The sequence below is a fragment of the Balaenoptera physalus genome (genome assembly GCF_965194825.1).
Source record: "Balaenoptera physalus genome assembly, chromosome: 16".
Lineage (NCBI taxonomy): Eukaryota > Metazoa > Chordata > Mammalia > Artiodactyla > Balaenopteridae > Balaenoptera > Balaenoptera physalus.
In genome coordinates, this window is record NC_138898.1 from 83,457,165 (window position 1) to 84,031,409 (window position 574,245).

The 574,245-nt window shown below is 45.9% G+C and overlaps 13 protein-coding genes, 5 long non-coding RNA genes and 1 pseudogene across 25 annotated transcripts; 10 read left to right on the forward strand and 9 right to left on the reverse strand.

Annotated features, from left to right (window-relative positions):
• Window positions 1-2,545: 2,545 nt before the first annotated feature.
• On the forward strand, window positions 2,546-10,273 carry TBL2 (transducin beta like 2). The gene is made up of 7 exons (XM_082432380.1): window positions 2,546-2,738; window positions 4,210-4,340; window positions 4,601-4,785; window positions 5,273-5,424; window positions 5,754-5,880; window positions 6,236-6,388; window positions 6,617-10,273. The coding sequence occupies exons 1-7, from the start codon at window positions 2,609-2,611 to the stop codon at window positions 7,077-7,079; spliced, it is 1,341 nt and encodes a 446-aa protein (XP_082288506.1). The 5' UTR covers window positions 2,546-2,608; the 3' UTR covers window positions 7,080-10,273.
• A 10,593-nt stretch (window positions 10,274-20,866) lies between these two features.
• Window positions 20,867-39,631, forward strand: BCL7B (BAF chromatin remodeling complex subunit BCL7B). Its single transcript, XM_082432397.1, has 6 exons — window positions 20,867-21,105; window positions 24,170-24,245; window positions 35,154-35,250; window positions 37,444-37,614; window positions 38,208-38,287; window positions 38,543-39,631. Exons 1-6 carry the CDS (start codon window positions 21,014-21,016, stop codon window positions 38,633-38,635), a joined length of 609 nt encoding a protein of 202 aa, XP_082288523.1. The 5' UTR covers window positions 20,867-21,013; the 3' UTR covers window positions 38,636-39,631.
• LOC309646266 (glycine cleavage system H protein, mitochondrial pseudogene) lies at window positions 29,045-35,145 on the reverse strand (annotated as a pseudogene). The gene has a single exon. The product of its transcript is annotated as a glycine cleavage system H protein, mitochondrial pseudogene (transcript).
• Window positions 39,632-42,127: 2,496 nt separating the features above from the next.
• LOC309646277 lies at window positions 42,128-45,125 on the reverse strand. The gene is made up of 2 exons (XR_014255238.1): window positions 44,945-45,125; window positions 42,128-44,204 (listed from the first exon to the last, which is right to left on the reverse strand). It is a non-coding gene; the product is annotated as an uncharacterized lncRNA (long non-coding RNA).
• Window positions 45,126-45,217: 92 nt separating this feature from the next.
• On the forward strand, window positions 45,218-114,627 carry BAZ1B (bromodomain adjacent to zinc finger domain 1B). Of its 3 annotated transcripts, none has more exons than XM_082432279.1 (20): window positions 45,252-45,681; window positions 54,640-54,756; window positions 58,089-58,233; window positions 65,054-65,252; window positions 68,024-68,145; window positions 70,300-70,497; window positions 81,039-82,740; window positions 86,546-86,684; window positions 87,186-87,319; window positions 89,429-89,534; window positions 90,474-90,572; window positions 92,750-92,927; window positions 94,964-95,146; window positions 103,044-103,191; window positions 104,269-104,416; window positions 106,248-106,360; window positions 108,666-108,811; window positions 109,973-110,076; window positions 110,332-110,705; window positions 114,606-114,627. In XM_082432279.1, exons 1-19 carry the CDS (start codon window positions 45,575-45,577, stop codon window positions 110,687-110,689), a joined length of 4,446 nt encoding a protein of 1,481 aa, XP_082288405.1. In that variant the 5' UTR covers window positions 45,252-45,574; the 3' UTR covers window positions 110,690-110,705; window positions 114,606-114,627. The 3 variants fall into 3 exon arrangements, with proteins under 3 accessions (XP_082288406.1, XP_082288405.1, XP_082288404.1); XM_082432278.1 differs by lacking the exon at window positions 114,606-114,627 and adding an exon at window positions 111,213-112,505; XM_082432280.1 differs by lacking the exons at window positions 54,640-54,756; window positions 114,606-114,627 and adding an exon at window positions 111,213-112,505 and having other exon boundaries at window positions 45,218-45,330.
• A 138-nt stretch (window positions 114,628-114,765) lies between these two features.
• On the reverse strand, window positions 114,766-118,656 carry FZD9 (frizzled class receptor 9; the record flags this gene model as incomplete). Its single annotated transcript, XM_082432355.1, has 1 exon — window positions 114,766-118,656. One exon carries the CDS (start codon window positions 118,654-118,656, stop codon window positions 116,884-116,886), a length of 1,773 nt encoding a protein of 590 aa, XP_082288481.1. The 3' UTR covers window positions 114,766-116,883.
• Window positions 118,657-132,066: 13,410 nt separating this feature from the next.
• Window positions 132,067-143,039, forward strand: LOC309646296. Its single transcript, XR_014255261.1, has 2 exons — window positions 132,067-134,101; window positions 137,313-143,039. It is a non-coding gene; the product is annotated as an uncharacterized lncRNA (long non-coding RNA).
• Window positions 143,040-156,368: 13,329 nt separating this feature from the next.
• Window positions 156,369-179,232, reverse strand: FKBP6 (FKBP prolyl isomerase family member 6 (inactive)). Of its 2 annotated transcripts, XM_082432407.1 has the most exons (8): window positions 179,077-179,232; window positions 178,643-178,732; window positions 177,643-177,845; window positions 176,269-176,388; window positions 172,954-173,148; window positions 172,719-172,828; window positions 171,442-171,534; window positions 156,369-157,429 (listed from the first exon to the last, which is right to left on the reverse strand). In XM_082432407.1, the coding sequence occupies exons 1-7, from the start codon at window positions 179,165-179,167 to the stop codon at window positions 171,444-171,446; spliced, it is 900 nt and encodes a 299-aa protein (XP_082288533.1). In that variant the 5' UTR covers window positions 179,168-179,232; the 3' UTR covers window positions 156,369-157,429; window positions 171,442-171,443. The 2 variants fall into 2 exon arrangements, with proteins under 2 accessions (XP_082288533.1, XP_082288532.1); XM_082432406.1 differs by lacking the exon at window positions 156,369-157,429 and having other exon boundaries at window positions 167,927-171,534.
• A 323-nt stretch (window positions 179,233-179,555) lies between these two features.
• LOC309646233 (E3 ubiquitin-protein ligase TRIM50) lies at window positions 179,556-192,644 on the forward strand. 2 transcript variants are annotated; one of them, XM_082432375.1, is made up of 6 exons: window positions 179,556-185,164; window positions 188,149-188,244; window positions 189,183-189,413; window positions 189,535-189,557; window positions 190,640-190,764; window positions 192,039-192,644. In XM_082432375.1, the coding sequence occupies exons 1-6, from the start codon at window positions 184,766-184,768 to the stop codon at window positions 192,626-192,628; spliced, it is 1,464 nt and encodes a 487-aa protein (XP_082288501.1). In that variant the 5' UTR covers window positions 179,556-184,765; the 3' UTR covers window positions 192,629-192,644. The 2 variants fall into 2 exon arrangements, with proteins under 2 accessions (XP_082288501.1, XP_082288502.1); XM_082432376.1 differs by lacking the exon at window positions 189,535-189,557 and having other exon boundaries at window positions 189,183-189,417; window positions 190,609-190,764.
• A 5,773-nt stretch (window positions 192,645-198,417) lies between these two features.
• Window positions 198,418-230,862, forward strand: NSUN5 (NOP2/Sun RNA methyltransferase 5). The gene is made up of 10 exons (XM_082432374.1): window positions 198,418-198,767; window positions 198,879-199,001; window positions 199,517-199,691; window positions 199,788-199,896; window positions 228,599-228,737; window positions 228,828-228,943; window positions 229,628-229,806; window positions 230,012-230,222; window positions 230,296-230,436; window positions 230,512-230,862. Exons 1-10 carry the CDS (start codon window positions 198,546-198,548, stop codon window positions 230,624-230,626), a joined length of 1,530 nt encoding a protein of 509 aa, XP_082288500.1. The 5' UTR covers window positions 198,418-198,545; the 3' UTR covers window positions 230,627-230,862.
• Window positions 230,863-230,864: 2 nt separating this feature from the next.
• On the reverse strand, window positions 230,865-259,470 carry LOC309646213 (nuclear envelope pore membrane protein POM 121C-like). Its single transcript, XM_082432298.1, has 13 exons — window positions 252,264-259,470; window positions 251,098-251,313; window positions 250,635-250,793; window positions 248,943-249,023; window positions 247,332-247,503; window positions 239,302-239,393; window positions 238,578-238,651; window positions 238,019-238,143; window positions 237,802-237,904; window positions 237,377-237,553; window positions 234,815-236,470; window positions 233,472-233,594; window positions 230,865-233,117 (listed from the first exon to the last, which is right to left on the reverse strand). The coding sequence occupies exons 1-13, from the start codon at window positions 252,830-252,832 to the stop codon at window positions 233,020-233,022; spliced, it is 3,645 nt and encodes a 1,214-aa protein (XP_082288424.1). The 5' UTR covers window positions 252,833-259,470; the 3' UTR covers window positions 230,865-233,019.
• LOC309646291 lies at window positions 233,601-237,823 on the forward strand. Its single transcript, XR_014255256.1, has 3 exons — window positions 233,601-234,365; window positions 236,896-237,063; window positions 237,699-237,823. It is a non-coding gene; the product is annotated as an uncharacterized lncRNA (long non-coding RNA).
• Window positions 259,471-259,562: 92 nt separating the features above from the next.
• HIP1 (huntingtin interacting protein 1) lies at window positions 259,563-429,475 on the reverse strand. The gene is made up of 33 exons (XM_082432304.1): window positions 429,279-429,475; window positions 327,993-328,056; window positions 323,857-323,999; window positions 323,562-323,618; window positions 315,777-315,857; window positions 313,295-313,371; window positions 312,774-312,835; window positions 309,444-309,584; window positions 307,675-307,732; window positions 304,145-304,220; window positions 303,904-304,044; window positions 303,551-303,648; window positions 303,115-303,187; window positions 302,356-302,539; window positions 301,745-301,833; window positions 301,255-301,371; window positions 300,171-300,272; window positions 299,796-299,939; window positions 299,227-299,362; window positions 297,446-297,532; window positions 297,125-297,232; window positions 296,907-297,043; window positions 295,083-295,193; window positions 294,250-294,308; window positions 293,753-293,846; window positions 286,834-286,934; window positions 286,044-286,149; window positions 284,468-284,591; window positions 283,958-284,019; window positions 281,090-281,198; window positions 280,252-280,325; window positions 268,105-279,898; window positions 259,563-267,306 (listed from the first exon to the last, which is right to left on the reverse strand). The coding sequence occupies exons 1-31, from the start codon at window positions 429,396-429,398 to the stop codon at window positions 280,273-280,275; spliced, it is 3,114 nt and encodes a 1,037-aa protein (XP_082288430.1). The 5' UTR covers window positions 429,399-429,475; the 3' UTR covers window positions 259,563-267,306; window positions 268,105-279,898; window positions 280,252-280,272.
• LOC309646294 lies at window positions 409,346-412,015 on the forward strand. The gene is made up of 2 exons (XR_014255259.1): window positions 409,346-411,118; window positions 411,501-412,015. It is a non-coding gene; the product is annotated as an uncharacterized lncRNA (long non-coding RNA).
• Window positions 429,476-458,372: 28,897 nt separating the features above from the next.
• Window positions 458,373-462,651, reverse strand: CCL26 (C-C motif chemokine ligand 26). The gene is made up of 3 exons (XM_082429229.1): window positions 461,797-462,651; window positions 461,593-461,707; window positions 458,373-458,505 (listed from the first exon to the last, which is right to left on the reverse strand). The coding sequence occupies exons 1-3, from the start codon at window positions 461,867-461,869 to the stop codon at window positions 458,418-458,420; spliced, it is 276 nt and encodes a 91-aa protein (XP_082285355.1). The 5' UTR covers window positions 461,870-462,651; the 3' UTR covers window positions 458,373-458,417.
• A 26,091-nt stretch (window positions 462,652-488,742) lies between these two features.
• CCL24 (C-C motif chemokine ligand 24) lies at window positions 488,743-491,693 on the reverse strand. The gene is made up of 3 exons (XM_082428444.1): window positions 491,289-491,693; window positions 490,931-491,048; window positions 488,743-489,853 (listed from the first exon to the last, which is right to left on the reverse strand). The coding sequence occupies exons 1-3, from the start codon at window positions 491,359-491,361 to the stop codon at window positions 489,685-489,687; spliced, it is 360 nt and encodes a 119-aa protein (XP_082284570.1). The 5' UTR covers window positions 491,362-491,693; the 3' UTR covers window positions 488,743-489,684.
• A 56,700-nt stretch (window positions 491,694-548,393) lies between these two features.
• RHBDD2 (rhomboid domain containing 2) lies at window positions 548,394-560,388 on the forward strand. Of its 3 annotated transcripts, none has more exons than XM_082429591.1 (4): window positions 548,394-549,506; window positions 551,593-552,000; window positions 556,774-556,924; window positions 557,845-559,392. In XM_082429591.1, the coding sequence occupies exons 1-4, from the start codon at window positions 549,251-549,253 to the stop codon at window positions 557,966-557,968; spliced, it is 939 nt and encodes a 312-aa protein (XP_082285717.1). In that variant the 5' UTR covers window positions 548,394-549,250; the 3' UTR covers window positions 557,969-559,392. The 3 variants fall into 3 exon arrangements, with proteins under 3 accessions (XP_082285717.1, XP_082285716.1, XP_082285718.1); XM_082429590.1 differs by lacking the exon at window positions 557,845-559,392 and adding an exon at window positions 559,399-560,388 and having other exon boundaries at window positions 548,609-549,506; XM_082429592.1 differs by lacking the exons at window positions 548,394-549,506; window positions 557,845-559,392 and adding exons at window positions 551,360-551,521; window positions 559,399-560,388.
• Window positions 560,389-562,600: 2,212 nt separating this feature from the next.
• Window positions 562,601-568,123, forward strand: LOC309644902 (uncharacterized protein; the record flags this gene model as incomplete). Its single annotated transcript, XM_082429165.1, has 5 exons — window positions 562,601-562,687; window positions 564,026-564,160; window positions 564,455-564,581; window positions 565,796-565,990; window positions 567,366-568,123. 5 exons carry the CDS (start codon window positions 562,601-562,603, stop codon window positions 567,857-567,859), a joined length of 1,038 nt encoding a protein of 345 aa, XP_082285291.1. The 3' UTR covers window positions 567,860-568,123.
• A 2,062-nt stretch (window positions 568,124-570,185) lies between these two features.
• Window positions 570,186-572,324, reverse strand: LOC309645066. The gene is made up of 2 exons (XR_014254718.1): window positions 571,854-572,324; window positions 570,186-570,632 (listed from the first exon to the last, which is right to left on the reverse strand). It is a non-coding gene; the product is annotated as an uncharacterized lncRNA (long non-coding RNA).
• Window positions 572,325-574,245: the final 1,921 nt, after the last annotated feature.

Here is a 574,245-nt window from a genome sequence, read left to right on the forward strand (position 1 = left end):
GATGAAGTCTAAGAATTTGCATTTCTAATGATGCTGGTCCAGGGCCCACACTTTGAGAACCACTGCTTAAACAATGAGGAAATGTATCGTTTTACCTAACACAGAGGCCAGAGGTAGAGAGGCTCCAATCAATGCAAGGTGAATCTTCAATTGCAAATTGAAGTTGTGCTTCCATTGCTTCTCTGGCTCTTGCTTGCCTCTGATGAGGCCAGGTTTCTAGCAGATGGTCAAGGTGCTTTGCGACTGAGCCCTGCTATCCCTCCAGCCACACCTTTGCTCATGCTTTCCTTTCCCTCCTAGAATTCCCTTTTACCCTCTGTCTCCCCTGTCTAAATGCCCACCCCTGAAGGTACAGCTGAATCTCACTGCCCCTCAAAATCCATCGGCAGATCTCCCTCCCTGACCTGCCCAGTTTTCCCCTCTTCTGTCATTACTAACGTCCTTCTGAGTGTTAGCCTTGGATTCCAGCTGGGCTGTAGGAACTTGAGGGTAAGAGCAAGGCCCTTACCACAGCCCAGTGGCAAGGTGGGAAGGATAAGGATCTTGGAGTGTAGCAGACCCCAGTTTGACTCTGGGTTCTATCCCTGGCTTCCTTGTTGACCTTGGGTAAGTTACTTGACCTGAGCCTAGTTGTGTGTTTTGTTTTTTGGTTTGGTTAAAGTTATTTCATGGCCTCACTTGTCTTAAAGACCACTATAAAGATCAACTGAACTTACAATGTAAAAGAATCTGGTAGTCTCAACTGAGCCGTAGCCCTACTCTTGTTTGTCCCCCACATCGATAGACTGGAGTCACAGACCTGCATGTGTTCCCAGGTTCACTCTTTATCTGTGTCACCTCTGGAAAATCACTTAATGAGCATCTCCTAGAGCATCAGTCCCCTAATCTGTGGGGTGGGAATGTGAGAAGATTAAATGAAATGCAAAGCTCCTGGATCAATAAATGTCACCTGCAAAATGCTTGGTGAATGAAATTCTGAAACGTACCGCTTTGTCTCTAGGAGAAAGTGGTTCATGGCTGGGCCTTCGGTTCTAAATAGCAAATTAAGGAGGAAAAGCCCCGGAATGCTCTGGACACCCCCTCCTAGCCCTCTCCACTCCACTGCCCACAGCTGAGTCAATGCCAGTCTCCCCTTCTCCCCTCACCAAGGACAAAAGGGAAGGAAATGAGGCCACTTCACTTGCTCTCTGACTGGATCTGTTTCCTCACCCGAGGTTGTGGGTGAGTCTGTCTGTCATCTAGTCTCTGCAGCAGCCTCTGTCCTCATAGGATCCTTCCAGAGGCCAGAGGACCTGCACCGCCAGGAAGGGCTCCCGGGTGGCCATGGAAACGTTTGAATCTGGCATCCCTGACCCTGGCATTTCGACTCGCTCTGGGTTGTGGGCCTGGGAGGCCCATGGAGCATGCTTGTTCTGGGAATATTCCCTCTCCAGCTAGTCTGCTCCAAATTCTATCACTAGTCTTTCAGAATATCTCTTTTTTTGGTGAATAAACTCTGTAGATTGTATTAATGCCAATTTCCTGGTTTTGATATTGCACTATAGTTATGCAAGATGTTACCATTGGGGGAACCTGCGTAAAGGATACATGGAACCTTCCTCTTCATTTTTTTTTCCAACTACCTGTGAATCTATAATTATTTCAAAATTAAAAGTGTCTTGTTTAAAATCACCTTTTCAACTTCCTTTCTATCCCCAGGCCACCCCGAGTCCAGGCTCTTATCACCTCCCTCTTGAACTCTTGCAACCCCCTCTTGGTTTTCCTTCTGTCTTTGGTCTTGGCACACACTAGTCCATCCGAAGAATCTCCAAGACTCCGATTTTGAGCTATCTCATCCTGAAATAACCACCAGAACCTACTCTCTGTTTGCTGGATTGAGCTGGCACTGAAGGCCCTCCAGACCTTTCCAATCTTGCCTGCTACTTTTTTTTTTTTTTGGCCCATGCCGCGAGGCTTGTGGACTCTTAGTTCTCCGACCAGGGATCGAACCTGTGCCCCCTGCAATGGAAGCGTGGAGTCCTAACCACTGGACCGCCAGGGAATTCCCTTACCTGCTACTTTTTATTTTGCTCGTGCCCTGCCTCCACACAGCATCCTCCTGCTCAGGAGGACGAGGCTGTCCCACCCCCTAATTCCAGAAATACCCTTTCCCTTCTCCATTAACAGTAAAAGCCCATCTGAATTTCCCCTGATACTAAGACTTGCCCACCAGTTGAATGGGAGTAATAATTGGTCCCATGGCTCCTTGAAAGGATCCAATGTGATGACGACTGGAATAACGCCTTTAATAACGATTATCAGTAAATTCTTCAAGGGGAGGCTTGAGCAGAGACTGCATTACCTGCCCCCTACCCTCTGCGGCCACACAGCCTCAATGGCCAGACCCCCTTAAATAGCCAGGCCGCGTCCTTCCGGTTGCCCGACGGTCAGGCCCCGCCCCTCGGGACGCGCCAACAACAGGCCCCGCCCTCGGAGGCGGGCCAACAACCAGGCCGCGCCCCTCGGGACGCACTAACGGCCAGGCCCCGCCCCGCGTGCGTGCACCGCCCCGCGGAGACGTGCAGGCCCTCGCGAGGCCAGAGGCTGAGGTGGCAGTGACTCTGGCGACATGGAGCTGCTGCAGATGCCGGAGCTGATGGGGCTGTCGCTGTTGCTCGGGCTGCTGGCCCTGATGGCGACGGCGGCGGTAGCGCGGGGGTGGCTGCGCGCGGAGCAGGAGACGTGCGGCCGGTCCGCAGGTTAGTGGGGCGGGGGCGCGTGGGGGCGACCCGCCGGACCTGTCGCTCCCGGCCTCCCCGGGGCCCGACCGGCCGTTAGGGCCTGCGGGGGTGCCAGAGATCCCCCACCTCCCTCCGGCCTCAGTTTCTCCTCTTGGGACAGCAGTTTCACTTCGGGACGACCTGTTAGAACCTAGGCCCCGCGCTGCCCAGCTCTCCGTGGCCGAGGCTAAGCCGCCTTCCCTCGGAGCGTGAGCTTCTCCCCGGGGCTGCTGCGGGGGCGCCAGGAAACTCTCCAGCGCGCTCCTTGTTCGTTATTTTCTGAAAACGGGGAGGAGGGGACGGACATTCATTTGTGAACGCTCTGGTTCCCCGACGTGCAGCATTTATTGAGTACCTGCTACCTCCTGTAGGCTTTGGGGTCTTTTCCTTTAGGGAGTCCAATGTCGGGTAGAAAAGAACAGGTGAAAATGTAAGTGAAAAATATAGTGTAGTACGTTTCATAGGAAGGTCAGTACTAGACACAGGAAACCCAAGGGTGGGAGTGGTCAGCCCTGCTTTTGTCGGTGGGCCGGGGGGGTGTCAAGTAGGGAACACTTGACACGGGGTCTTGAAGGATAGACGTGTAAGAGTTTGCCAGGAGGCCAAGAGAGGGCGAATATTCCTGGCAATGGCAACATGCGTGAAGCCAAGGAGTCCTGGAACAGCATTTGGTTTGACTGTAGTGTGAGGGGACAGGGAGGGCTTGTTAGACAAGGCTGGAGAGGCAAGCAGAGGGCAGGCAGATTTGTCTTTGTATGTGGCCTCAGGAGTTTTCTTCCTGTAGGAATTGAGGAGCATCTGTAGCGATCTAACACATGCCAACTTTGCTCCTGGCCTGATTTTCAATTAAATTAGCTATTTGATACAAAAATGACTGGCACCATTTCCAGCACACGGGGTGTACTCAACTCACGTCAACTACCTCTCACCTCTGGGTTCTCTCTGGGATTCCTTTGAGCCTTTTAATGCTTGTGTTGGGTACTGTGCTTGTCATTTTGTATATATTATCTCACCCAATTCTCAACTTCTCTTTTAGAAAACCAAGGCCCAGGGCAGTTACCTGAGATCAGGGTCACTAGATTCCAGTGTGCACATTATCCCCCACTTAGAGATGTCTGGCCAAGAATCTGCATTCCACTGGCCATTCTGTGTACCCGCTGAGCTGTTCCTGCCCAGAGAGGGCACCTTTTCTGATGTGCAACGAGGTGCTATATGGTTATGTTATATACACTAACAGCAAGCAGCCTTCTCAGGATCACTCAGTGGTAGAGATGCAATCCAAACCCAGGTCTGATTCCAAAGCCTCTGTTTTTTTCCCATATCCCTCTCTTCTTGAGGACAAGGGCCATATCTGGTCATCTCTTGTGCTTCCATTCAGTGCCAATCGTAGGTGGTCAGTAAGTGCTTATTGAGTGAGTGAATGGACGAATGACATGGGCCTTCCTTATAGGCCAAAGAGCAAATGGATTTCCACCTGACAAGTCCTTGAGGTCCAAGAAGCAGAAACAACATCAGCGGATTCACAAGGAAAAGCCTCAGCAACACAACTTCACCCACCGCCTCCTGGCTGCAACACTGAAGGTACATGGTGCCCACGCACAGGACATGTATACAAAGACTCACACCCCCGTAGACTTTTCCTCTGTAGTATTCTGTGCATGTTACAGACCCCTCTGCCTCTGACCAAAATCAGTGGGGATGCCCCATCCTATCCCTTCTCATCACATCCCATCAGCAGCTTGCTGTTAATCTAAGCAACAGGGCCCCAGAATCGTGGCTGCATGGGTTTTCCCATTTGCCCAAGGGGTTCCTGTTCATACTTGCTGCAACTCTTCCCCTAGAGCCACAGTGGGAACATATCTTGCATGGACTTCAGCAGCAATGGCAAGTACCTGGCCACCTGTGCAGATGACCGTACCGTCCGCATCTGGAGCACCAAGGACTTCCTGCAGCGGGAGCACCGCAGCATGAGAGCAAATGTGGAGCTGGACCATGCCATCCTGGTGCGCTTCAGCCCTGACTGCAGGTGGGACAGGATGGAGCCCCAGGTTTGCCTGCAGAAGCCCTGACCCAGGCTTATGTTCTTCCCATACCTTGTTTGGGGTAGTGAGGGGGGACCCAGGGTCTCCCTTGAGGTGGCAGAAAGGGAACATCCAGACAGCTTGAACACTGCCTGGGGCTCCTTGGAGGGCTATGGAGCTACATAGCAAGGAAGCAGAGAGAGGAAGATCTGTTCCTCCTTGGGAAGTACCAAAGCCTGACTTCCAGAGTAGTCTTGGAAGCTCTAATGGTTTTCTAAACCCTAGAGAGAAGCTAAAGGAGCCAGAGCTATGAGAGGCTTACCTTGTAAGGAGTTTTAAGAGATTTTGAATGAAGGGTTTAAGTTGTGAGGCTGGACTATAAGTCCTGAAGGGAGATCTTGATTTTCCTCAGAGCCTGCCTAGCATAGGACCTGGCACACACAGGTCTCCATGCCCAAAGGAGTGAGAGACTTGTCTGCTCCCTGTCTCTAGAGCATTCATCGTCTGGCTGGCTAACGGAGATACCCTTCGTGTCTTCAAGATGACCAAGCGAGAGGATGGGGGCTATACTTTCACGGCCACCCCAGAGGACTTTCCTAAAAAGCACAAGGCAGCCATCGTCAATATTGGCATTGCTGACACAGGTGAGGCATTCAGAGGATGGAGCTTGCCCAAGGCAAGAGGGAATGGACCCAGTTTTACTTACTGAGTGAGCGAATGCAGCCCGAGAGTTATGCTTAGCCCCGGTGTGACAAAAAGGGCCCTGGCTCTGGGCTCCCCTGGAGTCCTGGGAGCCACAGCAAGTCCCCTGGGGTAGGCAGGTAGTAGCCACAGTCTTCAGCCAAATCCTTATCTGTGGTGACCCTTGGCTTGGGAGGGAAGCGCAGATACATTACACTGGGCAGCGGACGTCTTCATAAGTCAGTCGATCAGGTCATGGACCTCAGCTCATGGCACTCCTCTCGCCCTTCAGGGAAGTTCATCATGACTGCTTCCAGTGACACAACTATCCTCATCTGGAATCTGAAAGGTCAGGTGCTGTCTACCATCAACACCAACCAGATGCACAATACATCTGCTGCTATATCCCCTTGTAGCAGGTGAGGACGGAGGGACTTTGGCCTCGGGCATGGGCAGAGGTTGGGGCTGGGGGGCCGGGGACAGAGCAGAGAGCCAGCTTCAGAGAGCAGAAGGGGAAGGCAGTGTGGAATCAGGACACCTGGATTCAAGTCCTTAGTCTCTATTTCTTCATCTATAGTTTTTAAGAGGTTGGGGTCGGGGTACTATGTATCTTACAGCCTGGCTGTGAGGATGGACTGAGGTCATGTATAAAAGCAGTTTTCAAAGGTAGTGTTTTAGGTACAAGATTAACTTTCTCAGGAAAAAGTTTTGGCGGATTTGCAGAAAAAGATGCCCTTAAAATTAAGTTTTAATGCAACCTGGCTTGTGTGGCAGGTTTGTGGCCTCATGTGGCTTCACCCCAGATGTAAAAGTTTGGGAAGTCTGCTTTGGGAAAAAAGGGGACTTCCAGGAGGTTGTGCGAGCCTTTGAACTGAAGGGCCACTCTGCAGCCATCCACTGCTTCGCTTTCTCCAATGACTCCCGGAGGTGAGTGACTCCTCTCTGATTTCTTACCCATGACTTGCAGCCCCTCTTGGTGCCCAGAATCCTTCTGCCGTTCTCTGCAGCGGCTCTGAAGTGGGGCGGGTGCCTGGCCCGCAGCAGGAAGTAGACGTAGCAGTGGAATTGGCTTCCTAGCTGGCGTCCCTAGCGCTGTCCCAGTGCCCTCCCCTCCAGGGTGTGTTGGGGCTAGAGCCGTGACTTTCCCTGCTGCAGGATGGCCTCTGTCTCCAAGGATGGTACGTGGAAACTGTGGGACACAGATGTGGAATACAAGAAGCAGCAGGACCCCTACTTGCTGAGGACGGGCCGTTTTGAAGAAGCGAGCACCGTGCCGTGCCGCCTGGCACTCTCCCCGGACGCCCAGGTTTTGGCTTTGGCCAGTGGCAGCAGTATTCATCTCTATAATACCCGGCGGGGTGAGAAGGAGGAGTGCTTCGAGCAGGTCCATGGGGAGTGTATCAGTGACTTGTCCTTTGACGTCACTGGCCGGCTTCTGGCCTCCTGTGGGGACCGGGCAGTGCGGCTCTTCCACAACACCCCTGGCTACCGGGCAGTGGTGGAAGAAATGCAGGGCCTCCTGAAGCGGGCCTCCAATGAGAGCACCCGCCAGAGGCTACAGCAGCAGCTGACGCAGGCCCAGGAGGCCCTGAAGAGCCTGGGTGCCTTGAGGAGATGACTCTGGGAGGGCACAGCAGGAAGGATCTGGCCTTCTGCCTTCGCTGCCGCGGCTTTTCCCAGGTACTCCCCAGCTGGAAGCCTTTTGAAAGGGGTGTGCTGATTTTCTTAATAGTGACTCTTCTCTCCTCTTTCCCACTGAAACTATTCTTGCCTACTTAGATCTCTCTCTCTTCTTGCTGGTGTGACTCCGGCCTTACTTGACCTCCCAGGCCAACGACCAAGGTGCTTTTCTTTTTCCTGGGCCCAAGGGGTGGAATCTGTCTTCACCGGGCATGAGGAGAGTGGTAATTAGAAGAGAAAGAGAGAACATGGTCTTTGACCTTGTGGCAACACACCCTGCTATCCAAAGAAGCGTGTAATTGTGGGACTTCCCTGACGGTCCAGTGGTTAAGACTCTGCGCTCCCAATGCAGGGGGCCTGGGTTTGATCCCTGGTCGGGGAACTAAGAAAAAAAAAAAAAAAAAGACAAAGAAGCTTGTAATTGTGGAGGCAAAACCTAGGGAACACCTGAGTACTAACCAGCAGTCTTGAAGGGATAGGAGATTGGGATATCTTCCAATTCCATAACTGTGGTATGGCTCAGGGAAAGGCTGATCTTAACCCAGCAAAGCGCCTAACTTCATCAAAAAGTGATTAAGGGATTTCATTCTGTGCCTCAGTTTTCTTATTTGTGAAATGGAGAATAATTATCTCTTGACCTCGTTACAAAGATGTTGTGAGAGTATGAGGGTATGAAGTCCCTAGATTTGGAAGAAAAGTAGAAAAGAGTCATAACATATGTTACCTGTTGTCCCATATCAGTTATTAACTACTGGGTTAAAACAGGGCAGTTTGAAACTCAATTAGAAAGAAACATATCCCTTGGGAAGGCCAAGTTTCTGGGACTTGATCGTACATTTCATATCTGGTTCTGCTTTAAGTTGTTTGGGAGAATCACAGAATCCCGAGATAGGGCTCTTCTCTTCCAGGAGGTTATATCCTGTTTGAGGAGAACTTCTTTTCAGTTCACCAAACATTTGAGTGCCTCCTCTGCCTAGCGCGCAGTACTGGACCCTGGAGATAAGTATGAATAAGACATCATTTCTGCCATCAAGGATGGCTGGTGGGAGAGAGGTTCACATGTCTATGAAGTGCTTTTGTTAGTTTATTCATAGCTGGAGAAGGCTGTTGTAAAAGTTAAAGCGAGAGAGAGGATTGAATCAGGACAGAGGCAATGAATATGGAGTTGAAGGGTAGATTTGATAGATTAGGTATTTAGAAGTTCAAATTTTGGGACTTTGAGGACTGCTTGGATGTGAGATGGAAATGAGGAATCTTAGGAAGACTTGAGCCTAGGGAAAATTTACTCAATTCTTCCTCCCTCTCCCTAAAACTGGGACCTCCGCTAGTCACCCCCAACTCAGAGAGATATTTGAACAAGTCACAACCTTGGAGTTATCCTCAGTTACTCCCTTTTCATACTCTCTCCGCCCTACTGCACTATTGCCGTCCACTCCACCAGAAAATTCTTTTGGTTACATTCCAGTTTATATCCTGAATCTGCTACCTCTCTCCATCTTTTCTGTTACCATCCTGGTCCTAGCCACTGTCACCTACTGGACTGCTATAACATAGCTTCCTCATTGGCCTCCGTACTTCTTCTCTTGCCTCGTTAAGTCACTTTTCTACGTAGCAGGGTGATCTTTTAAACATGTAAACCAAATCACATTGTTCCCAAGTTAAAACCCTGAAAAGACTCTCCATCACAGTTGGAATAAAATCCAAAATTCTCACCATGGCCTACAAGGTCCTGTGTAATCTGGCTTCTTCTTTCCTCCGTGACCTTGTTTCCACTTTCCCAGCCAGCCCAGCCTTGCTGTTCCTCCACCAAGCCAAGTTATTTCCAGCCTCAAGGGCGACTTGTGCCTGTGCTTTTCCCTCTGCTTAGAAGCATTTTTTTTTCTTCTGTTGGCAGTCTTGTCATGCTTGTCATAATTCAGTTCTCAGTTTCGATTATACTTCAGAGAAACCCTCCCTGACCACCCAATCTGAAGTAGCCCTTTCTACCAATCATATCACATCCATCACATTAGCTTATTTTATTTTATTGTGCATTACTTAATGCTATCTGAAATTACCTTGTTTGGATATTTGTTGGCTTCAGGGGTTTTCAGTTTAAATGCTTATGGATGTCAAATGGGTAATATAAGTGGGTGATTTGGGCCACAGTCTTCTGGGTGTAAGACAGTAAGAAATGGTGGGAACTGAAGTGATCTCTAGGGGGCATGTGTCCTGGGTAAGGGGCAGGCGTGGCTGCGACTTAATAGTCAGGATTCCAGCAGAAGTTGCCTGTTTCAGAGAAGCTAGAAGTTGGCAATTTCTTATAAACAGAAAAACTCAGGCACTGTAGGGACCAAACAGAATGCTCCTGTGGGCAGGATGCGGCCCAGCAGTCTCACTGGCAGCTTCTGGATTGTTCAGTAACCCACTGGAATGTGACAAGAATCCTTGTCTGTCCGATTTGCTCTGTATCCCACACACAGTACCTGGGATAGAGTAAGCACTCAATAAATGTTGAACTCAAACCAGGGCAGTTGACAGAAATTTCAGTACCCTCTGTGTATTGTGGTTTTATGTTCCTAAGAATAGACTTCTGACTGATAATACTATGCACCTGGGTCCTGGTGAATACTTGCTTTCTGATTGTCTGAAGAATGAGACTAAAACACTTTGCACATCTGCTTGGCTCTGGCTTTACTCTCGTATATCCAGGAGAGGAAGTGACCACAGAATGTTGAGTTACGGAAGTCAGAAGTCTTCAGTTCCAGTTTCAGCTGGGGCACTTACTAACTTGAGACCTTGAACAGACAGATCACTTGACCTCTCTGAGTTTGTTTCCTCATCTGTAAAATGGGAATAAATCCTGTCCTTCGTGCTTTGCAGGGCTATGAATTTCTAATAAGATGAATGAAAGCACTACAAAAAAGTCATTACAGAGACTTCCTGAGGACAGAAAGCTCCTCTCACTAAAGATGAGGCTGCTTGTCTTGTAAGCGTGGAGAAGCTACCTGGATATTCATGTAGCCTAGAGGCCACCGTGGTTTTTTGGTAAAAAATCCTTGTGTGTGAAGGCAGTGTTAATACTTTAATATTACTATTTCAATGTCTGTGGGTTTGAAATTTTTCAAAATAAAAATTTGGGGAAATATTTTTTTTTTTTAATTAATTTATTTATTTATTTATGGCTGTGTTAGGTCTTCATTTCTGCGCGAGGGCTTTCTCTAGTTGTGGCAAGCGGGGGCCACTCTTCATCGCGGTGCGCGGGCCTCTCACTATCGCGGCCTCTCTTGTTGCGGAGCACAGGCTCCAGACGCGCAGGCTCAGTAATTGCGGCTCACGGGCCCGGCTGCTCCGTGGCATGTGGGATCTTCCCAGACCAGGGCTCGAACCCATGTCCCCTGCATTGGCAGGCAGACTCTCAACCACTGCGCCACCAGGGAAGCCCTGGGGAAATATTTTTAAATGGTGGTATATAGATTACTTTTATCAGTCATCAAAAATAGAAAAAAATATTTAAACCACAAAAGTGCACATCTAAAGGCCTGTTGATAGTCTTCATCAATTTCAATTAAGGTAATGAGAATACTCTTATTTAAAAGATGTTCTGGGGGATTCTCTGGCTGTTCAGTGGTTAGGACTCCGTGCTTCCACTGCAAGGGGCACGGGTTCGATCCCTGGTCAGGGAGCTAGATCCCGCATGCATGCTGCAACTAAGAGTTTGTATGCCACAGCTAAGGAGCCTGCCTGCCGCAACTAAGACCTGGTACAACCAAATAAATATTAAAAAAAAAATGATTATAGGTTATATCAGAGACCCAACATTGCCCCAAATTGGCCACATATCTGGAAACAATCATTTGGGATTCATGTTCTCCTCTACAAAATTCCAGAAATATGAGTCTTCCAGGTGATCCTGGCTTGTTTTGAGCACACAGCTCTTGAGGCTGAGGCCCACTGATAGAACACGTTGGCGCTGCAGAATCAGCCTCAGCAACCGAAAGCATGATTCATATACACAAACCTGGGAATGTCTTCTTGAGATTGTGACTGTGTGTCCAAGTCTTCATTTCTTCAAGCTTCCAACTCTGATCCCAGAGTTCAGGGCAACTGGAAAATGAGTGTGGTTTCCACTTGCTTTCTATTCAGTATACATACCCAGCTTGAGTCCATTTGCATTTTCTTGGTCACATTAATAGTGGCTAACATTGAGTGCGAAGCCTTCAGTCCCTACCAACTCACTATTGTTTTTGCCTCAGCAAAACCCAGTAACCAACCACATCTTAGTTTTTATTTGGTGAAGTCCCACTTCCCCAAATCTTAATCTGTACAATTTATAGGGGATAGACCCAGACCCTCCATGGTGGGCATATAACCAATCAGCATATTCCTGGACTTTGCCAGAACTTTAGAAAAGTGAAAATATGTTTAATTTTCTGCTGGATTGCTTAGTAAGTTGAAAGTAAAGAAACTATGTGTAGTCCTGTCCAGGAATGAAGCCAACACAGGAAAGCAGCCAAAGATGTAGAGAGATGCTGTGCTGAGGATGCTGCTTGTTTAGACAGCTGGATCCAGACACACCTGAGGTTGCCACCGCTGGACTGTCAGTTATAAGAGCCAATAAATTCCTGTTTATGATTGTCCGTTCGAGTTGGGGTACTCCTACTTGCAACTGAGAGAGCCTTGACATCAGTATTATTAGAGAGTCCAAGTAAATTGCCCAAGGCACATAACCAATAAATGGCTTGCCCAGATCTTTAAGTTTAGGCCTATCTAGTACTAAAATACATTCCTTTAGGGAATTCCTTGGCGGTCCAGTGGTTACGACTCTGCACTTTCACCACCGAGGGCTTGGGTTCAATCCCTGGTCTGGGAACTAAGATCCCACAAGCTGTGCGGCCTGGCCAAAAAAAGAAAATTAAAAAAATAAATTCCTTTCATTTGTAAAGCTAGAGGCAAGAATACAAATGAAGGCCCACATGCCATGCCATGTCTTAATATTTCTTATAAATTAAGCTGAGCTCAAATATGTTCTATCCTCCTACCTTCATATAAAGTCCTGGAAGGCCAAGTTCAAATTTAGAATTCTCAGACTCAGGACTGTGCCACAAAGTGTTGTCAAAGCCAACCATCCCATGATCAAGGCCGTCCCCCTTTTCCCACCTGATTCTTTCCCACATTGCAAGAGATACCCCAACCCACACCTCACATGCCATCACATCCCTGCAAGACACCACCTGCCCCTTGGCCACCAACCGCTTGGGCCTTAGGGTGTGCACCATGGCAGCCCCACCTTTGTGAGAATGGACCTGGCAAGAGGCTGGTACAAGCCCTTGAAGCAGGGTTGTGTCTGTTTGGACAGGGAGTCCAGGGTCTAGTGGATGAGATGGGGACAAAAGCTCTGGGTGGTCACATTTCCCTGGTCCTGCAACTGTGCCTCGTGGGGAGGGGCATGGCAAGAAGAGGGCCAGGCCAGGACTCCTCCCTCCGGAGGAGTCCTCTTTGCCCACATCTAACACTATTAACACTGTGTTGACCACACTCCATCTTCTCCCTGCAATTTCAAGTTCACTATGCTAAGCTCTCCTCAACACGTCAGAAATGTAATACAGTATTTTATTGTGAGTTCCTGGGGGTTTGACAGGTATGTATCAGAGTTTTTCTAAAAGTTCTGGATACCTGAAAGCAGTCTTGTGTGTTTTCTTTACCGGTATCTGTGGTCTGATTACTGACTCTCCATTCTCACCTTCAAATTCTTCCAAGCATCCCAGAGACCAGCTGCACCCAGGGTACCAACATGGAAACCATGTACACCTTGATCCTTCGTCACAGTCCTAACCACTGGACCGCCAGGGAATTCCTATACCCTTTGATTCAAAAGCCCTCTTTTGCATAGTTTCTGCACCCAATACTCAGTGCTTGCCACTGGGAAGCAAAGATGGATAGATGGCATTCCTTCCATCCAGAAGGCACTTGATCTGGTATCAGGAAATACAACAATAATAGTAACAACAGCAAATACTGATTATGTGGTAGGCAAGGTTCTAAGTGCTTTGTACACATTAGGCTATTTAAACTTCACCCCATCCTATTGGGTAGATATTGCTATTCCCATCTTAGAGATGGTGAAACTGAGAAACAAAGAGGTTAAGGGACTTCCCTAAGTGACAGAGTTAGGATATGAACTTGGCTCCGGCCCTTGTGTTCTCAACCCACTCTTACGCAGCCTCCCAGCCATGCCTGTACCCAGAACATAGGCCAGAATGTGGTTACCTGCCATCAGCGAGGCACAGCCCTGTGCCCAGTACAGTGCCTGGTACTCAGAAATGACAAAATGAAGACAGCCAGGGTATTACTGAATATCACAGAACCCGTGTGTAGAAGGGTCTGGAAGTAGCAAGAGAGGTTGGAGAGGAAGAAAAAACAGGCTTACTCAGAGAGGCAGATGGGAAACCAGACCCAGTGTCAGGAGGATGGATAAGGAGAGCTCCCTCCCTTCTCCTTTTTTCCTCCCTCCCTCCCTTCTTTCCTTCCTTCCTTCCTTCCTTCCTTCCTTCCTTCCTTCCTTCCTTCCTTCCTTCCTTCCTTCCTTCCAGGGGTAGTTGCTAAACATCTTCCATGGGCTATATTTGGAGTATACAAGTTGTTTCCTCCCTGTGGCTGTGGGGAGAAGGAAGGCCTGGATGTACATGACTAGGTTACAGATCTCAAATAAATAATATTTTTGTTTGCTTGTTTTTTATTTAAGGAGAATATTTAAATAATAAAACCGCGTCAGAGCTCCTTAGTCTGCCTTGCAGATTCTTTCTCATCAGGGCCTCAGCACTGGCTCCCAAACTGGGCTACACATAAGATCATCTTTTAAAAAATACACTAAATGTACCTTCCTCTTGTTTGGACAAATTTCTGTGATGTGGCAGCAGAACAATGACCGCCCCCCCCCACCACCGCCACAAAAATGTCCACATCCCAATACCTGGGACCTGTGAATTCGTTAGGATACATGCTGTCTTAGTTTGGGCTGCTATAACAAAGTACCATAAACTTGATGGCTTAAACAACAGAAATTTATTTCTCACAGTTCTGGAGGATGGGAAGTCCAAGATCAAGTTACTGGCAGATTTGGTGTCTGGTGAGAGCCTGCTTGCTGGTTCATAAATGACCACCTTTTCGTTGTGTCCTCACACGGCAGTAAAAGGGCAAGAGAGCTCTCTGGGGTCCCGGTTATAAGGGCATGAATACCATTCATTCATGAGGGCTCTACCCTCATGACTGAATTTCCTCCCAAAGGCCCCTCTTAATTAAAAAAAATTTTTTTTGGCCATGCCGCGCAACATGCGGGATCTTGGTTCGCTGACCAGGGATGGAACCCGCACCCCCTGGAGTGGAAGTGTGGAGTCTTAACCACTGGACTGCCAGGGAAGTCCCAAAGGCCCCTCTTAATACCATCACACTGGGGGTTAAGATTTCAAAATATGAATTTTGTGGTGTCACATTCAGTCCACTGCACATGCCAAAGGGGAATTAAGGTAGCAGATGGAATTAAGGTCACTAATCAGCTGGCTTTAAAATAGAGAGATTATGCTGTATTATCTGAGTGGGCCCAATGTAATCACAAGGACACAATCTCCTTAAAGGTAGAAGAGGCTGGCAGAAGAGAAAATCAGAGAGATGGCAGCAGGAGGAGGACTCAGCCTGATGTTGTTGACCTTGAAGATGGAGGAAGGAGCCATGAACCAAGGAAAGTGGGCAGCTCCTAGAAGCTGGAAAAGGAAAGGAAACAGATTTTCCTCTAGAGCCTCTAGGAAGGAATGAACCTTGAACTTAGCCCAGTGAGATCCCTATCAGACTTCTAATCTACAAAATAACATACTTGTGCTGTTTAAGCCACTAAGTTTGTTGTGATTTGTCACAGCAGCAGCAGAGAACAAATACAACGATGTGTTACATAAAGTATCAAAGTGCAGAATAATGCACAGAGTGTGCTGCAACCGGTTGTGTGAATATGTACTTTTGCACATATGTTTGTAAACGTGGGGACGAGAGGTTCTCGACATTGGCTGTACATAGAGTGATCTGGAAAGCTTAAGAACAAATCCCAATGGCCAGGCTGCAGTCCTGTAACTCAGAACCTCTAGGAGCTGGGGGGATGGGGAAGAAGAACCCAAGCATTAGTATCTTTTGAAGCTTCCCACGTGCAGCCAGGTTGAGGCCATTGGTATAGACTGTCTCATCTCTGGAAGGTTAAGCATTGGGGAAAAGGGTGACTGTGGGACCAGGGAGGGAAAGAGAGACAGACTTGCTTTATTTTTTTAATTTTGAACTTCACTGTATCCCTTTTTTTTTTTTTTAATATTTATTTATTTGGTTGCACTGGGTCTTAGTTGCGGCGGGCAGGCTCCTTAGTTGTGGTATTTGAACTTTTAGTTGCGGCATGCATATGGGATCTAGTTCCCTGACCAGGGATCGAACCCAGGCCCCCGCAATTAGGAGCACGGCGTCTTAACCACCGTACCACCAGGGAAGTCCCTTCACTGTACCCCTTAAAAAAAACTTTTTATCATGGAAAATTTCAGAGTATACAAAAATAGAATAGTATAACAAACCCCTATGTTTCCATTACCCAGCTTCAACAATTACTAACATTTTGTATCCTTTTAATTTTCTAGCATGTGCATGTTATATATCAAGATAAATAAATAAAATGAAAATAAAATACATGTGCCAAAGCTGTACCACAGAGAAAACCTTGGGGACAGGGCCCTGGAACCTGCATTTTTGTTTTTGTTTTTGTTTTGGCATGCGGGATCTTAGTTCCTGGACGAGGGAACGAACCCACGCCCCCTGCAGTGGAAGCACAGAGTCTTAACCACTGGACTGCAAGGGAAGTCCCCGGAACCTGCATTTTAACAAGCTTCTTGGGGGTCCTCATGGCTGCGGCAGCACTGGGCTCTCTCTGCCTCTGACTAGCCCTCATTGGCTGTTTTCTTGTTTCTTTCTGGCACTTCTCATTAGCAAGGCATCAAGGACCCATGCCTGTGAATGTTTTGAAGGGCTTTTTGAACCATTTCCATTTTTAGCCCCTGTAACCTCTCTTTTAATTAATTCCAGTAGGTTCAATGTTGCTGCCTAAGGACACACAGGGAGTGCCCACAACCTCCTACAGGTTTCCTTGACTCCTCAGGACTGTTGCGTGGGCCTTGGTGGCCTTACAAAGGAGCACAGCCTACAAAGTGGCTTTCAGAGGAAGAAGACCTGACCCAGGTCCTCTGTCTTCTCTCTCAGCCGGGCTCTAACACAACCCAAGAAGGAGAAAAGAGAGAACGTCAGCGTAGTTCAGTCTCTTAGTCTTCAAGGCTTTTCCTCAAACAGATTTTCGTAGATACCAGCGTGGGAGATGAATACACAGGTTCTGGGCTAGAACCGCGAGACTCAGCAGGTTCCTCAGACCCTGTCATCCACTGCAGCAGCCTGGGTGAGGATCTCAGCTTTTTGGGAGGTAAAATAAAAGGAAAGGGCCGAGAGAGGTGAACGCAATGCTCTAGGGGGACCTAAGCAAGGGTGGGATTACATGCTTTTGGAATAATTGTGGAGGAGGTTGAGTCTTAAAAGATGGGTATTTCAGAAGGCGGATGGCAAGTGGGGAAGGAGAGGGGGTGGCATTCCTCAGGGGAGAAGCAGTGTAAGAGCACAGAGGTGATGTGCAGAATCTGTTCAGGGAACAGGGAACAGGTTTGTTCAGCTGGAGCTAAGAGTATGGCAGGAGCAATGGCACAGGAAGCCAAAAAGAGAATTTCTGCCTGCAAGGCACTTCGTGGTTTACAAAGCTTGTCCGGTCCCTACCTCACCAGGTCCTCGGTACAAGCCTATGAAGTACAGAGCCATTGTTATTGAAGTCATTTCACAGAAAACAAAACACAACACAAAACTAGGATTCAGAGTGGTTAAGTGACCTACGCAAAGCCACGAGACAAGTTCACGGCTGAGCTGGGATTCCGACCCAGGGTTTCTGCCTCCTAGCATTCTTTTCCCTGTGACTGAGATCATATTTGGGACCCTGATTAATACTATGGTATGAGGTTTGAACTTGGGCAATGGGGAGGCATGGAAAGGATTTTGAAAGAGGCCTGGTCATCAAAGGCGCACTGGCCCTGGGCACACGTCCTGGTTGGGGGAGGATTGAGTGCTGCCTAGGAGCTAAATCGCTCTGACAAAGAAAGTGGGATGATTTCCAGGTAACGTGGATGGGGCAGAAAGGGAGAAAACAGCTGATGGCAGGCCCTAGAGAGAGCCTGTGGGGAGGTGTGGTGGTCATTCTCTCATTCATTCATTTGATAACACTCTTATTAAGCACCTCATCTGTGCCAAGTGCTGTGCTAGGCATCGGGGATGTGCTGGTAAACTTGACGATGGGGTCCCTGCCATCACATGGCTGCCATTACAGGGCATAGCCAGATAATACAGAGCAAATGAAAAGTCAAAGAACTTCTAATTGTGATTAAGCTTATGATCTTCAGGAACATCTGAGGACGTCCACCCAGGTCATGTGGTCTTCAGGCTGGCTTCTCCTATCTGCCTGTGGTGGTTCAGGGGAGCAAGGCTTCCTTCCTCCTGCTTGAAGTGATCTGGCGAAGGCTTCATGGAAGAGGAAGCATCAAGGCTTGGAATTCATTCACTCAACAGATACTTAATGATCACCCACTGAGTGCCAGGCTCTGTTCTAGGTGCTAGGGATAATCAGTGAACAAAACAAAAGGGACCATGTTGCTACCTTCATGGAGCTACTGAAAGTAGACAGACAATAAACAAGACAGAGGGTAAAACAGTATTTCAGATGGTGATGAATGCTCTGGAGAAAAATATATTGGGGGAGGGGGATACAGAGTATGTGTGTGGGATTGCATACTGCAGTCTTAGCGTGGCCAAGAAAGGCTGAATTGAGAAGATAACATTTGGGTAAAGACCTGAAGGAGGTGAGGGAGTGAGCCATGTAAATACGTGTATGCAGAATGGATGATCCAGGTAGAGGGGCCTACAGTGCAAAGAGTTTTACTGGGTGTTTTCGGATGAGCAAGGAGGCCAGCGTAGTTGGAGTAGAGACAGCAAAGGGTAGATTGCCAGTGGTGAGGTCAGAGAATTAATGGGAGGAGGTAGACAGTTGGGGCATTGCAGGTCTCTGTAGCTTTTACTTTGAATGCACTGCTTTGAATGCAAGTTGCCCAAGGCAGAGGTCCGGGCTGCTCATCTCAGCACCCAGCTCTGCATCTAGCACAGGGCTTTCACCTAGAAAATGTCAAGGTGAGATCTCTTTAAAGAGAAGTATGTCAACAGAGGGCATTTATGCAGGCTTCGGGGAATAGTTGGCAGGTGCCCATTTTGACCAGTCTCTTACACAGAGAGAACTTCAGTGGGAGATAGGTGGGGAATGTAGGGCCAGGTGGACAAATGTGAGCGGGAAACAGGAGGATCACTGGGTCTTCAGGGGATGGCCTGAGGAAGGTGGTGACTGGCAGCATGGGCTGGAGGAGAGATGGGTGCAGGAGGCTAAAGCAGCTGGGAGGAGCAGTGGGCTGTGGAGTAGAGAAACTATAGGCAAGAAACCTTGGGGTGGGAGTGGGGTGCTGGCCAGGACTTGGACAAGGGTGAGAGAGAAGTGAGACATAAGTGTCTGGTGCTGTGTGCCTAGACCAGGGGGCCCTATGAACAGAACTCGAGAATTCTAGAGAGCTGGCCTCTCTCACAACAGTTAGCATGCTCTGCCCCGAGTTTTATTTTCCTATTGCTTTCCTTATCCTCGCCCAAAGGGCGGGGAGTGTGTCTTACTCATCTTTGCGTCACCCAGTGTCCACTGCTGCAGGGCATATAGCAGGTGCTCAGATAGTTCTTTGGTTCAGTTATTTTGGATCAGTGGCTTTGAGAAACAGGCATGCCACCTTTGATCCCGTTATTTCTAGAATCATCCTTCCCTCCACATGCTAGTTCAGCTCTTCCACTCCTAAAATGCTTATTGAGCCATGATGTTGTTGGATTATGAAAGGGTGAACAGTCATAGAGGCTATGTCAAGTTCAGGGTTAGCTAGACATTTCTCTGGGCACACAGAAGGAAGTTTCTCTAGAGGTGAAAGAAGTAGCTGCTACCAAGCAATGCAAACTGTCACCTACTTCCTTTATGTTTCCTGAAGCGGTTGCTCCAGGACCCTCTCTGCATACTGCAAGCATCAGTAAATGCCTGGGGTGCTGGGGGAAGACTAGGGAGCTGCACTGAAGATTGAACATTCACCCAAACATCTACTGAGCATCTACAGTGTCTGTGGACACAGGACTTAGAGCAATTGCACCTACTGTATTCTCAAAGTTCAACTTCAAGGTCATTTTTCCCCAGATGCCTCTAGACACCCCTCATCTAGATTAGGGTTGTCATAGCACCTTGTACAATACTTCTCTTAGCCTAGCGTTTATAAAATGGCATTTTATTTTTTATTTTTATTATTTAAAAAATTTATTTTTATTTATTTTTGGCTGCGTTGGGTCTTCGTTGCTGAGCGTGGGCTTTCTCTAGTTGCGGCGAGCAGGGGCTACTCTTCGTTGGGATGCATGGGCTTCTCATTGCAGTAGCTTCTCTTGTTGCAGAGCACGGGCTCTAGGCGCACGGGCTTCAGGAGTTGTGGCACGTGGGCTCAGTAGTTGTGGCGCACGGGCTTAGTTGCTCCAGGGCATGTGGGATCTTCCCGGATCAGGGCTGGAACCCGTGTCCTCTCCATTGGCAGGCGGATTCTTAACCACTGCGCCACCAGGGAAGTCCCCTAAAATGACATTTTAAATGCCTGTTTTCTGGTCTGCATGTTCTACTAAACTGGAAGCTCTTTGAAAGCAAAACCCTAGATTTTGTCCTTAGCACTGAGCATGGAGTCTTGCACAACGCAGGCATCATTTAATCAACAACTGCTGAATTAAATGAGACAGTGGTGTAGAGCAAGGGTCCCCCACCACCGGGCCGTGGACCAGTACCGGCTCTCTGCCTGTTAGGAACTGTGCTGCACAGCAGGAGGTGAGCAGAGCGGGCGAGCGGGTGAAGCTTCATCTGCTGCTCCCCATCGCTCGCATTACCGCCTGAACCATCAACCCCCACCCCCGCCCCCGCCCCGGAAATACTGTCTTCTATGAAACCAGTCCCTGGTGCCAAAAAGGTTGGGGACTGCTGATGTAGAGTGTCAAGGATGCACTAAGTGGCACCCCAGGATATCAGGGGAAGACTTGTCGTAGTTCGAACTGGATGTTGGAAGAGTAAGTGGTCATCAGGTGAAGAGACAGAATTCCAGGCGGGGAACAGATGTGTGCAAACGTTGGAAGGCATACTAAAGGTGTGAAATTCTCTGTAGTTGGAGCACAATGGTGTTATCTGGGGAGCTAGGGCCCCACACAGGAGCGGCAGCAGGACAGGATGGTGCAGACCCTCAGTAACGTTAGGGTCAAGCCCATAAAATATAGGTTATGGTGGCAGCCCTGTCCAGAGGATTAAGATGCTCCCCTGGGAAACAGCCTCCCACCACACCCTACACACAGCACGTGCCACCAGCTCGCCCGCTTACCCAGGCCTGCTTGGGAGCTCACTGTACTCAGGGACACCCAGGCCGGGACGCCCAGGGTGGGACGACCAGGGCGGGGCGCGCTGGGTGGGACGCCCGGGGTGGGGCACCTGAGACTGGGCGCGCAGGCGCGCTGATGCCTCGAGCCCCAAGGGGAGGGCGGGTGCGCGCGCTTCCTCACGCACGCGCGCACGGAGGGGGCGACGGCCGCGGTGACGCTGTTTGCGCCGGGCGGGCGGCGGCGCGTGAGGCGCGCGATTCCCGGTGCCTTGGGAGCAGTGCCCCGGCCCCCGCCGCTCCCGCCGCCGCCATGTCGGGCAGGTCTGTGCGGGCCGAGACCCGCAGCCGGGCCAAGGATGACATCAAGAAGGTGATGGCGGCCATCGAGAAAGTGCGGAAATGGTGAGGGGCCAGGGCCGAGGGTGCTGGAGGGGGACGCCGGCCCAGGCCCAGAGCGGCGGTGAACTGGCGGGTGGGGTGGGAGCTGACCGGCGGGCTCTTGGGGGGAGGGGGGGCGGGGAAGGCGGGAGGAGGGTGCCGCTCGCGTCGGCGTGAGGTCAGAGGGCGCGCCAGCCGCAACCAATCAGCGGGTCGCCCGGCCCGCGGGTCCGCCCACCTGCCCTAGGGCAGCGCGGCGCCCGGAGGAGCTGCCGGCTTTTCGCGGCGCTCGGTCCATGGGGTCTGTTTCGCGCGCCGGTCCTCGCGCGGGCCTCGTCCCCGCGCCCGCCTGCCTCGGGAGGCTTTTGCGTTCTGAACTGTCCCACGTAAGAGCTAACAATCTCTGAGAGTTTCCCGTTGGCCAGACTGAACGCTCTACGTATTAAGTCGTCTAAGTTAGGTGAGAGCTTCTCGGCAAACCTGCATGCCACGGGACCAAGTGGTTATTGGAATTAAAAGCCCTGTGTTTCGCCTAATACGGACCCACACGAGCGAGCTGGGTAGGCATTTTCTCTTGGTGGCCTGGGAGCTGTTAGTAGAGGAGTCAGGATCTGCCCTTCGTTTGAAAACGGCTCCTATAGCGTTCGCTGCAGGCGCCGGTGGACCGCCTATTTTGTACCAGAAACAGTGATGCGTTATCACCTTCAGTTTTCACAGCCAACGGTTTGCGCCAACTTCTTGAGTACTTTTCTCTAGCTGATTACTAGTAATAATTTTAAAGTCCGGGTAGGTGTTAGCTCCCTCCAGGAAGCCTTCTCCAAGTTATCCTGTCCTTCACCCTCCACTCCCTTTATTATTATTTTTTAATTAATTAATTTTGTTTATTTATTTTTGGCTGTGTTGGGTCTTCGTTGCTACGCGGCGGCTTTTCTCTAGTTGCAGCGAGCGGGGGCTACTCTTCCTTGCGGTGCGTGGGCTTCTCATTGCGGTGGCTTCTCTTGTTGCGGAGCAGGGGCTTTAGGCGCACCGGCTTTAGTAGTTGTGGCCCACGGGCTTAGTTGCTCGTGGCATGTGGGATCTTCCCCCACCAGGGCTTGAACCCACGTCCCCTGCATTGGCAGGCTGATTCTTAACCTCTGCGCCACCAGGGAAGTCCCTCCACTCCCTTTAGGGTCATTACCTTGGACTTTATTTCGTGTTTATTTGTCCATTTCTCTACAAGATCAAGTTCCTTAATTCTTTATCAATAAGGGCTTCATATATAGTTGTACTCATAAATACTAGTTAAATAATTAATGATTTTTCCCCTCCAAATCCCTTCCTTCTAGGTTTTTTTGTGAAACCTAAAAATGGGCATACCTTTCTCTTCTGGCCATCTCCGTCCTCACCTGCAGCCTAGGGCAGATGAGCATATTCTCTCACCCAGAACTCTTGTACCAACTTCCCTATGATCTGCCTGCTTCAGGACTGGCTCATTCCCTAGTCCATTCATCACATTGTATTTTTCTCAAGTGTGAATCTTCTAGCACTCCTCTGCTTAGGAAATAATGCTTCATTGATCTCTTCTTGCTCTTAGGATAAAGACCAAAGATGATCCTTCTTGCCCCACCAGACTGGTTCAAACTGCCCTCTTTCCCAAGATGCTGGCCATCTTTCAGTTGGGGCCACACTTCTGTTTCTAATAGCTGGTGTCCTTCCTCTACCCTCTCCTCCCCCTTGCCTAGTTAACTCATAGTTCTGCTCTCCAGTTGCTTCCTCAAGGACACCTTTCAAGATCCCCAGTCTAAATCAGGTCCCCTACCAGAACTTTCCACAATTGTATTAGGTCGAACGATAAGATATCGCCTGTATTTGCCTTTTTAACCAGCAGAAGCGGCAGTTTGATACGGTTAAACCTAGTGATTAGGTTTCTAACTGTGAGATGAGTTGTGTGATGTCTGTTTCCAGTTGGAATTTCGGGTCTGTGAGGGTCAGGACTGTGTATCTTGTTCCCTGTGTGCCCAAGACTTAGCATAGGGTCTTGAATATTAAATATTTGTTGAGTAAATGAGGAATAAATGAGTGGCTTGTCCAGGAATTAATTCCAGTTTCCTAAGTCTTTAGTTCATTCTTCTTTCTGTTACATCATAGTCTCTACATTTCTGTGATGTCACCATTTGCTGAATAGCATCATCAATAGCAGCAGTAACAGCAGTTACTTTTTTTGCTTCTTTGTCCTTAAATTGGGATGTGAAACTTGCAGAAGTCATACTCCAGACTCCCCAGCTCTGGCCGTTCATAATCTACACTCTTATTCAACAATGTCACTTGCCTTTCCCTCCCCAGGTATGTGCGGGGTGGGGAGAACAGCGACTCATTTTTTAAGGCTCATCTCAAAAGTAACCTCTTCTGTAAAATGAAACCTTAAAGCAGTCTTTCCATGGCGGCTTGGCCTTCACCTCTTCCAGAAGCCAGTGTGAGGCTCAGGTCTGTTAGTTGGAAGCATCCTGTCCTGCTCCTGTGATTATTTTTAAATAGCATCGTGTTTCAATCCACAGTTCCACAGGAGTCATAGGAGTTCTGCCTTCCATGGGATATCCTGGTCTTACTCTTTCAGCCTTCTTCCTTGCCACCTTCACGTGTTACCGTGATTTCTTTACTTATCTTTTCATTGCCATGAGTTCCCAAGAGAGGGACCCTATCTTATATATCCTTTATCTCCTATAGGGCCTTGTATATTAGGGCTTTATAAATATCAGTGGAATTGAATTAATTTTGGGGAAATAAAGAAGTTTATGCCAGATAGATACCTGAGTTTGAAAATGTGCTGATACTCTATACTGCTGTAGGCTGTGAGGAACAAAAGGTTTTGGTACACTGTACATGAGCAAAGGTGGCAAGTAGAGGGTTCAGAGCCAAAGGCATTTGATAGCAAGGTGTTTCTGGAAGGGATGATTTTGTCCTGAAAGGTAAGGTATGATTTGACGGAGAGGAAGTTTAGAAAGCACTTAAGATTGAAGGAATGATCTGCTGAGAAGTGGGAAAGCACAGTTATGATCAGAAAATCTATTTTACTGTTTATCAGTTCTAAGAAGTGTCTTTGTTTTAGGGAGAAAAAGTGGGTGACTGTGGGTGACACGTCCCTTAGGATATTTAAGTGGGTTCCCGTGACAGACAGCAAGGAGGTAAGTGTGGAAGAAAATCGAAACACCAAAAGGTAACGTCTTCTTTCTTTCTTTGATTGCCTCTTAATTATAATGGAATGTATTTTCCCAGAATTGAGTTGAAAATACTTCAAGGCATCCTCTGTCATTGGTCCACGCAAAGCCTCTTATTTTATTATTTACCCCCCTTGATTCCCTTTCCTTAACTCATTCCTCTTTTCCAGGGCTTGGCAAACTACAGCCCAGGCCTGCTCCCTGTGATTCAATATAGTTTTATTTGAACACACCTATCCCTGTTTGTTTCCTTATTTGTGGCTGCTTTTGAGTTGTAATGGCAGGGTTGAGTAATTGCCATAACACCTAATGGCCTGCAAAGCCCAAGATATTTATTATCTGGCCCTGTAAGAAAAAGTTTGTGGACTCCTGCTGCCCACTGTAGTTTATTACATCATGTGTTTAATATGTATATATGCCTTTCTAATTCCTCTTCCATGGGTTTATTTGGACACCTGAATATTATTATTTTTTTTATTTTTGCCTGCGTTGGGTCTTCATTGCTGCACACGGGCTTTCTCTAGTTGTGGCGAGCGGGGGCTACTCTTTGTTGCGGTGCGCGGGCTTCTCACTGCGGTGGCTTCTCCTGTTGCAGAGCATGGGCTCTAGGTGCGCGGGCTTCAGTAGTTGCCGCGTGCGGGCTCTAGGGTGAGCGGGCTTCAGTAGCTTTGGTGCACGGGTTCAGCAGCCGTGGCTTGCGGGCTCCAGAGCGCAGGCCCAGTAGCACACGGGCCCAGTTGCTCTGCGGCATGTGGGATCTTCCCACACCAGGGATGGAACCCGTGTCCCCTGCATTGGCAGGTGTATTCTTAACCACTGCACCACCAGGGAAGTTCTGGACACCTGTATATTCTTGAAAAATACATAGCGTTGTTTAATATTTGTATTTCTAAAAATTTTGCATCTATATATAGCATTGTGCTATAAACCTCTATTCTCTTTTTGTTTTTGAGAACTCTGCATGTTTCTGTAATTGTAAATAAAATTATTATCATTACTCTTGCATTGTATTCTCTTATGTGCAGTGACCACATTTATCTATACATTCTCTGAGTGATAAACAGCCAGATTTCTCCAGCTCTTTTTTTCCTGATTGTTTTGAAAAGATCTGAAATATAAAACACGTACAGAAAAGTATCTAGAACATAATGTAGTATATAGTGAAAAAATATAAAGCTAATACCCTTGTAAAAACCACCTAGGTCAAAAAATAGACATTGCCAGCTCCCCCAGAAGGCTCTGTAACTCTTCCCAGCGTCCCCCTCCCTCCCCTCTAGAGGAGATCACTCTCCTACTTTTGCTTTTACGACCACTTCTTTAGTCATTTGTAAACATTTTTTACTTTATATAAACAGCATCATGAAGTATCTGTTTTTGTATGTCTTGCTTTTTTTGCCTAGTGTTTGTAAAATCATCCATGTTGTATTTGGAGCTGTTTGTTCCTTTTCATTGCTGTATGGAGGTTTTTTTGTTTTTGTTTTTTAATTTAATTTAATTTTTATTTTTGGCTGCATCGGGTCTTAGTTGCGGCATGCGGGATGTTCGTTGAGGCATGCAGGACCTTTCGTTGCAGCGTGTGGGCTTCTCTCTAGTTGTGGCCCATGGGTTTTCTCTTCTCTTGTTGTGGTGCATGTGCTCTAGTTGAGGCGCGTGAGCTCAGTAGTTGTGGCATGCAGGCTTAGTTGCCCCGTGGTATGTGGGATCTTAGTTCCCTGACTAGGGATCGAACCCAGGTCCCCTGCATTGTAAGGCGGATTCTTTTTTTTTTTTTATAGATTTATTTATTTTATTTATTTATTTTTGGCTGCGTTGGGTCTTTGTTGCTGTGTGGACTCTCTCTAGTTGCGGAGAGTGGGGGCTACTCTTCGTTGTGGTGTGCGGGCTTCCCATTGTGGTGGCTTCTCTTGTTGCGGAGCACGGGCTCTAGGCGTGCGGGCTTCAGTAGTTGTGGCTTGCGAGCTCTAGAGCGCAGGCTCAGTAGTTGTGGTGCACGGGCTTAGTTGCTCCACGGCATGTGGGATCTTCCCAGACCAGGACTCGAACCCTTGTCCCCTGCATTGGCAGGTGGATTCTTAACCACTGTGCCACCAGGGAAGCCCTATGTAAGGCGGATTCTTTACCACTGGACCACGAGGGAAGTCCCTGTATGGAGTTTTATTGTAGGACTGCACCATAATTTATCTTTCTGATTCTCCTGTAGATGAATATTTGGGTTGTTCCCCGTTTGGGATAATAGGAACAATGTTCCTGTGACATTCTTATTCAGTATATGGGTCAACACGTGCATGGGTTTTCCTAGGATATATTCCTACGAGTAGAATAGCTAAGTCTTAGGATATGTGTATTTTGACCTACACTAGCGAATACCAAACTAGTTTCCAAAGTGATTGTAGCAGTATATATTCTTTTTTTTTTTTAAAGTAAGCAGTACCTTATTTTTATTTTATTTATTTATTTATTTATTTTTGGCTATGTTGGGTCTTCGTTTCTGTGCGAGGGCTTTCTCTAGTTGTGGCAAGCGGGGGCCACTGTTCATCGCGGTGCGCGGGCCTCTCTGGTTGCGGAGCACAGGCTCCAGACGCGCAGGCTCAGTAGTTGTGGCTCACGGGCCTAGTTGCTCTGCAGCATGTGGGATCCTCCCAGACCAGGGCTCGAACCCGTGTCCCCTGCATTGGTAGGCAGATTCTCAACCACTGTGCCACCAGGGAAGCCCTATACCAGTATATATTCTTAACAGCAATATGAGTTCTCACTGCTCCAAATCCTCATCAACAGTTGGTATAGTTAGACTTAATGTATTAAGATAACTCATTGTTGGGCTTCCCTGGTGGCGCAGTGGTTGAGAATCTGCCTGCCAATGCAGGGGACACGGGCTCGAGCCCTGGTCCGGGAAGATCCCACATGCCACGGAGCAGCTAGGCCCGTGAGCCACAACTACTGAGCCTGCGTGTCTGGAGCTTGTGCTCCGCAACAAGAGAGACCGCGACAGTGAGAAGCCTGCGCATCGTGATGAAGAGTGGCCCCCGCGCGCCACAACTAGAGAAAACCCTCGCACAGAAACGAAGACCCAACACAGCCAAAAAATAAATTAATTAATTAATAATAAAAAAAAAATATCTCATTGTGGTTTTAATTCGGTGATTAATGATGTAATTACTAATGAGATGGAGAACATTTTCAGCATCCTTTTGGATTTCTTCTTTTAAGAAGTTCCTATTTAAGTCTGTTTGGCTGTGGTCTCTTTCTTAGGACTTGTAGGGATTCTCTGTGTTGTAGACACATACTCTTTATTGATTAAATACTATCTGTACCTTTTTCCATTCCATGGCTTGTCTTTACACTCTGTTTATGCAGGCTTGAGTAACAGAAGTATTTTGTTTTTGTTTTTTTAATTTTATTTTTGGCTGCATTGGGCCTTCATTGCTGTGAGCAGGAGCTACTCTTTGCTGTGGTGCGCGGGCTTCTCCTTGTTGTGGCTTCCCTTGTTGCAGAGCGTGGGCTCTAGGGCACACGGGCTTAAGTAGTTTTGGCGCGTGCGGGCTCAGTATTTGTGGCTCGCGGGCTCTAGAGTGCAGGCCCAGTAGTTGTGGTGCATGGGCTTAGTTGCTCCGCCGCATGTGGGATCTGCCTGGACCAGGGATCGAACCTGTGCTCCCTGCATTGGCAGGCGGATTCTTAACCACTGTGCCACCAGGGAAGTCCAGAGTAACAGAAATTTTTAATTTTAATGTAGACAAAATAATCTTTTACTTTATAATTAATGCTTTTAAATGCCTTAAATCTGTTCCTTCTTTGAGGTCACAAAGATATTTTTCCATATAATCTTCTACAAGCTTGTTATTCTGTTCCCATTTATAACACACCTGGAGTTGATTTTCGTGTATTTTGAAGTAGGGGCCCAATTTCATTTTTTTTCCATGTGGGTATGCATTTGTCCCACCAATTGAAAAGACTCTTTTCCTTCTGCTCTGTAGAACCAACTTTGTCATATTCCAAGTGTCCGAATATGGGTCTGTTTGTGTGTGTTGCCTCCGGTTTTTTTTGGTAGCACAGATGACTCCGGTGGACATCCCTTAAACCATTGTCCTTGAGGACTTGTGGGAGGTTTTCTCTGGATTAGATGCCCAGGAGTGAGATTGCTCTGTTACTGGCTGTACGTACGTGATTGTTTTTACTACATGCTGGCTGTCAGGTCTCTCCTGAATAGCTGCACCTGGATAGTTAGTACACTTCCCCAGTTGTGCCGCAGGGCTCCTGTTTCCCACATCTTCAGCAACATCTGATATTATCTAACTCCTAATTCCTAAATCCTGCCAGTCTGATAGACGTAAAGTGGTATCTCTTTGTTTATTTTGCATTTCTCTGAACACTAGGGAGGTTGACAATTTTATCTTTTCAGATATCCTTTTTATTCATTTAGATTTCCTCTTTTCTGATTTCTTTTTTTTTGCCCTGAGGCTTGCGGGATCTTAGTTCCCCAACCAGGGATTTAACCCAGACCCTCGGCAGTGAAAGCACAGAGTCCTAACCACTGGACTGCCAGGAAATTCCCCTCTGATTTCTTGTATTGGGTTTCCTCTTTACTTTTCTGATTTGCATGGCTTCTTTGATTGATATTCTAGATATTCTAGAAGATACCGTGTCTTCTTTTGATTTGTATTTCCCTGGTATGTCTTGTAATTCTGTTTTTCCCCGTTTTACATTTTTCTGCTTATTGGGCATATTGGGAATAGGTTTAGCTGTGGGTGACAGAAAACTCAAAGTAGTAATGGTTTAAAAAAGTTTTATTTTATTCTTAGAGAAACAGAAATATGCAGTCTAGGACTGGTGTGGCACTTCTGCTCTAAGAGTCCCCAGGGACCCAGGTTTCTTGCAACCTTTCTGTTCCTTTTTTTTAAAATAAATTTATTTATTTATTTTTGGCTGCGTTGGGTCTTCATTGCTGTGCGTGGGCTTTCTCTAGTTGTGGCGAGCGGGGGGCTACTCTTCGTTGCAGTGCGCGGGCTTCTCATTGCGGTGGCTTCTCTTGTTGCAGAGCATGGGCTCTAGGCCCACGGGCTTCAGTAGTTGCGGCGTGTGGGCTTAGTTGCTTCGCAGCGTGTCGGATCTCCTGGACCAGGGCTCTAACCTGTGTCTCCTGCATTGGCAGGTAGATTCTTAACCACTGTGTCACCAGGGAAGTCCCACCTTTTTTTTTTTTTTTTTTTTTTTAATAATTTATTTTTAAGAGAGTAATGGTTCTATTCATTTTACTTTATTGTGGTAAAATACACATATCATAAAATTTAGCATCTTAACCATTTTTTAAGTGTACAGTTCAGTAGTGTTGAAGACATTCACTTTGTTGTGTAATCCATCTCCAGAACTCTTCATCTTGCAGAGGTAAACTCTATACACATTAAACAATTGCCCATTTTCCTCTGCTTCATGTTTGACCTCGTATCCAAGTTTGAGCTCCAGCCATCATTCAACACATTCAAGTTCAAGGCAGCAAGAGAGTGGAAGGATGGGCAAATGGTATTTTCATGAATTTAAGGAGTTTCCTAGAAGTCTCCTCTGGACATGTATACTAACTATGTGTGTTCATAATAGCTGTGGCACATTTAGGGGCCGGAAGGGCCGTGAAAATGTCACCATCTAAACGTTCTACTTATATGGACAAGGATTTCTGCCGTGATACACTTTCTTTTTTCTCTTCACCTCATGATGACTAGACAAATTTTCTTCTGATTTGAAAGTTCCACATTTTATTTTTAATTTTTTTATTGGCTGTCTCTAACCTAATAAGACTTATACTTACTGTTTTTCTGTATCAGCGTATAAAGCTTATCAAAATCTGTGTTTCCCCTCTGAGCCTGAACACATTTTTAACCACCCCTGGTCTCTACCTCTGCCCCCCACTTTCATTCCTGCCCTCTCCTTAGTTTTGAATGGAATTTCAGGTCAGATATTCTGTTCAGATATTTTTGTTTTTACAGACATTTCTTGCTTTAGTCATTGCTTAATTAGACAAAGTAAACATTACTAGTTATTTACTAACCCTTTGTACCTATTTATTATTGCTTTCTCTTAGATTCATTTCTTTTCTTGCTGGAATACACCCTTCAAGAGTTTTGCCAAAGAGGGCTTGTGTGGAGAAAACTTTATGAAAATATCTTTGTTTTACTTTCATGTTTAATTGATAATTTTACCTGTATATGAAATTCTAGGTTAAAAATTATTTTCTTTCAACATTTTGAAACTATTACTCAGTTGCTGTGCTTCTAGTTTTCTGTTGAAAAATCTGATGTCAGTCTAATTCTTGATTTCTTTGTAGGTGATTCTTTTATATTCCTGGAAGCTTTTAGAATTTCTTCTGTTTGACCTGGAACTTCTGTAAGAATATCCTGTAATGTGGACATCTAGCTTCATTTCTTAACTTTTAGTTTGTTTCATCTCTTTATTTTGTCCTCATATATTCTGACTTCTCAACCCAGTTTTTGCTCATTAATCTTTTCTTCAGCTCTATTTCTGCTAATAAACTCGTTCACTTAATTGTTTTTTCTTTTTTTCCACGCTGCGCAGCTGGCTTGTGGGATCTTAATTCCCTTCACAGGGAGCAAACCTGGGCCCCAGGCAGTGGAAGCGTTTAGTCCTAACCACTGGATTGCCAGGGAATTCCCTCATTCACTTAATTTTTATTTTGAACGAGTTTATTATTCATACCAAATTTCCTTTGTTGTTGGTTGTTCAAAACAACTTTCCAGTGTCATCCTTATCTTTCTGAGGAGACTTGCTATGTTTTATTTCAATTCTTCTGTCCCACTAGTCTGCTTCTTCTGGTATAGCTTGTTCTGTTTATTGTCTTTCATGGTGCTTGTTTTCCTCCAGTGTCTGGTTAGTTTTTTCTGTGCACTCATCTTTTATTCCTTTTGACTCTGAGCTGCATTGGTTAGAAATGTGTAACCGAGGCTTTGTGTTCCCTCCTCTAAATGGATTTAGGGGATGGGATTAGCCTCAGGGTTCAGCCTTTCCCTTTTCCCCTCTCTCATCTTCCCCTGCCTCCCAGGGAACTCCCTAGTACCAGTCTTCCACGTGCTGCCTTTATCTGGGAGCAGCCATCCTTGTCCAGCCAAAGGAGCTGGTGGGTGAAAGTTACGGGGGGGCTCTGGAGTCACCCTTTGTTTTTCATCTAACCCTGGCTCTGGTGATGCCAATACCCATAAGGGCCAAAGGTCAGGCCGCTAGATCTCTTGGGTAGTGTGTACATGTGGGGGAAGGACACTGCCAGCGACCCCCTCCCCATTTCTCACATATAAGACCCTGGCCCTTTCCTATTTCAAGTTCTCCTGCCCAGGACTCAGCTCCTTTTGTCTCTCCGAAGGGCTTCTCACAGTGTTTGTGTTGGTTTCTGAGCTGGGCCCTGAGGTCCATCGGTTTATCTACCTTCCAGTGGTCCATGATAGTGTGCCATCTTCTAAGGTACTAGCATAGACCAGTTAGGTTAGGAAAAGTAGAAAATGACCAAATTGGTAAAGAAAAAAATGTGAAGGACATAAGGGAGTGGGGCACTGCTGATGGGAGAGTAAATTGGGAGAAACTTTCTACAGGTGAAGTTGATCATATATGTATACTTAAAAGCTTAATTAACCAGATGGTGGGAATCCTTTCACAGTGTGTACGTATATCAAATTAACCCAGGGTACGCTTTAAATATCTTACAATTTTATTTGTCAATTACACCTCAGTAAAGCTGAGGGGGAAAAAGCTTTCAGAATATTTATGCCTTTGATCTAGAAGTTTTATCTCTAGAAATTTATCCTCAGGACATAATCATGATGTGTACAAGGTACATCTATAGTGTTGAGCATCACAATATTATTGTTTGTGGTATTTAAAAATTGCAAGCAAAATGAAGATCTTATTGTAGAGAATTCATAGTTATTGTGCACCTGTATATTATAAAGCTTTGTAACCATTATAAAAGATGGTATAGAAGATTATTCAATGGCATAGAAAATTTTTTTTTTTTTTAGGAAGTTACATATTTTATTATTAAACTGTTTCTTATTTTCCTGCAAGGCTGTTGCTTCACTGTATAAAAATAGCACAAGCAAACACAGTATATTGCAAAATTAAGATAGTAATGTTCTTAATTGGACACTATGCAACTAACAAACTTTTCTCCACTGCCATTTATTTCCAGTGGCAAGTTCATTGAGTCTTTTTTTTTTTAAACGGCAACATTGCCTTTTATTTATTTATTTATTTTTTAATACATTTATTTATTTTTGGCTGCGTTGGGTCTTCGTTGCTGCACGTGGGCTTTTTCTAGTTGTGGCGAGCGGGGGCTACTCTTAGTTGCGGTGTGCAGGCTTTTCATTGCAGTGGCTTCTCTTGTTGCAGAGCACGAGCTCTAGAGCGCAGGCTCAATAGTTGCAGCACAAGGGCTTTGTTGCTCTGCGGCATGTGGGATCTTCCTGGACCAGGGCTTGAACCCGTATCCCGTGCATTGGCAGGCGGATTTTTAACCACTGTGCCACAGGGGGAGCCCCACTGAGTCTTTTGACCTAAATCCGGGGATGGCTGTAAGCAAGTTACAGTATTATATAAGGTTAAGATAACAATGTTATTCTTGAATTACATAATTTTTATAACTAGTTTTACCACAGATAATTTCAGGAATTCTGAATATTATAACTGGAGACTAGCCTACAAATCATAGGGTGTTGTGAAAAAGATGCAGAGTGTTTATCTGAAATCATGAGGAAGTTAAGGGGTATTTTCTTCAGGCAACATTGTTGAAAGTCGTTTCTTTTGCTAAAAGTTGCTTTTTAAAAATCTGTCCACCACTAATTTAAGACAACTATGCTAGATTAAGTTGTTTCAAACTAGTTTATTTAGGGGTTCCATTTTCACTCAATAGATTTTATGTATTTCTCATACGCTTCTTCACTCATTAGTTCATCTAGTTCTGAAGGGTTACTGAGTGTCATCTTGATCAGCTAACCATCTTCATAACAAGATTTGTTGACAAGTCCTGGATTTTCTGCTAGAGCTTCATTCATTTGTTACATCTCCTGATAGAGAAGAATGGAGTTCACTCGCAGCTTTCACACTTTGCAAAGCACCAGATTCCTCTTGTTTGTTCAGTTTTGTCCCAACTTCAGGCAGACTACAGTAAACAACATCTCCCAAAGCTTCCTGTGCAAAATTGCTGATTCCCACTGTTCCAACACCGTTTTCTGTTGTTACCCATTCATGTTTGTCTGAATTTACGACCTGACAGCAGAGCGGGTCTGGTGCTCAGCGCCCGGACGGCGCCCACCCGCAGTCCCCAGGGCCGCAGCGGGCAGGGCATGTGGGGCGCAGAGGTGGCGCGCAGGCTGCAGACCGCAGCCCGCACGCTCCGCGCCACTCGCAGCACCATGTTTGCAGAGAAAAATGTTTTTAATATGGTGAATGGGGGAGGGGGAGCAAGTTATAATGCTGACTCATGAGCCATTTTCATACAGATACATGTATAGGTTGTCTCTGGTTGTACAGGTGATTTTCATTTCTTTTTCTGTATTTTCAGAATTTCTTATAGTGAATGCATACTTTATGTGAGCACAGAATCATTAAAATAAAGATAAATGAGAGATCAGAAAAAAATAATGATAAAGCCAAATGTTGGCATGGGTGCCATGATGCTCGTACTCCAAACATATTGCCAACCTCCTTGTAGAGAGTGGTGAGTGAGCCACAGTGTATTTTAAGAAAAATATGTTTAGTTTATACTTTTTGATCTAGAAGGAATTTTTTTTGTGAATTTAGTCACATAATCCAGGAAAAAGTGAAAGTTGAGCATTGTGGGTTTATTCCTACTAGCAATAAACAAAAACAATCCTAAATAAGGTAAAGCTAAATGTCCACTAGTTGAGTAGTGATTAAGTGATTATGATATCTGGAATATTGTGCAGCTAGTAAAAATCATGTTTATGTAGCCTCTGCAGTAACATGGTAAAGTGTAATTACATTAAAATTATGTCTGTATATGAAAAAATGAAGGGAAGGACTGCATATATGTGTACAGTTGATTTATTGCCGAGCTAGTACTGAGAGTATTAAGAAACACTAAGTTGTATTACTAGTACAATGCACGTACAATAAATAGGCAAGTATAAAACGTATGAATTGGTAAATTCGAGATTATTCAGATTTGAACTTTTGGCCGTTGGGATGCTCTCATTTGCAAATGCTTGGATTGATGATTTCCTGTCCTGTGGATTATTTCCTTGTTTGTTGCAAGCTAGTGCTTACCTTCCCACTGTGGTTCCCCCACATGTGTAACCTGCATCCTGCTTGAAGGCAAAGGTGGACACGGGAGATCATTTTGAGTGGATGGGGTGGATTGGTGAGGAACAGAGCTAGCAGGGGCCCCTTGTCCTGTCACTGCTTGCATTACATATAAAGTGACTCCTTCCTTTGTCCAGTCAGAGGTTCTTTCTTCTTTCACTTTTTTTTTTTCTTCCCTGCTGCGCTACTAAAACAGGGATCTTTCTCAAATGAGTATTTTGTGTTTCTCACCCATGCATGTAGGGAAGGACTGGATAGAGCATTCTTATCCGGGCAGAAAGCAGAAGAGTCCTACAGGGGGCTCTGGTGGAAGATATGTATCTGCCTCTCACTTGCGATTCATGATATTAGCACTGGAAGGGTCCATTTTTACTGACAGAGACACTGAGGCCTGGGGACACCTTGTCCAGGATCCTGTTATTCCTCGGGTCCTGGATTCTGAAACCGCTGTTGTTCCTCCTGTTCCTAATCCAGACCTCTCTGGTGTCTCAGCACCTTCTCTCTCTCTGTGAGTCTTCTGCTTGGCTCTGTCATATTCCTCTTTTTTTCCTTTTCTAGAAAGAAAAGTCAAAATCGAACAGTTCAGCAGCCCGGGAACCTAATGGCTTTCCCTCTGATGCCTCAGCCAATTCCTCTCTCCTTCTTGAATTCCAGGGTGAGTTGCATCCATATGTCTTCCTTGCAGGAAAATGAAAATTTAGATGACCCGTTAATAATCAGAAGAATAGTCTGTGTGTCATTTCAGTGCCTACTGTTTTGCTGGTATCTTCCTGGGCACTTTATGGAAGGCTTTTCATTTAAACCTCACAATAACCCTGCAAGAGAGACCACAGTCTCCTCACTTACCAGTTACGGAAACTGAGGCTCAGAGAGGTGAGGTTACACATCTAAAGTCACATCACTTGTAGGTGGCAGACCCCATGGTGGGTCCCGGTTTTCTGGATCAGAAGTTCTTTTCTTTAGACTGTGTATTTGATGAGAGTGCCTCAGAGGAGACCCCCCATGCCGGGGCATCTGCCCATCCACCCTTAGCCCAAGCTCTGCCTCCTAAACCAGTCTTCGGTAGACGTCCGGCCTGAGTCAGCACTACACTCCTAACATTACCTTTTATACCTGTGTGGCAGCTACTGTTTATGAAGCACTTTCACTTCAGTTTCTTATTTGTATCTTTACATTAGCCTGTGATATAAACCGGGCAGTTATCGTCATCCCTATTTCAGAAAACTGATGCTTGGAGAAGAAAAGTATTTGCCTAAGCAGAAGAGCGACAGAGCTTTATTCTTTTTTGTGATAAAATGCTACTTCCATCTTAGTATAGAAGGTGGTGGTCATTGTAGGATAAAGACTAGAAAGGGCTCACAGTTTTCTCTTCGGAACTAGACTGGGAGCGCCCAGGTATCCCCTCCTCACTTCTTCCCCAACCCCTGCAAGGTCAGTGTGGTACAGGAAGAGAATACAAGGGAAATGTTCTCTAGCTGTGTGAGATGTTCCATCATAAAGCTCTGGGAGACATGGGAGGCTCCATTTCCTCAGTCTGGGCACTATCTCATCCTTTTCGTTCATTGAACATTTAATGAACTCCGACTATGTGCCAGGTACTATGTGCTGCACTGGAGATTCAAGGACCAGTAAGCCACAGAGCCTGCCTGCGCAGAGTGTAATGGAGGGAGACTGGTGTGTAATATAGTAAGTGCGGGTGTGCACGGGAAACAGCAGGAGCATAAAAGAGAGGGTGGTCATTTCCACCCAAGGGAGCCTGGGGCACGAGGCTCTGTGGAGGAGGTGATGCCTGAGCTGAACGTGGGCACGTGCAGGGGCTTTGCAGGAAGACCGGAAGGAGCGTGTCGTAGCAGACGCTGGTACTTGAAGCTGCTCTTAGGCTCGAGTCCAGTTAGGCAGGAGCCGGGCTGCGTGGGGAAGAGCAGCAGGCGGTGAGCCTGGAGCTCAGAAGGGAGTTTGTAGGTTGCGATAGGGCCCTCTCGTGGGCAGTGGGGAACCCACAGGGGTTTAGCAAGATCACTCTGGCAGTGGTATGAGGTCCAGTGGGGGTGCCTGAGACTGCGGGAAGGGCAGTTAGGTAGTTGTGGCTGGAGGCCAGGCGAGAGATCATGAGGGCTGAGCTGAGGCCACGGGAGAGGAAGGAATGGGCACGGGCCGAGTCAGAGCAGTGGGTGGGGCAGATTTGGTGACTGGCTGCTGGAGGTCAGGGAGAGGAAGGCCTTGCAGACTCTGTGTTTTTAACTTAGGTGGTGACTTTAAGCCTTCAGACAGCGCTTCCCAGGTGGGATCCCACGGTCCTTGAGGCGAGGCGGTGAGATGGAGCCTAGGCAGGTGCAAGGGCCTGAGCTGACCACCTCCAGACACTATCACCCTCCTTCAGACAGCCGAGAATGGCAGACAGACTGTCATTTTCTACACCTCTTGTATCGTGAGAAAGGTTGAGAGGCACAGCTGTGTTCCTCCCTTCACTGGACAGTGGGAAAATACCAGGTCCCAGCTATATACCTGGTGGATAATAAAGAAGGGGTTAATAAGCATATCTTGACCTTCCTGAAATATAAATGTTGCATAAACTTAAAGATTCTGGCTGTATCTTGTGGTGCTTAGAACATGTGTCATAAAATAGAACATGCTTAAATTAATCAATTTAGACTCTTGTTGGTAATTTGCAGTGCACAGAAGCCCCCAGAGTGTCTGCCTTTGGTTCAGGGGCTGTTTACAGCCGTGATCATTGTGTGCCCGGCTGTGTCCACGCTGTCTGCAGAGACACCAGGCCCTTGGCTCTGTACTGAGTTACTCTCAAAAGTGACCAGCCTCAGCTGTTGCCTTTGTCATGTTTGGTTTTCAGATGAAAACAGCAACCAGAGTTCCGTGTCTGATGTCTATCAGCTCAAGGTGGACAGCAGCACCAACTCGAGCCCCAGCCCCCAGCAGAGCGAGTCCCTGAGCCCAGCGCACACGTCCGACTTCCGCACAGATGACTCCCAGCCCCCCACCCTGGGCCAGGAGATCCTGGAGGGTGAGTCTCTGCTGGCCCACGATGCGCGTCTTGGAGGGCCTTGCTCTTGCTCTCGATGTTTCTCTTCTTCAGAGTCACAGGTTAGAGAAGCTGCCCCAGAGCTGGCAGCTTCAGGCCGTTTGTCAACTGTTGGAGGCTATTTTGGGGAATGGTTGTATTTTCCCCTTTCACAGAATGAAGAAAGAAAACAGCAACACAACTGAGCGCCAGGCTCTCTGTAAGGAAGGCACTTTTCATATTTGATGCCTGGTATGATTCTCTCAAAAACCCCATGAAATGGCAGCTGTTATCTCCATTTTACAGATGAGGAAGTAGTCTTAGAAAAGTTCAATTGCTTGGCCATGATCACACAGCTCGTAACTTGTGGAACTGTGTGTCTCATTTCATTCCTTCTAAGCTCAGAGCTCGTGCTCTTTGCACTAGATCCTGCGAATTTCTTCCTATAATGTATATTGATTCTGCGGCCTGTGTTGCCTCTTCACCAAGGCGTCTCCACATAGCTCCCAGGAACACTCCCCCAGCTTGGGGCAGAGATTCCACAGGAGTCTCCCGCCTCAGGAGGCCCTGCAGTTACGCTGACCTTGCTTTTTCAGAGCCCTCCCTGCCTGCCTCAGAAGTTGCTGATGAACCTCCCACCCTCACGAAGGAAGAACCGGTTCCATTAGAGACACAGGTAAGGAGGTGCTTTGGGTTTCCCAGTTTCTAAGAAAAAAGTAAGGGCTCTGTTAATGTGCACTGGCTCTATAGCATGGGACGTGCTGTAGTTGGGAAGGCAGCACGGACGCTGGGCTCCAGGTTATAAGGTAGGGGAAGAGGTTTGGTCATCTGTGAGACAGTGGGGGGTGGACTTCTGGGTTGTAATTAGGGCGGAAGGGGAGGTCTGGTTCAGAGGGATGGCCCTATGATTCCATGCTCTGGCTGCTTCTAGATTGCTGAGGAAGAGGAAGACTCAGGTGCGCCTCCCCTGAAACGCTTCTGTGTGGACCAACCCGCAGTGCCGCAGACAGCGTCGGAAAGCTAGCACCACCCTGGCACCCTTCGCCTCCTGGCCCCAGGCCTCTCTTGCATTCTGGTTCTGGCTGTGCTGTGCTGCTGGGCTAAGGGCAAGCACTGGGCTCCAGAGCCTGCACATAGGAGCCTTCTGGGCTGGAAGGCTGACATAGGACTGGGGGTTGTAACGTCATCTTCCGTCCCTGGCACCTGTGTCTGCTTGATCCTGAGAAGAGGAGCACTCCTGTCCTTTTTGCACCCCAAGTAGGCTGGAGCATCGGCCACTCCAGGGTTCATCTGTCACCTCCAGGCAGCAGTCTCTGCTCCGGAACCTCTGGACTGAGCCGCTGGTGCTTCGACAAGAGGAAAGAGATGTGGAAGGCATCCTCTAGAGAAGAGAGTGCCTAGGGCTTACTTGAATTGAATGGAGACTGTAGATTCGTGGACTTTCCCATAGGGCTAGGGGCCCTGCAGGCTGCTGTTGGAGAATGCCTGAGTAGACTCCGGAGGCAAGGGAAGGGCTTCGCTCCATGAGAGGGCGGAGAAGTCCATATAGATTTCTTGCTGTCCTGGCACTTCTGCCCATTCCTGAGGTTATCCTGCCTCTCATGGGCTCTCTGGCTGCTGACAGTCCTTTGTCCCCCACTGTAACCATCCCCTTCCCCCAACACACGCGCGCGCGTGCACACATGCACATACACACACGCACGTGCAGCTTTTGCTGTTTCCACCTGGACATTTCATTCCAGCATCCCCTGCCTCCCGCCACGGTCCCCAGCACTCCTGCCGCAAACTCTGCCCCAGCGAGAATTTGAGGTTCTGACAACAGCACCCATTCCCACAGTACTCCTTCAGCTCAGACTGTCTAGAAAGTTCCCTTTTCTTTGAAATCTGCATGTTTAATTGAACCTCGTGATTTTATTTTTTGTTTCAAAAAAGTTTAAGAAAATGGAAATGGGCAACAGTGAGTGAAGACATATTTTAGCACCGAATAGAATATTTTTAAAATTAAACTATTTGAAATATGTCTTGTTGGTAGCTGAGTGCTTCATTCTTGCAGGTTGTGGAGGGCAGGGGCTGGGGGGCGTGGTGGCTGAGTGCTACTGTGGGCTGGGCCCTGCCAGTTGTCTTCACTCCCACAGAGTGACTTTCCGATGAAGATGATTTGGAGACTCCATTTGAAGTTGTCACGTACTTGGAATTCTACTTCTGTCCCTGCCTACACCAAATGAAAACCTGTGTACACAGTACAGCTCCAGGTCCTTAGGAGGCTGACTTTTGTTCTTTAACTTTTTTTTTATTATGGTAAAATACACAACCATAAAACGTACCATTTTAACCATTTTAAAGTGCACAGTTCAGTGGCACTAAGTACATTCACAGCATTGTGCAGTCATCACCTCTGTCTAGCTCCAAACATTTTCATCACCTCAAACAGAAACCCATACCCTTTAAGCCCTCACTCCCCATTTGCCCCTCCCCCAAAGGCCCTGGCTATCATAAATCTGCTTTTTGTCCATGGGTTCCTTTTTGCTCCCGATTCCAAAGGAAAACAGTAGAGTCATGGTGGAAAAGAATTCTACATTCTATATCTCCAAGAATTTCATATTCTGGACTTCCCTGGTGACACAGTGGTTAGGACGCCACGCTCCCAATGCAGGGGGCCCGGGTTCGGTCCCTGGTCAGGGAACTAGATCCCACATACCGCAGCTAAGAGTTCACATGCCACAACTAAAGAGCCCACATGCCGCAACTTAGGGAGCTGGCGCAACCAAATAAATATTAAAAAAAAAATTTCATTTCCATATTCCCTAAAGCGATTCCTCTCATTTCTCTTAGGGGCTCCAGGTGTCATGGATGAAACTAGAATCCTAGTTAATTCTGTTGCCTTTTTTTTGTCATCTCTAGTTGGTTTTTTCATCATCTTTAGTTGGTTTTTTCTTAAAAATTTAACAGGTACTAAAAAACTGTTTAATGTCACAGATACTAGAATCATATGTGGTACATGAAGTATGTCTTAATTTGTTTAAACAAAGGAAGCTATTGAAAGTATAATGACCAAGAGACCAAAAAAAATGACCAGGCAGATTTTGGAAAAGAATCAAATAGAGGATCCTTTTAGTGGGGAATAGTATTTAGAAACCTAGATAAACCTAGTTTTGCTAAAGAGGAAGGAGTCTGAGGGAAGAAATAGAAACACAGGACAGATTGTGGAGGGCCTTGAAGGTCACGTCAGAGTTTGGTTTTACTCTGTTGGCTTTAGGGAGCCAACCATTAGAAGCCAAGAACAGGGGAGTGACATAGCAAGATGCCATGGAGAGGAAAGAGAGGGAGGCAGGGGGACAAGTTGGAAGGACCCTGCCAACCTTATCCAGATATATTTGCACTTATCAAGAGGAGACTTAGAGTTCTGTGAGTTTGAGGATAGAACAGTGATAGGTACATGGAAAACAGTAAAATTACACGAGGCAAACCAGGGGAAACAAAAGAAGAAAGGAAATGCAATCAGTTCACCATGTGGCTCATTTGTGAATAATTCATAATCATAAGTTATACACTGACTATTGATTTGAACTATTGCAACATAATTATATATGCTTGTATACGTGTATGGTGTTTCTGGGGGATATAAGAGGGCTAAGTTCTCATCTTCCACTGACGAAAGTCAACAGCTAATATTAAAACTGGAAAACTAAAAACAACAGCAATATATATGTTATTTAGAAATAGGGAGGTAAATACCAGAGGAAACAGCTTAACGTATTGAAAATGGATGCCTGGGGGAAGGGAAGCAGGAAGTGGATGGGGGAGAGCACTGCAGGGCTGCTTTTTGTAGAACTATTTGTTCTCTTAACTCCGTTTACGTGTTTCCTTTTTGGAACCATGTCCATTTTACCATGAAAAAATACATAATTTTAATGTAGTTTAAAACGTTTTTAAAGAAGAAAGTCATTACAGTAGCAGTTTTGGCCAGAAATAATTGAAGTAGGATGCAGTGGGGATGGCAGGAAGGGGATGGTTCACGGTTTTAGGCAGGCAGAATTGCTGTCATCTGATTGACCCTATGGCTGTGGAGCTCAAGAGAGGTCAAGGCTGAGCCTGTGAGGTCGTGAGGAAGGTGGGGCCATTAATAGAAATAAAAAACACCCACACAGAGCAGGTGATGGAGGGAACAGAGATCATAGACTGCAGATTTGGGATGTTTTGAGGTTTAGGAACCAACAGGACAGGCCGAAAAATACCAGCCAGAAACAAACTGTAGGGAATTCCCTGGCTGTCCAGCGGTTAGAACTCCATGCTTCCACTGCAGGGGGCAAGGGTTAGATCCCTGGTCAGGGAACTAAGATTCCCGCTAGCCACATGGTGTAGTCAAAAAAAAAAAAAAAAAAAAAAAATGACAAGCTGAAACTGTCTAATCAAGGGTTTCAGTCTGCATCAGTGAAAGAGGGGTGTTAAAAAATCTTGTGTTAATTAGCTCCATTGTTTGTAAATTGGAGCCATAGAAAGAAATGGAGGACAACCATCAAGCAATAGTCACATTAAAGTTTATTACTTTTTTCTATTTTAAAATGAAAATATCATCACTATAGAAAAACAAATGGAAAAATATACAAAAAGATAACGAAGAAAATAAAACCAACCATAACTCCATCTCTCCAAGGTAAACACTATTCTTCGTTTGGAGAGACACTTCTCAGCTCCTTTTCTTGGGACTCCAGCTAATAGGCTGTATTCACAAAGCCCCACCTCTAGCTTCCACTTCGGTCTGCAGGATTTCCAACTGTGTTCTGGATGGCTCTCCAGGGTACCTCCGGTTCTTATGGCTGAAACTGAGCCCATCGATGAGTCTCCCATGCTTTACCACCACCAGGGCTGGATTCCAGTCCACAGCAGCCCCAAGCACTGAAATGACTACGGTGACCATTCTCATGTGCAATTAGATGCATTTTTTGAAATATCAAAAGTTTCCAAAATTTGTTTTTTGTATGTTTTTGGAGTTCTTATTCTGTGTGTAGTCTGTCGTTAGTTATCTAGTTCTGCAAGTGTCCATCCCATTAGCCACTTAGTCTGTGCCTCAAATCTGGCCACCTGTCTCCACTGATCTTTTTTTTTTTTTAACTACCCTTTACTGCTTCTGCCTCCATTAGACTTCCTAAGCACTAGTGTGTTTTTTTTAATTTTTAAAAATTTATTTATTTATTTATTTTTGGCTGCATTGGGTCTTCGCTGCTGTGCACGGCCTTTCCCTAGTTGCAGTGAGCAGGGGCCACCCCTCGCTGCGGTGCGCGGGCCTCTCATTGCGCTGGCCTCTCCTGTTGCGGAGCACCGGCTCTAGGCGTGCAGGCTTCAGTAGTTGTGGCACGCAGGCTCAGCAGTTGTGGCCCACGGGCTCTAGAGCACAGGCTCAGCAGTTGTGGTGCACAGGCTCAGTTGCTCTGCAGCATGTGGGATCCTCCTGGGCCAGGGCTCAAACCCGTGTCCCCTGCATTGGCAGGCGGACTCCCAACCACTGCGCCACCGGGGAAGCCCCTCCACTGATCTTGCTACAAATTTGAGGCCCTTGCCACCAGTGCCACAAACTACTGCAGTTCCCTTCTATAGGGTCGCTCCAATTCAACCCTCACACGCTTTGGCCAGGATGATGACTTCCTCTGCCATTCTCATCTCTTGACATTTACTGCCTGAAAAATCCCTATGTTTTAGGCACATTGTCCTGAATTTACCAAGTCTGCTCTGCTGCTCCCTCTGCCTAGAAAGTTCGTCCCTCATTTCCTCTGCTTAGTGGAGTGTGCTACTTACCTCTTCACAATCAACTCAGATGCCACATCCTCTGAGGTTTCTCCTAATCCTCTTAGAAGAAATGGCTACTGAAGGAAGATGAGCTCCCTTCTCTGCTAGGTGATCAGAAGGAGCTTCATAGAGATGGCGTCTGACCTACATCAATGGAAAAAAAAAATGTTGCCTGCCATATCAGTAAACAAAGGATGTTGCAGGCAACAAGCCATCACCTTACAGCTGAGCCATGAGGGAACTCAGGATAGAAACAGAATGCCCGCCATCTAGCAGTGCCCCCCTCCCCAACCCCCAAACTCAGGAAGAGAAAGCACAGGATACTGGCCCCAGATAGCTGAGGTGTATATCAAAGGAATGATTTCGGTGAGCCCTGACTTTTGCATCTTCCCATACATAGAAAAGCACTAAATTTCTTAACTTGAGATATCCTGTTTTCTTTAACAGTAATCTTTCGATGTTCTGACTACTACCTGGTCTTTGTTGCAAAAACTCCTATGTATCCTGGCTCCTCCCCTACCTCTTGCAAGCAGTCTCTCAGAGCTATCTGAGATGTTGGGTCCTGGACTTAAATCCTCGGTTTTGTCTGCCAAATAAAACATAATTCTCAACTTTTAAGTTGTGCTTTTTTTTTTTTTTCCAGTTGACACCTAGAACTTACCTTTTACCGGGGGGTATCCTTCTCACTTCAAGGTGAGAAGAAAAGGAGAAAAAGGTCTGGCATTGGCATGCTGCCATTCAGGGACATCTAGCAGTCTAGCCCTGTCAAAGACCAGGCTGGGAAGGTATGTTCTGGGCACTGAAGATTTCTGAACCAAGGGAGACAATTTAACCAGGGATGAATGATTAATAAGTGTGTTTCTGACTGTACTGGATAGCCAAGCAGATTTTGGACTATGTGGGTGTAGTGTGCTTGGAAAAGTAGCTCAAATGTTCTCACTCTCCAGGCACAATTATTGCTGTTTTCTTACTGCGCACTTTGTACGGCATTCATCACACAGAACTGTGATTATTTGTCTCTCATTTTTTCAAGTCTCATTTTTTCCCCTGTAGCACCCAACGCAGGGCCCTGAACATTGTAGGTGCTAGTAAAGACTATTTGAATGAAGGTATGTATTTTTAATAGACATGTTTAATATATTTTTCCAAAGAAGCTTCTGTATTATCCTTTCCAGCAAGCCCCTAGAAGCAAGCATTATACTAAATATCCAGATCTCAACCACACTCTAGTCTAGAAGCAGGTAACTTTGGGGGGACCAAGGCTGGGGCTCAAGTTATCCCTCGTAGAACCTTTGCTGAGGTAAGGTCGGGAGGTTACTTCCCGCCAAGCCCTCCTCCCATCCGCCCCACCCGCGCATCTCCGGGCGTGGCCGAGAGCGGCGCCTTTAAGAAGGGGGCGGAGCCCAAGTGAAAAGACAAAGCCCCTGGCCGCGCGCTCCCCCTCCCCCCTCCGGCGCACCACACGGACAGTGGTGCCCGGATGTCGGTGTCGCCTTCGGTGACAGATGGCGCAGTGTCTGTATATGTTAGAGGGCTTCTCTGGCCTGACCTCTTTGAATTCCCGGCCTTTCGGTCCCCCGCTGTCCCCCACTTTCAACTCCGCCGCTGGAGGCCCGCTCCTGTCACTGGCGCTTACATAACGTGACCTTTCACCTCTTCATACTGCCCTCTAGTGCGCTGCAACCCAACTAGGCGGCCCGGGAAGGGGGAGGGACCTAATCACAGAGCGGCAGCTCCTCTGAGCCAATAAACTCTGGGTGCTGACCAGCTCTCCGCCTATTGGAGCATTCGCCACCGGCGCCACAGGGGAGCATGTTAGTGTGTGCGCTGGCCGGACCGGGGGGAGGAGGGGAATCTCCCGCCATTTTTCAATAATTTCCTCCGGTGCAGCTGAGGACGAGTCGTGACTGCCGAACGCGGGGACCCGTAGCAAAGGTTGGCCGGAGGCTTCGGGGCGGCGCGGCAGTGTGCGTGGGAGTTCTGTGCCCTTGCGTCCCTTTCCATGGCCTTAGCGCGGCGGCGCCAGCAGTGAAGGAGCTGAGTTCGCGCCGCCCTCTCACCCCTCCCCTCCCCCACCCCACCCCCGGGAGCCAGGCGCTCGCTCCGGGCCGCGGGGCCTAGTGTTGCGCCGCGGGCTCGCCGAGGAGCAGCCGCCTTCCCCGCCGCTGCCGCCGCCGCGATGGCGCCGCTCCTGGGCCGCAAGCCCTTCCCGCTGGTGAAGCCGCTTCCCGGCGAGGAGCCGCTCTTCACCATCGCGCACACTCAGGAGGCCTTCCGCACCCGGGAGTATCCTTTTCCAGTCGCGCCGGCCAGGCCGCCCGCGGGGTGGGGTAGGGCGGGGTGGGCCGCGCAGCCCCGCGCCGGTGGCAGCTGTCAGCGCGCCCGGCGCTGGCGGGCCAGCACCCCGAGGCCGAGCCCCAGGCCCGCCGTTCCGGGGGGGGTGGGCGGGCGGGCCGGCCCGGCTCAGGCCGCCCCGGAGCCCTGCGCCCTCCATCCTTTCCTCGGCCCCGCACTTTGTCACCGGGCCTCGCTGTCGATGAACGACCCTCTATCCCGCCCCCCCCCCCAGGGGGTTGGCTTTAGGCCCTAAGTACCGAGGGGTGAGCGGGGTTTCCTTTGCTGCTGCTTTTTCCTTTTTAAATTAAGCCTTCCACTTAAGTTTTGGAAATTGTACTTGAGCGGCCTCGTGATCTGGGTTGTACAAGTCGCGACTGCGTCTTTCCGGATCTCTGCGGGGACATTTGTGTTTTTCTCCTCCCGAGTGGACTTTAGGCTGGTGATGAACTGACAGGATTGTGAGGCACAAAACCAAGAATAAATGTCCAGACTTAGGGAAGAGGCAGTAAAAAAGTTACCTTGGAGGAGCGGATCCCTTCCTTCCCTGGGCATGCATAGATTTGGAATTTTGACGATGTACAGGAGATCGCTATTTGTCTTTTAACAATGTTTCAAAAAGACACGCTTAAAGTTTTTATGTTGTATTTTAGAAACACGAGGCTGATGTTTTAAATAAGAAGCATCCTTCTAATCATTGCTTAAGGTTTCTTGCACAAGCTTATTAGTCTTTTAGTTGAAAGTTGTACCACTCTTATTTACTTTTTTTATGGATGCCAGATGCGTCCTTTTTGAAGCTTAAGTGTAAAAAAGTTTTCTGAATCAAGCTTTCTTTAGTGTACAGAAAGCTTCAAGAGTGAAGGGTAATGTATTCTTTAGTTTTATCACCCCTTTCCCTTTGGAAGGACTTGATTTCTTAGTAGTTTCAGTTTGCTTGCTTCAGTATGGAAGGAAGTGCCCGTGTGAGCTATATCATTTGATTTCATTTCTCTTTGATCCTCCCTTTAATGTAATGCTTTATGGGATAACCTCATTCTTGTTTGAGTGCAGTTTGTGGATGTTAGGTGTTTACATACAAAGGGATTTGGCAAGTGAGTCCATGCTGTAGGAGGGCTCTTGAAGAAGTGCAGCTAGAGCATCAGAGCTGAAATGGATCTTGGAGATGGTGGGGTTCTCCTGCCTGGGTATGCCAAGTGGGCCCACACAGTTGAGGTTGGCTTGCTAAAGGTCACACACTCTGTAAATGATGAGAATCAGGAGTAGAATTAAGTGCTCTTCATACCTCATCCCTGAAAGAAAATCAAGAGAGGAACATGGAATGCTATTCCTTCACTTTTAATAATGTTAGTCCACTGTTTGTGTCAGTTTGTGGTATGATAAGGTGCATTTAAGGGAGGGGTCGGAGTGGTAATCTGGTTCTTTTTCTTGTCCTGTTAGGACTTTTGGATTGTTTTGGAGAAGTGCTCTAGCTCTACCAAATACTTTATTCTAAAAGTGCCCAATTTTTTTTTTTTTTTTATAACATTCCAAAACATCAGTGAAGTAAAAAATTACTTTTGGGAATCTGCCATATCCTTTTCAGATGTCATCTTTTGAGCAGTTGATGGTTATTCACACTAATATTACTGGATGTTGATTTTTCAGGTCTGGTTCTAGTGGAGTATCAGAAACTGCGATAGGGAGGAGACAAATTCTAAGTCTGTACTAGGTACTGAGCTCTGTAAAAAATGGCTGTAGATAGCTAATTTAGAACTGGCAGCCTCGGCTTTTTCATATCATTTACTGAAATCACTGAAATACAGTGATACGTATGAGGAGTTTCTTTTAATGATGACAGTTGAAAACTGATACGTGGAACTTTTTAACTGTTATGTATTTAATAAAAATTCATCTTTAAAATTTCCCATACCAGTATTTAGAACCCTTTTAACAAAGGAGTTCTTAAATTGTGTTGCAATTGGGGGGAAATTGCTCCCTTGGTAATTTCTACAAGTGGAAGCACTTTGAGGATGGTTTTTAAACAATTGTACTGTGTGGTTGGCAGGTTGGCATATCTCTTTATTAGGCTATTAGTGATTTCATAGAGGAGAACAAGTATGTGGTTGGGTAACTGCTGCATTTGAAGTATTGTTATTTCCAGTTCTTAATTTTTAGTTATAATTATGTTTTAATAGGACTTCATACTTTAATTTTCTCCGAATACCTACCTTTTGGTTGCATGTATATTCTGTGGCAAATTTGTATGGTGTTTTATTGACTTAAAGCTGTGAGCATTGTGTCCTTGAAGGTATTATTGTACATCTTCATTAAACTTACAGTGGTTGTGGATGATGCACACATTTAATGATTGGGTTATATATTGATGTTTATTGTACTGTAGCTTTAAATCTATGGTACATTGCTTCCTAGGATAGTACTACTGCAGGCAAGACAGTAGATCTTGGTTGGAAAAATTAACTTTATCGGAATCACTTCTTGATGTGATTGATTATTTGACAATAGAATTCTACACTGACTGTGTTTATAAGTCAAGATAGATTTTAAGGAGGAACTGAACCTACAAGTAGCCTGCTGTAGATTAATATTTTTTTTGTATTGCTTTATCCTAGTTTCTAAAGCCTGGAAACTAGTTCATAACCTTAGCATCAATATGAGAACTTTTAGATGGTGTAGTAAGGAGGGGGTATTAGAATATACAGTTATTCTGGCTCTAGGCAAGAATAACTTGATTTGCCTAGAGTGTTTTAAGAGCTGGGGTTAAATTGTAGTTGCAAGACTGGATTTTATTGGGCAGTTGGAATACTGAGCTCTTATGTCGATTTTTATAATTTAATTTCTTTAAAGTAACAAGTTATTATCAGATTAGAGTTATTTTTAACTTAATGACAGACTGGTCCAAAGAGAGAAAATAGGATAAAAAGCAGACCTTGAGTTGGTGCTTTGTCTTCTCACTTAGAACTCTTAGCATTATAGTTATGCTTATTTAACCTCCATACTTTTATGGGCCACTTCCTTTCAGGCTATCAGGTACTTATTGAAAGAAACAATACTTACAAGGCTAAAGAGAACAAAGAAGTGCAGCATATGGTGGTAAGGAAGTAGCTCTTGAACTCTTGAAAAAGTAGATGCATAATGAGATAGTCCAGGATTTGAACTTATCATTTATAGCTTACACAACCTTTGGAGAATTGCTTTGACATTTTGTCTGCAATTATAAGTGCAGCAGTCGCTGGAACATAAAAACCACAATTGGCATTTGCTTTGAGCGGTTATTTGAGAGTGAGTGACTTATTTTGGTAACCTAAAATCTGAAATAGGATTTAGAGGCAGCTGACTCAACATCCTTCTTTTTGTAAAAAAATTAATTAATTATTATTATTTTGGGGGGGCTGCGTTGGGTCTTAGTTGTGGTGTGTGGGCTTCTCATTGCAGTGGCTTCTGTTGTTGTGGAGCACGGGCTCTAGGTGTGCGTGCTTCAGTAGTTGCAGCCAGCAGGCTCAGGAGTTGTGGCGCATGGGCTTAGTTGCTCCGTGGCCTGTGGGATCTTTCCAGCCCAGGGCTCGAACCCGTGTCCCCTGCGTTGGCAGGCGGATTCTTAACCACTGCGCCACCAGGGAAGTCCCTGAATATCCTTCTCATGGGCTTTTTTTTTCCCTCCTTTTATTTTCATTTTTTTCTTTAACTTTTCTCTTAGCATAAGTCAAAGTAATAACCAGAACAGAGTTACATAAACTTAAAACTACCTAATGTTAGGGGTGGTTGTAGAAATTTCAGTTTTAGACTTTTGAAATTAATCTAATTTGAATGACTAGTCAATTAAAAATTGTGTTGTCAGAGGACATTCATTCCTAGACGTAATCGTTAGGTTTATAGTGCTCTCCAACAGAAATGTGATGTGAGCCACATGTAATTAAAATTTTTCTAGGTCCACATTTGAAAAAAAGGAAACGGGTGAAAAAAAAGGAAAGGCACATTTTTCTTATTCCAAGTTTCAGGCTGAAGGAGCAGTCCCTGTCTGCAGCGTCCTTTTCTAGTGGCAGAAAGATCAGGAGGAAACCATGACAGCTTTTTAAGCTTCTTCCTGGAAGTGGCGTCTATCACATCTATTGGTCAAAGCAAGTTATGTGGCAGGGCCCAACATCTTTGGGGAGGGGATGTGCTTTCCTCTTCCCAGGAGGCATTGCAAGCCACATGGCAGTGGGTGGAGGTGTAGAATCCTCTTAGGGAAGAGAGGTGGATGTTTGGAAAGAATAGTACAGTCTGCCACATTTTAGGGTTAAGGGAATGTTTTCTGGGGAAGGTTGCTTTTAAGTTGAGATCCAAAGGATGGTTAGAATTTAGTTTATTTTGCCAGTTATATCTCAGTGAGCTGTTTTTGTTTGCTTTTTTGCTTGTTTTGGCTGCCCTCGGCAGCTTGTGGGATCTTAGTTCCCTGACCAGGGATCTAACCCGGGCCCCTGGCACCCTGGCAGTGAGAGTCCTAATCACTGGACCACCAGGGAATTCCCAATTTTGAAAACCTGAAAGAAGTTTCATATGGCTGGAGTGAAGAAGTGGGAATGGAGATGCAGTGATGAGAGATACAGAAAAGGGCTGCATCACAGGTCCTTGTGAGATAGGCTGAGGAGTTTGGACTTTGCCTTAAATTTAGTGGAGGCTGTTGAAAAATTTGAACAGGAGAGAAGCAGGCTTTTAGGTTAGGAAGATCACTGTGACTGCAGCGTTGAGAATGGATCTGCAGCCTTGAGACTAGTGGCAACTAGATGGTGATTAAATAATTAAATAATCTAGGCAATAGATAATGGTGGTCTGAATAAATTTACTAGCCTTTGAGGTGGAGAGAAGTACAGTTGATGGATTTCTGAAATTAAGTAGATTTGACAGGGTTTGGTGATTGATTGGGGAGGAATCAAGAGTTATGTTTTGGTTATCTCTTGGTTAGTGGTGTTCTCTGATATAGAGGACCCTATGAGACAGGAGGGAAGGGGGCAGGGCACAACCTTAAAAGAATGACATAGCCCCTGAGGACATAAAGTGGTTACAACCGATTAGGCCCAAGTTGGCGGAAGAATCTACTTCCAGTAGACCTTGAGCCTCATTATACGCTCTTTGCGATACATTAGAATATGCTAAATGACACCCGCAGGCGCCCTGACTGTTCGAGGCCAACCATAAAAGGGCAGAAAGTGGGCAGTGGCCCAATTCCTGGAAATCCCTGCCCCTTCCCCCAAAAAGTTGGAGTAATCTTCCTATTACTTAGCCTATGAAATTACCCAGCCCATAAAACTAACCATCCCATATTCCAGGGCCTATCACCTTCTGAGAGGGCCCACACTCTGTCTGTGGAGTGTGTGTCTCCCTAAATAAACCTGCTTTCCCACTTGGGTCTTGGGGAAAACTCCCTTGCCTGACTGCTTGCATCCTTCACAAGCATCCTATATTAATAAATCTATTTCTTGCCTATGGCTTTGCCTCTCGCTGCATTCCTTCTGCACTGAGGCATAAAGAACCTGAGCTTCATTAAGTTCTGAGACCAGGTGTGTGGTTTCAGCAGGGAGATTGTGGGTTCAAGTCCCATCTGAGATGTGATTGGGTTTGAGTCCCAATCTGAGGTGTGGGGTTTCACCTGGAAGAGGATCAAGTGTTTCTTTTGTTTTGACTGTCAAGGGTGGTGGGGGACGGATAGGAAGTGAAGTGTTTAGTTATGGAGGTTCTTATATTGAATTGCTGAGTATATCCAAATGGAGATGTATATGTTGCTAGTATATATATGGGCCTGGAGTTCAGAGAGAGGAGACTGAGCTGGTGATAGAAGTTATTAGCATATATAGATAGTAGTTGAAGTTATGGGCATGGATGAGGTCACCCAGAATGAGAATGCTATACTGATAATGATTTTCAGAGGGTACGAAAGATCTGTATTAGGGTAGAAGAGACTGTCATTATTTGAAAAATCACACTCAATCAATCAGTATTAGGTATTTAAATACATATTGTTTGAAAAAAGTAGGAAAAAAAGGTTCCTCCTTTTTTTTCCTTAAAATAATAAAAATCATAGAAAATAAAACAATAAAATCTTGATGGGTGGAGTGATTTTCAGTACTGTGGGGGCCAGAGGATTTTTCCCTTTGCAACAACATATTTGTATTTTAGGAGGCCTGAGGCCAAGTGAAATTTTTAAACCAGAAGAAATGGGTTTAAAAACAAGACTGAGAAAAAAGGTTGTGAGTGTGTGAAGCACAAAGGACCAGAGAAGAAGAGGATTACCACCAGTAAGGCCAATTAACATGTTTTAAAATGTTATGACTGGATGAGAAATGAGGATCAAAAGCTGGATTTGGATAATGGTTCTTTTATTGGAGAGAAAGGACTTAATTGAGAAACACATAAGTGGTTACAGTTAGGGACTGCAGAGGTTAGGATGATTCCCTGATTTCTGACTTGGACACTAGGGCCATTCGGTGAGATTGGGAGTATCTGTTAAAGAGCAAGTTTGGGAGGGAGTGGAGGAGTAGTGAGAGTTTAGTTTTAGAGGAAGTTGGATTTGAGGGATTACTGAGGCATCCAGGTGACAGCAGTCTTGTGTGTTATTGGCCATATGGGTCTTGATCTAAGGAGAATGGACTGGGCACATTATTCCTACTTTTTTTTTTTTTTTTTCCCAGGCAGAGCCTCGTGACTCGCAGGATTTTAGTTCCCCGACCAGGGATTGAACCCGCGCTCTCGGCCACTGGACCACCAGGAAATTCCCACATTATTCCTACTTTTTTTTTTTTTTTAATGGGATTTATTTATTTATTTATTTATGGCTGTGTTGGGTTTTCGTTTCTGTGCGAGGGCTTTCTCTAGTTGCGGCAAGTGGGGGCCCCTCTTCATCGCGCTGCGCGGGCCTCTCACTATCGCGGCCTCTCTTGCTGCAGAGCACAGGCTCCAGACGCGCAGGCTCAGCAATTGTGGCTCACGGGCCTAGTTGCTCTGTGGCATGTGGGATCTTCCCAGACCAGGGCTCGAACCTGTGTCCCCTGCGTTGGCAGGCAGACTCCCAACCACTGCGCCACCAGGGAAGCCCCCTACTTTTTAAAATAACAACTAATAATAAAAACTTAATGTTTTCTCTTTAGGACATATTTGTTAGTCTTACATTCTCTCTGATTACACAGTGAATTTCTTCAGTGTAGCTGAATGATATATTAGAAGGTTACTAAGCTTTTTTTTTTTAAAGATTCTATACTTTATATTTTATTTATTTATTTTTGGCTTTGTTGGGTCTTCATTGCTGCACGCGAGCTTTCTCTAGTTGTGGCGAGCGGGGGCTACTCTTTGTTGTGGTGCGTGGGCTTCTCATTGCGGTGGCTTCTCTTATTGCGGAGCACGGACTCTAGGCATGCAGGGTTCAGTAGTTGTGGCTCGCAGGCTCCAGAGCACAGGCTCAGTAGTTGTGGCACACGGGCTTTGTTGCTCCGCGGCATGTGGGATCTTCCCCCACGAGGGCTCGAACCCGTGTCCCCTGCATTAGCAGGTGGATTCTTAACCACTGCGCCATCAGGGAAGCCCTTACTAAGCTTTTTGAATGTTTAAATAAATCCACGTACTGATTCTTTATTTTACCTCCCCTCCCCAGGTGCAAACAGGCAAACAGAAAACAAATCCATTTTGTTGATAAGTTAGTTATGATAATGTCCCTGTGGAAACCATGCTATTTCCTTTTTTCTATGGGATTTTATAAGTTTTTAGTGATTGGATTTGCATAGCTTTCTATGGAAGTCTGACTCCTGATTTTTACTGGTGCTCTATTTTGTTTAATCATTTAAATATTAACAACAGCCCAGTGAGGAAAAGAGACATATTGCTTTGTTTTTGGCAGATCCAGAGAATGATATGGTGAGAGAAGGTGCTTATACTACTGATTAAACTACAGTTTTGGATTATTTATGGATTTATCCCTGTCATTTGTCTTTTAACTGATCTAACCCTAGAAAGCCAAGAACCTCTTTTATATTAAAAATGAATTATTTAGTTGTGAGGTAATATTACAAGGGGAGCTGTTTAAATACTTTTTATTTCAACCGTTATATATAAAAACTGTCACTTGCAAAGTACAGAGATCGGCAGCTAATTCTCTAGTTGTGGTGTAAGTTTATTTTCCTGCATAGCATCTTTTGCTGTGCGTAAAAGTAAATTAGTTACTTGTCATTTGAATTTGAATATGGCTGGGTGATAATGAATTACAATTAGGATGGTATGGAAAGTTACCATATACATGGCACTAGTTATAGGATCTCTTCCTCCACCTCCCTCACAAAGACGGAATAATGACTGGTGAACAACTTGTGGACGTGGTATTATTGGAGATAACATAAACTCTGGATAAATATTACTATATCAGAATTATTTTTAGTACTTTTTGGAATTTATTTTTTAAACCTTAGAGAATCAACAAGTGTTTCCAAGGTAGACTGGAAGGCTGTTAGTAAATGGATCATTAGCATATGCACGGGGTTATTCCAAACTGCCTGTGAGACTGCTGGAGCCATCTCATCTTACTGTGCAACTGATTCTTAAACTTGCTGACCATCTGAATTGTGTAACAGTTTCACATACCTTAAATTCTTATTCCTTATGTCTTGTATTTTATTTTGCCTTTATTTTTTCTTACTAATTTTTAGTACTGTGTGAGTCTTGTGAAATGAAACGGGTGAATTGAAGAAAGCACAGTTGTAGATGGTCCTAACCATACTTTAGTGTTAATCATCTTGTTTGGATTTGCCAATTGAAAACTCTGATTTCAATTTTATCTTACGCTGTACATTATAGAAAGGATACTATAGTTTTTTCCCATATATGATAAGTATTTTGTGGATTAGTTGTCTCTGTTGCTTGAATATTGTGTTCCTGAGCCAGTGCTAACAGAGAGTATGAAGCCCGCTTGGAAAGATACAGTGAGCGCATTTGGACGTGTAAGAGTACCGGAAGCAGTCAGCTAACACACAAAGAGGCCTGGGAGGAGGAACAGGAAGTTGCTGAACTGTAAGTAGTAGAAGCACTGCCCTTCTAGCGCTATCTTCACATTATTAGGAAAGAGGGAATATTAACCATAAAACAATATTTATATTTAAATTTATGGGGCATAAATTGGAATACATTACGTTAGTATAATGTACTGGTGTCTTGCCTATTGTCGTTTTGCAAGTAACAAAGTATGTGGAATATATAGTTGTGTGTATACTTATTTAGGTATTTACTAGGCTTTTGAGTGTTCTTGCTGTATACTTTTACCTTGTAAATACTCTGGAAATGTGGTTCTAAGCAAAGGAAGCTGATAAAATCTAGAAGTAATATGGAGGCAGCAAATTAGCAGAAAGTTTTCTTTATTTTGTGGTCATTTGAAATTTAAGACAGTATTTAAAGCAGCTATCAAAAGTAAGTACACAGTTTGAAGACAGTTTATCTGAGTGGGGTGGTTGAATGAGGTGTCTTAAAAATCCTGTCTGTTTTCAAAGGGCCTATTTGTCTGGGTAGTCTCTCAAAGAAAACACTCAGAATTTAGGCAGTAGAAGCATGCAGAAGATAAGTAGAAACTAGGGATGATAAAACAGTACTCTTTTTTTTTTTCTTTTTTAGTGGTTTTTTTTTTTAATTGAAGTATATTTGATATACAGTATTATATGTTACAGGAGTACAATATAGTGATTCACAAATTTTAAAGGTTATACTCCATTTCTAGTTACTATTAAAAAACAGTACTCTTTTAGAAATTTGGAGTAGAAACTTTTTCTGTGGACTTCTCATTGATTTCTCTTGATAGTATATAAGCAGAGAGCGTACAGTTTAGTAATTAATACCATTCTGCTCTTTTGCCTGTGTAACAGAGCACAACCTTCAGTTGAGACCTGGGGTCTAGTAATGGCTCCATCACTGATTAATAATTAGTGAAGTCTGTTAACCTGGTGCCTGTTTCTTCTTTGCTTGGGTCACTGACATAGTTCTGTTTTGGATTATTGTTATTTATGTATATGCCCCATTTAGTATACTAGACTCGGGGTTGGCCTACCTTTTCTGTAAAGTGCCAGTTAGTAAATATTTTAGGGTTTGTGGGCCATGTGGTCTCTGTCTCAGCTATTCAACTTTAAGGTTGTACAGTGAAAACAGCCAGTGATAATACGTAAATGAATGGGAGTGACTAGGTTCCAGTAAAATTTTATTTACAAAAACTGGGAGCAGGGTGGATTTGGCTCATGGGCTGTTGCTGACCCCCTGCAGTAGCCTGTAAACTTGAGGGCAGGTCTCATGTTTGACTTACTCTTGAATTGGTCACAGTGCCTAGGCACAATCCTCTGTACTGTATAAGCACTTACTGTTTGCTCTTTGCAAAACAAATGAAAATAAATTGCTTCCCTGTACACGAAGAGAAGAGAAGTACAGTGGGAATTTAGAGGTTAGAGAGACTAACCTAGAGTTGCTAGGGAAAACTCCATGAGACTTAATGAAGACAGTAACAGTTGAAGGATAGTTTGTGCCCAGTTGCAGAGGACAAGATGAGACGTTTGTATTTACTTCAGTGAACAATGTGAGGACAGCAATGCTTTTTGAACAGCAGAGGCACATATGATGGTTTTGATGATTGGGGTTGTGCTTTGAGAAGATTAATCTGGAAGCGGTGTGCAAGATGAGTTAGAGAGGGAAGAGGCAGGTGGGAAGTCTGTGTAGGCTAGCTAAGAGTATTTGGGTCGGGAATCATGGCATTATTGGGAATAGAAAGAATGAGATGGATTTACATTCTGAAAAAGGGGGTTTGGTCATAATTTTGGAAAACCACTACAAACTTTGTTCTTGAAAAGTCATAATACACATTAAAGATATTCAGAAGACTGTAGTAAAGAAACTCTAGCTTGGTTTAATCTTATGGGTTTTAAACTTATTCGACCTTAGAACCCATTACAACAGAGGGAAGTTCTGAAGAACACACTTGGGGAATGTTTTATGTGATTTGATAGCTAATAGAATATAAGGGGTGATGGGAGAAATTGTTGAAAAAGACGGTGAGGTTTTATAATTTTTATTCAAAGTAGAAATACTTTTTTCTGATTATAAAAGAAATGCATACTTGTTATAAGAATGTGAACAATACAGAGTTAGTAAAGAATCTGAACATCATTGTCCAACTTCACTCCCCAGAAATAACCACAGACAATGAAGCTTTAAGCCTGAGTGACTGGGAGGCTTAATGGAAAGAGACAGTGAATTTATAGGGGCCAGGAAAGGCCTCATGGAATTAAGGAAGTCTGAGGACATCTTGGAAGGATGATTAAGCTGGGAGGGAGGACAGTGGGGAGAGGACAAAGGTAACAGTCTTAACAAAGGCAGGGAGACTTGAAGGTTATTGATCATGAGGGGAATAGCAGATAACTTGGTAGGTTAATTAATTGTGAACGGAGTATGATAAGAGCTTTTAAGTCTAGCAGTTGGAGGAACATTTGTTATGAACAGCACAGAGAGTGATTGAGAATATTGTAGTATGATAATAAACCTACTACTTGGATCTGTATGAATGTTCTCATGCCTGATCCTCCCTTTTGCCCTGTAACACATATGTTAAACTATCTGGTCAGAATTGGATATCTTAACAACTCTCCATTTAGGTTGCTTCCCATTTTCTGCTGTCATCAAGAATCCAGCAGTGAATATCTTTGTGTACCTATGACAGTTCTCCTAACTGTTGTCAAACTGCTTTCCAAAAGAGTTGAAACATGGGCTTTTGGCAGAGTGTGTGTGCTATTTTGCCCCATTCACTTGCTCCTATAAGGGTGTGATAATTAAAGTTCTTTTTTGCTAGTTTAATAAATGAAAAGTGGTACATCATTGTTTCACTTTGCAAGGAGTTCAAATCATGGTTCCAACATATTAACCATTCATGATTTATTTTTCTTATCTGTAAAATGAAAATTCTAGACCCCTCACAAGGTATTGTGAGAACTAAATGAAGGAATGCATTTTTATTGATTGAGACATAATAATTAAGTTATGGTCTCCCAACCAAAAATTGGGCAAAGGATATGTATAAAGAATTCATACCTGAAAAGGGAAGTCAACTGCAAAAACAAACGAATGGGAAAATGTTCAACCTTACTAATGATGTGCTTATTATTTTCATTTTATAGATGAGAAAATTAACATGGCTAGGTCAGTCAGACAAAGCTATTTAAAAGTTCTTTCTTTTTCCTGTATACCACATAGGTTTTAATCTTTGCATTCTCCAGTGCCTTGTATGTATTTGCTAAAGAGCTTTTTGAATTGATCTGAATAACTCTCTGGATAGGCTCTCCTGCATTTTCTTGGTAACTGATGACATGTTTGTTTAGTTTGAAGGAGGAGTTCCCTGCCTGGTATGAGAAACTTGTTCTGGAAATGGTTCACCATAACACAGCCTCCTTAGAGAAGTTAGTAGATACTGCTTGGTTGGAGATCATGACCAAATATGCTGTGGGAGAAGAGTGTGATTTTGAGGTGAGTGCCTATTTTTATTTATTTTTTTAATGTGATTTGACACACCAAATGTCAGGATTGGAGCTTCCAACATAGATTATATATTTCTATGTGAGTAAAATTGTTTTACATTTGAAGTCCACTTTACTTAATATCAAATATTTTAATCACCAATTTTTTTTTTTTTTTTTTTTAATGTGTTGGGTTTTTGTTGCTGCGGGCGGGGGCTACTCTTCATTGCGGTGCGAGGGCTTCTCATTGCGGTGGCTTCTCTTGCTGTGGAGCATGGGCTCTAGGTGCACGGGCTTCAGTAGTTGTGGCTCGTGGGCTCTAGAGCACAGGCTCAGTAGTTGTGGCGCACGGGCTCAGCTGCTCCATGGTGTGTGGGATCCTCCCAGACTAGGGCTCGAACCCATGTCCTCTGTGTTGACAGGTGGATTCCCAACCACTGCGCCACCAAGGAAGTCCCTAATCACCAAATTTTAGAACCACGTTTGTTATTGGGAATGTTGACTATTACAATAATTGTTAGACTGTGTATCATTGCAACCTTGTTTTCCCTGTTTTGTCCCTTTTTGATAACTCGATGCTGTATTGGCTTTTTTTGTTTTGTCATTTTTTTTCATACTTTGTTTAAAAGACCTTTAGATATTTTTAGTCCAAATCTATGGAATCTATAGGCAAAAGATTTCATTTCCCTACAACAGTGATTGAGTTGACTGTTTTCTTTTTCTATTTAAATTTTTAAATTTTCCAGCCCATTACTAAAGGATAACTATTACTGAAGTAAATAGGTAGGATAGCTATTACTATTACTAAAGGATTTACTAAAGTAGATAGGTAAACTGTTTACATAACACTAAAGCAATCCCTGTATAATCCTTTGAAAACTTAAAGTAAGATTCAGGCGGAAGTGAACTAACATTTGTTGAATTTCTGTATGTACTGGATACTGGGCTAGTTGCTTTACATAATGTCTTACAGAACCTGCACAGAAAGGTGAGGTGGTAAACAGGCACAGATGTTTAAGTAGCCTGTTCAGGTTGATATAATGTACTAGTTAGTACTAGTGATTTCATCTGTATGTAATGAAATAGCTGACTGATAGTGGCCTGGACTTCTCAAACTTTAGCTTAAATAAAATCACTTAGAGGATTACTGAATGTACATTCCTGGACCACATCCCCTGAGAGCTTGATTCAAAAGGTCTAGGATAGGGCCTGAAAGTTTGCAGTTCTAACAAGCTCCAGGATGTGATGATACGAACACTCTGGGGACAACATTTTGAGTAGCATCAGCTTAACCAATGAAGACATTTGATTATCTCACATGAGTCTTCGAGGCAGGCAATTCCACGTTTGGTATAGAGGCTGAATAATATTGTCAAGGACTTAAACTCTGTCTCTCTGCCTTTCTGCTCTGCTTTACTTGGTGTGTTTGGTTTTGTCCTTAGCTTTGTTGCCTTTTGGTTGTGAAATTGTGACTGTGAGCACAATTGTTTGCTCACTCGCAATTCAGAGTGAGCAAATATCTAAGCACAGTAAGAAAATCTTTACCAGAAGCATATTCCTCCTGTCCCCTTTTATCTTTACATGTTATTGCCTAGACCATGGCTTACATAACCATCCTTAGCTGCAGTGGGGCTGAGAAAGTGAATACTCCCTTTTTTTTAAAGCCTCAAAAGAGACAGGCTGGCAAGAGAAGAGGAGGAGGGGAATGGCTTAGGTAACCCAACAATAGCCAGTAAGTCTGTGTCTATCTGGTTCCAAAGTCCTTGTTCTTTCCTTAATTTACTTTGACTCCTTGTATCTCCTAGCTACTTTTTAAAATTTTGTAATTGTCTGTGGAATCATCATTGGGTTTTAATCACACACACTGTATCATTCAGTGTCCTGGCAGGAAACAGATGGCATATTCATATTGTGTAATCGAATTGAGTTTAATAAAGGAACTACAGACAGCAGACAACAGTCTGATCTAGGTCAAGGAAAACTAACAAGGTTAAAGTACCTCATGGCTGTCAATAGTGGAGAGGCTTTACTACTTCTAAACCCCAAGTAAATGAGGGGAGGGAGTGGATACAGGAACTAGGAGAGAGTAATGTAATTGTAGAAAAGTACTTTGGTAGTGAGAAGTAACCAACCTGCTAGGGAGACAGGGGAATGAATATACCATATGATTTTCTGCTTATGCTTCCCATGGGCAGAACTCACCAAAATCTAGAGGGCAAGGGAGCCCTTTGATGTAGTTCATAAAGGTCAGCCTGTTTAAGCACAGAGCAAGGCAGAGAAGACTGGAGACAGATATGGAGTGGCAAAAGGAAGATACTCTGCACACATCTGCAAGGTGGAAGAGGAGGAGTTCCAGGAAGAGGGAGAGAGAGATTAGGGAGATAGGCCTGTCCATAAACATATGAAAAGATGTTTAAATTCATTAGTAATCTAGGAAATCAAATTGAAACCATAGTGAGATCATTTTATACTCATCAGATTAGTAAATAAGAAAAAGTCAGAATAATGCCAAGTTTTGACAAGAATCTGGAGCTGCTCATTCACTGCTAACTATTTTGGTAAATGCTTTGGCATTATTGAATACAGCGGACCATGCCCTTTGACTAGGGTTTTTATTCTTGAGTATTTACTCTTTTTAAAAAAAATTTATTTGTTTGTTTGTTTATTTATGGCTGTGTTGGGTCTTCGTTTCTGTGCGAGGGCTTTCTCTAGTTGTGGCAAGCGGGGGCCACTCTTCATCGTGGTGCGCGGGCCTCTCATTATTGCGGCCTCTCTTGTTGCGGAGCACAGGCTCCAGACGCGCAGGCTCAGTAGTTGTGGCACACGGGCTTAGTTGCTCCGCGGCATGTGGGATCTTCCCGGACCAGGGCTCGCACCCGTGTCCCCTGCATTGGCAGGCAGATTCTCAACCACTGCGCCACCAGGGAAGCCCTGAGTATTCTCTTTTGGTAACTAATAATGTTGGGCACCTTATGTGCTTGTTGCTATCCTTTTATTTGTATTTTCTTTGGTGAAGTGTCTGTTCAGATCTTTGTCCATTTTAAAATTTAGTTTAAATTTAAATTGTTTATTTTCTTGTTTTTAAGTTGTGAGACTTATTATATATTCTGCATACAAATCCTTTATTAGATATGTGCTTTTGCTTTTTCTCCCAATCTAGTGCTTGTGTTTTTATTCTCTTAACAGTGTTTTTGAAGAGCACAAGTTTTTAGTTTTGATAAGCCAAATAGAAAGTACCTAACCATATCTGTAATTATGTGTAATATAAATGTTCTAAAAACTTCACTTAAAAGGTAGAGATTGTCAGATTGGATAAGAAAGCAACATGCGACTATCTGCTGCCTATAAGAAAGATACAAATAGAATAATATTAAAAGGGTGGAAAAAAGATACCATCCTAACATTAGTCAAAAGAAATCTGGTGTGGCTATATAAGTATCAGACAAAGTAGGTTTCAGGACAAAGAATCTTACCATGAATAAAGAAGCATTTCGTAATGACAGAGGGATCAGTTTATTAAGAGGGCATAGCAGTCCTTAATGTTTATGTATTTACTAATGAGAGCTTCAGAGTACATGAAGCAAAAATAGAACTACCAAAAGAAATAGACAAGTCAAAATTATAGATGGAGATTTCAGGCCCCTCCCCCTTTCTCAATAACTGGTAAAAAGAGTAGACAAAAAATCAGCCAGAATATAGAAAACCTGAATAATATTATCAACCAACTTGACCTAATTGTCATTTATAAAACATTCCACCTAATAACTGCAGAATACACATTCCTTGCAAGTGCATAGTTTATGATGGTAGACCATAGTCTGGGCCATAAAAAAAAGTCAGTAAACTTACAAGGGTTCAAATCATACAAAGTATATACTCTGTCCAGAATGGAATTAAATTAGAAATCAATAACAGATATCTGGAAACTCTGCAAATGATTGGAAACTAAAGAACACACCTTTAACTTACTCAGAGATTAAAGAAGAAATCAAAAGGGAAATTAGATAATATTTTAAACTGAATGAAAATGAAAATACAGTATATTAGAATTTGTGCAATACTGCTTACAGTAGTGTTGAGGAGAAATGTATAGCACTAAATATCTGTTAGAAAAAAAAGAAAGGTCTCAAATCATTGACCTTGGCTTTTACCTTGAGAAATAAGAAAAAGAACCCAAAGGAAACAGAAGAAGAAAGGAATTAGTAAAAATCAGAGCAAAATCAATAAAATAGAAAACAGGAAAACCACAGAGGAAATCAGTGAAACCAAAAGTTGGTAATTTGAGAAGATCAATAAAGTTAATAAACCTGTAGGCAAACTCAGGTAAAAAAGAGAGACGACACGAATTAACCAATATGAAGAATTAGGTAATATCCCAACAGAGCCTACAGATATTGACAGAATAATAAGGGAAATTATTAACACCTTTATGCCAATAAATCTTACAACTTAAATGAAAACATTCCTTGAAAGACACAAACTACCAAAACCGACTGAAGAAGAAATAGAAGCCTTTAATGGCCCTGTATCTATTAAATAAATTGAATTTATCATTAAAATCATCCCACAAAGAAAACTTCAGGCCCAGATGTTAGTCACTGGTGAATTCTACCAAACATTTAAGGAAGAAATAATACCAATTCTATATGTTATTTCAGAAAATAGAAGAGGAGGGAATTCTTCACAAATCATTTTATGAGGTCAGCATTACCCTGATACGAAAACCCTATAAGCACAAGAAAAAGCCACAGACTAAGAAAAAAAGTATGTTCACAAAGCTGTCTTGTGAACCTAGATGTAAAAGTGCTAATAAAAATTTTAGCAAGTGAAATCCAGCATTATGTTAAAAGGATAATACATCATGACTAAGTGGGGTTTATCCTAAGAATGCAAGGTTTTAAATTTCTAGTTCTCCTTACTGATAAACCATATGATCATCTCCATTTACACACAAAATGCATTGGACAAAATCCAAATTCCTAATAAAAACTCCCAGAAAACTGCAAATAGAAAGAAACTTCTTCAACCTGATAATATTTACAGAATAACAACCTACAGCTAACATCATACCTAATGATAAAAGACTGAATGTCTGCTTTCCTACTCTATTTAATATTGTACTGGGGGTTCTAGTCAGAAAAAGAAGTAAAAGGCATCCAAATTGGAAAGGAAGAAGTAAAATTGCAGACAACACGATTGTCTATGTAGAAAATCTCATGGAATCTACCATATAAGGTACTAGAACTAATAAGTGAGTTTAGCAAGGTAGCAGGATACAAGATAAATACAGTCATCCCTTGGTATCTATGGAGGATTGGTTCCAGGACCCTATGGATACCAAAATCTGCAGATGCTCAAGGCCCTTATATAAAGTGGTGTAGTGTTTGCATTTAACCTATGCACATCCTGCAGTATACTTTAAATCACCTGTAGATTACTTATAATACCTAATATACATGTAAATGCTGTGTAAATAGTTGCCAGTGTGCAGCAAATTCATATTTCGCTTTTTGGAATTTCTTTTTCTTTTCTTTCTTTCTTTTTTCTTTTTTTTTTTGTTTTTAATGTTTTCGATACATGGTTGGTTAAATCCACAGATGTGGAACCCGTGGAAATGAAGGGCCCACTATACAAAAAACCAATTTGTATTTCTATGTGTTAGCAGCAAACAGTTGGAAATCGAAATTTAAAAATTCAATACCATTTATAGTAACATCAAGAAATATGGAATACTCTGGGAGTAAATCTGACAAAAGATGTGTAAGACCTATACACAAAACTATAAAACATTGCTTAGGGAAGTTAAAGAAGGCCTTAAATGATGGAGAGGTAGACTTTGTTCATTGGTCAGAAAACTAAATATTGTTAAGATGTCAGTTCTTCCCAAATTGACGTATAGATTCAACACAATAGTAAAATCCCAGCAGCTTGTTTGTAGGGATTGCCAAGCTGATTGTAATGCAAAAAACCTAGCCAGAACAATTTTGAAAAAGAACAGCAAAGTTAGAGTCCTAATGCTATCTGATTTTGAGCCTTATTGTAAAGTATTAAGACGGTGTGAAATTGGTATAAAGATAGACCAGTAGATCGGTGGAACAGAATAGCATCCGGAAATAGATGTGAGCGCGCGCGCACCACACACACACACACACACACACACACACACACACACACACACACACACACACTCTCTCTCTCTCTCTCTCTCTCTCTCTCTCTCTCTCTCTCTCTCTCTGCTGATTTTTGATAGAGGTGGAAAGGTAATTAAGTGAAGAAAAGATAGTCTTTTCAACAGATGGTTCTGGAGAATTGGATATCCATATATATAATTTATTTTTTTAGAAAACGGAAATTCTTGAACTTTATTTACACATTTCTCGGGTTTGTGCAGTAGTTGCCCTTTGGCATTAGTACATTGGTACGTGAATTATGAACTAGATTGTGATCATTTTATTTTTTAAGATGTCATATTTCAACCTGGAGATCTGAGAAATAAAGTTGGAAAAAATCACTGTGCTTGACTACTTTAGAGTTTCAGTGACTTTTGTCAGGTGAGGTGGAATGTGTATTGGATAATATATTCTAAATGTTACCTTTAGGTTTCTAGTTCTTAATATCTTTTTTTTTCTTAATATTTATTTATTTATTTGGCTGCGCTGGGTCTTAGTTGTGGCGTGCAGGATCTTTAGTTGCGGCGTGTGGGATCTAGTTCCCTGACCAGGGGTTGAACCTAGGCCCCCTGCATTGGGAGCGTGGAGTCATAGCCACTGGATCACTGGGGAAGTCCCCTTAATTATTATCTTTGATTCTTTCTCCTATCTCCCTTATAGGTTGGGAAGGAAAAAATGCTAAAGGTGAGAATTGTGAAGATTCATCCTTTGGAGAAAGTGGATGAAGAGGCCACTGAGAAGAAATCTGATGGTGCCTGTGATTCTCCCTCAAGTGACAAAGAGAATTCTAGCCAAATTGCTCAGGACCATCAGAAGGAGGCAATTGTGAAAGAGGATGAAGGAAGGAGAGAGAGTATTAGTATGTATGATAGTAGCTTTCCTTAATGAGTTATGCAACTCATATTATGTGCAAATCTTTTTGAGTTCTCTAGCAATTAAATTTGTAATTGGGTTTTGTTGATATATAGACATGATTTTGTCTATTTATGATTCAGAAAACAACTAAAATACCTACAAAGTGAATCAAGATTTAAATCTCCCTACACAATTAAGACAATTGGGAAGTCATTTTCTCTAGTTGCTTGGAAATCTATGTGCACATACCTAGCTACTCAAGATGGGAAAGAAAGTTTGCCTTCCTTTTCTCTTTAAGTTGGAATTATGTATATGTGTGGAAGGGGGGTGATCAGAGTAGGAGGGATAAATTCTAATCCCTGTTTCTCTTCACTTTGCAAGCCAGTGTGACGGTTTTGAGATACTTCCTTTTATCTATATTCCGTAACTCAAATTCCTCTCAGATGGGAGCTGCCAGAATTCTGAAACACTGTGATATCTGAAAGTAATTTTTAGGGACCTGGAGACCTAACGTAATGTTTTGAAAGTTGAAGAACTGAGACATTGCCCATTGGAAAAATAAATTGTCCTCTGAGGTCGTCTTTTTTTTTTTTTAAATCTGTGTCAATAAGGAATTTGACTGGGATAGATATCTTCTGTCTCCAAAAATATGAGTACTCAAAGGGTTCATGTATATTGATCCCCCTCCCCAAGATGGTTAGAGGATCAAATTTTACCTCATTATTTAACTATTACAAAGTTTGAATTAGAACATTTCATTAGAATGTTATGCTGTATGTCTTCCATTCTATTCTTTGTCTCTCCAGATGTTTTGGATATGTGCAGATGGTTTTAAAGGAATGTTCTTATCTAGTCCCGAGGAAACTTCTGAGACTCGTCTGCCCCAGTTGTTGATGCTTCAGTTTTGTTTTCCACTCTGCATTTTGAATGCTAATGTCTATGTTTTTCAGTTTCTCTTTTCCTTCTTTTTGATACTGAAGTTTTCTAACATGTATATTACTTATAATTCCCAAGACTTGAGGTTGATAAGTGTTTTGGTTAGGTGTTGACTGATGATATGTCTTCTAACACTTCTTCTAGAATCAGATCATTGGAATACCAATGATGTGTTACAGTTGTTAGTTTTATGCCTTAAACATTGTGTACTAGGAACCCCTAGTTTTAGGCTTTGGCTTCTTTTTTAGGGTGTTATATGCCTTAGTTTAGGTTTTAATTTTGGGATATAATGTTATTGCTAGTATGTGGAAAGAATGGTAGGCAGGCTAAAGAATGTTATGATGTACTCTGAATGTTTTCAGGGGGAAAACTGATTAGAATTTCCATAGAAATATGAGAGACAAATTCCAGCATACAAAATGTTTTCTCACAAGGTAACCTTCCTTCTGCTTTATGGGGGGAAAAATGTATTAGGCAGGAACTTTTCAGTTTTGTGTTTTTAACCTCACTGTTACGAATGTCTGTGTTCTTCCTTCATCTCAGAAGAGAGCTGTCTGTCCTTCCTCTTGGTCAAGATACTTGTGCTTTGAATTCCATTCCTTCCTGCTTTCTCAAGGATTGGGTTAACTGTTATTATTCTACTCTACAGTGTTTTTAACCTTCTCTCTAATGGTTCTTCTCAACTTATAAACAAAGTCCCATTTTCTAAAAACAAAAACATACCCTCCCTTGATCCTGTTGTTCTATTTCTGTCTTACTCATTCAAGCCAAAGTTCTTGAGAATGTTGTCTCCACTTTCTGACCATCAGTTTATTCCTTATGCTATTATAGTCTAACTTCTGCCTCTTTACTCCTAAAACTGTTCCTAATAAGGTTATGGGTGACCCCTAATTGCCAAATCCACTGATTTCTTCTTAGTCCATTTTACTTTTCATTTACATTTAACACTGTTGGTCACTCTCAGATCTTTTAGTTTATTTGATAACCACAGTCTCCTATTTCTCTAACTACTTTTCTTTTTTTATTTCCTTTTTCCCCACTGCCATTCCTTAGATTTTTTTCATATGGTTTTGTTCTGCTTTTTTATTTTTCAATACATCATCATCTACTTGATTTCTAAGGCAGAAAACTTGGAAACCTTTAACATTCCCACATCTAGTTGGTTACCAAGTCTGTCTTCTTGACTGTTTCCTTCACCATTCTGATACATTAATCCAGATGTTTAAGATTATATCTTCTGATTCCCTTTCTTCAGTCTCACCTTCCCATTTTATTCGTTTTCTAACTGCTGAAAGTGCTTTTTCTTTTTCTTCATTTTTTCACACTAGTGCTCTTTCCAAAATGTACATCTAGTTAGATCAAAAATCCTTTGTTTCCCTAGTGTCCATAAGACAAATTCCAGCCTATATGAATGGTATACAAGGTTCGTTATAATTTATAAGCCCCTACTTACCTCTGTAGTCTGATTTTTTTAATTGTACTGTAGATCATATTCACCTGTATCTCATTATTTGCAGTCTCTGAATAAGTCATATTCTTTCTTGGTCTTCCCTGCCTATCTTCCAGACTAAATTAGACATTGCTTCTCTCTTTTTGAGTATTTTTCTCTCTAATCTAGTATTTTTCTATACCAACCTCTATTATAGTATTTACCACATTGTATTGTGATTATTGTTGACTCCTCCCATAGACTTTAGCGACTTGAGGCAAGGACTTTATGATTTACCTTTGGGCCCCATCACTCAGTGCTTGGTTGCAGAGTAGGTGTTCAGTAAGATTACTGAGTGGATAAAATTAAAAGAATTATTTTTTTCACTAATTTTCTATTGATTTGACTAGATGACAGAGCACGTAGATCTCCACGAAAACTTCCTACTTCATTAAAGAAAGGAGAGAGGAAATGGGCACCTCCAAAATTTCTGCCTCACAAATATGATGTGAAACTACAAAATGAAGATAAGGTTAGTTGGCAGTTTATATTAAACCTCTTACATGTAGTAGATGTTGTTTAAGAAAATATCAAAGGTCTAGTTTTCTCGTAGAAAATGTGCTAAAGAAAAATGTAAATAAATATGTTTCTACAACAAACTCTGAGTGGTTTTCTGGTCTTTGTAATTATGACTTTAAACTAAATTGTATTGTCTTTCCTAGGAGATAGCATGCTTTTTCCTTTTTAATAGGAATTACTAGGGTGTAAGAATAGTTTACATTTGAGCTTCAAACTTAGTTATTTGAAAAAATAAGACTCTGTTTCCAGTGGTTATGGACTTCCTGAGGAAATAGCTCTTCCCAGTTAAAAGCAGAGCAATTTGTAATATAATTAAACTCAGAAAGTGAGTTAACTCTAACCAGTGCTTTTTCAAGGAATCTGAAGCTAATAATCTAAAATGGTAAATACCCTTTAAATAACTTAGTACTATGTTTTATTGATTCTAAGATGTTCAACTTTCATATTTTTACCTTTCCAGAATCAGGATATGTATCTTTTTTTTAAAAATTGAAGTATAGTTGATTTACAATGTTGTGTTAGTTTCTGGTGTACAGCAGAGTGATTCAGTTATACATATATATATGTATATTCTTTTTCATATTCATTTCCATTATAGTTTATTACAAGATATTGAATATAATTCCCTTTTTTATACAGTAGGATCTTGTTGTTTATCTATTTTATATATAGTAGTTTGTATCTACTGGAATCAGGATATATCTCAATATCAATTGGCAAGAATTCTTTTCTTTGTGGTACATAATGTGTCTTTCATTAATACCATCTTAGATTTCATGAAATATGCCATGTTGCTTTTGGGTACTCTTATTCCTGTATGTGTAAAACCTCATCATTAGAAAGAAGCGGGAGGGCGGCTAGGTGTGGAAGGCAGCTGCACATTTGTCTTCATGTCTAACTGTTTTATAGAAGAAACAGCTATGGCCTGAGAAATTAAATAATTCTATCAAAGTTCCTAATTTAGTAAATGAGATTAAGAAGGATTATAACCTGGATCTCTTGCCTCTTTAGAGTGTTGTTTCTTTCCCACGTCAGAATGCTGACAAGTTTTATTTCATTTTGTCTCATTTGTTTTATAGTTAGTGACCTGAAGACATTACTGGATTGTTAGGATTTCTTTATATTTGAAAATTGGGTGTTAAATACAGTTTTTCACTAAGTTTCTTAGCTCCCGTTCAGCAAGGTGGCTAGTTAAAACATTATTGCTGAGACCTCCTTGGTGGCTCAGTGGTTAAGAATCCACCTGCCAATGGCAGGGGACACAGGTTTGAGCCCTGGTACGGGAAGATCCCACATGCCGCAGAGCAACTAAGCCCGTGCGTCACAACTGCTGAGCCTGCACTCTAGAGCCTGCAAGCCACAACTACTGAAGCCTCCGCGCCTAGAGCCTGTACTCCGCAAGAGAAGCCACCGCAATGAGAAGCCCGCGCACTGCAATGAAGAGTAGACCCCGCTCGCCGCAACTAGAGAAAGCCCGCGCGCAGCAAAGAAGACCCAGTGCAGCCAAAAATAAACAACAAATAAATAAATAAAAGAAAAATGAATCTCTTATTGATGTACCTTTATGTAGTATTCCCTTCCTTTCCCCGCCTCCTTTTATAAACAATTGATGATGACTTTCCATTTACTTCTTTTTTTAAAAAAAAATATTTATTTATTTACTTATTTAGCTGCACCGGGTCTTAGTTGCAGCATGCAGGATCTTCGTTGCCTCGTGTGGGATCTTTAGCTGCGGCATGCAGGCTCTTAGTTACAGCAGGCGGGATTTAGTTCCCTGACCAGGGATCAAACCTGAGCCCCCTGCATTGTCAGCATGGAGTCTTAACTGCTAGACCACCAGGAAAGTCCCTCCATTTACTTCTAAATTCTTAACAAGAGGAACTGTTGGTTCAACAGATATACCCATTTTTAGGACTTTGATACATATTGACACATTGCCTACAGATATCTTTAACATTCTGTCTCTGAAAATTATTCTCCTTCTATCTAGTATATAAGCTATTTTATAGGTGTAATGTTGAGTTTTCTGGAGAGAATATAAATCTTTGTTCTCATTGGTTAATTGCTTTTTACCCCAGTAGTGAGTTATTTTTATTTGTTAACCTAGATCATCAGTAATGTGCCAGCAGACAGCTTGATTCGTACAGAACGCCCACCAAATAAGGAGATACTTCGATACTTTATACGGCATAACGCATTACGGGCTGGTACTGGTGAAAATGCACCTTGGGTGGTAGAAGATGAATTAGTGAAGAAGTATTCCCTGCCTAGCAAGTTCAGTGACTTTCTACTTGATCCATACAAGGTAAGGTCACTTAATTTTTGGACAGCAGGATGGAACACTATTAAATGAATTTATTTTCTCTGATGGTTACAGTAGATTTTGAACTGTAACTTCAGATAATGAATTCAAATTTTTCACGTATATCTATTTCATATAGGTTGTGATTATGGGGTTGGTAGGGAAGAGGCCACACTGAATATCTCCTCTTCTAATTTGACTTATATTACTATGGTTGCATAATTAAAACAAATTACATGCATGTGCTTTTTTGTCTCAGATCTTTCTTGGAATGAGGTATGGTATTAAAAAAAATTATTTTTGCAAATTGATTCCTAAAAATGAAAACTGATTTTGTATGTCAGATAAGAAGATTAAATATACTGCCAGCCTTGAAAAGGACTAGGTATTGCTTTGTATGACAGATTAGTAGAAAATCTAGCACTTCTCTCTATTATTTTTCCTTTAGTTATCTCATTTGATTTTCAGAATATTCTTATAAAGTTGTATGGTATATATACATTAATTTTCATCTCTTTCTTGTAATTATGAAAAACTAAGGCTATCTTACAACTGAGTCATACAACTAAATTACTTCAATTATCTTACGTTGGTATTGTTAACAAAAGTATATTGAGAAATAATTTTATTTCTTCAAACATTGGTAAAGACCTCCAATCGTAGTTTAGCATTAGCATGTTTTCTTATTCTAGACCAGCACGATCAAGCATTATCTTCCATTATGCTCTTTAAATTTTTAACATTTGTGTAAAAAGAAAAATTTAGGGATTAGTTGACTTTTTCTAGATCAGGACTAAAATTTCCATGGAACACTATTTAGTAAACCTAAACTTTTTCTTTTTATTATTATTTTTTTCATTGGCGTATAATTGCTTTACAGTGTTTTGTTAGTTTCTGCTGTACAATGAAGTGAATCAGCTATATGTATACCTATATCCCTTTCCTCTTGGACCTTCCTGCCACCCGCCATCCCACCCATCTAGGTTGTCACAGAGTACCAGGCTGAGCTCCCTGTGTTATACCGCAGGTTCCCACTAGCTATTTTACACATGGTAGAGTATTTATGTCAAACCTAATCTCCCAGTTCATCCCACCCTCCTCTTCCCCCCGTGTCCACATATCCATTCTCTACGTCTACATCTCTATTCCTGCCCTGCAAATAGGTTCATCTGTAGATGAACCTAGAATTTTTCTAGATTCCACATATATACGTTAGTATACAATATTTGTTTTTCTCTTTCTGGCTTACTTCACTCTGTATGACAGACTCTAGGTCCATCCACATCTCTACAAATGACCCAATTTCGTTCCTTTTTATGGCTGAGTAATATTCCATTGTATATATGTACCCATGTCTTCTGTATCCATTCATCTGTTGTTGGACATTTAGGTTGTTCCCATGTCCTGGCTATTGTAAATAGTGCTGTAATGAACATTGGGGTACATGTGTCCTTTTGAATTATGGTTTTCTCAGGGTATATGCCCAGTAGTGGGATTGCTGGGTCATATGGTAGTTCTGTTTTTAGTTTTTTTAAGGAACCTCCATACTGTTTTCCACAGTGGCTGTATCAATTTACATTTCCACCAACAGTGCAAAAGTGTTCCATTTTCTCCACACCCTCTCCAACGTTTATTGTGCGTAGATTTTTTGGTGATGGCCATTGTGACTAGTGTGAAGTGATACCTCATTGTAGTTTTGTTTTTTTTTTTTTTTAACTTTTTTGGTTTTTATTTTATTTTATTTATTTATTTATGGTTGTGTTGGGTCTTCGTTTCTGTGCGAGAGCTTTCTCTAGTAGCGGCAAGTGGGGGCCACTCTTCATCGCGGTGCGCGGGCCTCTCACTATCGTGGCCTCTCTTGTTGCGGAGCACAGGCTCCAGACGCGCAGGCTCAGTAGTTGTGGCTCATGGGCCTAGTTGCTCCGCGGCATGTGGGATCTTCCCAGACCAGGGCTCGCACCCGTGTCCCCTGCATTGGCAGGCAGATTCTCAACCACTGTGCCACCAGGGAAGCCCCGCATTGTAGTTTTGATTCGCATTTCTCTAATAGTCAGTGATGTTGAGCATCTTTTCATGTGCCTCTTTGCCATCTGTATGTCTTCTTTGGTGAAATGTCTATTTAGGTCTTCCACCCATTTTTTAATTGGGTTGTTTGTTTTTTGGATATTGAGCTCCATGAGCTGTTTATATATTTTGGAGATTAATCCTTTGTCCGTTGCTTCGTTTGCAAATATTTTCTCCCATTCTGAGGGTTGTCTTTTCGTCTTGTTTATGGTTTCCTTTGCTGTGCAAAAGCTTTTAAGTTTAATTAGGTCCCATTTGTTTATTTTTGGTTTTGTTTTTATTTTCATTACTCTAGGAGGTGGGTCAAAAAAGATCTTGCTGTGATTTATGTTACAGCGTTATCTTCCATTAGGCTCTTTAAATTTTTATCATTTGTGTAAAAAGAAAAATTTAGGGATTAGTTGACTTTTTCTAGATCAGGACTAAAATTTCCATAGAACACTATTTAGTAAACCTAAACTTTTTCTTAAATATTTTTATATACTGAGCGGAAATTTTAATTTATTTTCATTTCATTGCTGTAGAGTTTTGGAACTGTGATACAGCTTTCGGTGGTTATAACAGGAACTTACTATCTTTACTGTATGAAAATTGTATATAAAATCATCTCTAAATGGGTTTTAGACTCTTGGATCATTTGAGTCCTAAATATTTTCTTCTTTTTAAATTTTACAGTTGTCTTTTATGTATTTTAGTTCAGTGATTCAAATAATGTGAATAACATGAAAGAAAGACTGAGTATAATTTATGGGTAAAAGGTCTTTGGGTTTTATTAGAACAAAAAAGCTGATCCACACTTTTTGTAGGAGCCAGAGACTTAGAATTCCAGGAATTTATATCTTTTTTGTTTGTTTGTTTTGTTTTAGGAATTTATTATATCTTGAAAAGCAATTTCTGAAGAAATTGGCTACTCTGAAATTTTCTAATGAGGGCTTAAAATATTAACTTAATGAATTTTGGCTGTAATTCTGATTGAGACTAGAAGTGCAAGCTTGTTTACACTAAACTGCTGTAAGAAGGCAGCAGTGAGAGAAATTCTGCTTAGTGAGAGAAATTGAGTCATGTAAGATACCAGTCTATAAATTCAGAGCATATACTTATCTTTTAATGTATTTTGCATACCTTAAACAATAATTTCTTATTGCCCAATACTATTTGACATTTCACTGATTTTATCTTTTGAGTTTATGTATGTTTATTTTTCCTTTTTATAAAATTGGTTTTCTCAAAGAACTTTTGGCATCTCAGCCAGGACAGAATATAGTAAAGGTACGGATAAGTAGGCCATAAAAGAGTGCTTTGGATTCTTTCCTGATCTAAAGGAAATTTAAAATAATGCAGTGGGGACTTCCTGGCGGTCCACTGGGTTAAGACTTCGCCTTCCAGTGCAGGGGGTGCAGGTTCAATCCCTAGTCAGGGGGCTAAGATCCCACATGCCTCAGAGCCAAAAAACCGAAACATATAGCAGAAGCAATATTGTAACAAATTCAATAAAGACTTTAAAAATGGTCCGCATCAAAAAAAAAAAATCTTAAAAAAGATAAATAAATAAAATAAAATAATGCATTGAACATCAAAGTTGATCACATGTGATCTGCCTGTCCCAGAGGCAGTGGTTTTGAGCTTACTTTGGCAGCAGGTACATTGAAATGGGAACCAAAAGCAATAGGTTAAAATTTTTTTCTTTGGTTTTTGTAGAATTTAACGTTCTGCTAGGCTGCTGAATACAACTACTATAGAGAGAGAGATGAGGTCTGGAGAGAGGAAGCAAGTTGTGAGCAATAGTTTTAGGAAAGGACCAACTGGGAGAGCTTAGGTGGGAAAGAGGAAAATTATCTAGAAATGTAGAATTTTGGAGTGTTATCTGAGTAGGGCCTAGTGTGATGCTGGGGGTGTGCTTGTGGTCTTGTAAAGCCTTAGAATATAAATGACTTGAGATTAAAAGCTATCTTACTCATTTTATATCCTGTGATGTTTAGCATAGGTATAATATGTACATGGCTAGTGAATTCATTTCTTTAAGAAGTTCCATTCTGTTCATTGAGGAGAAAAATGCAACTGACAGTTGAGTTTAGGGGTAAATATTTTATAGGCCTAATGACTTGGAGGAATGATTTACAAGGCACTTGGATGATAAAATAACTGTCATCTAAGATGAAATCAGCCATCTTAGCTCGTTTCCGTATTCTAATACATTGCAGCTCTAGTGTTTTGTTAGTCTGTCCATAATGTTTTTCCTTTTTTTTTTTTTGTAGCTGTGCTGCGTGGCATGCAGGATCTTAGTTCCCCAGTCAGGGATCGAACCCATGCCCCCAGCACTGGAAGCTCAGAGTCCTAACCACTGGACTGCTAGGGAATTCCCTGTCCATGTTTTGAACTCTTATTTTGGAGTGGTATATCCTAGTAAGGAAGCATTTGGTTAGAGACATAACAAGAAAAATAACACTTTTTAAGACATTTGGATTGATTTAATATGATTATGAATACATTTTAAAAACGTTTTATTTTGAAATAATTTCATATAGAAAAGGTGACAAATACTATAAAGAATTTCTCTGTACTCTTTAAGTAGATTCCTCAAATTTTAACATTTACCACATATGTTTTATTTTTTCTGTTTTTTTTTTTTTTTTTTTAACTTGTTTTGATTTGACTCTTTGGTCATTTCAGTTTATTATTTACTGCCCTCCAAGTTCTGGATTAGGAGCTATTGAGCAGATGATTTTTTTAAAAATTAATTAATTAATTAATTTGGCTGCATTGGGTCTTAGTTGGGGGATCTTTGTTGCGGTATGCGGGATCTTTTGTTGAGGCGTGTGGGCTCTTTGTTGTGGTGTGCGGGCTTCTCTCTAGTTGTGGTGTGTGAGCTCCAGAGCGCAGGCCCAGTAGTTACAGTGCACAGGGTTCTCTAGTTGCGGTGTGTGAGCTCAGTAGTTGTGGCATGCAAGCTCTCTAATTGTGGCGCAGGCTTAGTTGCCCTACGGCATGTGGGATCTTAGTTCCCCGACCAGAGATCAATCCCACGTCCCCTGAATTGGAAGGCAGATTCTTAACCACTGGACCACCAGGGGAGTCCCTATTATTTTTTTCTCTTTATACACATTATTTTTTTCTGAGCTGATGGTAGTAGGTTATAAGACAGGATGCCCTTTTACAAAATACTTGAATATGTGTTTCCTAAAAGACAAGGATATTTTCTATAATAACTATAGTACAGTGACCAAAATCAAGAAATTAACATGAAAATGATATTGTTACCTGATCTATAGTTTTTTTTTAAAGTAAACATAATCTCAAGATTTTATTATCTTCATAATAAAACAAAATGTGCAGCTTAGAACTGGATCACTCGGCTCGTTCTCTTCTTACATCCTCTCAGCTCAAAATGCTTGCTTCTCTTAACAGCCAGCATTCTCTTAGATCTGCAGTTGGCTCAATGCATTCAAGCCTCAGCAAAATCTTCTTTGTGGTTTTATTTAGCCTTTTTCTGGAAAACCAGCTTAGTCTGTCCACCATAGCCACTCTCCTTCCTGTCATAATGTTCCTTTCCTTGGAGAATACAGAGAATCCTTGCGCTTCTTGTACTGGATCACTTTGTGGGCAGGTTTGCGACACTAATTACAGAAAGTCCAGCAGGTTTTAGAAATGGTTACCATGTATGCGAGAGCACTGTCGGTGTGGAAAGAAGTGATTTACAGTTTTTACTCAAATTTTGCCAGTTGTCCCATTAACATCCTTTTAGCCAAACATATTTTGTTTTGGCCCTAATAGGATCCAGGGTAGTATCATGTATTGCATTTACTTGTTATGTCTCTGTAGTCTTCTCTAATCTGGATTAGTCCCTCAGTTTTCCTTTGTCTTTTAAAAACCTTGGTAATTTTAAGAATACAAACCAATTATTTAGTATAATGCTCCTCAATTTAAGTTTATTTCCTCATGCTTAGTAATACCACAGAACTGATGTTGTATTCTTCTCAGTGAATCATATCAGAAGGCACATGGTTTAATTTTGTCTCATTACTAGTGATACTAATTATTATACATTTTAAAAGATGTTTCTTATCTCTCCTAATAACTGATATTTCAAGTAAGTGTTTATAGTCTTAAGACTTTTCTTTGAATAAATTTTGGTGCTTCAAGTTTGTTTATGAATTAGACACTAGAGCAACAGTACTTTTTCCAAAAAAATTATTTATTTATTTTATTATTAATTTTTTTTTGCTTGTGTCGGGTCTTAGTTGCAGCACGCAGCATCTTCGTTGAGGCATACGGGATCTTTTGTTGCGGCGCGGGTTCTTCATTGTGGTGTGTGGGCTTCTCTGTAGTTGTGGCGTGCAGGTTTTTTCTCTTCTCTAGTTGTGGTGCATGGGTTCCAGAGTGCGTGGGCTCTAGTTGAGGCACGCAAGCTCAGTAGTTGAGGCACACGAGCTTAGTTGCCCCATGACATGTGGGATCTTAGTTCCCTGATCAGGGATCGAACTCGCATTCCCTGCACTGTAAGGTGGATTCTTTACCACTGGACCACCAGGGAAGTCCCGTAGAGTAGTAGTACTTTTAAAAATAAATTACATTAATTTCAAAGCACTTAAAAATATTCTATAGTAATACATTTCACAGATTTGCTGATAAAGGCGTCTAGAGATTGAGACAAGCGCACTATTTGAATGTTGCCTTGAAACTCCTAACATCGTTTCTGGGGTGAATGAGAAGAGTGAAATAAGAATCAGAATATAGATCGCCAAAGTTTTCTAATTTAGGGTTCTGACTGCTTACTATTAAGTTAAATTTAGCATCTGAATGAGCTGCTGTAAATATTAAGTTTCTTCATTTTTATCTTATTTATTAGATTTCCTTATTTGTGGTGGTGGTTCGTTCCAGGTGACAGGGAACAAGTATGGAATTGTATACACTATTTTTCTTATAGCCTCTCATGTTGCTGATACATACGTAAATATTTTTCCCTGTTTAGCAGTTAAGAAGGGCCTTTTCCAAAAAACTATAATACTGCTAATCCAGATGCCCATTCTTTTCTCCTTCTCTATGCACTACTCTGGTAGATTACTTATGTTGAATGGGGGACAGGGGAGACCCTTAGCACATAAGTGGTTTTATACTTTTTCAGATTCCCCCTGAGTCCAGCCATGCCGGCTCCCATTGGCTGAGACTGCCCAGCATGCCCTATGCTGAGATGATCCAGTTACTGAAGGACTGCTCACGCGGGGAGCCGGCCTTTTGGGAGGGGGTTGGGTGAGTTAATTTCTTTCATTTTTAAGAAAAAAAAATTATGTGGTGTGGCTTGGCAAAAAAACACACCTTATAGATAAAAATGGGCTGCTGGACCATCTCATGGCTAAGCCATCCCAGCTCTTTCTTGCATTATTTCTGCATAATAGAGTGCTTCTAAGTAGAAGAAATTTATGCTAAATTTGAGTGACTTTTTAAATAGAAAGAAATATAATCAGTAAATTAAGAAGTGGCCCAATTATAATAGACCCTATAATAGACCCTATTAGATATTTATTTAAAATGGTAAAAATGAAACATAGTCTCACACTAAGCTCCTTTTTAGTGATAAATTTTATTTTAGAATGACTTTAGAGAGATAATCTCTTATCCTGCTCACTAGAAAGAGTATCAATCTATTATGTCTGTACTCTGAAGATTTTCCAAGGGTAGCTGAAGTGGATGATTAACTTTTGGAAGGCACATGTTTGTCTTTAATTCCTGCCAGGGTAGTTTTGGGTCTTATTCGTGATTTGTAGGGTGGTCTCTGAAATATTGTTCTCTCTGGAGTTTTGGTAATATTACTGCCAACAAGAAGAATGGAATCATACATAAGTTATCTTTGCTTATCTTTTTAACATTTTAAAATACAGTTCTGGGCAACTAGAACTGAGAAATTCTTGCCTCTGGGGAAAGTGTCCCCTGAGTCACAGATAATGTTTATGTTCCATAAACTATGAAACCTCTTTGTCAGCCCATACTGAGGATGATAATTGGGGAACAAAACATCCAGTTTTGGTCAGGGAACAAAAACAGCCAGCTGGAGGAACAGTAACCTGCAATTGCCTATAGTTCTTAAAAGGCAGATTGGCCTTTAAAGTTAGAGAACTTAGCCAGAAGAAGGATTTGTTAAGTATAGCCACTCATTCATTGCAGACCATATTTCTACCTCTTGTGCTGCTTAGGTTCTATGAGTTTGTTTATCTGATGATTATATCCTTAATGTTTAAATCTTATTTGGCATTGTAGTACAACTTATTAAATTTTACTGTACCTGTTTTGTTTACTTCAACAGGAGCATAGGTGTTCTTCTGCAGCATCTCTGAGATTTATTTCACCATAACCGTTTCTCTGTTGCCTTTTTAAAGGGGTCCTAATTTCATATTCGATAGTCTTCAGCTGTTTCCTGGCCTGTAGTCTCATCTCACACTAGCCTGTCTTATCCACTGCCTCCAGACTGCTTCTTTACAAGTTAGTCCTTTCCACTCAGAAACTTAAACTCAGTAGTCTCTGAGTGCCTTTTATGTGCTTAGCTGCTTTTGGTAATAGAAGTCAAGTATTCTAGGGGTTATCTAGTCTTTCTCCTAATCACTTGAAACAAAATTTTTTTTTTTGAATTGGCTATACTTTTTCATTGCTTGGCTATTATTTCATGTAGTATGTTTTTTAACTGCCAGGCTTTTTTTCTTTGTAATTATATTTTAAAGCATCAAAATCAGCAGTGTTTTTGGTTTTGTTTTAATGCACATTTAAACAGAAACAATGGCAGGCTGATGGGTTCTAACCTATTAACTAATTCTGTATAATGGGGATAAGGTGGAGATTTTAGGAGATAGGAAAAGATGTATATCCAGGAGAGTGAGAAGGTAAATGGACTAAGGGAATGTATTGTGATTACTGAGTGGCATTCAGGATCCATTTGAGGTACCTGATTATGAATTTAAAATAAGTCCACACACTGTCATTTATTCTAGTCATGTTTAAGCTGAACAAGTGCAGGCTAGGAGTAACTTGATATAATAGAGCAAGAGAGACAAGGGAACCGTAGGTTTATGCAAGATTGATTGGAATGACTGACTGTGGAACTTAACCTGAGTTAAGAAGGACAAAGAAGTGAGATTGGTGAAAATGTGATAGAATTAACTGATTTAAGGGTCCTGCTGGGATTGAAGGATTGCAGAGTTGGGGTACTAAAGGGAGTGGATTTGAAAGATGTGAGGGGATGATCAAGAGAGAATTGTGTGAGTTTGAGAACTTACAGGGCTTGTAGTTTTTTTTTTTTTTTTTTAAATAAATAAATTTATTTATTTATTTATTTATTTATGGCTGCGTTGGGTCTTCATTGCTGCGCGCGGGCTTTCTCTAGTTGCACCGAACGGGGGCTACTCTTCATTGCAGTGTACGGGCTTCTCATTGCAGTGGCTTCTCTTGGTGTGGAACGCAGGCTCTAGGCGCGCGGGTTTTAGTAGTTGTGGCGCGTGGGCTCAGTAGTTGTGGCTCGTGGGCTCTAGAGCCCAGGCTCAGTAGTTGTGGCGCACGGGCTTAGTTGCTTTGCGGCATGTGGGATCTTCCTGGATCAGGGCTCGCACCCATGTTCCCTGCATTGGCAGGCGGATTCTTAACCACTGCGCCACCAGGGAAGTCCCATGGGGCTTGTAGTTAGTAATGTATTCGTGGGAAAGAGTTCTTGAGGTGTGGGGCGAGGACAGAGAGGAGGTTAAGGAGCCAGGATCAGGAGGGCTCCTTATTTGTGAGCAGAGTTTTGTTGTCGTTAGTATACTTACTGATACTCTTAATAAGAAAATATGCTTCTGAATTTAAACAAAAATACTTAAGTGGTATGCTTTCTACCATTCTAAACATAGAATACCCCTAGTTGTACCAAAGGTTTAAAGGATAAAAATACAATCCTGTCTCAAAAGCAATAATTTTAAAATTCCTCAGATGTTGATATTATCTAGATCAAGTATCCTTAGTCTGGGACCCATGGACTCTGAAATTGTATGCATGATTTTTGTATGTTTCTGGGGAAAGAGTTTATAGATTTCATTAAGGTATTTAAGAACTGCTAATCTATATATAAGCAGAAAACTAGTTATATAGCAAAAAATGCCTAATATCAGAGTATAGATGTTTTTTTTCGCCACATCGCACGACATGCGGGATCTTAGTTCCCTGACCAGGGATTGAACCCATGCCCCCTGCAGTGGAAGCATGGAGTCATAACCACTGGACCGCCAGGGAAGTCCCGGAGTATAGATTTTTAAGTCTGAGTACCAAGAGAATTTTGTGTTGATATGGCTAAAACATTAGCTAACATTCATGGCTTTGTTTTTTTCAGGGACAGAGTGTCTATGAAGAGAAATGAATATGTAGCTTTACCTGAATAGATGGGGAAGAGGGCCTTTAGGATGCTTAAATATTGCTTCTTTAAATTAGTTTTTAAAATTATTTTTGCTCCTGTTCTTAAATTCTAGTACATGACTCTCAACCCCTCTACTAAGAGGAAGAATACTGGATCTCCAGACAGGAAGCCCTCAAAGAAATCCAAGACAGACAACTCTTCTCTCAGTTCACCACTAAATCCTAAGTTATGGTGTCATGTACACTTGAAGAAATCCTTGAATGGCTCACCACTCAAAGTGAAGAACTCAAAGAATTCCAAATCTCCAGAAGAGCATCTGGAAGAAGTGATGAAGATGATGTCGCCCAACAAGCTACATGCTAACTTTCACATTCCTAAGAAAGGCCCACCTGGCAAGAAATCAGGGAAGCATAGTGACAAACCTTTGAAAGCGAAGGGCAGAAGCAAAGGCATCCTGAATGGACAGAAATCCACAGGGAATTCCAAATCTCCCAAAAAGGGCTTGAAGACTCCTAAAACCAAAATGAAGCAGATGACTTTGTTGGACATGGCCAAAGGCACTCAGAAGGTGACACGAGCCCCGAGGAATTCTGGGGGCACACCTAGGTCCTCTAGTAAACCTCATAAACATCTGCCTCCTGCTGCCCTCCACCTTATCGCCTACTACAAAGAAAACAAAGACAGGGAGGACAAGAAGAGCGCCCTGTCCTGTGTTATCTCCAAAACAGCTCGTCTCCTCTCTAGTGAGGATAGAGCTCGTCTCCCAGAAGAATTGCGAAGTATTGTTCAAAAACGCTTTGAGCTTCTAGAGCACAAAAAGAGATGGGCTTCTATGTCTGAAGAGCAGCGCAAAGAATATTTGAAAAAGAAACGAGAGGAACTGAAAGAAAAGTTGAAGGAGAAAGCCAAGGAACGGAGAGAGAAAGAAATGCTCGAGAAACTAGAGAAACAGAAGCGGTACGAGGACCAAGAGTTAACTGGCAAAAACCTTCCAACATTTAAATTGGTGGATACCCCTGAAGGGCTGCCCAATACACTCTTTGGGGATGTGGCCATGGTGGTGGAGTTCTTGAGCTGTTATTCTGGGTTACTCTTACCAGATGCTCAGTATCCTATTACTGCTGTGTCCCTTATGGAAGCCTTGAGTGCAGAAAAGGGTGGCTTTTTATACCTGAATAGAGTGTTGGTCATCCTCTTACAGACCTTGTTACAAGATGAAATAGCAGAAGACTATGGTGAATTGGGAATGAAGCTGTCAGAAATCCCTCTGACTCTGCATTCTGTTTCAGAGCTGGTTCGGCTCTGCTTGCGCAAATCTGACATTCAGGAAGAAAGTGAGGGCTCAGACACGGATGACAACAAAGATTCAGCACCATTTGAGGACAATGAGGTACAAGATGAGTTCCTAGAAAAGCTGGAGACCTCTGAATTTTTTGAGCTAACATCGGAAGAGAAACTGCAGATCTTGACAGCACTCTGCCACCGGATTCTCATGACATACTCAGTGCAGGACCACATGGAAACCAGGCAGCAGATGTCTGCAGAGTTATGGAAGGAACGGCTTGCTGTATTGAAGGAAGAAAATGATAAGAAGAGAGCAGAGAAACAGAAACGGAAAGAAATGGAAGCCAGAAATAAAGAAAATGGAAAAGAAGAGAATGGGTTAGGCAAAGCTGATAGGAAAAAAGAAGTCGTGAAGTTTGAGCCCCAGGTAGATATGGAAGCTGAAGACATGATCAGTGCCGTGAAGAGCAGACGGCTGCTTGCCATTCAGGCTAAGAAGGAGCGGGAAATTCAGGAGAGAGAAATGAAAGGTAAAATCTTGTGTTGAGAGAAAAGAGGAAGCCCTTTAGAAGATAGTAGAAGGAAGGAAATTACTGAGGTAATGGTAGCATCTTCGTTTGTCACAACTATTTAGTTATTTCTGTGTGTAATAACCTGACCCTTCTAGGTATGTAAGATTCTAGCAGGAGTGTTCAGCCTGGCATTCTGCAGTTAATGATAGTTTGACTTGGATTAGTGTGATGTTGGCATCTTTTCTGGCTTAGTAAAGGACCAAATCCACAAACAGACATAGTGGAGATAACATATGACCTGGGAATGGGCTGACCTGGGTACCTGCGACTTAGCTATAGTTCTTTGAGCAAGTTGCTTATCCATGCCTCAGTTTCCTCATATGCTTAAGATTGTCGTAACAAATGAATGACAAGGTATTTGAAGCCCTCAGCACAGTTGCCAACTCAGATATTAATCTTTTCCTTATTAAGATGTAAGGAAATAAAAATTTGGGGCTTTCATAGCACCATTAAGTCTGAACTTTTTAAAAAACAGCTTTATTAAGAAATAATTCACATACTATACTATTCATCCACGTTTATTGTACAGTTCATTGTTTTTTAATATATTCACAGATATGTGCAGCCTTTATCATAGTCAATTTTAGAACATTTTCATCACCTCAAAAAGAAACCCCATGCCCTTTAGCTATACCCATCCTCCCCAGACCTAAGCAATCACCGTCCACTGCTGTATCTCTATATTTGCCTATTCTGATACATCATATCAGTGGAGCTGTATAATAAGTATGTAGTCTTTTGTGACTGGCTTCTTTCACTTACCATGTTTTCAAGGTTCAGGCTGTAGCATGTCTCAGTACTTAATTCCTTTTTATGGCTGAATATTATTCCATTGTTTGGATATGTCACATTTTGTTTATCCATTTATCAGTTGATGAACGTTTGATTTGTTTTAATCATTTTTGGCTATTACGAATAATGCTGCTACAAGCACTGGTGTACAAGTTTTTGTGTGGACATAAGGTTTCATTTCTCATGGGTGTATATACCTAAGGATGGATCTGCTGGATCATATGGTAACTCTGTTTAACTGAGGAAGTCCTAGACTGTTTATCAAAGTGGCTGCACAATTTTACATTCCTACCAGTAGTAAATGAGGGTTGTAATTTCTCCACTTGTCTGCATCTTTGCCAAAGCTTGTTATTCTATGATTCTGATTATAGCTATTCTAGTGATTGTGAATTGGTATCTCATTGTGGGTTTTTTTTTTTTAATTAATTATTTATTTATTTTTGGCTGCATTGGGTCTTCATCGCTGCGCGCGGGTTTTCTCTAGTTGGGGCGAGCGGGGGCCAGTCTTTGCTGTGGTGCGCAGGCTTCTCATTGCGGTGGCTTCTCTTGTTGTGGAGCACGGGCTCTAGGCGCGTGGGCTTCAGTAGTTGTGGCTCATGGGCCCTAGAGCGCGGGCTCAGTAGTTGTGGCGCACAGGCCTAGTTGCTCCGTGGCATGTGGGATCTTCCCGGACCAGGGCTCGAACCCGTGTCCCCTGCATTGGCAGGCGGACTTCCAACCACTGAGCCACCAGGGAAGCCCTCATTGTGGTTTTGATATGCATTTCCTTGATGACTAATGATGTCATCTTCTCTTGTGCCTATTTGTCTTTTGTATATCTTCTTTGGACAATATTAATTCAGATCTTTTGCCCATTTTCAAATTGGGTTATTTGTCTTTTTATTATTGAATTACAAGGGGTCTTTATATAGTCTAGATACAAATCCCTTAAGATACATGATCCACAAACATTTTCGCCCATTTTGTGTGTTTGTTCTCTTTTTACTTTCTTGATAGTGTCCATTGAAGCACAAATTTTTAAAATTTTGATGACATCCAATTTATTTATTTTTTTCTTTGGTTGTTTGTGGTTTTGGTGTCAAATCCAAGAATCTGCTGCCAAATCCAAGGTCATGAAGATTTACTCCTATGTATTCTTCTAAAAGTCTTAAGAGTTTTAGCTCTTACATTTAGGTCTTTGATTCATTTTGAGTTAATTTGACTATAGACACATCAACTTATTTCTGGCTATGTGTGTCTTTATACCAATACCACAGTGTCTTGAGTAGAATTGAGAAGCCAGAAATAAGTTGTTTATTGATACAGAGAAACAAACAGAACATTATAAATATATAATATAATTATATATATATATTTAAATTTTATTTATTTATTTGCCTGCGTCGGGTCTTAGTTGTGGTACGTGGGATCTTCGTTGTGTCACGCTGGCTTCTCTAGTCGTGGCGCTTGGGCTTTTCTCTAATTGTGGTGCATGGGCTCAGTAGTTGTGGCGTGTGGGCTTAGTTGCCCTGTGGCATGTGGGATCTTAGTTCCCCAACCAGCGATTGAACCTGCGTCCCCTGCATTGGAAGGTGGATTCTTAACCACTGGACCACCAGGGAGTCCCTGTAATGTAATTATAAAATATGTAATAAATGTCAGTACTTTGCCAAGGACAGTATTTGAATTAGAGTTCAGGTCTTTTGATGTCTAGCTCAGTGCTGTAACCTCTGGAACTAAATTTGGTCTTTTTTTTTGACGACTTTCCCTAGATTGTTTTTTGTTTGTTTGTACCTGCAAGAGAAGGAGCTTTTCCTTTATTGTGATTTGGCCATTACTCTTTTTGTCATTTACCTTTGTACTGATTTCTACTGTAATCATTGTTGCAAATGTACAGCTCTATTCAGGCTAGAAAAGCATTTATTAAAAGTAACAAATACCATACCGTTCTGTTTTGGTTTTTGTCCGCACTGTGCAGCTTGCGGGATCATAGTTCCCTGACCAGGGATTGAACCTGGGCCCACGGCAGTGAAAGCACTGAGTCCTAACCACTGAACTGTCAGGGAATTCCCCCATATTGGTTTTAAATAGATGAAATTTGTCTTAAAATTTTAAGTAACATCTTTAGACTGATGCGTTTTCCAGATTCTCGCTACATTGTGGATGTTGTCATCAGTAGAGTACCAGCAGTAAAATTGCTGGCATTGTGAATAGCAGTGCCCTTTACTTACAGTATCAAAATTTGTGACAGTTGTGGAAAAACTTGAAAGATTCCTGGGTGTCTTTCGTTATTGAGGGAAATTTCTATCTGGATAGAATAAACTTATAAAATGAATGATCAGAAATAAATTGATTAAAACTTTTTTTTCATCATTAACAGAAGCAACTTGCTGAATAACTCAAAAAATAGTATTAAAGAGGCAATAATTACTATTATCTGCTGATGCTTCCGTGCCCTTGCTTTCGCAATTCTTTTTCTGAATTCCTCAGGACTGAAATATGTTTTATTTTGAAATAGCTATTTTGGTTTTATTCATCCTGATCATTTTGAGGATCCTGTGGCTGGTCCTGTCAGAAAATGTTTCAGTTAATTCTGTTTAAGGACTATTTTAACTTTACATTTAAAATTAATTATCAATAAAATAAAATTAATTTATTATAAAACTAATAAGAAGTTATTATTAATAGTTAAACTAATAATAATAATAATATAATAATAATTATTATTATTAGTTAAACTAATAATAAATTTTGGAGAGAAAAGATTTTGCACTGAGTTGATGGCTGAGACATCACCAAAATTCAAAGAACATAGAAGGAACAGATAGAAATTGCTGCCTTACACATTATTTCTTATAACAGATTAGAATTAGGAGAAGGAAACTAAGATTTCTACTTAATACCAGGCACGTCTCACTCCATATCTTATTTAAATTTGTAAGAGTAGAATTTACTAGGAAAAAACTTAATCGATTCATTTTATCTTTAACAGTGAAACTAGAACGTGAAGCTGAAGAAGAACGAATACGAAAGCACAAAGCAGCTGCTGAGAAGGCTTTCCAGGAGGGAATTGCCAAGGCAAAACTAGTCATGCGTAGGACTCCAATTGGTACAGATCGAAACCATAATAGGTGAGTTGTTAAACTTAATTTTTATCATCTTTTAGGGCTGCTATATTGTTGCTAGTTAGTACTAAGACTAGACAGGCTTCCCTGTTCGTGGATATTGGAAACAGAGTTGCTCATCACACATTTATTTGAATATTTACTGAGCCAAATGCTAGGGTTATGAAGTTAGATAAGACATGACCCTGTCCTCAAAGATACCACAGATATGAAGCTTAAATTATGGTGATAGGAGAAATGTAATCCTAATAGAAGTCTTTAAAAATGGTAAGATATTTTAAATGCATACATTGTGTGGAACCTAAAGTAGTGAAATATTAGAAGTTATAAAAATTACAGATATTAAGTGAACCTCAAATTCCCAAAATTTTAGTATTCTGTGCTTTACTTTAGGATTTGTATCTGCTGAATGTTCAGTGATATTCTGTAATCATCTTCCTCAACAATGAAGTCATCCTGTGCTCATGATCTTTCACTAACACATTAATATGTGGTTGTGATTTGTAGATACTGGCTCTTCTCAGATGAAGTTCCAGGTTTGTTCATTGAGAAAGGCTGGGTACATGACAGCATTGACTACCGATTCATCCATCACCGAAGAGACCGTGCAGACTCTGCTGATGAGGATTACTGTCCCCGTAGTATGTATATCTATTAGTTAGTTTACCCTGCTCAAGTAGGGTCAGTATTAAGACTGTCTTTCCTCTGTCACTTTTTTTCACTTGCTAAATTTCTTTATTGCCTTCTTAGGTAGATTTATTTGAGTGAGGTGGGAAGATGTGAAATGCATAGCAGAAGGAAGGAAACTTAACATTTGATTATCGACTTTGTTCCAGGCATAGCGTGAAAAGATAAAGAACTTGAATATTAGGATATTTGGGTATTAGATTTATACAAGTAGTTTTCAAACTTTGTTCCTTGGAAGTCTCTTTGTAGGTACTTCAAGGGCTGGAATTGAGGTAAGGGGCCAAGAAGGCAGTTATGTGTCTTTTTCCTCCACTTTAAAAATTCATTTATTTAATATTTATGGAGCATCTCTTTATTTGCCAACCAATTTTTCATGTGCTGTGATACAAGATAGCAAACAAGACATAAAAGGTCCTGAATGTCAATTAACTAAAATTCTAGTGAGGAGAAACACAGCAAATATGTAACTAGAAATAAGTGACTGAGAAGGGTCATAAGGGGCACTGATAATGTTTTTTTTCTTGACTTGGGTTCTGGTTACATGAGTATGTTCAGTTTGTGAAATAGAAAAGTGTACTTTTCTAAATATATATATATATGTGTGTATATATATTCTTTCTTGACCTATACATAGATATGTGTGTGTGTGTATGTGTATGTGTGTGTGTGTATGTGTGTGTATATATATATATATATATATATATATATTTCTCTTTTTTTCCCCCAAGAAAGAAATTAAAAGAAAAATTTTAAATTTAAAAATACCAGATGGTTAGGTTAGATCAAGTGTTCTCAGCCTCACTGTTGTTGACATTTTGGGCCAGATAATTCTTTGTACTGGGGGGTTGTCCTATGTGTTGTAAGTTATTTAGCAGCATCCCTGACCTCTGCCCACTGGATGCCATTAGTGACAACCAAATGTCACCAGATATTGCCAAATGTTCCCTAGGAGGCAGCATGGCTTTCTGTTGAGAACCATTGCGTTAGATGGTACATAAGCTTCCTTCCAGCTGTACTTTATATAACCTAATGAATATTGCTTCTCAGAAAGTAGTTTTCTTTCATTTTAGAGAAACTCATAACCCAAACTTTTAAACTCACAAAATCATTAAATAAGGAAATTAGTATATAGCCCAAAACTTCAAATTTAAGGCATTTTCTTGTTGAATTACATTATTTATTAGATTGTAGTACTTAGTAGAAAAGTCTAGTTTTGGTAGACTTTGTAAATACCCAGGTGAGGGCAGTAAGTACGAAGTTAGGATCTTCAGACTTGAGAGAGATTCCAGTGGGATGAAGGACTGTGATTTTATAATGTGTCTCAAAAGCTTAATGGCTGTTTTCAGAAATCAGGTCCACACAGTTACAGCTCCCGGGAGAAGACTGGCATCTACATCCCTTCACTTCTAGAGCATCCTGGTGGATGTTGTTCCTTCATGTTTTCTAGTTCCAGCATGGCAGAGTTTCTTCAGAATTACCTGACTGAAAAGACTAAACAAGGTTATGTGTTAGTATTGTAGGGAAGATGCTGCAGGTTAAAGGGGAGAGAAGGGGAGCAGGGGAGAGAACCAATTGTAGAATTAGGTAAGGCCTCAAATACTGGCTTAAGATCTATCTATAGTAATGTCATATATTAGTATACAGGAGCTGGTTTACAAAAAAGTTAATCATATTTGACATTTGAAGCCTCCAGGGGTAAGTTTGTAGTAGTTTATATATTTCAGTTGTGTCTACTTCACTACAGATGCCTTTATGCTAAACATCACATACAAGGAGCAGATTATTTATTTGCTCTGAGACATTTAGTCATCTCTCTGCATTCTATTGCAATAACTTGTGATACTCTTAAACTTTGCCTGTTCAGCTGTATAGAGAGCAACTGTCTCAGATAATGTGCTGTATGTAAGATGTTTAAGAGAAATTAGCATCTGTTGTACATGTGGATATATTTAATAGGCAGCATCTGTGTTATTGGTTGTTGAATTTGCACTGTGTACTGCTTAGGTTTGAAACTAGGAATTGAGTATGTATTATATTCAGCCTAATGTATAAATTTTTCTTAGGTAAGAAAGCAAACCTAGGCAAAAATGTAAGCACGAACACACAACATGGACCAGCTACAGAAATTGCTGTAGAGACCACTATACCCAAACAGGGGCAGAATCTATGGTAATGTGAGCATTCATCTGGCTGCTCTTTCTTTTTCTTTTTCAATGTTAAGAAAATAATTTATATAGTGAAACCAGTGAGTTAGTGATTATCTATTAAGAGCATTTTGTGGGATTTTGATTTCTTGGATATGTAAACTCATTGCTTTAAAAGCAGACTTGATTTTTTGATAAGAATATATCTGTTTGCTTTAAGGTTTAGAATTTTATTTTTTCCTTGTAATGTAACTTTGTGTATTATATGATAGATCTTACATAGCATTGGAAATGCCTTTCAGTCTGCTTGGGAATAGAAGTATTTAGGATTTTCATCTTTATTAAAGAATAAGGAATTGTAAATATAGCCATTAATCTTCCTTTGTGTCTATCCTGCTTTTAGGCAGGGAGCTAGGTTTTGAGAGGGTCCCTTCTACTTTTGTGATCGCATTAACTGCTTTAGCTGTGATCACCTTTAGTTTAATGACCTTTTGTCTTTTATTTTTTGATATAACTTCACTCTGTGAAAGGGATATGGACAAGTGTGCCTATTTACTTTATAAAATTTGTCTCATATTACATTTTATTTTTATTTATTTGTTTGTTTGCTTATTTATTTATTTGGGCCTGCTCTGAGCGGTATGTGGGATCTTATCTTAGTTCCCCGACCAGGGATCGAACCCATGCCCCCTGAAGTGGAAGCCTGGAGCCTTAACCATTGGACCGCCAGGGAAGTCCCCTCATATTACATTTTAGTAGGAAACATCGGCTCCAGTGTCATAAGATAAAGTTAACATTAGGTCTCATGGAAACAGTAAATTGTTCTACTTCTGAGCAAGGTTGGAATTCTGCTTTCCCAACTCCCACCACCAACCCTAGATCCCTTTCTTAATGTTTGATTCTTCTCTTTTTTTTCAGAGTTAACAGGGGTTTTTTTTTGGTTTTTTGTTTTTTGCCCCTACAGGTTTTTATGTGATAGTCAAAAGGAACTGGATGAGTTGCTAAACTGCCTTCACCCTCAGGGAATAAGAGAAAGTCAGCTTAAAGAGAGACTAGAGAAGAGGTAAGGGTTTTCATCTCGCTCCTCATATCTCCTCTTCAGCATTAGATATTATACATATCTTAGGGTTTTTTGTTGTTGTTGTTTATCCATAAAAGCTTAAGTAAACATTTTAAAAGTCTATAACTCTTTTATGTTCTTGTTGTTTGGTATTTTCTTTTAAAATATTTATTTATTTTGGCTGCACGGGGTCTTAGTTGCAGCACGTGGGATCTTTGCTGTGGCTTGTTTAGTTGTGGTATGCAGGATCTTTAGTTGTGGCATGCAGGCTTCTTAGAACTAAGTGGCATGCATGTGGGATCTAGTTCCCCGACCAGGGATCGAACCCGGACCCCCTGCATTGGGAGCATGGAGTCTTACCCACTGGATCACCAGGGAAGTCCTGTTGTTTGGTATTTTCTTTTTTTTAAATTTTTAAATTTTTTGGGTTTTTTTTTTTTTTTTTTTTTTGGTATTTTCTTGACACCTCATGCTTGTTTGGAAAAGTATGCTTTTAAACCATGTATATACAGGGTAGCAGGATTATTCATTGACTAACACGCCATACACCAGACTGAGAGCCTGATTGTAGTTAGGCAGCCTTGTAAATGCAGTTCCACATTGGTTGGTATTCAGAAGTATTCTGTTGGTATCCAGAGTACCCCCAAAAATGAAAACAACCTAAATATTCATCAGCTGATGAATGGATAAACAAAATGTGGTATATCCGTAAATTCAGCCATAAAAAGGAACAAAGTGATGAAATATCCTAGAATGTGGGCAAACATTTTGCTGAGTCAAAGAAGCCAGACATAGAAAGGCCACATATTGTGTGATTTCATTTATATGAGACATCCACAATAGGCAAATTTATAGTCAGAAAATAGATTAGTGGTTGCCAGGGGATGAGGGATGGGGAGAACTGAGAGTGACTGCTAACCTGTATGGGATTTCTTTATGGAGTGATGAACATGTTTTGGAATTAGGTAGTTTTGATGCTTCTAAAATGTGAAAACCACTGAAAGTATAGGCTTTAAAATGGTGAGTTTAATGTTATGTGAATTATGTCTCCAAGAGAAACCACGCAAACCTGCCTACAAAATTAGCATCAATATCAGTGCCATCTAGATTTGCTAGTGTCCCTTCTGTTCTAGCAGTTGTTTCTATCAAAGCTGGGATAGGTTTTGCCTTAAGGCCACCTTTAATATCTGCATGCTTTCATGCTGGAATTTAGGTTTAATTGAAGAGAGAAGGAAAATACTGTTCAGTACATACTCTGCAATTTTGAGACACTTTTGAGAGTGATAATGGGTACATCATTGGTTTCGGTCCACTGCTTAATGTATAAATGAATTAAAATTGTATTCAGAATCGTCCTGTCTTGATAACACTTAGATCAAAGAAGAAAATAAAGGGGAAATTATGTGGTAGAAGGCAATGAAAGCAGAATCCTTTATAAGAACACCAGTGAGACACAGTGAAGTTATAGTCAGAGGAAAATAATATTAAAATTCCTTATTATTAAGAATGAAAAGGGAACTTAGTACTTAACTTCAATGACCTTGAACATTAGTTTTTGGTGTAAGAAGCTAACAGTGAAGCTTATGGCCAATCCAGGGTAGAGAGTCTTATTAGAGTCTTTATTACTGTGACCTCAAAAGGTTAATCTTTAGTGTGAAAGTGAACTCTGAAGGTCCTTGTGTAGGTTTTCAGCTCAAATTCATGTTTCTTCTGTGAAGAATTCCAGGCAAACGATTTAAAGTTTGTCTCCAGTTGGTAGCAGTTTCTGGCAACTAACATAAGCAAATGCACACTCATCCTGGAGGAGCATAACTTCAAACCAGGCCTCAAAGAATTTCTACAAATAAAATATCAAGAAACTCATGGTAAAAAAACAAAAACAAAAACAATAAAACCCCAAAAAACCACACAAACCAGTTACCATGAATGAGAGCTAGGTAAAGAAACACACTTCAGATACTGGAATTACCATATACAGAACAAAATGTGTGTTTTTTAAATGAATCAAGAATAAGAGAAATTTGAAATTTTGTGCGAGAAACATGAGACTATTAAACGAGAGATGAAAAGGATCTAAGTAAGTCTTCTAGAAATAAAACATGTCATTCAAGTAATTGAAATTAATAGACTGTTTTTTAAATGGTCTTTATTCCTCCTCCCCTTTGCCTCAACTTTTCTAGGTACCAGGACATTATTCATTCTATTCATCTGGCCCGGAAGCCAAATTTGGGTCTAAAATCCTGTGATGGCAACCAGGAGCTTTTAAACTTCCTTCGTAGTGATCTCATTGAAGTTGCAACAAGGTTACAAAAGGGAGGACTTGGTTATGTGGAAGAAACCTCAGAATTTGAAGCTCGGGTAAGAATATAAGGAAAACACCCTTTGAAATGTTACTCATGGAAACTCAATTTGGAATTGTTCCCTGATATTGTTCTTGACTTCCCTAGATGACCCTGGGAATCATATTTGCATTTGTCTTGAAAGACACATGTGGAACCCTAAATTCTCTATGTACATTATGATACTTTTCCTTTGTTATATTCTGCTGGTATCCAGGAAAATCTAATAGTTGGCTCAGAACCTTTGTTCAAAAAGAGCTTTACTATTAAGTTGAATGAAAACTAGTCCTGGAGTCTTAGTCATTATAACATTATTTAACCTATCCATTCCCATGTGATGCCTGTGCTATAAGGTATGAAACATTTGTGTATCCTGCTTTCGTTCATTCTCTATACTTGATCAGCTCAGTAGAGTTGTACTTGTGTTGGGCAGCACTCGTGCTGTTAAACAGGTACATTTCAGTGAAGGCACTTTTGTAGTCTTATCACTTACTGTTCAGAAGGACCCTTAAGTGTTATAGATGAAACAGTTCAAGAGACCCCGTGTCCCACATTAGATTTTAGGTATCAAAGCTGGAGAAAAGATTGGAGAACACTGTCCATGAGTTATCACTGTAAAAATTTTTTTGTTAATTTTAAATAATAAAGTCCACATAACTCCACACATTAATATTTGTGAGTCTTTTCAAATTGATCATTTGCATTATAACAGTGTGTTAATAGTTGTGTGATTTTTATGAGCAGTTGAACCTCCCACCGCCCTCCAATTTTCCCTCATTTATAAATACTTTCCATTTCTTTTAGTCTTTTTTTTTTTTTTTTCAGAATCTAAATTTGGGCCTCGGGTCACCTACATGATCTTTTTTTTTTTTAATTTTTTTATTTATTTATTTTTGGCTGCGTTGGGTCTTTGTTTCTGTGCGAGGGCTTTCTCTAGTTGTGGCAAGTGGGGGCCACTCTTCATCGCGGTACGCGGGCCTCTCACTATCACGGCCTCCCTTGGGAGCACAGGCTCCAGACGCGTACGCTCAGTAGTTGTGGCTCATGGGCCTAGTTGCTCCACGGCATGTGGGATCTTCCCAGACCAGGGCTCGAACCCGTGTCCCCTGCATTAGCAGGCAGATTCTCAACCACTGCGCCACCAGGGAAGCCCTCTTTTAGTCTTTAATGTCACTTTGGGGTACATAATAACGCATGGAGTTGATATGGTAAATCTTTTACTGCCAGACTTTTGTATTTCTATTTCTTTGCTATTAGAATTAACAAATTATATATGCATCTTATATATGTAACTTTTTTTCATTTGTCTGGTTATGAATTCTTGGTACATTCCCTGGGAAAAAGGTTTAAACATCTTTATTGTTCTTAAAGATTTTTTTTAGGAATTACTCAACTGAAAGAATTTTGCCTGTTTGAAATATTACGGTTACTTTTTTGTTTATTTAGCAGATATCTATCAATTGCCTACTTTGTGCCAAACCCAGGCCCACACCTTGCTAACATTGGATTATCATCATTCTCTGTTTCTCTTTGTAGTTATAAAATGGTATTTTTTTAATTGGCATGTGTTGTGTGACTGAGAAGGTAGTTTCAGTCCTTAAGAGTATGATTTGGATCAAAGTGATTTAGCTTATGCTTCCTCATCCGTAAAATAAATGTGAGGCTTAGATGAGATCAAGTATGTAAAATGTATTATCTGGCTTATAGGTTGTAAGCTGTTAGGTTGGTAAATTTTTACTTTCCTTCTCAGTTTTTCTTTGCCTTGAGACCGTCATTTGCACGTAGTAGGCACTCAGTCACTGAGTGTATGAATGAGTTCAGTAACTTCCTTTAAGTAGAGCAAGTTTCAGCCTCCCATGGATCCCTTCATCAGGGAAATCCAAGTAGTCGGCTACTTTCAAATGCATAAGCCATCCATTGAACTGAGGAACCCAGTTAAATTAATGTTATGTGACCAGTTTGGGTCTAGGTTGATTTGAATTTAATCGAGGATTGTCTGCTTTCTCTTTCTCTTGGCCTTTTTACTCAGTCTGGTTTTTAAATCATTTTCTGTAGGTGATCTCACTAGAGAAACTGAAGGATTTTGGCGAGTGTGTGATTGCCCTTCAAGCCAGTGTCATAAAGAAATTTCTCCAAGGCTTCATGGCTCCCAAGCAAAAGAGAAGAAAACTCCAAAGCGAAGATTCAGCAAAGACTGAAGAGGTGGATGAAGAGAAAAAAATGGCAGAGGAAGCAAAGGTATTTAGCTAATGAAGATGTAGTTTTATGACTGCGTAGAAGTATGTGATCTGGTTTTGAAATTATCTAACCCTATGCTTTTTAGTTACATAAGCACTGTTCCCTAGCCAGTGTTTGATCTTTATCACTTTCTCCAAATATTGTAGTTTTCAGACTGGTCTGTGGAGCACAGCCCTGCCTGTCGAGCTGGATAGTGTGTCAGAGTCCCCCCTCCCCCTTTACCAGAGCTAATTCCTCTTTTTAAAAGGTGGTGGTTTTTAAATTTTTAAGAATTGTAAAATATACATAATGAACAACTTAGCCACTTTTACATGTATGTTTCTATGTCATTAAGTACATTCACGTTGTTCTGCAACTATTACTACCATCCGTCTCCAGAATTTTTTTATCTTCCCAAAGCAAAACTATGCCCTTTAAACACTAAACTACCCATTTCACCCTCCTGCCCAATCCCTGGCAACCATCATTTTCTTTCTGTGTCTATGAATTTGACTACTCTAGGTACCTCATATAAAGTGGACTCATACTGTATTTGTCCTTTTGTGACTGGTTTATTTAACTTCTTCAAAGTTATCTACATTGTAGCATATGCCAGAATTTCCTTCCTTTTTAAGACTGAGTAATATTCCATTGTGTGTATAGGCCACATTTTGTTTATTGGTCCATCAGTGGACACTTGGGTCACTTCCACCTTTTTTTTTTTTTTTTAATAAATTAATTTATTTTTGGCTGCGTTGGGTCTTCGTTGCTGCGCGTGGGCTTTCTCTAGTTGCGGCGAGCAGGGGCTACTCTTCGTTGCAGTGCTCTGGCTTTTCATTGTGGTGGCTTCTCTTGTTGCAGAGCACGGGCTCTAGGCACGCAGGCTTCAGTAGTTGTGGTGCGCAGGCTCGGTAGTTGTGGCTCTCGGGCTCTAGAGCGCAGGCTCAGTAGTTGTGGCGCACAGGCTTAGTTGCTCCACGGCACATGGGATCTTCCTGGACCAGGGATTGAACCCATGTCCCCTGCATTGGCAGGCGGATTCTTAACCACTGCACCACCAGGGAAGTCCCGAAGGTTGTCCTTTTTGACCAAGCTTGAAGGTTCGGGAGGGATGGGGTGCACATGGAATAGTGAGGGAGGACGGGCACATCCACTTAGCCAGCCATGTCAGCTGAATCAACTCTGGTGATCAGTAGGATGACAGACATCACAGTCAGATTACCCTCACATCCAGCCAGTAATGCTGCTGTGAACATGGGTGTACAAATATCTGTTCTAGTTCCTACTTTAAATTCTTTTTGGTATATACCCAGGAGTAGAATTGCTGCATCACATAGTAATTCTATTTAATTTTTTTGTGGAACTGCCATAATGTTTTCCATAGCAGCTGCACCATTTTACATTCCCACCAGCAATGTACAGGGGTCTTAATTTCTCCACATCCTTGCCAATACTTGTAATTATCTGTCTCTTTTATAGTAGCTGTTCTAATGAGTGTGAAGTGATACCTTGTGGTTTTGATTTACATTTCCCTAATAATTGGTGATGTTGAGCGTCTTTTCATGTGCTTATTGGCTACTTATCTTTTGGGGGAAATGTCTTTCTGAGTCATTTGGCTATTTTTAAATTTTTTTGTGGGGGTGGGGTGGGGAGATGTGTGGATTCCTTATATGTTCTGAATATTAATCCTTTATCAGATACACGATTTGCAAATCTATTCTCCTATTTCGTGAGCTGCTTTTTCAGGTTTTTTTTTTTTTTAGCCGTGCCGAGCAGCACGTGGGATTTTAGTTCCCTGACCAGGGATTGAACCCGTGCCCACTGCAGTGGAAACGCGGAGTCCTAACCACTGGACCACCGGGGAATTCCATGCTTTTTCATTCTGTTGATGGTGTCTTTTGATGCAAAAAGTTTTAAACTTCGATGAAGTTCAGCTTACCTATTTTTTCTTTTGTTGCTTCTGCTGTTGGTGTCAAATCCAATGTCATGAAGCTTTCCCCCTGTATTTTCTTCTACAAGTTTTATAGTCTGAGCTTTTACATTTAGATCTTTGATCCATTTTGAGTTAATTTTTGTATATAGTATAAGGTAAGAGTCCAACTTCATTTTTTTGTATGTGTAAAATCCAGTTTTCTGGTTTTTTTAATTTTAGAAGTAGCTCATTGTAAGTAAATCAAATGTGAGAGGTAGACATAATATGAGACAATTCCCATTTTAGTTTCACCACCCCCCCCCCCCCAAGGATATCACTCTTTAATAGTTTGACGTGTTTCTGTGTATATACAAAGATAGTTTTGTTGGATTTTTACAGAATGGAACCCTCTGCATAACATTCTGCAGTTTTTCACTCATCAACATATCCTAGGCATCTGTCCTCTCTCTCTGTCGGTCCGTATAGATCATCCTGGTATTATTTGGGTTTTTTTGGTTGTTGTTGTTTTGTTTTTTTAACATCCTAATTCCTTATTATTATTTTTTTTAAATGTATTTATTTATTTATTTTTGGCTGTGTTGGGTCTTCGTTTCTGCGCGAGGGCTTTCTCTAGTTGCGGTGAGTGGGGGCCACTCTTCATCGCGGTGCACGGGCCTCTCACTATCGCGGCCTCCCTTGTTGCGGAGCACAGGCTCCAGACGCGCAGGCTCAGTAGTTGTGGCTCACAGGCCCAGTTGCTCCGCGGCATGTGGGATCTTCCCGGACCAGGGCTCGAACCCGTGTCCCCTGCATTGGCAGGCAGATTCTCGACCACTGCGCCACCAGGGAAGCCCCTAATTCCTTATTGATGAACATTATGCTGTCTCTGGTTTTTCTTTTCTAGGATAATTAGCAGCTCCATTTTTTTTCTGTTTTGTGTATTCGATTTCTGCTTAAGATTACTTGTGAAGAAAAGAATTTGAAAACACTACATTAAGGGAGCTGTCTCAGCCATTTTCCAGTGGAATACTTTCCCTTGTTTTTGACTTCCCTCCCTCCCTCCCTCCTTTCCTTTCTTTCACAAACATCTGGTAAAGGCTTGCCTGTGCCAGTCATTGTGCAAAAGTCTGGGGGTTTTGGTCATAAGTAGAAGCCAGAAGTTCTTGCTCTCAAGGAACTCTGAGTGTGAGAGATGGTTGGAGTAGAGTGACAAGTATGGTGAGAAAGAGCAGTGCTTGGCTCTCCTGTGAGGGATACCAGGGCAACTTAGAACTTCCCAGAGAGGAGAATCTATCAGCTGGATTTTTGAAGAACAGGTAGAAATTAATTAGGTTGTGGAAGGGGGGGTGGGCATAATGTTTGTTAGATTGAGCTGAAATTGCCTTCTCATCATTGACAGCTGGTACTTGTTTTGCCCTCTGAGTTTGCACAGAATGCGTTTACTCTCTAAAGCTCCTTCGGTAGTTGTACACAGTTGTCATGTTCCCCCTGGGTTTCTTCCTGAGGCCAAGAGTGATACGTGATACAAGAAAGAACATTTTGGGTGAGAGGTGAGTAGAGAACTAAGATTCAGTTAGATAAACGTTTAACTATTTATTCATGGCATAGACTGAGATTTCACACACGTAAAGTCTTTATTGAATTTGTTACAATATTGCGACTGTTTTATGTTTTGGGCTTTTGGCCAGGGAGATATGTGGGATCTTAGCTTCCCAACCAGGGATGGAACCCAGGCCCCCTGCATTGGAAGGCTAACTCTTAACCACTGAATCGCCAGGGAAGTCCTAGTATTCTTCTTGATGTGATCTTTCCTTGCCATTTCTTGACTCATAACATTTTTCTTCTCATTGGGAACTAGTAGCTGTAGAGTTCTCATTTAAGTTCTTTTTTAGTATTCAACCCAATAGCGAAGTAACCTCTTTTTAGCTTGTCATATGAGATGATTCTTAGATTGATTGGGGAGGAAAATATGAGCACTTTGCAGATTTAACCTTGAGGCCCAGACACATAGTACACAAATGGAAAACATGGAAGAGTTTCTTGGAAAATCAATTAGGCTGCCTACTAAGTAGTTCAACAATGTTCTCCATTAAAATGGCATTATGCCCTGCAGTTCCCCACCGAAGGTCAGCCTTGCCACAGCTCTGAAATTTTCCACTGTCCTTTGCTTTGAAGGTTTCCACTTAGCATGGGCCAGGGTTTTTTCAACTGGCACTAGGTTGTTGCATGAGCTAATATCAGTCCCTAATCTGTGCTTCAGTTTCCTTATTTGTAAAAGTAGATTATCTCTCAAATCCCTTTTTGTAATAGTCAATTATTTCAAATATTTAATGTTTATTTCATTTTCTTGCATTAAATGGGAAAGACGTTGTATAATTTGGCCAAATCCTGGGTTCTGTTAGGCTCTCTGTTTACTTTGGATGCATTTGTCCCTGATTATCTGTTTTTCCATTTTAAACGTTCTTTTATGGAAGAATATGGTCTGAAGCCTCATTATATTCTTGCCAAGATATATTGTCTTTTTACTGTTAGGTAAAGGGATTAATGGTGACTTGCACATAAGGTGGCTTCCCCTTGATTTTGTTATACGCACTTCTACCACTTCTAACTAGGTCCCAACTTTATTTAAATATGCTAAAGAATTTGACTTTTTTTTTTTTTTAATTTATTTATTTTATTTTTATTTATTTTTGGCTGCGTTGGGTCTTTATTGCTGCAGGCGGGCTTTCTCTAGTTGCAGAGAGCGGAGGCTACTCTTCATTGCCGTGGCTTCTCTTGTTGCAGAGCACGGGCTCTGGAGCGCAGGCTCAGTAGTTGTGGCGCACGGGCTTAGTTGCTCCGCGGCATGTGGGACCTTCCCGGACCAGGGCTCGAACCTGTGTCCCCTGCACTGGCAGGCAGATTCTTAACCGCTGCGCCACCAGGGAAGCCCAAGAATTTGACTTTTTCATCAGAGTAGTGTGTCCAGCTTCCCAGCAGTACTGCAAAACAGAGTATTTACTTGATGCTACCGTGTTGTATGTCAAAACTTTATCTTGCTGCTGTTCCTGTGTTTTTAAAAAGTCTTTGATATGGTGGGTTTTTTTTTTTTTTTTTTAATGTTCTGGACTGGAATTTTGTGCAGTGGGAGGAGACTTAAGATGTTCTTTAAAATCTGAGTGCCTGTTGTTTTCACCCTCGAAATTAGAGGCTAGCTGGAGACGAGGCTGGTCTAGATGGATAACTCAGTGGATAAAACAGGATCTAATGTATAATGCCAGGAGCGTTGGATTGGGGATCGGGAGACCTGGCCCTAAATTGCTGTGAGACCTTGGGCAAACTTTCTTTTCATGAAAAATAATAAATGAACATTACACACATGTGCACAGACATTCATAGCAGTGTTTGTTATTCAGCATAGTCAAAAAGCAGAAACAATCCAAATGTCTGCCAGCTGATGAATGGATAAACAAAATGGATGTATTACTCAGCAGTTAAATGGAGTGAAGTGCTGTTATGTGCTGGGATGTGGATGAAGCTAGAGAGCATTATGCTCAGTAAAAGAAGCCAGTCACAAAAGGCCACATGTTACAGGAAATGTCAGAATCGGTAAATCTATAAAGCAAAAGAAGATTGTGGTTGCCTAGGGCTGGGGAAGTGGTGGGTTAGGGGAGGGAATGGGGAATGACAAGGTTTCTTTTTTGGGTGATGAAAATGTTCTAAAATTAAGATTATGTTGATAGTTGTACAACTCTGCAAATATATGAAAAGGCATTGACTGTACACTTTACAGGGGGAACTTGTTATCGATAGTATATAAATCATATCTCAGTAAATCTGTTTTTAAAATGAGGCTAAATAAGCTTATTCTCAAGATCTTTTCCAGTTTTTTTTTAATATATATAAATTTATTTTATTTATTTATTTTTGGCTGTGTTGGGTCTTCGTTGCTGCGTGCGGGCTTTCTCTAGTTGCAGCGAGTGGGGGCTACTCTTCATTGTGGTGCGCGAGCTTCTCACTGCGGTGGCTTCTCTTGCTGCGGAGCACGGGCTCTAGGCGCGCAGGCTCAGTAGTTGTGGCTCACGGGCTTAGTTGCTCTGAGGCATGTGGGATCTTCCCGGGCCAGGGCTCGAACCCGTGTCCCCTGCATTGGCAGGCGGGTTCTTAACCACTGCGTCACCAGGGAAGCCCCTCTTTCAGATTTTTGTTTGTTTCTTTTAATGCGGCCACATGTGCTGGGTGCTCAGATTTTATAATTTATAGGAAATAAGTAAAAAGCAGTACTGTATACTGATGATTTTTTTAATGCTTTTGTGCATCTGACTGTCCACTAGAGGACAGCAAAGCCCATTTTAACCATTCCCTGGCTAATTGAGTGTTCTTAATAACACTCTTTTAGGAACCGAACCTAAAATTCTTTAACTATATATTCCACTGAATGAAGAGATTTGCGTTATTACAGTAAGAGAATCTGTGGTACTGTGTGTCAGCTCTCCATTACATTAGGGGAGAAGACCCGCAAGGCACCTGTGATTGTAGATCTTACATCCTACTGAGGAGCTCTGAAAAGGGAAGGAAGGAAATTGTATTTCAAAGGCAGATGTTGAAATATCTGCACTGCAGGTTGGAGTAAGGAATGAGTCAGTTTCCATTAGAACTTTAGCAGCCTCTTAAATAGATTTTTTCGATGTGTTTGTTACTTATCCTTGTTATTCATAAATTTATACACACAAGGCTCTCAGTGGTTCTCTGTTTCTGTAGGAAAGAGAAAGGACAGCCTTTGGTCCCCTCCCTGAACTCTCACACCACAGCTTCAGAAGTAGCTCAACTGTCTTTGTCCCTTGGCAGCTCTATTTCAAAGCCTGTGGCCTTCCAGGGATAACGGGCCTTTCTTATAGAAGGAAGACTGTTACTTAAAATAGGCTTTTTGCCTAGTACAGGGCAGTGAAACCCAGCAGTGCTGTTGTCAGTTAGCTAGAGCTAGCCAGGTTGTATAATAAAAGTAGCCAGCATGGCTAACTTTAGTTCAGTCATGACTGAGTTAAGCAGTATGACCTCCACAAGGTAGATGAGCGTGAGATAACCTAGTCTCTCAGCTTCTGGTGTACTGCTGAAGCTTTACCTTGTCCAGCTCTGTTGTACTTTCTGACTGTCTGAGAATGATGGTCCCCTATAATGGCATTTGTTTACGTGGATGCTCACCTCATTGTTCAGGCTTTTTTAGTGCTTTGAAAACATCCCCAAAAATCACCTCTTAATTAATAAAACAGCAATACAAATAAATGAATTATCCTAAAATGGCATTTTTGTTCCTCCTCAGAATGTATATTTTATAGAGGGAGGGTTGAAAATTCCTAATTACATTTTTCTCCATCCTCTTTTACTTTGCTAATTCTAAATTAATTTGCATTTTCTGATGATGAGCGGAGGCAGTGTGGATTATGCTGAGAGTAACTGCCCTGAATGAAATCAGGCCAACCCCTGGGACTTTACAAATGTCACTTAAGTTAGAAGTTGGTGATAAAGTCAAGAGAATATTTCATATCAGTACTTAATACTTTTAAGGATTGTAGAATGCTTTATAGATACTATTTACTATTTCTAGGCCCTGTAATCTGGGATTATGGTACATATTAGTGCAGAAACTGATAATCTTACTGACCAAGCTACATGACATTGTTGCATACTAGCATTATTTACACAGTACAAGTGTTCCTGCTTTTAAATGACACTGAATCTTTAAGTGGATTTCACTAGAAGAGACCTGTTTCTAGTCATTTCCCCCTCCTTGAATTCTTTGTGTGACCTCTGGCAACTTTTTTCCACCCTTCCAAGCCTTGGTTTCTTCTGTAAGATAAGTGGGTTAGACTGGAGGAGCTCTAGGAGGTGAACGTATCGGGATGCTCTCGTATCTTTACCTAGTTGCAGTCCTCTGTCAGTGTATACTGTCAGTATTACGTGAAGAATCCACATTTCATGTCTTTGAAGTCATTGTAGTAATGCTGGCCTGGTTTGGTCTCTGTTTAGGTCGCATCTGCTCTGGAAAAATGGAAGACAGCAATTCGTGAAGCTCAGACTTTTTCCAGAATGCATGTTCTACTTGGGATGCTTGATGCCTGTATCAAATGGGATATGTCAGCAGAAAATGCTAGATGCAAAGTTTGTCGAAAGAAAGGTATATTTAAATCAGAGTTGCTTATCTGAGTGTATTAGGCACTAGGACTTCCATTTCCAAGATCTTTTATCCCTCAAGAATTCTGTGTACACAACTTTTAAATGTGGTGGTGGTGGTCCAGATTTTACCTTCTCCTGAAAGTCCGTAAAATTATAGTCTTTAAAGTCACACTCTCGCAAATCACAGCAGGCCCTTTGTGCCTCAGTTTTGAGTATAAAATAAGAGCAGTTGATATCGCCAATCCTTAGATTCTCTATAGGGAACAAATTAGTTTTAACTAAAATTTTAAATCTCTCTTATTATCTCTGAATTTTAGTCATCCATGAAGTAAGGTGGGTGCTACCAGTAGAGGGCAGTATTTGAACATCGTGAAGAATAGTCGGATTTGGACCTTCTGGCATGGAATCCTACAGAGCGAAGCATTTGGACTGTTTAATGCTGAGAACTTTTAGAGCCCCATTATGTGTAAAAGGAACTAGATGGCTAAAAGCCCCCCCAGTGGTTGACTTCTCAGTGGCTAAAGCTGTTTTGTGATTTACTTTACAGGGATGAAAAGACCTATGTAAAATCATTCAGTTGCTCTAAAAACTGATGTAGAATGAAGGTTGGAGAGGGGAAATGATCATTTAAATTGGTTTGGTGTATTTTCAAATGTAGGGAAACCGAATGGTTTAGGGGAACCATATGAGTTGGGAAGCATTTGTGTGGTCGGGGAGGAGGAGGAAGGGCAGAAAATGTAATACTTCATGGGAGATTCGTCTCTTAGGGGGACAGGGGCAGCAAAAATCTCCTGCTACTGCTTGATTTTTTGCTATCTCCTAGTAAATGTTAACTGTCGTCTTCCAGCCCGGAGTAGATGTTGGGATATAAGTTAGAAGACCTGAACCCTAGGTTACCTATAGTCTAGTTAATGCTACATTTCTTTTCAGAAGATGACTGCGTTTTTTAAAATGGGGTAGCAGTGTACTAGAATGTTTGCTCTTCCATCGGGTTAATCGAGGCTGAGCAGCTCTTCCTTGCAGCTCACTGACCACTGCCACACTCCCTGCAGTGCTGTACAAGTTCATCTCCTTGCAGGTGAGGATGACAAGCTGATCTTGTGTGACGAGTGTAATAAAGCCTTCCACCTGTTTTGTCTGAGGCCGGCCCTCTATGAAGTACCAGATGGTGAATGGCAGTGCCCAGCCTGCCAGCCTGCCACTGCCAGGCGCAACTCCCGTGGCAGGTGAGAATTTCTTCTTTTAAAAACAAATAAATTAGTAAATAGCTGTTATACTTGAGCTTCAGTTATTCAAACTGAATGATGCTGAGGAGCTTTAAGTTCGTCTTTTGTATGCAGAGCCCCATCATTTAAGGTATTACAGTGGGGGCTCAAAGGGCTCTGATTTAATTTTAGCTTAATTGTCGACATTTCTAGTTTTCATTACCAGCCGTGTTTTATGTCTTCTTGGTCATACGTTCTTCTCAAATAACATATCCTTTGTCTTTTGCTTCCACTTTGCCCACTTCTTAATTTGTGATGACTTCTGCAGCCAGTCACTGCTAAAAATCCTGAAACGCATTGCCTTCCTTACCTGTACCTACTCTTTTCCTTCCTTAGCATGATTAGAATTTTGATGTCAACTTGGTGTCTTCCTCTCCCCCGTCTCCCTATTCATTCACTTGCCAGATGTTATCAATTCAGTGTCTAGATGTCTTAATGAGTCAGTGTCCTGCTGTCCATTCCCCATGGTCCCTGCTGTCATTTGGCCCTCTTCCATCTCTCATCTGGGCTCCTTCAGTGGCTTCTCAACTCTGCCTCATATCTTCCTCCCTCTTATCCATCCAGCTTTTGTGGTGATACCAGAATGGTTTACATAAGACAAAGATTTGCTTATGTCACTGTCCTGTTCAAAAACTTCGATCTTCCCCTTGTCTCTAGAATCAAGTCCAAACTCCCTAGCCTAACTTTTGAGACTCTTATTATATAATACTAGCTGATGTTTTTATGAGCCCTTGTTCCCATATTTGTGTGCTTGTTACAGGCTGTTCATTGTGCATCCTTGCCTCTTGTGCTTTCCTCCCAACTGGGAATATTCCCTGTCCCCAGAACTCCCACCTGGCTAAACTGACCACGGCCTACCTAAAATTTCACTGCTTTTTGGAAACATCCTTAGGATTAATTGTTCCTCCTCTGTGTTCCAATTCAGCTTTCCATGTCCAAAGTTGTTTTTTGATGCATCTTGCCTTTTTGGTCAGTTTTATCCACGGCTGTCTTCCTATGAGATTGTTTCTGCCCTGAGAGTAGAGGTGGTGCTTTGTTCTTCATCCTCATCCCAGTAAGGCCAAACATAGGGCCTTGTAAAGAGGAGACGCCTAATGTTTGCCAAAGTTAATAACGTTTTCCACGTTGAAATTTGAGGTTGTAGAAGAGCAGCTTGTAAGCAGTCTGGCTTGGTGTCTCTTTGAAAGGTCAGAGCTGTTTGATCCTGACCCTGCCTAACAGCATTACTCGGTTATTTCTCACTCCATTCCAGCTACACTTAGAGAGATGAGGCTGCTGCTCTGAAATGGTGAGGCTTTGGACCAGCTGTTCTGAGCTGGGATTACCAGTGCTTTGATGTTATGGTCATCTGCAAGCTGTTTCAGCTCCTGGAAGGGGGCCATCAAGGTGGGGTAACACCTGTCTGGGCTGTTTATCCTTTCAGTCCACCCCAGCACTGGGGACAACTTTTAATACCTGAAATGTTACTTTATCTGGCTGTTTTTGTGAGACAGAAGGAACAGAGTTTTGTTTTGTGTGTTGAGGGGTGGGGTTGCATTTTGGTCTTGGTTTTTGCTGCCATTAGTATCGTAGCCAGAGGGTTTGGGGCCTGATAGAGGAGACACTCTGTTAAAGCTTAGGTTTTCATTCTGCTTCCTGTGTCCTGGCCTAGATTCAGGTTCCCTCCCCTTAGCATGAAATCTGTCTAGTCTGTGAAGAGGGAAAAGTTGCCGCAATTTATGTGGGACTTTACCTTTCTTAGGACCCCTTTGGCCTAGATCCGTGTTCTCTACAAGTGTCTTTCCCCCCACAGGAATTACACGGAGGAGTCTGCCTCTGAGGACAGCGAAGACGATGAGAGCAATGAAGAGGAAGAAGAGGAGGAGGAGGAGGGGGAGGAAGATTATGAGGTGGCTGGTTTGCGACGTAAGTATTCAGTTTGCTTTCATAGTTAACCTCACAGTCTTCTAAGCTGACTTGGAAAGACTGGGTTGGCGGTAGATAACCCAACAAGGCCATCGTGCCATCTTTTTTTCACAAGTTATGGTGGAGGGGCGACTGCTGCCATGTTTTAAATGGGTTTTCAAGATGCCAGTTAACTACCTTCCTAGTAGGAGGTTGGGTGGCTTGGTCTCAGAACATCAAACTATGGCAGATCCACTTGGTCCAAGATTTCATGGAATTCAAGGCCCCAGGTCTGTTTATGACGGGTCTGCTGGTTCTGAGCCCCTCAGTGTGAGGATGGGGTAACGAGGGTCTAGGCCCATGCTGTCTCTTGCAGTTCTTTTGGCCTCTGGTGCAGTGTTGCTTTTAAAGAAGTTGTTTTTTTCTGTGGTTACAGTGGTTCTTCTCTTCCCTGTGGTGTGCAGGGCTGTATATTTGCTAGTTGAAAAGAGAAGACTTTTTTCCATGGTTTAGGCGTAGTTGTTAGGAAGGTTCAGATCTGTTTCTCTCTAGATGTCAGTAGGGGGAAAAGGCCTCATCACTTAAGCTCACCTTGTTGACTCAGTCTCTCATGTTCGTTTTTCATGAGGCTTTGAGAGTCGTGTCATTTTTGTTAAACCTTAAGTCCTGCAGTCGAGCCTTTTAACAGGCTCCCTTTTTGCAAAATATACCCTTCTTTGTAGGTTAATACAAATATAAGATTTTGATGAGCTTTTCAAGAGAGGTACGGTTCCCAAGATCATAACTCCCTGGACAATCGTACTTGGTGGAAGGAGAGAGAGGATGTTTGGCACACCTGGTCCTTACTGTACTGGCGCTGTCAAAACCTGAGGGCTTTGGGCTTGCACCCCTGCTACTGTCTTCTCCGATCCTGCAGGGTTTTAATTTGGGACACCTACACTTCTCTCATTCCTCTAGGGCTCCTTTTGTTTTTCCCAAGGCATGATTTTTCAAGTCTCTGGGTAAGGAGACAAGTAGTCCATTAACCCTGCATTACAGAGAGACCACGGAGTACTGCCAGAGTCGTGATTTGGATGCATGGTTGTCTGGGAACAGATTCTAAATATAGCAATGGACTGATTTTGTTTATTTTCCAAGTAATGGTTGCTTTCCACTTTCAAGTTATTCCTCTCTTTCCAGGGAATTGTTCCCTCTCCAGGTTTCTAGGGCCTTGTCTACCAAAAGGATCCAGGAAGTGTTTGGTACTTCAGAGCCTCTTGTCAACTCTGCCTTGTAGGCCACCAACCATGTGGTTCCCTAGTGCAACTCGAGGCCCTGGGCCGATGGCTGTTCCCTGCATCCAGCATTTCACCCTTGGCATCAGCTCCTTACCCTCTCTTCCTCGCCTAGTCTTTCAACTTAGAGAACCTAAAATAGTCAGTGAGGGGTCATCATGGTCTGGAAGTAGAATATAAAACATTGTTTACTGATTCTCTGTATCATTGCCTCCGTATACCCCTATCTGTGTCCAAATTGCCCCTCCCCATTTTCCAGGGGAAAATTTGCTTAGTGGAGCAGCCTTGAGCTAATCCTGATGGAGCACTGTTTCCTGAAGATTATTGAGAAATGTTGGTTTGTCTGACATTGAGCGCCTGTTGTAAACCTGAGAAACAGGCAGCCTCGGGTGCCTTTGTAGTTTTTATTCTCTCTTGGGGGATCCCAGGCAGGGCTCTTGTGGAAGTGGCCGGGCCTACTGTCTATGGTTTTTAGAAATTGCAGAAAGCAGGACTGGGCTAGCCTTAAACTGGATTCAATGAGGCAGACTTCACATAAGTACTTTACATAAGTATCAGCTTTTCTCTGAAAAGATTGTGGTGGTGAGTATAGGATAACTCTGGGAATTATGAAACAGGATCCGTTCCACACTCAGATTCCATCTTACATGTAAATACATGCATTCTCAGGCTGAGCTTGGGCTGAAGGAATTCCCAGGCAGACCCATCAGCAAGTGGCTTTTTCTCCTAAGTGAGTCAGTTTACAATTGATTCCTTCCAGGCCCTCATTCCTGAGAGTAACTGAACAGGGTGGGGACAGAGAGTGGACGTACTAAAGGAACTGGCCTTCTGAAGAGACTCTTAAAAGGTCTTTGGCAGTTGATGAAAAGTATCCATTCTTCCATCTGCTACTGCTGCCCTTAAAGTGTCCTGTGAGGTCGGCAGGAGACGGATAGCAAGAGCACCTCCTAACCAAAGGAAGCCATTGCTTTGCTTGTCCAGAGTATCACCCCTTCCATGGGCATGCTCCCTTCATCCTCAGGTCTGCTGTGAATGCATATTTTTTATTTCAGTGAGACCTCGAAAGACTGTCCGGGGCAAGCAGGGTGTCATCCCCCCTGCAGCAAGGCCAGGCCGACGACCAGGTAAGAAGCCGCATCCTACCAGGAGGTCTCGGCCGAAGGCACCACCTGTAGACGAGGCTGAGGTCGATGAGCTGGTAAGAATTATTTATCATCTGCTCTCTAGCGTTTCTGGTTCGTATCCCCCACTCCAGCATTAGGAATTCAGCAGGCAACAGGTGGGAGCCTCCCCTCCGCTCCCTCCTCCCTAACTTTGGAGACTGATGAGGCAGATGGATGGGCCTGTAGGCAAACGAGGCAGCAGGCCCTCCGGGAACAGCTATGTCCGGCATTCCCCTGCTGCAGCCTGCAAACATCTCCTCTAGTTAACAGGCAGCCTGTGACTTGTTAAGGATTTTAAAATAGTATCCATGTGTCTCCCATGGCTCAGAGGGGCTGGGTCTCCGTTGTGGGAATGTCAGCAATGTTGGAGCCTCACTTACTCTTGGGTCTTCTGCCGACAATTGTCATGGGAGGGACATTACCCTCCCCTCTGCTCCTCAACCAATGTAACTTTAGTGGTTTTACTTTAGGTTTCAGTTGAAGTTGAAAGAACAGAAAGAGGCTCTTGAAAACTTGCTTCTTTTGACAGATTAAATTGGAGTTGGAGGTGGGCTGGAGGCATAAAGCAAGCCGTTAGGGTGCTCAGAGGGCATTGCAGGCACCTCCTGTGTGCCTGGCCCTAACCCCTTCAACTCTGTGCCCCTACTGCTGTGAGTCACGGCCTGTTCCTGCCACCTGGAAGGGAGGCGCGCCCCTTTCTCTTTCGCCACTTAGCTGCTGCAGGCCTGCAGGGGAGAGCCCAGGAAAGGAATTGTACCTCTTGCTTTTCTTCCCTCTGACACCCCACCCCCACAAAATTGGCTGTGGGTGGTCCCCATAACCCACCTGGCTTTCTGCAGTTGCTTGTTTAAACTCATCCACAGTGTGACCGTAATCCCAGGTCCATCTGCTCTCAGAGGGCTAGCGTCCTGGCGACAGTGGCCCTCTAGCTGGCCCCTGGCAGGACTGCTGTAATACAGCAACTGCTGCGTGTCCTCCACGGCTTCGCTCACCGTCTGCCGGGGCGGAGGCAGGTGGGCTCGTGCCCCCTGCTGAGAGCGCTGCCCGCCTGCAAGTCAGATGATTTTGACCGTCTCTGCTCCGAGAAGATGATTGACCTTTTTCTTTTCTGTGTTAAGCAGATATATGCGTTTCCTGCCCTGTCCACTCTTCTTTTCTCAGACCTGTAATAACATGTCGTCTTTCTTTGGCGCCAGGTACTTCAGACCAAGCGGAGCTCCCGGAGGCAAAGCCTGGAATTGCAGAAGTGTGAAGAGATCCTCCACAAGATCGTGAAGTACCGCTTCAGTTGGCCCTTCAGGTGAGCTCCGTGGCCTCAGGCGCAGGGGAGTAGGGCCAACCTTGCAGCTGAACCCCGAGGACACATCTCAGTGGCAGGGAAATGAGCTTCCAGACTAGCAGAGCCCGCTCTGAGTGCCAGCGAACACACTTGCTCTGCCTGCCAGTGGGCTGGTCTCAGCAGGGGGGGCGTTCTGGGGCTGGTGGTTTGATAACAAGGTTTCTGTCCATTGGATTCAGTGCTGCGCTGATCTCCCCATTCGGTTCTTCTCCACAGGGAGCCCGTGACCAGAGACGAGGCTGAGGACTACTATGACGTGATCACCCACCCTATGGACTTCCAGACAATGCAGAACAAATGTTCCTGTGGGAGCTACCGCTCTGTGCAGGAGTTTCTTACTGACATGAAGCAAGTGTTTACCAACGCTGAGCTTTACAACTGCCGAGGCAGCCATGTTCTAAACTGCATGGTGAAGACAGAACAGTGTCTGATGGCTCTGTTGCATAAACATCTTCCTGGCCACCCATATGTCCGTAGGAAACGTAAGAAGTTTCCCGACCGGCTTGCTGAAGATGAAGGGGACAGTGAGCCAGAGCCCGTTGGACAGTCCAGGGGACGAAGACAGAAGAAGTAGAGAGGCAGGGGCCCTGGTAAGGGAGCTGAGGTTGGGGGAATCGAGGGAGAGAGCGAGGGAGGGGGGAGGGAGGCGAGAGAGGAAGCTGGAGAAGAACGTGGAAGGGAGGAGGTCACGGGGAGCCCAGGAATGCCTGTCATCCGAGCTTGTGCCGTGTCTCCAAAACTCTCCATGGGCCTTAATCAAGCAGAGCACTTTGGAGAGCCTAATACTGGGTTGGTGGTCTTTGCCCAGAAATACTGTGGGGGATAGATGGCCTTAACCCCCCTTTCCGAGAGTTTCCAGGACGAGTCCCAGGGTATGGCTTTTCTTGTGAACCCAATTCCTTTTCTTTCTTCTTTCCTAAGGTCCCTCCCACTTTGGCCACCACAACAGTGCCAAGCCCTCTGGTCTCCAGGGGAGGGATTACTGTATTACGTAGAAGGATGAAGGGTAATCAGGCCAACTGGGTTTTTTAATCTATATTTATACACAGTCTTGTTTCTTTAAGCCTGTGCTCTGTCTCTCCCTCCCTCCCTCTCAGGTGACGGTATCAGTGAGTGCCATACAGAATTCTGTGTTCACCAGCATCATGAAACAGTTGTGGTCTGTTGAGTTGATCTTGGCAGAGTAAAGGGATGTGTCCTGTAGCCATTCCTGAGTACCCCTCCCCTTCCTTGTGACAGCTCTCTCCCCGCTCCCGCCCCACCTCGCCCCTGAAAAAAACCCTAAGGCACTTCGCTCAGAGACTGGAGCCCTGCTTGTAACCAGGCATATAACCTTCACTTTGATGGGTCTGGCCAGAGGGGTGTTGGAGCCCAGCCCACCCACATGCCAGACAGGCTCTTAGGGGAGCAGAAGAAAAGCAGGAAGAATTTAAATGTTTAATTTTTTTTAAATTGACTTTTCTAGTTATTAAAAGTTGCTTGTTTCAGCAGTGATATTGTATAAAGAACATCTTGTAAAAATATTTCTGTCATCTTGCTTTAGCACATGTACAGTACAGTTTATATGATAACGTGTTTGCTTTACTTTGCCCAGTCTCCTCCCTTGGCCCATCGTCTCTCCTTTAGAGAAGTTGGGTTGGGGCTTATCAGGGCCAGCAGTGGGGACCGACCTGATCATGGACGCGGTCCCTCTGCCTGCCCTGGTGGCTGCTTCCACCGCCTCTGTGTGCAGTGCCCCTGCTGTGCTGTTCTGGCCTCAGACTCAGGCTCCCCAAGAACCTGAATCTCTCAGTGCTCAGTGCCGGGGTGGGGGGCGGAGGGCAGGAGGAGGGGCTCAGCGGCCCCTTCCTACAGTGAGTCTAGCACTAGTAGTTATGTTTAGGCAGAACTTTGTAGTCTTCTTTCCCTTTTATGGCAGATTTTGATAAAAACGCAAAACAGGGTTTAATTTTCTTTTCTGTCTGCTTTGAATTTGGAAAAATGGGAGCACCTAAGCTCTTCTGTACCTATTTAAAGTAAGGGAAAAGAAGTCCACCAAGGGGATTGCAGCTCACAGAACCTGAGAATAAAGCCTCTTAAAGTGAAACTTCAAGGTGTGGTCCTATCCCCTGGCCTCCTTGCCTCCTTGGGGTTTGCTCCAGGGGCTGCTGGATAGGTTTACCATCTTGGCTCCCCCAGGCTTGGAGTTAGCACTGAAGTTACAATTTCACAATCCCAGCTGCCGACACCTGCCCTGCCTCTTACCCTAGAGCCAGTCTGTTCTTGTTAACAGTGAGAATTCCGTGTTCCCACTTCAGTGACCCCTGAGTTTTGTTGTTTTTTAAGTTGTCTTTAAGGAGGAAGGGCCCCATTAAAGGGTAAACTTGTAATAAATTGGAATTTCAAATAAACATTATGTACTTGTGTTTATAAAGAAGAAACAATTCTGGTGAAGTTTTCTTTGTGCTCTTGGAGGGTGGTGCAGTCCCGAGCGAGCGCTGGTTTCTCATGGACTCTTGGAGCCTGTTCTTCTGCAGAGGACCTCCTCTGACTTAGTCTTTTTAACCACAGGTCAGATCCATCTACTGCATTTCTTAGCTTCCAGGAGACAGTTCTGGTGCCCTGGGTAATCGAAGCCGTGACCTTCAAGCCTCTCCTGGCCTTGTCTTTGTCTAAACACCCACCCCCCTCCCCCCCATTCCATTTGAAACTTCTAAGAACTAGGAGAAAGTATTTTTTAAGGCTTCGTTATGGGAACTTGTGTAGTCCTTCACGACTTAATCTTGGGGGAAACTCTTGACATTTTAAAACACTTTTCAAGGAAAATATAAAAAATACACAAAAAGAGTGGAAATAGAACAAATTCCCACCTACTCAGCTTCAACAGTTCTACTACATAGCCAATCTTGTTTTATTCATGCCTTCATTTATATTTTATGCTGGGAGTTTTTATAAAGTCAGAGTGGCTAATTTGAGTAGATCACTGCTGGCTGGCAACCTGCCTGTGGAGTTCCAGGATTTTGTAGGGCCACTGCACGATCCCATTCACTGAGAAGCGAAACTGCCAGTTCCTGACCAGCTGCACCAGGGATGGCATAAGGTAAAATAGGAAGAAATCTGAGGAGAAACCTAAGTCCTGGGTGCGGGTTCTGCCACCAACTCCCTTCGTGGCCTTGGTGAGCGTGGGCTTTGAGCCAGGCCTGCGCCAAGCACTCAGGGATTTTCAGTCCCGCAGGGGAGGAAGTGGTTTGCCCCAAGGTCGAACTGAATTTGAGCAGCCCTCAAGCTCTGGAGGAGGGAGCTGTGTAACCTCCAGGCATTTTCCACACAGGCACGGTTGGACTTGGGGCTCCCAGCCCACTCACACCTGTGAAGTCCTATTCCTGGGGTGGGTTTCTTAGGCTACACCAGGCCAGCGCCTGTGGGGCCTTGTCACCTCATCTAGGCTCTGTATCCTGGTCCTATTCAGCCATCCCAGCCCATTCCTCCTTATCAGGAGAAACCTAACTTGGGTTGACTACTGCAAATGGAGACAAGAAAAATTTTTCCTGAGGACGGGGCTGGATTACGCTGGCAATCAACAGAGACCAACCCCTCTTCCTGCCTACTCTTCTTTCTCCTCACACCCTGTCCCTGGGGAGGGGGCACAATCAAGGGTGGCAGTGAGCTGGTGACTGGATTCCACAGCGGCTACTTGGGCGGTGCTGCTTCCACTAGGGAACCAGGTCTCCCGCTTGCCTGAGAGCCAGGGTCCCCTCCGCAGGGTACCGAGCGAGACACTTAGACCAGGTAAGGGGAGAAGGCTGCTCCTCTGTTACCCCCGCCCAGGACCCCCAGGCCTTTCCACACGGGGACTGTCCTGGAGCTTCCTCCTTCAGGGTGGGACTGAGCAGAGAGTGAGGGCAGCTACTGACCCCCACCCCGGGGGCGCGGCCTCTCCTCACTCTGACCTCAGTCAAGATCACCCCTGCTGACTCCAGTGAACTTTGAATTGTTTCCCTGGAACTGATACTGACTGAGGTCAGGGCTCAGAAGTTCCTTTAAGAACAAGCACAGGCTCGGCCCCCAGACAGGCTCAGCTGGTGTGGACACATGCACAGACGTGCTGCTCTAAGGGGCCCTGTTCTGGGCTACTAGGCCCCTGAGGGAAGGGGCGGGGGCCGGGGGCACACAGCGCACAGGCCGGCAGGTGTTGGCTTCTGAGGTGTTTCCATTGGGTTCTGGAATCTCCTTTCTGGGGGTGGGGGGAAGTCCCACTGTGGGACCGGTTTCTCTGGACAAAACCGCCCTAGGTTTTGTAACGCCCACCCTGTTCCTCTCACCCCATGCCCCGATGGACTCCATGGTGTGAAGTCACAGGCTCTGGAGGCCACAGTCTCCCTGGCTGTGTGAACTTGAGCCAACCGAGCCCTTCAAACACTTCCCTTGTCTGCAAAACGGGGAGAGGAGGATCAGATGGAGGACTTCTGTAAAAGGTCTTTAATAATGTTTCCTTCTTCCTTTTCCTCTAGGGTCTGGGACTTTTCCATAATGTCGTCCAGCGCTGAGAAGCCTTAGCTGGCAAGGCCCACCCGCCCGCCCTCCCTCCCAGGTCCTGGCCTATGTGAACCATCTCAGCCTCAAAGCAGAGCCCCCTTGGGGCCTGTCCTGATTGCACGCCCCCCACCCCCCGCCATCCTAGTTGTCCTGGAAGCCAGTCTTGTTTCCGCTGAGTGGGACACAGCCAAGTGCCCACTGACTGGCAAGGACTTGGGTGAATTGGTGCCACTCCTGATGCTCGCCCTCCCCTCCACCCTTGGCCCATACACATCACTTGCCTTTCTCCTCCCGTTTCCAGAATCCTCTCCTTTGCCTCCGGCTGCCCCTGCCCTAGTGCAGGCCCTCAGCAGTTCCAGGTCGGCTCCCCGCGAACCTGGCCTGTTAAGCCCGGTTCGGTGCAACCACTCCCCCTCCCACTCCCACCTTGGGCCCCTGTCACCTTCATTAAGCTCATTCTGTTTCTCAGTCAGGGACCCTCCCCCGGCGAGTTGCCACATGTTAGGGTCACTTGGTTTCACTGGTCAGAGAAGGCACGAGGACTTAGCCTGTGTCTATGAGAAGGGAAGGATTTAGATTGGGGGGGGGGCGGGGGCGCATTCCACCTGCCAGCAGCAAAGGTGTGAGGGCTGCGAAATTCCCTTAGGGGTCAGTACTGTTCCTTGTGAGGGACAGCCCTCTCCCCCCTCACCTCCTGAGGGAGCTGATGCCACCTGTTTGATCTCCATTTGGTTTCTTTCTTGTTGCTGTGAGATTGGTGGTTGGTGCAGGGTAAAGGGCTCTGGCTGGAGAGGTGCTGGGTTTGGGGGCTCAGCCCTACTGTGATATGAAGCAGTTGACCTTGGGCCTCCCCTTGGCTGGCAGTGGGGCTGGACCCTGGGGCCTCCTGACAGTGACACTGAACGTGTCATGCACCCAGGGACAGGAACCAAGACCCTCACCTGGCTGGAGTCACAGTGGCCAAAGCAGAGGCTAAGATAGGACGCTGAGGTCTGACTCCACGCTGACAGGGTCTCCGGGACGGCCACACACGGAGGTGGCGCAGGTCCTGGCAGCCCCAGGGCCTCCCCGGCACACAGATAGGCGCAGTACCTTTTCCTATCCCGGCACACGAATGTGGGAGCTGCCTCAGGGGAGCCATGTGCACGCCCCAGCACCTGCCCCGTTTCTCACTGCTGTGCTCACACCTCAAACCTTTCTGCAGCCCTTTAGGAGCTAGGGACCCAATCTCCACTATCTTCAAGGGCTGTCTCTATGCCTGTGTCTGCTACCAAGATGCCCATATAACAGTCCAGCCCCATCTCCACCCAGAGGGACGAGAGGGTGGTGTTCCCTGACTAGGGCCCCAAGGAGTGAAGTGGCCACATCACATCAGCAATCTTCAGAGGCAATGAGGACAGTCAGCTGGGCCTTGGCCCTCAGGCCCCAGAGAGGGGACAGCAGGATGGGCCAGAAAGACAGTGGGAACAGATCCTGAGCCTCCAAGGAAAACTTTGAGATAGGCTGATGCCCTCATTTTTTATACAAAACGAGGAAAGCAGAGTCTTACCCACAGCCCCCAAACAGGCTAGACTCCCCCCGGCCAGAGGGCGGGGACAGTGTCATCCCAGGGGATTCCCTGAGTATCCCAGCAGGCATCCCAGTCTCACTTTGGGAAGCAGGAACCCAGGGCTCAGAGAGGCAAGCAGATTGCCAAAAGGAGCAAAGAGGAGAAGAATCTGGGACTCCTGCAAAACACAGCTGTTTCACAGCAGGATGTCCTCCCCATTGATGGAGAGCCAGAAAACGGGGTCAGGGGATGACCCCAGAACTCACCACCAGCTCTGCTCACAAGGGAGACTCCTGCAGGGCCCTCACCCTCCTACCTTCCCCCTTCCCAGTCCAGAGAAGACTCAGCGGTGCCACACGGGGGTTTATTCTAGTCACAGCTTCCAGAGAAACTCAACAATAAATTACATCATTAAATAAACTCTGCTGGACCACACCCCCTTCTACCCCTCCCCCTCTCCACATGCCCCCACCCCCAGGGCCCTGCGGGGGACTCAGCCAGGCCCACCCCCTTGCACTAGGTGACAGGGGAGTGAGCCTCACTGGGTCCTGACACGTGAGGGTTGAAGGAGAGTCTCCCCGCCCTGGTCCTCGGCCCCTCGCACTCACTTGCCTGACCTTGACAGCTGGGCAGCTGCTAGTCAGCTGTCTCCTCCGGAGGGGGGCTAGGAGGGGGCAACAGCCGCCCCACGCAGGCCTGTGTCCCTAGAGGTGTGTGGGGTTCTCCAGAGAAGGATCCGTCTTAGTCATGTGCAAGACCACGGTAGGGGCCTTATAGTGGCAGTGGGTGCCACGGCCATAGCCCCCGGGGGCCCGGCAGGTCTTTGCCCGCGCCCGGCCAGCTGCCATCTTGCGGTGGCACAGGCTCTGCCAGGTCTGGAAAGTCTTGGAGCTCCATACCCAGACGCCGCTGGTGATGCCCACCACCAGCGACATGAAGATTTTGAGCATAAAGACAGCCACGGTGGGCACTGAGCCCCCTTGCAGCGAGCAGTCCCTCCAGCCGCCGGGCGTGGTGGCTGCCGAGCAGGGCTGCTCTGTGGCCCGCAAGCGCCAGAAGTCCATGTTGAGGCGTTCATAGACGTAGCACACAATGACGCAGGTGGCGGGCACAGTGTAGAGGATGGAGAAGACTCCAATCTTGACCATGAGCTTCTCCAGCTTCTCTGTGTTGGTGCCCCCTGTCTTCATGATCTTGCGGATGTGGAAGAGGGCCACAAAGCCGGTCAGGAGGAAGCTCGTGCCCAGCACCAGGTAGCAGGAGAGGGGTACCAGCACGAAGCCCGTGAGCGCCCCGGCATCCATGCTGGCCACGTAACAGAGCCCAGTCAGCTCATCCCCTGCCACCTTGCGCAGAGTCAGGATAACGATGGTCTTGAGAGCCGGCAGCCCCCAGGCCGCCATGTGGAAGTAGCTGCCGTGGGCCTCGATGGCCTCGTGGCCCCACTTCTTGCCAGCCGCCAGGAACCAGGTGAGGGTCAGCACCACCCACCACAGCGAGCTGGCCATGCCGAAGTAGTAGAGCAGCAGGAAGACGAGGGTGCAGCCCGTGTTCTCCAGGCCCTCCTGGATCACGTAGAGCGCACCCGCCTCCTGGTCGCAAGCCACGCTCTGGGCCCCAGCCACGGCCCGGATGAGGAAGGCTAGCGAGTAGACGTTGTAGCACATGGAAAGGAAGATGATGGGGCGCTCCGGGTACTGGAAGCGGTGAGGTTCCAGCAAGAAGGTGAGCACGGTGAAGGCGGTGGAGAAGAAGCACAGCGCCGACCACACGGCCATCCAGACGAGCGCGAAGTCCTTGTCGCGACGCGACCAGAACACCTCGACGCCTGGCCCGCAGCGCGGCGCGCACGAGCGGCTCTTCTCCACGTACTGGAACTTCTCGGGGTTCTCGCAGGTGCCGCCGGCGGCGCCTAGGGCGGCGTCGCCGGGGGGCCGCGCGGGCCGCGGCGCCACGGGCAGCATGCCCAGCCCCTTGTGGGGCTCGGCGGGGCCGGCCGTGGCGTTCTCGGGCGCCTCCATGCAGAGCGCGTGCGGGTCGTTGCGCGTGGGCAGCCGCGCGCAGTCCAGCGAGTCCGGCCAGCCGAAGTTGAACTGCTCCATGATGGGCGCGCAGCGCAGGCGCGCCTGCTCGCACATGGGCCGGCAGGCGGGGATGGGCGTCGAGACCTGGTCGGTGCACATGGGCGCGTAGAGCGAGCACAGGAAGAAGCGCAGGTGGCTGTGGCAGCCGTACTGCACGAGAGGCGCGAACTCGGCCAGCTCGGCGGCCGCCTCGCCCTGCGACGTGTGGCCCAGCAGGTTGGGCATGCGGGTCAGGTTGTAGCCGATGCCGCGGCACATGGGGATCTCCACCGCCTGGCACGGCGCCGGCCCGCGCCCGCGCTCCGGGTCGAAGCGGCCGATCTCCAGAGCCGCGCCGCCCGCCGCCAGCAGCTGCCACAGCAGCAGCGCCCGGCGGAGCGGCGGCACGGCCATCCCGGGCGGCCCCGGCCGAGGGCGGGAGGCCGGCCTCGCCTCACTCTGGCCGCGCCGTCCGGCGCCCCCGTGCCCGCCCGCCACGTCGCGGGGCACGGGCCATAGCCGAGCTGGCCGCGTGTGTCAGGGCGCGGCCGGGCGCCCTGGGCAGCGAGCGGGGAAGCCGCCGGAGGGAAAGGAGGCGCCGAGCTGCCGAACCGCCGCCACTCGAACGGCCGCCGAGCCAGAGCGTGCCCCGCCTCCCGGGGCCGCGGCTACAAGCCTCGGGGCGGGGCGCCGGGAGGACACGCCCAGGGGCGTGCCATCAGCGCGCAGGGCACGCCCCCAGCCGGGCTTTAAAGGCGCCGCGTCTCGCAGCTGCGCGGGGAGGCACCAACCCGGGCGCGGTCTGGCGGGGCGGGGTGTACAAGCGACCTCGTCTGCCTGCTCACACTCGGTTCTTCCCCTTCTGAGTGGGTTGCTGCCCAACCTCTCCCCGCGACAAGACAGTCAGCCGGAGGATTTCCCTGCCACCGTACCGCATCACCTCTTTTTACCCCAGGCGGGACGATTTCTAAGGCTTTTACGCGTGGGACGCCTCGACCGTGTACTCTGGGACAGTTCAAGTGCAGCCTCTGCTTCTTCTCTAGTTGTATGTGGCTTTGGGCTCTTCGCTCTGTTTCCTTTTCTGTAAAACCGGCAGATAATCCTGTAGAAATGAACAATTCATTTGTTGCTCACGTGCTACTTACCCGTCACACTGCGCACTTGACCTCATTGTCTCTCTCCGCAGTCCAGGAATGGTACCTTCTCCCCTTCCCAGGTGGGCCTCGGGGGAGGTGTCACCCTATCCGCGGGAGGTTCTGCTGTCTAGGGTGCCCCTTGACGCCTCGGGACCGCTTGAAAACTGCTTCGCACAGAGCTGGAGGACCCCGTCTCCCTCTGCCCCCTCCCCTCCTGTCCTCTGCGCTCCCTCGGTACAGGTTTTCCCCTGTGAATTCCTCTCGGCCCAGAGAGCCTGCCGCACTCTGCCTGAACCACGTTCACCACCCCCTTCCCGCCCCCGCCAGGCCCCCCAGACAGCAGAGCAGGGTACCGCGTACAGTGACACCTGTGGAATATTTTAATTCACTTCATACCCTCCTCACCTAAGCCAGATAGCTGTCAGGAAGATAACCAGCTTACTCACTCTGCTTCCACGGGCAGCACCGAAACCGCGGGGAGCAGGGAGGACTGCCTTTCCCTTTGTACAGATGGAACGAATCAAGGCAGTCCTAGGAATATGACTCGGCCTCGTGGTGACCGGTGACAATAAGTGAGTGAGGTCTGAGACTGCGACCCCTGAGCTGCCGACACCACCCCACTCGTCCACCCTCAGGTTGGGAAGGTGTTTCTGAGAGGCTGAGGTTGCCCGGGGCCGCCTGGAGTCCCAAAGCCCCTCCGCCCTCCCGCCTCTGCCCTGCCAGGTTCCCACCATGGTTCCCGGGTAGCTTTGTGGGTGAAACCCGAGTGCCATCCAGCACGCCACCCAAAGGGCCTTGCTCTGGTCTGAAGCTCCCTGAGATACTGCCTCCCTCCTCCATGGCCCACTCCCGTCTGCCCTCACCCCCTTGGCCTAGAGGTACCTGGAAGACTCAGACTCAGCTTCCGCGTGAGCGCTTGGCATAGGTCCAGCCCTAGCAGCTGCTCAGGGGTGCCAAGCAGATGAAGGACTGAGGGAGTGACCTGCACTGCAGGGGGCCTTGGAAACTGGTCAAGGACCCATGGTGAGCCAAGTGGGCCCTGGGCCAGGCATTTTACACAGTGACTTTTTATTTTTTTTATTTTTTTAAATTTTTGGCTGAGTTGGGTCTTTGTTGCTGCACGCGGGCTTTCTCTAGCTGCGGTGAGCGGGGGCTACTCTTCGTTGCGGTGCACAGGCTTCTCATTGCAGTGGCTTCTCTTGTTGCAGAGCACGGGCTCTAGGCGCGCGGGCTTCAGGAGTTGTGGCTCGTGGGCTCTGGAGCGCAGGCTCAGTAGTTGTGGCGCATGGGCTTAGTTGCTCCGCGGCATGTGGGATCTTCCCATACCAGGGCTCGAACCCTTGTCCCCTGCACTGGCAGGCAGATTCTTAACCACGGCGCCACCAGAGAAGCCCTACACAGTGACTTTTTAAACTCTCATAACAGCCCTGCAAGGAATTCTGTGCCCATTTTACAGATGAGAAATTGAGGCTCAGAAAACTCAAGAGGGGCTTCCTTGGTGGCACAGTGGTTAAGAATCCACCTGCCAATGCAGGGGACACGGGTTCGAGCCCTGGTCCGGGAAGATCCCACATGCTGCAGAGCAACTAAGCCCGTGCGCCACAACTACTGAGCCCACGTGCCATAACTACTGAAGCCCGCATGCCTAGAGCCCGTGCTCTGCAACAAGAGAAGCCACCGCAATGAGAAGCCCACACACCACAACGAAGAGTAGCCCCCGCTCGCCACAACTAGAGAAAGCCTGTGCGCAGCAACAAAGACCCAGTGAAGCCAAAAATAAATAAATAAAATAAATAAAATTAAAAAAAAAAAAAAAGAAAACTCAAGATACTTGCCTGGGATTACACACCTCACGAGGGTCACGGATGGCATTCAGGCTCTTCTACTGCATGAGGCTGCCTGTCACCACCAGAGCAAGGGCACCTGCCCAGCTGGCCCTGCTCGGCCAACACTGCTCTGCTGTAGAGCCTGGCATGTGGTGGAGGCACAGCAAGGAGTCGGGGCAGCAGCTGTAATTAGTGCTCACCTCCTCTTAGAGCTGTGCTGGAGCAGGGAAGGGAGAGGACCCAGCCTCTCGCTCTCCAAGACGACCCTAGAGATTGGGACTCCATGGAGATGGAGCCAGCCCTGTGCCCTGCAAGAAATACAAACTCGGCCCACCTGAGCCGGGAGAGGCGCTGCGGCAAGCTCCTGAACTTCCCAAGGAGGTAGCACAGAAATAGGGTAACTTTGAAAAAAGGACCTGGCTTCGACCACCTGGTCAAGGAGGTTCCCGAAATGCCAGTGGCAGCTTCCCATTGCCCAGGGTGAAGGTCATGCTCCTGGGGACGGCAGCAGAAGCCCTTCCAGGCATAGCCCCCATCCGCCTCTTCCTTTCCTGCCACGACCAACTCCTTGGAAACCCATGCCATGCCATGCCTCCAATCTCCCCAGCCCAGAAGGCCCTTCTCTTCTGCTCTGTTGGGCACACCAGCCTCCTAGGGGTAGCCCCCCGGCTCTCCTGGACGGGGCTGGAGGCTCTGCTCTGTGGGCCCAGAGTCCTTGCCCACCCGCTGTCCCCCGCTTGTACACTCATGCACTGTTAGCCTTCCATCCCTCTCCTCCCTCTGCCCCGATGCCAGCAGCTGCTCAAGGACCCAGGGGACATTTTATTTCTCTCTGTATCTTGCCCCAAGGAGGCAGAGACGCATGGATGACAGAGGTGCATGGCCTGAGCCCACCACATCACAGTGTCTGTAGGAGGCGGGGGCTCTGGAGCTGCCCCTGTGCAGGCAGCCGGATTGGGAGGCACAGAAGGCTGGAGGCTTCCCCCTGCTAGGACCATCCAGGGAGCCAGGTTTTTTTGTGCCCCCGCCCCCAACCAGGGTGGAGAGGAGTCCGGGGGCCCTTCCTCCGGCAGCCACAGTGGGGAGGATGCCCCAGGAGCCATGGGATGCCAGGCTTGTCACCATGACAACAGCTGCTCCTGGAAGCCAGAGGTGGGGGGTGTAGAACAGCCCCTCCCCCATGCAGATGCTGCCTGGGAGAGAAGAGGCCTCTTGGGCTGCCTGCCCACCCACCCTGCTTTGTCACTCGATCTGCCTCTTTACAAAGGCGGAACAATACACCAGGCACTCACTGAAAAGGAGACTAGGAGGAGGACCGGAGGGGACCGGGAGGAGGGAGATTACCATCAATGCCCACCCCCACTCCTGCTCACTGGGCAGAAGGGCCAGAGTTGGGCGAGGTGGGAATGGAACCCCTCCCAACTCCTCCTCCTGGGGCGGGGGGTGGGAGAAGACTCCCTTCCTGGGGGCCCTTGGCTGTGGGCCAATGAGCTGCCCTACACAAGTGGGAAGGAACACCCTCCTGACCCGTGTCCCCCAACCCCAGCGCGCCGGTCTTCCCTTCTTACCACATCCTCCCTGACCGCAGCCACCACTCACCCCACAGGACACATGCTGACCTTTCTGCAGCTTGACCCTGGTATTGCCTCCTCCAGGATGACCCCCTGCCCGATGGCCCTGGTGCCTGCCTCTGTGCCCTGCAGCCACCACGACTGCGCCTGTCTCCCCATAAGCCTGGGAGTTTCTGGAGGTCAGGGGCCGGGCCGTGCTCCTGGGTGTCTTGGTGCCTAGCCTGGAGTAGACTCCCATAAATGTTTGTTGAATGAAAGAACGTCATAATGAGGAGGTGGCCGTAGATCCTTCTGGAAGAGGCTGCATGCAAGTGGGGCCTGAGGTTGGGGGAGGGGTACTGATTAGACCCTGGGGGACAGAGGTGTCCGCGTGAGTAAGCAGGAACCAGGAGGAGGGTCGTGCTGCACCTCCTCCAGGTGCCTGGGACAACCCTCAGAAGGGGCTGCCGGGGGTGATGAAGGACTCAAGGGGTATCACACTGACACGCCTGCTCCTGGGCGGGGTCGGCTGTGCAGTGACACAGCAGCCTGGGCAGACAGCAGTGGGCGCCAGCACATATGCATGCTGTGTATGTGGGTCTGGGGGCGCGTTAAGTGTGTATACACACACAAGGACACGCAGGGGCCTGGTTATTCCCGAGTGTGCACACACTTGCCCACGCACTGGGCAGGCTCAGGGAATGGGCCCACCTCCCCGCAGCTCGAGCCCTGGTTCTGACTCAGGGTCTCTTTTTTTTTTTTTTATTCATTTATTTTTGGCTGCGCTGGGTCTTCGTTGCTGCGCGCGGGCTTTCTCTGGTTGCGGCGAGCGGGGGCTACTCTTCGTTGCAGTGCATGGGCTTCTCATTGCAGTGGCTTCTCTTGTTGCAGAGCACGAGCTCTAGGAGCACGGACCTTGGTAGTTGTGGCACGCGGTGGCTCACGGGCTCAGTAGTTGTGGCTCATGGGTTCTAGAGCGCAGGCTCAGTAGTTGTGGCGCACGGGCTTAGGTGCTCCGCAGCTTGTGGGATCTTCCCAGCCCAGGGGTCCAACCCGTGTCCCCTGCATTGGCAGGCAGATTCTTACCACCTGGCGCCCCCGGGGAAGCCCTCAGGGTCTCTTTATTGGGATGTCAAGGGCTGGACTAGACTGTTCATTCTTACTAAAGAAGCATTTTTAAAATTTCTTATTAGGGCTTTCAAATTTTCAAAACTAATTCCCTTGCAACCCTTGCCCTCAGGTAATCAGCATCAGGAGTTCAGGCATCTCCTGCAACCAACAGGGCTTAATTTCCAAAATAAACAAACAGCTCATACAGTTCAATATCAAAAAAAAAAAACCAAAGGACCCAACCAAAAAATGGGTGGAGGACCTAAATAGACATTTCTCCAAAGAAGACATACAGATGGCCAACAGGCACGTGAAAAGACGCTCAACATCCTGAATTATTAGAGAAACGCAAATCAAAACTACAATGAGGTATTGCCTCACACTGGTCAGAATGGCCATCATCAAAAAGTCTACAAATAGTAAATGCTGGAGAGGGTGTGGAGAAAAGAAAACCCTACTACTCTGTTGGTGGGAATGTAAACTGGTGCAGCCACTATGGGAAACAGTATGGAGGTTCCTTAAAAAAGTAAAAAATAGAATTACCATATGATCCAGCAATCCCACTTCTGGGCATATATCTGGAAAAGATGAAAACTCTGAGTTGAAAAGACACATGCACCCCAGTTGTTCACAGTGGCACTATTTACAACAGCCAAGACATGGAGGCAACCTAAGCGTCCACCCACAGAGAAATGGATAAAAAAGATGTATACACAATGGAATACTACTTAGCCATTAAAAAGAATGAAATAATGCCATTTGCAGCAACATGGATGGACCTAGAGATTATCATACTAAGTGAAGTAAGTCAGAGAGAGACAAATATATGATATCACTTACATGTGGAATCTAAAAAAAATGATACAAATAAACTTATTTACAAAGTAGAAACAGACTCACAGACAGAGAAAACAAATTTATGGTTACCCAAGGGGAAAGGGTGGCGGGGGTGGGGGTGGGGACGGTGGGATAAATTAGGAGTTTGGAATTAACATATACATACTACTATGTATGAAACAGATAAACAATAAAGACCTACTGTATAGCACAGGGAACTATATTCAATATCTTGTAAAAACCTATGATATTTTAGAAAAAAATCTGAAAAAGAATATCTATATCTATATAACTAAATCACTATGTTGTACACTCGAAACTAACACTATGTTGTAAATCAACTATACTTCAATTAAAAAAAAAAAGAGTTCAGGCATCTCTTCTGATACTTTTTTCTAGACTTTACAAACACAAATACACATAGTGCAATCTTTTCTGATCTTTTCTTTCTTTTACTAAAATGGAAGTCATATTGTACATTTTACACCTCATTTTCTCACCTAAGAATCTATCATGGACAGATGGATGGACATATGATAAAAAATAAGTGTAGTAAAATATTAATGGTAGAACCTCATGGTAGGCATTCAGGTGTTCGCTATAAACTGTAAATAGTCTGTGTATTTTTACATTTTGCAATAAAATATTTGAAAAATAATCTACCATGAATGGTCTTTACAGGTCAACACACAGGATCCAACCCATCCTTTTTAATAGTCATTCTAATTTCCACAGTGTGGGTTTAGTATAAACGATTCAACCAGTCCCCTATGGATAGACATTTAGGTTGTTTCTGTTATGATCCTGACATAGGTAGATGTACCTAGATTCAGGATCTGCAAACTGTGGCCCGTAGTCCAAGTCTGGCCCTCTGCCTGTTCTTATAAATAAAGTTTTACTGGAACACAGCTATGCTCATTGGTTTATGTAGAATCTATGGTTGCTTTCCAGCTATAACACATTGGCAGAATTGAGTAGTTATGATAGAGACCAAATGGCCCGCAAAGCCGAAAACATTTACTATCCGGCCCTTTGCAGGAAACGTTTGCTGACCCCTGAGTGTACTTGTGCTTTTATTTCCACAGCACAGAATCTGAGAACTTGCTGGGTCAATTGGCCTTTGAATTTTTTTACAGCATTACTGAGGTACACTATTGATGTGCAATTAGCTTGCACATATTTAAAGTGTACAATTCGATGCATTTTGACATAAGGATATACTTGGGAAATCATCACCACAATTGATCCAGATAATGAATATCCTCTATTTAAAATGCAACTCTCTTACTGAAAAGTAGTACATTAAAATGTTAATAAATGGTATATGTATTAATATATGGTCAATACACTGTGAAATGAGCTTAATAAAACTACCATTTATTAAGTATTAATTCACATCTCATTTAATCCTCATAACACCCTCATGAGGTGGTTATTACCCTAAATGCTAGATGAGGAAACAGGCTTAGAAAGAATGGAAGAAACTCGCTTCAGGCAAGTGATAGCATCGAGATTTAAAAAACCCATCATATTCTTTATCACTTGTATGTGGAATCTAAAATATGGCACAAATGAACCTATCTACGAAACAGAAACAGACTCACAGACACAGAGAACAGACTTGTGGTTGCCAAGGCGGAGGGGAGTGCGGGCGGGGCGGAGGGGGGATTAGCAGATCTAAAGTATTATACGTAAGATGGATAAACAACAAGGCCCCATTCTATAGCACAGGGAACTGTATTCAGTATCCTGTGATAAACCATAATGGAAAAGAATATTATAAACAAGAATGTCTTTATGTGTATAACTGAGTCACTTTGCTCAGCTTTGCTTTGTACAGCAGAGATTGGCAAAACGCTGTATAAATCAACTCTACTTCAGTAAAAAAATTAAATTAAAATATAATTTAAAACATCATATTCTTCACCACCCGAAGCTTTTTTGTTCCCTCCGTCCCTTCCCCAGGCCGCCCCTGAACTGCTGTCACTACAGGTTAGTGTGCATCTAGTTCAGGTGCGTGCAAGGTGAGTGTGGCGTTACGGGGATGTGGAGCTGCAAACGCTAACCGGGCGCCTCCTCTGTGTCCCCAGAGCACACAGCACGGGCGCCTCCTCTGTGCCCCCAGAGCACACAGCGCGGCTGGGCAGGCGCTGTGCACACGAGATGAACCTGCCCTCTGTTTGCTCATGGTCAGGTGATGAATCGGGACCACTCTGGGGGCAGCTGATGTCTGTGACGAGAGAGAAGCTGGGGCGGGCATCAGAGGGAGTGATACTTGAACAGGGTTGCTTAGCCCAGTGGGAGCCAGGCAGGAGACAGGGGATGTTCTAGACAGAGGGAACAGCCTTCGCAGAAGCTTTGGAGAGAAAACAGAAGCAGCCTCCTGGAGCCCACAGCAGCGGATGCTGGAAAGCCGGGCTGGACCCTCCGGCCATAGGGAGCCGTGCGTCGGAAGGTTTTAAGGGAGGGAGGGTTTTACACGGTCTGTGCGGAGTGCTGTCAGGGTCGAAGGACAAGCGTGGGCTCTGCTGGGGGTGGGCGGGGACCGGAAGAGGTGACAAGCGTGTGAGTCCTGGAGAGGGAGGGAGGGCATTTGAGGCGGAGGCTGCGGGGTTGGGGGGGGAGCTGCTGGGAAGGGGTGTGGCGTCTGCGTGCCCCCCCACAGCCCTGCCGGGGCGCTGTGGCCACCCTGCGGCCAGGATGGGCCAGAGGTGCCTGACGCTGCTGAAAGCTGCTTTTGTGCGGCCGCTTGGGCTCCTGTTCCGTTGACGTTGGAACCTGCTGCTTATTTATCCAACTCGAAGGGAAATTCAGCAGCAAACGAGGGGAAAAAAATAACCTCAGCGGCCGAGCTAGGAGGAAAGAGGCCCTAGCCTGGCCCTCACCACCCTGCCCGGCCCAGCCAGGGGCCTCGGATGGAGCCCAGGCTCTCCCAGCAGCTGTGGGCCTCATTCTGCCCCTGGAGAGGGGGGCCTGGTAGGTCTGGGACCCCCACCCTGTCTGAGGCTGCTGGCTGGCTGGGGGTCCCCCTGTGGCTCCAAGGAAAGTCACCTGCCTCCAGGACAAGCGGGCCTCAGTTCATCACTGTGCCCCGCCTCTGCAGGGGGAGGCTCCGGGATGGCTGTCCCTAGCGTGTTCTGGAACGCTTCTTCTGCCCCCACAAACCCTCTCTGCAGCCAGCGCAGGCCCTGGCTTCAGGCCACATTGCCTTTCAAGGTGCGAGGGCGGAGCCCAGCGAGGCCAGTGACCTTTAACCACTCCAGACCCCGTGGTCCCTCAGGCAGGGGTGGAGGTGTGGAGGAAAAGGTGTGGACATTGCCCCCAGCCCAGGGAGGGCCTTCCAGCTCTCCACCACACAGCCTGCCTCCCCTTCCTTTCGTCCAACAGTCCCTGTGCCTGGCGAGGCCCTTTCACATCCATGACCTTGCTTGCCCCCATTTTACAGATGAAGAAACTGAACCTTGGGAGGCTGCAAGGTAGAGCTGGACCCCAGGCCTCCGGACACTAGGCCTGCGGCCTGCCTCCTCACTTCCCTCTGAGGTCATCCCACCGGATGGGTCCACTTGCTCCCCTGGCCTGGCCAGCGGGTCTGAGAGACCCGCTGGTCTCTCTGCAGGGGGCTGCTCCAGAAACTCCCATGGGCAGGGAGCGTGTCCCTATCCATCTTGGCTTCTCCTGGTCCTCGCCCCGGTCCTGGCTTTTCCTAGGTGTGAGGTGGGGAGAGGCCAGAGGGAGTTATTTCACGTGAAGGACAGAAGCGCCCCCCCTTCCCCAGCCCCCTGCCCGCAGGTCTTTTTCTGTTGCTTGTGTTAACATTTCCACAGGCGCCCACACAGGGACTACCTCAAGTATATTTTTGAGGTATTCAGGCCGTGGGAGGCCATGACGTGGTTTCCGGATCCAGCGGCCTGGATTCAAATCACACCCCGTAGCTGTCATCTTAGCTAATCTGCCCAACCTCTCTGGGCTGCGCTTTTCCCAGCAGTTCAGGGAACACTCCAGCGGTGCCCGCGTCCCAGGGCTGCTGGGAGGGTTGGGTGATCTGCACAGCGTGGGCTGGGGCTCTGCACTCAAACGGGTGTCACAGTCACTGCCGGTCCCCACCCCGGCCTGCTCTCACTCCCTCCCTCAGACACACATCCTCCACTCAATTCTCGGGGACTCTGGGCTGAACTGTTGTCTCAAGCTGTCGCTTGAAGCCTGGGGCCACATTTTGATTTTCTTGGTCTTTAGGCACTTTTGTTTTCCTGGGTCCCTTCCACCATTAAAATAAAATTTTAAAAACTGTATTTTATGGCTACACTAGTATAAAGATGAATATATTATCTATGAAAACACTTTTTGAGCTAAAATTGATTTATTTTTTCCTGCTTTTAGGAGAAAGCCTTTCGGTGGGCCCCTAGAAGTGCTGTGGGCCTGGCGTGGTGCCCTCTGAGCCTGATGCAGAAGGCCTATTAGGTGGATGTTGGATCTCCTGGATTGATCTCTGATACTCTTTGCTGTCTATCTACTGTGTTATCTTTTCAGTGGCTTCCTGGGAAATTTCCTCATTTTTATCTTCCAACCTTGTATTATTATTTCTCCTTTTCCTGCTCCTTTTTACTTTTAACCGTCATGTTTTTAATTTGCAAGAGCCCTTTCTTGTTCTCTATTTTCTCCTTTTTTACATCATCCTGTTCTTGTTTTATTATAAAAATTTTTTTTAATTAACTTTTGGCTGCATTGGGTCTTTGTTGCTGCGCGCGGGCTTTCTCCAGTTGCGGCGAGCGGGGGCTACTCTTTGCTGCGGTGCGCGGGTTTCTCGTTGCAGTGGCTTCTCTTTGCTGTGGAGCACGGGCTCTAGGTGCGCGGGCTTCAGTAGTTGTGGCTCGCGGGCTCTAGAGCGCAGGCTCAGCAGTTGTGGCGCATGGGCCTAGTTGCTCCGCGGCATGTGGGATCTTCCCAAACCAGGGCTCGAACCTGTGTCCCCTGCATTGGCAGGCAGACTCTCAACCACTGTGCCACCAGGGAAGCCCTGTATTTTACTATTTAGGAAGGAAAAGGCCCATGAAATACATGAGGCAAAGAGGGAATGTCCCCACCCTTCTCCCCTCTGCAGAGGTAATGACGTGTGTTTCATTTCATTTCCTTCCAGACACTTTTCTATGCACTTACATCCCTATACACAAGTGTATACAGGTTAGGAGTTTTCTTGTGTTTCCCTTAAATGATACATGTGTCATTCTGTAACTTTTTTTCACCTGATGGGTCTTGGGCCCATCTGAAGCTCAATGGGCCATCTTCTCTATAGCATTAATATATCATAGCTGGAGGTATGATACCTACCTCAGGGGGTGCTGTGAGAATTGAATGACATCCTGGATGCAAAGTGCTTAGAACAGGGCCTGGGGCAGAGCAGGCTGGCCTAGAGCTACTTTCCTTAGCTGCACCACGGGATGAATGCGAGGATCACAGGGGTCAATACAGGGAAAGCTGTTGCTGACAGTGCCTGACACAGGTAAGAAGAGCACGACAGCGTTGGCTGTAACAGCAGTAAATGTGCAGGAAACACTCTTTCTCATTATTGTAAACGTGCAGTTTACTTTTCTATGGGGAAGGGCAGGCTCCCTGCCTTTGTTCTTTATTTTGATGATTGTCTTGGCTCTTTCTCCTCATTTTCTCTTCTAGATGAACTCTGTCATCTAGTCCCAGAAATAATCTTCCTAGATTTAGAGATTGATTTATGGAAGTTTATAGATTACTTTGGGGGGAACTGGCATCTTTACAACATCGAGCCTGCCCATCTGGAGGTGAACACATACATGGAGTGATGTCGGCTGCGAGGACAGCAGGGCTGGGGGCAGAGAGCGATGCCTTGAGTGGGGGTGGGAGGTGGCAATTCAGCTGGGAGGGGCTGTCCTAGAAGGACGCGGAGGCATTGGCCTGGTGACAGCCGTGCACATTTCTTGTCCCAGGTCTTCATCCCCATTCTGAGGTCCCTCGGACTCCCTTCCAACTGGAAGGACATGCCCACCCAGAGCCCCTCCCCGCACGCCCAATGCTGGGTGGGAGAAATCCATCTCACCTCTGACACCCTCAAGTCCTGTCCCGTCCGTCCCCCCCCCGCCCCCCCCTGGGCCTGAGGGGCAGGTGGGGCTGAGCTCAAAGGGCCTATGTGAACCTCTTTGCCCAGAAACAAGTAGGAAGTCCTGAAGACCTTGAGAGACAGGAGTGACGTAATCAGATCTACATTTCTCAAACAGCACGCTGGGAACCAGGGAAGGGGGCTTGGAGGACGCTGTCACTGCAAGTTAGGGCGATAGGAAGAGAGAGGAAGGGAGCCCCGTGTTGAATGAATGAACGGATGGATGGATGGATGGAAGATCACCCCGTACGGACACCAGCCGGTCAGTGAGGAAGAGTGCAGGGTTGGGGAGGGGTCAGCCCTCCCAAGTGCCCCCATGACGACATCAAGCTGCACGCCAGCCTGGGCCTCGTCAGCCAGGGCCAGGCTCTGACTGCAGGACTCTCCCGCCTCCAGCTTCTGCCGGGCAGGGAGGCCTGAGGTCGGACCAGCTGCCTGGCAGGAGTTGGGACAGGGGAGGGGAGGCTGAGGGCAGGACGTCCCTCCACTGAGGGGTGGCGTCTGCCCAAGAGAAGCCAGGGGCACCAGGGCCAGCCGGCTCCGGGTCTCTTCCTTCTGCCCTGGGCTGGCAGGTCGGTGGCCAGCAGGTCGGTGCCGGGTGGGCCCTAGGCCGTGACGAGGGGCCGCCGCCCAGCATCCCTGCCTCATCCGCTCACTGGCGGGGTGGGGACTCGGCAGCCCCCCGTCCCACCCCTGCACAGAAGCCCTTTCACGGGCGGGCGGGCTTGGCGCGCTGGCAGCCCTCAGCCCCCACGCCTCCTTCCTGCCAGGCCCCCAGCTGGTCCCCCTCTCCGGGCTCTTCGCAGGCGCAGGGTGGGGAGTGGCCAGGCACGGAGCACAATGTGGCTCCTTGTTCCCCAGCGCGGCCGAGCCTCCTGGAATTGGCCCGTTTCCTGCCTGGGCCACAGGGCCTTTTCCAAGGTAAATAAACAGATACGGAGAAGCTGGGGCCGGGGGCAGAAAGCAGGGTACTGGGGTACTGCTCCCCGCACCCCAGCCCCATGGCCACAGGTGGCGTGGAGCCGCGAGTGTGGGACGGGGAGGCCGAGGCCTCACCCGCTGAGCTTTGCTGACCCCCGGGGGCGCAGGACCCCGGAGGGTTTGGGCTGCTCCGTGCCTCCAGTGCCCGCCCTCAGCCAGGGGCTGCCCCCAGAGAGGAAGCCCAGGAGCCAGGGACCCCCGGTAGGGATTCCTGGGCAGGGGAGACAGCAGCTGACGGCGGAAAGGGCTCTGGGGTGGACGGCACTTCCCTGGGCTCCCGTCCCAGCTGTGCCACCTCGAAGGGCTGACCTGGGGAAAGAAGTACGCCACCAGCTGCAGCAAGGGCTCAGGAGGGGCTGCCAGCCTGGAGGGCTGCCCGGAGTGGGTCTCAGCCCTGTGGGCAAGGGGATGGGCACACGTGTTAAGCAAGAGAGTGAAGGCTGCTCAGACTCATGTCGGGGGAGGCTGATGCCAGCAGGATTACTCTGTGGGGCTGCATTACGGTGATGGGCAGGGGGCTGGAGGCTGGGCAGGAATCCTGTACGTCTGCTCTGTGAAGCCCATTTAAGTGGCTCTTAGTCTCTCATAGATTAGAACAAACCCTGTCTCTCCGAGAGCTACACTTTCCACACGCCTCTTCTCTGTAACAAAGAGGGTAACAAAGAGGGTGGCCTGGATACGGGGAAAGGGCGAAGGGTCCAGCTTCCTGCTTGCCCACGACCTGGGCTGGCGCCTGCTGGTGCCTGTGAGCTGCCCCTGCGGCTGACCCGCTGGCTTTTAACCCAGGGGCTTCTCCTGTAGGACCCACGTGAAGGCCTTGGAGAGCTCTGCATCCCGGGCTTCCCCGGCCCGACCACGCTGGCCACCGTGTCTGCTTTGACGTGGCTGAGTCCCCACGGGTGGCAGCGCAAGACAGCCCTGCCCGTGGCGCCCCTCTCCGTTTATCCCTCGCAACTGCCCCTCCAGGCAGAAGCCCAGGTGGGGACCCCCAAACCGGGACGCCTAATCCCGTCACTTCCTCTCCCATGACTCCCAGGGTCCAGGAAGTGGAAGACCCCTCCCCTTCTTCTCGATGGGACCATTTTCCTCATGATAATCTCCACAGAAAACGAATGGTTCACCAAGCCTGGACCTTGGTAAGTTACAGCGGGAGACACTGGCGTTAAGTTCACTCATTTTCAAGACGGCAAGATTGTATGTTTGAACGTCAGAGGGGCCCCTGTGTTCCCTCTTTCTCTTTGTCTCCATAACAAATCCTGGCCTCCCCAAGGCTGACCAAAGGACGTGACTCAGAAATGCACAAGAGTGAATGAAGGACATGAGTAACTAAGCGTCTCCCCCAACTCCCCACCTGCAAGGCTCTTCACGGCTCTGGATGGAGCCGGGTGGGAGATGTTGCACCCAAGCTGCTCCTTCTCCCTCTCCCTGCCCCAAAGTACGTCCAGAAACCCCTGATCGTCATGCAGTGCAGAGCTGGAAAGTCAGCTCATTAGAGTATCAGTCAGCAGTAGGCACTCCCTCCCCTCTGACACCCCTCCAGGGGAGCAGTGTGTCCCCACCCCATTTAGGTTGGGCTTGGCCACGTGACTTGATTTGGCCAATGCGAGGTAGGCAGACACGAGGTGAACAGGAGGTTTGAGAAGTGCTTGCCCCCCTGGGCTTCCTGTCTTAGCCCTAGGAAGCACATGCCCTGGGCAGCCCACCGGTCCTAGGAGGTTGAGAGATCCATGGAGAATGCAGGACCCAACCGGGCTTACAGCCAAGCCCAGCTGCCCGGCAGAAGCATAAGCAAGTAAACACTTGAGTGGTTTGTTCCGCAGCACTATTGGGGCAATATCTGACATCTGACTGGTACTGTTAGATGAACTCTGAGGCCCCTTATAGCTCTTAGCCTCTACAAGAGGGCCAACCCTGGCCAGGTTTGAACATCCACTTGTCTGCACTGGATGTTGCACTGAATGATCCCTGCCTCCCAAGAGTGAAGGAACTGAGCCCCAGGGGCTCAGGGAGAAGCAGCCCTACCTCTTCCCCCTCCTCCAGGCAGGACAGAGGAGGGGGGTTCTCTGATCAGTGTTGCCCTTGTGCTCCTGCAGATGAGGGACCAGGGTTCCTCAGAGGAAGGGGATGATGTTGGACACGGGCTGGGCTGCCTGCCTGAATATCTCCCTTGTCAGCCCAGCCTGGCCTGCATTTCACACACATCAATCCAGTAAGGCAGGCATCTTTGCGTCCATTTCCAGAAGAAAAACTTGAGGGTCAGAGGAGTTAAAGGACTTGCGGAAGACCACACAGCTGGTAAGTAGACCAGCCCAGCCCCCGTTTCCCACGCCAGGGCTGTCTGCCCTTCTGCAGCTGAAGGAAGGGGGTGGGCAGGGACCAGTCCTGGGCCCAGAGGGGCCCCTCCCCAGCTGGCCTGCCACCTTCCAGGAGGGGACTCTGGGCAGATGGGTACATCTTGGGAGAGAGGCAGAGTTTTTCTTAAGCCTCCTACCTGTGCCCCTTTCCCCTTCCTATTACCTATATCCGGCCCTTGAAGGAAGTGTGAACCCCAGATTTGAAGCCTCTCTCCTCTTCCCTTCATCAAAGGCAGTTCGCAGATAACCATCACTCCTAAAAGCATCTGAAAAACTCACTCACGCTGAGGCCCTGGTGACTGAGGAGAGCTGGGCCACCACAGGGGGACAGCTGCGTAGGGGAAGGACGCCCCCAAGAAGGCCACGTATGGACACGGCCCAGTGAGGCAGGGAGGGAGGCAGGAGGGAGGACGGGGCCTGAGTTTCCCCTCCAAGTGAAGGAGAGCATGGGGCCAGGTGTATTTATAACACAGCCCTGAAGGGGGCCAGGCTTCCCATAAATCACACCGGCTCCTTGACAGGAGTAAAAATAGCCCCACGGCATCCTGCACATGCTTGTGCATGGGACGGAGCTGGCCCGGCCAAGCCCTCCGCCCTCTGGTCACTGGGACAAAGTTTCCACCTCCTCCTCCCCACCGGGCACCAGGCTTGCCGCTGGCCCCTCATCTCCACAGAGGGGATGCCCCAGATGGAGGGTCTGCTCGGTAGGCCCCCCGAAGCTCTGTCCACCAGGCCAAGACTGCTGACTCAGGCCAGCCACAGAGGGGACAGCACATGTCCTCAGCCAGGTCAAGGTGGGGAAAGGGTCACAGCCCAGCAGTGGGTGAGGAATAAGGCTCGGGGCCAGGGGGCGGGGGACTTAGGCTGAAGACCCCAAATAAGCATCCGAGATCACCATGAGGCCTTCCACTACCTGACACCAGATGAAACAGGCAGAAGGGGAAGGAGGGACTCAGGGCAACCCTGATGCAGGGCTGGACGTCGGAGGAGACCCTCCAGCCAGTGCACTGCAAAGGGCAGTCTGAGGTCTGCATCAGAGCAATTGGTGGAGCTCCTTACGGCGGAGACTCCTGGGCATGGACTCTGTGTGTGTGTGGGGGGGGGGCGGGGACACTGCATTTTTAAACAAGACCCCGCAGTTCTGAGGCCCACTGCCCCTGCCTTAAGCCCAGGCCACCCCGCTCTGATGCGCCCCCCACCACTAGACTGGAGCCCTGGGGGTTGGGAGGCACGACACGGGGTGGGGCCCTCTCCCCGCTGCCCCCCACCACCGCTCCTGCATCGTCAGCAAGCCAGTTTTCCCGCAAAAGTGACCTATCTGAGGCATGATCACACCCTCCCAGCCTCCCAGCCTCTCTCTGGGAAATCCACTCCCGCTGGGCTGGGGGTCGGGAGAGGCTGCCTTCTCAGGGCTGAGGCCTGGGCCCAGGTCTGGGAGGAGCCAGATGGGGGAAGGACCTGCCGAGTGCTGTTTGTGATCATGTCCATCAATTTGCACAAAGAACCTTCCCCGCAGGTTATTACCACTGTTTTCACACAGGAGGAAGCAGAAGCTGAGATTTGAACTGGGGTCTCTCTCACCACAGCCCATGGTCTAGGTCACAGGGGAAAACCCCAAATTCTTTCCTGTGTCCAAGCTGAGTATTGCCACAGAGCTACCTTCAGCGTCTCTCTTCTGTGATGTCCAAGATGTGGGCGACTGGCCTTGACCAGACCAGGGTGGTGGCCGGGTACCCTCCCCCCACCCTCACTGGGCCCTGCCTCCCTGGAGCCCCGCCCTTCTTCCTGGGCAGCAGCCTCTGCCCAGCAGGACCTGGCCATGCCCTGGGGGCTGAGGGGAAAGGCTCTCACTCTGGCAGAGACTGCAGGCACTTAATTCGTCTAATTAGACCAGGGCAGTGGTTCCGGCCACACGGCGCCCCAGGAGACCTCGGAGGAGTTCCTCTTCTCTGAGCCTCGCCGTGCAACAAATGCTTGATGAGCGCATATCCATCAGACAGTCTCCACTGACCAGCTCCAAATCGGGAATTCTCTCATTCACTCTACCAGTGTTGATGGAGTACCTCTTACGGGGAAGGCACACTTCCAGGGCTGGGGTACAGCAGGAGGCACGACAGGCCAAGATCCTGTCCACATGGCACTTACATCCCAGGGAATATCACAGTGCCACAGCAACAGGGTTAAGAGCGGAAACTCTAGAAGCACCCGGGTTCAAATTCTGGCTCTGACTCTCAACTAGCTGTATGACCCTGGACAAAATACTTAGCCGCTTTGTGCTGTAGCTTCCCCATCTGTAAAGTGAGGGTAATAATGATACCTGCTTTGCTCTTGGGAGGATTAAATGAGCTAATGGCACATGGCACAGGCTGTTGGCTGCTGTCACTGTCAGTGCCTGGCCCGAGGTCCTCACAGGGAACATTGGGAGGATTATGACAAGACATTATGCGTCAAAGTATGAAGTATCATAATTTGTCCTATGGCAGCCCCAGCATTCTTTCCCTCTTATGAGTTCAAAGGTACCTGCCCTTGCCTTTTCCTCTTGGGCCACAGCCTCCTAGACAACAGATAACCTCCTGATTCCTTATGCAACTGGAAAAGGGCGTGCAAGAAGCAGCAGAAACACTGACCTCCCCTCCTTCCTGACTTGGTTTAGTTTGGGGTCTTGTAGTGGGTGCTACTGGCCCACCCCTAGTCTAGCCCTGATGGGAACAGAGGGTAACTGCAGCCACAAAGCCCAGCACCTTTGTGCCGGGAGAGGAACAGAGCTGCCTTCAGATCTGCAGGGGCCGGCACACCAATTTAGAAAAGCAGGCAAGATTATGGGGCCTAGTTAACAATCCTGCCTGGATGACTATCTTTCCTCAGCAATTGGTCTGAGCTATAAGTGGATCAAGAAGTAATAAAAGGAGACAGCTGAAAATGCTGGAAAGTCTAGTCATCTGGGTTATTCCAGTAAAAGGCCAAATAGTATTAAAATTTTTAACACCTGAGAATATCCTTATATCAAAAAAAAAACCTTGGGACATATTAATAATAATGCCAAGGCTGTTTGGATGCCAGACACTATTCTAAATGCTTTACGGATGTTAATGCAATGATCCTTACCAACTCTGTAGCGAGGTAAACACTGCTGTACTATTATTTATCCCCAGAGATCAGAAAGGATGGCTGGAGCAGTAGTTCTCAAAGTATGGTCCCCGTATCAGCAGCTTCACCTTTACCTGGGAACTTATTAGACGTGTGAATTCTCTGGCACCAACCCAGATTTGCTGAATCAGAAACTCAGGGCGTGAGGCCCAGCACTCGGTATTTTAACAAGCCCTCTGGGGGATTCTAGCGCATGCCCAAACTTGAGAACCACTAAGCTAGATCTGCTGTGGTAACAAAAACTCCCTGCGCTCAGTGGCTTAAAACAGTAAAGGAATACGTCTCCCTCGTGCTACCGGACCACTGTGGGTGGGAGGAGGCCTTTGCTCGTCACAGCACTCAGGCACCCTTTGGAAATGGTCCTGAAGGCTTAGAAAAAAGGAAGAAACATACAAGAAACTCTACTAAAACTTGCTAAGAACAGAGTCCGTGGTATTTGAACAAGATCCTGCCCCATCCCCACCCCCAGCTCAGCAGGATGGAAATTCCCCTCTAGGCTGCTGCAGCCCAGCACACAGAGGTCCCTTCCCTTCAGCTCCAAGGCAGGGGTCATCTTCCCAGAACAGGCAGGAAATCAGCATTTGTCAGCCTGCCCCGAGCTGCTTGCTGCTGAGGCATTGTTCTGGGCAAGTGTTGCCGAGAAATGAGGGCTCCCTCTTCTGCCCAGCACCCACTCTACCAGGGGCGTGGCACCACTCAGAACATTGGGCTCCAATCCCTTTGCCCTGGCTTTCTAGGAAGAGGTTCCATCCTGTGAGAGGCAAGCCAAGAAGGCCTGAGGCTATAGCCTTTCTCCTCCACTGAGCACTCAGCTCCTAAAGCAGGGGTGCCATTCAGAGAGAAGCACACCCTTGTCCCTAGTCCCAGCTCCAGAGTCATGGCACAGGGATTCTGCCCAGAGGGAGAGGCAGGTTGTAGAACAGAGAGCTCCCAATCTCTTCTCAAAGGAATCCACTTCATTTGCAACAAAGTGTGGAGAAGTTCAAGCCCAGAGGTGCCCTCAGAAACACTGGAGGCTGTGGTGGAAGGCAGTTGGGAGGAGATTGCTAGATTCATTGGAGATGTAGGCTAGTTAGTCAGAGAGAACCAGGGAAAGAGACAACTGTAATGAGCCCTTCTGGGGTCAAAACAAATCTCAAACACTGACCTCAGGAACTACCCCTTCAAAGGAGTACAGATTTGATTGGATTAGTCTGGGAACAATATATGCCACAGGGCGGTGATGAAAACAGTGGTGCAACTAACTAGCAATTAGTGGCGCTTAACAGATGTGTTTGGTCAGGGAAAGAGAGAGTCAAAGACAGCCCTGCCAAAACCACTGTCATTCCAGGGTGACTGTGGCCACAACCACCAAGCCTGCGCTCTCCGAGAGGCGATGTCAAGAGGCTACACATTAAGGGGAGAGGGTAGAATAGACTTTACTCAATAATCCACCAAGTCACTAAACCAATAAATAAGCAGATAACAACAATGCCCCAGGGGAGGGGCACCATACTGAGTTGCTACAATATATTATCTAAAATGTCCAGTTTCCAACAAAAAATATGAGACATCCAAGAAATGGGAAAGTATGACTCACACACAGGAAAAAGGCAAGTAATGGAAACTGCCTATGAGAATGACCAGATGTTGGATTTAAGAGACAAAACTTCAAAGTAGCCATTATAAATATGTTCAGAGAACTAAAGGAAACCATGATAAAATAAGTAAAGGAAGCTATGATGGGAAAGCTGCATCAAACAGAGAATATCAATAAAGAGACAGAAATTATAAAAAGAACTAAATGGAAATTCCGAAGTTGAAAAGTACCGTACCTAAAACGAAAAATTCAGTAGAGAAGCACAACAGTAGATTTGCTCTGTAAGGAGAATTAGTGAACTTGAAGATAGATTAGAGATTATGCAGTCTGAAGAACGGAGATAAAAAAAGAATGAAGAAAAATGAACAGAGAAAGGCTTTCACTTGAGTTCAATAATGTAACAGCCTTATAAAAAGAGTCAGTAAGCATCCCATCTTTTTCTCTTCTCCAGAATATTTTGTTCATGATTTGTATTTTATGTTCCTTGAATATCTGTAAGAACTCACCTAAAGAGTCACCTAAACCTAGTGTTCTATTTTTGAAGCTGCGAAACTACCAGTTCAATTTATTTCATTATTATAGGTCTATTGAGCCTTTTTATTTCTTCAGGAATCAGTTTGCCTCTAATTTTTGGCTATTATGAATAATGTTGCTATAAATATTTCTGTACACATTTTTGTGTGAACATGTTTTCAATTCTCTTGGTAATACACCTAAGAGTGGAATTTCCAGATCACAGGGTAACTCTGTGTTTAACTGTTACCACAGAAGCTGCCCCATTTTACATCCCCATACAGCCATGTATGAGGGTCCAATTTCTCCACAGCCTTTTATTATTATTTTCTTTCTTTCTTTAAAAAAAAAAATCATAGCCATCCTAACTGGTATGAAGCGGTTTTGTGGTTTTAGTTTGCATTTCCCTCGTGACTAATGATGTTGAGCATATTGTCACGTGATTATTGGCCATTTGTATGTCTTCTTTGGAGAAATATCCATTTAGATCCTTTGCCTATTTTTTTTTGAATTTTTAAAAAATATTTATTTATTTATTTATGTAATTATTTTGGCTGTGCCGGGTCTTAGTTGCAGCACGTGGGATCTTTGTTGCGGCATGCGGGATCTTTACTTGCGGGATCAAGGCATGAGGGATCTTTTTAGTTGCAGCATGCGGGCTTCTTAGTTGCAGCATGTGGGCTTGTTGCAGCATGCGAACTCTTAGTTGCGTCATGTGGGATCTAGCTCCCCGACCAGGGATCAAACCTGGTACCCCTGCATTGGGAGCATGGAGTCTTACCTACTGGACCACCAGGGAAGTTCCCATCCTTTGCCTATTTTTAATTGGGTTGTTGGTTTAGTTATTGCTGAGTTTTTAGAGTTCTTTTTTTTTTTTTTTGGCCGTGCTGTGTGGCTTGCGGGATGTTAGTTCCCTGACCAGGGACTGAACCCGGGCCACGGCCGTGAAAGTGCCGAGTCCTAACCACTGGACGCCAGAGAATTCCCTAGAGTTCTTTATATATTCCTGATACTAGTCCTTTATCAGAGATATGACTTGTAAATATTTTCTCCCATTCTATTGGTTACCTTTTCACTTTCTTGATGGTACCCTTTGAAGCACAAAAGTCTTTTATTTTGATAAAGTCCAATTTATCTATTTTTTTTTCTTTTGTTGCTCATGCTTTTGGTGTCATTCTTAGAAACCATTGCCAAATCCAAGGTCGTGAAGATTTATCCATTTTTAAAAAATATATATATTTATTTATTTGGCTGCGTCAGGTCTTAGTTGTGGCACACGGGATCTTCAATGCAGCACACGGGCTTCTCTCTAGTTGTGGCGCGCAGGCTCCACGGTGCGCGAGCTCAGTAGTTGTGGTGCGCAGGCTTAGTTGCTCCGCAGCATGTGGGATCTTAGTTCCCCAATCAGGGATCGAACCTGCGTCCCCAGCATTGGAAGGTGGATTCTTAACCACTGGACCACCAGGGACGTCTTATCCCTGTTTTCTTATCATTTTAGTTCTTACATTTTTATACATTTTGAGTTATTTTGACTGATTTTTGTTTGCTGAACCCCTCTTGCATGTCTAGGATAAACCCCACTTGGTCATGGTGTATAATCTTTTTCATATGCTGCTAGATTCAGTTTGCTTGTATTTTATTGAGAATTTTTTCATTTATATTCATAAAAGATATTAGTTTGCAGTTTTCTTCTCTTGTATGACGTTGTTTGACTTTGATATCAGAGTAATAGAACAAATTGGGGATTTCAAACCCATGGATTATTCAGAAGTATGCTGTTTTATTTCCAAGTGTTTGAATAATTTCCTGTTATCGTTTTGTAATTGACATCTAGTTTAAGTCCACTATGATCATATTTTGTATGGTTTCATTTCTTTTACATTTGTAAAGGTTAGTTTTACCACCCTGGGTATAGTCTATCCTGGTGAATGCTCCATAGGCACCTGAAAAGCATGTGTATTCTGCCATTGTTGGGTAGAGTGTTTTATAAATGTCAGTTAGATCCAGTTGGTTGATGGTATTGTTCACTTCTTCAATAGCCTTTCTGATTTTCTGTCTACCAGTACTATTACTTTCTGAGAGAAAAGTGCTATAGTCTCTAACGATAATTGTGAATTTGTTTATTTCTCCTTTCATTTCTGACAGCCTTTGCTCCATGTATTTTGAAGCTCTATTTTTGGGTACATACACTTTTTGGATTGCTATGTCTTCTTGGTAAATTGACCCTTGTAATCCTTTGCTCTGAATACTTTGTCTGGCTATATAATAATAATTAATATAGCCACTCCAGCTTTCTTTTGAATGTTTTCTTCATGGTAAATCTTTTTCCATTCTTCTACTTTTCGTCTACTTATATCATTTTATTTGAAGTAAGTTTCTTGTAGACGGCATATAGTTAGGTCTTTTTTTTTAACTTATAAACTATTTCTTTTATATTTTTATTATTATTTTAAAAAATATTTACTTACTTATTTGGCTGCGCTGGGTCTTAGTTGCAGCACGCGGGGTCTTCGTTGCCACGTGCGGGATCTTTCAGTTGCGGCATGCGGGGTCTTTAGTTGCGGTATGAGGGATCCTTAGCTGTGGCATGCAAACTCTTAGTTGCGGCACATGGGGTCTAGTTCCCTGACCAGGGATCAAACCCGGGTCCCCTGCATTGGGAGCATGGAGTCTTAGCCACTGGACCGCCAGGGAAGTCCCAGTCTTGTTTTGTTTTTAATGTTATTACTGATCTGTTTGGATTTAGATCTACTATTTTATTAATTTTGTTTTTTTCTTGTTTCTCTATTTCCCCTTTCCTGTCTTCTTTTAGGTTATTTTAATGTTTTTTAGTATTTCATTTTAATTTATCTATTGTGTTTTTTTTTTTTAATTAATTAATTAATTTATTTATTTATTTTTGGCTGTGTTGGGTCTTCATTTCTGTGTGAGGGCTTTCTCCAGTTGCGGCGAGCGGGGGCCACTCTTCATCGCTGTGCACGGGCCTCTCACTATCGCGGCCTCTCTTGTTGCGGAGCAAGGGCTCCAGATGCGCAGGCTCAGTAATTGTGGCTCACGGGCCCAGTTGCTCCGTGGCATGTGGGATCTTCCCAGACCAGGGCTCGAACCCGCGTCCCCTGCATTGGCAGGCAGACTCTCAACCACTGCGCCACCAGGGAAGCCCCTATTGTGTTTTTGACTATATCTTTTTGTATCGTTTTCAAGTGTGCTCTAGGGAGCACAATATACATACTTAACTTTTCAAGTCTACTTAGCATCAATATTTTACCACTTCAAGTGGAATGCAGAAAACTTTCCACAATGTATGTCCTTTTAACCTCCCCATTTATGTAATGGTTGTCATATATCACATTGACATACATTGAAAATCCCACCAAATAATGTCATAATTTTTGCTTTCAACCATCATAGTTTTAAAAACTTAAGAATAGTTTATTGCATTTGCCCGGATATTTACCATTTCTGTTGCTTTTCCCAATCTTGATATACCAGATTGTCTTCTGGCACTATTTCCCTTCTGTCTGAAAAACTTCCTTCAGTATTTCTTTTTGAGTAGGTATGCTGGGAATGAATTCTTTTAGTTTTCCTTCATCTGAAAATGTCTTCATTTCACCCTAATTCCTGAAGGATATTCTCACTGGATACAGAATATGGGTTGACAGTTCTTTTCTTTCCACACTTTAAAAATGTTGTTCTACATCCTTCTGGCCCCCATGGTTTCTAATGAGAAATCCACAGTCATTTGAATTGTTATTCTTTAAAAATGAATGTTTTTTTCTGGCTTCTTTCATAATTCCTTCCCTGTCTTTTGTTTTCAGCAGTTTAATCAGAATGTGTCTGGTTGTGAATTTCTTTGGGTTTATCCTATTTGTGGTTCACTGAGCTTATTGAATTTGTAGGCTTATATCTTTTGCCAAATTTGGAAAGTGTCCAGCCGTTATTTCTTCAAATACGATCTGTTCATATTTTACTGCTTTATTTTATGGGAGAGGTGGGGTGGAGTATGCTACTCCATATTATAGGCCATCGTATCTGGAAACAGAAATTTTTAAATTAATATTAATATGGATATACCACTTTTTGGATTAAAATTTGCCTAATAAATATTTCCCATTCCATTACTTCCAGTATTCCTGTATTCTAATATTTATGTTTTTTGCTTTTGTTTAATTATTTAATTTGACACTCTCCTTTAATCTATAAATTTTGTCCATTTACATTTATTATTTATTATTTATTGTGATCAATTATATATTTTGGACTGTGCTATTTATCTTCCTTTTCCTTTATTTCCTTTTCTCCTTTATTGTTTTCCATTAGCTTGGTTACATTTTCTATATTCTTTTCTTCCCAGTCCCTGCTCCACATATTACTTTGGAAGTTATACATCCTATTTCATTCCCTTTGTAGGTTACTCTTAAATTTTTAACTTGTATACTTGAACTAACAATGTCTGCAGCATATGTCTACCCTTTTAACTAATACAAGGAACTTAGTCACCATTGGTGCCCAATACTTTAATTACATCTTTTTATACCCCCAAATTGGTTACTGTTGTTATCATTAGATTTACTCACATTCGCTCACTTTTATTTGTATTTTTGTTTATCATTGCTGCTTTCTTAACACCACTTCTTCCTGGGTTATAATATATACCATATATAGGAGATATGTGTACAATACAAAGGATATATAGGACACATACTTTTATATAGATATATAGTCAGTCCATAAAAAGTCTGTTAGTAGTAAAATCTCTCAATCTTTATAAAAAAATGACCTTATTTTTATCCTTGCTCTTCAATAATAATTTAGCCAAAGAATCTCTAGATACACTCTTATTTTCTCTTAGCAACTTGAAGATACTCTTTTTTCAAATTAATTAATTATTCATTTTTGGCTGCAATGGGTGTTTGTTGCTGCGTGCGGGCTTTCTCTAGTTGCAGTGAGCGGGGGCTACTCCTCGTTGCAGTGTGCAGGCTTCTCATTGTGGTGGCTTCTCTTGTTGCAGAGCACGGGCTCTAGGAGTGCGGGCTTCAGTAGTTGTGGCACGCAGGCTCTATAGCACAGGCTCAGTAGTTGTGGCACACGGCTTAGTTGCTCCGTGGCATGTGGGATCTTCCCCGACCAGGGCTCAAACCTGTCTCCCCTTTGTCAGCAGGCGGATTCTTAACCACTGCACCACCAGGGAAGTCTCTGAAGATGAGCTTTAACACAGTCTTCAGGCTTCTAATGTTGCCATTAGCAAATCTCCTGGCAGTGTCATTGTCATTCCTTTGAAGGTAATCTGTCTTTTCTCTCTGGTTGCCTTTAAGATCTCCTTTATGGTGTTTGGCAGTTTCACAGTGATGTATATGGTTCTGAATTTATTCGTCTTACTGGAACCAGTGCTTTCTGAAACTGAGGATTTATATTTTTCACAAAAACTGGAATTTTGTAGACACTATCTCTTTGAATATGTCGTCTCCACCATCTGCCTATTCTCTTCCCCATGGAACTCCTGTTAGATGTGTGTCAGACCTTCTCATTCTATTCATGTCTCTTATGCTCTCTGGATCAGTAAGCTTTTGTTGTATAACAAATCATCCCCAAATGCGCCAGCTTAAAATAAAAACCATTTATTCAGCTCGTGATTCTGTGCGTCACCAATTTACGCTAGGCTCAGTTGGGTCGTTCTTATGGTCTTGGCTGAGCTCACTCATGCATATGTGGTCAGTTAAGGACTGGCTGGTCTGGGATGGCACTTCTTTGCTCCACATTGTCCCTCATCTTCCAGCAGACTACTCTGGGTTTATTCCTTAAGGGTTTTAAGAGAATGAACGGAAGTGCCCAAGGCCTCTTGAGGCCAAAGCTCAGAACCATCACTTCCACCACATGTTATTGGTCAAATGAAGTTGCAAACGCAGCCTAGATTAACAGGGTGGAGGAAAAGACTCCGATTCTTGATGATAGGAACTGCAGCTGCAAAATCACATGGAGGAAAATGGAATTTTATAAAATTAAGAAGGTGATACTATACCTCTCTCTGTATTTGTGTCATTTTTCTCTCATGTTTTTTTACTCCTTTCTTTATCATTTTAAACATACTTATTTTGGACTTCCCTGGCAGTCCAGTGGTTAAGACTCTGTGCTTCCACTGCAGGGGGCACGGGTTCGATCCTTGGTGGGGGAACTAAGATCCCACATGCTCTGTGGCAACATACTTATAGTCTATCAGATTGGTTTTGGGTGTTTAATCTTGCTGATTTTGTACCTCCAGACTTTTGAGTGGGGTTGAGTTTTCTTCTGCACACTATCAACTCATCTTCATCAGGGCTTTATCTGTGGGAGTCCTGTGTGACCTCAGTTGAGGACCTGTTCTTTTAGAGCAAGTTTTGTATTTGTTTCTGTTAAGTAACCCACAGATATTACTAAGCCTGGGACCAATATTTATGTTAATCTCTCAGTTATAGGTTAACAGGTGGAGTCTCGTTGAATCTAAAACCTGTGTGAGCACTGGCTCATGGTTCACAAACTCTCAGGAGGCATTTAAAAAATTCTACCAGCCACGCTGAGACAGACAAATTTCCTTCTTGTCCTTTTGTGCCTAAAGGTCTTGTTTCTTTTTTCCTTTCATTTTCGCACATTATTTCACTGAAGGTATAGCCCCAGACAGTCCCAGCTTTAGTTGGGGTCTCTGTTTCAAACCCCACTTTGGGTAGATCCAAGGCGTCACCTTCTCTGGATGACAACCTGCCCCCATTTTCTGCCTGTGCCCTCAAGGCTCCCTCATCCCCCTAGTAGGGCAGCTGTGGTCAATTTACCTTTGTTACCCTCTTCATTTCTAGCTCTTGGAGATTTCCTTTTGGTTCTTAATTTCTTGGATTTAAAAGGAAACTGTTGGTGGTTGTTTTTTGTTTTAGTTTTAGCTGAGCTTTCCTAGGTGTTTACAGCAGGATAGTTTTCAGGTTATATAATCTACTCTATTGCTCAAAACACAAGTCCAAATACAAACACAAATTAATTTTTTTTTAAGAACTGGAATCAAAATTTCCTGGCTGTCAAAGCAGGTAGAAGATCTGCAGAACACAGTTTGAAAACCACTGAAACAGAAGGGCGAACCCAGGCTTCTTGCCACCTACTTCCACAATTCTGGCCCTCACACCCTTCATGTTCTGGGACTTGGGGTAAGTTACTTAGCTTCTCTGAGCCTTTTGTTTCTCTTCTGTATGGATGACCATACCTAACTCCCAGAACCTGGGAACATGCATGGAAAGCCCTGGCCCTGCGATGCTTGAGGTGGGAGTCTCTCCAAATGGCAGTCTTTGGTATAATCTAGAACGTTGCCTCAGGCGTTAACACCCCTCTGCCCAGCCAGGTGAATGGAGGGCTGGCTGGAGGCAGGTTTCCAGGCATTGTTGCAGGCTGTTCTGAGCTTCCTCACAGACAGGAGTACAGAGTAAATTCTCCCCAGGCAGAACCCCGGACCCAGCGGTCCTGTCTCTCCTTTGCATCCACTTCTGGGAGGACAGCCCGTGCTGGCCACACCGGACCACAGTGCTTTCCAACCAGCCCTGGGCAGGGACCCCTTGAGAAGGCACCCCACCCCCTCCCCACTGACCTCGGCTTCCAAACAGCCCATTCATCCTAGGGGTCGGGGGTGGGCTGTGGGCGGTGGTGGAGAAGAATCCCCGTCCTCCTGCCCCAGACCCCGGGGCCGGGATGGGGGACACCCCAGCGGAAGCGGCGACCCCCAGGGAGGCCCCTGCACAGGAAGAAAGGCATTTCTGTCTCGCTCTGAATCCGCCTCGGGTTTCGCACTTCCCTTCCCCGGGACAATCCCGACCTTCACCGTGAAGGAACTTTTGCAAACACACACACGCACATGTATTTTTGGAAGAAGGGGAAGAATTCCAAGAGAACCTCTGCTCGGTTAAAAATGAAGTGAAGATTATATTAAGAATGAAAGGCGAGCGGGGCCGCTCAGGCGCAGACAGAGGGCCCTTTCATCGGCCGGGCCGCGCGCCGCGGGCAGCTGCCAACACAAACGCGGGCGGAACAGAACCTGCGGAGCCGCCGGCCGCTGCCAGGCCGCGTCCCCGCCGCTCGCGGGCTGGCGCCGCTCCCCGTTTCCGCTCTGCTGACGCACCGAAATCGCCGGGCGGCGGGGACCCCGGGGCCGCGGGGGGAGCGCCGGAGGCTGGGCCGGGCCGGGCCGGGCTGGGGGGCGCGGTTCCTGGCCAAGCTTCACCTGAGCGCCCGGAGCGCCCAGGTGGGGCCCGGAGTTTCCCATCCGCGCGCTTCGGTCCACACCACTGCCTGCCTCCCCTCGCTGGGGCCGCCCCTCTGCCCCGGGCTGCTGCGCGTCCTCAGCCCAGCCCCCAGCGCATCGTGAGTGCTCACTGGGCTCCAGGCAGCCTCCTCCGTGAAGCCCGCCTGGATCATCCCTGCGCTGGACTCCGACGGGCCGGACCTGGTCCTTCCTCGAGACCCCTGTTAGGCCCAAGCAGAGTCTGCAAGCCTCCTGCAGCCCCTCACCCGGTGCGAACCTCTCCCATCCCCAAACGTGTCCGTGGGGCGAAGAGAGGGTCCATGCCTGACGCCGGCCCCAGACGTGGCTGCTGAGGGTTCCCCATGCAAATCTCTCCCTGGAGGATGGGCAGCCTAGTGGTTTGCTAACCCAGGACCATTACTCCCATTAATGGTTATTAATTAATGGTTGTGAAAGCCATTCAACCTGACCTGTTAAATGGGCACAGCCAAGTCATCCTTCCCTACTTCTCAGGACTCGTGTGAGGCTGAGGAAAAAGTCTGAGGAGAGGTAAGGACAGCTTGGGAACTGCAGGGTGCCCGGGCCTTTCTCTATGAGACAGGCACTCCTGGCCACTGCCCAGATCTGCCCTACTCATCCCTCCCCCAAGGCACTGCTTCCCACCCCCTCACAAGAGGATTAATCACTCTATTCAGAAGCTCCAGGACTCCCCGTAGTGGGAGAGGTTATGTCAGCCCACAGCCTGGCCCCTGGGAATCTTCCTTCCCAATCCCACCTCATCACTTGGCTCCCACCCCAATGCCAGAGGAGGGCACTGGTCCTGTTGGCCAATCAAAGAACACCACCCACCTGCCTGATTGGTTCTGGGATGGGCAGTGACCCACCCTACGGAAATCAAAGCTTCGCTGTGAAAGCGGGCAGTGAGGCTCTGGGTCTTGGTGCCTGAAAGGAGTGAGGTTGAGGCTGCCAGGGGTTCCCCAATGCCTAGAGGAAAGCAGAGGTGAGAGATGCCGTGGGTGAGGGGGCGAGAAAGACGAAAACCCAGAGAGACACAGACGGAGACACAGACGTCATCCTGGGTCGGCAGGACCCAGCTGTGCTGCAGACAGAGCCACCCCGGATCATCCATGACAATGACCAATCCATTCTCTTTTGGTTTGGGCCCGAGTAAGTTGGGTTTCTGTCAGCTGGAGTTGAGAGTCCCACCTAATACCCTCACCACACCTGAACAGTAAAACCTGAGCCCTTGCACTTGGTACTTGTGACCTTCACAATGTGCAACCTGCTTCCCTTTCTGGCCTTGGGCTGCCTTTGCCCGTCCAGCACCTTACCATTTACGAAGGATTTTCACAAGCGTGATCGGAGGCGATCCTGACCGCAACCCAGGTGTTGGATAAGGAAGCTGAAGCTTCAGGGTTAAGTGCTGTATCCAGAGTCACAGAGGCATAATGTGGACGAATTCCAGCCTAGTTGTCTCTGACCACAGCCAGTCTCCCAGCCACAGCAGCCAGCCTCCCTCTCCCCTCCTAAGCCCTCCCTCCCACCTCATCTAGGACAGACCGCTCCTAAACCCCACACTCGGGTGTCTCCACAGTGCAGTGGCTGTGGTCCCCCCGCCTCCTCTGCTGACCTCTGTCCTTCACAGCTCAGTGTGTGTCCGCCTCCCCTCCCCCTCCTCTGAGCCTGCAGTCTGCACCAGTCATTTGGCGTTTGTGCTTCCGATGCTGTGGGCGGGGTTGCTGTATCCCCACCTTGGTCCCCAACGCACAGAGTCAGGGCTAAAGGCAGGAGCCTGTCCCATGCGGCTCTAGGTGTGCCTTTTGAATACTGAGGGGGCAGAAACCACAGGATGTGACAATGGATGAGATTTCGGAAGTGAGGACGGGAGAGGAGAGTCAAATACGGCGACCCCCTTGGTTTGTTTCTGGCTTGGGTGTATCATTAACTAAACTCAGAAACGTGAGAGGACGCCCGGGTTACCCAGAAGAGACCAGGGAGGGGAGGTCTCAAGGCCCCTGGGGATACAGCACCGAAGGTCCAGAGAGGACGGGGCTGGAGGAAGAGGTTCAGGAGGCTCTGAGGTAAAGGTGGAGGCTGAGCCCCTTGGGAGTCGATGCGTTCACCCGAGAGGAACTCATTCATGTGGGAGAGATGATGATCAAGGACAGAACCCCAACATTTGCGGGACTGGCAGAGGAGGGGGGCTAGGTGGCGGGAGCGCAGTGGGGAGAGAAGAGGAGGAGGGTCAGTGAAGAAGACAGAACAAGGAGAGTGCTTTGTGAAAGCTACATGAGAAGGTGCTTTAATAAAGGACTGCTCCAAAGTGGCAAGTGATTTCAGAGGTCCATGGGAAGAAGACTTCTTTCCAGAAGGAAGGTGCCCCCCTGGACAGTCAGCTCAGGGGTCACTGAGTAGTGTCCACGGATTGGTGGTGCTGACGTGTGACAGCAGTGGGCCAAGGGGCAAGCGATGGCGGGGATGCTGAGAAAGCAAGTGCAGACAGCTCAGCCAAAAGCCCAGCAAGTGTGGGCTTAACAGAGAGGAGGAAGATACGCTGAAAACCACGTGACATCACTGAAAGACATTAAAGACCTAAATAAACGGAACGACGTTCATGTTCGTGGATTAGAAGACTTCGTGTTGTGAAAATAGCAATACTCCTCAAATTCCTCAATGCAGGCCCTACTGAAATCCCACCCAAAAGCTGCCTTTTTTGCAGAAATTGACAAGCGGGTCCAAAAACTCACATGGAAAAATGCAAGGAATCCAAGTAGCTAAAACAAAATTGAAAAAGAACAAGGTTGGAGGATTCACAATTCCTAATTGCAAAACTTACTACAAGGCTACAGTCATCAAGACTGTTTGGTAGTAGCATAAGGATAGACATATAGATCACTGAAATAGATTTGACAGTCTAGAAATAAACCCATAGATTTATGATCAGTCGCTTTTTGACAAAGGTACCAAGACCATTCAGTGGGTTTGGTCTTGAATATTCTCTTCTACAAATGGTGCTAGGAAACTGGATACCCACATGCAAAAGAATGAAGTTGGTCCCTTACTACATACCATAGACAAATATTAACTCAAATGGATCAACGACCTAAATATAAGAGCTAAAGCTATGAAACTCTTAAAAGAAAACATAGGGGTAAATCTTCACAACCTTGGATTTGGCCATGGTTTCTTTGATATGACACCAGTAGCATAAGCAACAAAAGAAAAGATAGGCAAATATGGACTTCATCAAAAATTTTGTGCTTCAAATGACACCATCAAGAAAGTGAAAAACCAATCTACAGAAGGGGAGAAAATTTTTGTAAACCATAAATCTGATATGGGACTAGTTCCAGAATATATAAAGAACACTTTCAATTCAACAATGAAAGGACGAATGATCTAATTAAAAAATGGTCAAAGGATCTAAATAGACATTTCTCCAAAGAAGATATACAAGTGGCTAGTAAGCACATGAAAAGATGCTTGACTTCAGCTGTCCTCAGGGAAAGACAAATCAAAACCACAATGAGATACCAGTTCACACCCACTAGAATAGCTATAAAACCACTACTAGTATGACTACTACTACTACTACTACTACTACTACTGCTACAACCTCAAAATAACAAGTGTTGGCGAAGACGTGGAGAAATCAGAACCCTCATGCATGGCTGGTGGCATGTAAAATGGTGCAGTTGCTGTGGAAAACAGTATGACTGTTACTCAAGAAATGACATGTGGAATTACCACATGACCCAGCAATTCCATTCCTAGGTATATACCCAAAAGAACTGAAAACAGGTGTTCAAACAAAAATATACACAAATGTTCACAGTAGCATTATCCATAATAACCAAGAAGTGGAAACAAAGCAAATGTCTACCACCTAATGAATGGATAAACAAAAGGTGGTGTATACATACAATTGTATATTATTCAGCCATAAAAAGGAATAAAGGATTGATACACGGTACAACATGGATGAACCTTGAAAACATTATGCTAAAGTGAAAAAAGCCAGAGACAAAAGGCCACATATTGTATGATTCCATTTATGTGAAACGTCCAGCACAGATAAATCCATAGAGGTGGAAAGGAGATGGGCGGCTGTCAGGGCCTGAGAGAAGAGAGTGGAGTGTGATTGCTGATGCGTATGGCCTTTCTTTCTGGGGTAATCAAAATATTCTTGAGTTAGATACGGTGATGGTTGTACGACCTGCAAACATGCTTTTTTAAAAAAAAAAACCATTTAATTATGTAACTTAAAAGAGTGATATTCACAGTATGTGAATTATGTCTCGTTTTTTTAAAGGAGGAGGAATATATGAAGACATCCTCTTGTACAAGTTGTTAACTCTCCTGGAAGGATAACAAGGAAATTGACAACAGTGAAGGGACCAGGAATGGGGCAGAGGGCGAGGATGGGAGGGAGGGCACTTGTACATCAATTCTGAGTCATGGGAATGGATTACATTTTTCAAGAAGTAAATAAATAGAACAAAATAAATGGCTGTGGGTGAAACGAGGAGGCAGGATCGAAGGAGTCTTTTTTAGGAGGGAGAGACTGGGCCATGTTTGGAGGCAGAAGGGGAGAAGAAGCCTGTGTGTCACAAACAGAGGATGCTGATGAACCACTGAGGCCCGGATCGACAGCACAGAAAGGGGCAAGGGGTGGGCATTTCCCCCACCCCTAACTCCTGCCCCGAGGACCCTGGGGAGGAGGTGAGGGGGGCAAAGATACAGAAGTAGGGGTGAGGGGAAAGGGGGGTCTTATTTCATGCCCAGTGACGTTTCTTGGCTCTGTGGAGGAAGAGGCCAGGTCACTGGGCCTGGAGATGGGAGAAGGGGGTGCTTGGAGGGGAAGAAGAGGCATAAGCATCAAGGGCAAGGTTAGGAAGGGCTCCCTCATGGAATCCAAAAAGGAACCAGTGACGCAGGAAAGGGCTGCTGAGTAATTCTGAGGTTGGAAATCCACCTCGGTGATTTTCACATCCATTCCATGGAGCCTGAGTAAGGCTCTTTGTGTGCCGGGGACACTGTGCTATTGATGGCGGGCAGCTATCGGCTGTGGCCAAGCAGGGGTCAGCCCACCTAGGTGTCTGCTTTAGACTCCAAACGCCACCGCACGGGGTGGGGCAAGTGGGCCTTGCAGGGGTTTAGGAGAAGCGGGGGTGGAGGCGCCAGCCCTAGCAGAGGGGCACAGCATGGGTGGTGCCCGGGGAGTGACCCTTGGGCTGGGGAGCCACGCCATCTCCGGGGTGGGGACTGAACTGGGTAGTTCAGAGGGGCTGACATCGTCGTGACCTTCAGTCCTCCTAGTCAACTGCACATTTTCCAACAACTATTCACAATTAAGTTGGAAACCCTCACTGCATTTCCAGCCAACTAGTTGCTGTCTGCTGTTGGCTCCTAGGGCTCCCCTGACACCGAAGATGCCATCGGGTTTGGCTTTCACAACCACCACGGAGGCAGGTAGCCCTGTTGTTAAGGTGTCCGTGTGCCCACGGCCCTTCTCTGGGTCGATGATCGTCTCCAGATCTGCAGCCTGCAGACCTGCCCGGGGTTCTGGGGTCCCACGGCCCCCACTTGCCCCACCAGCGCTTGCCCTGCCCTCTTTAGCAGTCGCTGCCGCCCATGGCTCATGCTGAGTTCACAGTCTTTTTGTCTGACCCGGGTTCGTCTTTTTTTTCCATCAAGGGCCCTTGAACCAGATTTCCTCAACACAGCCAGCCAAGGCAGACCTCATTTCAAGCCACCTATTCTGCATTATCTTTCTGACTTGTCCATAAGGATTTCATGAGGTATGTGAACATAGCTCATAAGTGAGCTCCATTTATTCCTTCAACAAACCGGGGCTCCTGTCTCTCTGACTGTGCAGGGGAATGGAGGACCACAGTCAGGTGACATCCCGTCCCTGTCCTGGAGGAGCTCACAGCCTTGGGGAAGTCAGGCCAGACCATCCAGTTACTGTGGGGTGTTGGGAACCAAGAGCCTGGGCATCTCGGAGGCAGCTATGTCAGGGTGCTCAGGGAAGGCTGCCTGGAGGAGGGGGACGTTTAAGTTTTTTTTTCTTTCCAGGTTTATGCATGCATTTATAACTATCTTATACGTGTGGTTTTTGTATAAAGAAATTAAAATAATTTTTTAAAATATGAGAAATGTTTTAATACCAAGAAAAGAGGAAGCTTTATGATTTTATTTGCCAGACTGGGGGCAGAGAAGTTCACTCTTGTGCTGAATGGCCCCTTTCCCACGATTGCTGGGATGACTGACGGTTTGCTGGGGACACGTGTCCTGCCTCTTTGTGAGCCCTGGAGGCTTCCACTCAGGATCCTGTCTTAAGTTAAGCTTTGGAAGAGGAATGGAAATGTGGCCTGGTCTGAGAGCAACACATGGGGAGGTACAAGGGGTGGAATGGTGTGAACGTTTAGGAACCGCAGGTGGCTCAGCGTGGCTGGAAGGCAGGGAGCCTGGCAGGGAATGGCTGGAGACAGGCCAGGCCTCCTACGCTAAATTAGAGAGTTTGAACTTTATCTCAAAGGCTACTGGGAGCAACTGAAGCATTTAAGCCAGAGCAGGATGGGGCTAGCAGGTGGAGGAGGGATGGAGTCTAGGACTGGGGAGGCTCGGGGGAAAGGTGTCCAGTGATCAAGGAGAGAGGTCGTTACATCTGATCCAGGAAGGGCAGAGAGATGGAGAGTTAGGGGCTGATACAAGGGACACTACGGAGGCAAAACCCTCAGCTTTGGGATGAGGCTGAGCGGGAGGAGGGAGGGCAGCAGGGCCCCTGAGGGTCTGGCTCAGGGCTGGGGCGGGGTGGGGGGGCAGCAGCGTGAGGGAAATGACTTTCACTGCCTTGGGTGAGGGTGTGGAGATATACTCTGTACTGCGGAGGTCTCAGGAGTCACGCCGGAGTCCCTCCAGCACAAGCCACAGCAGCATGAGTTTGGCAGGCCTGCTCCTGATGAACAGATGATGACGCTGCCGTATCTCCGCTTACTTATCCATCTCGCAATTTACCTCAAGAGGTTCTCACAAAGCGGCTTAGATTTTGCATCGGGAATTTGGATTCAGGTTCCACTGGCATCCAGCGAGCACCTGTCACAGTCGCCGCACAAACACCGAGTCACTAGGCAGGAGAAAGTGTGGGGCTCTTTCTGCGGCCATGGGACCCTTTTTCTGGAGTCCATCTTTTCCAAAGTGGCCGTTTGTCTGGAGTCTGTCTCCTGGTGCTGCTCTTACTTCCTGACGTTTCTCAGAGAGCAGCCACAGTGGCCCCGCCCCCCACCCCCCAAGTCAATTCCCGTCTTGGATGGTGAATTTTCTGGGTCTGACATTGCTTCTCCCTAGAAGGGTGTTTCTCCTGTCCGAGTGGTCGGTGAGGACGAGCTCAGGAGGAGGGAGCCGGTAGAGGGAGCAGGACGGGGACACAGAGATCTGACTCAAGTCCTGCTCCACCTGCAGCTGCGCTTTTAGTGTGAAGGGTTGTGAATTAAGAAAATCACATTTGTAAGAAAGATAACGTATTTTTTGGTTCATTACAATATTTATATCACCTTATTATCTATCTTCTGGCATTTCCGCCTCTTTCTAGAATGTTTGCCTCCTAGGCCAAAAACACGAGTGCCATGTGTGCAAACGCAAACACACAGGCTTTTTTGCTAAACCGATGCTTTGGATTAAGTCTGACTCCTCACTGTTATGATGTCATTATCATGACTGGGTTGACCAAAGCGATTAGAGAGGTCAAGGTAAGCTTCTTAATGAGATCAGGAGAGAAGGAGCCAAGTAAAGAGGCCAGCCCTTCCCTGCAGCCAGCCTGGCTCTTGAGCCCGGGAGAGAACAGAAGTCTCCAGGATTGCTGTTCACCTGGGGAGGAGTCTGCAGGGCTCCCCAAGGCCCAAAGGAGGGTGTGATTTCCCAGCTCGACACAAACACAGCTCTCCGTGATCCATACCGTCTGTCTGCCCAAGTGACATCCACGCAAAGACTTATTTTCGCAAATGTGCAGATGCACAGGTGGGTCACCTCCGGGCCTCTGCTCCTGCCACGCTCTCTGCCTGCCTGCAGCGGGCCCTTCAGGCTCCTCCTCTGTCACAAGTCACCTGCCTGCAGAGCCTCTCCGCCTCTCCAGCTGTGCTGAGGACTGACCCCACTTGCTGCCTTTTCCTCTTGGAGGACAGGGGCCCAGCAGTCGGGCCCCAGTGCCCAGCCAGACCAGTCTTATGGAGCGACCATGTGAAGCAGCTGGGTCGAGAGAGAGGCCTAGAGCCGTCCCAACAGGTCTCCACCCCATCCAGGGCCCTTCCAGCCCCCCAGCCCAGGGCACTTGCTGCTGCGGCCCAGGCGGGCTGGCCCCGAAGCATAGAGCAGGTTTTGTCGCCACCTATTGCCCGGTTTGCTCAGCAAAAGTCAGCCAGGGCCTCCGGCCTTGTCTCGAGGGAAAAGAGCCCAAACCCTCTTTAGAAGACAGCAACCGGCCTGGGGGGCGAGTGGGGAGAGGTCCCTGAGCACCTCACAGAAAGGGCCCCCCTCCACGCTAGAAGCGCTCCAGCTCGGCCCTAACTGCGTGACCCGGGCCAAGACCTTCCACCCTAGGCCGCAGCCATGGCTCTCAAGTGAGATGGGAAGTTGTCGGTGAGGGTCCAGGAGGGGACAGCAAGGCTCGCAGAGGAAGGCTGAGCACCGCGGCTGGGTGGGGAAGACCAAGCCCTCTGGGAGCCAGAGGCCTGTCCAAACCAGGCCCGCTGCGGGCTGTGAGGCAGGAGAGGCAGCGATTTACATCCCGGCTCTAACGGGGAAGAGCCCGGAGGCCCTGGGGCAGTGTCTTACTCTCTCGAGGCCAGCTTGTTCCTTCCCTGGTAAGTGCAGGGCCACTGCTCACCTCCCAGAACTGTGGCAAGAACGAGCTGCAGCGATGCTGTGAGGGCCCCGGGCTGCCCCTCAGGTGGCAGCTGTCATCACCCAGCACCACACTGTCCAAGACACCACGGGGAGGCTGGCTTTATAACACCTCAGACACACACGTTTTGCAAGACCCGAGGTGCACAAGAGTGCAGGAGGACTGGCTGGCTCCCAGGTCTCCAATTAACTGTCTTGAAACAGCTCCCCAGAGAAGGGGGCAGATTTCAAGGGAACCCCAACCCAAATGCACACGCGTTTCACCCTTAGGTCAATCAAAAAGAATTGCTCTGGCTCCAGCAAACAAACCCAGCTCCACTCACTGATCCAACTGGTCTCAACGAATGGCTGTCCCTCTACCCTCCCTACTGACTTTATAAGTTTAAGTGAATTCACACAATTTACACTGGATCTTGCAAGGACAAGGAAGTCTTTTATTTGCTTACAACAAAAACATCTGTAACATAATTCTCTCTCCTCAAAACGGAGAGCCCTACAAAAATACACAAAGCCATCTCTATTTGTATTTACCCAGAGACATGAGCAGCCGGAAGGGGGTTGGGACTGGAGAAAAACCAAGAACTAATTCTATTTGAAAAAAACAAGAAACTGCCTTTAAAAAATAGCATTTTTCTACTTGTCAGTAACTACCCTTTCCCCTCCTCTGTATGAAAACGTGAAACAGAAAACAGCACCTGTGCAAACACCTCAGCAGCAGTGTCAGAGATGAGGCAGTGGCCTCGGGCTGCAGAATCCAAGCAGGTAACCACCATGCAGTCTGCTCTGGGGAGTTCCTTCCAGAAAGCTCCCTCCCCACCCCCCATAACGATGGAGAACTGGGCAGCCTCGCTTCTCTTGCTTGTAGTTAGCTGAGGAATCTAGGAATCAAACACAGCAGTTAGAAACACAGCGGGACTCAGATGTCCCAGAGGGGCGCCAAAGCCAGTCCCGGGTCTGCGGTCAGGGACAGACGCCATCGCTGCAAGGCCCCTAAGGGGTGGGTCCGGGGAAATGGTGACCGATTAATACGGTGGCTTTGAAACTTCAAATCAAGAACACAGTCTCAGAAAACCAGACTAGAAGGGACCCTGAGACCATCCAGTTCAACTTCATTGTTCAGATGAGGCCCCAGAATAGATGACTAATTCCTGAATGCAGGCAGAGCTTTTATTCATTAGACTTTCTCAACTGTTCCACAAGGACTAACACTTCCTCCACCATTCAAAGACACGGAAAGCACCCCCGAAGAGCCAAACGTACAGCAGCTGCTTTCAATGGGACACACAAAACCCGTGACACACGCCAGACAGCGCGAACCACTCGGGATGTGACCAGACAAGAAGCCTGGACAGGCCTCGCCAGGCAGTTCCACAGGACGACTGGCCTCACCACACAGACAGGTAACGTGGGCGCTGACGGAAGAGACACAGTGTGGTACTTTTTCCAGAGCCAAGAGACCCAAGTGGACTATTTCCGGCTCTGTGATCCTGGACAAGTAATACCTCCTGTTCCTCACCTACAAAATGTGCCTGATAGTGTGTACTTCACCAGCTGTCACAAGACCAGTGTGACACTGTCTGAAGGCAGGAACACAGTGAAAGCTAGTATGACAGACCATCGATGGCTCTGTGGTGCTGGGTCTGCAGGCACGGCCCCCCCCCCCCCCGCTCCCCAGAGCCCAACGCCGGCCCCAGAGCCACGAAAAACGCTGGTTGGTACACAGGGGTGGGTGCAGGCTGATGTGCCATCCCAGCCTGGTGCCCTGGTGTGAGCAGCTGTCTGGGCCATGTGGTGTGTGTCCAGGGGGTGGCGGTCAGAGGAAGAACACATCCTTCACGCCCATCTTGCTGAACAGCAGTTTCTGAGTCGGGGGAGAGACCTGCCCTGAGACATTCCCCCCAACCCAACCCCTGGGCAGAAGCAGGTGGGCTCAGTGCAGGCAGGAGGGAAGGCCAGTGCTGCCTCAAGATGGCCACCTTGCTTCTCATTTAAATCTACCATGAAGGGTGCTTTTCTGTGCCTCTAAGTGCTGTGGCATCCTGCTGGCTAAGCCTTGTTGGCTGGCCTTTATAACAAATTACAGAAAAACATGGCACCAGTGAAATGCAAAGGACAAACCTCAAAGTCACCACCTCCTGGGACTCTCTTTAGTGGGATAAAGAGATGAATAAACCAAAACACATAACTGCTGTGAAGAAAAATCGGCAGGCTATTGGGACGCAGAATGATGCAGGTTGTTGTTTAACATAAAGTAACTGGAAAGACGTCTCTGAGCAGGGGACATTTAAGTAGACTGAGCTCTGAATAGTCAGAAGGGCTTTCCAGGTTGGAGGAATGTCGATGCGAAGGCCCAGAGTCAAGAACACGATTGGAGTGTGTGAGAGGCACCAGGAAGCCAGTGTGGCCAGGGTGGCGTGAACACAGGGAAGAATGACAGGAAGGGGCCCTGTCACACGGGCCACAGAGGCATTAAAAGGCAAGTCACTGGAGCTTCTGAACAGAGAAATGACTTTTAAAAAAGACGATTCTGGCTGCTCCGTGGAAGAGACTGCAGGGCTTAAGAACCATGGCAGGAAGAGCGACCCCTTCGCCTGGGCCAGTGCTCACACTGCCCTGCCCGACAAGCCAGGGTGAGGTCGTGACGTGGTGCCCGTTTCCTAGTCCGGGCACTCGAAAGCTGGCAGCTTCACTCTTCATTTTGCAGCACCTCACTTCCCACTCGTTTCCCATTTATTCCTCTGCAAACCCACGCTGCCAATAAGTCCAACTATTCTAAGACCAGCACACTGGAGAGGCCACTGTGGGCTCCAGCTGACAGTCCACTCACACGCTTGCCTAGAAGGAGGGCCACCCCAGCCGCTGAACTGGAGGCATCTGCTGTGCTGTCAGCATCCAGGAGAGGAGGGGATCGGGCGGAGCCAGAGCAGCGAGACGGGGCCACGGCCACACCGGACGCAGACGCACGGGAGGGCAAACACATCAGACGCACTTTCCTGTCCCATCCCACGCAAAGTCATGGAGAAACAATGGGGTCTTGTGATGATCTGTGATGCAATCACACTGAGAAATGTCCAGCCTTGGGGCCAAAACCAACCTGACACGCCCTCTGATCACCTGTAACTGCCGTCCAGCTTGAGTTCCAACAGCAGTTGAAGTGCTCAGGCCCAGAACCTACTGATGAACCAAGGCAGAGCTCCAGCCACAGAGTCAGCAAGGAGAGAGGGCGGCCCATGGGACCACTGACTAATTCCACTACTACATGCCAACTTCGTTATACAAACATACAGACTCATTCTAGCATTAATGTGAAGAATGAATTTACCCTATATAGGTTTAAACTCTTTGATCAGGGTATTACACATGGTATTTTAAGTCAATAAGCAGAAGGTTTGGGTACAACTGTTTAGACATTTGATTAAAAATAAAGTTAGAGGGACTTCCCTGGCAGTCCAGTGGTTAAGACTTCGCCTTCCAATGCAGGGGGTGCGGGTTTGATCCCTGGTTGGGGAGCTAAGATTCCACATGCCTCGGGGCCAAAAAGCCAAAACATAAAACAGAAATAATATTGTAACAAATTCAATAAAGGCTTTAAAAATGGAAAAACAAATAAATAAATAAAGTTAGATCCCTACTTCAAATTAAGGATGTAAATAAACTGCTGATATCATAAAGATTTAAACATAATAAGTAAAACTATAGAAGTATTAGAGGGAAACAAGACATTACTTCTAAGTAGTGGAAATGCAAATAAATGAGATGCTGAACTTTACCAGTAATCAATGAAACACATTAAAACATCAAAAAGGTATAATGAGGCCCTTCCCACAGGTATCCTCACTTCCTGCAATCCTTTCAACAGAAACAGAAGTACCAATATCCTAAGCACTTGAATCTGGGAAGAGCTTATTGCCTCTGCCTGCCCAGCTGGGCGCCCCAGGCTATCAACATGGTCTCGCTCAGGTTCCCTCTGCCCCTCCTCCTGGAGCTCTTGGGCTCTCCTTTTGCTTTTTTCTCCAAGTCCGACGGTCCCCCCAGACTCCTCCCTCTTGAGCATCAAGCAGCCCGAGGAAAACAGAGAACTCCTGTTAACCTATGAAGAACAAATTTAGTTTCCTTTTGCCTCAAATTCTCCTACTGAGTTTAAGAGTCTTTCATTACAAAATGTCCTATGAATGCATTTGCTTAGGGAAGGAACATGCTCTTTTGTGTTAGAGGAACTCTGCCGCTCTTCCAAAGCAACCAATTAAAATTGCACAATATTTCTGGACTTCCCTGGTGGCGCAGTGGTTAAGAATCCGCCTGCCAATGCAGGGGACACGGGTTCGATCCCCGGTCCTGGAAGATCCCACATGCTGCGGAGCAACTAAGCCCGTGCACCACAACTGCTGAAGCCCACTCACTCTAGGGCCTGCGTGCCGCAACTACTGAGGCTGCGTGCTGCAACAACTGAAGCCCACACGCCAAGAGCCCATGCTTCACAATAAGAGAAGCCGCCGCAATGAGAAGCCCGCTCACCACAACGAAGAGTAGCCCCCGCTCGCCGCAACTAGAGAAAGCCCGTGCACAGCAACGAAGACCCGATGCAGCCAAAAAAAAAAGCACAGTATTGCTATCCTTGCCGCGAAGATTCAATATTATAAACCATAATAAGAGGTCAAAGGTTAAAAAAAGCTTATCTTTGTGACAGGAAGGCATTTGATAACAATCTTTCCTGATAGAAGCCTTTAGTATAAAAACATTTCCTTAACATGGTAAAAAGAAGAATATATCTCAACAGAAAGTCCGCATCATGCTGAGCAGTGTAGCAGCAACAGGTCACCCACTATGGTCACGAAAGATGCGGTGCTGAGCCGTCACCACCATCTAACACTGTTCTGGAAGCACTCAGCCCACATGGTGAGATGGGCTCTGAATAAAATAAGAGAAGTTGAGAAGGAGAAGACAAAGTTACCATTACTTATATACGATGATCATATGCCTAGAGTATCCAGGGAAGCAACTGACATTTTAATAACTATCAAAAAACTGAAAAATTCAGAAAGGTGTTTGGTTACAGAGAAACAGGCAATTTATAGAAAGGACATGTGACTGTACACATGTGAAAAGATGCCTGATCAGGGACATGCCAATTCTGATAACAAGATCCCATTTTGGATGCACCAAACTGGCAAAGATTAAGACATCTAACAATACAAATGATGGCAAAGCTATGGAATGGAATCTCAGACACTACCGAAGGGCATGTAAAGTGGTATAAACACTTGAGAGGTCAATTTAGTGATTCCTAGTTCAGCTGAAGATATACATGCTACCACCCAGTGACACGACATTTAAATAAATCCCACAGAAAACTCAGGTGTGGGGATAACTATGTCATCTCCTGTCTATCTACCTATCCATCCCTCTATCTATCAATCACTGTTAAGAATATGATGATTCCTTCCCAGGATGGAATGCTACTGGGTCTTTTTTTTTTTAATGAGGTAGTTCTTTGTGTGCTAACCTAGAAAACATCCAAATTGCATTATGGTACAAGATGTATAATTCTATTTGTGGGGAAGATTACATTGACACCCACAATCTCGAATATTCATAAAAACCCTTAGGGAGGAACACATATGAAACATCAGCGGTTACCTCTAGGGAGTAGGTTTGGGGACTGCGAGGTTTTATTCTCCGCTTTTTGGGTTAAAACTATAAGCAGGTAGCATTTTTATAATTTAAATTAAAATATGACAAAAAGTTATGGGGTGGGGGGTGGTAGAGGAAACAGAACAGCAGAATATGCTGATAACTCAGACTGTCATGCTATTCTTTCTAAACCTGCATAGGTTTGAAAATGTCCATAATAAAAAGTTTAATACTCATCAATGAAAAAGAAAACTCAGTCTAGTCTGTGCCTCATGAAATGACTGTAGAAATAAACCCTGTATTCAATATTCACTCAGCACAAACATGTGCCCGGGAATGCAGATGGGTAGGGAGAGCCTCCAAGATCAGACACTGGGATTTTATGAGGTTCAGTCAGCTGAATTTTCCAAATTGAAACCGATAAAAAGAAACACTTTAGCATAAATGAAAGTGCATCAAAACAGAGAAGTTCAAATTTCATTTTGAAAATCCAATACTCATTGCACACTGAGGTTCAAAAGGCAGAGAGAAAAGCCATCATGTACCCAGGGCTCAAGGAAAGATCAGCCAGGAGACCCTCAAAAACAAAAGAAGTCAGACTCAGGCAGAGAACACAGACAAAGGTCCAGCAGGGCAGACTCCAGCTGAATATATTAATACTAAACAAGCTGCTTCTGAAGAGAGTAAACCCCAGGCCTGGGGAAAAGGCACAGTCACTGTGAAATAGAAACTCAAGCAATGATATGATAGGTGTCCACAACAGTTGCACAAAATAATGGGCAGTAATCAAAGAAGAGTGTGAAAATGTAACAGAGAAGATGGAGAAGTGATGTAATCCTGGAACCAGGAGCCGGAGGCTGCAGAGCCTGGGATGTTTATGTTTGAAACCCGAGGACAAAGAGCCAAGGATCAGGGCAGGGTAAGCGGAGTTCCCACGGTGCCGTGCACCAGCCCTGCACCAGTACTGCCCACCCGCAGCGCTGGCCTAGAGCCCTTCCCTCCAGTCCTGCAACAGTGAGCCAGAGTGAGCAAGCAGACATGAACAGCATCTGTGAGAAACCTCTAGAACAGTCGGTCTTCACCTTTTATGGGTCATATAGCCCTTTGAAAAAACTGGTGAGAGGACTTCCCTGGTGGCGCAATGGTTAAGAATCCGCCTGCCAACGTAAGGGACACGGGTTCAATCCCTGGTTCGGGAAGATCCCACATGCTGCAGAGCAACTAAGCCCGTGCGCCACAACTGCTGAGCCTGCGCCCTGGAGCCCACGAGCCACAACTACAGAAGCCCGCGCGCCTAGAGCCCGTGCTCCGCAACAAGAGAAGCCACTGCAGTGAGAAGCCCGTGCACCGCAACGAAGAGTAGCCCCTGCTCGCCGCAACTAGAGGAAGCCCACGCACAGCAACAAAGACCCAACAGAGCCAAAAAAAAAGCAAACAAAACAAACAAAAAAACTGGTGAGAGCTATGGATCCCGCTTCAAATCCCAGAAAATGCACAAATGCTGCATGTTAAGGTGAAGATTCCTAGACCCTCCCTGAAGCCATTTAACTAGTTCTCTTTCTCAAAACGCATTACTTAATCGGAATAACCTAGTCTGGGTATCTCAAACATCCAGCTGAGGGAAAAGAATTTTACAAGGAGCCCGAGCCCACTCACACACTCTGTGATGTGATGTGCTGGCCACCTCACCAGCTGGCTGTGTCCCCTGGCCTGTCTGGTTCTCCACCCTGCCGCTCCTGCTCCCGCCACCGTGCCTGGCAAGCGTTCAAAGCCAGCCCTCGCTGCTGCGCCCACCTTCATCTGCCTGTCCCCGCCTTGGCCCTGGCCTCTGGAGGCCTGCTCCGCACCGACTCTTCCCGCTGCAGTCCCCTCAGCCTCCCTGGTGCGCTCCCCACCCCCAGCCGGCTACGCCTCTCTACTTCTCACCGCTGGCGTGAGGCCGGCGTCACTGTGTGTCCCCTCCCTGCTGGGAACACACATCAAGCTCTCTGAGTGGTCCCCCGAAGCCCACACTTTTTAGCTTTAAACTGAACCAGAGATCACCCCCAGGCCTCTGCCCTGACTTGCAGGTAGCCTAGGACTCACAGCACGCTTCCTCTGATGACAACTGTCAGCGTTCACAGCCATCAGGTGCCACAGTGCCATGGTGCAGACAACAGAAGACAAGATCAAAGAGGGGTCAAAAGTGCCACCCAACTGCCACCCTTGTTTCAAAACAAGGTTTACATTATTCAACATGTTTCTAATTACCATCCACCTGCTCTCTTCTCTGGTTTAGACTCCCAGCTAAACCTCCCACTCGTCCTCCTGGCTCCCAGCCTCTCTTCTCAGTTCCATGTTGGTGCTGCCAGGGTCCATCCTTGGCCCACGGTCTTCCTCTCTCTACACCGCCTCCTGGGTGACTTCGTCACATGCCTGGATTTTAGCGCCCTGCATCTACTTGTGGCTGCCACGTGCTCTCCAGCCAGACCTCCTCTCTGACCCCCACACTCACAGTCAACTTCCTGCCGGCTACCTCCACCTGGACGTCCTACAGGTACCTCAAGTTCCTCAAGCCCACAAAAAAAATACCTGCCCCAAGCCTCCTTCAGTTGCTAATGCCTCCAGGGACCCAGCTATTGAAGCTGGAAATCTGGAGATCATTCTTGATTCTTTCCCTCATCCCAACACCAAACCATGTGATTCTGCCGCCTAAAAGAGTCTCTCCCTCTGCACCCTGCTCCCCACGTCTGCATTCAGGCCCTCATCTGCTGGCTGAGAGGTTGGCTGTGACTGTCTCCTGGCTCTAGTCCTTTCCCCTTATACCATTATTCCCCCAGCCACCAGTGGGATGACCACAAGAGAGGAGATGTTCCAAGGAAGGCTGTTATGATTGTCTTATTTGGGACAGAAGGGACTAAGTGGAGAACATTTAGGATGTATGGCTCTGAGTTATCTTTAAAGAGATCTGTAGTTCCCAGTATGTGGTGATACAAAAGAGGGTATGATAGATAGAATAATAGCCACCCCCCAAAGGTGTCTACCTCTTAATTCACAGAACCTGTGACTATGTCACCATATGTGGCAAAAGGGAGTTTGTGATTAAATTAAAGATCTTGAGATGGGAGAGTATCCTGGATTATTTGGGTGGGCCCGATGCATTCAGAAGGATTCTGAGGGAGACAGGAAGGTCAGAGTCAGAGAAGAAAACATGACTACAGAAGCAGAGGGGAGGGAGGGACTGAGAGAGAGAGAGATGCTGACCAGGGCAGGAGGGTATGGTAGTTTGCAGATGCTATGCTACCGGCTTTGAAGATGGAGGAAGGGACCACTAGCCAAGGGATGCAAGCAGCCTCTCCAGGCCATTTGTTACAGCTGCGGTAGGAAACTAGCACAGAGGAATTTTCTTACACTCATGGCTATCACATGCAGATCACCAAAAATCATCATCATCATCACCAAGCCCTGTGATGTGTCAGGATGCCAAAAAGAATTAAAGAGCCAAGGCCTGCATCTGTCTCTCACAGCCTTTTCTGTTCAGTCTGTGACAATGACCACGGTGTGGATGAAGCAGACCACATCCCTGCGGACATACCCTTGTCCTCTGCGCTACAGATGATTTGTGCTCATTCCCTTTGTCTAACAGATTTGAAAACCCTTCTCTGGGTTCTTGAGACTCGGAGGCTCATCCCCATTCATCTCGGCTTCATCCTGGGTCTGGGGCTGCTCTGGCAGGGCCCTCAAAGGGCATTCAGGAGAACCAAACTAAGACCCCTCATCCTCTCCCTGAAGTGTCTCAAGGCACTAAGAGGCTTACTACGTGTTAATTCCTTATTGCTCAGGCTCACTTCTTTCACTATTTGCCTGTATCCTTATTTACCTAAATCAGGGTCTGGCTTACATAGGCCTGGAGACAAGGCTTATTCATAATTAGGTAATTATGAATCCAAGAAATTAAAAACAACTGAGCCAACATCTGACAGGAGAAAGAGGTACAGAGTGACCTTAAAGATCTAATCGCTTCATCCTACAGGTGACAAGACTGAAGCCCAGAGGGGTTAAATGACTTGGCTGATGTCACAGAAAGCAAGCTAAGACTGAGAATCCAAATTTCCCATTTTTCAGCCCCATAAGGAAAGGTAACGGCACTTCAGTAATCACTGATTTGAAGATTAGAGAAAGGAACCTAGTTATTGCCTGACATTTAATTAACTAGCCCTCATTGATACGTCACCTACTAAGAGCACAGAAGTAAATCTCAGTAGGCAGCAGGTTTGGGGCCTGTTACAGCTGCCAAGAGAGGCTGCAGAGAGAGGTGAACGGGCCAAAGAAGCTCTACCAGCGGAAACGTTTCCCAGGAAGGGATAAAATGAAGAGGTGCCAACCTAAGTGGAGTTATTTATAGTCACACAACAAAGGGATGACTTCAATGACACCCCTGAGCTGGGAGAAAAGGCATTTCACAGATTTCCTAAAGATCAAGAGACTGGGTCTAACAGTTTGCCTGGAAAACAGCACAGCCCTCATCCGAGAACAAGAGGACGCCTGCCTGGCCCCGTTACTCTTGAGAAAACACATCTCCATTTGGAGGAGGAAAAAAAGTGGAGATGCAGGGAAAGTCAGTCAGAATTAATATATAAAATCATAAAACTACACTTAAGCAAGTTATTATTTGTTCAGGATTCAGACGAGCCTAACTGGAGGCATGAAATATCTTTATAGACTCAACAGTAGATTTGAGAGTTTCTCCTTAATCCCTTTGGGAAGAATGGGATCAAACAGCTTCTCCGACTGGATCTGGTCGCATACTGTGAGGGATGGTGCTCTGCTCCTAGGGTTTCCGGGCAACTGGCCGGTACGGGCCGGACGCAGGAAGGCTATTTTGGAACGAGGGATCCCCTGACCCCAGAGGACCCCTCGAGCCTCGGCGCCGAGCTCTGTGGGGCTTGCTGCTCCAGGGCTCACTCCGGCCAACATTCTGAACCAGGACTAAACGAATCCCAGAATCTCAACTACAGGAGTGGACTCTCCACAGCTCGGCCTTTATTTCTACCTGAGCCTCCTGGGAGCTGCTCTGACTTCCCAGAAAACACTTTTTATGAAGTCTGTTAGGATACTCTTTCCCTGAGGCTGGCCAAGCAACGGTGGCTCAATCCTCTTAATTCTACAGCCCAAAGGCTTCAGCTTCTCTGAAGTATGGAAAAGCAGAGAAGAGGAAGGAAATTCCTAAACACCTAAGAAAGGAATAAAAAATCCCTGAGCAACCAGTGATAACGCGCCAGCTGAAGAAAGAAGCTGAATATATTCAAAGCCTCAGATATCACCTGGGGTTTACATTTCAAATCCAATGAAAATGGTCACAGTTGTTTACACACACGCAAACAGGGAAAGGGTCTAATTCTCTGAGCTTTATTCCTTCCCCAATCTGTAAAACGGAGATAATTTCTCCCTCAAAAAACTGTTGGGGGCTTCCCTGGTGGCGCAGTGGTTGAGAATCTGCCTGTCAATGCAGGGGACACGGGTTCGAGCCCTGGTCTGGGAAGATCCACATGCCGCGGAGTGACTGGGCCCGTGAGCCACAACTACTGAGCCTGCACGTCTGGAGCCTGTGCTCCGCAACAAGAGAGGCCGCGACAGTGAGAGGCCCGCGCACCGCGATGAAGAGTGGCCCCCGCTCGCTGCAACTAGAGGAAGCCCTCGCACAGAAACGAAGACCCAACACAGCTAAAAATAAATTTATAAATTTATAAAAAAATAATAAAATAAATAAATAAATAAATAAAGAGCATTTAAAAAAAAATGCTGGGAAGATTAAATGGGCTTGTGGACATTACGGAGCACTGTGGACATGGAATGACGCTTAGACTCCAGGCAGACCTGTTAGGAAACCCGTTACCCCTGAGCTCTCCTGCTCACTCATCACAGACCTCTGCTACTCCCACAGGTCAAGTGTAAGCATAATGTGAATTCCAGAGGCCACACAGAAAAGAGCGGTATATGTAAATGTATAAGTACTCAGAACAACTAGAAGAAAATATGTGAACTTACCTAACAGACATTTAGTGAACATCCTTCACATGAAAAAGGGTTCTTAAAAAACAATGAAGAAAAGACCCAAGAGTGAGCGAAGGATATCAATAGGAAATTTGCATAAAGAATATACGGGGCCAATAAATATGCAAGAAGATGCTCAACCTCACTAGAAATTGAGGATATACAGATTAAAATAATACAGAACTTGTACCCCCTATTTTAGGGGGGAAAATCCACCCGAGGAAAATCTGGGAAGCTAGTATAGGCGTTGGTGCCCAATGCAAAGCCCCTCCCTGTGGTATTTAAGGATCTTAAAGCATTTCAGTCAGCTCCCATCTGTTCAGCCTTAAGAAGGATGAGTCGAAAAGCCCTGCCCAGGTGACAGAGCTCCTGGTCAACTTTCCTTACTGTTTCATTCTTATATGTGAATAAGCAACCAAGAAACATCAACCATTTGTGGAAAGTCTATAACACGGAAAAGAGAAAAGTCAAAGCAAATGAACAGAAAAATAAGCAGTTCAGAGAATAAAAGAAAATGTGCAAGAGTGGGTGGTCCTTATCTTTTAGAGATACACAGGGAAATCCTTTTGGATGAAATGATATGATAACTGGGACTCCACACCCTCCAAACCAGGCCAGAGCCCTGCTTCGAGATTTTTCAAACTGGAGCTACAGCTGGTTCAGGAAGAGGAGGGCGGTGTGGGTAAGGAATACCCCTCTCCAATAGAAAGGCTGTGTAAATGGACGCCTGGGCATTCCTTAGGGCAGCAGAGAATGAAGCAAAGATGAGACTGATTCCCTGAGGCCCACAGTCTCTACCTGCCCGACTACTGACTGTTCACGATCTCCTTGGATTCTGTGAGCTACCCCAGGATCCCCTCAGTAAACCTCTTTTTTAGTGGACACTAGTTAAAAATGGGTTTCTGTTACTGGCAATAACATGAGTCCTGACAGCCAATACAAGAGTCAGCCTGGAAGGTATGGTTTCAAAGAGGCTGGGCTAGCATTTCAGCTATTTCATATTTGATCCAACTAACATTTACTGAGCGTCAATCACATGCTAGGCATGGTTCCAGATGCTGCAAAATACAAAGGTGAAAAGGACATGGTCTATTGATCTCAAAAAACTGCGTCTATCACCAGAGGCTTAGAGAATATAATTGAGGGAACTCTTGTTCCACCAGAAGTATCTAACATCTTTGAAGACAAGATGGAGACGGGTCAGTAGCATCTAACATCTTGGAAGACAAGTGCACATTTTAAATGATCCTAGTTAGTTAAAACTAGTTGGCAACATAATCTAAAAACCCAGACATTTTAAGTGACTAACTAGGCACAAGTACAACAGAAAAAAAGGGGAGCAGCAAGACCAACGACGCAAAAGCCAAAACGTGTTACAACCTCAACGGCAGTGGGAGTCTGATGATCGTGGCCATTGCTGGTGATAAGACAAACTCGAGACTTAGGGATACCGCCGAAACCATCTAAGAATCAGCGGCTCCAAAACGTCTGCCAGATGCAGAAAGCTGGGAGGTGAGGACAACAGAGAGGACACTTGTCTCCCTGCTGGGTTTCCCAAGTCTGTTTCTAGGACAGACCTGGGAAGAATCAGATCTTCGTTAAGTGGCAGAACCTGCCAGCTCCCAGCTCAAAATGTCTGGCAAACAGCCACTGGGCGTCCATTTCTGGCAGACACTGACAGTCACCAAACGAGGAAAGTCCTCTGGCTCACGTCTCAGCTCAGGAGACCTGCTAATACGCCAATGTCCCCGCAAGACCTGAAGGCCAAGGTCACAGGGTCACGGTCAGTGGTGACGGCGACGTTACGTCTGATACCGACTGGCTGTTTCTGACGGGGCAGAGACAAGCGTGTACAGATCACTTGCAAAAGCCCTGAGATGAATGGGCCTTTTCACTGCCTTCTTCTCTCAAGCCTCTTTTGTAGGGAGATGGAGGAGGCAACAAAGGAGAGATTTATCACCGTGAGCCCGTCCAGCAGCTGTTTTCTTGTTGCCCCTTGTTTAACTTCTCTCAAGAGAGCAGAGCTATCTACCCAACTAAGCAGGTGTTTAAGGCAGGTGATTTTGTTTCCATTCGTTTTCTGAAGTAACAGTAAACCAGACAAGAGGGTTATGTCATGTAGTCCTGGGGAAACCGCAGCCCCGAGCAGCTAAACCCTGGGTGCAGCAGGACCGGGCGTGCCCACCCCCTGCTGCTCTGAAAACCTTCTGTCTCTAGTTCTCGGAATACTTGGAACTTAGCAGTTACCAACCATTCCCACCCTCGACATGTGGATCGTCTTTAACAATGTGTTAGATGGAAGGTGAGGTTGGAGGCTTTCAGGTTTTGGGGAGAAACCAGATTAAGAAAAGCATTATCTTCAACACCCAGATAAACCATTGCATTAATAACTATACTCACAGCTTCACGTTCCACGCTACTGTGAGGGAGGTGAACATATACCATGAAACATTTCTGTTTTCAATTTTAGGCTTAAGGCTTCCCAAACCTATGAATCTAACCTCCAGCCCTGGATGGACCTCCCTCACTCCTGTGATCTTCTCTGAGAAGGCCCACAGCACGTGCCTTCCCCCTGCACCACAGCGGCCCATCAGCTCCAGGAAGGAGGGTTTCTCTCCTCACTGTAGGCAGCACTAGTCACTGGGGGCCGAGGAGAAGAGCCCACATCCTCACACAGACAGCCCCCGGCTTACGATGATCTGACTCATGACTTCTCCACCTTATGATGGTGCAAAAGCGATACACGTTCAGCAGAAATGGTACTTGAAATTCTGGATTTTGATCTTTTCCCGGCCTAGCAGCATGCTGTCCCAGTGGCTCTCATGATGCCAGGCAGCAAGACAGAGCTCCTGATCGGCCCCGCAATCACGAGGGTAAACAACCGACACGCTGACAGCCGTTCTGAACCCAGACAACCATTCTGGTCCAACGTTCAGTACAGTGTTCAATAAACTGCACGAGACAGTCAACACTCTATTATATAATAAAACCAGGCTTTCTGTGGGCTGATTTGGCCCAACTGTAGGCTAACATCAGCGTTCTGAGCACGGTTAAGACCAGTGACGCTAAGTTAGGGTGTTCCGGGAGGTTAGATGTATTAAATGCATTTTTGACTTATGATATTTTCACCTTACGATGGGTTTATTGGGACATAACCCCACCGTTACAGGGAAGACCTGTACTAGACAAAATCCTGAAGCTTTTCATGCATCAGCCCGTTCCTTACCTTTAGTTTTCTCCTACTGTAGAGCCATGTTCACCAGGAGCAAACATTCGGTGACACATTTCTTTCTCTTTACCCATGTAATCGCTGTAATAGCTGTCAGGAGAAATACACAGTAGTTAGAGAAGGGCTGTCTCTGTGGGAGGTGACACCTGGTGGCTGGAATTCTCCACTCAGGTCCAGAAACACCGAAACTTCAGCAGGCCTTAAACCGAATCAGGAGTGGGTGGAAGCAATGCTGGGGGTGGGGGGCGGTGGGGGGATGGGGGAGGCTCCCGAGGGCTGTTCAGGAAGCCCTTGGACAAAAAGCGCACCGTCTGCAAAGATGGCAGCCTCGAAGGCCGGGAGCCGCTGTCAGTGAGGCTGCCGGCAGAGTACTGCCGAGCAACACCTCACACTCAGAGACCTCAGACTTACCTTGAGATTTTCGTGCTAAAGAATGGTCAGACTCCAAAATTTCTACACCTAACTTGACAGGATATTTATAAATACCAGAAAGGAAATTGCTAGAAAGTGTTAAAGGCCTGAAATGCAAACAATCGGATCCAAATAAGAGGTACACACACCTCAGACCTTTTTTAATCGCAAGAAAGCTTTAACTAGCAATCTGGATTAAACATTTAAAAATGTTAACAGGAGTAGAAAAATCTCACCAATACAGAGGAACAAAAGAACACCAAACAAACAAACAAACAAACAAACAAACCCAGTGGTTATAATATGAAGTGATGGAATTATGGGTGATTAACTATGTTGAAATTTTCAAAGTTTCCTACAATGAACACGTAGCTTCTACAATCAGAAAAAGTTAGATTACTTCAAGGTTGGTATCAATATCACCTGGGTAACAAGAGCGTCACCCTAGGGTATGACTAGACTCGAAAGAGCCATTTCACATCAAACCAGGGTCTGCAGTCAGTTGAGAACAGCAGTCCTCAGTTGGTGGCGAGCAGGGAAGAATATTCGAAGAACACTGCCCTTTCTGAAAGTCACACTGGCCACCTCTTTAGGGTGCTTACTTCTGGGGGAGGACAGGGAGGCGGGCAATGGTCCAGGCATGTGTGGTTTGGAGGTCTGTCCTACAGCCGCCCCCCCACCCCACGGCCTGGGAGCTGTGGGTCAGAGCGCCGAGCACTTCACAAAGCCAGCTCTAGGGGGCGCTGCCTCCCAGCACAAGCCTGGCAACATCAAACAGGCCTTCACCCAAGCGGGCAGGCCAGAGTGGCAGCCGCACCACGCGTTCCTTCCTCTGTTTGCACTCCTGCAAACACAGGTCTCACCTGGCCAGTTTCTTCAGCTCGTCATTGATGTCGTGATTGAAGGGCTGTTCCTTCTGGGCTCGGACTAGAAAATCCCGGGCCTTCTGATACTCAGTCATGAGGAGACAGGCCTGTCAAAAGGACAAAAGTTTAAAAGCACACTTTAGGAAAGACAGCACTTCTGCAGTGCCCAAGCTGAACACCACTGCTGCCTTTCTTCGGGCATCCATTCCCAAGTCCCTGCCCTCCAACTCACCTGTCCGCATCGGAAGAGGGCCTTGGCGTTCTTCTGGTCAATGCTCAGAGCCTGCTCTCCATAGCGCAGGGCCACGGCGGGTCGCTCCAGCTTCAGGTACGTGAAGGACAGGTTAAGGAGGACAAGCAGCTTGGCGGTCTCCACCAGGTGCTGCTCTTCAGGGGGTGCCGATCGCCGGTGGAGAAGCAACAAGGCCTGTGGAGAAGGAAGACAGGAGGTCAAGAGAAGGTGGTCTTACATACAGCAAACCCTAAGAACACACACACACACACACACACACACACACACACACACAATTAGTGCTAAAAAATGAGTTTAGCAGAGTTGCAGGACACAAGATCAATATATGAGAGTTAGTTGTATTTCTTTACTCTTGCAATGAATAATCCAAAAACAAAATTAAGAAAACTCTATTTATAACAGCATCAAAAAGAATAAAATAAGTGGCAATAAATTTAAAGTGTAACACTTGTAGACTGAAAACTATAAAACATTGCTGAAAGAAATTAAAGAAGATCTAAATAAATGGAAAGACATCTCATGTTCACAGATCAGAAGATTTAATACTGTTAAAATGGCAAGAGTGCCCAAATTGTTCTACATTTTCAACGCAACCACTACCAAAATTTGCAAAAATGGACAAGCGGATCTGAAAATTCATATGGAAATTCAAGAGATCCTGAATAACCAAAAAACGTTAAAAAAAAGAAAAAGTTGTGAGACTCATACTCTCTAATTTCAAAATTTATTAATTACCAAGCCAGTGTGATACCCGTAAGGACAGACATATAGATCAGTGGAACAGAACCAACAATGCAGATTGAGAATCCAGAAACAAGCCAAATACATCTAGAGTCAACTGATTTTCAACAGGGTGCCACACCATTCAATGGAGAAGGAGGAGTCTTTTCAACAAATGGTGCTATGATAAATGGATGTCAACATGCAAAAGAATGAAGTTGGATTCCTACCTCAGACAGCATACAACAATTAACTCAAAATGGACCACAGACTTAAACCTAAGAGCTCAAGACTGTAAGATTCTTAGAAGAAAACACTGGTGTAAACCTTTGTGGTCTTAGATTAATAATGACACTGAAAGCACAAATATCTAAAGAATAAATAAACTGGACTTCATCAAAATTAAAAGCTCTTGTGCTTCAAAAGCCACTGTCACGAAAGTGAATGAAGAAAATGACTGAAGGCTGACTGGTGTTTAAGAAAAATTACTATAGGGACTTCCCTGGTGGTGCAGTGGTTAAGAGTGTGCCTGCCAATGCAGGGGACACTGGTTCGAGCCCTGGTCTGGGAAGATCCCACACGCCACGGAGCAACTAAGCCCGTGTGCCACAACTACTGAGCCGGCGCTCTAGAGCCCGTGAGCCACAACTACTGAGCCTGCGTGCCACAACTACTGAAGCCCACGAGCCTAGAGCCCGTGCTCCACAACAAGAGAAGCCACCGCAATGAGAAGCCTGCACATCACAAGGAAGAGTAGCCCTCGCTCACCGCAACTAGAGAAAGCCCGTGCACAGCAACAAAGACCCAACGCAGCCAAAAATAAATAAATAAAATAAATAAATTTTAAAAAATAGTGTATATATGTCAATCCCCATCTCCCAATTCATAAAAAAAAAGAGATATATGCACCTTACATTCATTGCAGCATTATTTACAGTAGCCAAGATATGGAAGCAACCTAAGTGCCCAAAAATAGATGAATGGATAAAGAAAATGTGGTATATATACACAATGGAACATTATTCAGCCGTAAAACAGAATGAAATCTTGCCATCTGCGACAACACGGATGGACCTAGAAGGTATTATGCTAAGTGAAATAAGTCAGAGAAAGATAACGTCTATTGGTATTTCCCTCCTCTTCTAACAGAGCCTCCATTTCATTCAAAGCAGCAATGTACTAATTAAACCACACTTCCCAGCTTCTTGTACATATACAGCTAAGGGCAAATGGACATTTACCACGGGTCTGGCCAATGAGATATAAAGGGAAGCTGGGGTAGGAGGAATTCTGGAAAGCTCTTAATATAAATAAACACACCAGACTCTTCTCCCCTCCCTTCTTCCTGCCCAGATGACCACATGATGCTGCAGGTTGAACTACCATCTTGGGGGAAAAAAAAAACAACAAAAACATGCTTAAGGGCAGCTGAGCAGAGAGACCTCTCGAACCTGAATCCCTGATGGCTTTGTGGAACTGCTATGCCAGGCTTCGACTGCCTCCTTTCTTTCTTTAAATTTTATTTATTTATTTATTTTTGGCTGCGTTGGGTCTTCGTTGCTGCACGTGGGCTTTCTCTAGTTGCAGGGAGCGGGGGCTACTCTTTGTTGCGGTGCGCAGGCTTCTCATTGCAGTGGCTTCTCTCGTTGCGGAGCACGGGCTCTATGGTGTGTGGGATTCAGTAGTTGCGGCACATGGGCTCAGTAGCTGTCGCCCAAGGGCTCTAGAGCACAGGCTCAGTAGTTGTGGCGCACGGGCTTTGTTGCTCCGCAGCATGTGGGATCTTCCCGGACCAGGGCTTGAACCCGGGTCCCCTGCATTGGCAGGTGGATTCTTAACCACTGTGCCACCAGGGAAGCCCTGACTGCCTCCTTTCTTATGTGAGAAATATTATGTCTCTAGTTTATTTGAAAAACTGTTTTTCAGGATTCTGTGGTTTACAGCTGAATGCAAATCCTGAATGTTTAGTGTCACTATGCAAATGAGACAAAAATCAGAACGCCCCTAAACTCTAAACTCTATCCTGTTTGCCTCTAGAACTTAGGATGCAGAGTTTGACACACAGAAAGTGTTCATAATATTTGCTGAATGCATTGCAAGGCCAACGGTGAATTCCTGTCAGCAAAACCTCTACAGGAAGCCAAATCACAATCAGAAGCTTGGTGAGAATGGAGTCAGAATTAGATGACTCTCCACTGTCAGAGAGACATGAAATGAAGATGGCAAATGGGGTGGAGAAGTCAGTAGGCAGAGAACCCTAAACTAGAAAGAGAAATTTAAAAAACTTTTTTACTGAAAAACACACACAGTTAAGTACAAAAGTAAGCATCCAGCTCAGTGAATTTTCACAGTCTGAACACACCCGTGCAATCACATCCAGATCCAAAACCAAACATTACCAGCTCCCCCAAACCCTGTGTCCCCTCTCCTAGTCTTTAGCCCTCTGGCACGCGGATTTTTAAGCAAGATTTTTCTTAACGGCTGTACGTGAGGAGTAGGGACAGAGACAAAAGTCTGTATCTTTTAAAGAAGGAAGTTTCCAGGGTCTAAACTTGTACCTGAAAGCAGCCTTACCTGTTTATATCTCACTTTGGCATCATAGAAACGATTTTGGCGGAAAAGGTAGTTGCCAAACTCCCGTTCAGTAGCTGCCACTTTTAGGACCTTCTGAAGTGGAAACTGATCCTGTTGCTCCTGAGGATCAAAGACAAGGACACCAGCAAGGAAACTGAACGCCCCAGTGCCACCATGCCAGCGTGATTACAGCTGTCAGCGCTGCTCCTTTAGATCAGGAACCTCTGCTCACTGCCACGTGTGTGCCGAGCACTGGGCTAGGCGGCTCTGCGGAAGTCACCTCTGTGAATCCCAACAGAAGCCACGGCAGGTCGGTGCCACTACTGCTCCTGTTTTACGGACTAGAGCCAAAATGAAGTCTAGTAGTTTAGTCCTGCCCAGAGATGCTCCCTAAAGAAGCAGTTTCTCATCGAATTAGAAACTGATGGAACTTGCCAAGCACAAAAGTCAGGTATCAGGACAACCACGCATCCAGCAAGCACTTAACAGGTCTTGGTCTGCCCAGGGCCCTGCTGGTCTTTCTGGCCATGAGGCTCTACCCTTGGTACACATCACAATCACCTGCAGAGAGCCTCTTTTTAAACAGATGTCCTGGCCCCACCCCCAAAGATTCTAAATCAGTACACAAGAGTCGGGACCCAGGTTATCTGCAAGAACCTCTGCTTCGTGGAAAGATGAGAAAAAGGTAGTATCTCTCGCTTGAGGTGGCGACAGTTTAGCTGGGGAGATGTCATATACAGATGTGAACCTGGGGTGGACACCTAAGGCCACATGTACAGCCAGGGTGAGACACCATAACAAGGAGTGCATGTGACCGCTGACAATCAGAAGTCTTGTCTCTACGGGATGAGTTAAGTGAAAGGCTACAAAGGAAAGGCAATTTTTCAGTTATGAAGACAGAGGCCATCTGTCCCAGTTTGCCTGGGATTGTCCCAGTTTACACCCAGTGTCCTGGTATCCCATCTGGTTAATAGTACCTTTCACTCTCAAGGATCCTGGGTTGGACGATAAATTATATGATCGCCTTAGTTATGAGCTATCAGTGCTTGACTTGCTGGGAACCAAACAGCGTTGAGAAACAAATGTTCCTTGTCTTTCAGGGAGAACTAGGCAAACGGTGACTGAAAGGTCAGTTCAGCCTGGTGGTCCGTAACAAACCCTTGGCCTAGCACATGTACCCACACATAAGAGCCAGCAGAACTAAGACAGACACATACTAACAAGTGGTGGGACACTCCCCCGCTCCCCACCGCCACACAGGAGCCTCGGGCGGAATCTGGGGCCGAGGATCATCAGCAGGGCAGGAGAATTACCAAAAACACAATCCCATCCCAACTCTCTGTCAAGTGCTGACATCTGTGCTCCAGAACTTACGGCTGAGAGGGCACAAAACTTGTCTGACTCAGCAGAATCCAGGAAGTCAAGCAGCTCGATCTCGAACAAGACGGTAGTGTTTGGGGGGATCAGGGGAGGACAGCCCAGCATTCCGTAAGCATAGGTCGGTTTGAACAGAAACCTGGCCAGCTCTCCTCTCCGCATGCTCAGAAGGCCCAGCTCCATGCCCCAAAGTGTGATATCTGGAAGAAGGGATGAAAAATACACGGTGGAAGCTTGCCCAGTATCCTGTCCCAGTGCTATCCATTTCCTCCCCCTTCACGTCCACATCTCTCCATATGGTACCCCAAGCCTTCTGCACTGTGGTCCCAACTCACTTCTCAGCCTTGTTTCCCACCCCCCCCCACCCCCACCCCACCCCAGACTCTAACTCCTCCAGGCTCTGCAGCATTCTGGCCTCTACATCTCTGTTCACGCAGTCCCTTCTTCCTGCAATGTTGTCCTCCTCCCCCAAGGCCCAGCTTCTACCCTGAGTGAACCCTTATTCAAACTTCAGGGCTCATTTCAAATGCACCCTCTACCATGAAGTCTTCCCAGCTGGAATTAATTGTGCCTTCATTAAGCACTCCCATAAAACACTGCTTATGCCTCCCAGGAGCTCCATGAGGTTAGTTGTCTGGAGTGTGTCAGTCTCCACCATACTGGCCCCAGACTTTCTAATCATCTGAGTACATCCTCTCTGTTCACCCTGCATTGTAAAAGAGTCATTCAATAGATGTCTATTTAGTAAACTAACAAAGAAAAATGCGGCACCCCATGTTTAAGTCAGGATGCAAAGGTTACCTTCCTTGCCAGGCAGGCCATCTCCCAAATACCTAGGTCTCAGGGGGGAATGTGGGAGACAACGTTTAGCAAAACCCAGCCTCAGAAAAACCAACTTGAAGACTCAGTTCTCTGGACAGCTTTCCAGTCCTAGGGCGCTGCCCTGCATCAGTTCTCCAAGCTGTGGCGTCTTTTCCAGCTCCTTTTCTGAACTTACCCTCTCCAAGTTTCATGAGCCGAGGGGTTTTCCTAAAGCAATTGGAATCAAAAGGCTTGTCCATGTGCTCCAGATACCCAGAATATTTCACTAGGACAGAAGAAAGAGACAGTGGGAGGAAAACGGACCAAAGGCACCCACGCCTCCACATCTCACCTCTTTGTCACACAAAAGCAATGTGAGTACCAGATGCCCTTAAACTGCCCCACCCCCTGAGCGATAGGAGAAACCTTTGCTCAACGTCTGATGCCGGCCCTTTGGCTCTGAGGTTGAAGAGCTGGGCTGGGGGGCCGCCCAGAGCCCCTTGTTCACAGTGGTCTCACACAAAGGGGTAATGAGTTCCCTCGCTTATCCCTTAAAACCCGAGGAACCGCCAGCACTAGGGCATCGCCAGCCTCCCAAGGGCAGACGGCACCCAGGGCCGCACGACATACCGAGCACCGAAGCGTCCGGTGTCACCAGCTCTCCAGAACCCTCTCGGATGACATCCTTCAGCACGCCCCGGTCCCCGGAAAGGTCCAGCATCCTTTGACTTAACCGCTGGTACAGAGACTTATGGGGAATGAAACACAAGATCTCAGAGTCCTCAGCTGACACCCGACTCTGGTGGCCCCGGCTCCTGACTCCCCAGCGCCCGGACCCTCACCTGGCTGGGGGCGTCGTCCCTTTGCAGGACTCCCGGGTTCCGGGCGCTGCCCCCCATCTCCGCGCGGCCTGCCTCTCAATCCCGCTGCCCTCCCCCAGCGGAGACTCGGCCTCCCCTTTATACCCTGCCGTCCGCACCCGACGGCGGCAATCCGTTCAGGGACCGTGAGGAGGCACTCATCGCTCCACTCCAACCGCCGCCAACTGCCTGCGGGCCCACGCCGGGGCTGGGGGCTGGACCACGCGCCAGCGAACGCCCGGCAGGGTACGTGACCGGGCACGTGGTGGGGACGCAAGGAGCTTGATCCTGCGCGAGTTGAGAGCTCGCAGGGCATGATGGGAAATGTAGTGAGGCCCCACGGAGCATGACGGGACACGTGGAGCGTAACTGGGCATGTGACGGGGGAGTGCAGAGCAAGATCAGGCATCCGGTGAGGACGCGAAGAGCATGACAGGGGCCCGTGACAGGGGCGTGTGGTGGCACGTGGTGAAGGCGCAAGGAATGGGACACGCAGGTGGTGAGGATCAGCAGTGGGGCCCATGATGGCCAAGCTGTGGGCACGTGGCCGGCAGAACACGCTGGTGGGGACAAGGCCCTAGAGACGGCGGGCTGCTGGAAGGGTCAGGCCTCACAGCCGTGGGTTATTTCCACCCTCCGTCCTTCTCCATCGCGTTCAGAGGAAACGTAGACGCAGACAGGACTTTAAAGTCAAACTGCCCAGTTCCTGAGAAAACAAGGTGATGGCCCTCACCTTCCCAGCACCGGAGCTGCAAAATCTGCTGCACCTGCGCTCTTGTGGAGCAAAGGAAGAATAGCCCTGGATTTCATCCCCTCCAGCCTGTTCCCTGCGTCCTCCCACTCTTGCCAAATGGAGGCCTGGACGCCTTTGGGTATCCTCTCTCTCCTGCACCTGCCTTGCCTTGACTACGGATCATTTCCTTCCGCTTATATGTGTCCCCAGATACCCCGCCTTAAAACAAACACGCCTCCCTTTGTCCCAAATGTTCCCGCTGCTACGGGTGGTCTCATTCCTACTCTCCGTGGGAAAAACTTCTCAAAAGGGTTGCTGCAAAGGCTTTCTCGGCTATTCTGTCTCCACCTCCTTACCCTCCATTTTCTTTTCAACTCACTTCAATGCCACTTTCCCCTGTTCCACGCCACCATTCTTCTGTTGTTGTTGCCAAATCCATCAGACGCCTCTTTGTCCGCAGGTTACTGGACTCTTGTCAGCATTTGATGAAGCTGACCTGACTGACCTTTAAATGCTTTTTTTCTCTTGGCTTCTGTATTTAGTTTTCTTTCCCTCTTGCAACAGAGGACCACAAAACTAGCTGTTTAAAGCAACACCTATTTATTATCTCACGGTTCTGTGCACTAGAAGTCTGACACCAGTCTCACTGGGCTAAGATCAAGGCATCAGCCTCACTGGAGGCTCTGTGGAAGAATCCACTTCAAAGCCCATTCAGTTTGTCGGCAGATGCAGCTCTCAGCCTGAGGTCCCCACGTCCTTGCTGTCAGCTAACAGTGATCCTTAGCTTTTAGAGGCTACTCTGTGGTCCTTGCACGTGGGCCCCTACATCTCAGAGTCAGCAACAGCATGCCAATTCCTTCTCAGGCTTGGAGGGAATATTATCTGATTGATATTTTTATAGGCTTTCCTCATTTTTATAGGCTTTCCTCCTCTTCTGCGGCATCTCTCTCTGAGTCCAGACAGGGAAAGTTCTCTACTGTTAAAAGGTCATGTGATTAGATTGGACCCACTCAGATAATTCAGCTCCATGACTGTAATTACATCTTCAAAGTCCCTTTTGCCGTGTAAGGTAGCGTATTCACAGATTCCAGGAATTAGGGCATGGGTATCTTTGGAGAACCATTCTGCCTGCCACACCTTGCTGGTCACCACATCCTCCTGATTTTCCTCCTACGTGTCTGGCTGTCCCTTCTCAGTCATCCTCCCCTTCCTGACCTCTAAACATTAGCAACCTCAGGGCCCTGTCTGTGGACCCCTGCCCTTCTCTATTCCCAATCCCTGAGAGAGACCAACCATTCCCAGGTTTAAGTATGTGATATACCAGGCCAGCCTAGATCCTCCCCTGGGAACCAGAGCTCTAGGTGCCTGTGTCCAATTGACTTTTTCAGTGGTTCTCAAATTGTAGTCCCCAGACTAGCAGCGTCAGTGTTGCCTGGGAACTTATAAAAATTGGGAGAAAATTGTTGGACCCATCCCTGTACTCCTGAATCAGAAAGTCTGGGGCCTGGGCCCAGAAGTTTCTCTCTTTTTTTTTTTTAAGAATTTATTTATTTATTTACTTATTGGCTGCGTTGGGTCTTTGTTGCTGTGCGCGGGCTTTCTCTAGTCGCATTGAGCGGGGGCTACTCTTCGTTGCGGTGCACGGGCTTCTCATTGCAGTGGCTTCTGTTGTTGCGGAGCACACGCTCTAGGTGCGCGGGCTTCAGTAGTTGTGGCACGTGGGCTCAGTAGTTGCGGCTCACGGGCTCTAAAGCGCAGGCTCAGTAGTTGTGGCATATGGGCTTAGTTGCTCCGCGGCATGTGGGATCTTCCCGGAGCAGGGATTGAACCCGTGTCCCCTGCATTGGGAGGCGGATTCTTAACCACTGCACCACCAGGGAAGCCCAGAAGTCTCTCTTTTAACAAGCCCCCATGTGATTCTTGTGTCTGCTGAAGTCTGCAGACCCCTGGGCTGCTCAGTTGCTCCACCTGGTAGTCCTCAGTCAGGCATCTGACTCTGGATTCTCCCGTCTGCCTTTTTGACCTTGATTTTCTTGGCATCACTATCCACCCACCCAGGTGCTCTAGCCACTATGATCTATTATCTACACAGCGGCTGGAGGGATCTTTTAAACATATAAATCATATCATATTCCCTTGCTTTAAAACCCACCAATAGCTCCCACTGCCCTTGAAATTAAATCCAAACCTTTGCCCTGGTCTACAGGGCCCTCCCTGCCAGCCCCTCTGACCTCACCTTCTGATGTTCCCTCTGGCTTAACTGTGATCCAGCCACCCAGGCCCCCTCTCTGGTGGATCTCACAAATACGGTTGACCCTTGAACAACAGGGGTTTGAATTGCGAGGGTCCACTTATACGCAGACATTTTTCAATAGTACATATTACAGTACTACACCGTCCGCGGTTGGTGGAATCCATGTGTGGAGAGGGCCGACTCTAAGGTATATGAGCATTAACCCCACACTGCTCAAGGGTCAATTGTACTGAACTCTTTCCAGCCTCAGGCCTGTGCACTTGCTTACCCATTGCCTGGACTGCCCTCCTTTCAGGTGGCTGGCCTCTTGGTATCCTTCAGTTCTCAGCTCAACCATCCCTCCTGAAAGATTGTCCTGCCCCCTTCTAGAATGCACCTCACAATCCTGCCACTCCATCTCCCTCTTTCTTACCACATCGTTTACTTCCTGCATAGCATTTTACGCTATTATACTATCTAGTTTATTTATGGCCTCACCCTATTCCTACCCCCATATATTATAAAATCCAAAAGGACAGAAACCTTGTCTGTCTTGTTCTCTAATGGATCCCTAATACCCAGCCTAGTGCTTGACTCATAGCAGGTTCTCAATAAATATTTGTCCAATTCAATAAAATTGGCTTTCTACCTGCCTATACCAGACCTTGGTCTAGCTTGTCACTGGGGTAGAGACCTCACCCCGCTGACAGACATGGGTGCTTAGGCCTGCAGGGGTCGTGGCCTGCTGATCCAAAGCTCCTTGTTTCTTAACACTTCTGGAGACCCTCACCCACCCCTGTCTTTTCCATTCAGTGAGTTCCCACCACACAGCCATGATACGAATAGTAGAGTACGACCGTAATATTTATTAACTATATAACAAAATGACATTGAACTTCTAAACCTTGGAAATAACCTTAATAAAAATGTTTGTAATTCAATAATATTGAGTAAGAGAAGTTGGACACAAAAGAATACATGCTATGTAATTCTGTTTATTTGAAATTCAAAGCCAGGCCACATTAATCTATGATGATGTAAGTCAGGATAGTGTTAGGAGTTCTGAATGGGGGATGCATGAGGAAGCCTCTGGGTGCTGAAAATGTTCTGTATCTTGATCTTTTTAAAAAATGTTTACTAGTTTATAGTAAAGGATACAGATGAATGGCCATGTGAAAAGGTATATAGAGTGAAGTCTGGAAGGGTCCAGAGTGCAGGGACTTCTGTCCCTGTGGAACTGGGGTGCACCACCCTCCCAGCACATGGATGTGTTCACCAACCCAGAAGCTCCTCTGTATCTTGACCTTGTGAGTGAGTATACACATATAAGTTGTACCGCAACTGTGTAGTTAAGATTTGTGCACTTTATAGAAGTTATACATCAGTTTAAAAATCTAGGTAACTAAAAATACCTTCACTATTCTAGAGGGAGAGAGAGGGAGAGACTGAGATTCAGAAAGAATTGTGTCAAAGCACGAGTCCGCTCCCGTTTGGGGTCTGTGAGGTATGAATAGGCACCCAGTCGCTCTGTCTCCGCCCCTCCCCCATGCCTGGCCAAGGCGAGCACCTGAGTACTGCTGTTATCAGAGCCGGCCGAGCAGAGGCTGCCTCCCCGGTCCCCTGATACGGCCTAGTCCCACCTGATTCTGAGTGACCTTGAGGACACTGGGGTGTTTCTGGGAAAGGGGAGGAGGAAAGGAGCAGAGACTAGGTAGAACTGGTGTCCAGCTACAATCCCCACGTCTCTGCACCTGCTGTCCCATCCTGGGGAGAAGAGAAGGCAGAGCAGATCAAGTCGATGATGCTGGTGTGAGGCCCCGGTGGGGGGCTCGGTGGATCCCGAGAAGCCAGGTAGTCCAGTGTGGGGTTCCCCTGGCCCACTGCCGACTTCTGGTGAGACGCCAATCAGTTTTTACAGAGGAGCAGGGTGGGAGCTCAGGAGACCGCTCTCCAGGGTCCCAGACTCTCTGGAACAGTGTTGTCCTAAGACAGAACTCTGCTTTAGAATGGCCTGGGGGTGTTAATTGTAAGTGCAGATTTCTGGGGTTCATTTGAGATGTGTGAAGGGGTGACTCAGGAATTCTACTGTAACTCTGCTTCCAACAGCTGCTCGCCAGTTTGAGAACTGATCTAGAAGGTGGGAAAGACCTTGGCTGGTTTTTGCTCTCCAGTTGTAGGTCAGGACACCTGCTGGGCTGGAGCTTGCATTATTAGTGTCACTCCAAATGACCCTGCAGATGGCCTCTTTCATGTTTACCTCCAAATCCGAGTTAAAAATGTAGAATCCTGGACCTCCAAGTGACCACACTTTTCGTTTAAACCCTTTGTTTTAAAGATGAGAAAACAGACCCAAAGTCATAGCGGGTTAGGACTGGAATCGAAGACTGGCGTCCTTAAGAGCCTCTCCTTTCAGGGCCCTTGGGGGCTGGGGGCCAAAGGAGTGGAGGGAGCAGGCTCCAGGGAGGCCGCCCTGGGCTCCAGCAGGCTCCGTGGATGGCGTGGCAAGTGAGTGTGCCCGAGCTGGAGGACCGCCTGCAGTGCCCCATCTGTCTGGAGGTCTTCAAGGAGCCCCTGATGCTGCAGTGCGGCCACTCCTACTGCAAGGGCTGCCTGCTGTCCCTGTCGCGTCACCCGGACTCGGAGCTGCGCTGCCCCGTGTGCCGGCAGGAGGTGGACTGCAGCAGCTCCCCGCCTAACGTCTCCCTGGCGAAGGTGATCGAAGCCCTGCAGCTCCCCGGGGACCCTGAGCCCCAGGTCTGTGCGCACCACCGGAACCCTCTCAGCCTCTTCTGTGAGAAGGACCAGGAGCTCATCTGCGGCCTCTGCGGCCTGCTGGGCTCCCACCAGCACCACCGGGTCACGCCTGTCTCTACCGTCTACAGCCGCATGAAGGTGGGCAGCGAGGCTGCTGGGGGGTGGGGAGCCGGGCCGCCCCTGGGGACACAGAGCCGGGTCCTGAGCCCTTGGGGCCCTCGCCCGGCACAGAGGGGTCCAGGGCCAGCCTTGTTCTGGAGCAGAACTTGCGGAGCGTTTGCTCATCCACCGATCACCTTTTGAGCAGCGGCTCCAGTCTCCAGGTGCTGGGGACTAGGTGATCCACGGGATGGAGAGCCCCCTGCGTCACGTGCTAGCCCCCTCCCCTGCTTTAGTCTTCTCTGTAGCCCTCATTAGATTGTTGAGCGCTCAGGGGACTGCACTCTCAGGCAGGTGAAGACAGGGACTTTGTTTCATTCCCTGGGATATTTCTGTGCCTAGGACCGTGCCGGCCAGGTAGTAAATGCCCAAAATGTATTTGTGGAATCAGTGGATTCCTGCCCTGATGGACTGTTGCCTCAGAACTAGCAGATCATTATTTACGATGAATAATAATAATAATGATACCATCTTAGGTTAGTCTGTTGATCTAAGGTTTATGAAGAGTGGGGTTGTTGTCATACTTGCAAATGAGGAAACAGGCTCCGAGAAGGTAAGGGTCTTAGTCAAGGTCATACAGTTTGTCAGTGGTAGAGCTAGGACTCACATCAAGGCCAGTTCTCATTCCCCTGGCACCAGATCAAGGAAGGACAGGAAGGGTTTTTGGAAGTAAATTGTAATAGGGTACCTGACCCGGTGTTTGGGTGGGTGGGGGGCTGGGGGCAGTAAGGATGAGGAATGAGGAAATTCAGGGGAGGGGGCAGGACGAGGGAGAAGCATCGAGATCCGTAGACAGAGGGGCCCCTGGAAGCTGTTCCAGGGCTTTCCTGGCTGAGTGCTCTGGGCAGCATTTCTTTGCTCCTTCAACCCTGGGAGAGAAGTAGGAAAGGTGCACAGGGCCAGCCAGGTCGTCCACCAGCTTCCCCTACCCACAGACATTTCCTGGGCATCTAGTATGTGCTAGGTGCTACACTGGTACCCATGGTACAGCAGTGGGCGAGAAGTTCACCCTGCACCAGAGCTCACAGTCTGGGGGTCTGACAGAGTCCCGTGTGTCAGGTGCTGCTGTCAAGGTTAAGTACAGGCAATGGTGAGACCATCTGGAACATGGCTCCTGCGTGGTCTCAGGTGATCAGGGAAGACTTCTTGGAGGAAGTGGACTGGTAAGCCGAGACCTGAACCATAAGGAGGACTTGAAAGGAAAAGAAAGGGAGGAAAAGCATCCTAAATATAAAAAGAGCATGTGCAAAAGACCAGGAGGCAAACAGCATGGCAGATTTGAGGAATTATACATTGTTCCAATAAGCACGAGGGAGAGTGAGGTGGGAGTGAGGTGAGGTAAGCGTGGGTCAGGTCATGAAAAGACCTGTGTGACATGAGACAGGATTAGGGGTTTATTCAGAGAACCGGGGTTGGAAGGTTTTAAGCAGAGTCGTGATGTGGCTCGATCGCTCTGCTAGAGGATAGGTTGGAGGGTGAGGCTGGGAATAAGAGATTGGGGAGTAATCTACATACAGGCGGTCACTGAAGCCACAGGTGTGGAGAAGACCAACCAGGAGAGTCTGCAGGAGTGATGGGGAAGATGATGCCCCCAGGAGCATCAGGACTTAAGATTTGGGTAGAGAGAGAACTCTGAAAAGGGGCCAGAAGGAATTCACTGAGGGAGCAGGAACGTTGGCTGAATGTAGCCTCCAGGAGATCAGAGGAACAGAGCATTATGACGAGAAGGAAATCACTTGTGTGAAATGTCTGCTGAGGATTGAAAAGAGCCTGTCTGGTTTAGCAGTAAGAATTGGTTATCTTGGCAAGAGTAGTTTTGGGGGAGTGTGAAAGGAGGAAGCCAAATTGCAGTGCAGTGAAATTGAGTCGAGTTTTATTAGCAGAGGGCTGCCTGGCGGAGGAGGAGACTCTTGGGAGCTCGTCATTTCTGGCTAGGAGCTGGGAGGGCTTGGGTCCTGGTTTTGGATGTGGGTTTTTGTGATCTCAAGACTCCTCCGTGTGCTGCAACTAAGTTACGTTCCATTATCAGATCTCTTTCATGCATTCCTGTTTTCTCCTATTGATTGGGATCTTAAGATACTTTATTTATTTGCATAATTCTGTTTCCACTCACTGTGGCCCAGTTGATGAGAAAGAACTAGTCCCATCTCTCTTTGCCTTGGCAGGGTTACCACTGGGATGCCCTTCTCAGGCTCCTATGAGATTGGATGCCTTGTTATGGAGAGCAAGGACTCTGTGTTCATTTATCTCCATGCTGGCTCTGTTTTTTTCTCAGCTCCCTTCCGGAAGGGCTCTTGCAGCTGACTTCTGCTTGGGCACTGTCTAAGCCAAAGATTCTGCACACTCCATGGGCACAAACCAGCAGGGCTCCATTAGGTTGTGCAGCCAGATGGTGCTCTAGGTGGTTCTGGTTGGATCCCTAAGGTTAAGTCAGATATGGGGCCAGGGCAACCTAGGAGAAGTTTACTTCAGCCTGGGAGGCCCTAAATCCAGGCTGGGCTCAAGCCTGCTGGCGATGGGTTCAGGTCTGTATAGGGAGTGGGGGGTCACCAGGTGACCCCTCCCTGGGCCATTGCATGCACCATTGGCTTCACTTGGGGCCAGCCTTTTTGTGATGACTCTTGATGAAATGCTGACTAATTCTGGACCTGCTGGTGACCAGCAAGTTTACCAGGTGGGTTCCCTATGGGCAGCATTCCATGCAGGGAGCGTTGACTTCAGATTGGCAGTTGCCCCGCTTGGATGTTGTGTGGTGACTTCTGGTGGCTGTAACAACGTGTAGCCTCTCTGTCCACGGCATAGAGAGTGATGATGTGGAGATCTCTTCTGTCCAGGCAGTCCGTGCTGTCAGTGTGGAATATTCTTGAATAGCCTTTCCTATTTTGTGCTTGTGGCCGTCGGGCTGCCCCCGGGAGCTGGGGCGGGTGAAGGGGTCGGTGGCTTACGGGGCCTGTTGCCTCCAGGAGGAGCTAGCAGCCCTCATCTCCGACCTGAAGCAGGAGCAGAGGACGGTGGAGGAGCAGATTGCCAGACTGGTGAACAACAGGACCCGGATTGTCGTGAGCGCCCCGCCCCTCTGTGCCCTCCACCGGGACCAGCCGCCCGCCTCCCCTTTCCTGCAGAGCCCAGCTCTAATCTGTCCTTTACAGGAATCCATGCCTTCCATATACAGCCAGAATTCAAAGCATTCCAGGGTGGGGTGGGGGAAGCGCAAAGGCTCTCAGAGGAATTCAGCACAGTTGTCAGGACCATGGCCAAATTGGCTGGTGTCCTCCACGTCCTTGAGGCTGAGATAACCCAGAACCCAAGTCCCGGAGGTAAACAGCTTAACACGTGGCATGACCGCCCGCCCTCTGCCACCTGTGTCTGCTTGACATTGACAGCCTGGGCAATGCCCTCCTAGTACCTTAGAGCGCAGGCACGGGAAGGCTTGAAGCCCTTGGTGGCGGTCTGCTTTTCCTAAACGAGGGGCACTTGGGTCTGGGAGTCTGTGGAGCCTGGGCCCTGCAGGCAGTCATGAGACGAGCAGGAGAGCAGCATCCGTTGAAAGTCAACTCAATTAATCTTCCTCATCCTAGAGAGGGAGCCCGCTTTACCCCGTCTGATGGAGGCAGAACTCAGGGTCACACGGGGAACCCTTGTTATCTCACTCCAACGTCTGCTCTCCAGGGCCTTTCAGACTTTTTTTTCAGTGGTGGAACCCCGTGATAAAGCAAAATCTTACGTTCACACTTGTTAGCAAAGATGGGCAAAAGCAGAGCCACTGTGTTGGAACTGGGAGCTGGGGGCCCAGCCTCTGCCCTGCCACTGTCGTCCTCCCCCTGGGGCCACCTCCGGGATCCCCAGGCACAGTGTGAACACCTGGCAGGAGTCAGCCCTGGGACTTGGGTACCAGGACCAGCCTGGTCAGAAGGCCCAGGAAGGCCTGAGCTGCCGGGCTCTGGGGACGCCAAGGTCAGCCATGGCTCCTGCCTTGACCGGCCCCTCCCTGTCCCAGAATGAGTCTGATGTCTTCAGCCGGGTGATCCGCAGTGAGTTCCAGGAGCTGCACCATCTGGTGGACGAGGAGAAGGCCCGCTGCCTGGAGGGGGTGGAGGGTCACACCCGTGGCCTCGTGGCCTCCCTGGACATGCAGCTGGAGCAGGCCCGGGGCGCTCGGGAGCGGCTAGTGCAGGCTGTGGGTGTGTTGGAGCAGTTCGGCAACGAGAGTCACCATGAGTTCATCCGGGTGAGTGGACAAGGGAGTGTCCCCTGTGCCAAGGCCACCGGGGCTCCAAGAGCCTCCCCTTTCCTGTCGGCTTCCGCCTAGCCTCGCCCACGCTCTAACCCTCCTCCCTCTTGTCTTCCAGAAGTACCATGCCATGGCCTCCAGGTAATAACCTCGGAGGGCACTCTCAGCGAGGGCCTGGTGGCTGCGGGCACGGGCGTCTCATCTCCACTAGATCCTCCCTTTAGTTTTACTGGTGCCGGGAGCAGCTGCCCACATCTGGCTCTGTACTGAGCCCAGGGAAAGTGACAGCCTTGCCTTTAGGGGTCTCCAAGCCTTGTGGGAGGCAGCGGTGAAGTATGGTTACATCACTATGGGCACCTAGAACAGTAGAAGTTCACACAAGCTAAAGAATTAACACAGAGGAGGAGGTGACTGGGGGGAGATCGGCAAAGACAGCACACAGGTGGGATGGCTGAGAAGGGCAGAGGGCAGGCGTTTGCCAGGCACGCTGACTCACGTGAAAGGGTAAAGTGTGTGCAGGTTTGGAGTATTGTGAGAATTTCAGTATCATGGGTGTAAAGGACGATGCAGAGCAGAACAGGAGATGAGGTGGGTGATGGTGGGTAAGGAAACATGCACCATGGCTTGTAGGAAGGGGTTGGATCCATGTTCCAAACCCAACAAACGAATCACCTGTGCAGTTCCTGAGCCTTCCTCAGCCACGTTTATGAGAGTCTCCTTGTTTTCTCCAATTTCCCTTAGTCTTAAGGACAATTTGGTTAGGAGCATTGGCTTAAATGAATGGACAGACGATCTGATTGGCTGAGTTTGGTTTCCACTCCAGCTGGAGCTGGGGGCCAGGGTCACCCGATACAGAGAAGTGGTCCTCAAACAGTGCATCAGAACCACCTGGAGGGCTCAATTAAAACAGAGGTCACTGGGCCACAGTAATGAGTTCTGATTCAGGAGGCCTGGGGTGGGACCCAAGAAAATTTGCATTTCTAACAAGCCCCCAGGTCCTGCTGCTGCTCACAGACCTGCACTTTGAGAGCTACTGATGTAGAGTTTCCCCTTCCAGGAAGGAGGCAGGTCCTGGCGGGGGGGGTGGGGTGGGCGGGTACATGGTGGGCATCTTCAGTGCACGGTCTTCTGAGCTGTGGCTTGGCTGGTTGGACCTACGTTTGGGTGAAGGGCTGGGGTGCACGGTAAGCAGCTCTGCCATCACTGTGGACCTTTGCCCCCAGTGCAGAGCTCCAGCAGGCCCGGCCCCTGGAAGGCGCGTTCAGCCCCATCTCCTTCAAGCCAGGCCTGCACCAGGCTGACATCAAGCTGACTGCGTGGAAAAGGCTCTTCCGAAAGGTTCTGCCAGGTGAGACCCCACCCACCCATCCTCCTTCCAGTGTACGAGGTGCAGAGAACTGGAGGGGGTGCTGGCACAGCTAACGGTGAGGGCGCGGTGGTGGGCTTCCGCCAGCAGGGGGAGCTCAAGCCCAGTTCCATCTCTTACTAGTGACTGGGAGAGTGGTGTAATTTTTTTTTTTTTAAAGGATATTATCTATTTACTTATTTATTTATTTATATTTTTGGCTGTGTTGGGTCTTCGTTTCTGTGCGAGGGCTTTCTCTAGTTGCGGCAAGTGGGGGCCACTCTTCATCGCGGTGCGCAGGCCTCTCACTATCGTGGCCTCTCTGGTTGCGGAGCACAGGCTCCAGATGCGCAGGCTCAGTAGTTGTGGCTCATGGGCCTAGTTGCTCCGCGGCACGTGGGATCTTCCCAGACCAGGGCTCGAACCCATGTCCCCTGCATTAGCAGGCAGACTCTCAACCACTGCGCCACCAGGGAAGTCCAGTGGTGTAATTTTTGCACCTCAGTTCCCTCATCTGTAAAGAGCCCGCCTTGCTGGGCTGCGTAGTTTCTAAGTAGACGTGTGTGTGTGTGTGTGTGTGTGTTTGTGTGTCTGTGTGTGTGTAGTTTAGTGCTTAATAAATGGCAGCGGCTGCTCTGCCAAAAAATAACTCGGACCTTTAATTAACTCCTTCATTACTAGCACATAAGGAAGATCAATCAATAGACTGATTTCATCCAACAAAGGCACAAACAGGGTTGATATAAGAACAAAAGGGGGAAAGGGGAGGACAAAAACTGCAGATAATCTCTGAACCATGAATGTTGTTTGCACGTTTTAGGTGTAAACTGATTAGTTGGCAGCGAGCAAAGAGGTCAGTTGGGATAGTTTGTCCTTGACTGGGCTGCTAGGGTATCCAAGAAAGCCACTGCCATTGTTAGAGTCTCCAGAAAACCTGGGGAGTGAAGCTGAGGCGCCCACGTGACAGGCCGTCTCCCAGATCCTTCCATCGGCACCTCCGCCTTAGGCAGGCCGCCTGCACCGTTTCCCTTGCCAGAACGCCTGGGCTTGCAGCAGCCCATTCTCCACCCTTCAGGCATCATTCACTCATTCGGCAAATGTCCTCAGGGTTGCCTGCTCCAGGCCCCCAGCCCCTTCTAGGCCCTGCGGATACGGGGAAGAGGCCGACTCAGTTCTTCTCGCGAGGAGCTCAGGGCCTGCCATCGGCCTCCCTCGGGGCAGGGCCTGCTGCTGCCTTCAGCGAGGCTTGAATACACATCTCCTCTGATCTCTCCCAGCCCCGGAGTCCCTCAAGCTGGATCCTGCCACGGCCCACCCCCTCCTGGAGCTCTCCAAGGGCAACACGGTGGTGCAGTGTGGGCTCCTGGCCCAGCGGCGCGCCAGCCAGCCCGAGCGCTTCGACTACAGCACTTGCGTCCTGGCCAGCAGGGGCTTCTCCTGTGGCCGCCACTACTGGGAGGTGGTGGTGGGCAGCAAGAGCGACTGGCGCCTGGGGGTCATCAAGGGCACAGCCAGTCGCAAGGGCAAGCTGAGCAAGTCCCCAGGGCACGGCGTGTGGCTCATCGGCCTGAAGGAGGGCCGGGTGTACGAGGCCTTCGGCTGCCCGCGGGCGCCCCTGCCCGTGGCCGGCCACCCTCACCGCATCGGCGTCTACCTGCACTACGAGCAGGGGGAGCTCACCTTCTTTGACGCCGACCGCCCCGACGACCTGCGGCCGCTCTACACGTTCCAGGCTGACTTCCAGGGCAAGCTCTACCCCATCCTGGACACGTGCTGGCACGAAAGGGGCAGCAACTCCCTGCCCCTGGTGCTGCCCCCGCCCAGCGGGCCCAGCCACCTCACCCCCCCGCAGCCCACCAAGCTGTAGCGCTGCTCGTGGGGCTGCCTTCCCAGCTGGGCACGGGGGCTCGAGGGGTCCCACCAGCTCTGGTGAGCAGAGTTTATGTAGTCATTCGGGGAGGCCTTCCTGCCTGGCTGTCCCTAGAAATGTTTAACGATAGGGAGAGAAGGACCACGGTCCCATCCCCAGCAGTCAGGGGTGTGTTTATTAACCTCTTTCCAGGCTATTAACCTTATTAACCAGCGGAGCCAGGCCTTGGGGCCCACGGGTCAAGCTGGGCTTCCCTTGGTCCCTCCTAACCGCGACCTCTGCTTACTCTTCCCCCTGAGGGTGGAAACAATCCCACACGTGACTTCCCCCCATCATTGTGAACTTTAAATAACTTTAAGGATAACAAAATTGACGTTATTTCTTCCTTTTCAAATGATTTGCAATTATCAACCGCTGTACCTACCCACTGCTTTATGCTCAGGCCTTTAAAAGCAGCTCCAGCCTCTGGTGGGGCCACATCTTGCTTCCACCCCTTGCCCGTCAGTCTCTGGTTAGTCACAGCAAACACTCCGTCATTGCTCTGTCCCCAGAGACTTCTCTCAACTTCCCTCTCTGTTAGAGAAGATGGAAATGACACTCCTGCAGAGCAGAAGCAAGTAGGAGCCAGATGGGTGTATGGCCCATCCCTGAAAGCTGCCGGGCACATGGGAGTGGGTCCAGAGCCCAGGTCTGTGCATGCTGAGCCTGCCCTGTGGTCACCCCAGACCGAGGCTGGGACAGCTGAATTCCTTCCCAAGAACGTGAAAATTGGAAGAGAGAGAGAGAGTGGCTGGGGCTGAGTCATCTGAGGTCTGGTGCTTTAGAGAGAAGCGCCCCAGCCTTGTGCCCTGAGGTCTGTGGACCCGCCCAAGAGCCTTCCTTGGGGCACAGCCCTGCCCTGTCACCCTGGCATGAATCCACATCGGCCACACTGACAAAGTCTCAACCCACAGCCTATCTGAATGATCCTCCAGGAACAGGAGAGGAAGGAAGACTGTGAGGCGCTACCTCAAGGCCATCTTTACCGACCGCCTTATCCTCACGGGAGACTCAGGACATCACCTCCCTGGCTGTGAGGAGCTCTGAAGCTCTCTGCCCCACTTCCCTCCCAGTAGGGCTGCAGTCTATAAAAGAGCTTAGCTGCGTCTAGAACTGGCTCCTCGGCAACAGAATATCCCACAAGTCAAGTTGCAGCCATGAGCCCTTTGATTTCCACACCATCCTTTTTGGCGTGGGCAACAAGGCCCACGGGCAGCTTCCACCTTTGGCTAATCTTCCTCCTGCTGTCTATGTAAGTAATAAACTGAATCAAAAGCTGGTTGTTGTCTCTTGATCAGCTGAATCTGTCGGGCCTTGGCCTTGGTTGCTGCATGCTTGACACCTTCCAGACTTGGTTTTTGGTTTTGCAGCTCTTCCTTCAATTCCATGAATCTACCTCCACTCTCCACCCTTCTCCACCATGCTGTGTCCTGGGAGGCTGGCCCCGCTGGAATGCAAACCCCTCTGGCTTCCTGTTGGGCTCAGCTGAGGGGAGAGACTGGCAGGAGATCCCAGGGCAGGAGAGGGAGTTGGAGGTATTGATTTTGCTGGTTTTCTGCCTGCTGGGCTATGCGTTGGCAGCTTCCCTCTACTAAAGACTCCTGGCAGGCAGCCCTCTCCCTCTGCTACTCTTCCCTTGCTCCTGTCGGTGAACAGTGAGCACTGCAGCATCTTCCGTAGGTCCCCTGAACTCGACTGTTCTTTTAGAAATAGTCCCTTCTTTAAACTCCCCTCCACTACTCCCTTATGTGCACCTTTCTGCCTCCAGCCAGACCCTGACAGACACAATGGCATACTTCTGCACCCATTTAATAAATCCCCTCTTTTGTTTGGCTAACCAGAGTTAGTGTTTGTGCTTGCACCCGAAAGATCTTAACTGATACACATCCAATATGCAGAAGGCAGAGGAAAGAGCAGTTAATTCTTCATGTGGAGTTGGCATTTAAGCTGAAAGAAGTGGAAGACAGGCAGAGGAGAAGAGCCTTCAGGGATCTAGGTCCAAAAGGGATGCTGCAGCTGGAGCTGGGCCTGGAGATGATGGTGGGGGCTGATCCGGGGTAGGGGGGCATCTGTGCTACTTTAGTGTATGTTAACTTTGTCCTGTGATCAACGACAGCGTGGGAGTGGGCGAGTCTGCCCAGGGAGAGAAGATATCAGACTGACAGAAAGGAGGTCAGAGAATGCAACACCAGAACCTAGGGGAGCAGCTTAGACGGGGTTGCTAAGGAACCTTAGAAACGGGCAGAGAGATGGGAGGGTATGCTAGCAGGAGAGGTCATAGAAGCCAAAGCTTTTCAACAAAGAAGGTGTGTTCAACAGTGCCATGAAACCCCAGATTCAGCAGGAAAGGCCTAAGGAATATTTGGAGATTCTTGGTAGTTTGGGAGGGACCCATCTCAGTGCAGCTGGTGGAAAACAGAGTGCAGGCAGTTAGATAATAGCATGTGATGAAGATGTAAAGGCAAGGATTGCTGATTCTCCATCTAAAAAGTTTGATAGTGGTACTTCCCTGGTGGCACAGTGGTTAAGAATCCACCTGCCATTGCAGGGGACACGGGTTTGATCCCTCGTCCAGGAAGATCCCACATGCTGTGGAACAACTAAGCCCGTGCACCACAACTACTGAGCCTATGCTCGAGAGCCCGCGAGCCACAACTGCTGAGCCCACGTGCCACAACTGCAGAAGCCCACGTGCCTAGAGCCTGTGCTCTGCAACAAGAGAAGCCACCATAATGAGAAGAACATGCATCACAACAAAGAGTAGTCCCCGCTCGCCACAACTAGAGAAAGCCCACATGCAGCAATGAAGACCCAACACAGCCAAAAATAAATTTAAAAAAAAAGTTTGATAGTGAAGGGAAAAAGTAAACTGGGTCAAGAGTTTGGGAGAAGGTGGGATTAAGAGAAGGCATTTTTAGGACAGAGTCAGTGCCGTCCAGCAGAAGTATATGAGCCACATATGTAGGTTTATGTTTTCTAATGGTCACATTTTAAAAATTAAAAGACTCAGGGCTTCCCTGGTGGCGTAGTGGTTAAGAATCCGCCTGCCAGGGCTTCCCTGGTGGCGCAGTGGTTAAGAATCCGCCTGCCAATGCAGGGGACACGGGTTCGAGCCCTGGCCCTGGAGGGTCCCACATGCCGCGGAGCAACTAAGCCCGTGCACCACAACTAGAGAAAGCCTGCGCACAGCGGCGAAGACCCGACACAGCCAAAAATAAATAAAATAAATAAGTTTATTAAAAAAAAAATTAAAAAAAGGATCCGCCTGCCAGTGCAGGGGACGTGGGTTTGAGCCCTGGTCCAGGAAGATTCCACATGTTGCGGAGCAACTAAGCCCGTGTGCCACAACTACTGAGCCTTCCTGTGCTCTAGAGCCCGTGAGCCATAACTACTGAGCCCATGTGCCACAACTACTGAAGCCTGCGCACCTAGAGCCCATGCTGTACAACAAGAGAAGCCACTGCAATGAGAAGCCCATGCACTGCAACAAAGAGCAGCCCCTGCTCGCCACAACTAGAAGAAAGCCCGCACACAGCAATGAAGACCCAACGCAGGCAAAAATAAACAAATAAAATAAGTAAAACATAAAAAAAAAAATTTAAAAGACCCAGGTCAGCTAGCACTCAGATCTTGATTTCTTAATCCCATTCTACAATAAAAGGAATGAGAGCTCCTTGGAGAACTGGCTGATTCTGGGACTAGAACAGGAAATACACCAAATGAGCCTTTAGTATCTTGTAGTGCCAGAAGGCAAGGAAATGCTCAAAACCAGACAAACATGAAAAAAAAAAAAAAAGTACAGTAGTAGAGCCCTGTGAAAAGGATATAGGAGCCAACTGAAAACACTTCCAGTGGCCAAAACAAGAATAATTTGAGCAACAAAGTATTTTGGATTACAGTCCACAGTATAAAATAAATACCCCTGAATCCATACTGATATAAATAAATGATTGTTTAATTAAATGGGGGAGAAGAGATAAATCTGTGCAGAAGAATTCCCAGGAATTTACATAGCGAATCCGCCCTCAAGGAGGGGGAGCATAATTCCCCCTGCTCCTTAGATGTGGGCTACACACCGTGACTTCTTCCCAGAGAGGACAGAGGGTTACAGAGTAGCTTTACAGTGGAGAAACTGGACAAACACTCCCTCGGCCAGGTGATCAAGGTTAACATCAACACTGACGCCACTTTGGTACTATGTGCCCTTGATCTGATGTAATGAAAATGTCCCTTTACCTGTGGTCTTTCTCCCCAAAACTCATAACCCTAGTCTCATCATTAGAAAAACATCAGACAAGTTCCAAGTGAGGAACGTTCTACAAAATACTGACCAGGACTCCTTAAGGTAATCAAGGTAACCACAGACAAGGAAAGTCTGAGAAACTGTCACAGACAGGAGGAGCCTTGAGAGACATGACTAAATGTAAAGTGGTGTCCTGGATGAGATTCAGGGACAGAAAGGACATCAGGTAAAAACTAAGGAAATCTGAATAAACTGTGGACTTGTATCAATATTGATGTACCTGTTACCCACTCACCTGAAGCAGGGGGGATTGTTTTAGGATGGGTCAACTCTAGTACAGCTGGTTGTCCAGAACCACATCAATCTGTGCTCTGTTCATCCATTCACTCCTTCATTCATTCAACAGATATTTATTAAGTCCATACTGTGAGAAAGACACTGGTCTTGGAGCTAAAGGTAGATGAGTGTCAAGACAGACAAGGATTTGCCCTCATGGAGCCAGATGGAGAGATAGAGAATAAATCATAACCACATATGGAATAGGTGCTATGAAGAAAACAGATGATGTAATTTGATGGGGGAGGAGGAGAGTTCCACTAAAAGATCACTTATGAACCAACCTAGAGTTACAGGAGTGCATTAAACCTTTAAGTGACTCAATGATTTTATTGTAGACTAGAGTCAACCTTCTTGCAAAACGCTTGCTTATGTGCTATTAGTAATACAGAGAATATACAGGCTGGAATATTCTAGTTCATGGAGTCCTGTCTACTTGAATGCTTGAGATACAAGTGTACTGTTTTTTTGTTTTTTGGTTTTTTTTCTTCTCAATCAACCCATTATGTAACCGGTAACCACATGGGTGCTGTAGACCCAAATACCACATAATCCCTGTCCTCCCAGGGGTGGGGCTGGGGAAACGTTCCTATAGATGAATCCTCACAAGGATTGCATAAAAGGCTAGCCATTGGGAAACAAGGAGCCATTTCTCACATCACGTGCCAAACCTAATTCTAAATGGATTTAAGTGTGAAATGATGAAGCCAATGATTTCTATATTGTAGCAGTGTGAAGCCGTTTTCAAGCATGACACCAAAGGCAGAAACCATAAAGGTAAGTATCTTAAAAATGAGAACTCTATGTTGCCCAAAACAACTATAAACCACATTAAAAAGCAACAATAGGGACTTCCCTGGCGGTCCAGTGGTTAGACTCTGTGCTTCCACTGCAGGGTGCGCGGGTTCCATCCCTGGTTGGGGGAACTAGGATCCCGCAGGCTGCGCGGCATGGCCAGAAAACAAAAAAAAGCAACAATAAATTGGACAAAATGGCAAAACCTAAGATAAGAGGTATATATTGTTAATACATAAAGAGCACCAAGGGAAAGATGGAAGAAGAATGAACAAAAGACATCTACATGTCACAACAGAAATACAAATGACCAATAATATATGAAAATATTCAACCTCAATCCCAGAAATTAAAACATCAATAAAATCTCATTGTTTGCCTGTGAAATCGGCAAAGATTGAAAGAAAAAAGAGAAGAGCTACTAAGAAGTGGTAAACCGGGCTCCCAGCGTCGGCCTCCACTCCCTGCCAGGCAACTGGCACACGCCCTGGGGATACCTGGATGGGCACTGTGGCTCCCGGATCCGGAACCTCCGTGCCCTTTGACCCCGGAAGTCCGGGCGGGATGGGCGGCGCGGAGCCGGGCGCGCTTTGCGACAGAGCCGTAAAGGCGCACGCGTGGGTGCGGAGTATGGCGCTGTACGCGGCGGCGGCGGCCGTACTGGCCGGCGTGGAGAGTCGCCAGGGCTCCCTCAAGGGGCTGGTGTACGGCAGCAGCTTCCAGGTAGCGGGGTACGGGGTTCGGAGTTCGGACCCGGGAGGGTAGCCTGGCGGGGAGGGGGCCTCCCCCCTGGCCCGGCCCCCGCCTCATCTGGGTTCTCTCGGCCGCGCACAGAACGTGAAACAGCTGTACGCGCTGGTGTGCGAGACGCAGCGCTACTCCGCCGTGCTGGACGCCGTGATCGCCAGCGCCGGCCTCCTCCGCGCCGAGAAGAAGCTGCGGCCGCACCTGGCCAAGGTGACGGGTGGGGCGGGGTGGGGTGCGGTGGGGCGGGGCAGGCGGGGTGAGCCCCTCCTAACCCGGTCCTAGCTCCGCCACCGTACGCGGTGTGACTCTGTCAAGTCGCTCCTCTGAAATGAGGAGGCGCAGCCCCTAGCTGGGTTATGAATTGAGGTGAGATGAACATGCTTTGCCTTCGAGCCTTGTGTGAAAGGTAAAGAACGGAAGTGCAAAGTAGCGGCGGTAGGGACTCTCTAGGTAAAACAAAACGGTGATGTTGACCAGGGAGGAGGGTTGGGATCCAGAGCTTTCCTGGTGAGAAGCCATGGGGAAAGGGTTCAGGACTGGGAAGCAAGGCACCAGGTTCAAATCGTGTATCTGCCATTAATTTCTTGTGTGACCTTGAATAAGGTATCTCACTTTTACCTGTTACCGTCTTGACAGGTGGTCTGTTTAGCTCTTCCAGTTCCAACACTGTGGCGTTCCAAGATATTCATGCTCAAGGTTTTCTGTCTTCCTTTCCCCATCCCCAGGTGCTAGTATATGAGTTATTGCTGGGAAGAGGCTTTAAAGGGCGCGGGGGCCGATGGAAGCCTCTGCTGGACCGGCACCAGGCAAGGCTGAAGGCCGAGTTGGCCCGGCTCAAGGTTCGCCGAGGTGTGAGCCAGAATGAGGACCTGTTGGAAGGGGGATCCAAACCTGGCCCAGGTGAGCTGGAAGGAGTTGTGGAGGTGGAGATAGCCATCGGGCCCTCAGGAGAGGGCCATCCATGTTCCTGCCCACTGACTGCTGATGGTTTCCTAGCCTCCCAGGTGCCTCGATTTGTGCGAGTGAACACTCTGAAGACCTGCTCGGAGGATGCAGTTGATTATTTTAAGAGACAAGGTTTCTCCTACCAGGGTCGGGCTTCCAGGTGAGTTTAGAACCGTGACTGGCTGCCCTCATCTAGGAAGGAGCCTGGGGAAAGGGGTCGGTGGGGAGAGAGTCAGGGTGGTTGTGACTGCGCCCAGGTTTTCTTCCTACTTTTCCAGCAGTTTCTCCATTTCCTTTCAAGGCCTGTCTTCCTTCACCCTTTAAACAGTGGTTCTCTTGGGAGCCCTGTTTTACTGATACATTTTTCTAAATGTATCCCTCAATTTCTTCTCTGGCTCTGACTCCTATTTCTCACCTGATCATTCTATCTCCCAGTCTAGATTTCTGTCCTATTTTTCTCCTCTCAGGTTCATGTTACTGCTTCACAGACACCACAGTCGCAGCACGTGTCAAACCAAATTCATCTTTCTTTTGAACTCTGCACTGTTTTTTTTTTTAACGTTAAGTTATTCATTCAAAATTTAAGATTTTAGAGAAATGCTGCCAAAACAGTGTGCTTAAATGCATTATTGGATTATTTTGCAGCATCCTTTTTTAAAATTGACATATAACACGTTATTAGTTTCAGGGGTACAATGTGATGACTTGATATTTGCACGTATTGCGTAATGGTCACTAGAACAAGCCTAGTTAGCATCCGTCACCATACATAGTTGTGAATGTTTTTTCCTTTGGATGAGCACTTTCAACATTTATTCTCTTAGCAGCTTTTAAATATTATTAACCGTAGTCACCATGCTGCACATTACATTCCTGGGACGTATTTTATAACTGGAAATTTGTACCCTGTGACAACCTTCACCCATTTCGCTCACCTGTACCCCACCCCCTGTCTCTGGTGACCACAAGTCTGTTCTCTGTATTTATGAGCTTGGTTTTTTGTTTTTGTTTTAGATTCCACATAAAAGTGAAATCATATAATGTATGTCTCTCTGTGTGTGACTTATTTCATTTAGCATAACGCCGTCAGGGTCCATCCATGTTGTCGCAAATGGCAAGATTTTATTCTTTTCAATGGCTAAATAATATTCTGTTGTGTATATGTATCAATTTCTTTATCCACTTCTTCCATTGATGGACACTTATGTTATTTCCATGACTTGACTGTTGTAAATAATGCTGCAATGAACATGGGGATGCATGTATCTCTTTGAGTGTTTTTGTGTTCTTTGGATAAACACCCAGAAGTAGAATTGATGGATTGTATGGTAGTTCTATTTTTAATTTTTAAGGCGCCTCCATACTGTTTTCCATAGTGGCTGCACGAATTTATGTTCTAACCAACAGTGCACAAGTGTTCCCTTTTCTCTACATCTTTGCCAACACTTGTTATTTCTTATCTTTTTGATAATAGCCATTCTAACAGGTGTGAAGTGATATTTTGGGTTTTTTTTTTTTTTTTTGGTTGTTGTTGTTTTTATACAGCAGGTTCTTATTAGTTATCTGTTTTATACATACTAGTGTATATATGTCAATCCCAATCTCCCAATTCATCACACCACCACCCCCCTCCCCCACGCCACTTTCCCCCCTTGATGTCCATACGTTTGTTCTCTACATCTGTGTCTCAATTTCTGCCCTGCAAACTGGTTCATCTGTACCATTTTTCTAGGTTCCACATATATGTGTTAATATACGATATTTGTTTTTCTTTTTCTGACTTACTTTACTCTGTATGACAGTCTCTAGATCCATCCACATCTCTACAAATGACCCAATTTCGTTCCTTTTTATGGCTGAGTAATACTCCATTGTATACATGTACTACACCTTCTTTATCCATTCGTCTGTCGATGGGCATTTAGGTTGCTTCCATGACCTGGCTATTGTAAATAGTGCTGCAATGAACATTGGGGTGCATGTGTCTTTTTGAATTATGGTTTTCTCTGTGTATATGCCCAGTAGTGGAATTGCTGGATCATATGGTAATTCTACTTTTAGTTTTTTAAGGAACCTCCATACTGTTCTCCATAGTGGCTGTATCAATTTACATTCCCAACAGTAATGCAAGAGAGTTCCCTTTTCTCCACACCCTCTCCAGCATTTGTTGTTTGTAGATTTTCTGATGATGCCCATTCTAACTGGTGTGAGATGATACCTCATTGTAGTTTTGATTTGCATTTCTCTAATAATTAGTGATGTTGAGCAGCTTTTCATGTGCTTCTTGGCCATCTGTATGTCTTCTTTGGAGAAATGTCTATTTAGGTCTTCTGCCCAGTTTTGGATTGGGTTGTTTGTTTCTTTAATATTGAGCTGCATGAGCTGTTTATATATTTTGGAGATTAATCTTTTGTCCGTTGATTCATTTGCAAATATTTTCTCCCATTCTGAGGGTTGTCTGTTCATCTTGTTTATGGTTTCCTTTGCTGTGCAAAAGCTTTGAAGTTTCATTAGGTCCCATTTGTTTATTTTTGTTTTTATTTCCATTACTCTAGGAGGTGGATCAAAAAAGATCTTGCTGTGATTTATGTCAAAGAGTGTTCTTCCTATGTTTTCCTCTAAGAGTTTTATAGTGTCTGGTCTTACATTTAGGTCTTGATTCCATTTTGAGTTTATTTTTGTGTATGGTGTTAGGGCGTGTTCTAATTTCATTCTTTTACATGTAGCTGTCCAGTTTTCCCAGCACCACTTATTGAAGAGGCTGTCTTTTCTCCATCGTATATCCTTGCCTCCTTTGTCATAGATTAGTTGACCATAGGTGCGTGGGTTTATCTCTGGGCTTTCTATCTTGTTCCATTGATCTATGTTTCTGTTTTTGTGCCAGTACCATATTGTCTTGATTACTGTAGCTTTGTAGTATAGTCTGAAGTCAGGGAGTCTGATTCCTCCAGCTCCGTTTTTTTCCCTCAAGACTGCTTTGGCTGTTCGGGGTCTTTTGTGTCTCCATACAAATTTTAAGACTTTTTGTTCTAGTTCCGTAAAAAATGCCATTGGTAATTTGATAGGGATTGCATTGAATCTGTAGATTGCTTTGGGTAGTATAGTCATTTTTACAATATTGATTCTTCCAGTCCAAGAACATGGTATATCTCTCCATCTGTTGGTATCATCTTTAATTTCTTTCATCAGTGTCTTATAGTTTTCTGCATACAGGTCTTTTGTCTCCCTAGGTAGGTTTATTCCTAGGTATTTTATTCTTTTTGTTGCAGTGGTAAATGGAAGTGTTTCCTTAATTTCTCTTTCAGACTTTTCACCATTAGTGTATAGGAATGCAGGAGATTTCTGTGCATTAATTTTGTATCCTGCAACTTTCCCAAATTCATTGATTAGCTCTAGTAGTTTTCTGGTGGCATTTTTAGGATTCTCTATGTATAGTATCATGTCATCTGCAAACAGTGACAGTTTTACTTCTTCTTTTCCAATTTGTATTCCTTTTATTTCTTTTTCTTCTTTGACTGCCGTGGCTAGGACTTCCAAAACTATGTTGAATAATAGTGGCAAGAGTGGACATCCTTGTCTTGTTCCTGATCTTAGAGGAAATGCTTTCACTTTTTCACCATTGAGAATGATGTTTGCTGTGGGTTTGTCATATATGGCCTTTATTATGTTGAGGTAGGTTCCCTCTATGCCCACTTTCTGGAGAGTTTTTATCATAAATGGGTGTTGAATTTTGTCAAAAGCTTTTTCTGCATTTATTGAGATGATCATATGGTTTTTATGCTTCAGTTTGTTAATATGGTGTATCACATTGATTGATTTGCGTATATTGAAGAATCCTTGCATCCCTGGGATAAATCCCACTTGATCATGGTGTATGATCCTTTTAATGTGTTGTTGGATTCTGTTTGCTAGTATTTTGTTGAGGATTTTTGCATCTATATTCATCAGTGATATTGGTCTGTAATTTTCTTTTTTTGTAGTATCTTTGTCTGGTTTTGGTATCAGGGTGATGGTGGCCTCATAGAATGAGTTTGGGAGTGTTCCTTCCTCCGCAATTTTTTGGAAGAGTTTGAGAAGGATGGGTGTTAGCTCTTCTCTAAATGTTTGATAGAATTCACCTGTGAAGCCATCTGGTCCTGGACTTTTGTTTGTTGGAAGATTTTTAACCACAGTTTCAATTTCATTACTTGTGATTGGTCTGTTCATATTTTCTATTTCTTCCTGGTTCAGTCTTGGAAGGTTATATCTTTCTAAGAATTTGTCCATTTCTTCCAGGTTGTCCATTTTATTGGCATAGAGTTGCTTATAGTAGTCTCTTAGGATGCTTTGTATTTCTGCGGTGTCTGTTGTAACTTCTCCTTTTTCATTTCTAATTTTATTGATTTGAGTCCTCTCCCTCTTTTTCTTGATGAGTCTGGCTAATGGCTTATCAATTTTGTTCATCTTCTCAAAGAACCAGCTTTTAGTTTTATTGATCTTTGCTATTATTTTCTTTGTTTCTATTTCATTTATTTCTGATCTGATCTTTATGATTTCTTTCCTTCTGCTAACTTTGGGTTTTCTTTGTTCTTCTTTCTCTAGTTCCTTAGGTGTAAGGTTAGGTTGTTTATTTGAGATTTTTCTTGTTTCGTGAGGTAAGCTTGTATAGCTATAAACTTCCCTCTTAGAACTGGTTTTGCTGCATCCCATAGGTTTTGGATTGTTGTGTTTTCATTGTCATTTGTTTCTAGGTATTTTTTGATTTCCTCTTTGGTTTCTTCAGTGATCTCTTGGTTATTTAGTGTTGTATTGTTTAGCTTCCATGTGTTTGTGTTTTTTACGTTTTTTTCCCTGTAATTCATTTCTCTCTCTTTTTTTAAAACGATGTCATTTTATTTATTTATTTATTTAATTTATGGCTGTGTTGGGTCTTCGTTTCTGTGCGAGGGCTTTCTCTAGTTGTGGCAAGTGGGGGCCGCTCCTCATCGCGGTGCGCGGGCCTCTCACTGTCGCGACCTCTCTTGTGGAGCACAGGCTCCAGACGCGCAGGCTCAGTAATTGTGGCTCACGGGCCCAGCTGCTCTGTGGCATGTGGGATCTTCCCTGACCAGGGCTCGAACCCGTGTCACCTGCGTTGGCAGGCAGACTCTCAACCACTGTGCCACCAGGGAAGCCCTGTAATTCATTTCTAAGCTCATAGCATTGTGGTCAGAAAAGATGCTTGATATGATTTCAGTTTTCTTAAATTTACTGTGGCTTGATCTGTGACCCAAGAGGTGATCTATCCTGGAGAATGTTCCATGTGCACTTGAGAAGAAATTGTAATCTGCTGTTTTTGGATGGGATGTCCTATAAATATCAATTAAATCTATCTGGTCTGTTGTATCATTTAAAGCTTCTGTTTCCTTATTTATTTTCATTTTGGATGATCTGTCCATTGGTGTAAGTGAGGTGTTAAAGTCCCCCACTATTATTGTGTTACTGTCGACTTCCTCTTTTATAGCTGTTAGCAGTTGCCTTATGTATTGAGGTGCTTCTATGTTGGGTGCATATATATTTATAATTGTTATCTCTTCTTCTTGGATTGATCTCTTGATCATTATGTAGTGTCCTTCCTTGTCTCTTGTAACATTCTTTATTTTAAAGTCTATTTTATCTGATATGAGTATTGCTACTCCAGCTTTCTTTTGATTTCCATTTGCATGGAATATCTTTTTCAATCCCCTCACTTTCAGTCTGTATGTGTCCCTAGGTCTGAAGTGGGTCTCTTGTAGATAGCATATATATGGGTCTTGTTTTTGTATCCATTCATCAAGCCTGTGTCTTTTGGTTGGAGCATTTAATCCATTCACGTTTAAGGTAATTATCGATATGTATGTTCCTATGACCATTTTCTTAATTGTTTTGGGTTTGTTTTTGTAGGTCCCTTTCTTCTCTTGTGTTTCCCACTTAGAGAAGTTCCTTTAGCATTTGTTGTAGAGCTGGTTTGGTGGTGCTGAATTCTCTTAGCTTTTGCTTGTCTGTAAAGCTTTTGATTTCTCCATTGTCGAATCTGAATGAGATCCCTGCCGGGTAGAGTAATCTTGGTTGTAGGTTCTTCCCTTTCATCACTTTAAGTATATCATGCCACTCCCTTCTGACTTGTAGAGTTTCTGCTGAGAAATCAGCTGTTAACCTTATGGGAGTTCCCTTGAATGTTATTTGTCATTTTTCCCTTGCTGCTTTCAATAATTTTTCTTTGTCTTTAATTTTTGCCAGTTTGATTATTATATGTCTCGGCATGTTTCTCCTCGGGTTTAGCCTGTATGGGAGTCGCTGTGCTTCCTGGACTTGGGTGGCTATTTCCTTTCCCATGTTAGGGAAGTTTTCGACTATAATCTCTTCAAATATTTTCTCTGGTCCTTTCTCTCTCTCTTCTCCTTCTGGGACCCCTATAATGCGAATGTTGTTGCGTTTAATGTTGTCCCAGAGGTCTCTTAGGCTGTCTTCATTTCTTTTCATTCTTTTTTCTTTATTCTGTTCTGCAGCAGTGAATTCCACCATTCTGTCTTCCAGGTCACTCATCCATTCTTCTGCCTCAGTTATTCTGCTGTTGATTCCTTCTAGTGTAGTTTTCGTTTCAGTTATTGTATTGTTCATCCCTGTTTGTTTGTTCTGTAATTATTCTAGGTCTTTGTTTTTTGTTTTTTTTTTAATTTATTTATTTTTATTTTTGGCTGTGTTGGGTATTCGTTTCTGTGCGAGGGCTTTCTCTAGTTGTGGCAAGCGGGGGCCACTCTTCATCGCAGTGCACGGGCCTCTCACTATCGCGGCCTCTCTTGTTGCAGAGCACAGGCTCCAGACGCACAGGCTCAGTAGTTGTGGCTCACGGGCCTAGTTGCTCTGCGGCATGTGGGATCTTCCCAGACCAGGGCTTGAACCCGTGTCCCCTGCATTGGCAGGCAGATTCTCAACCACTGCGCCACCAGGGAAGCCCTCTAGGTCTTTGTTAAACATTTCTTGCATCTTCTCGATCTTTGCCTCCATTCTTTTTCTGAGGTCCTGGATCATCTTTACTATCATTATTCTGAATTCTTTTTCTGGAAGGTTGCCTATCTCCACTTCATTTAGTTGTTTTTCTGGGGTTTTATCTTGTTCCTTCATCTGGTATGTAGCCCTCTGCCTTTTCATCTTGTCTATCTTTCTGTGAATGTGGTTTTTGTTCCACAGGCTGCAGGATTGTATTTCTTTTTGCTTCTGCTGTCTGCCCTCTGTTGGATGAGGCTATCTAAGAGGCTTGTGTAAGTTTCCTGATGGGAGGGACTGGTGGTGCATAGAGCTGACTGTTGCTCTGGTGGGCAGAGCTTAGTAAAACTTTAATCCACTTGACTGCTGATTGGTGGGGCTGGGTTCCTTCCCTGTTGGTTGTTTGGCCTGAGGCAGCCCAATACTGGAGTCTACCTGGGCTCTTTGGTGGTGCTAATGACAGACTCTGGGAGGGCTCACGCCAAGGATTACTTCCCAGAACTTCTGCTGCCAGTGTCCTTGTCCCCAGGTGAGCCACAGCCACCCGCGGCCTCTGCAGGAGACCCTCCAACACTAGCAGGTAGGTCTGGTTCAGTCTCCTATGGGGTCACTGCTCCTTCCCCTGGGTCCCGATGCACACACTACTTTGTGCCCTCCAAGTGTGGAGTCTCTTCTTTCCCCCAGTCCTGTTGAAGTCCTGCAATCAAATCCCACTAGGCTTCAAAGTCTGACTCTCTAGGAATTCCTCCTCCCGTTGCCAGACCCCCAGGTTGGAATGCCTGACGTGGGGCTCAGAACCTTCACTCCAGTGGGTGGACTTCTGTGGTATAAGTGTTCTCCAGTCTGTGAGTCACCCACCCAGCAGTTATGGGATTTGATTTTACTGTGATTGTGCCCCTCCTACCGTCTCATTGTGGCTTCTCCTTTGTCTTTGGATGTGGGGTATCTTTTCTGGTGAGTTCCAGTGTCTTCCAGTCGATGGTTGTCCAGCAGCTAGTTGTGATTCTGGTGTTCTCACAAGAGGGAGTGAGAGCACGTCCTTCTACTCCACCACCTTAGTTCCTCCCCGATATTTTGGTTTTGATTTGCATTTCCCTGATGATTAGTGATGTAGAATATCTTTTCACATATGTTGGAGGACAGAGGGAACAAAAAGCGCCCACCGAACTGAGAAGGCATCTTGAGACTGAAACCGAGGCAGGCAGCTCCAGATAATCAATGGATCCGTTTATTATAGGGTAACTTACTCACAGGATGGGATCTGGATCAGGCAGACAGCGGTCCGGGAGCATTCATTCCTGTACTGTGCACCACCGAGGGGCCATTGGGACAATTTTATAGTTAACTTAGGGTATGGGGGTAGGTGCTTGGAGGCAGGACGTGCGTTCTTACGTCAAGATTCATGAACGGGTAACTAGTCCTGTGGGCACTGGGAATATGTCAGTGAAGGTTTTCATCATTGGGGACTCACAGAGCACGGAGGCCACCTGGTCCTAATGATTATTAACATTATTGACTGCAAAGGCCTTGATGACATAGAAGTGATTTACTGCACAGTACAGTTCTGGGTAGGATCAGCCGAATGACAGGAGAAACTGTAAGGGCCCAAGATTGTGGCAGTTATGTTAACCGCCATATACTCCACCCCTGACATCTTGACGAGAGGTGGCTTTTGTATCCCTAGCCCAAAGCAACAGTATAAGAAGTAGCAAGAACAAAGGGTTCCTAATAAACAAAAGTATACTAAGAACTATGGTTCTCCATTTACCTGGGAGAGAAGTAAGCCAGTGGGTAAAGCATCAGCAAAGGGGATTTCATCCATTCGATTAATGACTGTTTTCATATGGGAGTGTTAATCAGTTATGTTGGATTCACGTGAAGGTGTAAATGCAGCATTCCTGCCCAGTTAAGGTACATGTCCTTCCCTGTGAGGCTGTCAGCATATCTAAGGCCATATGGTTTTGTAGCACCACCTTTCTCGTTTGAGTGGTTTCCTGGTTTCATGGAGAGATGGGAGTCATTCAAAGCTGATGGGGTAAATTGCTAACACCTGGGTTTCTAGTTTAGCACTTACACTGGTTTTCTCGTTTGTCCGCCATTCCCACCATGACATACTATGATGAGCCCACCACCTGGACTTAATAGCAGGAAGGTTATAGGAAACTCCTGGTAAAGAGGTGTATGTATGGCCCAGAAGGGAAGGCGCATTGGCCCGTTCACTCATAGGGCAAGTAAGGCCACAAATAAGCTCCACATTTCCAGATCCCTTGTTTGGGAGCCGTGAAGTCGCCTGTTCTGTAGGAAGCTGCTTCCGTTCCTGTCCATTCATCATATGATATGTTGTGAGTTCCTCAGCAGACTTAAAAGGGAAGCCCCCCATACGTCTGTGATTTGTTTGGGTGTGGTTGGTCCTTCCTATGCAGGTGGGGGCTCTGGACATCAAGACTCCGTGTGCAGCCCCCAGCCACACTAAGCCATCACAATATAAGCTGTGGGAATCCAGGGATTACTTGACCGGTTTTGCACCAGGGAAAAAACATATTGTTTAGAGTCACTATAATCAAAAAGAACTTTCATGTATAGGAACCAGATCACCAAGGGGATTTTGGTCACCAAGCCATTGTTCCGTTCTGTGGGACAGATGAACTGTCCACAGCATCTCCTCTGCATTGGAGACAGGCCGCAGACCCAGCACTCAGAGCGATTGTGGACCTTCGCATATGTTGAGGCCCAGGAGAGGAGGACATTTCCGGTAACCGGATCCAGGGAGTCTATGAGGCAAACACTATGAGTGATAAGACAGATGTTTCAGGGGTGAAAGGTAGGCAGATCCTCATTTGTGAGTAGCACTGTAGCTGTTTGATCACCATTGGCCAAAACCACCCCTGGTTTTGGCCTTTTTCCTGGCAGGTGGTATGACACATTTTGTCCTTTAATGTCTTCAGTACCTGGGGCCTCAGCAGGAACCCACATGAGCAAACCCACTTCAGCTCATTGTGCTAATGCTTTGGAGAGGAGATTTGGGTCTGTGTGGGGCCCATTCCCATATAAAAGGCCTGATTGAAGGAAGGCAATACCCAGGCAAGTCCCATGCCCCAAGGGATTAGGATACCAGGCCACCTGGGAGGGGGAGGCCAATTTAAATGCTAATGAATTACAGTAACACTAGGTCAGAGGTCCTGTGGCAGTGGCGAAAGGAGACCTTCCTCCAGGTTAGGCTTAAGGCCTCCCTGCTGAGCCTGCACTCTCAGGCTCTTGGCTTCTGGTCAGGTAGCCATTCATCTGCAGGTTGTCATCCTGGGGGCAGCATTTAATCGTCTGATAGTTTCAGACCTCAACGTGGAGGGGGTGGGGAGGGACCAACCCCTTCACGTGCAGTCAGGAGATGGGGCTTTTAACGTGGCTTCTGACATGTTGTTGACATGCTCTATAAGGCCAGCCGCGGTGGGATTGTATGGTAGATGGAAAATTCAAAGTATTTCTCGGGGTTTCTGCCCACTCTTGTATTTCACATCCAGTGAAATGATTCCTTGTTCATGTCAGTTTGGGCTGGTGTTCCATACATAATTTCCAATTTTGACAGGCCTTTGATTGTTGCAGCCTAGTACGTTTTCTTACTGGTAAAGGTTTGCATCAATCCAGTGGCTGTGTCAGCACAGGTTGGAGTATATTTATGTCCTTCTGACACTGGCAAAGGCCCTGTGTAGTCCACTTGTCGTCTGGTAACTGGACGGTCAGAGAGTCCAGTGTACCCTGGGGTGTGTCGAAGAGGGTGGCACTTCAAAGGACACTGAGGGCCATCCTTATCTGTGACTCGGAGGTCCGTGTATTGGAGAGGCAAATGCCGCTTTTTTACTATTTCCCAAGTTTTGGGGCCTCTGTGTCCCGACTTTCGATGGAGCCAGTCCGCCATGTCAGAGGGGGTCTGTAATTCTTCCAGCAACAAAGCTCTTGCTAATGCAGCTGCTTCGTGATGACCAGGCCAAGTTGACGAGTGCCATAAGGTCACGCTGGCACCTGGTTGCGCGCAGGCAGTCCAAATATCAGCCCTCAATTCAGCCCCCCACAGAGGTTTATTTAATATTTTCCGATTATTTTTATGCCAAGTGGCAAGCTTGAGGGGCATGGGTTTGTGGGTAATCACCAGCCACGCGGCTCTGGGTTCTGCCCACTGACTACTTTGTTCAGTGTCTTGAACCAGATGACATCCGGAGCCAAACAAACAGCTGTGGAGGACCACCGAGTGGCTCGGCCCTACAGCTGACATCGTGTATCATGTATTAGCAGGGGGCATCCCGGTATCTCCTTGTACCTGTGGTAGAGGGGGTGCAGCAGGTGATGTTGCGGGGGTCTTTGGTGGGTCGCTGTAGGTCACTGGCCCTAATCAGGCATGCACCTCCCGGGAGAGGGTGCTTTTCTGCTGAAGGTAGCCTTGCACTTTGTAAGGTGCTCAGTCGCACACAGGCAGGAATTCCGTATGTCAGCCGGTAGGTCGGTGGTCAGACCCTTGGTTTATCGTAAGGCTAGATAAACTGCTGACAGTTGTTTTTCTTTAGGACCATACCGGTTCTCTGCCCCTTTCCGTTATTGAGACCAAACTCCTAGTGGGACTTATTTCCCATTTTGTTGCTGCCAGAGCCTCCACCCAAACCCATCTGGATATATACTTAAATCCAATTCGCAACTTGCATCTGGCATTAACACCCTCAGTCCTTGGACAATCAGCTTGGCCTTTGCAGAAGCCTCTTGTGGGGTATTCCAGTCCCAGATTGTTCTCTTTTTCATTAAAGCATATAGTGGTTTTAATATCTGGGCAAGGTGGGGAATAGAAGGGTGCCAGTACCCTAGCAGACCTATAACGACCTGTAGTTCTTGTACGTGTCAGGGCGTGGGATACACCTGTGTTTATCAAAACAGCCTCAGGCGTCACTTTAGTCTTGCCAGACCAGGTAACTCCTAAGAGCTTTACTGACTGTCTCCGTCTTTGCACCTTGTTGGCGTCTGCCTCCCATCCCTGTGCTTTTAAATGTTCCTGAGGAGGCGTAGTGGCTTGGGGAAGAAAGCGCAAGACATCACAGCTTGACATGTCATCGATGTAACGATAGAGAACTAAAGAGGAAGGGAAAGCCCAGTTCTCCAAATCCCAGGCCACCATCCCATGACATACAGCAGGACTATGCAGACAACCTTGGGGTAAGACAGTAAAAGTCTGTTGTCTCCCATCCCACGTGAAGGCAAACTGGTCCTGGGACTCCTTATCTAAGGGTGTGCTGAAAAAGGTATCAGACAAACCTAAGACACAGTGATCTGTCTAAAGGGAAGAGGAATTGGATCCAGGAGTTGGGCTGTTTGGAACTGCTGCATAGATAGGGGGGTGTTGCCTTGTTTAATTCTCTGTAATCTACTATCATGCGCCAGGTTGTAATCTACTATCATGCGCCAGGTTTGGTTTTTCCACCAGCCACGTGGGGCTATTTAGCGGGCTTTGTGCCGGTCTTTTAACCTCCACCTTCCCTAATTCCTTGACGGTAGCTGTTATTTTTTCCTGTCCCCCAGGTAGGTGGTATTGTTTTATTGCCACCACTCTCCACGGGATAGGCAACTTTACAGGGTCCCGTTCACCGTGATCCGCCATTGCAGGCTTGACTGCTCGGATCCGTAAGTGGAACTCGCTCATGGTGGTTATGAGGTCCAGGTCCTGCAGGGCATCCACACCCAAAATATACTCGGGTGCGGGGAAAATATAAACCAGAAAGGGACGAGCAGGGTCCGGGGGGTGGGGGGTCTTCCAGTTTGTAGACACAGGCTCACTTGTTTCATCCTCACCTCTGGCCTCCATGTCCATCAGTGACTCGTTATTTCCCCTTGGAACTTGGGTGGATTCCCATAAATCAGGGTGCACTTGGCACAGTGTCTGTTAAAGCCAGGACAGTCTGTTTATTGGTGTGGGACTAATAAATAGTTCAATATGGGACCTCCAGTTGCCCCCTGTGGCCCGCACCAAGGAGCAACCTTGACTTCACCCCTAACCCCTAGGAGTGGGGGGTATGCACCCCTGTTCTTTATCTTCCTGCCCCTGTGGAGCATAGGCTTAAGCCTGTTCCTCTTTTTCTTTTGCTGTCAGAAGAGTAATGCTTTCCATGAGGTTAAAAGGATCGGATTAGGTTATCTATATTCTCCTTAGGGGTTCCACTAATACCAGGCCTTGCCATAATTGTGGGAAATTCTAGTTGGGCCCCTTTGTTTAGTTTCCTCACTTTTTGGTTTTTTTCTCTTTGCCTTTATCTCCCCTTCTGTTTCCCTTATGCCAGATCTTTTCAGTTTTGCTTAAATCAGCTATCATGGCCGCCCCGTCTGAATGAGTCGATTCACCATTGGGGCCAACACTGAAACTAAGGTCCCGTACCATGCTCCTAGAGTAGACTGCAGGATACCATCCTTTATGCCTGTTGTAAATAACTCCTCATCAAGTTCTCGGAAATTAGGAGCATAGATAGCATGCTTTGTTCCCAATTCCCCTCGCTATTTCTTGTAACTCTTGCGTAGATGCCCATCTTCAGGGTGGGGACGGCACACCTCCCTCATTTGGCCCAGCCTTGTGTATACCTGCACGTATCTAGTCAATCAAGGTGGCTATAGCCACCCTTGGGTTTCTCCCAACCCAGCCGCATACAGATGTTGCTGGAGGGTGGGCTGTGCTGTGACCAAGACCATATTTGACATTTCTGACTCATTTAACATAATACCATTTCTCCCAGTATCCCATGAGCAGAGCACCCAGGCTGCAATTCCTTTCCTACTCTTTTGTTTAAACCTGCCAGTGAATTCTAACTCAGTGGAGAAATATCCTCGCACAGTTGTGTCTTGGCTTCTAGGGATCTCCTCTCGGTTATCTCCTGGCTCCCTAGTGGCCTGTGTTGTAGTTTGGATCAGAGGTTGTGCCTGCAGGTCTTCCTCCTCTAGAGTTATGTCCACATCTTCTGACATGTAGTTATCCCAAGGATCCCACCTCTTGGAGTCCCAGTTCTCCTGTGAAAAGGTCCTCACGTTGGAATGGAGCAGCCTGTGGCCCTGCATTTTAGGCATCTTACGTGTTATCACTTCAACATGTTCTTCCTGTTGTATTTTCTTTAACATATGTCTGAAGTGGTGGAACATGCCATCTGGACATCCCTTTCTAATGCCAGTGCCTCTTTAGTCTTCTTTAGTTCCCTGCTGAGCTGTAATTCTTTTTCTGTGCCAATCCTTAGAGCGCATAACAAAGGTCATGCAATGCAATAGCTTACTTTGTTTTTCCACTTTTTGCTTTCCCACCGCTTCAGCTGATACATCTAATAAGCCCTCTGGTGTTTTGGGGGCATCCCTGTGCTCACACACTGGCTGCAAGTGTTCCCTAAGCCTAGCCAGATCACTGCACGTGGAAGTGGCTGGCCAGACTGGGATTTCCCCTACCATCAATGGGCTTTACTGCCCCTTTATCCATTCCTGTGTCGTTTTCAGTTTCCTGACTGGCTTGCCAATTGTTGGAGGATGGAGGGAATGAAAAGTGCCCACTGAACTGAGAAGGCATCTTGAGGCCAAAAAATGAGGCCGGCAGGTCTGGATAATCAATGGATCAGTTTATTATAGGGTAACTTACAGGGTGGGATTGGTCAGCCAACAATCTGGACGCATTCGTTGCTGCACTCTGCACAGCAGAGGGGCCAGTGGGACAATTTTATAGTTAACCTAGGGTATGCGGGTAGGTCCTTGGAAACAGGGCGTGCATTCCTAAGTCAAGATTTATAAATCGGTAACGAGTCTCACGGGTGCTGGGAATACACCAGCGAAGGTTTTCATCATTGTTTGGGGACTAACAGAGCATAGAGGCCACCTGGTCCTAATGATTATTAAACACTATCTATTAACTACAAAGCCCTTGACGGCAGAGAAGATTTACTGCACAGTACAGTCCTGAGTAGAGTCAGCAGGACAGGAGAGACTGTCCTGACTTATGATGGTGTCACTTATGCTAACCATATAGTGTACCTGTTGGCCATCTGTATGTCTTCTTAGGAAAAATGTCTCTTTAGAGGCTCTGCCCATTTTTTAATTGGGTGTTTTTTTTATAAACTATTGAGTTGTATGAGTTTGCTGTGTATTTTGGATATTAAGCCCTTATCAGATATATGATTTGCAAATATTTTCCCCCATTCCATAGATTGCCTTTTCATTTTGTTGATGGTTTCCTTTGCTGTGCAGAAGCTTTGAGGTAGTGTCACTTGGTTTTTGTGTTTGTTTGTTTTGTTTGCTTTTGTTGCCTTTGCTTTTGGTGTCAAATCCAAGAAATCATTGCCAAGAATGATGTAAAGGAGCTTACACCTGTTTTCTTCTAGGCATTTTATGGTTTCAGGTTTTACATACAAGTCTTTTATTTTCCTTTCAGTTTTATTGAGATGTGATTGACATACAGCACAGTAGAAGTCTGAGGTGTACAGCATAATGATTTCACTTATATACATCATGAAATGGTGACCACAGCAAGTTTAGTGAACATCTATCATCTCACATAGATACAGAATGAAAGAGATGGAAAAGAAATATATTTTTCCTTGCGATGAGAACTCTTAGGATTTATTCTCTTAACAACTTTCATATATAACATATATCAGTATTAATTATATTTATCATGGTGTATGTTACGTTCCTAATACTTTATTTATTGTATAACTGGAAGTTTGTACCTTTTGACTACCTTCATCCAGTTCCCCCTCATCTCTGGTAACCGCAAATCTGATCTCATTTTCTATGAGTTGGTTTGTTTGTTTTTGAAGTAATTCAAAAACACGTGTAATTCATGTTACACAGCATAGTGATTTGATATTTCTATACATTTCAAAACGATCACCACAATTGATAAGTCTAGTTACCATCCATCACCATACAAAGATATTACATAGTTATTGACTATATTTCCCATACTGTACATTTCATACCCATGACTCATTTTTTAAAAAAATTTATTTATTTAATTTATTTATTTTTGGCTGCATTGGGTCTTCATTGCTGCACGCGGGCTTTCTCTAGTTGCAGCAAGCAGGGGCTACTCTTCATTGCGGTGCACGGGCTTCTTGTTGCAGTGGTTTCTCTTGTTGTGGAGCATGGGCTCTAGGCACGCGGGCTTCAGTAGTTGTGGCATGTGGGCTCAGTAGTTGTGGCTCGTGGGCTCTAAAGTGCAGGCTCAGTAGTTGTGGCACACAGGCTTAGTTGCACCGCGGCGTGTGGGATCTTCCCGGACCAGGGCTCGAACCCGTGTCCCCTGCATTGGCAGGCGGATTCTTAACCACTGTGCCACCAGGGAAGACCGACTCATTTTTTTTGTAACTGGAAGCTTGTACCTCTTAATCTCCCTCACCTATTTCTCTCCTCCCTGCCACCCTCCTCCCCTCTGGCAATCACCTGTTCTCGGTATCTGTAACTCTGTTTCTGTTTTGTTATGTTTATTCATTTGGTTTTTTTTCCACATTCCACATATAAGTGAAATCATATAGTATTTTTCTTTCTCTGTCTGACTTATTTCACTTAGTATAATAACCCCTAGGTCCATCCATGTTGTCAACAGATGGCAAGATTTCATTCTTTTTTATAGCTGAGTAATATGCTGCATACATTCAAGTCTTTAACCCATTTTGAGTTAGTTTATTGTGTGCGGTGTAAGATAGTGGTCCAGTTTCATTCTTTTATTTGCAGCTGTCCAGTTTTCTCAATGCCATCTATTGAGGAGACTGTCCTTTCCTCATTGTATATTCTTGGCTCCTTAACTGTATACTTGACCATATATTTGTGGGTTAATTTCTGGGTTCTCTATTCTGATTCGTTGATCTGTGTCTGTATTCATGCCAATACCGTACTGGTTTTTTTTTCCTAAGTTGAAGTGTAGTCAATTTACAATATTATATTAGTTTCAGATACACAACATAGTGATTCAATATTTTTATAGATTATACTCCATTTAAAGTTATTATAAAATATTGGCTACATTATCTGTACCGTACCTCTTAATCCCCTACCTCTATCTTGCCCCTCCCTCCTTCCCCCTCCCCACTGGTAACCACTGTGGTGTTCTCTATATCTGTGAATCTGTTTCTGTTTTGTTGTATTTGTTAATTTATTTTCACATTCCACATGTAAGTGATAACATACAGAATTTGTCTTTCTCTATTTCACTAAGCATAATACCCTCCAAGTTTGTCCACGTTGTTGCAAATGGCAGAATTTCATTCTTTATGGCAGAGTAATAGTCCATTGTGTATGTATGCCACATTTTCTTTATCCATTCATCTATCGATGGACACTGAGGTTGCTTCAGTATCTTGGCTATTGTAAATAATGCTGCTATGAACATTGGAGTGCACATATCTTTTCAAATTAGTGTTACTTCATTTTCTTCACATATATACCCAGGAGTAGAATTGCTGGATCATATGGTAGTTATATTTTTAGTTTTTTGAGTGACCTTCATACTGTTTTTCCATAGTGGCTGCACCAATTTACATTCCCACCAGCAGTGTACTAGAGTTCCCTTTTCTCCACATCCTTGCCAACATTTGTTATTTGTGTTCTTTTTGATGATGGCCTTTCTGACGGCTGATGGGTGTGAGGTGATATCTCATTGTGGTTTTGATTTGCATGTCTCTGATTAGCAATGTTGAGCATCTTTTCATATGCCTGTTGGCCATCTGTATGTCTTCTTTGGAAAAATGTCTATTCATGCTTTCTCCCCGTTTTTTTAATCGGGTTGTTTGTATTTTTGATGTTGAGTTGTCTTAGCTGTTTATATGTTTTTGGATATTAATCCCTATCAGTCATATCATTTGTGAATATTTTCTGTCATTCAGTAGGTTGTTTTTTCATTTTGTCAGTGGTTTCCTTTGCTGTGCCAAAGCTTTTAAGTTTAACTAGTCCTGTTTATTTATTTTTTATTTTGTTTCCTTTGCCGTAGGAGACAGATCAAAAAAAAAAAATTGCTAGTTTTTTTTTTTTTTTTTTTTTTTTTTTTTGGCTGTGCTACGCAGCTTGTAGAATCTTTGTTCGTTCCCTGACCAGGGATTGAACCCGTGCCCCCTGCAGTGGAAGGACAGAGTCCTAACCACTGGACCGCCAGCAAATTCCCCTACAATTTATGTCAAAGAGTGTTCTGCCTATGTTTTCTTCTAGGAGTTTTTTGGTTTCTCGTCTTACATGTAGGTCTTTAATTGATTTGAGTTTATTTTTGTATATGGTGTGAGAAAATGTTCTAATTTCATTCTTTTACATATAGCTGTCTGGTTTTCCTAGCACCACCTATTGAAGAGACTTTGTCATTTCCCTTTTGTATATTCTTGCCTCTGTTGTCATAGATTAATTGACCATAAGTTTGTGGGTTTATTTCTGGGCTCTCTGTTCTGTTTCATTGATCTATGTGTCTGTTTTTTGGCCAGTACCTTACTGTTTTGATTAGTGTAGCTTTGTAGTAGAGTCTGAAGTCTGGGAGCTTCAGATCTCCAGCTTTGTTCTTTTTTCTCAAGATTGCTTTGGCTATTCAGGGTCTTTTGTGGTTCCATATAAATTTTAAGATTATTTGTTCTAGTTCTGTGAAAAATGTCATGGGTATTTTGATAGGGATTGCATTAAATCTGGAGATTGTTTTGGATAGTCTGGACATTTTAACAATTTTAATTCTTCCAATCCCTTAGTATGGGTATCTTTCCATTTCTTTGTATCATCTCAGTTTCCTTCATCAGTGTCATAGTTTTCACAGTATAGGTCTTTTACCTCTGTGGTTAAGTTTATTCCTAGGTATTTAATTCTTTTTGATGCACTTTTGAACAGGATTGTTTTCTTGCTTTCTCTTTCTAATAGTTCATTATTAGTGCACAGAAAAGTGTATAATGATAATCTTATACCCTGCAACTTTACTGGATTCATTATTTAGTTCTAATGAATAGTTTTTTTGTGGCAACTTTAGGGTTTTCTTTATCTTGTCATCTGTAAATAGTGATAGTTTTACTTCCCTTCCAATTTGGATGCATTTTTATTTCTTTTTCTTCTCTGATTGCTTTGGATAGGACTTCCAGTACTGTGTTAAATAGAAGTGGCTAGAGTGGGCATCCTTGTCTTATTCCTGATTTTAGAGGAAAAGCTTTCAGCTTTTCCCCATTGAGTATGATATACTCAATGGGTTTGTCATATACAGACTTTGTTATGTTGAGATATGTTCCTTTAATACCAACTTTGATGAGAGTTTTCATCATGAATAGATGTTGAATTTTTTCAGATGCTTTTTCTGCATTTATTGAGATGGTCTTGTGATTTTTATCCTTCCTTTTGTTGATGTGGTGTATCACATTGATTGATTTGGGGATATTGAACCATCCCTGGAATAAATACCACTTGATTATGGTGTATGATCCTTTTTATATATTGTTGAATTCAGCTTGCGAATATTTTGTTGAGGATTTTTGCATCCATATTAATCAGAGATATTGGCCTGTAATTTTCTCTTTTTTTTGGAGTGTTTCTTTGTCTGGTTTTGGTAGCAGGGTAATGGTGACCTTGTAGAATGAATATGGGAGTGTTCTGTCTTCAGTTTTTCGTAATAGTTTGAGAAGGATAGGTATTAGCTCTTCCTTATATATTTAGTAGAATTCCCCTGTGAAACCATCTGGTCCTGGACTTTCGTTTGCTGGGAGTTTTTTGATTACTGATTCAATTTTACTACTAGTGATTGGTCTCTTCAGATTGTCTGTTTCTTCCTGATTCAGTCTTGTAGGATTGTATGTTTTTAGAAGTTTATCCATTTCTTCTAGGTTGTCTTTTGTTGGCATGTAACTGTTTGTTCATAGTATTCTCTTATGTTGTTTTTTCAGATTGATTTTTTTAAATTAGTTTTTATTGGATTATAGTTGCTTTACAATGTGTGTTAGCCTCCACTGCACAACAGAATGAAATCAGCCATACACATACAGATATCCCCTCCCTTTGGACTTCCTTCCCATTTAGGTTACCACAGTGCATTAGGTAGAGTTCCTTGTGCTATACAGTATGTTCTCACCAGTTGTCTGTTTTATACATAGTATCAATAATGTATATGTGTCAATCCCAGTCTCCCACTTCCTCCCACCCCACCCCTTTCCCCCTTGCTATCCATACATTTGTTCTCAACGTCTGTGTCTCTATTTCTGCTTTGCAAGCACCTATACCATTTTCTAGATCCCACATATATGCGTTATTATAAGATATTTGGTTTTCTCTTTCTGACTTCACTCTGTATGACATTCTCTAGGTCCATCCACGTCTCTACAAATGACCCAATTTCATTCCTCTTTATGGCTGAGTAATATTCCATTGTATATATGTACCACATCTTCTTTATCCTTTCCTCTGTTGATGGACATTTAGGTTGCGTCCATGTCCTGGCTGTTGTAAATAGTGCTGAAATGAACATTGGGGTGCATATGTTTTTTTGAATTACGGTTTTCTGTGGGTATATGCCCAGTAGTGGGATTATTGGGTCATATGATAGTTCTGTTTTTAGTTTTTTAAGGAAACTCCATACTGTTTTCCATTGTGGCTGAATCAATTTACATTCCCACCAACAGTGCATGAGGGTTCCCTTTTCTCAACACCCTCTCCAGCATTTATTGTTTGTAGGTTTTTTGATGATGGCCATTCTGACCAGTGTGAGGTGGTACCTCGTAGTTTTGATTTGCATTTCTCTAATAGTGATGTTGAGCGTCTTTTCATGTGTTTGTTGGCCATCTGTATGTCTTCTTTAGAGAAATGTCTATTTAGGTCTTCTGCCCATTTTTTGATTGGGTTGTTTGTTTTTTTGATATTGAGTTGTATGAGCTGCTTGTATATTTTAGAGAGCAGTCCTTTGTCAGTTGCTTCACTTGCAAATATTTTCTCCCATTCTGAGGGTTGTCTTCTCGTCTTATTTATGGTTTCCTTTGAGACCTCGAATAGCCAAAGCAATCTTGAGAAACAAAAATGGAGCTGGAGGAACCAGCCTCCCTGACTTCAGACTATACTACAAAGCTACAGTAATCAAGACAGTATGGTACTGGCACAAAAACAGAAATATAGATCAATGGAAAAGGATAGCCCAGAGATAAACACACACACCTGTGGTCACCTAATCTACGACAGAGGAGGCCAGAATATACAATAGAGCAAAGATAGCCTCTTCAATAAGTGGTGCTGGGAAAACTGGACAGCTGCATGTAAAAGAATGAGATTGGAACACTCCCTAACACCATACACAAAAATAAACTCAAAATGGATTAAAGACCTAAATGTAAGGCCAGATACTATAAAACTCTTAGAGGCAAACAGGCAGAACACTCTGTGACATAAATCACAGCAACATCTTTTTGACCCACCTCCTAGAGTAATGAAAATTAAAAATGAACAAATGGGATCTTAAATTTTTTTAATCTCTATGATATTGGTTGTAATGTTTCCTTTTTCATTTCTTTTATTTGGGTCCTCTCTCTTTTTTTCTTGATGAGCCTGGTTAAAGGCTTATCAATTTTATCCTTTCAAAAAAAAATCAGGTTTTGGTTTCATTGATCTTTTCTACTTGTTTTTGTTTGTTTTTTGGTCTCTATTTTATTTCTTCTCTTTATTATTTTCTTCTTTCTGCTTACATTGGGCTTTGTTCTTCTTTTTCTGATTCTTTTAGATGATAGGTTAGGTTGATCATTTGAAAGTTTTCTTGTTTCTTGAGGTAGGCCTGTATTGCTATAAACTGCTCTCTTAGAACTGCTTTTGCTGCATCCCATAGGTTTTGGAAAGTTGCGTTTTTATTTTTGTTTGTCTTAAGGTATTTTCTGATTTCCTTTTTGAGTTCTTCATTGACCCATTGGGGCTTTTTTGTAGTGTATTGTTTAGTTTCCATGTGTTTGTGTTTTTTCCATTTTTCTTCCTGTGATTGATTTCTAGTTTCATACTGTTGTAGTTGGAAAAAATGTTTGATATAGTCTCTTAAATTTGGTGAGACTTGTTTTGTGGCCTAGCATGTGATTTATCTGGAGACTATTCCATGTGCACTTGAAAAGAATGTGTATTCTGCTGTTCTGGGATGAAACGTCCTGTAGATATCGATTAAGTCCAACTGGTCTAATGTGTAATTGAAGACCACTGTTTCTTTATTGATTTTCTGTCTGTCTGGACAATATGTCCCTTGATGTAAGTGTGGTGCTAAAGTTTCCTACTGTTGTTGTATTACTGTCTGTTTCTCCCTTTATGTTTGTTAATATTTGCTTTATATATTTAGATGCTTCTATATTAGATAGATATATGTTATTGAGTGTAATATTCTCTTATTGATCCCTTCATCATTATATAATGCCCTTCTTTGTGTTTTGTTGCAGACTGGTTTTTTTTTTTAATTTTTTTGATGTGGACCATTCTTAAATTTATTTATTTATTTATTTATGGCTGTGTTGGGTCTTCGTTTCTGTGCGAGGGCTTTCTCCAGTTGTGGCAAGCAGGGGCCACTCTTCATCGCGGTGCGCGGGCCTCTCACTATCGCGGCCTCTCCCGTTGCGGAGCACAGGCTCCAGACGCGCAGGCTCAGTATTTGTGGCTCACGGACCCAGCCGCTCTGCGGCATGTGGGATCCTCCCAGACCAGGGCTCGAACCCGTGTCCCCTGCATTGGCAGGCAGACTCTCAACCACTGCGCCACCAGGGAAGCCCTACAGACTGTTTTAAAGTCTACTTTGTCTGATACGAATATTGCTATCCCAGCTTCCTCGTCATTTCCATTTACATGAAATACCTTTTTTCATCCCCTCACTTGTCTGTGTGTGTCTTTAGCTCTGAAGTGAGTCTCTTGTAAGCAGCATTTAGATAGGTCTTATTTTTTTTAAATCCAGTCAGCTACCTTATGTCTTTTGATTGAGGCATTTAGTCCATTGACATTTAAAGTGATTGTTGATAGGTATGTACCATTTTGTTGCTTGCTTTCTGGGTGTTTTTGTAGTTCTTCTCTGTTCTTAGTTTCTTCCCTCGTGGTTTGATGATTTTTCTTAAGTGGTATGCTTGTGCTCCTTTCTCTCTGATTTTTGTGTATCTACTGTAGGTTTTGATTTGTAGTTACCATGGGTTCATATATGTTGATCTGTAACTGTATCTACTTGTTTTAAACTGATAGCCATTTAAGGTCAGACACATTCTAAAAGATGTACGTTTTTTCACTGTTCTCCCCTATGTTTTGTGTTTTTTTTTTTTTTTTTAAATTATTTATTTATTTATTTATGGCTGTGTTGGGTCTTCGTTTCTGTGCGAGGGCTTTCTCCAGTTGAGGCGAGCGGGGGCCACTCTTCATTGAGGTGCGCGGGCCTCTCACTATCGCGGCCTCTCTTGTTGCGGAGCACAGGCTCCAGACGCACAGGCTCAGTAATTGTGGCTCACGGGCCCAGCTGCTCCGCGGCATGTGGGATCTTCCCAGACCAGGGCTCGAACCCGTGTCCCCTGCATTGGCAGGCGGATTCTCAACCACTGCGCCACCAGGGAAGCCCTGTTTTGTGTTTTTGATGTCATGTTTTATATCTTCATGTTTATCCTTTAACTGTTTATTGTAGTTATAGTTGATTTTACAATTTTTGTCTTTTAATCTTCATACTGGCTTATTTAAGTGGTTGATCCACAATCTTTACTATATATTTGTCTTTACAAGCGAGATTTTTCCTTTCCTATAAATTCTTACTTCTTGTTATAGCCTTTTCTTTTACACTTAGAGAAAACCTTTTAACATTTCTTTTAGAGTTGGTTTAGTAGTGATGAGCTCTTCTAGTTTTTGCTTCTCTGAGAGGTTCTTTCTCTCTTCTTTAATTCTAAATGATAATCTTGGTGGATAGAGTATCCTAGGTTGTAGGTTTTTCCCTTTCAGCACCTTAAATATATCATGCCACTCCATTCTTGCCTGCAAAGTTTCTGCAGAGAAATCAGCTGGTAGCCTTCTGGGTATTCCCTTGTATGTCACTCTTTGTTTTTCTCTTGCTGCCTTTAGAATTCTCTCTTTATCTTTAACTTTTGCCATTTTAATTATGATGTCTTGGTGTGGGTCTCTTTGGGTTCATCTTGTTTGGGACTCTCTGGGATTCCTATACCTGGATATTTGTTTCCTTCTTCGGGTTTGGGAAGTTTTCAACCATAATTTCACCAAATACATTTTTGACCTCTCTCTCTCTCCCCTCCTTCTGGGACCGCTATAATGTGAATATTAGTACACTTGATGTTGTCCCAGAGATCCCTTGGTCTCATTTTTTTAAGATTTTTTTGTTGTTCTGATTGGGTAGTTTCCATTATTCTGTTTTCCAGATCAAATGTGTGTTCTTCTGTATCACTTGATCTGATGTTAATTCCTTCTAGTGTGTTTTTCATTTCACTTACTGTATTCTTCAGCATTGACTTGGTTCTTTTTTATATTTTCTAGTTCCTTGTAAAAATTTTCACTGTGTCCGTCTATTTTCCCTAGTTCAGTTAGCACTCTTACTACTAATGCTTTGAACACTTTATCTAGTAAATTATTTATCTGTTTCAGTAGTTGTTTTTTTCAGGTTTTTTCCCTGGTTTTTTTGTTTGGAACAAATTCCTCTGCTTATTTTGCTTAATTTCATCTCTATGAAATTAGGTGAAAAAGTTACCTCTCCCAGTCTTGAAGGGGTGTCCTTGTGTGGGAGCATCACTGTGCAGTCTCTGTGTGCCCAGTGCCTTTGGTGGGAGAGCTGGATCTAAAGTAAGCACAGGTCATCTTTCCCCATGGTGTGCTGGCAGCTATTACCTTGGTGGGAGGTGGGGCTGGAGGTGGAGGGGCTAGAGCTAGAGCCAGAGCCAGGTGTGAGCCAGGGCTTCTCCTATTCTCAGTGGCTGTCACTGCCCTACTGAGAGTGGCGTCTGGTCCCAGGATACTGGAGCAGAAGCCGAGGTTTGGGTCTGAGCTGGTTCTGTTTCCTCTAAGTGTGCTTTCTACCCTGCTCCCAGCAATGGCACCTTTGCCCCAGAGGGGGCAGTGCTGGAGCAAGAGGGGCTGGAGTGGGTGCTTGGCATGGGCTGGGGCACACTCTGGGGCAGTCCTGGCACACCAGTCAGAGCTCCAGACCACACCTGATCTGTTGCTTCTGCGAATGCCAGTAATGGCCGCCCTTGCCCCAACTGGATGCCATGCCAGGTCTGAGCTGGCTTCATCCCCACCCCCACCACCCCCAAACTGTGCACTCTCCTTGGCACCAGCAGCCTTCTCCCTAGAGTGGAGCTGTGCCAGAGCCAGGGAATCAGTGCAGCTGCTTGACGTGGGCTGGGGTGTGCACTGGGCTGGGGCATTTGCAGGAAACCAGCCAGAGTCCCAGGCTGTTTCAGTCAGCTTCCTGCACCTTGTTCCCTGGAGTAAGCAAGCATGTGCTTGTTTTTCATGAGTGGAATCTAGGCTTCTAACAGCTGTTCTCTAAGTCCTACTGGTTTTCAAACCAGCTAAGGGGATTCATCTTCCTGGTGTCAGACCCTAGGGCTGCGGTGCCTAATAATGTGGTTTGAACCACTCACCTGTGCACCCTTTCTTTTTTAAAATTTAATTAATTAATTAATTTATTTTTGGCTGCGTTTGGTCTTTGTTGCTGCGCATGGGCTTTCTCTAGTTGTGGTGAGTGGGGGGGGCTACTCTTCGTTGTGGTGCGCGGGCTTCTCATTGTGGTGGCTTCTCTTGTTGCAGAGCACGGGCTCTAGGCACACAGGCTTTAGTAGTTGTGGCATGTGGGCTCAGTAGTTGTGGCTCGCGGGCTCTAGAGCACAGGCTCAGTATTTGTGGCACACGGGCTTAGTTGCTCCGCGGCATGTGGGATCTTCCCGGACCAGGGCTTGAACCCGTGTCCCCTGCATTGGCAGGCAGATTCTTAACCACTGCGCCACCAGGGAAGCCCTGTGTGCCCTTTTTGAGCAATTTTGCTTTTAGTCATTTATCGTTAGATTGCGCTTCTGAAATGTTCTTCATAATTTTGTTTCGAATAGGGGAAAATTGGGCTCAATCTACATTTATTCTAAAATATCCCAACAATATGTATTTGGTTCAGTAAATTTTGGTTTTATCCAGACTGTGAAATATCAGGGAGCTGCTTACATTGATGGTGTGAATGTTTATTGACAATATAGCAAATGGGAAAACAAGTCATGGAGTCATATGTTAAGTATGAGCTCCATTTTTTCCCTGGTTGTTAATAAATACTGATTTTTTAAAAGTCTACAAGTATTACACCACAGTATCAATAGGAGTTCCTCTTGGTAATGAATAGTGAGGGTGTCTGTGGCGGGGAATCAGTTTCCATGTGGTCCTTCAGGTGATGCCACCCAGATGGTGCCAGCATCCTGAAACCCAAGGAGGATTGTGTAATCCCTCTCTTCTTTGTCCCCTCCTAGGGGCACAGGTCCTGATCTGATTGCTTCTCTTCCTACCCATATTCCATGTGGATTTTTCTTTACACCCTTGGTTGTATAAGAGTCTTTCTGCCAGTCTCCAGTTTGTTGTCAGTGGGAATTGCTCCACATTGTAGATGTATTTTTGATATGTTCATTGCGGGGGAGGTGAGCTCAGCGTCCTCCTACTCTGCCATCTTGATCTTCTCCTTGATGCCATACTGTTTTGATTACTGTGGTTTTGCAGTATAGGTCTTGCAATATAGTTTGAAATCAGGGAGCATGATGCTTCAGCTTTTTTCTTCCTTTCTCAAGATTGCCTTGGCTATTCACGCTCTTTTGGGCTTCCATACAAATTTTAGGATTGTTTGTTCTGTTTCTGTGAAAAGTGCTATTGGAATTTTGATAGGGATTGTGTTGAATCTGTAGATTTCTTTGGGTAGTATGGACATTTTAAGAGTATTCTTCCAATCTATGAGCACAGAATATCTTTCCATTTATTTGTGTTATCTTCAGTTTTTTTTTTTTCATTAATGTCTTATAGTTTTCAGTGTGCAGGTCTTTCACCTCCTTGGTTAAATTTATTCTTAGGTATTTTTTTCTTTTTGATGCAGTTGTAAATGGAATTGTTTTCTTAATTTTTTTTCTGATAGTTCATTAATAGTGTATAGAAATGTAACAGATTTTTGTATATTGATTTTTTTTTTTTTTTTTTTTTGGGCCAAGCCACATGGCTTGTGGGATCTTAGTTCCCTGACCAGGGATTGAACCCGCGCCCTTGGCAGTGAAAGCGCGGAGTCCTAATTACTGGTCTGCCATGGAATTCCCTGTATATTGATTTTGTATCCTGCAGCCTTACTGAATTTATTAGTTCTAATAGTTTTTTGGTGGATTCTTTATATAAAATCATGTCATCTGCATATAGTGACAGTTTTACTTCTTCCTTTCCAATTTGGATGCTTTTTATTTTTATTGCCTGACTGCTCTGACTAGGACTTCCAGTACTAGGTTGAATGAAAGTGGCGAGAGTGGGCATCCTTGCCTTGTGTTTGATCTTAGAGGAAAAGCTTTCAGCTTTTCACCACTGAGTATGATTTTAGCTGTGGACTTGTCATATATGGCCTGTATTATGTTGAGGTGCGTTCCCTCTATACCCAGTTTGTTGAGAGTTTTTATGAGTGGATGTTGAATTTTTTCAAATGCTTTTTCTGCATCTATTGAGATGGTCATGTGATTTTTATCCTTTTTGTTAATTGTGTATATCGCATTGATTACTTTGTGGGTGTTGAACCATCCTTGCATCCCTGACATTGGCATCTTGTGCATTCCCTGTTTTAACCTAACAGATATCACCATTATGCACCCATTTGGTCAAGGCAGAAACTGAGTCATCATAGATGCTTCCCTCCTCTCCTTCCAGTCATTTACTACTGTGCCTTCGGCATCTTTCCTTTTGTCCTCCTGGATACTGCCTGGGTTTAAGCATCATATCCTATCATGATTGGCAGAAGAATCTCCTAAACTGGTCTCCCCACTTCCAGACTTTCTTGTCATGTTTGTCCTCCTTGTGTTGGCTGCAGAGAGATCTGCAACCCGATCTGATGCTTTACTCCCCTACTGAAAACCTTTGGCTCTCCATTGTGCCGTGCCCCCTGCTTCCTTTCCAGGCCCATCTGCCATGCACTCTGTGCACCTGTGTTATCACAGTGGTTGCTGCTCCTCACGCCAGGCTTCCCTGCACTCACCTACCTCCTGGTCTGTCCTTTGACAGCTCTGGGAAGCTGCCTCTTCTCCCTCCCTTTCTCTCCATCTGTTGTAGATGTTCCCCCAACTGCCTCTAGCATGCTGCTTAGTGACCAGGGTGGTAGAGAATGGTTGTGTTTGGGTTTGAATTCCAGCTCTGCTACTTCATAGCTTTCTGAGTTGTTATTCTCTAGGCCTGTTTTCTACGTGGGTCATGTGAATGAACAATGCTCCTTTGCAGTGTGGAGAATACAGTTGTCACCTCACCTCCTCAGGTTACTTATTCATCCATCAGGAATCAGCTCAGCATTTACCTCCCTGAACCAGGCCCCTCTCCCCAGGGTTACGTTTTAATAGTACTGGCTAGTGCGTGTCTAATTTGTGCAAAATATTTTCCTAAGTATTTTGCATGTCATTTAATCTTCACATCTACCGTTTTCCAGAAGTGTAGACAGAGGCTGAAGTGCCAATGCTCCCGCCACTGGTAAATGATGGAGGTGGGATCCTGAACCTAGAGTCTGGCCTGAGAAGCCTGTTCTCTTAACTGCTGCCTCTATCTTATCAGCTTGTTAATTTACTCATAGCAGTTTTAACCGTTTGTTGCATAAATAAGCAGTTAGGTGACATGTGAAATGTCTGGCTTGCTGCCTGGCATGGAGGGATTCGGAAAATGTGGAATGAACAGTTCTTATTCCCTGGCAGCCTCGAGGACATAAGGGCCCTCAAAGGGAAGTGTTTTCTTCTGGATTCCTTGCTGCCGGAGTTGCTCGTGTTTCCTGCCCGAACAGATCTGCATGAACACCCACTGTACCAAGCTGGTCACCTCATCCTACAAGACAAGGTAGGGTGGATGGGTGGAAGAGGGAGGAGTGGGAGGTGAGTGATCAGCCTGGGGTCCCTTTCAGCCAGCCCCTGTGCTCTGCGCCGCCAGGCGAGCTCTCTCCCGGCCATGCTGCTGGCTCCACCTCCAGGTTCCCATGTCATCGACGCATGCGCTGCCCCAGGCAATAAGACCAGTCACTTGGCTGCTCTTCTGAAGAACCAAGGGTGAGTGCCATGGTCAGACAGAGGAGTGGGGTGGGGTCTGACCCTATATTTTGTAAGAAGAAATAAGGAACTCTTAACTCCAGTAGGTCACGAAGGCTGAAAGGAGGCCTCCCCTTTAAATATTTCCTCCTGGACCTAGGGCAGTTCCCTAAGCTTCCCAGTGGGTTACACGTGTGAGATGTGAATCCCTTAGCCCTTGGGGCACAGTGCCCTGGGCAGTTATTTCTAACCACTGACCTTTATTTTTTTTAACTTTGTTTTAAACTTCACGTGACTCACTTTAATTTTTTTGAATTTATTTTTGGCTCTGTCGGGTCTTAGTTGTGGCACACAGGGTCTTGGTTGAGGCGTGCAGGACCTTTCGTTGCAGCGCGGGCTCTGTAGTGTGAGGCACGCGGGCTCTCATTGAGGCGCGCGAGCTTAGTTGCCCCGCAGCATGTGCGACCTTAGTTCCCTGACCCCGGATCGAACCCACGTCCCCTGCATTGGAAGGTGGAATCTTTACCACTGGACTGCCAGGGAAGCCCCCCACTGACCCTTTTAAATATTAATTGAGAATTTAAAGACATTTAAGTATGATTTTCTGTGTGTCCTGACTTCAAGTACGTGTTACTGTGTCAGACCTGTGGGCTCTTATGTGTTGCGTAAATTCTCAGTTCACCTCAACTCTGCCCTCCTCTCTAGGAAGATCTTTGCCTTTGACCTGGATGCCAAGCGGCTGGCTTCTACGGCTACCCTGCTGGCCCGGGCCGGGGTTTCTTGCTGCGAGCTGGCTGAGCGGGACTTCCTGGAGGTCTCGCCCTCAGACCAGCGTTATCGTCGGGTCCAGTACATCTTGCTGGATCCTTCTTGTAGTGGCTCTGGTGAGATGGGGGAAAACGCGGCCGAGGGCCCCACAGATCCAGAGCAGCCTTAGAGCGGGGATGGGGGTGTGTGGCGGTTGTCGTTCGTTTTGGCCTCGGGTTTGGTTCTGGCTCAGACTATCCTGTGAATGGTCAGACGTGCTCATCTGTATGTGGGGATTTCATACGAAATCAGGCAGCGTGTGGTGAAAGCACTCTTCCCTAGGGATGCTGACCAGACAGCTGGAGGAGCCTGGGCCCAGTGTACCGAGCCAGGAGCGCCTGCGAGCGCTGGCCGCCTTCCAGCAGCGGGCGCTGAGCCACGCGCTCACGTTCCCCGCCCTGCGGCGCCTCGTCTACTCCACGTGCTCCCTCTACCAAGAGGAGAACGAAGATGTGGTGCGAGCCGCCCTGCAGCGGAGCCCGGCAGCCTTCAGGTAGTGGGTGTCAACCAGGGTCTGGGCCGGGGGCCGCCCTCTTACCGAGAAGCCCGTTCCATTTCCTCTGCAGGCTGGCTCCTGTCCTCCCCTCCTGGCCGCACCGAGGCCTTGGCACTTTTCCAGGTGCTGAGCACTGCCTCCGGGCCTCCCCTGAGACCACGCTCACTGGTGGCTTCTTCGTTGCTGTACTGGAACGGGTAGAGGTGCCAAGGTGAGTGAGCAGGGGGCCTGCTTGGAAGATGCTGGAGGACTGGGGCACATCTAACTCACTCTTCTTTTCTTCCAGCTCCGTCTCACAGGCTAAAGCATCAGCCCCAGAAGTTACACCCAACCCAGCCCCAAAGAGAAAGAAGAGGCGGCGAAAGGCAACAGCTGCCCCCAGCTCACAGCCTGACATGTAGCAGGTGCTCAGAGCTTTGACTCCTCAGGTCCTCCTCTCAAGCTTAGTCTCGGGCCCTCAGCCCCAGGCAGCAGTTTTTTTTGGAAGGGCTCTTTTTATGGCTGGAGAAAGAAAACCGGTAACCCCGTTTCTCCAGCTGGAAAGAGCGGATATCCCTGTGCTGTGGGTCCCTTCCCTGGGCTCCGTTCTTGCTGGTGAGATGCACTGCTTCCCACAAAAATAAAAGGCAGGACATGGTCTACGATAGATCACAGTTTTTTTTAATGACACAAGCAAGGAGAACAATCTCACGTTCATACGTGAGAACAATCTCACGTTCATACTAAAAATTCCAACTAGACTCACAGGAATTCAGTCTTTATTTGTAATGGAAAGTCCCAGCCTCCCGTCCCTGTCCAGTGCACGTACACGTCCACACCCGCACTCATGCGCTCACACTCAGGCTGCGCCAGGACGCCCGCTTCAGGGGGCTCCTGGATCAACTGTCCTGCCTGTGGAACTGAGGTAAACTAGCTGCGAGTACTAAGCTGAGAGGGGCTACCTTACGTAAGGTATAGGTAGAAGCTTGATTTCTAGACCCGCGCCCCACCCCCCTCCAATCCCAGCAGGTATCTGAGGCTTGGGTCCCTCCTCAGCTCCACACACAACAGTTAAGTACTAACAGAGCTCTCCTTGGGGCGGGGGTGGGGCGCAGTCCCTGCCACAAAACATTCACCCTCGTTCACCAAGGGGAGGGGGACTAGTTACATCTACATCACGTTATTTATAAAATAAGAATTACATTTTGTGTTTCCGGAAGGAGCTCTAGTCCCTCAGGAAAGCTGCCTGGGACAGCATTTGAGCCTCTTCTTCACACAGGCATAACTTAACTATACAGCTAAATTTCTAGTCAATAGCATTTATACTCAACCACCTCAATGAACCAAGCTTGAAGGAATTTAAAAGGCAATTTAGCTTAAATACAAAAATAAATTTTTATTTTGTTAAAAAATGTTTAAATATTTTTCCTTTTAATTTAGACACACGCATTCATACTTCTTCCAAAGAGGATGGGCATGGCAGCAAGGCTTTTGGGCCTGGGGTATGTGGTTTTGGAACCAAGGAAGAAGGAAGGAAGGGGTGGAGGAAGTAAGATACAATTTTAAAATGTGGTTCATTAATTTAGGTTTTCTAACATACACTACAAGTGATCTAGCCTACAGTGAAGTTAGGCAGGTGGGAAACAAACAGCAGAGGGAAGAGGCCTTTGCTTCCCCTCAGACCCATCCTCCTCGGGCTGCCAGCCCTTAAAGTCAAAACACCATTTGAAAATTCAAGACTCGGCACTTGTAGCCGTAAAGTGGTGCTACTTTCCACATTCAATTAGCGAGGCCCCAGGAACTTGAGAAACAGTTAAGTCCGGCACTACCAACATGCCGCCACTCATACAATTCAGTTCTTCCTCCAAACTCGATTCAAAGAGCAATAGACACGAGCATCAGACAAAATAACACAGGACAAGGCTTTAGACATACAATCCCGGAGAGGCAGACGAGCCCATGAGGCCAACGGGGACGGTGGGCGAGGAGGCAGCTGAAAGCAGCGGGGGCGTCCTGCCTGCTCCAGGAGCTTCCCTCTCCTGGGGAAGGTATCACCCCTGGGTCTGCCAGGCTAACAGTCTTGAGCCACCAAGCTTTTAGGGGCCAAACTGGCAGAGAGGGTCGGGGATGAAACACCGGCTCGGACTTGGCGGGAGGAAGTGGAACGGCAGGAGCAGCACCCGCTGGGGCCTCCAAAGGCAAAGCCAGAGTCAGGATCATTTTAAAAGGAATCGATCCTGCGAGGAACCAGTAAGGGATGAAGCAGCAAGAAATGGGGAAACAGAGTCCCCTAACGGGACCAGAGGGGGAGAACCACTTTTTATAGCCAAGCCAAGCAAGGTGAAGTTTTAGGGATAATCCATCCCCCAATCCCATCAAATGCGTATCAGAGATGCAAGTGGGCGAGGGCTCCTCCTGCTACCCTCCGGCAAAGATGGCTCTCAGGGAAAAGGCGGGAAGCGAGGCCGCCTGACCAAGCTCATACACTAAACGAGAGTCAGGGAAGGCAGTGGACGATATGTACAGATGTTTCTTTAGTTCTCTCCAGCCTCACCAGTGGAACTGTTCAAGTAAGGTAGTAATAGGCTTCTGCCCTGCCACATCCTGCCTCCCCCTCCCTCGAGAGGCCCGAGGCTTCTGCTTCCTGGAAGAGGGAAACAGCCCCTGGGGCTGCCACCACCTCCCTGGTGGCCGAAGCCAGAGGTCTGGGGCAGGTCTGCATTACGGAACTGGAAGGGTCAGAGGCTCTTCCTAGCAGGTGCTGAGGTCCAGATTTGGGCAAGGGTGGTGGGGGTGTGGGGGGCAGGGGCAAACGCTATTTCTTGCGGGTGTGCTGCCTTCGGGCCTGCAGTCGCTGTCGAGCCCCTGGGGTCTTGGATCCCGCACCAATGGAAAAGGAGGGGGCCGCCGATCCTGGAAAGATTCAACAAGATCTCATCAGGGTAGCTGCTACCTGAGAGCAGTCTCTAAAGAACACCGGGTGCTGGGAGAAAGGCTCGCCAAGCTCTAGCAGTCCTTCCAGGGGAGGGCTGATTAAAAAGGCAAAATCCCAAGACCACAGATAGGCTGGGAGCAAGGCCCAGGAAAGCGCGTTTACCTGGCGTCCCAGCAGTCTGGCTCCTTCTCATCTCCGCTGCCCAACTCCAAACCTGGCTTGTGCTGGACTCCCAGACGGGCCTCGGAGAGCCGGAGCTGCCAGCCCACCCCACCCCTCTTCAGAGAGGAGACACGCAGGTCACACTGGCAACAAGGAGACTGGCCGCTTACCGAAAAGTCCAACTCCGACAAAGCCTTGGGCGGGTGTTGAGGACGCCCCAAAGGAGAGGCTGCTGCCTGATGCGCCCACCCCAGGGGCAGGGGGGTTCTGACCAAAGGCGGGTGTGGAGGTGCCTAGGAAGAAGAGACAGCAGAGAACTGTAGAGACCAGGCTGGAGAGCAGAGGGCCTCAAGGCAGAGGGTAATGAGCCTAGTGGGGAGGTCCGCTCCCGGCAGGGCCTTCCCCGCAGGACCCCTTAGCTCCCATTCAGCCCCCTGGAAGGAGGCCTTAACACGCGTTGCCCCAGGTGGGCCTCCCAGCCTGCTAACAGCCGTGCCGCAGTGGAGACAAGCCCCTCAGGTTGCCTTCTGACCACCTACGGAGTAGGGCCTCTGCATTCCCTTGGCCACCAAACACAGCAGCAGATGACCATCAGTGGACCGCCACCTCTAGCCTGACCGGGTTACCTCCCTTCCACCAGGCCTAGAAGCGTTATGCCTCTTCTCCTTGTTCACCTGTCTCCTCCCTTCCACCCTGTGGGTCCCCTGATCTCCCCCCGGGGCCCACTGGGACTCAGCTGCCAGCAAACGCCCCGCCCTCACTGAGTGCTGCCGTTGTGCCCGCTGCAGCCCCGCGGGGAGGGCTGCCTTCTCTCACGGCTCTTCCTCGTCCTGGGGGCCGGGGTGGGGCAGGCATCTTTCTCGCTTCCTGGGGCCCGGCCTTGCCCCCCGTCTCTCCCTCTACTCCCCACTCCCGCCTCGTCCCCACAGCCGCGCCAGCTCCCCCACCTCCCCTGCAGGCACTACACTGGCTCCCCGCTCGCCATCGCTGCAACTCCGGCTCCTGCTTCTGCTTTTCCTCAGCCTCAGAGGACCTCCCGGCCACCGCCCCTCCTGCTTTACTTGGTGAGTTTCAACAGGCTGGCCTTGCTGGCTACCACTTATTTTAGGTCTGTATCTCGTAACCGAACGTCGCTGGGTAAAAAGAACAGGGCTGACTAGCCTCACTGTAACTTCACAAACACACTTTTCCAGCCTCAAAGCTGCCTGCGATCCCATCTCATCTTCTCCCCAGCTCCAAAGCGACTACTTTCAACAGGCCCTGCGGTGCCCTCTCACACACCTCCCCGCAGCCACACCCCAAACTCTTCTTGTCACAAACAGTCTCGGAGATTAAATTTGTTACTTCCTCAGAAAGGCATTCCTCCACGGTCATTAATCACATACTTTATCAAGACATTTATCGCTACCTGACACTCTATTTACACATTTAATACCTGTTTCTTCACTACCACAACGTAAAGCTCCACAAGAGCAGATGCTGCACAGCAGACCAAGTCAACCCCTGACCTTACCTCCAAACACAGGTTTGCTGTCCGGCGTGCCGGCCACGTTGAAGGCAAAGGGTGTGCTCTGGCTGGGCGCGCCCAAGCTGTTCTGACTCAAGCCTCCCCCGAAAGGGGTCGTGCTGCCAGTGGTCCCACTCTGTCCTGCTCCAAAGCCGAACGCTCCAGAGGCAGAGCTGGTGCCTGGGTTGGCCGCACTGATCCCAAAGCCCCCGCCACCGGCTGGGGCTGCCGATCCCCCAAACGTGAAGGGCGATGGTGTCGTGCTGCCGAACACTGAGCTACTGGTCCCACTGCTGGCGGTCTGGGTTGTAGCGCCAAAGCCAGAGGTGGTGGCTGCACCGAAGGAGAAGGCAGCTGTGGTGCCGCCAAAGGCTGGCTGGGTGCTGGCAGGGGTGCCGAAGGCAGAGGCCGTGGCCTTCAGACCACTGAAGGCCGACTGCGCGGTGCCGCCAAAGGCTGGCTGGGCCGGGGTTGGCGCTGGGGCCGCAGTCGGGGCCGGGGCTGCAGAGTTTCCAAAAGTGAAAGAGCTGCCGAAGCTGGGGACGAGCGCTGACTTGGCAGCCCCCTGCTGCTGCCCCTCCACAGCCCCGAAGGCGGGTTGGGGGTCAGCTCCTGGGTAGGACGGGAGAGGCGGCTTGGCACTCGGGCCGAAGGGAATGTTGAACGCTGGGGCGGTGGTGCTACTGAACGTCAGCGTGGGCTGGCTGCCGGTGACCGGGGCTGAGGCGGTGAGGGTGCCGCCAAAGCCACTAAAGCTGGACGTGCTGCTGCCACTGGGGGCTGTCTGGGCGGCACTGGGAAGGGACTGGCCAAAGGTGGCGACTGCTGTTGAAGCGGGCATGGTGGGAGGCTTGCCAAATTGGAATATGGGGCCCACGGCGGGGGTGAAGCTGGCACCGGAAGCAGGGGGAGTCCCAAAGAGGAAGGGCTGGGAGGCGGAAGCGGTGGTGCTAGTCACGCTGCCCAGGGTGCTGGTCACGGTGCACACGCCGAAGCTGAACGCGGGCTTCGGAGCAGAGTCCGCGGAGGTGCTGGCTGTGGTCATGGACACCACTGCGGAGGTGGCGCTGGCCTGGCCGCTGAAGAGAGGGGCGCTCGTGCTAGTGGCTGGAGTAGCTGTTTGCTTGAAGAAGGGTGTTAACATGGGCATGGATGCAGGCGGCCCCATGTTGCTAAAGATAGGCTTGAAAGTGAGGGGTGGGCTGCTGGTCGTCGTGGGGATGGCTGAGCTGGAAGATGCTGCGGCTGTGACCCTGGAAGGGCTAGAGGGCAAGGGGCCCTCATTCTCGCTTTTAGGTGGGACCACAAAAACGGGCTTGAACGTGGGAGATGCTGAAGACACAGCAGGGGCCGCAGAGGCAGGAGGGCTAGCAGGTGGGGTGCTCAGCACCGCAAACAGAATACTCTGCTTGGGGCTGGGAGACGGGGCGGACGGGGCTTGGGATTTGGCAGATGTCTCAGCCTGAGGGTCTGGAGGTGGCTTGGTGGCGTCAGTGACTGGTCCTGGGGAAGAAGCAGGGGTCAGCCCCAAGAAAGTGGTGGTGGATTTGGAGTCTGAGGAGGTGCCTGGAAGGGGTGCTGACTCTGAAGAGCCCGGAGGGGCCAGAGGGCTGGGTGTCTTCGGAGGCGAATGGGCCACAGTGGTTGCCACGCCAGCAGATTCTGGGAAGAAGAGTAGAGAAAGTGAATTTGGAATATCTCAAACGTGATGCAGTGTTCAATGCCTAGCACAGTGCTAGGGATTCAACAGTCAACAATTATGACTAAATCTGTATCACAGGCCTTTAAACTGTTCATTCCTGAAAGTCAAGGAAGTGTTCATAATTTCTACCCTTCACAGGTCATAAGAAAGATAGAAGAGGATAAAACTTGGCCCAGTTGGGGGTTAAATGTGTAGAAACTAAGAAAAATCCAATTACCTGAACTCAAGTCCAATTAATTATGTAGATATGCCTTATTCATCTAACAAAGATGTACTATATGGCATTCACCCACCAGGCGCTGAGTACAGAGCATATGACCATGAATGAATGGCCTCTGCCCATGAGGCCTGGGAGAGGCTGAGTACCTAATATTTTCTACACTAGGATGAAGCGTGGTAGAGGAGTGTGTATGTATGCAGTGCCAAGAAGGCAAAGGCGCTGGAACAGCCGGCAGGTCCTTGGAAGCCTGTTACCTTGTGCCTGCGGTCTAGCAAGCATGTGACAAGACACCTTAACCACGCGACCGTTTATACTTCAGGGACATCTCATGAGGTGAGCACTGTTCTTATTTTACAGATGAAGACAACAAGGCTCAGGGCAGCTAAGGGACTGGGTTTCAAATCAAGAGCTGTTTGACTACCAAAGCTAAGCTGCCTTCCCCAGCTTTAAGTGTTGCAGCCCTTCCCTAAAATGTCCTGATTACAGATTTCTAAAGCTCTTAAGCTTGCACCAGCTCAGGCTTGGGAAGTTAGAATAGGTTCAATCTTTACAGCAATTTCCAGCAACTGATGGGCATGGTGCTTTTACTTCCACCTAAACAAAGGCTGATGTCATTACGTGCTCCAAAGTAAGCTCTCCCACTCACCGGGGAGGGATGGTAGGCCCGGGGAATTCTGCATCTTCTTCAAGCTCTCCAGCAGTGGGTTCGTGCCTGGGGCTGGGAGGGAGGTAGGGGATGAAGCAGTCCCAGCAGCAGGCAGGGTAAAAGTGAAAGAAGACTGACTGGTAGGTGGGTTCTCCGTGACAGAGTCTGAGGCAGCATCTAGGGAAGAAAGAAAAGATGACATTGTCCTCCCTTGTTTGGGAATCCTTTCCAGTGGCATATCATGGAGCACGGGGAGTTCAGGGCCTCAGGACAACTCATTTAGAAAGGCTTCCCTTCAATCTCAATGCTCACTGTTCTCCAGATTCCACTGAGGACCCAAATGGATTTCCCAGATGAGAAAGACCAAAATAAAACCAAAGGAAACAAACCCTCTCTGGGGTGTGAAACTGATCTACATTCCTTACCGGTCTTATCCTCCAAGACCTTGTTAAACCACTGTAAAGAAGCTTTCTTTTCCAAGTCTAAGTCTTCAGCAGTGATTGAATAACCAAGCTGGGGAGGTGGAGGCTACCAAAGAGAAAAAGAAGTTGTCAATCAGGAGAAACTGGAAGAATCCTATATTTAGCCTTCCTAAGACAGAGTTAAGCTGGGCTGGGCAGAGGTAGATGGACAAGACCATACCAAGGTCAGCTGGTCCCCTCGCCTGGAGGGCAGCAACTGAACCTTCCGTTTACGCTGCCCAGAGCTGCCAGGTGTTGATGGGGAATTCCACGAGTTCTGTTTCTTCCATGTGGTTTTATCTGCAACTAAAAAAAGAAAGACTTGTTTTCTTCCTCCTCTCTGCCAGAAATGGATAGGTTTGTCTATCCCGTTTTTAACATTGAGTTTTCACTGGGCTATCTCTGAAAGATTCGATCTTCCATGATTTGGGCTCTTGGATGGTATCTGCAAGATTATATAATCAAGAGGATATAAAGGCAGAATTGCTCCAAATGCAGGTATACAACTGCTTGCTGGACAATAATTACCCGGATTGGTCACAGATACCTCAGCCTAAGCTTGTCTGTAGCCCACTGTTACCACATGTTATACTGTACCTGTCTGTGTCACCCTTCTCCCTTACCTGACTATAAATTTCTGAAGGACAGAAACTCCTATCTCTGTATCTAACAGGCCCTTCACAAGGCAATGCTCAACACTTCCACCACCAAAAGCCACTCTAGTGCATTCATCAACTTACCCTTTTCTCCCTGGGACTCCTTGTCTGTTACCAATGGAGTTGAAGAACTAGAATGATGAGAAAGCTCCTCTTCTCTGTAGGAGGAAAAGGCAGAATTAAGTTTAAGGAAGACTTGCTGGCAAAAAGTACTGGATAACTTCTTGTACCTGCTTACCTACCAACTGGTCTAGAACAACCATGATATAAGACCTCAGTATGCCAGGACAAAAAATAAAAGAAGTCAAAAGAAAATTCCAACAGAAAAGAATGGAGGCAGTTCATGGAAACCAAGGAGAAACCTTTGTCTTACAACAAGCACAGATCAATAATCTTCAAAACCTTACTTACAACCCACCAAGTTCCTGAAAGTTCTAGTCACAGATCTGATCCCTAACAGAATGACATTCAACTTGACTGTAGGCACCTAGAAGGTCAGCTGGAGTCAAGAACATGAAGTCCGCTGCCCGATGACATCATTCACTCTGTTCATTCTATTGTGTGTGGCCCCTACTCTTGCACCCCCGTCACTCACGCTACAGTGTGAGGAAGAGAGCCAGAGGCCTCTACAGTTGGTACAAAAGAACTGTAAGAGATCAGAGCGATTCAGGTGGGCACTTCACTGTCCTCTAGATGTTAATTTCTTTGATCCTCCAAATCAGAGTTGCAGAAAGCCTAAGAGCCAAGTAAATGTCCCTCTTTTCCTGACCTCTCTCATTAATCCACACAGCAAACAATAATGGATTACCTTATTTTCTTTGCTGGCCTCTCTGGTGTCTGGGAGCGGGATGAGGCTGGGCTAGAGAAGGGAGATGAACTGGGACCACTCCTCTTCCACAGCTAAAAGTCAAACAGAAGTAACATGACTGACCCTAGCTGATAGTTTATCATCTGACCTTCAATATAATGTTGTGGTTCTATTCATCACTGCATATAAAATCTCCTTTTAGGTAACTAAAAAAATACTTCTTTGTGAAGGAAGGCTCCTGAAAAGAAAGTCAATTGCCAGTATTAACTACAGGAGAAAAAGTCTGAAAAACTAATGGAACGCTAACTAATAAATGTAGAAGGAATGAATGTACTTTTGGCGTATATTAAAAAGTGGACTGTCACATTCAGTAATGGTTTAGAGCTATGATGTGCATATATGTTTACTCTATATTGTCTGTGGAAATGATAAAAGTAAACTAAACTGTTCCAATGGAGATAAGCCAGTAAACTAATTTAGTTTTGCTCTCATTAAATTTTCAGTTTTACTTTATTAACTTTATTTTTTTAAAATATACGATCATGGCATCTATGACTTTTGCAGCATCAGTGGTGTTTATCGTTATAATTATCCATGCATCTGTCTCTTCACCAAGTGGAGTCCCCTGATAGCAAAGGTAGTCTGTTTTCATCTCTGCCTCCTTCGAAGGGGCCTAGCAGCAAAGTACTTGACAAAGAGCAAGCTCTCTGCAAATAGGTTCACTGTCTCTGGCCTATTTACAAAGATACTGAACTATCACCATAGGCATTTTTCCTATTGAGAAGCTTCTAGTGATTTCTTACTCAGTAAAACTGCATCATATAAGCACAAACAGGGAGGTAACAATGCTTAATAAAAATTTTAAAAAGGTAAAGAGGGTTTTAAATCAAAGACAGGTGGTAAAGCAGTAGAATAGTTCCATAAGACTAATGTCAGGAAACCAAAACTCAGAATGAGCTTGAGAAAAAAGCTGAAATCAATAATAGTTTTTTATGTTATGCTCAGGTAAATAACGAGAAAGGACAGCCATCTGAAAAAACAACAAATGCTTAGGCCTCACACCTGTATTTTTAATGAAGTGCCAAAGGTGATTCTAACCTTTAGCCGGGGTGGAAGACGACCTGGTTCAACAATCGGGAGGAACATGCTCTATGTCCACGTCACAGACTAAACACACACACAGTCCAGGTGTCATAAAGAACTACTGAAAAAACCCAATGAGCTCTTAAATAGCTTGGGGTAGGGAAAAGACTTTCTATTCCAGAAACAAAGGAACGGAAAGAAAACTGACAGACTGTCATAGGACCACTAAGAACCTCTCTAAATAAAAATGTCTCCATGTGGGAAGGAGACTTTACTATATACTCTGTACCATCTGAATTTTCAACCACAGTAATGTTTCCATAAACCAGAAATAAAATGTATGTGGACAGGAAACAAAAACACTCCAAAATGAAACAAAAACATAACTAGAAACAAAATTAAAAGGTAGATATATTCAACTAAAGTGATAAGTTAATATCCTTAACATGTAAAAGTGAAAGTCTTGCAATTCCATTATAAACATAATAAACATATCAAATGAGAAGTGGGCAAAGGCTATACCAAGGCAAGTCATAAAAAGAAACAGTCAATCTATGTATCCAGCAGTCAATTTAGTTCTGCACTGTAATTCAATTTTTGTCAAGTTCCTACTTCATAAAGGTACTATCCTTTATACTTTACAAAGAACACAAGGATAAGCAAGACCATTCCCATCATCAAGAAATTTACAATCTAGAAAAGAGACAGGACGGTACACAAATTGACTATAATAGACAAGAGATGAACGAAGTCTCTAAAAAGGAGTCCAAGAAGAGAGAGATTATGCAGGGTTCGGTGAGAAGAATAATAAAGGATGAAGGTGACATTTGTGATGGTCCTTCATCATCTGACAAAAACACCTGAAGAAAGACAAACTTTATAGGCTTGCAGTAGGATGGACACATGATTCCGGGTGGAGAACAGAACAAGAAAAGGAAACAAAGCAGGAAGGAATTAGGTGCTCTTACAAGATAACAAATACGCTGCTTTGGCTTAAATATAGGGTATCTGTAAAGGAATAATAAGGGACAGGGTCAGAAATGCAAGCTAGGGTTTTGAGGTTTTGAAGGCCAGGGTTACTATTCCTACTTTGGAAAATGACAAGTCTTATATAAGACTTATGAAGATATCAATGTCACGCACAACGAGATCTAAGGACAGTTCACTTTCTCTAATTGCCACCAGTCTAATATTTGTAATGATTTTATAATATCAAAGCTAGAACTTCTAGTTTGGGCAGCTGTGCGTTGGGTATATACTACTGCTCCTCTGGAAAAATACAATTAAGTCAAATATCTCTACTACCACTTGCACCAAACAGAAGGGCTGCCATCTCTATTGACTACTCAGGATGTTTACTGCTTCAGTACACATTTCTTTGAAAGAGAAGTTTCAACATAAAGAACTTTCATATTACTCTAATCTCCGCTTCCAAAGACTTCCTTACTTTCCTGATAATTTAAAATAACTCATGCCATGGACCATTTCAAAGATAATTATGATCAAAACTGAAAGTACACTATGCTCTCCGTTCTAGAACTTCTCCTTCTGAGAGCATTATATATTTAAATATCACACACAAACGGGACTGGTAACTACTTACAATAAAACACCCAGAAGCTATTAGTGTCAGTGAGTATATTACTTGCCGTAGGTCACAGGCTCTACCAGAGGTGAGGGTGCTTAAAAACAAAATCTGACCATGTTTCAGGCTATGGGTTTGTTTGTTTTTTTAATGCATAAGCACCATTTATTTATTTTTTATTGATATATAGTTGATTTATAATGTTTCAGGTGTATAGCAAAGTGATTCAGTTATACATACATATGTGTGTGTGTACATTCTTTTTCAGATTCTTTTCCATTATAGGTTATTACATATTGACTACGTTGTTTCAGACCAACCCTGCTGTGGAGGACAAATAAAAAGTGCAGAAGAAAATATAAAATACATATGTTTGAAGGTACGGTGGTATGGAGAGCTACCAAGGCAGTGAGACACTGTGGAGGTAAGACAGAGAAGAGGAGCCAGTAGGTGAGAAGCCTCAGGGCGACTGCCCATTCCAAAAGTAAAAGTTGCAGTTGAGAGGCTGAGAAAAGCTTTTGGCAGCCCTGTAGGGCTGGGAAGACAAAAACCGGAATTCAGGGCTTTCCAAAGTAGAGGGGCCCTAATATACACCTTAGGCTTTTGGTTGGAATCCCAAAGGCTACATAGTAGGGTACAGGGCAAATCAGAAATAAACCAGCCCTCACAAGAACTGACAACCAACTCAGAATCATGTCAATTCCAACTGTACAGGGGTAATCTGTCCCTATCCTAGCTGCCTGCCAGAGGCAAAAGACAGACCTCTCTGGAGGAAGATACTACCATTCAGAGCTTCAAGTCATTGTCCCCCCACCCCCCCAATGTCTGACAGTAAAACAAAACAACAAAAACGTATGTAAGAAGATAATATTCAAGGACTTCCCTGGTGGCGCAGTGGTTAAGAATCCGCCTGCCAATGCAGGGGACATGGGTGAAAGCCCTGGTCCAGGAAGATACCACATGCCGCGGAGCAACTAAGCCCGTGCGCCACAACTACTGAGCCTGCGCTCTAGAGCCCACGTGCCACACCTACTGAAGCCCACATGCCTAGAGCCCGCGCTCCGCAACAAGAAAAATCAACGCAATGAGAAGCCCGTGTACCAAAACGAAGAGTAGCCCCTGCTCACGGCAACTAGAGAAAGCCCGCGTGCAGCAACGAAGACCGAACACAGCCAAAAATAAATAAAAAAATTAATTTCTAAAAAACTAAAAAGAAAAAAACAATACTAGAATTAAAAAGAAAGAAAAAAACTGTTATTTTTGTAGACAACATGATGTACATACAAAAATCCTAAAGAATATACAGATGAATATTCAGAATTTAGCAAATTTTCTGAATACAAAAATCAGTTGTATTACTATACATCAGTAACAAATTTCTAATATGCTATTTATAATAGCATCAAAAACATGTACCTAGGAATAAATGTAATAAAAAATATGTAAAACCACTGCACAGATAAAGATGATGTAAATAACTGAAGACCACCCCATGTGCATGGACTGGAAGATTCAATATTGTAAACATCAGCTCTCTCCAAAATAACTGGCAGATTAAAGGCAATCCCAGTCAATACCTTAGCAAATTTTTTGGTGTGGAAATTGACAAGATGATAAAATTATATAGAAATGCAAAGGGCCAAGATCCAAGACAATTCTGAAGAGGAATGAGAGAAATGAGAAAGTTGGATGACTTACTCTACTAGATATCAAAACTTAAAGACTGTGTGGCACAGGGCAGAAAAACAGACCAGTGCAACAAAACAGAATCTATCAACAGAAATGGATCTACAGATATACTGACACATTATGACAAAGGTGGTGCTGCAGAGCAATAGGAAAAGGACGGGCCTTTCAATAAACGCTGCTGAGTCAAATGGATATTTAGATGGAAAAATACTAATTTTGATCCCTACCTTATATCATACACAAAAATCAATTTCAAGAGGATTATAGATCTAAATGTAAAAAGGAAAAATAATAAAGCTTCTAGAAGGTAGCATAAGAGAATATGATCATGACCTTAGGCAGGCAAAGACTTCCTCAACAGTACACAAAATACACTAACCATAAGTGAAAAGAGTGAAAAGAATGAAATGGTGAGCCACAGAGTAGGACACTTACTTGTTGCAACACATATAATTCACAGAGACCTTGTATCTAGAATATATAAAGACCTTACATAAATCAGTAAGAAAAAGACAGACAACCTAATAGAAAAGAGCCAAGAAACTTGAACAGGCCCTTCATAAAAAAGGACATACAAATGGCCAATGAACAGTTCATACCTCTATTTCACTATTAATCAGAGAAATACAAATTACTACTACTACTTCTTCACACTCACTGGAATGGGTAATTAAAGAGACAGGCAACACCAAGTGTTAGTGAAGATGTATAAACACAGAACAAAATCTCATACTGCACTGGTAGGAGAATCAACTGAAACATCACCTTAAAAAGAATTATACAGGGAATAACCCTAGACCACTGGTGGTCCAGTGGTTAGGACTCTGTGCTTCCAGTGCAGGGGGCACAGGTTCGATTCCTGGTCGGGAAACTAAGATCCCACAAACTGTGCAGTACGGGGAAAAAAAAAAAAAGACTTATACAAACCAGCACTATTCACAATAGCCAAGACATGGAAACAACCTAAATGTCCACCAACAGATGAATGGATAAAGAAGATGTGGTACATACATACAACGGAACACTACTCAACCATAAAAAAGAACAAAATAATACCATTTGTAGCAACATGGATGCAACTAGAGATTATCATACTAAGTGAAGTCAGAAAGACAAATACCATATGATACCACTTACATGTGGAATCTAAAATATGACACAAATGAACCTATCTATGAAACAGAAACAGAATCACAAACAGAGAACAGACTGGTGGTTGCCAAGGGGGAGGAGGTTGGGGGAGGGATGGAGTGGGAGATTGGGGTTAGCAGATGGAAGCTTTTATATACAGGATGGATAAACAACAAGGTCCTACTGTATAGCACAGAGAACTATATTCAATATCCTATGATAAACCATAACAAAAAAGAATTTTTTTAAAAAAGGATGTATATGTATGTATAATCATCACTTTGCTGTGTAGCAGTAATTAACACAACATTGTAAATCAACTATGCTTAAATTAAAAAAAAAAAAAAAAGACATATAAGAATGTCCATAGCGGCATTATGCATAACAGCTCCCAACAGGAAACTCAAATGTCCAATGGTAGAATGGATAAATTAATTGTGGTATATTCATATAATGGAACAGTATTCAGCAATGAAAATGAAAGACCTACGACCACATGCAACAACATGAATGAATCTCACAAGTAAAATGTTGAATGAAAGAAGCCAAACACAAAAGAAAGCATATTCTGTTTCCATTTATATAAAATTCAAAAACAGGGAAAACTATATATGATGCTAATATTGAGGAAGGAAGGAGGGAAGAAGTAGTGACTGTGAGTGGGTATGAGAGGGGCTTCTGCATGTTGAAAATGATTTATTACTTGACCTGGGTGGTGGTTACATGGAGCTGTACATCTATATTTGTTTTTCTGCACATTATACTCTAATTTTCAAACAGCCATTAGATAGATTACATGACATGGAATGCTATGCAATATATAATGATTAAAAAAGATGCAGAAAAACCATATATGCTATGATTCCATTTTGTTAAACAGACCAGAAATCTTGTGTATCATCTGTGTTTGCATATAGTAGGAATGTTAACAATAGGTACCTATGGGATGGACACTGAGATAGCCAGGACAGGGGAATTTTTACTTAACAGTTATCTATACTTAAAAAAGATTCTGAAGCCAGGAAAGGTAATATTGTAGCACATGTTACAAAATTCCAACAAGAATTCAGTAAAAAGTTTCCTTCCTATCCAATAGTTATTACAGTTTCTAATATATCCTGTCAACATTATTCTATGCACATCAAAAGATTAAAGAAACCAGCAGCATGAATAGAGGACACTATACACACAGTTCTGTACCATGCTTTTTAAATATAATATTTTGAGCTCATTCACATCAGTGCCTATTAAAGCTGCCTTACTGTTTTTAACAGTTACACAGTATTTCAACTTATGGAAATACTGTAAGTCATTCAACCAGCCCCCTAAAAAGGTATGTTTACATTGTTTCCAAGCTTCTGCAAAAATAATGCTACAATCAACATCCTTGTATATGTCTTTGAGTATATGTGTAGGGTTAATTCCTAAAAGTAAACCTGCTGGATCAAAGGGCATGTGCATCTCTAATGCAAATAACAATGGCCACACTGCCCTCTAGGGAACTGTACCAACTGATGCTCCCACTAGCGTCCTTTTTTTTTTTTTTTTGCTGCGGGTTGCACGGCTTTTGAGACCTTAGTTCCCCAACCAGGGATCCAACCCAGGGCCCCCAGCAGTGAAAGGGCCGAGTCCTAACCACTGGACCACCAGGGAATTCCAAGAAGCCTGCTTTTGCAAACATTTATTTTTATGGTTTCTATTTTACATTTAAATCTTTAGTTCATTTGGAATATGTTTCTCTAGTACTGTATATGAAACGCTGCTCAAACTCACTCATAAGAGACACAAATTAAATACTATTCCTCACCTATCAAACTCATCTTTCATTTATATTACTGTAAGAGCCTTCTGGATTGATTAACTTATCTCAAAATTTTTCTCCCCTCGAAAATCTTCCTCCACACATGCTTTATTTTTTCCTAGCTACTATATATTGGGTACCCACTTATTAACAGGCACTGTAATGGGTACTTTTCAAACACTACCTTCAGTCTTTACAACAATGATTTAGAAATGAGACAAAGAGAGTTTAAGTGATTTACTTGCCCAAGGCCCCAGAGCTACTAGGTGTCAGAGCCAAGACTGGAACCCACATCTGTCTGGTAGCAAAGCTTGCTCTGTTCCCTAGGCTATACTACATCCTCTTTCTAAAAAAGAATTACAACCACTTCTTATTTTAAAAACTTTCATTAAATTCTCAATGCCTATAGGATAAATTTCTTTTATGATCCAATGCAATCTGGACTCAATCTACCTTTTGATTAAATTAATATCATTTACTGAATTATTCGTCCTTTGCCCATTTATCTGCAAAAATGCCTCTGTCTTGTATCAGGTTCCCACATATGATTGCTTTACTTTTTGGGCTTTCTATCTGTTCCACTGGTCTATAGTTATCACTTAAGGGTTTGTATCTTCTGTTAGTGATAATCCCAATATCTGACAGATAGAAGGTATCTACAGATAACCAGGTAGTAAACACTGGCTGATCGATTAATTAATGCTAGGAACCCATTTCTCCCACAGCGCAAGACAAATGTACCTGAGAGAGACCTCGAGTAGAACTGTAGGAACTGGTAATGGCATTGCGGCTGGAGCTAGGGATGCCACCTGTGTACGTGCTTGTCAAGGAGCTCATAGAAGAGGTGCGGGATCTCTTATTCGAGTGATCATCTGAGCTCTGGGAATTGAGACCTCTCTTCAGAGACCCAGGCCTAATAAAAAGGGGAAAAGACAGTTAGATGTATTATTAAAGACATTCTTTTAAGGCTTCGTCCATGGACACAAAATCTTTCTTAAAAAAAAAAACTTAATAAAAGAGCATAATGCTCTTAATTTTATTATTAACAGTTTGGCTAAATATATCTGACAGTCAGGAAGAGAAAGCCAAATATTTTAAAAATCAAATATATGAGTCCACTGATATAATATTCTAGAAAATGCACACTAATCTACAGTGACAGAAAACAGATCAGCAGATACCTGGAGATGGGGACAGGATGGAGGGAGGTATTACTAAGGGGCATGGGGAAACTTTTGGAGGTGATATTTACATTCATTATCTTGACTGTAGTGATGGTTTCACAGGTGTATGCAAGTCAAAACTTATCAAATTGTACACTTTAAACAGGCAGTTTATTATTCGCCAATTATACCTCAATACAACTGTTTTTTAAAAAAATCAGAGTTAAGAGAAACCAACCATTTTTTCTCAGCTTCCAACTGAAACAGAAATTCCCTGTACATCTTTCCTGTAGAATAAGTCATCCAACCCCTGTTATGATACTCAACAACAGACCAGTTTATTCTTATACTGGATGAAAATGTATTTCCTCTAACTTTCACCCATGGATATTATTTGGAGCCAAACTGAGCAAATTGTTTTTCTTTTTTCACGTGACAGTCCTTCCATATTTTGGAGACCATTATCCAAATTTCCTTATTCTCCTTGAGATTTTCCTCCTCTGGGCTAGTATTCATACCCCTTCAAAACTGCCTTACCCACCACCAGCCCATAAAATCTTAGCTGCTCCACTGAGAATGAATTTCAGTTTGTGTACATCCTTACCGTGTAGTACACCAAACCAAACGCACTCCACAGACAATCTGAGAAGAACTAAGAGGAGCAAGACTGCCACTCGCCGGCCTCGTTCTAGTCTTTGTTCTTCATCAGCACAGACTAGGAGCACATTAGCTTTTTTGGCAGCCATATCATACTGCTGACTCAAATTAAGCATATACGTTACCACAAGGCTTTTCACACATATTTCTGAGCCACTTTTCCTCCCAGCAAATTCCTCCTCAAATGTATTTAAACTCAAATGTAGCGATTTAATATTTATCTTAAATTTCATATTGTTGCATTTTATCCATTGCACAAACCTTGTGATCTTTCTGTTTATATACTTGGTTATTAAATATATTTATAAACCCTCTTAGCCTTAGTGTGTTTTATCCATACTAATGATAAAATATTAAAAGGAATTAGAAGATAGTTATTGTGGCAAGTTACTCAAAATGTTCCTCTCTGACTTCAAAGATTTTAACCTGAACTAATAAAGCAACGCAGAAAAGCAAAGAAAGCCTACAGGACAATAACTCTGATAATTCCCTTTTCCAACAGTCTGTATCTCACCCATGGATTCTCACTTACTTAGGCACAAAAGAAGCAGGGACTCCATTGGCCACCAGGGGCTCAAATGCTGAATGTCCGCTCCCACTGCTATCATGGCGCCTAGACAAATCAAAAAACTCTCAATTAAATGAAGTTACTTTCTTTCCCCTTAAATCATACTCCCATATTCTTGGGACCCTATACTCTTCCTATGGAGCACAGGTTCCATGCTAGACAAGAAGAGGGATGCTTCAACTCCAAAGATTCCAAAAGGTAAATTTACGCTAAGAGCGTCCAGGCAATAAGAAAAGTATGAAAATACTTCAAGACCTTTTGAACTCTTCAGGTGTATCAATTATTTGCTAACTTCTCACCAAAGTATCAGAATCACAAATTTAACATCCTACCATCCCCAAATTGAAAACAAAAACAACACTTTAGGGATTAACCCACACATCCTATATTGCTCTAGAGGTTAATATGGCAAGTCTATTAAGGAAAAACTTTACATATCACATACAAGAAGGGCCTATGCATGGTGCACATAATCATTGCTTATTCCCATCATGGGAAAGATAGTACAGAATCCTCAGTTATAGGCTCACTGGGGTCAAGCAAAATTACCACCCTGCAGAACATGAGAAACCTATCTGCACCATAAAAATAGTTATTTCTTCTCCCACCTCCACACCTCCCCACCCCCTGCCACTCCTACTTAGCTAGTTGACATCAGCTCAAATTGCTCACTTGTCAATCCTATCTCTAGTCATGATTACGTGATCTTCCCGTTACATACATACACTTGCACTGATTAACATTTCCCTACTCAATTTTGTCACCTACAGTATCAAAGCTGACCAATTTTGAACCTATAGTATATGAACAATCTTCTCTAGGTAATGGGGCCAATGATTTTACGTGTGGGGTCCACTGTCTCCTCAGAGAGCACTTCTTTGCCCACCTTATATAAAGAAGCCCCCTTCTCATTACCCTCTGTTATATCACTCTGTTTTTTTATCTCTATACACTTATAATTGATAATTATCTTGCTTATTTTGTTATCCTTATTTTTTGGTCTCTTTTCCTCAAACAAATCCCATGAGGACTGCGTCTTGTTCAAAGCTCTCTCCGCTGTACCTAGAATAGGCTCTGGCACATAGTGGGTACTCAATTTATTGAATTAGAAAAATGACTGGACTCCTTAACTGACTCCTTTGCAGCCTGTTAAAGCCTTAACACCCATTTTCATTAAGTTATTGAAAACAAAATAATGAAATTGGTTTTACTCTCATTACTAATAAGTCTACCGTACCCTAGTCCTCACTTTTCTTTGCCAAGCACTCCCCTCAGCACGATCACAATACTGCAGCTGGTGGTCACCCAAATAATTAAACAACACGAGACTGTGAGGGGAAGACTTTAAGCATGCTCTCTCACAAATAAAATTTAACACGTTTGTATCAAAAGTATGAAGCTAACATGGCTAATAGTTATTGGCGTATCTCTAGTACTTATGGAAAAGGTAAATTACAAAATTTATCTAACATGTGTCTTAGGAAATGAACAGCATTAAAACCCTTGTTACCAAGCTCTTCCATGAAAGCCAAAGAACAGGACCTACTAAGGGTCACAAACTGGAGCTGGCCTCTACATCTTTTGGAGAGTGATCTATATTTCAACAAATCCCAGGAGCCCACGTGAGAGGCCTGTTATTACTGTTGGGACTGTTACCTTCTTTTATTTTCCTGGCCATCAGCAAATATTTGGTCTTCCTCCTCCACTGTCCTTTTCTTCCTCTCTTTGAGGGCATTCAGTACGGTCTCCTTTGCACATGGGTCTGGGGCACTAGTTGATGGTGATGACAGTGTTGAGTTGATCACTTGCTCTCGTCTACAATGAAAGATAAGATTCCAGCATCAAGATATTTTAATTACCATGCCATATAGCACAGACTTCAATCACTGGACATCAGAAGCCAACCAACAAGCAAAAGTATAATTTATACACTCACAGAAATCGCCCTTTGCAATTAAAGCTACAGTCCAAAGCAAACAAAACAAAAAGATGGTTCAATTACTAGAATTTGGGATTTCTCATTCAAATAAACAGCTACTTCTTTTTCTGCTTTGTCACAGGAATAACCAAAGAATAAAGTGGACAAACAGGAGTCTATTCTTTTAACGACAATACTCACATCGGAGAACGAGTCAGTTTGCTATCTGGAGGAGCAATCCTCACTGTCACTGGACTGCACACCATTTTGGAATTACGAGCAGACAGCACAGTCTTCTTGTGATAACCATTCCAGCATACAGTGGGAAGCACCCCCAGCAAGGAATATTGGGTCTGTTGAATTGGATATCTTCTTCGAGGTGTTATTACAAACCGATGTGATAAAGTCCCACAATCCCTGTGAAGAATGGGAGATACCAAAGAAGCTTAAAGGAATGTCAGAAAATTTAAATGACTAAAGAACCACGTGGGTTCAGATATTTTCCAGAGAGTTTAAACCTCTTTCTAAGCAACAAAGAACACATGGTATTTTTATGGCAACTTTCCCCCATTTCATCTAAGGGCAGAAAGTGACAGCTGCTTAACAGCTGTCCCTACAATGGACTTCAACAATTTGAGAGGGAAATTGAAAACCTTGCCCACACAAGTAAACTACGATGGAAGAAAAGTGTGTGTTAGGATGTGTAAGGAGAAACTTTTCAAGAATGCTTCACTCTTGTATGCTAATCCATCAGTAACATACACTCAAAGTTAAACATTTTTAACACCTAATAACACCTAAACATTCATCTTCTCAAATAAATGTACTTTTCAAGAATCTAATATTTTCACCAAATTTTTGTATTCTTTTGTATCACTCAGCTATTGGGACTAAATGAAACTGTCTCTGTGATTTGATCATCTTTATCTACCAAGTTTTATCAATCAAAGAGGTGTTTCCTGGGAACACCTCTTTGAGCTCAGCTAACCACAGAATTTCTCTTAGTGGTCCAAAGAAAAAAAATCTAACAAAACATACTCTATGACTACACTCGAAAGATAAAGACATTTTCACTAGAAGTAGGGATACTTAATGGTTTATCAAGTATTCTGCTAAATCTATACTGTATGAAAATTCAGACAGGTTTAAGAACTAAAAGGAAGGGAACAGCTGTGGCATCACATCTCATTCCAAAGCGTAAAGGGGGACAGGAGACGACTGACACGGATCAAGGTGTTTAAGATGACGAAACGACACAGAATCCACGTTGGACTTAATGAAAAAGAAAATCGGATTTGAAAGTCAAGTCCTCAATTCAAAGCCCGTCGACAGAGAGAAGGGTGTGGGAAAGATCACGGTTATCTTACCGGTGGGAAGGCCTCCTAGAAGATCGGAGGAGAGGAGTGGGGAGGAAGGGGTGAACTTGAATGCCACGGGGATGCGCCGACTGAGCGGGCGGCGCGGTGCGGGCGGGTGGGCGTCGGCCCGGCCTCTCCCGCAGGTCCCTGCTCTCCGGGGCGGGGGCAGGCTGCGGGGGGCCAGGCTTGCCCAGGTAACTGCCCAAGAGGAGCAGTTCAGCGGGGTCGGGTCCTTCCAGCAGGCTCCGCGGCTCTAGAAGATTTCCGTTTACTGCCGACTTGGCCGGAGGCGAGGCGAGCAGTGTTCGCTGACGCCTGGCGTTCCGAACCAGCGAGAAGGCGCGCGAACCCCGGGGTTCGCGGCTCAATCCCCACCAGGCCGCGGTAGCCCCCACAGCCAGCCAGGCCAGCGCAGCCGCCGCCGGCACCAGGTACAGCACGAGGCCGAGCAGCGACAGGACGAGAAGCGCCGCCCCAGCCGGCCCGCCGCAGCCCCAGCCCCGGCCCCGGCCGTCCCTGACACTCGCTAACGGCCGCCGCCGGTCACCTCCTCCAGCCGCCGAAGCCGGCGGAGACATCGCGGCTCCGCGCCGCGGGGAAGACTTAAATATCCCAGCGTGCACCGCGCCGTGCGCCGCGCGCCGCGTCGCCGCGCGCCGACTGCGTCACTGCGCAAGCGACTCGTACGCGCGACAGCGAAGGGAAACGCTACTATTTGGCGACGCTCTAGACCCGACCCATATCAGAAAATGCCGCCTCGCTAAACGCCCAGTTGTGATTCTTGTCCCGCGTGTACACCCGCACAGCACCCATCCAGAGGTGAGCCTCTTGGAAGAATCGCGTTAGAAATAAAAGCTCCGGAAAGCGACTACTCACGTAATGCTTATTTTCTAGGGGGCTAAACACCCTAGAAGAGATTATCAGGCACTTTCACAATTGCTACCTGAGGCTGCGAGTTTTTTGTTACTCTGTTTTCTGCCAAACTATAAACTGCTAAAGGGAGTTGACTTCAACAGCAATAGTAAAAATCAAGACCAACCCAAACCATCCACCCTCATTAAATGTGGATCTGGTACTAATAAATTCCCTATCAAACTGCCTAATAGTCTAATAAACTGCAGATCAGACCTGAAGCTGCAATAGAAGTTTGCGTTTCTGCAGTACACATTGATAAAGGGGGGCAATTATCTACCAAATTTCACATTATGCTCCAGAATCGGGTAGATTTTTAGGATTTGTGATCAACTTTGTTAAGTTTGGTGGCCTGAGAAAGTAGATTAGTGTTTGTCTAGGTCCGGGGAGTGTGTTGGGCATCGCGGGATGGAGAGTGACTGCTAAAGGGTAGAGTTTACTTTCGGCCGGGACAAAAATGTTTAAAAATTAGATTATGGTGACTGTTGCACAACCCTATGAAATTGTATGGTATTTGAATTATATCTTAATAAAACTGTTTAAAAAAAAACTTGGTGGTCTGCTAATTCAGGCTTTGGCCTAGCTCAGCTTCCTTGGCCATTCATTCATTGATTTACTCATTCTATTACTGATACACATTAAAGAGAGTAATGGGGGAAAACACATGGTCTCTGATCTCTAGAAGCCCTGAGTTTAGTAGGGAAGAAAGATGTGTAAATAGAAAGTTACAATTCATCGTGTTAACTGTGATAACAGAGGCACAAAAAGGGAAGGAATGATAAAGGGGAAGATGGGCTGGGAGATGCTACTTGAGCTAAGAGAATTGGCTTAAAGCAGGTTCAAGGCAGATGAAGAAGGATTTTGCAGAAGCACAGAGATGGAAAGGAGTATGACACAAGAGTCTGCAAACAGTTTGATATGGCTGGAGATTAGGACGTTTGGTGGAATAGGGAGGTTGGAAAGATAGGAAAGGCTCAGAAAAAGATGCCTCTGGAGCAACTGGGAGAGATGAGAAAAACAAACAGTTCTTCTCTTCCCCAACACATTGCCAGGGCAATTCTGCTTCTATCTGTTCAATAGCCTGTAATTTCATATCAAACTTCATTCGAAAAGGAAAGGGTATGGGCTGTGTTCCTTAAGAAAAAAATCTTGGGAATTCCCTGGCAGTCCAGTGGTTAGGACTCTGCACTTTCACTGCCGTGGGCTGGGTTCGATCCCTCATCAAGGAACGAAGATCCTGCAAGCTGCGCGGTGCAGTCAAAAAAAAAAAAAAAAAAAATCTCAAACAGTACTGGTATCAGTGGAATAGTGGGACAAAGCCAAGGTGCAATGGGTTAAAGAGTGAATAGAAGATGAGGAAATGGAGGCAGCGGCTGTGGACGTACCATTCAAGAAACTTCAATAAGGGAAGAAAGGAGATAGTATCTTGCTCAGCAAGGGTACTTTAAATAATCATATACTACTGGTGTTCAAGAGAGGAGCTAGATGTAAAAGCCATCAGTGTACAGATGCCACAAGACTAAGTAAGATTTCTTGGGAATTAGTGTAGTTAAAGAGGTCCAAGGCCTGAGCCATGGGGCACTCAGTGTTTAGAGGTCAAAGAAATGGATGCAGAAGAAGCACAAATCATTTAGCAAAACAAAGATAAATATGACTACATTAAAATTTAACACTTCTGTATGGGAAAAGACAACACAGGCTGCTAAAAGATAAGCCAAGACCGGGAAAACACGATTCTAACTCATCTAACCAAAAAAGGATTAGTAACTAGAATTTATTAGGAACTCCTAAGAATCAATAACAAAAAGATGACCCAATTGTTAAGAATTGTGTATGTATATGCATGTGTGTATATATATATGTACATACACATACATATATATTTTAACCTCACCAGTAATCTAGGAATGGTTTATCGATGTAACAAGATAACATTTTGCATTCATTTGCACAAGTAGAAAAATGTAATAGTTCAACAAGATCAAATTTTGGCAAGGATGTGGAACAACTGGAATTCGTGTGCTGTATGTGGATATGTAAAATGATATAATTTGGAGAGCAATTTGGCAATATCACAAAGTTGAAGAAATAATGTATCTCATAACCCTGTAGGTACAAAGATAGTCATTGCAGCAGCATTTGTATAATTGACAATTTGAATACATCTAAATGTCTAACGTCTACGAACACAAGAATGGATGAACAGTGGTATAATTCATATAATAAAATAGTATAAAAGCAGCTGAAAATTAACAGCCTATCTAGCCATGATTAAGTGATACCAGACTAGTCCTCCTGCCATAAACAACTATACAAATGGACAAAAATTTAAGATGCAACTACTGTGAGAGTGTTTTCTGGATGAAATAAACACTTGAATTGGTAGACTGAGTAAGGAAGATTGCGCTTTCCACAGTGGGTGGGCCTCAACCAATCCATTGAAGGGCTGAATAGAACAAAAGGGATGAGTAGGAATTCTCTTTCTCTGCTTGTCTTTGAGCTGGGACATCAGTCTTTTCCTGCTTTTAGACTTGGACTTGGACTAGAAGATAAACATGATACCAAATTTCTTGTTGTAAACAATGCAAGTGAGAAAACAGTAGAGTAAGAACTTTAAAGTACTGAAAGTAAAAAAAAACGTGTAAATCTAGAATTATATCCCAGCAAAAAATATCTTTTAATAAGGTGTCTTCAGACATACAAAAGCTAAAAGAATTCATCACCACCAGACTAACTACAAGAAATGTTAAAGAATGTCCTTCAGGCAGAAGGAAATGATCCCATATGGAAATCTCCATCTGCACAAAGGAATGAAGAGCACTGGAAATGGTAACTACAAAGGTAAATATTTATGACTTTTTTCTTATTATTTAAATCTTTTAAAAACATAATTGAACAAAACAAAACAGCAGAGTAGGCAGCTTCAAGCTCCCATCCCCCCCCCCCAGAAACATCAAAAAACAAAGCAGTGACTGTTAGAATCCAACTTTATCAGAACTCTGGAAAACAAAAGTTTACAAAAACCAAACAAATGCTAAATCAAAAAAATAGCAATTTAAAAGTGTTAGAAAGCTTTGTGGCATTTTTACTTGCTTTTCTCCCACCCATTCCCAGGCTTGGCAGCAATCTTGAAGACAGAAACCTGCATTCCCAGTGTGGGAACCTGATCCCTGGTTCCATAGGGAGCAGAGCATACCTTATTTGCAAATTATCATGTATTTCTGCTCCAACCTGTATGGAAGCTACCTGAAGGAATAATGCAGGCACTCATCTCTGTTTTGCTGAACTTGGAACTCAGGCCAGAAAAGTAGTGGGCATTGCTTGAAAATATCACAAGGTGAACAAACCACAGATGCCTGGGGCAAAATATGACAGTTGAGACACAGAATGGACTGCTGTTATGGACTGAATTGTGTTCCCCCAAAATGTGAATATTGAACCCCAATGCCCAATGTAATTGTATTTGGAGATAGGGCCTTTAAAGATGTAATTAAGGTTAAATGAGGCCATATGAGTGGGGCCCTAATCCAATATGACTAGTGTCCTTACAAGAAGAGGTAGAGACACCAGGGATGCATGTGTACGGGGAAAAGGCCATGTGAATATACAGCAAGAAGGTGGTCATCTGTAAACCAAGAAGAGAGGACTCAGGAGAAACCAGCCCTACCAACACTTTGATCTTGGATTTCCATCATCCAGGACTGTGAGAAAATAAATTTCTATTGTGTAGGCCACTCAGTCTCTGGTATTTTGTTATGGCAACCCCCTAACAGATTAATGCAGACTGCTTAAAGTCTGGGAGGAAAAGCTGGGGAGAGTTTCTTTGGGTAATCAGAGCATTTATAATCATCTATGTATAAGAGAGAATTTAGAAGGCCACGTGAATGCCCAGGGCAAGACGCATGCTCAGAAGATACCTGACAAAAACAGAAACAGATTCACATATATAGAGAACAAACTAGTGGTTACCAGTGGGGAGAGGGGCAAGATGGGGTAGGAGATTAAGAGGTACAAACTACTATGTATAAAATAAATAAGCTACTGGCTTCCCTGGTGGCACAGTGATTAAGAATCCGCTTGCCAATGCAGGGGACATGGGTTTGAGCCCTGGTCCGGGAAGATCCCACATGCCGTGAAGCAACTAAACCCGTGTGCCACAACTACTGAGCCTGCACTCTAGAGCCCATGAGCCACAACTACTGAGCCCACGCGCCACAACTACTGAAGCCTGTGCCTAGAGACTGTGCTCCGCAACAAGAGAAGCCACCCCAATGAGAAGCCCACGCACCGCACCGAAGAGTAGCCCCCACTCGCCGTAACTAGAGAGAGCCCGCGTGCAGCAACAAAGACCCAACGCAGCCAAAAATAAATAAATAAAATAAATTAAAATAAATAAATAAGCTACAAGGATATGTTGTACAGCACATGGAATATAGCCAATATTTGATAGCAACTTATAATAGCAATAAAACATGAAATATTTAGAGATAAATTTAACAATATATGTGCAAGACTTCTGCACTAAAACATTACAGTAAATCTGCAAATAATTTTTTAGAGACATTAAAGAAGATCTAAATAAATGGAGAGATACATGTTCATGGATTGGAATATTCAACATGAAGATAGCCATTTTCCTCATATTGATCTATAGATTCAGTACAATCCCAATGAAAATCTCAGTAGGTTTTTTAACTAGAAATTGACAGGCTGATTTAAAATTTATATGGATATGCAAAGAACCCAGAATAGCCAAGTCAATTTTGACAAAAGAAACAATAATAACAAAATTGGAGGAATTACACTACCTGACTTCAAGACTACAGCAAAAGTTACAGTAATCAAGACAGTATGTTGGCATAAACAAGAGTCTGTCATACAGAGTGAAGTAAGCCAGAAAGCGAAAAACAAATATCGTATATTGACGCGTATATGTGGAATCTAGAAAAATGGTACAGATGAATCCATTTGTAGGGCAGGAATGTAGACGTAGAGAATGGACATGTGGACACGGGGGGAAAGGGGAGGGTGGGACGAATTGGGAAATTAGGTTTGAGATAAATACACTACCATGTGTAAAACAGATGGCTAGTGGGAACTTGCTGTATAGCACAGGGAGCTCAGCTCAATGCTCTGTGATGACCTAGATGGGTGCGATGGGGGCGGGGGGCGGCAGGAGGGAGGTCCAAGAGGGAGGGGATATAGGTATACATATAGCTGATATACTTGGTTGAACAGCAGAAACTAACACGACATTGTAAAGCAATTATACTCCAATTAAAAAAAAAAGAAATAAAACAGAAAAAAACCCCACAGACATATAGCTTAATGGAACAGAAGAGAATATCCAGAAAAAGACATGTGGTCAACTGATGTTCTATAGTGGCACCACTGTAATCCAATGGGGAAGATGCTGGAACACTGGATGTATTTATCTGTCACTGCATAACAAATTACCCCACAATTTAGTAGCTTAAATCAACAAACCTTTCTTACAGGGCCAGGAATTTGGGAGTGGCCTAAGTGGGTGGTTCTAGCTCAGGATGATGAGGCGGCCATCAGGACATCAGTGAGGGCCGCAGCCACGTGTAGCATCTGCTTCCAAGACAGCTCACTCGCCTGGTGATTTGGAGGAGGCCTCAGGTCCTCGCCAGCTGTCGGCGGAAGGCCTCAGTTCCCCACTACACGGGCGTATCCACAGGACTGTTCAAGTGTCCTCACCACACGGCAGCTGGCGTCCCACGGAGCAAGTAATCCAAGGGAGAGCAAGGAAGGGGGACGCCACAGTGCCTTTTGGGCCTTAATCTTGTGTCTCACACCACCATTTCCATCATATGCTACTCATTAAAAATCAAGTTTCATTGGAACCAAGACACACTCATTAGATTTTGTATTGTCTGTGGCTGCTTTTCCACCACAAGAGCAGAGTGGAGTAGTTGTGATAGAGACCACATGGCCTCTAAGCCTAAAATATTTATTACCTGGCCCTGATTTACATCATCTACAGTGCTTGGCTTAATGTCTTAAACATAGTAGGCTCTCAAGAAACGTGCTAGTGCTCATAAACAGTGCGTGTTGGTTAGTTTGTTCAATAAATATTAGTTGAGCTCCTACTAAACGCCAAGTAATATCATAAGTGCTGATTATATATAGTCAACAAGACAGAGCTGGTTCCTACACTAATTTTCTTCACTGCAGAGGTCCAGGTCGCCTCAGGGTGTAATACATATAGGACTTTATTGTGCTGCTTCCCACTAGAGGGCAGCCTGAAGCTCGTCCACAATGGCGCAGTAGTCGTGTTAACTCCAACAACAGTACTATCAGTGAAGAACTGTCAGAAAGGACAAAATACCAAACTACATAAGAGCTGTATTTATTCTCTCAAGACTGTTAACAGAATTAAAAAATGCACCAAGTTTGTCTTTGGAACTCCTAGCCTCCTGTTTCTTCACCATTTCCATCCTGTTCCCTGCAGAGGTGGCGTGAACCATTATAGGCACCACCTGTAAGTTAAAAATGTGGCTGAAACAATCAGGTGCATCTCTCACCAATAGATCAGTCAGGGTGGGGAGAAAGAAGTGATTCCCGGGGAGGGATGGATCAACCTGGTAAGCACAGAACCGCAGGCCAGAAGCAATTCTGGGAGCAGAAACACGTGCCTGGTGTCTGCCACAGGAAGGGAAGAAACACATACCTTCTAGTCATTAGTCCACTATTTACTGTGCACCCACTACCTACTTTGCACTACACAGGATACAGCAGTGAGGGCTACAGACATAGTACCAGCCCTCAAGGAGGATGTACTTTGACAGGGAAGTCAGACATTAAACAAACAGTTAGAAAAGCACTGAAACTACCAAAGTAGTAAAGACTGTTTCGGTTACTAATAGCATAAGAAACCAATAAAGAATGCAGTGGCAGAAAACAATCATTTTATTATCCTCAGAGACTCTTTGATTCTAGCTTGTTTCTGCTCCGCAACATCTGAGAGCTCAACTAGGAAGACTCAAAGGCTAGGGGTGATTGATGGTACGGGGTTGGAATCACTTAGAGGCATCTTCACTCACATAGGTAATGGCTGTCAGCTGGGACATCTGCTGAACTGTGGGCTGGGAACATGTACACATTTCTTCTCCATGCTGTCTCTCCACGTGGGTTAGTTTGGGCTTCCCTGGAGTATGGCAGCTTAGTTCTAAGAGCCAGCATTCCCAGATGGAAAACTGGAAGTGCACAGCATTTTGATGACCTAGCCAGGGAAGTACCATAGAGTCATTCTGTCCTACCTTACTTGGTTAAGGCAATCATAAAGATCTGCATAGGTTTAAGGGGAAGAGACATACCTCCCACCACTCAATGGAAGAAGCTTTAAGGTTATATTGTAAGATGAGCATGTGTGATGGGAAATATTACTGTGGCCATCTTCAGAAAATTCAATCTGCCACAGGCTGTCATGATAGCATAGGAAGGGGGTATAACTTAGCCTAGGGGGGTCAGTCAGCAAAGGCCTCTGTGAGGAAGTCTTGTCTTTGGCTGAGGGGGTGAAGTGCTAAGAGGAGCCTTGGAAAGAGCTTTAGGTAGAGGAATCAACAGGTGTAAAGGTTGCAGTCCAAAGAGGCTGGTGTGTTTGAATGCTGCGTTTCGGAGTGATGAGAGCCTGGAGGGCAAGGGAAAAGTGCTGCAGGGGAGGATACAGATGGGAGATACCATGTGCCTTGGCTCATGCCCTCTGTGCTGGATCCCTTGAGAAGAGAAGCAGCCTCCAGTCAGCAGTGTCTTAGGAAAAAAAGAGACTGGAGAGGACAGAGCAGGCATTGGCTGCTCCCAAACTGGTGAAAAGTGGGGAAAAGCTGCATGCTTTAGTAACTATCCTACCCCAGCAGCCCCATCATGGAAAATAAAATTGAATCTGCCCAAGTCTCATCCAGATAAAGTAAGGGAAGTCTGTAGAAATAACTATGCCTGAGGTATCTGTGGATAAAAAGAGACCGCACAGGGCATGTCAACAACACAATGGAGGTGGGGAAATCCAGCAAGACTACAGTTAAAGACTTAAGTTGCCATCACATGAGCATCTGCTGCCCCGTACTCTTTCCCCTCATCCTCAATTCAGATCAATGACTGAATGTTTTATTTATTTTTTCTCATTTTATACTTTGGATTGAATGTGTTTCCAGCTGCTGGTCGTCTCAAGAGTCAGATCCAAGAGGTTTGTAAAGAATGGACACTGTGTATCACTGTGCAGGTATTAATACATTATATCAGATGAAATTATAAATATCTGTATGCACATGACAAGAGAAAAAGCTAGATATGTATGAAATAGATAACCAACAAGGACCTACTGTATAGCATAGGGAACTATCTGAAATAGAATCTAAAAAAGAATAGATATATATATGTAAAACTGAATCACTTTGCTGTACACCTGAAACTAACATAACATTGTAAATCAACTATACTTCAATTGAAGAAAAACAAAAATAATAGATTAAAAAAAAAGCTAGCAAATTAAGTACGGACTAGATCATGAAGGACCCTGTAAATCAGGTTAGAGTCTGTCTTGTGTGCTTCTCTAAACGCACAATTTCAATCCAACTGCAGACATATGACAGATTATGTGGGTACTAAACCACCAGCCACACTGATTTAAGCTTCTGAAATTTTGTTCCTCCTGCTTATGCATGAAATGCCTTTATTCACCCGGGCAAAAGCTACTTACCTTCCAAGATTCAGCCTAAGTGTTACCACTTCTGTGAACCCTTCCTCAGCCCCAAACACATGGCCACTCCCACCCTGGTGTCCCCATTATCTTGCACAGACTATTTTCACTGCATTTTTTAAATATAAATTTATTTATTTTTGGCTGCATTGGGTCTTCATTGCTGCGCGCGGGCTTGCGCACGGGCTTTCTCTAGTTGCGGTGATGGGGGCTACTCTTTTTTGCAGTGCGCGGGCCTCTCATTGCGGTGGCTTCTCTTGTTGCGGAGCATGGGCTCTAGGCGCCCAGGCTTCAGTAGCTGTGGCACGCGGCTCTGTAGTTGTGGCTTCACAGGCTCTAGAGCGCAGGCTCAGTACTTATGGCACACGGGCTTAGTTGCTCTGCGTCATGTGGGATCTTCCCAGACCAGGGCTTGAACCTGTGTTCCTTGCATTGGCAGGTGGATTCCCAACCACTGCACCACCAGGGAAGCCCCTCATTGCATTTATTTACTTAATTGTGCTCATTCACATATACATTACTCCCCATTCTAGTCTCTGGGCTCTTTGAAGACAGGGATTGTGTCTTATTTGTTCATCTTTTGATACTCAACATGGTGAGCATTCAATAAATGTTTGCATGAGTGAATTTCATCCTCAAACTGAAGCTGACAAGAATCTGACTTCCCTACTTTGGTGGGACACCATAGACAGTTTGGGTTTCTTTTACTTAAAGCTGAGGATATGCCAAATTGAGGGTATAACAACCACTACTATGATTTAAGGACTGCTTATTCTATGCTTGCTGCTGCTTTAAGTGCTTGACATGTATTAGTTTATTTAATCTTCCCAACAGTCCTACCATAAGTTCATCAAGGGTTGAAAGGCTACAGCTGGCCACCTGGAGAAGAGGGCCCAAATGGACAGATGAAACAAGGAAGAAGATCTGGAGAGGTCTCATGAGCCCAGAGTACCAAGGCAGAGGGGCTGAAGAGTAGAGTTCTTTAGGAAGATGGTCTGGGTTGTATACTGGAGTTCGGTTTTTACTGGCTGCTGCAGTATGAGACCATGAGACATAATACACAAAATGGGTACGATTCTTCATTACACAGGAACAAATGTACTGTTACTAAAATGAGAAGTTACGCTCTAAAACTTATCAAGAAAACAATTTTAAATGCTTTATGTTGTTTCCAGTTCCATAGAAGATGGAGTATGCACATTCCATCATCTTCCTCTTGCTAATTACAACCAAAATTCCTGTTCAAAATACATGATACAACTATCAAAAAACCTCTCAAAAGGTGGAGAAAAGAAGGCAGACTGGCTGGGGCCTCAAGGGACAACTCAGTGGTGAGTTCCTTGGGTGGTCTGTTTGTTTGTTTTGCCTCCTATATATTTTGGCTTGGGTGTTAGAGCAGTCTGCAACTAGAAAAATGCCAACAAGCCCCTCTCGAAACAAAACAAAACAAAAAAACCATAAAAACCAAGCTCTAAAAAAAGCCCATTCTGGGACTTCCCTGGTGGTCCAATGATTAAGACTCTGCACTCCCAATGCAGGGGGCCCAGGTTCGATCCCTGGTCAGGGAACTAGATCCCACATGCTGCAACTAAAGATCCTGCATGACACAAAGAAGATCTCGCACGTAGCAATGAAGATCCCGAGTGCCATCACTAAGACCCAGCGCAGCTAAATCAATCAATCAATCAATAAATAAATATTAAAAAAAAAGCCCACTCTCTCCAGCAAATGACCATGAGGAGGGTAGCTCTGCAGGATGCTTACAGCCACCCTACTCTAGGCAAACACCCCAAAAGAACCCATACCTTTCTTCCTCCCCACCTGGTGCTGTAGAGACTGTGGGGCAAAGCCCTGTTCACCATCCCCATCTTGTACCAGCAAAGCAGAGGTGGCATCTCTCCCCTCCCCACCAGGTACTGGAGACTGTGGGGAGGAGCCCTGTTGACTATCCACAACCTGCACTAATTAAATAACTGGAAAAAGTGGCACCTCATCCCCTCTCAAATAGAGAGTAGGGAGCTAGAAAAAGGGATTCTCTAAATATGTGTATGAAGTACTGGTCATGCCTTCCCAAGCAGTGCATGTGTGAAACCAACTAGTATCAACACAGAAAAAGCTCTGGGAATTGAACTACAATGTGGAATACTCTGCGGTTTCAAATCCGCCTCGAGGTAGCACGCAAGTGGGGCAGGCCAGAACCGCTCTGCAAAGGCTGTGAAAACGAAATTGATCTTCAAACCAGAGCCCACAAAATTGGACCAGAATGTGCATTCTGAATATAAACATATTGATATTGACTTCCTGCTAAAATAGAAGATTTACATAAAAACTAGAGCCTCATAACATAATATTCAAAATGTCCATGATAAAATAAAAAATTACTCCTCATACTAAGAACCAAGAAAAACAACTCAAATGAGAAAAGACAATCAACGAATGCCACCTGCAAGGTGAAAAAGATACTGGAATTATTGAACAAGGATTTTAGAGCAGCTGTCATAAAAATATTCCAAGAAATAATTATGAACGCTCTTGAAACATATTGAAAAATAGAAAGTCTCATCAAAGAAAAATATCTAACAACCCAGATGGAAATTTCAGAACGAAAAATTAAAATAAGTAAAAAATTTACTGGATGGACTCAATAGCAAAATGGAGATTTAAGAGGAAAGAATCAGTGAACCTAAAGATGTATCAGTAGAAATGATCCAATCTGAACAAAAGAGACAAAACAGAAAAAAAAAAGAATAAGTACCTATGGTACAATAACAAAAGATCTAACACTCATGTTACCGGAGTCCCAGAAGGAGAGGAAAAAGAGTGCAGTGCACAAAAAATTTTTGAAGAAATAATGGCTGAAAACTTCCCAAATTTGGCAAAAGACATAAACCTACCAATTCAAAATTCTGAGCAAACCCTAAAAGAATAAACTCAAATAAATCAACACCCAGATACATCATAATCAAATGTCTGAAAATTAAAAATAAAGGAAAAATCTTGAAAGCAGCTGGAGAGAAACAAAGTATTACCTACAGAGAAGGAAAAATTTGAAAAACTACAGATTCCCCATCAGAAACCATAGAGGAGAGAAGAAAGTGGCAAAACATTTTTAAAGTGCTGAAAGAAAAGAATGACAACCGATAATTCTGTATCCAGTGAAAATGTCTTTCAGGAATGAAGGTGAAATAAAGATATTAAGAGATGAAGGAAATGAAGTGATTTGCCACTATCAGATCTGCTCTGAAAGAAGTGATAAAGGAAAAGTTCTCCAAATGAAAAGAAAATAACAGCAGCTTGAAACATCAGAAATGAAGAAAAAGCAATTTTTAGGGTAAATATCTGTGTGGATATAATCTCTTGAATTTTTAAAGTTATGTTTGATGGATGAAAGCAAACTTATAACATTGTCTCGCATGGTTCTCAATGTATGTAGAGGTAAAATTTAAGACAATAATGTCGTAAAGGAAGAAAAAAGGGACCTAAAGGTGGTAAAGTTTCTACATTCACTTAAGCTGGTAAAAGGTTGATACTAGTAACCTATCATAAGTATGTGTAATATAATCTCAACAGCAACCACTGAAAACCTATACAAAGAGAGCTATATTTTAAAAATCTATAGCCATCTTAAAATGACATACTAAAAAATGTTCAAGTATCCCATAAGAAGGCAAGAAAAGGGAAAAGGAGGCACAAAAAAAGAGGGAATAAACAGAAAATAAGTAAAATGGCAGACTTAAATCCTAACCAATCAAAAAGTATATTAAATGTAAATCATCTAAACAGACCAATTAAGAAAAAAGAGATTATCAGAATATGTATTTTTTAAAATATGACTCAGAGTGATGTCACACAAAATGGCAGAGTAGGAACTAGGGCTTTGTCCCTTCACCAAAGCAGTCATTGAGCTACAAAGAAAGACTGAAATCAACTATTCTGGAACTTGGAGCATGACCAGAAACTTTTAACAACCAGAGGAGTCCTTATAACAATGAAGGGAAAGGTTGCTGATCTTCCACAAGTGAGCAGCATGTGCAAACTAGTCAATATCCCTCATTCCTCAGATGTGCTGCAGCTGTCAGGATAGCAGCCTGCATTCCTGAAGAAGCTGGCTGATGCCAGAGTAGACGGTGGAATCACTGTCCTCCAAAAGTTTGGGCTTACAGGGACCTCCCTGGTGGTCCAGTGGTTAAGACTCCGCGCTCCCACTGCAGGGGGCACCACCGGTTCCATCCCTGATCAGGGAACTAGCCGCCGGTTCCATCCCTGATCAGGGAACTAAGATCCCACATGCCATGCCGCGGGGCCAAAAAAAAAAGAAAAAGTTTGCAGTTACACAGTTTGATCAGCACAGATGCTTGCCTTGGATGTGACCCTACTGGCAGCTTTGCCTTTCCCGGGGGCATCTATCAGATTTAAAGAGACAGAATACCCCTCTCCTACCTCCCTATTTAGAGTCAAACATTTAAGGAAATCTATGTCAGGTCACTGACTAACTGCAGAGAAAATGGAACAGAAACTTCAGTGACCACAGAAAAACAAGGAATACACACTTTGCAAAAACAGTTTGTAAAAGTAACAGCTCCAACCCTCAACAAGCAAAAACTAGCAATCCCTAATGAGTAAGAATCATATTTTGAGAGTTACCACATTATAACACTTAGAATGTACAGTTCTCAACAAAAAATTTTAAAACAAAAAAACAGAAAAGCATGGACCATTCAAAGGAAAAAAACAATTTGACAGAAACCATCCCTAAGGAAGCCCAGACAATGGACTAACTAAACAAAAACTTTATTTTTTTAAATATAAGTTTATTTTATTTATTTATTTTTGGCTGCATTGGGTCTTCGCTGCTGTGCACGGGCTTTCTCTAGTTGCGGCGAGCAGGGGCTACTCTTTGTTGCGGTGTGCGGGCTTCTCACTGCGGTGGCTTCTCTTGTGGAGCACAGGGTCTAGGCGCGCGGGCTTCAGTAGTTGTGGCACGTGGGCTCAGTAGTAGTAGTTGTGGCTCTCAGGCTCCAGAACGCAGGCTCAGTAGTTGTGGCACACGGGCTCAGTTGCTCCGTGGCATGTGGGATCTTCCTGGACCAGGGCTCGAACCCATGTCCCCTGCATTGGCAGGTGGATTCTTAACCACTGTGCCACCAGGCAAGTCCCTAAACAAAAACTTTAAATCGACCATCTTAAACATGCTCAATGAGCTTAGGAAACCATGGACAAAGAAACTAAAGGAAATCAGGAACATAAAAGATGAACAAAATGAGAATATCTATTAAAAAAATTATAGAAAGGAAACAACCAAAAATTCTGGACTGAAAAGTACATTAACTGAAATGAAAAATTCACTGGAGGGGTTCACCAGCAGATTTGAGAAATAAAAGACCAGAAGACTTGAAGACAGGTCCTTTGAAATTATCCAGCCTGAGGAGCAGAAAGAAAACTAAATTAAGAAACCAAACAGAGCCTGGGGTACCTGTGGGAGAGCAGTAAGAATACAAATAACAGAACGATGGAGGCAGCTGTATAGGACCTGGCACCTCACAGAATGATGGGGCTACAAGGGTGGTTAAGAGTAAAATCTGACAGTTTCGTGCTTTAGTGACTGTGGTGAGTTTAGTGAACACACAAGAGGTGGGAGATAGGGACAGAAAGTGAACATTGTGACTTCAGATTTTAGGAGTCTGAGGTATGAAAAAAGGCACACAAAGCTGCCTTACAGACAGATAAAATGCAGTCCTAGAGCTTAGAAGTCCTGTTAGTTGAGAGCGCTTAAGGAACCATCTAAATCACCCTGGTAATTGAGGAGATGTTACAGGAGACCATCATCTGTTAAAAGAGGGCCAAGAACAGAACCCTGAACAGAGACATGTTGCCGAGCTGAGGAGCAGATATCAGGGAAGGAGCAGCAATCACAGAAGACTGAATGTCTTCCAGGAGCACCATCTTGGGACCCACAAGGCGGGAGCATGGAAACCAGTGACGAAGACCAAGAAAGAACGGCTGGGGCGATCACTAAGCAACAAATGCTGTGCACCGACTACGCGCTGAACTGCCTTGTAAATTTGACGTGTTTCACCATTCCCCCCCCCCCCCCCCCCACACACACACGGCTCTGCGTCCACCACCTTGTCGGAGTCAGAAGCCGCGGGTGACCAGCTCAGAGAGGAGCCTGGGAGACGCCCAGGGCCTAGGCGGCCTGAGGGCGTGTAAGGGGCTTACCCGACTGCGCACCTCCAGGTGATGGCCGGGCCACGGCTCCCGCAACAGGGCAGCCCAGGCGGCTGCGGCCCGCGAGGGCCCGACGTGTGCCAGTCTGGGCCGCGAGGACCTGTCCCCGGCCTCCGGGACCAAACCGCCCAGAGGCAGCCCGAAACCGCGTGGTCCCAGCATGCTCTGCGCGCATCATACGTCACTGTGGGCGACTCCCGCCTGAGGGGCGAGACGCAGCCGGTTGCCAGGCAACGGGGTAGGCCACTCTCCGCCCGCAGTGGGCGGGCAGAGTCTTAGGTGGAAGCCGGAAGAGCGCTTGGTGAGGCTCGCTGCATCACCACGTTGCAGACCGGGGGAATCCTATTCAGTGACTCTTTTCTACAGGAGGGGGCATCTACTCAGTCCCAGTAACCCACGCTCCCTACAGTGTGAGTTCCTCCAAGGCTGTGGCTCTTTGAGAGCCCTAATCCCCTCTCTGCTCTGCCCTTTGCAGGTGCAAGGTTTTTCTGGGACAACCCCCCACCCCACCCCACCCCCGCCAGGAAGAGGGCACCCGCACCCGCACACAGCTGGAGATTCCCCATGGTTGGCTGGCTGGATTTTGTTTTGTTCTTTGTAAGCTACTCAGATCGTTATAAAGACTGCCTGGAAAACGGTGCATTTAGAACCGGCACTTATTTAAACAATTGCTAAGAGGATTTCCTCCATTACAATAATTCTATTACAAGATCTAGCCCAAACTGAACAGCTAATACCTGTTCTACTAGTCTGAGGGTTAAAGAAAAGCCCTTTTGGTGGCTTTCAAACTCTGAAATTCCTTCAAACTCTGATTCTGTCACTCCTCTCGCGCCTTCATTTTATTGAGAATAGTTCACATTCCTCCAGTTCTACTTCAAATACACTTTCATCCTTAATCCAGCCTGTAGGGCGCTCTTGCTCTAACCAGCAGCATTCTGGGCTTCTCTTCTGTCCCCAAGTAGCTTGGATATTATGACCAATTATTTAAACTCTGACCTCAGTGATTTTTCACTTTGCCCTTTTTGCCAGTTTCCATCCCTCGCTAAACCAGGCTGTGTGCTTTCTCCAGTCTGGCTGCAGAGATTCCAAACATGGCTGGTGAAAAGCAAAGAACGGTGCTCTCACTCCTCCACAAATGTGTGCTTTCTCACAGCTTTGTGCTCCTTCCTACTGTAGACTGCAAGTTCTTTTATCCATTCTTGTGACCTTGCTGTCCTATTAACTACATTTCCCCCAAACTTCCTATGGTCTGCCACAAACTTTCCACTCAATCCCACTCTACTTTTGGTAAGTGATCTCACCTACATCTACTTTGCATCTGTATTTTTTATATATATATATAAATTTATTTATTTATTTACTTTTGGCTGCATTGGCTCTTCGTTGCTGCGCGCGGGCTTTCTCACTGAGGTGGCTTCTCTTGTTGCGGAGCACAAGCTCTAGGTGCACGGGTTTCAGTAGTTGTGGCACGCGGGCTTCAGTAGGTGTGGCTCACGGGCTCTACAGTGCAGGCTCAGTAGTCGTGGCACACGGGCTTAGTTGCTCCATGGCATGTGGGATCTTCCCGGACCAGGGCTCAAACCTGTGTCCCCTGCATTGGCAGGCGGATTCTTAACCACTGCACCACCAGGGAAGTCCCTTAGTCATCTATTTAACCAAAGTGACAATAAAAGATTTTAAAGGCAAATACAGAAGGTCACATGGGTGTGAACAAAACTTAGCTCTCTTGATACTGAGAAGACTCAATCAAAGACCTGATAAAGACAACATGAAGCACAGAAAATAATTACAAAACACAAAATCTGGTTTCCCAGGCAGATTACTTAAAAGATAAATCTTTTTTCTTTTCTTTTCTTTTTTTCTTTTTACAATTTCTTATTAAGAACAGACCAATAATCTAAGAAATCTTTGTCATTTTAACAGAGAGAGAAAACCAAATTTTAGGTGTGTATCAGTGTACAATTAACACTAAAGCTAATTAAAAAAAAACCTTATAAATAAATCTGTCCAATCTTAGCCAGCTTTGACGACACAAAATAAGATTCCTTTTCCACAAATCTTCAACAATTAAAAAAAAAAATCCATTTAGGTTTTGTCCTACTCTTTTCCTCCACCTCATTCTAGAACAACCAGTCATTCTATTTTAGGACAGAATTTCTCTTTTTCCCTTAACAAAAATATGTCCTTCATACTTTGCATGTTTGGCATATATAGCTGTTTCACTTCATCCTTATGGTTTCTAGTAGTTTCATTTACATATGTTGATTATAATTTTTACCCATTAATAATCTTTATTTTTCTGTGAACACTAGGAAGTAAGCAATTGTGAACTGTCTGCCACATACTATCATTCTGTAGAAGATTAATACATTTTACAAATATACTGTCTCATAATTTTTTATGGGTATATGTTTCCTTATAGTATAATTTTCAATTTTTAAAAATTGAAGTATAGTTGATTTACAATGTTGTCTTAGTTTCTGGTGTACAGCAAAGTGATTCAGTTATACGTATATATACATATTCTTTTTCCTATTCATTTCCATTATGGTTTATTACAGGATACTGAAGATAGTTCCTTGTGCTATACAGTAGGATCTTGTTGTCACAGTACAATTTTCCATGTGGCAAAATTCATGTTCACTAATAAACCCGAATATCTTTTGTCTCTGTAGAATTTAAGAAGCCCCAAATATATAAACTTATGGTCAGCAATTAATGTTTCAGTATTTTACCTTATTTGGAAATGATCTAGATATTCCTTGAATATCACTTAACTTAGAACAGCTTTAAGGTTTCAAGTTGTCAAAAGGTTTTTGAACCTATTTTTAAGTAGACATATTAGAAAACAAAATTATTGTTGAAAAGTTTATAAACTTTTTTCATTCGTGTCTATTTAATTCTCTTGTTCTTAACACTTTTGAATTAGCAATGCTTGACTTGCTTGTGAAAATGTCATGAGACAATAAACAAAGCTAGCCATCATCTCAAGTTATTTTTCTTGTTGACAAATCAGGCACGTATCAAAAATATCACAGAAGCAAAGAGCCTTCAAAGTTAAACATAATTTTTTTTAAATTGCCATGCTTGACACATCAAGCAATTCATTTCTATTGTGAATATTGTTCTTAGGTTGGATTTATAGTTTTATAATCTTAAGTATCTAGTAGAGATAACTTAATCTTGTTTGACTTAGTATAAACCTAGGTAGGAAAAAATTGTATGTCTGCATTATATTTAATGCTGACAACTCCAAAGACATGCCCATTTTTATTTTGCCAACAATTTTAAGACTAGCTTTATTTACCAAATATTTATCCCAGATCATGTGAACTTAAAAAAAAAATTGGGTTAGTTTCTATACTTCTCACTCATTTATCTCTAAGCCAATTCAAATAGAACTTCTTTAATGGATTTTATAACTAATTTGGTAATACCATCCAAAGGTAGAAAAATATCACCTATACATAACATACATGCATAGACATACACATACAGACAAATGCAGTGATCCTAGAGCTTTCATTTTATAATTTTAAGCATGAGTCAGTAAAAGTTAGTAATACAAACTCACTGGTTTATACCTACTTTATATATATATTTTAAAATATTTATTTGGCTGAGTTGGATCTTAGTTGCGGCACGCAGGATCTTTGTTGTGACGCACAGGCTTCTCTCTAGTCGTGGTGTGCAGGCTCTAGAGTGCACGGGCTTAGTTACCCCGCAGCATGTGGGATCTTAGTTCCAGGGATCGAACCCACGTTCCCTGCATTGGAAGGTGGATTCTTAACCACTGGACCACCAGGGAAGTCCCTATACCTACTTTATATTTTTAACCAAATTGTGTTTCTGGCAAATGGGACAAGTTGAGGTTACCTGCTCAATATGAGGGCTAATTCTTTTTATCAATATTTGTGGAGCAAGTTTCTAGGATTTTCACTTGACCTGATAGGTAATCTTATGGAGGCTGAGAACTACGCCTTAGGTGAGTGACTGAGGAGACATCTAGGGGCTGTCTGGATGTCTCCAAAGCTCATCTGAGTGGATAAAATATTCAGCCTTTTTGCAATTAGCCTTTTTCCTTTCCAGCCTCAGGTAGTTGCTTCTGGGGGACCCTCAGTCCCTTGAGAGCAGGGGCCTAAAGTTCAAGTGGCTGAGGGGCTGGTGTATAACAAGGTCTGGCAGAGGTGGACAGAAGGATGGAGGAGCCAGGGGCTTGAAGGGAGTCACAGCAGAGGACTCAAGGGAAGTGATGGAAGATCAAAGAAGGCACAGGGGAAAAAGAAGCAGAAGCAATGGCAAGGGAGAGGTTGAAGAGGGGCCAGTTCGGGGAGATCTTATGTTTCCCAAAGAATCCAGTGACGATCCAATTATCCTCAGCAGCATCATGTCAACAAGAAGGAGGAAGACAAGGCTTCCCTGGTGGCGCCATGGTTAAGAATCCGCCAGCCAATGCAGGGGACACGGGTTCGAGCCCTGGTCCGGGAAGATCCCACATGCCGCGGAGCAACTAAGCCCGTGTGCCACAACTACTGAGCCTGCGCTCTAGAGCCTGCGAGCCACAACTACTGAAGCCTGTGCGGGTAGAGCCGGTGCTCCACAACAAGAGGAGCCACCGCAATGAGAAGCCCACGCACCCCAACGAAGAGCAGCTCCCACTCGCCGCAACTAGAAGAAAGCCCGCGCGCAGCAACGAAGACCCAATGCAGCCACAAATAAATAAATAAAATTAAATTAAAAAAACATTAAAAAAAAAAAAAAGGAGGAAGACGGGTCTGGTGCACCATACAGTTGGCAGGGGCTCGAGAAGGGGGTTTCAGTTGACAGCAGTTCCCAGGGAGCAGCAGGGCCACACAAACAAGAGACGCCTTAAAAAACAGCTCCTATCAGGGTCTGAATATCAGCTTCCAATTAAGCCAACTTCTGACAACAGAGCTCGTTAAAAAAAAATTTTTTTTTTTGGCGTGGCTTGCAGGAATCTTAGTTCCCCAACCAGGGACTGACCCCAGGCCATGGCAATGAAACCGAGTCCTAACCACGAAGCCGCCAGGGAACTCCCCTCGAAAAAAATTCTTTCAAATATCTTATCATCAGCTGAGATAAACAACAAATATTCCTGGCAGTGTTGACTACCCCCTCCTTTTTTTCTTTTTTAAAACCAAAGTCATACCTATGCCAACTGACTCAAAACCAAAACCAGTAAAAGCTGTTTATGATCTAACAGAGGACACAAGAGGCCTCCGCACAGAGGGTGCAAGTATGCAGTCCTCCTATGATCTGGAGCCACTCCCAAAGAAAGCCAAAAGAAAGAAAGAAAGATCATTGTTTCCCCCAGAGAGCTGGGAACAATTGGCAGGATGTTAGCTGCAAATGAGGTGCAGCCCACATTTCTGTGCAGCCATATTCTTGGGGACCCTACCCGCTGGTTGGCCTCCTGCACAGGCAAGAACTGACAATTTTCATGCTTTGGCAGGAGGAAAGCCAAGACAAGCCCCCAGGACACAAAACAAGACAAACAGGAAAGCAGGAGCTGACAAACAGGAGAGCAAGATCAACAACCAATGGGTCCCCCAAACCAAATTTAATCAGAGTCACAATCCAAATAATTTTTTAAAAATATTTATTTATTTATTTATTTGGGCTGTGCCTGGTCTTAGTTGTGGCACATGGGATCTTCGTTGCGGCCTGTGGGATCTTTAGTTGTGGCATGCAGACTTCTTAGTTGGGGTTATGCATGTGGGATCTAGTTCCCTGACCAGGAATCGAACCCGGGCCCCCTGCATTGGGAGTGTAGAGTCTTAACCACTGGACCACAAGGGAAGTCCCACAATCCAAAGAATTAATTTTGACAAATGTTTTTCTCGTGCTAATCTGAATTTGAAAAGGAAGGGACAAGGAGATATTTTTTACCTTCCTCTCTCAACTGGGCCCTACAGATGGAGATCTGGGAGAGCTGACTTTGGTAGTACATTCTTACCTTTCACTGGTTTTGGTTAGTTTTCCCAGGATCCTATCTACAGGCCCCAGATCCAATGAGGTGTCCCAGCCATCCCTCTGTGGTTGCCAGAAACTACAACAGAGGGAAAAGGTCATTTCCCTTTACCCTTCTACGTTCGCAGCTGGGGCCCTTGTAACAAAAGACTAACAAGAGAAAAGCACACAAATGTCTTTGATGTAAGTTCTATGTGATGTGGGAGCCTTCATGAGGGAATGAAGACCTGAAGAGGCAGTCACACCTGAGTGTTTTTATGCTCGATTGGATAAAGAGCGGAGAATTAAGGGAAAATGGGAGAGGACGAAAGGACATGAGCTGAGCGTAGGAAACTGGGGAAACAGCGAGGTCTGCTCAGATTCCTCTCGGCATCCCTCACGTGGAGATAAGGAGGTTCCTTTCCTCTGGGTACAAGGAGGGCACCTCTCACATGATCTGCTTCAGAGGAAGTTCATAAAGTCCCTCCTCCATATGCCATTCTCAATTTCCTTCAGTTTCAAATATACCATAGGCCAAAGTGCTATGTTTGGGGGTAGCATGTCCTGAACCCCATCAAAAGAAAACAGTCCAGGTAAAAACGAAATTCCCTTTGTACCCCACCCCAGTGGCATCCTTACATGCTCTCAGAGAACTCTGTCCCGTTCCTTTACTGCACTTCCTCCAGTTGTCGTTACACACTTGTTACTGTGATTATTTGATTATCCTATTTGTCTCCTCCCATAGCCTGTAAGCTCCAGAAGGGCGGGACTGCGTCTATTTTTGCTCTCCACTGTGTTCCCAGTGCCTGGTAGGGTAGACACTTAACAACGATTAATGAATATGTTAATGTAAGGACAGGGAACAGAAAGGCTTCACTGGAAATTTCAGAGCCTGCACAATGAACGGATGCATAAAATATGTGTATAACTAAGAATGTGGTGTAAAAAGAGTTCATTCACTCCAAAATGTTTAAACGTACGTTGGGTAATGTGTTAGAGGCTGAGTACAGCCATGGTGAGCACGATTAAACCTCACTGGCTTTAAATCACAACAGTATGGTATGTAGGATATTTTGGCTATATGCCCTTGGCTTCAATTTCATCTAGGCTACCCTCCCACTTGCCCATTTCAACCCTTTGTTCATTTTCACTTTGCCAGGGCCACCCCTGGGTCCCAAACAAATGTGGCTCCTGTCTGTATAAACCCTAACTCCCCCTCCTTCCTTCCTTATCGCTTGTTAGCCATAAAACATTCTGGTGGCCTGATCTCACGATTCCCCGCAAGAAATACTCCACTGGCCAGAGTGACCAGCCACCCAGGCTGCCCTCTTAGAACTGGGGCCTGGCCACAGGGCCCCGGGAAGACCCCTAAGGGGGTAAGTACCAGAGCCTCTGGGGCATCTGGTCAACGTCATGTGCAGGTTTCGGGAGAAGGCACTTCAAAGCCTGGGGCCCCTGTTTTCTCCAGGTAGTCCTCTGCTTGGCTTTCTGGACCTCTCAGTTTCACACTCAAGCTGCAGGAGTGACATGCAAGAGGGCTGTGAGCAAGAACCGTCCATTCTATCAGCGGGGCTTCAAATGGAGCGGGCTCACCTTTGTATCCTGCTAGAGAGAGCAGAAAAACACAGCTGTAGGCGAGTGTTTCCCATTTTCTGTATTCATCCAGATCATCTTCCCCACTGGGCACTTTCAACACTGTTTTCCTTCAGTTTTCCTGGTTATTTGACCTCCTTAGTTATAGACTCTACCGATGGCTTGCTTCATTCTCTCTGTCCTTTATGAGTCATTTGGGCAATTCTCCTGATTGCCAACCCCAGGCCTTCCCCATCTCCCTTCCTCCCTTGCAGGCCCCCTGGGCTTAACACACTGGCAGCATGAGGTTACAGACGATCCTGCCAGGGAAAGTCACCATGCAGCCAGCCCCATTCTGCCAGCTCCCTCTGCAAATCCTCTGGTAGCTGTGACTGGCTTGCTCTGAATCCCCTTATGATTGGCAGCTTCTGGCCCTGAGCAGAATTCGCCCCATGCATCTTTAAGATGGCAGATTATTTTTACATCTTCAGGGTGGAGAAGGGAATATACATAGCTCAAGACCCCATATTTCATGCAGTGACCTGGCCTCCTAGATAAATTACAGTACTATATTGAACACTTAGACACTGTCTGTTTGATCACTCCCAAGGACAAGAGAGTGTACAGAGGATGGAAAAGTGCTAAGGGGTGCAAACTAATGTTTCTTTTTTCTAGAGTAGCAAGGGAAATGCAATAGTTCTACGCTTCAGAAAATGTCCTGTTTTTAAGACATATTCTGCAGAGGTGCAGAGCTAAGTGGATTCAGTGAACCTTGGGATATCAATGTAGGCTTTTCACTGAAACCCCAGACCTCAAAACCACTTTGATTGGTCAGTTATCACCACTACTCTCCATTGCCAGGTTGAAATATTTATTGAAAAATTGAAAACACAGATGCAACGTATTATACAAAGAAAAGTCTTAATACCATAATAAAAGTACTGTTGGAAGGAAACAAAGCCAGTGGCTACCTGCCCTGGGAAGGTAGGCACTCAGTGAAAAATGAAATTCATTTATAGGAACTATTCTAATGGAAAATTGGGGAAAAGGTTAAAAACAGAAGAAAAAACCCAATCCCATCCCTGAAAACCTAAATGTGAGAGTTTGTTGTAAGTTTGAGACAATTGCATTATCACCAAGATTTATCTGAACCCCCTCAGTTTGTCCCTGTGAGTAGTAATCAGCCTAATTTAGGGCCTTCAAACCTGAGGTAGTTGAGGGTCACCTGAAAGACATGTCTGGAAATCACCTACTCTCAGAATCGGACCCAACGATGTTTGACCAATTGTTTCATGTTGCTTTGGCTCCTGGGGTGAGAGGCCAAGTTGCCACTGTGGGTTGCTAATCCTGTATTTGGTCTGGACCTGGGAGATGTGAGCAGTAGACAGCTGGCCCGGTTTGCTGTGTTGATGGCTGGCAGGCCCGAGGTGGTGGTTTTCTATGCAACAGGCAGCGCGGTCTCTGGAGGACCGAGGATGGTGGAGAGAGGGCAAAGCCAGTCTGGTTGGAAGGCCAATGCCAGGACTGAAGGCTTTCACTGGCAGAAAGGATTTCCAGAGACGCAGAAAGGTGGTAGAAGGTAGCAAGAATATCACCACTTGGTAAAGACCAAGGTAAGTGGAGCCAGGAGATCCAGACTAAGGAGCTGCCCAAGAAGCAGGCAGCAGCACCCAGGTGCGAGCCCAGAACCGGCTTCTCAGTGAGAGGCCGAAGCAAACCAACCGGCCTGGAGACACGCGCTTGTGATCCCCGTGGTACCCGGTGTAAACCCTGCTGTCTGCCTTGGCAGCTCAGACACTTCCAAGAAAGGATGCTCTGGACAATGGTTCTTCCAGCCACTGGGTCAGGGACTCAAATTCAGGTAGGATCCTAGGGATCCTGCTGTGGGCAGCAGAATCAGCAAACAATCTAAATTCGAGTCTCATTGAAACTCCGTGCTCAGATATAAATAACCCCACAAAGGTAGGTCTGTCCTTCAATTTTTGTTCCTTATTATGTACACTCATATCCTTCCTTACTCTAGAGATACGAGACACTGTGCTACACAATTAAAATACTGGATACGGCTGTATTTCGGCCTCTCATCAACCCTAAGCCATCACTTCATTGTTGCCCTGCCTTGCTCTGACCCATTTACACTGACCCATGAGACTCAAGTCACGAATGATGTTCAGTGACTAATTTAAAAGGCTGTGAGGTTCATTTTTAGCCTGAGGATGTGATTCCTGTTTTAACCAAGGCATTTCACACCCAGGATAGCACACTCATTTTTAGAGTAGCCAAGGTACGACATTTTGATTTGCGCTAGAGAACGGACTAGCTTCTAAGTCAAGCGATTATGAAAGTAATTATACTAATTCTGACATATATTTCCTCATGTGAGACTGAATTAGCCTGTGTTCCTGTTTAAGTGCTTTCTTAACTGTTTTATTACTCCGGAGAAGCCCATGAAGGTTTTAAAAATGACTGTGGCTTCTTTTTAGAGGGAGTGTTACTCAGGGAATCCTAATCTGGTCCCATATACTAGATTTTTCCCCCATTGGTAATTTGGAGCACAATAGTCTGAATGGCTGAGATTCTGGAAGTGAGGACCAGCCACCTTTGGAAATGTTGACCCACGCTGAGAACACACCAATTGGCTTAACTGGCACAGCTGGGCCAGGGGTGCTACACATCATTCCTTCTGAGGCTTGGGTGGAAAAATAGTTGAGCACAAAGAAGCAGTAAACGTAAGACCAGTCAATTTCTACTGCTGCTATCTCGTTAGCCCAGTATGGAGATCACACATCTGAGTCTCATAATCTGAGCTAATGGGACGCAGCTTTTTGAGTGCCCTAGTTAGAAATTGCAGAGAAAGGGAGTTGGCGGTGGGGGCTTAGGAAGGAGAGAGAGTTGATTCACAGTGATCAAATGAGAGTCTCACAACCTGTCACGTAGCGACACTCAGCAATGGTCCCTGGGGACAGGTCCTGGGAAGTGCTTGTTGGCTACTACCTATGAATCGCTACAGATAAAGGAAGACATTGTTTGTCCAAGATGGGAAGGTCACTTAAATGCTGGGGTCCATCTGGAGGTGAAGAAGTGCTGGCGGGCCGCCCATCTCCAGGACATCATTCATGCTCCTTCTGTCCTCATCCTGTCTGCAAGGCAGCCAGGGCCCGGGATGTGTGGTTGGAAGGGGTCAGAGCCAGTAGTCCCCCTCTCTTGTTTTCCGTGACCCAGATGCTCTGAGGAACTTTCTTGCTTCAAGATCCAAACCGGCAACGACAGATCGGGATGGCCTCTAGGTCTTGTTTCCGATTCTTGAAGGCGGATGTACTCAGGCAGCAACGCAAGCCTAGCCATAGTCACACCCGAAATCCTGCTTGCTGCCAGCACTGCTGCTGATGGGGATTAGTCATAATATTCAAGGTACCAAACCAAGCCCAGGGTCTTTCCTGCTGGGAGCAAGTTGGCCTGATCTTCTGGGTCTGTCGATTAGGTAGAACATGGAACTATCTTCTTGAGATTCAAGAGGATGCCAAGGCAGACATTTGGAGAAAGGGATTGGAAACCCCTCACGTGTTCCCTCTTAGGGCCCTGCCTGGGTATGAAGGGAGGTGTCAACTTGAGGGGCCATGGAAGATTCCTTCCGGGGGGAGGAAGTGTGGCTACTCTCACCGGCTGGGTTCAAGCATGGGATAAGGCTTTTCAGCCCGGTCACAAGGAGTTTCCAAGAAAGGTGGTCTCCTGAAGACCTGGGCTGTGTGCACCCTTCCTCTCCCTCTCTCTGTCACCGCTCACTTGTGAAGGCGGGCAGAGGCTTTCGGCTGGGCTCCAGCTTTAGAAGGCAAGGCACTCGCTCTCCTTCCACCCGACCCCGGGGAGTGGCCTCGGCCGACCCATACTCGCTCAGCAGGACACTTGGCTCGGGGGGCCGGCGGGGAGCACCGTGGCGAAGCCTAGGCAGCACCATTGCTGTGAGCTGCTGTGGTTAGGGGCCCCCAATAGCTCAGGGCTTCAGGGGCGATCCCCTGGGAGTGTTGGCTATGTGAGTGAAACTTGGGAAAAAAAGACCCAACCACCATGAGAAGCAGTGGGAATCCATGGAACTGCCAAAAGAGGGGGGCACTGCCTTGGCGTTCTCAGCCAGGACACTCCTGCTCTTCTTCCGACTCCGTGCAGCCTCAGGGTCGGGTCACGGTTTGGAATCCACCAGTCCCCCAGTGTTCACAAGTTTGTGCAAATGATGAAACGGAAAAGGCTGAGAAGAAAACAGAAAAGAAAACGCGTAAGATCTTCGCTCTCCAGCTCAACAGCGGTAGCAACAAGCCTCCCACCCCACCCCCCAACAAGGACACCAACTGTTGGGGGTAAAACAGGCAGGACCTGGAAGGAGGTCCCCTCTGTCAGGGTGGCCCTGGGCTCCCCTCTTCTTGGCGGTCGGTGGCGGGTAGTGAAAGAACACAGAACATGGGCTGTGGAGGGAGTCTCTGGAAGGCCGGGCAGGTCCTCAGCACTGGATGACGGGCGTGGCGTGGACCCCCAGGGTCTGGCACGTGACTGGGGGAGTCTCACACACACACACAGATGGGCAGCAAGGATTTACACTCTGACCTGTGGGACGTCGGTGTGACTCTATTCTTTTTCGGTGATCGCTTCTTGCAGCGTAGGTGGTGATGCTTCTGTTCCTAAAAGACAACAGTCACTTATGTTTCATAGTGTTTGGTGCACGCACGCACTCATCTAGCCAACAGAAACGGCCGCCAGGTTGGGCTCTAAAATACATAATCCTAACCACCTATTCCTGCGTCAGGTGTCCAGGAATGTCTGGGCGGCATCTGTTCTGGGTTCCCAGAGTCAGTGAGCCCAGTGAGAATCACGATCTTGCTTGTGATCAAGTTGGCCCCTTTGGATGTTCAGAAAAGCAGCCCGCACAGACTCCGGGCGACCAACAGTCCCTGGGCTGGTGGGGTGAACCTTACTCCACTCAACACTGTTTCTAGCCCCTGACCCTTTCTATCTCTCGCCATTGCTACCCATCGCTGGCTCTAGGCAGCCAGAAGCTTGGATTTCACTTGCCCTGTCTGCTGGACCTTCACTGACCACTATTCATTCATTCACTACTCAACTTGATGCTGGCCTGAAACTAAACTCCTGGGGAGAAAAACCAGGCTAACTGGGTCTGGAAGGCAATGGGGTGAATGAGTGACCATTCAGTCTACTGGTCAACATTCAGGTCTTGAAAGATGACCACAAAAGCTTTCTAGTCACCACAATGTACCCCAGTTTGGGGCTTGCGGGTTATTCATCACTGGAGAAAAAAGATGCCCTGTGAATAGAAGGGAGGAGGGAGAAGTTCCTGGTTCCGCTGTATGGGAGGGGGAGGCCCTCATCACACAGCAGCCCCCCACCTCCCTCCCTGGGGGCTGTGCCAGTCCTCGGCCAGGCTCACCTTCCTCCCAGCCCTCGGCGACACCAGCGAGCTCGTAATGCTTTTTCCGAAGCTCTCCCAGTTTTTGACGCTCCTTTTGCAGTTCGTTTTCTAGCTCCAGCACCCTAACCTGTGGGGAAAGTGGCCTTTGCTTTGAGCAGGGACCTGAGAACGGTCTCACGTCAACCTAATCCCTTTCCTCGGTGGTCCAGGACTCATTGTCTATGTTATCCATCGCTTACCCAGTCCCCAATTTCACCCTTGTCTCTGTTCTAATTTTTCCATCCTCTCGTTCATCCATCTATCGCAATGGCTTTTATGCTTTCTCACTGGGACCCTCTACTGGAAATGAATGATACTTTACGGTCCAAATGCCTAATTGGGAGTAGGGCTTATCTTACGTTCCTCTCTCTGATAAATCACTAACTAAAAACATGCTACTCAGCTATTAAAAAAAACCCCCAAAATCTTGCCATTTGCAACAACATGGATAGATCTAGAAGGTATTCTGAAAAGTGATGTAAGTCATAGAAAGACAAACACCATATGATCTCACCTAAATGTGGAATCTAAAAAACAAAACAAACAAAATAACATGAAAAGAGACTCACAGATACAGAGAATAAACAGGTAGTTGACAGAGTGGAGGGAAGGTTGGGGGGTGTGAAATATGTGAAGGGGATTAAGAGGTACAAACCTCCAGTTATAAAATAAATGAGTCACAGGATATAATATACAGCATAAGGAATATGGTCAGTATTATTGTAATAACTTTGTATGGAGACAGATGATTACTAGACTTATTGTGATGATCATTTCGTGATGTATGCAAATGTCAAATCACTATGTAGTATACCTGAAACTAATCTAACAGTGTACGTCAACTCTATTTCAATAAATAAAAAGAGGAGAAATGGAAAGAAAAGGACAACTCTCATGTTTAGTCTGTCTATATGATACATTCTAATCCAGTTGTAACCCATCTCCTTCAACCCCAGTTCTCTGGAAGTCTAGGCAGGAACCAAATACAATGGTTCTGGCATTTTTGAGGGGTTGGTATAACTTAGGGTTATTATTGTGCAGGAAAAGGTACAATCTCGCTAAAGGAAGGGTTGGCTCTTGGCTATTCCTCCTCCTCATTAATTATTTTATTTATTATTGCAAGAAATAGTTTTGAGCACCCATAATGGACCCCAGGCTCTGTTACAGGTGCTGGAGACACGTGGTGCACGGACAGACAAGGTCCCTGCTTACCTCACGGGGGGAAGAGACAAACTAATGAACGAGAAAAGACCCGATCATAAAGCAAATGACACAGGGCGACTTAGTGATAAAGACTAAGGGTGAGCAGCAAAGGCTACTCTCAGGAAGTAACTTTCGACCGGGAGAGAGTCATGAGGTGAGGTTGGAGAAATAGGCAAGGATCATTACGCCTGCGGCCCACGGGCCAGGGGAAGGAGTCTGGGTGTTACTCCAAGTCCAAAGGAAGCCAGTGGAAGATGCGGAACTGACATGTCGTCATTTACATTTTTACAATATGTCGAGGCTGAATGCATTGAAGATGGGCAGAGTGGAAGCAACTAGACTCAGTAAGGTGGCTCGTATTTTGTGCTTTTTAAACTTTTTATTATGGAAAATGTAAAACATATACAGAAGGATGGAGACTGGTACAGTGAACCCCACCATGTGCCTTTCATGTTGTTCCATCAACTACCAACTCGTGGCCAGACTTGTCTCAGCAATACTCTTTCCTGTTCTCCCTGCCCCGCCACGGGATAATTCTAAAACACATACTTGCATACAATATAGGTAAGCTGCTTCTGCAGTAGCTCAGCAGAGACAAGTGGCTTAGACTAGGTTAGGGAGATGGAAGAGTGGAAAGGTTAAGGCTATGTTTTAGAGACTGAGAGTTGACAGGACTTGCTGGTAGGCTGCATGTGGAGGGGGAGGGAGAGGAACCAAGGACGACTCCCAGGTTTGGGGCTCAGCACTCAGGTGGGTGGTGGTGGTGCCATTTACTGCGATGGAGAAAACCAGGGGAGGGACAGATGTGGGTGAGAGGGAAACCAAGAGACCTGTTTTGGACACATTAAGTCTGGATGCCTGTACTTCTTGGGCATGAAGTGGAGACATCACGTAGGCAATTGAGCAAGTACAGAGCTCAAAGAGAAGAACGTGGGGACCTAAGTTGGGGAGAAGAATGGGGTATTTATCGGCATATAGATGGTATTTAAAGTCAAGAGGGACGGGATGAGAACAGTAAACAGGAGGGTGTAAGTGGAGGAGACTCAGGCCTCAGCCCAGTTCTTTCAGTGTCTACAGACATCTGGCACATGACTTTTCCTAAAAGTCCTGAGTGACCCACCTATAGACTTCACCAGTCTCAATCTGGACTTTACCCCAGGCCTGTGACCAGAAATTCTAGAACAAGGATGTCAGATATTTTCCAGGATCCTATTTTGCACGGCATAACTTTACTAAAACTGAGAAATGGCATTGCCTTTGATGGGTTAACAGTGGATTGACTTTTCAAAAAAAAAAAAACTGAAGGTCATATACAAATAATTCATATTGAAAGTTTTCAAAAAATTGTCAATGTAAGACTATTAAATACCAGTTTATGGTCTGCTTAGGAGAGAGCTGATAACATTTTGAGGGATGCCAGACTAAGACGGGTGGGCAAGAGTTAAGATTCTGATTTTTACTAATCACCTCTGTCCACCTCCGCTGTTTCTTCCAGCATCACTTACGTTCATTCTTGGGGTGATATGTACCTCTGTGTTCATTTCCCCCGCGAGTTTCTCTCTGACTTCTCCCCATGGGAATAATATTTGGGGTCAGTGTCATAGGCAATAGAGTCTGACCAGACTTAGAGATGGGAGTTCCTACCTGGGAATCCATCTCCTGGCGTTTGATCTGGGTCAGCGTCATGCTCGAGAAGTCCATGCTGTCTGCAATAATGGAAATAGGAGGGTCTTGTCGAATGACACCCCAGCTGACACTTACCTGAGAGGCGGCCGGTGCCAACGCTCTGCTGAAATGCTTGGTTTGTCATTTACCAACACACGCGTGAATGTAAGTGAGGGGTGGAGAGGGAGGAAGGCAATGACAGGGTAACTAGGGTCAGACCCCACCCCAGTGGACAATCAGGCCTGTGGAGTCATTTCTCTGAATTCAGAGAAATAGCCAAATGGAAAATCTAGCTAAGGCCTGTCCCTAGAGTCATCAATAGCATGCTTATGTGGTGTCTCAACTTTTGAGAAGGTAAGTTTGAATGTACAAAGATGAAAAATAAGAGAGAATTTGGAAACAGGACTGTGGGAAATCGGAATCGTGGAGAAGAATGTAATGAACAGCCACATAGGATGGACGAGAAAAGCATTGCTTCTGAAAGGCTACCTGTGTCCTCGATCTGTGATTTGCCGGAAATGGTTGAGGCCACAACTGCGGCGGTGGCCTGGTTCACGCCCCGAGAGGCCTGCTGCAGCTGGGTCAGGTTTGGGCTGTCCTTATCCGCTTTCACCTGCCAGGACCAAGCAGATTTAGGGTCACACAACATACAGCAGCAAGGATGGAATCAGATAGTCGGTCTGATGGTTCTTGACAAATATATGGGCTCTGTTGTGGTCACCAATCAACTTCTCAAAAATCGCTACCTAGGGGGTCAACTCCTGGCATCTCTCTCTAATATCAAAAATCACTCCTGGGGCTTCCCTGGTGGCGCAGTGGTTAAGAATCTGCCTGCCAGTGCAGGGAACACGGGTTTGAGCCTTGGTCCAGGAAGATCCCACATGTCGCGGAGCAACTAAGCCCGTGTGCCACAACTACTGAGCCTGCGCTCTAGAGCCTGCAAGCCACAACTACTGAAGCCCGTGAGCCGCAACTACTGAAGCCCGCAAACCACAACTACTGGAGCCTGCGAGCCACAACTACTGAAGCCCGCGTGCCTAGAGCCCATGCTCCGCAACAAGAGAAGCCACTGCAATGAGAAGCCCGCGCACCGCAACGAAGAGTAGCCCCCGCTTGCCGCAACTAGAGAAAGCCTGCACGCAGCAACGAAGACCCAACGCAGCCAAAAATAATAAATAAATTAAATAAATAAACTAAAAAAACAATCATTCCTGGCTTATTTGCTTGGTGGCCTCGAACTCTAGCTTTATCACTTATTTTGGGACAACAATAAATAAGGACAGTAAAAGAACACTCCCCGGGGAACTCTACAACTCATGGAAGGATTTTGGTGATGAGCTTTGCATTAGGATTAGCTGGGGCAATGGTTCAAATTTGGACCCTTTTTCTTTTTTTTAAATTAATTAATTTATTAATTTATGGCTGTGTTGGGTCTTCGTTTCTGTGCAAGGGCTTTCTCTAGTTGCGGCAAGCGGGGGCCACTCCTCATCGCGGTGCGCGGGCCTCTCACTATCGCGGCCCCTCCCGTTGAGGAGCACAGGCTCCAGATGCGCAGGCTCAGCAGTTGTGGCTCACAGGCCTAGTTGCTCCACGGCATGTGGGATCTTCCCAGACCAGGGCTCGAACCCGTGTCCCCTGCATTGGCAGGCAGATTCTCAACCACTGCGCCACCAGGGAAGCCCTGGACCCTTTTGAAGAGAGGCAGACATTAACTGTGGAACTGCAGAGCCAAGCCAGGTAACCAGCTTACTGGGCCAGCATTTTCCTTATTTGAGCGCTCCTTGAATGTACGATTGCTCATCAGAGGTCGGCATGGCTGAACCCTTAAAGGCCACTTGCAATAAAAATGATGAAGCCAAAAGGCATGCACGTGGAGAGGTGGGTTAGAGGGGCTCCCTGCCGAAAGGCTTTTAGGGGACCCTTGGAGGCAGAATTTTTATCTGGGACTCAACTTACCTGGATGCTGGATAAATAATCAGTTCTTGGGGCCAGTGCCATGGTCCAGGTATATTTTCTAACCCAGTCAGAACTTACAGTGTCCTGGGGAGCCCAACACAGGTCCTACCTTGGATGCAGCCACAAGCTGGGCGGTGCTAGCAGCAATTTCATGCGAACAGACCATCAGCTCCTCGAATTTCCCTCGGCCTTGTACCACCAGATCAGCTGCATCCCTGAGAGTCAGGAGACAACCAGATGGGTTATGAAACTGACAGCTGCAACCCCTAATGATCTCACCTTTAGATCACTCTCATCACCCTGGCAGACAGGGAGCCCAGCCTGCCTGCCCCACCCCCTGTGTTGCTCCAGGAGACCCAGACTCTTTTTTTTTTTGAAATTTATTTTTTTTATACAGCAGGTTCTTATTAGTTATCTATTTTATACATATTAGTGCATACATGTCAATCCCAATCGTCCAATTCATCCCACCACCACCACCCCCCGCTTTCCCCCCTTGGTGTCCATACGTTTGTTCTCTACATCTGTGTCTCTATTTCTGCCTTGCAAACCAGTTCATTTGTACCATTTTTCTAGATTCCACATATATGCGTTAATATACAATATTTGTTTTTCTCTTTCTGACTTACTTCACTCTGTATGACAGTCTCTAGGTCCATCCACGTCTCTACAAATGACCCAGTTTTGTTCCTTTTTATGGCTGAGTAATATTCCATTCTATATATGTACCACATCTTCTTATATTCAGACCCAGACTCCCTTTTAAACTTTCAGTCCTATTAACTTCCCTATCAACAGTTCATTTCTAGGGGGCAGATTTTTCCCCTTAGTTGTTCTCTGGGGTGGATCACTGGAAAGCAGGGTGAAGGTGAGGAGCCTTGGGATGGATGGATACTTACACCATGACAGTGGCTCCCCAGCCCACAGCTTTAGAGGCTGAGATAAGTCCTTCCGTCCATCGAGAATTCTTGGCATAAAACTCTTTAGGGGATGCTGTACCCTAGGGAAGTGAAAAATACTATTAGCTATCTTTTATTGTGTGCCTACTATGTGCCAGGTGCTTTTATATATATTATCCCATGCAGTCTTCACAGTAACCTCGAGGGGTGAGCATTATTATTCCCATTTTTACAGATGAGAAAACTAACATTCAGAGTGGCAAAAATACTTTCCCTAAGGATACGCAGGAAATAAATGGAAATAAATCCTAGGCTTTTCTGACTCCAAAGCCTATAGCATTTCTATCACATCCCAATATCTCTATATTGTATATATAAGAATATATATATTATTTATATATATATACAAATAACTTATGATCTGAGGGGAGTCTAGCCGCTCTCTGTGATTTGCCAAAAGAGGACAGTGAGAACACAGTGAGTGATTAAAAAAATAATTGCTGAGGGGTGGGGGAGGGAATTGGAGGAAGGGAGCCAAAAGGTGTAACTTCCAGTTATAACATAAATAAGTACTAGGAATGTAATGTACAACATGATAAATATAATGAACACTGCTGTATGTTATACATGAAAGATACTGAGACTAAATCCTAAGAGTTCTCATCACAAGGAAAAAACTTTTTTTGTTTCTTTCATTTTGTATCTATAAGAGATGACACTTGTTCACTAAACTTACTGGGATAATTGCTTCATATGCGTAAGTCAAAGCATTATGTTGTACACCTTAAACTGATACAGCGCTGTGTGTCAATTGTATCTCAATAAAACTGAAAGAAAAATATAGTAATTCCTACTTGGAATTTTAAAATGCTTTTATGCTTCAGAAGTACCTGACAGTCTGAGAATCTACAGATACTCCTTGCTCAGTCCCTCTTTCTATTTTGGGGGCAGAAAACATCACCTCTCAGACTGATAAAAAGCGCCACCAAAGCAGATATAGCTTTGTTCTTTTTTATTTTTTGAATTTTATTTATTTTTTTATACAGCAGGTTCTTATTAGTCATCAATTTTATCCACATCAGTGTCAATCCCAATCGCTCAATTCATCACACCACCATCCCCACCCCCCCACAGCTTTCCCCCCTTGGTGTCCATATGTTTGTTCTCTACATCTGTGTCTCAACTTCTGCCCTGCAAACCGGTTCATCTGTACCATATTTCTAGGTTCCACATATATGCATTAATATACGATATTTGTTTTTCTCTTTCTGACTTACTTCACTCTGTATGACAGTCTCTAGATCCATCCACATCTCAACAAATGACCCAATTTCGTTCCTTTTTATGGCTGAGTAATATTCCATTGTATATATGTACCACACCTTCTTTATCCATTCGTCTGTCGATGGGCATTTAGGTTGCTTCCATGACCTGGCTATTGTAAATAGTGCTGCAATGAACACTGGGGTGCATGTGTCTTTTTAAATTATGGTTTTCTCTGGGTATATGCCCAGTAGTGGGATTGCTGGATCATATGGTAATTCTACTTTTAGTTTTTTAAGGAACCGCCATACTGTTTTCCATAGTGGCTGTATCAATTTACATTCCCACCAACAGTGCAAGAGGGTTCCCTTTTCTCCATACCCTCTCCAGCATTTGATGTTTGTAGATTTTCTGATGATGTCCATTCTAACTGGTGTGAGGTGATACCTCATTGTAGTTTTGATTTGCATTTCTCTAATAATTAGTGATGTTGAGCAGCTTTTCATGTGCTTCTTGGCCATCTGTATGTCTTCTTTGGAGAAATGTCTATTTAGGTCTTCTGCCCAGTTTTGGATTGGGTTGTTTGTTTCTTTAATATTGAGCTGCATGAGCTGTTTATATATTTTGGAGATTAATCCTTTGTCCATTGCTTCGTTTGCAAATATTTTCTCCCATTCTGAGGGTTGTCTTTTCGTCTTGTTTATGGTTTCCTTTGCTGTGCAAAAGCTTTGAAGTTTCATTAGGTCCCATTTGTTTATTTTTGTTTTTATTTCCATTACTCTAGGAGGTGGATCAAAAAAGATCTTGCTGTGATTTATGTCAAAGAGTGTTCTTCCTATGTTTTCCTCTAAGAGTTTTATAGTGTCTGGTCTTACATTTAGGTCTCGAATCCATTTTGAGTTTATTTTTGTGTATGGTGTTAGGGTGTGTTCTAATTTCATTCTTTTACATGTAGCTGTCCAGTTTTCCCAGCACCACTTATTGAAGAGACTGTCTTTTGTCCATTGTATATCCTTGCCTCCTTTGTCATAGATTAGTTGAGCATAGGTGCGTGGGTTTATCTCTGGGCTTTCTATCGTGTTCCACTGATCTATGTTCCTGTTTTTGTGCCAGTACCATATTGTCTTGATTACTGTAGCTTTGTAGTATAGTCTGAAGTCAGGGAGTCTGATTCCTCCAGCTCCGTTTTTTTCCCTCAAGACTGCTTTGGCTATTCGGGGTCTTTTGTGTCTCCATACAAATTTTAAGACTTTTTGTTCTAGTTCTGTAAAAAATGTCATTGGCAATTTGATAGGGATTGCATTGAATCTGTAGATTGCTTTGGGTAGTATAGTCATTTTCACAATATTGATTCTTCCAATCCAAGAACATGGTATATCTCTCCATCTGTTGGTATCATCTTTAATTTCTTTCATCAGTGTCTTATAGTTTTCTGCATACAGGTCTTTTGTCTCCCTAGGTAGGTTTATTCCTAGGTATTTTATTCTTTTTGTTGCAGTGGTAAATGGGAGTGTTTCCTTATTTTCTCTTTCAGATTTTTCATCATTAGTGTATAGGAATGCAAGAGATTTCTGTGCATTAATTTTGTATCCTGCAACTTTCCCAAATTCATTGATTAGCTCTAGTAGTTTTCTGGTGGCATTTTTAGGATTCTCTATGTATAGTATCATGTCATCTGCAAACAGTGACAGTTTTACGTCTTCTTTTCCAATTTGTATTCCTTTTATTTCTTTTTCTTCTCTGATTGCCATGGCTAGGACTTCCAAAACTATGTTGAATAATAGTGGTGAGAGTGGACATCCTTGTCTTGCTCCTGATCTTAGAGGAAATGCTTTCAGTTTTTCACCATTGAGAATGATGTTTGCTGTGGGTTTGTCGTACATGGCCTTTATTATGCTGAGGTAGGTTCCCTCTATGCCCACTTTCTGGAGAGTTTTTATCATAAATGGGTGTTGAATTTTGTCAAAAGCTTTTTCTGCATCTATTGAGATGATCATATGATTTTTATTCTTTAGCTTGTTAATATGGTGTATCACATTGATTGATTTGTGTATATTGAAGAATCCTTGCATCCCTGGGATAAATCCCACTTGATCATGGTGTATGATCCTTTTAATGTGTTGTTGGATTCTGTTTGCTAGTATTTTGTTGAGGATTTTTGCATCTATACTCATCAGTGATATTGGTCTTTAATTTTCTTTTTTTGTAGTATCTTTGTCTGGTTTTGGTATCAGGGTGATGGTGGCCTCATAGAATGAGTTTGGGAGTGTTCCTTCCTCTGCAATATTTTGGAAGAGTTTGAGAAGGATGGGTGTTAACTCTTCTCTAAATGTTTGATAGAATTCACCTGTGAAGCCATCTGGTCCTGGACTTTTGTTTGTTGGAAGATTTTTAATCACAGTTTCAATTTCATTACTTGTGATTGGTCTGTTCATATTTTCTATTTCTTCCTGGTTCAGTCTTGGAAGGTTATACCTTTCTAAGAATTTGTCCATTTCTTCTAGGTTGTCCATTTTATTGGCATAGAGTTGCTTGTAGTAGTCTCTTAGGATGCTTTGTATTTCTGCGGCGTCTGTTGTAACTTCTCCTTTTTCATTTCTGATTTTATTGATTTGATTCCTCTCCCTCTTTTTCTTGATGAGTCTGGCTAAAGATTTATCAATTTTGTTCATCTTCTCAAAGAACCAGCTTTTAGTTTTATTGATCTTTGCTATTGTTTTCTTTGTTTCTATTTCATTTATTTCTGCTCTGATCTTTATGATTTCTTTCCTTCTGCTAACTTTGGGTTTTGTTTGTTCTTCTTTCTCTAGTTCCTTTGGGTGTAAGGTTAGATTGTTTGAGATTTTCCTTGTTTCTTGAGGTAGGCTTCTATAGCTATAAACTTCCCTCTTAGAACTGCTTTTGCTGCATCCCATAGGTTTTGGATCATTGTGTTTTCATTGTCATTTGTCTCTAGGTATTTTTTGATTTCCTCTTTGATTTCTTCAGTGATCTCTTGGTTATTTAGTAACGTATTGTTTAGCCTCCATGTGTTTGTGTTTTTTACGTTTTTTTCCCTGTAATTCATTTCTAATCTCACAGCATTGTGGTCAGAAAAGATGCTTGATATGATTTCAATTTTCTTAAATTTACTGAGGCTTGATTTGTGACCCAAGATGTGATCTATCCTGGAGAATGTTCCATGCGCACTTGAGAAGAAAGTGTAATCTGTTGTTTCTGGATGGAATGTCCTATAAATATCAGTTAAATCTATCTGGTCTATTGTGTCATTTAAAGCTTCTGTTTCCTTATTTATTTTCATTTTGGATGATCTGTCCACTGGTGTAAGTGAGGTGTTAAAATCCCCCACTATTATTGTGTTACTGTCGATTTCCTCTTTTATAGCTGTTAGCAGTTGCCTTATGTATTGAGGTCCTCCTATGTTGGGTGCATATATATTTATAATTGTTATCTCTTCTTCTTGGATTGATTCCATGATCATTATGTAGTGTCCTTCCTTGTCTCTTGTAACATTCTTTATTTTAAAGTCTATTTTATCTGATATGAGTATTGCTACTCCAGCTTTCTTTTGATTTCCATTTGCCTGGAATATCTTTTTCCATCCCCTCACTTTCAGTCTGTATATGTCCCTAGGTCTGAAGTGGGTCTCTTGTAGACAGCATATATATGGGTCTTGTTTTTGTATCCATTCATCAAGCCTGTGTCTTTTGGTTGGAGCATTTAATCCATTCACGCTTACGGTAATTATCGATATATATGTTCCTATGACCATTTTCTTAATTGTTTTGGGTTTGTTTTTGTAGGTCCTTTTCTTCTCTTGTGTTTCCCACTTAGAGAAGCTCCTTTAGCATTTGTTGTAGAGCTGTTCCTTCATCTGGTACACAGCCCTCTGCCTTTTCATCTTGTCTATCTTTCCGTGAATGTGGTTTTTGTTCCACAGGCTGCAGGATTGTAGTTCTTCTTGCTTCTGCTGTCTGCCCTCTGGTGGATGAGGCTATCTAAGAGGCTTGATGGGAGGGACTGGTGGTGGGTAGAGCTGACTGTTGCTCTGGTGGGCAGAGCTCAGTAAAACTTTAATCCGCTTGAGTGCTGATGGGTGGGGCTGGATTCCCTCCCTGTTGGTTGTCTGGCCTGAGGCAACCCAATACTGGAGCCTACCTGGGCTCTTTGTTGGGGCTAATGACAGACTCTGGGAGGGCTCACATCAAGGAGTACTTCCCAGAACTTCTGCTGCCAGTGTCCTTGTCCCCACGGTGAGCCACAGCCACCCCCTGCCTCTGCAGGAGACCCTCCAACACTAACAGGTAGATCTGGTTCAGTCTCCTATGGGGTCACTGCTCCTTCCCCTGGGTCCTGATGTGCACACTACTTTGTGTGTGCCTTCCAAGAGTGGAGTCTCTGTTTCCCCCAGTCCTGTCCAAGTCCTGCAATCAAATCCCACTAGCCTTCAAGGTCTGATTGTCTAGGAATTCCTCCTCCCGTTGCCAGACCCCCAGGTTGGGAACCCTGACGTGGGGCTCAGAACCTTCACTCCAGTGGGTGGACTTCTGTGGTATAAGTGTTCTCCTGTCTGTGAGTCACCCACCCGGCAGTTATGGGATTTGATTTTACTGTGATTGCGCCCCTCCTACCATCTCATTGTGGCTTCTCCTTCGTCTTTGGATGTGGGGTATCTTTTCTGGTGAGTTCCAGTGTCTTCCTGTTGATGATTGTCCAGCAGCTAGTTGTGATTCTGGTGTTCTCACAAGAGGGAGTGAGAGCACGTCCTTCTACTCCGCCATACATTTATGATGAGCCAGAAACATTTTACTCATCAAAATATTAAACAATTCTGGAACCTGACAAGTTCAAACTCAGGGTGCTGGCAGATTTTACTTTTGATGAGACCCTGCTTCCTAGAAAACTGTCAGTCATTTCACTGTAACATCACATGGTAAATGGTATAGCTTTGTTCTTTATAGGTTGTTTTTGGCTCATAGCCCCCTCTCTGGACCTTTGTCTCCTGAGCTGCAGCCGCACAAAGGGATGTGAGAAAGGAAAAAAGAGGCTGATGACGCCAGCAAAGAAGCAAGATAACTGAAGTGATGATGTCAACAAGGGATGGAGGCAGAGTCTGTCTGAATCATTGTGAGTTAACTGCTGTCGGAAAGAGACGGCAGGGACTTCCCTGGCGGTCCGGTGGTTAAGACCCTGCGCTTCCACTGCAGGGGGTGCGGGTTCGATCCCTGGTCGGGGAACCAAGATCCCGCATACACAGAAAGAGACACGGGCAGAGCCTACAGTGGAGAGTCAGCGCCAGGTTGGCATTGCTGATTTGCCTGGTTTTAAAAGTCCTCACTCCCTCCTCCGAGAGCCCAGACTTGCAATGCACACTGGGCTTCCATGGCAGGTTCCGGTGACGTCCACCGGGGTGAATGAGCCTGCCGCTGGAGGCTCTGGCCGACTGCCCTCTGGGGACCTGGCCATACCCCAGCTTCTTTCCATAGCATTTGTTGACGTCCATGGGAGTGGCAGCTGTGCCCTCAGGTGGACACACACAGCTGGACGGCAGCACACCTAGACCTCACTGAATGTGTATCAAGTAGACTCCAGCTCTCACTGAGCTGGGAATCAGTAACTGATGTTTGCTCTGTCTAGGGCCCTCACCCACGCTTACCCGGCCACTCTCCACTATCTCTCTCTGGAGCTCCTTTGAGGCCACGATCAGGACCTGAATAGCCTGCATTAGGCTGGTACAGGAGCCAAGGATCCTGCAATAAGCAAAAACAACAACAAAAAAGTCAGGGACACAAAACAGATACCAAAAACAATGCGGAAGACTTGTTTTCTTTTTCTCTCCTGAACACAGGCAAACTTGGGATGGGAAAAAAGGCAGGGAATATTCTGGAGGTGAAGCTCTGAAGGAAAGGTGGGTGAGAGAGGAGACTTGATTGTGGATCTTCTTCATAAGGAATAGGTAAGTAGTGACTCTTGGGGTTTCTTTCCCCTATAATGCAATATTGATATCATGGTCATCATTAATACTGATACTGACAATTCCATAGACTCAGCCGTTCCCTTCCCTGTGGCGGCTAATGTTCTATTCTAATCAGTATGATCCAGTGCAGGAAAGACGGATCCTGACCACCTAGGTGTCACGACGCTCAGACTGACCTTTCATTCACCTCCAATTTAACTCCTGTGTCTCCAGCTCGGGATTTGCTGAGCATCTCCTATTAAAAAAGAAGCAGAGTTTCTCAGTACATCACAGGTACTGAGAACCCACTGGTGTCCTGCTACACCTGGGGTCCAACATCCTGCTGTAGCTGAGAAACCTAGAAGTGCCCACCCATGTCCTCGTGAGAGTCAGGAAAAGAACCCAGACCTCCGATCTACTCAGTGGGCGGCAGCTGGAGCTACAGTCTGTGTCTTGACATTTTGGCACCTGGGCTGATGTGCACAGAACTCTGAGAGCTACGGCACCATGCCAACAGGGGTAGCTGCTACCAGGTCCTCGAGGCAGGCAGCACACCAAGGCAGGTGCCTGAGTCTTCCATCAAAGGAGTAATACGTGACCTTTCCAACGGTGCCCGCTCAGCTTTTCCCTGAGACAACAGTTACCGCTGGTTTACTGAGTGCCTGGCACTGAGATCCATGTGCATTACCTCATTGAGCTCTTTACAACACCCCTCTGAGGAAGGTACTGTTAACATCATCATCATATAGAAACGGAAGCCGAATCTTAGCGGGGTTAACGTAACTTAGCGGTCAGTCTGGAACTTGAATGTAGGATGGCCTGACACCAAAGTATGTGATCCTTGAGGAAACTGCTCATTTTCCCTTGAAGAACTTTCTATTTTCTGTACCTCAGCGATCCCAGAGGATTTGGGTTTTGGTTTGTTTTACAGGGGGCTCTGCAGAGAACGGCTGAGATATACCCAGCGGGCAATGCTGCCGAAAGGTAGCTGCATGGATCACTTCAGGTGATCCTGCAGAGACTTCCATACCTCTATTCTGGCCGTAGAGGTTTCAATGGCAGCGGAAGTGGCAGCCATCTCTTTGTCCACCAGGTCCCCCAGTTCCTCCTGTTTAATGTCCAGGCCTCTGGGCAGGAGCTCCTGTGAACAGCATCACGAAGGCGGAAATGACCTTTGACCTCCTCTGTACCCTCCCGTGGTGGACAGGTAACCCCCACATGACGGCAGAAGGTAGGAGGGTCCCACCACGTAACACACTTCTGCATGCCGTGGTGGGACTTGTCTGGAACTCTCTACCACATGAGCTCTGCAACTCCACGCTCCTCCCGCCTCTATTCTCACTCAGAACCCACCTCTTTCCAGAAGGCCATCCCTGTCGAACCCCACAAGGCCATTCAGTTGCAGCCGCTCAGACCCTGACCCCACCATTGTGCAGCACTGACTGTATTTGCTGCTTGGGAGGTACTTTAAAAACACCTTCAGGGCTTCCCTGGTGGCGCAGTGGTTAAGAATCTACCTGCCAATGCAGGGGACACGGGTTTGGGCCCTGGTCCGGGAAGATCCCACGTGTCGCGGAGCAACTAAGCCCGTGCACCACAACTACTGAGCCTGCACTCTAGAGCCCACGAGCCACAACTACTGAGCCCACGTGCTACAACTACTGAAGCCCATGCGCCTAGAGCCCATGCTCCGCAACAAGAGAAGCCACCGCGATGAGAAGCCTGCGCGCTGCAACGAAGAGTAGCTCCCGCTCGTCGCAACTAGAGAAAGCCCGCATGCAGCAACGAAGACCCAAGGCAGCCAAAAATAAAATAAATAAAATAAATAAATTAAAAAAAAATTCAGATGAGGGAATTCCCTGGCGGTCCACTGGTTAGGACTCTGCGCTTTCATTGCCAGGGGTTGGATCCCTGGTTGGTGAACTAAGATCCTGCAAGCCACTTGGCGGAGTTCGAATGAGAGATGATGAGGATATGACCTCTGGCCCTGGTCTCTTCCTTCTCTGAATTTATCATTCCCACTATTTTAGGTGGCAATATTCCGACTATTCTAGGAATTAGAAGCTGCCTTGCACTGTACTCCTTAAATAGATCTGCATCACACTGTATAGAAATGGTTGATTTCCAAGACTCCCCTGATGGTCCAGTGGTTAAGAATCCGCCTTTCAATGCAGGGGACCCAGGTTCAATCCCTGGTCAGGGAACTAAGATCCCACACGCCACGGGGCAACTAAGCCCACGTGCCACAACTACTGAGCCCGCGCACTACAACTGGAGAGCCCGTGTGCCACAAACTACAGAGCCCACATGCTCTGGAGCCCATGTGCCACAACTAGAGAGAAGCCTGTGTGCTGCAACGAAGAGCCCACATGCCGCAGTGAAAGATCCTGCATGCTGCAACGAAGATCCCGCAACTAAGACTCAACACAGCCAAAAAAAAAAAAAAGGTTGATTTCCTTATTTTTCTTCCCCAGGGAGGCCATGCCTTATTCGTCCCTGTAGAACTACACCTGGCACAATTCCCTGTACATAGGTCACAGTCACTACACCGTTACTGAGTGAATAAATATATTATCTTCATTTTAGGTGTTACCTGCCCAGCCAGATAAAAACCCTTGAAAACAGGTAGCTTAGCACAGTGTTGATCACACAGAAGACTCTCAATTAATAATATCCAGTGAACTAAATATAACTGGAAAGTCAATCAGAAGGTCAAGTTTTACAGTTCTAACTCTACTTTCCAGAGTCAAGTTTAAAGTACAGAAAGAACTGGCTTAGAACATCACTGATCCCTGAAGAAATCCCCAGCGCTCATACCAAAAAACGACCTTCCCAGGGATAACACTGATGATACCTCGCCAATGGCTGTGATCCTGGCGAGGCAGCTCCTCATGGCTGTGCTGTCGGCATTCTCGACGATTCCTTCTTCCTCCAGGAAAGACAGATAGGTGAGGGTCTCCCTGCCATACTGCTTACAGGCCTCGGTCAGAGCTGCAGAGGCAAGGCGACAGAGACTTTTAAAGGCCCCCTGCTCCCCGTGCTGTGGTGGTGACCCCTCACCCTGGTACTTACAGTCGGCAGGCTCTGGCGGGGCTCTAAGGCAGGTGGTGCTGCCATGAACAATGGTGTCACTGGTCAAGTGGGCCAGGAGGGTTACCGAGTGGAGAAGCCCACTGATATCTGCCAGGAGTTTAAAGGAAACTTTCTCAGTCCTGCTGGAGGGTTGCGGGGGGGTGGCGGTCACTTTCATACCTCCTTCCTCCCCGCTGTGCAAGTTAGACACACACACTCCTTTCTGGGTGCCTAGGAACTGGTCGCCATTGCCACGTTCCAGCGTTTCGGACCCCTGCCCAGCTGTCACTAGCGACAGACCCTATCCTTCACCTCTCTTACCTTCTGGGCAGGCCAGATACTGGCTCCAGCATTTTTCCAGTTGCTCGATGCAGCTGGAAACGGACCTGACCGTGGAGAGTAGGTGATCTGTGAGGGGGAAGACAGGGCAAAGTCAGAGTCAGAGTTGTCTCAGCTCGCTTCATCCCTGTTAGTTAAGCTGCCTGACGGATGGCCTTCCCAGTGGGGGGCCCCAGCCCTGCAGGAGCTTCCCTAAAAAGGGGGAGGGAGGAGAGATCAATGGCTATGCTGGTACGTGATTCTCTTACTGTAGCTTCAAAGGCTGTACTTCTGAGCCTACCTGGTCCTTTAGCCAAGAACCACGGCAATGGCATCACGGTCTAGCTTCTGCCCCTCATTTCCCATCACTGCCCACTGAATCAAATCCAGGCCTTCCTGTTAAGTCTTTCAAGGCCCTTGGACTCTCATTACTCTTGGGCTCAGACCCCTGGCTCCATGAGGGCTAATCTACACTCACGTTCTGCCCACAACACCGTCATTCCCACTGCTGTGCCTCTGTGCACTGGTCCACAGAGACTGAATCGCACGCACAGGAGTTAAAGTATGGGCTCTTGCGTCTCATGGCATACGTGTTGTAGCTCCTGGCTCTATCACTACTGGCTGTGTTCTCAGGCCACATGCGCCTGCTTCCTCATCCGACAAAGGAGGAATAATAGTACCACCTCCCGGCATCACAGTGAGATTGCTGGGCCAAGGCACATAAAGCGCGTACAATCGTGCCTGGCATGTTGCAAGCACTCGGTAAATGTCAGCTGTTTTTATGATTATTATTCCCCACTCTTGTTCCTCTCCACGGCTTTATGTCTCTCCTCTTCCTTCAAAACCCAGCTCATACCATCTCTTGTGGAATCCGCCCACAGCTGCCCCATGTCCTGGTGTTCTCGCAGTACATGAGGTACCCAGTGCACTACTTCATTTGCAACTGTTGGATTTCCCTACAGACGGGTTCCCCGCTGAACAAGATATCACAGTCCTTCCTGAAACACTTCACTGAATCGAGACCTTTCTAGCTGATAATAAAAATCACCCGTCAGCTGTTTCCTCCCGTCTGCCTTGTTCTGAACGGGACCTCTCAAGATTACCGACAAGTCCCCTCTGCTCGAAAATGAGCTGTAATGAGATCTGTTCACGGCTACGTCCAGGACTTCACAAATGCCCAGGGCCTGGATGCGCTCCCATCTACCATGCACCAAGGCCCTCCTCTCATCACGGGGGCTCCTGACTTCACCACACGCCCTGAGGACTCTGGGGCACGCAGAGTGGGCCCTTGCTCGTGCCCGTGACCCTGTGGGGATTTTATCGTTTCTGCCTCTCCGTGCTTAAGGATGATGACTCCCTGTCTAGATTTGAAGCTCCTGGCAGCCGCCTCTGGATTCAGACCACACTGTTCTCCTCAGAGACACAGAGGCCCGTCTGTTCCTCCTCCTCCCAGCATTCAGAATTGTTATCAGGCCTCAGCTCCCGGGATGCATTTCATCAGCGTGATCCACGACCAAAGCAGTAGTTATCACACCCGGGGGTGAGGGGTGAGAGCTGGGGGGGCGGTTAGAAAATACTACTGCGCAGGCCCTGTGCTGCAGAGCTGCCGACTGAGTAGAACTTAGGCCGGGGTGGGGGGCGGCCCTGGGCATCTCCAGGTGATCCTGACATGCAGCTGGGCTGGGAACCCCTGAGATCAGGGTCTCAAGGGATTCAAGGCTGACGCCGAAGAGCATTGGGCTGTAAGGATCCGGCACCTGCAAGCCGGGCAAGGGGAAGGGCACCTGCAGATCCGGCGCAGCTGAACAGAGTGGGCTCCTCAAACCGCCTCAGGGCCTCCTGCACCACCTGCTCGGCAGCCCTCCTCGACTCCGCCAGAAGCATTTTTCGTTGGTCCTTCGCGAGCCGGCATACAGATTCCTAGAGATGGTCCAGGGAAGTGAGAGTCGGCCATGGGCCCCTAATGAGCCTCCATGCAGCAGCCACCTGTGACACAGCTGGGATTCCTGGCACCTTAGCTCGAGCTGCTGCTAATGAGGCCGAAGCCAGTTAGCTTGACACAGAGAAAAAGCCTTTAACTTTGTCCACAGGTGTGTGCCACCGAGCACAGGAGGCTATGCGGATGGACCACGGCAGCCCGTCCTCCACCCTTGGGGAGAGAGTGCCAGGTGCATCCCTTCTCATCTGCTCTGTGTGCTGGCATTAGGAGCTATGCCCGCAGAATATTCGCCTTCGCGATCCGGCCAAAGGCCCCAAACCCCTTTCACAGCCCCCCTGCCTCCATGCATACACTGCCGAGGCCCATGGGTATGAAATTGGACTTGGTCAGCCCCAGTGGGCGTCCGTTACTTGCCTGTGTGCTGGACAGTTTGATCTGGGTGTATTCCAACTGTTCCCGAAGAGTGGACAGTTCCTCCTCTCGACAAGCCACGGCATCCACCAGGCTGCCCCGCTCCTTCTCCAGCTCGGCAATCTGGGCGGTCCATTTTGCTTCTGACTGCAGGGCGACCGAGTGGGAAGAGGGAGTTGCTGGGAGAATTAAACTGTCCCCTTTCCAGAGGTCTAAACCCACCACCAGGCCACAAGGAATCTGCCCCTTCCCAAGGACACACCGATACCAGATGGGACCAAGGTGGGCCATGTGCTGATGGTGATGGATGCCGGGTGCCAGCAACACCAAAGCCAGAGATGGAAAGGAATGAGGAAGGGAAAGACAGATGACGCTTACCTGGGCAGAACTTTCCAGGCTGCCTTGGACAATATGGAGTTCCTGTTTGCTGGTGGCAAGTTCTTGCTTCAAACTCTCTAGTACTTCCGTCTGTTCTTGAGTCTGAAAGAGAAGAAAAACAGGAGCGCTCCGACCTGGGTGGTGATTTCACGGGATAAACACGTGTAAAAATTCCCAAGCTATACTTGTGAGATTTGTATACTCTTTTATATAGAAGCAAGTTTTACCCTGACAAAAAAGCAGGGGGAAGGTGAGAGCTCAGAATGTTCCAAAAATTTTTTTTCCAGCTTCAGGAAATGTCAAGGGAGTGGAGGCGGGGGGAGTTTTAGGGACATTTCCCAAATGTCATGCTTGAGCCCATAATACTAATTAAAGCAGAACCAGATCTTTAATTCAGGCATCCCAACACCCGGTGGTAGGTATATTGCTGACTCACCCCATCCCACCGTCTTGAAACAATTTCCCTTCTTTGATTTCTAAGTGGTGTTTTTCAAAGAGCGGGTTGTGACCCATGAGTAAGAATTCACAGCTAACATTTTTAAAAGAATGCAGTAAACAGAGCTTCCCCCGCCAAAAAAATCCACATGCATTCACATAATAAGGATAAGTATTGCTCTGTGAAACTTTGATTTCCATTAGATGTATTTTTCACTTTGGGTCACAGGAAAGCGTGAAAGCCACTACTCTAAGTGTAAGGCATTCCATTTTATCCACCCGACATCTCTTTACTCCAGTCGGACCTGCCGCCAACCCCATCCCAACTCATGGGAGTTCTGGCTGTGGGTCTTTATAAATGCCACTCCTCTCTGACATCCACCTGCTTCCACTTCAAAACCTCCTCGAGACTCGTCCTAGCTGATGAGCCCCACTCAACTTCAGACCCTTCATCACGTCATGCCTCTAACCCCTTACACATGGGTAACCACGTCCTGTCCTGTACGGTCTCTTGTCACCCTCCCACAGGGCTCTACCTGCTCGTGAAGCAGACGACGAGGTCTTTCAATCTGTGCAGTGCTCAAGGCCCACCTCCATCTCGGACAGACACCCTCCCCCCCACCAATTCCCACCTAGTTCTTCTACTCACCTTCCGCTGGGCCTGGTCGCTTATGCGCTGGAAAGAATCCTCTAGCTCTTTTTTCTCTCGTTCCAAATCCACTTGGGCTTGTCTGGCCAGGGACACCTGTTTGGTCACCTCTGCATTCTGTAAGAGAAGAACAGTATCTCGAACTAGCTTATCTCCAGCATAAAGGCCATCTTCCTCCCGGAACAAATGATGGCATTCAGACCGTGAGTGCCCTAGATTCGGACACAGACATCACTTTCCCACCTAGAAGGAAGCTGTCACCTTCAGATGCTCAACTCTCAACTATTTGCCAAAATGATAAAGATGGGGGATAATGCTAATGCTAGTGGGGCTGGCACCTAAGGTGGAGCTCGAGATACAGGAGGCCAGGGAGCTGTGGTTTCCAAGAAACGGTGGGGGCGCCAGCCCTGGAGAAGCCACGTGGCCCAAGTCACCGTCTCCCCCGTGCAGTGGGGCCTGCGCATGCCGATGGGGGCGGTGAGGGTCCTACCTTCCGCAGCAGGTCGGCGTGGTTCTGCACCAGCTCGCTGTACTTCTCCTTTAGCTTGCTGTAGCGCTGCTCGTTGGCTTGGGCTTTCCCTGTATTATCAAGGACCAAGGTGAGGGGTCTACACTGGCGGGGACCCTCTGCCCTCCTTCCAATAAGCCAGAACCCCCAGAAGATCGTCCCTCCTTTTCACAAGCATATATACCTCCTTCTCCCTCAAAAACCCTACTGAAATAAAGTCCTCTGGGAAGTCTTCTTTAATGAACAATTCACCTAATTCAAATCCCTCCACTCATGAATGCCTTCAGCATTTCATGCTCGGCATTTACTTTATCAGGGTTTTTGGCTTTTATGCCACGAATTTTCTTAGGCTCCCTCTCCTTCGTCATCCTCTGTATCCCCATCTCCGTGTTCCCAGCAGGGCCTCAAGTGGGGCTCTCAACCTGCCGGACGCCAATCTGTCCTTCTGACTGGTGACACTGGCATTCACGACAGCCTCCCGGACAGACTCGAGACGGGGGCTCTGGCGCCGGGCCTCGGCCTCCATCCGGGGTCTCGCTGGGCTCCGCCCTCCCCGGCCCCACCCTCACGCCCACCCCGTGCCAGCCCCTCACTCTCGATCTCCGTCAGGCTCCGCTGAGCCTTCTCCGTGTCCTCTCGCTTCTTCTTGAGCTCGTCCAGCTCGGCCCGGAGGAACTCGCTCTCGTCGGCCGCCTGCTGCCGCAGGTGCTGCTGCTCGGCCAGCTCGGCCTCCAGCTCGCTGATGCGGCCCTTCAGCTGCAGCATGGCTCGGTGGCTCTGCGGGAGGGCCCGGGGATGAGCGCTGGGCGGGCCGAGCGGGGCCGACCTGCCACGTCTCCAGCGCCAGCCGCATCAACACCTCGGTCTTCCTAAGAAGCCCACTCCCAAGGCCTCTCGAGAGTGGACCCCTTTGGTCACAACAAGCCACCCACCCAACAACAACTGGGGGCGACGGCAGGGGAGTTCTGGTCCTGTTAGAGGGGCCTGGGAGCGGTGATGGACCAGCTGGAACGAAGAAGGAGAGGACATTTGCTGGTCCCAGGGTAAAGCCTCAGCACCAGACACTGCAAACTGCCAGCAGAGCTACAAGTCAGACCTTCTCATCACCCAGTGAGAAGAATAGGTCTCTCACCGCACAGCTTCAGAGCCAGCTGGTGATCACAATTATCTCTCACTATCACAGGGCCCCTGGAGCGTGGCTTAAATGCTGCTCTCAAGGGTAAGTGCACTGGAAATGCGTAACGACCTGGTGAAGATCTGTTGCCCAACAAGGGTGGATGTGAAGCAAATGTTATATTAAAAGCTGTCATGTTCCGGTGAAGCCCAGCTGCGGATCAGAGCCCAATTCATACCTCAGTCTTCATGTTTTCCAGCTGTGCTTTCAGCCCACTGATCTCTCCGTACAGTTGATCAATTAAGTGATCCCTGGGAACAGAAGGAGAGCAAGTTTGCTTCCACTGTGCTTCTATCCCTTGCCTTTTAAATGCGAGCTAGGAGACCCAGGGAGGAGGTTAAAAGCCGATGTTAATTTGGGAACAATTCTTTGAAATCCTGTAAGTTATACTCTAAGACCGTCAGTGTTTCCAGATACTAATCTACCACCCACAGGTCCATGGGTATTTCAGCCTCATTCGATTTTCCTCTGGGATTTTAAAGGGGCCAGTATTCGAAGGTCAAGACATTTATCGAAGAAGCCCAAGAATTCCTCTTTGGTTGGGTGTGGCAAGTGAGATCATGGCTTAATTTAGCTTTTGCACCATGTGCTTTAACTCCACAGCCCGGACTCACTTCTCGTCCTTGTTCACGCCGTTCTGACTGTTGAAATTGAAGGGATCGCTGCTGGAGGAGCTGCCAAAGATGTCATCGAACTTGCTGTCGTATGAATTCTGCGGCGACCAGAAAGGAGTAAGGACAAGGTTAGAGACCCAGAGAGGTCTGCGTGGGTCTCACGAGTGCCACGTGGGAACGGATGCTTTCTTAATCTGGTTCAGGTCCACTTACGGCGCCTCCTAGGGACCGCAGGGCAGCGTGATCAGCCTAGGTCAGTGCTTGGGTTAGAAGGTGGCTGAACTTGTCCCGGGTCCTCCCGCCCTCCCCGGGGGCAACGGGAAGGCCTGAGCTTCCTCCTAAGTGGTCCTCACCTGCTGGGACGCATCCATGTCCATGAGGTCATCCTTCTCTAAGACTGGCTCGCTGTCGGGGGACGAGGCCTCGGCTGGGATCACCACCACGGGGCTGATGTGCTCTGACAGGGCGGAGGCTCGTAGGAAGTTGGGTGGGTTCTGAAAAGGGAAGACGCATCCTCAAACCCTGCCCACCTGCCAGCCTCTAAGACAGCCTCCAGGACTCAGCAGCTCCCTGGGTGTGGCCGGGCACACTTACGTCTGGCAGCTGAGGGATCTGAATGAGCCGCTTGAAGTACTGAAGGTTGCTGGAGCGGTAGAAGAGATCTTTCAACCTAAGGGTGGAGAAAGGCCTGAGGGCTGCTGGGGGCCTTCACCAGCCCCGAGGAGGGGACACCCTGCTTTCCTACTGCCTGCCCAGCCCCCGGGCACAGGCTGCCAAGGAGATGGCCTCCATGGTGCTAGGATGCAATTATGATGCTGCAGGGAGAGATTATTTATAGCCAGTCCTCACTGAGGAAAGAGTAATTCAAACCACAAAATCCTTTGGAAGAGTAGACAGTCCAAAAACTAATTTCTGCATCACCGTAGAATATATGCTGTTGTTTGGCAGATGTATCTTCCTAGGAATGTTTGGCTTAGAGTAATATTAAAATAAATTTCTGAGGATAAACCAACTAATGATACGAAGAGGGAAGGGAACTTAATTACTAAGGTAGATCTCTTTTTAATGAATTCCCCTTATTTGAGCGCTATTTGTTATCTCCTCAACTAGACTATAAGCTTCTAGAAGGCAGAGACTGGGCCCTGCTGAGCTAGGTTTAAAATAGTACCGGGCCAGCCATAAAAAGGAACGAAATTGGGTCATTAGTAGAGACGTGGATGGACCCAGAGAGTGTCATACAGAGTGAAGTAAGTCAGAAAGAGAAAAGCAAATATCGTATATTAACACATACATGTGGAATCTAGAAAAATGGTGTAGATGATCTTATTTGCAAAGCAGAAATAGAGACATAGACGTAGAGAACAAATGTATGGATACCAAGGGGGAAAGGGGAGGGGAGGGAGGAATTGGGAGACTGGGATCGACACATATACATTATTGATACTATGTATAAAATAGACAACTGATGGGAACGTACTGTATAGCACAGGGAACTCTACCTAATGCACCGTGGTAAAATGGGAGGGAAGTCCAAAGGGAAGGGATATCTGTATGTGTGGCTGGTTCATTTTGTTGTGCAGTGGAGGCTAACATAACATTGTAAAGCAGCCATACTCCACTAAAAATTAATTAAAAAATAAAAATAAAGTAGTACCAGGCATGGAGGAATTACTCAGCAACATTGGTTGAAGAAAAACCATTTATACTGTGTCCTAATCTTGGATGAATATGGGAATAAAGAAACTCCAATTTTTTCTCTTCCTCAAGTCTCCATTTTTTTTTTTTTTTTAATTTATTTATTTATGGCTGTGTTGGGTCTTCGTTTCTGTGCGAGGGCTTCCTCTAGTTGCGGCAAGCGGGGGCCACTCTTCACCACGGTGCGCGGGCCTCTCATTCTCGCGGCCTCTCCCATTGCGGAGCACAGGCTCCAGACGCGCAGGCTCAGTAATTGTGGCTCACGGGCCTAGTTGCTCCGCGGCATGTGGGATCTTCTGGGACCAGGGCTCGAACCCGTGTCCCCTGCACTGGCAGGCAGACTCTCAACCACTGCGCCACCAGGGAAGCCCTCAAGTCTCCATTTTGAATCTAAACACTGAAGGCCAACAAAACTGAGGGCACCAGACATATTTTCTGAGATGTAATAAAAGAGGGTCAGGGATCTCAGCACCCTCTCTCTGCAGCACAGAATTTTCTCCAGCTCAGCCCAATAAACGAAACTCCTGGGGTCTCACGATAACCCTTCGGAGCCCAAGGTTAGGACTGTCCCTGTGACATCACTGTTGCTTTCCCCGAATTCGGGGACATTGAGGCCTCAGCCGCCGTGTCTGTGGAAGAGAAGGTGAGGCGGCACTCATGGGAAACGCTTTTATAAGCTCAAAAAATGAAAGGAAATAGAATCACCTGACCATACGTTCCCCGCTTTCTGGGCTGGAGCCAACAGTAATAGGCTCTGCTGCTTTCCTAAGCTACTGGAATTTAACATTCCAGGAAATCAGCCCCAGGGCCTGTCTCCTAGCATTTAATAAGTCATTTATTATAGAATAAACATACGAGGCTTTTCAAACGGAACAAGGAAACCGGGAGGATAGCACAACCCCGAACTTGCCCTCTCTGATTGTTGGTCAGGAACCAGCAAAAGAAGCCTAGGCCTGGGATCCCGGGGGGTGGGGGTGGGGGCGATGCTTTTCCTGCAGTCAAGGGTGAAGAAATTAACAAGGAAAACATCATGCTAATGCTTTTCCTGGTCCCCCCCACCCCGTCCTCCTGTCTCTCCCTCCATTCCGTCCCTTCTTCTTGGGGCATGCTTAATTGAAAGATGAGCTGGACTTCTCATCTCATCATCAATTTTCTTTCCCAAATGCACCAGAATAATTTGCCCTTTTGTCAGACAAGCTCTTCCTCTTCTAGACTAGCTGATTAGCTTATTAATTCATTCAAACATGACTGAACACTATAGGCTTAATTGACTGCTGTGAATCAGTTGCTAGAGATAAAATAATGGGCAAGACAGTCAAACAAAAATAAAGTCATCCTAAGAACTAGGAAGGAAATAAACAGGGTGCTGTGATGGAGAATATGAGGGTGGGGTTGGAGGACCAGAAGGTAGGGAAAAAGACCCCAAATGAGGGGCCAGAGACTGCCTTTGTATGGGGGTGACTGAAGATGACCTGGATGGAGCTGGCCAGGCTGGGAGAAGAGCATCCTGAGGACAGGGAACAGCAAGTGCTAAGCCTCTGAGCGCAGGCTATGTTCCGGGAACTGGAAGAGGACCTTATGTGGCTGAAACACTTGGAGAACGGGAGACAAGGTCACAGATGGCGGGCAGGGGCCAGATCATGTAGGGGCCTTGCAGACCACAGAGAGGAGCTTCGAATTGATTCTCAGTGTGATCAGAAGCCATTGAAAGGTTGTAAGCAAGGGATTTATGTTTTTACAACTGCTGGGTGGGGACAGGATTGCAGGGGGCAGGAGCTGAAATCCAGAGCATCCCATCCATATCGGGCAGTCCTGGTAGACAGCAATGGAAGTTGAAGAGATGGGAGGTATGACCAGAGACAAGATCTCTTTGTCAATTATCACCTGAACTTGCTAACAGATTGGACATGGGGAGTGAGGAAAATGGTGAGTTCCGGATCTCTGTCCTAAGTGAATGGTGGGCAGCATTTATTGAGATAGAAGGGAAAGAAAAAGGTTTTTGAAGAAAACCTAGTTTAGTTTGAGATGTAAGTTTGGTATAGTGATGTCAAATAGACCACTGGGGATGTGAACCTGGAATTCAGAGGTAAGGTTCGGCTGGAGTTATATCTTTGGGAGTTGTCAGCATGTATACGGTATAAAACCATGAGAACTTAGGGAGAAGAAAAACGGAAGAGGATGAAGCCCTGGGAATAAAGCAGGATGACTGAATGAATGAAACTGTCTTTCTCTGTGAGATTTATTAGAGAACCGATAGCTTCCCCAGCCATTGGTAGGTTTGCTGCCATCTTCTTTTCCTTCGCTTTTTAAAGCATTAAAGCAGATACCCTCACCCCTCGATGATTTAAAAGCAAGTGCTTCCTGCATGGATTAATTGACTTTATAGCACTTTTAGATTCGCCTTCCTTTCTCTCACTTAAGCCGCTTACTTTGTGAACTGCTCCATGAAGCGGTCCCGGTGGCCTTGCAGGGTGTCGGCTGGAAGACCTGGAAGAAATTGGAAAAGACTGAGAGGGAATAGGAGGACCAGAGGGCAGGCAAGACACAGCGGGAAGGGACCATCCCTCCTGGGGCTGGGGGCCAGCCCTGCAGGAAGGCATTCTTGACCTAGAGTTGCCCTGGGGCTGGTAACCAAGAGGGCCCAGTGGGGCCAGCAGGGACTCTGGGGCTACTTATCAGTCAAATCTTTCCTTCTGTTTGCTCCTGGACTGCAAGCCACTCTCGGCAGAGCAGGATGGAAGTTACGTCCCTGACTACGGCAGCGGTGACCTGACCCAAGCAGCAGGGTGGACCACGGCAGGCCCCAGAGCGGGGCTCTCTCCCAGGGGTTGTGTGCAGTGGGCACACTGGGTGAGGCCCAGCACAGACATGAGCCTGGGAGAGATCCAGAGAGCCTGCCAGAGACAGGCAAAGACCGCAGGACTGAGACCCTTGGGTTCAGGGGTATATGGGAACTCTCTGAACTATCTCTGCCACTTTTCTGTAGATCTAAATCTATTCTAAAAGAAAACGTTTATTTTCAGAAAAGCATATACTGTATGGAGTACCCCTTTTGCCCTGACCACACAGTTCTCGAAGGTCTTGTGTATTGCTCTGCCTTTAAAGAAGGCCTTTAAACCCAAATAATTACCTGTCTCTTATCACAGCTCACCACTTTATAGAAGGAAGTGGGGATGTCCTAGTGTGCAACTGGTTCTGTAGTATCTTAGGAACAAGTTCATCTGTATTCAGAGCTTCTATGCAACTGCCTGCCTTCTTTTCTTGGGATTTAGTCTACCCTCTCTGCTTCCTTCAGGCACGCCCCCCTGCTCCAAAACCCTTCTAACCCTTGAACATAGAATTCCAACCTCCCTCCCAGGAAACCCTCCTAGATTAATGACTGTGACGCTGCTTCCCTTGTTCTGGTCTAAATAACCAGATCTACTCCTTGTCAGTGACCTGTTCCAGAGTACCCCTTGTCCTAGACTTCTGCAATAAAACCTTGCTAATATCCATTTGGGTCTTGATTTTTCTCGGTTTTCCATCATCCATGCACTCTGAATGTGTATACCCTTCACGATGGCCACCTCACAGTGTGACCCAGGGACCACCCACATCAGATTCATCTGGGATATGGTTTAACAATGCAGACCCTGAGGAAGCAGCACCCACGCACATCGTTTTCAATAAGAAGCACATAAACGGATAAGAACTTCCACAAGACCAGTAGTTTCCAAAATACATTCCGCAAAACTATCCCAAGGATCTGTGGCTAGGGAAGGTATGGCCTTCCATTTCTTTGAGCAGCCCTGTTTTATATTTTACATTTCTCCACAAAAACCCACTTGTACGAAGAGGCTGCGTTGATGAACTCTTTGGAAACTGCTGCCTTTGCTCCTGTGGGTCTAGGCCAGGTCTGTTCTCATCTGTGTGGTCTGGAGACTACATGACACATATGGATGGAGACGTGGTCAAGCTGGAGGTGGAGGGTGAGGGCCATCCTGAGTCACTGCTCTGGCAGGCCAGGTGCTTCCCTGAGCACAGCAAGGCTTGGCCCTGCTCTTCTATTCTCAAGACAGCCGGGAGCTCCAGGACCTTCTGGATCAGAAGCAGAGAGCCAAGGGCACTGGGGGGGGAGCTGCTTCCCTCCAGGGACAGCCTCAGGCTGTGAACCTCCTTCCGGCCAGAAGCTTCCAGAGATCAAGGCCGGTATACTCACAGGAGTGGAGTTTGAAGAGAAGTTTGACAGTGTAATCATAGAGGTGGCTGCAGTCCAAGATGACCTGGATCAGCGGGGCGAGGCGGCACTGCCCAGCTGTCGTCACTGACACGGAACGGGACATGTCCAGGGAGTTGAACACTAGGGGACAGAAAGGGGAGAGGCAGCAGAACTAGGAAATTAGAGGCGACCTTCTCAGACGGCAGAAGGCAGGAGTTTAACACACGAGGACCTAGTCTGTGCAATCATGATCTCATGTAATGCATTTAACCCTTTCAACACTCCTATGGGGTAGCTAAGAGTATCCCCATCATACAGGGGAGGAAACTGAAGGTAAGTAACTTGAAGGTGGTCACAAAGCCAAGAAGCGGTTTTGCTGAGAGATCGTGAGTTAAAAGCCAGAGCCCCTGTGGCCAGCGACGGCTAGACCAGGAGCCTGTGGCCCTGGCAGCCAAGATGCTCTGTGTGTCACAAACAGGTGAAATGTGGGGAAACTACCAAACATTGATCAGAACACGAAGAAGGAAATAATTCAGCCTTGGCTTCCTGCTGGCTTGTCACAGGGTTCTTGGAACACCACAAGGGGGGAAATGCAGGAACCCTGGTGGACAATTGGAGGAGAGGCTGCGAGGACCCAGGGCAAGGAGCCAGGAAGAGGACAAACCATCAGGATCAAGGCTGACGGAGGTCCTTGGGGGAGCCGGTCAACGGAAGTACTGCCCTCCACTCTCCCGGGCTCCAGAGAGCAAGCTGCTCCCACAGACCCCTCCACGTTAACCCCCTGCCCCTCGCTCCTAAACCAAGCAACTAGATGCCTGGCCGTGGACCCTGAGTGCACACCACTGGCCAGGGCTGATTTCCTCCCTGCAGAGGCTGCCCACCACCTCCGGAGTCCCTGCACGTGGCCGGCACCAAAAGACTTTCCCTGCAATCCCTCAGCGAGTGGGACTGCCCCGGAGAAAAGCCCAGAGCCACTGTGTTCGGCCTTCCCTGGCTGTACTAGTCCCTGTTAACAGGCTTAGTCTGGCAAGTGAAATAAAAAAAAAAAAAACCAACGGTTCTAATTAAAAGGCAGCTTTTCTTCTTGACACAAATTAAAAGCAGCTGTCACTGCGAGGCGGCCATCCCCAAATCTCCTGGCTTCCTTAGGCTCCACGCTGGCAAGGAATCCCAGGCTGCTCCATCTCCCAGCCTGCCTGCCGCTTTCCAGGAATGCCCCTTGCAATCTAGAGCTGTGTGACCGTGGGCAAGTTACTCAACCTCTCTGTGCCTCCAGATGCTTTTCTGTAAGATGCAGATGGTTCTAATAGCACATACCTCTTAAAGGTCTTGTAAGGAGGTCTCGTAAGGATTAAATGAGAATGTCCTATAAAGTTCATGGCAACGTGCAGTGGTCCTTCCCATTTGCTTTGGGATTGATTAAAATCACCTGGGGAAATTTGAAAACTACTAATGTCTGCCTGCAACTCCTCCATGCCTCCTTCTTTTTTAATTGGTCTGGGGTAGGGTTGAGCCATTAGTGGGTTTCAAAAGCCCCCCAGGTGATTCTAATATGCAGCCAGGGTTGAAAGCTATTTTCTAGCTCAGTGCTTCTCAAACTGTAGCATGCGTCAGAATCCCCCCATAGGATCACTCCATTAGAATTCTGTGATGATGGAAGGGCTCTGTACGTGTGTCCAATATGCTAGCCGTGTGTGGCTGCTGAGTGCCTGCAATGTGGTGAGTGCAACTGAGGCCCTGACTTTTGAATGTTACTTAATTGTAATTAATTTAAACAGTCACACGTGGCCAGTGGCTACCCTGTTGGACAGTGCAGACTTGGGGAGTTTGTTAAAACAGATGGCTGGGCCCCACCCGCAGAGATTCTAATTCAGAAGGTCTGGGGTGGGACCCGAGAATGTGCATTTCTAATACGTTCTCAGGTGATGCCGATGTTGCTGGTCCAGGGACCACACTTCGAGAATCACTGCAAGTGCACCAAACAAATGTTAATTGTAATTGGCCCACGTTTCCCACAGTTGAAAACGCAGGGCCTCCTTCCGAAGGTTCTGGTCCCAACCTTACAGGGTCACAGACTAGGACTCAGAAGCTGGACAGACTTCTTCTAATACCAGCTCTCTCGATTTCTGTGGCTCACAAGAGGTGACTGAGGATGGGGCGTGGGTGGGGAAACGTGCAGAGGACGCTCTTGATTCCAAATCACTGCTCTCTGGGGGATGAGAAAACCACCGCCATTTAACCATGGAAGGGTTTGTGCGAAGACTTGGGGGAGCTCTCTCTAGAAAACTCTAGCTAATTCTCCCCAGATAATTCCAGACCATTCAGCTGGATGTTGACAGTATTTTTTTAAAATAAATTTATTTATCTATTTATTTTTGGCTGAGTTGGGTCTTTGTTGCTGCGCATGGGGGCTACTCTTCGTTGCGGTGTGTGGGCTTCTCATTGCAGTGGCTTCTCTTGTTGCAGAGCACGGGCTCTAGGCGTGTGGGCTTCAGTAGTTGTGGCTCGCGGGCTCTAGAGCACAGGCTCAGTAGTTGTGGCTCGCTGGCTCTAGAGCGCAGGCTCAGTAGTTGTGGCGCATGGGCTTAGTTGCTCTGCGGCATGTGGGATCTTCCTGGACCAGGGCTCGAACCCGTGTCCCCTGCATTGGCAGGCAGATTCTTAACCACTGCACCACCAGGGAAGCCCGTTGACAACATTTTATGAACTCTGTCCACCTGTTGTTTCTTCACTGCTGTTAATCCAGAAAGCAAGCATTCTAAACTTGGTTGTTGAGCACTTGCTATATGCCAGGAATGGGGCTGGAACAGAGGTGAGCAGGCATGGTTCCTGATTTTTGAGGAGGAGCTCAGCGTCTATTGCTAATAACCCAAGTGATCAATGCATATGGAAACAGAGCCGGGTATCATGGGATGCCAGGGCAGAAAGGGTGACTGCGCAGGCCACCTGGGCAGAAATACACCCTGAGGGCCAGCCCAGCTGAGCAGCAGACAGGCCTGGCCAAAGGACCAGCCAGTGCTGGGGCCACAGTCTAGGGTCTGTCAGAGGCCGGAACTGTCTTTGGACTCTTGGAGGCCTGGGCTTAGTGGGGAGGCCAGCAGGGTGGGGACCGCAGTCTTTTCGCTCACGTGAAAATGCCCTTGGGCTTCAGCCCCTCCCTGCACCAGGGCCAAGAGAACAGGCACGGTGTGGGCAGCTCCATCTCCCTGGCCCTGAGCTGCACAACTTGTATGGAGACGGGGGCTAGGCCAGCTGGTCCAAGCAGGGAACCAGGCTGGGGGTTAGGTGATGCCCAGGAAAGCCTGGGCCAGACGGGAGGGAGAGACTCACCAGTTTGGAAGAGGTTAAGTTCACACTCCAGGTAGTCGAACATTTCCACTGTCAGCTGGAAACTGGACCCAAGAGGAAAGAGAGCTTATACTCCACGGCCCAAGGCCAGCGCTCCACCTGTCCCTGCCCCCAAGCCCTGTACTGCCGCCAATGTACACGTGCACACACACACACACACACACACACACACACACACACACACCAGCTTCAATTCTTAGCCCCGACCTAAGTGGGTATTAAGGCCATTGGAAGATCAAGCAGGGCGAATTCAACAGTGACAGCAGCAAAGAAAGAGGGCAGAGGGGCACAGAGACGGGAGGCCTGGAGTGGGAGACACCCTGGAAGGGTTCTTGAGGAGGCGCCAGGAGTAAGTGGCCCCAAGGTCAAGTCACTCACGGGCTTTAGTCCCCACCCCAGCCACTGCCCTTGCCCTCAGGCCCTCTGTGACCCTAACCGGAAGTGAGAGCATCTACCCAAGCTTTCTCTCCCATAGAGTCCAGAATGTGAGGACAGCCACTTACAAGTTGTTAACATCACTCTCTCCGGCCTCGTCCAGCTGCCGGTCACTCATCTGAAGGTTGCCTGGGAACCTAGGATTCTGGAAGGGAGGCAGAGGAAGTCAGAACAGGGCACCTCAAGAGCTCTCTATATAGACCAACTAAGCCGGCATCAAGCAAGCCAGCCCCGCTGAGCTCGGGCCTCAGCAGGTGGATTCTGCTTGGCGCAGGTGCCTGCATGCTCCCTGGGGAGGTGTGGCAGCGCTCACAGCCTCACACATGCACACACAGGTCCTGCGATTGGTTCACGGCAAATGACACCCACTGCCCATCATCACAAGGGAAGGCTTCATCCCAACCCTGGGACCCAGCGGAGGGCCGCTCTCTCACAGCCTGTGCCACGGACATCTTCTCCGTGGTGCAATGACACCGAGCGTGTGAGAGTGGTCGGTCTTCAACTTGACACCCACACCATGCAGGCAGTGCAGCCTTTGCTTGTTTCCAATATGTTCTGAATACTATCCAGGCTTCCCGCTGCCCTCTGGCCATTTCCTGAAGCTGCTATTGTGAGCTCAGGGCAGGCAAACCCATTCTTGTATTAACTTTAGCAAAACATAATTAGTAAAATAAACTTGAAGGCTGGAAAATATTACATCAAGCACCCGCACGGTCAGGGGAAATTATGTGGGATCATCAGTTGTCGCGTATCTGTATCCTGCTCTCTTTCTCGGTGTGGTCTGTCTAGAGCGGGTGGAACACAGGGCAGCGGGGCAGGTGGAGAGGAGCACAGAGAGATGGGTGGCCAGGCCACCAAGGGGGCTCTAAATGCCAGTGTGAGTTCTTCAGGCTCTGAAGACAGAAATCCTCCACTCCAGCACCTCCCTTTCTGGCTGTAACACCCAGCGCTCTGCCCTTGCAGCCCCTTCCTGCCCTCAGGCCCACCACCCCTGCTCCTCTGCCTCAGAGACTCAGGCCGGTTCCTTTATCCTTCTGGTCGCATTTACTTCCTCACTCAGTCTGGACATTATGATGACCTGGTCCCCTTCTCCATTTCCACCGCCAGCTCCCTAATTCTGGCCATTTTCCCTCCCACTTGGCATGCCATTCTTCCTTACCTCCTATCTGCCTCATACCCACCCTTCAAGGACCACCTCAAGACCCACTTCCTTCATTCTGCCCTTTAGGATGCCATATCCCTCCATCATTTCAAAACATCCCTGGCACTTTTCTGCAGGCACACATACCTGCCCGGCACTATTACACAGCTACTGCAAGTGTATAAGCTTCTCTCCCCAACAGATCTGTAAACGCCTAAAGAGTAGACCCTTTTTTCTTATTCTTATATGCCACCTGGCACACAGTTTTACATGCATTAAATGTGTAAGAAATACCAGCTAGGGCTTCCCTGGTGGCGCAGGGGTTAAGAACCCACCTGCCAATGCAGGGGACACGGGTTCAAGCCCTGGTCCGGGAAGATCCCATGTGCCGCAGAGCAACTAAGCCCGCGAGCCACAACTACTGAGCCTGCGCTCTAGAGCCCGCGAGCCACAACTACTGAAGCCCGCGTGCCTAGAGCCTGTGCTCCGCAACAGAAGAAGCCACCGCAGTGAGAAGCCTGCACACTGCAACGAAGAGTAGCCCCCGCTCGCCACAATTAGAGAAAGCCCGCGTGCAGCAAAGACCCAACGTGGCCAAAAATAAATAATAATAAATAAAATAAATATAAAAAAATCTTAAATATATAAAAAAGAAATATCAGCTAAAGTCATATCTTGATTAGAAGGTCCTGTGTGGAAACTTACTATATAAATGGAAGGCGTGGGGCTTCCCTGGTGGCGCAGTGGTTAAGAGTCTGCCTGCCAATGCAGGAGACACGGGTTCGTGCCCTGGTCTGGGAAGATCCCACATACCGCGGAGCAACTAAGCCCGTGAGGCACAACTTCTGAGCCTGCGCGTCTAGAACCTTTGCTCCGCAATAAGAGAAGCCACGACAATGAGAAGCCCGCGCACCGCGATGAAGAGTAGACCCTGCTCGCCGCAACTAGAGAAAGCCCACGCACAGAAACGAAGACCCAACACAGTCAAAAATAAATAAGTAAATAAATAAATTAAAAAATAAATAAATAAATAAATAAATAAATGGAAGGCGTTGTTTCTATTAACAGTCAAGTCAGTGCTTCTGAAGTATTTTTATAAGGTCACCTGGTGGATTGGGTTCCTCTTTCTATTTGCAAAATGGGGAACAAAAGGTGCAGAAGACCTGGGCCAAAATCCCAGGCCCCTTGTCACATCCCAGGGGCCTGACTGTAGTCACTCTATAAAATGTTTCCTTACATAGCTGGGATATGGTGTGAACACTCCCTGAGAAGCCAGGCTGTCTCATTACCTGGAAAACCTGACAATTAAGCCCAGCCAGGTGTGAGGGGACAGGGCGGGGAGGTGGGGGAAGAGGGGGCGGGGGGAGTGCATGGCTGGCAGTGGCAGCAGGATTGTCGCAAAGACTCACTTTGGTGTGGTACTCCATCTTCGTTCTCAGCAGTTTGAGGTAGATGCTGCAAAGCTGCCCATACCCCTCACTCAGGTGGCCCTTTCAGGATGAGGAAAGAGAGCAGGGTGTCAACATGAAGAACATTGGGTTGAAAGATCTACAGCCAGGATTTCTTTTTGAAAGAATATATATTTTATCTGAGTATGAAAATAACATACATCCGCTGTTGAAAATTTGGAAAACGTAAAAAAGTACATATGCAAACAAATCACCCTTAACCTAATCACCAGATATAATCATATATACACTATTGATACTATGTATAAAATAGATAACTAATGAGAACCTACTATATAGCACAGGGAACTCTACTCAGTGCTCTGTGGTGACCTAAATGGGAAGGAAATCCAAAAAAGAGGGGATATATGTATACATATTGCTGATTCACTTTACTGTACAGTAGAAACTAACACAATATTGTAAAGCAACTATACTCCAATAAAAATTAAAAAAAAGAACTACAATGAGATACCACCTCACATCTATTAGGAAAGCTAATATCAAAAAAAAAAGTGCTGGGGAGGATGCAGAGAAATTGGTACCCTTGGACACTGTTAGTGGGGATGTAAAATGGTACAGCAACTGTGGAAAACAGTATGGCAGCTCCTCAAAAAATTACAAATAGAATTACCATATGATCCTGAAATTCCACCTCTCAGTATATACTCAAATGAATTGAAAGAAGGATCTTGAAAATATTTGCACACCCATGTTCATAGAAGCATTATTTACAATAGCTAAAACATGGAGGCAACCAAAGTGTCCATCGACAGATGAATGAATAAACAGAATGTGATATGCCCATACAACGGAATATTATTCAGTCTTAAAAAGGAAATTCTGACACGTACTACAACATGAATGAATCTTGAGTACATTATGTTAAGTGAAATAATCCAGTCACAAAAGAACAAATAGTGTACGATTCCATTTATATGAGGTACGTAGATTAGTAAAAAATCTTGAGACAGAAAGTAAAATGGTGGTTTCTAGCGGCTGGAGGTGGGGAGGGGAATGGGGAGTTATTGTTTAATGGATATAGATTTCCAGTTTTACAAGATGAAAAGTTTCAGAGATGGATGGTGTGATGATTATACAACGATATGAACGTACTTAATACCACTCAACTGTACACTTAAGAAATGGTTAAGGTAGTAAATTTCATGTTATGTGTATTTTACCACAATAAAAATTTGGACGAATTTTAATAAAATGTTGATATACATTGAAAAACAAAATTAGAAAGAACATTTGGAAAATGTAAAAAAGTACATATGCAAACAAATCACCCTTAACCTAACCAACCAGATATAACCATGGCTAACATTTTAGGGTTCACAATGTTATTTTTTCAATTTAAACAGACTTAATTTTTTAGGGGAGTTTTAGGGTCACAGTGAAATGGAACAGAAAGTACAGAGATTCCCCATGTCCCCCCTGTCCCCACACATACAAAGCCTCTTCCACTGTTAACATCCCTCACCAGAGTGGGACATTTGTTATAACTGATGAACCTGACACATCGTTATCATCCAAAGCAAAGTTTACATTAGGGTTCACTCTTGGTGCTGTACATCCTATGGGTTTTGACAAATGTATAATGACATGGATTTACCATTATAGTATCATACAGAGTAGTTTCACTGCCCTAGAAATCCTCTGTGCTCCACCTTTATTTTAAAAGATAAAATGGGATCAATATGGTTTTTTTCAATTAATACACTGCAATTTTTTCCATCTTCTTAAATTTTCTTCTGTATCATTATTTTTAGTGACTACCCAGTACATTATAAGTCTGTACTGTAATTTATCAGACCAGCTCCCTACTGTTGTGTGTTTTAGTTGTAGGCAAGTTTTTCTATGTAAACTATGTTTCGATGAACATTCTTACAGTATCATCTTGTGTACAAACATCCTTTGGGTAAATTCTGGACTATGCTACTCATTTAAGAACCTTAAGTCTCCCATCCTTAGTAATCACAGTCTGACTATAGGCTCTCTCCTTCCTTTTGTCTCTCTATCTAAACACAGGAGAGGAAACACCTCCTCCAGATGGATTTCAACAGACTAAGAGCATCTATGGTATCATACCTGGGATGGGGGTTTGAAATGGGACTAAACCTAGCTGGTAAAGAAGAAGCCTTCCCATGGAGTCTGCCCATGCAGTCATGTCCTAGGTGCCTGGGCAGAAGCTAGGCTTAGCAGAGTGATGCTGGCAACTCCCCATTACATACAAAAGAAAAGGAAAATGGGGCACAAAGAACCTTAAACTGAATAACTGTGGCTCCCACGTGAGTCTTGACTTCTACATCCTCTAGCGTAGGGGAATCCCTTTGAAAGATGTCTCCAGGGGCACCAAAGAGAGTTGAGTAATCAAAGGAGTTTAAAAACATCAATGCCAGAGATGACAGTATTTCATAATGTATTAATTTTCTATGAAAATTCGTATTTTATGATATACTTGTTCATTATAGAAAAATCAGAAAGTAGTGAGAAGTAGAAAAAGCAAAAATATGCTCATCATCAAAGACAACTATACTTCATGTGAAAATGTCTGAGGATCAAAAAGGTGGGGACTTCCCTGGTGGTGCAGTGGTTAAGAATTCACCTCCCAATGCAGAGTATGCGGGTTTGATCCCTGGTCAGGGAACTAGATCCCACATGCATGCTACACCTAAGAGTTCCTATGACACAACTAAGGAGCCTGCTGGCTGCAACTAAGGAGCCCACCAGCCACAACTAAGACCTGGCACAACCAAAAATAAATAAATAAAATGAATAAAAATTTAAAAAATGGATTATATTAAAAAAAAGTAAAAGGTGAATGGATCAAAGACTTAAATGTAAAATACAAAACTATAAAACTCCTAGAAGATCACAAAGGAGAAAACCTGGATGACCTTGAGTATGGTGATGACTCTAGATACAACACCAAAGGCACAATCCATGAAAGAAATGATTGATAAGCTGGGCTTCATTAAAATTAAAAACTTCTACTCTGGGACTTCCCTGGTGGCGCAGTGGTTAAGAATCCACCTGCCAATGCAGGGGACATGGGTCTGAGCCCTGGTCTGGGAAGATCCCACATGTTGCAGAGCAACTAAGCCCATGAGCCACAACTACTGAGCTCACACACTGCAACTACTGAAGCCTGCGTGCTCTAGGGCCCGTGCTCCGCAACAAGAGAAGCCACGGCAGTGAGTAGCCCACGCACCATGAAGAAGAGTAGCCCCTGCTCGCCGCAACTGGAGAAAGCCCGCGTGCAGCAACGAAAACCCAACATAGCAAAAACAAACAAACAAACAAAAACTTCTACTCTGCAAAAGACATTGTCAAGAGAATGAGAAGATAAGCCACAGACTGGGAGAAAATATTTTCAAAAGACATATCTGGTAAAGGACAGTTATCTAAAACATATAAATATACTCCTAAAACTCAACAATAAGAAAACAAACAATCCAGCTAAAAAATGGGCCTAAGACCTTCACAGAAACCTTATGAGAGAAGATGTTTAGATGGTCAATAAGCATATGAAAAGATGCTCCACATCCTATGTCAACAGGGAAATGCAAATTAAAACAATGAAATACCACTACATACCTATCAGAATGGCCGAAATCCAGAACACTGACAACACCAAATACTGATGAGGATGCAGAGCAACAGGAACTCCCATTCACTGCTGGTGGGAATGCAGAGTGATACAGCCACTTTGGAAAATAGTTTGGTAGTTTCTTACAAAACTAAACATACTATTACCATAGGATTCAACTATGGAGCTCCTTGGTTTTCACCCAAAGGAGTTGAAAACTTAAGTCCACACAAAAACCTGCACATGGATGTTTGTAGCAGCTTTACTCATAACTACCAAAACTTGGAAGCAACCAGGATGACCTTCAGTAGGTGAATGGATACATAAACTGTGATGCATCCAAACAGTGGAATATTACTGAGCAGTAAAAAGAAATGAGCTATCAAGCCATGAAAAGACGTGGAGGAAACTTAATTGAATATTACTAAGTGAAAGAAGCCAGTCTGAAAAGACTACATACTATATGATTCCAACTGTATGACATCTGGAAAAGGTAAAACTATGGATACTGTAAAACTATGGAGACTGTAAAACGATCAGTGGTTGCCAAGAGTTGGGGGGGTGGGGTGGGATGAACAGGTAGAGCACAGAGGATTTTTAAGTCGGTGAAAATATTCTGTATGATGGACACATTTGTCCAAACCCACAGAATGCACACCACCACAAGTGAACTGTAATGTAAACTATGGACTTTGGTGACTGTGATGGATGTGTCAGTAGGTTCATCCATTAGGGGAGGCTATGCATGTTTGGGGGCAGGGCAGGTATATGGAAACTCTGTACTTTCCACTCAATTTTTCAGTGAACCTAAAACTGCTCTTAAAAAAAATAAGGTCTTAATTTTTTAAAAAAAAAGTAAAAGAAGTTTCTAACTTCAGAAACTCTTAGTCAAATGGAAGAGACAGACTACATAGGAAAAAAGACCTAAAAGAATTCTATTTTGGATAACAAGGCAGGCAGGCTAGGTACCTGGGTTGACCTTCCCACTGAAAACTACTAACAATATTGAGTGAAATATTAAAAATGCTTTGAAGGCATTAATGAACTTGCAAGAGAGTAAGGAATCCTCAGGTCAGGAACTGAGTAATTCAGACATTCAGAGAGCAAATGACTTGACAGGGTCAGGGAATGGTGGGGAGGGGGCACTTTGCCACACCAAGTGCACCTGAGTTTTGGTTTTCTGGGCCTTAAGGCCCAGGTGGTGAACAGGAGGCAGGGCTCTCACCTGCCCAACTTGAGGAGTCTAGTGCAAGAGCCAAAAGACTTCCTCCTCGGTGCAGGGGAATTAAGGGTCAATTGGAAATAACACACATGTACTCCTGCACTGAAGGAGTCCCCCCTGAGGACTGCAAAGAAAATCTACTGCCTTAAACCACTGTTGTGATCAGAGGGCGGAAAAAACTACTGCTGAGAATTGGACCGGTGAGCCAGTCCTCAAGGGGATCTGCTCAGAATTCACAAAACTTTTAAGCTGAGAATTTAATTTAGAGTGATCTTAATGGATGCAAGTGCCAATTCCCTCTGGAGGAAGCTGCCTTTGTTAGAATTCAAAGAATTCCCACCAAAAAAATCTCCAGGAAAATGAGCAGCTCACAGTAGAAAAGTAACTAAATACAAAAAGAAACTACATAGCAGGAGCAAAATTCATCAAAACAACAGATGGCAGAAACAGACCTCTAAGGGCTTTAGATACTAGAATTATAAAAAGTGATATATAAAACCACTATATTTAACAAGCCTAAAAAAATTAGAGACTGTTTCAAAATATATGCAGGGCACAATAAATTATAAAGAATGCCGAGCAGATTAGAAAAAACCAAACCAAACCAAACCTAAAATTCCAAGAAATGAGAATGATACTAAAATTGAAAACCTTATGGAGAGGTTTAGCAACAGATTAGACCCAGCTGAAGAGGGAATAAGTGAACTGAAAGCTAGATCTACTGAAATCATCCAGAATGCAGTATAGAGACAAACAGGTAGAAAAAAATGAAATGGTGGTTTAAAGACATGGGGAATAGAGTGAGAAAGTCTAAAATACTGCTAACCAAAGTCTCAGAGGAAAACAAAGAATGAAGCAAATCAATATTTAGAGACAATGAGAATTTTTCATAACTGATAAAATATAATAATCTACAGATTTAAAAAGTCCAAAGAATCTAGAATAAATTCACACCTAGATAAATACTAAGAACTTAAAAACAAAGAAACAAACACAGATTAGCTTCAAAGAAGCAATGGTAAGTCTGACAGCAGACTTCATAAAAATGATGGAAGCCAGAAGTCAGTGGAAGGACATCTTGACTAATATCTTCCATGTGCTGAAAGAAAAGAACTATTACCCCAGAATTCTAAAGTCAGAGAAAATATCTTCCATGAATGAGGGTGAAATAAAGACATTCTCCATCAGGTAAAAGTGGTTGTTTGCCACCAGCAGACTCTCACTAAAGGAAGTTCTAAAGGAAATAACTCAGGCAGAAAGAAAGAGATCCCAAATGGATGGCCTGAGATGTAAGAGGAAATGAAGAGTGCAGAAGAAAACAATTAAAATAAAATATCTTCTAGGGTCTAAAAGCAACAAAAATTAAAATGCATGACAACAACATACAAGGGAGTGAATGGGGTTAAAATATTCTAAGGTCTTTGTGCTATACTGGAAAAAGATATGATATTTAGACATTGATATGAATTTTAGACATTGATAACCTAAGCATGCACTTTGTAATTGTTAGATAACATTATCAAAAAATTAAAAAAAAAACAAAACCTCTGCTTTTATTTTTTATCTTCCCACTAGTAATGAGGGGGAAATTGAATGAGAAAGAAAATACCCAATCAATCCAAAAGAAGGCAAACAATGAGAGAAATAGAAACAGAACAGATGGGACAAATAGCATAAAATAAGATGGGAGATATATATCTAAACATATTATGAATTATAATAAATGTAAACAGAGTAAACGTCCAGTTAAGACAAAGACTGCCATCTTGAATTTAAAAAAAAATCCAACTAAATGCTATTGACAAGTATATTTCTAAGACAAAAGAATATAGAAAAGTCAATCAGTCAATCACTATGCTGTACATCTGAAACTAATATAGTATTATAAATCAACTATACTTCAATTTTAAACAAAAACTGACCATGAACTAGCTCACACAGCAAGTCTCAAAAAAACTTTGAAAATCAGTATCATATTGATTCTCTGGCCACACTGCAATAAATATATATGTAAAAAATATTAAAAAGAATATAGAAAAGTCAAAAGTAAAAGGATGAAAAAAGATATACCAGATAAATTCTAGCAAAAAAAGGAAAAAGACCTAAGCTTTCCATGTTACAGAAATGTAATAGAAAGCTCTCTAGCATACAGTTGGGAGTTTTGGGGACAAACCTCTGCTTTGTTTAGGTTAACTAGTCTTGTGACATAGGAAAAGCTGCTTCCCTCTCTGGGCCTGTATTTCTCATCTATAATGGGTAGATTGGACAACATAATTGCTAACATTTTGTGAGTTCAGACAGACACAGGGAAGAATTTGAAGGAAAGGGCTAACATAGTAGTTCTTAACCAGTGGGGCAAAATGACACATCAGAATCACCTGGGGAGATTCTTCAAAAGGCAGATTACCTCCTGTCCATACACATACTCCTTGAATCTAGAGGGATTCCGGTATGTGTACAAAACCACTCTTTTCAATGTATTCTGATATTGCCACCTACCTCCTCCCTCTTCCTAAGGCACTAAGAATCCCTAGACAGTAAAGAAAAACCACTGGCATTAAGGATTGGGAATGCCAGTTCTCAATGTACTGTGACCCCAATGGGACCAGTAGAAGGAAAGAAGTAGGAACTGTGACAGTGTCACTGCGGAAGGATCCCAATGCCCAGAGAGCATTATGACATGAGCTTCCATCGGCAGGAGAAACTCCCAGGCCCTAGAACTACCCTACAGCTTTCAGGGACCCCAGGTAAGACTGTGGATATCATGGTTCCATTTGGGGGCATCTTTGACTCCCTCCCTGATGTTCATGAGAGAAACGCTAAACAAGCTGAAAGAGATGAATTTGTTCCATTCCACAGTCCTTGTTCTGTGGCCTCTGGGAAAGGATAAGGTGGCACAGGTGGCCCCTGGGTGCGTGTCCAAACTCACCCACATCCTGCTCATGTCACTCAATTCGTTTTTGTATCTCAGAGAGTCCTTCAGGACCTGGAGGGAGAAGGAGAGGAGACAGAGGATGGTGAAACACGGGTCTGGGGTGGAGCAGAGAGGGTGATGGGAGAGAGACGAAGCCATCTCTGAAATTGGTACCCAAGAGGCCAGGAGATGGGGGCAGCTGCCATCCCCTGTGCGAGAGTGGATAGTGGCTCTTGGGACTCAGGCAACTGCACTTTTCCCACATGGGTCCCTGGATCCCTGCCCATCCCCTGCAGCCCCAGGAACTCACGTTTGGGTGTCCATCCCGGAGGAGTTTGTGGAACACGTGGCAGAACTTCCAGCAGAGCACAGCATTGCTGGAGAGGGGCAGCCGGTTGACAACAGACCAAAAGGTCTGTGCCCCCTTTTCATGGTGGGTGCCCAGTATGCATGGTGAGGGAAGGTCATGGAAAACAAAGGCAACCAACCCTGGGATGAAGCCTCTAAAGGCCACCACGGGGGCTGTGTGTTGTTCATGGCGCCTGGCACTACCCGTCAGAGGGCACCGCTTATAATGAAGGCACCACAGATCTGTATAAGTATCCTGGCAGTTTTCTGACAGATGGCAAAAAAGTGCCTCCTTCTAATAAAATCCATTTTATTAGACGATTTCCAAAGAGACAGCAATGTCTTTTGGGAGGGGTGTCTTTTCCTAGTTTGTACAAGGGCGTTCTGGGCCAGCAGCGGCTCTGGTTGGTCTTAGTGCGAAGATGCTTCGGTAGGAATTAGGGCTTTGCTGTGGGAAGACAGACTCTGCCCTTCCTCTAGGTTTGCTGAGTTTGTGGTGGGGCCTTTGTGGGGAGGTGGGTGGAGGGTGTGGTGTGTGTTTATAATTACAGCTAACATTTTAACAACACAATACAGCCTCTCAAAATTCTTTCTTATGCACTATTCCAAAGCAAGGGTGTGCTTCAGCTCTTCAAGTGCCCCGGCCCCTGCTGGGGACCCTACCCCCTGGCTACTGACACCCTTGGCTCCTCTTCCAGGTAGCATCTGACTCCTCTCCCATTAGACACTGTGCTCTTACCCTGAAAGCGGCAGTCTTTGTTTAAAATGTATTTTCCCTAAATTTAAAATGACGCTTTCGGGGCTTCCCTGGTGGCGCAGTGGTTAAGAATCCGCCTGCCAATGCAGGGGACACGGGTTAGAGCCCTGGGCCGGGAAGATCCCACGTGCCGTGGAACAACTAAGCCCGTGCACCACAACTACTGAGCCTGCGCTCTAGAGTCCGTGAGCCACAACTACTGAAGCCCGCACGCCTAGAGCCCGTGCTCAGCAACGAGAAGCCACCGCAGTGAGAAGCCCGCGGACCGCAGTGAAGAGTAGCCCCCGCTCACCGCAACTAGAGAAAGCCCGCACACAGCAACGAAGACCCAACACAGCCATAAATAAATAAATAAATAAATAAATAAATTGATTAATTAATTAATTAAAAAAATGATGCTTTCACTCCACCTCTTCTAAAAACCTTCTTGGCCTCGTTCAGGGGTGCCTTCATTTCCCAACACCTTGAATTACCTGTATGCGGACTCCTGGGGCCACTTCCTCCTGAGATCCAATTCCAAACACACCCGCCACATGGAGCGGCTGCCATGCTTTGCGTGTAATAAATGTCCTTCTGGCCTCGAGTGACTTTAACAGAGCTCCAGACCTCCGTAATTAGGGAGCCCCCCCTACTTTTTTTTTTAACATGGAAGACATTTACATTTATTTTTACCTTCCCACATCACCAGTCATGGATGAGTGGCTTGTATCTCCATCAGGAAAACATAGCACTATCGAGTTACTATTAATATTATATCCAATAGAGAACTCAATCTTTGGTCACAGCGTTAAGAGCTCCTGGATTTAGTCCCATCAGCCCTCTCTGAAATGACCTAAGGGAGCCCTTTTTGAGGCAAGTAGAGGATTTCCACATTTCCTTTGTAATGGATGCTTACACAGGCTTCACACACTCGGTAACTGGGCACCATTAACCCCAAGTATGGCAATGTCCTCGGAACTTTCGGCTTTTTAATCCAGGCTCAGGTAAGAAGCACCGCACCATTTAGGAAAGACTTGCCTCAGGTTAGAAACTATGGGACTCACCCAAAAGACGTGTTGTTTTGCTTCTGAGCTGGAAAGTGTGGTAAAGTTCCCTCCCTGGACTGAAATTTGCATTTTGAGAGGGGCTGCCTTGAACACGGACTTTTGGGTCTAGAAGCTGAAATCAGCTTTTGGTCTTCGAGTGATTCTGAAATAACTTATGGTTTCACCTCAAGCACAGCCCCCTGGGACTCGAAGGAAGCCGAGAGGAGAGATGGACAGCCCCCTACCCTCAACTGAGATGATTTCTCACGGCAGATTGTGGCTCCTTTACCGGAGAGCAATCTACTGAAACAGAAGCCAGGGACGTGTGGAGCTGGTTGGGCACCCTGGCTTGGAAAGAGGCAAGCAGACCTTTCTGTCTTTCTTTAATTTTCTAAGCATTTTAACGCACCCAATTCGTGTCAGGCACTTGGGGATATAAAGAAAATAAGACTTCAGTCCTCAGCCCTCCAGGAGCGGATACCACGGTCGGGGGTGTCAACCTGTTTACCAGTCAGGCACCCGGGATAAATGGTTGTCTGAACAGCATTTCTAAATGAAGCCAGGTTTCCAAATGCTCATTCAGTTGGTAGTGAGGGTAGCTGATGATCTTTAAAAGTATTGATAAAGAATAAATGTTCTGTGAGATCTTTAGGCTTTAAAACCCTACTGTATGGAGCGGATCTTTTCAACATTTATCTACCCCTTAGAAATTGTGAGGCAGAGAGACTCCCAGAATGTCAGAGCTGGAATGTTAGGCCTTTGAAAGCTTCTTTGGCCAACACTTTCATTTGACAGACAAGGGAATCAAGGCTCACAGAGGTCCCACTGGGCCCACTCGAGGTCCCAGAGGAAGTCAGAGAGCTCCAGAGATGAGATTTCGGAATGTCCCTCCAGGTCTGTTCCATCGCCCCAGGGAGCCTCCCTGGCAAGGCGTGACCTGGGTCGGCCACTACAGGCCTGGCCCTCTCTGCTCACACCCGTCCAGAGGAGCACACTGCCCTGTGACAACTGTCTCTCTTACTTCATATCTTGCACCAGACTGACTGATCAGTATTCTTAGCAGGGAAGGGTCAAGACTGGGTAACTCCCTGCGAAAATCAATTGGGCCACTAATAATGAGGGCTTTTCTTGGTTTGGTTTTCTTGACTCAGTAAAGCATCAAGGGAATAAAAAGGCAAGGTCTGGCTAGGCTCACGGTTGGGCCAGGCTTCTGGGGTACCCGGTAGAGGTTCTAAAGCCCCATCTTGCAGCAAAGCCCTAATTCCAACCAAAGCATATTCTGCTAAAGACAAGCTGCTTTCCTTCCAGTGCAGAGCGGTACATGCTGTTAGCAACATTTCTGGAGGGCCTGACCTGTTCTGGGCATCGCACTGGCAGTGCCGGGCTTCCATGGCCTTCTAACCTGGAGGGTCTCCTCCATGGAGGGGCGGGGGTGGGATGGCTTCAAGACGGGTTGTTCCAACCCGACTGGCTGGGAAGGACCTTCCCATCGCAGACAGAAGCCCAGCCTCCCCTTGCCCTGTGCTTGGCCCCAGCACACACAGAGACAAAGCCTTGGCCCACTGGCAGCCTCTCCTCCAGGCTTTGGGGATTAGCCCTCGAGCACCTGGACTTGACCTCAAGGGCAGGTCCCGAGGGATCCATCGGCCAGGCTGCCTGCACTTCCCTCCAAAGCCACAGACCCATGACGGTGGCCGCCCAGGACCTCCACCAACTCGGCGTGGGGGGCTTGGCGAAAATCTTCAAATCGTCAGTTCCCTAGTCTACCCTGACCTTCTCATCTTCTTCCCTCTGGTTTGGGGTGAACCAGTTCACACAAGTGGCTCTTATTTCCATGGTAGAGCCCTTGCGTCCGTTGGCTTAAGGCCAACCGCTGCTGCCAAGGTCTCTATTTTGCTTTCATGTTCAGAGAAGGGCATCTGATCATGTCCCCAAGGGGGTGGTCAGTGTGGCAAGGTGCAGGGCCAGAGCGCTTTGATGATACAGGTGAAAACCCCTCCAGTGCCCCGAGGAAATCTCTCAAAGGAGAGTAAATTCAAAGGACTCGGCCGTTCTGAAAAGCTAAGTCCCAGGAGAGAGGCGAGACTGGGCTAGATGGCCGCTTTGGTCCCTTCCACCCCAACGGGCTGTGGGCTCTGAGGCCAGCTGTTGCCAACCCACACTGTTCAGACCCTGCTGGGGCCTGGCCGGTGGGGGGCGGTTCTCCTTCCTGAAGCTGAGCAGGGATGCCTCGCCCCGACCTCATTCCCACCCCCCGCCCCCCCGCCATTTGACCCCCCTTGGGGTCGGTCCTCCGAGCAACATCCAAAAGGATATTTCTGGCGTGTTTTTCCTTTACAGCCACTTCCTGCGTATTAATGGCCTTATTGATGCTGACAGTCTGAAAAACAAGAGGGAGGGGGGAGGGGAAGGAGGATGAGATGAATAAGCTTCTGACAGTGGCTGGGACCCTCTCAGACGCCCCGCCCCTTCCCCTCCCTCCGCAGACCCCTCTGCTCCACTGTCCCCTTGCAGGGCCCCCTGCGGGGGGCAGAGGTGGGCAGCACTCCCAGGCCAGCTGGCCCGGGCTGTCCTAAGGCAGCGGGCTTTGCTGCCTGGCATTGGCTGTGCCCAGCTGCTGTGCCCGCATGCCACTCATTCACTTGGCCCAACATGGCAATTAAAGCCTGCACAAAGGGATGCCTTTCATCCCCCAGGGAAACATTATTTCTCCGGGAGCAGGAGGAAGAGGCGCTGAGATCAGGGAGGGGCTGTGGCTCAAAGACGGTCCGGCCACCCCTCTCTCACAGCTAGAACCTTCCATGGAGCCTACCCTAGCTGGCCCGGGGTTGACAGTGGTCACTCTCCTCTCTTGTTTCCCTGCTCTTGGGCACCTTCCAGCTCCTAACCAAATTCCCTTTTATTTTCTTACTTCTATCATAGGACATGACGAATATTCACCCCTTTCTGGTCGTTTTAAAAATCGTAACTCTCTTTTGAAGTAAGCAAAGCACGTTATACATGTAAATATAACTTACACACACACATACATGGGATCGTATCATGTAGGCTGTTTTTTGAAATATAGCCTTTTTCTGTTTTGCTTTGCTTCCTTCCACAGACATCATTCTACCCCAACCCATGTTAGCAACTTGTTATGCATCCTGCACGCGTGCACGTGCACACACACACACACACACACACACACACACACACCCCTACATTCCGAAGGGGTTATTTTTGTCACTGTTCTATAAAACTGGGACTGTCATGCACAGACTTTTTTACATCTTGCTCTTCTCACTTGAAAATATCCCATGAAACATTCTCCAAGTGAACTGGTAAAACGCTAGTTCATTCTTTAAAAAGATAACATAATATTCCAAGGCGTGGGTGGATGTGATTTATAGCATCCTGTATTGGGAGGCAATTTATTTCCAGTAAACTATTTTAGTAAACATCCTTATACATATATCCTTATTAATTGAGGCTTTCGTTTCCAAGGGATAGAGTACTAGGAGTGAGATTACTGGGTCCACTTTTTTTTTTTTTTAAACTTTTCATTATGGAGAAGTCCAAGCACACACAAATATGATGATTAGTCTAATAAGCCCTCATATAGTCAGTCCCCAGCACCAATTATTATGAACTTGCAGCCAAACATGCATCCTTATGGGTGAGGGGTCACAAACATTTTCTGTAGAGCCAGTTAGTAAATATTTCAGGCTTTGCAGGTCACATGGTCTCCATCACAACTATTCAGCTCTGCTGCTGGAGGGAAAAAGCAGCCTCAGCGATACTAAATGAATACGGAACTGAAAGACTGGCTGAATTCCAATAAAACTTTATTTACAAAACCAGGAGGTGGTCTGGATTTGGTCTGCACCTCTACTGTGCTGACCCTTGCTTTATACCATTGGTCACTGATGCCCTTGCTCCCTGGATTATCTGAAGTAAATTCTAGGCGTTATACCATTTTACCAGTAAATATTTCAGTATGAACTTCTAAGAAAGAAAAAAAAAAGACTCTTTAAAATTTAACCATACTATGATCACACCTAAAATTTTAAGGATAATTTCTTAATGTCATCAAATGGTTAGTGTTCACATTTCTCTCTTGTGTTAAAAAAAAAAACAAACAACTTTCTTGCAGCTGTTCTAATCAGGATCTAAACAAGGCGGCCATCAGGCTTTGTAAACAGGCTACAACAATTCACATTTCCACTGGCGATGATCAAAAGTACCCCCTCCAACAGGGGTTATCACTTCTTTTCATTTTTGCTGGTCTTACGGGTATAGCGACATTTCATCATGAACTTGTAATTTCCTGACTGCTAGTAAGTTTTGAGTATTTTCTTATATGTTCTCATGGTTGTTGATTGCCTTACCTAGTGAAGTATGTTCATCTTATCTTTTATAGCTTCTATGTTTACTTACGGTTTCTCCTGCCCCATGTTTATACTGGTAGACTCTTACGTTTTCCTCTAAGTGTTTTATTGTTTGTATTTTATTGTGTTTGAATCTTCATCTGGAAAAAATACATACTTATGTATATGTCATATATGTATATGTACATGTATATGTGTATGAGTATATTTGGTACAAAATAGGTTATACCAAGATATGGTCTTTTATATCTGGTTTACATAACTTTTAGGTGTGTTCTTTAAGTCCACTATTGCATGTATTTTTTTTTCCTCTACCAGAATCAACTCTTTTTTTTTTTTTTAATTTTATTTATTATTTATTTATTATGTTTATTTTTGGCTGTGTTGGGTCTTCGTTTCTGTGTGAGGGCTTTCTCCAGTTGCGGCGAGTGGGGGCCACTCTTCATCGCGGTGCGCGGGCCTCTCACTATCGCGGCCTCTCTTGTTGCGGAGCAGAGGCTCCAGACGCGCAGGCTCAGTAGTAGTGGCTCACGGGCCCAGTTGCTCCGCGGCATGTGGGATCTTCCCAGACCAGGGCTCGAACCCGTGTCCCCTGCATTGGCAGGCAGATTCTCAACCACTGCGCCACCAGGGAAGCCCAACTCTTTTTTTTTTAATTGAGATATAGTTAATTTACAATGTTGTGTTAGTTTCAAGTATACAGCAAAGTGATTCAGTTATACATATATATATATTCCTTTTCAGATTCTTTTCCCATGTAGGTTATTATAAGATATTGAGTATAGTTCCTTATGCTCTACAGTAGATCCTTGTTGTTTACCTATTTTATATTTGGGTTCGCCAAAAAATTCGTTTGGTTTTAAGTACAAATAAAAGACGTTTTTCATTTTCACGAAGAACTTTATTGAACAACGTATTCACTAACCGAACGAACCTTTTGGCCAACCCAATATATAGTAGTGTGTATACGTTAATCCCAAACTCCTAATTTATCTACCTCCCTCCCCCATAAGTTTGTTTTCTATGTCTGTGAGCCAGACTCAACTTCTTTAATAGCATAAGCTCTGTTGTGGGTTGAACTGTGTCTTCCCAAAAAAGACACGTTCAAGTTCAAATCCCCCAGCGCCTGTGAATGTGATCTCATTTGGAAACAGGGTCTTTGCAGATGTAATTAGTTAAGATGATGTCATACTGGATTAGGGTGAGTCCTAAATCCAGTATGACTGGTGCCCTTATAGGAAGGCCAGATGAAGACACAGGGACACAGACACTCAGGAAGAAGACAGCCATGTGAAGATGGAAGCTGACACTAAAGTGATGTGTCTACAAGCCAAGGAATGCGAAAGATGGCCAGCAACCACCAGAAGTTAGGAAGAGGCAAGGATGGATTCTTCCCTAGAGCCTCCAAAGGGAACATGGCCCTGCTGACACCCTTATTTTGACCTTCTAGCCTCCAGAACTGGGAGAGAACAAATTTCTGTCGTTTTAAGCCACACACTATGTGGTAATTCGTTATGGCAGCTCCAGGAGACTAACACAGGGTCCTTTCCCCATCATGCTCAGTCACCTCCGAAGACAAGGAGAGGGCAGATACTCCTTTCCCTCTTCCCTACCGCACACGCAGGGGGCTCCGCTGAGCACAGCTGTTGGCTGTCAGTGCGACGGTAAGACCAGTCCAGAAGGAATCTCATGTAAGAGATGCTGCAAGAAAGAAGTAAAAAGTTTATCCCCCTAAAATCTCCCAGTGAGGCAGCACTTGTGTCCTGTGGAGACCCAGTGCTTCCAGCTTCCTCTTCACAAGTCCTTCCTTGGACCTTGTTTCTCAGCTTCTGCTTCCAGGCCTGTCCCACGTCATCCTCTTTCCTTCAGATTTCCTCAGGTGAGTTACACGCTTTCAACTATGTTTCTCTCCTGGCTCTAGAAAAATGATGGGATCCTGGCTGCAGACAGACCTCTGGGCCAAGTGACCACATTTGCCGAGGCTTTAAAGGTTGCCTGCGTTCATAAGGAGTTAAAAGGGACCTAAGTATGTAAGATGACACCAAGAGATGCAAATCCAGTAAGGTGCGAACTGGATGTGGTCAAGTTCTAGGGGGTTGGTAGAGACAGCCAGTAGCACAGGCTGTGATGGAAAAAGAGAAATCCATGTTGGCCGGAAATGCTAGAAACTGCGTCAGGGCCTTGAGGGAGGACAGTGATGGGTGGGGTTTAGACTTGGTCCACAAATATCTATTTATACTGATGGACCAAAGACCAGTTGCCCAAGCCTGTGGTCAGTATGAGCCTTGCTTACAAAAACGAACAAAAAATCCTTAAAATTCCCTTAAGCCACATAAAATAATATACCATGAGTTTGTAACTGTAGACTGTGTGTGTGTGTGTGTGTGTGTGTGTGTGTCTGAAAACTGAAAATATCCTGTACTCTACATGTTGAAAGGAAGGAGAGATCCTGTGAAACTGCGATGCTGCTCAGGGAAACTTTGTCGAAGGAAGAAAGGGGTCACCCGTCTGTCCCCGGTGCTTCCCCTGCCATTGACTGACTTCTCTCAGTGACACTGCCTACAGATTCGAGGGGCACTTATGGTTGTCACACAGAAAGGTTAAGCCACTTGCCCAAGGTCATACTATTCGGGTGGCCGGATCCTCGAGCCCAGCTCTGGAAAGGCTTGGAACACGAGGGCCGGTTCTACTGCAGGGCCACGTGTGTGCAAGGGCAGAACGGGGGATGAAGGCAGAAAGGGAGGTAGCGCTGGGTGCGGGGGGCCAGTGGGTTTCGGAGGGGGCGGGAAAGGATGGAAGCAGCTGAAGGGAAGAGAGTTGAAGGAGGCAGCTATTAATAGCAGAGAAGTGAAGGAATAAAGGCCTTAATCTAAAAGATGGAAGTGAAATGGAAAGAACCCGACACAAGGTGGGCTATGAAGCAATTCCAATAGGATTGGCCAGTAGGAGCTCCCAGTTACAGGGAACACAACAGAGGGAAGAATCAATGGTGCTGCAGAGGTTTTGAAGCTGGGCAGGTGGCAGAACAGAGGCAGGCATCTGGGGCTGAGGGGACACTGTAAACAAAGGACAATGAGGCTGGGGGGGCTTGGGGTGAGAAACAGTCATTTTTAAAAGATTGAAGAAGTAAACTAGCAGTAGCAGTGGTTATAATCATCAAGATAATGGCAGCTAATGAGTACTTACTACCCAGCCCTGCGTTAATAAGTATTTTGTATGAATTATCTCATTAAAGTCTTATAACTCTACATCCTACGAGTGAGTATTAGTATCAATCATCTTCATTTTACAGATAAGGAAACCAAGGCTTTGAAAGGCTATGTAAATTGCCCAAGGCTGCTCTACCAGCCAGTGTAGAGCTGGAACTCAGACTCGGAAGTGGGGCTCCACAGCTCAGGCTCTGCATCACAATCCCCACGTGAGACATGGCCCTCCACACCCCAGAGACACAGAACCAGAGTCCAAATGATTTCCACAGACTGGAAAAATGGGTGAAACTTCACTGGATGCAATCCAGCAGGTATAAAGGAAGCTTCCTATATTTAGGTCTAAACTCGCTGGCACAGGGGAGATATGAGTCAAAGCAGCACTTGTGAAAATGATTTAGGTGTTTTATTTGGCTGCCAACTTAATACAAGCAATGCTGTGATGTGGCTGATCAAAATGCAAGTCTGAGCTCTGGAGGTATTAAAAGGAATACAGTGTTCAGAATGAGGGAGGGGATGGTTCTAATTCTCTATGAAGATAAATTCACAGGTAAAACACTATTCAGTTTTAGACCTTGTACATTATGAAGGAAACCAACAAACTAGACTGCTTCTAAAAGAGAGTGACCTGAACTGGGATAAGCCTGGGGCCTGAAGAAAACTTAGAGGAATATCAGTATTCTTTTTTTTTTTTTTTTTTTTAATTTATTTATCATTTATTTATTATTTATTTTTGGCTGTGTTGGGTCTTCGTTTCTGTGCGAGGGCTTTCTCTAGTTGTGGCAAGCGGGGGCCACTCTTCATCGCGATGCGCAGGCCTCTCACTATCGTGGCCTCTCTTGTTGCGGAGCACAGGCTCCAGATGCACAGGCTCAGTAATTGTGGCTCACGGGCTTAGTTGCTCCACGGCATGTGGGATCTTCCCAGACCAGGGCTCGAACCCGTGTCCCCTGCATTGGCAGGCAGATTCTCAACCACTGCGCCACCAGGGAAGCCCATATCAGTATTCTTAAAGGTGGTCATGTGGAAGGAGGAATAACTCCAGGGACCAGAACCAGACCAACGGGGGCTTCCCTGGTGGCGCAGTGGTTGAGAGTCTGCCTGCCAATGCAGGGGACACGGGTTCAAGCCCTGGTCTGGGAAGATCCCACATGCTGCGGAGCAACTAGGCCCGTGAGCCACAACTACTGAGCCTGCGCGTCTGGAGCCCGTGCTCCACAACAAGAGGCCGCGATAATGAGAGGCCCGCGCACCGCAATGAAGAGTGGCCCCCGCTTGCCGCAACTAGAGAAAGCCCTCGCACAGAAACGAAGACCCAACACAGCCATAAATAAATAAATGAATAAATAAAAATTAAACTTAAAAAAAAAAAAAAAACAAAAAAACTAGACCAACGGGTAGAAGTACAGTCAGGCCGTTTCTGGATAAACTTAAAGCTGTCTCATGAAAGAGAGAATTCCCCATTATTAGAAGTATACAGGCAGAGGCATGGCAACGTCTCCTTAGAGTTACTGTGAAAAAGATTTACAGGCTCAGGCTGGATTAGGTGATTTTTAGGTTCCTTCTCACTGTTAGACTCTGTAAATGTCCTTCAGATGATGGAGGGCTTTGGATATAAGGGCAAGAAATTGTGACCTGGTGGACACTGAGATCCACAGAAGGCTCTTCTGTTTTTATGTTTTTTATTTTTGGCCGTGCTGTGGCATGTGGGATCTTAGTTCCCTGACCAGGGATCGAACCCATGTCCCCTGCAGTGGAAGCACGGAGTCCTAACCACTGGACCACCAGGGAATTCCCAACAGAAGGCTCTTGAGGAGGGGAGGGACCGGATACAAACGCCCCTCCGTCCTCCTGAGTTTGAGGAGTTACCTTTTCAGTGTCCTGAAAAAGGAAAGTGTGAAAACAACTTGTGTGTGGACATTCAGAGTCACAGCCCCAGTACGAGCCCAGGACCCCAACACAGCACCTAGCCTAGCACTGGGCTATGAAACGAAGTCTCTACCCAAATCAATAGCTACAAGACACCTGCAAGCCTTGTCTGCCCTGGTCAGGACTGCCCCAGACCCTTCTCTTGCAGCTCTGGCAGGCTCCTGGGAGTGCCCACCTACTGCAGCCAACATGCCCAAAGTTCTCCAACCAACGCTTCCCTACCGAGAAGTCGGGCAGGGTCCAGCCCACAGCTGCAGGCCCACCGCCCGGTTTCTGTAGCAAGGCTTTTTGGGCTCAGAGGCAGGGCTGAGCCTCTGGGCCCGTAAAGGCAGGCTGTGGTCCTCCAGGGCCCTCGGAATCTCAGACACCGGACACATCCAGGGCGGAAGTACCACGCCAGGCTGAGTTTCCTGTACTTGTGCAATGCTCGGTGGCATCCCAGGCACCGCGTCACACGCCCCTCACTTCCTTCTGCATCCCAAATGCTGCCCCGTCTTCTTTCTTTTTAAATTCCTATTTCTCTTCGTGTGTTTGACAACAAGTATATTGTCTTACCTCCCCGTCAAGATTAAAATCCCAAGGGCGAGGACCCTGCCTTCTGCCCTTGTGGGCCCGCAGCTGCTAAGGCGGGGCTGAGTCTTAATAAATTATTAAATCATGAAGGACTTAATGACTGCTTCTCAGTGCGCCTGCCTCTAAAAAGTACCAGGTATGTGATTCATGGTGTCTTGAGAAAATCTGCTCTCTTCCCCTCCCCTCCCCAGACTCTCTCTGAAGTAAATAATTGGGTTCGGAGCTGGGCGATGCCTGGGGGGACGCTCCCAGGGCAGAGGGTGGGAAATTCGGGGCTCCACTGCTCACCTCCGGCCTACGTTAGAGAGCATCCTCTGAGAACAGGCTGTTCTACAGACTTCGCTGGAGTCGCACAGGACCTCAGACCGTGCAGTGTCCCCCCTGAAAGAGCAGCATTGTACACCACTTCCTGACCCAGCTGGCCCTCGTGTCCCAGGCTGGTTCCGGAGGGCCAATTATCAGCAGGCACCGTAGGAAGGGCGGCTTTCCGTTCCCCCCCCTCCCCACCCCGCCCCCGTCCCTGTCCTCTGCTCCCTCAGGACAGCCTCAGCCAGGCTGCAGCCAATGGGAAAACTTCGGGCCTTGCTTCTGCGGGGGGCCAGGCCTGGGCCCGTGCTGCGGGGGCAGCTGGCCACAGTCAGGTCACGCACACAGCTGCTGGCAGGGACCAGCGCTTGGGTTGCCAAGGCCGGGCTGGCTCGCAAAGGTTCCATGGCAGGGGCAGGCACGGAGGATGTGCCCGGTGTGGGAGGCAGGTCCCAAAGCCAGGGACCGGAGAGCCCAGTGCCCGGGCCAAGTGTAGGAAAACCTGCGACCAGGCTGGGCAGAAGGGGAAAGGAGGAAGTAGGCTAGAAAGGACACAGAAGGAATGAAAAGGGCATCAGTGGGTGGGAGGCATTTGCTCAGCAAAGGCAGAGGTGGCCACCACCGATGGCCCTGGTAATGCTGCCCAGCACGGGCGCTGCACGCTGCATCCCGCACCGCGTCAGGTTTGGAGGCTTGGGGTAAACAGATGAGGCAGGTGCTCCTGTTAATACCTGCTGCGCAGGGCAGAAAGGGATGCTTCGGGCCATCGGCTCCTCCTGGAGAGGAACAAGGCTGGCGATAGGGGAGGGTGGGCTGTGATGCCGGAGAGAGACAGGCTCAAAAGACTGCTGGGGCACGTCATGGTAAAGGTGGGGGCAGCCTGAGCGAGGATGACAGATTCAGAACCGAGTCGCAGTCACATGAGTCTCGGGGAAGATACAAGCGAGGTACAGAAGGCCGAACATAGCCTTCAGCACTGAGTGAGACTGCTCTGGTCTTGGTCGTGATACTTGGAAGTGGATGTCCGAAATCAAGTCTTTTGAATTCTTCTCTTGATCAGAAATAATAATACTAGAATGTCGTCGTTGTTGTCATCGGATTGACTAGTGGTAGCAGCTGAGCCTCTATCAGGCGCTGCACTTGGGGATTTGCTTCTCATCCTCCCTCCCCTGGAGGGCAGCCAATCTGACCCATTTTCCAAGTCAGGTTGCCCAAAGCAGCACAGGCAGCCGTGGGTGGAGCCAGAATTCAAACCCAGGTCCCTCTCCCCACACACACTGTGCTACCTTCAGCAACTCGGCAGCCTCAATGCCATCCACCTGCCTGATTTTCTCTCTTTCTTTTTTTTTCTTACTCTTTGGCTACACTGTGTGGCATGCGGGATCTTAGTTCCCTGACCAGGGATCGAACCCGAGCCCCCTGCAGTGGAAGCGTGGAGTCCTAACCACTGGACCTCCAGGGAAGTCCCCTGCCTTGCTTTCTACCCCACGGCAGCTGCGCCCCAGATCTCTACTGCTCCTGAGTGATCTCAACCAGGCCCATAGCTTTGAACTCTTCATTTCTGCCAACATGCCCCACTGCCCAACTATTCCTCTCCCAGTCTCCCTAGAAGTCACCCTTAACTGCTGCCTTTGTCTCAATGCTCCCATCCAACCCTTCAGCAATGCTGCCTTTCCGCCTCCCAAATCCCTCTGTTATCTCTCCATCTCCTCTGCCTCCAGCCAAGCCCAAACCTCTATCATGTCCCCACTGGACCACTGAAATAGCTTCCCAAGTGGATTAGCCCTCCCCAAGCGGCTCTCTGCCCAGCAGCCAGAGTGATCTTGATAAACCACACCTGAGATCACGCCACCTGGCGCAGAGCCCGCCACCACCAATGAAGCCCGCCCTCCCACACGGCGGACAAAGCCCTACACCGGCATCAACTCCCATTCGCCCTCTTACTTGTTATACCCCGACCACATGGGCTGCCTCTTTGTTCTTCAAACATTTAAAATTCTTTCTGTCTCTGATGCTCCTTATGCCTGGAATGGTCAGATTTTTGCCTCCCATTCTTTGCAAGGCTGGATGTTCCTTCTTTTCCAGGCTGTTCAAATACCACCTCCTAGGCAGCCTCTCTAATCTAAAGCATCTCCCCACCCCTTGGCCTGCATTACCTCTTTATCATGACACAACCATCCTGGTTATTTCCTGTAGAGGGTCTTATCTCAACCTGAAATCCCCTTGTTGGTTCCTTTGCTTGTGGTCGGTCTCACCACTAGACAGTGAACTCTGTGCTGGCAGGGACCGTGTGATCCTGCTGTTCCCCCCCAGTGGACACACTGTGCCTGACACATGGATGGCCTGACAGAGGAAGAAGGCTGCTCGGCCCGGCCCTCTCCAAGAAGACATCCTCATCAGCACGTGATACCTTGTTTGTTCCACTCACCTGTCTAGGAACCTCCATCTTCCCCTTCCCAAGTCACATTTCTTTCTCTCCAACGAAAAATCTTGCTGATATTTAAATATAAACTGTCTTAACTAATGATATCCAGTTATCCTTTCTTACAATCCTTTAGCACTTAGCTAGGCTCCATATGGCTAAATACTTTGCCTCATTTAAATACTTTTATAAAAGGTATGTGCTATAGACTGAATTGTGTGCCCCCCAAATTTGTATGTTGAAACCCTAACCTCCAGTATGATGGTACCTGGAGCCTTTGGGCAGTACTTAGGGTTAGATGAGGTCATGAGGATGGGGCCCCCATGATGAGATTAGTGACCTTAAAAAAGAGACACCAGAGCAGGCTCCCTTTCTCTTGCTCTCTTTTTCTCCACTATGTGAGGACACAACAAGAAGGTGGCCGTCTACAAGTCACGACGGGAGCCCTCATGGAGATCCAAATCAGCCAGCACCTTGCTCTTAGACTTCCCAGCCTCCAGAACTGTGAGAAATAAATTCCTATTGTTTAAGCTACCCAGTCTATGATATTTTATTATGGCAGCCTGAACAGACTAAGAGTATTTTTTTCTCTTTTTTTTTTAGTATTTTGTGAGTCTTATCTACTTCATAAGCTGAGGACTATTGAAATTAGGATCACATCTCCCCCTCCCCTCCCACTCTAAAGCCCCCAACCATCCTCTGGCTTCTGGAGAGGTGGTGAGTAATCCAATTATCTGGGTCATGCAGATTTCAAAGGGTTTAGCAAAAGGAAAGGCACTTGCTCTTCTGCAGTCTGATCTGGAGGGGAAGATGGAGTAAGAAAGTTGAGAAGATTAAAAAATGTCAATCAACTCTGTAATAGGTGTACAAACCTGTGTTGGGAGCAGGGTGGCCAGGACTGTGAAGCACCCAGGACAACTGAAGAAACAAGCATCCAAAGTGGAAAACACTGGGGGACGCCATCCAAGTGTCCGTCCACAGAGGAATGGGTACACAGAACATGGTCTATCCACACAATGGAATATTATTCAGCCCTGAAAGGAAGGAAATCCTGACACCTGCTACAACATGGCTGAACCTTGAGGACATTATGCTGAGTGAGATAGGCCTGTCACAAAAAGATAGACCCTGTTGGATTCCACTTATATGAGGTACCTAGAGCAGTCACATTCAGAGAGACAGAGGTAGAATGGTGTTTGCCAGGGGCTGGGAGGAGGGGCAAGTGGAGAGTTACTGTTTAATGGGGACAGAGTTTCACTTTGGGAAGATGAAAAAGTTCTGGAGATGGATGGTGGTGATGGTCACACAGCAATGTGGAAGTACTCAATGCCACTGAACTGTACACTTATAAGTGATTAAAATGGTAAATTTTATGGTATGTACATTTTTACCACGATAAAAACACACACAAAAAGGAGGAACTGATTATGCCACAACAGGGATCAATCTCAAAAACATGATGCTAAGAAACCAGACACAAAATGTCACATATTGTATGATTCCATTTATATGAAATACCCAGCATAGGCAAATCCATAAGAGACAGAAAGCAGATTGCTAGTTGCCAGATTCAGGTAGGAGGGGGAATGGTGAGTGACTGCTTGATGGGTACAGGGTTTCCTCTTGGGGCGATGAAAAAAATGTGCTGAAGTTAGATAGTTGTGATTGGTGGCACAACATCATGAATGTACTAAATGCTACAGAATTATATACTTTATATTGGCTGAGATGGTGAATTTTATTTTAGGTGTAAAACAATTTTTTTTTTTAAAGGTGGAAACCACGGAGGAATTATGATTCTGACTGAATACCTACTTCTTGCAGGGCAGGGCCACCATCTAGGCTGTAGGACTATGCTACACAACTCCAGGTGGGCCTCTCCCAGACTGTGAGGGATGATCCTTGTACCTAGACCAGGGATTAAGAGTAACACGCGTGGCGAGATTGTGGGGAAATGGAGTGGTGCCCAAAGACCACGCATGGGTGAAGATAATCGTGATTTACCGAAAGAGAAGAAGGCAAAATTCCACCTGTTATTCATGAGAGATTCCCAAAAGGAAAGGCGGCGCCGCTCACCAGGCACCAACTTACGTTCACGGAAGCAAGTCAGGCCAGAATGACCTCGTTTCCTGGTTAAAACTCTAGGCCACCGTTTCAGGAAAACATCAACGTGTGTGTCTGATTTTCCATCATCAAGGTGCTTAGCAGTCTCTTATAACATCTCATTGACAAGGATGAGAAAGAACAGGGGCTACTGGGGGTCGAAACTACTGACTGCCAGCCAAACCTGACCTGCAGCCTGAGAATAACCTATGAGCCGGGATTGGTTGTGGGATCTTAGTTACCCGACTAGGGCCACCGGCAGTGAAAGTGCGTAGTCCTAACCACTGAGCCGCCAGGGAATTCCCCTGGTTTTTACATTTTTAAAGGAAGCAGAGGAGGTGGAGGAGGAAAGAGGAGGAGGAGGTGGAGGAGGGGGGAGGAACAACAGCTGCAGGAGAAGCTGGCCACAAAGCCAAGACTATTTCCTATCTGGCCCTTGGCAGAAAAAGTTTGGCGTCCCCTGAGCTAGACAGGGAGGTCCATGAGGGTAGATGTCTGCCCTTACAGGTGCTGGCTGTTGGCTACCATCATCTTGATGTTGGGAGTAAATGCATTTGGATGATACGGGCAGACCATGACCATGGGCGAAAAACAACAAAACAGATTATTCCTGGGCCCAGAATCCTAGTACATACGGGCGAACAGCAAACCAGGTGAAAAGGACCGAACTCATTCCCGGTAAGTTCGTTAACAGTACGATGTGGCCTCCATAATAAAATAAAATTTAAGAAGGTAATTTCATTTTGAGCTACATCAACAGAATTATAAGATCTAGAACAAGAGCCAATCCTTGGTTTTACAGCTTTCAACCTCACCTGGAGTACTGATTCATCCTACCACGTGCAGAGAGGCTGCTGGGCGGTGAATAATGCGTTCAGCTCCGGGCGCCCCATTCTAAGAGAATCACAGATCAAGTGGGCGTGTGCATAGGTGAACCACAGAAGGTCAGATGAGAGAACAGAAATCAGGGAAAGTGGTGGTGGGGAAGAGTGATGGGGAAGAAAGGGCACAGGTGTCTTCAAATATATTAGTTCCCAACACCCGTGAAACAGAAGGTCTCAGGGCCAGATGGGGACCCTTGAGTGAGGATGAAAAGAAGCCAGGTTCTGTCTTCATCACCTTCCCAAACTGGGAACAATCCCAATGTCCTTCCACGAGGGGACAAACTGCAGTATAGCTACACCACGCAAAGCTACTCAGAAATAAAAGGAAAAAACTACTGATTCATGCCAACTATAGGATGAATCTTAAAAGTATTATGTGAAGTGAAAGAAGCCAGTGTGGTTGGTGTGTCTGGGGAACAGCAAGAAGGCTGGTAAGGCTGGAGCAGAGCGAGAGGGGGGCAGGAAGCAGCCAGACCAGGCAGGGCCTTGAAGGCCATTAAGGACTTTAAGCAGAGGAGGAACAGGATCTGATTCTGTTTTTGAAAAGGAAAAGAGGCCCAGATGGAGCCCTGGGCCATTCCATCCGCATCGGGGAGATGAGGAGGAACCAGGGAAGGAGAGGGAGATGAAGCAGCAAGCCAGGCAGGAGGGGAATGGAGGCAGCAGGTGACCTCTCTCCCGGAGGAAGAAAGTGAGGCAGCTTAGAGGGAGCTTCAATTGTGTTGACCCCTGCTGAAGGGGCAGGGGCACCAGGACTGAGAATTAGCCACTGCGCACGACAAGGATGTCACGGGTGACCTGGGCAAGAACCGCTGCAGGAGGGTGGGGAGGGGAGCAGAGAACGGGAGGAGGAGGAGTGGGAGACAGTGGGGACAGAACGGACGTCTCCTCCCCTCCCGGGGCCCGGGGCTCAGCGCTGGGGCTCTTGGGGTGTATGAACAGCCCCTCAACTCCAGGTCCCCCCTCCCCCACCAGTGACCCTATTTAGAACCAGCTCCCTGGCTGGTTCTCCATCCCCTGATGGGGTCACATAGACAAGAAATACAGACTCCCCGTCTGCAATCTTTCTAGAACGGGTGTAGAGAGGCTGCAAAGAACACTCTTTTTCCAGAGACAAATACCTATATTTCCTTCTCTGAAAGCTATCCAGGATGCTCATAAATCCCCAGAGAAGTGATCTCCCTTTCTACATGACAAGACCCCTCTCCCACCTGCCTCCTCATTACCAGTTCCCAAGGCTCCTCTTCAGCCACGGTTCCAGCTTCTGTAGGGACAGAGTGAGAGAGCCGACGGGAGCAGCCTCCCTCCTGTACCTTCAAGCCTCTGAGAGGCCTTCCCAGGGCAACCCGGGCCCCTTGCTGTCGTGCAGCCCTCGTCCTCTTGTTTTCTCTGCCACTATGCTGGGAGAGACCCCCCAGCTCTGCATCCCCAAAGGTCCCCAGAAATTTCCTACAGACTCTGAATCAGACCATCCAGCACAGGGGCAACTGATTACAGAAAGGGGGACCCCATCGTGTCCTCCTGACCCGGAGAAGAAGCCAACAAGCTCCGTCTTCCCTCCCTCATTTATCAGGACTACTGAAGAGTCCCCTTCAGCCAGGTCATCCTGCATATCCTCAGGCAAAGATCAGCATCTTCCCTGCACTTTGTCCCTCAATGTAACCCAAGCTCAGGTCACCCACCAACTTGAGCAGCCCAATGTCTCCTGTGGGTCTCAGCCACTGTGCACACCAGCAGCCTCCCCCCAAGGGAGAGCGTCTGTGACAACCACAGGGTACCCACGTGGGCCTTCAGAAGGTCCCAGGATGTAGGGCACGAGGGTTAGATACTGAGACGCCGGGTGTCAGGGAAAAGGAGATGCTGGCCCATCTTCCCTCTTCCCCACCTGCAGGCGGCTGTGGCTTCAGACAGGCATGCCCTGGCCCCCACCGTTCTGTTTCTCTTGTCACAGAGGAAGCCTAGGTTCTGCCTTCCTAGTCACCCAAACTGCACCGCCACGTTCACAGGGGCTGCACCGAGAACTCATTAGAGTCCTTCTTAGGGCCAGGCCTCTGCCTAGAAAGTGATGCTGGGGCAGGCCCATCAGACGCATCTTAATCATTCAGGAGGCACCGAGCCAAGCTCGAGTGGCGTTTCGCAATGGCCTTGGTTTCCAGATAGACAGCTGGTCTGCAAGAGTGGAAACCCTGAGCTGTGTCTTTCCCCAAATCACCAGCATTGCTCAACTTCCTCTCTTCCCCCCACCATACTCTCCAGCACTCTCCACCTCCCAGATTTCTAATGGGGAGGTTAGTTTTGTTTCTTCTCTTTCAGCAGCACAGAGCAACTTTGCTCTGACTCTCTCAAGACACAGGGGGGGGAGGCGATGGCACAGCATAGGACCCACCCTTCCTCAGCTCCGTGCCTCTCCCAGACCCCATTCCTAAGCGTGTCTCCTTGTCAAATGAATGAGCCAGGAGGCACTTGAGAGACCTAGACAATGCCAGAGCCTGCCATTTCCCGCCCCCCAAACCTCTTTTATCTTCTATTTCTACAGCAAACTCACCCCATATTACTATATAACTGACCCTCTACCTCTACTCTCCACCGCTACGGACCCAAATAAAGCAGAAAGAATAACTTTCCTCCTGAGTTCTCCCAGCTGAGAAAGCGAGGAGTCCCTGATCTCGTGAAATCCAAACTCTCCCACGTGGCTTCAGCGACACCCCTCGCGTCTCCTTCTTCAGCTTCACTCCTCACTTCAGATGGTGGTCTTCACAAGACTGTGACCCAATTTTCACGAAATGCAATTTATAAATAACTAGGGTCCCATTTTACACAAGAGGGCCTCTGCGGGAAGATATGTTACTTGACTCCAACAATGAATTTGGTAACCTTAGATCTTCCCAATTCACCTGTTTGGCTCATTCAACTGTGTGAAGACCAGGTGTGCATGGAAAATAATGACAAGAGCATTTCTCCTTTATTGTCTAGCCCTTCACAGTCTGCAAAGAGCTTTCATTTGCAGTCTGACTGATGCTGAGAAACCCTGGTGAGAGACCTGGGCACACTTTATGGGTAAACAAGTGGGCTTGGAGAGGTCCAGCCACACCAGTTGGGCACATGCTCTACACTCTACAACCTATATGGTTACAACTGAACTCTTAGCCAGAGCCAACTTGTTTACTAAACCCTTGCTCTGACCTCTGATGAGAACCAAAAGGAGAAAGTTTTTCAGAAAACCTAGAGTGGGTACCTGAAGAAGACCATCCCTGAGGTCAAACAACCTCTAAACAAATCAGCTTGTACTATTGTCATGGAAGCAGGTTCTGGTCTTAGTTGCTCGCACACCTCCCACCAAACCCCCATAATACACAGTTTTATTCTTTCTCGGGAAGAACCTGTTCCAGTCTGAAGGGAGACAGATTGGATGTTGGGCCTGTGAAGTCCAAGGTCACTGCAGGCAGACACTGTTGAGAGCACCTGGACTAAACTCCATCAGGCAGAGGTCCCAGGAGCTCGCTCTCCTCTGAGATTTCCGCAGGTGGGTGACGTACCGAGAGGGGACAGTCCGGAGCCCTGAACTCCAGCCCCCAGACAAATCAGCCAGTCCGGTCACAGTCTATGGTCGAATTCACATCAAGCACCTTCTGCAAAGCCCCATAGGGGGGCTTCCCTGGTGGCGCAGTGGTTGAGAATCTGCTTGCCAATGCAGGGGACACGGGTTCGAGCCCTGGTCTGGGAAGATCCCACATGCCGCGGAGCAACTGGGCCCGTGAGCCACAACTACTGAGCCTGCGCGTCTGGAGCCTGTGCTCCGCAACAAGAGAGGTTGCAACAGTGACAGGCCCGCGCACCGCGATGAAGAGTGGCCCCCACTCGCCGCAACTAGAGAAAGCCCTCGCACAGAAACGAAGACCCTACACAGCAAAAATAAATAAATAAATAAATTTATTTTTAAAAAAACCCCATAGGGGATGCCCGTCCAGCCTCAAATAGCAACACAGTGTTTTTTTGTTAAGTGGTTCTCCAATCTGGCTGTACCTGAATATCACCTAAGAACTGACCCCTGTACCCCCCGTATGCATTCACCCACCCCTAACAGATTCCTTTGCTCCACCCAGGATTGGACTCATCTGGTCTGAGAAAGGGCCACTGTTCATTACACTCTAAATCCGGCCGTGTTACAGAAGAACATTCTATGTCAGAGTCTAAGGGAGGAAAAAAGCTCAGCTAAAGGAAAAGCAGGAATGAAGAGGGGGAAGAATGGGAGGAGCAAAGAAAAAGGGACTAATAAAGACTTTATATTATAATATTTACTTCTATAATAATAAAGTGGAAAAATGGAAAATGAAGAGATTTCCTCAGCTCAGACAAGCATACCTTGATTTAAGTAAATATAATTTTTTTTCCCGGAAAATATGAATTGACACTAAGGACAAATCAGGAGATTAGTCATTTTACAAAAGAATTTGACATCAGATTCCTTTAAATAGCAGTCTCCGCTAGTACATTTAAAATAGGATTCCTCTTACAGAAGTGTGATTTATACAAAACCACATCTGTTGCATAAACCTCAGAAAAAGAGCTCTCCTGCCATATACTCTGGCTAACTATAGAACTGGCCCAGTACAGATGGTCACCTGTTTTCTTCCAAAAGATAGATACCCAGCCCTGCTCTCTGTCACCTATTTCTCTGTTTTACCTGATTATGGTTCATTGATTCCTAAGGGCCACTGGATTCTTCCAGTCTTCCCTAAACTCAAGGAGCAACTGCTCTGAATTCTTTTCATACTCATTCATTAAACACATATTTCTTGAAGGCCTATCATGGGCACTACTCTAGGGGTACAGCCGTGAACAAAAAACGATGTCTCTGGTCCTGTGGATCTCATATTTTAGTGGGAGAGAGAGGGTAAATAATTACAATACACAGTACGTGAGATGGTGCTCTATGGAAGAAAAATAAGGCCGACAATGAGGCTGGCGCATACTAGGCTGGTGTTAGCACCTTACACAGGGTCATCAGGGAAGGCTGTACTAGGAGACAAAGGGTTGCATTTGTAGGTGATGAGGAAGCAAGCCCGGCAGACACTTGGGGGAATAGCTGCAGGCAGAGCCCACCTGGCAGGTATGAGGAACAGCTAGAGGTTAAGCGTGGCTGGCGCTGAGAGGTCAGAGGTGGGAGGGGCCAGATCACAAGGGGCTACTTTAAGGACCAGCCTTTTTTCTGAGAGAGACAGGAGCCACTGGGAGGTTTTTTTTTTTAAGATTCTTTCCTATTGGTTTCACATTAAAGCGAGACAATTCTCTTTTTCTTTTAACATTTATTTATTTTATTTATTTATTTTGCTTTTTTTTTTTTTTTTGGCTGCGTCAGGTCTTAGTTGCGGCACATGGGATCTCTTTCGTTCCGGCGCAGGGTCTGCTCTGGTTTCTCTCTAGTTGCAGTGCGCGGGCTTCTCTCTCGTTGTGGCGCGTGGGCTCCAGAGCGCGTGGGCTCTGTAGTTTGCGGCACGCGGGCTCTCTCGTTGAGGCGCGGAGCTCAGTAGTTGCGGCACGTGGGCTTAGTTGCCCCGCGGCACCTGAGATCTTAGTTCCCCGACCAGGGATTGAACCCACGTCCCCTGCATTGGAAGGCGGATTCTTTACCACTGGAACACCAGGGGAGTCCCCCTCACTTTTTTTTCTTTTTGAGCAAAAGGGTGACATTATTGGACTCAGTGTTTTAGAGGATCCCTCTGGCTGCTGTGCTGAGAAGAGGCTGCAGGGACCAGCCTGCAAGCGGGGAGGGGGGATAATTAAGACGCTGCTGCTTTAATTCGGGCCAAAGATGATGGTGGCTCAGATGCGGCTGGCAGCAGTGGAGGTGCTGAGATGTGGTGGGATTCGGATACATTTTGAAGGTAGAGCTGACAGGATTTGCTGCTGTTTGGATGTGGGGTATGAGGAAGGAAGGAGTCAAGGAAGGCACCATAATTATTTGCCAGAGTAACGAGAGGGCCCGAGTTGCCATTAACAAGATGGAAAGAATCACGGGAAGACAGGCTTGGGGCGGGGCAGACTGGAGCTTGTTTTTGGACATGTTAAATAAGAGGTGTCCATTGGATATCCAGACAGAGCTGTAAATGAGCCAGAGGATGTGCAAGCCTGGAATTCGGGAGAGGTTCATGCTAGATGCATCAATTTGATAGTCATCAGCACATATAGAGATGGGATTTAAGAATGGATAAGATCACCAAGGAGTAAGTCCAGATGAGAAGTCTGGGGACAGACTGAGTACACCCAACATTCAAGAAAGACAGACATGAGGGAATGAGTAAAGGAAACAGAAAAGCAACCAGGAGAGGGTGTGGCCTCCTGGAACTGCATGAAGAAACATATTTGAACTTCAGTGGTGTTGGACGTTGCTGATAGATCAAACAGGATGAGAGCTGAAAACTGACCACTGGCTTGAACATCATGGTGACCTTCACCAGGGCTTTTTGGTGGAGTGGAAGAGAGAGCCTGATGGGGGATTCAGGAGAAAAGGGGTAACAGGGGCACTGGAGGCAGCAAGTGCTGGTAAGGGGGGAAGAGAAAGAAGAAGGTAGGGTCTAGGTTTCCTTGTTTTAAATGAGAGAAGGTATAACCTGTCTGTATAGACGTGAGGGGAGAGAAGGGAGAGGGTCGCTGGGATGGGGAAGGGGTCCAATGCACAACAGGAGGGAGCCACCCTGTTAGAGTAACAGGCCAGGTCACAGAGAGTACAGACACAGGTGTAGGCAGGTGCGCTGGAGACAGCTTGTGTGAGCTCTCTTGGGACTGCTTCTCCTTTCACAGTGAACTAGGAAGCGAGGTCAAGGGCTCAGCATGAGGGCAGCAGAGGAGAAGGCAGGAAGTACCGTTGAGGAAAGTGGAGGGCTGCTTAGACTGCAGGGATGCACAGGCCTGTGGAAGCAGCACCAGCACCCATCGAGGAAGAAAATTCAGCTGGCCCTCTGCCTCCTCTTCTCCCAGCCAATTCTCCTCCATCCCTTTCACTTTTCCTCACACCAACTCTTCTCCTCCTTCTCTTTGCCTTTCCAGATTTAAAACAGTTTGGACCTTGATGGACTCAGTACTCAGATATACTTGGTCACTTTGGTGCCCTTCTTCTTCTTCTTCTTCACTGAGGCCTTGCAGGAAGGAGAGGTGGGGTTGACCTGTGCTTGCTTTCGGAACATGGGCACCAGGGACTTGGTGGTCAATGTGTTTGTTTTCGGGGGATGAGGTGGGGGCAGGAGTCTGGGGGAAGCAAGGGAAATACAAGGACAAAACATCCAGACTCCCATCACATCAACAAAAGAAAAGATAGAAACTACATGATCATCTCAGATGCTGAAAAAGCATCTGATAAAATTCAACATCCAGTCATGATAAAAACTCTTGCCAAAGTGGTCATAGAGGGAACATATCTCAACATAAAAGCTACTTATGACAAACCCACAGCCAACATAATACTAAACAGTGAAAAGCTGAAATCTTTCTCACTAAATTCTGGAACATGACAAGGATGCCCACTCTCACCACTTCTATTCAACATAGTATTGGAAGTCCTAGCCACAGCAATCAGACAAGAAAAAGAAATAAAAGGTATCCAAATCAGAAAGGAAGAGGTAAAACAGTCATTATATGCAGATGACATGATACTCTATGTAGAAAACCCTAAAGACTCTACACAAAAACTATTAGAACTGATAAATGAGTTCAGCAAGGTAGCAGAATACAAGATTAATATACAGAAATCTGTTGCATTTATTTACGCTAACAATGAAATAACAGAAAGTAAAAAAAAATCCCATTTAAAATCACATCAAAAAAACCAAAAAACAAAAAACCTAGGAATAAACCTAACCAAGGAGGTGAAAGACTTAAATGCTGAGAACTATAAAACTATAAAGGAAATTGAAGATGATCCAAGGAAATGGAAAGATATCCCATGCTTTTGGAATGGAAGAATTAATATAGTTAAAATGGCCAAACTACCCAAAGCAATCTACAGATTTGATGCAATTCCTATCAAATTACCCATGACATTTTTCACAGAACTAGAACAAATAATCCTAAAATTTATATGGAACCACAGAAGACCCAGAATTGCCAAAGCAATGCTGAGGAAAAAGAACAAAGCTGGAGGCATAACGCTCACAGACTTAAGACAATACTACAAAGCTACAGTGACCAAAACAGCATGGTATTAGCACAAAAACAGACATACAGATCAATGGAACAGAATAGAGAGCCAAGAAATAAACCCACACACCTATGGTCAGTTAATCTTCAACAAAGAAGGCAAGAATATACAATGGGGAAATGACAATCTCTTCAGCAAGTGATGCTGGGAAAGCTGGACAGCCGCATGTATATCAATGAAGTTAGAACACACCCTCACACCATTCAGAAAAATAAACTCAAAATGGCTTAAAGACTTAAATGTAAGACATGACGCCATAAAACTCCTAGAAGAGAACATACACAAAACATTTTCTGACATAAATCTTAGCAATGTTTTCTTAGGTCAGTCTCCCAAGGCAATAGCAAAAATAAACAAACGGGACCTAATCAAACTTACAAGCTTTTGCACAGCAAAAGAAATCATAAAACGAAAAGACAATCTAGGGACTGGGAGAAAATATTTGCAAATGATGCGACCGACAAGGGCTTAACTTCCAAGATATACAAACAGCTCATACAACTCAATAACAAAAAACCAAATAACCCAATCAAAACATGGGCAGAAGACCCAAACAGACATTTCTCTGGCCAAAAGGCAGATGAAAAGATGCTCCACGCTGCTAATTATTAGAGAAATGCAAATCAAAACTATAATGAGGTATCACCTCACACCGGTCAGAATGGCCACTATCAAAAAGTCTACAAATAATAAATGCTGGAGAGGGTGTGGAGAAAAGAGAACCATCCTACACTGTTGGTGGGAATGTAAACTGGTGCAGCCACTATGGAAAACAGTATGGAGGTTCTTTAAAAAACTCAAAATAGAGTTACCATATGATCCAGCAATCCCACTCCTGGGCATATATCCAGAAGAGATGAAAGCTCTAATTCGAAAAGATACATGCACTCCAATGTTCATAGCCACACTATATACAATAGCCAAGACATGGAAGCAACCTAAGTGTCCATCAACAGATGAGTGAAGAAGATGTGGTACATATATACAATGAAATATTACTCAGCCATAAAAAAAAAGAATGAAATAATGCCATTTACAGCAACATGGATGGACCCAGAGATTATCATACTAAGTGAAGTAAATCAGATAGAAAAAGATAAATATTATATGATATCACTTATATGTGGAATCTAAAGAAAAGATACAAATGAACTTATTTACAAAATAGAAACAGACTCACAGACCTAGAAAACAAACTTACAGTTACCAAAGGGGAAGGGAGGAGAGGGATAAATTGGGAGCATGGGGTTAAAAGATGTACACTACTATATATAAAATAGATAAACAAGGACCTACTGTATAGCACAGGGACCTATATTCAATATCTTGTAATAAACTATAATGGAAAAGAATTTAAAAAATAGATATAGGGCTTCCCTGGTGGCGCAGTGGTTAAGAATCCGCCTGCCTGTGCAGGGGACACGGGTTCGAGCCCTGGTCCGGGAAGATTTCACATGTTGTGGAGCAACTAAGCCCGTGCACCACAACTACTGAGCCTGGGAGCCTACAGCCCGTGCTCCGCAACAAGAGAAGCCACCACAATGAGAAGCCCGCGTACGGCAACGAAGAGTGGCCCCCACTTGCCACAACTAGAGAAAGCCCGTGCGCAGCAACAAAGACCCAATGCAGCCCAAAATAAAATAAAAATAAAATAAATTTTAAAAAAGAAAAAAAATAGATATATACATATATCTATATATAACCAAATCACTTTGCTGTACACCTGAAACTAACACAATATTGTAAATCAACTATACTTCAATTTTTAAAAGAAGAAAAAAAAACCCCATCCAGACTCCCTCCTCAGTTCTCTCACCTTCCTTCCTTCTCTCCTGTCACCCCCTCCCTCCTTTTGGTTCTCAATTTTCTTATCTAAAAACACAGACTAAAGAGTCACTTACCTCACTGTGGCTCAGGTGCTAATTCTCTATTTCAATTAACCTCTCCTGGCCTGTAATAGATCCCAGATTCATTTGCACGCTTTCTTTCATGTAACCCTTAGAGTAACACTGAGACTGCTACCTCCATTGACTAGATGGGGTAACTGAGACTCAAGAATGGTTAAGTGACTTGTCCAGCTGGTTGTGATGCCTGACTAGCTAGATGACCTGGCTGGTAAGTAGCAGAGCCAGGATTTGAACCAAGATCTCACTCCAATTTCAGGCCCATCCATCCCAGCAACATCGTTCCAGGCCTGGGAAGGATCATTCTGACTCATTTCCACTGAGAACACACAGGTCAATGTCAAGCCCAAGGTTCCAGGAACCGAAGTCCTTATTAACATATAACTAAAGCATTGGCTCACTGAACTCAGGTCAGACCCAACGAGGAGAGAGTGGAGTGAGTAGGGCAGGATCTGGTTACCCCCCGGAAGGCCATCAACTGTCCCAGCTGGCAGGCAGAAACCCGAAGGATATTTCCAGCCCCAGACCCAGGGAGTAATAACGAGCTGGGGTGGATTTGCTAAACGGTTTTCTAAAGTGGAGAGACGGGTGGTTGCTAATTCTGTAGGTGGATTTCGTCATCAGCTGTAGGGCTGCGATGTGACTTCCTCAGAAATCAGAGCAGCCAGAAACTCTCACTTCTGTTTCTCGAGGGGTGAAGGAGAGCCCTTCCTCAGGGGAAAAGCCACAAGGTTCAGGATAAGTGTAGGGGTGTAGAGGGAGACACCCAAAGGGCCCAGGCAGGGTGAACCCCCGCTGGGCACCCAGGCCTGACATCCTGCTGGTTTCTGGGCTACCAGCACCTGGTGGTCATGACATGGCCAGACCTCTCTTTCTAAAGCACAGCTCCTGGACTTCCCTGGCGGTCCAGTGGTTAAGACTCTGTGCTCCCACCGCAGGAGGCACGGGTTCGATCCCTGGTCAGGGAACTAAGACCCCGCATGCCGCATGGCACGGGCAAATAAATAAATAAATAAATAAATAAATAAATAAATAAATAAAAATAAAGCACAGCTCCAGCGATGCCAGACACATCCAGGGGCTCACAGCTGCACCCCAAGCCTTTGCTTCAAGCCACCCCTATAACCTAGATTAACCCCATCCTCCCCAAACCACCTGTTTATTTAAGTCCTGCCATTAATTAGTCAGTCATGATTGTATTCATTCAATAAATTCAGCCACCAAACAAATACTGAGCACCTATGTCAGGTGCTGTACTAAGTTAACTCACAGATGAGTGAGACTTAAGTCCTGGCTTCAAAGAGAGTGATCTAGGTGGGGAGAAAGATGGTGGCATTGTGTACACAGCCCGTGGGAGGAGGGGTTGGTGGGTGCAGGTTGTAGGGAGGGTGGGGTGAGCATCGAACCAGGCTGAACGGGTCAGACCCGGCGGCCCTTCTCTGGGACCCAGTGAGCCGGCCTAGAGAAGGGGTCTGTAGGGGCATTCAGGGGAGAGGCCAGCACCCGGCACAAAAGTGGGGGCCAGTGCCCAATGGCAGTGTTGCCGGAGTGTGAAAAAGAGAAGAGGAGGCCGGGCCCAGAGAGCCTAGCATACAGTTATAGGGCAACAGAAGAGAGAACCGTCCAAGCAACTTTCCCTGTAAGCACCACTCAGCCCAAAACACACCAATTAAAAAAATTCTGAAAAGCCCAAATCTTTTTTTTTTTAATTAATTAATTTATTTTTGGCTGCGTTGGGTCTTTGTTGCTGCATGCGGGCTTTCTCTAGTTGCCGAGAGTGGGAGCTACTCTTGACTGTGGTGCGCAGGTTTCTCATTGCGGTGGCTTCTCTTGTTGTGGAGCACGGGCTCTAGGCGCACAGGCTTCAGTAGTTGTGGCTTGGGGCTCTAGAGCGCAGCCTCAGTAGTTGTGGAGGACAGGCTTAGGTGCTTCATGGCATGTGGGATCTTCCTGGACCAGGGCTTGAACCCGTGTCCCCTGCATTGGCAGATGGATTCTTAACCACTGCGCCACCAGGGAAGTCCCAAGCCCAAATCTTAAAGTCCAAGTTATTAAAGTGTAAAGCAGTGACCAGATAGACACACTTAGATATGTGTATAAGGATCTTACCTCAACTGTGGAAAACGGATACAGCTAAATGTCTATTAGTGGGAGAGTGATTACAATGAAACGATACATGGCTCTACTCATCTGGAAATATGAATTGTTAACAGTTGCTGAATCTGCCTTCACAACAACACTATACGGAGGTTACTGTGATTATCCCACTACACAAGTGGGAAAACTGTGGCTCAGGGAGCCTCGGTCCCCTGCCCCAGTGAGTAAGTGGTGGCTACGGAATTTGAACTCCAGGACCGATGCCCTTCACCACTCTGATATAACTGTTTCTAGATCTAAAGTGTAGAGAAAGCTAAAATACAAGTTTACAAAACTGTATTATGACATGGCCCCATTTTGTTTAAATATGTATTTGTCTATGTGTATATGCTTGTATTTTGTTAAATCAAATGAACATTTGGCCATTTTTGACTTCTAAAAAGTTCTTTGCCCTTTCATATGGTTCAACCTAGCACACGTGCATGTGTGTTGGTGTGTACACATTCACACCCATGAATAAAAAAGTCTGTAAGGATCTATACCAAATTATTAGTAGTTTTGGATGGTGGGAGTATGCCTGATCTTGCTTTTTTTTTTTTTTTTTTACACGTTTTCATATTTTCTGAAAACTAGCGTAAGTTAAATGTTTTCCTGTGGGTTACCTGTTTCCTCACCACAGCTGCTGATGACGACAGCTATGTGAGATTAAAATGTACCAAAAGTGCAGGAGCCCAGCCCCCCTAAATTACAGCATCCGAGGCCAGTACACTCATGGCCATCTCCCCTCGGGAGCTGAGAAGTCAAAGCATAGGCAGAAAGTTGTCACAGAAAGAACTCAGAGTCTGCTGACTCAGGGGACAATGCTGACATATGCACAGGACAAAAAGGATGACAGCCAGGACCCTAGCTGACAGCACTGGGAAAATCGCCGTCCAGCACTAAAACTGCTGACATGGATCTTTGAGCTAGGGGGGCCAAGGAGGCAGTGACTTGGTAAGACTACTTCCCTAAGAATCCAGCCTGGGAGAAATCCAGCAAAAGAAAGCTATTTTAGGTCCCAGAAAAATGAGGCTGAACTCGTGCTCCAAAGAGAGGTCATGATAGAAAGTTAATGAAATGCTCATCTCCAAAAAACTTTCCCCCACCCATGGTGTGCAGCTCCCCCGCGTATCCTGGCACCAGCAAGGGCCACCTCCAGGCACTGGGACCAGAAGCAGGTGTAAGCCTGTTGGCCAGAATAGCACTTTCGGGTCTGACTGTTCAGTGGAGACTGCCTCACTTATGCAACACCTGCTGATTATTTTTAACTTGGACCCTCACTCCCTGCTCCCACTCATCTCTCCTCTCTCATTCCTCTGGCCCTGCTCCTGACAAACCTACTCAACATCCGTTCACCTGCACACAGCGCCACTCTCCTAACCGGAATGTCTTCTCATCACTTCATCACCCATTCAATCAGCACCTACTGTGCGTCATGTATTTTCATCAGTGAAATCACCACTCCCCAGACTCACAACACAGCTTAAACACCACCTTTTTCCAGGAAACACAACACCGAGGTATAAAGGTTTAGACTCCATGTCCTGGGAACTTTGCTAGTCCCACGGAAACAGGGACTACACCTAATCTTCTGGTATAAAGAACAGGTGGGTCCTGAATCCATCCCGTGGTCTTGTGACCTTGTGCTTTTGCATGTGTGGCTTTCTCTGCCTGGAATGCTCTTACCTTCCTTACCCTCTGGGCAAATTCCTTCCCCCTCCTCCTCCAGTTTTTTCTCAGTGAGCCCCTTCCTCTAGTGCCAGGCAGTTAAGCCCATCCTCTCCCACCCTAGCACATCCCTCAAAAGTACCCTGTGCATTTTATCACGTGTACTGTAATTACTTATAACATGTCTGATTGCCCTGATTACCAGCAGAGGGGTGGTCCCTAAAGAAGGACTGTTCTACTCCTTCACCTAAAGTTTCAAGATTTTATTTGGTCCCTCTTGGAAAATGACGGCTTAAACAACACAAAAAGCAAAATACAAAGATAAAGAGATGTATTAAGGTTAAACTAATAAATATATGGAGAATTCACCCAACAGAGAACAGACATCCTTTTTGGGTGCACATAGATCATTCACAAAAATTAAACATGGATTAGGCCATAAAGGAAGATTCAGTAAATGCCAGAGAATCAACATTATACACACCATGTTGAGACCATAACATAATAAATTTTTAAAGTATTAACAAAAGGATTGATTGTAAATCCAAAAAAAAAAAAAAGATTTTATTTGTTGCCTAAATGAATAAGCAAAAATACTAATAATTATAGCCATGGCTTACGAAACCCCTCCATGTGCCAAGAACTGTAAACAGGCCATCTCAGCCTCTCACAAGTTGGCAGACACCAATCGATCTGAGAAAGTTAGCTGATGTATATAGCAAGGTCAGCTAACCTGTCCGTGGTCCTAGAGTGGCAAGTGGTGGCATCAGGATTTAGCCTCTGGCCTTTGTGACTCCAAAGCCCCTGGTCAGCAAGTAGGGCAGTCTCAGGACACAGAAGTCACCTCCTGATCCTCTGTGTGCAGGGGGCGGTGCTGGCTCCCACTCACATTTATAAATATGCCTCCCACCCTGTAATCCCTGTCCTATTTGCTCACAAGCAATCACCTCCAGATCAAAGACTCACTAGGATTTAAGGAATCTAGAGGAGACATGGAGATTTTTTTTTTTTTTCTTAAAATGGCTTAATTTCTTTGGTGGCCCGGGGAACATGAATTTTGTCTGACTGGGAAAATCCTTTGGTTCAGGGGCAGCTGCCAGACCACGTGCCTGTCTGGCTTTGGACTGGGACCTCTAGGGCAAGAAACAAGACAAATGTAGAGCGGAAACAGCCCCTGGACATACTCTTCAAAAAAATCACCGAGCTGTGTCTGGGGGGATGGGGTTTGGGGTGAGGGGAGTGGAGTAGGGGGAAGACGGCAGGGACGGTCGGTCGGCAGGGAGGATTGGTCATCTGTGGGCTGGGTTGTCTTAAAACCTACATGTGCATCTGAACTTAGGACACTAAATCCTGTTTCTTTCTCAAGGCTATTTTGAGGGAGCAAATAATCCGGGTGGGAGTGTTCTATCAACTACAAATGTCTATAAGTCCTCCCACTCAAAGCATTTCAAGGAAATCTGTCTCCCTCTCTTGACTCTAAGCCTTTCAAGAGACAACTCGGCCATCCTCAGCTCTGGGTCCCCAACATCTTAACACTCACTCCCCAGGGGCCTGAGCATACAGTGAGGATTCAACATGCATCTGAATTGAACGGAACCTCATCCGGGTAGGATAAAATCTTAGTGTTCAGTGACAACAAGAGACAGCAGTCAGATGGTAAATCAAAAACTCTTTTTTTCATAAGCATTTTAAAAAGAGGCAAATAACAGATTTCCTTCCCCACTGGCACTTGGCTGAGGCCAATGTCATCTCTGATCCCTGACCTTATTCCACGGGCTGTTTGGAGAAGGTGGCTGGTCCATGATGCTCTGCTCAGTTTGAGAAACTGTGCTTGGTGATGCATGAAGCTCACTTCTCTGGAACTGCTCCCCAGTGTGAAAAGGAGCTGCCTTTCACCTGGGGCCAGCCACACCTTAGCCGAGGAATGACAGGTCTCTGAGGGCTGCTCCCGAAGTCTGAGCACTGAGCCTGAGTCTCTAGGTTGGCAAGGACTCGGAGGCCATGCTCCTCTAGGGTCCTTGGGCAGCTCCAATGGCCAGGGAGGTGCTCTCCCTCTTCAGGGAGTTGATTCTGCCATAGGATGCTCTGCTGTGGGGCGGTCCTGGCCAGCCAAAGCCCCACCTCCCAGAGCCCCCCACCCCAGTACATAAACTACCTCTTCCTCCCCACAGCCCTCAGCTGTCAATCAGCCTCTCTGCAGTCTTCCCTTCCACAGACTGAACTACTCATTTTATGAGGCTGACATCCTCCTCACCGCTCTCTGGACAGCCTCTAGTCAGAGGCTTCAAATCTTCTTTGACTCTGACCACGGTAAAAAGCACATCTTACAAGGCCAGTCCATGCTCGTGTGCGCGTGTGTATACAACCAAACCAATTTCATGAACCTTCTTACATGGAGTATACTTGGATGCTTTCTAGTCTGTTTCACTCTTTCGAATGCTTAGCTGCAACCCACTAAACGGATATTTTGTGACCCAGAACTGAAAACACTGCTCTGGTTTCACCAAGCCGGTCATCCATGTCCAGCTTTGACTGGTTATTTAGCTCAGACACTAAGCCTTCCTTTCCACATGGCTTAGCTGATGCAAGCTGTGGGTAGAGTCCTGGGCATCATTCTACCCTGGGATCTCTCTGGCTTCGCCTTTCCCTCTACCACGCCTCTCCTCGACCCAGCAAATACACACGAACCTCAGCAGGCGGCAGGTTGGCCTGAAGCTTCTTCCTGCCCCACCATCAACATCATTTACTCAGAACACCTGAGATGCTTTTCTCTGCTTTTTTCCTGACCTCTTCCCATCTTCCTGCTGTGTAAGCTGGAAGGTCCCAGGGGTCAGAAGTCTCACATTTGAGGCAGGCAGCCGAGATTCATAAAGAAACCCCAAGCATGAAAAACAGCTGTAGATGACCGACGAGGGGCGTAGTCCACATAGATGGAGGCTAATCCCTTCTCCCTGAATCTTCTCCCCTGGGGGACCCAGAGGCCAAAGGCCACCACCTCCAGCTCATCGTTTTAGATCAGCTTCTGTCCATCCTAGAATCTGTTCACTAAATCTTTTTCCTTACCCTTTATTGGCTTTGTCATAATTTCGGTGATGTGGAGAACTGGGGATACCACATCTTGCTCCAGGATTACACTTTTCTGAACTTCAGTTTTCTTATCTGTAAAATGTGGCTAATTCTTTCTGCCCTGCTTTTCTCAGGGGGTTGTGGTGAACAGGAACAGGTGTGAAATGCATTGTAACCTGTAAGGCACTATGTAAATATAAATCGTTACATAAACTATACGTCCTTTTGCTAAGAAATGACAGCCATAACTCTGATCCCCTAATTACAGCACGGTGCATTCATGCTCTGCATTCAGTAAAGGCACAGACCCCCATCATCAACCCCCAAATGGCATCTGCACTTTACCCCTGAGTGCCGGGTGAAACCAGCTCTCCCTTGGGCAGATATCTGATGTCATCAAAAATTCATTGGGTCACAGCAGCTGGCGAATCCATTGTCTCCACTCATTTGTACCTTCATTCAGAAAGATAACTAGACTTGGGAGAATTGTTCCCCAAAGCAGTCAACTGAAATACAGCCTAAGTTCAGCTCTTTAGGCCAATCAAGAAAATAAAGGATGTGTGTGTGGTTGTGTGTGTGTGGGGGAGGTCAGAGTCATCTTAGATCAGACTTTGGGGACCATCATTATCATAATAGCCACCAAGTATGGAGGACTTACTATGCTAGGTCCTGTGCCTTAAAGAATTATTTCCAACCTTGATGAGGATGCTCAAGGCTCATTTTACACACGAGGCTAAAAGGTTAAGAAACATGCCCAAAGGGATAAACTATAATCTGCTTTTTCTCATTCAGCAATAAGCAAGTGAAACCCCAAGGCTGGTGTTGGGCTTTGCCAAGGATGTGACTGAAATGCTGGGTTTGAGGTCTACCCTGGAGCCAAGGGCCCCCAGAATGAGGACTGTAAACCGGAGATGGGGCTTTCATGGTCAGAACAGAAAGTAACTTCGGCCTTTTGCAGGAATAGGAAGCAGATGCCAATTCCCTGGGGTGGGTAAGGTTCTCGTTGCTACACAGTCCAGGGTCTGTGCTCTTTACAAAGAGCTGAGAACAATTGTTTCTGGGCTGGAAGCTTGGCTGCTCAATGATTAATGAGAATCTAATATCACTTTTGTTTGGACCCCAAGCTAAAAGAGGGAAGAGGCAACACATGTGCCTCTCCTGTGTCCAAAATTCTCTGAAGGTTACCCACTGCCTACAGGCCAAAGTCGGAACGCCTTGGCTGGCGTTCAAGGCCTTTCTGGTTGGGCCCCAACCAGCGATCTTAACATTTTCTGATCTCAAACTTCTGTCCCAGCCAGACATCCTCAGCCTCACCCAATGGGTTCTGCCCATTTGTCTTCCTGCGACTCCCAACAGGCAATGCCCCTCACTGCTCTCAGCAGAGCCGACTCCACTCAGCCTTGAAGACCCAGCCTAGGGCCTCGTCTTTCTTCTGGACTCTGCAGCCCATCCCTTCGCAGACCCCACAGCCTTCTGATCGGGGCCTGCACTAATAGCTGTTAGGTTGGCCTGCATCTCTCTGGACCCCTCACCCAGATGCTAAGGGCCTGAGGAGCAAGGAGGCCATACGTTACGTTTCTGTGTCCTTCACACAGCACTTGCTATAGAAATGACAGGAATTAAATAAACACTGTTGAGTTAAAGAGGGGATGGATGGAGGGAGGTGGTAGTGTCAGAAGTGGACCAGATCTCTAGGCACAGAGGTCCCTAAACCCTGTAAGCTGGTCCTCACAGACCAGCCTTTGGAAAGAATCTAAGCTCAAGGACAGAAGGAAGCTCAGAGGTGATCTGGTTTGGCAGCCATTGGACTAGAACTTCAGGTTCCCTGTCCCTCCCACCCGCCCTCCCCCATAGCCTAGACAGGTGACACCTCTTGGAAAGGGTCTGGCTGCTGCTCAGCTTTCCACCTTCCCAACCCCACAGATGCACAGATGACTTTTTTGAGGGGTATTTTAATAGTTACCCAGAGAAAATAAGCTTTCATGATACACACATAGGGAATGGTGGTCCAGCCTCTTGGCATTGCCCAACCATGGGCAGGTTTGTGTCCTCAGACAAAGATGAGAGCCAGTGAGGCCCCTCGCCCCAGGGGCAGCACTCAGTTTGAGAGTGGTTTCCTGCCACGGGAAGGAATGACTCTCACCCATCCTCTGCTCCCTATCCCACTGTCGCCTACCCAAGACAGAATGCCAAAGGCTTGGCAGGGCCCGGAGCTTACTGGTCTTCTCCAAAGAGATGGCTATTTCCAAAGGACACTTTCTGGGAAAAACTAGCCTAATTCTGTACAAGACCAACTGAAATTCCAGTACCCTCCCTTCCCTAAGGTATAGGCAGATCCAGAGCCCCCCTTCCCCAGACACACCCCAACCCAGGTCTTTTCCTCTGAAGCCCTGGGGCCCCCATGAAGCACAGGCTATCAAGGGGTACCTCTCCAACCTGAGGCACCGGCCCTCAACGGTTGTAAGGCTGGGGTGTGGGTCCAAAGCCAGGGTCAGGGTGGTAGTGATCTCAAGGACACCTTTAAATCTTCATTCAGAGTGGGAGCCAATCAGAACTCCTAGACAAACCTGCCCCAGGTCTCCAAGTGCTCCCAGAGAACCCCTCCCTTCAGAGTCCCCCAAATCACATCCCACCGCTACTCCCACCCCAACCCCCAGGGCTGCTCCTCAATCAATCAATGAACAACACTGTATTCAGCTCCTACTGTGCCCCTGGGCGAGTGGAGGGCTGCCCTGGGGGAAGAATCAGCTCCCTCCAGAGAATTAGATGCTTAAGAGTCAATGGTGTCTGCTGCCCCCTAAGCCACGGCAGCTGGGGGTCTACAAGTGGTAAATCTAGAACACCCCTCCAAGGATTCTATGCCAAGGGGTCCATCCCTGTCCCCTCACCCTGTAGGATGGGTAAAGCCCTGGCTTCTCCTCACTGCTCTCCCAGGCCACCCACCTGTGCCCTCCTGCCCACTGGCTCAGTCCAAAAATCTTCCCATAAATCTCAAATACGTGTGAGGGCAGGGGCTCTGGAGGAGATAGGACGACCCCCTTCCCGCATCCCTGCCCTCCCTCCACCAGGCTGGTTCCCCAGTGTGGGAGGCGAGCTCAACAGCCCTCTCTCCCTGGAGTCTAGCGAGCTCTCCGGGGCAGCCCTGGCGGCAGCGCGGCGGGAAACCGGGAAGCCCAGCTGTGTCGGCCACCCGCCTCCAGAATCCTGGCCCCGCTCCCTCCTCCAGCACGCCTGGAGTTGGGGCCAACAGGCAGGATCAACCATCCAGAAACTTTCAATGGATCAAGCCGACTGGGAGGGAGAGAGGGACGGGGGGAGGGACGGAGACGCGGACGCGGAGGTTCCAGGGCAGAGCCCCCGCTCTTCACTTACCATCTTGCTCACATCCATGACCGAGGCTGCAGGGCACCCCCCCCGCCCTTGGAGATCCCGCGTGCCCCGAACGTTGCTCCCGGCTAATTCAGCCCGGATGGTGCCATGCTGCGGGGAGGGCGGCCGGCAGGGCCCCCGCGGACCGGGGAAGGCGGCGGCGGCGGCGGCGGCGGCGGCAGGACCGAGGCTGGTCCGGAGAAAGGAAGGGGAGGGGGAGGGGGAGGGGAGGCGGGGAAGGGGGAGGGGGCCGCGCGCCGAGCCGCAGCGCGCACCGCGGGCGGGGGAGGCGCGGCCCGGCGCGGTGGAGCGCCCGGGGGCCGGGGAATCCCGAAATCTGCTGCAGGCGCCCGAGCCGCCGCGGCGGTGGCGGTGACGGTGGTGGCGGTGCGGGGATGCCGGGCGGGGTGGGATCAATGGACGGATTCCCGGGGCCGGAGCCTGCGGCCCGGGCGCGCGGCGAGGGTGTGATTTGAATAACAAAAGGTCGCTTCTCCCCGAGGCCCGCGGCCAGGATCGCTGAGCCCGCAGCGAGGCCGCCGGGGAGTGAGTGTGAGTGTGTGCGCGGGTGAGCGCGTTTGGGTGGTGGGATCAGTGGGACTCAGGAAGTGAGCGGCGGAGGCGGCTGAAAAGCGGGGAGAGCTGGGGGGCGCACCGAGCCGACATTCCAGTGGGGGCAGGGGGTCTGCTCGGCCCCTCCCCACTTGGCTTCACTGGACAAAGGCGGAATTCAGACCCAGTGGTTAGCCGCCTGTGGCTAATCCGGAGGGGACGCCCAGAAGAGTCTGGGGTCCGCAAACAGATGGACGAATAGCAGGAAGTGGTACAGGTATCCCCGGAAGGCTCCGAGGCCCCCCGCAAGGGAGCCCAGAGCCAACCTGCCTACTGGCTTCTAAATGATGTCTGCCCTGAGCTCAGAGCCCCTTTCTCTCAAGCCAGACTCCCTTACTCAATGCCTAGTCTGCCTAAGAGAAATGGGAGAGACTCCTCTCTGCAAGGAGATGCGGCTGGTGGCGGAAAAGGGCTCCTGGCAAATGCTCTTTTGGGGCACGGTCTCCAGAAAAAGGCTGGAGGCCCAAGCCTATGGTTTCAACACAGGCTGCCTCACATCCTCGGAGGAGCAGGAAGAAGCAGCCTTCCAGGTCAGCCGAGTCAGCATGGACCCCAGTCCACTTACACCAAGCCTGCTTTACAGGGTAAGGAAACTGAGGCCCAGAGAAGGGGAGTGATTTGCCCCAGGTCACACACCTGGCGAGAAATGAGGGCAGAAGAAACCTCACTAAGGACAGTGCAGCCCAAGCCCAAAAGAGCTTCTCGTGCTGCCACGGAGTGAAATCCATTTTTATAAACAGGTGACAGGATGCATCCACAACGCTGGCCCTCTGACCCACACCAAGGGGCTGGGGAGGCAGCACTGGTAAGTCCCCCATCCTGGCCCCAGGGTCTGCTGAGCTGACTAGGACAGCACCCTCCCCTTCAAAGCTGAGTTCTTGATCTATGTCATAGGGGCTGTTTCTCTGCCTGCCTTCTAGGGGGTTGTGAGAACCCCATGATATAAAAGATGATATAAATAAGATATAAAAGCAGAAGTACAGGAAGGTCAGGGGCTTTTTGTCGTGGTGGTTATTTTTACTTCCCAGCTCCAGAGCCCAGTCCAGGGTCCCTCAGCTTCAGGAAAGGGCTCTCTGGGCCCAGGTCTCTCTGTCTAACCCTGAGTCTGGACTGCACACTGACTCTCCCGCCCCACTCCAGGGCTGCCCCTGGCAAGCCCAGCTCTTCCAGCACTGTGCCCCAGCCAGGGAAGGCAGGAGGGTGCCCTGGTCAGTTCTGGTATTCTGGGCTCCACAGACCCTGCTACTGACTCATGTCTACAAGAGTCAACCCAAATGAGGTACGAGGCAGGAGGGAAGCATGCCACCACTTCCTCATCCTCCAACCCGGACACCCAAGGGAGGTCAGGGCCAGGTGAGCCAGCAGGAGTCACCCAACGCAGAAATGAGTTTTGGATTATCTGGTTGTTTAAATGGACAACCACCTTTTTTCTTTAAAAAAAATAAAAGATAGATTTCATGTTTTAAAAATAGTATGAACCTGGGACTTCCCTGGCGGTCCAGTGGTTAAGACTCTGCACTTCCAATGCAGGGGCCACGGGTTCAATCCCTGGTCAGGGAACTAAGATCCCATATGCTGTGCCTCGTGGCCAAAATAATAATAATAATAATAATAAATGAAAAAATGAAAATAAAAATATTATGAACCCTTAGGCCTGGGGTTGATCAAGGTCTCCCAATAGATCTTGACATCTTAGCTGGCAAAGCCCATTTTCTCATTGCTAAAATGGGGATAGTGACACCTGCTTCACACACAGGTGTTAAGGGTTGAATGAAAGATCTTTCCCAAACCTTACCTGTAGTAGGTTGAATGATGCCCTCCCCCACCCCCCGCCCCGCCCGCCGCCACACACACACCACCAAAGATATCAGGTCCTAATCCCTGGAACCTGTAAATACTACTCTACGTGGCAAAGATCATGTGCACATATGATTAAGCCAAGGCTCCTGAGGTGGAAAGAAGACCCTGGATTATCTGCGTAGACCTTTGATGCAGTCTTGGGCATCCTTGTAAAAGGGAGATATGACACACAGAGGATGTGGAGATTAGAGTGATGCGGCCACAAGCTAAGAAGTGCTGTCAGCCACCAGAAGCTGCAACAGGCAAGGAAGAGATTCTCTCCTAGAGCCTGTGGAAAGAGTGGGCCCCGTCAAAACCTTGATTTTGGCCCAGTGATGTGACTTCGGACTTCCGGCCTCCAGAACCAGGAGAGAATCAATTTCGGTTGTTTTAGCTACCAAGTTGATGATAATTTGTTACAGCGGACACAGGAAACTAACATACTGCCCAAAGGCAGTGAGGGCCAGTGTCACCGCTCCAGACAGGCGCCTGCCTCAGGGCTGCTCTCTCTGCTGGACTTCTTTGCTGGGGAGCTGCTCTTGTGAAAGAGAGGCCAGCAGGAGCCACGAATAGGGCTGTTCCTCTCCTGCTCCATTTGGGGGGTGGGGGGGCACCCCGGCAAATAAGAAAGTACCTACAGGCAAGCATATGGATGCACGTGTGCACACAACATACAAATACAGGGAAGGAGCAAACAGCTTCTTAAGAGAGCCTGGGCTTCTTTGCCTTGGCTAACCCATCACCTGCTAGGCCTGCCCAGCACACAAACATCTTTGGGTGCCTGCCTTTCCTGCAACTCTTCTTGGGGTGACAGGTTCAGACTTAGAGAAGAAGTGAAAAGATGGGGGCTTTGCATTCCCCATTCCACAGCGTCTGTGCCACGAGGCATCCTGTGGTCTCAGGTTTTTAAGGAAAGACATTTCTAATTGTGCCACTACAGAGAGAAGCAATTTGAAATGTGCATGAAACCCAGCTCAGGCTGGAGGAGTCTCTTTTGAATAAACTGGATAGAAAGAGAAACAGTAGGTCAAAATAAGAATGCTGTGCCCCTCAGGCTGCTGTCCTTTCTTCATCAGCTCCAGGGCACTATATTCAACTGTCTACCGGACATCAACACCTGGGAAAGTCTCACAGGCACCTCATACTCAAGGAATCCAAAGATAAAATTTTCTTTTCCCTCTGTTTTCACAATCTGCTCCTGCTCCTGTTTTCTGTCTTCTTTAATGGTTCCACATCCACTTAGTTCATCAGGCTAGAAACATCAAGGTCAGCCTTAATTCCTCCATTGACAACCGCCACTCTCAGCCCTTCTAATCAGTTCCCGTGTCCATGCAGTTCTTTCTTGCCAACAGTTTCCAGTCTATGTCTTCCCTCCCCATACTAATTGCTCCTGCACTGGATAAGACTTTAAACCACAGCCTCCTAACCGGCCTCCCTGCCTCCAGTCGCTACATGTCCAGTTCATCTTCTACACCTTTAGCTGTGACTCCTTACTGGCTGACCCCAAATGGAAACAAAAACAAAATGAAACAAAAAACCCTTCCACAGTTCATCTGGCCCTCAAGGTCCTTACTAACCTGGCCTCATCCCCCTCCATTCTAGCCACCTTCTCCCATCCTTTCCTGTCCACCCCATCAGTGAAGTCCTGGCCCACCTCAGGACACTCCTGGAATGCCCTTCCCACCTCCTCAGCCTGGAAGATTCTTTCTCACCTTTTAGAACCCATCTCAAACATCACCTTCTCTACAAAGACCCATCCAGACATAGCCAGTCACTCAGAGTCCCTTCCTGCAATGGACAGCCTCTGGGTATAGCCTGCATCAACCTTGGATGGGGGTGGTCCTTGCCCTGGGCTCTCTCTGCTCACCTGTGAGTTCCCTCAGGCAGAGGCTGAGCCTCCCTGAGTGCCCCACCCCATACTTACTTACCTGCCCCAGGCCTCTTGTCAACCCAAATTCCACACCGGAATCACTGCTCCACCTAACTTCAACTAAGAAGTGCTAAATGGACCCAGGAAGCCAGTACAGAAGGTGCAGAGGATGTGTCCTGGTGGAGGGTGACACCTACTGGAGAACCGTGATTCTGCCGCCTAGCCCTACAACTACCACACTGAAGACCCCACTGAGAGGCTCAGGGCTGGGCCTTCGAGTACTCTGAGGCATGAGATTCCATTAATTCCCAGTAATGAGGTTTAAACTAAACAATAGGGACTTCCCTGGTGGTCCAATGGGTAAGACTCCGCCCTCCCCATGCAGGGAGCCCAGGTTCAATCCCTGGTTGGGGAACTAGATCCCACATGCATGCCGCAACTAAGAATGCACAAGCCTCAACTAAAGATTCCGCATGCTGCAACTAAGAATTCCACATGCCGCAACTAAAAGATCCTGCATGCCGCAACGAAGATCCTGTGTGCCTCAACTAAGACCAGCGCAGCCTAAATCAATAAATAAATATTTAAAAAACAAAAAACAACTAAACAATACTCCCTACAAAATGGCCTTATATAATGTATGTTACTATGCTACCTGCTACCACTAACAGTAAGCATATACAGAGGGCTGCAAAGTTTATAAAATGCCTTTTTGCCCATTATCTCATTCAACTCAGGTAAGGCAGATAGAATAGGTATTATGATTATTACAACACTTATTTTGCACGTGAGGTGTTGTAGAAGAAAGAAAGCCGGAAAAGGCACTGAGATGGGGAGGGGAGGTCCAAAGCTTCTTTAGCTTTGCCTAACGTGTTTTAGCATTTCATAAGGAGAATGTAATGAAATATTTTACCTGCATCATAACGGTGGCTGTTAAATTAAACGGTGGCTGTTACATTTCTTTCTCGAAAATGTAGGCTCCGGAGTGAGACAGACCTCAAGTTGAAATCTGGCTGCATGACTTTCTAGATATGGGTAAGTTCCTTAACCTCTCTGAATTTTAGTCTTCTTCCCTGAAAAGAAATAAATATTCTACCTCCCAGGACCGATGTTGAGAGTTAAAGCAAACCAGTGCCTGTAAAGCACACAGCACCGTGGGGGGCTGGCCTCAGGCTTGGCTTTAGCACACCCATCTCCCCATTTCCTTGGCGGCTAGTTCCTGAAAAGTTCTAGATATTTTCTTCTTAAAAAGCTGAACTCATAAGAAAAAAGAAACAACAACAAAAAAAGCCAAGGATAACAGTAGTCATTCTGATTTAAATGACAGTAAGTTAATAGGTTTGTAGGGAGAAAAAATATAGAACTACAGCCACTATACCCAGCCGAGCCACAGAGGACATTAGCCCGCAGCCACCAGCTGAGTAGCTCCTAATCTTCCCGTGCGGGCACATCTGCAAACAGAGGCTTGGCCAGGGTGACTGCGATCCCAGCACCGCCTGTGATCCTGGTGGCTCCGTCATGGAGTATTTCCACGGGTCTTTCTTTGGACAGAACTTGGCCTTTTCAACGAGTCACTTGGACTCCAGTGGGAAAAGCCTTCCGCTGCCTCTCTCTGCAGGGACATGATTACCCTTAAAAGTTGAAAAAGAAAAAAACCTCAAGATGCATAAAGAGTCCCCTGATCTAGTACGTATCTCGGGATACCTGAAGGGCAGGGCATCACAAGGCGAGTGGGAAGGGGGGTGCTGCTGGCAGCGGGGGTGGGAGGTGAGGTGGGGGCACTGTGTCATGCTGTGAATAATAATAGCAACTGATAACGTCTCCTGAGTTCTTACCAGGTGCCAGGCACTATGACAAGTACTTTACAGGCGTTATTTCTTTTAGTCCCCACAACAACCCTGTATACTAAGCGTTACTATTATTATCCTTATTTTACAGATAAGGAAGGAGACCCAGAGAGGTTAAGTGCCTTTCCCAGGGCCCCATAGCTAATAGGCAGGGGAGCCAGGGTTGAACGCAGGCAGTGTATTCCAGAGCCCCAGCTCGTAGACCCTACTCCGCTCGAGGCCCCTATTGCGGGTTCATGCTGAATCGCACTGGGCAGCATCCTGGGCACCTGGCACTGCCCTACCTGTGGGAAACCTGCCCTCACTGGCGTTGGCAGGAAGTGTGAACTATGTTATTGTTAGTATGTATTTTAATTTACGGGGTTGTTTTTCTTCATTTTAAAACCTTGTTTATTAATTATATATTAATTACACTGAATTCGGCTGCCTTCCCCTCCTTCCCCTAAGTGATTGGCATAAATCCCCAGTGCCAGGTACCGAGCATCAGTGATTCAAATGCAGGGCCTGCTGGCTGCCTCTTGGACTTCAACCCTTATTCCCTCTCCCTTCGCTGTGTGTGCTGCTGTATAATAGGCTTATCTACTGTGGATATGCAAGGATGGGCCCTAAGAAATGACTCCTTAGGCAGTTGAAACATTTCCCCTGAACACACTAAACAGGGCTATATCTTAGAGATACCTGGCATTGTCCCAAATTCTGAAACTGAAGTTAAAATAAATATTGACTATAACACGCCAGGGAGAGAGAAAATGATTGCAGCTTAGGCAGGAAACTAATCAATGAATGAGATATCTGGGCATGACCGAGAAAATCCCTTAACCATAGGGGAATGAGGGGAAGTAAAAGAAAAGCAGAGAATGCAGAAGGGAGACCCCAGAGTTAAGAAAGTACTAGAAAAGAGAGTGAACTGCTAGGTAGGGACTAAAATTCCCACCTCCTTGGTGGTTACAAATGTTACCCCAGCATCTGGAGGTTACAAAGGGAATCAACCTCCATCCCCACATTATCTTGCCACAACCTCTCAGCTGGAACCAGTGGGAAGTCTTTCCCATGACCTCTTGGAGCATACCTCTAATTTATATGGAATCCTAGTTATTTGCTTTCAATATGCAAATTTCATTCTATAGGAACCTCTCAGCAATATCCAGGTGCTGGTGACATGGTGACAATAAAATGTGAAGCTGATAACTCTCTTGGGGAGGCCTTCGGCTGGCAGGGGCAGCTGGTGGCAAAAAGGTTCCCCACCTGGACGTTTCTGCCGAGCCCTGGGCATCCGTGTGAAACGACTTAGCTCAATGAGTTGCCACAGCTGCCCCCAGAAGCCTCATCCTTTGTGGTCCTGAAGGGCCAGATTGTCAGAAGCTTAACTCATCTGATTGGAGTCCCGAGCTCACGCCACAGCCAGGTACCGGGTCTGCAGGAACCCCTGGCTTCCTTGTGGACAGGCCACCAGCCCTCCTCACCTGGACCAGCCTCAGGTGTGTTGATGTTCACAAGAGGCCCAAACAGGAGCATGGGTGGTAATCTCCATAAATCTCCATTTTGGGCACTGAGCAGGCAGTGCCACCAAATTGGCACAAGGGCTCTGGCCTGGCCTCTGAGCAGCCGCTCGATAAAGGTTTAGCTACTGAAGGGCAGTGTTGAGCCTGCATTAAAAGTAATAAACATCTGTGAGTGGCCTGCCCATCACAGGGTCCACGGGAGCAAGGAACTCACCTGCAACGTGCCAGGCACCAGACCAGATGCTCTGCCTACCCTGTCCTGTCTCATCCCCCCAGCTCACAGTTCTACAGATATGGATCATGAGCTACAGAGAGGCCAGTGTCTTCCCAAGGTCCCACAGATGCGACTATGACAGGTCGTCTGCCTGCAACTTCCCTGCTTTCCCTCTGTATCCACAGCCCACTTTCCCAGGGTAAACTCAGGCACTGCTGGGGCTCAGATCACTGTCTGCTGACAGCTTGTCAGCCTTCCAGGAGCAAGGCCATGGAAGCCCCTCTATCAGCTGGGATGTGTCTGCCCCTGCTGGGACCGCTGGAGATGTCACAGCTACCCCTGGGGACCCTCAGCATAAATGAGTAATGAGAAGAGGCCTGAAGTGCCACTTAGAGTTGGGAAAGGTCAAGGGCTCTGCTATCATCAGGCCCCCTCCAGGACCAAGGGAGTTGCGGGCGCATACCCGGGAGCCCAGGGGTGCAGCTCCTGGAAATGTCCCCTCCTGGTCAGGGAAAGGGCCTTCCTAGGAGGAAGGGCCAGTGGTCTGGGGTACCCCTCTCACTCTGGCACTAAGTGTGCATGAGCCTGAGTGCTTAAGCCCTGGTTTTATCATCTGCGAACCTCCAGATCTAGAATTCTATTTCCAGTCCTGCTTACCAGTGGCTCCCTTTGGGACTTCAGTTGCTGCAGCTGCTAAAGCATCCGGGAAATGTGCTTCCCTCCAGAGAAATGATACACATAAATGGGCTGGGGTATGAGTGGGCCAGACAGCAGTTTCAAATCGAGAAAACCAGAAGCTCTCAGGCAATTCAAGAGGACTGTGCAGGGCTGCTACCAGGCCCCTGCCAATCCTGGAGCAGCTCGTGCATCTGCACGGACAGGGACTGCCCTACACCCCATTTCAACTGCCAGCGCACTTGAACTTTCCTCCTGTGGGGTCCGGGGAAGGAGCGTGTGGATGGAACTGTGGCGGGAGATGGGCAGCTGGGGAAAATCGGAGCACGTGCAGGAAGACTGGGCGGCAGGGCTGAGCAGGAGGGTAGCGTGACCAAGCATGGCGAGTGAAACAGGCCATGTGCATCTGTGTGGAAGCGGCAGGTCCACGGGGAGGGAGAGGGACTCCCAGCTAGGACACTCAGGCTCATGTGTAGGCAGCAGAAAGACAGACAGGCTGCTGTGTACGAAGAGCCAGACACAGACTCAAGAGGTAAAGCGGGGCTAGTGACCCTCGGCTTTTGGAGCTGGGCTGAGGCTGGCTGGAGCCCCTGGTGAAGGTGGAGGGGAGTCGGGCCATAGAGGGTGGGCTGAGTGATGGCTCCTGCTGCCCCTCCAGCCTGTAGATTCTCTCTTGCCCCGCTGTGTTTGAGGCCAGCTGCTGGGAGTGCTACCTGGGAAGCTCCAGGGAGGAGACAGGCTGGAGGCTGCAGGTGGTCAAGGGCAGCAGTGGGGAGCCAGGAAGACAGGGCTTCAAGAAGGGAACAATCGGGAAAGGGGAACGGCTGCAGGATGAAGGCGGGGCAGAGGAAGATCTGACCCTGGGGGCTGGGGGCAAGTGGTCCTGTAAAGAGGAATCAGGAGGAATTAGGACAAGGGCCCTGCTTTCCGGGGCATTGCGGGGAGGAACGTGGTCTTCACTGCATTAAGTCCGCCCTGCTGGCTGGCCATGTTCCCAGGGAGGGCCTCTGGCCACGCCGCAGTTTGAGTAGGTGGGGCTCCGAGACGCAGATCCAGGAGTCTCCCGGGAGTCAAGGGAGCCAGGAGGGCCATGTGGGAGGCTCGCTTGGTCCTCAGGACAAGAGAACCCAACTCAGGCCAGGCCCAGGTGAAGGCAGTAAAGCTCTCAGAGGATGGGTCATTTGCTGGCTGTGGGCTAAGGGGAACCTTTGTTTCTAAGCCCCTTGGGGGACTTCCCTGGTGGTCCAGTGGTTAAGACTCTGCACTTCCACTGCAGGGGGCACGGGTTTGATCCCTGGGGAACTAAGATCCCTCATGCCAAGTGCACTGTGGCCAAAAAATTAAAAAAAAAAAAAAAAAAAAGAGCCCTTTGGGACCTTAAGTACAACTTTCAAACTGATCTTTTCCCTTCGGTATTTATAGGGGACTCTTTGTAATGAAGTCATAGCAAAGGACTTTTCAAATGCTTCTCGTCCCTAGAGTGTGGCCTAAATTGTCATCATCATCGTCATCATCATCATCATCAACGGCACAGCAGCCCTCAACATTATTTACCCAGCCCGTTACATAGGACATGATGCTTGGTGTGGCAGTGCCCACCTCTGAATTTGAGAAATCAGAAGCTGAGAAGCAAGGCGGAGGGTGGAGGAAAACAGGTTATTGCCAGCGGTGGCTCACCACCCCCGCTGCACGCTGCCATCACCTGGGAAGGTGGGGCCCCACCCCAGGGATGTTGATATAACTGGCCTGGGCACTGGCATTTTCAAGCTCCCCCAGGATGTGCTGATGTGCACCCGAGACCGGGAACAACTGAACCACCAACCAACCACATAGCTGGGGCACAGGAAGCCCCGCCCCAGTCCTGGCTGAAGCCGAGGGATGCAGGAGATTAGGAGGTGTGGCACTTCCCTTAGCACTTCTACACTGGGAATTTCTGAGCTTCCACCTGGAATTTTCCATCCCTTGGCCAAGGTTCAGCATAAGCGGGGACCTCTGAACCCTTTGCCCCTGGTAGGTTTCTTTTCCCTCCTTACATTGCCATTCCATTCCCCCCCCACCCCTGCCATATTACACACCGGTGTCCCTTTCTACATATTTGACATCACAGGCGAAAGAGACTCCAAGCACGGCTGAGCTGTACAAAAATGCCTGGCATACCCCCAGAACCAATCCATTCTGCAAGACTTCCGCCGAGGAAGAAACGTAGCCCACTCTCAGGATGCCGCTTTTAGCTGGCGGGTTGTGGGCAGCAAAGATCTGCTGGATTTCTAAATCCTCTCCAGGCGGCCTGTGGGTGGCTGGTGGGGGTAAGGGGCCTGTTAGAAGCACAGAGACAGATGCGAGCCACTCAGCCAAGGCCCTGAGTCAGCGGACGGCCTGGAAACCTCGATGCGGGGGCCCAGGCTGCCAGAAAGCACTCCACTCCTGCCCTCCAGGCTCCTCCCTGGAGGCAGGAATTTGGGGCTCCCTCAAATGGCCCAGCCCAGAAGCTACCAGCCTCTTACTTGGAGGGGTTTTTCCACTGCTCCTCCATGGGGAGGACAAGTCCAGGGATGTGTCTCGCCCAGTTATCTGATGAACAAGGACCTGTCCCGGGAGCATGGACCAGGGCAGGAAGGCAGCAACTCGGAGACGTCTGTAGCGACCAAGCACCGGCGTTTTTGTGTTGGAGAGGGCGGCCGCCAGGCTAATTCCGTGTTATTACAGCCTTACAGGAAGCCAGCCTGGCCCAGCTGTCAGCCAGCAGCAGTTTATGGGCCTTGGGGGCAGAGGGAGGGAGGGAGAGGAGAGAAAGGAAAACAGCCCTCTCCCCACCCCAACCCACCCCGCCCAAAAAATTGATCCGGAGTTATTTTTAGGTGCTTATTCATCCCACACATTCCTTTTCAAGAGCCAGGACATGGGCTCTGTACAAAAGCCATTTAGCAGAAGGCAGTTGCTCACACAGGCAGATGGGGCAGGGGACACCTGTGAGCACAGGGCCTGCGGGAGAAGGAGGGAAAGTGAGAGGGTCTTCGAGGACCCCCTCACAGTAAAAACATCCCAGGATTCTGAAGGCAGAGTCAGAAGTCTGGATGAATAAAGGTTTTTAAATCCACATTCCCAGGTTCAAGTCCAACCCCCAGCTTTCTCTTGCCATATGGCCTTGGGCAGCTTACTGGGAAAGTCAGATAAGACCCTGGGCTGCAACCCTGGCCACATGTGGCCTTGGGCAAGTCACTCAACCTCTCTGTGCCTCAATTTCCCCATTGATGAAAGGAGGCTAGTTAATGTAGGGAAAACACAGAGAATTGCCTGGTATATCCAATGTTATGTAAGAGTTAGCTGTCGTTTCTATTACAGCACCACACATATGTTAATTATCGCTGTCAGTAATAATAATCATTGAAATAGTACATTGGAGCAGGATGGAGTATGAAGCCACAGAAGGTCTGAGGTGGAAGAGGTAAAGTTGCAGCAAGTTGTAGTCATGACCCAACGCCTGCCAAGGATGGGAAGAGGCTTTGCTCTGTTTAGGTGCGAATGCTGAGACTTCGCTTCTCTTCTTGTATGTAGGGTAGTACCCACTCTTGGAGGGCAAATGGATGCACATAGTACGGCCACAGGGGGCTGCTTGGTAATGCTAGTTGACTCTGAAATCACCTAGCCTGCTGTGATGGCTAATTTTGTGTCAACTTGACTGGGTCACAGGGTGCCCAGATATTTGGCTAAACGTTATTTCTGGGTGTGTCTGTGAAGGTGTTTCAGGAAGAGATTAACATTTGAATCAGGAAACTGAGTACAGAAGATGGCCCTTCCCAAAGTGCGTGGGCATCATCCAAGGTTGAAGGCTTGAATAGACCAAAAAGGCAGAAGAAGGGAGATTTCAGTTCTTTTTCTGCCTGATCGCATGAGCTGGGATATCAGTTAGGCCTGGAACTTACACCACTGGCTCCGCTGGTTCTCAGGCCTTTGGACTTAGACTGAATTACACCACTGGCTTTCCTGGGGTGTTTAGCTTGCAGATGGTAGCGTGAGCCAATTTCCTATAATCAATCAATCAATCAATCAATCAATCAGTGTGTGTGTGTGTGTGTGTGTGTGTGTGTGTGTGTTGTTTCTCTGGCTGCCCACTCAATCAGACCCACATCTGGCCTCTCTCTGCCAGCCGTCACCCTTATTTGCACGGGCCACCCTCCACCTGCCCCCTCCCCGACACCCACCTGCCTCACTTGTGGCTCCTTCTGCCCTCAACACCCCTTACATGTTAACCCAGCTTTTACTAACCTCTCCCTTCTAGTTCCATTCAGTAAACCTTTACTGAGTGTCTACTATATGCAAGGCACTGGGCTAAGTGCCATGACTACTGAGACAAATAAAGCCAGGGTCTCAGCCCGCAGATCATTTCAAGCCCATGTGAGGGTTACCTGCACAAGAAGACAGTGCAGGTGGCCAGGGAGCACCAAGCAGAGGCTGGAGGCAGGTGGGGGAAGGGGCAGAAGGCCAGGGACATCTTCCTACAGGAATGTGATATGCAGTGCATGGGATGTGTGCTCAGTGGCCATGAGCTCTTGGGCCACCTCCAAGGGCTCCTGAGGGGCAGGGCTCAGTGAACAAACCAGATAAGCAAACCTCTGTCTCCCATGGGGCCAAACAGGGCCAAAGTGTCACCAGCAACATTCCTAGGCAGACCTAGTGTTGCAGAGAGCCTGGTGACAGTCGCCCTGATTCCCACCCCTAAACTCCTGCAAGAAGAGGCTTGGAGGCTCTCACATTTTTCCTGTGGGTGGCAGTCAGGGGAGTATCTGGAATCTTTTCTCTCCCTTTGCTTCACACAGAAACCCCCAAAAGTTCCCCTCCCTCATGGCATTTCAAGCTGCTTGATTTGCCAAGTACCTGGCCTATTCTTTGTTTTACATTTTCAAATCCATTTTTCTCCTTAAAGCTGGAGACACTTCCTTAAAATACAAGCTCTCCACTGGCATTTCTTGCTGTGTTTTTAAAAAGTCTAGAGTTGGTACCAAAAGCATTGGGAAGGCAGTTAGGACTCTTGGGGTTTGTTCTTGGATCTTGTTCTTGAGCAGATTGATGAGGCCAGGGCCTTTTTGTCTCTCTTGCTCATGGCTGAAGCCCAGCCTCCAGAACACTGCCTGGCACAGAGCAGGCACTCAGTAGATAGTGGTTGGATGTAGGAATGAATGCACGCAAGAGATCAGTTCACCGATGTGCCAGGCTCTATTCTGAGTGTGGGGTACACACGGGACTCTGCGATCCCTCCCGCTAGTGAGTGCCTTTGACGTCAGCAAAGGGCTTTCATACCCAGATCTCATGTCTCAACATCCTGTACAGCAGGAGTGCAGTTGCCTTTCACAGATGAGCTAAACAAGACACACAGAAACTAAGGGCTCACGTACGAAACAGAACTCAGGTCTCTTGTTGGATGCGTGCGCCAACAGTATGGCTGTAGGCTCTTTCCATTGCTTCTTGCTGTCCCGTTATACAGTCAGGGAAAATCTTGCTCTTCCAGTGGTCTGGAGTTCATCTGTCCATCCACCCACCCACCCAGGCCGGCCTTTACTTGGTACCACCATGTGCCAAGTTCTGTGCTTGGCTCCAGGGGTGGGGGGAAATGTGGGCAGGTGAATGTAAAAATGGAGTAAGAACAGGACTCAGGGACTGATCTTTCTACTAACAGTGAAGGAAATGACATCTCCTCTGTGGCCACCAAGGAAAAGAGTTAAACACAGAATTACCATAGGACCCAAGCAGTTCCACTCCTGGGTATACACCCAAGAGCATTAAAAACAGGGACTCAGGTAAGTGTACGCCAGTGTTCAGAGCAGCATTATTCACAATAGCCGAAAGGTGGAACAACCCAAGTTGCCCGCCAACAGATGAACGGATGTATAAAATGGAGTATATCCATACAATGGAATATTCTTCAGCTATCAAAAGAAATGAAGTTCTGATATATGATACAACGTGGATGAACCTTGCAAACTTATTCTAAGTGAAATAAGCCAGACACAGAAGCCAGACACATTTTCACTTATGTGAAATCTAGAATTTGGAAATTCACAGACACAGAAAGTAGGGTAGATGTTACAGGGCACAGGGTTGGAGGGGAAAAGGGAGCTATTGTGTAATGGGTAGAGAGTTTCTATTTGGACTGATGAAAAATTCTGGAAATAGTGATGATTGTTGTACAACATTATGAATGTGATTAATGCCACCAAACTGTATACTTAAAACTGGTTAAAATGAAAAATTTTATGATTTTATATATATTTATATATAACCACAATTTTTTTTTAAAGGACAAACACACCCAAAACATGATTGCAGTAGTACAGGAGCAAACATATGGGTCAGTGAAATAGAACAGCAAGTCTAAAAACAAAGCGGACTATTCAGGTGGTACCAATACAATGGAAAAAGTCCCCCTCCCCGGGGCGGGGTGTGTGGAGCCAAATGTAAAAAGCAAAACTACAGACTTTGAATAAAAATACAGAAAAATCTGTTTATACCTTTAGCAATGAGAAGACCTTCTTATGCAAGACATGAAATGATGACACCAAAAAAGAAAACATTTTTCCTGTGGTAGTACAGTCTTTGATCTGGACAATCTGGCAGGATCTAATAAAATTTCAAATACATATAAATATAGATATCATGTAACCCCTGGGCATCTGTCCTAGAAAAATGCTCCCATGAGCCGTGTTCAAGGGCATTCCCTGAAACATTGTTCCCAGGGAAAAAGCAAAAACAACTTAAATGTTTCCACAAGAGCAGAGAGTTCAAACAAACTAGGGCACGTTAATTCTAAGGAATACTATGCAGTAACCAAAAAGAACTAGGTTGATCTAAAAATGCTAACAGAAAAAAAAATCTCAAAAAAAAAAAGAAAGAAAGAGGAAGATACCCTGGATCACGCCAAGTGGATCTGCTTGCTGGCTTACCAGCTTCTTCCTCATTTTCAAAGAATTTTGCAGGTGGAATGCACATCTGCCCAGCTCCACGATGACACTGTGTGATGCTATTTGAAGAGCTGTCAGACTTGTGATAAGACCTTGGAACGTCCTACCCTAGCAGCTGAACTCTGAGGGAGGGAAAGTAAGGAAGGGGGCACCTGGATTGGGTACTGGTATTCACGCATGTAGTGGGGGCCAAGGGAGGGAGGAACGCAGAGAAAAAACTATAAAAACAGCCAGAAAGCAAACTAAGGCAAGCCGGTGTGAAGGCCAAAAGGGCCATACCAAGTGCAGTAATATTCTAACCACTGGCCCGTCATTTATGGGTGGAGACACATCCTGTGATATCAGCATGTCCTCAGATGATGCTTTAGGTCATTTTGTCTCCTCCTACTTCTGGCCACTTCCAGGGCTGAAACTGTAGATCATTCAAGGAGGATCCTGGGTTATGGTAAACGAGGGCAGTCTCGCAGATGGCTTTCCCTCGAAGCCTGCAAAAATGTTTGGCTTTGGTCTCACTGGGTGTCCTAGCGTCCCCCACACTGGTGCCCAGCCCACTCCATTTTTCCCAGCTCCTTTCATCTCAGGAAGGGGAGGGGACTCACACTTCTTGAGCATCCAATATCACATTTCATCCTCACGATGACTGTAATTAGAAAGGTAAGCAATGTGCCCGAGGTCACACAATGAACAAGGATCAAGGCCAGGATCAGCATCAGAATCTGGGTCTGTTTACATCTAAGACTCATGCCCTTCCCGTTAGCTGACGCTCCTGAGGAACACTGAGTACCCGCTGTGTGCAAGCGTCTCTGTTACATGTTCCAGAGTTAAAATAAGTCAAGTCCTGATCTCCAGACAACCTAAGTGAACTCATGGAGAGTATGAGCTACAGTACGTGGTAAAATGACTACAATGCCATATTTGACTGGTAAGAGAAGTATGACCAGAATGTTACAAAGGTCATGAGCGGGGGGTAAGACACAACAGGTAGAGAAAGACCACGAGGCAGAGAAAGTTTGGGGCACGTCTAGAAAATAGCAAAACAGACATGTGGCTTGCTGGTCTTCTTCCAACCCTTTTTGCTGTACCCTAAGGAATCCCTCATGCCATTCTGCCCAAACCTCCCCCCCAATAAAAAGCCAACAAAAACCCAGCAGTACCACCAAACCAACTCAAAGAACTCCCCCTATCCTCAAAGTTTTCTCAGCACCTCTCTTCATCTCCTTGTTTATTACTATAGATAATGGAGAAAGTGTCAAGAAGAGAAAAGACCGAGGACAGAGCATTGGGGAAAGTCTCCATCTAGGATGCGAGGAGCGGACACTGCAGGAGCCCAAGAAAGTGCAGACAACGCGGTAGGAGAAGATGAGGACCGGGGGCTGCCCTAGAAAGAGGAGTTGGCCAAATCCTTCAGGGAGATCCCTGAGGATGGGAACCAGGGGGAGAGGGGAAGGCAAGGCACTAAATTAAAGATGCTGGGAATTCCGTGGTGGTCCAGTGGTTAGGACTCCACGCTTTCACTGCTGAGGACTGGGGTTCAATCCCTGGTCGGGGAACTAAGATCCTGCAAGCCGTGTGGCATGGCCAAAAAAAGAGAGAGACGCTGGCTAGGTCTCTGATGCCATCTGGGGAGCAGCCGCAGCAGAGGAATTCAGGCCTAAGTCAGACTGTGAGATGTTGAACATCTGGGGAGAGGGGAAAGGGGGAGGCAGGGAAGTGGCCTTCTCTTTGGAAAAGGCTAGTGGTGAAGGGCAGAGAATCCCAGGAAGTTCCTAAGGGGATGGAAAATTCCTGAGAAGGCAGTAGGGTGTGTAAGGAAGGGGAAGATCTGTACCTGCTCGTGGGCATAACGGAAGGAATGGGCAAGAAGTGCAACAGAAGAGAGATGGACGACCGAGCAAGGAGGAGGCGAGCTCAAGGGAACCAGGGAGTCAGTGAAGCATGGTCGGGGAGAGGTGGGGAGGGCGGGGTGTATCTGACGACGTCATGGTGGAAAAAATCAGAGATGGGGAAGCAGTTTGCATTGGAGGGTCTCCATCTTTCCCATAAGGCTAAGTTAGCTTCTGGAAGGAAGGAAGAACCAAGAGAACGTGGTGTCCTGGAATCAAAGGTGGGAAAAGGGTTTTCGGATAGTAAGCAAGGGGATGGTGAGGAGGGGGAGGCGGTGAGGATCTCTTCTTTTGAGAGTGTGAAAGGAAAGGACGGGGAGGGGGGCACCCTGAGGAAGAGGCAGGGTGGGAAAGTGGGTTTTAAAGGTTGGGGGACACATGGGCATGTTTACAGGCTGAAAGGACGGATGGGAGGGAAAATTACTGAAGAATGAGAGAATGGGGACAATGACAGAGCAACGTCTCCGGGACACCAGCTGGGCAGGCCAGCGTCCCAGCAGCGTCCTGCAGCCTCGCCACACTGGCGACCCACGTTGAGGCTGCTTCCCCAGTGAAAATCCCCACCTCTTAGCACATGAACTGCTGCAAAGCCATGGTGGTCCACCCAAAATGCGCACGCTTGTTACTTTTGGATGTAACTACAGGAATTTACACTTATCCTAATGACATTTCATAAATTGTCTTTATGACCATCTGTTCCAGTACAATGACCAAGAAAACATTAAACTCGGTCTGTGGTTTGCCAAGTCCCTTTTCAGTTCAGCTGTAGCACTGGGTATGTGCCAGGCCATGTGAAAAGCAAGACACTATCCTTGCTCTCAAGATGCATATAGTGTAGTGTGGGGACAAACAAAGACAGACCATTTTAATACAGTTTCAATATCGTGACAGATGCTATGAAGGAAGGAAGTGGGACGGTTCCCATTGCCCTAGAATTGGCTGCTGGGACCCAAAGCTGAGGTTCAAGCGGTGATATGAGCTCTATATGCTAGAGTCAGCTCCCAACCAGCTTCCTAAGAGGCATCCAGACCAGCAGGCTGCTCAACAAACCACTTAGGAATGTGCAGGATGCTAGGATTACCTGGAGGAGGGGGTCACGTCCCCAGCCTGGGGCTCAGGGCCGAGGATGGCTGAGCCGCCTGGTGAAGTAGGGCACTAAGCGTGTTCTTGGAAGGAGTGGGGTAGGTGTGTGGCACGTTGGTGTCACTAAGACATAAAGTCCAAGGCAGGTGAATCTGGGGAGCTGGGAAGTTAGGGGTAATGGAGGAGAGGGCTTTGCAATGGCAAGCTATCAAGGTCTGGGACTCGAATGGCATGGGAGGCTTTTCTCCAAATTACAGGCGTTCCCTCACCAACAAGGGGATTCCTTCCACACCGCTCTGACCCCCAGGCTACAGCAGATGAGACTGACCTATGGCAGGGGACGAGAGTAGGCCTGGGTTTTAGATGCTCCGCTGGCACCTGTGTGGGGGACAGCATCAAGGATGGCCAGGTTGATGGTGGTCCAGTGGTTAGGACTCCACGCTTTCTCTGCCGAGGGCCTGGGTTCAATCCCTGGTCAGGGAACTAGGATCCCACAAGCCACGAGGCGCAGCCAAAAAAACAAGGATGGCCAGGTTGAAAGAGACCAGTGAGGGAGCTACTGCAACGGTCCAGGCGTGAAATGATAAGGCCTGTCCCGGAGCAGTGGAGGGAGACAAGCGAGCAGAGGGCAGAGACAAGACATATCTAGAAGGTAAAACCCAGTGGGCCGGGGTAATACACAGGCTGGGAGCAGCAGGGAGGGCAGGCTGACTTGGGCAGTTAATAGAGCCACGGTCCTACTAGAGCAAGATGGGATGGGATTCCAGCACAGAGGTGGCGTTAGCTTCAGACAGGAGGGGAGACACCTTCTGTTTTAACAGGTGAGAGGTGGAATGGATGGGTTTGAGTTCAAATACATTTTGAGGTCTGGTGGTGGAAGCAGAGAACATTTGCACCTGATGACTTTGGTTTTCTGTGTAAAGTACAAGCCGAGCAAATGAGAGAGTCACGGAGCAGTGTTAGAGCCCCAGTTGAATGTAGAGGCTGTTTTGTCTTTTGACTTTGCTTATGGTATGTTTTCCTATACTGAAGCTTCTAATTTTTACGTAGCCAAATCAATCAATTTCTCCTTTATAGCTTCTAGGTTTCATGGCATGCCTTGAAAAAGCCTTCCCCCATATGGCAATTTAAAACAAACAAAACGAAATAAACAAACAAAACAAAAGCAAGGCAGTGCCCTATGTGCTGATATAAATGACATCCAAGATGTATATTGTTAAGTGAAATAGCAAGTCCACGTTGACGATAAGCTTGCAGACGCATAGACTGTCTCAGGGAGATCGTCCAGAGACTGTAAGGGAGCTGCCTCTGGGGAGTCAACTGGTTGGAGTGGATGTTACGGAGGTCACAGGGCGGGGGGTGCGCAACAGATCAGAGGGTATGAGCAAGATGAACTGACAGCAAGGACGCTGCTGACCAAGGGGAAGGGGAGAGGATGTGTTTCAGACACAGAGCAGTTCCTGAACCCAGGAACAGAGATCACCTGGTCTGAGAGGAGAGTGCACAGGATAGACCATATTTTGCACTAAGGTTTATAATAGCTAATATTGTTCTAAGGTACAAAAAGGCTAAGCAGCATTGACAAGGGCGCACAGCTAACAGGCCCATTACATTCTGGCTTCAGGGCCTAATTAACCTTCACCACAAGGCCATGCCACGTCTCACAACATCATACTATGTGAAAAAGCAAGACACAACACTGTTTATAGTATGAGTACAATTTTGTAAAAAAAATTATCAATATATATGTATGTGTATATATATGTGTGTATGTATATATATGTGTGTACATATTTATAGGCAGTATATTTATTTATAGGCAGATACTGGAAAGAAATACACTAAATTGTTAACAGTAGTTATCTGCGTGGGATTAAAAACAAGTTTTTCTAGATTTTCTACAGTTAGCATTAATATTATTAACAGAAAAGAAATGTTATCGGAAATAATCACTGGAGTGGGCAAGCATTAAAGACATTTTACAAAAATAGGCTTTCTGGAAAAAGATACCTTGGCAACATACCCTGAGAATTTGAATAGGCAAAAAAAGAAGTATTCTGCTTGATTCATGGGGTAATAGTGGAAAGAACGTGAGATTTAGAAGACCTGGATTCAGACGACTTAGAAAAGTGTTAACTCCCTAAGCCTCCATTTCCTTATGTAAAATAAGTGTGAAAATAATAAAGCTTGCTTTATGTGGTTGTCGTAGAGACAAAGAGTAGCCCTGCTCGCCACAACTAGAGAAGGCCCGCACGCAGCAATGAAGACCCAACACAGCCAAAAATAAAAAAAATTAAAAAAAAAAATTAAACTGTGATTATAAAAATACAAGGCCTATTCTTGACTAATCAGTCACTTTGATTTCATAAAATGGACATTAAAATCAGGCTATGGGTTGTATTATTGAGCCATAATTATAGAATATCTCAAGTTTCCTCTTATTCTTTTTTTAAACATTTTTAAAAATTGAAGTATAGTTAATTTATAATGTTGTGTTAGCTTCAGGCGTACAGCAAAGTGATTCAGATTCTTTTTCAGATTCTTTTCCATTATAGGTTATTACAAGACATTAAATATAGTTCCATATGCTATACAGTAGGTCCTTCTTTCTCTATTTTATACATAGTACTGTGTATATGTTAATCCCAAACTCATAATTTATCTCCCCCCTACCCCCATCCCCTCTGGTAACCATAAGTTTGTTTTCTATATCTGTGAGTCTATTTCTGTTTTGTAAATAAGTTCATTTTTATCAATTTTTTAGATTCCACATATAAGTGATATCATACGATATTTGCCTTTCTCTGCCTGACTTACTTCACTTAATATGATCATCTCTAGGTATCCCCCTGTTGAAGCTTCCTCTTATTCTAGCTCAAAAATCATTGTTAGGTCCAAGAGGACTGCTTCCTTGACACGCAGCCCCGTATACCCAGTCTCAGGGCTCCCAATCTTCCTGGAAGCCAAGGCCATGTTCTCTGCTTGCCCACAGCTATTTCAAGCTTCCAGGCATCCTCTGCCCACAATGGCTCATAACCCTTTCTGTACCAAACCAAAAGACAGATTCAATTTTCTAGAATGCCTACCCCTGTGTCTACATCCCTTCTTCCCTCTTACTTTGGTGTTGGGAGTTGTCCCTCTTCCTGCTGAAGCCAGCATCTCCAAAGGATTCCTGTCCTGAGCTTTCCTATCTTTTAAAGCCATCGCGCCCTTGGCCTTAGAGTGCCATCAGCTCACCACTAGACTAGACTACAACAACCTTCCAGTTCCCACTCTCAGTTGACTATGGTCCATCCCTATATGCAGCCAGAATAATCTTTTTTTAAAAGTTGAGATATAATTCAGATACCATAAAATTCACCATTTTATATTCCCAAAGTATGAGGATTCCAATTTCCTTGATGGGAATGCTAGGCCAGAAGGATGATGGCATTAAAACATCTACATTTCCTTCTAAGAGTTTTATAGGCTTAGCTCTGACATTTAGGTCTTTGATCCATTTGGAGTTCATTTTTGTATAAAGCATGAAGTAGGGGTCCAACCTCATCTTCTGCATATGGATATCCCGTTGTCCCAGCACTGTCTGTTGAAAAGACTATTCTTTCCCCATTGAATGGTCTTGGTACCCTTGTTGAAAATAAACTGACCATAGACATATGGGTTTCTTTCTGGACACTCAATACTATTCCACTGATCTGTATTTCTGTTCTTATGCCAGTACCACACTACTTTGATTACTATAGCTTTGTAGTAAGTTTTGAAATGGGGGAGTATGAGCCCACCAACTTTGTTTTTCTTTTTCAAGATTGTTTTGGCTACTGGGGGTCCTTTGAGTTTCCATATGAATTTCTGTATCAGCTTGTCTATTTCTACAAAAAGGCACTGAAATTTTGATAAGGATTGCATTGAATCTGTACATCAGTTAAGGGAGTACCGCCATGTTAACAATATTAAGTCTTCTGACCCACGATCATGGGATGTCTTTTCTTTATTTAAGTCTTCTTTAATTTCTTTCAACAATGTTTCATAGTTTTTAGTGTAGAAGTCTTGCACATCTTTCGTTAAATGTATTCCTATTTTATTCTTTTTGATGCTATTATAAAAGGAATTATATCCTTTATTTCATTTTTGGATTTTTCGTAACTAGTGTATAGAAATCCAACTGATTTTTAAAATATTGATCTTGTATCCTGTAACCTTGTTTGATTCATTTATTAATCTAATAGTTTTCTTCCTTTTTTGGTTGTTGTCGTTGGTGGACTCTTTAGAGTTTTCTATACATGTAAGATTATGTCATCAACCAATAGAGACAGTTTCACTTCTTCTTTGTCAACCTGGATGCTTTTTATTTCTTTTTCTTGCCTAACTGCCTTCATTACGACCTCCAGTACAATCTTGAACAGAAGTGTAGAAACAGACATCCTTGCTTTATTCCTCATCTTAGGGGGAAAACCTTCATTCTTTCACTATTAAGTATGATGTTAGTTGTGGGATTTTTGTAGATGCCTTTTCTCAGGCTGAAGAATACCTTAATTCCTCCTTCATTTTTGAAGAATAGTTTTACCAAATATAGAATTTTTGATTGGCAGTTCTTTTTCTCCTTTCATCACTTTGAATATGTCATCCCACTGCCTTCTGGCCTCTGTGTTTTGTCTTGTTTTTTAATGAGAAATCAGCTGTTAATCTTATTGAGGATCCCTGTACACGATGAGTCACCTTCCTCTTGCTGCTTTCTCTCTTTGTCTTCGGCTTTTGATAGTGTGATTATGATGCATGTAGGGGGGGATCTCTTTAAATTTACCCTACTTGGAGTTCGTTGAGTGTCTTAGATGTGTAGATGAATGTTTTTTCATCAAAACATCAGCATGTTTTCAGCTATTATCTTTTCAAATAGTCTATCTGCCCAGCCCCCCTTCTCTTTATGGGATTTCCATTATGCATATGTCAGGTCACTTGATGGTGTCCCACAGTCTGTCCCACAAGTTCATTTATCTTCATTCTTTTTCTTTCTGTTCTTCAGACTGGATAATCTCAATTGACCTATCTTCAAGATCACTGATTCTTTCTTCTGCCTCCTCAAATCTGCTGTTGAGCCCCTTCCAGTGAATATTTTTGTTTGAATAATTATACTTTTCAATTCCCTAATTTTCTCTTTTGTTCCTTTTTATAATTTCTATCTGGTGACTGTCTCTATGTGAGACTCCATTTTCATACTTTCCTTTCATTGTTTACATACGGTTTCCTTTAGTTCTCTGAACAGATTTAAAATAGCTGATTTAAAGTATTTGTCTAGTAATTCCAGCTTCTGGGCTTCCGCAGGATCAGTTTCAATTAATTGCTTTTTTTCCCTCCTGTGTGTGGATCATATTTCCTTATTGTTTCTTTGCACGTTTCATAATTTTTGTTGAAAGCTGGACATTTCAAATAATATAACGTGACAACTCTGAAATCAGATTCTGCCCCCTCCACAGGGTTTGTTGTTGCTTCTTATTGTAGTTGTTGTTTGTTTACTGACTTTCCTTAAGTAATTCTGCAAAGTCTGTATTCTGTGTCAGGTGTACCTACTGAAGTCTTTGCTCAGTTAACTTGAGTGGTCAGCTAATGATGAGGCAGATATTTCCTTAACCTCCTGGAAACAATAAATTGCCCACTCTTCACTGAGGGGTTCTGTATGTGTGTTGGGACATACCTTTAACACTCAGCCAGGCAGTTTATAACTCTGCCTCAACTTTCATGTCCTGCTTGCACAGAGCTTCAAGGGGATTCAGAGGTGACAGATTATTGTCTTCCCAAGCACATGGCCATCACATGCACATAGATTCCAGGAATATGTCAGAGCTTTTTAAAGCCCCCTATGGACACTTCATTCCTCAGCCTTTCCTTTTTAGTTTTATGTTAGTCTATTGTTTACGCCAACTGTTATCCATTGCCTCAGGCAGCTGTGATGTCAAAATCCTTGACAAATGTTCCCAGGAAAGGCTTTTAGCATTGGGACAGTTCAAGTAAGGTCAAAAAAGGACAAGCCTTCCAAGTGAGGTCTTCAAGGGAAGCACTAGCAGGTCAAATAATGACTATTCTACATGATCTGGCTGCTGCCTAACTTTCAACTTCATCTCCTATCCTTCTCTGCCTCACTCACTCTGTTCTATATACTCAGGCATTCTTGCAGTTTCTTGAACAAGCTTGTTCCTGCCTCAGGACCTTTGCACATACTGTTTCTGCTGCCTGCAAAACTCTTTCCCGGGTTCTCTGCTTGGCTGGTTCCATCACTTCATTATGGTCTGTGGTTAAGTGGTACTTCATCAAGGAGGTTTTCCAACTACCCTCTCTAGTATAACCTCCTTCTTACCCAACCCCCACCTCCAACACTCACTATTCTCTTTCTCTCTCTCTTTTTTTTTTTTTCAAATAGTACTTTTCACAATCAGGCATCATATCACATATGCACTTGCTATTGTCTGATTTTCCTGTTGGAACCTCAGTTCTATGAGGACGAACTCTGTCTAACTTACATTGTATCCCCAGCTCCTAGAACTGTGCCTGGATCCACTAATAAACAAATATTTGCCTAAAAATAAAGTCACCTCCTAGGATGGATTTGTATTATGTCAGATTAGCAAAACTGAACTACACTTTCCTTGTATAGTTCCAAATTAGTATGAGACTTTGCCCAAGGTTTGGAAGGCAGCCATGAAGGAGCGACCATGCTCCTTTATGCTCAGAAGTTGGGGCAGGGCACCAGGCACGGCTGCAGCTCATGCACATTGCCAGGGTCATCTGGCTGCCCTGGAGCAGCAGCTGGGCCTGCAGCTCCTCCAGCCCTAGCTTCTCTAACTCCTGGGCCAGGTGCATGTTTAGCTCTGTGACAAACACCAGTACCCCACACGACACCCTCATTATCCAAGTTGGAGGAATGGAGTCAATGAGAAATTGACAAGGGTTCCAGGCTATCTTTGTGGGTTCCAGGCTATCTTTGTGGGTTCCAGCTCAGCCTATAAGGTTCCAGCTTTTTCTTGCTTTCTCCACTTCACATCCCTCTTCCCTTCCCAACCGGCCTATGGCCTTCAAGGTCCCTGTGGTCTTCAAGGTCCAGCACCAGACACAGAGACAACAACTTCTCAATGACAGGGTAATGGGTTCCCACAGCTGCACAAGGTCAAATCTTTATGATAGATCTCTTATTACATGTATCTCTAATCTGCTTCTCTGATTGAACCTACCTGATACGCCTCCTCTGTCCTATAACTTCAACCATTCTCTATTAATTTATCCCTATCTGTTTTTTTTAAAAAAGTTCCCCAATTAAAAAAATTAATTCCCTCCTTGAACAACCCCTCCTCCCTTTCCTAGTCAAACTTCCTGAAAGACCTGCATTCATTCACTGTCTTCATTTCAAGAACTCCTCTTGCTCTTGCTAGGTCAACAATAAGTTCCATCTGCAAAATCCAAAGGACACTTTTTTTTAGTTCCATCTAACTAGAGCTTGTCACTCTGACCTCCATGAAACTCTCTTCCCTTGGTCTCCATGGTACCAAGCTTTCCTGGTTTCCCTCCTTTCTCTCTTCATTTTCATTTCCTTGGCTGGCTTCTTCTCAACCTGTGTGTTAAATGTTGGGGTCCTCAGGGCAGTTGCAGACCCCCTTAGCCCTCTGCACTCTCTCTTTCAGGGGCCTCATCCACCCCCATGCCTCCAATTACCACCCATACACCAGCATAACTTCCATTTTGCTGATCTCCAGATCTTAGCAATGCCACAGTGACCTCAGACTTAACACATCACAAATCCACCCTGACCATCCCTGCAAATCTAACAACACCATTGTGCTTTCAGTTGTGGCCAAAACCAGAATCCTGAGGATAATCCTTAACCAGTGACCGAGTCCTGGCAATTCAGTCTTTTAATGCAGCACCCCCCTCCAGTCCATGTCTCTCTGTGTCCATGTTTACCACCATCATCCTCCTAACTGACCCTTTGCCCCACCATCCCATTCTTCACAATGAGGCCTTCCTTTCATCCTGTCCTACCACCTCATTCAAAAATTTATAGGGTCGCAACTATATGCCAAAAGGATCTTTAAAAAGTGCAGGGGCAAACATGACATTATTTTGCCTTGAAGGTTTTCCATTGTCCTTAGGATGAAATATAACACTCTCAACACAGCTTCAAGGCCCTGTGCATCTGTCCTGTCTCTTCATCCCTACCTTAAGCCCCTTAACCCCTCCTTGTCTACCCTGCAGGCATGCCACACCATTCCTGGAATGAGCAGCATCTTCCTAACCCTCTGGCCTTCGCACCCTGGAATTTTCTTGACCTTCTCTTCCAGCTAATTCCTGCTCTTCCTTCAGATCTTGGCCTGAATCTCCCTTCCTGCCATCCCCAGACCAGGGTGGTTTTCCTATTATTCACGCCATAGCGCCTGTTCTTCTTTATGGCCACGACATGTTTGTCATTACATGTTGAACATCTGTCCACCCACCAGACCCATGAAGGTGGCACCTGGTCCTGCCTTGTCCACCCACCACAGGTGCCAGCAAGGCTGGCACAATGCCTGCACATAGCAAGCGAGCAATAAATGCCTGTTAAATAAATAAATTTAAAAGGCTTGAAAGCTGTTTATCTAGATCAATATCCTCATTTCACACACACACACACACACACACACACACACAGCCCAATACAAACAAACAAAAAAATCCTATAGCCCAGAGGGAATTAATATTCCTGTTTTCCAGGACACAAGAGTTTTAGTTGTTTCTGCAGGCCTTTGACCTTGGAATGCTTAAGGAGGCATTGACAAATACATATATACACACACTGGAACATTCCAAAACACACCTGCTACAAAACTCATAAACAGAAGCAAACTGTTCTGACCATGCACCCACCTCCTCCTTGCTAATGTGTCCCCAGCTGCTGCCCTAGAGGCATTTGCTGCTAATCCATTCTTGCTCTGCTGGTCAGGCAAGGCCAAGGTACCTGGGATGGGGCATGCTATTCAAGGACTTCAGGAGTGAGGCTGGAGGATTTAAATGAACTCCCAGCGGCAAACATTACTATTCATCATCCACGTAAGATTTATGAAGGGCTGGGAGGTGCCTGGAGTGGGGCACTGCGGAGAGGATCTAAGCATGCATCAGATGAGATGTTTGACCAAATGAGCTGTGAAGGTCCCTTTGGACCCCAAAAGGCTGTTCCTGTGAGGTTCCTGGGCTGGAACTGATCGGAACAGAGTGAGGAAGATGGTTTTGGTAGCTGTGTACACGCTGGAAGAGAGGTGGCCTGGCAGGAGGCACAGGCTTTCCTTCAGGCTTGTGGCAGAGACGCATAGGACAGCAGGGCGTGTGCATGTGCATGTGTGTGCATGTGTGCACACGCATGTGTGTGGATGTGCCTCAGGGAAGCCATAGGGGTAGGAGGAAAACAAGCTTGGAGGAAGAAATGAGACCACTTGGGGCCTCTACTTTTCAGGCATGGAGGAGAGAGGCATCTTGAGGCTCTAAGCCTCTGGAAGTGCAGCTCGTGGAGGCTCAGAGCTCATGGGCATCTATGTATCCTGACCCTGCCCCTGCCCACGTGGCACTGGGAGAAAAGAGCACCTGGTCCCCACTTGTTAAAGGGTCTCTTCTGGTCTCTGAAGTTCATCAGGGAGGAACGAGAGACAAAGGACCATTTGTACAGCCCTTCACAGTTTATAAAACCCTTTCATGGGCATTATTCCACAATGGGAGGCAGTGTGGCTTGAGTCAAGTCCCAGCTCTGCAGCCAACCAGCTCGTGAACTTGGACCAACTACTCCCCCGAGCCTCAGTTTCCCCATCTCTAAGTAAGGGTTAGAGATCACCTCTAACCACTTCGTGGGTTGCTGATTAAATCCGGTAAAGTACAGCACAGCATCTGGTGCCAGGAAGCACTGTATACCTGCTGCTGATCGTTCGTATTATTATGTGGTCCTCATAACAACTTTGCAAATTGGTATTATCCCCATTTGCCACTTGAAACTGCTGCACAGAGAGGTTAAGTGATTCCCCGGGAGTCTCACGGCTACATGCGTGACACTGCTCCTTCCAGGGCACCATGGTGACGTGGTGCTTCAAGAGTTTCAAAGAGGTTCACCGGTACGTGAGTGGACTGCCTAGAAGTGAAATTGCTGGGGCTCAGGGCATGCAAATTTTAAACTCTATTTCCAAACGGATCTCCACAGTGGTGACAATGTACACTACCACCACCAGCAGACAGTGCCCCAGGGGGCCCACCTACTTGCCATCATTTGTGTTCTCAGACATTTCGATTTTTGCCAATCTGATGGGTGTGAAATGGTTTTTCTTATGTTCATTGGCCGTACACATTTCCTCTTCCGTGAAATACCTATTTATGTTTGTCCACTTTTCTACAGCGTTGCCTGTCTCCTTTCGTGTAGATCTGTACTAGTTCTTTATATCTTCTCATTACTAGTTCTCTGCCAGTTTTCTACAGGTATTTCTACAAATACCGCCTTCGGCCTGTGAACTGTCTTTTTATTTATAATGGCATCTTTTGTGGACAAACTTGACAATTTTCTTTGATATTTTCCTTTATTTTTGCACTTTTGGTGTCATATTTAAGAATTTTTCCCCTGCTCTAAGATCATAAAGAGACTCTCTCATATTTTCCTCTAAAAGTTTTAAAGTCTTGGGTTTTACAGTTAGGCCTTTAATATACTTCGAATTTATTTTTTAGTTTGGATATAAAGTAAGATTCTAATCTTATTTTATGTTTCTCCTATGGAAAACCAGTTGCTTTGGCATCACTTATTGAAGAATCCATCTTAGTTTGGGTTCCCACAGAAGCAGACTCCAAAGAGAAGAGGATTCTAGAGCAGACAGTTTACTTGGGAGGGGCCCCAGGCAACCCTGGGGCAGGGGGTCAGGAGGGTGAGATGAGGAATTTCTCTTACTATCGGATGAGCACTTCTATGCATGTGAAAGGATATTTGTTCTCTTTATTTCACATTTCTAAGTGTTTGTGGCATCAGGGTTTTCAGGTTGTCTGGTCCACTCTGAGGTTATAACCAAAAGTCTCCAGCAGCTCCAGGACCTCTCCCCAGGAGCCCAGCTGGTGCCTCATATCTGCTCCCTCACACCACGCCTTTAAAATCTAAGGTGACAAACACACACCATCTGGGCCCAACCTTCCTTCCCAGCTTCATTTCCTCTGTGCCTCACTCCCTTCCCAACCTGTATCCCCAAACTCTCCTTGATCCCAGAACACCAATCTCTTTCATACCTCTGGGTCTTTCCACATCATGTTTTCTTCACTGAATTTTTTCTTTGGTGCCCTCAGCTGTAAGACTTCAAGGCATGGTTCAAGGGTTACCTCCTCTGTAAGCTTATCCTCCCCGTCTATTAAGAGTCCTTCACGTCCCTCCTAGCGCCCCTAGAGCATCCCTACATCCCTCAGCTAGCACACTCACTCTAGCTGGGGATGAGTCTCTCCTCCAAGAAACTGGGTGCAATGCTGGGGTCTTTCCTCCATCCTGGACCCAACACAGCACCTGCCCAGGCTGCTGGTGCCCCACCCTGTGAGCCACAATCCCAGAGGTACTGTCTGCAAACCCACCAGGGCTTCCTTGCCTTGAGCCGGGTGGGACCTCACAGAACTTTCTGTGATTGGAGAGTGAGACTCCCACCACCATGAAAACAGAAGGCTCTCAGTCCCACAATGAGTGGGCAACGCTGCGTGGACCCACAGAATGTGGAGCCCGGGTTTCAAAGGGGTGTCCACCTTCCTCGGTCTGTAGGAGGGGGGTGGGGAGGGGCTCTTGACAGAGACCCTCAAGGGGTGAGTGGCTGGAAGGCGGCCAGGTGCGGCCTGGAAGAGAGGGAGCTGGGTTGAGGGGAGATGTGCTTGGCCACCCCTCCAGATGAGGGCACCCGGGACACAAAGCTCCACCTGTCAGGCTCCACGCAAATCCTCCGTCTGCCTGGTTCTCCCAGGCCTGGCCCTGTGCCCGCCACCGGCAGCTGCCACCCTCCCTCCCTTGCTCCCTCCCTCCCTCGGGGGCCTCTGGTCCTCTCCCGGGGACAGCTGCACTGCAGCAGCAGGCGGAAGGGGGTTTATCACAGGCCTCCCAGCTCGGGGTCCGAAGAGCAACCTTCAAATTGCTGGATCCTCCCTGGCAGCCAGTGGCAGAGAGTGGCCCCATAGCACCTGGTGTCCTCAACTTGAGTGACAAGCAAAAGACAGGTGCTTCCAGCTGACTGGTTGACCAGAGGCTCTCTTCAAGGCCCCCTTCCTCTTCTGTGAGCTCCCCTGGCTCAGCTCCACACTGTGGCTATGCCTGGGACCCCTGTTCTCCCTCTGCAGAGCCTTCTGGACAGCCTGCAGCCAACCCAGACAGCAGGACAACAAAGCAAACACCCAGAAGGAAATCCTAAAGAGAAATGCGGAGCAGACTCTTTTTAAATTTTTTATAAAGGCAATACCCGCTCATTGTACAAAATTATGTATACATGTATAGATGCATGAATGTATAAATTTATGTATACACATACATATAGGAATGGATACTATAAATACAAATTTTGGCTGTGCCATGGCACTGGGGGGCAGTCAGTCTCCTTGGAGTACAGTCAGTGACTGCGTCTGTGTTTCCACGAGGAGCCCAGGCCACAGACCACGAGAATAAATAGAGGGTGACGACTGTCAACAAAATGAACACTCAGGTATCTTAGAAACGGCTGCAAGTAGAGAGACGTCAGCTGAGTGGGTTGTGACAGGTGCATGTACGGAAGATGGTCTGGAGCCCTGATGGATTTTATTTGATCTTGAATGTGAACTCCCTGGTGTGAGAGGTTTCTTGAACTTTGTGTCCTTGGTCCCTGGTGCAAAACAGGTGCTGGTAAGAGCTATAGAATAAATTTCATGCATTTTGCATTTCCCAGCATGCTCACAGTCAGACGCCCCAGCCCCAAAGAAGGCAGAAACCTTTACGTAAATAATCACACAGGGGCAGCGAGAGCCCAGCCCAAGCTGTAGTCTCCACTTTCTGATCATTCTCTCCCCCCACCCCAGGTGACGAAATCCTGGGAAAACTGTCCTAGCTGAGACAGGTTGGATGATTGTGCAAAAGCTAATGAGATGGTGTATTTTTGATTATTTAATATTCCACCACCCAGAGGAAACATTTTTATTTACTTCCTTCTTTTCCCTATGCTATCTTTTCATTTTTATTTTTACCAATAAATAAAATCTTTAAAAAAAGAGATGGTTGGGAGATTAGGAACCAAGATGGCGGAGTAGAAGGACATGCTCTCACTCCCTCTTGTGAGAACACCAGAATCAGAACTAGCTGCTGGACTATCACCGACTGGAAGACACTGGAACTCACCAAAAAAGATACCCCACATCCAAAGACAAAGGAGAAGCCATAATGAGACGGTAGGAGGGGCGCAATCACAGTAAAATCAAATCCCGTAACTGCTGGGTGGGTGACTCACAGACTGGAGAACACTTATACCACAGAAGTCCACCCACTGGAGTGAAGGTTCTGAGCCCCACGTCAGGCTTCCCAACCTGGGCGTCTGGCAATGGGAGGAGGAATTCCTAGAGAATCAGACCTTGAAGGCTAGTGGGATTTGATTGCAGGACTTCGACAGGACTGGGGGAAACAGAGACTCCACTCTTGGAGGGCACACACAAAGTAGTGTGAGCATTGGGACCCAGGGGAAGGAGCAGTGACCCCATAGGAGACTGAACCAGACCTACCTGCTAGTGTTGGAGGGTCTCCTGCAGAGGCGGGGGGTGCCTGTGGCTCACCGTGAGGACAAGGACACTGGCAGAAGTTCTGGGAAGTACTCCTTGGCCTGAGCCCTCCCAGAGTCCGCCATTAGCCACACCAAAGAGCCCAGGTAGGCTCCAGTGTTGGGTTGCCTCAGGCCAAAAAACCAACAGGGAGGGAACCCAGCCCCACCCATCAGCACTCAAGCGGATTAAAGTTTTACTGAGCTCTGCCCACCAGAGCAACAGTCAGCTCTACCCACCACCAGTCCCTCCCATCAGGAAACTTGCACAAGCCTCTTAGATAGCCTCATCCACCAGAGGGCAGACAGCAGAAGCAAGAAGAACTACAATCCTGCAGCCTGTGGAACAAAAACCACGTTCACAGAAAGATAGACAAGAGGAAAAGGCAGAGGGCTATGTACGAGATGAAGGAACAAGATAAAACCCCAGAAAAACAACTAAATGAAGTGGAGATAGGCAACCTTCCAGAAAAAGAATTCAGAATAATGATAGTGAAGATGATCCAGGACCTCGGAAAAAGAATGGAGGCAAATATCGAGAAGATGCAAGAAATGATTAACAAAGACCTAGAAGAATTAAAGAACAAACAAACAGAGATGAACAATACAATAACTGAAATGAAAACTACACTAGAAGGAATCAATAGCAGAATAACTGAGGCAGAAGAACGGATAAGTGACCTGGAAGACAGAATGGTGGAATTCACTGCTGCGGAACAGAAAAAAGAAAAAAGAATGAAAAGAAATGAAGACAGCCTAAGAGATCTCTGGGACAACATTAAATGCAACAACATTCGCATTATAGTGGTCCCAGAAGCAGAAGAGAGAGAGAAAGGACCAGAGAAAATATTTGAAGAGATTATAGTCGAAAACTTCCCTAACATGGGAAAGGAAATAGCCACCCAAGTCCAGGAAGCACAGAGAGTCCCATACAGGATAAACCCGAGGAGAAACACGCCGAGACACACAGTAATCAAACTGGCAAAAATCAAAGACAAAGAAAAATTATTGAAAGCAGCAAGGGAAAAATGACAAATAACATACAAGGGAACTCCCATAAGGTTAACAGCTGATTTCTCAGCAGAAACTCTACAAGCCAGAAGGGAGTGGCATGATATACTTAAAGTGATGAAAGGGAAGAACCTACAACCAAGATTACTCTACCTGGCAAGGATCTCATTCAGATTCGATGGAGAAATCAAAAGCTTTACAGACAAGCAAAAGCTAAGAGAATTCAGCACCACCAAACTAGCTCTACAACAAGTTCTAAAGGAACTTCTCTAAGTGGGAAACACAAGAGGAGAAAAGGACCTACAAAAACAAACCCAAAACAATTAAGAAAATGGTCATAGGAACATACATATCGATAATTACCTTAAGCGTGAATGGATTAAATGCTCCAACCAAAAGACACAGGCTTGATGAATGGATACAAAAACAAGACCCATATATATGCTGTCTACAATAGACCCACTTCAGATCTAGGGACACATACAGACTGAAAGTGAGGGGATGGAAAAAGATACTCTATGCAAATGGAAATCAAAAGAAAGCTGGAGTAGCAATACTCATATCAGATAAAATAGACTTTAAAATAAAGGATGTTAGAAGACACAAGGAAGGACACTACATAATGATCAAGGGATCAATCCAAGAAGAAGATACAACAATTATAAATATATATGCACCCAACATAGGAGCACCTCAATACATAAGGCAACTGCTAACAGCTATAAAAGAGGAAATCAACAGTAACACAATAATAGTGGGGGACTTTAACACCTCACTTACACCAATGGACAGATCATCCAAAATGAAAATAAATAAGGAAACAGAAGCTTTAAATGACACAATAGACTAGATAGATTTAATTGATATTTATAAGACATTCCATCCGGAAACAATAGATTACACTTTCTTCTCAAGTGTGCATGGAACATTCTCCAGGATATATCACATCTTGGGTCACCGATCAAGCCACAGTAAATTTAAGAAAACTGAAATCATATCAAGCATCTTTTCTGACCACAACGCTGTGAGATTAGAAATGAATTACAGGGAAAAAAACGTAAAAAACACAAACACATGGAGGCTAAACAATATGTTACTAAATAACCAAGAGATCACTGAAGAAATCAAAGAGGAAATCAAAAAATACCTAGAGACAAATGACAATGAAAACACGACAATCCAAAACCTATGGGATGCAGCAAAAGCAGTTCTAAGAGGGAAGTTTATAGCTATACAAGCCTACTTCAAGAAACAAGAAAAATCTCAAATAAACAATCTAACCTTACACCTAAAAGAACTAGAGAAAGAAGAACAAACAAAACACAAAGTTAGCAGAAGGAAAGAAACCATAAAGATCAGAGCAGAAATAAATGAAATAGAAACAAAGAAAACAATAGCAAAGATCAATAAAACTAAAAGCTGGTCCTTTGAGAAGATAAACAAAATTGATAAACCATTAGCCAGACTCATCAAGAAAAAGAGGGAGAGGACTCAAATCAATAAACTTAGAAACGAAAAAGGAGAAGTTACAACAGACACCACAGAAATACAAATCATCCTAAGAGACTACTACAAGCAACTCTATGCCAATAAAATGGATAACCTGGAAGAAATGGACAAATTTTTAGAAAGATATAACCTTCCAAGACTAAACCAGGAAGAAATAGAAAATATGAACAGGCCAATCACAAGTAACGAAATTGAAACTGTGGTTAAAAATCTTGCAACAAACAAAAGTCCAGGACCAGATGGCTTCACAGGTGAATTCTATCAAACGTTTAGAGAAGAGCTAACACCCATCCTTCTCAAACTGTTCCAAAAAATTGCGGAGGAAGGAACACTCCCAAACTCATTCTATGAGGCCACCATCACCCTGATACCAAACCAGACAAAGATACTACAAAAAAAGAAAATTACAGACCAATATCACCAATGAATATAGATGCAAAAATCCTCAACAAAATACTAGCAAACAGAATCCAACAACACATTAAAAGGATCATACACCATGATCAAGTGGGATTTATCCCAGGGATGCAAGGATTCTTCAATATACGTAAATCAATCAATGTGATAAACCATATTAACAAATGGAAGAATAAAAACCATATGATCATCTCAATAGATGCAGAAAAAGCTTTTGACAAAATTCAACACCCATTTATGATAAAAACTCTCCAGAAAGTGGGCATAGAGGGAACCTACCTCAACATAATAAAGGCCATATACGACAAACCCACAGCAAACATCATTCTCAATGGTGAAAAAGTGAAAGCATTTCCTCTAAGATCAGGAACAAGACAAGGATATCCACTCTTGCCACTATTATTCAACATAGTTTTGGAAGTCCTAGCTACGGCAATCAGAGAAGAAAAAGAAATAAAAGGATTACAAATTGGAAAAGAAGAAGTAAAACTGTCACTGTTTGCAGATGACATGATACTATACATAGAGAATCCTAAAGATGCCACCAGAAAACTACTAGAGCTAATCAATGAATTTGGTAAAGTTGCAGGATACAAAATTAATGCACAGAAATCTCTTGCATTCCTATACACTAATGATGAAAAATCTGAAAGAGAAATTAAGGAAACACTCCCATTTACCACTGCAACAAAAAGAATAAAATACCTAGGAATAAACCTACCTAGGGAGACAAAAGACCTGTATGCAGAAAACTATAAGACACTGATGAAAGAAATTAAAGATGATACCAACAGATGGAGAGATATACCATGTTCTTGGATTGGAAGAATCAATATTGTGAAAATGACTATACTACCCAAAGCAATCTACAGATTCAATGCAATCCCTATCAAATTACCAATGGCATTTCTTACAGAACTAGAACAAAAAGTCTTAAAATTTGTATGGAGACACAAAAGACCCCGAATAGCCAAAGCAGTCTTGAGGGAAAAAAACGGAGCTGGAGGAATCAGACTCCCTGACTTCAGACTATACTACAAAGCTACAGTAATCAAGACAATATGGTACTGGCACAAAAACAGAAACATAGATCAATGGAACAAGATAGAAAGCCCAGAGATAAACCCATGCACCTGTGGCCAACTAATCTATGACAGAGGAGGCAAGGGTATACAATGGAGAAAAGACAGTGTCTTCAATAAGTGGTGCTGGGAAAACTGGACAGCTACATGTAAAAGAATGAAATTAGAACACTCCCTAACACCATATACAAAAATAAACTCAAAATGGATTAGAGACCTAAATGTAAGACCAGACACTATTAAACTTAGAGGAAAACATAGGAAGAACACTCTTTGACATAAATTACAGCCAAGATCTTTTTTGATCCACCTCTTAGAGTAATGGAAATAAAAACAAAAATAAACAAATGGGACCTAATGAAACTTCAAAGCTTTTGCACAGCAAAGGAAACCATAAACAAGATAAAAAGACAACCCTCAGAATGGGAGAAAATATTTGCAAACGAATCAACGGACAAAGGATTAATCTCCAAAATATATAAACAGCTCAATATTAAAAAAACAAACACCCCAATCCAAAAATGGGCAGAAGACCTAAATAGACATTTCTCCAAAGAAGACATACAGATGGCCAAGAAACACATGAAAAGCTGCTCAACATCACTAATTATTAGAGAAATGCAAATCATAACTACAATGAGGTATCACCTCACACCAGTTAGAACGGGCATCATCAGAAAATCTATAAACAACAAATGCTGGAGAGGATGTGGAGAAAAGGGAACCCTCTTGCACTGTTGGTAGGAATGTAAATTGATACAGCCACTATGGAGAACAGTATGGAGGTTCCTTAAAAACCTAAAAATAGAATTACCATATGATCCAGCAATCCCACTACTGGGCATATACCCAGAGAAAACCACAATTCAAAAAGACACATGCACCCCAATGTTCACTGCAGCACTATTTACAGTAGCCAGGTCATGGAAGCAACCTAAATGCCCATAGACAGACGAATGGATAAAGAAGGTGTGGTACATATATACAATGGAATATTACTCAGCCATAAAAAGGAACACAATTGGGTCATTTGTAGAGACATGGATGGATCTAGAGACTGTCACACAGAGTGAAGTAAGTCAGAAAGAGAAAAACAAATATCATATATTAACGCATATATGTGGAACCTAGAAAAATGGTACAGATGAACTGGTTTTCAGGGCAGAAATTGAGTCACAGATGTAGAGAACAAACGTATGGACACCAAGGGGGGAAAGTCGGGGGGGGGTGGGTGGGGGTGGTGGTGTGATGAATTGGGCGATTGGGATTGACATGTATACACTGATGTGCATAAAATTGGTGACTAATAAGGACCTGCTGTATAAAAAAATAATTAAAATTAAATTTTGAAAAAAAAGAGATGGTTGGACCATATTCCAGATAAACTTTTAAATGTCATTTTTGCCTTGAAGTTTAAGAATTTCATATTATTAAAAATAATATAAATACAATTTTACAAGATTGCATAATATCTCATCCTATGGATGTTTTGGTTCATTCAGCAACTACTTATTTTATGCCTACTATGTGGTAGGCATTTTCAAGCACTGGGTGTATCAGAAATTACTCATCCACCATCTGTTGAATGTTTAGGTTGTTTGCAATTTTTCATTCTTAAACTAACACTATGATAAACATCTTTGTATGTAAGAGGGTTTTTATATTTCAAGTTATTTTCTAAGGGTAGATTCTTAGAAGTTGAATTACTGGGTCAAAGAGTAACAATATTGTTAAGATTCTCAATACATTGTGCCAAATTGCTTTCCAAAAAGGGTACCAGGGACTTCCCTGGTGTCCAGTGGTCAAAACTCCATGCTCCCAATGCAGGGGGCTGGGGGCCCAGGTTCGATCCCTGGTCAGGGAACTAGATTCCACATGCCGCAACTGAGAGCCCGCATGCCTCAACGAAGACCCGCTGCAGCCAAATAAATAAATAAATATTTAAAAAACAATAAGGCATACCAATTTGTACTTTCTTTATCAGAAGAGTATCTATTTTGTATATCCTGACATTATTCAATTTTGTCACTAGGAAAAAAAGTACAAATATCTTATTAGATTAATTTGTATCTCTTACTAATTTTTCCTGTGTTTTAAAATTGTTTTTCTTCCTTTGTGAGTCATCTATTCATGTCCAGTTATCTATTGGAGTCTGTGTCTTTCTTAGAGGTCTGTATAAGTTTTTTATATACTAAGATAGTTACTCTATCATTTTTAAACATTATCTTTAAAAAATAATATCTATGATTTTATTCTTTTACTAATTTTAATTTTTTTAATAAAGATCATCAAAATCACCCATGAATATAGTTTTAAAATCAGATGGTAACACTATCAAGAAAGTGAAAAGACAACCAACAGAATGGGAGACAATATTTGCAAATCATATATCTGATCAGAGTCTAGTATCCAGAATATATAAAGCACACTTACAACTCAGCAACAAGAAAAACAATCCAGTTTAAAAATAGGTAAAGGACACGAATGAACATTTATCTAAAGAAAATATACAAGTAGCTAAAAAGCACCTGAAAAGATACTCAACATCATTAGTCATTAAGGAAATGCAAATCAGAATCACAAGATACTACTTCACACCCACTAGGGTGGCTATTAAAAAAAACAAAAACAAAACAGAAAATAACAGATGTTGGCAAGGATGTAGAGAAACTGGAACCCTCATACACTGCTGGTGGGAAATGTAAAATGGTGTAACTTCAGTGGAAGAGTTTGTGAATTCCTCAGAAAGTTAAATATAGAATTACCACATGACCCAGCAATTCCACTCCTAGGTTTATACCCTAAGAATTGAAAACAGGTATTCAAACAAATACTTGAACAATGAATGTTCATAGCCTCACCATTCACAACAGCCCCAAGTGGAAATAACCCCAATGTCCTTCAGTTACTGAATGGATAAACAAACAAAGCTGGTATTATTCACACAAGAAAATATTATTCAGCCATAAAAAGGCATGAAATACTGAGACATGTTACAACACGGGTGAACCTCAAAAACATCATGCTAAATGAAAGATGCCGACACAAAAGGTCACATACTGCGTGATTCCACTGAAATCAAACTTCCAGAATAGGTAAATCAGTAGAGACAGAAGGCAGATTAGTGGTTGCCAGGAGCTGGAGGGTGGGGGGAAAGAGACAGGGGGTGGGGAGGGGCTGCTTGATGGGTATGTGGTTTCCTTTGCAGGGGGGCATGAAAATGTCTTAAAACTAGACAGGGGTAGAGGTTGCACAACACTGTGAATGTACTAAATGCTACTGAAGTGTATACTTTCAAATGGTTAATGGTTCATTTTATGTTATGTGAAATTTTACACCACCACCACCAAAATCAAGTGGTAAGGACAGCTTGTAATCATCAACAAGCCATCATCTGTTCCATCCTCCCAATTCTACTTCCCAAAGGCAGTCATGCTTTTGATCTCTTTTCCCTTCTCATAATGAATTCGAGATGTCCAATTAATATACTTAGGCTGCCATTTCTTCATTTACTAATTTTAAATGTTACCTAATGACTTCCTATTATGACAGATAAGATATAATTCCCTTAGCCCTCCCACCACCTCTCCTTCCTCATCTTCTCATCATAGTTATACAAATATATTAGTGAAATAATCAGTGTTTAAATGATGACTACAGAGAAATGTCACTCAGGGCTTCCCTGGTGGTGCAGTGGTTAAGAATCCGCCTGCCAATGCAGGGGACACAGGTTCGAGCCCTGGTCAGGGAAGATCCCACATGCCGCGGAGCAACTAAGCCCCTGAGCCACAACTACTGAGCCTGCGCTCTAGAGCCCGCGAGCCACAACTATTGAAGCCCGTGCACCTAGAGCCCGTGCTCCGCAACAAGAGAAGCCACCGCAATGAGAAGCTCGGGCACCGCAATGAAGAGTAGCCCCCGCTCTCTGCAACTAGAGAAAGCCCACGCCCAGCAATGAAGACTCAACGCAGCCAAAAATAAATAAATAAAATAAATTTAAAAAAAGAAATGTCACTCAGCACAGATTCAAGTGGAAAGGGATGATTACATTTCCATTCTTGCTCAATTTTTTACTTTTCTGGGAGTTAACAATTCCTCTGTTCTTTTAGTTGCATAATTTCCTACATACACGTTCTGAAAGTTTCCCAACTGCTCTGCTGTGTCGGATATTGTGTGGGGTGTCTCATCTCCAGGAGGCAACCCTCAGCATCCTTTGCCACTTGCCTGTGCTGGATCCACTTTTCCTGAATCTCACGTTCCCCCTTCCTCTTGTCTTGCTGAAGTCCACCCTCCAGTAAAAGGATTCCCAGAGATACATTTTTTGCATCCTAGATTATCTGGAAATATCTTTGTTCTGCTTTCACACTTTATTATTAGTCACTTGGCTGGGTATGAAATTGACAGAAAATCCTCTTCCCCCACAACCCCGGGGGGCATGCAACACCTAGCCTCCAGAGTCACTCTTGAAAAAATTTGGTCCCATCCAACTCTCATTCCTTGGCCTGATGCCTGTTTTTCCTCTCTGGAAGCTTGTAGAACCTCGTTACACCTGGTGTTCTAAAATTTCACTATGTTATGCCTTGGCGTGTCTTTTATTATGCTGGCAACTGGTGGTCTGCAATTATGTTCCTTGTACAAATTCTCTGATTTCCTCACCTCTGTTGCCTCTGTGTCTCTTTCCAGAACTCTTAAGTGTGTTTATATTGAACATTCTGGATTGATTCTCCATGACTCTCATCTGTTCTCTGTACTTCTCAACTCCTTGTCCTTTTTTGCTACTTTGTGAAAGATTTCTTCAGCTTTAGCTCCTCTATCTTCTACTGAAATTTTGAGTTCACTGCCCTCTTGAACTCTATGAGAATACTACTTGGAAGTTCCTGAAGTTTTCTTCTGAACTGGCATTGTCTTTGTTTTTTATAGATTGCTCTTTCCTGATTGTTAAGTTCTTTTGTTCATGCAGGGGCTTGCCTTTCCTTATCCGACAGCTAATCCTTTTTTAAAATAATTAATTAATTAATTAATTAAATTATTTTTGGCTGCGTTGGGTCTTCATTGCTGTGCGTGGGCTTTCTCTAGCTGTGGTGAGCGGGGGCTACTCTTTGTTGTGGTGCACGGGCTTCTCATTGCGGTGGCTTCTCTTGTTGAGGAGCATGGGCTCTAGGCGTGAGGGCTTCAGTTGTGGCATGCGGGCTCAGTAGTTGTGGCTCATGGGCTCTAGAGAGCAGGCTCAGTAGTTGTGGTGCACGGGCTTAGTTGCTCCGCGGCATGTGGGATCTTCCCGGACCAGGGCTCGAACCCGTGTCCACTGCATTGGCAGGCAGATTCTTAACCACTGCACCACCAGGGAAGTCCCCGATGGCTAATCCTTGATTAGCTGTTTCTATCAGCTGTGTGGCTCTAAAAAGTTAATTGGAAGTTCCATGTGGAAGTTCCGGGGGGTGTAATGTACCAACTGGCAAATTTCGTTTTAGGGAGGGTGCACAGGGAGCCAGCCCCCCTCCGGGCCTCCCAGAGATCAGGCTGGGGAGAGTACTGCTCTGAGGACTTGAATTTCTCCAGAGAAGCACCTTCTGATCACCTGCCTGGGAGGTGGATGTACTTGGCTCATCTGGATGGAGTGAAGGTTCCAGGCTAATCCCTTGTTTTCAATACCCTCTGCCACATGGAGTTTCTTTTCTTTTTTTCTCTTTTTTTGGGTGTGTGTGTGTGTGTGTGTGGCTGCGCTGCGGGCCAGCAGGATCTTAGTTCCTCGACCAGGAATCGAACCCGTGCCCCCTGCAGTGGAAGTGCAGAGTCCTAACTACTGGACCGCCAGGGAATTCCCAACAAGGAGTTTCTGAGTGAGGATCTCCCCTGGGTCAGTTTCTCCCACCTGGTCCACAGCTGCAGTATAAATGCCTGCCTGCTTGAATACAGCGGGGGCGGCAGGGGGGGTGGTCAGTTCTTACAGACGGACATCCTCTCCACCTGACTTCAGTCCCGCCTCCCTCCTGACCCCCATCCCCACCATGATGTCTCCAAGCTCAAGTGCCTCTGCACCCAGCAGAACACATCTGCCCTCCTCCTGTCATCATCTCTTCCATCCTCTCCAAACTGTGTTAAGTATCTCATTTAATAATGATCCCTTTCTCATTCTTTGTCTTGGTGGGTCTTCATCATTCTTATTTTCACTATTATTGTAGCAAATCTTGGGAGATGAAGGTGTGCAGCCAATCCGCTACTTTAGCTGAAGTCCTGTGTTGCGCTTTGACATACGAAGCCAGTGATGGGTTAAATGACGTCCCCCCAAAAAGATATGTTGAAGTCCTAAACCCTAGTACTGCAGAATGTGACCTTATTTGGAAATAGGGTTGTTGCATGTGTAATTAGTTGAGATAAGATCACACTGGTTAAGGATGGGCCCTTAACCCAATATGACTGGTGTCCTTATAAGAAGAGAGAGACACAGAGACCCACAGGGAGAACTCTACAGGAACACGGAGACAGAGGCTGGAGTGACGCGCCTACAAGCCACAGGCTACCAAGGAGTGCCAGCAAACACCAGAAACTAAGAGGCAAGGAAGGATTTCTTCCTGGAGGTTTCAGAGGGAGCATGGTCCTGCCAACAGCTTGATTTTGGACTTCTAGCCTCCAGAACAGTGAAACAATAAATATCTGTTGTTTTAAGCCACCTAGTGTATGGCACTTTACTACAGCCAACCTAGAAAACTAATACAGAACCCTTAACTTTTTGTGATCGCATAAATCAGCGTTGTTTTCACTGTGTTTTTCTTGTTTTTATTGTTTTTGGCTGTGTTGGGTCTTCGTTGCTTCACGCAGGCTTTCTCTAGTTGTGGCGACCGGGGGTTACTCTTCACTGTGGTGAGCAGGCTTCTCATTGCGGTGGCTTCTCGTTGCGGAGCATGGGCTCTAGGTACGCAGGCTTCAGTAGTTGTGGCACGTGGGCTCAGTAGTTGTGGCACACGGGCTTAGTTGTGGCTCATGGGCTCTAGAGCACAGGCTCAGTAGTTGTGGCACACGGGCTTAGTTGGTCTGCGGCATATGGGATCTTCCCGGACCAGGGATCGGACCCGTGTCCCTTGCATTGGCAGGTGGATTCTTAATCACTGTGCCACCAGGGAAGTCCTCACTGTGATATTTTTGACTGCTTTAAAACTCAAAGGTCCTCCTCTACCCCGAACTTCCTTCTACCTTCTTTAAGTGTTTTTCTAATGGTTTGATTTTTTTCCCCCTCAAATTTAACTTTTTTATCTGTTTGGAATTTATACAGGCATGCAGCTTGAGGTGAGAATCAAAAACATCCTCTTCTCCCAAACGAGCCCCACCTAATTTATTAAATAATCCTTCCATTCCTATTGACTTGTGAGGTTACCTTTGACATAAAATTAATTTACATGTGTATAAAGTATGTTTCTGGGCTGTTTATACTATTCTACTGATCTACTTATTCTTAAACGAGTAAGTCACTATTTTAATCTTTAAAATGTGTTTTGATATTTAGTAGGGAAAGTTTCTCCTCACTGCAATCTTTTTCAAAGTTTTAACATTTTTCTTTTTTTTTCTAAATTTATTTACTTCATTTATTTATTTTTGGATGTGTTGGGTCTTTGTTGCTGCACGCGGGCTTCTTCTAGTTGTGGTGAGCGGGGGCTACTCTTCATTGTGGTGCGCGGGCTTCTCATTGAGGTGGCTTCTCTTGTTGCGGAGCATGGGCTCTAGGCACGTGGGCTTCAGTAGTTGTGGCTCACAGGCTCAGTAGTTGTGGCTCGCGGGCTCTAGAGCACAGGCTCAGTAGTTGTGGTGCATGGGCTTAGTTGGTCCACGGCATGTGGGACCTTCCCGGACCAGGGATTGAACCCGTGTCCCCTGTGTTGGCAGGTGGATTCTTAACCACTGCGCCACCAGGGAAGCCCTTAAAATTTTTCTTATTTATTCTTCCTGATAAATTTTAGAAAAACTGAAGTTCCAAAATAAATTCTACTGGGGTTTTGGTTACAAATAAGACAAGTATAAATTACACTAGGAAGAGATGACCTCTCTACAAATTCCATAGTTTCCATCTGGAAACAAAGTACGTCTCTCCACTAGCACATCTGCTTTATATCTCTCAGTAAAGTCTTATAATTTTCATCAGGACCCCTCTATCACATATACCCTCCCCCCCCAAAGTCACTCCTTATTCCTTTACCTTACCCTGCATGTATAGTATATTCATCATTATAAGAAGAATAAGAAAAGCAGCTAATATTTAGGGGGCTCACTAGATGCCAGACATTGTTCTAAGCCCTTTTATAAGCATCATCTCACTAAATTCTTGCACCAGTATGAGTTGGTACCTATCATTTCCACTTACATATGAAAACAACTAAGACACAGAGAGATAATTAGTTCAAGGTCATAGAGACAGAACCAGGTTCAAATCTAAGCAATTTTACTCTGGAGCCCATGGTCTTATCTCAAATCAATATTTTTACTATTCAGCTGTGAAATAGAATGAGGAAGCCTTTTATTTGCTGATATATAAAAACTGCCAAGATAGTTGGTTAAGCGAAAAAGTGATTCTGAACTATCATTCATATAAAAAGTGGGGAAGAGGGTAATATTCCAGTATATGTATATTTGCTTATACATAAAAATAAAATATTTGAATGGACACAAAAAGAAATTAGTAAGTGAGCGGTTCTCTCTCTTGGAGTTGAGCAGAAACGAGGCAGTAGGGGGACAGGAGTGGGAGGGAGACTTTTTGCTTTTTTTTTTTTAATCAAGTAAGTGTATTACTTCCTCAAAATTAAGTAAATTTAAAAAATTTTAATTTAAAATAAAATACATAGCAGACACTCAATAAATATATTATAAGTGAAGGATTAACGATTATATAGATTCTTACAAAGATATTTTATGGTCTTGCTGCTTCTCTGAATAGGATCTGTTTTATAGTATAGTTTCAAGCTGCTTGCTAATATATAGGGAAATATATTATTCGTTTTTATAATCTCACTCCTAACACTTTTATTCCTTATAGTGAACTTGCTTATTAATTCTAAGACCCTTTTCCATTGGTTCTTCTGGGTTTTCAGTGAACAGGGCAGGTCCATAAATGTGTTCAGACAGGCCAGGGATGAAAACGAGGAACGGTAAGGATGGTGGTAAAGGAAAGAGTGTGTTTTCCATGTAAAGACACTGAGTTCCATTTTTTAAAAAACACTGTGTGGGCCAAACGAAACAAGCCCACAAAAGAATCCAGCCCTTGGGCTGCCAGTCTGCGGCCTCTGCTTTGCTTGCAGTATTCCCTGTTCACTCATGCTTTCCCCCTCCCTCTTCCCCTCAGCTACACCATCCCCATGCCTCCCCCCCCACCCCCCACCCCCGGCTCGCCCCACCGCATTTTCCAAAGTCTTCCTCCAGACCCACCTGCCCCCAGGCCTCCCCAGCTCCTCCAGTCTGCATGGAGCTTTCTACTCTTGTCCACAGCTGTCAGGTTTAGAAGCACTTTTAGAATCACGGCAAGACTCAGTGTGGCCCCGGGCTCTTTAATAAGCAACTTGAGACAGTTAATCCTGCCTTGCTGGGCTCCTCCCACCCTTGCCAGCATCCTCTGCTTCTGTGGTTAGCGGATCAGATCACAGTGACCGTTCAGCCCACCCATTCTTCCTGGGGTCTAGGAGCAACTTAAACTCAGCAATCAAGTCTGATTCATGCACGACGCCTGGCGCCTGGCATTGCAGGCGCTTGGGAAACCTTGTCTGCTGAGTGACGAAGGCCGTCGGGCAGGTCTTCCTCTTGGCAGGCGTTCCAACTAACCCACGCATCCAAAACGCTGATGGAACTTTGTAGAGCAAGCTAAAGAGGATGACGGCACCCCTGTCCTCCAGGGACCAGGCAGAGCCTCCATGAGGGTGGGATCCGGTTTTTACACCTGTCACGTAGAGCAAGCCCTCAGAAACGTATTTATTGGCTGGCCGACATGATGCTTACCGCCTGTACAGCCACCCAGAGACAAAAAAAAAAACGATGTATGAGGGACACCAATAAGAAGGGGGTGAGAAAAGTCTCACGGGGCTTCATGACCCTGGAGCACCCATGGAGCCCCTCACTGAGACGTGAATACTTCTGCCCCTAAATGAGAATGATTGCCTTCGCCCCGCCCAAGGCTGTGCGAACATTCACATTTTATTCTAGCAAAAACTCTATCTTGTACGGTGGTCCTCACTTGAGAGATGAGAAAATGGAGACTGGGAGAAGTTAAGTGACTCGTCCACGATCACACGGGGAGCGTGCCCTGCAGCCAGAACTGGGACACTGGACTTTGACTCTACCTCCGCCGTTCTTTCCTGGGAGATTCCAGGTAGGAATTCTGAAGAGAGGTGGCAGGGGTTTGACTGATCTGACCTGCAGAGGAGAAGCCCGGGGTTAACTGCTGTCCCACTGCACTGTGGTAGAGACTGAGGTTGTAACTGCAAGTGACACAGATCCTTCTGTTGCTCATGAAGCCCCCATTCTGGCATTGGTGGTGGGAGGGAGACAAATGATGAAACCCGAAAACAAATAAACAAGGTGACTCTACCCAGTGGTAAGTGTCATGAAGAAAATACAGTGAGCTGATGAGACAGTGAGTGGGTACAGCTTTCTGGGGAGTCAGAAGAAGCCCCTTTAAAGAGGCAGCAACTGGATGGAAAGCAAAGAGCAGATGCAAAGTTTCTAAGACAGGAGCAAGAGGCTGACACATGGTAAGCAAGCTGAGGCTGGTGAGGGTGTGGGCAGCTTACAGAGGACCTTACAGTTCAGTTAACGAAGGTGGATTTTATTCTAAGCAATCAGGAAGCCCCTGGAAGGTTTTAAGCAGGACAGTGAAATAATCTGATTTATGTTTTGTTTTGTTTTTTAATTTTAAGCTCTCTGGCTATGCTGCAGAAGATGAATAATAGGGGACTAAGACTCAGATAAAAAGAGCAGACTGAGCTGCCATACATATGACCTCTCCCCCACAATATGTAGACATACTAGAGAAAAACACATTAAAAAAATATCATTAACATGGAAATGAACTTGAAAGCATCTCCAGGTACCAGAAAGCTACCGTGGCAAATGAGATTTGAAGCCACATGCTACGGGATAAACACACCAGATACGTGCTATGAGGCAGGGGTCCCCACCCCCTGGGCCACGGACCGGTATCCCGTGGCCTGTTAGGAACCGGGCCACATAGCAGGAGGTGGGTGGCGGGCGAGCGAGTGAAGCTTCCTCTGCCGCTCCCCATCGCTCCCCATCGCTCCCCATCGCTCGCATTATGCCTGAACCATCCCCCCGCACCGTCCGTGGAAAAATGCTGGTCCCAGGAGTGGGCAGAGCAGCTCTTACACCTCCCTGTGCACTCCACCTCCCCCCGCCCCCCGCGCCATGCCGGGCTTGACAGGGAGGGCACACTCGTCCGAGGTAACTCTCCAGGACAGGAGGTAGTTTTAAATACAGACAAGAAGGAATTAACAAGAAATGACTCCCTGGCCCCAAGCACTAAGCCGGTGATTTCATAATTAAGACACCGACACCACACTGGCACTCTGCTCCCTGTGGACCCACAGAAAAGCTGGTATAACTTCACTCTTCTATCAAGAAAAAAAAAGTTATTTTCTTCTCTGTCTTCTCTCTTCAGACATAACATCATCAACGCAGCTCTTTAAATATCTGTGCCAGGAGGCTATATTTAGTGACTGTTTGGCCCTTAAAATGAGTCTGATTTCCTGTGGCAAAAAGTTCTCAGCAACAAGGAGAGAGGCCTGGAGAATTCTGAAGTACTGACAAACAGCTTTAAAGCTGGAGATGTTCAAACAGTGTAAGAAAGGAGTTGACTGCTTTTTCTGGAGCGATGACTGGCATCCAAGATAGAGGGAGAAAAACCATAATAAAAGGGTGTTCGCTCTGAACACCACCAAAGTCGTTCGAGAGAACAGCCTGACACCAGGCAAGTATTTGGGCCGATAACTGAATGTGGTACATGGTCCTCTTTCAGAGAGGCAGGAGGGAGATCAGTTTACTCATTCATTCACTCACTCACTCACTCATTCACTCATTCATTCAGTGACATTCATATACTCATTCATTCATTCACTCACTCACCCACTCATTTACTAACCACATTTGTGCATTTCCCCACGTGCAAAGCCCTTTGGTTTACAAAGCTCTAAGTCATGGGGCAAACAAGATACACAATCCATGGGACTTAGAAGGGTGTCCCTAGAAAGGGCCCTTGGAGGGACACAAAGTGACTGCTGTGGGGGACCTGGAGGGCGATGGGCACTTCCACGGGGGCCGCTCAGGAAGGCTTCATGGGGAGGAGAAACCAGCACCAGCACTGGCTACTGCTCCGGGCCCTCTCATTCAACCCACTCACTGAGCCCAGATGTCAGTACGTTACCCCATATTCCAGATGAGGAGTTTTCCCAAGGCCCCCCCGCAAGATAAGTAACCAAACTGGAGCTGGAGCTAAGGTTGTTTGACTGCTAAGTGCTTAACTACGTGGGCCAGGCCGTCTGCAGCAGAAGGAGGCCAATAGAAGTACATCTGCCAGACTGCAGACAAAGGTCTTACGCCATTTCTCCCTTGAAGACCTGGGGCACTCAAAGTGGCTCCTCTCTGGAAAAGGCACCAGATCTGCTCCCTCCTCCAATGCAACCTAGACTTTCCACACTTTCCCTCCTCAGACACCACTGTCCTGTCCCTCTGCGCGTGGGGTCTCCGGGGTCTCCACGATGACCCAAGGGAGTAGAGGAATGCACACTTACTTAGTCCTGACTAACGTTTGCCAAGCAACATGCCATTCTTTTTTTTTTCTTTAACATTTTAGTTTGAGATAATTTTAGACTTTCAGAAGAATTGCAAAAATAGTACAAAGTTCCTGTACATCTTTGCCTGGCTTCCCCTTATATTAACTAACATCTTATATAACCTTAGGAAAAATCATCAAAATGAAGAAATTCACTTTGGTACAATATTATTAACTATATTACAAAATTAATTTGGATTTCTCCAGTTTTTCCATGGTACAATATTATTAACTATATTACAAAATTAATTTGGATTTCTCCAGTTTTTCCATTAATATCCTCTTTTTTGTAAATTTTTTAAATTTTATTTTATTTTATTTTATTTATTTATTTATTTATGGCTGTGTTGGGTCTTCGTTTCTGTGCGAGGGCTTTCTCTAGTTGCGGCAAGTGGGGGCCACTCTTCATCGCGGTGCGCAGGCCTCTCACTATCACGGCCTCTCTTGTTTCGGAGCACAGGCTCCAGACGCGCAGGCTCAGTAATTGTGGCTCACGGGCCTAGTTGCTCCACCGCATGTGGGATCTTCCCAGACCAGGGCTCAAACCCGTGTCCCCTGCATTGGCAGGCAGATTCTCAACCACTGCGCCACCAGGGAAGCCCTATCCTCTTTTTTTTTAATTGAAGTATAGTTGATTTACAATGTTGTGTTAGTTTCAGGTGTACAGCAAAGTGATTCAGTTATTTTATATATATATATATATATATATATATATATATATATGCACATATATATTCTTTTTCAGATTATTTTCCATTATAGGTTATTACAGAATATTGAGTATATTGGGACTTCCCTGCAGTGCAGTGAAGTGCAGTGCAGTGGTTAAGAATCCGCCTACCAATGCAGGGGACATGGGTTCAAGCCCTGGTCCAGGAAGATCCCACATGCTGTGGAGCAACTAAGCCCATGCGTCACAACTACTGAGCCTGTGCTCTAGAGCCCGTGAGCCACAACTACTGAAGCCCGCGCGCCTAGAGCCCATGCTCCGCAACAACAGAAGCCACCACAATGAGAAGCCTGCGCACCGCAATGAAGAGTAGCCCCGGCTCGCCACAACTAGAGAAAGCCCGTGCACAGTAACGAAGACCCAACACAGCCAAAAATAAATAAATAAATTTATATATATAAAAAAAGGAATATTGAGCATAGTTCCCTGTGCTATACAGTAGGTCCTTGTTGGTTATCTATTTTATATATAGTAGTGTATATATTAATCCCAAACTCCTATTTTATCCCTCTCTCCCACCCCTCGGTGTCCTCTTTCTATTTCAGGATCCAATCCAGGATCCCAGCTTGTATTAATTGTCACATATCCTTAGTCATTCCTGGTCTTTCATGACCTTGACATGTTTGAAGAGGACTGGTCAGTTATTTTGTAGAACATCCCTCAATTTGGGTTTGTCTGATGTTTTCTCATGATTAAATTGAGGTTATGCACTTTTGGCAAGAAAGCCACATAGGTGATGTGCCCAGGTCAGTCTACATCGTCATTCATTTCAATACACTGCCCTCTCTGACTTTCTCTGTATCCTCAGGGCAAACCCATTCGAGAGGTATTACTACCCCCACTAGATAGATGGGAAAACTGAGGCAAAGAAGTTAAAGCATTTGCCCAAGGTCACAGAGGTGGTAAGTAACAGAGACAGGATTTGAACTCAGTTCTGTCTCTGGATCATGCTATTACACACCAAGCTGCTACTTCAAGTCTTTCTAGTTTAAAATAATTCATCATGACCTTGACTGAATATAGGAAGTTGGACTTGGATGTTAATATAATTATTCCTAGTTCTACAAGTGTGATTCTAAAACCAATGAATAATAAGGATAACAGCTAACATTTACTTATTGAGCACCTACTATTTGCCTGGCATAGTGCTTCATCTTTTCTATCTGAGGTATCATATTCAGACCCTTCCAACAACACGATGGAGTGGGCACTCCAGGGCACAATCCCTTATCCCAAACTCTTGCGGGCCAGGTGTGTTTGGGAATTTGGGGGTCTAGGTAACACCTTCTAATTAAACACAGTAACGTCTTTGCAGTGTATCATATGACCATCCATTCTAAGATGGGCAAATAACAGACTATAAATAGGCCCAGACAAGAACAGGTCAGGTACCAAACTTTGAAAAGAACTTTAGGTTTCCAGAGCCTCTGGGATTTTGTGGGGATAACAGACTGCAGGCCTATACTATTATGTAAAGTAACTTGCAAATGAGGAAACAGAGCTTTAGGGGGTCTCACAGCCAGTCATTACCCAGGCCTGCCCCCTCACTCTGAGGCCTAATTCCCCTGACATTTAAGACTCTCTCCTATCACTTGGTTTTTATTCCCCGTTTTCCATGACAAAACACATTCTAAATATACTCAACTGGCACTCAAAATAAATGAAAATAAATTTTCAAAACTCCTAGGCTCAGCTGTTCCTGGAGGAGGGGTCTGGGAGAGATGCAGGTTGTTCTCAACGACATAAGGACACGCTTAATCGCTCAGACTTCCCTTCATAAGTCCCAGCTACATCATCTATGACTCGATCCAAACTCCTCATGGACCTGGAAACACGTGTAGCCTATTTTGCCTCTTGGGTTGGATGTGCTTTAGTCCCCACTGTTTTCACAGGGAGGTATCCTTTCATTTGCCCTATAATTACCGTCCAGTTTGGAGGTTTGCGAAGAAAGTTCCGGACTGCAGCCATTATCCCCAGTCTAGGTCATCTTCATGATTCCTGACTCCTTACCAAGCCCCTGCCCATCCGCATTCTCACTTGACCCTAGGATGATGAAACTGACAATACGTACTGTATTAAGTAGGTGGTGATTTACACACTGGAGGGACGGTCCTAGATAAATCAGTGATGAACCCAAACAAACAAAGACAATTCATTACTCCAGGAATAACAAAAATGCATGCAGGAATGTATATCAAAATATAGGAGGGGGAGCTTCCCGGGTGGCGCAGTGGTTAAGAATCTGCCTGCCAGTGCACGAGACATGGGTTCGAGCCCTGGTCTGGGAAGATCCCACATGCTGCAGAGCAACTAAGCCCGTGCGCCACAACTACTGAGCCCGCGTGCCACAACTACTGAAGCCCGCATGCCTAGAGCCCGTGCTCTGCAACAAAGAGAAGCCACCTCAATGAAAAGCCCGCGCACCGCAACGAAGAGGAGCCCCCACTCGCCGCAACTAGAGAAAACCTGCGCACAGCAACAAAGACCCAATGTAGCCAAAAATAAAAATAAATTAATTAATAAAAATATGTATATATAGGAGGGGCTTAGCTGTCTCTAGCATGTACAGGGTCATGATAAAGTTGACACTGAATACAGAGTTAAAACTCTGGGGGGATAATGAAGGGAAAGTGATTGTCAGGGGATGGAAGGCACCTACATTAATGAAAGTGAGATCTTTCTCTTATGTAATGGCAGGTTCATACTAATGGCTATAATGAAAGCAGTTTAAGCAGGAAATAGTTGGGGAGGGAGAAAGAACTGGGCCAGGAGACTGCTGGTTTTTGGTAACAAGCCTGTGGAACTGACTCTTACCTCCTGTACGTGTATACCTTTAAGGAAAATAAAATCACACAACTAGTCATGGGTAGAGCCTCGACCCAAACCCCATGCCCTGCCCTGGGGGCCTGTGTTCGTTCCCGTCTGCATCCTTGCTTCAGCCTCTGTCTTTCCAGACTGGGCAGTTCTCACTGCATGCCCTCTGTCACCTTAACTGTCACCTCTGAGCCAGATTTGTGCCTCAATGTCTTTCCTGTGGCCTTAGAACCAGAAATGCAGATTCCTCCAAGCAGGCGGTTCACCCGAGATCCTGTGCAAAGGCAGGCCGATGTGTTCAGGTCACGGTCCAGGAAAACACCTCCTGAGATCTCCGGGTAATCCCTCCTGTGGTTCTGCACACTACCCTCTGAAACGGCACCCCTGAAAACCCGGGGTCTTCCCTGTGTAGGTTCTTGTCTAGATGAACCTCAACCCGGGCCTCATCAGGGAGCAGACAAACCAGACCAAGACCCATCCATTTACTTATCCAACAGCCACGTGCCTACACTCTGTGCCAAATAGTGCACTAACCCCCAAACTCAGATGTTACTAAGTACAAGTAAGAGAATGATTATAAGAGCTGATATTTCCGAGTGCTCACCACGTGGAAGGCAATGCACTGAGCATCTTTTATGTATTATGCCATTTGATCCTTTCAACAACCCTATGAGGTAGGTATTTTTATTACTGTAGATGCTCTTTCAACAAATCTCTACTTCATTGATCCAGATTAACCTATGCCCACCAGCATCTCTGTAAAGCGGGCTGCCTGGGACCCCAGGCAGGTAAACTGTCTGGCTCTAAAGCCCATGCTCATCACGTCTACAGAGTCTTGGGGCACAAGCCAGACCCAGACACAACTGGGTCTGCCTCAAATTTGGGCAGTGACTTGCAGTATGGACTCTATTTTTCTTTTCTAATCTTCATTTCCCTTTAGGAAACTGGATTGAATCAGAGGTCATATCTATATAACAACAGGAACCAGGGAGGTAAGGTCAGAGCATGAAGCAGGCTGGCAGAAGACAACAGGGAGTGGTGGAGACTGTGGAAAATCAGTGTTTATGCCCTGGCCACAGGTTTCAGGTTTATTTGTAAAATTTAAAGAAACACATCTGTAGCTGCTAGCTTGAATCTCGCACATCCTGTCTGGCTCTAACATTCTCTAAATCGAATAGATTTGATAGGTCGGGCCTCAAGTTCACTGCAATGGCATCATGACAGACACTCCATGTGGCCTCTGATTCAGTGTCAAAGAGTTTTTCTGGAAAAGAAATTTATGCTACAAAGTTAGGCCTGATGGGCTACCACTGGGAAGGTGAAAATCAAAAGACACTTCCAAAGTTGTGCAGTGCTCAGCCTGGGCAGATGCATCTGGCAGTTCTAAGCAGAAGACAGAAGATGGTGCCTGGGCAGAAGTGACCAATTGCAAAGGGCTTCTCACTGGGTGTTTTCTGAGTGACTTTGGGAGGCCAGTTCTTTTGGTGGGGGGACAGGCCCATCTGACCAACGCAGAAGAAGTTACCCATAGAAACTAAGTGCAGCCAGGGTTATCCAGGAGGAAAGGTCTCACACAGAGAGAAAAGCCAAACAGAATTCAGTGTCTGAAGCTGAGAACCAAAAGCTGGGGTAACAATGGCCAGGTGTTGTTAGAAGGCAGCCAATTCTGACATGGTTGTTGCTTCAGTAACTGCACTTGCAAGGAATCCCAATTTTCTAAGCCTTTGGGGCAATCTCATCCAACCCCCTCACTTCACAGAACTATAGAGGGTAGGGAACATGGCAGAACAGAGAGAACCACAGCCAGGAGAGGCCAGGCTTCCCAATTCTTAATCCAGAGCTCCAGGACCTCCTGGCTGCTCTGCAGCTAAGCCCAAGGATACGGGAACATTCCAGACCACCAGCGAACCTGAGTAAGTCTCAGGACACAGCAGGCCCACCCTGCGGGAAGCCCTTCATTTATTCCCACCTGTGCTTCCTGCCTTTAAGTCAGTTCCCTCAAGCAAAGACACCATCAGGATCCTATAGTAACAGTGGGATTTCCCACCTGCCTTTTTTTTTTTTAATAGACAGCACAGCACTTGATCAAAAAAAAATTTTTTTAAGGCTAAGTAACTTACATCTATGATCCTCAAACTTGGAATCGCACCAGAGAACTCCATGGCCCCGCAGGAAAGAATGTTTTGAACAGGCTGCTGAATTGTTTTTTCCAGGATAAAGCACCTGTGAATAAGTGCCAAGCGTGGAAACCCAATGTTTTATCTATAGCCACAACAAGCATGGATGAAATAACAAGTGTTCCTCTAGGTTTAAAAGTGTGGCCTGTCTGTGCAGCGAGGCCTGGGCTCCACTGGGCTTCTTGCCCTGGAGCGTGTGTTACCTGTTACCACCCTGTATTAGCTTTTATCACTGCTGTAACAAATTATCACAAACTTAGCAGCTTAAAACAACACCCATTCACCATCTCACAGTTCCATAGGTCAGAAGTCCAACAAGGTCTCACTGGGCTAAAATCAAGGTGTCCGCAGGCTGCAATCCTTGCTGGAAGCTCTGGGGAAAATTTGCTTTGAAGCTCACTCCAGTTGTTGGTAGAATTCAATTCCTTGCTATTCGAGACCCGAGGTCCCCGTGTCCTTGCTGGCTGTCGGCCAGGGGCCACTCTGAGCTTCTGGAGGCTTCCCTTGGGTCCCTGCAGGTCGGCCCCTCCATCTCAGAGCCAGCAATGGCACATTGAATCCTTCTCTCACTTGGAATCCCTCTGACTTCCCCTTCTGCCATGTCTCTCTTCTGCTTGGCAGCCAGAGAAGATTCTCTGCTTTTAAGGGCATGTGTGATTAGACTGGGCCCACATGGATACTCCAGGCTCCTCTCCATATCTTGAGGTCCTTCATTACATCTGCAGAGTCCCTTTCGCCAGGTAACAGAACATAGTCACAGGTGGATATGTTGATGGTGGGGACGTTATTCTACCTACCACATTTCACTTCACATTTCTGAGCTGCAGAAACAACACCTATCAGTCCACCAACAGAACATAAATCAGGCTCCTAGTCCGCTGGCTCTAGGTGTACCGTGCCTGCACACGGAAGTCACCTCTGTAAATCTGTCCCTCCCACTGAATTTTCCACTCCTAAAACACTCACCTTGAACCCACCAGTGTTGCCAAAACTTTCGTTTCAGTCCAATGTGACACAGATCAGATGCGTTCACCTCGGTGTAAAGCACCTGCCTTGGGGTGGGAACTGGGCCCATTCCCTTTTCCGTTACAGCAACCATCAAATACAATTAGGTCCTTAAGATGCACCATTAGTTCATTTGACAAACATCTGCTGAGGTCCTACTGGGCACTGAGCCCTTTGCTCAGGGTGGGGAGGCCTACAGAGCAGGCTAAGCTAAAAGGAAGCTCACGGTCCAGTGTGGGACAGACACCCAGATAAACACGGTAGCACAGAACACACAGAAATAGCAGTCAGTAAATCTGCCTGGGTGGGGGTGGAGGGAGACTTCCCAGAGGAGGGGCCATCGAGGGTGGGACTTAATGGATGAAAAGACTTTGGCAGGTGGATGAAGTGGGAGAGGCGTTCTAGGCAGACGAGAATGCTGCCACCTGGAAAAACCCAGGAATGAAGCAGCCGTGGGCTGTGCTGGGAAAGCGCTAAGGCGCTTGGTAGGGCTGCGGGTGTTAACATTAAGGCTGGCCAAGCTGGGCTGTGTGCGTGACAAGGAGCTTGGGTTTCAGCTTAGAGTAACGCATAACAAACAGAGGTTGTTAAAACCTGGAGTGATACAAACAGCTGGACCTCTTAAAACCAAACTCTGACGGCCAAGGAGAGGGTAGATCTCATGAGGGTCGAGACTGGAGGGCAGGAGGGCCGGGTGGGCCATGCAATAAATAGCTCGGGCTTGAGATGAAGGCCTGAACTAAGGTGAAGGCGATGGCGGTGGTGGAGAAGTTGGGGCGATACGGCGTGCAATCAAGGAGGCAGGAACAACAGGCCTCCGTGACTAGCTGCAGGGGTGCAGAACAGAGGGGTCTCCTGGGATGACTGGCAGAATTTCAGGTGGAACAGCCCGAGATGGTTTATAAACTGAGACTCTCTGAAACCGTGAACAAAGGAGAATGAGCAAGTCTGTGGCAGGAGATGGAGACCAAGTTTAGGTGGTTGGGTTTTTCTTTCTTCTTTTTTTTTTTTTTTTCTTTTTTTCTTTTTTGAGTCGGATTTTTCTTATCAGCAGTAACAAGGCCTTGGCTGTACAGGGAGATCCCATCCTGGAATAAGGGTCTCAAGGGAAGCAGGAGATCGCAAGTCACTGTCGAGCATGAGTCAGGGAGTTGACATTCAATAGGAAGTCCCCAAGGACGACCCACGGTTACATCAGAGAGACGGTGTCTTCAGGGATCCTCTTGGTGGCTCCAATCGTGCTCATGTGACCCCAGATTCAGGGTTCGCAAATCAGGGTTCACATTTTAGAACTGGGACCAAAAATGGTTGATGCCCATTCAGTCCTTCACCCAAAATATTTTATCCTTCATTCCACGAACCCTTATCAAGAGTCGCTCGAGGGCTTCCCTGGTGGCGCAGTGGTTGAGAATCTGCCTGCCAATGCAGGGGACACGGGTTCAAGCCCTGGTCTGGGAAGATCCCACATGCCACGGAGCGGCTGGGCCCGTGAGCCACAACTACTGAGCCTGCGCGTCTGGAGCCTGTGCTCCACGACAAGAGAGGCCGTGACAGCGAGAGGCCCGCGCACTGCGATGAAGAGTGGCCCCCGCTCGCCGCAACTAGAGAAAGCCCTCGCACAGAAACGAAGACCCAACACAGCCAAAAATAAATAACAAATAAATAAATTTATTAAAAAAAACGAGTCGCTTGGGGCCAGACACTGAGCCAAGAACTTGAGCTGACAAAGAAAAGGCACTCAACATATATATTTTTTGAATTTCTACCATGTGCCAAGCCCAGAGAGGTGGAGCCCTGGGATGACCTGTGACTCCAAGGGAAGCTGATCTGGATCTTGCTCGGAGAGGAAACCACAGAGCTCATGCCTGTCTCTGAAGGATTATGGGAAATGGGAGGGAAGAATATAGCAACAGTTAAGCCAGATCCAAGGAAAACCGAACAGAGAAGGTATCTGCTTCCAGGCCAGTATGGGAGAGGGGACACGTGACAGCCTAGTAAGATATAATAACACACACAGTAACTGTCTAGCCTAAGAACTGTCACCATGGTCTGGCCCCAGGGACCACACAGCCAGACGGAGACCTCAAAGAACCACTGTTAGAAGGTCAGCGTTTCTGCCATGTTCCCAGGTGACATTCTCCAAGCTCCCAGATTCTCACAGTGGCTCATCATGCCTGGCTTGATCTAAATCTTCGGAACAGGAGCCAAGCCTGTTCTGTGTTTCAGAAGCCTATCACCCGGGTCTTTGGTTTATTCAAATGTGCTTCTTTTGAGCCTAGAGGCACCCTTTCTTCTCTCATTCTCTCCTTTGAGAACTTCTCACCACCTAATTTATTTCGTATTTAACAGACCTCCTGAGCTTTTGCTGGTGTAAAGCCCTCTGCTAGACACTGGGGCAACTCACCAAAAGATGAGTGAGAAACGAGGGCCCGGGACTTCCCTGGTGGCGCAGCGGTTAAGAATCCGCCTGCCAATGCAGGGGACATGGGTTCGAGCCCTGGTCCGGGAAGATCCCACATGCTGCAGAGCAACTAAGCCCGTGAGCCACAACTACTGAGCCTGCGCTCTAGAGCCCATGCTCCACAACAAGAGAAGCCACCGCAATGAAGTGTAGCCCCCAGTCGCCGCAACTAGAGAAAGCCCGTGCGCAGCAACGAAGATCCAACGCAGCCAAAAATAAATAATTAAATAATTTTTTTAAAAAAAGAAATGAGGGCCCGTCTGCCACAAAGGAAGGTAGACACAAGACACACATGAACGGGAGCCAAGGGCACCATGCTAAATGTGGGCTAATGATAGGTGTCAACTTCCCGGCTACGTGTTACAGCAGGGCTCAGGGTGTGCTGCTTGTATATGCGTGATTCATAAATCAAACATTTCCCAGTTCTAGGGCAGCATCACAAGTGCTTTCACGGGGGAGGCTGTGTTTGAGAGAGACCTCAAAGGGTGGGTGGATATCTAAATGGCAGGTTCTTACTTAGCCTCCTTAAGACATTCTCCTACTCCCTGGGAGGAACCTTTTTATAATCCTCTGCATTCTGAAATATATAAATAGAGAAAACTGCATGAAGCAAAAATGGACAGCTTAATGAATTATCATAAACCACCACCCAGGCCAATAAACAGATGGATGGCAGGACCTCAGAAGCTCCCCTGTTCTGAACATCCTACCATCACTAACCTCTCCTGCACCAGGGATGACCTTTATCTGGACTTTTATAATAATCACTCCCTTTTTTTTCTTTTCAGTTTTATCATCTAAGCAAGCACCCCTAAATCCCAGTTTTGTTTTGCCTGTTTTTTGAACTTAATATAAATGGAAGCCTTCAGAGTTGTCCTTTGGGGTCTGCCTTTTTTCCCCTCAACGTTATGTTTGCAAGAGTCACCCGTGTTGTTGAGGGAAACTACAGTGTGTTCATCTTCACTGCTGTATAGTATCCCAATGAGAGACTAGATCACAATTTATTTATCCATCTACTGCTGATGGGCTTTTGGACTGTTTCCAGTTTGGGGTTATTACAAGACATGATTATGAATAGTCTTCTAAATATCTTTTGGTGCATGTGCATGCATTTCTGTTGGGTATATAGCTTGCTGTGGACTTGCTGGGTTATTAGGTGTGCTTATCTTCAATTTTGGGATAATACCAGGCTGTTTTCCAATGCAGTTGCACCAGTGTACGCCCCCCCTCAGCAGCGCATGAGTGCTTTCACTGCTTCACATGCTTGCCAACACTTGGCACTGTCAATTTTTTTTTCATTTTTATTTCAGCCATCCTGTATCTCACTGTAATTTTAATTTTCACTTCCCTGATTTATAACGAAGTTGCACACTTTTTCATATGGTTACTGGCCATTTGCTTATCCTCTTTTGTGAAGCACCTCCTGCCTGTTTTTCTATTAGGTTGTCCTTTTTTTTTTCTTTTAAGTTTTTTTTACATATTCTGGATAAAGGTCCTTCGATAGTTACGTGTGTTGCAAAAAATCTTCTGGGAGGAATTTCAAATGTCCAAATAAGTCAATTTGGAAAAGACCTAGGGGGAAAAAAAAAGAAATCTCTGTACCTTTTCTAAGTTACCAGCCCCAGGCCAGGCTTCAGTTTTAAAGGGAAGTATGGAAAGGAAAGCGTACAATTTGAGATCAGACCCACCAGGTTCAAGCCTCAGCTCCTCAGGCCACGTCCTGAGCGCTCTTGGGCAAGTCACAGAGCTCTCTGGGCCTCAAGTGTCCACACTTGAGAACTGACCAAAATTACCTCCTGCACGGTTGTTCTGTGGCTGAAAAGAGGTTATGTGTAAACGTACTTTAAAAACTGCACATGGTGGTAGCTGTTGTTAAATCAGAAGCAACTGGCCACACTGGCTTCCTGAACGGCCCGACCAGCTTCCTGAGCTGTGTCCCAGCACTAAGAGCAGAGGTGGCAGCAGCCACCTTTCAGATCCAAGAAGATCCCTTCTCTCTTTCCCGCGGGCTAAGCCAGAGGAACCTTCAATCCCCAGCTCTCTCCCCGCAGTGTCAGACTGTACTGCCCACAGCCTGGGACAGGGCTCCTCCCTGCCTGCCCAGGCAGGAAAACAGGAAGCAGTCCCCACCCTGCCAGGAGGTGGGGCTGACTACTTCCCTCTCCAGGTGGGCATCTCTCCAGGACATCAACCCTTCTGGATGCAGGAGAAGCACTGGCCGCTGGCCTGTGGCACCACTGCACCAAGCTGTGCCCTACGCCCCGCCCAGGTCACTCCCACACTTTGTCCCGAGGTAGTGGAATAAGTGGGCCCATGCATGGGGAGCATAAAACGGGCCTCATCAGTGCCTCACAAGCAAGGAATGCTTTCAGTGCCCAAGTGGGGCTGGGAATCTGCTCTCCTGGACCACACGGACACACCCTATCCCTTCCCAAGGTGCACTAGCATCCTTTCATGAGCCCCACGTCACTGGTACCTGGGCCCCATTCCACATACAGGGGGCAACTGGAAACCCCTTTCAAGAGAACAGTTGAGAGCTCAGAAGAAATGTGTGTCCTTATTCTAATGGCAAAGGCTGCTTACAGGAGTTTTATAAGCTGAAATATTTGAGAGCTGGAAGGACCCTCAGAAATCTTTTCCAGCCTCCTCATTTTGAAATGAGAGATGCAGGGGCAGAGCCAGAGACAGATTTCCTGTCTCTGCACTCATCCTAACCTCCCTTATGCCCTGCTGCAAACTCCAGCACCTGCACGCAGGCCACTGCCATCAGCCACGTCCAGGTGCCCGGGACACTAGGCCAGTTTCTCTCCCTACCCTGTAACCTCTTCTAGCTCAGAAAGATCTGACCTGAAGCAGAATGAAGCCCTGGGAAGTCCAAGACCACAGTTTGGGAATGTTTATCAAGTGTTCTGAACCTGACGGAAATTCAAACCGTCAACCTTGAGCCCTAATTCTGTTTCCAGCCCCTGCAGGCTCTTTCCTAAGTGAAGTCTCCAACCTAGAGGGCCATGTACTTCCATGGTACCCTGGGTGCCCAGGCCTGGCACACAGGGCAGGCACTTAGTGAGATATGCTCATTGGGGAAATCAAAGGAGACAGAGGGAGACTCTCCAAAATGTGCAAAGGAAAAGCACTCTGCAAGTGGAGGTCTGCCTGCGGCCCCCAGGCTGCTGTAGATCCTCCGACTGTTGTATGTTCACATGTTTGGCAAACAGGCCCCAGTGCCTGCCTCATGCAAGGGCCCACTGGGCACTGAAACCCAGACCCTGCCCTCAAGACCTTCCAGTCTGGAAGGGAAGCCAAGATGTGTGTGTGGATGAATGGGAGGGACATACAGTAGCTAAGGGACCCTGCTCACCTGAACCAGATGGCAGGGGCTGCCTGGTGGAGGGAGGCCCTGTAAGTTAAGGTCTGCAAACGACAGGGACTAGGGACCATGATGGTGCCACATCATGTGGGGTCTCTGGGCAGCCAGCAAAGGTTCCTGGAAAAAGGGAGTTATACGGGCAGTGCTGGGCTTTAGAGACAATCCATCTGGCATCAGGCGCTTTGGGAGGTAGGGAGGATGGGATTACAACGATGCAGGCAAAGGAGGAAATAAGGGCAGCGACAGCGAGAAGCAAAGGAGGGAAGGACAAGAGAAACATCACAGAACAGAGTGTGGCTGTGAGGGCAAGAGGCGGGGAGGGCTCAGAGCTGATGCCCGGGAGATGATGGGCCTGATGGGGACCAGGCACAGGCGTTCACAGGCTGGGGAGGCCCAAGTAGAGTCTGGGGCATGTGTGGTTTATCAGGGGGCAGACATCCAAAGGGAAGTGGTCACACAGGCCAGGAAGTCAGAGAGTCGGCGTCACTGAGGTGAGAACAGAAACCATCCTATGGAAGTGAGGGCAGAGGAAGTGGACAGGAGGAAAAAGAGAAGTGGGGTGAGGACAGAGCCTTGGGGACCCCAAGTGTTAGGGGAGGAAGGAGGACGAGAGCTGGAGGGGGCCAGGCAGTGCCACAGGGATGGCAATCGGGGCCAGTTTTCCTGGGTTTGAGTCCCAGCTGTCACTTACTCACTTCAGAACCTTGAGCTGGTTATTAACACCTCTCAGCCTCAATTGCCTCATCTGTAAAATAGGGTTTATAACCTGTAAGTTTGTTGTAAGACTTGAAAGGGGAGATTTGTGCAAGGCCCTTACACTTGCACAAGAGTAAGTGTGATAAGTGCAGGCTTTTCTCATTAGTATCAGTGGGAGGAAACCAGAAGAGGACAAAATCACAGACCCAAAGAAAGCTCTCGGCATCCTTTCTAGTTTTCAATACCAACTAAGGGAGCAAGCAGGGGACAGGAGGGGTACAGCACCTTTTATGTTAGAAACCATTCCTGTGTAGCCAGGGTTGAGACCCACTGATCCCTCTAGCCCAACCCTAAAATTTTTCAGCTGGTTAATCGAAGGTTGAACATCTTCTGAAGATCATGAACGAGATGGCAGAAACACCCCCTGACTTAAACGTGGAGAAGAGGACTTGTCATCTGATTTTGAAGCCCTGGCTTGTCTGTCTACTTGCTATGTGGCCTTGGAAAAGTCACTTGGCCTCTCTGAGCCTGAGCTATGAAATAGGTTAAAGGCTATAAATCCCCTAGCATGTTCCTAGGACCCAGCAGGCCCTGCATAAATATTTGTTTCTGTTCCTGGCTCTTTCCATTGTATGATTGGTTAGGTCCTTTACTCCATCGTGGGTTCCATCCAAGAGATTGTGACTAAGGGTTTGTTCCTTCCCCTGTGTTTCCAGAGCCCCATCCTCTCCTCTGATCCCAGCATTCACCTGCCGCAGAGCAGAGCTGCTCAAACTTCCGTGTCTGATTGAAATGCAGGCTCTGATGCAGCAGGTCCTGCCTTGCTAATGGCTCCAGGGATGCCGGTGCGACAGGTCCTCTGTCCCCCGTGCAGAGAAGGCCCGCAGTGGCCGGTCCACCTCCCTGCTGACTCCGGAGCTCCTCTGGGGCCACTCTCTTTACATTACTCATCTCTGAGTTCCCTTCATGGTATGTACTCACTAAATGGATGTTGAAAAAACAAGTAAACCATAGAGAAAACCATTTTCCAGCTAAGTAAATACAGACAGGGTATTTTGTTTGTGAGTGGACACCCTCCCGATTCATTCCAGAATTGCCCTCTTGCCCGACTTGAGGACAGTGTGGTGGGCCTGAGACCTGGAACCCGGAGTCCTGGGTTTGAATCCTGACCCTTTCACTCACCAACCAGAGGCCCTGGGCAAGTTACCAAGCTCTCATCCATAAAATGAGGGTGATAACACCCAACCACAGTGCAACCCCAAGGATGGCTAAAACCTGATCTATAAACTGTAAAGTACTCCAGGCAACGTATCATTATTACTGCAGCTTTTTTGAGGGCGGGAACTACTTTTTATTTCCCTAGAGCCTGAAGGTTGCTTGTGATGGGCTGGGTGGGAGACACACCAGGGGTCTGGTTGCAGATGGGGACTGAGGCAGGCAGGGCAGGGGTCCCCACTCTGGCAGGGACACTGGCCACGTGAAGTGTGAGGATGATCCCAGGAGAGTAGAGGAGGGAAGGCTTCCCGGAAGAGGCTGGCAGTGGTGGGGAAACAAGGCGGGTCTGAGGGCACAGGCAGCTGGGGAACGGGCCTGACCGGAAGGAAAGCAGAGAAATCAGAGTCCCCTGATAGGCCTGGGGCAGGGCTCCCGACTGAGACTGTAGAGACAAGGCAGGACCAGGAGGGAACTTGGGGCCATTAGGAAAGAACATCAAGTAATTACAGATGTTCCCTGCAGCCCAGAGCTGAGTTCCCCATCCAGGCCAGGCCTCCCTGTGGGACCAACCAGTCACTCTGTACCCTTGACTACAGCCACTTCACCACTCACATGAGCCTCAGGCATGTGAGGACAGAGGCAAGAGCAACATGACACAGTCCCGCCCTCAGGAAGCTCACAGTTTACTGAGGGCCACAGAGAAATGGGGACAAGACAGGTAGCAGGTGCGAGGCGTTCAGAGGTGGAAGGGACCAATTCTGCTCCTGTCTCCACTCAGCCAATAAGTCTCATCCACACCCATCTCCAGACCATTCCCCATTCCTGGAATGCCCCTGTCCCTCCTCTCCACCCAGCAAGTGCTAGCTCAGGCTGAAGGGTGGGGTTCAGACCTCAGAGGGCTCCCACCCCCTTGCCACCCCCTTCCCACCCCCATAGCCTGTACTTTAAGCACACACTCTTAGTAATTATTGCACTAACTAGTAACACTTCTGTCCTTTTACTGAAGAGTTAATCACAGCCCGCCCCAGTACTTACCCTTGGGCTTTTTTTCAGGTTCCCTCTCCCCCTCAGAGTACAGCAATCATCACTGCAACAGTGCTCCTCAGTTTACAAAATGCCTTCACGCATATTATTTAATTGAATTCCCCACAATCAACCTGTGACGTAAGTAGTATCCTTATTTTACAACAAGGAAACTGAGGTTTAGAAAGGTTAGACAGGGACTTCCCTGGTGGTCCAGTGGTAAAGAATCCGCCTTCCAATGCAGGGGACGTGGGTTCGATCCCTGGTCGGGGAACTAAGATCCCACATGCTGCGGGGCAACTAAGCCTGAGTGCCGCAAACTACAGAGCCCACGCGCTCTGGAGCCCACGCGCCACAACTAGAGAGAAGCCCGCACGCCGCAACGAAGATCCCATGTGCTGCAACTAAGACCTGATGCAGCCAAAAAATAAATAAATTAATAAATAAATAAATTAATTAAAAAGAAAGGTTAGACAACTTGCCTGGGGCCACACCACCCACCCACGTGCCTGGCAATCAAACTCCAACCTCTTCTAGCTCCCATGCCAGTGCTCTGCCCAGTACTCAGAGGCCACACAAGGTAGTAGTTAAGGCCACACAAGGTAGTAGTTAAAGGCTGGGATCAATTCCAGCTGTGTGACCTTGGGCAAGTTATTTAACTTCTCTGTGCCTCAATTTCATCCAGGTAAAATGTGGCTGATACCCACCTCATAGGTCCTTATCGATACCACCTCACAGGACCTTACTGAGATTAAAGAAGGAAATATAATAAAGTACTTAGAATAGTGCCAAACACAATAATTAGTTACAATTATTCTACCGCCGCTAATTCTCATGGTCTCTTAACTCATTAAAAAATTTTTTTCCAACTCATGTTTATATCTCATAATACATTTCATAGGTAGTCATTAAACAAAATACATTTTTGCAGCCTAAGGTGAGGTTTTAGGATTATCCTCTTTCCTTTTCTTCACTCTCCTACTCCCCTAATAGTTTCAACAATAGAGAAACTCTCTTTTCCTGATTCATTCTACCTCCCCTCCACACTACACACCCACAGACACACACACGCACGCGCGCACATGCACACACACATGCACGTGCACACACACACACACACACACACACACACACAAGCCACTAGGTCAAATCTGGCCAATTATCAGTGTTCCATAGAATGTAAAATACTGGCAAACACTGACCTAGACTCTCCTTATTGGGCTGTCCCTGGATAGCTAGAGAAACTTTCATAAACCTAATTTCTTTCACTATAATGGGTCAAAGTCTTACGTGTATTTCTCTATTGCTCCAGTTTTTACTTATTTGAGACTCTAGAAGGAATGAATTACCATTTATTTTCCTTTGCCGTTAAAAAAAAAAAGATTCACACTGTTTCCTGGAGCAAGAACCCTCATGTGCCCAGGCAGCTAGTTGAGGCCATAATGCCCACAGCAGACAGGTAGCTTCCTTCTTTTCTGGGGTCCAATCCACAAAGTCAGAGAATAAACCTTAAACCCAGCTGGGCCCTGAGAGACAGAAGTGAACAGCCGTCTCTCCCATCCCACCTGGGGTAGGATGATGACCTAGGAAGGGGACACTCCCTACTTTACATCACCCAGACACACCTGCGAAGGGCCTGGAAAAAGAAGAGGAGGAAGTCCCCTGGGATGAAAAGCTTCATTCTTTGCAAGATTCTCCATATAGAACACTCAAGTCAGGACCTCACCATCTGTATCTACAACCCCAAAGCCCTTCCCTCACACGGTACTGTATTTGGGGGTGGGGGGGAGCAGAACACAGCAGGAGAACCAGCCTCTGGCAGTGGAGGTCCCACTGGATCTTCGAAGGTTCCACTCTGAGAGCAAGAGTGAAGAAAAAATGTGCCCATACAGTTTTGGCCCTGGGATTAAAAGAGGTGCTGTGCCCTTGGAAATGGATTTTGCATACAAACGAGCCAATGAACACCATAAACATGTCAGCTTTATTCAGTCCAGTCAATACACAAGGCATTAAAACTCTGAGGTAAAAATGGATTGTGGCTTTTTGTTGATGCCAGCGAGGAATTTTGGCCCCCAGCCCTGCTCAGGCTGGACAAATGGGGCAGTCTGCCTGTTAGTTGTCCGGCACATCTTGGGGGATGAAACCAAAACCCTAATTCAGGGTTCTGGGCACCCCAGGGCAGCTCAACTTGACCAGCATGGGGCCACTGGTCCAAAAGCCTCAATTCCTGCCCCCGGGCCGGCCCCCTCCTCCAGCCCCCAGTCATCTTCCAAACTCGGCCACACATCACATTTCCCACATTCCTTCTCACCGCTCAGACCCCTTCAGCCGGGCCCTCGGAGACCGACAGCTGGGGGTGGTGTGAGCCAAGCAAGAGGCACAAGGAAGGGGGTGCTAGGGGTGGGGGGAATGTCAGCGCAACCCTGAAGCTGTCGAGAGGGGAGGAAAGGGCTCCCTACCCTTCACATCCCCGACCCAGCGCCCCACTCTCGGCCGCCACACTTGCGACCCTCAGTACTCCCCCAAGTGAGCTTCCCCAGCCTAGGGGCAAGCCTTCCATTCGGCTCCTTCTCGGGTTCCTTCCCCTCTCACCGCCCCTGTGACCCGTGCCTTGCCCCGCCGGGGTGGGCTCCCCTCAGAAGGCGCCGCACGGATCCTGTCAGCTCCTCGGAGCCGCCCTGCCCTCTTCCCCAGGCCAGCCGGGTGTCCCCGGGGTCCCCGACCTTCCCTGACCGCCCTGACCTGCGCACCAGATGCCCTCTCTCGCGGCCCCCTTGCTCTGTCCTTTCCTGGGTCTGCAAGATCCCTACTCCCTTCAAGTCCGCTCCAGGACACGGCGTCTCTCGGGATGCCCCAGCCATGCGCGACCCGGGGTCCCCCGGTCCTCACCTGAGTCCGCTCGAAGCTCTCTCGCTCCGCCGCCTCCATCCCCGCGCCGACCCCACGTCGGCTCAGCACCTTTGGCAGGGGGTTGGGTACTTGCTTCATGGAGCTAGTCATCCGGTCCATGTCGCCCAGCGGAGCCGAGTCAGGGGCCCTCGGCAGCCCCGGGATCCCCACTGCGCTGCCCGCCCCGCCCTACCGACTGGGATCCGGCGCTAACGGGACGGCTCCCGCCTCCCATTGGCTGAGAGCACTGCTACTCTCCTGAGGCCCCGCCCCCGCCCAGAGGCTTCCCCGTCCGCCCCCGCCCTCTCCAGAGCCCCTTGACTCGCCCTACCCGGCTGGGCCCTAGGGACGGTGAGGCGCGCCGTGACCGGTCCGGAGGCCTGTCCGTCACCGGACCCCGCCTCCCCTGGCGGGGGCGGGCCTGGGGCGGGGCTTGGGGCGGTCCTGACCTGCCCTCGCCCTCGTCTCCCCCGACGCCCCGCGCACCGCTCTCCCCGCCCTGCCGGCGCCCGAGTCTTCCCCGCGACCAGCGCTCTCCCAGTGTCGGGGCCGCTGCGAGATCCCGGCTTGGTGGGTGGGTGTCAAGCTGGCGGGGAGTCGGACCGCCCGCAGGGAATCCGGGCCCGCTTGGGACTGGCCTATTTACTCCTTTCGGGCCAGGGACGAGAGAGCGCGCGTTGGACCGGCTCGGCGGCCGGAATCCCAAGATGCGCTGCCTCGAGGCCCGGCTTGCGCAGGTTGGGTCAGCTTTTTGCAGACCTGGCCGCCATGGGTAGCGACTCCCGCCCAGCTCCCTCTGCTTCCTCCCTTATCCTCCCCCTGCCTCGAATCCCTGCCCATCCCTTTTGTAATGTTCGCAGACTAGGGAGCGCTGGGCTGGGTCGGGTCAGTGGAAACTTCTCGACACCTTTCCAAACCTCTCATCATCTGGATCTGGCCAGAACGTATTCAGACACTTTATATTTATCCCCAGCTCTGGGACACCCCTCCCGTCCTGCTCAGTCGTCAGCCAGGGTACCGACAGGCGGAGGGAAGTGTGATCCTTAGCGGAGATGCTGAAGAAAGTTAAAAGTTTTCCGTTCAATGCCAATTTTGGTGTTTTAAAAATAAATGCTTTTGAAACTCAAAGAAAGCCGTTACTTTTTAAAAAAAAACTAAAAGCTTTTGATAAAAATTTGCACATTCAATAGAGAAGTGGAAGAGGGGGTGGGCCTCGGTAGGCACTAGGGAGCTACTGAAGGCTTTGCCAGCTGGCATTGTGTGGACGGGATTATGGGGGCGAGAGGGAAGGGAGGGAACCAATGCGGAGACTCCAGCAGTAGGTGAGACAACGAGGGGCCTCCACTAGCGGAGGAGCGGAGAGAGTTCGGTCCTGTGGGAGGTTCTGTGAATAGGTTTGGACAAAGGGAATGCGGGGAGGGAGTGTCGGGGCCAGAATTTCTGTAGAAGAAGGATTTAAGGGTGGCATCGTGATGGAGGGGAATTGCATTGAGGCTACATTTGCATAGCAAGAACCCTGGTTTCGCCTTCTCTTAGACTGTGTTTTTAGGGGAGGCCTTAGGAGTGGCTCTCCTTGGGTTTCTCTGGGATGGGGTTAGCTGTCACCTAGCTTTGGGTTCTTTGCTCTAGTCATGGGAGAGGAGGCACCTGAAAAGAATTGTGACCTAAGGTAGAAAACCAGTCACCGGGAGACCGCAGTCTCTGTCTTTCCCCTCCTCTCATTTCCTACTAGTGCCTCCCCCTGGCCAAACCCAGCTGGAGGCAGGAGGGCTAAGGGTGATGGGTCAGGTACTGCCCCCTCCCCTCCTTGCAGGCTCAGAGCAGAGTGGAGAAGAGCGGAGGCTGGATCTGGAGGTTCCCAGCCTGGGGTGGGGGTGGGGAGGGGCTCACAAGAGTGTACCTACAAGGAAAACAGACAAGCTTCCTAAGCTTTACTTCTCTGTGCCCATTCTGTCCTGTACCCACCTCCTGCTCTGGACCCAGCTAAAGAGTGATTTATGATCCTTTGCCCTGAGTTTATGGCTTCAATAAACAGCGGCCCTTTAAACAGGGATTAAGGGATCAGCCTACTTCTTATTAGAATCAACCAGAGTAGGAGTCAGGAATTTGTGGTTTGGAGGCACCCTGTGGAGAAAGATTCAAGCGAGTTACCTTCCACTGTGAAACTCAAGAGTGAGTTAAAAATAAGATTTCCCACTTGCCGCAGCAGCAAAAACCTTTGCCAAGGGTGGAGGGAAACCCTCCCCCAGGAGGTAAACTACAGGATTCTGCCTGCTTCCTTCAACTCTTAGCATCTCTCCCAGCAACGTTGAAACCACTTGTCTTATACGTTCTGGGGATGCCATTTCCAGACGTGGAATCTATCTCTGGGAAACCCATAGGGGGATCAAAACTGTCTTGTTACCTGCCTCTCCACAACTGGTGAAATCTGCCCTACCCCACACCTAGTTTGGATCTGATTTAATATCTTATGATACATAAGCTGACCACACTGTTCCTACGGGTTCCTGGAGCCCAAGTATACATATGTCGATAGCTTGATGAGATATAAGTAATATATATTAAACTGCATATATTTAAAATACACAATCTGATGAGGTTTGACATACATATATACACTCATGAAAACATCACCACATCAAGAACATATCCATCAACCCCAAACGTTTCCTCATGCCCTTTTGCAATCCAGTCTTACTTCCTCCCAAACCTCTGTACTTAGGCAATTACTGATCTGCTTTCTTCTACTATAGATTAGTTGCATTTTCTAGAATTTTATATAAATAGAATCATACAGGATGTACTCTTTTTTGTCTCCCTTTTTTCACCAAGAATCGTTAATTTGAAATTTATGTATGGATAGTCCACAATTTGTTTATCATTAACCTGCTGATGGACATTTGGATTCTTTCCAGTTTCTGACTATTACCCTCCTCCCTGAAAAATGCTATGAACAGTTGTGTACAAGTCTTTGTATGAACATATGCTTTCATTTCTCTTGGGTGAGTATCTAGCAACGAATGTCTGGGTTGTATGTATGTTTAACTTTTTAAAAAATTGCCAAATTGTTTTCCAGAATGGTTGTGCCATTTTACATTCCCACCATCAGAGAGTTCCAGTTGCTTCACATCCTTGTCAACACTTGATATGATAGACTTGTAGATTTTAGCCGTTCTAATGAGTGTGTGGTGATATCTTATTGGTTTTTAAATTTGCATTTCCCCAATAACTAATGATGTTGATTGTCTTTTCAGATACTTATTTGACATCTGTATATTCTTTCTGGTAAAGTGTTTATTTAAATCTTTTGCCCATTATAAAAACCTTTTTGTATTGAAATAAGAATAGACAGAGTTGCAGGATGGTGGTGGTGTCTATCATTTTTCTCCACTGTGAAGTTACTGTTTTTCCCTTTGTAATAAATAAAAGTTGGGGGGAGCTACTTTGAGGCTATGCCAATACGCTGCTTCTCCTTAAATTTTTTGCCCATCTTTTAATTGGGTTGTTTGTCTTTTTACTGAATGAATAAGTGAGTTTAGCAAGGCTGAAGGAATCAGAGTGAATATACAAAATTCAATTGTATTTCTGTACACTAGCAGTTAACAATCAGAAATTTAAAAACAATACCATATAGAATAGTAACAAAAATATGAAGTACTTAGGGATAAATTTGACAAAAGACATGAAAGTCATGTACGCTGAAAACTAAGACATTCCTGAAAGACATAAAGAAGACTTAAATAATGGAAAGCTACACCATGGTCATGGGTCTGAGACTCAATTTTGTTAAGGTGCCAGTTCTTCCCAAATTGACTGACAGATTTGATGCAGTTCTGATTAAATTTCCAGCAGCTTTTTTGTAAAAGCTAGTAAGGTGATTCTAAAATTTATATGGAAAGGTAAAGGATCTAGACTATCCAAAATGACTTTGAAACAGAACACATTTCCACTATTTACATTACAAGATCAAGACTTATAAGGCTACAATAGTCAAAACAGTGTGGTATTGGTGAAAAGGTAGATATATCAATCAATTGAACAGATTAGAGAGCCCAGAAATAGACCCACACATATACAGTCAGTTGATTTTCCAAAAAGGTACCAGGAAATTCAATGGAAGAAAGATAATCTATTTTAACAAATGGTGCTAGAACAATTGGATAACCATTAAAAAAAAATCCAAATACTTCAGTCCTTTCCTCACACCATATATCAATACAAAAATTAACTCCAGATGGATCATAGACATAAGTCTGAAAACTAAGACTTAAAACTTATAAAAGAAAACAGGAGAAAATCATAGTGACCTTAGGTTTGGCAAAGGTTTGCTAAATACAACACCGAAAGCATGGAGTACAAAAAGAAAAAAAAAATCAATAAAAAGGACTTCATGAAAATGAAAAACTTTCGTTCTTCAAAAGACAGCTATGAAAATGAACAGGAAGGCACAGACTGGGAAAAGGTATTTGTAAAACATTCATCCAACAAAGAATTTGTAACTAGAATATATCAAGTATATATTTTTAAAGTTTGCATGGCTTGGATTTTAAATTGTTCACACAGATCAGGATGACCCAGGCACAAGAAGACAGTGTAGGGAACGACATACAGACTTTACAATGACAGGGATCTGAGTCTGAGATGCTGCTCCACTGAATTTTTTTTTTTTAACATCTTTATTGAGTATAATTGCTTTACAGTGGTGTGTTAGTTTCTGCTCCATAACAAAGTGAATCAGCTATACATATACATGTATCCCCATATCTCCTCCGTCTTGCCTCTCCCTCCCACCCTCCGTATCCCACCCCTCTAGGTGGTCACAAAGCACCTAGCTGATCTCCCTGTGCTATGTGGCTGCTTCCCACTAGCCATCTATTTTACATTTGGTTCCACTGAATTTTAGTTGTGGGTTCTTGAGCAAGATACCTAATGCTCTGAGCCTCTTAACCCAGTGTAAACCAGGAAGAATAATAATATCGCTTTCATTCACTCAGCAGACGTTGGTTGAGCTCCTAGTCTGGAGAAGGCACAGGACTAATGGGGTTATAAATTTACTGTTTGGTTATGGATACACACGTTAATAAAAACACATCCTACACAAGGAGGCAAGGTATAGAATAGAGGTAGGAGAGTGCCACATTTCTCCAGATATTTGTGGGATTAAAGAAGAATTGGAGGGAATTCCCTGGCGGTCTAGTGGTTAGGACTCTGCGCTTTCATTGCCGAGGGCCCAGTTTCAATCCCTTGGATCCCATTTATGCAAACGTAAAACGTATATCTCTCTATGTGTGCATATGTGTGCATGAATACATAAGAAAAAAAGGTAGAGTTAGATCTGTATTTACTGAATTATAAGAATGTCTGTGTTAAATTGTCAAGAGGAAGAGAAGAAGCAAGCTGCAAAGTAATATGTATAGAATGATTCTACTTTGGTAGAAACAAGCAAACAAAATGTGCATAGAGCTGTAGATAAGCTTTTGTATGTGAATGAACACAGAAAAGGGTATGAAACGACATAATCCAGGCTGCTAATACTTGTTATGAGATGGAGATAGGGTTTTTTTTAAAAAAAGTATTATTATTTATTTATACATTTACACGTTTATTTATTTTATTTTTGGCTACATTGGGTCTTTGTTGTTGCACGTGGGCTTTCTCTAGTTGCGGTGAGCGGGGGCTACTCTTCATTGCAGCGCGCAGGCTTCTCATAGCAGTGGCTTGTCTTTGTTGTGGAGCACGGGCTCTAGGCACGCGGGTTTCAGTGGTTGTGGCAGGCGGGGGCTCAGTAGTTGTGGCTCATGGGCTCTAGAGCACAGGCTCAGTAGTTGCGGCGCACAGGCTTAGCTGCTCCGCAGCATGGGGGACCATCCTGGACCAGGGCTCGAACCCATGTTCCCTGAATTGGCAGGCGGATTCTCAACCACTGTGCCACCAGGGAAGTCCCGGAGATAGGGTTTTATAGAGATAGAGATTATTGCTTTTATGGATCTTTTAATTTAGAAAATAAAATTAAGAAAATGTAAATATAATAGTTGATAAACACAGAAACAACAAAACACACCCCAAGAAGTGCTTTTAATGTTGGTTAAAACAGACTCTCAGCTTATTACCAGCTGGTGCACAGTAGGAGCTCCAAGACTGAAAACTTTCCTTAGTTATGCAGGGATGACTTATACTTTATCATCCAAAGGCTTTGCCAGATCTTGAAATGTTCATGCCGGTACTCAAAATGTTAACTCTGTGTGTGTGTGTGTGTGTGTGTGTGTGTGTGTGTGTGTGTGTGTGTTGTAGGGGAGTCAGGGTAGATTGGAGAGAAGGGTGGTGACCAGTAACAGGGCAGCAGAGACCTACCAGCAATGGTCTGGGGTGCCCCACACCTGACCAGGCCAGGTAAGCTGGAATGGGGCACCTATCCTGGTTGAATCAGGAGCTAAGGCAGAACCTGATCCTGGAGCCTGGGGCTGTGTCAAGTCAGAAGCCAGGGAGACAGGAATTAAGCCAAAATGGGAACCCCAGCTAAAGCCGGACAAGCAGCCTGCAAACCAGGAGTGGGGGGACAGTGCTGAATTGACCCCAGTGATGGACCAGTGTCAAGTGTCTGCAGGGCAAGCTGATCTTCTCCTGCACTGGCAAAATAATGCCATTGACCGAGATGAGGAATACATTCAGGGAAAGATAATGAGTTCACTTGTGGACACTCCGGGGTTCAAATGCCACACAGAGATGTCCATCAGGCTATTGGAACCTCAGAAGGGCTGTCAGAGCTGTAGATGTAAGCTGAGTGTCACCCTCATAGAGATGAGAGGGGAAGCTGTGGGCCTGGATGAGAGAAGAGAGGAGGATACAGAGAGAAACTTGGAGCAAGTCACACACTGGGAGAAAATATTTTCAAAACATTTATCCAATAGAGGACATGTATCTAGAATATACTAAGTATACATATTTAAAGTTTACCTGGTTTTAAATTATTCACACAGGTCAGGATGACTAAGGAGCAAGGGGACAGTGCAGGGGACCAAGTCAGGGATTTGCAACAAGGATCTGGGTCTGAGCTTCCACCCCACCGTGTTTAGTTATCACTTGGACAAGTGATAAGAAGCATCCTCAAGAAATGGTCAAGGAAAAGGAGACTGAGAAAATGAGGATGGAGAAGTAGAAGGGAGGCCAGCAGATCTCAGTGCCATCAGAGCCCAGGCAGGAGAGTATTGCAAGAAAAAAGCGGTCCAATAAAAGTGTCAAAGGTCACAGAGGATGAATGGGAGAGGCCCTCGAAAGTGGAAAGTTGTGCCTCTGATGCAGCAGTTTGCGTACGTGTATGGATGCTGCAATGTTCAGGCGTCCCCAAGGTTTGATAATTCACTGGAAAGACTCATGGAATTCACTGAAAGCTGTTAGACTTGTGGTTACAGTTTATTACAGTGAAAGGACACAGATCGAAATCAGGAGGGCTCTGCACTTGGAGCTTCCAGTTTTCCCTCCCAGTGGCGGTGTGGGCAGGGCTAACTTCTTCCAGCAATGACATGTGACAATATGCATGGAGTATCGCCAACCAGGGAAGCCCCCCATCCCCAAGCCTTGCGTGTGGAATTTTAATGAAGCTCCATCACGTAGACATGGTGGTTGCCCTTTAGTCTCCATCCCCTCCAAAGGTCAAGCTGATACTGTGTGGCCCCAAGCCGCCATGATAAATCACACTGTTAGACTGTCCAGTGTGGCCAAGGCCCCCAGGTAAACAGAGATGCTCTTATCAGACAGAATGCTCAAAGGGCTTTGAGATCACCACCCAGGAGCTGAAGGCAAAGCCAGCCCTCTCCTTGGGTAAGGTCAATGCTTTACGACACAGATGCTAACTTGCAGTGAGTTGAGAAGTGAACTAAACACAAGCAGGGGAAGTTGTCACTGTGGCTCTATGGCACTAATCCAAATCATGTGTCAGGAAAAATGAAGGTGGAGAAATGGGGAGGAGCAGAAAAATGGAAAGATGGCGAGGGGCTACAGGAATGCAGAGATGCAGGCTGCCACGAAAGCACAGAGTGGAGTCCAAGGCCATGAGAGAGGAGACAGGTGGAAGACACTTAGGTTGTGTCCAGAGAAGGGTAGGATTGGGAAAGGATTTCTGCAGGGAAGATGAGGTTCCGCATCTGGCAGTGAGATTCTAAAGTGGGACCGGGTATCACCTCCGGGAAAGGAGGAGACAAAGAACTGGGGGTGAGAGTTGATGGGGCCATTCACACTGGACGTGAGATAGCCCAGAGCAAAATCAGAAGAAAAATTCCCTGAAGGGAGAAATCTGTGACTAGGGGTGTGGCAGGATAATACTGAGTTGGCCAAAAATTTGTTCAGGTTTTTCCGTTAGATGTTAAAACCTGAACGAACTTCTTGACCAACCCAATATTTTTGCAATACATCACTGAGGTCTGCTCCCCCCTCACCACGCTTCCCACAGTATATTCCCTTGCCCCTTATCCAGTGGCATTTACTGCCTCAGGGGAAGAGAGATACAGCAGAAAAGCAGAAAGAAATGCTTTGGGGTTACAGAAGCCTAGAGTTTGAGTTTCCAAAGCCTGGAAGGGCACAGTTATGCCATAAACAGTAGACAGGAAAGAACAGAGGAAAGATCAGCCTTTCCCATCCTCAAACCAGAGAAGTCAGAACGTCTCCCATGAACCCAAGAGCTGTGGGCAGTGGCCCAGGGAGCTGGCATCGACTTGTGGGGACCGTGCTTTGAGGGCACAGAGCGCACAAGGATGTCTTGGGGGTGTCAGTGTGGACAGATGCTGACAACCAAGGACCTGATGGCTCCCCCCCCCCCATTCCTTAGCACTATAAGGTCCCCTGGAGAAAGGCACCATGAGACCCTGAACTGCTGGAGATGGGCTCTGCCCTCTGGAAGACCAGGAGCTCAAAGGAGAACTCCAGCTCGCTTATGGAAAAACAGGTACATTTCATCTGACTGTGAATTTTGCAATCTGGATACCTAACACGTGTAGACTAGGGAAAGACTTCTTTCTGATACGGTGTTTGGACCAAACTTCCATCCTTATTTGCCCAGGGTTCCATTTTACAATACCCATCAGTTTTCTTGATTATGGGGAAACATAGCCTTTCTTGAGTAACACTTTTTTCTCTGTAGTTTCTAATGGTCTCCAACCAATAAAAAGGGCTGCTAAGGTCATTTTCAGGAAGAACTGAAGGAGCCAGCCAGACTCCAGCAGTAGTGAGTAAGAGAGGGTGGAGGGCTTCTATAGGCGGCAGTAAGCAGGGCCATGGTGGGTGGCAGGGCACATGGCAAAGAGGGCCAAGGGTGATCCCACGTTCTCAGTTACACTCTGGGATGAAGCAAGTTCCCCTACAAAACCATTTCCTTGAAAGACTCTTTTGTCCTTTCCAGGACCACGTCTCTGTGCTCCTGACCATATGACAGGACCTGTTTGGCAGCCTTTGCCCCCACCCATCTCTCCATCATTTAGCAGCAATGGGCTGTTATGGGCTAAATGCGTCCACCCAAATTCATGTGTTGAAGTCCAAACCCTCAGTTCCTTAGAATGTAACTGTATTTGGAGATAAGGGTCTTTAGAGAGGTAATTAAATTAAATGAGGTCATTGGGGCGGGCCTTAATCCAATGACAGTTGTCCTTATAAGAAGAGGTGATTAGGACACCGAAACATACATAGAGGGAAGGCCATGTGAGGACACAAGGAGGAGGTGACCATCTACAAGCCAAGGAGAGAGGTGTCAAAAGGAACCAACTTGCTGACACCTTGATCTTGAACTTTTAGTCTCCAGAACTGTGAGAACATAAATTTGTGTTGTTTAAGCCACCAGGTCTGTGGCACTTTGTTATGGCAGCCTGAGTAGGCTAACACACCTGTTACTCAGAACACTTAACCCTCTCCCTCTAATGTGAGGATATAACCTCCTTTCCAGGGACTTACATACCTGTAAAAATATGTTCAGTTGAGAAACTCAGGAGAACAGAACTTTGCTTGTGTTTTCATATTGCCTCTTATCCTGTGGCTCCAATCCCATTTCTCATTCATTCAGCTAATGTCCATGGCTGATTTTGTGCAGGAGGACTACACAGGCAGAGAGACAGACGTGGTCCTTGCCTGCATGGAACTTGCAGTCTGGTGGCAAGGTATTGTCAGCCTGACAAATAATACAGGGCCATAGACACACAAATGCCACAGATTCTAAAGCAATATGAATCACTTGAAATAGAATGGTATAGAGAAAAGAGCATGAGCTTTGGAGTTAGACATATCTGGGTTTTCATTTTCCTTTCTTGTCTGTTCTTTTTTTCAGTTAAATATTTAATGACCACTTGCTATCCATGTCCAGAGACATAGGGATGACCACAGAAGATACTATCTTTCCCCTTAAGAAAAACATAATCAGAAACTGTTCTTAGGATCTGATATATAATTTACATTTCTGTCAGTTTGCATTCATCAAGAAACATTGGCTCAGTGTCTCTACATGCTGGTCTAGACTGCATACAAATATGAATGGGAAAAGTTACTCTATCATAGAGCTTTAGTAGAAAGAAAGAAAGAAAGAAAGAAAGAAAGAAAGAAAGAAAGAAAGAAAGAAAGAAAGAAAGAAAGAAAGAAAGAAAGAAAGAAAGAAAAAGAGGAAAGAAGGAGGAAAGGACGGAGGGAGAGAGGGGGAAGGAAGGAATGAAGGAAGGAAAGAAAGAAAAGAAAGAGAAAGAAAGAAAGAAAGAAAAACGAAGGAAGGAAGAAAGAAAGGAAGAAAGAAGGAAAGAAAGAGGGAGGGAGGAAGAAGAAAGAAGGAAAGAGTTAATAATTCTGGCTCATTCAAACACAAGGGAATTTATAGGAAGACTATCTGGCAGGACTAGTTACATAATTTGGAGAGGCCAGTGCCAAATGAAAACGCAGGGTCCCTTTTTCAAGAATTTCAAGACAACAGCAGAGCATTGAACCAAGTAGGGGTCCCTTCCAAGTGCAAAGCCTTGTAAAACTGCACACACAGGTCATAGGTCCATGAAGCAAAGCCAGCCCTGCTATGCAGGCAGGGCAGGCAGGAGAATAAGGCTTGCAAATGGGAAAACCATGACAGCTACAAAGGACTCATCAGTGACTTCAAGTTATGTTCACAAAATCTTTAATCCACACTTTAAGGGGTGGAGCCTAATTCTCCTCCTCTTGAATGTGGGCTGGACATAGTGATTGGCTTCTAATGAATAGAACAAAGCAGAAGTGACAGAGTGTGAATTTGGGGACTAGGTGGTGAAAGGCACTGCAGCTCACTGCAGGGAAGCCAGCTGCCATGACATGAAGACATTCAAACGGCCCAGGGAGAGGCCCACAAGGCAAGGAACTAAGGACTTCTGCCAATAGCCACATGTGTGAATGAATCACCTTGGGAGCCCATCCTGCAGCTGCATTCGAGCTTTCAGATGACTGCAGCCCCTGGGGGCACGTTGGATGAAACCATGGGAAACCGTAAGCTGGAAACACCTAGCTAATCTACTCCTGAATTCCCAACTGTGAGATAATGAATATTCACTGTTTCTGTCACTACTTTTTGGGGCAATTTGTTACACAGCAGTAGACAACCAACACAGCACAGAAGCTGGAGCTACATGATAGGTCTTATAGTAGACCTTTCTGGTGGATCCATCCCTTTCTTCTTCAGCCTTCAAGCACTTGCTCAAGATTCAAAATCTTGGGAGAGAGTATCTGAGCTTAGGTCAGGCTGAGCAGGATAGTTAGAGAAAGGATGTCAAAGGTGTCCCTTTGACAGTTTTCTGTCTTAATGGGCAGGTACTTTGGGTTTACCCTCCCTCTGAGGTTGTCCTTATTGGGAGAGGGATGCTGTTGGGAAGAGAAAAGGGCCCAGGTACAACAAATGTCTGCTAGTTCTACTTAGGGAACTCAGATCAGATTTTTTTTTTTTTTTTTTTTGGCCACACCTGGTGGCTTGCAGGATCTTAGTTCCCCAATCAGGGATCGAACCCAGGCCCCCTGCAGTGGAAGCTTGGAGTCGTAACCACTGGCCCTCCAGGGAATTCCACATGAAAGAGGACTCACAATAAAAGTGGCCAATGAGCATCAAGGGAGAGTCCTTGCTTTCATGATGGCTGTGGGATGGGAGGTTCTGTCCTCTCTTAAAGGAGTTTCAGGCATCTGTAGCATACAAGGAAGGAGATGTTGGGTCTGGAAACTTCCCTTGGGACCACCCGTCCCAGGTCAGCTAATTCCTAGAGATGGCAACTTCCCTGGGAGTGTACCTTTCATATGCAAACCTTAACCACCTTCTTTATGGAGTGCTCATCCCAGGCCACTACCCACCTGCCCTAATCACCCCTGGGCCAGGTACCAGACAACTAGGGATGGCCCTATCATACCCCAGAGCCCACTGAAATTATCCAAAGGAGCCAATCCTAAACCTATTGACCCTGCCTCGCCCATTAAAACCACAACAAAGGCTCTTGCCATTTTCCTTTCTCCCTCTGCCTCCTGATGGGATCTGTGAGTATAACAAACTACTTTTTCAATGGCAGTCGTCTCCCGATCTGTCAGCCTTGCCATACCTGAGTAATAATAAAACCTGCATTTTAAAACATTGATGAGTCTAGCTTCCTGGCTCACTGTCACTCTCACCAACATTACTCCGTCTTGATTCCTGGTGATTTCCGTTTGCACGCAAATCATCCTCCCGCATCCCCGGTTCTCAGTTCCTTGTCCTCCACCCAATCCCAGCCACCCATTCCCAAGTTCGTACCCTTGACTTCATAGATATCAATCACTCGATTCTGTGCTTTCCACTCACTGACCACCACCTCTTATCCTTCCACCTTCCGCCTCTAGAACCTGACTCCAGTTCCGTGGGGTCTGCAATCCTTTGAGTCTACCACCTCTTCATTGCCCCCGCTGCCACAGTCCCCCATTCCTCTCTTAGCAATGAAACCGAGCAGGACACTGTGGGGCTCCTGGGCACAAAAGGCTTCCTGTGTCCCCTGTTTCTTGTGTGTAGGAAATAGACTTCATTCAGCCTCCACGACCTTCCCTGAGTTCCAAAGGGCAGGTTCAAACAGTTGCTAAACAGGGAAGGGAGGCGATGCAGAGACAAGGGAGGAGAAGCCAAGATACAATAGTGCAGCGTTGGGGCAGGGTCCTGGTTCCCCCTCAAGGGATACACACAACAATATCTTTGAGCTCTTATGCAGAACTAAAACCCCCAACAAATGGAAGATGTTAGCTACTAGATGAAGCATTCTTCACTCCAGAGAGAAGGTCACAGTTTGCCCATCACCAACTGATGCCAGGTGATCTCTGGATTGAAGGAATGTGGGCCCTGCAGGCACACAACACAAGGTTGTTGATCCTTATCAACAACCCCGCCCCTGGGCTATAAGACTCCTCACACACACACCCCCCACCCTCATCCCCAGGTTGCAACAGACACACAGTTTTGCGGGCATTAGCCTACTGTGGCCCCCTTTGCCTGGTACAGCAATAAAGCTATTCTTTTCTGCTTCACCCAAAACTGTCTCTCAGATTCAATTTCGTACCAGTGCACAGTAAGAGCCAAGGTCTTGACAATAAGCCACAAGACCCTACATGCTTTGTCCCCCATTATCTCTCTGATATCACCTGCTATTCTTCTTCACTTCATTCACTTCTCTTTCATTATACTATCTCCTCTAACAAAGCCAGGCACACTTCTACCTCAGGCCCTTTGCACTGGCTATTGTCCATCCCTGGAACATTCTTCCTTCAGATACCTGCAGAGCTCATGCCCTCACCTCCTTCAAGTCTTTGCTCAGAGGTCACCTTCTCATTGAGGCTTTTGCTGAGCACCTCCCACCACTTCTACTCTTTCAGAGCTCTTACCTTCCAATGTACTATCTAGTTTACTTATTTATTATGTTTATTGCTTATCATATAGCTCCCCTCCCCCTACAAACATGAAGGCAGAGATTTTTCCCTTTCACAGCTGTATCCTCAGCCTCTAGAAGAGTGCTTTGCATACAATACATGCTCAATAAACATTTAATGAATGAACAGAATATTAGCCCCTGAGATAATCTTGTCCAACTTCCTCATTGTAACAATAATAAAGACAACAGAAGACCCCGCTGCAGCAACTGACATAGTTAATCACTGACCATAGACCCGGCCCTGCGCTCTCAGCTTTTAATGCATTACCTCATTTAGACCTCAGGGCGACTCCTTGAGCTTAGTATCACTACAATCTCCACTTTCCTGGTAAGGAAACCGGGGTTAATGGAGAGTTCAGGTTCAGGAACTTATCTTAGATCCGCAAAGTGATAAGTGGTGGTGCTGGGCTCTGAGCCAGGCAGCCTAAGTCCAAGCCCGCGCTCCCAGCCACCGGCTCTGCTGCCTGCAACATGCAGATCACGTGCAGAACGTCCCGGAATGAGAAAACTGCTTCACACGCGGGAGGAATTATTATGTAGGACGCTGGGAACCGGCTTGGTGCAGATGTCCTTAGTCAAGCTCCTTGAATTTGCTGGGGTTCCTGGTTGGGGGGAGGGGTGGGGAGCGGACGGGCAGGCGGGTGGGTGAGTGGTGCCTCTCTGCCCGCACCCTCTCCACTCTAATGCACTTGGTGGAGCCTGACAGCCCCAGGAGAGCCTTAATGGACCTGCAGAGTCACAACTTCAGCTGAAACAGTGGCTAATAATGGAGGAGGCAAGGTCATTAAGGACCAGAGCAGGGAGGTAGAGGAAAGAAGAACTGTGATTGGCTTCTAAGGATCCAACCCCACTCTGGCCAATCCTCGGCTCCTATCTCTCCATCCACAGCTTCTCTCTTCTCTGTTTCAGGGTCCCAGTGTCTACCAAGCCCCCAATCCATCTGTATGCCTGGGTTTCTCACCTGCCAGGAGTCCACCTCACCTGATTGCTTATCCCCCAGCCTCCATCCCACCTGAGACTGCATTGGAATTTGGGCGTGGTGCTGGGACAGGATTCCTTGAAGGGCAGGAGCAAGTTTATGTAGTAAAAGCTTCCCTGTGATTCTATGATGCCACCCCCTCTCTGCCGCGTCTGCTGAGAGCCACTGCTGTGGAGTTCTGGTTTTTTTATTCCTTCCTTCCTTCCTACAATACATTGGTATTAAGTATTTACTGTATGTCAGACATTAGCCGAGGCACTATATCAAAGATGTATTAGATAATTGGACAGCTACATGTAAAAGAATGAAATTAGAACACTCCCTAACAACATACACAAAAATAAACTCAAAATGGATTAAAGGCCGAAATGTAAGGCCAGACACCATCAAACTCTTAGAGGAGAGCGTAGGCAGAACACTCTATGACATAAATCACAGCAAGATCTTTTCTGACCCACCTCCTAGAGAAATGGAAATAAAAACGAAAATAAACAAATGGGACCTAATGAAACTTCAAAGCTTTTGCACAGCCAAGGAAACCATAAACAAGACCAAAAGACAACCCTCAGACTGGGAGAAAATATTTGCAAATGAAGCAACTGACAAAGGATTAATCTCCAAAATTTACAAGCAGCTCATGCAGCTCAATATCAAAAAAACAAACAACCTAATCCAAAAATGGGCAGAAGACCTAAATAGACATTTCTCCAAAGAAGATATACAGATTGCCAACAGACGCATGAAACAATGCTCAACATCATTAATCATTAGAGAAATGAAAATCAAAACTACAATGAGATATCATCTCACACCGATCAGAATGGCCATCATCAAAAAATCTACAAACAGTAAATGCTGGAGAGGGTGTGGAGAAAAGGGAACCCTCTTGCACTGTTGGTGGGAATGTAAATTGATACAGCCACTATGGAGAACAGTATGGAGGTTCCTTAAAAAACTAAAAATAGAACTACCTTACAACCCAGCAATCCCACTACTGGGCATATACCCTGAGAAAACCATAATTCAAAAAGAGCCATGTACCAAAATGTTCATTGCAGCTCTATTTACAATAGCCAGGACATGGAAGAAACCTAAGTGTCCATCAACAGATGAATGGATAAAGAAGATGTGGCACATATATACAATGGAATATTACTCAGCCATAAAAAGGAACAAAACTGGGTTATTTGTAGTGAGGTGGATGGACTTAGAGACTGTCATACAGAGTGAAATAAGTCAGAAAGAGAAAAACAAATACCGTATGCTAACACATATATATGGAATCTAAAAAAAAAAAAAAAGGTCATGAAGAACCTAGGTGCAGGATGGGAATAAAGATGCAGACCTACTAGAGAATGGACTTGAGGACACGGAGAGGGGGAAGGGTAAGCTGGGACGAAGTGAGAGAGTGGCGTGGACATATATACACTACCTAATGTAAAATAGATAGCTAGTGGGAAGCAGCTGCATAGCACAGGGAGATCAGCTCAGTGCTTTGTGACCACCTAGAGGGGTGGGATGGGGAGGGTGGGAGGGAGGGAGATGCAAGAGGGAAGAGATATGGGGACACATGTATATGTATAACTGATTCAATTTGTTATAAAGCAGAAACTAACACACCATTGTAAAGCAATTATACTCCAATAAAGATGTTAAAAAAAAAGATGTATTAGATAATTCATAGCAGTAGCATAACAGAAGCAGACAATTTTAGAATAGAATCAAAGCACGTGAACCCTGAAGAGGATCCAGATGGGAACAGCAGCTTCTGGATCTGAGCTCCGGGTGATTCGGGAGTTTATCTCTCCCCATACCGCCCCCCGCCCCCCCCCCCCGCCCCCCACCGCCGTCCTGCCTGTGTGCGGCCCTCGGCATTTCTCACGTGGACTCTATAGCAGTCTCCCCACCATTTTTTTTAAAATATAAATTTATTTATTTATTTTTGGCTGCATTGGGTCTGCATTGCTGCGCGTGAGCTTTCTCTAGTTGTGGAGAGCAGGGGCTACTCTTCCTTGCAGTGCGCAGGCTTCTCCTTGCAGTGGCTTCTCTTGTTGTGGAGCACGGGCTCTAGGTGCACGGGCTTCAGTAGTTGTGGCATGAGGGCTCAGTAGTTGTGGCTCGTGGGGTCTCGAGCGCAGGCTCAGTAGTTGTGGCGCACGGGCTTCATTGCTCTGTGGCATGTGGGATCTTCCCGGACAAGGGCTCCAACCCGTGTCCCCTGCATTGCCAGGAGGATTCTTAACCACTGTGCCACCAGGGAAGTCCCCTCAAGTTTTAAAAAATGATTTTTCATTGTGGTAAAATATGTTACATAACATAAAATGTATCGTTTTAACCATTTTTAAGGGTACAATTCAGTGGCATTAAGTACCTTCACAATGTCATGTGACCACCACCACTATCCATTTCCAGAACTTTTCCAGCAAGCCAAACAGAAACTCTGAACCCATTAAACAATAACTCACTACTCCCCCCTCCTGGTCCTCAGTAACCTCTCTTCTACTTTCCATCTCTATGAATTTGCCTCTTCTAGGTACCTTATATAAGTCAATCATACAATATTTATCCTTTTCTGTCCGGCTTCTTTCATTTGGCATAATGCTTCTCCATGTTGTAGCATGTATCAGCATGTGGCCCTTTTAAGGCTGAATAATATTCTCTTGCATGTATATTCCACATTTTGGGTATCCATTCAGTGGTTGATGGGCATCTGGGTCATTTCCACCTTTTGGCTATTGTGAATGATGTTGCTATGAACACGGGTGCATCCCTGCTTTTGATCGTGTTCCCAGCCTGTTCTCCATACAAACGTCAGGCACGATTTCCTAAAATACAGATTTGATCATTTACTCTCCTACTTAAAATCCACAAAATGCTCCCTGTTGTTCACACAGTCGAGTCCAGACCTGACCTGGGTGTTTGAGTCTTTTCACAATTCCAGCCTACGCTTTCTGCTCCCCTGCAACCTTCCCTTGTGGTGTTCTGTGTGTTTTCCAAACACACCCTGCCCTTCCCAGCTCCCGATGTTTCTGCATGTGCTCTTCTCTGCTTGCCAAGACGCAGTGTAAACACCAGTCTTCTTCAATCCTGATAGTGAATGAACCCTACCTTCTGCCATGTCCTGGTTCTGAGGATAGACAGAAGGGATAGGAATTCCCACCTCTGTCACTTGTTAGCTGGTGACTTTGGGCAAGTTTCTTAACCTCTCTGAACCTCTTTCCTCATCTCTAAAGTATATTACTGAAAGATAATTTTCAGAAAAAGGCAAAATCATGGCTTCATACAGGTATAAAAATGAACACACGGTAAAGATTTTATTTTACTCATAATAAGGGAACCAGGCAGATGTTATGACTGGTTCAAAAGAGAAACAGACACTTTTACAGATCAAGAATATTGAAATGAATATGCAAGTAGAGGCAAACTGGTTTTTCCACAAAGAGAGAGTGCGCTTAATTGAACTTCTGTCGGATGGAACAGAATTCACGTGTCTATCAGTTACCTGCACCTTGCAGAGTTGTAAAAGAGTTCCCATAGAATCAGAATCTGATAGAGCGAATGGTATGCTATAGATACTGCATTGCTTTCTCTATTTGACTTCAGTCCTCACCAATATTTTTTTCCTTTCTTTCTGGGCACAAGGAAGACAACTTCCAGGCCCCCTTATGGTTGACTGAGGTCTTGTAGGGGGATCTGTACAATGAATGGACAGGTGTCATTTAGCTGCTGGTTCAGAGTTCATTTTATCCTGTTGTTGCAATCACAAAAGCGTGCTCAAGATGGAACCTCAGTTGGCCTGGATCCCTGAGTGACCATGTGAGCAAAGCTTCTTGACCACCCATGTTAGAGTGGGACATAAACTGAGATTTGGGCTTATTTGTTCTGCAGCATAACTTAATTTATCCTGTCTGATCTCAAAGGACGTTGTGACCAAGCCCTTTATGCAGGGCTTAGCATATAGAAGCTACCCAATCACTGTTCTTACTTTCCTTAACATTCCACTGTAGCACTTATTACATTGCAACATAATAATATATTACTGTGTCTAAATTTTTTGCTAGAACATGATTGCCACAGGCTAGGGAGCATAATTTGTTGGCCTCCATATTCTCAAACAGCACCTGGTCATCCAGTGGTTCGTAATAAATATTTACTGATTGAATAAATCAAGTATCTGTTGAATTCAAGCTCTGCCACTTGAGCTAGTTATAAATTTTTGGAACCTTAGTTTTTTTTATCTCTAAATTAGAGGGAAAAATTTCCTAACAGAGTTGTAAAGAATGAAAAAATATCATGAGGATGTGGGAACATGTTATCGGTTTTAAAATTACATGCAAATGAGAGGGATTATTATAAATTTAAAAACTAAGTTATAAATTAAAGGTCCCCAAAGATGGAGTGACTGAGCTCAAACCAGGACTAAAACTTGAGATTTTGAGACTTAAAAGTTCAGCGTAGAAGGGGACCTGAGAGGCCTTCTGGAAGTCTCTTTGGGGGCATCAACCATTGGATCTCCAGGGTCCTACATGAGTATACTCCTTTTTTGACCAAATGGAACTGGAGACTGAGTGACTCACTGCTGATGTCAGGGGCTCAGCAGGGAGGGGCAAGTGTCTCATGAGATTCCCATCAGCCTGGGATGAGTTTGAGGGTCCCTGGAGAGCCAGTAACCATGGGAGAGGGCAAGGACACCAGCCCCTGGCAGTCACTCTGGGAGTTTGTGTTACCCAAGTAGCCCAGGATTTCCCTCAAGGGACCAAGAGGTTTGTTTGTTCCCTAATTAGTAAAGAGTAAAGGAGGATATTTCTGATGCTCTGGTCTGAGAGCCAAGATTTTCGATTTTGTAGCTGACCAGCGGGGTCTTATTGCAGCATGAGGAAGTAGACAAAACCACAGGATATGGATCTGGAGAAACTGGTGATAGCCTGCGCTCCACCACTCCCAGAAGTGTGACCACAACCCCAGTACTTCATGTTTCTACTTCTGCTTCCTTGAAAATGGGAATCCTTGTCTTCCTCACCTCACAGGATTGAGGAATACTCTAGATGTGTTTTTTAAATAAGGCAATAGGTATATCAATGTTAGCTATTTTGACAATTCTCATCACATGGTACTGTACAAATTTCACTGTAAATATTTGTTGGCATGTCAGTCCTCTGTTAGACCGTGAACTCCTAGGAATCAGGGAAAGTCTTTGCCACTTTTATGTGTCACCCCTCCCTCACCTCAGGGCCCCCAGCACCTAGCAGAGTGTCTAGCACAGAGCCTGTGAAAGTGGCTGAGAAGAAGAAAGGACTGAATGGAAAGAACCAGGTGCAGTATGGACAAAGATGTTTATTTCTACAATTGCCTCTCCCTTACCAAACCCTGCCCATCTTTCTGGACCCAGCCCCAGTCTCCTTCACGAAACCTTGCAGAGCTAGATCTGCACATGGTGATCTCTCTTTTAGCATCTATTCTAACCTTCTGATTTTATGAATGAAGAAACTGAGGCCCAAGGAGATTGTGTCTCCACTCAAGCTCCCACAGGTCCCGTATCTTGTAAGGGGTCTTAATTGCTTTGTGTGCATTTCCTTCCCACCCTCCCCAGACCCCCAATCCCTGAACTGTACCCTCTGAAGACTGAGCCAAGTCTTCCTTTTCTCATATCTCTCCTTTGCCTTCCTCCTCCAGTGCCTGTGTGTGACCCTGGATCTCAGGTAGATCCTCAGTAAAGACTCATAGAATGGACTTCTCTGCAAATTGGCCCCTTGGCAGCGAAGAGGTAACAAGAGTCTTGGAAAGATGGTAAGTGACTGTTGCCATCTGCTGGTAGCTATGTGGAACTACAGACAAAAGTCCTGCAGGCTTGCATGTCTTGCCCTCTTCCTGTATATATACCACTGTTACTGGAGCCTAGGCAAAGGGTGTCTGGCAACGTTCGTGCCATAGTCCACAAATGTTTGCTGAGTCCTTCACTTCTGCAAAGATATTTACACTTAACTCCTGACCTCCAGGAGCCTACAGTCCTGTAGAGAGCTAAGAACATCAGTAAATATGTTACAATTGTAAACGAGTACCGTAGGGGAACAAACAAAATATGCCAGTGTCCTCCAAAGGCAGGGGTGGTCTGCTACTGTTTGGGAGCATGGAGGAAATCACCAACACCCCATGGAAAATCTCAACATTCTCACCAAAGGGAAGAAGCATTTTGGCATTTGGGGTCTCATTTGGCAAATAGAATTTTGAAGGGATAGACTGGGACAGAGAGGGATGCTTTTGTAGAGGAAACAGCATTGAGGAGATGGAAGGAAATTACCACTTGACGGCCTGAAGTGAGCTAGGGATTGTCTCTTACGTTATTCAGGAAAGCACAGAGTGGCCCAGTGTGTTTGGTTGGGTAAGTCGGCTGGAAAAATAGGCTGCAACCTGGTCCAGTGAAGCTGATGTTGTCAGTGCCCCACTCATAAGCCCTCAGGCCTTACCATTGTATCCCAGCCTGCCAGCATCTGCATCTCTTGAAGGGTCTCTCTGGTGGCCCACTCTGCCCTTATACACAGCAGAGAGGAAGGGCATCCCTCCCATACCCCAGCATCCATTAGCCCATGACTGACTGGAATTGGTATATAAATACCCCTGCTCCCTTGCCCCTTGTGTTGGGTTAACTCTGAGACATACGTTCAACCATCACTTCCTAGAGGTCCCCCAACAGGACTAAGCTCAGTTGCCCACAGTGGCAACTTGCCTAATAAAACACCTTTATTTGTTGCCTTCCCTTCCCTGTCTCACTTCCCCATTTCTTACTGGTGTCTCCTCAGATCACTTCCACAATATATTATATACTTTCAAATTTTTTATCTCAAGGCCTGTTTCCAGGGAAAGTCAATCTAAAACATCATGGAAGACCTGGGATGTAAGTTAAGACGATTGGACTTCGAGCAATAAGTGCTTCCTTAATGCCAAGTCATAATATAAATGTTAATTTTTTTTTAAAGTAGCTTTTCTTTTATTTATTTTTAATTTTTAAAAAAAAATTTTATTTGTCTGTGTTGGGTCTTTGATGCTGCGCACTGACTTTTTTTTTCGTTTTCTAGTTGTGGCGAGTGGGGGCTACACTTGGTTGCTGTGTGCGGGCTTCTCATTGCAGTGGCTTCTCTTGTTGTGGAGCACAGGCTCTAGGCACGCGGGCTTCAGTAGTTGCAGCACACGGGCTCAGTAGTTGCGGCTCGTGGGCTCTAGAGCGCAGGCTCAGTAGTTGTGGTGCACGGGCTTCATTGCTCTGTGGCATGTGGGATCTTCCCGGACAAGGGCTCCAACCCGTGTACCCTGCATTGGCAGGTGGATTCCCAACCACTGTGCCACCAGGGAAGCCCCCATGTTAATTAGTTTGACAATCCTTATCTCATTGCACCGTACAAATTGCACTGTGATTATTTGTTGGCGTGTCGGTTCTCCCATTAGACCTTGCACATTATTTGCAGATAGTGTCTTATAAACTGCCATCCTCTCCTCCACATTCTCTCTTGTGGCTGTGGGGCTCTCCCAGCCAGTCTGCACTTAGCTGGGCACATATTGCTATACAGTGACCCAAGAATGAACACATCCTAATCTCTGCCCTTACTTTGAAGATCTAACTCAGCCTGATGGAATGCTGCATTTTTTCATCTACTATTGGTCACAAATTTCCAAGATTCCTTCTTTTATCATTTCCCTTCTGTTTAAAGAACTTCCTTTAGCCATTCTTTTAAGGCAGGGAGCCAGGACTTTCACCCCCTCCCAGCAGTAATTAGGTATTGCTCCCTACTGTTAATGGATTAAATGTACCAGTTAAAAGAAAAAGATTGGCAGAACAGATTTTTTTTTTTTTTTTGGCTGTACTGCACGGTTTGCAGGATCTTAGCTCCCCGACCAGGGATTGAACACGGGCCATGGCAGTGAAAGCGCTGAGTCCTAACCAGTGGACCACCAGGGAACTCCCCAGAATAGATTTTTTTAATGACCAAACTATATGCTGTCTGTCTATAAGAAACTCAATTCAAATATAATGATACAGGTAGGTTAAAAGTAAAGGGATGGAAAAAGGTCTAGCATGCAAATATTAATCAAGAGAAAGCAGCCAGGGCTATATTAATATCAGATAAAGTAGACTTCAGAGAAGAAAAATTACCGAGGACAGAGAGAGACGTTACATAATAACAAAGGGGTCAATCTACTAAGAAGGCATAGAAATCCTAAACAGCAGACCTGCAAAGTGTATGCACCAAACAGCAGAGTTTCAAAATATGTGAAGCAAAAACTGATAGAAATGAAAGGAGAAATAGACAAATCCACAATTATACTTGGAGGTCTCAACACCCCTCTCTCAAAAACTGATAGAACAACTGTACAGAAAATCAGCAAAGATATAGAAGAATTCAACAACACCATCAACCAATAGGATTTAATTGATGTTTATAGAGGGCTCCACCCATCAACAGCAGAATACACATTCCTTTCAAATACCTGAGAAACATACATCAAGATACACTCATATTCTGAGCCATAAAACAAACCTCAGATCAAAAAGAATTGAAATCATACAGAGTGTGTTCTCTGACCACACTGGAATAAAACTAGAAACCAATAACAGAAGGATAACAAACACTTGGAACAAATACTTGGATACTAAACAACAGACTTAAAATAATCCATGGTTCAAAGAGGAAGTCTCAAGGGAAATTTTAAAAATATATTGAGTGAAACTACAACATATTAAAATGTGTGAGACAGAGCTAAAGCAGAGCTAAGAGGAAAACTTATAGCACTAAATGCTGACATTAGGAAAAAGAAACAGTCTCAGATCAATCATCTAAGCTCCTACTTTAAGATATTCGAAAAATAAAAGAATAAACCCAAAGCAAACAAAAGGGAAGAAATTATAAGAAGTAGAAATCAATGAAGATTGAAAACAGAAAAACAATAGAGAAAATACAAGAAACCAAAAGCTGATTCTTTGAAAAGATCAATTCAGTTGACAAACCTCTAGCAAGAATGACAAAGAAAAAAAGAGAGAAAATGCAAATTACAAAATTCAGGGATGACATGGAGGAAACCACTATAGACCCTGCAGACTTCAAAAGTTTAATAAAAGAACACTTGGAACATCTACGTGTAGAACATCTACACGTACGAATTCGACAAAGATGAAATGAACCAGTTCCTCAAAAACTACAAACTATCACATCTAAACAACAATATGAAATAGATAATTTGAATAGCCCTGCAACTATTAAGGAAATTGAGTTTGTAATTTAAAACTCCTAAAAAAGAAATCTCCAGGCCCAGATGTTTTCACTGGAGAATTTTGCCAAGCATTTAAAGAGGAATAAATGTCAATTCTACACAATCTCTCACAGGAAGTAGAAATGGAAGGAGCACTTCCCAATTAATTTTATCTAGAACTACTCTGATACCAAAACTAGACAGACAGTACCGAGAGAGAGAGAGAGAGAGGACTACAGACCAATATCTCTCATGACTATAGACACAGAAATCCGTAACAAAATCTTTCAAATAGAATTCAGCAATATATATACCATAACAAGTGAGGTTTCTTCCAGGGATGCAAGACTGGCTCAATATTTGAAAATAAATCAACGTAATCCATCATATTAACAGACTAAAGGAGAAAAATCACATAATCGTGTTAATCCAAGAAAGCATTTGACAAAATTGAACACTCATTCATGATAAAAACTCCCAAAAATAGGCATAGTGGGGAACTTTCTCAATTAGGAGCAAAAAAAAAAAAAACCTAAACAACTAGAACTAACATCATCCTTAACAGTGAAAGGTTGCTTTCTCCCTGAGATTGGGAACAAAGCAAGGATGTCTACTCTCACCACTCTTATTCAACAAAGTACTTGAGGTTCTAGCTAGTGCAGGAAGTCAAGAAAAGGAAATAAAAGGCATACAGATCAAAAAGAAAGAAATAAAACTGCCCCTGTCTGTAGTTGACACAACTGCCTGCTTAGAAGTTCTAATATCTAATAAGGTTCCAGTATTTAGAATATATAAATACCTCTTACAACTCAACAGTGAAAAGACAAAGGATTTGAATAGACATTTCTCCAAAGATGTACAAATGGCCAATAAGCACATGAAAAGATGCTCAACATCATTAGTCATAAGGGACATACAAATCAAAACCACAATGAGATACTAATTTCCATTTACTAGGATGGCTATCATCAAAAGGACAGACAGGGTTGGCAAGGATATGGAGAAATTAGAATCCTCATACACTGATGGTGGGAATGTAAATTGATGCAGCTACTGTGGAAAGCAGTTCTACAGTTTCTCAAAAAGTTAAACATAGAGTTACCATATAACCAACAGTTTCATCTGTACATGTATACACAAGAGAAATGAAAACATATGTTCATAAAAATTTGTACACCAGTGTACACCATCATTCATAATAGCCAAAAAAGTGGAAACAGACCAAATGTCCTTCAACTAATGAATGGATAAACAAAATGTGGTATATCCATGCAATGGAATATTATTCAGCCATAAAAAGGAACAAAATACTGATATATGCTACAACAGGAATGAAACTTGAAAATATATGCCAAGTGAAAGAAGCCAGATGCAAAAGGCCACATATTGTATGATCCCATTTATATGAAATGTTCAGAATAGGAAAATCTATAGAGACAGAAGTAGATTAGTGGTTGCCAGGGCTGGGGGGGTGGGTGGGGGAAGAGGTTGCCAGGGCTGTTAGGGAGTGAATACTAACAGGTATGGGGTTTCTTTAGGGAAGTGATGAAAATATTCTGGAATTAGTAGTGATGATGGTTGCAGCACTTTGTGAATATACTAAAAATCACTGAATTGTACACTTCTGAATGGTGAATTTTATGGTGTGTAAATTAATTTCTAAAAAATAAAATTTAAAAAATTGATTGTATTTATGAAACAGATGAGACAGAACATAGAGCCCAGATATAGCTCCACACAAGAACTGAAGGGCAAAAGCAATTCAATGGGGGAAGGAGAGTCTTTTCGTTAAACGGTGCTGGAGCAATTGAGTTGGTAGGTAGTAGGTACGTAAATCAATCAGCCAACCAACCAGCCAGTCAACCTTGACCTAAACCTCACACCTATATAAAAACTAACACCCAATCCACCCTAGGTTCAAATGTAAATTTAAAATTATAAAACTATAAAACTTTAAGGAGAAAACAGAAAAAAAATGTTTGGGACCTAGGGCTTGGTGATGAGTTCTTCGGGATGACACCAAAATCATTCTCCATAAAAGGAGAAAATCAATAAATTAGACTTCATCAAAATTAAATCTTTGAGGCTTACCTGGCGGTCCAGCGGTTAAGACTCCCCACTTCCACTGCAGGGGGCATGAGTTGGATCCCTGGTCGGGGATCCTGCATGCTGCGCAGTGTGGCAAAAAAAAAAAAAAAAAAAAAAAATTAAATCTTTAACTCTGTGAAAGACGCTGTTAAGAAGATGAAAAGACAGGTTACAGACTGAGAAAAAGTATTTGCAAACCATGTATCTGACAAAGGACACATATCTGAAATTTATCTGATAAAGGACTCATATCAAAACTCAACAGTGCTATTTACAATAGCCAGGTCATGGAAGCAACCTAAATGCCCATCGACAGACGAATGGATAAAGAAGACGTAGTACATATATACAATGGAATATTACTCAGCCATAAAAAGGAACGAAATTGGGTCATTTGTAGAGACGTGGATGGATCTAGAGACTGTCATACAGAGTGAAGTAAGTCAGAAAGAGAAAAAAAAATATCGTATATTAACGCATATGTGTGGAACCTAGAAAAATGGTACAGATGAACCGGTTTGCAGGGCAGAAATACAGACACAGATGTAGAGAACAAACGTATGGACACCAAGGGGGGAAAGCAGTGGGGGGTGGTGGTGGTGGGATGAATTGGGAGATTGGGATTGACATATATACACTAATATGTGTAAAATAGATAACTAACAAGAACCTGCTGTATAAAAAAAAATTAAATAAAATTAAAAAAAAAAACCTCAACAGTGAAAACAAGCACTCTAATTAGAAAGTAGAGAAAAAAACACAAGAAACATTTCACCAAGGAGGATATATGGATGGCAAATAAGCACATGAATAGTGATAACCATTCAGGAAGTGAAAATTAAGACCACAATGAGATTTTGAAATGGAGCAGGGCCCTATGGTCCTTGCCCCCCCATGTCCTCCGCCTGCCTTTTGTCTGTGGAAAAACTTTAGCCAAAGAAAAGTTTAATCAGAGAAATGAGAAAATGCAGAAACAAAGGAAAACAGTCAAAGGAGACCAAATAATAATAGTTTAGTCACTAAGCATAGTCAAGGACCTTTAGTTCCTCCCTACAGGCTACAGATAATATTCTGAGCCATATCCTGTAAGCTGTTTTGTAGATACTGAAACCCGCACCAGGTGGAAGAAGTTAACTACATGATGACCAGACTGTAGCCATGACGTAAGCTGCCACAGTTCTGAGAACTGGCCTCAAGGAAATGCGAACAAACCGACCCTGAACTGAAGACTAACTGTACTTAAAACAATCAAGATGATGCTGGTCAGACCACTTCATGATTAATTTCAAGAGGACTGTCAGAGCTGACTGTGCTGTTTCTGCATGGAGCCCCCTACCTCCGCCTATAAAAGCTCTTGCCCCCTGATTGTCAGTGGGGGGAGTCGGCCTTTGGACAGGCGTCCGCCCTCCCCCACCCCCGCTGCCAGCATCCAAAATAAAGCAAACTTTCCTTTCCACCTACTTGGCCTCTTTATTGGCTTTTGAGCCATGAGCAGCTGGACCCCACTTTCGGTTACAATATCGCTACACACCTATTAGAACAGCTAAAATGAAAAACACGTGATAATACCAATGCTAGCCCAGATGCACAGAAAACTGGTGGAAACATACATTACTGGAGGAAAGGTCAAATTACACAGTCACTCTGGAAAATAGCTTGGCAGTTTCTTTAAAAAAACTAAACATATATTTAATTTATGACCCCAGCAGTTAATTGCATGCCTGGGCGTTTATCTCAGAGAAATCAAAACCTATGTCCACATGAAAACATCTGTGTGCATGATTGTTCTTATTAGCTTTATTTGTAATAGCCCCAAAATGAAAACCTACAAGAGGGTAGTGGTTAAATAAACTGCAGTGTGTCACTACATGGAATACTAGTTAACAGTAAAAAAGAATAAACTATTGAAACCTACAACAACTTGGATGTATCTCAAGAGCACTGTGTGAAGTTAAAAAAAAAAAACAATCTCAAAAGGTCACGTCTGATATGATATGATTGTTTGTATCACCTTCTCGAAATGACAAAATTATGGAGAAGAATAGATTAGTGGTTGCTAAGGTTTAAGGATGGTGGGGGAGGGGAGATGTGACTGAAGAGAGAACACTGGTGAGATCTTTGTGTTGACGGAAAAGATCTGTATCTTGGTTGTAATGGTGGCTACACGAATGTACACGTGATAAAGTAACAGAATGATACAGACACTTTATACTAATGTCAATTTCCTAGGTGTGATATTGTACTGTAATTATGTAAGATGTGACTATTGGGGAAAACTGGGTAAAAGGTACCCCTGACTTCCTTGTATTGTTTTTGCAACTTCTGGTGAATCTATAATTATTTTTTTTTAAAGTTCTTTAGGCTATATAGACATAGGCATCTTAGGATTGGTAGGTAGACAATATTCATGCTTATTAATTAATGCCTTATGAGAAAACACTGCCCAATATGGATGCATTTCATATACTCTGCACCAACAGGCTATGAGGTATTGTACAGAGTTTAATTTTCCATACAACATAAACTTATCTCTCTAAATAATGTTAACACATTTCATGGGCATTTTGCCAAAATATATTAACATTGTCCCTGCTTTTTTTGCCCAAACAAAAACATAAGGCAGAATTCAATACCAGGGTCAGTTCAGGGATTGGGGACTTGCCAGGCAGTCAGCTGCAAATATCGACTGCTTTATTTTCTTTGAAGAAAACTCAGTTTTTATTGAATAAGAATGTTTATTGAGCAAATGAAATCTTTATTTAAAAAAAAAAAAAAGACTGGTGAAAAATAACCTCTCCTCCCCACCAGACCCATGCAGCCTTCTGTTGGAGAAATTCTTCAGGCTCCACCAAGGGGGGCAGAGCCAAGAGCAGAGAAGGATCCAGGCGTTTTGGACTGAGAATTGAGCAGTCACTGTTGTTACTGGGCTCTTAGTAAAGAAATGTATTTTTGCACCCATGCTTCCTTCGGTGTTGCACAGAGTTTCTGGCCTCTTTTGGTGGTGAATCTATGGAAAAGAGATGCTGACAGTCAATGCTAAAAAATTTCGCCTCCCGGAAAGGGGTGGAAAGGGAGGGGCAGCCCCCCACCTCGATCTTCTTGCTTGCTTTGCGGTACCCCTGGCACACTGTCCCTGCTCCCTCTTCTGGCCCTTGACCTCCCTCTTCTCTGTTTTCCACTGGAAACCACACTTCCTGGCCCACCTTCACCAGGAAAGATGTAACAACAGCTCTGCTCTGAAGCAGGTAATCTGCACCGCGCCTCTTAACTCTTCCGTTTTAATATAACAGTTTTGTTGGGATATAAGTCACTAATTTGCCCACTTAAAGTGTATAATCAGGGGCTTCCCTGGTGGCGCAGTGGTTGAGAATCTGCCTGCCGATGCAGGGGACACGGGTTCGAGCCCTGGTCTGGGAAGATCCCACATGCCGCGGAGCGACTAGGCCCGTGAGCCACAACTACTGAGCCTGCGCGTCTGGAGCCTGTGCTCCGCAACAAGAGAGGCCGCGATAGTGAGAGGCCCGCGCACCGCGATGAAGAGTGGCCCCCGCTCGCCGCAACTGGAGAAAGCCCTCGCACAGAAATGAAGACCCAACACAGCCAGAAATAAATAAATAAATAAATAATTTGAAAAAAAACCACAAAACCGCTATTTCAAAAAAAAAAAGTGTATAATCATAATTCAATGGTTTTAGTATATCGATAGATGATGCAACCATCACCACGATCAATTTTATAACATTTGTATTGCCCCGCAAAGGAACCTCTTATGTATTGTGCCACTTAATTCTTAATCACATTATCACGGGTTGTTAGCGACGGCTGCTTATATGGATGTGATTCCTGCCTTCCTGACCACACTGTGAGCTCATTAAGACTGGGGCTTGTGGTTGATGTCCCTGAATGGCTTCCAGCCTTTACTCCCTGAGAGTACTCGGAAGTGACAAGAGCCTAGGTCAGGGGGTGCTCTAACCTGGAGCAGGGGAGAAGAGCCAAAAGGATGGTGAAATAAGAGAGAGGAAGGGCTTTGTGGGTGTTTGAACATCCATGTGACATTGCTCCCATTGAGAGATGGGAGTCTATGTCCCCTCCCCTTGAATTTAGGCCAGTCTTAAGGACTGGTTGACTAATAGAGAATGGCAAAAGTGACGCTATGTGATTTGGTAGCTAAGTCATAGAAGGTCGTAGAGCTTCTGCCTGGTTCACTGAGCACTTACGCAGGAGCTTTGGACTTCCTCGTAAGGAGTCCTACCACCCCAGCTCGCCATAGTATGAGGAAGCCCAAACTAGCCCAACAGAGAGACCACACAGAGGGGCCCTGGAGGGACATGCCTCCAGCCCCCTGAGCTGTGCCAGCTCCAGCACCATCTGTCTGCAACGACACAAGAGACGCCTATCCAGAACCTTGCAGCCAAGCCCTCCTGGAATTCCAGACCCATGGAAACCATGAGAGATAAGAAGATGATCATTGTTGGATTAAGCCACTAAGCTTTGGGTGGTTGGTTATACAGCAATAGTTGACTGATATAGGCCCCTCACCTTCCTTCTACAAATGAGGAAACTTGACTTGCCCAAGGTCACACAGCTTATAAGTGAAAGAGCCACTGCTTTGAGCTCAGCTCAGGGCTCTTTGCCAGCTGTTGGTTAAGTGTTGGTGTCTTTAAAACTCCAGAAAGCCAATCAAGACACAAAGGAGAAGACCCAGGACATCCTGAGCCCTGGAGCATCCCCCTCCATATCTAGGCACTTGAGTGCCTCTTTCCCGTCCTTAACTGTCTCAAAATGATAACATTCAGCTTTGTCCCTGGAGCCCGTTTTCTCCCTTTCCGCACCGTTCTCTCATGCTCAGGAACCCAAGGTCCCCTGATTGTGTTTTTGCACTTAAAGATCGCTTCCATTTGCTGAACGTTTACTGTGTGCAGGCTCAGCACTAAATTCTTTGCATATACTAGCCTCACTTAGTCCTGCCAGGGACCCTTCCAGGTGTTGTGTCATCTCTCCTGCTACCGATGAGCTTGGCATGACATGCCTCCTGTCTACCTGTCTGCCTAGTCAGTAATACGTTAATCCTTCTCCCCTCCACCATGCTTCTGCCTGCCCCCTTTCCCTGGGCCACTCCCACTTAGCCTTGGGGGGGGGGTCTCAGTATAAATGTCACTCCCTCCAGGAGACCCTCCCAACACTAAGTTAGGTCCTCCTGTGACTGTGATGAAGGGTGGCCGAATATGCCGCCCCCAAATATGCCGCTTTGACGTGAGGATTATTTTGAACGAAAGACACTAAAAAAAAAACCCCAGTGAAACAAAACAAAACAGAAAAACCCCAGCAGGGGCAAGAAGAGCGTTCTGACCTCCCCTTTTTTCCCTGAAAGCAGGAGATAAAACTCCCATGTGAAAAATGTCCTCCTTGTACCAGGAGGAAAGAAATATTCTTAACGCCAGAGATAGAGTCAAGGCCAAGAGAACTCTGTAAAAACAGACCTTGTTAAGATAACTCTTATCAATCTTTAACTTTCCCCACCCACAGATATTTTAATTACTTTTCCACAGTTCCTTCCTTGTTCAAAAGCACGTAGCTTTTGCCACTTCTTTGGGTCTTCATCTTCCTGTGAGGCTCCTGTGTGCGTGTAAAAAGCTATATGTTTTCCTCTTGTTAATGTCTTATGTCGATTTAATTCTCAAGCCCAGCTGGAGCCCCTAAGAGGGTAGAGAGAAAGTTTTGCCTGCCCTGCAATATGCTCCCTCCTGCTCTCTTTCCCGCTGTCTTTTTCAAGCACTCATCACAATCTTGATTATCTATTTTGTGCAAATGTCTTTTAATGCCCTCTTTCTTATGCTAGATGTAAGGTCTGTAAGGGCTGTTTATTGTTTTATACCCAGCACTTAGCACAGTGCCTGGCAGGCGCCGGGCTCATGGTCTGCAAGCTAGGAAACCAAGCTCAGGGTTACACTTCTTAATGCCCGAGGTAAGGTGATAACCCAAGTCACCGGGTTCCCATCTTGAGGCTCATCCTGGCACTGTGGGGGTCTTCCCAGCATCCATCCAACAGCATGAAAGGTAAGGGACCCTAAAAGCCCAAAGGAGAAATACTCACATCACAGCCTGCTGGGAGCAGCTGTTTCTGGTGAATTCATAGCTACTCACCCACCTCCAGGGAGGGATCTTGTGGGTGTATTGAAAGCAGCAGAACTTAGCCACATCACTGCCACCTAAAGAAACAGGGAGAGAAAGGAGCTTGGACATGTCCCTTTGCTTCCATCCCTAGTCAGCCTGGGAAGGGAGTTGGACAGCGCCGTACGTGCAGCAGCTCCGAGATGAACGCTCAGGATAAAAACCAGGAAAAGAGGGAAAGCCGTGGGGAAGCTCTTCATGGTGCTACAAGCTGGGTCCTTCACAGCCTTCTTGCTAATTCCTCCAGTCTCAGCAGTGCCCTCTTTTATGGGGCTGAGTGGTCCCTGAAGATAATTCCAGAGAATTTTATGGTAGAGCACAAAAACAGCTCTTTTGTACTACAGCGGGGAAGCAACCTGATACCCGTGAAAGGGAGATTGGAAAGTGAGGAGGTGTCATGGGGCGGGAAGAGGTGGAGCCAGCACACCCCTGAGAGTCTCCCAGCCAGTGCAATGGTCTGAGGCAATGCTTGATTGTTTGAAAAGCAGAAGGAGAGGAAATGAAATAAGAATTCCAGAGAATTGACCTTAGTTGTTGCAGATAGATTCCTGGCTCTTGGCCAGAGTTTTCTTTTCTTTTTTTGGCCGCATGGCATGTAGGATCCTAGTTCCCTGACCAGGGATCGAACCTGTGTCCCCGCATTGGAAGCACAGTGTCCTAACCACTGAACCACCAGGGAAGTCCCCTTTCTTGGTTTTCTAAACATTGTTTATCTCTTGGGGAGGTCTGGACAGTCTCAGGACAGGCGCATAGAGCAGCCTGACCACACAATGGATGTTCTAGAATGACGCTCCTGGGGAGAAGCTTCAAGATGGCGGAAGAGTAAGACGTGAAGATCACCTTCCTCCCCACAAATACATCAGAAATACATCTACATGTGGAACAACCCCTACAGAACACCTACTGAAGGCTGGCAGAAGACCTCAGACCTCCCAAAAGGCAAGAAACTCCCCACGTACCTGAGTAGGGCAAAAGAAAAAAGAAAAAACAGAAACAAAAGAATAGGGATGGGACCTGCACCAGTGGGAGGGAGCCGTGAAGGAGGAAAGGTTTCCACACACTAGGAAGCGCCTTCGCGGGTGGAGACTGCGGGGGGGGGCGGAAGAAGGGAGCTTCGGAGCCACGGAGGAGAGCGCAGCCACAGGGGTGCGGAGGGCAAAGCGGAGAGATTCCCGCACGGAGGATCGGTGCCGAGCAGCACTCACCAGCCCGAGAGGCTTGTCTGCTCACCCGCCGGGGCGGGCGGGGCTGGGAGCTGAGGCTCGGGCTTCAGAGGTCGGATCCCAGGGAGAGGACTGGGGTTGGCGGTGTGAACACAGCCTGAAGGGGTTAGCGCACCACAGCTAGCCGGGAGGGAGTCCGGGAAAAGTCTGCAGCTGCCGAAGACGCAAGAGACTTTTTCTTGCCTCTTTGTTTCGCGGCGCGCAAGGAGAGGGGATTCAGAGCGCCGCCTAAACGAGCTCCAGAGATGGGCACGAGCCGCAGCGATCAGCGCGGACCCCAGAGACGGGCATGAGACGCTAAGGCTGCTGCTGCCGCCACCAAGAAGCCTGTGTGCGAGCACAGGTCACTCTCCACACCACCCCTCCCGGGAGCCTGTGCAGCCCGCCACTGCCAGGCTCCCCTGATCCGGGGACAACTTCCCTGGGAGAACGCACGGCGCGCCTCGGGCTGGTGCAACGTCACGACGCCTCTGGCGCCGCAGGCGCGCCCCGCCTCCTCCGTACCCTCCCTCCCCATGCCTGAGTGAGCCAGAGCCCCCGAAGCAGCTGCTCCTTTAACCCCGTTCTGTGTGAGCGAAGAACAGACGCCCTCAGGCGACCTACACGCAGAGGCGGGGCCAAATCCAAAGCTGAACCCCAGGAGCTCTGCGAACAAAGAAGAGAAAGGGAAATCTCTCCCAGCAGCCTCAGGAGCAGCGGATTAAATCTCCACAAACAACTTGATGTGCCTGCATCTGTGGAATACCTGAACAGACAACGAATCATCCCAAATTGAGGAGGTGGACTTTGGGAGCAATGATATATATTTTTTTCCTTTTTTCTCGTTTTGTGAGTGTGTATGTGTATGCTTCTGTGTGTGATTTTGTCTGTATAGCTTTGCTTTTACCATTTGTCCTAGGGTTCTGTCTGTTCTTTTTTTTTTTTATTTCTTAGTATAGTTTTTAGCACTTGTTATCATTGGTGGATTTGTTTTTTGGTTTGGTTGCTCTCTTCTTTCTTTCTTTTTTTTTATTTTTAAAAAATTGTTTAATAATTATTTTTTATTTTAATAACTTTATTTATTTTATGTTATTTTATCTTCTTCTTTCTTTCTTTTTTTTCTACCTTTTATTCTGAGCTGTGTGGATGACAGGCTCTTGGAGTTCCAGCCAGGCATCAGGGCTGTGCCTCTGAGGTGGAAGAGCCAAGTTCAGGACATTGGTCCACAAGAGACCTCCCAGCTCCACGTAATATCAAACAGTGAAAATCTCCCAGAGATCTCCATCTCAACACCAAGACCCAGCTCCACTCAACGACCAGCAAGCTCCAGTGCTGGACACCCTATGCCAAACAACTAGCAGGACAGGAACACAAACCCACCCATTAGAGAGAGGCTGCCTAAAATCATAATAAGGCCACACACACCCCAAAACACACCACCAGACGTGGACCTGCCCACCAGAAAGACAAGATCCAGCCTCATCCACCAGAACACAGGCACTAGTCCCCTCCACCAGGAAGCCTACACAACCCACCAAACCAACCTTAGCCACTGGGGGCAGACACCAAAAACAACAGGAACTACGAACCTGCAGCCTGCATAAAGGAGAACCCAAACACAGTAAGTTAAGCAAAATGAGAAGACAGAGAAACACACAGCAGATGAAGGAGCAAGGCAAAAACCCACCAGACCTAACAAATGAAGAGGAAATAGGCAGTCTACCTGAAAAAGAATTCAGAATAATGATAGTAAAGATGATCCAAAATCTTGGAAATAGAAAGGAGAAAATACAACAAACGTTTAACAAGGACCTAGAAGAACTAAAGAGCAAACAAACAGTGATGAACAACACAATTAATGAAATTAAAAATTCTCTAGAAGGGATCAATAGCAGAATAACTGAGGCAGAAGAAGGGATAAGTGACCTGGAGGATAAAATAGTGGAAATAATTACTGCAGAGCAGAATAAAGAAAAAAAAATGAGAAGAATTGAGGACAGTCTCAGAGACCTCTGGGACAACATTAAACACACCAACATTCAAATTATAGGTGTCCCAGAAGAAGAAGAGAAAAAGAAAGGGACTGAGAAAATATTTGAAGAGATTATAGTCGAAAACTTCCCTAATATGGGAAAGGAAATAGTTAATCAAGTCCAGGAAGCACAGAGAGTCCCATACAGGATAAATCCAAGGAGAAACACTCCAATACACATAGTAATCAAACTATCAAAAATTAAATACAAAGAAAAAATATTAAAAGCAGCAAGGGAAAAACAACAAATAAGATACAAGGGAATCCCCATAAGGTTAACAGCTGATCTTTCAGCAGAAACTCTGCAAGTCAGAAGGGAGTGGCAGGACATGTTTAAAGAGATGAAGGGGAAAAACCCACAACTAAGATTACTCTACCCAGCAAGGATGTCATTCAGATTTGACAGAGAAATTAAAACCTTTACAGACAAGCAAAAGCTAACAGAATTCAGCACCACCAAACCAGCTTTACAACAAATGCTAAAGGAACTTCTCTAAGCAGGAAACACAAGAGAAGGAAAAGACCTACAATAACAAACCCAAAACAATTAAGAAAATGGTAATAGGAACATACATATCGATAATTACCTTAAATGTAAATGGATTAAATGCTCCAACCAAAAGACATAGACTGGCTGAATGGATACAAAAACAAGACCCGTATATATGCTGTCTACAAGAGACCCACTTCAGACCTAGGGACACATACAGACTGAAAGTGAGGGGATGGAAAAAGATATTCCATGCAAGTGGAAATCAAAAGAAAGCTGGAGTAGCAATTCTCATATCAGACAAAATAGACTTTAAAACAAAGACTATTACAAGAGACAAAGAAGGACACTACATAACGATCAAGGGATCAATCCAAGAAGAAGATATAACAATTGTAAGTATTTATGCACCCAACATAGGAGCACCTCAATACATAAGGCAAATACTAACAGCCATAAAAGGGGAAATTGACAGTAACACAATCATAGTAGGGGACTTTAACACCCCACTTTCACCAATGGACAGGTCATCCAAAATGAAAATAAATAAGAAAACACAAGCTTTAAATGATACATTAAACAAGATGGACTTAATTGATATTTATAGGACATTCCATTCAAAAACAACAGAATACACTTTCTTCTCAAGTGCTCATGGAACATTCTCCAAGATAGATCATATCTTGGGTCACAAATCAAGCCTTGGTAAATTTAAGAAAATTGAGATCATATCAAGCATCTTTTCCGACCACAATGCTATGAGACTAGATATCAATTACAGGAAAAAATCTGTAAAAAATACAAACACATGGAGGCTAAACAATACACTACTTAATAACCAAGAGATCACTGAAGAAATCAAAGAGGAAATCAAAAAATACCTAGAAACAAATGACAATAAGAACATGAAAACCCAATACTTATGGGATGCAGCAAGAGCAGTTCTAAAAGGGAAGTTTATAGCGATACAATCCTACTTTAAGAAACAAGAAACATCTCAAATAAACAACCTAACCTTACACCTAAAGCAATTAGAGAAAGAAGAACAAAAAAACCCCAAAGTTAGCAGAGGAAAGAAATCATAAAGATCAGATCAGAAATAAATGAAAAAGAAATGAAGGAAACTATAGAAAAGATCAGTAAAACTAATAGCTGGTTCTTTGAGAAGATAAACAAAATTGATAAACCATTAGCCAGACTCATCAAGAAAAAAAGGGAGAAGACTCAAATCAATAGAATTAGAAATGAAAAAGGAGAAGTAACAACTGACACTGCAGAAATACAAAGGATCATGAGAGATTACTACAAGCAAGTATATCCCAATAAAATGGACAACCTGGAAGAAATGGACAAATTTGTAGAAATGCACAACCTTCCAAGACTGAACCAGGAAGAAATAGAAAATATGAACAGACCAATCACAAGCACTGAAATTGAAACTGTGCTTAAAAATCTTCCAACAGGGCTTCCCTGGTGGCGCAGTGGTTGAGAGTCTGCCTGCCAGTGCAGGGGACACGAGTTTGAGCCCTGGTCTGGGAGGATCCCACATGCTGCGGAGCAACTGGGCCCGTGAGCCACAACTACTGAGCCTGCGCGTCTGGAGCCTGTGCCCTGCAACAACAGAGGCCGCGGCAGTGAAAGGCCCGCGCACCGCGATGAAGAGTGGCCCCCGCTCGCCGCAACTAGAGAAAGCCCTCGCACAGAAACAAAGACCCAACACAGCCAAAAATAAATAAATAAATAAAAATAAAATTAAAAAAAAAAAATTCTTCCAACAAACAAAAGCCCAGGACCAGATGGCTTCACAGGCGAATTCTAACAAACATTTAGAGAAGAACTAACACCTATCCTTCTCAAACTCTTCCAAAATATAGCAGAGGGAGGAACACTCCCAAACTCATTCTACGAGGCCACCATCACCCTGATACCAAAACCAGACAAAAATGTCACAAAGAAAGAAAACTACAGCCCAATATCACTGATGAACATAGATGCAAAAATCCTCAACAAAATACTAGCAAACAGAATCCAACAGCACATTAAAAGGATCATACACCATGATCAAGTGGGATTTATCCCAGGAATGCAAGGATTCTTCAATATACGCAAATCAATCAATGTGATACAGCATATTAACAAATTGAAGCATAAAAACCATATGATCATCTCAGTAGATGCAGAGAAAGCTTTCGACAAAATTCAACACCCATTTATGATAAAAACCCTCCAGAAAGTAGGCATGGGGGAACTTACCTCAACATAATAAAGGCCATATATGACAAACCCACAGCCAACATCGTCCTCAATGGTGAAAAACTGAAACCATTTCCACTAAGATCAGAAACAAGACAAGGTTGCCCACTCTCACCACTATTATTCAACATAGTTTTGGAAGTTTTAGCCACAGCAATCAGAGAAGAAAAAGAAATAAAAGGAATCCAAATCGGAAAAGAAGAAGTAAAGCTGTCACTGTTTGCAGATGACATGATACTATACATAGAGAGTCCTAAAGATGCTACCAGAAAACTACTAGAGCTAATCAATGAATTTGGTAAAGTAACAGGATACAAAATTAATGCACAGAAATCTCTTGCATTCCTATACACTAATGATGAAAAATCTGAAAGTGAAATTAAGAAAACACTCCCATTTACCATTGCAACAAAAAGAATAAAATATCTAGGAATAAACCTACCTAAGGAGACAAAAGACCTGTATGCAGAAAATTATAAGACACTGATGAAAGAAATTAAAGATGATACCAACAGATGGAAAGATATACCATGTTCTTGGAAGAATCAATATTGTGAAAATGACTATACTACCCAAAGCTATCTACAGATTCAATGCAATCCCCATCAAACTACCACTGGCATTTTTCACAGAACTAGAGCAAAAAATCTCACAATTTGTATGGAAACACGAAAGACCCTGAATAGCCAAAGCACTCTTGAGAAAGAAAAACGGAGCTGGAGGAATTAGGCTCCCTGACTTCAGACTATACTACAAAGCTACAGTAATCAAGACAGTATTGTACTGGCCCAAAAACAGAAATATAGATCAGTGGAACAGGATAGAAAGCCCAGAGATAAACCCATGCACCTTTGGTCAACTAATCTATGACAAAGGAGGCAAGGATATACAATGGAGAAAAGACAGCCTCTTCAATAAGTGGTGCTGGGAAAACTGGACAGCTACATGTAAAAGAATGAAATTAGAACACTCCCTAACACCATACACAAAAATAAACTCAAAGTGGATTAAAGCCCTAAATGTAAGGCCAGACACTATAAAACTCTTAGAGGAAAACATAGGCAGAACACTCCATGACATAAATCACAGCAAGTTCCTTTCTGACCCACCTCCTAGAGAAATGGAAATAAAAACAAAAATAAACAAATGGGACCTCATGAAACTTAAAAGCTTTTGCACAGCAAAGGAAACCATAAACAAGACGAAAAGACAACCCTCAGAATGGGAGAAAATATTTGCAAATGAAGCAACTGACAAAGAATTAATCTCCAAAATTTGCAAGCAGCCCATGCAGCTCAGTATCAAAATAAAAAACAACCCAATCCCAAAATGGGCAGAAGACCTAAATAGACATTTCTCCAAAGAAAATATACAGATTGCCAACAAACACATGAAAGAATGCTCAACATCATTAATCATTAGAGAAATGAAAATCCAAACTACAATGAGATATCATCTCACACTGGTCAGAATGGCCATCATCAAAAAATCTACAAACAATAAATGCTGGAGAGGGTGTGGAGAAAAGGGAACCCTCTTGCACTGTTCGTGGGAATGTAAATTTGTACAGCCACTATGGAGAACAGCATGGAGGTTTCTTAAAAAACTAAAAATAGAACTACCATATGACCCAGCAATCCCACTACTGGGCATATACCCTGAGAAAACCATAATTCAAAAAGAGTCATGTACCACAATGTTCATTGCAGCTCTACTTACAGTAGCCAGGACATGGAAGCAACTTAAGTGTCCATCAACAGATGAATGGATAAAGAAAATGTGACACATATATACAATGGAATATTACTCAGCCATAAAAAGAAACGAAATTGAGTTATTTGTAGTGAGGTGGATGGACCTAGAGTCTGTCATGTCATACAGAGCGTATAAGTCAGAAATAGAAAAACAAATACCGTATGCTAACACATATATATGGAATCTAGGGGGGAAAAAATGGTCCTGAAGAACCTAGGGGCAAGATGGGAATAAAGACGCAGACCTACTAGAGAATGGACTTGAGGATACAAGGACTTGTATCCTTGTCAAGGAATGGACTTGGGAGGGGGAAGGGTAAGCTGGGACAAAGTGAGAGAGTGGCATGAACATATATACACTACCAAATGTAAAATAGATAGCTAGTGGGAAGCAGGGGACTTTCAGATCCATGTTTCATAACCCCATGCTCGGTCATTCTCACCCCCTGATATGCCCCCTGGCTTTAAAATTTTGAATTTAAGCTTTTTTAAAAAACCCATCTAGAACTATAGAATTTTTCAGGGCTAGCTGGGACCTTACATCTCACCTAGCCCAACCCTTTAAAACACCCCCTCAGAGCCATCCAGCCTGTTTTGACCACTCTGAGTGATGGGGAACTCACCACTGAACTCCTCAACCTAACACAGCTCTCCCTGTGACAAAGTCCTTTTAAGTTCTTTTTACAATTTGGCTGAAATCTTTACTTCTTTTGTTTCTACCTTTTGACCCAGTTCTATACAAAAATGCCTCATTTCTCCTCTTCTTTTGGAAGGTGAGGAAATTGATTGTCATTGCTTTTGTTTGGGTTCCTCTAAAGCAGACCCTGAGCTAAGGATTCCAGTGCAAGTAATTCACGCGGGAGGTGATTCCGGGAGACACCAGTCAAGGAGGGGGGAAGCGAGGCGGGGGAGGGAGGGTGCCAGTGTGGGGCAGGTGGTCAGCAGGTTACGGCCACAGGCAGCTGAAGCTCGGTTCTACTGGGGGATTCTGGGAGCGGGTGCAGAATAAGCCGGGGTTGGCCCAACTGCGGGGTGAGGAAGCGGGGATGTTCTCTGCATGTCTTTGGTTAAGGGCTCTGTCCCACGCTCCACTCCCAGCTCGTCCTATGAGCAAGCTGAGCGCGCTCTGTGATCAGAGAAAAGGCCCTCTGTCAGAGTTGCAGGTGTCCCTAGTGAGGAGTCTTTGGCTCACAGATGTTGAATGATGAGGGGGTATAGGCGGGGCCCCAATGACACCTGCTATGACCATTACAGTGTTTGCCCCCTAACTGTCCTCTTCTCTACACTAAGCTCCCCTACGCCTTCAATTTGCCCCACACCATCCTATGTGAAGGCCACCTTCACACACCAGTTTCTATGTTAATGAACAGCTACTGTGTGTTGGGGACCCAAATATTGCATAAATGGAACACAATAAACACTAACCATAAGGGGTTGATAAATCATCGATAAATTGGACAATATTAGAATTTGGAACTTTTATTCATTAGAAGACACCAATAAGAGAGTGAAAAGCAATCTGCAAGGGGGGAGATTTTTGCAATACATCTGTACTGGGTTGAACAGTGTCCCCTTCAAAATTCATGTCAACCCAGAACTTCAGAATGTGACCTTATTGGAAAATAGGGTCTTTGCAGTTGTAATTAGTTAAGAGGCGATCATGTCGGATTAGAGTGGGCTCTTGTGATATTGTTTTCTTTTTTTTATTGGAGCATAATTGCTTTACAATGTTGTGTTAGTTTCTGCTGTGCAATGAAGAGAATCAGCTATATGTATACATATATCCTCTCCCTCTTGGCCCTCCCTCCCACCCCACCCCCATCCCACCCCTCTAGGTCGTCACAGAGCACCAAGCTGAGCTTCCTGTGCTTTATAGCAGGTTCCCACTAGCTATCTATTTTACAGATGATAGTGTATATATGTCAATCCTAATGTCCCAATTCGTCCCACCCTCCCCTTCCCCCCCTGTGTCCACATGTCCATTCACTACATCTGCATCTCCATTCCTGCCCTGGATGTAGGTTCATCTGTACCATTTTTCTAGATTCCGCATTTACGCATTAATATACGATATTTGGTTTTCTCTTTCTGGCTTACATCACTCTGTATGACAGACTCTAGGTCCATCCACATCTCTACAAATGACCCAATTTCATTCCTTTTTATGGTTGAGTAATACTCCATTGTATGTATGTACCACATCTTCTTTATCCATTCATCTGTTGTTGGACATTTAGGTTGTTTTCGTGTCCTGGCTATTGTAAATAGTGCTGCAATGAACATTGTGGTACATGACTCTTTTTGAATTATGGTTTTCTCAGGGTATATGCCCAGTAGTGGGATTGCTGGGTCTTATGGTAGTTCTATTTTTAGTTTTTTGAGGAACCTCCATACTGTTCTCCACAGTGGCTGTATCAATTTACATTCCCACCAACAGTGCAAAAGGGTTCCCTTTTCTCCACACCCTCTCCAGCTTCTATTGTTTGTAGATTTTTTGATAATGGCCATTCTGACCAGTGTGAGGCGATTCTTGTGATATTGTGATTTATAATAATAAATAAATATTTAGTCTACATCTCCTGGCACACAGCTTCTAAAACCCTTGTAATTTTCTAAGCAATAAGAGGAATGGGAGCATCTTTTGATTTGGTATTGGGTCTTTTGTCCTCAGTTCTTGAAGCAGCTCCAGAGCAAAAAGGTGAAAGGAGTGTCGTTATTCACAAAAAGCCCCTTTCAACCACACCTGAGTTTATGTTAATGATGTGATTTTGGAAAACCCCCTAGATAGCCAGAGGATGGGGGCTGGTTGCCAAGGGAACCAACCATGTGATTGATTACAGGGTTGGAACTGTCAGCCCCACTCTCCAATATCCAGGGAGGGAGAGAAGCTAGAGGTTGAATTAATCCCCAGTGGCCAATGACTTAATGAATTATGCCTACACAATAAAGTCTCCATAAAAATCCCCCAAGAACAGGGTTTGGAGAGTTTCTGGGTTGGTGAACGCGTAGAGGTGCTGGGAAGATGGCATGCCTGAAGATCTGTGCCCCTTCCCATAATTTACCTTTTGTATCTCTTCCACTGGGCTGTTCCTGAGGTGTATCCTTTATAATAAAGTGGTAATCTAGTAAGTAAATCTAGTTTTCCTGAGTTCTGTGAGCCACTCCCATAAATTATTAATCCCAAGGAGGGGGTCATGGGAAGCTCTCTGATCTGTAGTTGGTCTGTAAGAAGCACAGGTGTTTCCAAACTCAGGTTCGGCTGCTCGTCACTCAAGAATCCAATACTGAGAGACAAGTGTTGGGTAAAAGGAAAGATAGCTTTATTGAGGAAGCTGGCAATCCTGGGGAGAAGGAGGACTCATGTCCCAAAGAACCACCTCCCGGCTCCCCAGGTTTTGCTCGGAGATTATATATGAAAAAGAGGAAGGGGCTATGTGCTGAGGAGGGGGTAATCTTCTATTTTCAGAGATGATTGTCCCTATCACACGGTTCCAAGTAGCTGTCATGTCTCACTTGTGTTTGGAACATTATCTGAGCCATAAATCTCTGGTCAGCTAGTCCTTCTGCTTCCAACAGGTGTGGGGTCTATGTGCTTGTGGGCAGCATACAGTTAACTTCTTCCACCTGGTGGGGGTCTCAGTATCTGCAAAATAGCTCAAAGGATATGGCTCAGAATATTATCTTTAGACCTTGAGGAGGAACTAAAAGTCCTTGACTTTGTTTAATGGCTGAACTGTTATTATTTTGTCTTGCTTGACTGTTTTCCTTTCTTTCTGCATTTTTTCATTTCTCTGATTAAATTTATTCTTTGGCACTCAGGGAAGGCCTAGAAGGCTAAAGTTTTTCTACAAATGAGAGGCTGGCGGAGGATAGGGGTGGGGTGGGTCTGTCCCAGGAAGGACCCATAGGGTCCTGCTCAGTTACAAGGTGGCAACCTGGGCTTTCAATGGGCATCTGAAGTGGGGCCAATCTTGTGGGACTGAGCCCTTAGCCTGTGAGATCTGACACTATCTCCGTGTGGATAGTATCAGAATTGAGTTAAATTGTAGGATACTCAGCTGGTGTCTGAGAATTTCTGGGTGTGAGGAAAACCCTCCCACATCTGGTCAGAAGTGAAGTATTGAGAGTAGAGTGCTGTAGTGAGTAGACAGGAAACAGAGAGTATTTTCCCCTGTCAGTTCTAAATCCAATGACTGGTGTCCTTATAGGAAGGCCACGTGAAGAGGCAGAGGGACACACAGGGAAGAAGCCCACGTGAGGACAAAGGCAAAGTTTGGATTGATGCAGCTACAAGCCCAGGAACGCCCAGGATCTTCCAAAAGATAAGAAGAAGCAAGAAAGGATCCTTCCCTAGAGCCTTCAGAGGGAGTGTGGCCCTCCTGACACCTTGATTTTGGACTTCTAGCCTCCAGAAACATGAGAGAATAAATTTCTGTTGTTTTAAGCCACCCGGTTTGTGGTCATTTGTTTCAGAAGCCCTAAGAAATGAACGCAACATATTATCTGTAAAAGGACGAGAGTTCAGAATATATAAGGAACACTAAAAATCAACAAGAAAAAGACGGACAACCCAATAGAAAAAAAGTGGCCAAAACTCAAACATTTTATGGAAGAGGAAACACCATTGATGAAGGGAAAGGGGCTTGATTGTATGAGTCATCAGAGAAATGCAAACTTAAACTGTAATGTGATATTACTTACACACCCACCAGAATGACTAAAATGAAAAAGATGGAAAATACTAAATGGCAATGAGAATATGGCACATAGGAAACTCACATACTGCTGGCGGGAGTGGAAAACTTTTGGCAGTAGTTACTAAAACTGAACATACATATATTCTACAATCTAGCAATTCTACTCCTAGGTGTATACCCATCAGAAGAGTGTACATACGTGCACCAAAAGACATTGTTTGTAATAGCCTCAAGCTGGAAACTACCTGAATATCTGTCAACATAGAATGGAAAATAAATTGTGGTTTGTTGATGTAATACAATACCGTACAACAATGAGAATGAACTACAATTACACAAAACCATGTGGATGTATCTCATGACCTAATGCTGAGGAAAAGAAACCAGACATGTTGGAGAAATATTGTAGGGTTCCATGTATATAAAGTACCAAATAAGCAAAACTAACCTATAATGATGGAAGTCAGAATAGGGTTACCCCTTGGGCATAGTGACTAGAAGAAAGGAAGGTCCAAGGGGGAGCTCTAGGGGGCTGGTACGCTCTGTTCCTTGATCTGGGTGCTAGTGGACCCTTTTATCCTTGTGAAAATTCATTGAGCTGTACCCTTAGGATTCATGTATTATATTTCAATAAATTAGTGAAGGGAAAGGAAATGATATTGCAAATAAAACAGATCACTATGCAATGAAGAAACTGTTTTATCAGAGTCATGACCTTCTCATTTCCCTTCCTTCCTCCTCTTTCTTTTGTATTCAGAATGTTCCTCATTTCAAAGAAAAGTGCTGGCTGGCTGTCACATCAGTCTGCATCTTGTTTGCACTGTTTCTGCTTTCTTCTTCCAAACCCTGACTCTCCCCGACCTGGCAGAGTCCATTCCAAGAGTCATGGCTCAACTGCAACTTCTAGACTCCTGCTTGTCCTCTAGAGTTTGCCTTTGCTGCCATAGTCCCTGGATCTGGGGCACCCCAGGAGTCCAAGTTAAGACCTCTTCTTAGCTTAAATAATTATATCTGCAAAAACCCCTATTTCCAGATAAGGTCACATTCTGAGGTTCTGAGTAGATGTGAATTTGGGGCAGGGGTATGATTCAACCTAGTACAGATGTATTGCAAAAATCTTCTGTGGGCCTGCAGATTGCTTTTTCACTCTCTTATTGCTGTCTTCTAATGAATATAAGTTCCAAATTTCAATGTAGTCCAATTTATCAACTTTCCCGCTTTATGGTTAGTAATTATGTATTTATGAGACATTTGGGTCCCTTCAGCCAAGGAGCATGTCTATAAGTGGACTTCTGCTGAAACCCCTCCTCCTTGGTACTTGTGTAACAGGCCCATCTGGCCAGGGCCTTGAGTATGTCCTTAATGCCAGCCCAAGACTGGTGGCCCTGGATCCCACTGTTCCTCCAAGTCCCTTTCCTATGGCTGAAGCCTCTGCCCCTACCTTCCAACCTGCTGGCTGGGCTCCCAGCACATATGTAGGGATTTCTCAGAGCCCCCATCCCATGTGGTTCCCAAGTTCTGAAATGTCATCTGCATTTCCACTGCTATAGACACTCTTTTAGAATCAGGCCTACTGTTCTGTTGTCATGGGCACTGGGCTTCAGCAGCCTCTCTGAAGGAAAGAGGGCTGCCTCTCTAGGCCCTCCTTTCTCAGCTGAGTTGCTTCTTCCTAGTTCCCCTCTTTATGGACTGAATTGTGTTCCCCTCAAATTCATATGTTGAAGCCCTAACCCCCAATGTGACTACACTTGGAGATAGGGTCTTCAAAGAAGTAGTTAAGGTCAAATGAGGTCATAAGGTTGGGGCCCTGATCCAATAGGACTAGTGTCCTTATAAGAAGTGGAGGAGACACCAGGGATGTGCGTGCACAGAAACAAGATGATATGAGGACACCGGGAGAAGACAGCTGTCTACAAGTCAAGGAGAGAGGCCTCAGAGAAACCAATCCTGCTGACACCTTGGATTCCCAGCCTCTAGAACCATGAGAAAATAAATGTCTATTGTTTAAGCTGCCCAGCCCGTGGTATTTTGTCACAGCAGCCTGAGCTGAGTGACACAGCCTCACGCTTCAGTGAAGGCTTCTCCCCTCCTCCTTGTTTCTAGGGTTGGGTTCTCCCAGAGGCAGATCCTGAGACAAGAATTTGAGTGCAAACATACTGGGGTGGAAATTTCAGGAAATGCCAGCTGGGGTGTGGGGAAGTGAGACAGAGATGGGAGGGCAGCTGATAAAGAAAGGACACTTTATCAAGCATGTCCCTTGTAGGCAACTGGGGCTCAGTCAGACCTCTGAATTACAACCAGAGTCCTTGCAGTTGAGGGCAAGGAAGTTGCAGCCTTCCCACCCATCGCCACTGGCTGGGGGCACTTGGGCCAGCCCTGCACATGGGTCAAGAGGGAGCCCTCAGGTGGAGCACCTCAGGTGTGTGCTGATGGAGGACAGAAGGAACAGTGAGAATGGGAGGGTGGGTGCTGAAGGATGTGGGTTGGGCACCCCCAGTATCTGCTACATGTGGACTCATGGGTAGGGACCAAATATCCTTCCACTGGGGGCAGAATGCCCCATTCTGTGTCTGCAAAGACTTCACCCCTCTGTACCTATGACCTATGTCACCAACTCACAGAAGCTTTCCTCCATCCTCCATTCCAAGCTGGACCGGGTAGCCCTCCCCTGGTTTCCAGAGAACACTGTGCTGCGTTGAATCACAGACACCATCGTTATCCCTTGCACACTCATTAGCCTTTTTATCTGCCCTCCTTCCTGGCCAGTGAATTCTTTCCATTCGTTTCATCACTGACTCTTTCATTCAACAAATTTTTTGTGATCTCTGCACTATGCTAGATGCTGAGATCCAGAGGTGAACAAGGCAGACACCGTCCTTGCTGTCGGGGAGTGTATATTCTAGTGGAGGGGCTAGACTGAGCAGAAAACAATTACTCAATAGATTATTAATGCTACCTGGATGGAGAAGCCCAGGGAGCTTTAAGAGTGTAGACTAAGGGAATGTGAACCAGGCTAGGGAGTCAGAAACTCTTCCTTTAAAGAAAGTGGCCTTTGCAACTTAACCCTGAAGGACAGCGTGCTGCTTATTCTCCAATTGCATGCACGCACGCGTGTTTGCGAGCACGTGCGTGCACACGCGTGCACCCACACACACTCTGCCCCTGCCATGCGTGATTCTCTACCCTCCTCTGCCCTGCTCAGCGCTTGGGGTTGACCTCCGTGGACTGCATCTTCAAGCTTCCTGGCCCTCTGACTGCCTCCTGGGTCCTGTTCATCCCGCTCTCTCCCTGCCCGGCCATAGCCTTGGCAGTGACCTGTGTCTCTCCATGGATTGAATTGAATCACGATGTGAATGCAGGTAGTCTGGCTCCAAAACTCGTGCTCTTCACCTCCAGGCTTAGGGGCGGATCTGGGTTTGGTGGAAACTAATGCTTATACAATTTGGTGGCCCTCTTTTTTTTAAAAAAGACACAATGCTACCAAATGAGGTGCAGGGCTCTCGAAGGGACCCTGCAAGTGAGGGGCCCGAGGTCAAAGCTGCAGAACCTCGTGGTGAATCCCCTCTGACTGCATTCTACTGCCTCCTGTACAGAGCATGGGTCGAGCATTTTCCTCTTTATCCTAAACACTATGGGGAGATATTAAGGAGTTTAAAGCAGGGGATAAGGTTAGAGGAGGGATTTATAAAGACTCCCCTGGCTGTTGTATGGAAGATGCACTAGAGAGGGACAAGGGGGGACGTGGAAGACCAGTAAGGAGCCTCCTTGTTTGTCTTCACAAGCCTTCAGCACAGAGTCTGGAACCCATTTATTGCACAAACGTTTGTTTAGTTCTTACCAGGGGCCCAGGCGCTGTCAAAGGCTCTGGAGGTGCATGGTGGACAAGACCCCAGCCCCGTCCTTACCAAAGCTGAGTACATGGACGTGAACCCCCCACCTGCTGTCGCAGTGGGACCTCGATCAGGGAGGGGGAGAGGCCAGAAGGAGGCACAGTGTGTTAGGGGGGTTTCCCCAGGGCTGAGAAGCTCCTCCAGGAGGTAGGAAATGTCCTAGTTTGGATCTAATAGAAGCAGGATGGAATCAAGAAAAGAAAACATGTTTCCAGGAATCGGAAAAAGACAAACCTTTTTTGGTTTGTTACCAGTTACTCCATCTATCTTCATGGCAGTTCTGTGAGGGAGGTTTTCTTATCCTTCCTTTTCATCCAAAGAAACTGAGGTTCAGAGAGGGGAAGTGATTTGTTCAAGGTCACAGAGTTAGCAGGTGACAGAGCCAAGGTTCAAAGCCAGGTCTGTCTTATGCCTGTGCCTTGTGCCTCTGAGTGTCTTAGGGTCCTGTCCCCTGGGCCCTTACCCTGAGAAAGGGCCTTAAGGTTAACTTGCTTCAGGCTCTGTCCTGGAGCCAAATGACTCCGCAATTAAGCAGGACATCAAAGCAAAGGACTAATAAGCACTGGATAGATAAGGTGCAGGTGCAGGTGTCAGGCTGCAAGGGCTGGCAAACTTTCAATGAGCCAATACAGAATGGAAAGTGCAATCAGTCCCAAGATTCACAACATAAACAACCATAAAAATGAACCGCTGGTTGCGTGGGATTCGTGCAGCTCTTCCCAATTCTGAGGCCCGAGAGAAGTTTCTCCAGGTGACTCTTGGAAAGCGGTCACTGGGTGATATCTCGATGGGGCCATACCCACAGCATCCTGACAAGAAGTGCTTTTTCCATAGGGCTTATCATTATTCTGAATTTAGAAAGCCAGGAGAAGAATGGTGAGATTTCCAGGGAAAGCCAGTCACAAGATATTTTTTCTCTAGAATCAGGAAATGTAGAGGCCAAAAAAAGCTTTCTTGAAAGTGGTTATTCCCCTTGGCAAAGTGGGAAGCAGCAGCATAGCACAGGGAGATCAGCTCGGTGCTTTGCAACGACCTAGAGGGGTGGGATAGGGAGGATGGGAGGGAGGCTCAAGAGGGAGGGGATATGGTGATACATGTATACACATGGCTGATTCACTTTGTTGTACAACAGAAACTAACACAGCATTGTGAAGCAATTATACACCAATAAAGATGTATTAAAAAAAAAAAAAAAAAAGAAGGGGCAGCAAGAGTAGAAACGGGATTGGTCAGGAGTCGAGGTGGGGAGGGTATCTGGGGTCATTTCGCAGTGCCGTTTTCCTCCGAGTCTTGCCTGTGTCCTGGGTGGAATGTTGGGTTGAAAGACCCAGGCACACAGCTTTAGGAGAGCAAATGCTGCATATATTCTGAAGGGATTTCCTGGAAACTGATAAGCCTGTAATTCTGGGAATTTAGATTTAAATTTTTTCTTTGGCCGGCTCAGCTTGCAGGATCTTAATTCCCTGACCAGGGATTGAACCTGGGCCCCTGGCAGTGGAAGTGCAGAGTCCTAACCACTGGGTGGCCAAGGAATTCCCAGATAACTGCCTTTTAACAAGGCCTTGGAGAAACAAGCCTGTGGAATTCTTTGGAACAAATAGCTTTGCAAGAGTTGAGACTTAGATCTGCAATGGGTCCAGAAGTTCTGACAGCAAAACATCTTCCTCTGCCAAACAAGCCTCTTGCCAATAACCTCTCCCAGCACATCTGTTTCCAAGAAAGAAGTGGGAATGGGGAAGGAGAGAGAGGTTGCCTCTCCGAGGGAACCAATCACCGGGGGGACAGCTGTGCAGGGACTCGCATGGTCACATGGTTGTCCTCTCCATAGGTGGGTGGAGCCTTGCTGAACCCAGTAGGAAGACTGGCTGGTGGGAGAGAGGAGAAAACCCAGGGAGGAGGAGAAGAAAGAGAAGTGGGAGAGGAGGAGAAGGGAGGGGATGAAGCTCTGAAAAGTTCGAAGGCTTTAAGCAAGTATAAGACTTTATGATGTGGATTTGGAAGAATTAACATTGTTAAAATGACCATACTACCCTTGGCAGTCTATAGATTCAGTGCAATCCCTATCAAAATACCAAGGGCGTTTTTCACAAAACTAGAACAAATCGTTTTAAAATTTGTATGGAAACACAAAAGACCCTGAATAGGCAAAACAATCTTGAGAAAGAACAGAGCTGGAGGAATCACACTCCCTGACTTCAGACTATATTGAAACCGTGCAACTCAGATTGGGACTTGAACCCATGTGCCGGGACTTGAACCCAGCCAAAACCCAGATTGGGATTTGAACCCATGGTCTTTTAACTGAGATCACACACTTGGTCTCAGGACTTAATGAAGCTCAGGTTCTTGATGTCTCATCGCAGAAAGAATTCAGTGAGAGACAAAGTGATGGGTAAGAAGTGGATTTATTTAGAGAGAAACACACTCCACAGACAGAGTGTGGACCACCTCAGAAGGTGAGAAAGGCACCAGGGTATGGGGTTGTCAGTTTTTATAGGGGTGGGTAATTTCATAGCCTAATGAGTTGGGGGAGTATTCTAGATATTTGGGGGAAGGGGTGGGGATTTCCAGGAATTGGGCCACCACCCACTTTTGGACCTTTTATGGTCAGCCTAGGAACTGTCATGGCACCTGTGGGTGTGTCATTTAGCTTGCTGATGTGTTACAATGAGGCTCAAGGTCTAGTGGAAGTCCACTCATCCGTCATCTTGAACCTATTTCGTTCTAATCAGTTTATGTTGTGTCCTCAGGCTATGTCATTCTTTTAAAGGTTGTGCCCTGCCCCCTTCCCTCCTGTTTCATTACTACAAAGTGACAGTAATCAAAACAGTATGGTTCTGGCATAAAAACAGACACATAAATCAACAGAACAGAACAGACAGCCCACATACTTATGGTTAATTAGTCTATGACAAAGGAGGCAAGAATATATAATGGAGAAAAGACAGCCTCTTCAATAAGTAGTGCTGGGAAAACTGGAGAGCTACATGTAAAAGAATAAAATTACAACATTCTCTAATACCATATACAAAAATAAACTAAAAATGGGTTAAAGACCTAAATGTAAGACCAGAAACCATAAAACTCCTAGAAGAAAATATAAACGGAACACTCTTTGACATCATAGCAATATTTTTCTGGATCTGTCTCCTAAAACAAAGGAAATAAAAGCAAAAATAAACAAATGGGACCTAATTAAACTTAAAAGCTTTTGCACAGCAAAGGAAACCATCAACAAATTGAAAAGCCAACTTATTGAATGGAAGAAAATATTTGCAAATGATATGACCAATAAGGGGTTAATATCCAAAAATACATAAACAGCGCATACAATTCAACATCAAAAAAACAACCCAATTAAAAAATGGGCAGGGCTTCCCTGGTGGCGCAGTGGTTGAGAATCTGCCTGCCAATGCAGGGGACACGGGTTCAAGCCCTGGTCTGGGAGGATCCCACATGCCGCGGAGCTACTAGGCCCGTGAGCCACAACTACTGAGCCTGCGCGTCTGGAGCCTGTGCCCCGCAACAAGAGAGGCCGCGATAGTGAGAGGTCCGTGCACCATGATGAAGAGTGGCCCCCGCTCACCGCAACTAGAGAAAGCCCTCGCACAGAAACGAAGACCCAACACAGCCAAAAAATAAATAAATTAAAAAAAAAAATTGGCCAACAAGCAGGCGCGGACCTTATTAAAAAAAAAAAAAAATGGGCAGAAGACTTGAACAGACATTTTTCCAAAGAAGACATACAGATGGCTAACAGGCACATGAAAAAATGTTCAACACTGTTAATCATCAGAGAAACGCAAATTATAACCACAATGAGATATCGCCTCACATTTGTCAGAATGGCTATCATCAAAAAGAACACAAATAACAAATGTTGGTGAGGATGTGGAGAAAAGGGAACCCTTGTACACTGTTGGTAGGAATTTAAATTGGTGCAGCCACTGCAGAAAACAGTAGGGAGGTCTCTCAAAAAACTAAAAATAGAACTACCATATAACCCAGCAATTCCACTCCTGGATATAGAGCCGAAAAAAAAAGAAAACACTAATTTGAAAAGATACATGCACACCAAAGTTCATGGCAGCACTATTTACAATAGCCAAGATATGGAAGCAACCTAAGTGTCCATCAACAGATGAATGGACAAAGAAGATGTGATACATATATATATATATATATATATATATATATATACAATGGAATATATATATACATATATATATACACACACACATACAATGGAATGGAATACTAAGCCATAAAAAGAATGAAATTTTGCCATTTACAACAACATGGAAGGACTTGGGGTTATTATATTAAGTGAAATAAGTCAGAGAAAGATAATTACTGTATGATATCACTTATATGTGGAATCTAAAAAATAAACTAGTGAATATAACAAAAGAGAAACAGACTCACAGATTTAGAGAACAAACTAGTGGTTACCAGTGGGGAGAGGGACAGGGAAAGGTGCAATATAGGCATAGGGAATTAAGAGTACAAACTACTATGTGTAACAAAAATAAGCTGCAAAGATATATTGTACAACACAGGGAATATGGCCAATATTTTATAATAACTATAAATGGAGTATAACCTTTAAAACTTGTGAATTTCTGTATTGTACACCTGTAACTTATATAATATTGTACATCAACTATACTTCAATAAAAAATTAAAAATAAATTAAAAATAAAACAAACTAGTGAATATAACAAAAAAGAAACAGATTCACAGATATAGAGAACAAACTAGTAATTACTAGTGGGACGAGGGAAGGGGGGAGGGGAAATATAGGGGTAGGGGATTAAGGGGTACAAAGTACTATGTGTAAAATAAATAAGTTACAAAGACATACTGTACAAGACAGAGAATGTAGCCAACATTTTAAAAATAACTATAAATGGAATATAACCTTTAAAAAGTGAATCACTATGTTGTACACTTGAAACTTATATAATATTGTACATAAACTATACCTCAATTTAAAAAAAAAGACTTTATGATGACCCCAACATTATTTTGCCGCTCCAGCTGCCACCTGGAAGGAGAGGTGGCTGAGACCAGACTCTGCTCATCAGCTGCCCCTGCCCCCAAGCAGGGGTCCTGAGTCACTTAACCCAGCTCAGCACTTCCCAACTGGCCCTCCTGTGCCAGATGAAGCCCAAGGTCCCTCTCTCCTCCCCGGTCCCTTGTCTGCCAGAGTGGTAGATAAAGTCTGTCAACCTGGCTGGCCGTGACAATCACCTGGACTACTTTTTTTTTAATTGCGATACAATTGACGTATAACATATTCATTTTAGGTGTACGACACAATAATTTGATATATGTATACACTGTGAAATGATTGCCACAATAAGTTAACATCCATCACCACACAGAGTTACAAATTTTTTTTTCTTGTGAGCAGAACTTTTAAGATCTACTGTCTTAGCAACTTTCAAATATACAATACAGTATTGTTAACTACAGTCACCATGCTGTACGTTATATATCTCCAGGGCTTATTCATCTTATAACTGGAAATTTGTACCTTTGACCCCCTTCACCCATCTTGCCCAACCCCTAGCCCCTGCCTCTGGCAAGCACCGATCTGTTCTCCGTATCTATGAGTCTGGGATTTTTTGTTTTATTGTGTTTTAGATTCCACATATAAATGAGATCAGATGGCATTTGTCTTTCTCTGTCTATCTTATTTCGCTCAGCACAATGCCCTCAAGGTCCATCCATGTTGTCGCAAATGGCAAGATTCCATTCTTTTTTATGGCTGAGTAACATTCCACTGCGTGTATGTGTGTGTGTGTATTTTTTTCTTTATCCATTCATCCTCCAGTGGACACTTAGGCTGCTTCCATGTCTTGGCTGTTTTAAATAACGCTGCAATGAACGTTGGGGTGCAAATAGCTTTTCAAGTAAGTGTTTTCATTTCTTTCTGATAAATACCCAGAAGTAGAATTGCTGGATCGTATGGCAGTTCTGTTTTTACATTTTTGAGAAAGCTCCATACAGTTTTCCATAGTGGCTGCGCCAACTGGGGCAACTTCTTCAAGAATGCAGATTTCTGGGCCCCATCCCAGCAGAGTCATCACGTATGGGGAGGGCCCAGGAATCTGCATTTTAAGTCAGATTCTGATTCTAAAGCCCTGCTAGGGTTGAGAACTGCTGTTCTGTGGGTCTCCTTTGTTCCTCCTCCCACCCCTTGGACTCAAGGGCTCACCTGTGCTTGCTTCCTCTCCCACCCTTGGGTTATGATTGTACTTCTTGATATACCAGCCGTGGGCTATAGCAGAGCTTATTAACTCAGTTTCAGTGAGTCATAGGACAGGTTTTGTCCGGGGTGGAAGCACTGTCCCAAACACAGACCAACTTTGGCTTAACGTGGCCACAAACTAAGCCTGGTCCCTCCCTGACCACAGCAGCTTCTGGCACCCCTCCATCTCCAGAATATCTCAAGGTACCTTGAGAAAGACTGTGGGTGACTCAGTGCATTGTCATTGTGCTGGTGGTCCGCCCAGAACCAGGGCAGGAAGTGTCACCTCCCCACACACAGACTGGCCATCCACGTCCAAGGCTCGCATCCCAAAGCAAGATCGGGCCAAGGCAGGACAGGACTTCTGGTGGACAGTTCAGGTGCCCCGCGATCAGCACTCCAATCAATGCCTCCTTTCTCCAGAGGCATTTAATGGCCACCAGAGAAATGAGACAGGAGGAAGCAGGGGGCACAGAGCCACTGGAGTGGCCATAGAAGTATTAGCAGGGTGCCCTGGGCACAGCAAGACCAGCTTCAGCTTCTCTGCCTCCTGCCTAAACTTAAGCCTGCCCACAGCCTCTACTATGGGCCAGGCATTCAGCTAAATGCTTCCCATGCATTCCCATGCCTGTTTAATACTCACAGCCGACCCATGATATAGGTACTTTCATTATGCTCATTTTACAGATGTGGTAACTGAGGCCCGAGAACTCAATTAGCCTCCTCCAGCACCACACAGCCAGAAACCGAGGAGGCTGGGATCAAATCCAGGTCCATCTGATTTCCTAGAACAAGTCATTTCTCCTTTATTTATTTATTTATTATTTGTCATCTAAACTAGTTGACTTGGTTTGTATTCTCCCAAATACAAACCCTGGGACAAGGGTTTGGGAGTATGTAGTTTATTCAGGAGAGGCAGACACAGGCGAGAAGGGCAGGCAGCCAGAAGTGTGTGTTGTCAAGCCAGTGACTGATTGGGAAACAGGGCAACGATTGGCAGAGAGCGGAGAACACGCTCCCTAGAGCTGTTCCGACCAGGGAGTTAGGGACCTGGGATGGTGGTTAGACACTTACTTTAATTAGCCGTTGGTTGAGGGCTGCCCGGGGGCTGTTCATTTCCTGGCACTTCTGGCCTGACCCAGCAGAGCAGCCTTCGGGACGAAGCACAGAGACGCAGATCCTCCTGGCTGATGGAAGAAGTCAGCAGCATGATGAAAGATACAGTCCGAGGGAAAGGCGCACAGGCAATGCATCGACAGCTTCTGTACACTAGTTTTTATTACAAAAGGGATGAACGCACATAGCAAGAAGTTTAAACACCCTAGAAAAGTACTGATAAAGATGTATCTTCTCTCTCCCTGACTCCCAGTCTGACTTGCCTAAGGCAACCACCTGTCACCTACAAATTGGCACTTGCCCTCTACCTCTACAAGGATCAAATTATGAGCTGCTGCAGCTGCTGACCATTGACACCCCCTGAAAGGAGTTCAGGGTGGAGATTAGGAATGAGGCGCTCTGTGCTCTGGGAAAAACTGGCAGAACATGTCTTTAGATAGTTAGATATTTTCAGGAGAAGACTTTATGAGCCCAACTCTTGCATCTCCTCGTATCTAGAAAAGCACTAAAATCCTTCATGGTGATGTTTGCTCCTCGTGACTAGCAGTAACCTTCACGAGACTAGCGGAAATCTTTTGCGAAAAATATGTGCTTGATTGCATGTACTTCCCCTTCACCAGAATCACATATATACTGACCTTCCCCCCTACCTCTTTGGAGCAGTTTCTCAGAGCTATCTGAAATGCTGTCTCCTGGACTATAGTCCTCATTTTGCCCCTCATTAAGTTTGTAAAACTTAACTCACAACTCTCACATTGTGCATTTTTTTCAGTCAACACAACTTTGATAGTTTGCATCCATCAAGTTGCTAAGCATACGTGGATCTTTTTTTTTTTTTTGCATGAATAGGATCATACAGTGCACGTCCTTGTGCACCTCGGTTTTTTTCACTTAAAAATATATCTTTGCTGAGTCCCCTATGAATTGGAAATTAGGTTGTTGCTGGTTTTCTATAACCACAAATAGTGCTGCCTGCATCCTTGTACATGAACCTCTGTGCAAATGTGTAGGACACATTTCTGGAGGTGGAATTGCTGGGTCAATGGCATGTGTGTGTATGTATGTGTGTATGTATTTATTCATTTATTTTGGCTGTGTTGGGTCTTCATTGCTGCGCGTGGGCTTTTCTCTAGTTGTAGCGAGCGGGGGGCTACTCTTGAGGTGCACAGGCTTCTCACTGCAGTGGCTTCTCTTGTTGCAGAGCGCGGGCTCTAGACCACAGGCTCAGTAGTTACGGTGCACGGACTTAGTTGCTCCGTGGCATGTGGTATCTTCCTGGACCAGGGCTCGAACCCGTGTCCCCTGCATTGGCAGGCGGATTCTTAACCACTGCACCACCAGGGAACCCGGTATGTGTGTCTAGCATTTTAACATATGCTACCAGACGGTCCTCCAAAGAGGCTGGCCCAGGAGACACACCTGTCAGCAGAAGGACAGGGTTCCAGCTTTGCACACTCTTGGAGGCTGTCCCCTCCTCACCACTGCCTGCTTCAATCCTTCCATCGTCCTGGCTGCAACTGTACCAGATTTTACAGTTTCCCTGATGAAATAAACGAGAACCATCAGATGGGAATCAGCAAAGGTAGTTTATTTAGCGCTTGCCTAGCAAGGGAATCAGACGCATCACCTGTGTTTGGCAGAGACTCACAGGCCTCCAGGGAGTGGGAGAGCTTCAGAGAGGACCAGAGGGAAGGCACAGGTATATCTTGAATGGAGGCTGTTGGCCCGGGAAGCTGGAGGCGGGATAACTAGAAGCAGACATCTTCTGTGATTGATTCGGGAATATATTTGGCCTTCTCTGGTTGGTTCTGAGTTGGAGAAAGGGGACAATTAGGAAGCTGGCGGTCACTGACCAATCTCATGATTCTGGGTTGTTTGCTGCAGAGGCTGTGCGTCAGAGTTCTGTTGTCACCTACAGTCTGACCAATGTCTGTTTGTAGTTCCGTCTCTCACCTGAAGACAACCAGCTCTCTTCCATCCTTAGAAAAACACTCTTGGGGGAATTCCCTGGTGATCTAGGGGTTAGGACTCTGTGCTTCCACTTCTTGGGAACTGGTCAGGGGTGAGGGTGGGGAAATAAGATCCCTCATAGCTGCACGGCGCGGCCAAAAAAAAAAAAAAGGAAGCAAAGACTCTTTTTAAAAAGAAGAAGAAGAAACACTATTCTTTAGAGAGTGAAAGCTCAATCACCGTTCAGAGGCCAGCTCTGGGCCGAGGATTTCTGCAGGCTCTCTTCCCCTATCAGAATGTCCTCTCTTGTTATTTAACGCTACCCTTGATTCTGCTTTGTATCGAGTTAAAAGAACTTTAATAGTCTGCTGCCAGGCCTTTCCTGTGCTCTGCAGACTCTCTGTACCTGAAGGCTTGTTTTGAACCGTGGAAGGTTGCCCTGCTCCCACCTGCAGGAACACCGACCCTCCCCGCAGCTGACAATGACTAATGGAGGGGGTGTAATTCTGAGGGGTGGGTCTCATACCACTGCCCAGTGGCTGGAGCCCTAATTCCCCTCTGCTTGATAACAGACTCTTATTGGCAGCTTTCCTTCCCTTGTATTACCTCCTCATTTTCCTGGTGTTTTTTCCTGTACCTCCCAAATATAATATCTGAACCCAAATCTTTGTTTTCAGGGACTGCTTCTGGGGAAAACCCAAACAAAATCAAAAGGTTTCCTTATCCCCATTTTACAGATGAGGGAAACTGAGGCTCAGAGAGGTTAAGTAACATATTTCAAGGTCATGCAGCTTATCAATCAGGATTGGTATTAAACCCACACTGCTTTTATTTATTTATTTATTTATTTATTTATTTATTTATGGCCGTGTTGGGTCTTCGTTTCTGTGCGAGGGCTTTCTCTAGCTGTGGCAAGCGGGGGCCACTCTTCATCGCGGTGCGCGTGCCTCTCACTATCGCGGCCTCTCTTGTTGCGGAGCACAAGCTCCAGACGCGCAGGCTCAGTAATTGTGGCTCATGGGCCCAGCTGCTCCGCGGCATGTGGGATCCTCCCAGACCAGGGCTCGAACCCGTATTCCCTGCAGCAGCAGGCAGACTCTCAACCACTGCACCACCAGGGAAGCCCTATAATTTAGCAGTCTTTTGATGCCTAAACAGCTCCTTGTGCAATAATGTGTTGTGTTCAAATTTTTTTACAAATTTAATTGAATCCAGCTATGCATGTATGTTTTTCAGGGTTCGTAACAGGACTCCCAAGGGCAGGCCAAGACCACTCCTGGGATACCCTGTGCTCAGGCTGTCTTCATTCCCTCCCAGCCTCGGATGGGCAACTCAGGGTGATTTCTGGGGCACGCAGTCCACTGTTGACACCCCAACCCTGCCGCCCAAGGGAGATGAGAACAGGCAAGACACAACCACCTTCGAAGGAGAAGTCACATTTTACTTAGATTGTTATTTGAGGACAGCAAGTGTGTCCATCTACACTCGACATACACATCACATAGTATAGAAAAAAAAAAAAAAGCTGGGATCCTCTCACCCCTCGGCTCCCACCCCATCCTCCCCTCACCAAAATGTGGGGAAAGACCAGTCTTAAAGGCAGAGAGGGTCTTTGTCCCCAAAGTAGCATGGAACACGCTGTGCCATGAAGCAAAACATCTCCTTAAACCCATATCTTCACAAAGGAATTCAACTCCCCAGGCTGGCCCCTCATCCAGGTCCTCCAGGTCCATTTCATTACAAAAACTAATGAGTTCCTGAAAAACTGTATTAGTCGTATCCCACGAGAGGTGTGCAAGGAGGGCCAGGATCTGGCAGTGAATGCAGCAAAGAGCCCTATGCTTTTGTTGGGCTTTTATTCACCTGCGAGGCTGCAAGTGGGACAGGCCTGGAGCATCCCCACTGTAATGGAGAGCTATGGGGGTTGAGAGGTCACCCATCCCCAGACAGACAGACAGACAGCCCGTAGGCCCCACCGCAAGACCAGAGGGCCCATAGAAGACGGCTGCAGGCTAAGGTACAAGCAGAGTCTGTCTGCAGGATAGGACTCATGCACTTGGGCTCTGATGAAACCCGGAAGTCAGAGAAGTGCCAGCTCCAGCTCAGGGTGAGGACAAAGGGCCGCCATTGCCCTCCTTCTGGGACCTTCTCCCCCAGCTCAAGAAAGGCAAGAGGCCCGGGATGCTTGGATCCCTCATTCAGCCCCCAGGAGCAGGCCTCCCCTGCCTTGGGTTTTTTAATAGACTAGACACATCCCCTGAGAATGATGCTAAGAAACAGGACCATTGCCTACCACCGCTGGCTCACCAGGCCCCAAGCAGCCTGTTAGGAGGCGAGACCCAGGCCCAAGCTCAGGGCTGAGGGCCGGGCAGGGGTTAGATGAAGGTGTTGTTGGCAGGGTGCCTCTGGACAGTGACTTTGGCACCCATCACTCTGGTCCTAGCGGAGGCTTTCGTCTGCTTGGCATCCAAGTTCTTCATGTACCTCTGGACCCACAGCAACTTCGGGTTGCCACAGAACCTCTGGCCCTTCCTGGTGGTGAAGCTGTGGGAAGAGTGACAGGGCACACGTGAGGTCTGGCAGGGGCTTTGGATCCCTTCACTTTCTGAGGAGGTCGTGTGGAAGCCCAGAGGACACGCTGCTGTCCCAGCCTCCTGGCAGGTTCCTGACACGATGTCTCCTCTCTGTGCGTCTGCATCCCTTTGTTTCAATAACCTCATGTTCATGTTCAGTCACCTCCTTGTCATATGGGGGAGGCCCAGCCCTGCCTTTAGATAACACTGGGTCTGAAGAGAGAGACACAATGTCTACCCACGGGGATGAGAGAAGATGCATTGAAAACCCCGAAGAAAAAAGGCCTCCAGTTCACACAGTGTGCAAGGAAGCGTGGCCGATAAGGATGCCAGAGCTGGGAGGGGGCAGTGGGATGCCCTTTTCCAAGCCAGCTCTGAGCGGTGGATGCCAGGCTGTGGAGCTGGGTCTGGAGCCAGTGGGGAAAATTACGGTTAATAATTAATTTTTTTTCTCAAAGATGCAGACAAAATTAAGATTCAAAGTTTTAATTAATTTCCATACTGATAAAAATAATTCCATGAATTCTGTAAACCATTGCATAAATGCTATAGTGTAAAAAAATTTAAACAAGTGTTAACAACTTTAAACAATTCACTACAAGTAAATGATTATGCATTATAAATACTACCTTCTGGGTTAAGAAAAGATCACATTTCTATGGCATGCCACTGTTTACACAGTGAGCTCACATTTGCTGTCTTGTAACTCTGAAGTTATTTGGAGTCCTAAGTGACCTTGAATAGGTCCCCTTTCTGAGCCTTAATTGCCTCCTGTAAAATGAGGATAATCAATCCTAGCTCATAGAAGGGCTGAGAGGGTTCGATAAGGGAATGTTATATGCCCCCAATGGTGCCTCGTATATATTTGGTGCTCACTACATGATTATTGACTCTGAATCCTCTTCCTAATCTTATGGATGAGGAAGCTGAGGCTCAGAGAGGTGAGGTGACCTCCCCAGGATCACAGAGCAGGGCCCGCAGTGATCCTGAAGGCTCATGTCTCCCTGCCCCACTCCTGCCAGGTGGCCGAGGAGTAGTAGTTACTTACATCACTCCTGCCTTGGGGCAGACACTACTGTTGGACAGCTGGTAGCTTATCACTCGTCTCTCAGGAATCTTCTTGGAAATGAAGGATATGCAGCAGGAAGAGGGGATGATCATGGAGCCTAAAAGACAGGAGAGAGAAGAGCCAAGTTCTTTGCCAGCCTGCTCTAGACTCTGGGCTTCAACATGGAGCCCGTCCCCTGCACTAAACACCTCCCGTCCAGCCACTGGGCTGCCCCCTTCTCAGCAGTCCCCTCCAGACCCAGGCTGCTCGGGCCTCCATCCTCTGCTGTGCCATTCCAGCCATGCCCTTGGGACGGCTGTCCTGCGTGAGAGACCCAGGGTGGGGTCAGAGATCTTACCTGCAGGGACAATGCTGTAGGTGCACAGGGCCATGAGCAGAAGGCTGGTTGCCATGGTCATGGGGCCTGCCATGTCCTGGAGAGCAGAGGAGGCAGCTCAGAGCTCAAAGCTGGGGGCAGGAGGAGCGGGGCTGGGACAAGGGGCGTGGTTGCCTGTGGAGCACTCAGACTCAGCACTCAAACTACCCTCTGGCCTTTACCAGGGCAGCTAGGAGGAAACATGTGCTTATATAGCCTCCCGGGGGAGCCTTCCCCTCCCCTCCTTCAAAGTCTTAGAGGCCTCTGAGATCTGCGAAAAGGAAGTTGTTGCTAGCTGAGTCAGGGGTTATCTTGTACTCTAAGAAAGGGCTGGGGGAGGAGGGCATTGCCCTGCCAGGGCAAAGTGCAAACGCATTGGATGCATAGTCAGAAGGCTGATGGAGATCCTGGCTCTGCTGCTTATTTCCTGTGGGACCCTGGGTAAGTCACTCACTCCGCTGAGCCTCAGTTTCTTCATCTGAAAATGAGTAAAGTTATCCTCTCTCCTTCCATTCATTCATTCATTCATTCATTCACCAACTCTTATTGGGCCTGTGCCATGTGCCAGGCTTCTAGTGCGGAGGCAGATGTGAGATCAAGTGTGCAGAATCAATAAGCCATAATACTCGGCTCAGTTGTCAGACAGAGTGGGACATGACACCCACCCCACCCCGCCCCCATTCCAGGCCCCCAGCCTGGGACCCCATGTTTAGAGACTCTTGTCACTGCTGCTTCCATTCCCAAACCCTTCACGTCCTCTCCATTTCACCTCTCATGGAAATACTTGCTTTTCTCCAGCCTCCCTGCTGTGGCCTCCCAGGAGCACACCTGTGTGGCAGCACAGTGGCCCACATCACCTGGCTGATGATGGCCAGCTGTGAGTCTACATCTCCCGCTTGACCACGAACACCTTGAGATCAATGTCTCATTTCCACGCCCACCAAGTCCCGTGCAGATCACCTGTCCCATGGCCAGTGTTTGTAGAATGAATATATAACGGACCGACTCCGAGTCACTCTCCTCTGGATCAGGGACTCCCATGTGGTCTCTGCCCAGCATGACTGGGGTCAGTGTGTACACAGGGGAGCCATGCAGCACGTCCTCTGATGGGGACAAGACTGCAGCTGGGGAGGCCAGCAGTGCCTGATCTCACAGTCCTTATTTATGCAGTGAAATAGTGAAATACTCTGAGGACCCCACTCAGCTCCTCACTAGTTTTGCACACGCCCCTCCCCAGCCAGCAGGAACCGCCCGCACCTGGCAGAGGATGGGGCGCATTCAGTGAGAGTCCTTTACGTATGCAAGGGTTTCTCACTGAGTCCATTTTAGGAAGCCGCTTCTAATCTTTGCTCCTCAACAATTCAGAGGGGATAGCCTGCTCTCTGTCTGGGTTGTATAACAGGGGGCGCTGGGAGGGGTGGCTGGAGATGGAAGAGACAGAGGCAGCACGCAGGAGAAGGGTGAGGACTGGGCCGAGCAGGGTGGGAAGCCTTCACGCACTGACCATATGTTGCGCATTGACCATGTGTTGCAATTCATTGGGATGGCAGAAGGTCATCGGCGGGACGGTTTGGGGTGGGGTGCCTCGCCCCAATTAGTAACGCTATTTAGGTGCTTTCCCAAGACGCTTTTTTTTTTTTAAAGGCATTTCTTTTTAAGTTTATTTCTTTTATTTATTTATTTTTGGCTCCGTTGTATCTTCGTTGCTGCGCACGGGCTTTCTCTAGTTGCGGTGAGCGGGGGCTACTCTTCGTTGCGGTGCGCATGCTTCTCGTTGGGGTGGCTTCTCATGCTGCGGAGCACAGGCTCTAGAGCACAGGCTCAGTAGTTGTGGCGCACGGGCTTAGTTGCTCCGCGGCATGTGGGATCTTCCCGGACCAGGGCTCGAACCCGTGTCCCCTGCATTGGCAGGCGGATTCTTAACCACTGCGCCACCAGGGAAGCCCCCCCCCCGCCCCCAAGATGCTTTTTAAAAAAACACCCAGTCTCGCTGCTCTGTATAGGAAAGTAAGGCAGGGACTACCAACCCATTTTACAAAAGGAAAAACTGAAATCTACAAAAGGTGAGTAGACACCACCACAGAGCTACTTATGCCGACTCCCAAAATGGGAACTGCACGTTCCCGCTGGAAGGGGGGATTCCAACAGCCCGAGCAGTTATTCAAAGTAAGAGTGGGAGAAGTAGGAGGTTCCAGGAAAGACTAGAAAGGGATAGCTATTGTAAACTGTGCTGCAATGAACATTGGGGTGCATGTATCCTTTTGGACCATGTTTTTCTCCAGATATATGAACAGGAGCGGGATTGCAGGATCATATGGTAAGAGAGCTAACATTTAGATAGAGAAGGAGGAGGAGAAGGAGAAGGAGGGAGAGGGAGAGGGGGAGAGGGGAGGGGAAGGGGAGGAGGAGGAGAAAGAGAATGAGGGGCAGGAGGGCAAGACAGCAGATGCAGGCAAAGACTTGGGGAATGGAGGGGGAGAGGAGAGCGGAGAAGAAAGGGGGTGCTGTGAGACACCCAGAACCCCTCAGCTCCAGCTCAGACCCTGCCCCTCTCCCAGTCATGCTTTGTCCGCCTGAGAAAGGGGGTGTTGGCCAGACCTGCGTTTCTCCAAATGTGGCAGTCGCACCACCATGGGTGATACCAGAATGGGCATTTTTCATTTTAATTTAAATAGCCTTGTTATGGCCTCCCTCTGTGATGAGGGGTTTTATATTTATAATAGTGATAGAAAAAATACGAGTTGACAAAAAAATTAAATAAAGCAAATCACAGAACAAATGATATGCACATAAGACAAAAACAGTGACAATATATCTGATCAGCTATCCAAGAATATCTGAAGTCTGGGAAGACTGGCCAAGGTCCCGTCTGAGGGGATGGCCAAGGTCCCCACCATGAGCAGTGATGTAGCACAGAACTCAAAGCTGTGGGAAGCTGGACCAATCAATGGACAGTAGCCAAGGGGACAAGGGGCTTCCAAGACACATCCTAATAAGAAACAATTGGAAGAAGTGAGCTGTTAGCTTGGACAAGAAATGCCTTCCATACCTGAAGACATGTCCCAACAAGGGAGAATGGGCCTTGATGGCCCTAAATGGTGCAAAAGTAGACCACAGACAAGGGTTGCGACCTTAGGGTGGGGTGGATGGGGCAGGAGGGATGACCGATGGAGCAGAGCCTGGTTTGCCTGTGAAGTTGCTAAGTACTTTGGAGCCCTTGTCCTCCGTTAATTTTCCCCACTTTCTACGCAAGGGAACTGAGGCTCAGAGGTCAGGAAAGGGGAGAGCTGCCGTTTGAACTGAGTTCTGAGTTCAAGGTTCGTGTGGTGCCTCTCACCAGTAGAGCTCAGCCTTGATCCTGTGCGCAGTGCGGCCACCTGGTTTGAGGTGTCGGGTTAACAAGGTCAGATCTGTGGTCTCATGACGTGACAGGTATGGTAGGAAGGGGCTGGGGGCAGGGAGACTGACTGGAGGTTATGTAGCTGCCCAGTGGAGGGACAGTCAGGGGTTGGAGCAGGGGTCCAGAGAGCTTAATTTGACTCTGCTTCATATATTAGATCTACCTGAAGAACCTGGAGGAGAGGGCGATGCAGAATCTGGGGTGCCCCCTGGTGCATTCCGGGTTGTGGGTAAGAAGCACCTGCACGTTCCCTAAGACCCACGTCATGGAAGTCAGCCCAGAAGCCACCTTTTTAAGCCCCTCCCTAAACCAGAGGAGACTGGCCGGTAGCCATGGTTCAGAGGATTTGAGAGTCACCTGCAGGATTGAAATCTTAGCTCAGCTGTGGGACCAATGTTACTTGACTCCTCCATGGCTTAGTGTCCACACCCCATATGTAAAATGGGACATAATGACAATGTCTGCCTCATGGGTTATTATGAGGATTCAATGAGATGATTCATGTCAAGTGTTTGGCTCCCCATCTGGATAGGTCAAGTGCCCACAAAAAGATGGTCATTGTTTTTCCTTGTTTTCCCAAAAAGTATTCATTGAGTATCTGCTAAATGACAGAGACAAGGGATCCAGGAGTGAACACAACTCAAAAAGCCCATTCCTTCATGGAAAGGCCATTCTTATGTTGGGAGCTAATATGTAATGTACAAAATGGTGATAATTGTATCCTATAATCTGTCAGGAGATGACATATAAAATGCCTTTTGTAAGTAGCCTTTTATAAACTCTTCATCGACCTGGAAGCATTAAAAATTTTACAAAAATATTGGCTTAGGGACTTCCCTGGTGGCGCAGTGGTTAAGAATCCGCCTGCCAATGCAGGGAACAAGGGTTTGAGCCCTGGTCCGGGAAGATCCCACATGCCGCGGAGCAACAAAGGCCGTGTGCCACAACTACTGAGCCTGTGCTCTAGAGCCCGCAAGCCACAACTACTGGGCCCATGCACCGCAACTACTGAAGCCCGCGCGCCTAGAGCCCGTGCTCCGCAACAAGAGAAGCCATGGCGATGAGAAGCCCGTGCACCGCAACGAAGAGTAGCCCCCATTCGCCACAACTAGAGAAAGCCCGCGCACAGCAACAAAGACCCAGCTCAGCCAAAAATAAATAAATAAATAATTTTTTTAAAAAAAGGAAAAAAATATTGGCTTATTTATTAAAGAGGTAGTTCAGTAAAGTGTATACCTGTTACTATATTTCAGCAAACAAAAAGTGGTCCTTCTTGTTTTGTTGTTTTTGTTACAACTTGTTTACAAGCTGGTGAACTGACTCAGCAATCCACAGGCTCTTCCGTGACCTTTAATATATCATGGCATCTAATCTAATCTTTACACTAATGACCCTGTGGACTAGATATTATGCATTTTGTTGCACGGAGGTGAAGTAACTTGTTCCTGGTCACAGTTCCTGACTGCACCTTGTTTGCAGCTGAAACCTGAAAACAAGGGTGTTAGAAATATGGGGAAAGTGAGGCAGAAAAAGGCTAAGAAAGAGGAGGAAAATGGACAAGATGATCCTAAAATTCATGTGGAAATGCAAGGAGCTCAGAACAGCCAAAACAATCTAGAAAAAGAAAGACGAAGTTGGAGGACTAACACTTCCAGATTTCAAAACTTACTGCACCCTAAAGTAATCAAGGCAGTTTGATACTGGCATGAGAATAGACATACAGATCAACAGAACAGAGCTGAGAGTCCGGAAAGAAACCCTTACATTTATAGTCAGTTGATTTTTGACAAGGGTGCCAAGTCCATTCGATGGGAAAGAACAGTCTTTTCAACAGTTGGTGCTGGGACAACCGGATATCCACATGCAGATAAATAAAGTGAAACCCTACTTCATACCACATACAAAAATTAATTCAGGGCTTCCCTGGTGGCGCAGTGGTTGAGAATCTGCCTGCCAATGCAGGGGACACAGGTTCGAGCCCTGGTCTGGGAAGATCCCATATGCCGCGGAGCGACTGGGCCTGTGAGCCTGCGCGTCTGGAGCCTGTGCTCCGCAACAAGAGAGGCCGCGATAATGAGAGGCCCGCGCACCGCGATGAAGAGTGGCCCCCACTTGCCACAACTAGAGAAAGCCCTCGCACAGAAACGAAGACCCAACACAGCCATAAAAAAAAAAAAAAAAAAAAAATTAATTCAATATGGAGCAAAAATCTAAATGAGAGATAAAACTATAAAACTCTTAGAAGAAAACAGGTGTAAATCTTCATGACCTTGGATTAAGTAACAGTTTCTTTGATGTGATATCAAAAGCACAAGCAAGCAAAGGAAAAACAGATAAGTTGGACTTCTTTAAAATTAAAAACTTTTGTGAATCAAAGCACACTATCAAGAAAGTGAAAAGCCAACCCACATAATGGGAGAAAATCTTTGGAAATCACCTGATAATTCTAGTATCCAGAATATATAAACAAGTCCACAATACAAAGACAAATAACCCAATTTAAAAATAAGCAAAGAATTTAACTAGACATTTCTCTGAAGAAGATATACAAGTGGCCCATAAGCACATGAAAAGATGCTCAACTGTGGATTGCTTAGTCAATAGGGAAAAGCAAATCAAAACCACAATGAGATATCACTTCACACCCACAAGGATGACTATGAAAAAAAAAAAAACAACAGAAAATAAAAAGTGTTGGCAAGGAAATGGGAACTCTCATATATTATTCATGGGAATATAAGATGGTATAACCACTATGGAAAGGTTTGGCAGTTCCTCAAAAAGTTAAACATAGAGTTACAATATGACCCAATAATTTCACTCTAAAGTATATACCCTAGAAAACTGAAAATATTTACACAGAAACTTGCACATGAAGGTTCATAGCAGCATTATTCATAGTAGCCAAAAAGTGGAAACAACCTAATGTCCATCAATTGATAAATGGATAAACGAAGGTACAATGCAATATACAGTGGAATTTTATTCAACCATAAAAAGGAATGAAGTACCGATATATGCATTATGTTAAATGACAGACACAACAGGCCAGACATCATATGATTCCATTCATAAGAAATGTTCAGAATAGACTCCATTCATAAGAAATGTTCAGAATAGACAAATCCATGGAGACTTAAAGTAGATTACTGGTTGCCAGGGGCCTGGGAGGAGTAGAAAGTAGGGAGATACAGGGTTTCTTTTGGGGGTGATGAAAATATTCTAGAATTCGATAGCAGTGAGCGTTGTACAAATTGTGAGTATACCACTCACAGGTACACTTTAAAGGGGTTAAAATGATGAAGTTTATGTGATGTGGATTTTATCTCAATTAAAAATTAGACGAAAAAAGAAAGAAAGAGAAGATGCTGTGGAAACATTCAAAATGTTTGTTCAGATGGTGGGGCCTTTATTAATGGCTTTATTAAAGCTGCGCCCAGTTTCAGAGACCTCGTCTGCCTCCCTCATGTGGCCTGACTTTCATCAAACAGTCTGATATATTAGACTGGAAACCGAGAGGGCGCAGGCAGGCAGGGAGCAGTGGGTTTTCCCCCGGTCCTCCCTTACCTTGGTCACACTTCCTGGCAAGCAGGCAGACAAGGAAGCTTCCTTCAGTGGGTCCCATGGCCAAGTCCTTAGAGAGTTGAGGCTTGAGGGCCCCCTTCTCTCTCTCTTTTTCCTCCTGTGACCGTCCTCAGACCCCAGTGCCTCCTTACTCCCTCCGTCCGTTCTTATATCAAAACCTACTCTATAGACAGGCAATAAAAGGCACACATTCTCTCTACACCTAAGTGACTGATAACAGCTTAAAATAAGAGGCTTCTTGTATTCTAGGCCTCTGCAAATGAGGACCATTGAAGCCAGGTTTCTGCTTCTTGGAGAGGGGCATTGAAAATATGCAAAGGGGGAAGGAGTGTGTGAACCCAAGGATGCTGAATTGAAAGCAGAGGTATCCGTGTATATATCGTCTTTTAGAAACACTGATACACCAATAGCATACCTAGCAAAGATATTTCTCCTTGGAGAAATACATGATTCTGGTCCTGGGTCAAAGAAAGTAGAACCTGGAATATCTTTTTGGTGCCAGAAAGTAAGAAGTTGCTCAAAGAATCATGGGGATATGTCAAGAGGACATAGGAGCCAGCTCTCAGGAGCTCACACTGGCCAAATCTGAGACAGTTGGACCAGTAATAGTTGATAGTGATGTATTGAATAAAATAAGAATCAATCAATCAATGAACAAACAAAGTAAGTTTGAGGTTGAATTTTGTCTCCCCACAAAAATGAATGTTGGGGTCCTAACCCCCAGTACCTCAGAATGTGACCTTATTTGAAGATAGGGTCTTCACAGAGATAATCAAGTTAAAATGAGGCCATTAAGGTGGGCCCTAATCCTGTATAACTGGTGTCCTTACAAAAAAAGGAAAATTGGACACAGAGGTAGACACACAGAGGGAATATGATATGAAGATACAGGGAGAAGATGGTCATTTACAAACCAAAGAGAGAGGCCTGGAAGAGATCCTTCCCTCAGAGCCCTCAAGGAAGAACCAACCCTGCTGACACCTTGATCCCAGACTTTTAGTGTCCAGAACTGACTGGGAGCAAATAAATTTCTGTTGTTTAAGCCCCTCAGTTCATGGTGCTTCGTTACGGCAGCCCTAGCAAACTAGGGAGAGAAGAGAAAGCTTTACACTACAGTAGGATGCCAACTAATAAATATAGAAGAAATGATGGAGTTAGAAAATCATCCATGGATGCTAAAATTAGTGGGTAAATGGGTGACGAGAGATGGGATATTTACATAGTCTCAAAGTATCTCCCCACAAATCACATGTGAATCACAAAGAAAAAATCAGTGACTCAATAGTGAAGAAACCTGGGGGACAAATTTCTTAAAAACCATGTGAGTCTTCCTAGGAAGGTTTGGAACTGGATTGGGGATCAAGGAGAGAATCAGCTATGGTATACTGGAATGTTCTATACCCAGACCGCTAAAAACTAGCTGTATAAACTTGAGCAAGTCACTCCCTTCTCCCAAGCTTCAATTTCCTCATCTATGTAATGGGCAGGGGGTGTGGGTGACATGATCATGAGACTCCAAGGAAGTTATGGATATGAGAGCTTTTAGTAAACTTCAAAGCATGGTGCCCCTGCAAGTCTTCACCATCTAACAGCAATCAGAGCCTTAAACTAGAGGAATTAAGCCCATTTCAGGCATTAGACAGCAGAGGAGCAAATATATGGGGTCATTGAGGTCTTTCTTGGGCCCCTAAAATTGAATATCAAGGCAGTTTGGCTCTGCTGGCTCTTTTTCTTTTCAGGGCCACACCACATGGCATGCAGGGTCTTAGTCTTCCCCCAGGGATGGAACCCATGCCCCCTGCGGTGGAAGCGCGAAGCCTCAACCGCTGGGCCACCAGGGAAATCCCTCTGCTGGCTCTTGAATGGGCTTTAAGGAAGAAGGGAAATGACTTGGAAGATAGGACCAACAATATTGGTCTTGCCCTTTTCTTGGGATCTGGGGTCTGGGTGACAGACAGCTGTTTCAAGATCCTTCCTGGGGTAGATGAAGTGGATGTGTTTTAAGAGGTTAAAAAAAAATCTGTCTCCTGGCCCTGCTAGTCTGATACAGATAATTGACGATTGCCCTCTTAAATAACTCACCCTTTGTTAAAATGCAAAGGTGTTTCTTGGTAGGGATAACAAATCCCTCACGTAAACCCACTAATAAAACTTAACCAAACTAGTCATCCGTCTAGCCATCCACCCACCCATCCATCCACTCATTGAACACTGCTGTATGCCAGGTGCCCTGCTCATCCCGGCATCCCAGGGGGGAACTATACACAGCTGCTGCCCTTGGGGAACTCACACTAACCCGTGAGAGACAAAGGCAATTATGGTACAAGTGGTAGGTGCCCGAATGGAGGGGCAGAGGACCACACTTTAGAGCAGAAGAGGTCAGAGAAGACTTCCTGGGAGGGGTGTCTCCAGGGCTGAGTAAGGCTGACCAAGGGGACTGGGTGGGGGTGGGGAGGAGTGGAGACGTGCTAGAGAGAGAGGTGTTCCAGGCCCTGGAGGCCACAGGTATGAGGTCAAGGAGGAGGGGGTGACTTGGTTAGGTATGGAGTTTCGCAGAAATCACTCTGGTTTTGGTAAATCAGAGTGGAGAGATAGTTGTGGAGGCGTTGCTGGGATCCAGGAGGGATACGAGGAGCCAGTGAGAGTGGAAAGAAGGGGAAAGATGTGAAAATTATTCGCAAAGTCAACTCGTCAGGGTTTGCTGTCATGTTGGTTGAGGAGGGAGAAGGAGGTGACTAGGGTAACACTCAGGTTTCAGACCGGGCTGCGTGTGTGTGTGGGGGGCTGTTCCTGGAGGAGAATTCACCAGCAGAAGCAGGTCTGAGTGAAAACCATGTGGGGCGGTCGGGTTCAGAGTACTGGGGGTTCTAGGAGAGCCTTCTAGTATGTGGCAGGTAGGGTGGTAGCGAGAAGTCTGGACATCCAACAGACTATTCGAGCAGGAAGGCTCTTAGGGAGTCTCACCTCTCCTGACACTTTGCAGACGGCAAGTGGAGGCCCACAGAGATTGCACAGACCCCAATGCCCCCACCCAGCCCAGCCCCAGACCGTGACAGAGTAGCACCAAGAGTACAGCCCTAGAGGCAGCCCATCCTGGGTTCCAGCCCTGCCCCTGCTGGGGGCCCCAGGCTAGATGTTTAACTTCTCTGAACCTCCGACAATTTGCTGGAAGAAAGGGGTGTGAAAGCTCACCTCCCAGGGTGATGGGGGTTCTTGAGCCTCAGTGAAGGACTCCATTCCAGGCCTGCCTTCTACGACTTGAAGGATCACCACCAGACCAGACCAGCATCCCTCTAGCTTTTCCCTTAAAGCCCCACTTGGCTCTTCTGAGCTCTTACCTGATCCTCTTATTATTCCTATTTCATAGGTGAGGAAACTGAGGCCCAGAGAGGTGAAATGACTTACTCAGGCCCCAAAACCAAGATGCAGCAGGGCTGGTCCTACATCTTCCGGTGAAGAACCACGGTGCAAGGCGGGCCGCTGTGTTGCGAGGTGCCGAGTCAAACACTGAGTCCCCTTCCTCAGTACCTCTCAAGCCCATCCCTTCCTGTCGACCCTAACTGCCACCACCTCTGTCCAGGCTCCATCAGCTCCCTCCTGGATTCCTGCCCCAGCCTCTTAAATGAAGGTGGCTGAAGACAGACAGAGTGTCTGGGGTTTAAAGTGAGGGAGATGCAGGAAGGAGCCAGGAGGATGGATGGGCGCTGGGGCGGGGAGCTCAGCGGATTCAGGAGAGCGGGCTGGGGGTGTCCCTGCTACCCATGGTACCCTTCCCCCTTGCCAGCCAACACACATGCAGTCCCAGAGGACAGGAACAGGGGGTGGTCCTGAGAGCCACTTACCTGGAGGTGACAAAGTGTCAGTCGCAGCACCAAATCTAGAAATGTTTCACCTCTCTTATCAAGTGTGGGAGAGTAGGAGGGGAGGAGGGGCCTCCCGGGCAGGGCGGGGAGCCTCCCATACATTTCATTTCTGCTTGGCTTGGAAACTCAGGAGCCCAAAGTTCATGAGGACTTTTGAGAAGTTGGCTTCGTGGCATCAGGCAGGTGAGTGCGCAGGGTGAGAGGCCATCCCGTCGGGGGAGTGTGCGAGCCCATTGTCAGGGTGGACTTCTCCCCAGACACCCTAAGCCCAGGCCTGGAAGAGATGTGGCCCTGCACAGGGCAAGGGGGAGACAGGTGACAGCTATGAAGCAACTTGCCTTTTGGTCTCTTGAGAGGAGGGCTTCCCAGAGCTCAACTTTTTTTTTTTCCATGAAACCCGTTTATTTTATTGGGCTATAAAAAAAATACAGACTCAGAAAGTGAATATGATGTAATCTCAAAGGCAAATAAATAGTTGATAGAGATGAAGGTGTCAATCAGCAAGCATCAAGGCAAATGAGTAAAAATAAAGGTCTATGTCCAAGGCTGGTGGAGATAAAAATACCACGCGGTAATGGTATTCAGGGCCGGTGAATGGAGTGTTAACAGGGATGTAGGATGGAGTAAGAAGTGTTTCCTAGTTAGTGATGTTAACTTTTAAATTTCTCCCCAAGAATGGTTTTTATTTCCTCAAAAGAAGAGAGGAGAAAACCACCCTCACCTTTAGTAAAATTTAATAAAATACATTGCAGTGAGTCTTTTAACAGACACACAACACCAATATGTAGTATGCTTGTTTCAGACTGAAGCAGGGTTAGAAAATATGATTATGTAATGAATCAAAACTTTAATTGTAGACCTGCTTATTGATGATGTATATAAACATACTAGTAAAAAAGACTCTTGACCAAGTAATAAAAACTAAAGGTATGTTTATGTCAGCGGCTCAGTGTGTGAAACTAACTCAAAAATCAACAATATAAAAATCTCATAATAATATTCAAATAATATAATAATAATATTAATAATAATAATATAATAATAAATAATATTCAAATAATAAAATTCAAATAATGTAAGTTTTACTTGCAGCGTGAATTTATGCATTCACTATATATGGTTTTTACCATACACCATGCTTATATTATTGGAGGCCAGAGCTCAACTTAAAAACAGGAGCACAGATAGTGGTACTGCTAAGCAGCTGGTCCTCTCTGCCTGGTGAACTGGGACAGCTGTAAACCAAAGGGAACTAGAAGATCCCCTTGTGTGTCTCAGTGTCGTTGCTACCTCCTAGATGTTGGAGGCCCCAGGGGAACAGAAGCAGGGGTCAAGAGATAAAGCTCAAAGAAGAAAGACATTGGTAGTGGGCAGAGCCATTCAGAGACAGATCTGCCCACGTTGGATGATAGTGAGATCCCCAACAAAGGGACCATGCAAGCACCTCTTGGCAGACCTCCAAGTAGGAAATTCAAGCTTCAGATGAGGAAGTCCCATTCAGTTCTGGGGTTCTGGGATCCAGGGAAGGACCCATTTCGGACTCGATGCCATTAGAACTCTAAGTCCAATGGAAAGACACATACATAAATGAATAATTACACTATAGCATGATAAGGCATACATAGCAGAGAGATTAAGGGCATGAGCTTTAGAGACAATTAGGCCTGGGTTCAGATACTGGCTCAGTCAGCCTCAGTTTTTTAATCTGTGAAGTAGGGATGAAACCCTTTGCTTCCCAGGGGTATTATGAGAAAAGAGTGAACCACGTGCTGTACATAATGTTCCTGGCAGGGTGCCCAGCCTGTAATAAATACTAACAAGGGGAAGTCATTGCTAGTGCCAAGCACCTGCAGGCACAAAGGTACAAAGGGATCTGGGAGTGCAAAGGAAGACACGGTTCTGCGTGGGAAATAGGGAAGCTTCAGAAAAGAAGGCAGCCTACTCCTGGGCATATATCTGGAGAAAACCATAATTTGAAAAGATACATGTAGCCCAATGTTCATTGCAGCACTATTTACAGTAGCCAGAACATGGAAGCAACCTAAATATCCATTGACATAGGAGTGGATAAAGAAGGGGTGGTACATATATACAATGGAATATTACTCAGCCATAAAAAAGGATGAAATAATGCCATTTGCAACGACATGGATGGACCTAGAGATTGTCATACTGAGTGAAGTAAGTCAGACAGAGAAAGACAAATATCATATGATATCGCTTCTATGTGGAATCTAAAAAAATGGTACAAAGGAACCTATTTACAAAACAGAAATAGACTCACAGAGGTAGAAAACAAACTTATAGCTATCAAGGGGAAAAGGGGAGGGGAGGGATGAACTGGGAGATTGGGTTGGCATATACACACTACTATATATAAAATAGATAACTAATAAGAACCTACTGTATAGCACAGGGAACTCTACTCAATACTCTGTAATGACCTATATGGGAATAGGATCTAAAAAAAGAGTGGACATATGTATATTTATAACTGATTCACTTTGCTGTACAGCAGAAATGAACACAACATTGTAAATCAACTATACTCCAATAAAAATTATTAAAAAAAAAAAAGGAAGGCAGCAGGAGCTCCACAGGACAAGGGGTCAAGGACATTCCAAGCCAATGGGAAGCCTGGTGAGCGGCAGATCGGTTGAGTTCCAGAAGGTGATGGGAGGAGGTGAGGTTGGGAGTTTGGGGGCAGAGATAACACACTGCACCTCAATTGTCCTGCCCCCAAAGCAACTCACATATTATTCCTTAATGTCCAGGGAAGTCACCATTGTCCCCTCCCCATATCTGATAATGTCTCTAATTTTGTTGATTGTACCTGTTTAACTCCCAGACCCATCTGTTCCTTCTCAATCCCATTCCTCTGCCCCCACTTGCCTCCCTCCAATCTGTTCTGCACATAAATGCAAGAAAGCTCCTCCTAAAATGCAAACTAGCCCTGCTCGCTCCCCTGCCTAAAATTCTTCACTAGGACCCCATCATCAACAGCTAAACTTTGTTCATTCCATCATCTCCATAATTTTTACCACTTCTGCCCACCACCTAATCTATTATACACTTAATTGAAATTGACTTCATCCAAAAATATCCATGAGGAGATTCCCTGGTGGTCCAGTGGTTAGGACTTGGTGCTCTCACTGCTAGGAGCCCAGGTTCCATCCCTGGTCAGGGAACTAAGATCCTGCAAGCCATGTTGCATGGCCAAAAACCCCCAAAAAAACAAAAACGAAAAAATAAAAATATCCATGAAATCACAGATTTAGTGTACTGGCTGTATTTTTTCCAATATGCATTGAAACAAACTCACAAGTGTTAAAGTAAACCAGGAGTGAGTGTGTGTGTATGTGTGTGTCTGTAGCAGAAACTATCCATGCTCTGCCCATATCTCCTTGTCCTTGTCAATTCAGGGCATGCTGGCCTGGCTTCCATTGCCACCACCTGGCTGGCTCTGCCCCCTGGGGCCAGGATGACCTGCTGGGAAAGGGGACTCAAGAACTCCACATGGAAGTGGCTGATACCAATACCAGTGATTATGAGCAAATAACTTGGCAGGTCTTGGTTGACAGACAAGTAAGGTGGGGCCAGTGATGTGCTGGTAAATGTTTAACAGCTGGCCGTGAGCGGAAAGCTCTGATTTGCAATGTTTGCTTATTCCTATGATGTAAATACTCCTAAAGTTGCTGATTCCAAGCTTTCAACCTGGTGTCACTGAACGTGGAGTTGGGAAGAGATGCTGTCTCAGGTCGGTATGCGCTGGCTTTGGTGTACCACTGGGTGGGACCCAGGATGAGGACTTAGGGGGCTCATGGTCCTTAAGTTCTGGGAGATGCAAGGAGGGGAAATAGTGGTGCTGAGAGGGAGGTTGGAATATATTTACTAGCCAGAGGCTCACCGAAAGCAGGTGGGTGCAGGAGGAGGGAAGGCGTCTGAGCACATACACAAAGGTCCTGATGGGCCACAGCTGAGGAGGTCACACCCTAAGAAGGCAAGGAGTCCCCGGGCTTGGGGACAGGAAGCCTTAACCATCAGGTTTTCCTGTCTTGCCTGAGGCCAGGTCCCATCCTTCTCCTTGTAGAAATAGCTCCTGCTTGGAAGCTAAGGAAGGATCAGATTCTGCTGATCGATGAAAGCTCATGGCTGAGGACCTCACTAAAAGGAGAAGTGAAAGGGGCATTCTTCTTGAAGGACTAGCCCAGCTGGATTTCTTCCCTAAGACAGAAAAACATGAGGCTGGAGCCACAGAGGCCCAGCTCTTTCCCTGGGCTGCCCAAGGATATTGAAGTTCTGGGTCTGGAGTCAGACACACTCTTCCCATTTACTTGACCCCAAATCTCATGGGGTCGGTTGGAATAATTGGGAATCTTATGCTTCTGGGATATTCTTGCTTGCCCTACCTCCTGGAAGCAGTAGGAGGCTTGAATGAGAGATCGTTACAAGAGCACTTGGCAAATTGCAAAGCATTGGGTAGAAATGAGTGGTGGAATGATGGTGATGCCTCATCCACCCAAGACCCCTGGGAAGCAGCTCCAACTCAATGACTCAGTGGCTCAGGCTACAGAGAAAGTCCTTGGTGAGTTGGGTAGTTAGCTATCCAGTAAGTTTTGGGAGTCTGGGGGAGATGGGGTTCTAAAGGAGCTCCTGGACACCAAGTGGGGAAATTGGCGGGGGGTGGGGTGGTGGTGGGATGAACTGGGAGATTGGGATTGACATATATACACTAATATGTATAAAATAGATAACTAATAAGAACCTGCTGTATAAAAAATTAAAAAAATAAAATTCAAAAAAAGTAAAAAAATAAAAAATAAATAAATAAAATAAAATAAAATAAAGGAGCTCCTGGGAGAGGTGGGAGCACCAAGACAGACGATGGCACTGAGAGAGGAGATGGGAAGAGTCTCAACACCAACCACTGTGCCCGTGAACCCTCTCCATCCTCAGGAAGCTTATAACCTCAGCAGGAAGACAGGGCACATGAGAAAGACCACTTTGCTCATCTTTTCCCTGGTTTCTGCTACCAAGGACCCTCAAGAATGGCTCCTTACAAGGAATGATCTCCTGATGGACAGAGTCTCCCGGAATATGATGACCCCAAAAGGAGAAGCTGTCTATACAACATGAGGAGTTCTAACTATTTTGCAATCTTTGAGAAACATGGGAAGACACTGGATCGAGAGTTGATAGACCTAGATTCTGATTCCAGCTCTGCTACTTAGCAGCTGAGCAGGCAAGTCACTAACTCTTCCAGAGTCTCAGTTTTCCTACCTGTAAGATGGGCATAGTGATCTCCACCCTGTGTGCCAGCCCAAAAGCATTGTCAAAAACTTAGCTGAGTTAGTGGGTGTGAGATGGGAACTCTTATTCAGATATGAAGGCTGATGAGTTCTGTTTCGTTGGACCACAGACCTGGATCTTTAGGAAGGAATGAAGAACATCAGAAATAGTAAATATGTGGGTAAATATTAAAGGCAATATTTTTTCTTTTAATTTACTTAAAATATATATAACTGGTTATGACAAAGATTTAAAACATTTTATTGTGAGGTTTATTACATATGTAGGTATAATATATATGATAATTATAGCATGAAGAATGAGAAGAAATGAACCTAGATGGTTGCAAAGTTTTTAGAGTGTATATCAGAAGATACAATATTAGCTGTAAATAGCCTGAAAAGTTAAGGATGTATGTTGTGTTCCTTAGAGTAACCACTAAAAAGGTAATGTAAAGAGATATAGCAAAAGAGCTAATAGATAAATTAAAAAGAAATTCTAGAATAAATATGCTATTAACCCAAATGGAGGCAGGAAAGTAGGAACAGAGGAACATAAGACAAAAGCAAAATAAAACAAACTAAAGGATAAGACAAACAGAAGCCAAATAAAATAGTAGCCCTAAACCCAGTTATACTGATGATTACATTAAATGTAAATGGATTCATATCAGGGTCCCCAAGACCATCTCTTCATTTAGAGATTCACTAGAAGGACTCAGGACTCATCATATAGTGTACTCATGCCTAAGATTTACTGCATTGATGTATTAAGAATGTACAGCTGTATTATAAGGAAAAAAGACTCAGGTGGATCTAGAGGAATCCATATGCAGGCTTCCTTATGCTCTCTGCCTCTCATGAAGGATCACATAGAGCACACTCTTCCTCCATCCATGGAAATGCAGCAACGTGTGTGTGTTCCTGCCCAGGGAAGCCCATTAGAGACTCAGTGCCCAAATTTTTATTGTGGTCTGGCCAGGTAGGCACACTCTGCCTAGTACGTACGAAAATTCCAGAATCCCAGAAGGAAGGCAGGTGTTCAGCATAAACCATATTGTTTGTACAAATGTTCTGGACAGAGTGAATCATCCTTATCTGCTAACTGTTGACTGGGAACACTCCAAGGGCCAAGTTCCCAGATGCCAACCACAGGCCAAACTTGCAAGCAGGTCTTCCTAAGGCTAGGTCTAAGGATAAGCCTACTATGTTAACTCTTTTCTGCACAGGACTAAATACTCCAATTAAAAGGCAGAGATTGCCAGACTGGATAAAAGAGCAAGACTCCACTACATGCTGTCTACAAAAGATGTGTTTTAAATATAAATACACAGATAGATAGGCTGAAAATAAATAGATGGGAAAAGACATATAAATATAAGGAGGGACATTTCATAATAATTAATCAGGAAAACATAACAATTATAAATATGTATGTACCTAATAATAGAGCTGAAAGGTACATGAAGAAAAATTGCCAGAATTAAAGGGAGAAAAAGACAAATCCACAATTATAGTTGGAGATTATAACACAGTTCTCTCAGTAATTGATAGAACAAGTAGATTAAAAATCAGTTAGCGCATAGAAGATCTGAATAACCTTGACCTAACTGACGTTTGTAGAACACTACATTCAACAAAGGCAGAATACATTTTTTCCCAAATGCACATAATATGGCCATTGAGATACACAATATGCCTAGCCAATTGCTCAGTACATTTCAAAAAACTGAAATACTAAAGAAAATGTCCTCTGACCAAAATGGAATAAATTAAAACCAGTAACAATAACATATCTACAAAAATATATTTGGAAATTAGACATCACATTTCTTAATAATCCATGGATCAAAGAAGGAATTACAGGGGAAATTAGAAAAGATTTTGAACTGGATAATAACGAAAATACAACATATCAAAAGTTGTGGGATGCAGGTAAAAAAGTGATTAGAGGGAAATTTATAGTTTTTAATGCTTATATTAGAGAGAGAGAGAAAGGTCTAAAATCAGCGACCCAAATTTTTATCTTTAGAAGCTAGAAAAAGAGTACAAAAATTAATACAAAGTAAGCAAAAGGAAGGAAATAATAAAGATAAGAGCAAAAATCAATGAAATGGAGAACAAATGTAGAGTAAATTAACAAAGCCCAAAGTTGCTTGTTTGAAAGATTAACAAAATTGATAAAAATCCTAGCTAGATGTATAAAGAACAAAAGAGATGTTCTCACTGCAGATTCTATACACATTACGAAAATAAGGGAAAAAACCAATGGGTCAGAGAAGAAGTCACAAGGAAAATTAGAAAATACTCTGAGATGAATGAAAATAAGATACACTATAGTAAAACTTATGGGTTGCAGCTAAAGCAGTGCTTATAAGGAAATTGATATCTGTACAGGCTTACACTTAAAAAAAGATATTGATCTCAAATCAATAACCTAAACTTCAACCTTAAGAACTAGAAAAAGAAGAGCAAATTAAACCCAAAACAGGTAGAGAAAGAAAATTATAATGAATAGAGCAGAAATTAATGAAAAAGAGAATAGGAAAACAATAGAAAAAAATCAACGAAACCAAAAGTTAGTTCTTTAAAAAGATCAACAAAATTGACACACTTTTAGCTAGACTTACCAAGGAAAAAGGATGAGCAAACTGGGAATGAAAAAGGGTACATTACTACCCACCTTACAGAAATAAAAAGGGTCAAAAAGGAATAATATGCATAACTATATGCCAACAAAATAGATAACTTAAATGGAATTGACAAATTCCTAGAAGGACACAAATGATCAAAATTGACTCAAGAATAATTTGAAACTCTGAATAGATTTATAACAAGTAAAGAGATTGAATTAGTAATCAAAAACCACCCACAAAGAAAAGCCCAGCCCCAGATGGCTTCACTGGTGAATTCCACCAAATATTTAAAGAAGAATTAACATCAGTTCTTCACAAATTCTTCCAAAAAATAGAAGAGGAAGAAACACTTCCCAACTCATTCTATGAGGCCAGTATCATCCTGATACCAAAACCAGACAAAAATATCACAAGAAAAGAAAACGACATACCAATATCTCATAAATATGACACAAAAATTCTCAACAAAATGCTAGCAAACTGAATCTAGTGGCATAGAAAAATTATTATACACGATGACCAAGCAGGATTTATCCCAAGAAGACAAAGTTGGTTTAACATTAAAAAACCAATCAATATAATACACCATATCAGTACAATAAAGGGCAAAACCTTATGATCATCTCATAAATGCAGGAAAAGCATTTGACAAAATTCAACACCCCTTCATGAAAAAACACTCAAAACCTAGGCAGATAGTTCCTCAACCTGATAAAGGGCATCTACAAATAACCCACAGCTAACAACGTACTTAGTAGTGAAAGACTGAATGCATTCCCCCTAAGATCAGGAACAACCAAGGATGTCTACTCTCATCACTTCTATTCAACATTTTACTGGAGGTTCTAGCCAGGGCAATTAGGCAAGAAGAAGAAATAAAAGGCATCCAGATTGGAAAGGAAGAAATAAAACTATCTCTATTTGTGGATTACATGATATTATATATAGAAAACCCTAAATAACACAGACACAGACACACACACACACAATTAGAGCTGGTAGATGAGTTCGCGATACCATAACAATATTTAAAAAGTTGTATTTCTACACACCAGGAGTGAACAAGCTGAAAATGAAATTAAGAAAACAATTCTATTTACAGTAGCACCAAAAAGAATATAATAACCAGGAATACATTTAACCAAGGAGGTGAAAGAATTGTGTACCGAAAGCTACAAAACATTGTTTTTTGTTTTTTTTTCTTTTTTTGGTTTTTATTTTTTATTTTACAAAACATTGTTGAAAGAGATTTGAAAAGACCTAAATAAATGAAAAAACATTCCATGTTCACGGGTTGGAAGACTTACTATTGTTAAGATGACAACATTCCTCAAGTTGATTTACAGATTCAATGCAATCCCTAACAGAATACCAGGTGGCTTTTTTGCAGAAATTGACAATCTGACTCTAAAAGTCATATGGAAATTCAAAGGGCCCAGAATAGCCAAAAAGGAAGAAAAAAGTTAGAGGACTAACACTTGATGATTTCAGAATTACTACAAACTAAAGTAATCAAGACAGTTTGGTACTGGTATAAAGATCGATGTATAGATCAATGGAATAGAATTGACAGCCCAGAAATAAATCCTCATATTTACAGTCAATTGATTTTTGACAAGGATGCCAAGGCTATTCAATGGGAAAGAATTGTCTTTTCAACAGATGATGCTGGGACAATTGGATATGCACATGCAAAAGAAAAATAATTGAACTCCTACCTCATACCATATACAAAAACTAACTCAAAATGGATCAGAGACCTAAATGTAAGAGCTAAAACTATAAAACATAGGAAGAAAACATAGGGGTAAATCTTCATGACATTAGATTTGGCAATGGATTCTTAGATATGACCCAAAAGCATAAGCAACCAAAGAGAAAACAGACAGATTGGACTACACTAACATTTAACATTTTGTGCTAGGAAGCATATTATCAAGAAAGTGAAGGGACTTCCCTGGCAGTCCAGTGGTTAAGACTTCACCTTCCAATGCAGAGGGAGCGGGTTTGATTCCTGGTTGGGGAGCTAAGATCTCACGTGCCTCGCCGCCAAAAAACCAAAACATAAAACAGAAGCCATGGCTTCCCTGGTGGCGCAGTGGTTAAGAATCTGCCTGCCAATGCAGGGGACACGGGTTTGAGCCCAGGGCTCGACACGGGTTCGAGCCCTGGCAAGATCCCTCATGCCACGGAGCAACTAAGCCCATGCGCCACAACTACTGAGCCTGCGCTCTAGAGCCCATGAGCCACAACTACTGAAGTCCGCGCACCTAGAGCCCATGCTCTGCAACAAGAGAAGCCACAGCAATGAGAACCCTGTGCAGCGCAACGAAGAGTAGCCTCCGCTCGCCGCAAATAGAGAAAGCCCACGCGCAGCAACGAAAACCCAACGCAGACATAAATAAATAAATTTATTTAAAAAAAAAGAAGACATATTGTAACAAATTTGATAAAGGCTTAAAAAAAAAAAAGAAAGTGAAAAGACAACTCATAGAAAAGGATAAAATATTCGCAAACCATATATCTGATAAGGGAATTGTACCTCAGATATATAAAGAAATTTTATAACTCAATAATAAAAAGACAAATAACCCAATTAAAAATAGACAAAGGGTCTGAATAGACATTTCTCCAAATAAGATGCTAAAATGACCAGTAAGCATGTGAAAAGATACTCAGCATCATTAGTCATGAGAGAAATGCAGTTCAAAACCACAATGAGATAGCACTTTTAAAAATAATTAATTAATTAATTAATTATTTTATTTTTGGCTGTGCATGGGCTTTCTCTAGTTGCGGCGAGCAGGGGCTACTTGTTGCGGTGCGTGGGCCTCTCATTGTGGTAGCCTCTCCCGTTGCAGAGCACAGGCTCTAGGTGCACAGGCTTCAGTAGTTGTGGCACGCGGGCTCAGTAGTTGTGGCTCGAGGGCTCTAGAGCGCAGGCTCAGTAGTTGTGGCGCACGGGCTTAGTTGCTCTGTGGCATGAGGGATCTTGCCAGGGCTCGAACCCGTGTCGAGCCCTGGGCTCAAACCCGTGTCCCCTGCATTGGCAGGCAGACTCTTAACCACTGCACCACCAGGGAAGGCCCTGAGATAGCACTTTACACCCACTATAATGGTTCTAATCAAAAAGAAAGATAATAATATGTGTTGTGAGGATGTGGAAAAATTTGAATCCTCATGCAGTGCTGGTAGGAATGTAAAATGGTACAGCTATTTTGGAAATAGTCTGGAAGTTCCTCAAAAGGTTTAGAATAAAACCCAGCAATTCTGCTCTAGGGTATATAACCAAGAGAAATGAAGACATATGTCCACACAAAAGTTTGTACATAAATGTTTAGGGCAGCATTATTTATAATAGCCCCAAAGTGGAAACAACCCAGATATCTATCAATTGATGAATGGATAAATAAAATGTAGTATACCCATATAATGGAATATTATTCAACAATAAAAAGAAATGAAGTGCTGATGCATGCTACGTGGATGAATTTTGCAAACATTATGCTAAGTGAAAGGAATAAGTCACAAAGGATCCTATATTATATGATTCTATTCAAATGAAATGTCCTAACCAGACAAATCTATAGAGACAAACTATATTAATGGTTGTCTAAGTTTGGGGGGCAGGTGGAAAGAAAGTGAGGGGAAAAGGGGAGTGACTGTTAACAGGTACAGGCTTTTTGGGTGTGATGAAAATGTTCTAAAATTGTGGTTATTGTCACACAACTTTGTAAATATACTAAAAACCATTGAATTGCACATTTTAATAGGTGAATTCATGGTATAGAAATATATCTCAATAAAGCTGGTATTAAAAGTAAGGGAATATTATGAACAATTTTGACAAAAAATTCAACAACTTAGATGAAATGAACAAATTTCTTGAAAAATAAGACTGGCCAAAATGGACAAAAGCATATGCCAGAAAATCTGGTTTAAATAAGAAAAAAACACCAAAATTACATAAACTCTTTTAGAAAATAAAAGAGGAAAGAATAGTTCCAACTCATTTTATGAGGCCAGCATAACCCTGCTACATTGATAAAACTTGACAAAGAAAGAAAGAAAATTATAGATTGATATTCTTTATGAATGTGGATGTAAAAATGCTTAATAAAAGATTAGCAAATTGAATCGAGCAGTATATAAGTACATCAAATGGAATTCAAGGTTTAATATTTGAAAATTAACCAGAACAATTCACCACATTAACAGAAAAAAGAAGAAAAATGATATGATCAAGTCAAAAAAATTCAATACCCATTTTAAAAATACTCAATAAAAAGGGCATGATTAAAACTTTGTATGATCATATATCATATCAGTCCAAAAGCCAGCATCTTACTTAATAGGGAAGGCCTTACACTAAAGTTAGGAATAAATACACTCACTTTTCCAATACTTTTTAACATTGTGTTGGAAGTACCTAACCATTGCAATTAGACAAGAAAAGGCAATCAGGAAAAAGAAAGAGATACAATTGTATTTTTTTCAGACAGTATGATACTATGATTATACATCTGGAAAACCCTAAAGAATCATTGGAAAAATAAAGCCTGGAGTTTAGTTAATAGTCATGTACAAATATCAGTTTTTCAGTTTTGACAAATGTACTGTGGAAGTACAAGATGTTAATGATGGGTGAAATTGGGTGAGGGAGTTACAGAAACTCTTTGAACTATCTTCACAACTTTTCTGTAAACCTAAAATTGTTCCAAACTAAAAAGTTTATTTAAAAAAACACACAGTGATTTGGCATCCCGAGTGCACTATAGCCTGAGGACAAAATGGACTGCAAAAAAAATAATATTTAACTAGGTTCAGTAATCTTAGTATTAATAATACTTTTTGCTTTGTTATTCTGAAGCTATATTACACACTCACATAGACACATATAGTAGGGATAAAGTAAATATATAATTATTATAATAATCATTAAGAACCAAGATTTTTAACATAAGTGAAAAAATACAAATATTAAATGAAAGAAGTTAAGTTAAAAAAAAACATAACCTTACATTTGTATTGGAAATGTTAGTATGAATTTATGATATATTTTCTCTTTTAAAAGAATATACAGAAAAAAAAACCCTAATCACTATGCTGTACACCTGAAACTAACACAATATTGTAAATTAACTATACTTGAATAAAAAATAAATAAATAAAAATGTTAAATGCAGATAACAGTACAAAAAAAGAAAGGAAAATACAGTACGATTCCAACCATATGATATTCTGGAAAAGACAAAACCATAGAGGTAGTAAAAAGATCCATGGTTGCCAGGGGTTCATGGGGAGGGAGAGAGGAGTAAATGGAGCACAGGGGATTTTTAGGGTAGTGAAACAATACTGAACAATATTATATTCGGGGATGCATGTCATTACACATTTGTCAGAAGCCATAGAATGTACAACACAAAGAGTGAACCCTAATATAAACTATGGATTTAATTAATAATAATGTATCAATATTGGTTCATCAATTGTAACAAATGTACCACACTAATACAAGATATAAATAATAGGGAAGCTGTGCATGGTTGGGGAGAGGGGGGTTTGTCGAAACTCTCTATACCTTCCCATCCACTTTTCTGTAAATTTAAAACTGCTTTTTTTTTTTTTTCTTTTAAAAGTCTGTTGGGGGAGTTCTCTGGTGGCCTAGTGGTTAGGATTCGGGGCTTTCACTGCTGTGGTCCGGGTTCGATCCCTGGTGGGAGAGCTGAGATCCCACAAGCTGCGCTGTGCAGCCAAAAAGTATTAATTAAAAAAAAAAATCAGAACAACAAAACAAAACAAAAAGGCAACAGAATGATAAACAAAAAATTCTGACTAGTGGTAGCCAGGAGGGATAAAGGGAGGCAGGAGATGACAGGGGAGAAGCAAGCCCCCAGTTTTTAAGGTGGGCAGAAAGTTCCCAGATGTTCAATTTATTAGTTTACATCCACGCGAGCAGCCTGCTATTCTTACTCACGGAGGTTCAACTGACAAGAATCAGCAGGAACGATAGCAGAGGCCCTTGAACTTTAGCAATCATAGTCAGACTTTATAACCTATGATAACCGGTGGTGAAGATCAGGCCAATCTAGCAATAAGTCTGAGTTCTAGACCAGGCAATTTTGTTTTGAAATAGACTTCATTTTTTAGAGCAGTTTTAGGTTCATAGCAAAATTATGGAGCTGATGCAGATATTTCCCATGTATTTCATGCATAGCATCCTTTATGATCAACATCCCCTATCAGACTGGTACATTTGGTACAACTGATGAACCTACGTGGATACATCATTATCACCCAGAGTCCATAGTTTATATCAAGGTTCACTTTAGGCAGACCGACTGATTTGAAGAAACACTTTTGTGGCTTTCAAGTGCCTACATCACACAGATGACAGTGATAAAGAGCAGTAGGGTGTGGATATCTGTGTTAGTTGTTTCATCTCAACCCTTCCAAAGACTCACAAACCTGTAATTGTGGGATTTTAGGATTCTTCACACTCCCCCTTGCACCAAAATGTAAATTAAAAAAAAAAATAACTTTGTGATATTTAAAATACTGTTTTACCTTTTAAAAATCTTTAATGTTTAAAAACAAAGGGTTTTGACTGGAGCCAATGAAAGAGTGTTGTACTGTTTACCAAGATGGCGGGAAAAAAACACAAAATTTTTGATACATTCAAAAGAAAATATATAACGTGTAATTTATGAAGTTGATAACAATAATCATCACAGCTGTTTGTATATATATTTTTGATATATGTAGTGGGCCCAAGGAATACCATAGAACAAACTGCTCTACCAGTAAAGATTTTATTCTTTGATAAAGAAAAAAAATAAAAGAAAGTCATATTTCCTAGCTCTGCCCACTGAAAAGGCCTGGAAACAATGACCACTTATGGTAGCAATGGGTACTCCTAATGCCAAGATTGTGGTCTCTAAATACTATTTCCCACTAAAGAAACCAGGGAAGTTTGGAGAAAGTGACTTATCTCAGTTCTTGGGTAGGAAATGTCCAAGATAAGCAAAAAAGCAATCAAAGATAACTGCAGTTGTGTTAAAAGGATGCAGGAGCCAAGGTGAAGAGGGCCCTGCTGACCAAAGATTGGACAATTTGAAATGCAACAAAATATGAATTGCAAAGGATTAAAACAAAAAATATTAAAATTTATGAGTTCACAGTGGTATTTAAAAAACAAAACCCCATCGGTTACTCTATCAATTTCCTAGAGCTGCCGTAACAAAGTACCACAAACTGGGTGGCTCAAAACAAGAGAAATTTATTGTCTCGCTGTTCTGGAGACCAGAATTCCAAAATCAAGGTGTTGGCAGGGCCATGCTCCATCTGAAACCTGTAGGGAAGAACCCTCCCTTGCCTTGCTCGTCTAGCTCCTGCTGTTTGCTAGCACTCCCTGGTGTTCCTTGACTTGTAGCAGCATCACTTGGCCTCCATCATCACATGGCCATCTTCTCCTTTTCCTGTAAGGACTGCAGTCATATTGAGTGAAGTGTTTGTCCTACTCCAGGATGACCTCATTTCAACTAACTGCATCAGCAACAACCTTATTTCCAAAAAAACTCACATTCTGAGGTACCGGGGGTCCGAACTTTTTGGGGGGGGATACGATTCAACCCATAACAGTCACTTAAGGGATCCTAAGGAAGCAACTCAATCTGAAAACTAAAAAAAACCCAAAAGAATCAAGTAATTAACCTGGCTTTCCTGTACAAACCATATCCAGGGCAACCAAATAGTTGCCAAGGGGAATGTTCCCTCCACGAATTTCATCTAATAAATGAAAAAGAAACGATGAGATTGAAATGTTCCATTTTTCAACCTCCTAATGAAATAATGAATACAGGCAATGATCATTTCTGTCCAATATCACAAAAAGAGAGAAAGAGAAAGGGACATGAGGTCCCTCCTAATGGAAGGTCACAGTACCCGTAAGAAGTAGTCTTTGCAAAACAACTGAACCTGAATCAGACTAAGCCACTAACCATAGGTTTCCTAGAAATACAGGGAACAGAGGGATATATTAAATAATACCCCAGGTAGTCAATCAGCCATGTAGGAACTCTACAGGATCAACAACCAAGATTCTTCAAGCAACAAATCCCAAGGGAAAAAAATAAAGGAGGAAGGACAAACAGTAGGTGAACAAAAAAGAGACTTAAAAGACATGTCAGCCACTGCAGTGTGTGGACCTTGTTTAGATACTGATTCAAATAAACCAACTGTAAAAAAAAAAAAAGAAAAGAAAAGAAATATTATGGGGTAGTTGGGGAAATTTGACACACAGACTGGACATTTTATGACATTAAGGAACGATTAATTATTTGCAGCAACATGGATGGACCTAGAGATTGTCATACTGAGTGAAGTAAGTCAGACAGAGAAAGACAAATATCATATGATACCGCTTATATGTGGAATCTAAAAGAATGGTACAAAGAAACCTATTTGCAAAACAGAAATAGAGTCACAGAGGTAGAAAACAAACTTATGGTTATCAAGGAGGAAAGGGGAGGGGGGGATAAACTGGGAGATTAGGAGGGACATATACACACTACTATATATAAAATAGATAACTAACAAGAACCTACTGAATAGCACAGGGAACTCTACTCAATACTCTGTAAAGACCTATACGGGAATAGAATCTAAAAAAGAGTGGATATATGTATATGTATAACTGATTCACTTTGCTATACAGCAGACACTAACAACATTATAAATCAACTATACTCCAATTAAAATTAATTTTTAAAAATCTTTATCCCCTCCCAAAAAAAAAGACATATCAACCACTGCAATGTATGGACCTTGTTTAGATATTGATTCAAATAAACCAACTGTAAAAAAGAAATATTATGGGGTAATTGGGGAAATTAGACACATGGATTGGACATTTGATAACATTAAGGAATTATTAATAATTTTTTAGCTGTAATGGTATTGTAGTTATGTTTTTAAAGAGAGTCCTTATATTTTTGACATATATACTGAAATATTTACAGCTGAAATGATATGATGTCTGGGATTTGCCTCAAGATAATACAGAGTAGGGAGGGGGTGAAGTGGGGAGGCACACATATGAAGTATGACTTGTCATGCATTGATGATTGTTGAGCTGAGTGGTGAGTTTCACAAGACTGTTCTATTTTTGTATATGTTTAAACTATTCCATAATACAAAGGGGGACAAAAGCAATACAGTATTTCACGATTAAAATATTGTAAAAGTAAACGATATGGAAATTTTGTAGATATCACAGGTGGCTGCTTCAGGCTTGTGATAAGATTTCCGGGCTTCCCTGGTGGCGCAGTGGTTAAGAATCCGCCTGCCAATGGAGGGGACACGGTTAGAACCCTGGTCCGGGAAGATCCCACATGCCGCGGAGCAACTAAGCCCGTGCACAACTACTGAGCCTGTGCTCTAGAGCCTGCAAACCACAACTACTGAAGCCCGCGTGCCTAGAGCTGGTGCTCCGCAACAAGAGAAGCCACCGCAATGAGAAGCCTGCGCACCGCAGCGAAGAGTAGCCCCCGCTCGCTGCAACTAGAGAAAGCCGGCTCGCGGCAACGAAGACCCAATGCAGCTAAAAAAAAAAAAAAAAAAAAAAAAGAATAAATAAAATAAATTAATTAAAAAAATATTTTACAGATTTCCAATGATGACATCATATATGGTTTCCAAAAGTGCTCTATTTAAAGCCTGAGACATCTTAAATATGATGTGCTCTGGATACCCTCCTGAATGATTCAAAATATTGCTCTAGATATACACGCGTTGGAATAAAATTGTTGCATGAAATGTGAGAGTGGGGGAAACAGTATTCTTAATCAGTATATTATTTTCTATAATAGGTGAAACTACATGAAAATTAAATATTGTAAGAAAAAGAGAGAGAGAGAGACCTAAGAAGCATTGCGACCGAGTGTACTGTGTGGTCCTAGTTGGCGTCTTGTTGGAACAAACCGAAAAGACATTTTTGAGATAACTGGGGAAATCGAACACAGATTGGGTATTAGGTGATACTAAAAAACTGTTGATTTTGAAGGATGTCATAATAGTCATTATGACTATATCATAATGAAGGATGTCATTATGATTATATTATCCCCAAAAAGCCTTATTTATTAGAGACATAAACTGTAGTGAAAGAAGCCAAACACGAAAGGTCACATGTTGTATGAAATATCCAGAAAAGTAAACCCAAAGAGACAGACAGCTGATTAGTGGTTGCCAGGGGCCGGGGGTAGGAGTGACTGCATAATGGCTGTATGGGTTTCTTTGAGGCTGAAGAAAATGTTTTGAAACTAGACAGAGGAGGTGATTGTACAACATCGTGAATATACTTAATGTCACTAAATTGTATACACTTTAAATGGTTAATCTTACATGAATTTTACCTCAATTTTTTTTTTTCGGCCACACCACACGACTTGTGGGATCTTAGTTCCCTGATCAGGGATTGAACCCGGGCCCTCGGCAGTGAGAGAGTGGAGTCCTAACCACTGGACTGCCAGGGAATTCCCCCTACCTCAATTTTTAAAAGAGAAAACAAATAATATGGGAGAGATGAACAGAGTGGACATAAAGAAAGCAAGGTTGGCCAGGCATTGATAATTACTGAAGCTGGTAATGGGTACCTGGGGTTTCACTATATTACTCTCTTGATGTGTATATATGTTTAAAATGTTCTGTAACAGAAAGGTGTGTGTATTTGTGTGTGTGTGTGGGTGTGTGGGTGTGTTTAAGAGGACGGTTCTAGTGATAATAAAGACACTGGTGTCAAAGATTCAGGAAAAGATTTGAAACAAATAGTTTCATGAAATCAGAAAGTGGAAAATCCAATATTTGCAAATTAATGCATTGTTATATATAACATGCATTTTAAAAAATAAGCATATATCTAAATTAATAACTTACATTTTTTAACACCTTTATTGGAGTATAATTGGTTTACAATGGTGTGTTAGTTTCTGCTTTATAGCAAAGTGAATCAGCTATACATATACATATATCCCCATATCTCTTCCCTCTTGCATCTCCCTCCCTCCCACCCTCCCTATCCCACCCCTCTAGGTGGTCACAAAGCACCGAGCTGATCTCCCTGTGCTATGCGGCTGCTTCCCACTAGCTAGCTATTTTACATTTGGTAGTGTATATATGTCCATGCCACTCTCTCACTTTGTCCCAGCTTACCCTTCCCCCTCCCCGTGTCCTCAAGTCCATTCTCTAGTAGGTCTGCGTCTTTATTCCTGTCCTGCACCTAGGTTCTTCATGACCATACATTTTATAAATAGTACAAATATAATATTATAAGTAGGCATCATTCTCCCTAAAAGTTTATATATTCAAGTTGGGAAAAAGACCCTTTATTTTAGACTTCTTCAGAAGGAGCTTTGTCTTTGTGGTCTTTTTATATTCTAGCATTTAAGGCATATTTCTGTGATGAACAAGAAGTTCCCGTAATTAGAAAGGCATCCTCATTCCTGGAGCAGAACTATGTCCCAATGCTTCAGCAGAGCCTGGGTGACACGAGACCGGCCACGCCACTTGGCTCCAAGTCCTCGCCCATCAACCACCTCACTTTACCAACTCAGTTTCCGTGTTGAATAATTCTGATGGTCCATCCACAAAAACGTTAAGTCCAGACCTTCCCCAACAAAGTCTCATTATTTTCATTAAACCCCCCAAATGAGATTTACCTAGAGCCTGCTTTACCCATACTGGGACCCAGGTCCCCTCATATTATTCATCTGTCATTTCTGTGTGTCCCCAAGGGGCTGCTTCTCATGGACTCGAGGTGAATTTGTCAGTTTCTTCCCCTCTGGCCTTCTGACCACATCTGTCCCTTGTGAGATAACCATGCCCTGGGTGCACACCTTTTCTGACGGTGATCTCCACGGCTCTCACCTCTCTTGACTTCCAGAGAGGGCACCAATTTTCCTTTGACACCATATAATCCCTTAATTCCCCACAGAGCCGCTGTAATCAGACTATAACATCTGACGAAAGTATATTGGACGTTAATGGATAATAATCTGTAGCAGGGTCTGCAAACTGGTTTTTGTAAAGGGCCAAATAATAAATATTTTAGACATTGTGGGCCACATACAGTCTCTGTCACCTATTCTTTTTGATTGTTTGTTTGTTTTTTTGCTTTGACAGCCCTTGAAACATACAAAACCCAGTCTTAACTCCGTGAGCTGCACACGATGGGCTGGGGTGGATTTGGCTCGCAAGCCCAACATCTGCTGACCCCGGTGCACACCCTCCCAGCTGAGTCTTGGGAGGGGCTGCAGCCGGAGTCCACGGGTGCCAATCCCCCCACAGGACCCCTTCCAGCACTGCTCTTGCCCCACTCCCAGCCTCAGCTCTCGCAGGAGTCGGTTTCTGGAGAGATTGTTTGTGTTAGTGAGGTTTCTCAGAGAAACAGAACCATTAGGGTGGATACCTAGAGCTAGAGCTTACAGAAATAGAGACAGAGATTTATTTGAAGGAATTGGCTCACGTGATTATGGTTGATGACAAGTCCAAAATCTGTAGGGCAAGATGACAGGCTGGAAATTCAGGCTGATGTCACAGGGTCGAGTCCAAATTCCACAGGGCAGCTGACTTGGAGGCTCAGGGAGGATGTTTAGTTACAGTCTGGAGGAGGAGAATTGCTTCTTTTCGGGAACCCTCAGGCTTTGCTTTTAAGGCCTTCAACTGATTGGATGAGGCCCACCACATTATAAAGAGTGATCTGCTTCATTCAACGTCTACTGATTCAAATGTTAATCACATCTAAAAAGTACCTCCAGAGCCACATCTAGACTGGTGTTCAGCCAACACCTGGGCATCTTAGCCTAGCCAGCTTGATGCATCAAATGAACCATCCCTTTGCCTGTGCCTCAGAGCACATGTTCAATGGGCCTGAGGCCAGGAGAGAGAGAGAGAGAGACCTTTGCTTTCCTGCAGTCCAGTCGGAGCCCTGCCCCGTTCTCACCACCCCCCCACTTCCCCACCCCGCCATTTACTGTCCAAGGACTGGCCTCTTTCCAGGATAACTTAAAGTGAAATTTCTACTCCTTCCAGGGAAACAAAACTCCCACCCACACTTCCTTAGTACTGAGTCAACATGATGGGACCCAAATTCTAGTTCCAACTCTGCTGCTAACCCGCTGTGGGACCTGGTTTTCACCAGCTCCAGACCTCCTGCTGAACCCAATACACAGAAGAACCCTGGGGAACAAAGTAGACGTTCAACAGATATTTGTTACGTTGTCTTAGCTTTAGGAAGCCTTATCTGATCAGAAAATAGCTTTATTTCCCCAGGCTAGCCTTCCCTCCCCTTTTGCCCCTCAGCTTTGTGTCTCAGTGCCCATGTTTTGGCCCAGAGAACAGTATTCAGTTGTTTGCAGCTTGGGCCCAAAGTGACAAGTTAGTCTCCCTTCCTAGTAAGGAGAACTTATCACTGACAAATGTCACCACCTGCCAGAAATGGCAAGCATTCTATCTAACCCTCAAAACAATTCCAGGTACTTTCACCTTCAAGCATCTTTGCTGTCAGCATCTTTGCCACAAGCATTCTTGCCAGACATTTTCACCACGTAGCTAATTGGCTGGAACACATTTTTGCCGTGAAAGATAAAATAACTGGTTGACACTTTGGTTTGACAGTTTGGTTTCAACTGGTTGAAACGTGTTAGCATTTCTTCCAGTTAGTGATGGGACTGATGGCTTTTTCGAGCTGACGATTGACAGTGATTGGCCCCAAGAGCTGGTTTCTTATTTTGAAACACACTACATTGGAGGAGAAAGAGGCTGAGAGCCTCAAAGGCGTGGAGTTGAACCCACATTTCCCATAGAACTTTGGAATATCTATTAACAGACATGTGACAACATGCCAAGAACACAAACAACAGTGTAAGAGGCTTTCCCAACACAATACAGAGCTCAGTTACAAATATACATCCTAGTATTTGGAAACTGATAACTCTCTTGAAAGAAGAAATTGTAGCAAAAAGAAAAATAGTAAGATGAGGAGATGAATCAACAAACAGAAAAATGTATGATGCTGTGAACGAAAGAATTCAAAGACAGGGGCTTAGGTACAATCCACAAAATAGAACCAGTTATTTGTGCAGTATTGCCACGAATCTACACATATGTTCAGTCTACTCAAATATTTTGTATTTTGCAATAAAGTCTTTTTAATTTTGTTATTCAGTTTTTATGTTTCAGGGTGTTCTTTTTAATGTCCCTCTTTTTTTTTGTTGTTACTTTGCCTTTTACAGCAAACTTGTCTTATGGCCAATTAGTTACGTGGCAAAAAAATGTTTGCAGCAAAAATGCTTGTGGCAAAGATGTCTACAGCAAAGAGCTTAGAGTGAAACTACCGGACACGGGATTTACCTATTCTGGATGTTTCACGTAAATGGAATCATACAATAGGTGGCCTTTAGTGACTGGTTTCCTTCACTTAACATATTTTTTTCAAGGTTTATTAACATTGTAGCATGTATCAGTACTTTGTTCCTTTTTATGGCTGAATAATATTCTATTTATGGATAGACCACATTTGTTTATCCCTTCATCAGTTGATAAACATTCGGTGTCCTCACTTTTTGGCTACTGTGAGTAATGCTGCTATGAACATCCTGGTGCAAGTTTTTGTGTGGACATGTTTTCACTTTCCTTGGGTTGATAAATACAGGTTTTTTTTAATATATCTTTATTGGAGTATAATTGCTTTACAGTGTTGTGTTAGTTTCTGCTGTACAACAAAGTGAATCAACTATATGTATACATATATCCCCATATGCCCTCCCTCTTGAGCCTCCCTCCCACCCTCCCTATCCCACCCCTCTAGGTCGTCACAAAGCACCAAGCTGATCTTCCTGTGCTATGCAGCAGCTTCTCACTGGCTATCTATTTTACATTTGGTAGTATATATAAGTCAACGCTACTCTCTCACTACGTCCCAGCCTCTCCTTCCCCAGCTGTGTCCTCAAGTCCACTCTCTACGTCTGCGTCTTTATTCCTGCCCTGCCACTAAGTTCATCAGTACCATTTTTCTAGATTCCATATATATGCGTTAGCATACGTTATTTGTTTTCCTCTTTCTGACTTACTTCACTCTGTATGACAGACTCTAGGTCCATCCACCTCACTACAAATAACTACAAATTTCGTTCCTTTTTATGGCTGAATAATGATAAATACAATTTTAAATTTCAGCATAACAGTGCATGCAGCTATATCATACTGTACTGTAAACACACAACCCTCTTACTGACACTGAAGTTCATTTTTGGATTCTTTTTGCCATTACAAATAATGCTGTGGTGAATAATTTGGCACGTGAAGCCTTGCTGATATTTTGGGTTATTTTCTGTGTGAAAGCTATTCACAAAATGGATTGTGTTTAGAGGAGGGCGAACAGGATGGAGATTGAGGTTTGAATCCATGCAATGTAATAACTTCAGGGTATGGGGCACTTTACATTTTATGAAACATTTAACTTTTCCTCCCTTTTGCAGATACATGAAAAAGTGGGGATATTTAACCTGAAAACAGGAGACTTAGGGGGTCATAATCGCCACCTGTAAATCTCCAAATGGCACCATTTGAAACGGAAGAGATTAATTTCATATGATTCCGAAGAACAAGCTCTGCTCACTATTGGTCAAGCCTGTTGGGATTGAATGTTTTCTCCTAGCCCTTCCATATAGAGGGCAGCCTTTGAATAGCCTGGTGCTTCTGCCTGAGACTCAGAGGGGACTTCCTGTGAAATACAGATGGGTTTTATCTGCGAAAAGGAATTCTCAACTCTTTAGCAAGAACGAGATTCATCTAAATTTAGGCTATCAGCAGAGTTGAGGTTTACCACAGAGCTGACTTCCTGAGGGAAGGGAACTTTTTGTTCTGGGGAGTTGTCAAGTGATTGAGATAGGAGTGTGTGCACGTGTGCGTGTGTTGAGAGATTCAGCTGCAGATGGAAAGGAGGCAAAGGAAGTTGGGTTACAATGTGTAGAAGAAGTTGTGGTTGGGACACAGTGAGACTGAGTTTGTTTCTCGGGAAGGCACGTTGACCTAGGCTGGCGGTTGCCAGCGTCTCAGAAAGGGATCCAGGTCAACGTGTGTTCGTGTCAGTGAAGGTAACACTGAGAAATATGAACCTCTTGTCAGCACTGGGCCATGAGAATGGAAGACTATTTGCCCTAAAGTTGCTCGTGTTTGCCAAAAGAAGATGATTTTTAAAATTTTTATTTATTTATTTATTTTATCTTTGGCTGCGTTGGGTCTCCGTTGCTGCGCGCGGGCTTTCTCTAGTTGTGGCAAGCGGGGGCTACTCTTCGTTGTGGTGCGTGAGTTTCTCATTGAGGTGGCTTCTCTTGTTGCGGAGCACAGGCTCTAGGCGCACAGGCTTCAGTAGTTGCGGCGCGCAGGCTCAGTAGTTGTGGTGCACGGGCTTAGTTGCTCCACAGCATGTGGGGTCTTCCTGGACCAGGGCTCGAACCCGTATCCCCTGCATTGGCAGGCAGATTCTTACCCACTGTGCCACCAGGGAAGTCCCAAGAAGATGATGTTTTATTTCATTTTATAATTAAATAATGTTTTAATAAGCCGTTTCTAAAATCCTCCTGGCAAAAGTTCCCTACCTTGGATTGGGGGAAACTCCTTGACTTCTAGGCCTCCCTCCACCCCAATATTCGCCAACATGCAATGGTGGAACAGGAAAGGTTAACCATAGTAAACACTCCCACTCAGACAGGGGAAAGATGGAAGACCACTTACCTGGGACTGGGGAAAATTCCTTGACTGGGTCTTGATTCTGTCTCTGGAAGTGTCTCCCTAGTCCATCGCTCCCTGTAGCTCTTGGATTCACTCTTTAAGAAGCTCTGTCTACAGCATTACACCCAGCGGCCATATCTGAAGTAGACATTGGACCATAAGTTCTCCATGGGGGCTGAGTAACTTTCTCAGTTTGCTTCCTTCCTGTAGAATGTTGGAGGGTCCAAGGATGATTTCAAGTACTGAAACAGTCACTCTTTCTTTTAGTTCAGATTAATGGTTCTTTTGATGCTACAGCTTTCTCAAAAATTTAGTTGGTTTCATGAATATTTGTCAGATACAACCGAGTGAAACCAACTCATGCTACCAAATTTCTCATTTCTTTATCCAAAGCCAAAAATTCATTAGCTAAATCATCTTCCTTCCCGGTTAGCTCAGGTGATAGTTTTGACAAAGGTTTTGCCACTGTGAAACACGGACTGCCATTTTTTCCCAATCTCTAATGGCCCCAAAGACAATGCCACTTATTTTTAGATTTTCATACTTCCAGGTACCAATTCTTGTATAGGTCAGTATTCACTATAATGTTACAATAACCACCCACAAATCTCAGTAGCTTACCAAAAGAAGTAAAGGCTATTTCTTGTTCACTTTACATGTTATTCTATGGTCAGCCCCAGCTATGTTCCATGTCCCAGGCTGCAAGAGCATCTCTTATCTGGAACAAACCAGCCTCATGGCAGAGAAAAAGTACAAAGAGCAATGGTGGAAGCATGCAGTAGAAGGATACCTCTACTCACATGGTTCATTAGCTACTTTCAATAAATGCTCCTAAATGACTTTAGGAGTATGGGGGGAATAATCTTCTCTAGGGAAGAACAGTGAATATTTGGAACAATAATACCATCTACCACAGGGCCAATGAACAGAACCCTCTTTTTTAATTTAATTTTTATTTTATATTGGGGTATAGTTGATTTACAATATTGTGTTAGTTTCAGATGTACAACAAAGTGGTTCAGTTATACATATATCCATTCTTTTTCAGGTTCCTTTCCTGTATACGTTATTACAGAATATTGAGTAGAGTTCCCTGTGCTATACAGTAGGTCCTTGTTGATTATCTATTTCATATATAGTAGTGTGTATATGTTAATCCCAACCTCCTAATTTATCCCTCCCCTCTCTCCTTTCCCCTTTGGTAACCAGAAGTTTGTTTTTGAAGTCTGTGGGTCTGTTTCTGTTTTGTAAGTAACAGAACCCTCTTTCTACCTGAGTTCTGAACTAAGACATAAGACAAAGGAGGCAACATACACACAATCAAAATGACTCTTTTATTGCTAATATAGGCTAGATCGGAGGATGGCAGCTCGCTATAAGAGCCAAAATGGGATCCCTGATATACAAGCCCAGAGTTAAAAACCTTTCTGCCCAGTCGATGTTTTGCTGGATAGGGCAGGCCTGTAGGGGGAACCCGTTCCTGGAAGCCAACAGAAAATATACTCCAAGGGAAGGAAGCAGCTCATAAGCAAAGGTGAAGAGGGTGGGAGGTGAGGGGAGACACCTGATTTCTCCTTCCAAACTTTCCAGGCCAGTAAGTTATTCCAACTTCTCTGGAACAGAGTAAGCAGACAGAAAGAGGAAGGCCAGGAGTGTATTGCCAACAAACTCCCACCACATGGAAGGAAACATCCAGAGTGGGAAAGAAACACTTACAAAGTAGGTAACATGTCAGTGAAGACCAGTAACTTGCTCAAGTCCCAAGCGGGCAGCTGAGTGTCACCCAGCTCCAGGGGAGGGAGGGATCGATTTCTACTTAAGAGAGATCAGACTGTGCTTCATGGAGAGGAATTTGTCAATTGGGTAGAAAGGTTAAGATATGAGGAACATTTTCTGCCTGCCTTCATGTATCCAAATTTGTATCTGCTGATTTCATATAAATCTTCTCTTTGTGTTTGATGAGCATAAATTTTTTTTAAAATAGCTTTATCTTTTTAAAATATTTTATTTATTTATTTGGTTGCGCCAGGACTTAGTTGCAGCATGCGGGCTCCTTAGTTGCGACACGCATGTGGGATCTATTTCCCTGATGTGGGATGGAACCCAGGCCCCCTGCACTGGGAGCGCAGAGTCTTAACCACTGCGCCACCAGGGAAGTTCTGAGGATATACGGTTTTAAACCTTCCTCCCGGTCCACTCCCCAGGATGGCCATTCAAGAAACCATAGAATCAGTGAAAATTGGTTGATTCTGAATAAAAACAGCTTTATTGGGACTTATTAGGCCTATTTTACAGGCCCAGAGGGGCTGAAATGGTGCCTGAAACCCAGATCATAGGAGGCAGGTCTGGGATGTAAGCCCTGGTCTTCTGATTCCCATGCTGTGTTCCTTCCCCTGCCTCACCCTGCCTGTCTCCCCCGATGAGGGGGCTTGAATGTCTCAGTGCACGTGTGCCACTCCCCAATCCCCAGGGGATGGCTGCCTGCTGATGCAAGTATAGGATCCCAAGCCAGTGCCAGGCTGACCCACGCAGGGGCCCCGAAGAGGGGTCTTTGCCTTTCACCAGGCTGTGATTCCTTCCAGGCAGCAAAGCAGACACCGTGGAGGCAAGACATCACGGACGTGCAATTCCAGGATTTACTGCCAGCAGCGGCAGCCCAGGAGCAGGCCAGAGTCACAAACTCTTCTCAAAATTCTCCCCAAATCTGCCCCAAAACGGAGCTAAGAGACTATATGTGAATCGTGATCCCTCTGGATTCTTGTTGCCACCTCTGACCCATCCCCGTTGCCATGGCAACCGGAGGGGGATTCTCCTGGGTTTGTTTTGTGTGTGTGTATGGATTCTCCCTTCATTCTTGGCTTTCCTCACTCTTTTTGACAAAAGAATGCAAACCAGGCCATCCTTCTGCTTCCTTTCTCTCCCTACTTTGCTTCTCTTTCCAAGGTCTGAATCTCCCTAAAAGATCAGATTGACCTCTGTCACCTCCCCCAGCATACTCACTTACATCTTTTAATTCCTCCAGCCAGTGGGTGCCTTTGCCATCTCCTGTAAACAGGCTCTCTCTCGGATTTCTCCTTTAGGTTCCTACCTCCCGACAGTGAGGAGTTTATACTTCACTTCTGGTGGTGAGGAAGTCGCAGGTGGGATTTGAGCCCTATCTGTTTTGGGAGGAGATTGATCTGGCACTAGTGGAGGGTCAATAATCACAGCTACAATTTATTGGCCACTTGCTTTGTCATGTGTCTTACATATATTACTTCTAATGTTTTGAGGGAAGCTTTATTGTACCCATTTTACAGATGAGAAAGTTAAAGAGGATTAAGCCAGGTCCCTAGCTCATGAGTGGCAAAACCAGGATTCAACCCCACTTCTATTTGGCTCCAGCATCTGTGTCCTTCCTGTGTCCTCTCCAGAGGGGAAGCTGCTGGGGAAAATGGAGACCTAACTGAGGACAGCACAGTGGGAATCTAGTGCATGTGGAGGGGGCAAGATGTAAGTCCTCAGGAATGTAGTCTGGGTTGGCTGGTGATCCTCAGGAGGGACACACAGGGGAGGGGAGTAACTCCAGTAAATTATTTTTGGATAGCACTTTATAAAACACTTCCACAAATATTAACTTGTTTGTTGCTCTTCACAGATCTGGGAAGTAAATCCTATTATCCCCTTAAATTCAGGTATTCTGATTCAAAAGCTGATGCGTGTATTCCCACCTTCTCACCCTCCCACCCAATACCAGCAGCACAAACTCTAGGGAATAAACTCCTATAAAGGAGATCTGACTCTTAGCTGTGGTGTAATTTTGGGTAAGAGCAGTAGCAGCTATAACAGGGTGGGCAGGATATTTTCCATCCCCCAGACACACCCTCCACCCTTCTCCATCCTTCTCTGTGGAGTAGGCCGACCTTTATGCATCACATCAGGAGGCTCCGTGACCATCTGGCTTCAGGGGCGTTGACCAATGGGGGGCACCAGGAAGTTAGCTCTTCCCTCTCCTGGTACAGCTGCCCTCATCAGGCCCAGGAATGGCACCCTCCTCTTACCCCTCAGGCCCTGGAGGTATAATGACTCTTAGTCATTCCCAGCCCTTGGGTACCTAGCAGCCTACCTGGCCCACACTTTTACAAATAGTCCCTTTACTAAGTTTCCCTCAAGGACCCCATTTTGAGTGCGTCTGCCATCCTTTTACTCCAGGACCTTAATAAGAAAGATAGACCTGCAAATCTCTTGACCCAATGAAAGGTTATTTCTTGATCATATCACAATCCATTGCGGGTCTGTGTATGTGGACACATGTATAGGAACTCTGGGGAGGAGATGGAGGAAGTTGGGTCAGACAGTATAGAAGAAAAGTTGTGGGTGGAGGGTTTGTTTCTCTGGAAGGCTTAGGGCATGCTGACCCAACTTGACGTTTGGCAATAGCTCAGAAAGTGACTTTGCAGGTCAATGTGCGTTCACTGTAATGAAGGTTTGTCAATCACAGAGAAATAGGAATCTCTTGTCAGCATTAAGTTGTGGAAATGAAAGAGTAATTGCCCTAAAGATGCTGATGTTTGCCCAAAGAAAATAACTTTGATTTAATAATCATTTACTTTAATCTGCAACTTCTAAGCATAAAGCAATGTACTCACCTCCCTGGGAGTTATCAATTTCATGTAGACATAGGGTCTACCCTCAAGAAACTTGAAATTTCTTCATACTTAAAATTTATTTTTAAATTTACACACAGGAAAATTCATTCTTTTTGGCCTACAATCCCATCAGGTTTTTAGTTTATTTTAAAATTTGTATTTTTTTGCACATATTTTCATTGTGATATAATTCACATACCATAAAATTCACCATTTTAAAGTACCCAGTTCAGTCATTTTTATTTTGTAATCATTTTTATTTTTAATTTTTATTTTTTTGGCCGCGCTGTGTGGCTTGTGGGATCTTAGTTCCCTGACCAGGGATAGAACCCGGGCCCACAGCAGTGAAAGCACAGAGTCCTAACCACTGGACCACCAGGGAATTCCCTCAATCATTTTTAGTATATTCAGAGTTATGCAACCATCTCCACTAATTCTAGAACATTTTTATCATCCCCCAAAAGAGACACCATACCTGTTAGTACTCACTCTCCATTCCCTTCTGCCTCCGCCACCCCTTTGCAACCTCTAGTGTATTTTCTGTCTCTGGATTTGCCTACTTTGGACTTTTCATAAAAATGGAATCTTACAATATGTCCTCCTTTTGGACTTGTTTCTTTCACTGAGCATTATGTTTTCAAGGTTCATCCATGTTATAGCATGTTTCAGTACAATTCTTTTTTTTTTTTTTGGCTGTGTTGGGTCTTCGTTGCTGCGCACAGGCTTTCTCTAGTTGCGGCGAACAGGGGCTACTCTTCATTGAGGTGCGCAGGCTTCTCATTGCGGTGGCTTCTCTTGTTGCGGAGCACCAGCTCTAGGCGCGCAGACTTCAGTAGTTGGGACACGTGGGCTCCGTAGTTGTGGCACATGGGCTTCGTTGCTCCATGGCATGTGGGATCTTCCCGGACCAGGACTTGAACCTGTGTCCCCTGCATTGGCAGGCGGAATCTCAACCACTGCACCACCAGGGAAGTCCCAGTACTTCATTCTTTTTTATGACTAAATATTTCACTGTGTGTACACACCACATTTTGTCTATCCATCCATCAGTTGATGGACATTTGGGTTGTTTCCACTTTTTAGCTATTATGAATAATGCTGCTATATACATTCCTGTACAAGTTCTTGTTTGAATGCCGGTTTTTCAGTTCTCTCAGGTTTGTACATAGGATTAGAATTCCTGAGTCATATGGTAATTCTACGTGTAGCTTTTTGAAAACCTACTGCTGTTTTCCACAGTGGCTTCAGTATTTTACATTCTCCCCAGCAGTGTATGAGGGTTCTGACTTCACATCCTCACAAACACTGTGATTTCCTCTTTTTTTAAAATTATAACCATCCTGGGGAGTGTAAAGTGGTATCTCATTATGGTTTTGATTTGCATTTCCCAAATGGTTAAAGATGTTAAGCATTTTCTTATCGTCCATTTGTATATCTTCTTTGGAGAAATGTCCATTCAGACACTTTGCCCAGTTTTTTAATTGGGTTATCTTTTATTGTTGAGTTATTTATATATTCTGGATACTAGACTCTTGCCAGATATGTGATTTACAAACTTTTTTTTCCCATTCTGTGTATTGCCATTTCATTTTCTTGATGGTGTCCTTTGACACATAAAAGTTCTTAGTTTTGGACTTCCCTTGTGGCACAGTGGTAAAGAATCCTCCTGCCGAAGCAGGGGACACGGGTTCGAGCCCTGGTCCGGGAAGATCCCACATGCCGCGGAGCAACTAAGCCCGTGTGCCACAACTACTGAGCCTGTGCTCTAGAGCCCACAAGCCGCAACTATGGAGCCCACGTGCCACAACTACTGAAGCCTGTGCGCCTAGAGCCTGTGCTCCGCAACAAGAGAAGCCACCGCAATGAGAAGCCTGCGTGCCACAACGAAGAGTAGCCCCTGCTCACTGCAACTAGAGAAAGCCCATGCGCAGCAACGAAGACCCAAAGCAGCCAAAAACAAATGAATAAATAAATAAATAAATAATTTTTTAAAGTTCTTAGTTATGGAGGATTAACCAAGATGGCGGAGTAGAAGGACGTGCTCTCACTCCCTCTTGCGAGAGCACCAGAATCACAACTGGCTGCTGGACAATCATTGACAGGAGGACCCTGGACTTCACCAAGGAGGATACCCCACGTCCAAGGACAGAGGAGAAGCCACAGTGAGACGGTAGGAGGGGCGCAATCAGAGTAAAATCTAATCCCATAACTGCTGGGTGGGTGACTCACAGACTGGCGAACACTTATACCACAGAAGTCCACCCACTGGAGTGAAGGTTCTGAGCCCCACGTCAGGCTTCCCAACCTGGGGGTCTGGCAACGGGAGGAGGAATTCCTAGAGAATCAGACTTTGAAGCCTAGTGGGAATTGACTGCAGGACTTCGACAGGACTGGGGGAAACAGAGACCCCACTCTTGGAGGGCACACACAAAGTAGTGTGCGCATTGGGACCCAGGGGAAGGAGCAGTGACCCTGGGGGAGACTGAACCAAACCTACCTGCTGGTGTTGGGGGGTCTCCTGCAGAGGCGGGGGGTGGCTCTGTTTCACCGTGGGGACAAGGACACTGGCAGCGGAGGTTCTGGGAAGTGCTCCTTGGCGTGAGCCCTCCCAGAGTCTGCCATTAACCCCACCAAAGAGCCCAGGTAGGCTCCAGTGTTGGGTTGCCTCAGGCCAAAAAACCAACAGGGAGGGAACCCAGCCCCACCCATCAACAGTCAAGTGGATGAAAGTTTTACTGAGCTCTGACCACCACAGCAACAGTCAGCTCTACCCACCACCAGAGCCTCCCATCAAGCCTCTTAGATAGCCTCAACCACCAGAGGGCAGACAGCAGAAGCAAGAAAAACTACAATCCTGCAGCCTGTGGACCAAAAAACCACAGTTACAGAAAGATAGACAAGATGAAAAGGCAGAGGGCTATGTACCAGATGAAGGAACAAGAAAAAACCCCAGAAAAACAACTAAATGAAGTGGAGATAGGCAACCTTCCAGAAAAAGAATTCAGAATAATGATAGTGAAGATAATCCAGGACCTTGGAAAAAGAATGGAGGCAAAGATCGAGAAGATGCAAGAAATGATTAACAAAGACCTAGAAGAATTAAAGAACAAACAAACAGAGATGACCAATACAATAACTGAAATGAAAACTACACTAGAAGGAATCAATAGTAGAATAACTGAGGCAGAAGAATGGATAAGTGACCTGGAAGACAGAATGGTGGAATTCACTGCTGCGGAACAGACTAAAGAAAAAAGAATGAAAAGAAATGAAGACAGCCTAAGAGACCTCTGGGACAACATTAAACTCAACAACATTCGAATTATAGGGGTCCCAGAAGGTGAAGAGAGAGAGAAAGGACCAGAGAAAATATTTGAAGAGATTATAGTCGAAAACTTCCCTAACATGGGAAAGGAAATAGCCACCCAAGTCCAGGAAGCACAGAGAGTCCCATACAGGATAAACCCAAGGAGAAACACGCCGAGACACATAGTAGTCAAAGTGGCAAAAATTAAAGACAAAGAAAAATTATTGAAAGCAGCAAGGGAAAAATGACAAATAATATACAAGGGAACTCCCATAAGGTTAACAGCTGATTTCTCAGCAGAAACTCTGCAAGCCAGAAGGGAGTGGCATGATATACTTAAAGTGATGAAAGGGAAGAACCTACAACCAAGATTACTCTACCCGGCAAGGATCTCATTTAGATTTGATGGAGAAATCAAAAGCTTTACAGACAAGCAAAAGCTAAGAGAATTCAGCACCACCAAACCAGCTCTACAACAAATGCTAAAGGAACTTCTCTAAGTGGGAAACACAAGAGAAGAAAAGGACCTACAAAAACAAACCCAAAACAATTAAGAAAATGGTCATAGGAACATACATACTGATAATTACCTTAAACGTGAATGGATTAAATGCCCCAACCAAAATACATAGACTGGCTGAATGGATACAAAAACAAGACCCATATATATGCTGTCTACAAGAGACCCACTTTAGACCTAGGGACACATACAGACTGAAAGTGAGGGGATGGAAAAAGATATTCCATGCAAATGGAAATCAAAAGAAAGCTGGAGTAGCTATACTCATACCAGATAAAATAGACTTTAAAATAAAGAATGTTACAAGAGACAAGGAAGGACACTACATAATGATCAAGGGATCAATCCAAGAAGAAGATACAACAATTATAAATATATATGCACCCAACATAGGAGCACCTCAATACATAAGGCAACTGCTAACAGCTATAAAAGAGGAAATTGACAGTAACACAATCATAGTGGGGGACTTTAACACCTCACTTACACCAATGGACAGATCATCCAAAATGAAAATAAATAAGGAAACAGAAGCTTTAAATGACACAATAGACCAGATAGATTTAATTGATATTTATAGGACATTCCATCCCAAAACAGCAGATTACACGTTCTTCTCAAGTGTGCATGGAACATTCTCCAGGATAGATCACATCTTGGGTCACAAATCAAGCCTCAGTAAATTTAAGAAAATTGAAATCCTATCAAGCATCTTTTCTGACCACAACACTATGAGATTAGAAATGAATTACAGGGAAAAAAACGTAAAAAAGACAAACACATGGAGGCTAAACAATACGTTACTAAATAACCAAGAGATCACTGAAGAAATCAAAGAGGAAATCAAAAAATACCTAGAGACAAATGACAATGAAAACACGACGACCCAAAACCTATGGGATGCAGCGAAAGCAGTTCTAAGAGGGAAGTTTATAGCTATACAAGCCTACCTCAAGAAACAAGAAAAATCTCAAGTAAACAATCTAACCTTACACCTAAAGAAACTAGAGAAAGAGGAACAAACAAAACCCAACGTTAGCAGAAGGAAAGAAATCATAAAGACCAGAGCAGAAATAAATGAAATAGAAACAAAGAAAACAATAGCAAAGATCAATAAAACTAAAAGTTGGTTCTTGGAGAAGATAAACAAAATTGATAAGCCATTAGCCAGACTCATCAAGAAAAAGAGGGAGAGGACTCAAATTAATAAAATCAGAAATGAAAAAGGAGAAGTTACAACAGACACCGCAGAAATACAAAACATCCTAAGAGAATAGTACAAGCAACTCTATGCCAATAAAATGGACAACCTGGAAGAAATGGACAAATTTTTAGAAAGGTATAACCTTCCAAGACTGAACCAGGAAGAAACAGAAAATATGAACAGACCAATCACAAGTAATGAAATTGAAACTGTGATTAAAAATCTTCCAACAAACAAAAGTCCAGGACCAGATGGCTTCACAGGTGAATTCTATCCAACATTTAGAGAAGAGCTAACACCTATCCTTCTCAAACTCTTCCAAAGAATTGCAGAGGAAGGAACACTCCCAAACTCATTCTATGAGGCCACCATCACCCTGATACCAAAACCAGACAAAGACACTACAAAAAAAGAAAATTACAGACCAATATCACTGATGAATATAGATGCAAAAATCCTCAACAAAATACTAGCAAACAGAATCCAACAACACATTAAAAGGATCATACACCACGATCAAGTGGGATTTATCCCAGGGATGCAAGGATTCTTCAATATACGCAAATCAATCAATGTGATACACCATATTAACAAATTGAAGAATAAAAACCATGTGATCATCTCAATAGATGCAGAAAAAGCTTTTGACAAAATTCAACACCCATTTCTGATAAAAACTCTCCAGAAAGTGGGCATAGAGGGAACCTACCTCAACATAATAAAGGCCATATATGACAAACCCACAGCAAACATCATTCTCAATGGTGAAAAACTGAAAGCATTTCCTCTAAGATCAGGAACGAGACAAGGATGTCCACTCTCACCACTATTATTCAACATAGTTTTGGAAGTCCTAGCCACGGCAATCAGAGAAGAAAAAGAAATAAAAGGAATACAAATTGGAAAAGAAGAAGTAAAACTGTCACTGTTTGCAGATGACATGATACTATACATAGAGAATCCTAAAACTGCCACCAGAAAACTGCTAGAGCTAATTAATGAATATGGTAAAGTTGCAGGATACAAAATTAATGCACAGAAATCTCTTGCATTCCTATACACTAATGATGAAAAATCTGAAAGAGAAATTATGGAAACACTCCCATTTACCATTGCAACAAAAAGAATAAAATACCTAGGAATATACCTACCTAGGGAGACAAAAGACCTATATGCAGAAAACTATAAGACACTGATGAAAGAAATTAAAGATGATACCAAAAGATGGAGAGATATACCATGTTCTTGGATTGGAAGAATCAACATTGTGAAAATGACTATACTACCCAAAGCAATCTACAGATTCAATGCAATCCCTATCAAATTACCAATGGCATTTTTTACGGAGCTAGAACAAATCATCTTAAAATTTGTATGGAGACACAAAAGACCCCGAATAGCCAAAGCAGTCTTGAGGGAAAAAATGGAGCTGGAGGAATCAGACTCCCTGACTTCAGACTATACTACAAAGCTACAGTAATCAAGACAATATGGTACTGGCACAAAAACAGAAACATAGATCAATGGAACAAGATAGAAAGCCCAGAGATTAACCCACGCACCTATGCTCAACTGATCTATGACAAAGGAGGCAAAGATATACAATGGAGAAAAGACAGTGTCTTCAATAAGTGGTGCTGGGAAAACTGGACAGCTACATGTAAAAGAATGAAATTAGAATACTCCCTAACACCATACACAAAAATAAACTCAAAATGGATTAGAGACCTAAATATAAGACTGGACACTATAAAACTCTTAGAGGAAAACATAGGAAGAACACTCTTTGACATAAATCACAGCAAGATCTTTTTTGATCCACCTCCTAGAGTAATGGAAATAAAACCAAAAATAAACAAATGGGACCTAATGAAACTTCAAAGCTTTTGCACAGCAAAGGAAACCATAAACAAGACGAAAAGACAACCCTCAGAATGGGAGAAAATATTTGCAAGCGAATCAACGGACAAAGGATTCATCTCCAAAATATATAAACAGCTCATTCAGCTCAATATTAAAGAAACAAACACCCCAATCCAAAAATGGGCAGAAGACCTAAATAGACATTTCTCCATAGAAGACATACAGACGGCCACGAAGCACATGAAACGATGCTCAACATCACTAATTATTAGAGAAATGCAAATCAAAACTACAATGAGGTATCACCTCACTCCTGTTAGAATGGGCATCATCAGAAAATCTACAAACAACAAATGCTGGAGAGGGTGTGGAGAAAAGGGAACCCTCTTGCACTGTTGGTGGGAATGTAAATTGATACAGCCACTATGGAGAACAATATGGAGGTTCCTTAAAAAACTAAAAATAGAATTACCATATGACCCAGCAATCCCACTACTGGGCATATACCCAGAGAAAACCGTAATTCAAAAAGACACATGCACCCGAATGTTCATTGCAGCACTATTTACAATAGCCAGGTCATGGAAGCAACCTAAATGCCCATCAACAGACGACTGGATAAAGAAGGTGTGGTACATATATACAATGGAATATTACTCAGCCATAAAAAGGAACGAAATTGAGTCATTTGTTGAGAAGTGGATGGATCTAGAGACTGTCATACAGAATGAAGTAAGTCAGAAAGAGAAAAACAAATATCGTATATTAATGCATGTATGTGGAACCTAGAAAAATGGTATAGATGAGCCGGTTTGCAGGGCAGAAGTTGAGACACAGACGTAGAGAATGGACATATGGACACCAAGGGGGGAAAACTGCGGTGGGGTGGTGATGGTGGTGTGCTGAATTGGGCGATTGGGATTGACATGTATACACTGATGTGTATAAAATTGATGCCTAATAAGAACCTGCAGTATAAAAAAACAAACAAACAAAACAACTAATACTAAACTTTCATTGGGTTATTTATATGGAAATATGTTAATATAAATGTTTCAGACATTACATGAAATTTCTAAAAATCTTATATTTGTATTTGTATGGAAATATGTATGGAAATATGTCAATATAAATGTTTCAGACATTATATGAAATTTCTAAATATCTTATATTTGTATTTGTATGGAAATATGTATGGAAATATGTTAATATAAATGTTTCAGACATTACATGAAATTTCTAAAAATCTTATATGTTCTGGTATAATGTTATAAGTCATAATCCTAGTTATTACTTTAAAATGTATATCTCAGAAATAACTAATTTTCTTGTCAACTGTATTATTATGAACTTGCATCAAATCTTTAACTGTGGTCATTTTTAAGTCTTTTGTCATTTACAGACAGTTCTGGGTGTACTCTGATGCTTTTGCAAATATGTTCCTATAAAAGGGTTTCATCTTCAAGAAATTCATGGAAAAGACTCTGACAAGTACAGGTTTCTGGTAACTGACTGTACTGCTGAACTGAATGAATAAGCATTTTCAGAACTCTAATGAAAAACTGATGAACTCATAAAAGTGCTAACAAAAGATCAAGATGAAAAAAAAAATTAATTACATGGGACTGAGTGAACTGATGAGGATGAGTATAATTTTTGTGACTTTCTGTCTGAATTAAAAAAAAAAAATCCCACAAGGACTCAGAGGCAAAGAATATACAAATCAATTTTCACTGCAAAGTAAAGGAGCTGTTACAGTGGAGGATTACTGGACTGAATGTCAATATTATGACATAGTATGAGCGTGTTTCATGTTTGGTAATTGCAATCATTGTTGCTTTTGTTGTGGTCATCCATGTACAATGCTTGGTGTCAGTCTATTTATCTCTTATAAAAATAAAATACAGTGTGTGTGTGTGGAAAAAAAAAAGTTCTTAGTTTTGATGACGTTCAGCTTATCTATATTTTCTTTGGTTGCTTGTGCTTTTGATATGAAAACTAAGAAATTAGTGCCAAATCAAAGGTCACAAAGATTTACACCTATATTTCCTTCAAAGAGTTTTCTCCCATTCTGTGGGCTGTCTTTTCACTCTCTTTACAGTGTCCTTTGATGCACAAAAGTTTTATATTTTGATGAAGTTCAGCATATCTATTTTTTTTTATTTCCTGTGCTTTTGGTGCCATATCCAAAAATAACTGCCAAATCCAATGTCATGAAGATTTCCCCCGTGTTTTCTTCTAAGTGTTTTGTAGTTTTAGGGTTTTAACCCAGTTTGGGTTAACTTTTGTATATGGTTTTTTGTATAAGGATCCAACTTCATTCTTTTGCATGTGACATCCAGCTTTCCCAGCATTATTTGTTGAAAAGATTATTCTTTCCCCATTGAATGGCATTGGCACTCTGTCAAAAATCAATCGACCACATATGTGAGGGTTTATCTATTATGGGCTCTCTATTTTACACCACTTGTCCATATGCCTGTCCTTACGCCATACCACACCACTTTAATTACTATAGCTTTGTACAGACCATTCCTCATTCATCCTGCTTCCCTGTTTCTAATGCCTTCCCTGCCCTTTCAGACTCTCCCAATCCTTCCCCTCCTTCAAAATGATTTCTGTTGTTACCCTAGTCTTCTTCTCCCCCCTGGTTTTCCCCAGATCTTCAAGGGGTACCACAATTCATGTAGGCATTCCCCTTGACTTTTCTCTTTCTCTTACTCTGCGTATGCACTCCATCAGCTAAATCATAGGTGCCACCTCCAAATTATATTCCAAATCCACTTATTTCTCTCCACCTCGGCTGCTGTGTCCAGCCATGGTCATCTCTCTCCAGGACATCATTTTTTGGTTTCATTTTTAATATTTTATTTGTATTCAAGCATTTCACAAAATGACCATGATCATTAGTCACCATGGAAATGCAAATTAAACCAAAATGAATACTCCCCTGTATTGACAAAGATGTGAAGCAACTGGGACACTTATTGACTGCTGGGGGGAGTATAAAATAGCCCAACCGCTTTGGAAAACGGTTTGGCAGCTTCTACTAAAATTAATTTTATGCTGGTGCAGGCTGGGTTTTCTGGAAAGCACATTCTGCGAGAGAGGTGATCACTTATTGGGAGAGCGCCCTTGGGGTCAGCACCTAGGGAAGGGAAGGAAGCAGGACTGGAGAGAAAAACTGGGGTATAATGCAGTCTCGGTGAAGGCCTCAGCCTGTAACCGAACGCAGGTTCGGCCCCTCGCGTCACTAAACAGCCAATTAATCAAGGGGCAAACTTTGGTAGAGAAGAAAGGTACTTTATTCAGAAAAGCCGGCAATCTGGGGAGATGGTGGACTTAATGTTGAGAGACCAACTCCGAAGATTCTGCTCAGCCATGACAATTTTTGAGGGCAAAAAGGGGAAACGATCTCAGTTAATCATTAAGGCAGGAGGTCAGATTCTTTGTCATCTTTCCATTGCATGCAGACCTGCTGACTTCTCTTGGTCTTACTTGGGATGCTGTCTTGTTCACGTGGCCCGCCTGCAAGTTTACTAAGGGTAAGCTAGGGGTAGAGGGTCAGTCATTCTTTAACTGCTTAATTCTTTATTCTTACTCCTTCTAATTCAGGAAAGGAAGCAACAGGTTAGGAAAAGTGTCATATATATTTTTTTTCTTTTTTTTTTCTTTTGGCCACGCTGCATGGCTTGTGGGATCTTAGTTCCCCAACCAGGGATTGACCCTGGGCCACAGCCATGAAAGGGCCGAGTCCTAACCACTGGACTGCCTAAAATGTTGTATATATTCAGTAAAGCAGAAATCAGGAGCTAAATTAAATGTTTTCTAATGATCTCATCTCTTTGATTAATGTCTAAAGAAAACAGAGATGATCAAACAGAAAAGAGGCAAAGGAGCTGCTTACAAGTCGACCCCTGGGGAGTTTGAAGCTGCCATGATCCTTCAGAATTGTCACAGGTTGGGGTGAAGGATGCACCTTTATGCTCCCAGTTTATGTCATTGAATGTGGGCCACGCAGAAAAGGGTTGTGACCTCAAGCAAGGCAGCTCTCTTTAGCCGAGCCAATCTCCATAGAGTGCCCGTAGTGGAGGGATTTCTGCAGGTAGCATGCCTAGCAGCTGGGAAAATAGTCCTTTGTTTCTAAAGGGCGACCTGAACGGTACATCAATGTGTCCACCACTTACACCTGTCCTCCACTCCTAGATATAAATACCCAGTGCAGATGTATACACACACACACACACACACAAATCATGTATAAGAATGTTCATTGGCGCTTCATTTATAATAACCAAAGGAAAAGAACAAAAAAAAAAGGAAAACAACCAAATGTTAATCAACAGGAAAATGGACACATAAATTGTGATTTATTTATACAACCCAGTATTACACACAGCAGTAATAATAACAACAGGACAAACTACTGCTACTTAGAACAATGTCAATGAGTCTCATAGATAATATATTGAATGAGGGAAGCCATACATAAAAGCATACTACTATATGCTTCCATTTTTATGAAGTTCAAGAATGGTCAAAATGAATTCATGATAACAGCTGTCAGAATAAAGGTTACGGGGGGGTAGGAGGGAGGGGAACGGCATGGAGTAGGGCAAGGTGGAAACTGAGAAAGGGCAGGAGAGGACCTGAGGGATGCTAGAAATTCTCTTCATCTGGGTGAAAGTCACATGAGAGATATACATACATATATATGTGTGTTAAACTTGCCAATTATACTTAAGATTAACTTTTTACTGTAAGTTAGAGATGCTTTCATAAAAAAAAATTGAGTAAAAATATTTCATTAATTTTATTTACTTTTTAAAATAGTATTACTTGCACATATGTCTTAGTCCATTTGGGCTGCTATAACAAAATACCATACGCCAGGGGGCTTAAACAACAGACGCTTCATGGGATTTCCCTGGCGGTCCAGTGGTTAAGACTCCGTGCTTCGAATGCAGGGGGCGCGAGTTCAATCCCTGGTCAGGGAACTAAGATCTAACATCCCTCGGGGCGCGGCCAAAAACAAACAAACAAGAAACCCCAGACACTTCTTTCTTAAAGTTCTAGAGGCTGGGAAGTCCAATATCAAATTGCTGGCAGATTTGGTTCCTGGTGAGGGCCCTCTTCCTGGCTTGCAGGAGGCCACCTTCGTGCTGCGTCTTCACGTGATTCTGGTCTCTTCCTCTTTTTATAACAGTAATCCCATCATGGGGCGCCCACTCTCATGACCTCATATAAACCTAATTACCTCCCAAATGTCCCACCTCCGAATACCATCACCTTGGGGGTTAGGGCTTTAACATATGGATTTGGGAGGGACACAAACATTCAGGCCATAACAAAATTTTAAATGTACAAAAGAGATTATGAAAGAGCAAGCCCTCCCAGACCTACTACCCAGTCACTCAGTTCCTCTCCCTGGAAGCCTCAGAATTATTCCACGCAGAGTAAAAGTATTCTTTTCTCCCCACCTCTTTATATTTATGGTAGCACACTATATCCACTGATAATAACCTTGCTTCTCCACTCAACAAAATATTTTAGGTATCATTCCATATTGATACATAGCTTTCTCAGTTTTTTGTTTCTTTTTATGACTGTGGAGTACTCCTTTTGAAGGGATGTACCATCATTTATTAATCATTCCCGCAATGACGGACACCTGGGCTGTTTCCAGTATTTACTATTGCAATCAACACTGCAATAAATAGCTTTTTACGTAAGACATTTTCCACGGATGCAAGTATGTCGGTAGGTTAAAATCCTAGAAGTAGGATTGCTGCATCAAAGATATGTGCATTAGTCATTTTGAAAGATGTTGCCAAACTTACTTCTACAGAAATTGTACCAATATTCAATCCTCTCAGCAATGTCTGACGGTGCTCATTTCCCCCACTTTCTAAACCATAAATGGCTGATGGCACTCTGTCATAACCCCTCTAAACTTCCCACTTTCTTGGAATAACATCCGCATTCCTCACCACAGCCTGCAAGGGCTTCCACTGTTTGGCTGCTGCCAACCTTTCTTCCCAGACCCCACTGAAGCCAAGTTGGGGGAGATCCAAGGAGGATCATTGTAGAAAATGGGATGCCAGCCAGAAGGGGTCAGGGAACCGGCATTCCTTTCCCTGGGGGGATGTGTGTTTAGGCAGTGAGCTTGCTGCCGTGCACCCCATGCTATGAGTGTGGGAAAAGAGAGCTGGGGCGAGATGGCATGGCACACGAATGCCACGGAGGACTGAAGTTACATTGCTTTGGGGGTAGCCATCCAGGATTTTGGACCTACTCAGCTGTCCCCGAATTAAAACCATCCATCTAGATGTGGGCTGCTTTCCAGGACAGCCAGCAGGCGGGCAGTATTCTGCTTTGGGACGTGGCCTCTTCGCCAACAGACTAGAGGAACCCTACACAGGGTTGTCCACCAGGGGCCAGTAAGGACGTGCCTTGAAGGCTCCACAGCAGCTTATTGAAGCTGGAGTTGGGAACTGGTTAAGAAACGTCATTCTGCACCGCTGCCATCATCCAGGGAATGAGGAGGAAAGAGAGGGACTTACGGGCCAGGAAGGAGTAGCGCTGCTCAGTGGGGTCTGCCCAAGAGTGAACCCAAGGGACCTGCTCTCCTGCGCCTCTGGAACTGCCCTTGGGGATGGATGAGGTCCAGTTCCCACCCTACCCCTAGCCCCCCAGAGCCCTTCGGTCATTCTGTACCTTCTGCAGACATGCACTGGGGGTGGGGGGGGCGGTAAATCCAGGAACACCCCCGCCCCATCAAGTTGGGTGGTTGGCACTGGTCCCAGTGCTGCCTCAGCTGTGCGAAGTGAGACAGCTGGTGTTTGTTTAGCACCTCCTCAAACCCTCCACAGTCTTTCCTTCCCCACACCAGAGACACCAGCTGTGGAGAGCAGGAACTAAACAAGTATTTCTGGGTACCAACTGTGTGCCAGGCTCTATTCTAAGTGCTGCGATATGGCAGGTCCCTGCCCTCAGGGAGCTTGTAGTCTAGTAAGGGTGACAGTTAGATAAGTAAAGACACAAACAGGTGAGTGCACTGAAAGAAGGAACAGGGAGAGGTGACCTGGGAAGGCCCTTATGAGGAGCAGCATCTGAGCTGGAGACCTGATGGCTAAGAACGAGGCCACTATACTAAGAGCCAGGAGAGCATTTCAGCGATGAAAGAGCATGTGCAAAGGCCCTGAAGTGCGAACGGACTTGGCTTGTTTGAAAAACAGAGACCAGTGTAGTGAGTGAGGGAATGAATTCATTTCTTATCGTTGCCATAACAAATTACTATAAACTTAGTGGCTTAAAACAATACAGATTACCACTTTGCACCCATTAGGATGGTTACTATCTAGAAAACAGAAAATAACAAGGGTTGACAAGGATGTGGAGAAATTGGAACCCTTGTGCATTGTTGGATGGAATGTAAAATGGTGCAGCCACTGTAAAACAGTATGGAGGCTCCTAAAAAAATTAAAAATAGCATGACCATATGATCCAGCAATCTTACTTCTCCGTATATACCCCAAAGAATTGAAAGCTAAGTCTCAAAGAGCAGCATTATTCACAATAGCTAAAAGGTGGAAACAACCCAAATGTCCATCAACAGATGAATGGATAAAGAACGTGTGGTCCGTCCATACAATGGAATACTATGCAGCCTTAAAAAGGAAGCACATTCTGACACCTGCTACAACACGGATAAGCCTTGAGGGCATCATGCTAAGTGAAATAAGCCAGTCACAAAAAGCCAAATACTGCATGATTCCACTTATATGGGGTACCTAGAGTGGTCAAATTCATAGAGACAGAAAGACACATAGGGGTTGCCAGGGACTGGGGCGAGTAGGGAGTGAGGAGTTATCATTTAATGTGTACAAGATCCAAAGAATTACAGAGATGGACGGTGTTGATGGTTGCACAACATTATGAATGTACTTAACACTACTGAACCGTACACTTAAAAATGGTTAAGACAGTAAATGTTGTGTGTACTTTCCCACAATGAAAAAACATTGGGAAAAAAAACCCACATGCATTTATAATCTTACAGTTCTGTAGGTAAGAAGTCTGAAATGGGTTTTACAGGGCTACTTCAAGGTGTCAGCAAAACTGTGTTCCTTCTGTAGGATCTAGGGGAGAATCTGTTTCCTCACCTTTTCCAGCTTCTAGCGGTACCCTCATTCCTTGACTTGTGGCCCCCACCTCCGTTTTCAAGCCTCATAGCTCCACCCTCTGCTTCTGTCATCACATTGCCTTCTCTCCTTCTGACCCTCCTGTTGCCTTAAAAGGACCTTCACAATTCCATTAGGCCCGCTCAGATAATCCAGGATAATCTTCCCATCTCAAGATCCTTAACTTAATCATACCCACAAAGTCCCTTTTGCTACATAAGGTAGCCTATACATAGAATCTGAGGATTAGGACGTGGACACATTGCTCGTGGGTTTGATCTAGAAATGTCCACACTGGTATGTGTGCCCCCTGAGAAGTCACCTGTCCCCCAGCCTCCAAGTCTGGCACGTGGAAAACTAGACACTCTCCAAGGAGGAGGATGCTGGTGGAACCATAAACAAAGGCATCTCCAGGTAGCACATTTGAGGCCTGGAAATGTTTGCAGACCAAGAGTGAAAAGATAGGACAAAAAAGATTCATGGTACTGGGTTGCCCCCTCCCCGCGCCCATCTGCTGAAGAAGGCTCTGCTTTGTTCATGCCAGTCCTCTGTCCCCTGAGCTGAAGAGAAGGTCTTGGGGTTTTCTGGGGGCATAATTGGAAAAAATGAGAAGAGGGAGGCAGAATCAGAGAGAAGGGAGACCATTGGGTGCTCCCTGCGTTAGACTACACAGCCCTTGGCTGTAGGATATGTGATGTCACCACAACTCTCATCCTGCCAGGAATCCAAATGCAATTATCCCCAACCCCCCGGTAAGTGGCAAATGTATCAACATTCCATATGCATTTGTTTGTTTATGGAGTCTCAGAACTGAAGGTCCAAAAAGATTTTAAAAGGCATCTAGTTCCACCTCCAAACTGATGTTTGAATCACTTCAGTATTCTCATCAAGTCCCCAGATTGCCTCTGCTTGCACACTGTATAGTCACAGGGAGCTCACTACCTATTAAGGCAGCTCATGCCATGGATAGACCATCCAAACTGTCAGAAAGTTCTTTCTTTTTTAAAAAAATCAATTAATTAATTTATTTATTTATTTATTTATTTTTTGGCTGCGTTGGGTCTTTGTTGCTGCACACGGGCTTTCTCTCTAGTCGCGGTGAGCAGGGGCTAGTCTTCTTTGCAGTGCACGGGCTTCTTATTGCGGTGGCTTCTCTTGCTGTGGTACACTGGCTTCAGTAGTTGTGTCACTCGGGCTCAGTAGTTGCGGCTCACAGGCTCTAGAGCGCAGGCTCAGTAGTTGTGGCGCACAGGCTTAGTTGCTCTGCAGCATGTGGGATCTTCCTGGACCAGGGCTCGAACCCTTGTCCGGAGCATCAGCAGGCAGATTCTTAACAACTGCACTACCAGGGAAGTCAGAAAGTTCTTTCTTAAGTCAAGTGTGTCGCCCTATCATTTCCAGGTCTCCCCTCTGGAGTAACACAGGATAAGTCTACTCCCCCTCTTCAGGAAAGCCCTTCACATAGTTAGAGCCAGTGGTCTGGACCACTGAAGCTTCCCCACAGAAGTCTCCCTGGTCCCTTTAATTGTCCCTCATCAAGTTATGATTTGAAATTCCCCCCTTTCCTCCTAGTCCTAGTCACTTTTTGTTGGACAAGCTCTAATTTTCTACATCCTTTTTCAGAATATGTGTCTGAAAGTAGACCCAGAACTCCTGGAGTGGCCTGATGGGCACAGAGGAGATGGGACCACCACCCCCTTCCTCCTTCCAAGGCCCAGACTTTGATTCCAGCAGCCCAAGTCCCCACTCGCTATTTTTAGCTGCTCCACCACACTTTTGATTCCTGTTTTGCTTCCTGTTGAGTAAAACCTTAATTTTCATGCCCACTGCTGCGTCGTGAGCAGCATTAGTTTAAATATACGTAGCATTCATTGAAATATGTTCCATTGCTGTATATTTATATCCAGAAAATTACATGGTTATATTTTAGTACTAAACACAAAAGACGAAAAGAATCTTAGGTTCTCTTCCTGAGGTTCATGGGCACACAGACGTTGCCAGAACTACCGAGGGGGGCAGACTAGGGCTGGGAACGGATCTGAATGTCCAGCACAGAGAGTGAAGCATTTGTTTATTTTTCAGTAGTCGAATTTACATACATGTAGCAGTAGGCAGGATATTAGAGGGAAGTAGTGAAAAGGGAAGAAAATCGGGGCCGAGCAAAGAGGAATTCAGATCCTACTCCTACTGCTTCCCACTTGTGACCTTGGGCAAGTTACCTCACCTTCCAAAGCATCTGTAATCAGGGAAACAATATTCCAGTTGGCTACTTTAAACAACTGCTCTCTGGTGAAGGTGCTTTTCAGACTTTAAGTGCTGAAATAGGCCTTGGTTATCACTGTTGTTATATTACATCCCTTCGGGGCCTTCAGTAGAATCCCTCCTTCCTCTCCCACCTCTGTTTCTCTAACCCAGGCACCTTGCCAGTAGCCAATTCCAGGCCATAGCAACGGGGGGAACCCGAGTTCTAATTGTCTTTGCCATTTAACTGCATTACCCAGACACCAGTTTCTTCATTGGTATAATGGGGGTAAACACAGAAAAGGGGGTTTGTTGCCGCCAGAGGGCGCTGTCCTACGCGCGGGGGAGACTGGCCAGCGCGACCGGATTGGGCAACTCTGCACGGGGCGGGGCGTCTGGGAGGCGGGGCTTCCGGCCACCTCCTCCGCTGTTGCCATGGGAGACTGCCGCAAGGAGGCGGAAGGAGCCGAGAACCTGTCGGAGCCGCCTAGGGGAGTGGGATCCTTGGCGGCCATGGCGGTCTCGGAGCCCGGGTACCGGAGCTGGTCCTTGTGGCCCGAGGTGCCATCCGCCACCTTCTTCACCGCGCTGCTCTCGCTGCTGGTGTCTGGGCCTCGCCTGTTCCTGTTGCAGCCGCCTCTGGCGCCCTCGGGCCTCTCGCTGCGGTCCGAGGCCCTGCGCAACTGGCAAGGTGAGCAGGGCGGGGCCGGGCCCCGGGTGCCAGCCCTTTTCCTCCGACCTCGCCAGGCCCTGGGCTCTGGCCTCCCAGCATCCGCGCCACCCTGTCTCCGTCCGCATCATCATTCTGCCCACCTGGAGGACCAGCCCCATATTCCACGTCTTTGTCTGTGCAGAGCCCCATCTTCGTCATCACTGTAATGCTTCCCTACCCAGATTTGTTCCCTTCCCTGTCGCCATCCGACTGGTCAAGGCCCCCATATCCATTCGTAGCAAATGGGTTTCATTCACCCCTGCTCGATCACCAAGGAGGATTTTTCTCTTCCCCTCCCTTGTCACATTTACACCTACGTCTGCTTTAAGGCCCAACCCCCACTGAAAAAATTTTTTCTCTCGCCTTCGTGAAGACACTTGAGCTTTATCTGTGGCCACCCCTATAAGATCCTGGCTTCCTGGGGTTTAGAATTTCTTGTGCTTCTTCGTTTTTATCTTAATCCTCACTCCGATTTCCTGCTCATAGCGGGAGGGGGTATCTTGTACCTTTGGGAGAGGTGTGTGTTTTCTCGGGGAGGGTGAGAGATTTTGCAGACCAATTAAGTATAAACATCTGCTCACAAAAGATGTTCCTAGTCTCTGCTTCTTCCCCATTCTTTTCTGGGGAGGAAAATGGGAAATTTGTATGACTTGTTGTTTTGCAAAGCACATTCACATGCATTAATCTCATTTAATCCTCACGGTGATCCCATGACGTAATGTAGGCTTCATTGTTGCCCATTATTTAGATGACACTGAGGCTTAATGCGAAGACTCGCAGAGCTATTGAGTTATATAATTGACACAGGAACCCAGATTTTTCTTTTTATCGTGTGATGTGTTGGAACTGGAACCTTGGGGTTTATGATCCCCAAATTATATAGAATTGCTTCTAGAATCTTCACATTTATACTTGGGATTTCAGTGTCGGAAGTACTCAACAAGCAATGAAGTACTCTTCAGATAATGAAGCCTTACAGAGATGGCCTGACTGAGGTACATGGTTCATAGCCTGCCTCCGTGCTCAAATCTAAAACTGGTCCCTCCCACCCCACCCGAGATACACACAGCACATCTGTCTACAGAGACAGATGCAAAATGCCAGCCTAAACTGAGCTCCCTTTTTTTTTTTCTTTACTTCACGGCTTCTCTGAGCGTGGGGCTCACGGGCAATGTGAGTATTAGACATGTAAGAGACCTTTGAGGGCCTCGTGTGTATGCCTGTTATTATACAATGAGAGAAATGAAGCCAATAGGGCCTGTGACTTGACTGAGCTCAACCGGCCTTGATGTGATAGAGCCAAGATTCCACTCCAAGCCTTTAGGCTCCCAAGTCCAATGTTACTGCCACTTCACCGGTCCCCCTCCTTCAGTTTAGTATTTTGGCCTGCGGGGATGTAAAAGTACATAAGAGAGAGGACTGGTTCTAGAAAAATAAAAGTGAGATTCTTTGCTGTCTTATTGCATATAGAGCATGGCTCTGCCTCGAAGACTGGATCAGCATTTTCAAGAAAGACTTCTGAGTTCTGTATCTACATTATTAGTGATAGTTTTCTAATCTTTACAGGTGCAAAATAATTCATGGTCCCTTTTTTCTTCCTCTGAACAGCCACTATGGAAGGAGAGGTCAGGATTACAGCCGAGGAGACGGGCACAAAGAGTGTTAAGTGACACCCACCCAATCCACCTGAAGCCGTTACAATTAATTAACCCTCAAACTGCCCGGTGAGATAGGTCAGTATTAAAACCTAAAAAAGGATTATAAAGCACATTACAAATTTAAAGACCATCCCATGCTAAAAAGTGTTATTTTTTTCCCCACATGGAAGCCAGTCACAGATAAGACTTGCTCCAGGTCTGGGAAAGAGCAAAGATTAGACATCCACGCCTCTACTTTGAGTCCTGGGTCCTTCATTGTTGCCTCCCTCTGCTTATCCCACTGGCTCCGGGCTGATTTTCACTGGCAATGAGAGCCAGCTACTCCCCGTTTCCTAGGTGGGTTGTAACCTGGCTTTCCCTTCTTGGAACAACCCACCATTGGGCCTCTAACTCAGTTCCCTCTGCAGTTTACAGGCTGGTGACTTACATCTTTGTCTATGAGAACCCAGTCTCCCTGCTCTGCGGTGCCATCATCATTTGGCGCTTTGCTGGCAATTTTGAGAGAACCGTGGGCACCGTCCGCCACTGCTTCTTCACCGTGATCTTCGCCATCATCTGCGCCATCATCTTCCTGTCTTTTGAAGCTGTGTCATCGCTCTCAAAGCTGGGGGAGGTAGAGGATGCCAGAGGTTTCACCCCAGTGGCTTTTGCCATGCTGGGAGTCAATTCCGTCCGCTCTCGGATGAGGAGGGCCCTGGTGTTTGGCATGGTTGTGCCCTCAATGCTGGTGCCATGGCTCCTGCTCTGTGCCTCCTGGCTCATTCCCCAGACCTCTTTCCTCAGTAACGTCTGTGGACTTGGAATTGGGCTAACATGTATCCTTCCTAGAAGGTAATTGTAGAACAATGACATGCCAAAGGGTGAACCAAGTTGTAGGGCCTGGGAGGGGGTCAAGTAGATAGAGCTGTGGGCTCAGATGTAGGTAATCTGTGTGCTAGCTTCACCTTTGAAAACCATGTGGCCTCGGGCAGGTCACTTCCCTTCTTTAGGCCAGAGTTTTCTCATCTGGAAAAGATCACCGTAGCTCACTCCTCACACTGGCTCAGCACTGCCAGTTAGTAAAATATTCTGTATTGATTTTTTCCAAGGTGTAAACCTACATTTCATTAATTTTTTTTATTGGAGGAACCTGAAATACCCATGGGCTGGAGATGTTCCATGAAAGGAATAGGAAACAGGTTTGTTTGTTTTTGTTTGGCTTAATCTTTTTCTCAGAAGAAAAAAAATTTTTTTTTTATGGTAGGCTTTTACCATATGGGTAGTTAAAAACTTAGGATAAGCCTCATATTCCTTGTATAAATATTCTGGCAATTAGGGGAAAGTATTCTAAAATACAAAGTGGATTTTTTTTTAAACATCAGAATGGTAGTGTTTGGAGTTGGACAAGGTGCATTCCTGACATATCTTAAAATTTGTGATTCTATGAGCTGTTAGTGTGGGTAGTGTATAAATCCACATTGATAACATTGTTCTTATGTATCTTATTTTTAAATTCTAGTTCAATTTCATTGGTTTTAAACTTTTTTTCCTAACATGAAAATTTAAAGCTATACACTCCCCATGTAAGCACTACTTTAGCTGTATCCCACAAATTTTGATATGTTGTGTTTTCATTATCACTCAGTGAAAAGTATTTTCTAATTTTCCTTGGGATTTCTTTTTGGATCCAAGGGTTATTTATAAGGGAGTTGCTTAATTTCTAAATATTTGGTGATTTCCCAGATTTCTTTTTGTTATTGATTTCTTATTTTATTTCATGTGGTCAGAGAAAATTCTTTGTAAGATTACAGTCCTTTTAAATTATTTCTGGCCCAGCATTTGTTACATCTTGGTGAGTATTCTGTGTGTACTTGAAAGGAATGCGCATTCTGCAATTGGTGGGTATAGTGTTCAGTATATGTCAGTTAGGTCAAGGTACTGTATTGTTCAAATCTTCTATATCCTTATAGTTATTCTATTACTGGGAGAAGACTATTGACATCTCCAGCTAATACTGTAGATCTCTCTTTTTTGCTTTCAATTCTTATCAGTTTTTGGCTTCAAGTGTTTTGAAGTTCTGTTTATTGGATACATACACATTTGGAATTGTTATATCATCTTAATGAATTTACCCTTTACTGTTATGAAATTGACCCTTTAAATCTCTGGTAATATTCTTTGCCCTAAATTCTTCATTGTCTGATATTAATTTACTTATTCCAGCTTTCTCCTTTCTTAGAATTAGGATTTACAAAGTATATATTTTCCCATCCTTATATTTTTAACATGTTTATGTCTACATTTAAAGCATATTTCTTGTAGATAACATATAGGTGGTTCTCTGTCTGACAGTCTCTGCCTTTTAAAGGCTTGTTTAGCCCATTTGCATTTAGTGTAATTATTGATATAGTGGGGTTAAGTCTACCAGCTTGCTTTTTGTGTTCTGTTTGTCTCAAATGTTCTTTGTTCCTTTTTACCTCTTTTCCTGCCTTCAATTGCATATTTTTTTAGTATTTCATTTTATCTTCTTTGCTTATTAACCGTACCTCTTTGTTTTATTTTTTAGTGGTTGCTCTAGAGTTTAAATATGCATTTTTAGTTTATCACAGTCTACATTCCAATAATATACCACTTTGTATGTAAGAATCTTATTCCATTGTATTTCTATTTTCCTTCTTCCATCCTTTCTGTTATTGTTGTTATATGTTTTACTTCTACATATGTTATAAACCTCACAATACATTGCTACTTCTCTTGTTTTAAACAGTCAGTTATATTTTTTTAAAAAGCAACCTTTACTCACATATTTATCATCTCTAGTTTTCTTCATTCTTTCGTGTAGATCCAAATTCCCATCTGGTATCATTTTCCTTTAGCCTAAAGAACTTCCTTTAACATTACTGTAGGTATGCTGGTGAAAAATTCTCTCCATCTTTGGTTCTTTGAAAATGCCTTTAGTTCACTAAATATAGAATTCTAGCCTTCTCTGATCTCCTTTCACTTCTAAAGATGTCCTTGCATTACTTCTGGTTTGTATTGTTTCTGATAAGAAATCAGTAATCATTTTTATTGTTTCCCTGTATAATTCATTGTTTTTTTCTGGCTCATTTCACAATTTTTTCTTTATCATTGGTTCTTAGCTATTTAATTATCTTGTGCCTTGAGGTGGTGTTTTTGTGTTTACCTTACTTGGAGTTTGTTGATCTTGGATTTGTGAGTTTAGAATTTTCATCAAGTCTAAAAAAATTATCGTCATTATGTCTTGAAGTATTTTTTTTCTATCCTCTTTTCTCTTCTCCTTGTAGGTTACCAATTACATATATATAAGCTACATGGTATTGTTCAGTGGGTCACTAAGGCTGTTTGTGGTTTTTTTTAATTTTTGCCTTTTTTCCCCTCTACATATCAGTTTGGATAATTTCTATCACACTGCCTTCAAGTTCAGCAGTCTCATCTTCCACAGTGTCTACTCTGCTGTTAAACCCATCCAGTTAGTTTTTTATTTCTCATGTTGTATATTTCAGTTCAAGAGGTTCTTCTTTATGGTTTTCATTTCTGTATTGAGATTCTTTATCTGTTTGTTATGTTTATGTTTTCCTTTAAACACATTCACTTACACATTTATAATAGCTGTTTTAAAATACTTGTCTCTTAATACCATCATCTTTGTCCTTTCTGGACCTGTTTCTTTTGACTGTTTTTCCTCTTGATTATGGACCCTATTTTCTTGCTTTGTCCCTTGTCTTGTAATTTTTTATTTTTTGATAAACATTGTGAATACTGTGTTATCAAGGGCTGAATATTGTTGTCTTCCTTTAAAGAGTATTTTTTTTCCTAATAGGTAGTTAATTTACTTGTTAAGGCATTGCCTTTTGGGGGTCTCTTCTGAATGTCCTGGGTGTTCAGTGAAGTCTCTTTACTCTGGTTAGAACTTGAGCATGTCCCTGTCCTGTGGGAGCTCCAGGAGTTGTTAATCTTACAGCTCTTTGATAGTTGTTGTTTCTTCAGTAGCTGTTCTTTGCCTGACTGGAGGAGTCTCAGCCTATGTACGTGTACATTAGTAATTAGCTAAAAACTCGGGGAACCTCTTTGGACCCAAGGGGACTTGTGGCCCCATCCAGAAGAAGAGGAGGAGCTTCTTCTCCCTCCTCTCCATTACTGACCTGTAAATCCCAGGCCTGTTTTCCTCCCTGAACTCTTTGCCTCTCCAGCTCAGGAAAAAATACTGTACTCTGCTTGGATTCCCCGTGCTCGCTTTGGCAGCACATATACTAAAGTTGGAATAATACTTGGATTCCCCTTCCTGTGCTGTGGTTTAGAAAGTGCCTCCAGGCAGAAAGCCAGCTTGATCTTGAGGCTCACTTAATTTGTTTCCCTTTTCTTAGGTATCACAGTTTGGTAGTGTTTGTGGTCCAGAGTCTGAAAACAATTGTGTAAAATATTGTATTCTGGTTTATAGTTACATATGTGGGAGGACTAGTCTAGTATTATTACTTCATCAGAGTCAGAAGCAGAACAGATTCTTGAGATCATTCTGAAGTCATCAGCCATGACAACTTTTGACTTCCTTACAGCATTGGTTACCACCTGGAATCAGTATTTGGAAGCATACTGTCATCCCTGAAAGAATTTAGAAATAGCAAGGGCGTATTTGTTTATCACAATGACTAGGTACTACTACCGTTTGGTGGCTGGTGGCCAGGGATGCTAAATGTCCTATAATGAGTGGAACAGCCTAGCCCAGCAGAGAATTATCTTGCCAGTAGTATTCTAGTTAAGCACACTGCCTCAAGGAGCAATGTTCTTTTGGTGCTTCTGTACAGTCTTCTCTCTGCCAGCACCCCTCTTCTAGCTATTGCTACTCACAATTTAGGCTTCAGCATCCATATCACATCCTTAGAGAGAAATTTCTCAGATCTACCTCGGCTAGCTTAAGGTCCCCAGCGTGGTCATCCATCGATAAGCTTTTGCTCGTGGCCACTTATTCTACCCCAGTACTTGGTATACTAGATGTTCAATGAATATTTGTCGAGAGGACGGATGGATGGTTGGATAAAGGCTGACTCTTTTTGGCTGTCTAGGCAGTGATGGGCTGACACAGGTCGGATGACCAGAGTACCATCACATCCCTGGGAGGTGGTGACAGTGTGGGGGAAGGGCTGCCACAGAGGCCCACAGGAAGCTCACTTGGTCACATCGAGACAAGGTTCCTTCTATTTGGGACAAAGTACAAGAGGATGTCAGTCCTCCCAGAGGGTATTAGGACAGCCTCCTGCTTCATCCCACGGGAAAGACAGAGATGTGTGCTGGCTTCTGACTGTGATCGAAGGGGCCAGAGGGGCTCAGGAGACAGGATGGGTGTGTCTGGGGGAAGGTGAAACGTTCGCACCTGTCTGCCCTCTCCTGTTGCTGGGTCATGTTCTCTCTGAGGTACAGGGGATAGAAACTCAACTCTTGGTTTCCCCTGAGCTTGAAACTCCAGTCAGATATTATGGTGGCATAAGCACTAATTCCCCTGTGCAATCAATGTGGGCACCTGCATCCTGTGGGGAGTGTTCAGCCCTCCTCCCTTTAGCTGCCTCCAGTTTTCCTTAATATGCCAACCTCAGATGGCTTCACCTACTGCTACTCCATCGACCTCCCAGAGCGAGTTGCGCTGAAGCTCGACCAGAAGTTCCCCTTCAGCCTGATGAGGAAGATTTCGGTGTTCAAGTACATCTCCGGCTCTTCAGCTGAAAGAAGGGCCGCCCAAAGCCGGAAGTAAGTTATAGAACTCTGTGCTTTATTCCTAAAGCGATTTCTGGGCCTCTAGAGGGTGTGACTCGTTCAGTGTCCTGGGGAATAGGGAAGAGGGTGTGGGCAGCCTGGGCCCAGAAAAATCTGTGCCCAAATTTCTCCCGAGCACCCTAGATTCTGCCCAGCTGCATCTGAAGTAGGGACCGAGCAGGAAGGGGCTCTTGTGCATACTCCCGAGTGACTTGTGGCCCCATCCAGTGGCGTTAACAGCCCTCAGCGCCGACAAGCACTCTGTGCGGGTGGGATTGGGCTCCTGCGTGTGACGCTGGTAAGAAGCGCAGTCCACGCAACTGACTGGGAGCCTTAGGAGGTGGCACGGCCCGAACCTGAGAGGTCGGGTTTTCCTGGCCACCTGGCAGGAGAAGGCGAAGCTTACTGTTTCCCAGTCCAGGCACGTTAGCTCTCAATGGAAAGTGCTGGGCAAGCCGCCAGAGCTCACGTAGCCTGACTCCCTCCTTTCAGAGAGAGCGCCCAAAGGGGACAAGAGTCTTTCTCCAGGTAACACAGGGTCAGAAGAGCCCAGTCTAGAGCCAGGGGCCCCTGCTTCCGGGTCCTGCTCACTCGCTGTCGCCGCGGCACACGCTGCCGGCCTCGGGCGGCCTTCGCTGGTTTTCGCCGATGCTGAGAGTTCACGATGGAGGAGGTTTCCTTTCCTTCAAGTCCCTCCCAAAGAAAGGATTGAGTACAAAGTCAAGGTGCTTTGTCAGCGGCCCTTTTCTGCTTCAGCTGTGCAGTACATCTTGCCCCCGCGCTGGCCTGGAGGCAGGACTTTGGCTGAATCGGAGTCTGCTCCTTGTAGTTTATTTTAGGAGGTGGACACTCCCAGCCTTCAGCAGCTCAGAGCCCTCTGACCACTTCTTTTTTATTTTTATTTTTTTCACCAGGCCGCACGGCTTGCAGGATGATCTTAGTTCCCTGACCAGGGATCGAACCCAGGTCCCCACAGTGAAAGCGCTGAGTCCTAACCACTGGACCGCCAGGGAATTCCCCACTCTGACCATTTCTTAAAGGCAGGGACAGGTAGTGGGAAAAATAGAAACGCACACTCACCCATTTTGTTTCAGGCAAGTAATTCCTGGAGTCTAAATGAGTGGGAGGTGTTTAAATTTAGAATTAGGTGTATTGTAGCTTTTTGGCTCTTAATTGCTGTTCTCACAGAACCTAGAGAGAACTTAAGGGTCCTCGTTTGCAAACGCTCTCTCCCCCGCCCTGTCCCGTGAAGGAATCCCCTCTAAGACAGCTGACGATGTTCACCCCTGGCGGCTGGGGGCTGGCTCTCCAAGACAGCCCCTGATGAGAAAGGTCTTCCACGCTGAATCGCAGTTACCTCTCTGTAACTGTGATACCGTGGTGCCGGGTGATCCTGCTTCACCATGACGCGCAGATCTGGCCAGGGGCCATGGTGACTCTCTCAGCTCCTTCTGTGTCCTTTGCATGGCGTGGTGTTCGATCCCTCGTTATCCTGGCCTGCTGTAGGCACCCGGAACAGCACGTGATGTTTCGGATGACATGACAACAGGACACACGTGGTATTACAACACGCATGTTTGTTTCGGCAGCAGACCTGACTGCCTGGACAGCCTTGCCTCCCTGGAGGCTCTTGTCAAGCTTCTTATCGGCCAAAACCTCTATATTTTTAAAATGCCAGAAGTGCTGTTAAGTGTCCTGTATCTGTACTTAAGCAGCTGATTTGTAAGCTTAGGTTTGGATTGAAATGTATACAGGTTTAGTCTAGTTACCTAACACAGGTATCAGTGGTGTTGACATTTGTTCCTCATATTTGGAACTCTGCACGAAGGTCACAGGCTAAAACCCTTAGAATGTGTCCCCCTTTGTGGTCCCAGCCGCACGTGTCTGTGGTGCGGTCTCCAACCTCAGCACACACAGCTCCCCACATCTGTCACGTCGGTTCCTGCCTGCCAGGACTTTGAGTTGTGAGTCTTTATTCCTGAAGACACGGGTAGAATATCTCCCAGCAGACACGGCCTGGGCCCAAGCCCTGTGTTACCCGTTAGAGCCCTCCCCTCCTCCCTCCCACAGAGGTGGATCCATTCTCTCTGGGTACAGCTGCTGAGCCGACCACAAACACACTGACTGCTGTGATCTGGTCCCCATCTCCATCCGGTCCATCCAGTTTGCAAGCTGCTCTTACACCTCAGGGTGTCTCAGGCATGGGCCCGATACCCCTTCTTCCTGCTGGCTTACTGCAGGACCGTGAGTGGGCCCTGCGCCCTCTGGGCATATGTTTTCTGTCCAGTTGAGATTGACCTTCCTCCCCGCTTGGCACTTTTACAGCTGGTTATAGGAACCGTCCACAGCATGTTGTAATAGAAAGCAGTATAGTGACCCACGCTTCGCGCCTGCGGATCGACCGCTGGGGCTGCTGTGTGCCCCGGCATGAGTGGCTGAGTGACCATTTTCTCTCTGTTCCTTTCCAGGCTGAACCCTGTGCCTGGCTCCTACCCCACACAGAGCGGCCACCCTCACCTGGCCCCGAGCCACCCTGTGGCCCAGATGCAGCACACCAGCGGCCAGAAACTGGCCCCCTGGCCGTCCTGGGTCCCTGGGCACACGGCCAGCCTGCCTCCGTACCAGCCCACGTCCGGCCTGTGCTACGTGCAGAACCATTTTGGCACAGTCCCCAGCTCCTCTGGTGTCTACCCGGCTTCTGCGGGTGCCTCCCTGGGGGTCCAGCCCCCCGCCCCCCTCAACTGCCCCGGCACAGTGCATTCCGGGGCCCTGGCCAGTTCAGCGGCTACCGGCTCCAAGGAGTGCTCCAGGGTCCTGATCCCCTGAGAGAGAGTTTCCAGGGAAGCGATCTCCCATCTCGGCCTTCCGGGGAAGGTCCTCTCTGAGCTGAGATGTTCTTGACAAAAAGTTACTTTACTGAACACCTCTGTGTGCCAGGCTCTGTGTTGAGTATTTTGATCTGTGTCCCTATTTCAGTCTCATTCATCCTCATGACAACTTGGTGAAGTACAGCTTGTCGTCCCCAGTTTACAGATGCAGAAAGCGCAGCGCTCTGTGAGGACGTGAGGTCACGTGGCCTTGTAGTGGCGCAGCTGGGGCGCTTGGCTCCAGGCCCCGGCCCCGCCCACCCACTGTCCCGCCCCCCACAGGACACCGGGGAGAAGAGGGCGTTGGTGGTCAGTGGCTCGTTTCAGCTCTCTGTTTCCTTCCTGTCCTCGTGCGTCGTGCCCGTGGTTATGCCGTGTTCGTGTGTCTGCGCGTGCCCTTTGGGGGCTCCCAGCTGGTGTGCTCGCCCGTCCCCAGGCCTGTGCAGTGTTCCTCCCTTGCGGTGACCCCCCCGCCCCACACCCAGACCTCTGCCCCGGAAGTGGTGAGCCGGGCCAGCGTGAGCCGCAGCAGCATGCTTGTGGATCCGTAGTGTTGATTACCTTTGTATAAAGACACAGCCTCCAACCTGCCCTCGGTGTGTGGTGTCTCTGTGGTCTGGCCGAGCAACACAGAGGGCAGCGAAGAGAGGCACATCCAGGTCAAGTCAGGCAGACGGCTCCCCAGCGGGCATCTGACGTGAGGGCGTGAGTTGAGAAGGTCCCCAGAGAGCTGAAAGGACAAACGGGAAGGTTTGGCACCCCTGAGATTGGCAACAGCGGGGAGCCGCTGTGGTGTTCCCAGGGCTCCAGGCTGGGTCACCACGAGAAGGGCTGCCTGCGGGACCTTACACCAGGGAGTGGCACAGGCACCGGCCGCGGTGGCCTCTGAAGCAAGAGGCGGGGAGGAGAGCCCTGGCTTCTTTGCCTGTCGCCTGATCTACCAGCAGGGTCTCCTGTGGGCCATATTAACCAGGAAGCCTTTGGCAAATGAGCCCAGGAAATGCAGTTTGCAGGGTTCAGGCCCCCCACACACCACGCAGGGCGGGACAGGGATGTGACTGAGCCAACAGGCGCCCGGCCAGGCCGAGGGGAGCCCCTGGCTCCTGATCAGCCTTCAGCTGAGCTCTTTGAGGTGGGCTCACGCTGAGAAGACACGCCACATGCAGGTGTCCTCACAGATACCAGCGCTCGCGGCCTTCGTTTACTCCTGGAGCTGGACGGCCTGCTCGGGGCTGGCTTTTTGAGAGGCCCTGGGTATTAGAGGTGGATAAGACACACCCACAAATCCACAGCAGTGGACAGGGCAGTGAGTGGCCTGCACCGGGGCAGGGGGCAGGGCATGAAGCTGAGAGGGTGGCGCCTGAGCGGGATTGTGAATAGGATTCACCAGCCGAGGAGCTGGGGGCCCAGGCTGCAGCTGAGACCCGTCTGCAGCTCCGGAGCCTGGTGTCTCCAGCCACACCCAGCATCTTTCCCGTAGTGTTCACTCGCTGAGTGCAGGCTGCTGCGTGTCCCTTAGACATTTTCCCTCCAGTCCCAGCCTGTATCCAGAAGCAGGTGAGGTGGCCACCTGCTCCGAGTGTGGCACAGTCACCTCCCTCACGTCTGGCCTTCCTGCTGGGCTGTCTGGCTGGAGCTGCGGAGGCCTTGGGCCTTGGGGATGGTCAGGCTCCAGGGCCCTCACGCGATCCCGAGTAGAAAGCTGAAGGGCCCTCAGAGGTCATTCTGTTCAGCCGTCTCCTTCACCCCTGCTTTCCCTAATGGGGTTCCAGGGAGGCAGGATGGGTCTGGCAGAGCAGCTGACAGCAGCGCCTGCCTTGGGCTGCGGCCACAGCTGCTACGCTGAGACTGGTCCTTAGTCTGTTCCCCTGGACTTTGCTTGGGCCGTAGCAGGCAGCCTGGAGCCAGGTCAGAGGGGGCATTTCTCCGCCGAACACGCATATGAGAGGACCTGGAGGGGCTCCCAAACCCCTCCCCAACTTGCCTGTTCAATGATCCGCCAGTGTGCCCCCTTCCACAAACACCAAGTGTGTGTCAAGCCTCAGGCTGGGCCTGGAAACAGAAAGGTGAGCTCCGTGAGGGTAGAGAACCCCCCCTACACGGGGCTGACACGCAGTAAAGATCTGTTGAGCAATTGAATGAACTGGGATCCCTGCCCTTGGGGAGCTCAGTCTGGGGGTGGGGGGAGTGGACGATTAAAGAACTGTAATTCAGCAACGCTGTTCAGGCGCTCCCAGGAGGCGCCCAGACCAGCCTGGAGAGCTGGGGGTCGGTCTCGGATGCCCAGCGCACACCCTTCCACGGGGGCGGGGGGATGACTTTGGAGGGAGGGAAAGAGGAAGACCCTAACCACTGGCTGTTGTTAGGAGGATGAAGAATACAGCACATTTGGCAGAAGGAAGGCCATTATTCCCCGCACGCCAGAAACCTCTGTCCTATCCCCAGGCCAGGCGGGAGCCACTGTAGCCAGAGAAGCTTCCAGACTTCATCCAGTTTCCCCTTTTTCGTCAGCAGGGGGCAGCAGAGAAGCAGCCCCTTGGCCACCTCTGAAACCTTCCCTGGGGCCGGCGCTGGGGGTACAGGAGGAAGAGGGATGGCTCCCGTCCTCTGAGGAGGCCCCTCCCGGGAGGGAACCAGCTTTGTGATTAACCGCGACTCAAGTTAAGGGCCTTGAGAGGCATGGACGCCCTGCCCTGCGAGGCCTCCCTCCTTCACACGCCTGCTCCTTCATTCTTCCGTTGAACAAATGCTTTGTGAGCAGCTGCTGAGTTCCAGGCCTGTGCTTGGCTCTGGGGACGAGAAGATGGAGAAGAACGAGCCGAGCCTTCAGCGCGCTCACAGCCCATTGAGGGAGACGTGCTCTATGGAGAGAGAGGAGCAGGGTGCAGAGGTGAGGCGAGCCCAGCTTGCGGTGAGGGTGTCAGAGAGGAGACTTCCGGGAGCAGGAGAGTTAACCAGCAAGGGCAGGGCCCGGAGGAGGGGGGGTGACAGTGTGAGCCGAGGCAGGGAGGGTGCAGGGCGGAGGTGTGAGCCCGGAGGCTGGGAGGGCAGGTAGGAAAGAGCTGGACGTGATGGGAGCCCGTCCTGAGGCCCTGACTGAGGGGTGGGACAGGGAGAAACGGAGCCTAGGACACAAAGTGACTTTCCGGGGTCACACCAAGCGTGTGGCCGAGCTGAGAGCGTGTGCACAGCTCTCCCATCCGAAGTGCAGAGCTCCTGCCCTGCCTGAAGGCGCCCGCTCGCCCTCAGGTGGTGGGATGGGGGAGGGCCCCGGGTAGGGGTGGAGGCAGGACAGTCCCGTAGGATGAGGTTCCCCCAAGCGTGCAATGAGGGGACGGGGGAAGGGCAGAGCTGGCCTCGGAGCTGGGTACTGGACCTTGGACTCCTGAGACCCGCAGGGGCACCTCCCCTAGTCTGCATCTCAGGATGCTCCCTGGCCTCTGCTCTGCCCATCTGTGCCTGGACAACCGCCAGCTGCGGGAGCCGCGTCCCCCCACCTGGACCCAAAGCTCGGCTCCTGAGGCGCCTCCACACCGTCTCCAGATCCCAGGCCACCCGGGATCTGGCTCTGTTTTGAGCCTGGAGCCCCTCCCCAAGAAAGGTTGCCTGTCCAAGTCACATCCCAAGTCTGCTTCCTTAATGGAACTCCTCCTCCTGGGGGCCTGGCTTCAGCACCCCCGGAGCCAAGGGTCAGGTGGGCTACCCATAGAGGTGACACTGGGACAGCTCAGGCCTTCCCAGGGCCCGGGGCAGTTGGGACACAGAGGGCCCACACAAATACACACACATACAAACACACACACGTACCAACACAGGCACATATAAACACAGACACGACACTGAACTCACAAACCTGGGCCCTTACCCACATAAATTCAAGTTCAAATAGGTAGGTACACACCCACAAAAAAGCACACATATGTGGTTAAGCCACACACCTATATGTATTCGCACCCGTACACGCACAAAATCACGCATAGGCTGGTCTGTGCCCCAGTACATGCTGTACAGACATGCATGTGCACCTGACACGTCACAGAGCAAGGCAAGCCCTTGGGTGGGAACCCCTAACACCCCTCCTTGACCTTACCCGACGTGACCCTAGCCTCCCTCCCCAATGTCATCTCCCACCACCCTCCTGCTTTCCCCAAACAGACTGTGCTGCTGGCACTACGTGAGGTGACCAGACAGCTGGCAGGAAGCTTCTGGAGATGAGTGAAATCTTTAGGAGCAGGCATGGGTGGTGAGCAGGGCAACAGGAAAAGCCCAGTGGGCTGAACCTCCCTTCCAAGCGCCCATCACACGCTGCCCGGAATTCCACCATCAAAGCCATTCCTGTGGATTCGGCTCCTCCGACATTGAGGTAACCCTGGAAAAGATCCTGAGTTCAACCCTCGCATTGCACTTGGAAACGTGAGGCCCAGAGAGGGGAAGTTACTTGGCTAAGGACACCCAGTGAATCCATGGCAGGGCCGGCACAGAACCCGGGTCTCCTAACGCCTGTTTGCTCCGCTGTTCTGGTCGGTGGGTGGAGGAGTGGGCTGGTGGGCAGCTGAGATCACAAGCAGGCCCAGGCAGGGGCTCTCATCTGGCCCAGCTGAGCCCACTCGGCTGTGCTGACGCCAGGAGTGGTGGCATGGCGTCTCGGTCCTCACAGGGTGTCCTGAAGCCCCCTTCAATCAGACTCTCCTGCCGAGGCAGGGTGGCCTCGGTGTACGAGAGCTCTCCGAACCCCTCCAGGACGGTGGCACCTCTCTGGAGAGATCAGGCGCTCAGAAGAGCAGGTGAGACCCCTTCTCCCATCAGGCTGGGCCAGGCCCTGGAGGCAGGACACGCAGGACCCCCTCCCAGCCTCAGCTGCAGCCTGGGGTCTCCTGGGGAGAGGAGAGCAGAGAGTCCCCACCCGCCCCTACCAGGGCTGGACGGGACGGACCTCCACCTCTCCTGCAATCCCATCCGCACCTCTAGAGAATTCCCTGGCAGTCCAGTGGTTAGGACTTGGTGCTTACACTGCCACAGGCCTGGGTTCAATCCCTGGTTGGGGGACTAAGATCCCTCAAGCCGCAAAAAAAAAAAAAAAGTGCTTACCATCCCCACCTCTAGCTCCCCTTGCCGGGACCACACCCCTGTACACTCACCCTCCTGAAGGGAGATTTCAGGGGAGGCTTTTAGGGCACAGGAGAAACGCTCCCCCCCACAAACCCCAGCGCAGCCCCTTGCCCCCTTACCCTCTGCAGTGGCCAGGCCTCGCCGGGCCTCACCCGGGAAGAAGCGGGTCAGGGTGACGAGGAAAGCCCCCAGCAAGGTGGCCCCCCACAGCACCCACACACGCGGCCACAGCAGCGAGCCCACCGCCCGCGCTGCACCCCGGAGCGCAGCTCCGAGAGCGATCGCCCCTCCCCAGGGCTCACACCTCGGCCCCTACCCGGTCGGGGCGGCAGCCTCCTGGCCCAGCTTCAGTCATCCCCAGGGCCCTCCCACTCCGTCGTGCACCCTTTGGTTAGGGTCGTGGGTTGTAATGTGTCCTCCCCACCAAAATATGTTGAAGTCCTAACCCCGGTACCTGTGAATGTGACGTCATTTGGAAATAGGGTCTTTGCAGATGTAATTAGTTAAGATGAGGCCATACTGGATCAGGCGGGTCCTAAACCCAACGACTGGTGTCCTTATAAGAAGGCCACGTAAAGACACAGGGACACAGAGACCCACAGGGAGAAGACAGCCGTGTGAAGACGGAGGCAGAGATGGGGTGGGTGTGTCTGTCTATCAGCCAAGGGGCGCCAAAGATCACTGGAAGCCACCAGAAGCTGAGAAGATGGAAGAAAGTGTTCCTTCCTAGAGCATTCAGGGGAAGCATGGCCCCCTGGACACCTCGATTCTGGACTTCCAGTCTCCAGAACTGTGAAAGAATAAACGTCTGTGGTTTGAAGCCACCCAGCTTGGGGCATTTTGTTACAGTGGCCCTAGGAAGCTAATACGGGCAAGGGTGTCTCCCCAGATGGCTGCGTTCAGCACATTCGGCTGCATTCGGCTCTCTGCCGAAGAGCAGAGCGCAGAATCCCAGGAGCTCCTCACAGCCGGCTCCTCCGCCCTTACGCGGGCTCCCCGCCCCCGCCCCTCGCCGTCTCTCCACCAACAACGTGGTCAGTTGCACAGCATCCTGTTCTCATTCGTTGGCAAGGAACAGGGGGAGGTGAGTAGAAGAGAAACGACATTTGAACTCAGGTGACTGAGTCCCTGCTGGAAACAGGGAGGCCGGAAGAGGGAGGTGGTCTGCGGGCAGGGGTGCGAGTGGATGTGCCATTTAGGGCCGTGTGATGTTGCAGTCACGAGGTCACGAGGCGGAGACAGCTTGAGGCCTTGGAAAGAGATGGTGCTAGAACCCAGATTCTGGAGAATAGACTTCAGCCCCGGGCCCCAGGGAGAGGGAAGGGAGAGCTGGAATTGTAAATTGAGCCCGAGGAAGGAGCTCTGATCAGAAGGCAGAGGGGGGCCTCCAGGCTCCAGCAGCCTCTCCTGGCTGTGAGGCCTTGGGCAAGTCACCTGCCTTCCCTGAGCTCAGGGAGAATTGCCTGCGCCACACAGGGAGATTATATAGGTAATAAAGAGGGAGGGGGGTTCAAACCATGCTTCTTTCTAGTGTTTGACCTGGGGGCAAGGCACACATCCTCACCTGAGCTTCCTTCCCTCACCTGCCAAGTGGAAACAGTCATCCCTATCTTCAGGGAGGTTGTCAGAGGCACCTGACGTGATGTGAATGCAGCTTCGAGGGGTGGGGAAAAGGCTTTTATCAACTGTGGCAAATTGCACCAGTTCAGGTGGCCTTCTCCAAGCAGGTGCCTGTGTATTGCACCTCAGACTCCATGAAAACGGGAACTGTCTGGCTTGGGCCCTCATCCCCAAAGTCTGCGTTCACTCATTCACTGAACATCTACTGAGTACCTACTAGGTGCCAGGCTCTATTCCAGGTGTGGGGATGCAGCAGAGAGCAAGGTGGCCAAATGCCTGCCTTCAAAGAGTTTAATAATCTGTGTGTCAGGGTCAGGGAGGGAGAGAAAGACAATTAGCAAACAGAAAAATAAACAGAAAATAGTAGCTAGTGATAGGGTGGTGCAGAGCATTAAGACAGGACAATGAGGCATAGAGAGGGGTAACCTTAGATCAAGGAAGGCCTCCTGGAGGAGGTGACTTTTCTGCTGAGACTTGATGGAATCCAAGGAGCAGCCATGAGAGGATCAGGGTGCAAGCATTCCAGGCGGACAGAGGGACAAGAGCAGAGGGCCAGGTGGGAAGGGCGGAGCATGAGGGAGAACGGCCTGGGGTGATGCACACAGTATGCGCTCAATCGATGCTTGTTGCCCTGGGAATCTGCATGTGGGCAGCCTGGGCTGGGGAGGCCACACCCATGCTCACAGCTTGGTTCTCTGAGCCCAGATGACCTGTCCACCTGGCCCACAGAGAGCTCATTGTCAGGAGCCATGGATCCTGGGAGCCTGAGCCTTCACAGTGCCCACCCTCACTCATTCATTTCATTCATTCATTCATTCATTCATTCCCTTACCAAATAGTTACTGAGCATCTGCTACATCCCGGGCCTCATCCCAGGGGCTGGGGCACAAAGAGGACCACGGTCCCCTCCCATCGAGGTCTGATGAGGGAGACAGAAACCACGGTAACCCCGGGAGGCCCCAGCTCTGGGAGAGACATCTGCTTACCCCCTGCAGAGCACAAACAAGGGAGCAGCCAGCCCTACAGCACCCAGGAAAGGTGTCCCAGAGGAAGTGATCCCCGAACCTGGCCTAGAGGGCAGGCCTCCCCAGAAGAGAACGTGGAGAAGGGCATTCCAGGAGGAGAGGACAGCCTGGGCCAAGATACTGGGCCAGCCCAGAAAGTGTGGTATGGAAGGGCCCATGGGGCCAGCGCCGAGAGATCGATGTGGAGAGGCCGTGGTGGCCAGGGTGAGAAGGGCCCTGAGGCCTGGCCTAAGGCGTCTGGACTGGATCCTGTGGGCGGTGGAGACCTCTGTGGGTTTCCCTGCTTGGGTTACTCTGCAGGGGTCTGAAGGGAGCTGCACAAATTCACGTGGCGGAAGCCGGGCTCCTCCCCTGGGGCTGCCCCTGCTTTCCTCGTGTACCCAGGGCTCACGGGGCTGGAGGAGGACATTCAGGGATGGGCAGAGCTGGCCCTTCCACGTGCCTGAGCTGTCTGCCGAAGCCGGCTCTCTGGATCTCCCTGGCCATGTGATGGGGCAGCCCCTCCCCCATGCCACCCCCCACGCCGTCAGGGCATTCCTGTGGCTGGCAGAGAAGAAATCTAAAACCCCTGAGCCTTCTTGTCTGTCTTGTGTTGTTCTCCACTCCCAGGCGTGGTCCCTCTTCTGTTAACGCCCAGGGCTCCAGGTGCACAGAAGTGTTACCTGCCATTCCAGGTGAGGTAGGGCAGAGCCAAACTCCCCACATGGAAGGATGGAGCCCAGGTGTCCCACTCCCCAGATCCCACCTGCCCCAAGTTCTTCCCCTCTCCGCTGTCTGAGGAAGTGGGCAGATGGAGAAAAGGAGGGTTTTTCAGCCCTCACTTCCTGAGGGCTCTGCCAGGGTGAGGCAAACTCTCCGCCATCTTGGCCGTGGCTGCTGGGACAGCCCTGAGCCCACATCCCTCCTGGTCCCCAGCTGTAAGAGAAATCAGCTGGCCTCAACTGCAAGTGTCAAATCCTGCTACTCTAGTATCCCTTCTCCTTATCTGGGATGTGAGGAGGGACAGGAGAGACCAGGGCGTCCCCTGGGGCCTGCGGGAGAGGGCGGTAGGCCCCAGTAACAGCATCCCCTCCCCCTCACTCTTCCTTCCCTGGAGGAGCCCAGGGATGGGCGGAGGAGCAATTGAGTGTGTGTACGAGCATGGCGGCTTGGGCAGGTGGAAGGTAGATGCATCGTGTGTGTGTTCAACGTGGGAGCAGGTGGGTAAGTTTGAAGGTGCGGGTGACACTGCCTATTAGACATTTCTCCAGTGGAAAAGGTCCTTTCCCAGGCTGGTTCGGCCTAGGGGCACTGATGGTCGTGCGGAAAAGGCCCTTAGATCCCCTCTGGTCCTGAGAGGAAAGAAGCCTTTCCCAGGGCTGCACAGGGAGTAGAGGCAAATCCCACACCCCAGCATCCCATTCACCCCCAGAGACTTTCTCCCATGAGTGAGAACTGCCCGGGTCCTGCCCTGCCCTGCGTCGGCCTCCACCCAGGCCTCTCCAGCCAGGGTGGCTCAGTCCCCCTTGGTGTTCAGCCAGCCCTCTGGGATGTTTGAGGTGGAACTCTCTGCTTGGAGTCTAGCCTTAAGCCTTCATGCTGCAGTCCCAAGTCCTGATGGAAGAAGCCCGGGCCTCTCCGTAGGGCCTGGACCCCTCCCTTCTCAAGGGTGCCAGGGCCTTCTGGTGGCTTCTGCACCTGGGAGAGGGTCAGTTTTCCTGAGAACCAAGGTCTGACGGGGTCAGGTTCCGACTTGCACTGGGAGGCTCCGGGTGGCATTAGGTAACAGTTCCAGCCCTCTCCAGCCTTCGGAAGCCGGGCCCATCTCCCTTCACCTGTCCTGAGAGGCTGAGCTAGGTCAGAGTGAGGGCAGAGGACGGTGAGACCTGGCTTCTTTTTCCCCCGCCACCCTGCAGGGTCCCTGAGCCTGGCACCCCACACTGGGAGGCAGGGACTCTCGCTCCCATTTTATGGATGAGCATATCGAGGCTCTGGGAAGGAAGCCGCTTGGCCAGTAAAAGCAGAGTCTTGCTGAGCACCCAGGTCTTCAGCCCACTGATCCTGCCCTGCTCACAGCCAGGAAGGGGGCTTGCAGAGAGGGTGGCCAAAATGCCTGCTGGATGTGGCAGAACGGGCCTGGGTCTTCTCAGAGCTCTGTGTGTGTGTATGTGCAGGCATGCGTGTGCATGTACGTGTGTTTCTGTGTGCATTTGTGTACATGCATGTATGCGTGTGAATGGGGTGGGGGACCGGATTCCTCCATGAACCCCTCCCCTGCATGGAGCCCACTCTCCCCCTTGCCCTCACAGAACCTCGCTCCCCCTCCCTGTCAGAGAACTCCCCTCCCCTCCACCCCCTCAGGAGCCCCTCCCTCGCACAGAACCCCTTCCCAACATATATATAAAGTTCCATGAGGGACTGCCCTGGCGGTCCAGTGGTTAGGACTCCGTGCTTTCACTGCCAAGGGCATGGGTTCCATCTCTGGTCGGGGAACTAAGATCCCGTAAGCCGTGCAACATGGCCAAAAAAAAAAAAAAATTAAGTTCCATGAGATCAGAGCCTTGGTTTCATTCCCAACGTTATCCCCCGTGCCCAGAACGGTTCTTGTTCTCCCAGTCCCGGCACACGGCAGGCACTCAACAAATATTTGCTGGATAAATGTAGTAACTCGTTTAATCATTGCAATGCTCCTATGAGGTAGGAATGACTCATCGCTGTTGTCATATAGTAAAACCGACACGCAGAGAAGCAAAGTAAATCATCAAAAGTCATACAATTAAGAAGCGAGGATTGAACCCAGGAGGCAGATGCCAAAGCTCTGGGTTCTAACCTCTGTGCCAGCCCACTGGGTACGGCCGGGGTCCACTCGGCTGCAACGTGGCGGCGCTGGGAGTGTCGTCATCAGCTGGGGACACAATTCCTGGCTGGAGTCCAGCCTGCTGAGCCTCTCTTGCGGGTCCGCGGGCCCCTCCTGGTCTCACCCCTCTGCAGTGAGAGCCGAGCTGTGCTCCCCCTTAGAGAGGAGAGGGCTGCGCCCAGATGGGGACACAGAGAGACAAAAGGAAAAGTCCTGGGGAGAAGTCCAGAAGGTTCCTCGCAAGCCTGTGGAAGGCAAAGGGCCAGCTTCTAGTACAGGACAGGGAGAACCAGAAAGGTCCGCCAGGGTGTCTGCTCCTTCTGCAGCAGAACTTGGTGCTGGAAGTGTGTGTGTGTGTGCACGCGCGCGTGCGTGCGTGTGTGCATGTGTGTGTGCGTGCATGCGTGTGTGTGCGTGTGCGTGTGTGTGTGTGTGTCTTCTGTTGGGAGAGGTGGAAGAGGGGCTGGCCAGGCAGGGCTGAGCTCTGGAGAGGGAGGGACCACGGGGGTGCTGCCCGCTCTCGGGTGTGGGGGGCACCGGCATGGTCGTCAGGAGGCCGGCTTCACTGTGTGACCTTGGCCTCCCAGTTCAGGTCACTCAACTGCAGAACGAAGGTCATGTTGCCCACCGCGGAGCCTGCTCTGGGAGCTGCGTGGGCTGGTACAGCGGCCAGGGGGGCCCAGCTGAGGATGAACAGGCTGCCTTGGAAGACGGTGTGGACCCGTCACCAAGGTGAGCAGACAAGGGGTGCTGTGGAGGCTGAATGTGAGGTGCTGTAGGGTCCTGAAGACCATTAACTCTCTGAGAATTTGGGCAGAATTGGGGCAGATCACAGTCTACCTGGGCCTCGTCCACATAATGGGCATTTCTCCCCACTGCTCAGCTTCTGTCTGTTCCCTACTGTGTGAACTACACCTAGAGCCAGCCTTGTCTCTCCTCTCCTCCCTCCCTGCCCTACACCCGATGTGGTGTGCTCCAAGGACAAAGAACAAGATAAACTCAAGGGGCGAATATTGCTGGAACAAAGATTTACAGGACTCCTATCACTCTATCACAATGTGACCATTGCAATGTCCCAGAGCCCCCCCAAGCAGCATGTCCTGTCCCTTTCCCATCCCATATAAGGAAAGACATTTGCCGTGTTTTTCTCCCGCTCAGCACACTGAAAGTATACATACTCTGCCCAGTCAGCAGATGACTTGCAGGTTCCCTGGCTATAAAAACAGACCAGCAACCCATGCTTACTGTCGACTTTCCCTGGCTACCAGGAAGTCGGCCCGCTGTTCTTGCAGCGACCCTTCTCTTTAATAAACTCTACCTTCCTTACATTCTGCCTTGTGCCTGGAAATTCTTTTCCAACCCCCTGCTCGGACAACGACACCCGAGTCATCCTTTGCGGGCTGTACCTCCCTGAGGGCTCTGGGAGGGTGGTAGGTGATGGGGGCAGTGGTGTCAACAGACCTCACCTTTCCAGGGGTCTGGATCACTGCTCGGAAGCAAACACAGCTGCAAGGTGCCACCCTTCTTCAGGCTCTGGTCCCTTGTTCAGGGCTTTGCTGGGAATTGCTGGGTCTTGAGGATGGAGAGTGGGCCCCACCCTGGACCAGCCGGTGCAATGAGAAAGCTGTGTACACAGGAAGAAGGCCCACTCGAAAACCATGCTGTCCCTTTCTCGGCCGCCTTTGCCCCAAGCTGGCCGGGGAGGGGGTGGCTGCATGTTACCATCCTCTTCCTGCAAGGAAGAAGCCAGGTGCCCAGAGATGAGAAACACCAGGTGGGAATAAGATCTCTTTTTGCCTCAATGGGGGCCCACCCGTACTGGTCTGGGGTCCTCAGAGGCAGAACCAAAGACCTGAAAGCATCCTATCTGGTCTCCCCTTTCCAGCCTCCCTGTACCCATCCCCCATTCCTGTCCCCTCTGATCAGTGGCCAACGGAGTGACCGGAACACAAGGAAACAAGCCACAGCTCCTCCCAGCTCACACCCCTTTGATGCCGCGCCCCCCCCCCCCCCCCCGCCATCACACACATTGCCTTTGTTCATCAGCTCATTCAACAGGTGTTCAGGAAGGGTCTGCTCTGTGCCAGGCGCGGGTGCACAGGATCAGCTTACAGGCTGGAGGGGAGAAAGCCAGTAATCACACAGCCACACAAATGAATATCTAATTACCAACCGCGGCAAGTGCTCTGGGGTAAAGGAACATGGTTCAGTGGGGCGTTTAAACCGAGGACCCTGGCTGGCCAGGTAGAGGAGCAGGAGTTCACAAAGGACCCTGAGCAGGAGATGAGGAAAAGAGCACCAGAGGGTCACAAGCCACAGAAGGCGAGAGTGGAGGGGCATTCAAAGGGGCCAAATGCCGCTGAGACATTGAGTAAGATGAGAGAAAACTGTCCTTGGGGTAAAGCACAAACTTCTTAGTATGGCCATCAAGGCCCTTCAGGATGGCCTCACTGAGAGCTCCATCCACCCCTGGCTGCAGCAGTTACTGTGCCTACCTTGCAGTTATTTGCACTGTCCTCCCTGTCTGGAATTCCCTTCTCCTCCTGGCAAATGCCCAGTGATCCCACAAGTCTCAGCTCAAAAGCCACCTCCTCCGTGAAGCCTTCCCTGACTACCACCCCTCTGGTAGAGCATGTCACTACATCCTTGGGTATTCCCTTAGCACTTAGTACAAACCTCTGTTGGAACACATGGCAGACCAGTTGGGCCTGCCCAATGCCCTCTCCCCTCATCTTCCTTTGGGGAAACAGTGGTCTCAGCCCCAGCAGTACATTGGGATGGATCTAATCCAATTATGATAATCCTATGGTCTACTTTTCCAGCCTCCCTTACAGTTAGAGGTGGCCATATGACCCAATTCTGCCCAATAAGACATGAATATAAATCTATTGCAGCAGGCAGGGTTGGAAAACCTTTGCCTTCCACTCTTTATTCCATCTTGAACACAGATATGATGGCTGGAGCCATGGCAGCCATCTTGAGACCATGAGGGAAAAGTCAAGGACATTACAGAAATCTTGGTTCTGATACTATTGAACTGCTGAGCCAAAGCTAGCAGCAGACATACTTGGACTTCTTGTTTTGTGTGAGAAACAAAGCCTTCTTCATTTAAGCCATTGTTGATTGGGTTTTCTGTTGCTGGCAGCTGAGTGCCTCCCTGATACCCAGTACTTTACAATTTATTTGGTTGCATGTCTCCTTTCCCTACTTGAGAGAAGGGATCCTGCCTAGTTTGTCTTCAGGGCCTTCGACTTTAGCAGGGTGTTTGGCAGTGAGTCAGAGCCCGGTAAGGGTCCATTAACTTAAGATTTCTGAGGACCAAAGCCACTCCCAGGTGGAGGTGGAAACAGCAGTGACTTCAGAGGCTTAGTACTAGAGTTGCCAGGTAAAATACAGGATACCCAGTTAAACTGAATTTCAGATAAATCATGAATAATTTTTAAGTATAAGTAAGTCCCTTGTAATATTTGTGATATACTAAAAATTATTTATTGTTTACCTGAAATTCACATTTAACTGAGTAGCCTGTATTTTTATTTGCTAAATCTACTTAGGGCTGTTTTCCACAAAGCACCCTCACCTGTGTTCAGCGGCTCTTCAGTGGGCGTGGGTGGCGGGGCCTTATCCACAAGGGGAGAGGCTATTCCTGGGGCCAGAGCTTGGACGAAATGGGATGAGATGACTCTGGGAGCCTCACCGGCTTTCTGGCTGCAGAATGAGTAAGAGTGAGGCTGGAGAGAAGCCCCACTGTGAGTAACAGCCATTACCAGGAGGACCAGTGGGATATATGGAGATGCTGGGAACAGTGGAGCAGACTTTCCAGAAAGGCAGTGCTGAGACCAAGCCCTTCATGTCCAC

What these genes read in the sequence shown, in the direction of transcription:
- NSUN5 (XM_082432374.1), top strand. Translation starts at nt 198,546, where the DNA reads ATGGGCACTGTGGCTCCCGGATCCGGAACCTCCGTGCCCTTTGACCCC. An exon ending in CGGAGCCCGGCAGCCTTCAG is followed by an intron (nt 230,223 to 230,295) that starts GTAGTGGGTGTC and finishes TTTCCTCTGCAG; the next exon opens with GCTGGCTCCTGTCCTCCCCT. An exon ending in GAACGGGTAGAGGTGCCAAG is followed by an intron (nt 230,437 to 230,511) that starts GTGAGTGAGCAG and finishes CTTTTCTTCCAG; the next exon opens with CTCCGTCTCACAGGCTAAAG.
- TBL2 (XM_082432380.1), top strand. Translation starts at nt 2,609, where the DNA reads ATGGAGCTGCTGCAGATGCCGGAGCTGATGGGGCTGTCGCTGTTGCTC. An exon ending in GACGTGCGGCCGGTCCGCAG is followed by an intron (nt 2,739 to 4,209) that starts GTTAGTGGGGCG and finishes CCTTCCTTATAG; the next exon opens with GCCAAAGAGCAAATGGATTT. An exon ending in TTCTCCAATGACTCCCGGAG is followed by an intron (nt 6,389 to 6,616) that starts GTGAGTGACTCC and finishes TCCCTGCTGCAG; the next exon opens with GATGGCCTCTGTCTCCAAGG.
- CCL24 (XM_082428444.1), bottom strand. Translation starts at nt 491,361, where the DNA reads ATGGCAGGCCCCATGACCATGGCAACCAGCCTTCTGCTCATGGCCCTG. An exon ending in CTACAGCATTGTCCCTGCAG is followed by an intron (nt 491,049 to 491,288) that starts GTAAGATCTCTG and finishes CCTGTCTTTTAG; the next exon opens with GCTCCATGATCATCCCCTCT. An exon ending in TGCCCCAAGGCAGGAGTGAT is followed by an intron (nt 489,854 to 490,930) that starts GTAAGTAACTAC and finishes CTCTTCCCACAG; the next exon opens with CTTCACCACCAGGAAGGGCC.
- FKBP6 (XM_082432407.1), bottom strand. Translation starts at nt 179,167, where the DNA reads ATGCTGGACCTTTCCGGGGACCGGGGCGTGCTGAAGGATGTCATCCGA. An exon ending in GCTCATGAAACTTGGAGAGG is followed by an intron (nt 177,846 to 178,642) that starts GTAAGTTCAGAA and finishes CCCTTCTTCCAG; the next exon opens with ATATCACACTTTGGGGCATG. An exon ending in GAGCTGAAGAAACTGGCCAG is followed by an intron (nt 171,535 to 172,718) that starts GTGAGACCTGTG and finishes TTCTCCTGACAG; the next exon opens with CTATTACAGCGATTACATGG.
- BAZ1B (XM_082432279.1), top strand. Translation starts at nt 45,575, where the DNA reads ATGGCGCCGCTCCTGGGCCGCAAGCCCTTCCCGCTGGTGAAGCCGCTT. An exon ending in CAAAGTTTGTCGAAAGAAAG is followed by an intron (nt 103,192 to 104,268) that starts GTATATTTAAAT and finishes ATCTCCTTGCAG; the next exon opens with GTGAGGATGACAAGCTGATC. An exon ending in TGAGGTGGCTGGTTTGCGAC is followed by an intron (nt 106,361 to 108,665) that starts GTAAGTATTCAG and finishes TTTTTATTTCAG; the next exon opens with TGAGACCTCGAAAGACTGTC.
- RHBDD2 (XM_082429590.1), top strand. Translation starts at nt 549,251, where the DNA reads ATGGGAGACTGCCGCAAGGAGGCGGAAGGAGCCGAGAACCTGTCGGAG. An exon ending in ACTTGGAATTGGGCTAACAT is followed by an intron (nt 552,001 to 556,773) that starts GTATCCTTCCTA and finishes TGCCAACCTCAG; the next exon opens with ATGGCTTCACCTACTGCTAC. An exon ending in AGGGCCGCCCAAAGCCGGAA is followed by an intron (nt 556,925 to 559,398) that starts GTAAGTTATAGA and finishes GTTCCTTTCCAG; the next exon opens with GCTGAACCCTGTGCCTGGCT.
- HIP1 (XM_082432304.1), bottom strand. Translation starts at nt 429,398, where the DNA reads ATGGACCGGATGACTAGCTCCATGAAGCAAGTACCCAACCCCCTGCCA. An exon ending in TCTCTTCAAACTCCACTCCT is followed by an intron (nt 307,733 to 309,443) that starts GTGAGTATACCG and finishes AATTTCTTCCAG; the next exon opens with GTCTTCCAGCCGACACCCTG. An exon ending in AGCTTGTGGCTGCATCCAAG is followed by an intron (nt 284,592 to 286,043) that starts GTAGGACCTGTG and finishes TGGTCCTGGCAG; the next exon opens with GTGAAAGCGGATAAGGACAG.
- LOC309646213 (XM_082432298.1), bottom strand. Translation starts at nt 252,832, where the DNA reads ATGTCTCCGCCGGCTTCGGCGGCTGGAGGAGGTGACCGGCGGCGGCCG. An exon ending in GGAGTCCCAGGGAGAAAAGG is followed by an intron (nt 238,144 to 238,577) that starts GTAAGTTGATGA and finishes TTCTTTTTTTAG; the next exon opens with TTGCAGATAAAACCACATGG. An exon ending in TGTCGGAGTTGGACTTTTCG is followed by an intron (nt 233,118 to 233,471) that starts GTAAGCGGCCAG and finishes GAATCTTTCCAG; the next exon opens with GATCGGCGGCCCCCTCCTTT.
- CCL26 (XM_082429229.1), bottom strand. Translation starts at nt 461,869, where the DNA reads ATGAAGAGCTTCCCCACGGCTTTCCCTCTTTTCCTGGTTTTTATCCTG. An exon ending in TCATCTCGGAGCTGCTGCAC is followed by an intron (nt 461,708 to 461,796) that starts GTACGGCGCTGT and finishes CTGTTTCTTTAG; the next exon opens with GTGGCAGTGATGTGGCTAAG. An exon ending in TGCTCCCAGCAGGCTGTGAT is followed by an intron (nt 458,506 to 461,592) that starts GTGAGTATTTCT and finishes TCTTTTCCATAG; the next exon opens with ATTCACCACCAAAAGAGGCC.
- BCL7B (XM_082432397.1), top strand. Translation starts at nt 21,014, where the DNA reads ATGTCGGGCAGGTCTGTGCGGGCCGAGACCCGCAGCCGGGCCAAGGAT. An exon ending in CCGTGACAGACAGCAAGGAG is followed by an intron (nt 24,246 to 35,153) that starts GTAAGTGTGGAA and finishes TTCCTTTTCTAG; the next exon opens with AAAGAAAAGTCAAAATCGAA. An exon ending in CGGTTCCATTAGAGACACAG is followed by an intron (nt 38,288 to 38,542) that starts GTAAGGAGGTGC and finishes GGCTGCTTCTAG; the next exon opens with ATTGCTGAGGAAGAGGAAGA.
- LOC309646233 (XM_082432376.1), top strand. Translation starts at nt 184,766, where the DNA reads ATGGCGTGGCAAGTGAGTGTGCCCGAGCTGGAGGACCGCCTGCAGTGC. An exon ending in CCGTCTACAGCCGCATGAAG is followed by an intron (nt 185,165 to 188,148) that starts GTGGGCAGCGAG and finishes TGTTGCCTCCAG; the next exon opens with GAGGAGCTAGCAGCCCTCAT. An exon ending in ACAACAGGACCCGGATTGTC is followed by an intron (nt 188,245 to 189,182) that starts GTGAGCGCCCCG and finishes TCCCTGTCCCAG; the next exon opens with AATGAGTCTGATGTCTTCAG.